Source organism: Ramularia collo-cygni (assembly GCF_900074925.1).
Source record: "Ramularia collo-cygni strain URUG2 genome assembly, contig: RCC_scaffold13, whole genome shotgun sequence".
Taxonomy (NCBI): domain Eukaryota; kingdom Fungi; phylum Ascomycota; class Dothideomycetes; order Mycosphaerellales; family Mycosphaerellaceae; genus Ramularia; species Ramularia collo-cygni.
Genome location: NW_019716267.1, coordinates 287,306 through 819,742, shown reverse-complemented (window position 1 = coordinate 819,742; position 532,437 = coordinate 287,306). Strand labels below are relative to the sequence as shown.

General features: G+C 52.3%; 198 protein-coding genes and 1 non-coding gene; 103 read left to right on the top strand and 96 right to left on the bottom strand.

Moving 5' to 3' along the window:
• Window positions 1-3,291, top strand: part of RCC_08239 (uncharacterized protein) — a gene marked incomplete at both ends in the record, with an annotated part of 4,536 nt that extends 1,245 nt beyond the window's left edge. Inside the window, 2 exons of the mRNA XM_023773491.1 lie at window positions 1-1,719; window positions 1,771-3,291. The exon at window positions 1-1,719 is cut by the window's left edge and continues 1,245 nt beyond it. Coding sequence (XP_023629259.1) covers window positions 1-1,719; window positions 1,771-3,291 — 3,240 coding nt within the window.
• Window positions 3,292-3,612: 321 nt separating this feature from the next.
• Window positions 3,613-4,644, bottom strand: RCC_08238 (related to mitochondrial large ribosomal subunit; the record flags this gene model as incomplete). The annotated part of the gene is made up of 1 exon (XM_023773490.1): window positions 3,613-4,644. The coding sequence occupies one exon, from the start codon at window positions 4,642-4,644 to the stop codon at window positions 3,613-3,615; it is 1,032 nt and encodes a 343-aa protein (XP_023629258.1).
• Window positions 4,645-5,228: 584 nt separating this feature from the next.
• On the top strand, window positions 5,229-9,209 carry RCC_08237 (uncharacterized protein; the record flags this gene model as incomplete). XM_023773489.1 has 2 exons in its annotated part: window positions 5,229-5,571; window positions 5,629-9,209. The coding sequence occupies 2 exons, from the start codon at window positions 5,229-5,231 to the stop codon at window positions 9,207-9,209; spliced, it is 3,924 nt and encodes a 1,307-aa protein (XP_023629257.1).
• Window positions 9,210-9,510: 301 nt separating this feature from the next.
• Window positions 9,511-10,333, top strand: RCC_08236 (uncharacterized protein; the record flags this gene model as incomplete). XM_023773488.1 has 2 exons in its annotated part: window positions 9,511-9,621; window positions 9,680-10,333. The coding sequence occupies 2 exons, from the start codon at window positions 9,511-9,513 to the stop codon at window positions 10,331-10,333; spliced, it is 765 nt and encodes a 254-aa protein (XP_023629256.1).
• A 215-nt stretch (window positions 10,334-10,548) lies between these two features.
• RCC_08235 (uncharacterized protein) lies at window positions 10,549-11,678 on the top strand (the record flags this gene model as incomplete). XM_023773487.1 has 2 exons in its annotated part: window positions 10,549-10,702; window positions 10,780-11,678. The coding sequence occupies 2 exons, from the start codon at window positions 10,549-10,551 to the stop codon at window positions 11,676-11,678; spliced, it is 1,053 nt and encodes a 350-aa protein (XP_023629255.1).
• A 414-nt stretch (window positions 11,679-12,092) lies between these two features.
• RCC_08234 (related to PMU1-high copy suppressor of ts tps2 mutant phenotype) lies at window positions 12,093-13,179 on the bottom strand (the record flags this gene model as incomplete). XM_023773486.1 has 3 exons in its annotated part: window positions 12,093-12,881; window positions 12,935-13,100; window positions 13,157-13,179. The coding sequence occupies 3 exons, from the start codon at window positions 13,177-13,179 to the stop codon at window positions 12,093-12,095; spliced, it is 978 nt and encodes a 325-aa protein (XP_023629254.1).
• A 355-nt stretch (window positions 13,180-13,534) lies between these two features.
• On the bottom strand, window positions 13,535-14,361 carry RCC_08233 (uncharacterized protein; the record flags this gene model as incomplete). XM_023773485.1 has 2 exons in its annotated part: window positions 13,535-13,839; window positions 13,893-14,361. 2 exons carry the CDS (start codon window positions 14,359-14,361, stop codon window positions 13,535-13,537), a joined length of 774 nt encoding a protein of 257 aa, XP_023629253.1.
• A 516-nt stretch (window positions 14,362-14,877) lies between these two features.
• Window positions 14,878-18,735, top strand: RCC_08232 (uncharacterized protein; the record flags this gene model as incomplete). Its single annotated transcript, XM_023773484.1, has 1 exon — window positions 14,878-18,735. The coding sequence occupies one exon, from the start codon at window positions 14,878-14,880 to the stop codon at window positions 18,733-18,735; it is 3,858 nt and encodes a 1,285-aa protein (XP_023629252.1).
• A 652-nt stretch (window positions 18,736-19,387) lies between these two features.
• RCC_08231 (related to OTU domain-containing protein 6B) lies at window positions 19,388-20,281 on the bottom strand (the record flags this gene model as incomplete). The annotated part of the gene is made up of 1 exon (XM_023773483.1): window positions 19,388-20,281. One exon carries the CDS (start codon window positions 20,279-20,281, stop codon window positions 19,388-19,390), a length of 894 nt encoding a protein of 297 aa, XP_023629251.1.
• Window positions 20,282-20,951: 670 nt separating this feature from the next.
• On the bottom strand, window positions 20,952-23,680 carry RCC_08230 (uncharacterized protein; the record flags this gene model as incomplete). XM_023773482.1 has 2 exons in its annotated part: window positions 20,952-23,219; window positions 23,276-23,680. 2 exons carry the CDS (start codon window positions 23,678-23,680, stop codon window positions 20,952-20,954), a joined length of 2,673 nt encoding a protein of 890 aa, XP_023629250.1.
• Window positions 23,681-26,174: 2,494 nt separating this feature from the next.
• Window positions 26,175-27,026, bottom strand: RCC_08229 (probable spindle assembly checkpoint protein; the record flags this gene model as incomplete). XM_023773481.1 has 4 exons in its annotated part: window positions 26,175-26,525; window positions 26,586-26,760; window positions 26,810-26,886; window positions 26,952-27,026. 4 exons carry the CDS (start codon window positions 27,024-27,026, stop codon window positions 26,175-26,177), a joined length of 678 nt encoding a protein of 225 aa, XP_023629249.1.
• Window positions 27,027-27,266: 240 nt separating this feature from the next.
• Window positions 27,267-29,451, top strand: RCC_08228 (probable GTP-binding protein lepA; the record flags this gene model as incomplete). XM_023773480.1 has 3 exons in its annotated part: window positions 27,267-27,741; window positions 27,791-29,058; window positions 29,230-29,451. The coding sequence occupies 3 exons, from the start codon at window positions 27,267-27,269 to the stop codon at window positions 29,449-29,451; spliced, it is 1,965 nt and encodes a 654-aa protein (XP_023629248.1).
• A 626-nt stretch (window positions 29,452-30,077) lies between these two features.
• RCC_08227 (probable dihydroorotase) lies at window positions 30,078-31,267 on the top strand (the record flags this gene model as incomplete). XM_023773479.1 has 3 exons in its annotated part: window positions 30,078-30,181; window positions 30,231-30,273; window positions 30,326-31,267. The coding sequence occupies 3 exons, from the start codon at window positions 30,078-30,080 to the stop codon at window positions 31,265-31,267; spliced, it is 1,089 nt and encodes a 362-aa protein (XP_023629247.1).
• A 385-nt stretch (window positions 31,268-31,652) lies between these two features.
• Window positions 31,653-33,464, top strand: RCC_08226 (related to triacylglycerol lipase V precursor; the record flags this gene model as incomplete). XM_023773478.1 has 4 exons in its annotated part: window positions 31,653-32,008; window positions 32,083-32,093; window positions 32,155-32,532; window positions 32,584-33,464. 4 exons carry the CDS (start codon window positions 31,653-31,655, stop codon window positions 33,462-33,464), a joined length of 1,626 nt encoding a protein of 541 aa, XP_023629246.1.
• A 602-nt stretch (window positions 33,465-34,066) lies between these two features.
• On the top strand, window positions 34,067-35,656 carry RCC_08225 (uncharacterized protein; the record flags this gene model as incomplete). The annotated part of the gene is made up of 1 exon (XM_023773477.1): window positions 34,067-35,656. The coding sequence occupies one exon, from the start codon at window positions 34,067-34,069 to the stop codon at window positions 35,654-35,656; it is 1,590 nt and encodes a 529-aa protein (XP_023629245.1).
• A 2,224-nt stretch (window positions 35,657-37,880) lies between these two features.
• RCC_08224 (related to transcription factor atf1+) lies at window positions 37,881-39,709 on the top strand (the record flags this gene model as incomplete). XM_023773476.1 has 4 exons in its annotated part: window positions 37,881-37,926; window positions 38,116-39,286; window positions 39,337-39,651; window positions 39,706-39,709. The coding sequence occupies 4 exons, from the start codon at window positions 37,881-37,883 to the stop codon at window positions 39,707-39,709; spliced, it is 1,536 nt and encodes a 511-aa protein (XP_023629244.1).
• A 548-nt stretch (window positions 39,710-40,257) lies between these two features.
• On the top strand, window positions 40,258-43,050 carry RCC_08223 (related to spindle pole body component alp6; the record flags this gene model as incomplete). Its single annotated transcript, XM_023773475.1, has 1 exon — window positions 40,258-43,050. One exon carries the CDS (start codon window positions 40,258-40,260, stop codon window positions 43,048-43,050), a length of 2,793 nt encoding a protein of 930 aa, XP_023629243.1.
• A 1,290-nt stretch (window positions 43,051-44,340) lies between these two features.
• Window positions 44,341-46,653, top strand: RCC_08222 (related to DUF907 domain protein; the record flags this gene model as incomplete). XM_023773474.1 has 3 exons in its annotated part: window positions 44,341-44,716; window positions 44,773-46,070; window positions 46,123-46,653. 3 exons carry the CDS (start codon window positions 44,341-44,343, stop codon window positions 46,651-46,653), a joined length of 2,205 nt encoding a protein of 734 aa, XP_023629242.1.
• Window positions 46,654-47,291: 638 nt separating this feature from the next.
• On the bottom strand, window positions 47,292-49,159 carry RCC_08221 (uncharacterized protein; the record flags this gene model as incomplete). XM_023773473.1 has 3 exons in its annotated part: window positions 47,292-48,474; window positions 48,613-48,704; window positions 48,872-49,159. The coding sequence occupies 3 exons, from the start codon at window positions 49,157-49,159 to the stop codon at window positions 47,292-47,294; spliced, it is 1,563 nt and encodes a 520-aa protein (XP_023629241.1).
• Window positions 49,160-49,450: 291 nt separating this feature from the next.
• RCC_08220 (proteasome subunit alpha type-6) lies at window positions 49,451-50,383 on the top strand (the record flags this gene model as incomplete). XM_023773472.1 has 4 exons in its annotated part: window positions 49,451-49,457; window positions 49,520-49,582; window positions 49,637-49,944; window positions 49,997-50,383. 4 exons carry the CDS (start codon window positions 49,451-49,453, stop codon window positions 50,381-50,383), a joined length of 765 nt encoding a protein of 254 aa, XP_023629240.1.
• Window positions 50,384-51,266: 883 nt separating this feature from the next.
• Window positions 51,267-53,408, bottom strand: RCC_08219 (related to NOT3-general negative regulator of transcription, subunit 3; the record flags this gene model as incomplete). XM_023773471.1 has 5 exons in its annotated part: window positions 51,267-51,275; window positions 51,336-51,387; window positions 51,441-53,041; window positions 53,099-53,317; window positions 53,373-53,408. The coding sequence occupies 5 exons, from the start codon at window positions 53,406-53,408 to the stop codon at window positions 51,267-51,269; spliced, it is 1,917 nt and encodes a 638-aa protein (XP_023629239.1).
• A 682-nt stretch (window positions 53,409-54,090) lies between these two features.
• Window positions 54,091-54,949, top strand: RCC_08218 (the record flags this gene model as incomplete). 2 transcript variants are annotated; one of them, XM_023773469.1, is made up of 4 exons in its annotated part: window positions 54,091-54,097; window positions 54,150-54,371; window positions 54,421-54,614; window positions 54,821-54,949. In XM_023773469.1, the coding sequence occupies 4 exons, from the start codon at window positions 54,091-54,093 to the stop codon at window positions 54,947-54,949; spliced, it is 552 nt and encodes a 183-aa protein (XP_023629237.1). The 2 variants fall into 2 exon arrangements, with proteins under 2 accessions (XP_023629237.1, XP_023629238.1); XM_023773470.1 differs by having other exon boundaries at window positions 54,421-54,767.
• A 612-nt stretch (window positions 54,950-55,561) lies between these two features.
• RCC_08216 (probable NADP-dependent alcohol dehydrogenase) lies at window positions 55,562-56,668 on the bottom strand (the record flags this gene model as incomplete). XM_023773468.1 has 2 exons in its annotated part: window positions 55,562-56,113; window positions 56,225-56,668. 2 exons carry the CDS (start codon window positions 56,666-56,668, stop codon window positions 55,562-55,564), a joined length of 996 nt encoding a protein of 331 aa, XP_023629236.1.
• A 666-nt stretch (window positions 56,669-57,334) lies between these two features.
• Window positions 57,335-60,145, bottom strand: RCC_08215 (uncharacterized protein; the record flags this gene model as incomplete). The annotated part of the gene is made up of 1 exon (XM_023773467.1): window positions 57,335-60,145. The coding sequence occupies one exon, from the start codon at window positions 60,143-60,145 to the stop codon at window positions 57,335-57,337; it is 2,811 nt and encodes a 936-aa protein (XP_023629235.1).
• Window positions 60,146-61,150: 1,005 nt separating this feature from the next.
• Window positions 61,151-62,746, bottom strand: RCC_08214 (uncharacterized protein; the record flags this gene model as incomplete). The annotated part of the gene is made up of 1 exon (XM_023773466.1): window positions 61,151-62,746. One exon carries the CDS (start codon window positions 62,744-62,746, stop codon window positions 61,151-61,153), a length of 1,596 nt encoding a protein of 531 aa, XP_023629234.1.
• A 2,117-nt stretch (window positions 62,747-64,863) lies between these two features.
• RCC_08213 (uncharacterized protein) lies at window positions 64,864-66,362 on the top strand (the record flags this gene model as incomplete). XM_023773465.1 has 3 exons in its annotated part: window positions 64,864-65,419; window positions 65,470-65,548; window positions 65,612-66,362. The coding sequence occupies 3 exons, from the start codon at window positions 64,864-64,866 to the stop codon at window positions 66,360-66,362; spliced, it is 1,386 nt and encodes a 461-aa protein (XP_023629233.1).
• Window positions 66,363-66,976: 614 nt separating this feature from the next.
• RCC_08212 (related to hydrolase related to dienelactone hydrolase) lies at window positions 66,977-68,034 on the top strand (the record flags this gene model as incomplete). XM_023773464.1 has 6 exons in its annotated part: window positions 66,977-67,020; window positions 67,074-67,174; window positions 67,228-67,264; window positions 67,321-67,492; window positions 67,545-67,874; window positions 67,927-68,034. 6 exons carry the CDS (start codon window positions 66,977-66,979, stop codon window positions 68,032-68,034), a joined length of 792 nt encoding a protein of 263 aa, XP_023629232.1.
• Window positions 68,035-69,058: 1,024 nt separating this feature from the next.
• RCC_08211 (uncharacterized protein) lies at window positions 69,059-71,972 on the bottom strand (the record flags this gene model as incomplete). XM_023773463.1 has 3 exons in its annotated part: window positions 69,059-70,996; window positions 71,052-71,415; window positions 71,473-71,972. The coding sequence occupies 3 exons, from the start codon at window positions 71,970-71,972 to the stop codon at window positions 69,059-69,061; spliced, it is 2,802 nt and encodes a 933-aa protein (XP_023629231.1).
• A 3,398-nt stretch (window positions 71,973-75,370) lies between these two features.
• On the top strand, window positions 75,371-77,475 carry RCC_08210 (probable serine/threonine-protein kinase sid2; the record flags this gene model as incomplete). XM_023773462.1 has 2 exons in its annotated part: window positions 75,371-77,328; window positions 77,382-77,475. 2 exons carry the CDS (start codon window positions 75,371-75,373, stop codon window positions 77,473-77,475), a joined length of 2,052 nt encoding a protein of 683 aa, XP_023629230.1.
• A 1,557-nt stretch (window positions 77,476-79,032) lies between these two features.
• On the top strand, window positions 79,033-79,545 carry RCC_08209 (uncharacterized protein; the record flags this gene model as incomplete). XM_023773461.1 has 3 exons in its annotated part: window positions 79,033-79,225; window positions 79,280-79,336; window positions 79,394-79,545. 3 exons carry the CDS (start codon window positions 79,033-79,035, stop codon window positions 79,543-79,545), a joined length of 402 nt encoding a protein of 133 aa, XP_023629229.1.
• A 380-nt stretch (window positions 79,546-79,925) lies between these two features.
• On the top strand, window positions 79,926-80,414 carry RCC_08208 (probable Peptidyl-prolyl cis-trans isomerase-like 1; the record flags this gene model as incomplete). Its single annotated transcript, XM_023773460.1, has 1 exon — window positions 79,926-80,414. One exon carries the CDS (start codon window positions 79,926-79,928, stop codon window positions 80,412-80,414), a length of 489 nt encoding a protein of 162 aa, XP_023629228.1.
• Window positions 80,415-80,543: 129 nt separating this feature from the next.
• On the bottom strand, window positions 80,544-82,373 carry RCC_08207 (related to formaldehyde dehydrogenase; the record flags this gene model as incomplete). XM_023773459.1 has 11 exons in its annotated part: window positions 80,544-80,714; window positions 80,807-81,240; window positions 81,292-81,317; window positions 81,369-81,395; window positions 81,449-81,622; window positions 81,669-81,790; window positions 81,876-81,894; window positions 81,958-81,991; window positions 82,112-82,202; window positions 82,256-82,270; window positions 82,329-82,373. The coding sequence occupies 11 exons, from the start codon at window positions 82,371-82,373 to the stop codon at window positions 80,544-80,546; spliced, it is 1,158 nt and encodes a 385-aa protein (XP_023629227.1).
• A 1,069-nt stretch (window positions 82,374-83,442) lies between these two features.
• Window positions 83,443-84,006, top strand: RCC_08206 (uncharacterized protein; the record flags this gene model as incomplete). The annotated part of the gene is made up of 1 exon (XM_023773458.1): window positions 83,443-84,006. One exon carries the CDS (start codon window positions 83,443-83,445, stop codon window positions 84,004-84,006), a length of 564 nt encoding a protein of 187 aa, XP_023629226.1.
• A 1,868-nt stretch (window positions 84,007-85,874) lies between these two features.
• Window positions 85,875-87,617, top strand: RCC_08205 (related to SIS2 protein (cycle-specific gene control); the record flags this gene model as incomplete). The annotated part of the gene is made up of 1 exon (XM_023773457.1): window positions 85,875-87,617. The coding sequence occupies one exon, from the start codon at window positions 85,875-85,877 to the stop codon at window positions 87,615-87,617; it is 1,743 nt and encodes a 580-aa protein (XP_023629225.1).
• Window positions 87,618-89,070: 1,453 nt separating this feature from the next.
• Window positions 89,071-93,760, top strand: RCC_08204 (related to phytochrome; the record flags this gene model as incomplete). XM_023773456.1 has 2 exons in its annotated part: window positions 89,071-93,075; window positions 93,134-93,760. The coding sequence occupies 2 exons, from the start codon at window positions 89,071-89,073 to the stop codon at window positions 93,758-93,760; spliced, it is 4,632 nt and encodes a 1,543-aa protein (XP_023629224.1).
• Window positions 93,761-94,204: 444 nt separating this feature from the next.
• On the bottom strand, window positions 94,205-95,580 carry RCC_08203 (uncharacterized protein; the record flags this gene model as incomplete). XM_023773455.1 has 4 exons in its annotated part: window positions 94,205-94,790; window positions 94,845-94,972; window positions 95,023-95,305; window positions 95,408-95,580. 4 exons carry the CDS (start codon window positions 95,578-95,580, stop codon window positions 94,205-94,207), a joined length of 1,170 nt encoding a protein of 389 aa, XP_023629223.1.
• A 1,229-nt stretch (window positions 95,581-96,809) lies between these two features.
• On the top strand, window positions 96,810-98,555 carry RCC_08202 (uncharacterized protein; the record flags this gene model as incomplete). XM_023773454.1 has 4 exons in its annotated part: window positions 96,810-97,228; window positions 97,281-97,457; window positions 97,515-98,460; window positions 98,517-98,555. The coding sequence occupies 4 exons, from the start codon at window positions 96,810-96,812 to the stop codon at window positions 98,553-98,555; spliced, it is 1,581 nt and encodes a 526-aa protein (XP_023629222.1).
• Window positions 98,556-99,746: 1,191 nt separating this feature from the next.
• On the top strand, window positions 99,747-102,410 carry RCC_08201 (uncharacterized protein; the record flags this gene model as incomplete). XM_023773453.1 has 5 exons in its annotated part: window positions 99,747-100,012; window positions 100,081-100,479; window positions 100,546-101,215; window positions 101,274-101,408; window positions 101,466-102,410. The coding sequence occupies 5 exons, from the start codon at window positions 99,747-99,749 to the stop codon at window positions 102,408-102,410; spliced, it is 2,415 nt and encodes an 804-aa protein (XP_023629221.1).
• Window positions 102,411-102,701: 291 nt separating this feature from the next.
• Window positions 102,702-103,245, bottom strand: RCC_08200 (related to multiprotein bridging factor MBF1; the record flags this gene model as incomplete). XM_023773452.1 has 2 exons in its annotated part: window positions 102,702-103,022; window positions 103,090-103,245. The coding sequence occupies 2 exons, from the start codon at window positions 103,243-103,245 to the stop codon at window positions 102,702-102,704; spliced, it is 477 nt and encodes a 158-aa protein (XP_023629220.1).
• A 579-nt stretch (window positions 103,246-103,824) lies between these two features.
• Window positions 103,825-104,688, bottom strand: RCC_08199 (uncharacterized protein; the record flags this gene model as incomplete). Its single annotated transcript, XM_023773451.1, has 1 exon — window positions 103,825-104,688. One exon carries the CDS (start codon window positions 104,686-104,688, stop codon window positions 103,825-103,827), a length of 864 nt encoding a protein of 287 aa, XP_023629219.1.
• A 547-nt stretch (window positions 104,689-105,235) lies between these two features.
• Window positions 105,236-107,320, top strand: RCC_08198 (related to calponin; the record flags this gene model as incomplete). Its single annotated transcript, XM_023773450.1, has 1 exon — window positions 105,236-107,320. One exon carries the CDS (start codon window positions 105,236-105,238, stop codon window positions 107,318-107,320), a length of 2,085 nt encoding a protein of 694 aa, XP_023629218.1.
• A 409-nt stretch (window positions 107,321-107,729) lies between these two features.
• On the bottom strand, window positions 107,730-113,285 carry RCC_08197 (uncharacterized protein; the record flags this gene model as incomplete). The annotated part of the gene is made up of 1 exon (XM_023773449.1): window positions 107,730-113,285. One exon carries the CDS (start codon window positions 113,283-113,285, stop codon window positions 107,730-107,732), a length of 5,556 nt encoding a protein of 1,851 aa, XP_023629217.1.
• Window positions 113,286-113,948: 663 nt separating this feature from the next.
• Window positions 113,949-115,016, top strand: RCC_08196 (uncharacterized protein; the record flags this gene model as incomplete). The annotated part of the gene is made up of 1 exon (XM_023773448.1): window positions 113,949-115,016. The coding sequence occupies one exon, from the start codon at window positions 113,949-113,951 to the stop codon at window positions 115,014-115,016; it is 1,068 nt and encodes a 355-aa protein (XP_023629216.1).
• A 2,417-nt stretch (window positions 115,017-117,433) lies between these two features.
• RCC_08195 (related to ferric reductase FRE2 precursor) lies at window positions 117,434-119,305 on the top strand (the record flags this gene model as incomplete). Its single annotated transcript, XM_023773447.1, has 1 exon — window positions 117,434-119,305. The coding sequence occupies one exon, from the start codon at window positions 117,434-117,436 to the stop codon at window positions 119,303-119,305; it is 1,872 nt and encodes a 623-aa protein (XP_023629215.1).
• A 44-nt stretch (window positions 119,306-119,349) lies between these two features.
• Window positions 119,350-119,946, bottom strand: RCC_08194 (uncharacterized protein; the record flags this gene model as incomplete). The annotated part of the gene is made up of 1 exon (XM_023773446.1): window positions 119,350-119,946. The coding sequence occupies one exon, from the start codon at window positions 119,944-119,946 to the stop codon at window positions 119,350-119,352; it is 597 nt and encodes a 198-aa protein (XP_023629214.1).
• A 512-nt stretch (window positions 119,947-120,458) lies between these two features.
• RCC_08193 (uncharacterized protein) lies at window positions 120,459-121,586 on the bottom strand (the record flags this gene model as incomplete). Its single annotated transcript, XM_023773445.1, has 1 exon — window positions 120,459-121,586. The coding sequence occupies one exon, from the start codon at window positions 121,584-121,586 to the stop codon at window positions 120,459-120,461; it is 1,128 nt and encodes a 375-aa protein (XP_023629213.1).
• Window positions 121,587-122,049: 463 nt separating this feature from the next.
• Window positions 122,050-123,059, bottom strand: RCC_08192 (uncharacterized protein; the record flags this gene model as incomplete). XM_023773444.1 has 2 exons in its annotated part: window positions 122,050-122,725; window positions 122,818-123,059. The coding sequence occupies 2 exons, from the start codon at window positions 123,057-123,059 to the stop codon at window positions 122,050-122,052; spliced, it is 918 nt and encodes a 305-aa protein (XP_023629212.1).
• A 1,375-nt stretch (window positions 123,060-124,434) lies between these two features.
• Window positions 124,435-125,130, bottom strand: RCC_08191 (uncharacterized protein; the record flags this gene model as incomplete). Its single annotated transcript, XM_023773443.1, has 1 exon — window positions 124,435-125,130. The coding sequence occupies one exon, from the start codon at window positions 125,128-125,130 to the stop codon at window positions 124,435-124,437; it is 696 nt and encodes a 231-aa protein (XP_023629211.1).
• Window positions 125,131-126,099: 969 nt separating this feature from the next.
• Window positions 126,100-126,864, top strand: RCC_08190 (uncharacterized protein; the record flags this gene model as incomplete). XM_023773442.1 has 2 exons in its annotated part: window positions 126,100-126,173; window positions 126,228-126,864. The coding sequence occupies 2 exons, from the start codon at window positions 126,100-126,102 to the stop codon at window positions 126,862-126,864; spliced, it is 711 nt and encodes a 236-aa protein (XP_023629210.1).
• An 829-nt stretch (window positions 126,865-127,693) lies between these two features.
• On the top strand, window positions 127,694-128,432 carry RCC_08189 (uncharacterized protein; the record flags this gene model as incomplete). XM_023773441.1 has 2 exons in its annotated part: window positions 127,694-127,767; window positions 127,826-128,432. The coding sequence occupies 2 exons, from the start codon at window positions 127,694-127,696 to the stop codon at window positions 128,430-128,432; spliced, it is 681 nt and encodes a 226-aa protein (XP_023629209.1).
• Window positions 128,433-129,001: 569 nt separating this feature from the next.
• RCC_08188 (uncharacterized protein) lies at window positions 129,002-130,547 on the top strand (the record flags this gene model as incomplete). XM_023773440.1 has 2 exons in its annotated part: window positions 129,002-129,039; window positions 129,095-130,547. 2 exons carry the CDS (start codon window positions 129,002-129,004, stop codon window positions 130,545-130,547), a joined length of 1,491 nt encoding a protein of 496 aa, XP_023629208.1.
• A 376-nt stretch (window positions 130,548-130,923) lies between these two features.
• On the top strand, window positions 130,924-133,464 carry RCC_08187 (uncharacterized protein; the record flags this gene model as incomplete). The annotated part of the gene is made up of 1 exon (XM_023773439.1): window positions 130,924-133,464. The coding sequence occupies one exon, from the start codon at window positions 130,924-130,926 to the stop codon at window positions 133,462-133,464; it is 2,541 nt and encodes an 846-aa protein (XP_023629207.1).
• Window positions 133,465-138,430: 4,966 nt separating this feature from the next.
• On the top strand, window positions 138,431-140,911 carry RCC_08186 (uncharacterized protein; the record flags this gene model as incomplete). Its single annotated transcript, XM_023773438.1, has 1 exon — window positions 138,431-140,911. One exon carries the CDS (start codon window positions 138,431-138,433, stop codon window positions 140,909-140,911), a length of 2,481 nt encoding a protein of 826 aa, XP_023629206.1.
• Window positions 140,912-142,248: 1,337 nt separating this feature from the next.
• Window positions 142,249-143,975, bottom strand: RCC_08185 (probable serine/threonine protein phosphatase-z-like; the record flags this gene model as incomplete). XM_023773437.1 has 3 exons in its annotated part: window positions 142,249-142,278; window positions 142,338-142,490; window positions 142,542-143,975. The coding sequence occupies 3 exons, from the start codon at window positions 143,973-143,975 to the stop codon at window positions 142,249-142,251; spliced, it is 1,617 nt and encodes a 538-aa protein (XP_023629205.1).
• Window positions 143,976-144,898: 923 nt separating this feature from the next.
• RCC_08184 (related to Protoheme IX farnesyltransferase, mitochondrial) lies at window positions 144,899-146,407 on the bottom strand (the record flags this gene model as incomplete). The annotated part of the gene is made up of 1 exon (XM_023773436.1): window positions 144,899-146,407. The coding sequence occupies one exon, from the start codon at window positions 146,405-146,407 to the stop codon at window positions 144,899-144,901; it is 1,509 nt and encodes a 502-aa protein (XP_023629204.1).
• Window positions 146,408-146,713: 306 nt separating this feature from the next.
• Window positions 146,714-147,784, bottom strand: RCC_08183 (uncharacterized protein; the record flags this gene model as incomplete). XM_023773435.1 has 2 exons in its annotated part: window positions 146,714-147,302; window positions 147,360-147,784. The coding sequence occupies 2 exons, from the start codon at window positions 147,782-147,784 to the stop codon at window positions 146,714-146,716; spliced, it is 1,014 nt and encodes a 337-aa protein (XP_023629203.1).
• A 236-nt stretch (window positions 147,785-148,020) lies between these two features.
• Window positions 148,021-149,398, top strand: RCC_08182 (related to pyruvate dehydrogenase complex protein X precursor, dihydrolipoamide acetyltransferase comp; the record flags this gene model as incomplete). XM_023773434.1 has 2 exons in its annotated part: window positions 148,021-148,099; window positions 148,167-149,398. The coding sequence occupies 2 exons, from the start codon at window positions 148,021-148,023 to the stop codon at window positions 149,396-149,398; spliced, it is 1,311 nt and encodes a 436-aa protein (XP_023629202.1).
• Window positions 149,399-149,600: 202 nt separating this feature from the next.
• RCC_08181 (related to oxidoreductase, 2OG-Fe(II) oxygenase family family) lies at window positions 149,601-150,496 on the bottom strand (the record flags this gene model as incomplete). XM_023773433.1 has 2 exons in its annotated part: window positions 149,601-150,168; window positions 150,219-150,496. 2 exons carry the CDS (start codon window positions 150,494-150,496, stop codon window positions 149,601-149,603), a joined length of 846 nt encoding a protein of 281 aa, XP_023629201.1.
• A 1,200-nt stretch (window positions 150,497-151,696) lies between these two features.
• Window positions 151,697-152,078, bottom strand: RCC_08180 (uncharacterized protein; the record flags this gene model as incomplete). XM_023773432.1 has 2 exons in its annotated part: window positions 151,697-152,004; window positions 152,063-152,078. 2 exons carry the CDS (start codon window positions 152,076-152,078, stop codon window positions 151,697-151,699), a joined length of 324 nt encoding a protein of 107 aa, XP_023629200.1.
• Window positions 152,079-152,469: 391 nt separating this feature from the next.
• On the bottom strand, window positions 152,470-154,013 carry RCC_08179 (probable acetyl-CoA acetyltransferase; the record flags this gene model as incomplete). XM_023773431.1 has 4 exons in its annotated part: window positions 152,470-153,060; window positions 153,117-153,408; window positions 153,466-153,782; window positions 153,834-154,013. 4 exons carry the CDS (start codon window positions 154,011-154,013, stop codon window positions 152,470-152,472), a joined length of 1,380 nt encoding a protein of 459 aa, XP_023629199.1.
• Window positions 154,014-154,660: 647 nt separating this feature from the next.
• Window positions 154,661-156,193, bottom strand: RCC_08178 (related to multidrug resistant protein; the record flags this gene model as incomplete). XM_023773430.1 has 2 exons in its annotated part: window positions 154,661-154,781; window positions 154,842-156,193. 2 exons carry the CDS (start codon window positions 156,191-156,193, stop codon window positions 154,661-154,663), a joined length of 1,473 nt encoding a protein of 490 aa, XP_023629198.1.
• A 718-nt stretch (window positions 156,194-156,911) lies between these two features.
• On the top strand, window positions 156,912-157,835 carry RCC_08177 (related to Probable xyloglucan-specific endo-beta-1,4-glucanase A; the record flags this gene model as incomplete). XM_023773429.1 has 4 exons in its annotated part: window positions 156,912-157,007; window positions 157,071-157,195; window positions 157,247-157,496; window positions 157,554-157,835. The coding sequence occupies 4 exons, from the start codon at window positions 156,912-156,914 to the stop codon at window positions 157,833-157,835; spliced, it is 753 nt and encodes a 250-aa protein (XP_023629197.1).
• Window positions 157,836-159,329: 1,494 nt separating this feature from the next.
• Window positions 159,330-159,894, top strand: RCC_08176 (related to RNA-binding protein Y14; the record flags this gene model as incomplete). XM_023773428.1 has 2 exons in its annotated part: window positions 159,330-159,596; window positions 159,661-159,894. The coding sequence occupies 2 exons, from the start codon at window positions 159,330-159,332 to the stop codon at window positions 159,892-159,894; spliced, it is 501 nt and encodes a 166-aa protein (XP_023629196.1).
• A 916-nt stretch (window positions 159,895-160,810) lies between these two features.
• On the bottom strand, window positions 160,811-161,930 carry RCC_08175 (uncharacterized protein; the record flags this gene model as incomplete). XM_023773427.1 has 2 exons in its annotated part: window positions 160,811-161,674; window positions 161,724-161,930. The coding sequence occupies 2 exons, from the start codon at window positions 161,928-161,930 to the stop codon at window positions 160,811-160,813; spliced, it is 1,071 nt and encodes a 356-aa protein (XP_023629195.1).
• Window positions 161,931-162,436: 506 nt separating this feature from the next.
• On the bottom strand, window positions 162,437-163,304 carry RCC_08174 (related to proline iminopeptidase; the record flags this gene model as incomplete). XM_023773426.1 has 2 exons in its annotated part: window positions 162,437-162,566; window positions 162,628-163,304. 2 exons carry the CDS (start codon window positions 163,302-163,304, stop codon window positions 162,437-162,439), a joined length of 807 nt encoding a protein of 268 aa, XP_023629194.1.
• Window positions 163,305-163,837: 533 nt separating this feature from the next.
• RCC_08173 (uncharacterized protein) lies at window positions 163,838-164,553 on the bottom strand (the record flags this gene model as incomplete). XM_023773425.1 has 3 exons in its annotated part: window positions 163,838-164,160; window positions 164,265-164,356; window positions 164,408-164,553. 3 exons carry the CDS (start codon window positions 164,551-164,553, stop codon window positions 163,838-163,840), a joined length of 561 nt encoding a protein of 186 aa, XP_023629193.1.
• A 1,635-nt stretch (window positions 164,554-166,188) lies between these two features.
• Window positions 166,189-166,926, top strand: RCC_08172 (uncharacterized protein; the record flags this gene model as incomplete). Its single annotated transcript, XM_023773424.1, has 1 exon — window positions 166,189-166,926. The coding sequence occupies one exon, from the start codon at window positions 166,189-166,191 to the stop codon at window positions 166,924-166,926; it is 738 nt and encodes a 245-aa protein (XP_023629192.1).
• Window positions 166,927-168,665: 1,739 nt separating this feature from the next.
• RCC_08171 (uncharacterized protein) lies at window positions 168,666-169,373 on the bottom strand (the record flags this gene model as incomplete). XM_023773423.1 has 5 exons in its annotated part: window positions 168,666-168,743; window positions 168,866-169,069; window positions 169,132-169,154; window positions 169,213-169,303; window positions 169,356-169,373. The coding sequence occupies 5 exons, from the start codon at window positions 169,371-169,373 to the stop codon at window positions 168,666-168,668; spliced, it is 414 nt and encodes a 137-aa protein (XP_023629191.1).
• Window positions 169,374-170,041: 668 nt separating this feature from the next.
• RCC_08170 (uncharacterized protein) lies at window positions 170,042-172,069 on the top strand (the record flags this gene model as incomplete). XM_023773422.1 has 2 exons in its annotated part: window positions 170,042-171,878; window positions 171,936-172,069. 2 exons carry the CDS (start codon window positions 170,042-170,044, stop codon window positions 172,067-172,069), a joined length of 1,971 nt encoding a protein of 656 aa, XP_023629190.1.
• Window positions 172,070-173,683: 1,614 nt separating this feature from the next.
• Window positions 173,684-174,940, top strand: RCC_08169 (uncharacterized protein; the record flags this gene model as incomplete). Its single annotated transcript, XM_023773421.1, has 1 exon — window positions 173,684-174,940. The coding sequence occupies one exon, from the start codon at window positions 173,684-173,686 to the stop codon at window positions 174,938-174,940; it is 1,257 nt and encodes a 418-aa protein (XP_023629189.1).
• A 581-nt stretch (window positions 174,941-175,521) lies between these two features.
• On the bottom strand, window positions 175,522-176,172 carry RCC_08168 (uncharacterized protein; the record flags this gene model as incomplete). The annotated part of the gene is made up of 1 exon (XM_023773420.1): window positions 175,522-176,172. The coding sequence occupies one exon, from the start codon at window positions 176,170-176,172 to the stop codon at window positions 175,522-175,524; it is 651 nt and encodes a 216-aa protein (XP_023629188.1).
• A 2,779-nt stretch (window positions 176,173-178,951) lies between these two features.
• Window positions 178,952-179,875, bottom strand: RCC_08167 (uncharacterized protein; the record flags this gene model as incomplete). The annotated part of the gene is made up of 1 exon (XM_023773419.1): window positions 178,952-179,875. The coding sequence occupies one exon, from the start codon at window positions 179,873-179,875 to the stop codon at window positions 178,952-178,954; it is 924 nt and encodes a 307-aa protein (XP_023629187.1).
• Window positions 179,876-180,953: 1,078 nt separating this feature from the next.
• Window positions 180,954-182,779, top strand: RCC_08166 (uncharacterized protein; the record flags this gene model as incomplete). XM_023773418.1 has 5 exons in its annotated part: window positions 180,954-181,310; window positions 181,364-181,491; window positions 181,554-181,659; window positions 181,712-181,911; window positions 181,984-182,779. The coding sequence occupies 5 exons, from the start codon at window positions 180,954-180,956 to the stop codon at window positions 182,777-182,779; spliced, it is 1,587 nt and encodes a 528-aa protein (XP_023629186.1).
• Window positions 182,780-183,056: 277 nt separating this feature from the next.
• On the bottom strand, window positions 183,057-183,740 carry RCC_08165 (uncharacterized protein; the record flags this gene model as incomplete). The annotated part of the gene is made up of 1 exon (XM_023773417.1): window positions 183,057-183,740. One exon carries the CDS (start codon window positions 183,738-183,740, stop codon window positions 183,057-183,059), a length of 684 nt encoding a protein of 227 aa, XP_023629185.1.
• A 564-nt stretch (window positions 183,741-184,304) lies between these two features.
• On the top strand, window positions 184,305-184,964 carry RCC_08164 (related to UDP-N-acetylglucosamine transferase subunit alg13; the record flags this gene model as incomplete). XM_023773416.1 has 2 exons in its annotated part: window positions 184,305-184,626; window positions 184,687-184,964. The coding sequence occupies 2 exons, from the start codon at window positions 184,305-184,307 to the stop codon at window positions 184,962-184,964; spliced, it is 600 nt and encodes a 199-aa protein (XP_023629184.1).
• Window positions 184,965-186,909: 1,945 nt separating this feature from the next.
• On the top strand, window positions 186,910-187,272 carry RCC_08163 (uncharacterized protein; the record flags this gene model as incomplete). The annotated part of the gene is made up of 1 exon (XM_023773415.1): window positions 186,910-187,272. The coding sequence occupies one exon, from the start codon at window positions 186,910-186,912 to the stop codon at window positions 187,270-187,272; it is 363 nt and encodes a 120-aa protein (XP_023629183.1).
• Window positions 187,273-191,203: 3,931 nt separating this feature from the next.
• Window positions 191,204-195,671, bottom strand: RCC_08162 (related to C2 domain protein; the record flags this gene model as incomplete). XM_023773414.1 has 2 exons in its annotated part: window positions 191,204-191,890; window positions 191,949-195,671. 2 exons carry the CDS (start codon window positions 195,669-195,671, stop codon window positions 191,204-191,206), a joined length of 4,410 nt encoding a protein of 1,469 aa, XP_023629182.1.
• A 1,069-nt stretch (window positions 195,672-196,740) lies between these two features.
• RCC_08161 (uncharacterized protein) lies at window positions 196,741-197,644 on the top strand (the record flags this gene model as incomplete). XM_023773413.1 has 3 exons in its annotated part: window positions 196,741-196,873; window positions 196,955-197,313; window positions 197,474-197,644. 3 exons carry the CDS (start codon window positions 196,741-196,743, stop codon window positions 197,642-197,644), a joined length of 663 nt encoding a protein of 220 aa, XP_023629181.1.
• An 8,066-nt stretch (window positions 197,645-205,710) lies between these two features.
• RCC_08160 (uncharacterized protein) lies at window positions 205,711-206,958 on the bottom strand (the record flags this gene model as incomplete). The annotated part of the gene is made up of 1 exon (XM_023773412.1): window positions 205,711-206,958. The coding sequence occupies one exon, from the start codon at window positions 206,956-206,958 to the stop codon at window positions 205,711-205,713; it is 1,248 nt and encodes a 415-aa protein (XP_023629180.1).
• Window positions 206,959-208,013: 1,055 nt separating this feature from the next.
• On the top strand, window positions 208,014-208,628 carry RCC_08159 (uncharacterized protein; the record flags this gene model as incomplete). The annotated part of the gene is made up of 1 exon (XM_023773411.1): window positions 208,014-208,628. One exon carries the CDS (start codon window positions 208,014-208,016, stop codon window positions 208,626-208,628), a length of 615 nt encoding a protein of 204 aa, XP_023629179.1.
• Window positions 208,629-209,169: 541 nt separating this feature from the next.
• RCC_08158 (uncharacterized protein) lies at window positions 209,170-210,051 on the top strand (the record flags this gene model as incomplete). The annotated part of the gene is made up of 1 exon (XM_023773410.1): window positions 209,170-210,051. One exon carries the CDS (start codon window positions 209,170-209,172, stop codon window positions 210,049-210,051), a length of 882 nt encoding a protein of 293 aa, XP_023629178.1.
• A 1,155-nt stretch (window positions 210,052-211,206) lies between these two features.
• On the top strand, window positions 211,207-212,592 carry RCC_08157 (uncharacterized protein; the record flags this gene model as incomplete). The annotated part of the gene is made up of 1 exon (XM_023773409.1): window positions 211,207-212,592. One exon carries the CDS (start codon window positions 211,207-211,209, stop codon window positions 212,590-212,592), a length of 1,386 nt encoding a protein of 461 aa, XP_023629177.1.
• A 532-nt stretch (window positions 212,593-213,124) lies between these two features.
• On the top strand, window positions 213,125-214,447 carry RCC_08156 (related to regulator of gluconeogenesis Rmd5; the record flags this gene model as incomplete). The annotated part of the gene is made up of 1 exon (XM_023773408.1): window positions 213,125-214,447. One exon carries the CDS (start codon window positions 213,125-213,127, stop codon window positions 214,445-214,447), a length of 1,323 nt encoding a protein of 440 aa, XP_023629176.1.
• An 826-nt stretch (window positions 214,448-215,273) lies between these two features.
• Window positions 215,274-215,404, bottom strand: tRNA. One transcript has 2 exons: window positions 215,369-215,404; window positions 215,274-215,308 (listed from the first exon to the last, which is right to left on the bottom strand). It is a non-coding gene; the product is annotated as a tRNA-Thr (tRNA).
• Window positions 215,405-216,098: 694 nt separating this feature from the next.
• On the top strand, window positions 216,099-217,047 carry RCC_08155 (uncharacterized protein; the record flags this gene model as incomplete). XM_023773407.1 has 2 exons in its annotated part: window positions 216,099-216,905; window positions 216,958-217,047. The coding sequence occupies 2 exons, from the start codon at window positions 216,099-216,101 to the stop codon at window positions 217,045-217,047; spliced, it is 897 nt and encodes a 298-aa protein (XP_023629175.1).
• Window positions 217,048-217,725: 678 nt separating this feature from the next.
• Window positions 217,726-218,240, top strand: RCC_08154 (uncharacterized protein; the record flags this gene model as incomplete). XM_023773406.1 has 3 exons in its annotated part: window positions 217,726-217,847; window positions 217,927-218,001; window positions 218,072-218,240. The coding sequence occupies 3 exons, from the start codon at window positions 217,726-217,728 to the stop codon at window positions 218,238-218,240; spliced, it is 366 nt and encodes a 121-aa protein (XP_023629174.1).
• Window positions 218,241-219,020: 780 nt separating this feature from the next.
• On the bottom strand, window positions 219,021-219,839 carry RCC_08153 (uncharacterized protein; the record flags this gene model as incomplete). Its single annotated transcript, XM_023773405.1, has 1 exon — window positions 219,021-219,839. One exon carries the CDS (start codon window positions 219,837-219,839, stop codon window positions 219,021-219,023), a length of 819 nt encoding a protein of 272 aa, XP_023629173.1.
• An 831-nt stretch (window positions 219,840-220,670) lies between these two features.
• On the bottom strand, window positions 220,671-222,025 carry RCC_08152 (probable NADH-cytochrome b5 reductase 2; the record flags this gene model as incomplete). XM_023773404.1 has 5 exons in its annotated part: window positions 220,671-221,055; window positions 221,223-221,406; window positions 221,460-221,651; window positions 221,704-221,920; window positions 221,981-222,025. 5 exons carry the CDS (start codon window positions 222,023-222,025, stop codon window positions 220,671-220,673), a joined length of 1,023 nt encoding a protein of 340 aa, XP_023629172.1.
• An 844-nt stretch (window positions 222,026-222,869) lies between these two features.
• RCC_08151 (uncharacterized protein) lies at window positions 222,870-223,631 on the top strand (the record flags this gene model as incomplete). Its single annotated transcript, XM_023773403.1, has 1 exon — window positions 222,870-223,631. The coding sequence occupies one exon, from the start codon at window positions 222,870-222,872 to the stop codon at window positions 223,629-223,631; it is 762 nt and encodes a 253-aa protein (XP_023629171.1).
• A 446-nt stretch (window positions 223,632-224,077) lies between these two features.
• RCC_08150 (uncharacterized protein) lies at window positions 224,078-226,172 on the top strand (the record flags this gene model as incomplete). XM_023773402.1 has 4 exons in its annotated part: window positions 224,078-225,008; window positions 225,059-225,095; window positions 225,158-225,270; window positions 225,328-226,172. The coding sequence occupies 4 exons, from the start codon at window positions 224,078-224,080 to the stop codon at window positions 226,170-226,172; spliced, it is 1,926 nt and encodes a 641-aa protein (XP_023629170.1).
• Window positions 226,173-226,387: 215 nt separating this feature from the next.
• Window positions 226,388-230,194, bottom strand: RCC_08149 (uncharacterized protein; the record flags this gene model as incomplete). The annotated part of the gene is made up of 1 exon (XM_023773401.1): window positions 226,388-230,194. One exon carries the CDS (start codon window positions 230,192-230,194, stop codon window positions 226,388-226,390), a length of 3,807 nt encoding a protein of 1,268 aa, XP_023629169.1.
• A 589-nt stretch (window positions 230,195-230,783) lies between these two features.
• Window positions 230,784-233,382, top strand: RCC_08148 (uncharacterized protein; the record flags this gene model as incomplete). XM_023773400.1 has 2 exons in its annotated part: window positions 230,784-230,813; window positions 230,899-233,382. The coding sequence occupies 2 exons, from the start codon at window positions 230,784-230,786 to the stop codon at window positions 233,380-233,382; spliced, it is 2,514 nt and encodes an 837-aa protein (XP_023629168.1).
• Window positions 233,383-233,611: 229 nt separating this feature from the next.
• On the bottom strand, window positions 233,612-235,360 carry RCC_08147 (uncharacterized protein; the record flags this gene model as incomplete). The annotated part of the gene is made up of 1 exon (XM_023773399.1): window positions 233,612-235,360. One exon carries the CDS (start codon window positions 235,358-235,360, stop codon window positions 233,612-233,614), a length of 1,749 nt encoding a protein of 582 aa, XP_023629167.1.
• Window positions 235,361-236,174: 814 nt separating this feature from the next.
• Window positions 236,175-236,800, bottom strand: RCC_08146 (uncharacterized protein; the record flags this gene model as incomplete). XM_023773398.1 has 2 exons in its annotated part: window positions 236,175-236,425; window positions 236,479-236,800. The coding sequence occupies 2 exons, from the start codon at window positions 236,798-236,800 to the stop codon at window positions 236,175-236,177; spliced, it is 573 nt and encodes a 190-aa protein (XP_023629166.1).
• Window positions 236,801-237,440: 640 nt separating this feature from the next.
• Window positions 237,441-239,065, top strand: RCC_08145 (related to Na(+)/H(+) antiporter 2; the record flags this gene model as incomplete). XM_023773397.1 has 3 exons in its annotated part: window positions 237,441-237,518; window positions 237,575-237,757; window positions 237,809-239,065. 3 exons carry the CDS (start codon window positions 237,441-237,443, stop codon window positions 239,063-239,065), a joined length of 1,518 nt encoding a protein of 505 aa, XP_023629165.1.
• A 409-nt stretch (window positions 239,066-239,474) lies between these two features.
• On the bottom strand, window positions 239,475-241,369 carry RCC_08144 (uncharacterized protein; the record flags this gene model as incomplete). XM_023773396.1 has 2 exons in its annotated part: window positions 239,475-240,839; window positions 240,896-241,369. The coding sequence occupies 2 exons, from the start codon at window positions 241,367-241,369 to the stop codon at window positions 239,475-239,477; spliced, it is 1,839 nt and encodes a 612-aa protein (XP_023629164.1).
• A 480-nt stretch (window positions 241,370-241,849) lies between these two features.
• Window positions 241,850-243,478, bottom strand: RCC_08143 (uncharacterized protein; the record flags this gene model as incomplete). The annotated part of the gene is made up of 1 exon (XM_023773395.1): window positions 241,850-243,478. One exon carries the CDS (start codon window positions 243,476-243,478, stop codon window positions 241,850-241,852), a length of 1,629 nt encoding a protein of 542 aa, XP_023629163.1.
• A 615-nt stretch (window positions 243,479-244,093) lies between these two features.
• On the top strand, window positions 244,094-245,713 carry RCC_08142 (uncharacterized protein; the record flags this gene model as incomplete). XM_023773394.1 has 4 exons in its annotated part: window positions 244,094-244,458; window positions 244,633-244,714; window positions 244,846-245,253; window positions 245,333-245,713. 4 exons carry the CDS (start codon window positions 244,094-244,096, stop codon window positions 245,711-245,713), a joined length of 1,236 nt encoding a protein of 411 aa, XP_023629162.1.
• A 2,492-nt stretch (window positions 245,714-248,205) lies between these two features.
• Window positions 248,206-248,925, top strand: RCC_08141 (uncharacterized protein; the record flags this gene model as incomplete). The annotated part of the gene is made up of 1 exon (XM_023773393.1): window positions 248,206-248,925. The coding sequence occupies one exon, from the start codon at window positions 248,206-248,208 to the stop codon at window positions 248,923-248,925; it is 720 nt and encodes a 239-aa protein (XP_023629161.1).
• A 1,475-nt stretch (window positions 248,926-250,400) lies between these two features.
• Window positions 250,401-253,942, bottom strand: RCC_08140 (related to nuclear transport receptor KAP120 (importin beta superfamily); the record flags this gene model as incomplete). XM_023773392.1 has 4 exons in its annotated part: window positions 250,401-252,749; window positions 252,820-253,191; window positions 253,273-253,417; window positions 253,677-253,942. The coding sequence occupies 4 exons, from the start codon at window positions 253,940-253,942 to the stop codon at window positions 250,401-250,403; spliced, it is 3,132 nt and encodes a 1,043-aa protein (XP_023629160.1).
• A 714-nt stretch (window positions 253,943-254,656) lies between these two features.
• Window positions 254,657-255,569, top strand: RCC_08139 (uncharacterized protein; the record flags this gene model as incomplete). XM_023773391.1 has 2 exons in its annotated part: window positions 254,657-254,867; window positions 254,929-255,569. The coding sequence occupies 2 exons, from the start codon at window positions 254,657-254,659 to the stop codon at window positions 255,567-255,569; spliced, it is 852 nt and encodes a 283-aa protein (XP_023629159.1).
• Window positions 255,570-256,180: 611 nt separating this feature from the next.
• Window positions 256,181-257,509, top strand: RCC_08138 (probable alcohol dehydrogenase, class V; the record flags this gene model as incomplete). XM_023773390.1 has 5 exons in its annotated part: window positions 256,181-256,252; window positions 256,317-256,447; window positions 256,505-256,530; window positions 256,590-256,927; window positions 256,985-257,509. 5 exons carry the CDS (start codon window positions 256,181-256,183, stop codon window positions 257,507-257,509), a joined length of 1,092 nt encoding a protein of 363 aa, XP_023629158.1.
• A 1,206-nt stretch (window positions 257,510-258,715) lies between these two features.
• RCC_08137 (uncharacterized protein) lies at window positions 258,716-260,083 on the bottom strand (the record flags this gene model as incomplete). The annotated part of the gene is made up of 1 exon (XM_023773389.1): window positions 258,716-260,083. The coding sequence occupies one exon, from the start codon at window positions 260,081-260,083 to the stop codon at window positions 258,716-258,718; it is 1,368 nt and encodes a 455-aa protein (XP_023629157.1).
• A 1,047-nt stretch (window positions 260,084-261,130) lies between these two features.
• RCC_08136 (uncharacterized protein) lies at window positions 261,131-262,206 on the top strand (the record flags this gene model as incomplete). XM_023773388.1 has 3 exons in its annotated part: window positions 261,131-261,313; window positions 261,373-261,817; window positions 261,887-262,206. 3 exons carry the CDS (start codon window positions 261,131-261,133, stop codon window positions 262,204-262,206), a joined length of 948 nt encoding a protein of 315 aa, XP_023629156.1.
• Window positions 262,207-263,046: 840 nt separating this feature from the next.
• RCC_08135 (uncharacterized protein) lies at window positions 263,047-263,783 on the top strand (the record flags this gene model as incomplete). XM_023773387.1 has 2 exons in its annotated part: window positions 263,047-263,133; window positions 263,184-263,783. The coding sequence occupies 2 exons, from the start codon at window positions 263,047-263,049 to the stop codon at window positions 263,781-263,783; spliced, it is 687 nt and encodes a 228-aa protein (XP_023629155.1).
• A 325-nt stretch (window positions 263,784-264,108) lies between these two features.
• Window positions 264,109-265,701, bottom strand: RCC_08134 (probable phenylalanyl-tRNA synthetase beta chain cytoplasmic; the record flags this gene model as incomplete). Its single annotated transcript, XM_023773386.1, has 1 exon — window positions 264,109-265,701. One exon carries the CDS (start codon window positions 265,699-265,701, stop codon window positions 264,109-264,111), a length of 1,593 nt encoding a protein of 530 aa, XP_023629154.1.
• A 1,949-nt stretch (window positions 265,702-267,650) lies between these two features.
• On the bottom strand, window positions 267,651-268,379 carry RCC_08133 (uncharacterized protein; the record flags this gene model as incomplete). The annotated part of the gene is made up of 1 exon (XM_023773385.1): window positions 267,651-268,379. The coding sequence occupies one exon, from the start codon at window positions 268,377-268,379 to the stop codon at window positions 267,651-267,653; it is 729 nt and encodes a 242-aa protein (XP_023629153.1).
• Window positions 268,380-268,857: 478 nt separating this feature from the next.
• Window positions 268,858-270,334, bottom strand: RCC_08132 (probable acyl-CoA dehydrogenase, mitochondrial precursor; the record flags this gene model as incomplete). XM_023773384.1 has 3 exons in its annotated part: window positions 268,858-268,922; window positions 268,987-270,158; window positions 270,222-270,334. The coding sequence occupies 3 exons, from the start codon at window positions 270,332-270,334 to the stop codon at window positions 268,858-268,860; spliced, it is 1,350 nt and encodes a 449-aa protein (XP_023629152.1).
• Window positions 270,335-271,351: 1,017 nt separating this feature from the next.
• Window positions 271,352-272,848, bottom strand: RCC_08131 (related to hexose transporter protein; the record flags this gene model as incomplete). XM_023773383.1 has 3 exons in its annotated part: window positions 271,352-271,475; window positions 271,538-271,656; window positions 271,715-272,848. The coding sequence occupies 3 exons, from the start codon at window positions 272,846-272,848 to the stop codon at window positions 271,352-271,354; spliced, it is 1,377 nt and encodes a 458-aa protein (XP_023629151.1).
• A 948-nt stretch (window positions 272,849-273,796) lies between these two features.
• On the top strand, window positions 273,797-274,888 carry RCC_08130 (uncharacterized protein; the record flags this gene model as incomplete). XM_023773382.1 has 3 exons in its annotated part: window positions 273,797-274,086; window positions 274,145-274,611; window positions 274,683-274,888. The coding sequence occupies 3 exons, from the start codon at window positions 273,797-273,799 to the stop codon at window positions 274,886-274,888; spliced, it is 963 nt and encodes a 320-aa protein (XP_023629150.1).
• Window positions 274,889-275,699: 811 nt separating this feature from the next.
• RCC_08129 (uncharacterized protein) lies at window positions 275,700-276,535 on the bottom strand (the record flags this gene model as incomplete). XM_023773381.1 has 3 exons in its annotated part: window positions 275,700-276,093; window positions 276,143-276,219; window positions 276,365-276,535. The coding sequence occupies 3 exons, from the start codon at window positions 276,533-276,535 to the stop codon at window positions 275,700-275,702; spliced, it is 642 nt and encodes a 213-aa protein (XP_023629149.1).
• Window positions 276,536-276,940: 405 nt separating this feature from the next.
• Window positions 276,941-281,998, top strand: RCC_08128 (uncharacterized protein; the record flags this gene model as incomplete). The annotated part of the gene is made up of 1 exon (XM_023773380.1): window positions 276,941-281,998. The coding sequence occupies one exon, from the start codon at window positions 276,941-276,943 to the stop codon at window positions 281,996-281,998; it is 5,058 nt and encodes a 1,685-aa protein (XP_023629148.1).
• Window positions 281,999-282,816: 818 nt separating this feature from the next.
• Window positions 282,817-283,566, top strand: RCC_08127 (uncharacterized protein; the record flags this gene model as incomplete). Its single annotated transcript, XM_023773379.1, has 1 exon — window positions 282,817-283,566. The coding sequence occupies one exon, from the start codon at window positions 282,817-282,819 to the stop codon at window positions 283,564-283,566; it is 750 nt and encodes a 249-aa protein (XP_023629147.1).
• A 366-nt stretch (window positions 283,567-283,932) lies between these two features.
• On the bottom strand, window positions 283,933-285,168 carry RCC_08126 (uncharacterized protein; the record flags this gene model as incomplete). Its single annotated transcript, XM_023773378.1, has 1 exon — window positions 283,933-285,168. One exon carries the CDS (start codon window positions 285,166-285,168, stop codon window positions 283,933-283,935), a length of 1,236 nt encoding a protein of 411 aa, XP_023629146.1.
• A 1,172-nt stretch (window positions 285,169-286,340) lies between these two features.
• On the top strand, window positions 286,341-288,506 carry RCC_08125 (uncharacterized protein; the record flags this gene model as incomplete). Its single annotated transcript, XM_023773377.1, has 1 exon — window positions 286,341-288,506. The coding sequence occupies one exon, from the start codon at window positions 286,341-286,343 to the stop codon at window positions 288,504-288,506; it is 2,166 nt and encodes a 721-aa protein (XP_023629145.1).
• A 452-nt stretch (window positions 288,507-288,958) lies between these two features.
• On the bottom strand, window positions 288,959-290,158 carry RCC_08124 (probable CPC2 protein; the record flags this gene model as incomplete). XM_023773376.1 has 3 exons in its annotated part: window positions 288,959-289,384; window positions 289,578-290,022; window positions 290,079-290,158. 3 exons carry the CDS (start codon window positions 290,156-290,158, stop codon window positions 288,959-288,961), a joined length of 951 nt encoding a protein of 316 aa, XP_023629144.1.
• Window positions 290,159-290,828: 670 nt separating this feature from the next.
• On the bottom strand, window positions 290,829-291,486 carry RCC_08123 (uncharacterized protein; the record flags this gene model as incomplete). XM_023773375.1 has 2 exons in its annotated part: window positions 290,829-291,124; window positions 291,180-291,486. The coding sequence occupies 2 exons, from the start codon at window positions 291,484-291,486 to the stop codon at window positions 290,829-290,831; spliced, it is 603 nt and encodes a 200-aa protein (XP_023629143.1).
• A 367-nt stretch (window positions 291,487-291,853) lies between these two features.
• RCC_08122 (uncharacterized protein) lies at window positions 291,854-292,291 on the top strand (the record flags this gene model as incomplete). XM_023773374.1 has 2 exons in its annotated part: window positions 291,854-291,946; window positions 292,001-292,291. 2 exons carry the CDS (start codon window positions 291,854-291,856, stop codon window positions 292,289-292,291), a joined length of 384 nt encoding a protein of 127 aa, XP_023629142.1.
• Window positions 292,292-293,402: 1,111 nt separating this feature from the next.
• Window positions 293,403-295,038, top strand: RCC_08121 (related to oxalate decarboxylase; the record flags this gene model as incomplete). XM_023773373.1 has 3 exons in its annotated part: window positions 293,403-294,019; window positions 294,080-294,928; window positions 294,978-295,038. The coding sequence occupies 3 exons, from the start codon at window positions 293,403-293,405 to the stop codon at window positions 295,036-295,038; spliced, it is 1,527 nt and encodes a 508-aa protein (XP_023629141.1).
• Window positions 295,039-295,197: 159 nt separating this feature from the next.
• RCC_08120 (related to putative haloacid dehalogenase-like hydrolase) lies at window positions 295,198-296,039 on the bottom strand (the record flags this gene model as incomplete). XM_023773372.1 has 3 exons in its annotated part: window positions 295,198-295,564; window positions 295,623-295,863; window positions 295,928-296,039. 3 exons carry the CDS (start codon window positions 296,037-296,039, stop codon window positions 295,198-295,200), a joined length of 720 nt encoding a protein of 239 aa, XP_023629140.1.
• Window positions 296,040-296,510: 471 nt separating this feature from the next.
• On the top strand, window positions 296,511-297,624 carry RCC_08119 (related to Isoflavone reductase homolog P3; the record flags this gene model as incomplete). XM_023773371.1 has 3 exons in its annotated part: window positions 296,511-296,597; window positions 296,653-296,986; window positions 297,041-297,624. 3 exons carry the CDS (start codon window positions 296,511-296,513, stop codon window positions 297,622-297,624), a joined length of 1,005 nt encoding a protein of 334 aa, XP_023629139.1.
• A 387-nt stretch (window positions 297,625-298,011) lies between these two features.
• On the bottom strand, window positions 298,012-298,734 carry RCC_08118 (probable protein ORM1; the record flags this gene model as incomplete). XM_023773370.1 has 3 exons in its annotated part: window positions 298,012-298,068; window positions 298,126-298,484; window positions 298,590-298,734. The coding sequence occupies 3 exons, from the start codon at window positions 298,732-298,734 to the stop codon at window positions 298,012-298,014; spliced, it is 561 nt and encodes a 186-aa protein (XP_023629138.1).
• Window positions 298,735-299,265: 531 nt separating this feature from the next.
• RCC_08117 (uncharacterized protein) lies at window positions 299,266-300,376 on the top strand (the record flags this gene model as incomplete). XM_023773369.1 has 2 exons in its annotated part: window positions 299,266-300,287; window positions 300,343-300,376. 2 exons carry the CDS (start codon window positions 299,266-299,268, stop codon window positions 300,374-300,376), a joined length of 1,056 nt encoding a protein of 351 aa, XP_023629137.1.
• Window positions 300,377-300,674: 298 nt separating this feature from the next.
• On the bottom strand, window positions 300,675-301,382 carry RCC_08116 (uncharacterized protein; the record flags this gene model as incomplete). XM_023773368.1 has 2 exons in its annotated part: window positions 300,675-301,114; window positions 301,169-301,382. The coding sequence occupies 2 exons, from the start codon at window positions 301,380-301,382 to the stop codon at window positions 300,675-300,677; spliced, it is 654 nt and encodes a 217-aa protein (XP_023629136.1).
• A 199-nt stretch (window positions 301,383-301,581) lies between these two features.
• RCC_08115 (probable ATPase get3) lies at window positions 301,582-302,640 on the top strand (the record flags this gene model as incomplete). XM_023773367.1 has 2 exons in its annotated part: window positions 301,582-302,546; window positions 302,598-302,640. 2 exons carry the CDS (start codon window positions 301,582-301,584, stop codon window positions 302,638-302,640), a joined length of 1,008 nt encoding a protein of 335 aa, XP_023629135.1.
• Window positions 302,641-303,001: 361 nt separating this feature from the next.
• Window positions 303,002-308,162, bottom strand: RCC_08114 (related to coenzyme a synthetase; the record flags this gene model as incomplete). XM_023773366.1 has 2 exons in its annotated part: window positions 303,002-303,506; window positions 303,562-308,162. The coding sequence occupies 2 exons, from the start codon at window positions 308,160-308,162 to the stop codon at window positions 303,002-303,004; spliced, it is 5,106 nt and encodes a 1,701-aa protein (XP_023629134.1).
• Window positions 308,163-310,786: 2,624 nt separating this feature from the next.
• On the bottom strand, window positions 310,787-312,074 carry RCC_08113 (related to KES1 protein; the record flags this gene model as incomplete). XM_023773365.1 has 3 exons in its annotated part: window positions 310,787-311,831; window positions 311,889-311,974; window positions 312,027-312,074. The coding sequence occupies 3 exons, from the start codon at window positions 312,072-312,074 to the stop codon at window positions 310,787-310,789; spliced, it is 1,179 nt and encodes a 392-aa protein (XP_023629133.1).
• Window positions 312,075-312,809: 735 nt separating this feature from the next.
• RCC_08112 (probable carbon-nitrogen hydrolase) lies at window positions 312,810-313,703 on the top strand (the record flags this gene model as incomplete). The annotated part of the gene is made up of 1 exon (XM_023773364.1): window positions 312,810-313,703. One exon carries the CDS (start codon window positions 312,810-312,812, stop codon window positions 313,701-313,703), a length of 894 nt encoding a protein of 297 aa, XP_023629132.1.
• A 405-nt stretch (window positions 313,704-314,108) lies between these two features.
• On the top strand, window positions 314,109-318,119 carry RCC_08111 (uncharacterized protein; the record flags this gene model as incomplete). XM_023773363.1 has 3 exons in its annotated part: window positions 314,109-316,373; window positions 316,426-317,232; window positions 317,280-318,119. The coding sequence occupies 3 exons, from the start codon at window positions 314,109-314,111 to the stop codon at window positions 318,117-318,119; spliced, it is 3,912 nt and encodes a 1,303-aa protein (XP_023629131.1).
• A 396-nt stretch (window positions 318,120-318,515) lies between these two features.
• Window positions 318,516-320,123, bottom strand: RCC_08110 (uncharacterized protein; the record flags this gene model as incomplete). Its single annotated transcript, XM_023773362.1, has 1 exon — window positions 318,516-320,123. The coding sequence occupies one exon, from the start codon at window positions 320,121-320,123 to the stop codon at window positions 318,516-318,518; it is 1,608 nt and encodes a 535-aa protein (XP_023629130.1).
• Window positions 320,124-320,414: 291 nt separating this feature from the next.
• RCC_08109 (related to nucleoside-diphosphate-sugar epimerases) lies at window positions 320,415-321,204 on the top strand (the record flags this gene model as incomplete). XM_023773361.1 has 2 exons in its annotated part: window positions 320,415-321,132; window positions 321,191-321,204. The coding sequence occupies 2 exons, from the start codon at window positions 320,415-320,417 to the stop codon at window positions 321,202-321,204; spliced, it is 732 nt and encodes a 243-aa protein (XP_023629129.1).
• A 376-nt stretch (window positions 321,205-321,580) lies between these two features.
• Window positions 321,581-324,738, bottom strand: RCC_08108 (uncharacterized protein; the record flags this gene model as incomplete). XM_023773360.1 has 3 exons in its annotated part: window positions 321,581-324,083; window positions 324,142-324,233; window positions 324,289-324,738. 3 exons carry the CDS (start codon window positions 324,736-324,738, stop codon window positions 321,581-321,583), a joined length of 3,045 nt encoding a protein of 1,014 aa, XP_023629128.1.
• Window positions 324,739-326,318: 1,580 nt separating this feature from the next.
• Window positions 326,319-327,845, top strand: RCC_08107 (related to oxidase; the record flags this gene model as incomplete). XM_023773359.1 has 6 exons in its annotated part: window positions 326,319-326,519; window positions 326,576-326,618; window positions 326,674-326,774; window positions 326,837-327,325; window positions 327,380-327,425; window positions 327,478-327,845. 6 exons carry the CDS (start codon window positions 326,319-326,321, stop codon window positions 327,843-327,845), a joined length of 1,248 nt encoding a protein of 415 aa, XP_023629127.1.
• A 1,239-nt stretch (window positions 327,846-329,084) lies between these two features.
• RCC_08106 (related to cell wall protein UTR2) lies at window positions 329,085-330,497 on the top strand (the record flags this gene model as incomplete). XM_023773358.1 has 2 exons in its annotated part: window positions 329,085-329,652; window positions 329,704-330,497. The coding sequence occupies 2 exons, from the start codon at window positions 329,085-329,087 to the stop codon at window positions 330,495-330,497; spliced, it is 1,362 nt and encodes a 453-aa protein (XP_023629126.1).
• A 466-nt stretch (window positions 330,498-330,963) lies between these two features.
• On the top strand, window positions 330,964-331,292 carry RCC_08105 (40S ribosomal protein S21; the record flags this gene model as incomplete). XM_023773357.1 has 2 exons in its annotated part: window positions 330,964-330,995; window positions 331,064-331,292. The coding sequence occupies 2 exons, from the start codon at window positions 330,964-330,966 to the stop codon at window positions 331,290-331,292; spliced, it is 261 nt and encodes an 86-aa protein (XP_023629125.1).
• Window positions 331,293-334,811: 3,519 nt separating this feature from the next.
• On the top strand, window positions 334,812-337,913 carry RCC_08104 (related to heavy metal exporter HMT1, ABC superfamily; the record flags this gene model as incomplete). XM_023773356.1 has 2 exons in its annotated part: window positions 334,812-335,228; window positions 335,280-337,913. 2 exons carry the CDS (start codon window positions 334,812-334,814, stop codon window positions 337,911-337,913), a joined length of 3,051 nt encoding a protein of 1,016 aa, XP_023629124.1.
• Window positions 337,914-339,211: 1,298 nt separating this feature from the next.
• RCC_08103 (related to methyltransferase) lies at window positions 339,212-340,571 on the top strand (the record flags this gene model as incomplete). XM_023773355.1 has 8 exons in its annotated part: window positions 339,212-339,256; window positions 339,314-339,375; window positions 339,436-339,503; window positions 339,552-339,609; window positions 339,657-339,736; window positions 339,790-339,814; window positions 339,862-340,408; window positions 340,458-340,571. The coding sequence occupies 8 exons, from the start codon at window positions 339,212-339,214 to the stop codon at window positions 340,569-340,571; spliced, it is 999 nt and encodes a 332-aa protein (XP_023629123.1).
• Window positions 340,572-341,445: 874 nt separating this feature from the next.
• Window positions 341,446-342,027, bottom strand: RCC_08102 (uncharacterized protein; the record flags this gene model as incomplete). The annotated part of the gene is made up of 1 exon (XM_023773354.1): window positions 341,446-342,027. The coding sequence occupies one exon, from the start codon at window positions 342,025-342,027 to the stop codon at window positions 341,446-341,448; it is 582 nt and encodes a 193-aa protein (XP_023629122.1).
• A 408-nt stretch (window positions 342,028-342,435) lies between these two features.
• Window positions 342,436-344,276, bottom strand: RCC_08101 (related to alkaline phosphatase Pho8; the record flags this gene model as incomplete). XM_023773353.1 has 2 exons in its annotated part: window positions 342,436-343,275; window positions 343,329-344,276. 2 exons carry the CDS (start codon window positions 344,274-344,276, stop codon window positions 342,436-342,438), a joined length of 1,788 nt encoding a protein of 595 aa, XP_023629121.1.
• Window positions 344,277-344,794: 518 nt separating this feature from the next.
• RCC_08099 (uncharacterized protein) lies at window positions 344,795-346,114 on the bottom strand (the record flags this gene model as incomplete). Of its 2 annotated transcripts, none has more annotated exons than XM_023773352.1 (3): window positions 344,795-345,301; window positions 345,357-346,033; window positions 346,099-346,114. In XM_023773352.1, 3 exons carry the CDS (start codon window positions 346,112-346,114, stop codon window positions 344,795-344,797), a joined length of 1,200 nt encoding a protein of 399 aa, XP_023629120.1. The 2 variants fall into 2 exon arrangements, with proteins under 2 accessions (XP_023629120.1, XP_023629119.1); XM_023773351.1 differs by having other exon boundaries at window positions 345,384-346,033.
• A 1,587-nt stretch (window positions 346,115-347,701) lies between these two features.
• Window positions 347,702-348,351, bottom strand: RCC_08098 (uncharacterized protein; the record flags this gene model as incomplete). XM_023773350.1 has 2 exons in its annotated part: window positions 347,702-348,130; window positions 348,181-348,351. 2 exons carry the CDS (start codon window positions 348,349-348,351, stop codon window positions 347,702-347,704), a joined length of 600 nt encoding a protein of 199 aa, XP_023629118.1.
• Window positions 348,352-349,225: 874 nt separating this feature from the next.
• RCC_08097 (uncharacterized protein) lies at window positions 349,226-353,008 on the top strand (the record flags this gene model as incomplete). The annotated part of the gene is made up of 1 exon (XM_023773349.1): window positions 349,226-353,008. One exon carries the CDS (start codon window positions 349,226-349,228, stop codon window positions 353,006-353,008), a length of 3,783 nt encoding a protein of 1,260 aa, XP_023629117.1.
• Window positions 353,009-353,436: 428 nt separating this feature from the next.
• RCC_08096 (uncharacterized protein) lies at window positions 353,437-355,104 on the bottom strand (the record flags this gene model as incomplete). XM_023773348.1 has 2 exons in its annotated part: window positions 353,437-354,144; window positions 354,193-355,104. The coding sequence occupies 2 exons, from the start codon at window positions 355,102-355,104 to the stop codon at window positions 353,437-353,439; spliced, it is 1,620 nt and encodes a 539-aa protein (XP_023629116.1).
• Window positions 355,105-356,643: 1,539 nt separating this feature from the next.
• On the bottom strand, window positions 356,644-358,286 carry RCC_08095 (related to cactin; the record flags this gene model as incomplete). XM_023773347.1 has 3 exons in its annotated part: window positions 356,644-356,661; window positions 356,718-356,750; window positions 356,886-358,286. The coding sequence occupies 3 exons, from the start codon at window positions 358,284-358,286 to the stop codon at window positions 356,644-356,646; spliced, it is 1,452 nt and encodes a 483-aa protein (XP_023629115.1).
• A 295-nt stretch (window positions 358,287-358,581) lies between these two features.
• RCC_08094 (uncharacterized protein) lies at window positions 358,582-360,378 on the top strand (the record flags this gene model as incomplete). XM_023773346.1 has 2 exons in its annotated part: window positions 358,582-359,085; window positions 359,137-360,378. The coding sequence occupies 2 exons, from the start codon at window positions 358,582-358,584 to the stop codon at window positions 360,376-360,378; spliced, it is 1,746 nt and encodes a 581-aa protein (XP_023629114.1).
• A 118-nt stretch (window positions 360,379-360,496) lies between these two features.
• Window positions 360,497-362,143, bottom strand: RCC_08093 (probable acyl-CoA dehydrogenase family protein; the record flags this gene model as incomplete). XM_023773345.1 has 3 exons in its annotated part: window positions 360,497-360,980; window positions 361,039-362,057; window positions 362,108-362,143. 3 exons carry the CDS (start codon window positions 362,141-362,143, stop codon window positions 360,497-360,499), a joined length of 1,539 nt encoding a protein of 512 aa, XP_023629113.1.
• Window positions 362,144-362,821: 678 nt separating this feature from the next.
• RCC_08092 (uncharacterized protein) lies at window positions 362,822-366,169 on the bottom strand (the record flags this gene model as incomplete). XM_023773344.1 has 5 exons in its annotated part: window positions 362,822-363,932; window positions 363,982-364,960; window positions 365,039-365,411; window positions 365,464-365,633; window positions 365,689-366,169. 5 exons carry the CDS (start codon window positions 366,167-366,169, stop codon window positions 362,822-362,824), a joined length of 3,114 nt encoding a protein of 1,037 aa, XP_023629112.1.
• Window positions 366,170-366,720: 551 nt separating this feature from the next.
• On the top strand, window positions 366,721-367,097 carry RCC_08091 (uncharacterized protein; the record flags this gene model as incomplete). XM_023773343.1 has 3 exons in its annotated part: window positions 366,721-366,767; window positions 366,822-366,900; window positions 366,957-367,097. 3 exons carry the CDS (start codon window positions 366,721-366,723, stop codon window positions 367,095-367,097), a joined length of 267 nt encoding a protein of 88 aa, XP_023629111.1.
• A 526-nt stretch (window positions 367,098-367,623) lies between these two features.
• RCC_08090 (uncharacterized protein) lies at window positions 367,624-369,021 on the bottom strand (the record flags this gene model as incomplete). XM_023773342.1 has 3 exons in its annotated part: window positions 367,624-368,118; window positions 368,184-368,533; window positions 368,580-369,021. 3 exons carry the CDS (start codon window positions 369,019-369,021, stop codon window positions 367,624-367,626), a joined length of 1,287 nt encoding a protein of 428 aa, XP_023629110.1.
• Window positions 369,022-370,673: 1,652 nt separating this feature from the next.
• RCC_08089 (related to tyrosinase) lies at window positions 370,674-371,871 on the top strand (the record flags this gene model as incomplete). XM_023773341.1 has 5 exons in its annotated part: window positions 370,674-370,807; window positions 370,865-370,904; window positions 370,954-371,249; window positions 371,307-371,400; window positions 371,449-371,871. The coding sequence occupies 5 exons, from the start codon at window positions 370,674-370,676 to the stop codon at window positions 371,869-371,871; spliced, it is 987 nt and encodes a 328-aa protein (XP_023629109.1).
• A 377-nt stretch (window positions 371,872-372,248) lies between these two features.
• Window positions 372,249-376,685, bottom strand: RCC_08088 (uncharacterized protein; the record flags this gene model as incomplete). XM_023773340.1 has 2 exons in its annotated part: window positions 372,249-376,357; window positions 376,418-376,685. 2 exons carry the CDS (start codon window positions 376,683-376,685, stop codon window positions 372,249-372,251), a joined length of 4,377 nt encoding a protein of 1,458 aa, XP_023629108.1.
• Window positions 376,686-377,843: 1,158 nt separating this feature from the next.
• RCC_08087 (related to sterol glucosyltransferase) lies at window positions 377,844-381,611 on the bottom strand (the record flags this gene model as incomplete). Its single annotated transcript, XM_023773339.1, has 1 exon — window positions 377,844-381,611. One exon carries the CDS (start codon window positions 381,609-381,611, stop codon window positions 377,844-377,846), a length of 3,768 nt encoding a protein of 1,255 aa, XP_023629107.1.
• A 1,303-nt stretch (window positions 381,612-382,914) lies between these two features.
• RCC_08086 (related to non-classical export protein Nce102) lies at window positions 382,915-383,594 on the bottom strand (the record flags this gene model as incomplete). XM_023773338.1 has 3 exons in its annotated part: window positions 382,915-383,115; window positions 383,242-383,502; window positions 383,559-383,594. The coding sequence occupies 3 exons, from the start codon at window positions 383,592-383,594 to the stop codon at window positions 382,915-382,917; spliced, it is 498 nt and encodes a 165-aa protein (XP_023629106.1).
• Window positions 383,595-385,980: 2,386 nt separating this feature from the next.
• RCC_08085 (related to carbon catabolite derepressing protein kinase Snf1, putative) lies at window positions 385,981-388,641 on the bottom strand (the record flags this gene model as incomplete). The annotated part of the gene is made up of 1 exon (XM_023773337.1): window positions 385,981-388,641. One exon carries the CDS (start codon window positions 388,639-388,641, stop codon window positions 385,981-385,983), a length of 2,661 nt encoding a protein of 886 aa, XP_023629105.1.
• Window positions 388,642-389,516: 875 nt separating this feature from the next.
• Window positions 389,517-390,521, top strand: RCC_08084 (uncharacterized protein; the record flags this gene model as incomplete). The annotated part of the gene is made up of 1 exon (XM_023773336.1): window positions 389,517-390,521. One exon carries the CDS (start codon window positions 389,517-389,519, stop codon window positions 390,519-390,521), a length of 1,005 nt encoding a protein of 334 aa, XP_023629104.1.
• Window positions 390,522-391,114: 593 nt separating this feature from the next.
• RCC_08083 (related to DUF636 domain protein) lies at window positions 391,115-391,577 on the top strand (the record flags this gene model as incomplete). XM_023773335.1 has 2 exons in its annotated part: window positions 391,115-391,190; window positions 391,246-391,577. The coding sequence occupies 2 exons, from the start codon at window positions 391,115-391,117 to the stop codon at window positions 391,575-391,577; spliced, it is 408 nt and encodes a 135-aa protein (XP_023629103.1).
• A 1,310-nt stretch (window positions 391,578-392,887) lies between these two features.
• RCC_08082 (uncharacterized protein) lies at window positions 392,888-393,343 on the top strand (the record flags this gene model as incomplete). The annotated part of the gene is made up of 1 exon (XM_023773334.1): window positions 392,888-393,343. The coding sequence occupies one exon, from the start codon at window positions 392,888-392,890 to the stop codon at window positions 393,341-393,343; it is 456 nt and encodes a 151-aa protein (XP_023629102.1).
• Window positions 393,344-393,652: 309 nt separating this feature from the next.
• On the top strand, window positions 393,653-394,666 carry RCC_08081 (related to Radical S-adenosyl methionine domain-containing protein 2; the record flags this gene model as incomplete). Its single annotated transcript, XM_023773333.1, has 1 exon — window positions 393,653-394,666. The coding sequence occupies one exon, from the start codon at window positions 393,653-393,655 to the stop codon at window positions 394,664-394,666; it is 1,014 nt and encodes a 337-aa protein (XP_023629101.1).
• Window positions 394,667-395,003: 337 nt separating this feature from the next.
• On the bottom strand, window positions 395,004-396,744 carry RCC_08080 (uncharacterized protein; the record flags this gene model as incomplete). XM_023773332.1 has 4 exons in its annotated part: window positions 395,004-395,369; window positions 395,474-395,612; window positions 395,665-395,954; window positions 396,031-396,744. The coding sequence occupies 4 exons, from the start codon at window positions 396,742-396,744 to the stop codon at window positions 395,004-395,006; spliced, it is 1,509 nt and encodes a 502-aa protein (XP_023629100.1).
• Window positions 396,745-398,290: 1,546 nt separating this feature from the next.
• RCC_08079 (related to leucine rich repeat proteins, some proteins contain F-box) lies at window positions 398,291-401,221 on the top strand (the record flags this gene model as incomplete). The annotated part of the gene is made up of 1 exon (XM_023773331.1): window positions 398,291-401,221. One exon carries the CDS (start codon window positions 398,291-398,293, stop codon window positions 401,219-401,221), a length of 2,931 nt encoding a protein of 976 aa, XP_023629099.1.
• Window positions 401,222-403,761: 2,540 nt separating this feature from the next.
• Window positions 403,762-404,559, bottom strand: RCC_08078 (related to GTP-binding protein EsdC; the record flags this gene model as incomplete). Its single annotated transcript, XM_023773330.1, has 1 exon — window positions 403,762-404,559. The coding sequence occupies one exon, from the start codon at window positions 404,557-404,559 to the stop codon at window positions 403,762-403,764; it is 798 nt and encodes a 265-aa protein (XP_023629098.1).
• Window positions 404,560-405,925: 1,366 nt separating this feature from the next.
• RCC_08077 (uncharacterized protein) lies at window positions 405,926-407,608 on the bottom strand (the record flags this gene model as incomplete). Its single annotated transcript, XM_023773329.1, has 1 exon — window positions 405,926-407,608. One exon carries the CDS (start codon window positions 407,606-407,608, stop codon window positions 405,926-405,928), a length of 1,683 nt encoding a protein of 560 aa, XP_023629097.1.
• An 831-nt stretch (window positions 407,609-408,439) lies between these two features.
• RCC_08076 (uncharacterized protein) lies at window positions 408,440-409,681 on the top strand (the record flags this gene model as incomplete). The annotated part of the gene is made up of 1 exon (XM_023773328.1): window positions 408,440-409,681. The coding sequence occupies one exon, from the start codon at window positions 408,440-408,442 to the stop codon at window positions 409,679-409,681; it is 1,242 nt and encodes a 413-aa protein (XP_023629096.1).
• A 2,005-nt stretch (window positions 409,682-411,686) lies between these two features.
• RCC_08075 (probable L-alanine-DL-glutamate epimerase and related enzymes of enolase superfamily) lies at window positions 411,687-413,023 on the bottom strand (the record flags this gene model as incomplete). XM_023773327.1 has 2 exons in its annotated part: window positions 411,687-412,654; window positions 412,702-413,023. The coding sequence occupies 2 exons, from the start codon at window positions 413,021-413,023 to the stop codon at window positions 411,687-411,689; spliced, it is 1,290 nt and encodes a 429-aa protein (XP_023629095.1).
• A 378-nt stretch (window positions 413,024-413,401) lies between these two features.
• RCC_08074 (related to Zn(II)2Cys6 transcriptional activator) lies at window positions 413,402-415,981 on the top strand (the record flags this gene model as incomplete). XM_023773326.1 has 4 exons in its annotated part: window positions 413,402-413,581; window positions 413,658-413,784; window positions 413,840-414,198; window positions 414,248-415,981. 4 exons carry the CDS (start codon window positions 413,402-413,404, stop codon window positions 415,979-415,981), a joined length of 2,400 nt encoding a protein of 799 aa, XP_023629094.1.
• Window positions 415,982-417,314: 1,333 nt separating this feature from the next.
• On the top strand, window positions 417,315-418,954 carry RCC_08073 (uncharacterized protein; the record flags this gene model as incomplete). XM_023773325.1 has 5 exons in its annotated part: window positions 417,315-417,638; window positions 417,895-418,151; window positions 418,209-418,322; window positions 418,378-418,676; window positions 418,731-418,954. The coding sequence occupies 5 exons, from the start codon at window positions 417,315-417,317 to the stop codon at window positions 418,952-418,954; spliced, it is 1,218 nt and encodes a 405-aa protein (XP_023629093.1).
• Window positions 418,955-420,007: 1,053 nt separating this feature from the next.
• Window positions 420,008-422,695, top strand: RCC_08072 (related to HRD3-involved in degradation of Hmg2p; the record flags this gene model as incomplete). XM_023773324.1 has 2 exons in its annotated part: window positions 420,008-420,038; window positions 420,108-422,695. 2 exons carry the CDS (start codon window positions 420,008-420,010, stop codon window positions 422,693-422,695), a joined length of 2,619 nt encoding a protein of 872 aa, XP_023629092.1.
• Window positions 422,696-423,105: 410 nt separating this feature from the next.
• RCC_08071 (uncharacterized protein) lies at window positions 423,106-425,332 on the top strand (the record flags this gene model as incomplete). XM_023773323.1 has 2 exons in its annotated part: window positions 423,106-423,855; window positions 423,932-425,332. 2 exons carry the CDS (start codon window positions 423,106-423,108, stop codon window positions 425,330-425,332), a joined length of 2,151 nt encoding a protein of 716 aa, XP_023629091.1.
• Window positions 425,333-426,634: 1,302 nt separating this feature from the next.
• RCC_08070 (uncharacterized protein) lies at window positions 426,635-427,586 on the top strand (the record flags this gene model as incomplete). XM_023773322.1 has 2 exons in its annotated part: window positions 426,635-426,908; window positions 426,970-427,586. The coding sequence occupies 2 exons, from the start codon at window positions 426,635-426,637 to the stop codon at window positions 427,584-427,586; spliced, it is 891 nt and encodes a 296-aa protein (XP_023629090.1).
• Window positions 427,587-428,481: 895 nt separating this feature from the next.
• On the bottom strand, window positions 428,482-429,714 carry RCC_08069 (uncharacterized protein; the record flags this gene model as incomplete). The annotated part of the gene is made up of 1 exon (XM_023773321.1): window positions 428,482-429,714. The coding sequence occupies one exon, from the start codon at window positions 429,712-429,714 to the stop codon at window positions 428,482-428,484; it is 1,233 nt and encodes a 410-aa protein (XP_023629089.1).
• A 451-nt stretch (window positions 429,715-430,165) lies between these two features.
• On the top strand, window positions 430,166-431,099 carry RCC_08068 (uncharacterized protein; the record flags this gene model as incomplete). XM_023773320.1 has 3 exons in its annotated part: window positions 430,166-430,421; window positions 430,500-430,928; window positions 430,990-431,099. The coding sequence occupies 3 exons, from the start codon at window positions 430,166-430,168 to the stop codon at window positions 431,097-431,099; spliced, it is 795 nt and encodes a 264-aa protein (XP_023629088.1).
• A 1,090-nt stretch (window positions 431,100-432,189) lies between these two features.
• RCC_08067 (uncharacterized protein) lies at window positions 432,190-432,664 on the top strand (the record flags this gene model as incomplete). XM_023773319.1 has 2 exons in its annotated part: window positions 432,190-432,499; window positions 432,555-432,664. 2 exons carry the CDS (start codon window positions 432,190-432,192, stop codon window positions 432,662-432,664), a joined length of 420 nt encoding a protein of 139 aa, XP_023629087.1.
• Window positions 432,665-433,843: 1,179 nt separating this feature from the next.
• RCC_08066 (uncharacterized protein) lies at window positions 433,844-434,341 on the bottom strand (the record flags this gene model as incomplete). XM_023773318.1 has 2 exons in its annotated part: window positions 433,844-433,870; window positions 433,937-434,341. 2 exons carry the CDS (start codon window positions 434,339-434,341, stop codon window positions 433,844-433,846), a joined length of 432 nt encoding a protein of 143 aa, XP_023629086.1.
• Window positions 434,342-435,165: 824 nt separating this feature from the next.
• RCC_08065 (related to oxidoreductase CipA-like) lies at window positions 435,166-436,194 on the bottom strand (the record flags this gene model as incomplete). XM_023773317.1 has 2 exons in its annotated part: window positions 435,166-436,098; window positions 436,153-436,194. 2 exons carry the CDS (start codon window positions 436,192-436,194, stop codon window positions 435,166-435,168), a joined length of 975 nt encoding a protein of 324 aa, XP_023629085.1.
• Window positions 436,195-436,833: 639 nt separating this feature from the next.
• On the top strand, window positions 436,834-437,922 carry RCC_08064 (related to phosphoglycerate dehydrogenase and related dehydrogenases; the record flags this gene model as incomplete). The annotated part of the gene is made up of 1 exon (XM_023773316.1): window positions 436,834-437,922. One exon carries the CDS (start codon window positions 436,834-436,836, stop codon window positions 437,920-437,922), a length of 1,089 nt encoding a protein of 362 aa, XP_023629084.1.
• A 1,713-nt stretch (window positions 437,923-439,635) lies between these two features.
• RCC_08063 (uncharacterized protein) lies at window positions 439,636-442,025 on the bottom strand (the record flags this gene model as incomplete). XM_023773315.1 has 2 exons in its annotated part: window positions 439,636-441,762; window positions 441,837-442,025. The coding sequence occupies 2 exons, from the start codon at window positions 442,023-442,025 to the stop codon at window positions 439,636-439,638; spliced, it is 2,316 nt and encodes a 771-aa protein (XP_023629083.1).
• Window positions 442,026-444,329: 2,304 nt separating this feature from the next.
• RCC_08062 (related to uracil permease) lies at window positions 444,330-446,404 on the top strand (the record flags this gene model as incomplete). XM_023773314.1 has 4 exons in its annotated part: window positions 444,330-444,452; window positions 444,515-444,876; window positions 444,935-445,377; window positions 445,449-446,404. 4 exons carry the CDS (start codon window positions 444,330-444,332, stop codon window positions 446,402-446,404), a joined length of 1,884 nt encoding a protein of 627 aa, XP_023629082.1.
• A 2,842-nt stretch (window positions 446,405-449,246) lies between these two features.
• On the bottom strand, window positions 449,247-450,062 carry RCC_08061 (uncharacterized protein; the record flags this gene model as incomplete). Its single annotated transcript, XM_023773313.1, has 1 exon — window positions 449,247-450,062. One exon carries the CDS (start codon window positions 450,060-450,062, stop codon window positions 449,247-449,249), a length of 816 nt encoding a protein of 271 aa, XP_023629081.1.
• A 3,279-nt stretch (window positions 450,063-453,341) lies between these two features.
• On the top strand, window positions 453,342-454,757 carry RCC_08060 (probable glutamine synthetase; the record flags this gene model as incomplete). XM_023773312.1 has 5 exons in its annotated part: window positions 453,342-453,344; window positions 453,422-453,547; window positions 453,610-454,114; window positions 454,174-454,595; window positions 454,662-454,757. 5 exons carry the CDS (start codon window positions 453,342-453,344, stop codon window positions 454,755-454,757), a joined length of 1,152 nt encoding a protein of 383 aa, XP_023629080.1.
• Window positions 454,758-455,344: 587 nt separating this feature from the next.
• RCC_08059 (uncharacterized protein) lies at window positions 455,345-457,564 on the top strand (the record flags this gene model as incomplete). Its single annotated transcript, XM_023773311.1, has 1 exon — window positions 455,345-457,564. One exon carries the CDS (start codon window positions 455,345-455,347, stop codon window positions 457,562-457,564), a length of 2,220 nt encoding a protein of 739 aa, XP_023629079.1.
• Window positions 457,565-459,161: 1,597 nt separating this feature from the next.
• RCC_08058 (uncharacterized protein) lies at window positions 459,162-459,446 on the bottom strand (the record flags this gene model as incomplete). XM_023773310.1 has 2 exons in its annotated part: window positions 459,162-459,187; window positions 459,254-459,446. 2 exons carry the CDS (start codon window positions 459,444-459,446, stop codon window positions 459,162-459,164), a joined length of 219 nt encoding a protein of 72 aa, XP_023629078.1.
• A 200-nt stretch (window positions 459,447-459,646) lies between these two features.
• Window positions 459,647-462,051, bottom strand: RCC_08057 (probable glutamate carboxypeptidase; the record flags this gene model as incomplete). XM_023773309.1 has 2 exons in its annotated part: window positions 459,647-461,887; window positions 461,950-462,051. The coding sequence occupies 2 exons, from the start codon at window positions 462,049-462,051 to the stop codon at window positions 459,647-459,649; spliced, it is 2,343 nt and encodes a 780-aa protein (XP_023629077.1).
• A 7,276-nt stretch (window positions 462,052-469,327) lies between these two features.
• Window positions 469,328-469,731, bottom strand: RCC_08056 (uncharacterized protein; the record flags this gene model as incomplete). XM_023773308.1 has 3 exons in its annotated part: window positions 469,328-469,339; window positions 469,401-469,532; window positions 469,612-469,731. The coding sequence occupies 3 exons, from the start codon at window positions 469,729-469,731 to the stop codon at window positions 469,328-469,330; spliced, it is 264 nt and encodes an 87-aa protein (XP_023629076.1).
• A 243-nt stretch (window positions 469,732-469,974) lies between these two features.
• Window positions 469,975-470,865, bottom strand: RCC_08055 (uncharacterized protein; the record flags this gene model as incomplete). Its single annotated transcript, XM_023773307.1, has 1 exon — window positions 469,975-470,865. One exon carries the CDS (start codon window positions 470,863-470,865, stop codon window positions 469,975-469,977), a length of 891 nt encoding a protein of 296 aa, XP_023629075.1.
• Window positions 470,866-471,476: 611 nt separating this feature from the next.
• RCC_08054 (uncharacterized protein) lies at window positions 471,477-474,179 on the bottom strand (the record flags this gene model as incomplete). XM_023773306.1 has 2 exons in its annotated part: window positions 471,477-472,761; window positions 472,810-474,179. The coding sequence occupies 2 exons, from the start codon at window positions 474,177-474,179 to the stop codon at window positions 471,477-471,479; spliced, it is 2,655 nt and encodes an 884-aa protein (XP_023629074.1).
• A 770-nt stretch (window positions 474,180-474,949) lies between these two features.
• Window positions 474,950-475,390, top strand: RCC_08053 (uncharacterized protein; the record flags this gene model as incomplete). Its single annotated transcript, XM_023773305.1, has 1 exon — window positions 474,950-475,390. The coding sequence occupies one exon, from the start codon at window positions 474,950-474,952 to the stop codon at window positions 475,388-475,390; it is 441 nt and encodes a 146-aa protein (XP_023629073.1).
• Window positions 475,391-478,755: 3,365 nt separating this feature from the next.
• RCC_08052 (uncharacterized protein) lies at window positions 478,756-479,109 on the top strand (the record flags this gene model as incomplete). XM_023773304.1 has 2 exons in its annotated part: window positions 478,756-478,996; window positions 479,060-479,109. The coding sequence occupies 2 exons, from the start codon at window positions 478,756-478,758 to the stop codon at window positions 479,107-479,109; spliced, it is 291 nt and encodes a 96-aa protein (XP_023629072.1).
• A 2,412-nt stretch (window positions 479,110-481,521) lies between these two features.
• Window positions 481,522-482,490, top strand: RCC_08051 (related to suppressor of cs mutant of sua7; the record flags this gene model as incomplete). The annotated part of the gene is made up of 1 exon (XM_023773303.1): window positions 481,522-482,490. The coding sequence occupies one exon, from the start codon at window positions 481,522-481,524 to the stop codon at window positions 482,488-482,490; it is 969 nt and encodes a 322-aa protein (XP_023629071.1).
• A 2,667-nt stretch (window positions 482,491-485,157) lies between these two features.
• On the bottom strand, window positions 485,158-487,123 carry RCC_08050 (probable deoxyribodipyrimidine photo-lyase PHR; the record flags this gene model as incomplete). XM_023773302.1 has 2 exons in its annotated part: window positions 485,158-486,681; window positions 486,788-487,123. 2 exons carry the CDS (start codon window positions 487,121-487,123, stop codon window positions 485,158-485,160), a joined length of 1,860 nt encoding a protein of 619 aa, XP_023629070.1.
• A 1,553-nt stretch (window positions 487,124-488,676) lies between these two features.
• Window positions 488,677-491,028, bottom strand: RCC_08049 (uncharacterized protein; the record flags this gene model as incomplete). The annotated part of the gene is made up of 1 exon (XM_023773301.1): window positions 488,677-491,028. The coding sequence occupies one exon, from the start codon at window positions 491,026-491,028 to the stop codon at window positions 488,677-488,679; it is 2,352 nt and encodes a 783-aa protein (XP_023629069.1).
• Window positions 491,029-492,420: 1,392 nt separating this feature from the next.
• RCC_08048 (related to oxysterol binding protein (Osh7)) lies at window positions 492,421-494,106 on the bottom strand (the record flags this gene model as incomplete). XM_023773300.1 has 3 exons in its annotated part: window positions 492,421-493,069; window positions 493,214-493,411; window positions 493,511-494,106. The coding sequence occupies 3 exons, from the start codon at window positions 494,104-494,106 to the stop codon at window positions 492,421-492,423; spliced, it is 1,443 nt and encodes a 480-aa protein (XP_023629068.1).
• Window positions 494,107-496,585: 2,479 nt separating this feature from the next.
• RCC_08047 (uncharacterized protein) lies at window positions 496,586-497,682 on the bottom strand (the record flags this gene model as incomplete). XM_023773299.1 has 2 exons in its annotated part: window positions 496,586-497,479; window positions 497,539-497,682. The coding sequence occupies 2 exons, from the start codon at window positions 497,680-497,682 to the stop codon at window positions 496,586-496,588; spliced, it is 1,038 nt and encodes a 345-aa protein (XP_023629067.1).
• Window positions 497,683-499,011: 1,329 nt separating this feature from the next.
• Window positions 499,012-499,635, top strand: RCC_08046 (uncharacterized protein; the record flags this gene model as incomplete). XM_023773298.1 has 3 exons in its annotated part: window positions 499,012-499,145; window positions 499,227-499,503; window positions 499,555-499,635. 3 exons carry the CDS (start codon window positions 499,012-499,014, stop codon window positions 499,633-499,635), a joined length of 492 nt encoding a protein of 163 aa, XP_023629066.1.
• An 11,133-nt stretch (window positions 499,636-510,768) lies between these two features.
• Window positions 510,769-511,787, top strand: RCC_08045 (uncharacterized protein; the record flags this gene model as incomplete). XM_023773297.1 has 2 exons in its annotated part: window positions 510,769-510,979; window positions 511,030-511,787. 2 exons carry the CDS (start codon window positions 510,769-510,771, stop codon window positions 511,785-511,787), a joined length of 969 nt encoding a protein of 322 aa, XP_023629065.1.
• A 672-nt stretch (window positions 511,788-512,459) lies between these two features.
• RCC_08044 (uncharacterized protein) lies at window positions 512,460-513,207 on the bottom strand (the record flags this gene model as incomplete). XM_023773296.1 has 2 exons in its annotated part: window positions 512,460-512,912; window positions 513,046-513,207. 2 exons carry the CDS (start codon window positions 513,205-513,207, stop codon window positions 512,460-512,462), a joined length of 615 nt encoding a protein of 204 aa, XP_023629064.1.
• Window positions 513,208-525,271: 12,064 nt separating this feature from the next.
• RCC_08043 (uncharacterized protein) lies at window positions 525,272-526,002 on the bottom strand (the record flags this gene model as incomplete). XM_023773295.1 has 3 exons in its annotated part: window positions 525,272-525,702; window positions 525,752-525,910; window positions 525,969-526,002. The coding sequence occupies 3 exons, from the start codon at window positions 526,000-526,002 to the stop codon at window positions 525,272-525,274; spliced, it is 624 nt and encodes a 207-aa protein (XP_023629063.1).
• A 1,148-nt stretch (window positions 526,003-527,150) lies between these two features.
• RCC_08042 (uncharacterized protein) lies at window positions 527,151-527,420 on the top strand (the record flags this gene model as incomplete). The annotated part of the gene is made up of 1 exon (XM_023773294.1): window positions 527,151-527,420. One exon carries the CDS (start codon window positions 527,151-527,153, stop codon window positions 527,418-527,420), a length of 270 nt encoding a protein of 89 aa, XP_023629062.1.
• Window positions 527,421-531,184: 3,764 nt separating this feature from the next.
• Window positions 531,185-531,406, bottom strand: RCC_08041 (uncharacterized protein; the record flags this gene model as incomplete). Its single annotated transcript, XM_023773293.1, has 1 exon — window positions 531,185-531,406. The coding sequence occupies one exon, from the start codon at window positions 531,404-531,406 to the stop codon at window positions 531,185-531,187; it is 222 nt and encodes a 73-aa protein (XP_023629061.1).
• A 244-nt stretch (window positions 531,407-531,650) lies between these two features.
• Window positions 531,651-532,180, top strand: RCC_08040 (uncharacterized protein; the record flags this gene model as incomplete). XM_023773292.1 has 3 exons in its annotated part: window positions 531,651-531,728; window positions 531,785-531,862; window positions 531,917-532,180. The coding sequence occupies 3 exons, from the start codon at window positions 531,651-531,653 to the stop codon at window positions 532,178-532,180; spliced, it is 420 nt and encodes a 139-aa protein (XP_023629060.1).
• Window positions 532,181-532,437: the final 257 nt, after the last annotated feature.

Sequence of the window (532,437 nt, the reverse complement as noted above, 5' to 3'; positions counted from 1 at the left end):
GCAAGAGATCCCGACGCTGAGCCGGTCTTGCCAGCACGAACGCAGTCGCAACGAAGACACAGCTTCTCCGGACCGATAGCTCTCACCAGAACTGCGAGTGTTGCTGTCGACAATGGCATTTCTCCGACCACCGCATCAAACCAGGACCGTGTCTCAGAAGGAGTCGTATCGGAGGTAGGCGCATCGGAAGTTGGGCCCGCAAGTGAGGACAAATCGGTAGTTGCTGCAAAAGATGTAGACGGAWCGGCATTAGAAGCACCAGCTCTGGACCAGCAGGTAGTGGAGCCCCTCGGCGAGCGTGTTGTGCCGCGACAGCGCTGTCGCTCTGAACCATCGAYGTATCGCGTTGTGGTAGAGGAGCAGGCCGTGGAGAAACTTGTCGAGAATGAGGCGGACGCACATACCGATGGCTACAGGCCCGAGCAGAAGGCTAATGCCGCGGAGATGGCAGGTCTCAAGCGCAAGGCGTCGCCTGGAAAAGCTGTTGTGGACAAACTTCCGAAGAGTGCGGCATTGGAGGCGGTGACTACGAAAGAGGACGACTTCTTTTCGCCGGAGAGCGAAATGTCTAGTAATGGGAATGCGTCGCCAGCGGGCGCGTCTGCCACTGCCCACGAAGAAAACCTGAAGGAACTTGTAGGGGGCCCGGTCGTAGTAGCTTCCGCAGCGACGGCTGCCACAGCGGCATTAGCCTCGGAGCCTCAAGGAGCTGATGGTGAGACGCTCTCTCGCGCAGAGGTCGGCCTCAACGTAGTGGAGAAGGGAGGCCCTTCTCAGGATATTGATGGCCAGAATGCGCTGCCTCTTGAAGAGCGCCCCTCTCCCGCGAGCTTTCGGGAGGAACCTCAGATTATGGAGTCGAAGCAGGTCTCGATGAGTCCTCTTTCGGCGCCACAAAAGTTGGTCAGGACGCATAACTCGACACTCAGTAAAGACAGCTTTTCTCTCGATGATGGCAGCGGAGACCCGATGCCGATGCGGCCGCTGGCAACACCGCGTCGCATTTCCTTGGACTTGGGCCAGAATGAGCCGGATAACAATGATGTTGACATCGGAGTTGCGAGGACTTCCGATACAGCCGTGTCGACACCGCGCGCCGAGCATCCACCAGAGCTCCAAGCAAGGGATAGTCTATCGAGCATGGCCGGTTCTCGACGTTCTGTTGGACGTCTCATCCTCGGAAATTCCTCTCCGGACGCTCCTTCACCTGTCTGGAGAGAGAGCCCTTCGATCGAGCGGCAAGCAAGTGGAACCACTCCAGAGGACTTCCTACACAAGCGCGCTTTATCTGTGCAGCAGACTGAGAAGACCAAGGCGCGTTCTCCCAACGAGAAGACCCGCGTGTCTATGCTCGCATCGAACCGAGCAAGCGTACCCAGCGCTTTGGTCATCGACAAGGGCGAAAAGGTTCAGCCTGAGAAGGTACCATCCCCGTGGCGCCAGTCCTTCTCGGCAGTAGTAGAGAAGAATACTGGCTGGGCGTCACCCAAGAAGAAAGCGTCTTTCACCGCAGCCGATGAGCCAGAAGTGCCCGTTCAAGAGCACCCCGTCGTCCAGAAGATCGCCACAATGAAGAGAATGGACACCAAGGTCCAAGAAGACGAAAATGCACCGTTGACAAGTGCGAACATCAAAGGGCCCGCAGACTTCGAAATGTTTGTGCAAGGCGGTGATACAGTAAAGTATACCCTTACTCCTGAGAACGTAAGGGATGATCCGGTAAGTATCCTGGGTATAGGTGCTTTCCGCATAATCGCTGACAGCCAGCAGACATTCTCAAAGCCTGCGCGGGTACTAGAGCGAACGGTATCGCCTGCGAGGAAGGAATCACCACCATTGGATGACACTCGCATGGGGCGCAGCCAGGCCGCCAAGCAAACGACATCGAGTCGAATCGTTATCGAGCCCGATGCCGATGTCGACGATGCAATGACATCTCGGTCGAGCAGGGAGACCAAACGTCGGTCGGTCAGCCGGCCTGTGGCTCGTAACGTTAGTGTCCACAGACGAAGCGGTCTCATGGCACGTGAGCCTCAGGTTGTAACGGAGTCAACCAGAGACTTTGCAGACTTCATTCGCTCCACTGGACCTGCGAAGGACCCAGAAATTCTGCCGATCGTCACGAATCGCTCGAGCGCGTCCATACATTCTGCCCGCTCTCAATCTCGCCCAGCGTCTGCTGGTGGTACCTCTGTTCGAAGCATGAACAGATCAATCAAGCAGAGCGAAAGCGTACCTCCAGTTCCAGCGGTACCGTCTGGAAAATCGCGAAACAACATGCAGCCGCGAAATGCCACGTCGGCAGCTGATGGCTCCTCTGAATTGATCGACTTCATTCGCAGCGGGCCAAATCTGGCAGACCCCCAAGAACACCGTATTTCGAGGACCGTCGCACCTTTCAGATCGACCATGGACTCTGATCAACTCGTCAATTGGGGCGAGAGGCTAGCCACCGCAGAGCTCAAGTCAAGCGCTGATGCGAGCCCCAGCGCGCGCAGCGCTTCTCGTTCCTCGTTCAAATCATCCTTCCGAACTYCTGCCAATTCAAAGTCTGCTCTGCTAAATGGCTCCAGCAATCTCAACGAGCCCTACCACCCAGCACATGGTAGTCAGCCACCGACACTCACTTTACCAAGAGGCGTACTACCAGATGCCAACGAGCCAGTCCGCAAGCGAGTGCGTAGCAAAGATCCCTACGCTATAGACATGTTTGACGACGATGATGATGACGACGACGACGACGACGACGTTCTGCTCACCGCACTACCAAAGGGTCAAACGCAGCAGGAAAGCTTGATGGAATTTCTTCGAAATTCTGGACCAACTAATCCCAACGAGTCGGCAATTCCAGGGACCTCAGCGTCCGCAGGCTCACGTGGCCAAGCACCGGCCTTTCCCCCCAGGCGTAGCAGTCAAGGTCTGAAGACATTCGGGGCAGACGCAGTAAGCATGGGTCGCAGGGGATCTGGGCCCAACAGAGACTCATCACAGTCACGCATGCAGAGCGCTCCTCGCAATGGCACGACGTCCATCGCGGTGGGCCCACTGACCAAACCACGCTCACAACTCGAGGCACGCGGGGACTCTCAAAGCGCGAATGGCACCCTTGATCTGTCGGACTACCTTCGAAGTAGTGGACCTGATGCCAATGCAGCGTCCGCTCGACAGAGCAGCAAAATCCCGCCCGCCAAGCCCGAGAAGAAGAAATCGGGACGCTTGAGCTTTTTTGCGTTCTTTTCGAGGAGTGGAAAGAGTGAACGTCCGCCAAATAAGCAATATTTGGACATGTGACGGGCCTACGTTTTTGAAATTTGCGTTGATTTACCCCCTAATTTGTTCATGACATGATGATTGGCAAAGAGCTAGGAAAGAGAGCGTCCAGGTGAATTCATCGGGCGTCAATATCCGTCGCCTTCTGGCAAAGAACTGAAGATATTTGAATCTTTCCTTTGTACGAACGGTCCGACAGAGCTGTTACTTGGTTGGAAAGAGGGTTGAAGAATTGGAGATGGATATAGATCGTTGGATGATTGTACAAGTAGTCATAGAGCTATCCCTCGGGGACTTGTGTATATTTTACAGCGCTGCGGGACTTTTCGAACAGATCTGCGGCTACCAACTATACCACTGCCTTTGAATCTGAATCGGTCGGTCAGGCAGATGTTTCCAAACGTTCTGCGTGATTGCCTTCTTGCGCTTTGCCTCTCGCTCTTCAAACTCGCGCACGCGAGTGGCTTCCTCCTTGAGCACGACGCTAAGACTCGTCCATGGGGTACGCATCATGTAGATGCGGCCACGCGCTCTATAATCAGGCAGTTTGCCGTATGGACCACGGCCCACCCAGGCTTCGTCGATGTAAATTCTGGTGCGATCGGTAACCTTGTGACGCTTTCCATCCTTGAGCTGAATGTCCACAGGTCGCTCCTTGTTTGCAGCCTTGATTGGCTCCAGTGCTCCATGCTCTGTCCCCGTGACCGAGGCCGACGCATCGTTCAAAGTCTCTGCATCCTCCGCCGCAACACTTCCCAGACCCATTCCTCGCATGACCACCGCCTCGTCTCTGGCGGCTTCAAGCTGCGCCAGAATCTCCTCGGCAACCTTCTTCTTGCTGAATCTCATCTGTATAATGGCCTCATCCAGCGGCTTTCCCGCAATCTGGCGTGCAAGCATGCCGAGTTTCTTGATCGACGTCTTCATGTTGTGGCTCTTGACCAGATGCTCGCGCTCCGTCCTCTTTATGAACTCCTCCTTGGTCAATCTGCCCCCTTTACGCACCATCTGCATGACTTTTCTCCGCTCAAATCGTTGTCGAGCGGCAGGTTTGGGGTCCAGAACGCGAGCCATGACATATGAATCGCGTGAGATGCCGCCGGTTTTGGTGTCTTCACCTTCTGCATCTTCTTCGGTCTCCCGCTCCTGCTGCTGCTGAATGCGTCGCTCATCCTCGAAGATGGAACTGGACGCAATGTCTCCCGCTTGAGGCAATTGAGGTTTGACGGTTTCTTCTGCGCTGACGGCGTCGGCATTCTTGCGCTTCCACTCATCAAGAACAGGGTTGGCGGATGATGGCTTTGCTGCATCATCRGACGCTGCTCGACGCTGCTGGAATTGGGGACGGAATCGCAGAGGAATGCTGATTGGCATCGAGGCTCGACATGACAGGCTGGCCACCAGGCGCCTCGAGGGCGCAGCGATACTCATCACGCGGACAGTGAGTGAATGAGTTGGACCTGCTGCGATATCCTCACACTGCTGTCTATACTTACTAGCCTCCGGCTCGGCCCGCTCTCGCCTTCGCTCCCGAGTCACAACTGCAACTGAGAGTCGAGCAATCTTCGCACATGAGGCCAGCAGCTGTAGAGGACATGAGCTACTTTATCCCTTTTAGCCTGTCATCACATTTATATCTGGGAAGAATTCTAGACCGTCGTTGATTGGATTGCGTTGCTGTAGCTCTATCAGTCCGCACGCTGGTCATCCGTCGGTCCAGACTCCGGACGGCAAAGCCGCCACAAGGTGTCTGCGCTCTTCATCATCGGGACGACAGAGCGCAAAGATTTGCATTTTGCATTCTTGGTTGGATACGCTGCCACACTAAGTATCAGCAACGTCTCTGTACATGCGCGCAAGCTGCCGACTCTGTGCTTGGGATCCCGAGAAGTTTTGAATGCGGCCCACCCGGAGCTGCCTGCGCGTAGCGTGAGATTTCCAATTGCTACCTAGGGAAGATGAATATCAATGCCCTGCTATCTCCAGACGCGGACGACCCTTCCACTGGAGGAAATACCGAATCGTCGGGAGCTTCGCCGCAGGAGTCGCGTGTGTCACGGCCGGGCAGCAAACGCACCCACTCTGCTTTGAGTCAGGAAATCACTCGCTCGCCCGACAGACCAGGTGAATCGCCGCTGGAAAACCAATCCGCGCAGCAACAACACCACCACTACCATCACGCGCAATCAACGCCAACCAGCTACCCAATCTCCGGATCCCAGCTGCCTTCACATGGAAATCCACAGCGACCGGTAGTTCCCCATCGTCCAATATCAAATTCATCAGTGGATGCGACGGCTGGTGAGCTCCCACAATCCCCATCAATGCCTTGCTCTCTCGCTGATGACTTATTCCCAGACCTCACACGCCCACAGCGCCAACAGAGCGTTCGAACACATTCCGGGAATAGCGTTCTCTCCGCCCGTCACTCCGAAGTGGAATCCCACTCTGGGTCACCGCATCGATCTCCACTTCACTCGCGCAACAGCGGCGGTGCTCCCCCAATTTTGCGTGGCATCTCGCGCCAGTCTCTAGCCGACCTGACCATGGCTGAGGCGCCTTCGCAGACGCCGCCACCGCGCGACTTCACCTCGGATGCCTTGTCGGACTCCGACTCCAGGACGATCAATGAGCTTCTGAATTTCCTGCGCGAGCATTCCTACGCGTATTCTCAACACGTTCAGCTCATAGGCCTTCTCCACAAGGGCTTCCTCTTGCATGTTGACCCGGCGGCAGAGGGCCTGACTGCCCAGCCATCCGCTCCGCAAAGCTATGCGCTGCTCCACGAGCTGCGTCAGGCCCGTGAGGCAATGGACACGCGATTCGCCGTTGGTGAAATCATCTGGGCTGAATGGCTGTCCGACGAGATGCTCTTGGCAAGCACGAGCGATGAACGCATTGCCGTAACGGAGCTTTGCCAAAGGGCCGTTCAGGATGAGCCTGCTTCCACTAAACTCTGGATTGCATTTGTGGACTGGGTGTCGTCCAATTATGCATCGTGCCACAACCTCGAAAACGCCATCAATGACAACTGGACTGAAGAAGATAAGGAAATTTGCAGAGATCTTTTCACCAAGGACATGATTGTTAGCATCCTTGAACAAGCTGTTGCGGCAACTCAGTGGCGAATAGATGAGAGTCACCTCTTGTGGAACCGTTACGCTCAAATAGTGCAGGAGAGTCTGCCAAGCAGTCCATCTTCTGCTGATGCACAGAAGCTGCATAGCATGTTTCTGCAGCGGCTGCAGGTTCCTCATATCGCGTGGGGCGAGACCAAACAAATTTACTGGCCAATTGTGTCAAGGTTCGAAGGAGATGCATACGAAACCGTCTTTGAGCAGGTGGATCAAGCAGCCGCACCTGCTAAACTTGCCATGGGGATTCGCGAGCAAAGCGAGTCGAAGCTCATGCGTGCAATTCAATCTAGAGACAACGATGCCGTCCATCGCGAAATGGTCAAGTACCTCAAGTCAGAAAAATTCAGGCATAACAGGAAACCGGGGGTCTTCGATTTTGACCTGCGATGCGGACTGTATGAACGCGCACTGCTGATCGAGCCCACTAATACCGAGTGGTGGCTCGACTACGTTGACTTTGTAATAACCGCACCCACATCTGTTTCGCAGTCTGTTCTTCCGCTCATTGAGCGAGCGACGCGTCACTGTCCTTGGTCTGGCGACCTTTGGGCCAGACGCATCTTACGCGCCGACGTTGAGCGGCGGCCGAGAGACGAAATCGAGTCCACGAAGCACCGCGCCACAAATGCGGGTCTGCTCGATGTTGGTGGTATGGACGAGTTGGTCAAGATGCTGCAGGAGTGGTGCAGCTACCTCCGTCGCCATGCTTTCCGCACTAGCGGCGCCGAGGATGATCTCGACACTGCTGAAATGGGAATCGGTATGGCGCTCGAAGATGTTCAACAAGCCGGCGTCAAGATTTACGGCCCAGACTTCCTCGGCGATCCTCTGTTCAGACTGGAGCAGATTCAGATCAAGTTTTACACAGAGGCTCGACGGTTCAAAGACGCTCGGAACATTTACCAACAACTCGCTACCCGTCATGGCCACTCATACGATCTCTGGCACAAGTACTACGTGTGGGAACTGTGGCTCTGGGGCTGGGACCGCGTTCAGGAAGCCAAGCGTGTGGAGACGGACGAGAACGGCCCTGACCTCGCAAGCGCTGTCTTGCAGCAAGCGCTACGGCAACGCAATTTGGATCTACCCGAGCAGATACTACAGCTCTATCTCGATCACTTCCGACAGCACGAGTCGGGCACGAGGCTTCAGGTTGCTATTGCCGAAGGAAGGGAATTTGCCAATCGACTCGCGGCTGATCGAGCAAAGGAGACGGCCAGGGTAGCTGCTGAGAAATCTCAGCAATATCCGAACGATATAGACGAAACTGAAGATACGCAGATCGCCACAGGAGAGAAGAGGAAACGGGATGAGACGAGTGCCGTCCGTGGCGAGGCCAGCAAGAAAATCAAGACGGACCCCAAAAAGCCAGGTTCAGAACAGCCTTCCGCTCATGCTCTCGACAACAGCAAGCGTGACCGCGAACACAGCACAATCTCCGTGACCAATTTGCCAGCTGATGTTACGGAGGTCGACATTAAAAAGTTCTTCCGCGACTGCGGCAATTTTGTGACCATTAAGATCCTCCCACCGAAAGACAGCGGACAGCCAGCATCCGCTACAATCGAGTTCGAAACCGCCGAAGACGTCCTCGCCGCTCAGACTCGTGATGGCAAGGAAATCAATGGTCATGTCATCAGCATCCACAGCGGAGCGGTGAATACTCTCTACGTGTGCAATTATCCTGCAGAGTATGAGGAGAACGCCATTCGAGGTCTGTTTGATAAGTATGGTGAGATTGTCAGCGTCCGGTTCCCGTCACTGAAACTCAACCTTCGTCGGCGTTTCTGTTATGTAGAGTTTTTGACTGCCGAAATGGCCAAAAACGCAGAAACTGCCATGGATGGGATGAAAATTGACGGTCTGCACACCCTGGTTGCGAAGATCTCAGATCCTAATCGCAAGCAAGCGCGTACGGGTGCTCAACAAGAAGGTCGAGAACTGTTCGTAAAGAACTTTGACAAATTCAAAGACTCGCCTGAGGAGATAAGAAAGCTCCTCGAGCAATACGGGGAGATTGAAAAGTTCAATCTCATCCGAACGATGAACAATCAGCTCCTTGGTAACGGATTCGTCGCGTATAAGACAGCGGAGGCGGCCGCGGAGGCAGTGAAGGGGCTGAATGATCTGCCACGAAACGGACGCATTCTCCACGTCTCCTATTCTACGCCCAAAGGTCGGACTGCTGCGCCGATCGATAGGGCTAGGGTGGAGGACGTCATTATCAAGCACGAGAATGGCTCTCATCGCGGATCCAACGTTTCTATGGGATCCAACACAGCCCCGGCGGGCTCCAGCGAGTCAACCAGTGGGCGAGCGGAGGACATCAAAGCTAGAAAGGTCGCCATCTTCTCGCTCCCAGACACTGTCAACGACGCCCGGATTCAAGCCGCCATGGAAAAGTTCGGACCCATCACCAAGATCCAGATCCGGCGCGACAAGGAGGGCGCCATTGTCGAATTCAACAACTTGAAGACGGCCTTTCACGTTCGTCAAGGCGTGGATGTCAGCGAGTTGGGTCCCAAAGTCACCACGGGTGACGTCGGTGATCTTCTGAAGAAGGAGAAGAAAAAGCCTGCGTTCATACCACCTGCAGCGGCCCGTGCGTCGCAGAACCGAGGCGGTCGGCGAGGTGGACTTGGATTCAAGCGGGGCGGAGGAGGCGGTCTGGGCAGTGTCCGCAATGTGAATCCACCGGTGGAAGGCTCCAGCGTCCAAGGCGAGAAGAAGAGCAATTCGGACTTTAGGACGATGCTGCTTGAGTCGAAGAAGACGGAGAGCAAGACGGAGGCTGAAGAGTAGGTAAGGTATGTAAGTAGCTCGTAGTGTACAAAATAGCATCCCACAACATTATCACGGATCTGAGGCGGCCTCTTCCAACAAATGGCTTTTCAGACTTGAGCTGCAGTTGAATGTAAGGTATCTGCGCAGAATTGATAGATGGAAAGCTCATACGTGAACGATAATACGGGTATTCCGAAGGCGCAGATCGCCAACGACGTCACCATCAGATCTTCGATTGGGATTACATGTACATATTGTGGACTTTCACCACGTCCATGTAGCTTCATCCTCCCATTGACAACACATGCTGCTGGTGAAAATGGCGGCGACACTCCCAGCACGATCGTGCTTCCAGAGCCTTCGTCTCATCGCTCGCACGTCACCAGCAACCCTCCGACGTCTCTCGACGCTGCCAAACAACGAGCACATTGTACGCTTCCATCCTCTATGCTAATGCTGCCATTGGAGTTTTCTGATACCACCGACAGTATGTACACGAACACAAACAGTCCAACGCACCGACGAAGCAGTACATCCTCTCGTATCTGTCCAAAGTCCCTCCCAACCCATCTCTTGCAATCGGCACCACGAATCAAATACCTCCCACCACGGAATCACTGAAAGAAAACTCGGAATTCGCGGAGATTGTGCATCATGTCATCCAAGAGCACGCGGTACATGACCCGGACGTCCAGGCGCAAGCACAGATGTATGCATCTCAAGCCGGCTCCTCGCTAGGCAGCGGCGGTGTCTTCTTTCCCCAACATCAGCAGCAGCAGAACAAGCGGAGAGATCGCAGCAGCAGACAGATGGGCGGTGGAGGTGGAGGATCGGGAGCTGTTGGCAGTGGTGGAGCGAGCTCGCAGGGCGGTATGGGCGGAGGCGGTCGAGGTGGATTCGTGCACGTGGCCGATCAGCGCAATCCGCCCGACTATGGCCGAGTCGCGTATCCCGAGGACATCTTCGGCAGTGTTGAGATTGATGGCGCCGGCAACTTTGTGGACGGCACGGGCAGGTACCAGCGCTCGGGGTCCTATCGTATGGTGACCAACCAAGGCATACTCGGTCTGAGCCCGTACTTGAGAACAAAGCTGGTGCAGAGACTCGAAGAACTCGATGCGCAGGCACGAATGAACGGATAGATTTGGGATTGTTCGACTATTGCATGCACATCCGCGGTCAGATAATTGAAAGCATGCTTGCCGGCGGACATGCGGTTCCCACACACCGAGTACCATGGCCAGAAGATGGGATAGTTTGCAAATTTTCAGTTTACATCCGATTGTGCCGGAAGATTTACGACCATTTGGCATTTGCACATCATCCACACTGTCGAATCTCATCCAAAGCATCCAAAATGCCGCTATACCAGAGGACCCGGCGGCCAGGGKACCCTCCTCCAGCCAGAGCTCATGCTTTGACTTCAACTGCAGCATCTGACTATGAAGGCCGTTCTGTTGCCAACGAATATTCGACTGAGCCTCGTGACTTCGTGCTGCAGAGCTTGCTGGGTAAGTGTTAGATCCATCCGCAGTCCTTCAAACTGTTACCTCAGCAATGAGACTGGAAGATCTGACCCTTTCTTCAGTAACAGAGGAATTGCTTCCCGCGATTGCTGAGCCTGAGAACGTCACGAATGGACTCCTCACCTTTCCGGAGGACCTCCACGACTTGAACGACAGGGAAGGCATCTTTCGCGTCCCAGATCCGCAAATGGACGAGAGAGCTCGTAGACGTAGACGAAGAGCAGTCAATCGACGAGCAAGGCAAGCCTTAGCATTTGCGGAGGACCGAGCTTCTGACATCCGAGGGGCACATCTTGAGCGAGCTAATGCCAGCTACGAAGGAAGTCTTGAAATTTTGATGGAGATGGATGGAGCGAATGGAAGTGCAGATATCACATCAGGGGACTGGAACGGCCTTTTGGCCACTCCCGAGCATCAATCAGAGAGGGAATGGGGCGTAGGAGAGAGCACGCAACGACTATACGACCGCAGGCCAGGATTAGTATTTGGAGTACACAACGAGCGGGACGATGACCGAGTGGACTCGGAGCCCTTTTTCTTCAATCAAGCCGCGGCAGAAGCATCCACGAGACGAGCAAACCGGATGCGACCGGGTCTCCGTCGCATTACGGAGGCCGAATGGCGATCGTTCAGTCCTCCTAGCCCGGCCCGTGATGCGGCGCCTCTAGAGGAGAGAGCTCATGCTGAAACGACCATGGCGCCCGCGGAGAATGCACAGGCTGAAACGACCACGGCGCCCGCGGAGAATGCTCAGGCTGAAAGTAACATGATGCCTGCAGATGCCTTCTATGCTGATTCCATGTGGCCGGATCGCGRGATACGAAATCGGCGCCAGAGGTGGCAGCGTCAGATGGAGGCGGATATAGCGTTCCAGCAGCAATCTCGATTGCCCAGCGCTTCTGAWCACGAGGTAAATGGTACTGGCTCGAATTCCGAGCCATCGTCTAATCCACCAGAGTAATGCTACTAATCATCTGTGCCCACGGTCGTTCCAGTTCCTGAACGAACGGCTCTGCTAGCAAGGAGCATCTCGGTAGTTGAAAAATGATAACTTTGTGGAGAGCACATTCGAGAATATCACGGGCGAAACTCGAGATGTTGTCTAACGCACATATGTAGAACTATCGCTCTGAGAATTCGCAGGATGACACCCCCTTTCTCGTATTTCCGTGAAAGTAACAGACGGTTGTGTTGGTCAGGAGGACTCTAGAAGCTTCAAGAATGATGACCACGTTGAAAGGCGACACCCTGAAAATAGGCGGAGTGCAGTACACGTGTACTGTATTCGGAAGTTGCCTGCGACTATTGGGTACCAAAGGACAATTACTGAGAGGACAGTGTGTCAAAATATTTAGGAGCTATGCAGTGTCTATTCTCAATCAATTCGTGTTGCTTTGACCAAGACAGGAATCATTCCTCCAGTAGGTAATTTGAACTCGCGATGGCCAAGCACCCTGAGATGACTCGCAATTGCCCCCGAGTGGCTGGTCAATGATAGGTAGAGGTTCCCGTCATTGGAGAAGAGATCTCCCAGGAACTTTCTCGTCCGCACGTCGTGTTCCTCGTGTGTCTCACGGTGGTCTGCTTGCCACAGCTCGTCATTCTCGGCAAATCCTGGCTCGATGCGCCATTCTGGATACGCGGCATGAATGTACGTTTTGGTACTGCGTCTGTCGCAGGTATGCTCGCCTAGCACCTCCCGCACCAACTCCTTGATGACAGGTGAGAAAGGRCGATTTTCTGGCAAATTCAATCCGCTGTAGGTCAAACTCGCAGTTTGTAAGCAGCGATACATTGGACTGACGTAGTAGCTCTGTGGGGCGGGCATGGCTCGTTTGGAGAGCTGGGATTCGATGAATGCGTGTGCCGTGAGTGCTTGTTGCTTTCCGATATCTGTTAGGTGGGCGTCTGCCCATGATACCGTGCCGTTTCCTTCTAGTTTGGACCAGTAGTCATCCCAGGCTTTGGTTCCGTAGAACGCTTCGGCTACGTTGTGATCGCCTTCGCCATGGCGGCCCATGTAGAGGAGTTTGTAGCTTGTGCCATCTGGACTACTGGTGTCGAGGTGTTGAATGTAGCGATCCAGACGTTGCCAAGCTGGTTCTTGGGCGGTGTCTGGGGTATCTGTTGGATATGTGCGTTGAATGAGACCAAAGTCTTCCGTCTGATCGTTGTTAGCAAGGTGCGTATGGGTTTTCCATATCAAGAGAGAGGTACGTAGTCAAAATTCGCCCAGTCTGTTGCTGGATCGTCTTGAAGGAAGATTCCCGGAACAGTCTCGTATGTGAATTCGTGCTGCTTCGTGCTGCCCATGTTGAGATGCTGTATGATGTTGTGCTTTGGAAGGAGATAGATTGCGAGACTTGTCAATAAAAATGCTATGCTGAGAGCAGGAACGTTAGTACTGGTACATGAATGTAGACTCGATGACCTGCTTACATTGTGGTTGAGAGTCTGGGCATCGTAGGTTTCTATACTTCAATACATTTCGCAGGCGATGATAGAAGTCGTCTGCAGAGGGAGGGGAATTTGGCGCTTTGAGATCGACATCCAAAGCGAAACAAGTGGTGGGACCACACCCCTTTTCAACGGGTCTAACCATGTGTTGATTGCCTCTTGTTCGTATGGCATCTTGACGCATCAAAGTGAGATACGATGCCTAGATGGCTGCAGCCCGGCAAATCTGTCGGTCAGCGCAGTCGACAGCAACATGCAAAAGACATTGCTGTCCATGTCCTAATTYACTCATGGTCTATATGGTATGACTGTTTAAGACGACCTAACACTTCAAGCAGTAAATTCGATTTTGCTGTTTGATCAACGTTTGACGCAAAGATCGCTGCGAATGACCCATTTCTCGCCTGCTAGAACCTCTCTGCCTTCATGGAGTAAGCAATCTTGACCATGTCTATGCAAAAGCGCCATGCCGACTTCGAGCTCTGCAACGATTGGAGCGGGTGTGGCTTCACGCTTGCTTGGCGGGTCCGGGTAGAAGACCGTCTCACCGCCTATACAGCCAGTGGCAGGCGAGGTGAGGTACAGGAGCAACGTCCATGTCGTCTTTGCCTTGACAGACTCTGGTGAGCTGGCCGATTGAAACATTATGTTGTTGGACTCATCATCTATGCAATGCTGTCAGTGATAGACTTTGTCCTCGAACGATTGATATGCTGACAATGCTGGTCGAAGAATTGAGCCGTCTTATACCGGTATATACGGATGTTGCTGTTCAGTCCCAGAACCTCGCCTCCCCACAGCTGCTGCTTTTCTTCCTCGCCGAGTGTCACTCCATCGATTGTGGTGTTTGTAACAATATCTCGAAGTGCTGTGCTATTCCAAAGCTGCTCGGCAAAGCGAGGATCGTCAACCTGGTAGCGGTCGTTGACCCGGACTGCATTGCCCTTTTTCGGCTTACCAGGAGTCGTCACCAAGGGGAGGTTTGAGAGGAACCCGACATATGACTTGCATAAAGTCGAGGTCCAAAGCTGAGGAACGACAAGAATCTGATCTTTGAGAAGTGTGTCGATATGAAGATCGGAGCTTGAAAGAAGAGGATGCAATGGCGGCCATTTCGGAGGCTGCGTGACAGATACTGGGGGGTTCGTCCCGAACTTTTTGCTAGATGATTTGACTTTGGGTGCCATGTTGAGGGGTACAGAGCATCCGCAGCAGTCCGCTCGTAAATCTCATTACCGTATACGTTACCTTATCCTGTGTCTTCCACTCGATGCACGTGGTCTTAGTCAGGCGCCCAAAGATATCAATTCGTAGGTAATAATGGTCAAGTCGTGATGGATGTTGACAGGTAACCAAAAGTAGYGAACCACGGTCAAGACCCTCGAAACGAGTGGAAAGTCCTTCAGCGGGGCTGCTCGGGCTTTTGGAAAGATCCATGCCGATCGGGGAAAGGCGCCCGCGTTAGCTTCCTGCAAAAGACAGGCATCTCCGACATCACCGACATCTTCCAACCTGCACCGCCAGCGCTGCCACCTGCCAATTGCTCTCGTTTTGGACTGAGGTGCCCATGCGCCAAATCCCCTTCCGAATTGGAAACTGCATCAGGGCCCAAACTTTGCCGTCGTCCGCCGTCGTCCGATCCCGCGCTGAGAGCAAACGAGGTCAACAATGAAGGAAGAAGCCGACGTGCACCAGGGCAAACGATGGAAAGCGAGAACGCGCCGGCACTCGCCGCGCTTGACAACGATCACCACAACTACACCTTCGAGCAGGAGCTAGGCGGCCTAACAGCCATGCCCACCATGTCTGGATTGGAAGACAATCCAATGTTGACGCAGACACCCCGTCGTCCGTCACCCGACAGCAACATGCACGCCGCTCCCTGGCYCGAAACGCCCCAGCTTGTTACCGATCACGGGGTACCGAGCAATCTACGCGACAGTCATGGGCAGCAAGAGAAAGAGCTTCCGCAGGTTCCGGCGCAACCGAACCCCGCCATAGAGGGCTCCACCGCCATTCTGGATCGCAAGCCGAGTGATGCTTTGGTTCTTAGCGATGACGGCAACGACATTCATAACGGCACCATGTCTGCCATCCTGCAAGATAGCCAAACCCAGCTCTCGCTCGGTCCAGAGGCTCCGAGCACGCCCTCTCATATGGAACCGACGACTGCCGCTGCCTCTCCAGAGCACATAACAGAAGAAGCCTTTGCCATGCTCAAATTCAATGACAGCCATTGCTATGTGCGCTCTACCAATCTTGTCATCGGCCGCGACATGAACTTTCTAGCCAAATACCAGCAGCAGAAGAAGGACGAAAAGAAGAAGCGTGCCAGAGCCTTGCAAGCACGGCGTGCCCTTGACATATACGCGCGTGAGCCAAGTCAGCCATCGCTCATGGGCGATGATGATCCTTCCGGTGAGTCTCTGGAAGGCCGACCCGAGCCAACCGGACCTCTTAGCGTTTTCAGCGTTTTCAGCGAGCAAGGTGGCCCTGTTGCATACAACAACCCCTACTCAGATGATGAGAATGAGGAGCACAGCAGGGTCAGACGTCGCGATCGCAGGAACAAGTCGTCATCGAATACTTCAGTTGCGCCCAAGAGCTTAATGGCGTTTGCTGAAGGAGAGAATCTGCAAGCTGAGAACCGCTATGCCGCCGATGGCACTCTCACAGACCCTCGCCAATGGGCACAGCTGCCGGTTCATCCCCCAATTCCTGCAGATATCAAGAAAATCTCAAGGGAACATCTCCTCTTTCATTACGATTCTGRTAGAGGGAAGTGGCTACTGGATGTGATTGGCAACGGTGCTATATTCAATGGTGTATCCTACATGAAGGACACTACAGATCTGGAGCTCAACCACAATGACGAGATCTTCATCGCGACGTTGGGAATGCGGTTCATGCTTCCCGAAAGCGTCGTCAATGAGTCCGAGCAGGAGGAGGAGGAGGAAGAGGAGGAGGAACAGACGTCCGCAACAAAATACGCTGGACACGGCTCGAGCACAAGTCCGGCTCGAAGACTGTCGGAACTCTTCAGTGCGGATGACAGCAGTGACGATGACGACGAACCACTTGCACAAGTACGGGCAAGTGCAAAGCCACCAGTTCCTAAGCTCAAGCTCAAGTTCAAGAAGCCTCTGCCCAAAGACGATCTCGCTTCGGAGCCAGAAATTGTTGGAGGGAATGGCAAGGGTAAGGGCAAAGGCAAGGCAGCAAAAAGCAAGGACAAATCTGAGAAGGCCGAAAAGTCTGAGAAGTCTGAGAAAAAGCCTGAAAAGAAGTCTGAAAAGAAGCCTTCCAAGAATGAATCAAAGGCAGCTCTCAGGGAGGAGCCGCCTCCGCAACCAACAGAGGGTTCGAATACGACTGACATTACTAGAAAGCCCAGCGATGCAGTACGGGAGGCCGGACCAAGCATCGCTACAGGCGCGAGTACCGAGCAGTCACCTCCCGTGGTTCCACATGTCATTGACCCAACCTCAGTTCTTGCCAATCTCGCGCCAGATCAGTTACCTGAAAAGCGAAAGGGTCCTGGTCGGCCTCCAAAGAATGGTCTTTTGTCCAAGAGAGATGAGTCTGGAGTCAAGAGAAAGACCAAGGAATTTGAAAGACGTGGTGTTCCCGTCCCAGCTTTGGAGACATTGATTGCGATGGTACGTCAGGAGCAAAAGGCCAAAGATGCCGCAAACAAGGCCCAGGCTCGTGGGGAGCCCGTTCCAGACATGCCAATGCCGAGCATCGAATCCTCGGACATGGCGCAGGATGGCGAGCGAGGACGCCAGCAGACTCCAAGAGAGTCTCACGCCATTGAGAGCGGCAGTCCGGGTGCTGACAGAAAGCTGTCGCCGAGACTGCCGCGACCAATCCCGAGAGAAGCATCGCCCATCAAACCAGTGACAGAATTCACTGAGGAGGAACTGAAGAAACCGAACATGACTTACATCTACATCATCGATGAGGTCCTTCAGAACGTCGAAGGTGGCAAGGCGGATCTGCAGGCTATCTACGACAAGATTATGAAGCGATGGCCGTTCTACAAGTACAAGGTCGGCTCGTTGGGCTGGCAGAGCAGTGTCAGGCACAATCTACTGTCGTGCGATCGCTTCAGGGACGCTGGTAAAAGCGGCAAGGGAAAGCTCTGGGCCATCAACCACGACCATCCGCTCGACAACAAAAAGCGGAAGCCGTCGCCTCCTCCTCGACCAATGCAAATGCCGATGCAGAATGGCCAGATGCCGATGCAGAACATGGGTCAGAATCAATTCGGACAGCCGCATTATAACGGCCAGTACCAGCAGCCTGGTAACGGCCAGCAGCCATATGCTGGCAAGCCGGGTTCAGGCCCTTACTACAGTCCATATACACAGWCCGGGAACTATCCTCCAAACGGCGCACATGGCATGAGCCAGRGCTCAAATGGTGCATATCCGGCGAACGCTTMTCAGAATCCACAGCCCCACGTACAGCAGCCTCCTGCACCTCCCAATCCTTTCCAGCCTGTCATTGATGCAATCCTGAGCTTCAGAACAGCATGGCTTGCGTCACTCTCTGAGGACTCCGAACTTAAGCCTGACGAACTCAAGGCTCACGAAGATGCATTTGCTCGTGGGACAAATTACTTTTCGACGTTGTACCACGGTTCCGGTGATGCGACAGTGACAGACGCCGAAATCAGTAGCGTTGAGCCATTCATGACGCTGAAGAGCATTTTCGAAGAACACAAATACCTCTTCGAGCAGAAGCCTGCAGAAGCAAATGGGCCTACAGGAGGAGCTCCCGGTGCAAGCTCTGGCAGCCAGCCTGTGAAACAAGAGCTCCCGGCGGAGAGTAATGGTCCAGTCTCTGGAATGCCTCCGGCGGCCAACCAGGCTCCAATGTCACATGGCGGGCCCGCTGGCACTTCGAACCATCCTTCGCCAATGCCGTTGCAAGATGCGACGCAAACCCGTCCACTTGCTGCAAATGGAAATTCCACGCAGGAGCATGACACGCAGATGACCAGCGCGGCCGATTTGACCGCTGCTGCCAATTCAATCACTGTCAGCAGTACCCAACTGACCCCCGGCACAGAAATTCCAACGCCCTCCAACGTCGCCTCCAATGGCGCGCCCGCAAGCCTGCCGWTGCCTTCAGTTGCAATGGCCAACGCTGGGCCTTCTGGCGTGTCGATGGCACCGCCTGCATCCGTCGTTGAACCATCTGTGGTCGACAGCGACCCTGCACATGCTTCTTCCACGGCAGAAGCGTCCGGCGGGCAGTCAAGTGCACTGCCACTGGTTGCGCAGGCGTCGATGAGATCTACTGATGAGAGTCAGCCAGGGGCAGGTGTTTCAGTTGTATCGCCAGCGGCTCCAATGACGGCTCAGCAAGCAGCACCAAARCCGACTGATACCCCTATAGCGGTTGAAGCGCGACTGCCTGCAACTCCCGCTACTGGGCAGACTTYAGCAACAATCGGTGAACCTTCTATGTCTTCGGGTGGTACAAAGCGCTCRGCGGACGATAGCGAGGCTGGCGTGGAAGACGGCGATTCCAAGCGACTGAAGCTATCTTGAGATAAAGAAAGCTGATATCTTGCTCGCATATGATAGTATGTATTTTGTTTGATTGACGATAGCGTTTAGCATGGCGTCCTGGGCAGTATATTGGGTGATGACGGAACCAATGGCGCATATGGCAACAAGAGGCTGGGTTATTTGCGTGTCGAACCGACGCACGCGTGGTCGGTCGCTTCATCGTTACATAGATACGCTTTACGAATCGACGAGCTTGTGATTGAAACGGGTCTCGAGGTACTGACTTCCTTCCTCTTCGTCGCGACGTAAGCAGGTACATGTACTTTGAAGGATTGGGGAGTATATCTACAGTGCCATCTCCACATACAACATTTTCACGAGCGACATAGACAATGCCAACGAATGCACGGAGATACAGGTCACCACACGCCGGATGAGAATCCCAGAGTTTAGGGAGATCAATCTCACAGTATACACCGAGTGTGAGCCTGGTACAAACCCATGCCACCGTCGCCTGGCAATACCGGACTACCCAAACCCTAACCCTAAACGTCTCAAAAAGGTATTGACATGGGACTGCAGAAAGTAGTTACGCATCGTCTTGACACCAGACAGCCTGCCTCACGAACTGATCTATATGGATGTCTCTACACCAACACCATTAAGCTCCTGAATGTTGCCATGCTGCATCTCAAGCAGCCTTTCTCAGGCTGTTGTAGTGCTCACCCAACCCAAAGCCGTGCTTGTAGTAGCCCAACCACATGGCCTTGCCAGTACCGCCGCCTTCAATCTTCTCCACGCGCCCAAAGTCCTGGAGCACATTGATGTCTATTTGGTAAGTTTTCGCCAAGGCCATGAGCTCCAACTGACCTCCCCATTCGCCTGTATCCCGCACTTTGTGCAGATAATCCGAAAGCGGTTCCTCCAAGAACGGTACAAAGTCATCCTGGTGCTGACCTATATACTCGGCAGCCTTGGATCGTACGGCTTTGTAGGCCAGTGCAGGTTTGTCGTCTGGCGAAGTGCCAATGGCAATGTCCAGCTGCTCGAGCTGGTCGGCCACGGCAGAATACAGGCAATGGCCATCGGCGCGGATTTCCTTCTCCGATAGACCATGCTGCTTCATCGCTTCTTGCATGCGGGCTCGCTCTTGCTCCTTGAGATCCGGGAGATTTTGCGCCTCTTCGGCTGCTTGTCGCGCCAGCTCTTCTTGTTCTGCTGCGCGACGAGCTAGACGGGCTTTTTGCCTGCCGGGTTTCTTCACACCAGGCGCGGAATTTTCCTCTACAGGGGGAGTAGTAGCATTGGGCAGTTGACTCTGAGTGGCTGCAGGTTGCTCGTCCTCGCCGTCAATTTTCAACGTCAAGTCCTCCAGCTGCTCGATTGGAAGCGCCTCACCGTCGACCTCCTCGCCATTCAATGCGGCGAGTTCCGAGCCCTGTCGAAGTTTGAGCTCAGCCTCGAGCCGGTCACACTCATCGTTGACGCCCTTTCGCGTCTTCTTGCTCGCGGCCTTTTTCTTCTGCGTGATGCGGCTCTGTAAATCGCGCAACTGCTTTCTGTGCAGCGCTTGGAGCTCCTCCATGCTGGTCACACGTGGTTGTTTTCAAGGACACCAAGCACTCCTCACCAACGCGCCAGCCAGGTCCAGATCCTTCTCCGCTATGCACTCAGGCTCGCTATCACCCACGTGGAAGGTATAACGTGTGCTCTACCGACGATCGCCAGCCGTTGAGAGCACACGCTTTACGAAGAAGGGTGGGGTCGAATATTCCTCAGCACAGTGCAGCTCTATCAAAGTTCCTTCGAACATGCAGCTTCACTCTAGCGCCAAATGTAACGAAGATCAAGGGTACCTTGCGCGGGCGCGGGAACTAAATCGGAACTAAAGAAACGCTAGGGACTCATCGGGACATGAGTCGTTTTTGAGATTGCTACGGCTCGGCTATCTTCCGGAGCGTTGACTATCGAAAGCCTGGATGCCCTTCTCAACGTCTCTCATCACACCGAACATTACGAAGATCAGATGTGCAAACGTCCGGCGTCATTGCGATGTCACGAGTGTACACGTCAGAGGCCGTGAGGCGAGACAGTGACATGTTGATCAGTTTGTTGAAGAACGAATGAGTTTTCTATGCAACAGTTCGTTCGCGGTCGTTATGAATAAACTGTGACTTCTATATGTCGCTGGACAAGCGCGCTCCGAAGCGAGTGTAAATGCTAAAATTATGAGACCGTTTCTTCCTGCGTCACATCTAAAACTTGAACATCATCAGCCCAGGGTTGAGCAGGATGGGAAGCATGATGTGGCCGGCGAGGACCATGCTGAGAGGGAAAATGGCGACGAAATTATCAATGCGCCAGAAGACCGGTGCGATGGTTGCGAGCAGAGCCATCATCACAGCGCAGCCAAAAACAAAAACGAATGTGCCCTTGAACTGTCTGAGCACTCGTGGAATTTCCTTGAAGAAGGTGGTGTTTTCTGCCTCTTTGCTCGTGGCACCCCATGTCATGTCTACGCTGAACAGATGCGAGAGCAGAGCTTGCGAGACATGTAAGGATACACCTCCGAGGAAGATGCAGAGAAGTGGAACCCAGCTGAAGTTCTCGATGAGACCTCCAATGAGCTGTTTCTCTCCAGTGCGGTAGCGGAGGATTGCGAGGGTAAAGTTACCGGCGCCCGAGAATACGACGATGATGGAAATGTAGATGGCGAAACTGTCCAGGTAGTACTTGTCGAGCGCTCCCGTGAACCATCCGGTGAGGAAGTAGTTGGCGAGAGTCAGAATCCAGGCAGATCCCAGGGCAAAGTATGTACCAATGTACGCCATGATGGTGAACTTGGAAGCAAGAGGCATACCAGATCCAAGGAAACGGAGGAAAAGCATCGTGAAGGGTCCACGGGTGGGCCAGTAGCGGATTGGCTGGAAGATGAGCTCGCTACAGCCGTACGCATATTTTTCCCAACGAGCCAGTTCGTCGTAGACAGTGAGGGAAACACCTTCCTGGAAACCATCACCGGTGTATGAGGCGAGACGGACAATGTAACCCGCAGTCTGAAGACGGAGAGCCATGTCGAAATCCTCAGAAACGGTTGCCTCAGACCAAAACTTCTCCCTGTCGTCGTCCTTGCAGTCGTATCCGATAGCCTGGAGGGCGGACCAGCGGAGAATGGCGTTGTGACCGACGAATGGRGCAACGTCTCCATTGGCCACGGCGAATGAGATGGCAGTGTAGATCWSGKKGGTSRMSRWAKYRWTWMMWMRMWMAAAGTACGAGTCCGTGACGTTCATGACACCACTGGAGAATTGGATGATGGCGACTTGTGGGGACTGCTCCATTTCCGAGACGGCATCCAGGAAACAATCGGCCGGGACACGGGTATCAGAGTCAATCAAGAGGACATAGTCGCCCATGCGAATGTTGCCATCGGCCCAGGTACGGCCCTGATCTTCCTCGACGACTTCAGTCAGAGCGTCACGGTAGGCACCGGCTTCATCCTCCTGAGTCCAACCCTCGTGACGTTCCGTAAGGAGCAGCTTGTCCTCCACACGGTTACTGATCCAGAGGGCGTAGTTCATGTTGGAAGCCTTCTTGAACTTTCCTCTGCGCAGGAAAACCTCTTCGCCCTCAGCTGGCTTCGGGGTGTGCTTGGGACGAGCGACCCAGCCGATGTTGTGTTCGTCGTAGTAATCCTGGCGGGCACGAGCGTCCTCTTCGGAGAGGACTTGCATACCGTCGTCGTTTACAAAGATGTTTGCGGTTCCACCTTGCATTTCGTAGGTCGAGATGGCAGCCTTTAGAGATCGCACGGTAGGCTCAATGACAGCAGTAAGACCCTCCTTGTAGACTGGCATTTGGATCGTGACGTGAGGAAGAGCTTCTGCGTCCTGGCGAAGGCGCTTTGGTCGTTTGCCGRAGTAGAATTTGGTGTTCCTGTTGATTTGCGAGATTGGACCGATGACCTGAGCAATGTTGTTGACAATGGATTGGAAGAAGAACAATCCGAGCCACATCTGGAAAGGAGCCACAGCGACGAACGCGACGCGAGAATAGTCACCGTCGACAAAGGTCGAGATGGCGATCTTCCGGAAACCAAGGCCAATACACACAACGGTCAAGGCGAGAGTGAACGAGCAGAGGATCGCCTGCCATAACATCAAGCTGCGTGGCTTCTCGATGTCGCCCATCTCAGCCATGTCACCATCGTCGGAACCCACTTCCGCGACATTGACACCGCCCTCCTTTTTCTCGTCGCCCATCATATCATCATCCCAGATCATCTCCATCAGAGACGATTCAATCTTCCGTGCGCGGTCCAGAAGATGGCGTGGTTCGTCATCCCAAACCACCAGGAGGCCTCTATCCGCGATGAACGCAGCGAATTGATGCTTTTGGCAGCGAGGCAGGTACGAAACATCTGGCAGAACTTGCAGGCGGAGCCCGTTCTTCAGAGGAACGTACGGTCTCTGGTTGTTGTGGAGAAAGAGCTTGATGACACGGGTGTTGACGGTCATTGCAACCTGAATTCATTCATGTCAGTCGGAGGAGGCATTGTCATTGCAGCATTGCAACATACCCGAACATTCAGCGTCTCAACCGCCTTGAAGAAGCCATATGGCTCTTCCGTGATATCGGCCGGACAGCATGTGTATGCTCCGCGAGACTTCTTGAGGACAACACCTTCATCCACACCACCTGCGGTCCAAAGGCGTTCCATTTGCTGTTGGTAGAGCCAGTTCACCATGACATCGCACTTGATCTCGTTGAGCTCCTCGTGCTGCGAATTGCGGAACTCGCCCCCGGCTGGATATAGAGAGGCAGGTCGGGACCAACTTCCAGATGTGACTGTTCCTGGAGTGCTAATCCCAGCTGCTGGCGTGACAGCTTCTTGCGGCTTCTCAGACATCTCGAGTTTGCCATTGTCCTCGGTCTTGTCGTCCTTCTTGGCCTTGCTAGGCTTGACGTACGAGAGGAGACCCATCTTGTGTAACACACGGAGGGTTTACGTGTGAGGCCAATGAGGGGAATGAGGGGAGATGTTGCGAAGAGTGTTGGGTCTCTTGCACGCAAATCTTTGATGGAAAGCGAAAGGATGAAGACACTAAGGCCTACGGTCGGTGAAGAAAGTGCAACGATCGACGAAGCAAAGAAGAATAGCAGGTGCAGAAGGTTCTCTAATACATACCTTGCCTCTCGCTGGACAACCTAGCGGTGGGCGTTCGCGGCGTCGCCCTACGCCAGACCGTGTCGGACTAACAATTTGCTCCATCTCCCGAAGTGTCTAGCATGAAGGTAATCCGAAGGTGACCTGTGAGCAAAAAGCCACATGCCGTAGCGGCTTCGAAAATGGGTACGCATTTCCCAAAGCGTCCGAGACGAAATGCCTAGAGTCTAGACACTGCATGGTCTAAGCTTCTTCGGGAACGATTATGTGAGTGCCGCAAAGTTTCCTGTTCCTATTTTCGATGGCGCAAAGTGTGCGGTGGGATTTTCAAACCTTGTTTGCACAGGAGGCTCTGCTGCGAACGGTGCCATTGCTCGGGTTTACACTCAACAGATTCCGCGTTTCCCATCTCCGCGATGCTATTCCGCTGCACACTGCACACAGTTCTCCCCATAGCACTTCAGCCCCGTCCACCGGGCGCCAAAGACGACCTAGGCTTGGGCAATTGTGGCTTTGTGTTCACCTCCAAGAGATCCCTCGCAAAGGGGCACATTCTCATCAGCCGATGTTGACGTCGTGGCGGTTATGCCGAGACGAGGGTAGATCATTGGATCTCGACACGGCCCGGTCTTGAGTCTTGTCCATATCCAGCAATTTGGAAGAATCCGCCCTTACAGCCGAAGGTGATCCAGGCTAGCACAGTTTGGGCAAGTGAAGTAACAGCTCTTGTGGTGAGCCATCGCAGCTTGCGCATGTACGTCGACTTGTTGATCACTCTGCAAGTACTCTCAAGTTCTGAACTTTCTGCAACATGCTGCACATACATGTCTCTCAACTCGGAACTTTGCGTCCCCAAGGTAGGGTACATGTGGTAGTGTAAAGCCAAAGCTCACATCGCCTCGGTGTCGCTGCAGAGGTACCTATTCTATTCGCTGTGTCGAGCGTCGCATCTTGTCGTATTCAGCGAGAGCTAGAAGTCTTTGCATAATCTTTTCCGTTGAGATCAAGAGATGGCGGCACGGCCGAATCCGCGAACACTCGCCTCGCCCTATGCATCCGGAGTTCTACAAAGTCGAAGTCTATTGACTCGGATCTCGGTCCTGTTTGCCAAGAAGGCGACCCAACTTCATTCACATCGCCACGATGAGGAATGCGGGCCGATGGAAGGAAAGCATTTGGTACGCTATTTGGTTCAACGCGAACACATCCAGCGCCGAATTGCTTTGCCGCCCAAGGCGAAGGGTAATGTCTCAAACCGTTGGTCCTCGTGCATTGCAACTATTCTCAGAGCGGGTACTCGCAGCTCATATTGCGGTCATACTCAAACTGCGTGGAGGCGTTTCCGTCAGCATAGCCCGAGACAGGCCTTTGACATGATGTACTCACGACGGTGGAAATGGGTGGCTGATGTTCTTCAAAGTCTCATCATCATCATTGGAGGTGATGTGCACTCCAGACAAGGATGTCAAGTTTGTCATCCCTGAGATACACCGACGCCAAGGGGACGGCGGTCCGATCACCGGTAGAAGCCACGCGAGTAATCATGTCTTAGAATATCACGACTGGGGTAACGTTATACTCATCGTTTGGTTCGCAACACAGCCCGCATCCGCAGAGCGGCATCCCTCTCACAGAGTCTCGATGCAACGGAGATTCACCACAACATCGAATTGGGCCAATGGCCTCGAGCCGGATGCTGATGTTAACAGAAGCAGACAGCTTCTTGTTTTTGCTACCATACCAAGCATGATGGATTCACACGAAGTACTTTGTCACTGCCACCACTACGACAAATCGGCTCCTCCTCTCATCTTATCATCAACAAGGTTGCGAAGTCTGCCGCGTGATAGTGCATTTTCTCAGGTAGGAATTGTCCAAGCCTGGTATTTGCACATTCGAGTGGATGGGATACCTACTCTGGAGTACTCTGTAACAAGCCTCGGTCAAGTTGGTTGATCGCCTCTCGAATGTCTGGGACGAGATGTTTGGTACTCGCGCGCCGACTGTGATCTTCCAGAGCTTCTAAGCTCTCGACCGGCACCAAAAAACAACACAGGCCACGTCCAGTCTCTAATTCGCAGAGCTAGCTCCGGCTAAGCAGGCATTCTTACACAGGATTCCAGTAGAACGTCTTTTGCGACATCTCCGGTCTATCGCTCTTTGGAGTGCTATCCTTCTCGCGAGAACTCGCAGACACATGATCAGTCCACCGGCTGGAACGATCGAAGCGCCGTAGCAACACGTCAACCAAATAAAACCACCATTATCCCAATCCGAAACGCCACAGTTCATCATCATAGGTCGTCATGCATCATTCGGCCAGGCGGTAGGAAACCACGGTATCTATGCGATGGGAGTTTGTCGAAAAACTTCGCAGCATGACCTTTTCGGCGTTTTTGACTTCTTTCGCGTCGCTATCGCCCCACTCCAGAGGTACCTCGCTGTCGGCATCTGCGTAGACGAGAACGTTGAATGTGCAGTTGCCATCCAGCATGGGCAGGAAGGACACAGATGCTGTGATTTGCCTGAACAAGGCTTGGATCTCAGCCTGGATCTCGCCCTCGGTCTTCTCGGCTTGAGCACCAGTCTCGGGCGTAGAGTTCTCCTTGTCTGCTGAACCACTGCCACGCTTCTTCTTCCCATCCTCATTGAAGATGTTGACCTGGTGTCGTGTTAGCTAGCTCTCTAGATCTACACACGTGCAGAGTAGGGCTGGACTCACATCGAACTGCCATCGCTCCACGTGTTCGCCAGTCTCTTTGCTCGTGACAACAATGACAAGCTTCGAGATCTTTGACTTTTGCATCCATTTGTTGAGTTGACCCATGATTTTCTTGATGTATGCTTTGACTTGGTCGTCCAGCGAGACCATCATGTTCAATCCATACTTCTTGACTCTGCGAAATGCATTAGCTTGGGCAACTGAAATATCTATGAAGAACTTACGCCGAGAAGTCCTCGGCAGGGTAGACGCCTCGYTGAAACAAGATGGTGTTGATGGAGTACTCAAAGAACTCTGTCACCTGCGCGTAGATAGATGTGTAAGTACGGCTCAGGCGTTGGACAAGTTGTGCATTCAGCGCCGTACCAGCTTCGAGCTACCTCGCAGCGACAGCTTGTGTGTCTTTGCCTTTTCCGTGGACGATGTCGCTGCTGAAGGCATTATGGCGGATGCGTGTGAAATGTGCCGTCGATGTCGTCGTCGTCTCCGTCAATGTCAAGAAGTGCTCTGTTTGGCTCGTTTCGCGGGGCAACCCCTTTGTCATCCAAAATTTGGCCAAATTGACGACGCCCATTGATGGACCCTCGGACGAGCAGCGTATTATGAGACCACTGCGATTGATGTGACAGGAGGAGGAATTGTCAAGAGCTACGGGATCCATCTGTCATACGGGTCGGCTTAATGCAACGATGCTTCCTGGCGACTAGGAGAGGCTATGGCGCCGCCCCATCGACATGGCGCTGGAGCAGCGCGGCCGCACGAGTCCTCTTGACTGGCGCTCATCGAGAGCTGAGCACATCTGCCCGTCTGCTCGCGAAGAAAGCCTCGCCGACAACAACAGCACTGGAGGAGAGGATATCCCGGATCCCGATTGAGCGATTCCGCAATTTCTGCATTGTAGCCCACGTCGATCATGGCAAGAGCACGCTCAGCGACAGACTGCTGGAATTGACGGGCACCATCGAGGCCGGTGGGAATAAGCAAATTCTGGACAAGCTCGATGTGGAACGAGAGCGTGGCATCACGGTCAAGGCGCAGACATGCTCCATGATCTACAACCACAATGGGGAGGATTATCTGCTGCATCTGGTGGATACGCCTGGACATGTAGACTTTCGTGCAGAAGTCAGCAGAAGTTATGCCAGTTGTGGAGGAGGTGAGGAACATGGGGGACAATTCTCCAACACAAGCTGATGTTTTTTTAGCACTTCTTCTGGTTGACGCCTCGCAGGGTGTGCAGGCTCAGACGGTTTCCAACTTCTACTTGGCGTTCGCTCAAAACCTGGCTTTGGTACCTGTCCTGAACAAGGTGGATCTGCCATCTGCCGACACGAAGCGGACTTTGGAGCAGTTACGAGACACCTTTGAGATCGATTCCTCTAATGCTGTAATGGTCTCCGCGAAGACTGGTCTGAATGTGGCCAAACTTCTCCCAACGATCATCGATGGCATCCCGGCCCCGGTAGGTGATGAGACCGGACCTTTGAAATTGCTGCTTGTGGACAGCTGGTACGACAACTACAAAGGGGTCATATTGCTCGTGCGCATTTTCGAAGGCAAGGTCAGAGCCGGCGATCGCATCGTGTCCTTTGCCACAGGTCTGGAGTACATCGTCGGCGAAGTGGGGATCATGTATCCTTTGGAGACACCTTTCAAACAAGTCTTGCGGGCTGGCCAGGTGGGCTACATCTACTTCAATCCTGGCATGAAACGGAGCAAAGAGGCCAAGGTTGGTGATACATACACCACCGTTGGCAACGAAAGCAAGGTTGAACCGCTCCCTGGCTTTGTTGAGCCGCAGAGCATGGTCTTTGTCGCCGCATTTCCGACCGACCAAGGCGATTATGCGCATCTCGAAGACAGCATCAACCAGGTCTTGCTGAATGACCGCTCGGTGACCATCACCAAGGAAAGTAGTGAGGCTCTTGGCGCTGGGTGGCGGCTGGGATTTTTAGGAACTCTCCATTGCTCCGTTTTCGAGGATCGCTTGCGCCAGGAGCATGGCGCGAGCATCATCATTACACCGCCCAGTGTGCCTTTCAAGGTTGTCAAGAAAGATGGCACCGAAGAGGTGATCCGGAACCCAAACCATTTCCCAGAAGGGCGTGATATTCACCAGCATGTCGTATCCTTGGAAGAGYCTGTCATCACTGCGACCCTCACCTTGCCTGAAGAGTATCTGGGAAAGGTCATCGAGTTGTGCGAGGCCAATCGTGGCATACAAGAGAGCATCTCGTTCTTCACTTCAACACAAGTCATCCTCAAGTACCTTCTTCCGCTCGAGCGCTTGGTTGACGACTTCTTTGGCAAGCTTAAGAGTGCTACGAAAGGCTATGCTTCCCTGGATTATGAAGACGCTGGCTATCGGCCATCCAACGTCATCAAGCTGCAACTTCATGTGAATAAGGTGCCGGTCGATGCAGTTGCAAGAGTGGTTCACTATTCAGAAGCAGAAAGGCTTGGGAAAACCTGGGTAAAGCGCTTTCGAGAACGCAAGTCATCTCCAGCAAGAACGCGTCCTCCTTTCCGTCAGAGACAAAAGGCCTGCAAGGCGGCTTCTTGGAACTTTCGGTCTTGAGGCAGTTTTTAAACCCTTTGCGATAGTGCCCCGCTAACTTGTGACTCTTTAGATGTATCCCGACAGATGTTCGAGGTCGTTATTCAAGCTGTTGCGGGCAACAAAATCGTAGCACGAGAGACGATCAAGCCTTTTCGGAAGGATGTTTTGCAAAAGCTGCATGCGGCTGACAAGGGCAGGAAAATGAAACTGCTCGAACGGCAGAAGGAGGGCCGAAAGAAGCTCAGGGCTGTCGGCAATGTCGCCATAGAAAATATAGCGTTCCAGGCGTTCCTGGCTAAGGAATAGCAGCCCTCGCAAGTATGTATGGAGAACTCAACCAGGACACTCMACTTTGTCTTGCTCWCCATTTGCTCTGCACCAGAAAGACTCTCCGATTTTACAACGATACCTCGTGGCTTTGAAAGCCTCTGTAGCCTTGGTAGTCACGGGAAGGGGGTAAATGCCTTTGTCCTCCTAAAGACAGTACTTATATAAATTGCCGGTGAAGGAATCTTTGATGATCCCTCAGCATGGAAAGGAAGGACATTGCCACGATCGAGGGACTCGAGAGTAAGACGACAGCGAATGATATAGAGAGCCTGTAYACAGTGCCGCAAATGCCTACCCAACGGGCGATGCGTGGTCGAATTGAGCAACGGCTACATGGAGAAAGAAAAGTGATGAGGAACAACATACCATAGTCGTACCTTGAGATTCAACTCGCGGTGCACATTGTTGTTCAGGGGTGAGATTTTGGAACGAAGGTRAGGTACCTTGAGTAGCTGGAGATGAAGTGTGGCTGTGCTGGATTCCCAGCCACTCAACGTCCCGCCTCACTGCAAAACTAGAGGTAAGGTAGGTACTAAGGTAGTCCACTTCTTTACAACAACACCGACTTCGTGATCGCCTGCTACGGCCTCACTGCAAGCAACATGGCTGCTTCCAAGACACTCGAGAAGCTCGATGGCCTGGAGCTGCCGGCAGCGGCCGACATGCATGTTCATCTGCGGGAAGGAGACATGACCGAGCTCGTGGTGTAAGGTAGAATAAAAATGAGATATGTATGCGCCTCTAACAGTCACTAGGCCCACTATACGCCAGGGAGGTGTCAACACAGTCTTCGTAATGGTAGGTCAAGTCATGCATTCTTCCATCATCTGCGATCTCCTAACATTTGCAGCCCAACTTGGTGCCTCCGATCACCACTGTGAACCATGCTCTAAACTACCAGAAGTATCTTCAAAAGCTGGAGCCCAACGTTCAGTTCCTCATGTCCCTCTATCTGCACCCAAACATCAAGCCCGAAACCGTCATTGAGGCCAAGGAGAGAGGCATCACCGGCATCAAGTCCTACCCACATGGCGTCACTACACACTCAGATCATGGAGTCCTATCGTACGAGGCATTCTACCCGGTGTTTGAGGAGATGGAACGGCAGGACATGGTCCTCAACCTTCACGGCGAGCTTCCACCTTCGGCCGGAGCCGATATCACAGTCCTCAACGCCGAAGAGGCATTTCTGCCCACCCTGATCGACCTGCACCGCCGCTTTCCCAAGCTGAGGATCATCCTCGAGCACTGCACTTCTGCAGCTGCGATTGAGGCTGTCAAGTCAWGCGGTGACACTGTTGCTGCGACCATCACCGCCCACCACATGTTCCTGACCGTCGATGACTGGGCCGGAGATCCGCATTGCTTTTGCAAGCCTGTTGCGAAGAATCCTTCCGATCGTCGAGCACTTCTGAAGACAGCAATCAGTGGGAACCCAAAGTTCTTCCTCGGTACGGACTCGGCGCCCCATCCCGCGATATCAAAACGCGGCGATAAGGTGGCAGCTGGTGTGTTCACGCAACCTCATGCGGTGGGTCTCGTCGTGAATGCACTCGAATTAGGAGTGGAGCTGGGCGTGCTGGAGGCTGAAGACGTCACCAAAGCGAAGCTAGAGGGCTTCCTGAGCACCTTCGGCCGATCATTCTATCGRGTCTCTGACGAGAAGGGCGAGAGGATCACGCTTTCAAGGGCCACGCAGTCCATCACAGACATTCTTCGCAACGAGAGTGGAACGGTGGAAGTTGTACCATTTCGGAGAGGTAAAATGACATGGGAAACGAAGTGGTTGTAAAATCAGGGAGGCACACGCCAGAGTATCGTGCTTTCAGCGAAGTGCACAGCATTAGGGCCTTTGAGTCGATGGGTGCTATCCCTCAACCTCGATTTGCGACAGGGACAGGACGCATCGAATGGTTCTCATAATAGTTCAGGCCTGACAGTCTGGCTGTCATCATGGATGACATGGCCTGATACATCACACATGTTATAGCGAAATAGAGTTCGGCAAGTCGCTTCGGCCAGCCGACAACTCCACTTCACTTGACAAACATTGGCCGAAGGGCCGATCAAGCTGGCCGCTCTTCACAATCAACCGTTCAAAACATCATTGAGTCTTCGCTCCATCTCGCATCATATTAGCTACATCCAATCGTCGGTACGATACGAAAAGCGTCAGCATGGCTGCGCAGCAATACAAGGAAGAATCGCACGTGTTCAACGCCGGACCATTAGGCTGGCTCGAAGGATTGTCTCTATCTGATGCCTCCAATGGAGCGCCAGTTTGCAAGTACTTTGGGGGCATTCCTTATGGCTCCATTCCCGAAAGGTTTCGACGCGCACAAAGGCTGCCTCAACAATCTAGTCTGGGAACAAAGCACAATCCTGGCCAGCACACCACCTCTGCGAGCGTTTGCCCACAGCCGGGATGGCGCGGTCCACCTGACCAGACACGTTGGAATGAGAATTGCTCGCAGCTCAACATCTACATGCCATTTGGTACTGCTCCCAAGGATGGATGGCCTGTGTTCTTCTAGTGAGTTCTTGCGTACCACTCTCAACGCTTGACACATATGTGAGGCCAGGAGCTGACYATGCATCTCGGGACAGTATCCATGGCGGTAAGCAGATGAAGTTCATAAGATCAACTCCCCGAGCTAGGCTGATTCGATTGTGTGYCAGGATTCTTACAGTGGGGCTCACCCAACTTTCCTCCCTCTTCCATGGCTCCGTTGATGCAGAGCGCATTCAAAGCTATCCTTGTAGTCCCAGCCTATCGACTCAACGCACTCGGTTTCATCTCCAGCCACGAGTTCCAAGCTGAAGCAAACGCGAACAATGACACAGTCGGCAACTTGGGCTTCTGGGATCAACGACTGGCTCTGGAGTGGACCTCAGACAACATTCAAGCCTTCAACGGAAATCCCAAGAACATCACAGTCGGGGGCTACTCGGCTGGGTCACATAGCACATTCCAGCAGCTAGCACATGAGCTCTACTTTGTCTCCGACCAGCAGGCTATCATCAAGCGAGCAATCATGTGGTCAAACTCACCCGGAGGTAAGGACATACCGAAGTGACGAACCTCAGAGCTAACACCCCCTTCAACAGTGCAGCCAAAGACAATTGACGAACATCAAAAGCAATTCAATGAGCTACTGACCGTTTTAGACATACCACTCTCTCTACCAGCGAATCAAAAGCTGCAACGATTGCGAGCAGTGCCACAGCATCGCCTAGTATCGGCACAAAACGAGATGAAGATTAGCGAGTTTCGAGCTCTTTCGGATGGCCACTTCATTTCCAAGACGATCATCGCAGACATTAATAGCGGCGACTTCGCCAGACGAATGAAGGCTCGCGGCATCACATTGATGAACGGGGAGTGCGAGCAGGAGCACTCTTTGTATGAAGCATGGAGGACGCCGACGGAATCCTATGAAGCGGTTTATACGAGACTGTGCGGCGATTACCCTGAGGCTGTTGTTCGAAAGCTGATGGACTACTATTGTGGCAAGTCTCGTGCTTTACCCGGCGGCGCAAGGAACTGGGCGGATGCTTTCGGGAAGCTGTATGCAAATATGCAAGTACACTGCCTGGAGAGAGGCTTTCATGCTGCGCTCGAGAAGGGTGGCTTGACTTTCGGTAAAGACGTCCTCCGCTATCGCTTCAACTGGAGAGTGAGTGGCCTGGATGCCGTGTACCCACCATCTTGGGGAGTCACCCATGCCACCGATATGGCCATTTGGTTGTTTGGGCTTGATTGTGACGGAGGCCTGACAGACGATGAGAGGCGAATATTAAGGCCTTGGAATGAGGCATTTGCGGCATTTGTTCGCGGAGACGAAGTCAATTGGGGCACAAATCACGTCAAGCAGATGCGAAGATTGAGAGCAGATGGTGTGACCGACATTTGGGTCGACGACCGCTGGGAGGAGGGCCTCGAAGTTTGGAGCGAGGTCAATAATGCCCGGATTGCATCAAAGCTATGAGAACCGCAGTCCAAAAGCAGACAGCTGCGCCGAGATCAGACCTTCATTTGAAGAAATCATCAGAAATACCATGTCCATACTCTGCCGGACCTCCTCATAGCATCTCTCGATGTACTAGATTTATCGTGTTCCTCCAGATCAACCATGGAGTCAACGACAGGTCCCAGGGGGATGGAACGCCAAGAGTCTTTTGTGCCTCACGTATGCACATGCAGGTATCCGTGAGCAAACAAGTGGCTATCTGGGTCTTCGGACCGCAACATCAGTCCGTCAACTATTCTTTGTTCATGTTTCAGCTGTTCGTACTTCTATGAAGGTATAGTCGCTATACGAAGCGGAGAGAACGACAGCAAGACAAAGAGTAACGCATGCTCTTTCCATCGCAATTGGAGCGATGAAGATCGATTGTCTGCTGGACAAGCAACTCCCGCAAACTTACCCTTCCACAAGGATAACGCGAAGGTGGATATAACGAGGCTCACCGCCATACTTTCGCCCCACACATCATTCTGCGCTTCACTGTCCAACCAAGTCCGACATTCCTGTCACTATCAGACGACGAAGACTCAAGACTCAAGAAGGATTCAACTGCAAGTAAAGCTATGGCAACCTCAGCTCACGTCCATCAGTTGCCGAGCTTCCTCCCTGCTAGTGGAGTCCAATACAACCCTCTACCAACCATTCAAGGCCAGTCCCGTGTCGCATACTTCATTACCCGTACCAACGGCACTCCAGTTCCTTTGATTCCAGCAGATGAGCTGCCTTACACTGTAAAGTTGCAACACGTTCCCCGTGTCTTGACACCAGATCAGACGTACGGCCTGAACTACATTGGCAACTCACCGTATACTGGAACCACTTTCAAGCTGGAGAAGTCCTCTACTTTCAATGATACGAACAGATTCGACTGTCAAACGTCCGAAGAGCGCTCTCATGGTCGCAGTTCGTGCAACATGGCTCCTCGGCAATTCCAGGCACCAGACAGCCACGTTCGACCATCTCACGGCCACAACAACGCCGAGTCGGTTCWACTGCCGCAATCAGGTCGGCCCATTTCAGCCCACGAGTCCTCGAAATCATGGCGCCGCCCTGATCCAGTGACGCCTTCTCTCACATATCAAGAGGACAGCTCCGACGCTGCCCAAAATGCCATCAATGCTATACTCCGCTCCCAAGCAGGAGCCGAGACTGCCGAGCGTATCGGCTATCGATCCCAGGACAGCACTCCACCACCATCGGGAAAGATGCCAGATCAAGAAAAGAAGGAGTGGTGCACCTACTGGATCCTGCATGGCGACTGTGCCTATGTTCAGCAAGGCTGCCGCTACCGACACGAGATGCCAGACAAGGCCAAGCTGGCCGAGATTGGTATCAACCATGTCCCGAGATGGTGGTTGGAGCAGAACTCCGCCATCAAGTTGAGCGGTGATCGAAACACAGTGGGCCCTGTGGTGAAGCCAGAGGTCTGGCTCAAAGCTCGCAAGGGCTCAGATGCAGACAGCGAGAGCTCATCCACCGAATCTGCGAGCACTGACTCTGGAAAGCGTGCACCTCCACCGAAAGTTGTCCTGCAGCCAGTGATTGAGCCGAAGCCATCTCCATTCCTTGCTCATGCCCGGTCATCGACACCAACCGAGCTCCTTATCAACTTCGCTCCTTTGGTACCAACTCCCTCGAAATCTACTTCAACATCTACCTCAACGTCTTCATCTACATCGTCATCAAAGACAGCCATCTCGTCTTCCCCAAGCAGTCAAGAGAGAACCATCAAACACTCCACTTCGCTAGTGACGTCTCAAGCACCTGTCAAGCTCGACCGCACGGCAAAGACCACGACCTCCGGCGCCTCGGAGCGCCCCTCAACCAAGTCAACAGCGAAGACAGCCAAAGTCTTCGTCCCAGCCGGCGAGTCTCCAGAGACGCACATTGCAGATGCTAAAAAGCGTGCCGCCGTTCGCAACAAAGCCGCTCGCACCCCATCCCCAACCACGAAGCCAAGCAAGACAGGACATAATTTGGAGAAGCTGATTGGAGAGATGCGCAAGGCTAAAGTTGGCGGTCTCGCTTCGTCCATTCACGCCCCTGTGCAGCAGTATCAAGAGCCTGTCAAGCGTAAAGTTCGGAATGGTTGTCGTGAGCGGCGTCCAGTCTCATCTACCCCGTCGGCCGTGGTGCAAGTGGCGAAGAAGTAAGATATGATGGGAAAGCGGGGGTTGTTGCTGTGAGAACGTGATTGCCGGGCGAGTGGCCGAGTGAGTGTTCATGATTGCAATTCAAAGTGGAAATCGGGAAGTGTTGCATGTATCGATATAGGATATCAGAGGAATATGAAGGATTCAGATGGGTCTGGCTATACATTGATGTATGACTACATGGCAAGGACCGACGACCGCTACTCAACTGTAACCATAAGGTAGTTGTAATGAGATTGCCCCACGAGATGTTATCTCCACTACATGTACATACTAGCAGATGAACAATGGTCACCATGATGTCGCTCCACAGCGGGTGGACAATGTCCCTCCAGTATTTCTCACGCTGRCAGGGCAATCAAGTGGTAGGCTTGCTTTGCACGAGACACTTCTGTACACCCCAGCAAGCGTGTAAGTTCTTCAACACTCACCAGCCAGGATGGGATGTGGGTGAAGCAGTATACGGCCTCTGAAAGCAACGGGGGTAACATTGGAGCCCGAGGCCCTCAGACATGGAAAGGCACAAGTTTTGGACCAGAGTGAGATGTGAATGCCCGCTGCGTTGCCGTCAATCGTACGTCATCTGTTGCGAAATAATACCGGACCCCACCATTCTAGGTAGTATCGATGGACGGGAAGTACATGTAGCATGTGTGCTGTAGGTAATAGTCTTTGGCCCACACAGATGAATCCTGATGCCAAAACAAGATTGACTTTTTGGTGTCCAATGAGCCAAAATCTTGTAGTCGTTCGTACAGTTCCTAAACATTGGTAGGAGGCATGGAGTGGACTGGAAAGAACCGACGACTCTTGTAAGTTGTTCTCGACCGGATTGGCCGAGAACCTTGGGAAGCTTCAATCCTCTAGACATCGTATTTTACACTCTGCAGCATCGAGGCAATGTAAACAAACAAAAAGCAGTCCCTGTTTAGTGCTCGCCAATCCAATATCCCCTCAGGAGCCAAAGGTACAGTCTAGTATGGCAAATGAGAATTGATGCGTACTTATGCGTAAGCGTATTTACGGCGCATGGTATGCTGGAGATCTCAAAGCATTTCCACCCTGCGTAGCGTACCAAAACAACAATCTTCGCGGCTCAGAAACACACTCGRGCCCGTCAATCTGCCGAATCAGACTCGAGTGAATTACATTGTTGGGTGCAATAAGGATTCCGCTGTAAAGCCAAGAGCAGCTGGAATGTGCTCGTGGTACCGATGCGATTGCGCGGAAGCGATCGAGATTCAAGTTGATTGAAATCACGTGCCCAGATTTCAACACGAAGTTAAGGCGTCCGATTGTTTCGGTATCGAGCAACGTAGTCCCAAGGTCTGATGCGCGGAAACAATCTTCTTGGGAGCTATTGCTAGATGCTGTAGACGCATTCACGCGAACACTTAGATGGTGCCGCTAATAATCCGCGGTCTTTGGGATGTCCAAGGAGGCAAGAAAAACAACAGTCAAACCTAGGCCGATTTGCGGACCGTGTGCGACTAGCTCTGCAGAGCTTAATAATGCAGTTTTCCGTCCTGTTTCGTCAGAACAACAACGTCATCCTCTTCCCTCTGACGTCTGCTTTGTCCACACGAAACTCCATTGAACCGATTGTTGTGCGGTGCTGCAGGTCGCGTTGTACCAACAAAAGCACGGTCAAAAGCACTCTTGGCCTCAAGACGTGACGAGAAAGGAGAAACGGGCGCACCCCAGGCAGAAGCGCTTCTTGTTCACGGTCGCCATCGTGAGCCCTGTCGTCGCGCGCACAGCGTCAGAGCGTCTCCAGTCCCACGAAGCCCGCCCGATTGAGGCGGAAACCAGGTATGTTAATACGAGCGCAAATCGTTCCGTCGCAACTGGATCATGCGTGCTCCAACGTCGGTGACAGTTGTGGTGATGATTGATGATGGCTGGGTTCATCGACCGCAATCGATTTGCCACCAAGACGCTCCTCGACAGTTTTCGCAGTCGACGGTTCTCACGGTCGAAGCCAGCCACTCAACTCATCATCGCCCGCTCATCGTTCCGCGCAATGCACGACCATCAGAGCGAAAGCTGACCGAATTTGTTTGCAGGTGTTGTGTGTCGGAGGTTGTTTGGTATTGTAGGCAGAAGGAAGAGCGGAGTGGATCTTTGAAGTTGCGCGCGCGCGCCTCTGACCGAAAACTCCATCGTCATAATCACCACTCAAAGTGACGTCAAGAAACAACTTCAACTCGACATCATCGAGAGAATGTCCGGATCAACATCGCCGACACGGACAACTGCGTCGGACAAAGGTATGTCATTAACAACATCGCTTCATCCTGCGGCCTCCTCTGTCCTGTCGCAATGGAACAATGCTGCCGCAGTACACCATCATGCGCCACGCACCACGCATCACGCACCGCGCAGACAATGGAGAGGCTCGCGCTGCGCGGTCGCATTGCACCAATTTGAGTCGCATATCAACTGACATACATTTCCAGACAAGAAGGACTCCGCTGTTGGAGAAATCAAGACCGAAGTACCTATCATCAACCAACCGGAAGACTCAAACTTGGAAAAAGCGACGCTACCACCCAATGCGCCGCTCGCTCCGCCGCCCAAACCCAACCAGAACGGCKACAGCTATTTCGGCGAGGCCAACGGTAGTCACCTTGCAAAGGAGCCCAATCCCTTCGAAAACGCATTTGGAAACCCTGCCGAGACTCCCGGAAAGCCGCAGCTGCCCGGTGTAACGAGCCTGACGTCTCCAGCGTCGCTCCTTCCAGGCAATACGCCAGGCTGGCCGGGCTCTCTCCGCTCAGGGCCACTCAGTCCTGCTATGCTTACCGGCCCGACTGGCTCCAACGACTACTTCAACAGTGACCACCACTTTGCAGGAAGCTTTCCGACACCGAACGAGTCGTCACTTCGTACTGGCCTGACTCCTGGCGGCGGCGGGTCCATGTTCCCGCAACCGTCGCCGAACTCACAGGCTGTTTATAACCAGCTACAGAACGGCGGTGCCACCCCAAATACACTCGACTTCCACCGCACTGCCATGACCGCTCGCGCACAATCCCAGATCAACAATTATAACAACAGCGTTGGCCAGGGCAACGCGACCAGCCAGCCTCCGCAGAACCCCAACATCCAGCCGGACCTCGATAGCAAGCCCTACAACCCGAACGGGTCCAACCCACAACAGGACAACCACGATCCTTTCGGGTCCCACCAGACAAACGACGCTGCGAATGGGTTGTTCATGCTCGCTCAAGCCGGAGGTCAGCAGCGAGGTCACTCGTACCCAATGCCTCAACAATCCCAACAACAGCAGAGCTACCAGCAACAAGGGGCTCCGGAACACCGCGGCAAGGGTAGCATCGGGAGCATATCTGGTAGCACGGAGAATGGCGAGCAGTACTCGGACGATGGCGAGACGAAGCCGCAGACGAGAAATGGCCGCGGAAAGAAAGGAGCGGCTGGCAAAGCGGCCAACGGCAAGAGGAAGACCGAGGATGCATCTTCCAAGGGCCCAGCAAACAAAAAGCAAAGGGCAAGCATGGGACCATCCATGTCCGAGGAGCCCGAAGACGACGATGATGGCATGGAAGGCATGGATGACAGAAAGATGACCGACGAGGAGAAGCGCAAAAACTTCCTCGAGCGGAATCGGTACGTTTCCCTGTGGATGTAAACATCGAGACATGCTAACTTCTGAACAGAGTCGCGGCGTTGAAGTGCAGGCAGAGGAAAAAGCAATGGCTGGCCAATCTCCAGCAAAAAGTCGAGATCTTCAGCACGGAGAACGATGCGTTGGCCGCAACGGTAACTCAACTCCGCGAAGAGATCGTGGGGCTCAAGACGTTACTCCTTGCACACAAGGATTGTCCGGTATCGCAAGCGCAGGGTATTTCCGGATTGGCAATGCAACAAATTGCCGGTGAAACCCAGTTCGCGAATCCGTATGGCATGATGGGTCAGGGTGGCGCAGGCATGGGACAGCAGGGACAAATGCCCCAGGGTCATATGCAGAGGAGGTAAGCGTTTCTCAGAAGACGCTTGCCTTTGTACACGTGCTCACCTCGCCACAGCTAGGAGCCCTCTGACGACTCCTCGGGTGCGTTTCGAGCTTTGCTCGAGTGGTACGAAGCTCAGATGCGTGATCGCTCTCGGTGAATATATGATGGGCTATCGTGGATAGCCTCGCGCGGGCCGTGAAGTACCAGATGCTGTGCACTCAATGCTCATGCATAGGGCCCCTCTTTGCTAGTGAACATATGTTCGTCAACGACAACTGGTGCATAAAGGAGTCTTGTTTTATGGGTGCAGGAACGGGGTTCAGATGGCGGTACCGTATTTTTTGAACGGCATCGCATCGCGGCGGCTGGAAGCACCGAATGAACGAGCACATCCATTAAGATCAGCTTCAATGAAAATATTCTAATGTCGAAAAGCAAGACTCCTTTTCAGTTTCAATGAATTCGCGATTGCCCTGCTTCTCACTTTCACATGCTGCAAAGAGTAAGGGCCTCTGTGGCTTCAACCCCACTTCGCGTCACCTGGATAACGACCGCGTCGTCCACCTTGTACACCTCCTTCATCATCACCGATAATGCAGATGTGGCCGTCATCGAGCCCGGGTCATGGCAACATCACGAGCTGAGCGCGTGGAGAATGCGCTGCAGTCCCTCCTCGGGCGATTGGTCCCCCCACAACAGCCAGGCGAGGACGAAGAAAGCGCGGATCAGCGCTGGGAAGACGCCAACAACTTTGCAACGGACCAGATCGAGCGCGGCGATGCGCAGGCCGCACTCACTGAGAATGTCAACCACGCGGCCGATCTGATCAAAAGGCGTCTGATTCACGACTCCGCAAGCCCAGAAAAGGCAGCGGCATTCGGGAATCTATACTCGCGTCTGCTGTCGCAGCCAGTCCTGTCGAGGAAATGGGCAATTCTCTACTTTTTGTTGAAGGTTGCAGAAGGTACTGAGCCTGATGGCGGTAGTGGAGTAAGCGCAGAGGAAGGAGGAGAGGAGGAAGAGGAAGATGAGGCTCAAACTGAGGCAGACGCGAGAGAGAGTATCCCGCAGGTGCGGCGACAAGAAGCGAAACAAGATCTGCGCGAAAGTCGCTATGAAATACCAAGTGAGGTTTTCGACGATGCCTTCGCGAGGAATGGCTTGCCGCGAGTCTCCAAAGCGAAAGGTCCAGACAGTCCTGCGCAGCCGCCGCTCAGGGATCGGGAGAGGCCAATGCCTGCGCGACCAAGGACGCGGCAAGGTGAGGAACCAGCGCCCACGCCGCCACAGAAGAAGCTTGCCACAGGACTAGAGCCCACAGAGTCTGCGCTTCTGCGAGACTTGCCCTTTACGCTCCAAGGACTCTCGTCAACGAGTTTACCATTCGCAGACAAGAAGTCGTTGAAGCTGCCTTCCACTCTACCTGTTCCTCTGATATCGCTCCTCCACACTCTGGCGGAGCCCTCGCTCTTGTACGGGTCGCTTTCGGAGTTTGTGGACGGGTCAGACGGCGGTCTGGTAGGACAGAGTCTTCGTTCTGCGATTGGCGTGGAGTTGCGATCCTACCTGGGGCTTGTAGCCACCCTGGAGGGTCAGATCCGCCGTGCTCTCGCGCAGCTCGACGAGAATCTACCACACGGTGGACTGGGAAAGACGGGCGTCACCCTCAAACGATGCGTAGTATGGACTAGAGAAGCCACGCTAGGCCTCCGACTGATGAGCGTGATTGTGGAGTCTGCAAAGGGCAAGAAGGGTGGTGAGCTGATCAGCCTAATCCACGGGTTCTCGTCATCACACGGCGACCCTTTCGTGCACACTTTTGCGGAGCGTTTGCTCACACAAATAACGCGTCCATTCTACAACATGCTGCGCGCTTGGATATATGACGGCGAACTAGAAGATCCTTACCAGGAGTTCTTCGTGTCGGAGAATCCGGACCATGAGGATAGTGGGGCGACCAGTGTGTGGGAACACAAATACCGGCTCAAGGATAGCATGATACCCTCGATAATGACCCCCGACTTTGCCAACCGAGTATTTCTCATCGGCAAAAGCCTGAACTTCATCCGCTACGGATGTGCTGATAGTGGGTGGGTCGAGTCGTATAGCAAAACAGAGTCCAAAGAGTTGAAGTATGGTGACACCGCGATGCTGTCGACAAGCATTGACGAGGCTTATAAAACGGTCATGGCGCGCCTTATCAGCCTGATGGACAATAAATTTGCCCTCCTGTCCCATCTGCAGGCGCTCAAGAAGTACCTTCTGCTTGGTCAGGGCGACTTCATCGCTCTCCTTATGGAGTCACTAGCGTCGAATCTGGACCGACCGGCCAACAGCCAGTACCGGCACACCCTCACAGCGCAGCTCGAACATGCGATTCGCAACTCCAATGCACAGTATGACAGTCCCGACGTTCTCCGACGCTTGGACGCCCGGATGCTAGAGCTCAGCCATGGCGAAATTGGCTGGGACGTCTTTACACTGGAATACCGCATCGACTCGCCCCTTGATGTCATTGTCACACCGTGGGCAAGTAAACAATACCTCAAAGTCTTCAACTTTCTGTGGCGAGTAAAGCGGGTTGAGTTCGCCCTCTCCACAACCTGGCGAAGAGTGCAGACCGGTGCTCGAGGCGTGTTGGGCGCTGTAAGTGACAAACTTGGGGCAGATTGGAAACTTGCTCGGRGCCGACTCGCTGAGATGGTGCATTTCGTCGACCAATTGCAGTACTACATTCTGTTCGAGGTGATTGAGGCGGGCTGGGAAGGTCTGCAAAAGTCCATCCGCAAACCGGACGCCACGCTCGATACGCTGATCAGCGCACACACATCATATCTTCGATCGATAACTCGCAAGGGTCTTCTAGGAGGTAGTGGAACGGCGGTAGACTTCACAGCGCAATTGCATGAGCTGTTGAAACTCATGCTTGGCTATCGTGATGCGGTGGACAGTCTTTACAGCTACAGCGTCGCAGAATTCACGAAACGTCAAGACATGGCCGCCAAAATTGAGATGCGCACTCGAGCTGGAAGATGGGGAATGACTGAAGCTGACCAGGAGGCTGCAGCAATGGAGTCACCAATGTTTCCGCCCAGCTCCGTAGCCAAAGGCCGAAGTGCAAGGGAGCGCGAGGTTGATAGTCCGCTGCCGCAGTTGCTTCCTCTGCAGGATGGCGTGGAAGGGGAGCGAAATATGTTGGATCAGCTGCGACAGAGACTGAAGTCTTTGGGGATTGATTTCCGCGCGAGGGTCAATATTCTCCTCGGAGACCTGGCGTACCAACCCGATGTTGACATGAGGTTCTTGGCTGTGGTGATGAACTTCAACGAGGTCTATACACCCGTCAAGCGGAGGAGGCAGAAGCCCGGGGAGAAGGACAAATCTGCGTTGAACGTTGGGAGAGCAACGAATGCATAGGGCAGGATATGAGAGGAAGCTGCACCGGGCGTGCACACGGCGTTTCAGGCGAGGGTTGATGATACCATGCAGCGGCAGTCTTCGCGTGACAGTGCATGAGCATAAAGGGATTCCACGATAGCTCTTCAAAAGTTGATCGTAAGGCGTTGTTCGACGTCAAGTTATAGCACAGAAATCTAGTAGAACATCGTGTTCTTCGCACTGGCCAAGGCACTGCTCCGTAAATAATGTAGGGAGTGACGAAGCAACTCCTTGTCGCCTGGTCAAACGTCGGACGCCAAAATTTCAACGGCGTTTCATTCGTATTTGTGCTAGGTTCGTATACCTTAGTCCCAGGCCTGCACGATATCTCGGGTCATCGCTTGGCAGCTTCGTGTACGCGAAGCTTGTTTCCCAGCATTGTGCCATGTGGAGCGTGACGCCAGCCGGAATGGAGAAAAACTTCGAGGCCACGCGTTGAGCCAAGACCACGCGATCTTGATTTGGGTGAGAGCAAGCCTCATCCGGGTCATCAGGTTTTGGCCGTGCAATTTAATAGTGGACACAGCACGACGGCAGGCATGCGATGTCGAATGATACAGTCTTCAAAGGACCAAGCTCGCCTTTTAATCGTCCGACCGACTTCGACAACCTCGATTTATACCAGATTGCGGAGTGAGTTTGATTTGGATTTACAGGCCCAGGAAAATCGTTAAGCGAGCGGGAACACGGGACAGGGTGTCCAATCAGCGATCAGCCGCGCATTCCACCTGCTGCGCCTCCTTAAACAATCCCGGGCTCGGCGGCAAAACACACGCCTGCGTCCGCTGACACCAGCAGATCCACAGGAGGCGAAGGAGCCACTGACTGCAGGCACTCCAAACCTATTCCTATGCTCATACCAGAGAGACCTGCTTGCTCTCCGCATCACCCACCATTGTCATTCGTTTTGCGCGGCGGCTGAAACAAACCTGGAGCCGTCGTCATCTTAGAACACATTCATCGCCACACCCCGAACGCCGAGTACGAGCTGGGACTAACGTGCCAGCCCTGGAGAGAGAGAGCCAACCACCTCCTTGTTGCACCTTCTACTAGTCTCGACACCTGCCTTCCATAGTTACGTCTCTCGTTCTCCACCACAGCAACCACGCTTCACTGCACGTTCCGCAGCCGCGGTGACCACAATCACTCGTTAACGCACCCGCACCGCCCYCGCGCTGAACACGCCTCCTCTCGCTCGAACCGGCGGCACGCCGTGACAATCCCCGATCGCCACGACCAGACGTCCGAAATCTCCTCTCCATCGCCACCATGAAGCTTTCAATAGCATCCATAATCCCGACGCTGCTGCTGGGGCTGTCGCCGTTGACATGCGCCGAGAAGATTCTCACGTCGACATCGCTCAACCCATGCATGACCAACAGCAGCTTTTCCGCTTCCCTCTTCGATGTCGCATTTACACCGCAGAACCGCAGCATTGTCTTCGACGTCGTCGGAGTTAGCAGCATTACCGGCAACGTCACAATAGAATTGTTCGTCAGCGCGTATGGACTGCAGGTCTATAAGACAACCATCAATCCCTGCGACTCGAGCGACTTTAAGGGACTCTGCCCGATGAATGAAGGCCCAATCACGCTCAACAGCAACTTCGACGACATTCCGGCCAAAACGCTCGCGCAGGTTCCGGGTGAGTGGAGAAGTACGCCAGGAAGCGTGTGACACTGAAGCTGACTGTGCGGCCAGGCATCGCGTATACGGTCCCAGATCTCGACGCTAAAGTGCAGGTATACTTCAACTCTTTGGCTACCGGCAAGGCAGTTGCTTGTGTCGAAGCCGAGTTGTCCAATGGCAAGACTGTCTCGCAAAAAGGCGTAGCATGGGTGATCGCCGTCATTGGCGGCCTTGCCCTGGTCGCATCTGCCATCACATCTGGTCTCGGTCATAGCAACACTGCAGCGCACGTGGCCGCCAATGCCATGGCACTGTTTGGTTACTTCCAAGCGCAGGCCTTCATCGGCATGACGTCCGTATCCTTGCCTCCGATCGTCGCGTCTTGGACTCAGAACTTTGCATGGAGCATGGGAATCATCCGAGTGACCTTCCTCCAGGACCTCGCTACTTGGTACCAGCGCGCAACCGGTGGAACCCCGACTACCGTTCTCTCCRGTCTCAGCGAAGCTTCTGTTCGCGTTGAAAAGCGAGGTCTGGACGCTGCCTACGGGCTTGCGAAGCGTGCGATTTCTGGTGGCATGGCTCTTGTGGCGCGCTCCAACGCCGGATCGCAGTCCACGGATACTTCCACGTCTATCACCGTCAGAGGCATTGAGCGTGTCGGATTCCGCGCTCGCATTGAGATTTCCAACATCTTTATGACTGGCTACGTCTTCTTCATCATTTTCGTCATTTTCGTTGTGCTCGGAGTCCTCATCTTCAAGCTGATCTGCGAAGGACTTGTCAAGGCTGGTCGAATGAAGGGTGAGAAGTTCCAGGACTTCCGCAATGGCTGGACCACTGTGCTCAAGGGAATCCTCTTTCGAATCGTTCTCATTGGATACCCTCAAATGGTGGTGCTCTGTTTCTGGGAGTTCACCAGGATCGATTCTCCGGCGGAGGTTGCACTGGCAGTCTTCACCATCTTCACAATGTTGGCTGTTCTCGGCTGGGCATCGAGCAAGGTCATCCGACTGGCACGCCGTAGTATCGCGATGCACAAGAACCCGGCTTACATCCTCTACTCGGACCCCGTCTCGCTCAACAAATGGGGATTCCTTTACGTTCAATTCAAGGCCACGGCGTACTACTTTATTKTCCCTTGGTTGGTCTACATCCTGGTCAAGGGCCTCTTCATCGCCACTGCCCAAGGAAGCGGGGTAGCGCAGGCTGTTGCACTCGTTGTTATCGAGGCTGTATTCCTGATCACTGTTTGCGTGSTGCGACCATACATGGACAAGAAGACGAATGGGTTCAACATTGCCATTTGCGTGATCAACTTCCTCAGCGCCGTTTTCTTGCTGGTCTTCTCCGGCATCTTTGGGCAACCTGTAAGTCATGGCAACACTGAAATGACGATGTGCAATTGCTAATTCCAAACAGGGCATCGTGACTGGCGTGATGGGCGTGGTCTTCTTCGTCTACAACGCCATATTCTCTCTTGTACTCCTGATAATCGTCCTGATCGCCTCTGTGATCGCCATCTTCGCGAAGAACCCAGACACCAGATATCAGCCAATGCGTGATGACCGCGGAAGCTTCATCAAGTCGCAGTCCCAGCTGACTACCGAGCTGGATGCGCTAGGTGCCACTGCGCGCGGCGAGTCCAAGCACGGTTTCCACACCACAAAGGCTGGAGTAAGGATTGACGACGACGATGATTCATGGTCCGGTGAAAGTAGCGATCGATCCAAGGAACGCGAAGCCACTGGCTACACCGGGTATGGGGACCCACCACGGAGTCCAATCCACACAACCACACCCGGACTCCCGTCTGACAATGGGAGTGCGAGGCATCTGCCTCCCTTTGACAGAAGTGCCACCGCCAGTCCATACGCTGACGGTGGCCAGCGTTCCTTTCGAGCCCAAACCGCTAGCCCAAGTCCCTGGCAAAGAGGAGCCGGATATGAGTAAACGCCCGCCGCTGTTAACGGTAGCCTCGGGCGATACGGTAAACACGACGATTCTGGCACCGGGTACTCTGAAGTTCGAAGGACTATACCCACCCTTTGAGCAGCGAAGGGAGTCGGCTGATGAAGTCGGGAAGGTGCTCGACATGTACTACAGGCCGAACTCCTCCCTGGTGCCTAACGCGTGGCGAGGCAACGCCACTGGCGGGCCTTCGTATAGCCCGTTGAATAATCCGTAGTGGAATTGATGACCTGTTTTTTATCTGTAAATACGCAAATGCAAGAGCCAATACGCTTGAATTGAGAAGCGATGATATTAGCAGGCTTTTACAACGATCGCTGCCTGTCCATTATGACATTGGCGTTCTACTTCACGGGAAAAATCGAACGTCGACATGGGGATCACGGCTTGAGGGGCTGTGGTCAAAAATTAGGGCCAAGGTCTTGGGGGAAAGGGTTTGGAGATAGCCCACTTCCATAGAAATGAGAGCGTGAATACTTCATGAGTTGATTGCATATGTCTCACTGTCATCGTATCACGAGGACCAGTTGGTGAAGGGTTTGATTTCGCTCGTTTGGAAGGTGTAGATACAGCTCATCATCCTCCACATAGATTCTGTGTGATGGGCTTGCGGACAACGTTCAAGCCCCGCTTGCGCCATCGCTGTCACTATCGCTGTCTTCGCTGCTGCTGCTGCTGCTTTGGTCCGTGTCATCCTCGCCGCTAGTCGTCTGTAGCTGTTTCTTGGTGTTGGGAAACGCTTTATCGAGCAGTTGCTGGCCAAAGATGGGTGGTCGTCGTGCGGACATCTTGGCGTCTCCTCCATCGCTATCGCTGCTCGAATCATCACTGCWGGAATCATCACTGCTCGATGAATCATCCGAAGATGCAGAACCAGCTGTCCTGGTCTTCCTCTTCCGGCGCTTTGTTTTGTCAATGCGGTCTGCACGTTCGGGCGTCGGAGTTGCTGTCGCGGTCGAAGATGATGACACCACTTGAATTTGCTCAGGGTGAAGGTCCATCATTAAGGCATTCTCCAAAATCGACTGCGCACGTCTTCCTGCCTGTATATCCTCCCGAATCGATTGCAGCTGCTCATCGGACCACTCATCGCGACCTGCCCCACGAGATTCATAATTCGCGATGTAGCGCAAGAGGCTAGCGTAGTAGGCAGCCTTCCGCGCTGCCGGAGAGCCGAGCGACATGGTCTCGCTCGAGCCTTCGGTCTCCTTCTCGTAGATACCTTTCAGCACTTCTTCGGCCTGTGATGCGAGTCTGTCACGCGCAACGCCCTGGAGACCAGATACGTATGAAATGATTGCAGGATCGTACTCTACCGGCAAGCGCTGGAAGCTGAAGAGATTCTTCAGTAGATCGTTTTGCTTCTTTTTATTAAACTTCCAGTTGGCCTTGTCAGAGTGGTGTTGTTTGAGGTAAGTCACGTACGCAGGGCTCTCTCCAGTAGTCTCCGTCTGGGTACTGTTCCCAACAGCTGGTGATATTGTGGGCTTGCTGTCGACGGCTGTTGATTTCGACTTCTTGGGCTTCTTTGATTTATTTTGTTTTGACTCCTTGACAGGCGCCTCAGGCTTCTCCACTGGTGACTTGGACGGAGATACCTGTTGCTCAATTGACGGATCGATTGCGGTTGGATCCTCACCAGAAGCCCAGGCTTTAAAATATTGTTGACCAGTCTCTCCGTCCTTTTGCTTGGTGTCCGGGGTAAAGGACACCGATTTTCTAAGCGTTGATGGTCGATGTTTCTTAGCGGCGGGTTCCTCAGGCTCCTCGATACTAATTGGCGCTACAGTAATTGGCGTGGCGCTGTGACCGTGGTTAGAGGTTTGATCAAGGATCAACTGCGCTGAATGCGAACGGAAGAAAATGCACCCATCTGCTTTACGCAATGGGGCAATCCTGTACGCTCACTTTCGAGCAAGCGCAACKATATTTTCAACTTACTCCTCCTCGTCAAAAACGATTCTTTTACCCGTAGGCTCTGCAGAAATACCAGCAAATCCGTATCGCTTGGGAACGTACGGTTCTGGCGCTACCTGTGAACATGAATCAGAACTTGTCTCCCAGAACGCACTTGGATACGCAGGTCTAAACGGTCAGGCAGATTCTGACGAAGCATTTGAGCGATCAGTGAGCACATGATCCGCGCGTGCTTCGCTTCAGCTTTGATAGTGCCCGTCGGCTGCGCTTTGAATTGACGTACTATCGGTCTTGTCGATACGGGTCGTTCGTATGATTGAGGCTTGATACGCTTCACCGGAGCTTCCGGCACAATGTTATCCTCGCGAGCTCTCTTCTGTGAATTGGTCCTGGCTGCAGCGTTGGAAGGCGGCTGTGATGTTGTGGCAGAGGTAGTTGTTGAAGCTGAGGTTGCACTGGCTGCTGGGACTTTGGCAGTTGTAGCTTTTGCTGCTGGCGTTTCTGAGGCGAATTTGAGCTTGAGCCCGAGCCGCTTCCAAGCGGGAACACGTGCTGGGGCGGTGTCGGCCATATCAAGCAACGTGTGGTTCTGCGACTGTAGTTGTCAAACACATGTGAAAAATTGAAGGTGAAGTCAATATAATTCTTAGCGCTAGCCTGGCGCTGGAGCTTGGACGATTCGCGTCGTACCTGCCTGACGGCGACCCATCGACCATCGACTTCGCTGCATCTTCATACCCAACACCAACACCACTCGCCTCCGATCTCCTTTCGCATCAGCTGCATTGCACACCGAGCTACTGATCCCTGTTACCTACAAAATCGGCACCTTCACCCAATCCAACCACCGAAACACGCAGCCATGTCGGGCAAGTCTCCGATACCAACGATCTATAGTAGACGCTCAGCTACTAACGTTTCTTGCTTCCAGGCAGCGCGGGATTTGATCGTCACATCACCATCTTCTCGGACCAAGGCCGTCTCTACCAAGTCGGTGCGTAATGGACAGCGCGAAATGAGCAAGATACGGACGCTGATGGGAGGACAGAATATGCATTCAAGGCCATCACAGCAGCGAACATCACATCCGTCGGCGTACGAGGCAAGAACTGCGCAGTCGTAATCTCACAGAAGAAGGTTCCCGACAAGCTCATCGATCCAGCATCTGTCTCATATGTCTACAAGCTGTCGCCGTCGGTGGGCTGCGTCATGACGGGATCAATAGCAGATGCGCGCGCATCTGTCACTCGTGCACGGGGAGAAGCGGCTGAGTTCCGTTACAAGTTTGGCTATGAGATGCCCTGCGACGTGTTGGCGAAGCGTTTGGCGAACATTTCCCAGGTCTACACGCAGCGGGTGAGTGTTGAGTGAGGAATGGTGGCATTGATAAAGGCTGACATTGCGACAGGCTTACATGCGGCCGCTGGGAGTTGCGACCACCCTCATCTCGGTGGACTCAGAATTTGGTCCTCAGCTTTACAAGTGCGATCCCGCCGGCTACTACGTTGGTTACAAGGCTACTGCGTCTGGACCAAAAGCACAGGAAGCACTAAACTTTCTGGAGAAGAAGTTGAAGAACAAGGACAATGCCGAGGGTGATTGGGAGGAGGTGGTGGAGCTCGGAATCGCAACGCTGAGCACTGTGCTCAGTGTGGACTTCAAGAAGGGCGAGCTGGAGATTGGTATCGTGGGTGGGCCTCGAACAGATGGCAAGGAGGGCACTGATACGACTTTCCGGTCGCTGACGGAGGAGGAGATCGACGAGCGCCTGTCATCCATTGCGGAGAAGGATTGATCGATATCGCAGGAGGGGTACCATCTGCTCCGAGGACGAAGCTGTGAGACGCAGTGGTAGTGCGGTTCATGTCAATCGTACCAGGGATTGGTTGTGTTGTGTTTCCGCCTGATTGGCCGGCGATGCCTTGCATAGTATCCGCTGCCACAGATTTCAGTGCGGTGCTTAGCTCCCTCCCTACGTCTGGCTGATATGGCCCTCAATCGTCCAGCAGACCGAAAAATACTGTATCATACCACCTTTTCAGCCCTCGCGTCCACGATCGTTTCCCCGTTCAGTAAGGTAGTCTCATGTGCCGCGCGCGATGAGGGAAACATAGAGGAGTTGAGGTTTGGCCATGCATGCCCCAGTCTGACCCGACCTCAATGTGGCAACAGAGACTTGACCCATCATGTCTGGGAGTATCAGACCGAGACGGCCTTGCATAATGACTCAAAGGCGGGACCTATTCGATGCACTGTCTGCGCTTCCTTTAATCAGGCTCGACGTCAGCAAAAGATATGAATGCCCTTGCAAGTTGCAATTCGAACGAAAAGCACCAATGTGCTCCAAGGACGATACGATCCTTCGAGAGAAGTGGCATTGCGATGCACCAGACATATCGCTGCAAGACGTGTTGCCATGCAGGCTGATCTGTGATATTGCCTCAGACCAAGAGCGATGCCCCTGTATCATACATATTACGTTCAAAGGCAGGTCCAGTGATCAGACCTTGTGCTTGTCACAGTTAGCGACCCCGTAGCGTTTGAAAGGTACATCATGTGTGAGAAAATGGGTAGGGAGGTTCATCCAGAGAACCGCCGAATGAACTGAATTCTTTCAACTGCCAAGAAGGCGCGTTTGGTAGTTACTGTTACACGACCACATGCAATCGCCTGGAAACTCAGAGATCCTACTGGTGATGTCAGCGATGGGTTTCACTTCTCCAAGGTGAGAAAGAGCATGAACTTACATCTTCGAGGAACTTATACGCGAATTTGAAATCTGCCTTTCGGCGGTTCATCCTGTAGACTCTGTTAGCATGCAAGACAATTCGCAGGCTGTTCTGCAGACTCACCATGTGGACTCGTAGTCAAAGAACCGGTATGTCCCTTGCTCGAACTCCTCCGTGATGTTCTTCGGCTCCTCGTGTCGTTGAAACCACGTTTGATACTGCTTGTGAAATCGCCAGCTCTGACTCTTGAGTGCCTTTGCCGCGAGATATTGTTGGTACGTGCCTTGTCGATAGTAGAAGGCGTAGAACAGGCTGTCCGTATCGATGCGAGAGYACATCCTCGGATCGTCAAATATTCCCAGCGGCTCTTGTGGGTAGTGCGCTGGCGTGTACAGATATGGGTTCTGCGGCTTGTAGTGATTGGGCTTTTCTGCATCCAGCGGAGTCGGACATGTCATCCGCGAAGCGTTCAGCATATTCAGATCGAAAGGCTGGTCGGACCTCGCACGCTGTCTTGTCTCCTCGAAGGAGTCGAGCAGGTCACTTAGTGATGATGGCAGGTGGTAGATGCTCTCCTCCTCGTCCTCTTCTTGCGCCGTCTCGGTATGTGACAGAGCGATTCCGGCAATGCCAGAGTCTGGGCTGGGAGGTTGCCTTGGTTTTGATGCGGAGTCCCCTGATTGTGATGGTTGCAGCTTCGACACTTGTGGTGATGGCCCAACGGGCGATGATTTGGAAGCTTGAGGAGTGCCGATGTCCGCTGCTTTCGGTTCATCCTTCGGAGACGGTATTCGCTGCTTTGGCTGCTGCTCAGTAAGACTCGCTGGTTGCGGATCTGCCAWCTGCACAGGTGATGCTGTGATCGGTTGTGCAGGCGCTGGAGCAGGTGATGCGGTATTGCTCGATTTTGCGCCACTGGGTGGAGGTGGTAGAGGCGCAATGCCAACATTTGTCGCCGCCGCCGCCGCCGCAGAGGCGTATTTGAGATGTTGACCGGTGGGCAATGATGGCAAAGGTGCAGGCCTCATGACATCCGCGACTTTCCCATTAACGTTGGTGGGTAGACTAGGATGCAATGTCGAGAGGGCGGGTAGTGGTGATTTCAGCTGCACGCTCGGTCGCCTCACTGCGTTTGTCTCCGATATGGAAGCTGACTTGGTCTTTGCACCTGCTGCACTACTCGTTCGCACGGTCTCGTGTTCGGGTGGATCGTCCTGTATGCTGTGGGTATCCTGGCTGGAGCTTTTGTCGTTTTCGCCGAGCGGACCAAATTGATCCTCATCGTCCTCGAGGCTGAGATCGTCGTAAATGGTGTCATCCTCCATGAAGTCAACCTCTTGGTTCTGCTCAACGTAGTATTTGATACCGTYGTCAATCTCCTTGACCTGCTCGACTTCGACACTACCGTTCTCCAACGATCGCAAGAGTACTTCCAGTTTCCCAGTATGCCACTTATGTCGCTCCACTGTCCGCTCGAGTTCTGCCATCCGGTCTGCCTTGCCGTTATCCTTCTTCCCCTTCTTCAGCGTGGCCTGAAGAGCTTCGGCTTCGGCTTCTTGACTCTCAATCTGCCGGCCCAGCTCATCGACCATGTCCGACAGGAACTGTGCAACCTCAATCTTCTCCTTCTCCTTGGGATCCAGTTTCGCCGCGGCTGATAGCCCTTCCTTGGAGAATGCTTTGGTCTTCATTTMCTTCTCGACGGCCTTGAACTTTTCCATTTGCTGCGACCACGTCAGTACAAGCCCCGTCCATTATTCTCCAACCAGTAGACTACGCACTGTCTCGATGAGCTTCCTCTGATCCTGCAGCGGCTTCTTGTCCTTGATGTCATTTTGGCTGGCCCATCCTTTTATCTTGTCTCGTGACCTTTGCAGCTTCTTGATTTCCTTCTTCAGTGAGTCCTCGAGCTTCTCTTTTTGTGACGGATTACTTGACAGCGTGAGCTTCTCGTAAATGCCCTCGAAGAGAGCGACCCCCTCTGCAACTCGCTTGAACTCCTACAACGGGGATTAGCACCAATGCGCGGGAACAGCGCCAGTTTCCGTCGCGGACCTTGTCAATCTCTTGCTGCAGTTTCCTTGCGGCCATGTTGGCGATTGTGTGTGGGCGTTTGTCTCCGTCGGACTAGGTTCACTCAGCCAGACGAGCCGAGTGTTCGATGGGGGGATTCCGCGTATCGGTCGCGGTTGGGACGAAATGTCTGGGCGGCGCAGGGGGCCTTTGTCGTGATTATTGCAGGTGAGTCGGTGACGATGGGCGCAGCGGTCGTTGTCGTGATGAACGGGAGAGGAAGAGGGTCGCGAAGACGTGTAGCTCGTTAGAGGTTGGGTAAGTTGCCGGCTAGCCCCAGCTTTCACCAATCAAATCTTAATCAAGTTGAATCAAGCAACTGCCCGGCCTTTGCACTTGCACATGCAAAGGCGCCACGACTGCCTAACAATTCAATTCAATGCTCGACGGATTACAGCAAAATCAGGCCTGCTTTCAGGCCATACAACTGTCACAACATATCGCTGGATTGAGAACTGCTGTTCTGGCGCTCTGAGGCTAACCAGAGTCACGGCGAGGGCGACGTGCTCCCATCAAGCCGCGGCCTTATACCCTTGGATGTGGCGGCCTCGTCGAACCATCCCGCCAATAGCATTCGACGCCCTGTTCTTCCGTCTTGACTGCATGCATCGCATCGTCGGTGCCGAACTTCCAGCCTGTACTCAAGCACACAAATTGTCACAGCAAACCATTTGCCACCAGACAAAGGCTGTCCGTCAATATGAAGAGTACGCATCATATSAGAAGTGCGTTCCAGGCCAAGGCTGACCATTTGCCCAGCCGTAATCCAACGAGTCAAATCCGCGTCAGTGACGGTGGATGGCCAGTTGATCTCGAGCATCGGAAAAGGTCTCCTCGTCTTCGCAGCCATTGGAAAAGATGACACTAAGAAGGAAGCCGAGTCCATGGCTTCGAAAATTCTCAAAGCAAAGTTCTGGGATGATGCAGAGGGCGGTCGATGGAAGCACAATGTTCAAGATATTTCTGGGGAAGTCTTGTGTGGTATGTCCGATAGCCTCTACATCGCAGGCAGATGCCTGACCATGCACAGTCTCCCAATTCACACTCTATGCTTCGATGAAGAAAGGCAACAAGCCTGACTTCCACCACGCCGCGCCACCGCAAAAAGGCAGGGAGCTCTACGACATTTTTATTGGCCAAGTAAGAAAGCTCTACCAAGAAGAGAAAGTCAAAGACGGCGTCTTTCAAGCCATGATGGATGTCGGCATAGTCAATGATGGCCCGGTATCGCCCTCCCCTTCTCCTCCCTCAACACCTCTCGATTCATCCGCTCCTGCATCCCCTGTTCTCTCACCTGATTCGCCTCGCAATCCACCAACATCACATATACCCACAACACCATGTATAGGTGTGGATTTCACCTGCCTGGACGAAGTGGTATACAGACGGCTATTGTCGAGTCGCAGGAACATAAGCTCACGGTTCTGTAGGTCACTATCGAGATCGAGACCAACCCCCCAGAAATGAAGGATCCTTCTGGGTTTCCGCCAGAAGATGGCGAAACGCACAAAGGAAAGATTCAGTCGACCTTCGAATACCCTGCCTCATTGCTAGAATGAGTGGCGCCGTCCAAAACCTCATATTCATGGCGTTGCTCATCTCACCAGACAAGACTCGCTGCATGGTCGTCGGATTATCCACACTCTGGCACCGCTTGTTGTRGAGCGCGCAGCACGCTTACATCGGCTTCCTTCAGATGTGGCTGTGCTTGCAGTGGTATGAGATCCGATGTTGTATCAGCGTCGACTGCCTGCGACACGTCTGCTTCGACTTCGGGATGGCTCGTCACCCACTTAGGATCGACTGAGTAATACCTCATCTGAAGCCTTGTCAGACTATCTGAGACTTCGAGCAAGCTGTCGTCTCCATCATAGCCAATCCTGGGGGCAACGCTGTAGACTATCCATGCGTCTCGCTCATGCCAGAGCATCCAACCTTCCGTCTACACCTCTGGCCTCGGAATCTGCTGGTGAAGCATGGCCCATGTCGTTAACAGCGACCGAAGAACCAGTCAAGACGGAAAGAAAGTATCAATTCGAGATGGAAGGAGTCCCACGCAGAATGCTCGTGTATCGCCATGAAACTGATCATGATTTCTTATTGACAGGGTTCGCCAGATCTAAATTACGCTAACGCTACAATATTACCCTTAAAGGCGTCACATAAAGCTCTTATTCGGCAATGAAGACACCACGATACCGCATATTGCCTGCAGCAAGCTTGTCCATCGCCTCATTAATCGCTGTCTCGTTCATGGGAAACTTCTCAATAATCGGCTCAATCTTATGCAGAGCCGCGAACTCAAGCATCCGGTTTTGAATATACCTCGAGGCAACAATGGATCCTTGCACAGTCAGACCTCCGGCCAAAAGTGGGATGTACGGCATCGAGAAGTTGCCTTCATCGACCGACAAAGGATGGATGGTCGCACCCGGGGCCAGTGCGGGGACGATCTTCTGCCACTCGGGCTGCGCGGAAGTGGTCACAAGGAGACGATTGATCGGCTTCGAAGTCTCAATCTTCTCTACATCCTTGGTGGCGATGAACTCGTGAGCTCCGAGTCTCATTGCTTCGTCCTTCTTGCGGTCTGAGCTGGAGAGAACAATGACATGGGCTCCCATCTTAGCGGCGAACTGAATGGCGAGGTGGCCTAGTCCTCCGACTCCCATGATGGCGACCGTCTCCGTCGGCTGGAAGTTGTATGCATTGAGGGTGTTGAAGACCTGGAAAGTTAGCACCTGTTTGAGACAATATGGATTGATTGGGGCCAACACCCAGCCCGAGATCATCATTCAGGCCAGGCTGCTATTGGCATCCCTCGATTGACAACTTACAGTCGCACCACCACACATTAGTGGCGCACAGACCTCATCGCTCATGCTGTCGGGAATCTTAAAAAGATACGATTCGCGCCACACTGCATGGCTAGCAAAAGAGCCCTGATCGAGATCCGCATACCCATACAGTTTGCGCTGAGGGCAGTATGTTTCTCTCCCAGCGAGACACTCCTGGCAGTGTCCGCAAGAGTCGTGCAAGTACCCGAATCCTACACGGTCCCCGGCTTTGAGATGTGTCACCGCTGGACCGACTTGCTCGATAACGCCTACTCCCTCATGACCAAGGCCTTGATCAACGTGCCTGTAGTGGCTATCTGTCCCACAGAGGCCGGAGGCAGTGATTCGAAGTAAGACTTGGTCGCCTTTGAGGTCTGGTTTGGTGGTTTCGGTCTTGATGACTTTTCCGTCTTTGCTGCCCTTGTAGACTGTGAAGGAAGGCATGTTGGGAATCTCTGTGTTATCTCAATTAGAAGGACTCAAAGTATAGTAAGAGAAGAATCTGTGAGAAATGTATTCGAAGAGAAATGCAGACGAATGTTCTGTTATAAGGAAGAGAGACTCGGGGTCACGTTCTGGAACACTACCTAACGAACTACCCTTGCATGCAAGGATTCGTGATTACAGATGCAGGATAGTGTCACCATTATTCTCTGAATTATTTCTGCTCGAAAGCAATAGAAGCATAAGATGACGCCAGGCATGGGCAGGGGAGTGACGGAAGTGATTCATACGTACGAAAGAGAAGGAAGGTGCCGCGAAATGATTACGAATTTCTCACGGCGGCATTTCTACAAAGACGGGTTTGTCTCGGCGGCTTCGGATGATGACGTCGAAAGGGAGAGACATTCTCTACCACTGTCTACCTTACATGTACGTGAGGTAGGGTGTACGACCTGGATCACCAGATGCTTACGCACGTTGAGAACGGGGATTCGAAAGACTGTGCAAGTAGCAAGATGTCCTTTCTTCATATGCCTCGTGCTTACGACTCTCAATAATGTTACACTGAATCAGCTTCAAGTCGTGTCACTCAGAGTCGCAAGCTATTGACCATACTCGCATCAACTCCCAGCAACCCATGCTCGTCACGACTTTTCATTATCCCGTCTACTCCCATTCCAATTTCCAAATCGAAGAGATTCGCTCCAATTCTCTATTCAACCTCCTCTCGTCTTCCTCGCTAACCGCGCCTTCCATAGAAAGCCTCTTTGCCTTTCGCATAACCTCCTTGTACTTATCCTGCAACCACAGCTCCGCCTCGCGCCTCTCCTTGGACTTCCTCGCCAGATATGAGAAGTCATTTTCCGCCACAGCGCGTTGAAACACCTTTCGCATACGTCTCGAATATAACTGACAGCTGCTCCCGATCCCTTCTCCATAGACTGGCTGGACAGTACGGTTGAATATCCTAGCTAGCGGCATGTTATTCTTCACGTGCGGCTCCACCTGCTCTTCGAAGCAGTCCTCGCAGATTGTGAATGTGGGAATGTCAGGAGCGAAATGCCACAGGCCTCCGATCAGCATGTTATCTCTGGTGCACTCCCGCAGGCGAGTTTTCTGCTCGATGAGATCGATCAGTGGCTCCGAGTCGGCTCCTTTACGAGTAGCTAGGGCGTTTTCGTGCGTGTTGACCAGGGCATCCAGATAGGCCGRGAAGCGATTGCTGTCTGTTCGAATCGCACAGATGTGCTTCTCCAAAGACGCTTTGTGCGGCAAACGAACGAAAAGACCGGAAAGGGTTGGTAGCAACCGTTCGATTTTTCGCACATCGCCATAACAAAGGTGAAAGTCTCGGACGAATAGGCCCTCGCAGTCACGAAGACCGTACCATGATTGCGCGGTCTGCACACTACCAGGGCAAGGGGCAGTGGTGCTCTCTATTTCGGCGACGTCCTCGAGTAAGCTTAGATCAGTTCGTTGTTGCTGCAAGGTCAGTAGCCATGCCAATCGAATCCATGGGCTACCAAAAGCACATCGGACTTTGGTATCGAGATTGCGAGGCAGGGAACGGCGGAACGATGGACGGAAGAAGGTCCTCTCAAAAAGAGTTTCGATGCAAGGCGGGCAAAAGTCGACATTGCTTGCTCCAATGATCGTGAACCAGTCGTCAAAGCCGGCCACAAGCTCGGTTCGCGGACAAGGCGGAAGTCCCTTCTTCACCAAAGCGGCGAGGTCCTTTTTGGTTTGCGATGAGCTGGCGAAAAGTTCTCGTTTCGCGTCGCTCTGTCTAGGCCTAGCATTGGACGGCCTAGTGTCTCCTGTTGGAGAGCCCGCGGAGTAGCCACGTACAAGAGCGGGCGGATTAGGCATGGACCCAACATAAGATCCTTTGCTAGACCCCGTGGAGGCGCCACCGGTAGAGCTTGTACCGGACTCATATGCAACAGGTGGGGTATTGGAATTTTGTTTGCTAGGGTAGTATGCATGATCCATCTCATGCGGCATCAACACCGTTGAACCCATCAAGCTGGTATCTTCCGGGTATGGCAGACTGGAGGCGGACTGTTGAGCAGTGGGTTCGAAAGTGCGCCTGCGAGGCAGATCAGGCTGCGTTTCTTGAGGCATAGAAGTGGCAAGACGTGAAGAAGGCTTTGGACGCCTAGCAGCATTGGCGGCCAGGAGAGCAGACCAGTCAAGATCAGTCTTYGGCAGTCGAGGGGTCTCTTTGGTCGTTCGTGGTGGAGACCCAGATCGCGACCGACCCGCCGAAGGAGGCTTGCTGCCTTCGAAGGAGTACTCAGAGCTCATCCTGGAGGAGCGTGTAGTATTACGTCGACCAGTTGAGCTAGCTGGGGAAACTCCGCGAGAAGATGAATGACTGTTCTCCCAAGCGGCGTTGTATGCATCGGGAAAGTGAAGGTTTGCAGATGATGATAATGGAGCTGCATCTTGAGCGTCATGCAAGGACGTAGAGGCCATGAGGGGCGTTGGCCGGCGAGACTTGTCCATGTTCATCCTTCCCATGGTCGGCAGAGTGTTTTGGGTGTCCGTGTATCTTCTGGCGTCCAGGTTGGCTCGTCGAATTTGTGGAGAAGAAAGGTCGAATGAAGTAGAGCTCGGGCTGGATGTCAACGGAGCATCGATGACTCTCTTTCGATTACCATACGGTCCGCTGCTATCATCCGCCTCATCAAGCGCCTTTTCTTCAACCGCATTGAAATAGTCATTGCCTCGCCGTGAGTTTGCACTCAAGCGTCCCGAGTCTCGACGAGGTGAGGGCGGCTGGACACCTGCAGTGCCCACCCGAGTGCTTTTAGCAGGGGGAGGATTCGTGGACGCTGGAGACAAAAAGCGATCGCCTGAGGATGTGTCATTTGATTTACTGAAGGCATATGGTGAGGAGGTCCGTTTGGCCACCTCTGGAGCATTGTTGGCGTGGTTGATATTGAGCTTCGACGGCTTGCGCCTGGCCCTCCGAGCTTTCTCGTCTTCACTTGTCGGCGGGGTAGAAGGTCTTGCAGATCGGTCAGACTCTGCCAGCACAAAGCGTCTTTCGTACATGTTGACCAGCTCGGTGTCTTCGATGAGTGGTTCCTGATCGACGGTGCCACGAGCAGGCGCCTCATCTCGCACAACTTCTTGGAGGAGATCCTGCACATTGGCTTCCTTCCGCAGTGACACTTCCGCATCTTCGGCACACGGTGGCGGCGGATACGAGCGTCGTCGCCGTGGCTGTCGGAGTGGGGATCTCGCTCTTGCTCTGCCCGAGTCTGAAGATGAGTTGTGATGATATCGCGGGTCATAGCGACTCTCGCCTGTGCGATCGTCAGGCAGCCGGTTCCTGCTGCTCATGCTGTCGTAGGTGCCATCGTGTCTTACGCCGGAGTAGCGATCGTAGGTGGCATTATGCTGTCGTGCGGATCGTGAGGGTCGTTCTCGGAGGTCATAATAATCGTAGGAATCGTGATAGGACGCCATCTAGGCCGGTCCAGACATCAGCAGCCAGGCGATGTCGGTGTTACGAGGGAGTGGAAAGGTGGTGGTGGAGTAGAGGGTCAAGTGTCAGGAGATGCGGTGGACTCCACGGGTTCCAGAATCCACCGGTTTCATATGCAGGTTACACGACCGAGAGGTGCAAGCCCTACTAGACCGATATGCATGGCATCGAGGGGAGACGGCCCGGCTCTGTCTTGGGTCCCTGGCTGATGCTGTCTGACGACAACGGCGTTGGATGGAGAGGAGAAGATTGCAAGAGTTGTGGGAGCACGAGCTCGTGGTGGGGCACACTCTTGTAAAGGCAAACATCGCACAGGTACCTTACTGGCGGCTGTTCCCAGCCAACATCTACTACACATTCAATGGGTACAGGGATATGTACATGCAGCAAGACGGCACACGTCAGGAATGGCAGGCGGACGGCGATCCGTTGACATCGCATGTGCCTTCACCGCCAATTCGACTTCGACTATGGGAGGGAATCTCTTGACACTTTCACATGCCGGTCACTGTGAATGACGCTCCTCGCTACCTATTACAATGTGCAAGGGTGAGTTCGAGCCAATGAACGGACTGCATGACACCCCAGTTGCAGTGCTCCTCAATTGTAGCAGCTGCTTGACAACTTGACAACTCGATGCTTGATGGTGACACATCGAAACTACTAGCATGTCTCGATCTCGTACTCCCTGTCAAAGCAGCATCTTCAGCTGTTGTGTGTTGACTTGAACATCAGACCTGTTCCACCGCCGCGGCAAACAGATTCCGTTTATGCTGTGCTATGTTGAACCGCAGTAGCTCATGGTGTGATGCAAGTAAGGGTTGCGGCTGGCGCTGTCTTTATATGTTCTCAATCTAACCCCGGGTGCGAGCAGAATGTCGGTGGACTTCCAGACGTGAATTTTGCAAACAGCAGATCGATATACAAGATCGTGCTGACGGAGATGAGTGGAATCGATCTGAAGTTTAGGCAGTGGTAAAGGTAGCTCAATCCTTCGCCGTCTCGCCATTGTGCTTTGAAGTCCCGGCGCTGGAGCATGTCAGAAGTTCTGCGATTCGAAGTGCTGCGCCCGCTAGATCTAATGTAGAGATAGCAGGAGGCATCGCATGCGTGGACTCCTCCTCAGTTTCACTAGGCTCGTCGATCCTCTGCTTTCGCCCAAAATCAAGTGACAGATGGGTAGTGTTTCCGTATATTGCGCCACCCTCGACTTCTCTGTACTTGAGACGAATGTGGCCCGGCAGAGCCTCCAGGGTAGAATTAACATTCACATCCATTGCTTGGGCTTGCTCTCCACTTTTTTGTGGCGTGAAATGTATTTCCTGGATCTGCTCAAATCTCTCAAAGAGGTATGTGGTTGCATGATCCTGGCTCGCGCTCGAAACATCAGGCTCTTTGGACCCTCCGAGCCATGAGGGTAGCTTGATTGACAGCTCAGCGGGCGCTGTTAAAGAGCCCTTATCGATACGTGCCGACTGCTGCAAGTGCTTTATGAATCTCAAGATGCTCGGGTCAACTTTGACCGCGTCAATATTGGCCAGCAATTTGCTTTGTCTAGTAAATTGCAGATCAGTCGCGTAGCCTGGCAGCGGAACAGATAAACGCTGCTCGTCGATGACGGCTTGCATGCCAGTCAATATGAGCTTACGCGACCCCGCGTTGACTTTTGATGCTAGAAAGCGGAAACGCATTTCTAGACGTGGTAACACTGTAGCAGAGTCTGGCTTCTGCGGAAAGGGCTTCAGATGAACCTTCAAGTAAGGTAACATCTCTCCCGAGAGGTTGTACTTCCCAGAAGAGATCTTGCCAGAAGAGGGTGATGAGCCCGAATTCTTCGAGGCTTGGAAGTGAGAGAGAAGATGTTCGGGGCAAGGAGCCGCATGTTGAATGATGGTCTGAGGGCGAGACGAAGCCTTCGCGTTGCTCGCAGGCATCTGATCTTGGTCTTTTGGGTGCAAAAGCGTGCAAAACTTCGCTTTCCAGGCACTCGCGACACCTTGTCCGCGCCAGTAAGAATCACTGGGTTCGGCGATAGTGCTAGGGAGGCGTAGCGGGACTACTCGATCCAACTGCTGCGACAAGGAGGTTGCAAGATTGTCGATATTAGCAGATGCAGAAGCAGTAGCATCATCCGACTGATCTGTCTTGAGGACCCTAGGCCTGACAGTACGCAACAACTCGAGGCCGTGGTACCGCCGATGCACGCCAACAGTTGGACTACCCACGGGTAGATCGACAGTGGAGCTGATAAGATCGTCCGCTATCGAAGCGAATTCGTTGAAGGATCCGTGAGGTTGATCCAGAAGTGCGAGGAGCAGTCGGTGAGCATTCTGCGTACCAATTCGATTTAAACCGTAGATAGCGAGCACCCCATCATCTTCAGACACAATGACAGACTCTGTCAGCTGAGCGACGTAGTCAATGTCCTCGCTTCTGAAGATGGTTTCATGCGTTGCGCCTGGTCTACCCAGAGAGGCCACAAGCGGCTTGAGGTCCCGTTCAAGCCGGTGGACTTTCAGCAGAGCAAGTTGAAGCTGTCGAGCAATTTCTTCGGCAGTCTGGCAGCGTCCTGTAATCCTCATCACGTTGTCAGGGCGGTAAGCTTGAATTTCGCTGGTTTTTATGAGCGTTTGTGGCGTAACGAGACCCTCAAGGTAGCGTGTGCCATTACTGGTAGATTGGAACAAGAGAGACAGCTGCCACGGCTTCAATTTGATCTCGAGTTCGCCATCTCTGATTTCTTCAGACTCCACTGTTATTTGCCAAGCAAGACGTAAGATCCGCTCAGAAATCCTCAGCTTTGTGCTTGGGCCCTTTTTCTTGATTTCCTTCGAGTGGCGTTGGGTCAGCGGCGTTCGACCAGGACGCCATGTTGCCGATGGGAATTCGAAGACTTTCTTCAACGGAGCTCGAATTGACCGGTCAAGGTAGCGATTTAGTTGATGAGCGGTGTATCCTTTTGCAAGATCCTGCAAGAGCATTTTAAATTGGCCTGGGCTCAACACAGTGCTCTTTTTGGTGGCCTCGAGCCCCATGCGTTTTATGGAAGCGTTGACTTCTCCTTGCGTGGGTACCGTGTGCTGTTCGATCACAACACTCTCAATTTGCTTTGCACTGGGCGAACGATCTGCATCGTCTTGGGGTATCTTCCGCACTACAACCGGACGGCTGGAAGGCCGGGAATTGCCTCTGGCTTTGCCCTTATCCTTGGGAATGTCATCGAGGACGATGATKGGCTTCTGCCTTCCATCATTCTTTTCATCCAACAATGCGACACTCCTCCATTTCGTTCCGCCCTTGTATCGATCACGAGTCGTCAAGTGGTCTGTTTCTTGTAATCGCGGTCGATATGTTGAGAAGGCYTTGCATCGTTGGGCAATGTGTTTTGGCGCATTTCGAATTGTTCCAGTCCGCCGCACTGCCGCATGAAGCTGACAACGCAAGCATGTCGATGGCAGCGTCAGGGCGCGCGGCATGGAAGCGATGTACAGGAAGGGGATGCCATGTCGTCCAGCTTCACGCGACAAAAATATCCCGAAGCCCCCAAAGTAGTTAGCGCTCGAAGCTCTTCGCGCGGCCGCTACGGAGACCGGCACGCGCCCTTGTACTTCAAAGCACATGTGAATGAAGCTCGGACGAAGAGAATGGGACATATATGTCACCGCATGCGCCGGACTTGATGACGAACCCTCTGAGCACTATGTGTAGGTGTACTACTAGGTTCTACCTTGGCAGCAACTCGCCGTTCCCTGTGAACAGATTCCATACCACTATGGGTTACCTACATCTGAGTACAGACGTCGATGCTCGATTCCACCATCTGGCCGTCGACGACCGCTCACCACCCCAGCAGCAGACTTATGACTGCGCCAAGCAAGCTGCTGTCTCTTCGAGTCATCAGTGCTCAATTCGAGAATGTCTCGACCTTGGTACGTGGGTGGAAAAGAGAGGACGAGATCGGAGCGACTGTGGTACTGGAGGGTAAGCGGGATTCGGGCTTGATGTGCAACGTACCCCAACCGACCTTCGAAAGCCAAGGCCCGGCCCGGCTCGCAAGCCGTTCGACTGCTGCCTTCCATTTGCTTCAAGCCCGCTCCTGCTCCAAGGCTCCTTCTCTGCCAGTTCAACTTCGATACCATCGCCGGCACAAAGGCAGGAGCGCAAGCAATTACCTCCATCCTTTTACAACTTCAAATTACCAATCCTCAACATCGGGCACTTGGCCAATTTGAAACTTGTAAGACCAACGAACAAACCAATCCTCGACTTCCTTCCAACCATTCATGATCCGTGACGAATGTGATGCCCTTGTTACGCAGTGAAAGGGCAACAGACCTGCTGTTTGAAAAGCAGGCGTACTTCTGACGCCTTTGCAATGGCAGCAGACACCTCGAGAGGGGCTATGGGGTCACACCTTGTAGGCATTGTCCGGCATGTCCGGGATCCGATATAAATTACACATGCCATGTGCTCAGGCAAGGTCTTTGATCTACCCAATCCAACTCAATTCGTCTTCGATCATGAACCATCATGGACCATCAATTGGATTCGCTAACATCCAAGCTTGTCACAGGGAACGACATTTCATCTTCTACATCATTCTCGGACCTGTCTTCCATCTGCTTGACGAGATCTGGACGCATTATAAGGCTACAACGCCTCACTCGTCGATCTCTACACACGATCGATTGGGGCGAAAATGTCTCTTCTCACACTTCCCACGGAAATGATGCTTGAAGTAGCCGCTTATCTGGACTGGACGAAGGAAGATGTCTGCCCAACCAAACCAGATCTTGTCAGCCTCGCTACGACATGCTCACAACTACGGGAGGCAATCATTCCCCTGCTCTTCAAAGACGTGACATTGCGGCTGAGATGGGCAGGTCCGTTTTTGATCATGCCGTCTCTGTATAAGCTTCGCTTACATTGTCCACACCTTGCGGAGCACATTCGCACGGTCTGCATAAGAAGGAGCCCCGACGATGATGCCATGTCTGCTGATGAGTCAAAGGACTCAAGTTTCTTTCGCGCCCCTAGACAACGGCCAAACTGGCTCGATCTAGCTTCGGTATCATCTCCTGGCGATGAATCCATGTACGACGAGTTCCGCAAGCGGGCGACCAGAGCCGCATGGAAGCTCGCTCACCCTGAATCGACCAAGCAGCAAGACTTTGGATCATCTGCAGAGGAAATAATCAGCCAGGCTATTTCTTGTAACTCACTTGATAGGGCAGGTCTCGATGCCCTTACAATCGGTCAGCTTTCTCGGAGCCGTGTTGATGCAATGTTGACTGACTATGGACAGCAATGCTTTGTGTGCCTAAAAGGGCCAAGAACATTATATGCGTGTCTTTACGCCAGCACTCGAAAATCCCGGGAAACAAGTACAAAGCCTCTTCAAAATCTGTTTTTACAAAAGCCAACACTAACGTCTACTCATCCGACAGCTTCGCTGCGCGCGTCGCCACGGCGGCATTTGAGCTGCTAAAGGGAAATGTCGAGGACATCACCTGGGTCTCCAACGTTCCGCTCAGTGACCAACGAAGCATTGCCCGGGCTGGGTCTGCCCTGCCACCAGTCGAAGGTAGAGTCCTTGACTCCGAATTGATTGGTACCCTGGCTCCACGGCGGCTGGTACTTGCAATGAGTGAAGGGGCCTCAAAACTCTATGGTGCGCCGTTGCTGTCAACTCTGCGACTGGACGTCTGGCACACTGTTGCGAGCACATTACGGGTACTCGAACTGAAACACATCCACGCAAATRCAACAGAGTTGCTCCAGCTTATCGCAGGATTCGACTCGCTTGAAAGCCTGAGCCTGTCCAATGTCACCTTGCGATCCACTCGAGTTGCCTACAGAGGTGATGCGGTGGACGAAATGGCGTGGCTTTTATTGTGCCTCGATGTACGCCATGTGATGCAGCATCCCAAGGTTGAGTTGGAATGTCTCGCCGGACCAAACGCAAATCAAGACAAGTTGTCGGCCTGTGTGGTGGCATGGATTCGTGACATGGCGATACCTTCCGGGGCTATCATCGGCTTCGAGAGACGAGAACGTCTGGTGGAAGATTTCCGAAGCTTCCTTCCGCTTTGGGCGGCAGAACAGGACGAAGATCGAGKGATAAAAGCATTGGAAGAATGGAACACCTCGTTGGGACGAAGTCTCTGCGATGCAGCAATGAGTAGACGATGGAGATGAGCACAGGAATCTCACAAAATTGAAGTTACTTGGACTAGAGATGTCAGTCGTCAGTGAAAATGGATCATCCGGCAGCTCTCCAGCATCTGACAGACTGCCGTACTAGCCTGGGGGGCTCTCTTTACCTTGTGAGACATTGACTTTGAGGACAGCGTGGAACGAAATTGGCCTTTACGGWGTGATGGATACTATAGTAAGATCGAGTCTTTAATGTGGGTGAAGATGTATTTGGTTTTTCAATACCAGCAACAATCCTCAATACTGGGCTGTCTCGGCCTTTGGTGCCCCATTCACAGTATGTCTTTCACTTGCCTCGCTAAAAGAAAAGTGCCGATGTTTCCCTATAACTGGTGCGTAGGTAGAGACGACCTGACCGATGACCCACAGCGCTTAAACGCTTAGCCTGAGCCCCTCTCGACCCCTCCATGATGATGTCGAGGTGATTTCGGGAAAGCTTCAGATTACGCAACGAAGCAACCATGATTTCTTTGCCTTCCCAATCTCTCCTACGTCTTTTCTCTTACACTCCGCTCCGCTGCAAAGCACCTTCTACAACAGCACTTCGAGTTCCGCACAAATTCCTCATACAGTCAWTCCCGGCCAGGAGAACAATCATGTCTCAATCCCATGCTTGCTGCACGGTCCCTCCGGTCGTCAGKTACTTTCGACATACTCCCTATCTCTTATACATATTTCTAATGGCAAGCAAAGCGATGGCTACAAGGAGAAGGGCGAATACATCACTGTCGACGGCATGAAGACATACGCTACTGGCCCGAAAGATGCGAAAACTGCAATTCTGGTCGTCTATGGTACCGAGCTCATATTGTGCCCACACTACCACTCCTTCTCTGACATTTTTTAGACATCTTCGGCTTCTTCCCCCAAACTCTCCAAGRCGAGTATCATGCACAGCGATAGTTTCGTCGACATCCTGTCCGCTCAAAGACGTTCCAAGGGTCGCGCTCATGATTCTTCCCAAAACAGGTGCCGATATCCTCGCATATGGCGACAACGACCACAAGCGCCGCGTTTTTATGCCAGATTTCTTCGAAGGAAGCCCAGCGGACATCTCCTGGTACCCACCAGACACTGATGAGAAGGGCAAGAAGCTTGGAGAATTTTTCAGCGTTCGTCGAAAAAGGGGCAAACAGAAGGAGGTCGCGCTGACCACCTATTCAGACCACGGCGGCACCCCCAAAGACCATTGGGCGTATTCCAAAGGTTCTCGATGAGATTCAGTCTCAGGAGTCCTCTATCAGCAAGTGGGGCGTCGTTGGCTATTGCTGGGGAGGAAAGGTAGTCAACCTTTCGACCCAGGCTGGAACACGTTTCTCGGCAGCGGCATCGTGCCATCCAGCAATGGTTGACAAGGATGACGCTCCTGGAGTCTCCATCCCCTTCGCTATGCTTCCTAGCGGGGATGAACCAAAGGACGATGTGGAGGCTTGGAATGCCGCTATCAACCCCAAGGTAAAGGACCAGAGCCTCGTTCAATGGTGGCCAAACCAGGTAAGCTGCACTGCACAAAGGTATCATTCGCAAATTGACCGCTTTTCTTCAGGTCCACGGCTTCATGGCCGCTAGGGGTAACCTCGAGGACCCCGCTGTCGAGGCTGACTACAAGAAGGCGTACAACTTGTTACTCAACTTCTTCCACGAGAACCTGTGAGTGGTGAGTAGAGCGCTCTATTCCTTCCCAGCACCGCGATTTTGAAGCAATCTCGGGTCAAGGACATGTAGAACCCAGACGCTGACCAACACAGGCAGGAAAGAGCTTCGAGGTTGTAGTTAGAATCCAGCTTGTCGAAACAGAGAATCAAAAGCTTTAGATACATTGCTTCTCACAGYCCAAAAAGAACATCCACCAGCCACGTCTTGACACAACCTCTCCTTTGTGTAACAAACCCGCTCAACGGGATAGCGTCGGTAAAAGTGGCATATCACAAAGCAAGCCTTGCCGCAGGTACCGCATTACTCTCAAAGCAGCTGGACGTGTCTGCAAATATGAGCTCAAGCTTCTCCGAGATGCAAGTATCCGGGGTTTCGTCAAGCACTCTTCTCCTCAAGGCACGAGGTGCCAGCGAGCGAGACTGTCCAAGCCCCGGATATGTGTGAGTGTGGAGAACGGCCCGGATGTCGATGCCTCGATCCTGGTGGGCCGTGTGAAGAATAAAGTGGGTTCGTGGCGCTCATAGATCGTCTCCAACCCGAAAGTGTAAACTGCATCCGCCCTTGAGCCGCCCTGCCAGTCGCCGCCTTGAAGCGGCTCAGCGAAGTCTTGTGAGTACCAGCGYAACCTTGAAGGATGCACTGCCTCCGAGTGTCAGCATTGCTCCGGATACACGTCAAGACTCGGGATGGCAACAGGAATCGTGTGCAAGATGATCGGGGGTGTTCGAGATATGAGTTTCGTAACAGCGTCTCTTTCTATCCAAGATCATAAGAGCTATTAATAGTGGAGCAATTCCACTCTTGAATTGAAAAACATCGCCAGTGCGTGTATCTACAAGAACATCCGTCTCTATCCCAGCCCAGTCAGTCGTAAAGGGTATCAAAGCAGAAATATCAAAAGCGCACTTGATGGCATGCATTGCAATGTCCAACAAAGTGCAAGTGATGCTGTGTAAGCAACAGTGTGGATGTCCYGCGTGCATCGAGGTCGGGAGTGTCAGAGCACGATACAAAACTCACACTCACAGACTCATAGTCAACCACTCCCACTCTTGCGGCCCGGTCATCATGTTGGTTGGAATACCAGTTGGGGTTCCATTGTGCCCAGATGGCATTTGGTGAGCAGAACCGCCACCTTGCGGAACCATTTGAGCATGCATCGGCGGCATGCTTGTCTTTGTAGACGCCGCGTTCGTCGGAGACGTCGTGGTTTGGCTTGCGTCTAGCTGAATTCGGTGCCCGGCCTTGTTGGGCGACTCGTCCACATCCATCATATCGCCTTCTGCACGCGACAGGGTGTTGCTGGCCTTGCTCTGTCTCCGAGCACGTCGAGGAGCTACCAGTCGGGTCGGAGCTGATGGCGGAGGCTGAGTGCTTGGCTTCGGTGGGCCTGGCGCGATGGGAACAACTGTCTTGGTTGGCTTGTCTGATGGGCCAGAGGTCGTAGGAGTATTGCCCGACGAATGTGATGATTTTGGCGAGTCGGAATCGAGTGCAAAGCTTTTGCCCGCGTTGGGCGTGTTGGCATTCGTCTGCGCCACCGAGTTTTTGCGGCTGGCAACCTTTTTCGAGCGAGAAGTCCCCACTGGCATCGCATTGCCGCTGCCGCGGTTGCGCTTCTTGATCACGTCGGTCTTCAAGCTGAGAGGGCGCACAACTCCATGCAACTTGAGGAAAAGACCACAAGCATTGCACAGCGGATGTCCTTCTGGGTTGCGGCGCCRCAGAGGTGTGGTCTGAGTGAAACAGTTGGTGCATGTCGTGGGCGCACCGCCATTCTCGCCGCCGGGTCGGGGACTGCCTGGCCGGGACGGAGCCGCTGAACCGAATCCAGACTCCGGTGGGGAGGACGGAGATGGATGGTTTGTGTTGCGAATTGAAAACATCCCCGTCGCCATGCCCACAGTGTTTGGCGTAGATGTAGTACGAGGGATCTTGCGGGTTCTCGGGTCACCGCCTCGATTCCTAATATCACTCACAGAGGCGGCCGAGCCATGGCCTCTGGACAAGGTTCCTTGGCCCCAGTTCTGCTGGGAAGGATTCATTTCCGTGTTGCTCATGGAATAGCCTTTGCTGCGACTATGGCCGCCTAGTTGCCCATCGCCAGAGAAGCGCTGGGGCATTCCAAGGTCCCACTGGTAGTTTCCGCTCATGTCAATTGACGGATCGTCCATGGGCGAGTACCCTTGTGGCATCATCATGTTCGCATCATTGAACGACATCTGCTCGTCTTCCTCGTTATCAGAGTCGCCTCCGAAAGTGAACATGTTCTCGGGTCGCGACATTGCCGTGTTACCAGATACGTGGAAGTCGTTCGACATAACGTTGGAGGGATCGAGGTGACCGGGCATCTGGAATGTCGGTTGATGAAAGGCATGCGAAGGAGCACTTGCGGAAAGAGCACTGAACATGGACTCGCTGTTCGGATTGAAGACGAACTGCTGCTGAGATGTTCTGAGTGGTATTTGGTGCTGATGCTGCTGCTGTTGCTGCTGCGGTTGAGAGTGGAGCTGCTGGAAATTAGGCACCGATCCGTGATGCATGTGAGAGTTGCCGAAGAACATCTGCTCGCCTTCTGGGATGGGCTGAGGAGTAGATACCGTGGAAGGATATGCAGACCCGGGTGGCGATTGAAAGCCAGATGGTCCAGGAGGTGGCATGGACGATTGCGCATTGTACACCGACTGGAAGTTGCCGGTGTTCAACATGGGCGAACCAACTGGCGAGAAGCCAAAGTGGCCTTGCATTGGGCCCGCCGAGTGGATTATGGGATCATTCTCCAAGTTAAAGGTATCCAGGTTGAAGGGTAGGGTGGTGTGGTGCGGGTGAGGATGAGCAGTGGTTGGTCCGTCTAGCGAGTAGTCGAGCAATCCGGCGTCGCCCGCTGGGTCTTGAGCGGCCATGGTGGTGCTGTTGACCGGCGGGACCTGAGGTGATGCCTCTGCACGTCTCTTTGGTGGCTGCACAAGTTTCAGTTACATGATGTGCACAAAGCACGAATTGCACAAAACTCACCCTGCGCTCATCAATGCTAGTCTTGCGTACTCTTCGCTGGACGTAAGAGAATTCTTGATGCCCACGGGTCTGCTCGAGTGGGGGCACGGAGGGCGCAGAGGCACGCGCCAATGATAGGTCATCTGCCTGCAGGCGCTGCTGCTGTTTGATTGGTATGGCGGAGATCGTGCCGGTCGTCGCAATGTCGCCGTCAGCCGAGGAGGAATCGGGCGAGACGCCGGCAGGCGTGCCAATTGAGGAAGGAACGATGAAGTCGTCCAAGTTCATGGTGTCATCCTGCGTCTTGGACGCTTGCTCCGAAGAGCGCAGCTGTGCGATGCCACTCGGTGCATTCTGGCCCTTGGGCCGGCTTTGGGCGTGCAGTCTGTAATCGCATCGTTTAGTCTCGCGTACGCATGTCTCTCATTCTGACCGTCCTTACCCTTGCTGACGCTCAAGGTTCTGCTGACGCTTGAGGTTCATGGCCATCATTCGCCATGACAGATTCTCCAGACGCTCCGAGTTGGGCAGCTGCCCTTTCGTCTTGGCGTATAGTCGCCAGATCTGTGCCCCCAACGGGTCCTTTCTTTGCATCTCCTCCGGGCTGTCCTCGGCCTCCAACGGTGCAGCGTCGTCCTTCCAGTGGTCGAAGAATGACTCGCGCAACAAGCCCTTGCGGGCGTCGCGCTCGGTGGGTGACAAGTCCAGCCTGGTGGGGAGAGTGTCCAGGGTGGAGGTCGAGGTCAGCGAGGCGATGGMGCTCGACGAGCCTGATGTGGTGTCGTATCGGGTGTCTGGGAAGCGTACATGGCGCGGCGACGACGGTAGAGCCATGGACTCGTCGCTGGGCACGCKGCCTCCACTTCCACGCTCTTTGCCCTCCTCCTCTTCGTCTCCATGCCGCATGCGAGCCTGCCGCAGCGCAGCCCGGGCTTGAGACATGCAGACTGTAGAATTGATGCTCTCCTCGCGGGCGACGGCCTTCAGTCCAGGTCGGCGTCAAGGATGGTCGTGACGTTGGGTTGCACGTGCGAGGGAMATGAAGGTTGGTGTAATACCGTAGCAATGTGGTGGCAGCGTCCACACTTTCTTTTGCCTGGAGCAGCATGGGCACCCGCCGGCTGTTTAAGGTGGAGCTAACAGAACACTACGCAGTGGGTCCTCTTCGTCCACCCTTGGCGCACGCTCCCAGGCCAGCCAGCGCGAGTGCATGTGGATGTGGACATGGTGCCCTCGAAAGCCGCTAATCCACGGCTGCTGCACCTAGGCCTACCCTACTTGCCTACTTTGCGACTCGCCGCTACCTTACTTTCTGCTGGAATGAACCCTTGAGCCGATGCCGATGTTCAGGCTTCACTCCTCTCATCAAGCTTCGACATCATGTACGAGCGTGCATAAATTCTTCYCGCACGACAGGGCCCTCGCTCGGCTGCGGGCATCCCACGTTTAGCTGTGCGCCAGCCGACAATCGACAGGGTGGTCGGGCATGTGGGGAACGGCAAGCACTCGAGGTTGCATCATCTTTGTTGAAAGCTCTCCGGTCTGCTACCGCGGCATTGGTGAACCTTGCGGCCATGCAGCCCGCTGCTTCTCGCTTCAACCAAGATCGCCGACCATCTTTTACCGCTAAGAAGCTGGCGAGATTATCCGCGCCGCTGTTGGCTGCCACAGTCTGCCAGTTACGAAAAAACACCGGAGCGCAAGTCTACAGGGTCTCCAAGCGTCCTTGAACCCAGGCCTCTGCTTTCCCTGGTGCTCGAGCCTCCGGGTTTATGCCGCGCCACCGCCGCCACCTCTCGATCCTCTCCATATTTCACACCATCAGCTGCCAAAGGAATGGGTCCTTGGGGTGCTGACCGTGGAGCTCGCTTTGTTGCAGCCGGCATGCATGCAATAACAGCCCCTCCGAGGGTGGCATCAGACTCGCCATGTTGATGATAGTTGTCGAGGAAACATGTAATCAGAGTGCCGCTCCCTCACAGCTATCATTCCCAACACCATCTCACCCAAAATTTGGACGCATGTCGCCGTCAGCAGCGGAGCGCGCTGCGATCGAACCAGGACCACTCCAGGGGTGCGAGGGACTGGTAAACATCGGGGCGTTCACACGATGTTAAAAGATGCTTGYTGCTCAAATTGCTCAAATTGCTGACTTCCTACCCAATAATGATGGCATCGTCTGAATAAACAACAGAAGCTGCTTACCGTTCTTTCCACTCCCGTCTCACCACGCAAAGGCAGTTGGGGTTACGATAGTGCCGACCACCATCCGCTTGTCCGCTCAGCTCACCAAACCGCGCGTCCTGCATCTCTCGAGTCTCGATCCAGTGCTACGGCTGATAAACCCTGATCGACATTGCGAGCACATCCCTTCTATGCGACRCAATCTCTCACTTCCGGACTTTGCAGGCTTCTGCATTTGATATTAGTATCCGCCCATACCCACATCGTGGACTCAACAGCAGACTAGCCATGTCTGCTTCGGTTCCTATGAGAGGCTAAATTGTCGCATTCAACATCGCGAACATAGGGCGCAGTGGGTTGCCATTTGATGATGCGATGAGATTACAGCAGCAATCAGCATTATCACATGCTTGATTGCCTAACTGGTGAGATTTCGCGGGGCTGGTTTGAACCCTAAAACCGGATGCTGCATGACTCGAGATTCCCATCGCCATGTGTGTGCCGGCACGTCTGACAGGCACAAAAGCGTGGGGTGCACTTTGGGTGAGAGGCTCCTGCTCATCGGCAGGATAAATCGAGCCGTTCGCGAGTCCGTCTTAGTATGCTCGCAGGCATCATGGCCGTTGTCGCGGACGACCCGCCGTTTACGCAGGGGGCTCCGAGCTGAGCGCTAGTTCTTGTGACCCCTGTGGTTGGTTCCATTCGATAATTCTAGTGCCAGCTTGGGGATTGGGTCTTTGCGGCGAGGCGAGCGTGGCAAGTTTGAGACAGGTGGACTGTAAACGAGGCTTGAATATGCACGTGGATGGGGATGTGCCCGTGAGAATAATGTAAATGTAACAGTAAAGCACCTCAAGTCGAGTCGAGTGTGACTTGCTTCAACAATTGTAGCGCGGCAGTCTYTACCTATATATATATGTCCCATACCAAAGGTTTATCTCATATCAGGCGACGATGGCGAGTGATAGCGATACCAAGCACGCAATACCAGCGAATCAACCCTGCTTATGGCATGCGTCTGCGTCCTTTGCCGCGATAGGCAGGAAGACACAAGCTTCCAGTTTATCCGGAACCTGGGACGAGATATGAGATAGCATCTCAATGCTCCAACCGATCGGGATGGTTCGTCGTCAGATAATACATGGTTCTCCGCGTGGTATTTACTATGGCGCACGAAGCAGTCTTGCCGTGTGCGTCTCTGAGAAACACCATGTGAGGCCAGCCGGACAGGTGATGCCGTGGTCGTCGGCGGCTCGTCGCCTTGCAACTGTCAGGAATCGCCGAATCAACATCGCCGTATGATCAGTGCGCTCTTCCTTCGATCACCCCTCTCGAGTCCCAGGCCAGCATCACATGCTACATTCACGTGCTGTCTCGTGTACTGTCGGATCCGTCATGTCTGTCGTCGCTGTTTACGAAGTCACCCCGACGCGGGGAGCTTGTGCCCAAGAATGACGACACACTCATGGGTGAGGCTGTTGGCTTGAGCTGCGCGAAGACCGTCTAGACTGGGATCTGCTTGTACGTCAACGGTCACATTCAGGGTTGATAATTGACCGGCATTAGCCAGGTATAGCACGATCGGAATGCTCGACAGCTAGACTGAAGCCCTGGGCAAACCGCGGGCAATAATCGAGCATCAAGAGAAACCAGTCTCATCTGAGGAGAGTCAAACAAAGACCGGTCAGACCGGGTTACTGTTCTTGTCATTTCGACTCGAGTGATGTGCAACCCCTGCTCCAGCTGGCGTTTCAGTCAGTAATCATTCAATCTAATTCGCGAATATGCGAATACGCGGTGGTGATCAGGGCAGACGGTGTGCATGTTAGTATGTAGGATGGTTCGATCCGTATGCATGGCTTCTCCTACGCCGGAGTGGAAATAACTGATGGTGATCGACTCGATATCCTTTGCATGTTGCCGCCTTGCTGCATTTCGATGTATCTGGATGATGTACAAGGGAAGGTAGAAGAGACTTGTTGGGTCGTCGATTTGACGATTGACCCGTTTCCCCGCCGACGCCCGCTAGAATTCTGAAACGCCCAAAACGGCAAGAACAAACATCATGGCGACTTGCGCTAGAACTTGATCTACAGAACAGCTCATCTCACCCTCCAGCATCACCACAAGCCCCGGAGAACTTCCGCTTCTCCACGATGTCATCCCACACACCGCAGGGCCAGACCGCGGGCGGACAGCCTCTTGACTTTGCGCTTCCGGTGCCGCCGCCGCTGCTTCACACTCGCTCCACCAACGACATGCACAGCGCGAACGGCACGCCGTCTTACGACCGCGATGCCTTCATCTCGCCTACGCAGACGCCTCAGGGCAGTCCGAGCAAGAACAAACTGCCGCCAGGCGCATTCGACCTGCCCCACGCCTTTGCCAATGCATTGAAGCTGCTGCCGACGGGTCAGGCTAACCACGGCCACGGCCACGGTCACGGCGCGCTGCAGAGCAAGACACAATCGCCGGCCGGCACGCCGAGCAGGTACGACTACGATCACGATCCCTTTGGCGATGCAAAAGCGGGGGCTCCGGGCAGTCCGAATCGCATGACGGGCCAGGAGAACACCCCGCCCACACACCGCCCACAGCTGCAGCAGACACAGAGCTTCGTCAACCAGGCGGCAGCGAGCCGGCAGGCGCCTTACAGCTCCCGCGAAGACCTCTCTCCTACCCGTCCGACCAAGAGCGTTGCGGGAGGGCTGACTGCCGAAGACGCGGAGAAGTTGCAGAAGCCCAGTGTCAAGAGACTGGCCAATGTGACGCAGCTCTACTTTCTCGATTACTACTACGACTTGCTCTCATATGTTCACAACCGTCAGAATCGCCTGCAGGCGTTCAAAGCACACAACCCCGTACCCACACCGTCGATGCCCGCGGGCGAAGTCGACAACTACAACCAGCTGTGGTCGCAATATCTCGGTCACGAACGAGCAAACTTGCGCCAGCGTCGCACTCGTCTACGACATGGCGACTTTCAGATTCTCACCCAGATTGGACAAGGAGGATACGGTCAGGTGTATTTGGCGTCGAAGAAGGACACCCGTGAGATCTGCGCTCTGAAGATCATGAGCAAGAAGCTACTCTTCAAGCTGGATGAGGTCCGTCATGTATTGACAGAGCGCGACATCCTCACCAATGCCAAGAGCGAGTGGCTGGTCAGCTTGCTGTACGCCTTCCAGGACGATGTTAGCATCTACCTCGCCATGGAGTATGTCCCGGGTGGAGACTTTCGCACGCTGTTGAACAACACCGGCGTGCTGCATAACCGACACGCCCGTTTCTACATTTCGGRGATGTTCCTCTGCGTCGATGCTCTGCACACTCTTGGCTACATTCACCGCGATCTGAAGCCGGAGAACTTCCTCATCGATAACACTGGACATGTAAAGCTCACCGACTTTGGTCTTGCCGCAGGGTTCCTTGCGCCTGCGAAGATCGAGAGCATGCGCATCAAGTTGGAAGAAGTTGGCAATCTCCCAACATCTGCGGTTCCCTTTGGTCGGCCGATTGAAGAGCGTTCCCTGAAGGAGCGTCGGGATGGTTATCRATCCCTAAGAGAGCGTGATGTCAACTACGCGAAGTCAATTGTCGGTTCCCCCGACTACATGGCACCCGAAGTGCTCAAGGGCGATGAGTACGACTTTACTGTGGACTACTGGTYGCTTGGATGCATGCTATTCGAAGCGCTTGCAGGTTACCCGCCCTTTGCGGGTGCCTCTGTGGATGAGACCTGGCAGAATCTCAAGCGATGGCAACAGGTATTGCGCAAGCCAGAGTATGAAGATCCAAACTACTTCTTGTCGAAGCGCACTTGGGACCTCATCACGCGCCTCATCGCTGTGAGGGGCAACCGACTCCACGGCATCAAGCAGGTCCAGGCGCACGACTACTTCAGGGAGGTGGCGTGGGATAGGATCAGAACAGAGCGGGCACCCTTTGTTCCCGAGCTTGATTCAGAGACGGATGCAGGTTACTTTGACGACTTTGGCAATGAAAAGGACATGGCAAAATACAAGGAGGTGTTGGAGAAGCAGGAAGCTTTGGAGCGGATGGCGGATCGTGGAGGCGACATGGGTCGCTCGCTGTTTGTTGGCTTCACCTTCAGGTATGTTGTTGGTGGGGGACAGATTGAGGGACAATACTAATTCTTTATCGCAGGCATCGTAAGCCCGCCACGGATGACGATGGCCGGCCGGCCAGCCCGCGCAAGCCACTTACGGACGTCAACGAGAACTTTGGGACAATGTTCTGAGTTCGTCACGATCCTGGAGGATAGAGCCAGTTTGGAATTCGATTCGTGTGCACGGGCTGCAGTTTTAGGGAGCATTTGCATTGAAGCCGTGGAAGCATTATAGACGGCGTTGGAGTCCGCTCGATTCGGGAGCATCATGAAACAGAAAGCAAGAAGCAGGAAGCGGGCGCGCTTTATTACGACTGACGCGGCCATTGGCATGTACAACTAGCTTTGAGGGCGGTTCGAATCGCATGAATCATCTTGATTGACGAAATCTGAACTGAAGACGAAGATGTGAACCAAGAACCCCCGTTCATGCCATCGATGCGATTTTGCGGGCTTGACTTTCACACTCTAGCAAGTGTATCCACCTATGGGCGCCAACATGTCAGTAATCCGAGCGTAGAAATCTCGGACGCACATTCCAACGACTCACCATCGCAGTGCTGATTCTGGGAGAAGCACTGAGGAGCGCATGGATGGACGCAAAACGTTGGGTTGCCTTCGGAGGAGATGAAGAGGCAGACCTCATCGCCAGGGCAGTCCTACAATGCAGTCAGTCGATTGCACGAAACCTTGGCGAGCAACGTGTTATTATACATTGTAACTGTTGCAGGCAATAGCGCTCGAGGCAAAAAGCCCGAGGAGGGTAGCGATGAAGAACTTCATGTTGGTAGGTGTAATGGTCGAATGAGGGAGATGTTGCGAAATGCTCGGTTGGAAGATTTCGCGGTCAAGACTGATACTTATTGCAGAACATCGTTAGCTAAGCTGGACGTTCAGAGAGAGTCATGCAGCAAGTTTAACGTGTCTTTGTCGATCGAGTTGACAGGCGGTGGGTGCATTGRGCGACTGCTCGCGTTGGAGCGCACGGATTTCCCAAATAGGCAATATCACGGCTCTTCCAGACTCAGCTCCATTGTTAGTCTGGCATGTCCTGCATGCACTGATCCATCACCAAGTGATGGGACGCCTAGCGCCGCCTCTCGAATTCAGGCGTCCGAACGTTCCCGTTCACAAACTTCTCAGGCGTCCAGATGTCTCTGTCGATCTTCCAACCCTATGGGGTAAGCCCCTGGTTGGAACGTGGTCGATTTTCCCCAGTCCATTTGGTGATCCGAAATGGAAGGATCTCCAAAGGTGACTTCCCATCTTTCTGTGAATATGGCAACCTTCATGGGGACGACGAGTGATTCATCCCAGCGAAGATCTGAAACATGGCTAAGCTGAGAACTAGATGTGTGCTTGAACGCAGCGGGTCTGGAGATCTACTCTCAAAACTCGTCAGTATCTTCATCAGGGGTGGAAGAGGGCCGGAGGGACGCCTGGTTGATCTTCAATGCTGTGGGTCAGTCAGCGGATTCCCAGATGCAAGCCCCAACAACTACCGCGGGGCTGAGAATGAAAGTTTGTCAATTCTTTCAGGCGTCCGTTTCGTCTGGATGGTATAGGACGCCTAGGGATTCGAACGAACACATATAACACGCTTTCAGCTTTCGATACTTGGCTCGTCACTCAACAACCCAAGCAACATACTTCCAAGCAGCTCTCACTTGCCTACTTCGATCAATCAACATGCAGTTCCTCGCCATTGCTACCCTCTTCGGCCTCGCTGTCGCAACCCCTATGGTTGAGAAGCGTGGCCCAACCCACAATGGCATCGCAACATACTACACTCAGAACGGCAACGCTGGTTCGTGTGGAGAATACCACAACGACGGCGACTACATCGTGGCCATCAGTCAGCAAAAGCCCTTCACCTACAACGGTAAGCATTGCGAGCCCCTTTATGGTGAAAAAACATTTAGCTAACATCTTTCAGCCCACTGCGGTCAGACCGTGACGATCAAGAACACTGGAGGTGGCGGCGGCGACAACCGTAAGTATCAGCATTATATGACATTCAAAAGCGTCAGCTGACTTTTCTTCTCTGCAGACGGCGTTGGCAGGACCATCAACGCCAGGGTTGTCGATACTTGCCCTGAGTGCGATCCCAACCACCTCGACCTTTCAACTGGTGCTTTCAAGGCTCTGGCTGGTGAGCTACAACCTTTGGGACAGTTCAACATCGAATGGCACCTCAACTAAATGCCTTGGGTGCTTTGTCATCGGGGGTCTGATTGAGTAGTCAATTGGTCGCTTGTTGGGAGACTTGAGAATTTTATGCGATGCGAAGTTGAAACTCAATGAAGATAGGCAGATCGTGGAAATACAATCGCTATTCGAATTCAGTCGCAACTGCAGTGTCGCACCGTTCGTGGTAGAAATTTCATCAAATGTCTTCGATACTCTTCACATCTTCTCCCTCATGCGTGGAGAAAAGTTCTTCCATTCAGGGTCCAGATCGGCGCGGCAGGTCCCGCTCGGCCGCAGATTCGCGAATTCCTTCACCTTGACTTGTACCTTGATGTCTTTACATTGATGGACAACTTTCCCTTGACTTCACTCCCACACCCGTAAAACTCGACATGGCTCAAAACGTGCTCCTTGAGACGTCTATGGGCGCGATCGTGGTAGAGCTCTACTGGGATCATGCCCCGAAGTCATGCGACAATTTCAAAACACTTGCGTCGCGTGGATACTACAATGGCACCGTCTTCCACCGCATCATCAAGGACTTTATGATTCAAGGCGGCGATCCGACTGGGACAGGACGAGGAGGTGGCTCAATCTGGGGCGAGAAATTCGAAGACGAGATCCGCAGCGACCTCAAGCATACGGGAGCGGGAGTCCTGTCAATGGCCAATTCAGGCCCGAACACGAATGGATCACAGTTTTTCATCACTCTTGCACCGACACCATGGCTGGATGGCAAGCATACGATATTTGGACGGGTGAAGAGTGGAATGCGGATTGTCCAGCGAATGGGCTTGGTGAAGACGGACACGGGAGACAGGCCAGAGGAGGAATTGAAGATTGTGAGCGCACGGGTGCTGCAGGGCGAGGGAGAGCTGTAGGATGCCAGGATATTGGTACGTTGCGCGAAAGTGAGACGATATGTGAGAGTGCAAAACGGCACATGCAAATGGTACACTCCCTATGCTACGGCCAATCACGGCGCTGAAAAGGCCTGATAGTCCCTGCGATCAAGAAAGAGGCCCATTAGGATGCAGGAGAACCTTGCTGAACCCTTCGATCCTCTTGTCGAACTTTTCGTACGCCATTGGGGCATCATCGAGCCCAAGCTCGTGTGTTACCACAAAGCTGGGCTTTGCACGGCCGGAAATGATCAGGTCTCGAAGGTAGCGGTTGTAGGCCTGCGAGGAGGAGTCAGCAGAGAATTTTAGGGGAAAGTTTCCAGAATTTCGAAGAAATCGAAAAGGATTGGAAACCTCGACACACTACTTGCTTTCACGTTACATTGGCCTGTGCCCAACTTCAGGCCCTTCTCGAAGAGCTTGCCGAACGATATGAGGATCTGGCCTTTGCCGCTCTGAGCATCTGGAGCCCCGGGATCAGAGGGGACGTATAGACCTGGAATTCCCAGACCCCCTGTTGGACGCGTGACCATGATGAGCTGGTCCAAGACGATGTTGGGCTGTTCCTTTGATCCTTCCTTATCGACGGCTTGGTATCCCACGGCGTCGACGGCGCGGTCGACCATGCCGCCGTTCTTCTTGATGATCTGCTCCACCGGATCGCTCTCGCGGAAGTTTATCGGCGTGCAGCCAATCTTCACTGCCTGGTCCAGCCTCTCTTTTACCTGATCCACCACGAAAACGTTTGAGGCCCCGCGTAGTACGGCAGAGTACGCTGCCATCAACCCGACTGGGCCTGCACCGACTTTTATTCTGTCAGCATCTGGGCATTTTTCGAATCGATCACATGACCTACAAACTGCCACTGATTCACCTGGCTGACTATTGTCACAATTTTAGCTTCACTCTCATACAGGTCTTCGTTGTGCTTACAATCCACTCAGCTCTAGCCCGTGCCATCTGCGACGAATTAATTAGCAAATGACGACACAGCATCACTTGACGAAGCTTGCCCAGTGGGAAAGATGTCGGCGAGGAGCGCAAAATCAGCCTCGTGCTCAATACCTGGCGGCAATTTAAGCGCATTAAAGTCTGCGAAAGGAATGCGCAAGAATTGTGCCTGGCCTCCTTGGTATGGTCCCATGGCCACGTAGCCGTACGCTCCGCCGGCGAAGCCTGGATTGACGCTGAAACATGATCAGCGCTGCAGTTTTGGAGGATAAAGAATCTTACCCAGTGCAGAACGCTGTCTTGCCCTCTTCACAGTTCTGGCAACGTCCGTCGGCTACGTTGAATGGTAGGACGATTCGGTCACCCTTCTTCAGCAGGGTGACTCCGGACCCAATCTCGGTAATCTATCATTGATTATCAATACAATGCGCAGTTACCATGGGGGCCTCGAACGATATATCGTGTCGTTGCTTCGATCTTGACACGTACAATGCCCATGTTTTCGTGTCTAGCGGAATGGAGGTCAGCTCCCAAAATTCGCCATAGCTCTGGACAAGACGATTCTTCTTACCCGAATACAAGCCCACTCTCAGCCGCCGTTCGACCTGTATTTGAAGAGCATTAGCTATGTCTTGGATGGTCATAAGCAAGCAGGAAAGCTMGTGCAGCCTGATTGACAGGTTCAATCCAAATCGCCCCGTCGGCCGCGCTTCTGGATGTCTTACCCTCGTACATGTGCAAATCGGATCCGCAGATGCACGAGGTGGTCACTTTTATGATGCAATCGTCCGGATGTTCGATTTGAGGGACGGGAATCTGTTCTGGTTAACACATTGCGGCCTTTGGGTATTCATTCTTTCGACACTTACCTCTTTGACGGACACCTGGAGGAGGATCTGTTCAGCCATCATCATCCCTACATCTGGGAACATCGAGACCAACATCATATGCTCCGTTATAGTGCAAGGCGCGCATCATCTCCGGCATGTTRGGCAAGTTCTGCTTGATTCATTCGATCTTTGCTTTCTGGGTTCTACTGGGGGTGTCTTTGGAGAATAATGGCTTTCCTGGTAACAATCGGGTATTTTGGCAAAGAAGAACGAGATGATGGAAGAGCAGACACGCAGTCGACCTCTTACGCGGTCATATGCGGGGTTTAGCTCGCGTGGAGAGCCGACGCCCATTCGCGTTGCGGGGGACAAAGCTACTACTATCACTACTACATGACTTGCCAAGCGGCACGGAATCTCACCAAGTCTCGACCATTGTGGACCTCCAAAGCCGCTGTCATTGCTCCGGAGCAAGCTCCATACTCATCGGTTGTTGGATCGGTACTGCGGAAGCTTGGTGCCATTCATTTTGTGCGGACATAAGCCAAGACCAGACATTACTCGGCTCTTTCTCACGACTAAGGACCGACCGACCAAACTTGCACAACGTGCCAATGCAGTACATGCGACTGCAACAGATTTTTGGTGCCAAGTTCGTAAGCTGGCGCAGCATGCAGCTGTCAACCCTCTTTCGAGTGGGAAGGCCGGAGACGTGGTCTGGCCCGGGTACACTCTCAACGGGGCCATCGTGTTCCATACTCATAGCATCTCCACTGGTATCACGGCGTCTTGTGTCGAATGGTCAGATCGAGCAGGATCATACTGCCAGAAAGTTGTTCTCTACTGGCTTACGAAAGTCATGCATTGGTCTTTTCAGTACAACTGAAAGCATTAGAAGCACGACGACATGGCCCAGTGTCACTCGATTCAATTCGCTTGTCTCGCCCCGGACATTCTTCACGTCTCCAAGCTCTACAAAGGGCCAAGCCGGAGTCACATGCTCTTCGCAAGAAACGAACGTGTTAGAAACACCCGGGACCATAGTCACGATAACCTTGTCAAACCCTGCCAAACTGAACATAGTGGATAGCTTGATACTCGAGAAATTGATTGAAACTTGCCGAGAGCTTTCAAAGGATGAATCGCTTCGTGCCGTGATCCTGACTGGAGGCAAGACTGCAGAAGGCAAGGCTGCTTCATTCATAGGTGGAGCTGATATCAAGGAGATGAACGCGCTGTCGTCGTCCCAGGAGGCCAAGGCTTTCATCAACAGAATACATGCTGCTTGTCAAGCTCTACGAGAACTTCCGGTGCCGGTGATTGCACGAATACATGGATTTTCGTTGGGAGCTGGGTTGGAGATTATGGCTGCATGCGATCTACGAATTGCCACGGAGGACAGCACGTTCGGCATGCCGGAGGTCAAGGTGGGGATTCCGTCGGTTGTAGAAGCGGCCCTACTGCCCGGACTCATTGGAATGGGACGCTCGAGAAGGCTGCTCTATCTTGCGGAGAACATTCCTGCGCGGGAAGCTTTCGAGTGGGGATTGGTAGAGAAGGTTGTGGATGATGAAACTACACTGGACGCTGCTGTCAAGGAGTGGGCGGAGACAATCGCTGGGACGGGACCGAAGGCCATTCGCATTCAGAAGACGCTCATGCAGTCGTGGGAGAATATGACTGTTGATGAGGGCATCCACGCTGGAGTAGAAGCTTTTGCTGAGTCATATCGTGATGGTGGCAGAGAGCCCAAGGAAATGATGGCCAAGTTCATCAATCGAAGGAGATAGGTTAGGATACCAAGAGTACTAGAAGGATTCAGGACAGCTATGCGGCTTACAACTCCCATCAGCATGTGCTCTCCTTTCAATACCTAAGGTATTGTCTGAGGCTCAGAGCCCGGGGATAATGAAATCGAAAATTGTGGCCCGGCTACCACTGTCTGCGAAACCATCCTGTCTGCAACATTGAGAGGGATGTCGTTTGAAGACATCTCACCCTCAACGGGAAATGTCCTTTTTGCAGCAATGGCCTGCTGTGTGCGAGCGTGGTCATCATTTCTCTCGTGGAGACCGGCAATCTTCGCTCTGCCATCGATCCAACAAGTAGCAGCACCAAGACGTCATGTTTAATTCGGAGAACAAGATTGGAGTATCTGTTATGTTCGACATAGGCGATGTTGCGAAGTTCCATGGTATGGCGGCCAGCTAAGGACTTTTCTGAAGTGATGGAAAGCAAAGACCGGATTTCCGCTGCTTTCATCCTTCTCTCGTGGAGTTGCTGCGTCGAAGCCGATGGAGCCCTTCTCATCGCCGAAATGTATCGCTGACGATGGTGAGAGATATTGCTAGAGGAAAAGACTAAACGTCAGCGGCATGTGTGGAGGTCAAGACCGTGGTCGTTGTTTCGCGAGAAATGATCGGACAGCGACGTTCAGAGTTTGTTAACCTGTGAGCACCATATGTCTCAATCTCATCAAGAACGTCAACTTTCTACCACGCACTTCTTGCATGATCGTACTAGGGGCTCTATACCAAAAAGGAATGCTAGACCTCTCCACGCCGGAAACCATTGTTGTCGCGCTTCTGGGCCTTCCTTTCCTTCGCATCCGCTCCGTCATATGTAGAAGCCATTAAGATACTTGCCTGTAGTGACATGGCGTTTGGTGCGAACCTATGTACCACCCTCATATACCTTACTGTTGATTTCCGAGTCAACATCCTCATTCCCTATCCATTCGAGAAGATACGAGTGGCGATGACAGGCTCTTCATGTACATGATGTGAATGTACTCATCTGAAGGCGCCTTTCCGCAGCATCAACAAGACACGCTCGCAACGGTATAATACTTCCAGATTCGTGCCCTTCATCCCGTCTCTCCGAAAGACTTTGGCCAACCAGAACCGCAGCGTATCTTCGCATCGGAGGTAGCGTGGCAAAGCAGGACTTGCAGCCAGTCCAGTCGMAATCAGAAGCAGTCCGCTGGTAGCGCAATGACCGCCGATGCACCCAAGCGGTCGGAGCTCCGGACCTTCGGCTTCGGTATGCAGAGTGTCTCGTGGTCATCAGCGCACGCGAGGGAGTAGCATGACCTGCTGACGGCTTGCTCATAGCCTAGGAGGCAACTCGCGTCGTACGATCATCGTGTATGTTACGAGGAGTGTAGTGATGGAAGCAAAACGTTCTTATGTTGCAAGAATACCGATATAGGTTGACAGTCAGCGGCAGCCGACGTTGGCAATTGAGTTTGATGGAAGATACTTTAGGGTAGCAGGGAGGAGATTCCGCATCGAGCTAAATGGATAGCGCCATGGTCATGTCAGACTGACGATGTTGTACGATTCGCCTTGTTCAACATGCTGTGCAGCGCAGAGACATGTATCAAAGAGCATCCTCGCGAGAAACCAGGCAGGAGATGTTGCTCCTTCCAAAACAACACCGGCCGTGATCTACATCGTGACTTTCGAGCCTTGCTGATATTCGTGCAGGCGACGGGACGGGAGCATTGCATTCTCCTATCAATCTTTCGCGTGGCACAAACGTACCAATCCGATTGGCGGTGAACTAAGCCTTGGGCAGCCGTTTCCTCTTGTGTCTCCAATCTTCGCCTTCGACACAACTCGCGCTCGCAGCGTCGACCTCATCTCTATTCCTCACAATGGCCTCTCCTACAAGGCCGCCGGACGACATTCGCCTCGACATGGACAGCCATGGCCACAGTCGCTCGCTCAACATCGTCTTTGCATCGACAGGCTGCGCAGACAGTCGGATCGTCAACGACTTGCTCCCACGCATCACCGATCTCCCCGACGTCTCCGTACGCGCAGTGCTGGACACGACATTCCGTGGCCAAGACTTCATCCGCGCAGCATCGTGCTGCCTAACTCTACCCAATGCAACACGCCACTCCGCCGTGCGTGACGTGACCGAGATCGAGCAGGAAGCGGCCGAGTTGTGCGACTGGGCCAACTTGCTAGTGCTAGCACCTATAGACGCCAACAACCTTGCCAAGATGCTGCACGGCCACACGGACAATCTTCTCTTGGAGATACTGCGTGGATGGAATGTATCGAAGAAGATCCTACTCCTTCCCGGCATGTCCACATCGATGTGGGAGAACCCAATGACCAAGAAGCAGCTCACCAAGATTCGCAGAAAGTGGAATTGGGTGCAGGTGTTGCAGCCGATGCTTTGGAAGTTTGTGGACGACGAGAAGAAGATGGCATCGTGGGAGGCGACAGAGGAGCTGCTTACCGCCATTCGCAATCAGGTTGATCTATTGAACATTGGACACGGCTTGGATGTTTCTCCGAGGTCGAAGACGGCGTTTTCCAAGTCGTCAAGCAGGGCGACCAGTCTTMTCCCACCTGAGCTGTGGACTATGATATTTGACTTCACCGGCGACTGGGAACTAGCCCAGACGTTGCATATCTATACCAATCTTACTCCTCCACCAGACTGGATCTCTCACACCAGCGCACAAGGACCGAGTAGCTATATGGAAGCTTTAGAGTTGACCATATTGAGGGGAAACCTCGCAGATTTGAAGCATTTTATTGCAACGCACAGCGTGCCGCGCTGGCTGTCCAAACTGTGCGTCAAGCTGATAATGAGGTTTGCAATGACGCCGCTACTGGCACACTTGGAGGCAAACCACAAGGATTTGTTTTGGGCGACATTTGGCCACACGTTCCTACCCGATAAAGCCTCTTCCGTGTTTGGCCGGACGGAAATATTGGAGTTCTGGCGGACCAGTCCATCATTCCTGACAAAGGAGTACAACTTTGAAGCACTGGATGGAGCTTCACGAGCGGGTTTTGTAAACGTTCTTGAATGGTGGCAACACTCCGGWCTGCCATTAAAGTTCACCGAAGCCGCCCTGGAGCAAGCCAGCAGTCAAGGTCACATTTCTGTCCTTGAATGGTGGAAGTCACAATCTACAACAGTCGACGACGCCAAGGCGAACGTGGACTCTTCCAAAGTTCAACTGAAGCCCGGCAAGAGTATCTGCTATGCAACGCAGAATGGACACACAGATGTTGTACGCTGGTGGCTACAATCCGGCATCGCCTTTCCCCACGAAGATGCCGTGGCCAAGCTTGCCAGCACACACGGACACGTGTCGATTCTTCAAGTCTGGCATGGGCTCAAAGGTTCCAAGATGATCTTTGACAACCAAGTTCTAGTCGGTGCGACGAAAAGTGGCAACGTCAAGGTGTTGGAGTGGTGGAAGAAGTCTGGGTTGAAAGTCGAGTATAAGACGTGTGATGTTGAGGAAGCTTTGGAGGATGGTGACGAGGGAGAGCGTGGGACAGAAGTCCGCAGGTGGTGGGCGAAGAATGGCTTGAATTTGGGGGTTGGTACGAGCGAGTGGATGAAGACGAAGGTTTTGAATGCATGAACTCTTGATAGCGTTTCAGCGGGTTGGAAATGAGACCGGCATAGGCACTTTCGCATGGCGTGGCGTGGGCATGACTCGGGATAGCGCGGACACGACAGGGACGGAGTTCATTCCAAGAGATGGATAGAGGGACATTATTTGTTGCGCGGAATAGAATGAATGTAGAACGATGCAATAATGGAACCTATTGATGATTATGAAGATTCATCATGTCCTTGCGCCACACACTATGCGGATGCGCCATGTGCAGCCACATGGCGACCTCTCGTTGCGCAGTGTTTTTCCAGTGCGACGTAAAAGCCGGGCTGTTCATGTGACACCGTTGGATGTCCACGGATTGGAGACGTAATGACGGTTTCCTTGAAATCGTGTCCTGAATCGCTGGCAGGAGCTTGCCGTGAGTCCACGACCTCTGTCAGAGCTTTGGTTGCGGGGAATGGTGGACGAAGAGTTGATCAATGAGAGATCTTCTTCACGAGAGTAGARGCCTGCTGATGATCCTCGGGCGCGCTTCGGGAGCCCAGCAGCATGGAGAGCGAGCTGGGGGACTTTACCGCTCAGCCACAGCCACAAGAAGAGCGTGGCTTGAGGATGCAGGCCAGCGAGATCGACACAGGCGTTTGGGGTGCACGAACCCGGCGCGCGTGCGAGGATGCTTGTGGTGAGAGCGCACAATGGATGGCAAGATGAATGTGTGTTAGGTAGGATTCTTTGAGATGATCAAAGCGGCTGCATTCAACTCCTCCGCATACTGCCCTGTCCTGTCCTGCATCTCTGCTCTGGGGGATCCACCAGAGCCATTCGCCGGCCGGTCCCACACCCAAGAAAACACTGGCACTCTCCGCCCCGGCCTTTTTACCTCACCTAGCTCACAATTTGTGGCACTAGGAGATCTGTGATGTACACGAGTGTCGTTGTCATTAGCTGTTCGACCGCACCCCTCTATACTGCATATCGCTGGATCTCTGGTTGACGAGCGCTGCGTTTTCCAAGTTCACACCTTGCCCCCGCAGGCACATTCCTCCCCGCCCTGACGGGATTCGCAAGGAGGAGATTGATATCGGCAAGCGGACTCAGCTCCTACTGTATTCCAATTCGAGTCAAGATCGAGATCGAGATCACGATCCAGCTCGAATTTCTTCCGCGGCACCACCTCCCACCCCACCCCGTACGCGCTCTGCAGACCGCATCGCGTACTGAAGGAGGTGGAAATACGACACATGCATCGGGAGTCCACCCGCAGGAGAGCAGCAGCAGCAGCAAGCACGCGGCTTTTAGGCCACACTTGCGGGACCATCACGAGAGCGGAACGAGGACTGGAAGCGACGACGGACACAATCTCCCTACCTCAACACGAGCCAACAGCACATATCTGCCATTAATGGGCACGTAGTACAGGAAGGAAAAGCCTTTGCAGGGCCGCTCGAGGCAATCCAGGTATTTGCCACCTACCATGTCACAAGATGGCAACGAAGGCTCGCAACAGCCCAAACTGGAACAGGATCAGCTGCCAGTACACTTTCACCCGGTGCAGGCCGACCAGCGGTCACCCAAGGGTACTGCTACCTTTGATCAGGCCCAACTAAGCCCCGCCGCCGCCGATCGAGTATACCCCATCCGTTCCGTCGTCTCGGTTGACCACAATCCCACCCCGGGTACCGGCAAGTCAGAGCGAGCCGAAAGCTATTTCCAGAGCATGTCCTATGGACGGCGGACTTCAATCACTGCGTCTCACAGTGAGGCGGCAGCCATGCAGAGGCAGGGCAGTGCCGAGCGCAAAGCTTCGTCCTTCTCATCCAAGGCGTCGTCTCAAGGGAATGCCCTGGCACAACGACAGACTTCCACTTCGACTGGGCCCGGCTCGCAGCCACAGACTCCAGGTGTCACGTCACACCAGCAATTATTCTCCGACATGATGCAAGAGACAGGCAGCGTGGGAAGTGGCAGAAGTAGTCGCCCAGACACACCAGATGWACGCCTGCGACGCGGCGCCGGATCTTCAATCAAAAGCGGTAGCACTGGCATGGATGACAACAATCCATTGGTAACTGCTCGGTTCAAACATGTTGTACAAGAGGGTGGACATGCCATTATAACAGGACGAGATGGCGACACGTTACAGCGCTGTGAGGATGAGCCTATTCACATTCCGGGCGCTGTGCAGGGGTTTGGACTTTTGATAGCGTTGGAAGAGCAACAAGAGGGGAAATTACTCGTTCGTGTAGTGAGCGAGAACTGCAAGCGAATGATGGGATACTCCGCCAAGCAACTCTTTGCATTGGAGAGCTTTACCGATATACTCTCCGAAGAACAAGCCGACAACCTGCTGGACCACGTCGACTTCATCCGAGACGAAGAAGCGGATGTTGTGGTTAATGGGCCGGAGGTCTTCACAATGTCCATACGCACGCCGCAGCGGAAGAGCCAAAAGTTCTGGTGTGCCATGCACATCAACGACCGGAATCCAAATCTTGTCATCTGTGAGTTCGAGCTCGAAGACGATCCGGTCAATCCTCTGGTGCCTTCAGATAGCCAGACCCCGCAACCCCCCGAGGATACTCTTGACAGTCAACCGACGGAGGAGGAGCTTTTCGAAAGCACACAAAACACCAGCAGACCCCTGCGAGTCTTGCGTAGTGCACGCAAGCGGAAGGGTGAAGCTGCGGCCATGGAAGTGTTCAACATCATGTCACAAGTTCAAGAGCAACTGGCCGCAGCCCCGAACCTTGAACAATTTCTCAAGATTCTAGTTGGCGTTGTCAAAGAGCTCACAGGCTTCCACCGGGTGATGGTATACCAATTTGACCAGAATTGGAACGGCAGGGTCGTCACAGAGCTGATTGATCCGCGAGCCACCAAGGATCTCTACAAAGGACTCAACTTTCCCGCGTCGGATATCCCCAAGCAAGCTCGAGATCTGTACAAGATTAACAAAGTTCGAATGCTTTACGACAGAGACCAGGAGACTGCACGGCTCGTATGTCGGACCGTGGAAGACTTGGAAACTCCTCTAGACTTGACATACTCCTACCTCCGAGCGATGTCGCCTATTCATATCAAGTATCTAGGAAACATGGCTGTTCGCTCCTCCATGTCCATTTCCATCAACGCGTTTGAGGAACTGTGGGGTTTGATCGCGTGCCACTCGTATGGGCAAAAGGGAATGCGGGTGTCCTTTCCAATAAGAAAGATGTGTCGGCTGGTAGGAGACTCCGCTTCACGAAACATCGAGCGCTTGTCGTATGCTTCGCGACTCCAAGCGCGAAAGTTGATCAACACTGTTCCAACCCAGGCGAACCCTTCAGGCTACATCATTGCTTCTTCCGAGGACCTGCTGAAGCTTTTCGACGCCGACTTTGGACTGCTGTCAATACGAGACGAGACCAAAATCATGGGTGAAATGGAGCAATCACAAGAAGCACTGGCAATGCTAGAGTACTTGCGAATGCGATGCATAACGAATGTGATGACTTCGCAGGACATCTCTGCCGACTTCCCCGACCTCCGCTATCAACCCGGCTTCAGCGAGATTGCCGGCCTATTGCTTGTTCCCCTCTCTGCTGGCGGACAAGATTTTATAGTGTTCTTCCGCAAAGGTCAGCTGCGAGAAGTGAAGTGGGCAGGGAATCCGTATGAAAAGTTTGTAAAGCAGGGCACAGAGGGTTATCTCGAGCCTCGGAAAAGCTTCAAGACGTGGAGCGAAACGGTCGTGGGCAAATGCCGGGAGTGGTCGGAGGAGGAGATTGAAACTGCGGCTGTCCTGTGCTTGGTCTACGGCAAATTCATCGACGTATGGAGGCAGAAGGAGGCCGCGCTGCAGAACAGCCAGCTCACACGACTGCTACTGGCAAACTCTGCACATGAAGTGAGGACGCCTTTGAACGCCATAATCAATTATCTTGAGATTGCATTGGAAGGATCGCTGGACCAAGAGACCCGCGATAATCTTTGCAAGTCACATTCAGCCTCGAAATCGCTGATATACGTCATCAACGATCTGCTGGATCTCACCAAGACGGAGGAAGGGGGCGATCTGGTCAAAGATGAGGTCTTTGATCTCAGCGCCACTCTATACGAAGCAACAGACATGTTCAAAGGCGATGCAAGACGGAAAAACATCTCATACCAAGTCTCTGATCTTTCAGGTCTTCCATGCCAAGTCATCGGAGATCAACGGAGAGTACGACAAGCGATCAGCAATGTCACCGCGAATGCGATTCAGAACACCACTGAGGGCGGTGTGACTGTAGAGATGTACTTGGCGTCTCAGGAGTCCAACCGAGTTGATGTTGAAATTAGCATAGCCGACACTGGCAGCGGAATCAGCACAAAACACCTCGACCAATTGTTCCGCGAACTTGAGCAAGTCCAAACAGAGCAGGAAAACCAAGCTGCGGAAATAAGCGATGCTGTTTCCGACGTGCCAGAGTCCGCGAAAAAGCCTGACGGGCGAGTACTTGGTCTCGGGCTGGCTGTCGTTGCTCGAATCGTACGCAACATGAACGGCCAACTCAGGTTGAAGTCCGAAGAAGGCAAAGGTACTCGCTTCGTGATCCAATTCCCATTCGACATTCCGGAACAGCAGACGATAGAGGCTGGAAGTCCTGCAGGGTCCACGACCCCCTTGGTTGAAGCCCAAACTACCAAGTCCTCCACCCCACCGGCGATTGAAGGCATGGTGACGCTAATCGAGCGTGGAAGTGCTGGGACACGACGCAATTCGAGCGGGTCGAGAACATCGGTGGGCATCAGGCGAAAGAATAGTGATGGAAGCGTTGGCACCAGACAAAGTATTGCTGACAGCATAAAATCAAGCCGAAGCGTCATGAGCAAGTCCTCGAATAGAAGTGGGCAGAGCGAGGCTGACCGACTGATTGAGGCCATCTCGGAGCCTCACAAAGTTGAGGGCTGGCAGGAAACTGGCGTGAAGCGGTCCAATAGCCGTGGTGGTGCTCTCTCAGCTCGTCCTGTACTTAGCAAGCGGCACAGCACTAGTGGCAGTCCACACTCACCTTCAGCCAAAGGCCGTACTAGGAGCAGCGAGATCGCAACTGTGGAGGAACGAGTTCGACCAGGTACATCAATACCTGGCCAAAGCAGTGTGGTTGGGCAAGGGAGACCGGTCCGATCGATTCGAGTTTTGGACGACGACGGTGCTCCCATGTTTCCGAATGTTAACCGTCCACTGTCCGGGCCTCCTTCTTTTGATCTAAGTCACAAAGCCGGGCTTCAAGCCCGTGCTGAGTTGGAAGAGGTCGAGCCGTCCTCCGCGCCTGTGCTAGACGCGGAACACATGCGTGTGCTTGTAGCGGAGGACGATCCTGTCAATAGCCGTATCATCAAGAAGCGGCTTGAAAAGCTGGGCCACGAAGTATACTTGACCGTCAATGGAGAAGAGTGCGCGGATGTGTACGGCGACAAGGCGGGATTTTTTGATATCGTTCTGATGGACATGCAGGTAAATTGAGATTGATGCCCTCGTGTTATATTCTATGATGCTAACTATCTACTCTTAGATGCCCATCGTGGACGGTCTCACCTCTGCGAAAATGATCCGATCGTTCGAAAAGTCGCATCCACATCAGCTCCTCTCCTCCCGCGCTGCGCTCAATGGCCGGACACCAATCATTGCGGTGTCGGCCTCACTTCTAGAGCGAGAGCGCGGCAAATACATTGATGCTGGATTTGACGGCTGGATATTGAAACCGATTGCTTTCAACCGTCTTTCGGTCATTATGGAAGGCATTGTAGATAAGCAAGCTCGCAAGGAGAATCTCTACAGCGCAGGTACATGGGAGCGGGGCGGATGGTTTGATGAAGGTCAGAAAGATATCTGGGCGGCCAACACGCGACCGAACGAACAGCCGCCACAGAGTGCACCCTCCGAGGGTGTCAAGATCGCTGCAGCGTCGGATGGACCCGCGGTGAAGGAAGAAGACGATAGCGTACAAAGTCAGGAACAGAAACGTCTTCTGAAGTTGCAGGAAGAGGGCAAGAATGTCCTGGAAAGCCAACAACCGACTACGAACAAGGACTCCACTCACCCTGAAAGCACGGAAAACGACAAAACTGCGGATGACGAATCCTCACGGGAGGATAGTTTCCGTGATGACACGAAGGCGGATCAAAAACCCGGGAGCTGACAGCACCAGATCGACAAGCCAGAGAAATATTGTGGGAAACAACACTCCATCACGCTGGAGTGACGAACAGAACGGCGGGTTGCCGGCACGCGTCGAGCATAGATGATATACCGCGTGGTCTGTCTGACAGAGACAATCAAGATCCCGGCTACAGCGTGTGCACTTCTTAGCGTGGATGGAAATGTGAAACTAAATGAACGAATAATCGAGCGCGCGGATACTGGAATGATCTTATAACTAAATCATTGTGCWGGCACTATCTGTGTAATCGCTGTAACTACAACTCATGAAACTCCGAATGACATGCTCCGACCAAAGCTTGAAATTCACTCAGTCTTGCATGCAGATGAAYGATTGCGAGACATGCTGCTTCTGTAGGGTCGACCGGTCATCTCTCAAACTGTCAAGGATGTATATACGTAGCCTCAAACTTCCAAGCATAGCTCATTGCTCGAAAGAGCTGGAGGATGTAATGCTGTCGGTGGATCTTCCCGCTCTATCCTTATCCTTGGTTGATAAAACCACGCGATCGCACCACGAACACCACCCACGATTCGCACCAGTCTGTTCTCGACCCAAAAATTGACTAGATCTTTCGTCTTCATACTGCTTCACAACCGCACCGACGGGCACGAATTTCTTCGCTTTGGTCTTGATGGTGTCTCCCAGTCCGAGCATTTCTTGCGTGGTGTAGCTTCCTCCATTCCAGTGACGGCCTTGCAGCTCGGCTTTGGCTGCGTCGGCTTGGAGGTGAGCAAGTTCGATGGCATCGCATTCTACGTCTTTGAGGACAAGAGTCGCGGCCAAGCAGTCTCTGGTTCGACCGCATTGCACTCCTTCGTTTCCTTCCCCTAGACCTGCTCCCATTCCGCCGCAGTGAGAATAGCGGTTGCGCCAGGTCCAGCCGCGGAGATAGGTTGTGTCTTCTGCTCGCATTGATTGGCTGCAGGATCCACAGATCCATATGGCGTCCTCGCAGTTGCAAGGACTCCGGGCGAAGGTGCGTGTCTTTGTAGAAGAGTCGTCGGTGCTGGAGTAGCTAGCTTAGCGCCATTCTCATACCGTCAACATGTGAGTAACCTACCTATCTTGCTCGGATTGTTCACGTTTGACGACTGTCAGAAGTTCCAATGGAGCCTTCATGCAGGTCCGGCAAAGTCTGCGATAACGCAACTTGAGGAGGCTTGCAGGCGGTGCTTTGGCAACACAGTTCTGTTGTATCTCGTGAGTAGACTCCACCAGCAACCACATGCTTAGCATACTCTGCAAACGATACGACCACACTTTCTGCAGTCTCCAACCATATCACTGGCACAAGCACCGACCTTGCCGCTGGTGAGTCGGCCGATCGTATAACCGTTTATGTTGTATGRGTCTGGACCATCGCGGCTTGATATGCCGGCTGTACTGTCATTCTCGCAGCGAAGCGTGTGCTTGATCAGGATCTTCCTGTGTTGTAATAGGTTCTCTCGGATTTGACGACATGTTCTTGCAAGCTCAGAGAGCGTTAAAAGGTCCAAATAGCTTGCCAGCTGCGAAACAATACTGGCTCATGTCAGCTGTGCAACGCCACCTTTGAGGGGCTTGTTCAGTGTAAAGGTCTACGACTCATCGGTCATACTATGGACTGACAAGACCCGAACTTACGGATAACAAGATAGAGCTGCGGTGAAAGGGGTCAGGTTCGGGTTTGGGCGTGGCTCATGAGMATCATCATCATCATCATCATCAACGATAGCCAATACATCAAGGGTTGGATAGTTGGGAGGACCAGCCTCTGGACCTCCTTMCTCGTCTGGCAGAGTAACCAGTCGGACCATTGGCGTTGAGCGTAAGCTGCACCTTAGAGCTCATCGGACAACGGAAGAAGGAACAATGAATGTGCGTGATTTTGCGGATGAAGATGAGGTGTTGGATGTTTGAGGTTGAGCGTGACTTGACTCGCTGGGTAAAGCTGTGGGACGACGGCGGGCACTAAGGTACCTTGGCTTTCACGTTTCGATAGGTAGGTACGTAGGTACAGCTCTATAACACACTCGTACGATTCTGTGAGCCAACATCCGTATGTATAGCCTGGATGCGAATCTATCAAGGCTGAGGAATACCCACACTTGCATAGCTGAGGGCAAAAGACGGACCATGCCCGGTGGCCCTTCGTGTACAGTTCTTCGATACACCGCGGCCGATGTCGCTGCTGGAGGCCTGTCCGTCGGCTAATTCTCAAGAGATCTCCCTCTCGACGCCTATAACACAACCTCATCTCACACTCCCTGTGACACGTCCATACCATAGATTGGCACTCTTTGTCGGTCTAGCGCGTCAGCATGAAGTTCGACCGTGCTTGAGCACTGGTATACGCTCAGCGGGAGCCGACCTTGGCATCATGCCACTCGGGCCAGCGACGACAGTAGTGCATCCTTCTCACCAAGATCATTGGCCTTTCTGCGTGCCGCGCATGAAAGTCTATACATCTCTTTCATTGCGCACCTTCCCTGGGCGCGTTAGCGGTTTCTGACTTTGCGCATGGCTGAAACGTGGACGGCAGAGGTGACACGGCAGGTAAGAAAGTTGAGAAAGGGAGCCAGGTCTTTCCGATCTGGACTTGGTCGTGGGCAAGTCAAACAAGATGCACCTTTCCAAATTCTCCGTCAGAATGCATAATTTGCCTTCCATCGTGCAAACTTACTCGCTGGATCCGTAGGAACATCATGCTGCAGCCTGCGCCGCATCACAGATCAATGCGGCATTTCTGCAAAGCAATCTTGCCTGCTGGGCACGGGATCTGACAACACTCAATTCAACGACCCTTGACGCCATGGTTCAGCTTCAATGGTTGGGCCGTACAGCCTTTGCAGTGTCTTGCTTCCTGGCATTGATCTTGCTGTTTGTTTGGAAGCAGCCGCATCTTCAAGCTGTGCCTGTGGCCGTGCCTACCGTACTCCGGGAGTCGTACGAGACGCCCGCTGCAKCAGAATTGCCCATAGTCGCCTGTAAAGGTCCTCGCGGTGCACGTCTAGACGACCAGAACTCCCAAGACCTTCCACAGTCAATGCCCTCGCTTCCAAACATCTCCTTTCCCAATCCAACTACCGGATCTTATGAAGAACTTGGACTGGAGAAGACCTGGACATCATTTGAGCAGCGATACGGACCTTTTGGGTACGGCGAACAAGAAGACTCGTATAAATTCTCGCGTGTTGACTGGCAGTCGATTGACTGGGGAAAGCTCCAGAYAGATTGTTTGCAAGAAAACCAGCACCAATTCCGCGCTTCCAACGGGAATGGTGGTCTTCATGCTGCCCAGAGGTTTCGACTTAGTGGGCATGGTCCCGAGCCCACCACTGTCACTTCCAGGACTGGACGTAAAGCCATCGTCTTGAGAGCTTGGAGTACATATGAGTACAAAGATGAGGATTTATGGAACATTCGATCCATCATCACAGAAGCCAGCTTGGCGACTGGAAGCAAGTAAGCGTTACGATGTTAGGTGCTGAGAGATTGCGAATGCTAATCCATCTAGATACTCTGTCATCCTGCTCGTTGATGTCAAGTGTGAAGATTGCGGATCCATTCACACCAACGAGACTGAGTATCAACGGGTATTGGAACAGTCAGTTCCGAAGGAATTTCGCAACCTCGCAGTGCTATTCCACGAGAGTCTACTGGAAAGCTGGTACGAGAAGGTGGGAGAGCACAAGTTCGTTTACAAGTGATTGCTATCCCTCCTATTCGAAGTGCTAATCATCCTCTTCAGACCATTCTGGCAAATCATGCAGCCTTTGCAATTACTCGCCCACTTCTTTCCCGAGTTCGACCACTTCTGGCAGTTTGAAATGGACGCTCGCTTTACCGGCCACGCGGGCGATATGCTGGAGGCTTTCAACAATTTTGCGAAGAACCAGCCATACAAGCAAGCGCTTGAAAGAGGATCTTGGGAGTACATCCCAGGCGTTCATCAAAGCTACGAGCACTTTTCCAAGAAAGTTGACGAGGCCATGAAAGGAGGTACCTCGGTCTGGGGCCCGGTCAATGTCAAAAACATTCCGCCAATAGAGCCGCAGCCGCCTGTCAAAGACTCTCATGATGACAATTTTGAATGGAGAGTTGGACACGAGGCTGATCTTGTGCTCTTGGGTCAAGTGAGCGATGTTAGGAAATTTCAAACACAAGACGATTGGGTGTTTCGGGACTGGCATCTCGGTGATTTTGGCCAGGACTTTGCGAAGCTTCCTCGTTACATGTCGGTGCCTGCTCAAGCGAGAGCCTCGTGGGAGCTACTTGAGGGCATACATCGTGCTCAGCATGATCATGGCCTGGCTGTAGCAAGCGAGGCGACTTTGCCTTCATTTGCTGTTTGGATGGGTCTGAAGATTGTGGCATTACCTATACCCAAGTACCAGTTTCCACCTCGCGATTTATTGGAGCTGAATTATGTTAAGAATGGCAACGGATTCGGGAACGGCATAGCGAATGGACCGGCCATTTCTCGAGGGAGCTCCCTGGCTTTCTTCGTTCGGCCGATGACGTGGGACTGGTGGAGCTCGCTATGCGATCCTACCTTTWTCCGCTGGATGGGCATGCAGCCCAAGAAAGACGATGGAGACCCGCATAGGGATCCCGTATACGTGCTGGTCCCGGATGAGCTGCCCAACTTCATGGCCGAGGTGAATGGCACAGTTTACATGCCTGGCGTAATTATGGTAAGTTTCCTACTGGTCGGATGGTATGTTGATTGCTTTACTGATTGACTCGATAGCATCCAAGGAAGAGTAACAATTATAGATCGGCCGAATGAAATTTGCCTTTTAGATGCGGCGGGAGCGCAGCGCGTCATATCAAATCCGGGCAGCTGGAAAGCTATTAATTACCAGTATCAGCTACCAGATCCAATCATGGGACGAGGAGTAGAGGCATGAAAGGCTGAAAGGGGCAGGGGAAAGTGGAATGAAGATTGCCGCGATGACTACCACGATCAAAGACGTCGTCTTTTCTGCAATAACGACGCAGCACTCAAAGCGATCTAATCATATCGTGGKAGTCTCATCCGACTCTCGACAGAACGGAGTGATTTTGTAATTACGGCCAGCTGATTGAGAACGTGGTCATCGTATCGTCGAATTGTGACCCGGCAATCTTGCCTTTTCCTGTTTGGGGGAATTCCAAGTAGTGATGTAGATTGGTAAGATGTACAGAAGTCTCTGGACAGGGGCGACATCGGTGATGAGAGTATCAAACTTTCTGGAACGCGAGAAGATGCATACGCGCCTTGACTGCACCAGAGTCGGGGCCAACAGGCGTCCGATCAAGTTGATCAACAGCATATTAGACTTCAGTGACCCGACGATCGCTGTACTCCATGTGGCATGCATGTGGCATTGATCGACAATGCGGCGAACTGCGATTCCAGGTCCCTGGGTCCGGTCTCATTAATGGGAGCAGGACATGGGTCCAGATCGAAGTCCTCCCAGAATTTGCTGTTCATCGTCTTCTCGGCATCTCAGGCCCACCACAAGGGGACGAGCATCGACCATCAATGGCCATGTAGACAGGAATAAACTTTGAGCCGCCACGTGTTGGGATCCTCCCGTCGAGCTACCGCCTTCCCCAGCGAAGGGCAGCACGCGTCTCGCATGGCCGGGCCTTTGCACAGGACGAAGGATCGCCGCGRGCGGTGCTGTCAAAAGGACAGGTCCGTCGCCATGTGCGGGTTTGCTCTCTGCTCACCAGGTGTCAGAGCTAGACGTCAGCCACCTTCTATTCCTCACCACCGCTTGGCCTCTTGGGATCATATACGCTATTGATAGCACCGTCCGCTTTCTATGTAACTGTATTCATGTATGCGCCGCGAGATCATCAATCGGGAGCCCTGACCTCAAGGCACAATCGCTGCTGCACCAGGAGCACAACGATCCTGCGTTGGAGGCAGCGTCTTACAAGATCCCACTGAGCCAACTGAGACTCACCTCTCTTCGTAGCATTCATCACCATGGACTCCCGCCTGCGTAATACGAGTTCTGGGAAGCCTCCAGCGCGAGAGATGGATGAAGCTGCCCAATCAACACCACAGCGACAGCTTCCCTTGCTCTTACCCCAGCCTCCAGAACCAGTCGCACTACGGCCACCTGAAGAAACATCAGGTCGACAAACGTCTTCCTTGTCTAATATAGCACAAGATCAGGCCCGTGAATCGAAGGGAAACCATAATCTTCGTGCGTTGACCTCCCCGGGAGGCTCTGGTTCCAGCTCGGTCAAGTACGTGAGATATAAACTGCACGTTGCTTTCGAAGAATTCCACACACTGACGATCATCTCCCCGCCAGATTTACACGCACGGGTAGAATAAGCAAAGCGGCCAAAGGGCAGAGGATCCATGCCTGTCATATCGATGGCTGCGAGAAAGTCTTCTCTCGGGCCGAGCATTTGAGAAGGCACCAAAACTCTCACCGGCCTGGAGAGTTTGCCTGTGATATACCGGGCTGTACGCGGACGTTCACTCGAGAGGACTTGTTGATGCGTCACCGGGCGAGGCATGTTGGCTTGAGCGAGGACCCTAATAGACGAACTTCTGCAGGGAGTCAGACTTCGGCGCCTGACGCAGGCTCATTGCAGCCCCTATCCTCGATTCCAAGAGCTGTTACATCTGGTGCCAGCACTGATGTGAGTGCTCCGCTACCTGCAGAATCAGGAAGCGATGTTCAGCAGTCACAATCGTCCTCCAGGTACGAGTTTCTACACAACTTATCATTCAAGACCTCAGTATATTTTGTGGGCTAACTGTGGTCTAGTCAAGTGCCAAAGAGACGACCGATCCCACCTAATGAGCTCTCGAATGTTCGAATTCCCATGGAGGTCCATGGCCCATTTCTAGGCTTTCAATACGATCCCTGGAACGATTCACCTCCCTGCGCACCTTCTATATTTGAGTTCGACTCCCCTGAGGAGCGATTCGGACCGCACTACTTCCAGCACCAGCCTATGGTCGTCGGAGATGTTGCAAATGCTCCCATGCTCGCGTACGATTACCAGTTCTGTCCTCCCAGCTCTCCCACGTCTGACAGCTCTTCAACGATGAACTGGCAATGGCCCCTACTCTCGCGTCCAGTTTACGAAATGCCTTTTACTCTCGACGATCTCTCCTGTGATTCTCTCCCATACAGCGCTCCTGCAATGACAGCCTTGACGCGAGAAGCCCTAGAGCAGCAACTTGGTCTGCCGGAGGTTGTCATCGGAGAGGATGATTTGGTCCACGGCCAACGCTACATCGATTCATACTTCACATGGGTTCACGATCAACTTCCGATCCTGCATAGACCAAGCTTGTCTCTCGCTTCTCGCCAAGAGTCGCCACTCCTACGAGTGGCGATTCTGGCTCTTGGAGCACAGGCGCTTGGTAGCCCGTCGGATATCTCTAATTCACACAGATTGCATGAGAAGTGTGCGAAGATATTGGAGAATGTAGGCAGACCACATCTCGTCGGGGATATGTGTCTGAAATGCTGATATTCTATTACAGCGAACGGTTCAAGGAAGACATACGCACAACATCAGCGACATGCAGGCGATTGTGCTTGTGGAGATGTACTCCATATTTAAGTCAAAAGATCCTCCGCCTAGTCTATCAACGCCTTTTGAAGAAGTCTACTGTGTTGTAAGTACATCCAGCGCGACCTCTGTCAACTGGGAACTATGCTAAGATCCCATCTAGMTTTCCAACGATCCTGAAGCACTGCTATCCATACCGCTGAACCGGCCAGAATCATCATTTTCAGGGGATATCGAGATCTTCTGCAAGCAGCGTCTACTACTCGCCTGCTACACGCTGACCCGCCAGCACGCATTGCTATTCGGCACTCTCTCATCTCCAAACCTTTCCGCCAGCGCACTRGATATACCTTTTCCAACACCACAGACTCAATGGGACTCCCCCTACCCCATGCTACAACCTTCATGTAGCATCAATACCCTCTCCGAAGCCCTTACGACCATCTCCTCAGCGAAAGACCACCACGACGCCTTCCGATCTATCCTACTCGTAACTGCCCTCTCAGACCCCAACACAGCTCTCGAATCTCAAATCATACCTCTGTTAAAAGTCATTGAGCCCTCCCCACGCGTGACTCTTGCTTTACACATCATGATGATGTGTAAGCATACGCCAGTACGGGATCTCCTGGCTTTCATCTCCCTAGAGAAAGAAAGGTCCAATGATGCTCTCGCGCAGATTGAACTTCAAGACTGGGTAAGAGGGAAAGTTGAGAAGGATTTTTGCGTTCAAGCGGCTCTGGTGCATGCGTTTGCGGTTTTGAAGATTCATCGGAGAGAAAAGAGGACGGGGTTGTTGTTTCAGGAGTGGGGGGTGTTTTTGGCAGGGGTTGTTATTTGGGCGAGATGGTGGGTTGGTGGGAAGGGTTGGGATGGTGGTGTTGGTGTTGGTGAAGAAAAATCGGCGGATCTTGAGAGGGATGTTGATGAGATTATACAAGCTGGGACTTCTGCTTTTGTTGGGCGGAGAGATGCTCGGAATGTGCTTTCGTGGGTGAGGAGAGAACTTGAGATGCTGAGTTCCTCGCGCAATACAGGGCTTGTTGGGAGGGCTTTGGAGATTCTCCGGAAGATGGTTTTGCTAACGGACGAGGMGGCTTTGTTTTGAAGATGCGCCTTTGATTCTTGCTGTTGTTTAGCCTGATACCCTGATGATTGATGAGTTGAGGCCAAGTCATGTGCCTTACCTGGTCCATGTTTTTGACATTTGACACAAAGTGAGAGGGGAAATTCCTCACATGTGACATTCGCCGCTCAGAGTGATCCATAATGAAGTCTACCTGATTTCCACCATCGAGACTTCTAGTCATCCCCGCCACAGGTAAAAGTTCCAACCCTTGAAGGTTCCCATTTCGCTAATTCATTCCATGCAAATTTCCTCCCCTCATCCATCGCTAGCTCACTTCTTCTTGGGTCCCAGCATGGGCTCCCCGATATTGGTGCCCGTAAGCCTCACATTCGCAGCCTTCTGCAACTTCAGCACAACATCCATGCTGGGGAAATCTGCGCCTGTCCGCTCCAGAGCCGCGACAGCCGCAACGTCGACGTTCGCCTTGGCCGCTAGATCCTTTTGTGTCATGGTGGCTCCCTTTTGGTTCTTGAGCTTGGTGCGCGCCGTCTGGAGGGCTTTGGAGACTTCGTCGGGGACTTTCTTGGTGGCTACGGGGCCATCGGCACGGTCGACTTTTGTGAGACGTTGGCCTTCGGGGTTGCTGCTGACCTGAGATGAGGGAGCATGTTTAGTGGGGGTTTCAATGATGAAGATATGTTGGATACGGCCTTCTTACATTGGCGGTGGAGAACTTCTTCTCCGTGGCGACGATGGCACCGCTACGCTGGGCGGCATTGAGAGCGCTCTTTCCTTTGATGGTCGTCTCGCGCTGAGCGGTACCGGCGCCGCGGACCTTGCTGCCGATCTTGGTAGTGGATTCCCAGTCGTCCATGTTGTTGGTCGTGTGATGTGTGTGGTTGTGGAAGGTGGGGTGTCGTAAAGATGTTTTGTCGAGTCGAGATGGATCGAAGCAGCAGGTGACTTGCTTGCTGGTGATGGAGGGCAGATGTGTGACTGAAGGACGTTTGGGATGTGGAGTTGCAGTCACGTTTGTCATGGAAGTGTCAGATGTTACTCATACAAATAAAGGTAGCGATGTGATTCTATGACGTTCTTTCCGACCGACTAGGGAGCACGTGTCAAAACCTATGTGGGAATATCGAATAGCAAGGTACACATGGCTTTGCCTGCCAGCTTGAATAACTACATAAGATAAATATGTGCACAGAAGAATCTCCGCTGCGTGTTCTGCGATCAAATGGGTATCTGTAACGTCGGAATCGTCAACTCCCATCTATGCCCCGTCCCAAATCTTCATCGCTTGCTGCTTCATGTCCGTAAAAGACGCCACTTATTGCAATATCCAACGCTATGCCCAGTTGAAACCTGCTCTACGATACTCCGTCTCCATCAAGAGGCTTAAAAATCGCTTGAAATGCCTCGATACAAACTCTTCTCAAAAGCGTTTATATCAAGCATTTCTTGATCGCTTGCCACCTCTGCCTGTACCGCTTCCATCCTTGCGATCGCTACCATCGTTCAATCCGTGAATATCAAAGTACTCCTGATATGGCATCTTCCGCTTGCCGCCAGCTCCCTGACCCAAGCTGAAGGCTGTGCCCGTGCTGCGATTCTCGGTGCGTCGACTGTGCGTGGCGTGTGATTTGGTCATGCGGTTTGATCGTGGGATAATTCGAATGGTCTCGCTCGCGGTCGGTGTGGTTGAAGAGAGAGATGGCTGTACTATCTCCATCTCGGTATCATGGCTGCCGTCTCTGTCATGGTTGGTGGGGTATGCGTGTGGAGACTGGAAGGTGAAATCGCTCTTCTGCGGTGCTGTTGGGTAGGGCAACTGCTGTGGCGGTTCGGAGACCACCCTTCGGGGGACAATAGCATCGACGTCGGAGATGTCGCTGCTGGAGTTTGCGGCTAGCTGGGGCTTCCTCTGTATTTCCGGGCTACTGCTCCTCCCATCGTCGTCCTTGTCGTCGTCTTTTGCCGGCTCACTCTCGTCTTCGTCGTCAGTCATGGTGTTGGTAGTGAGCGGTTCTTGTTGTCGGGTGGCGGCTCCGTCGCCTATAAGTCGTTCTGTCGCCCACTGCCGCACTTTCCAGCCCTCCCCATCCATGAGGCCCAAGTTGCTTCGGTCCAGAAAGCCCAGCAGATCGTCGAGAGCATCTTGGTAGCCGGCTGTCCGAGCATGTCTTTGAGAGTTGGCGGCGTTTCTGTAAAGTGTGGTGACCGCCTGCGCGGCCGCTTTAAAGTCGGGCAGTAGTTCCGCCGGTGCTGGCTCGCGGGCCGGCAGCGACGTTGAAAGGTGTCGCATCGAATCCATGTTGCTAAGATGTGTGTGATGTTGGGAGCGAAGAGAAAGGGTGAGCGGGGACGTCAAGCCCGATGATGAACAGCAAGGTCAAGTCAAGCTTTGAGACGAGACTGCTGCTTGTCCTGGACAAAGGCTCTATCGCACCCCGAGACCAATAGACACAAGGAAGATGTATATGCTCGTCGAGCCGGCGATGCGGTAAGTAAGGAGGATGTGTGGTGGGCTGAAGGAGACAAGACGAGTCACATGTGATCTTTCCAGGTTGTTGGCCTTCTGGAGGATTCGCCGAAGCCGACCCTGAACAAAGAAACACTCCACGTGCCTAAGTGGGGTAACGTTAGAACTAACTTCCGCTAAGGTACGTAGGTATGTTCCGTCATCTCCATAACAATTCACCAACGGCAGCAAAACATCCAATCCCTGCCAACGACGACTGCTGCGCCTCTTGCCACACACCTCACTGGCGTCCGTGGGAATTACAATGAGCATTAACACATCTTGATCTCTCTGGCCTCTCTCCCACAATCTACCACCGCGAATACCATTCCTTCCCATCATGGCTTCCGTTTCATCCCTGGACGCGGACATGCGCAACCTGCGCATGTCGCGGTACACTCCCCAGGCCGCCAATGAGGTGCGAACTTGGATTGAAAGCTCTCTGGAGACACCTCTCCCGTCTGGCGATCTGCTTGAGGCTCTAAAGGACGGTGTGGTATTGTGCAAGCTGGCCAATCTCGCGACTCAGTCTCACAGTGGAGCAATCAAGTTCAAGAGCAGTCGGATGCCCTTTATACAGATGGAAAATATCAGTCATTTCTTGAGAGCCTGTGAGATRGCTCCTCTGAATATGCCAGCTCATGACAGATTCTTGACCGTCGACCTGTTCGAACAAAAGGATCCGGCGCAAGTGTTGCAATGCCTGAGTGCATTCAGTAGACAGGCAAACCGAATCAATCCCACTAGCTTCCCTACAGTAATTGGCCCGAAGAAAAGTGGCTCGGCCCTATCACCCGCTACGACTGGTTCAGGCGCGGGATACATGAATGGGGGCTCGTTCAGGCGAGTGCCCAGTCCGACCAAGAATTCCTCCGCATTGCCATCTAATTCTACCCGTCCGATGAGCCCAGCCTTGACTGGCGGCTCGAATGCTTCACAATACACAGATGGCGGTTCTGCAAAGTCATCGTCCGGTCCAGTTAGTAGTTGGAGCAAGAGAAGTGACGAAAACAACTCTTCCCCAGCGTGGAACATTCACCAGTATGGATATATGGGTGGTGCATCTCAGGGCAATCAAGGGATAAGCTTTGGCGCACGACGGCAGATCACCAGTCAGGGTCCGGCTGTGCCTAGTCTGGCCGAGAAGGAAAAAGTACGCAAGGAGAAAGAGGCTGAGGCGGAGAGACTCCGACAGGAATGGCAGGAAGAACAGAATCACAATCGCCGGGTGGCTGAAGAAGATGAAGAGCGTGCGAAGCTTGCCGAGGAGCGCAAATGGGAGGATGAGACCAAACGGCAGCGTGAGGAGGAGAAGAGACACATTGAGGACCAGAAACGGGAGTGGGCAGAGCAGGAACGGAGATGGGATCAAGAAGAGGAGGCGCGAAAACGAGAGGACGCTGCGTTACAAGCGACAATGTCAAAGAAACAGCCACCCGGGAAGCCTAGAGTGCCCAGTTCGAGTGTGTTGAGAGGACAGACTCTTGCAGATTATCAGAAAGAGCAGGCTAGACTTGCACAAAGTGCAGAAGACGAGAATGAGACACCAGAGAAGCGCCGAGTGCGAGAGCTCGAACAGCAGCTGGAAGAGGCGCGAGAGCGCGAACGTCAGTACCAAGCCGAACGCGAAGACCGTCTACGCAAGAACAATGATGTAGGACGGCCACAACCGACTGCAGTAGAAACGACAGAAACACAAAGACCTCCCAGTCCGCATGAGAGTGATGTCAGCTGGGTGGGAGATGAGCGGGAGTACTCTCGCCATCAGTGGCAATCAAGACGAGAAGCTGCACCCTCGAATACCCCTCAGGCGCAAGTCGGCTCGACAAGACCTCTGCCATCAGAGCCTATATCGAAACCACAGAGGCCTCTGCCAACCCCGGCAGCCGCATCAGTGAATCCACCTTCATTGCCCTCAAGAACGCAGCATGCTCCCTCTCCATTCAGCAGACCATTGCCTACACCATCCAGCCAAGCTGAACCCACACCCGAGCCTTATCAGTCAGAACAGAGAACACCCAACAGAACCGATCAATTCCTTGCCAATAAAACAGCACCGACGACCCCGCGGCCACAGATTTCAGCTTCTCGCGAGGCCGGCGACACGTCTCTAGAGCAATCCCAGCTCCAAGACGCCCGCATCGCTTCTCAACAAAAGACCAAAGCCGGTGCTTTCGCCAGCAAGTCGCTGTTAGAGCGAGAGATGGAACGTGAACGCGAAAGACAAAGGGAGTGGGAATCCAATCAGCAAAACGTTGCGAATGCTCCCAGAGATGTGGCGCAAGGCAGTGGAGAAGGACAAAGCTGGGACGTCAATCAATATGGCTGGACAGGAGGCGATGGACAGAACAAAGGATCTKGTGTTGGAAGTGGCATTAACTTTGGAGGGAGAAGGCAGATTATTGGACCGAGAGCACCCAAGTGAGTGTGAGATGAAGTGAGCATTGGAAGGCTGGGTAGATACCAGGAAACGTTTTCTTTTGAGGAGGGAAGCTGTGATGTGTCTTATGCTTTATGATTGCTGTTTGTGATTATTCTTGAATTGAATGCAATGGCTGAAGTGGCGAGATTCGAAGGCTCGTTCAACTCTCATTTAACTCTCTCCTCACGTTGCTTCGATTTGTTGGCCATGATTGTCCGTTTAGAAGCGTAGCCATCGATTCACCGCACAGAGACTCGTGATTCCCGCCACACCAATTGGAAAGTCAAAAATCAATCAGGATGACAAGTACTCCTTACGCCCCAAATCGCTCCATAGCAGTGACCTCTGCTGTCTCGCGAAGTCAAACCAGCCGACCCAAACATCAATATCCAATTTACTGACTCAACCCCCCCTAGAGGTCCCTCACAACCAATTTCGCACCCGAAGCAGCCGCGGGACAAATACTACCCGCCGAACAAGTTGCGATCGAAACGGTTGTGAAAGCCGTAACAGTTCTCGTAGTGGAGGCTCTGCAAACAGAAACCGTMACTGTGAGTCCACCTCCAGGGATAGGAGTGACGGCAATCTTCTCGAGAGCTGTTGTGCCGATTGCGGGAATACTACCCGTGATGGAGTTGAAGTATACGCAGCTTGTGGGTGTTATGTTGATTCCTAAACAGGCTGGGTCGGTATTGCAGAGTGCCATGCAGGATTCGGAAGTGGAGGTTGTTTGGCGGCGTGGGTTATTGTTGGCTGCGGTGTAGGTTATTCCGGTGAGGGCTGTGTTGCAGTCGACTGCGTAGGTGACGCCTTGAGTGTTGGTGTAGTTCTGTCCGTTTGACGCAGGACAGAGGGCTGCGGGCGGTGATGGTGTTGGGACAGTAGTGGGTGCTGTTGAAGAGTATGGTGGGCTCGTTATAGATTGTGAAGGCCCTTGGGTGGAGATTGGCGGTGTATTGGGATCACTGCTGGAAGGTGGAACACTTGATGTCACTTGAGAGCCGGAGAGCGATGTGCTAGAGGCGGTACTCGTGCTGGGGATCTGCGAGCCTGGGAGTGATCTGCTAGAAGCAGTGCTCGTGCTGGGAATCTGTGAGCTGAAGAGTGAGGTACTGTAGCTTGGTGAAGACGATGAAGACGAAGCGTCTCTCGGTTGAGTGGAACTACTTCCAGAYGTGGAAATGGCCCTGGATGAGCTTCCTGGGATGGAGACTGAAGGAATAGGAGTCGAAGCTCCAGAAGGTGACATTCTTGGAGTTGATGATACGATAGTCGACGGTGATGCTGTAGGAGTTGATGATGCAACTGGTGAAGGTGACGAAACTCCTGGCAAAGACGAGCTAGTTGAAGACGGAGGTATTCCTGATGTTGAAACTGTCGCCATCGATAAAGAAACACTTGCGCTGGAAGAGGAAGCTCCTCCTGGTGAAGAAGCGCTCAACGTAGCTGGTGTAGATTGAGTAATGGACGAGTTTCCAGCGGAAGAGATTGTGGTGCCAGAAGTAGAGAAACTGGACATGGAAGGCAAAGATACTGTCGTGGTCGACAGGCTCGCGTATGATTCAGGGGGTCCAGGTATGCTAGTCGAGCTAGTAGCTTGCGAGCTCGCCAGTGAGTAGGAAGGTACGATGCCATTGTCCGGGACCCCAATGGCACTCACAGCTCCCGGGGCAAGCGATGTACTGTTTACAGAGTCGAACAGAGTACAGTCCGAGTCCACATAATTGAGCGCAACACATCCAAAAGTATCGGTACATGCTTGCTGACAATCTCCAAAGTCCTCTGTGTAGAAGCGCTTAGCAAGACCTGTGGTATTGGCTCTGTCGTCGGGAATTTCGCTGCCAGTGTAGACTATTCCACACGTAACAGCATAAGTCGTCTCATTACTGCTGGAGCATATGATTTGTGTGCTGGCAGATGTGCAAATATCGGCTGTTTCCGTTGCGCATGGTGCTATTGTGGACGAAACGGATTGTGTGGTGATTGAAGGGGTCGTGGAGCTTCCGGGGAAGTCTGTTGGCGCAGCCGTTGTGGCAGCTAATGAGGACGAAAGCTCCAGCGATGAGACTACGGTAGATGCCATAGTCAACTGACTAACAATAGAAGAGCTCGACGCCACGTTTGTACTTGGACTCGAGGAAGGAACTGGTTCACCAGAGCTCGTCCTACCAGTCGTAGACGATAGTGGAGGCACGATCAATGAGGACACGATACTCGAAGCAGACGACGTGATGGAAGTCGGCAGTGGGACGCCTGGAGGGGTGCTTGATGCAGTAAATGTTGTAGGGGATATTATCCGGGTCGTTGTGCTAGCCAGAGCCGTGGAAGTCGCCTGCGCGGAAGAGCTGGACACCGTCGAGAAAGTTGAGCTTGTAGAAGCCGCAGTTGTGCATACACGGGTAGTGGCCGAAGGTGCAGGCGCATCAGGTCCGGCAGCATCCAGATAGTAATCGACGTTGATCGCACCAATGGCATTCACGTTCGGGTCCTGGAAGAACATGTTCCCCCCATTCTTGAGGTAGCAAATTCTAGTATTGCTCGTCCAGGTGAAACCCGTGCATGCGCCATTTTGGCCGCTCGAACATGCAGCGAAGCAATCGTTGAAGTCAATATCTTCGATCCTCGCGTCGCCTCCCGGGAAGGTGTCGTTTCCGCAACTCAAGAGGTACTGCACACCACACGTATCCACCACAGTTTGACCGTCGCTAACAGGGCAGCTGGCGCTTGACGCAGGATTCGTGGATATTGGAACTGGTGGAGAAGTTGTGGATGCTTCGGCCAAGGTGGTCGCTGTACTGAATAACGTGGACGCAGTAGTCGTAGCGTATGTTGAGTACTCGACCGCAASTGGAGGGTTCGGAACAGGCACGGCGGCAACGACATCTGCAGATTGAACCGTACCAGTTACCTCGCTGAACAGCGTACAATTGTAAGTAGCAACGTTGAAGTTGAAGGCTACGCAAGGGGTCTCGGTCGTATTCGATAGCTCGCAAGCAGCCTGACAAGTCGTGATGTCAGGATATAAGATGCGCTTAGCGATTGGTAGTCTGCGCTCGAATATCTCGAAACTTGCCCCCAGGTCTCGTTTATCTGGTCCAGAAGATGGCGTTGCGGAAGGAGGGACGAATGGCTGGGTGTCATAGGGCGGCGGCGACTTGATGTCACTATCTTGGACAACCGTTCCAACATAAGCAACTCCACATGTAACATTGTAAGCTTGTCCGCTACCTGAGGAGCAAGTTGTCGTAGTATCGACTGGCGCACAGAGCGTGACCGCGTCTGTTGGGCATGCTGGTGGAGGCGGATACACTGTTTCTTGTGGCACGTCAGACGTGGTGGTGACCTCGTTTGTGCTTGAAGCGGTAGTTGGCAGGACTGTAGGCGATATTGGTCCTGAAGAGACGATGAAAGACGATGGTGTTTGAATGCTGCTCGAGGCGGTGGATGATTGTGCAGCGAGTGTGCTGGAAGAGATTCGGACGCTGCTTGAGGCAGTGGAGGATGACACCGGGAGAGATGCAACGGGCTCGGATGTGGGTTGAGCACTACTCGACCCAATTGATGTTGGGAAGGGGGAAGAAGAAGCTACGGGAGAGGACGAAATCTGAACACTGCTGGAAGGTGTGGAGGTCGGCGCGGYGGAAGTAAGAATCGTTGAAGATGTCGTTCGGGCGCTGCTTGACGGCGAGGAACTCTGCTGTGCCGATAGGGAGGACGATGCCAAGGTGCTCGATGCGGTGGCTATAGTTGACGAGACAGCCGATGTGCTAGTCGCGCTCGTTGGAGTTGTGCTAGTCGCGCTCGTTGAAGTGGTACTGGACGCACCCATTGAAGTGGTGCTAGTCGCGCTCGTTGGAGTTGTGCTAGTCGCGCTCGTTAAAGTGGTGCTAATCGCGCTCGTTGAAGTGGTGCTAGTCACACGCAATGTGGAAGACCCGACTGCACTGGATGTGCTTGAGGCTACAGGTCCGCTGGAACTCGAATCTCCACTGCTTGAGCTGCTGAGCAGGATGTTGGAGGAGCTGCTCGAAGGACCGCCTGTTGAGCTTGAGGTAATTGGCGATGATGACGATGGAGACACCAATGTCGAAGATGTAGATATTGCCCCAGAAGAGCTCGGTGAAGAAAATGTCGACGATGAAGATGTCGACGATGAAAATGTCGATGATGAAAATGTCGACGATGAGAGTACCGGCGATGATGAGGGTGTGGAAGAGGCTACAGAGGAAGGGACCGTTGAAGACGATGTCGATGAGAAGGCTGACGAGGATGGTGTTGAAGATGCCGCAGATGAGCTTAGCGACGACGAAGATGTCGAAGACGTAAAGGTCGATGGCGAAGACTGCAGCGCAGAAGAAGTCGTCGTCGTCGTCGTCGTCGTCGTCATCGTCGTTGTAGACGAGATTATCTCAGATGATGTTGTGGTGGTGGGAARGGGGTCAAATGTGCTGCTAGCAGAGCAAGGTGTACAACTCAAGCCTGGCTGGCTCTCGGCAAACGTCAAAGTCGTTCTTGTGCTGATGCTTGAGTCCAGACTGCTGGACACAGAGAACGTCGTTGTTGAGCCAGAAGTACTACTTGTTGAAGCGGCCGGGTTTCTAGTTTCAGTCAGGGATGTCGAACTTGATGGCCCGCTCGAACTGACCGCCGCCACAACTCGATTAGAGCTCGTCTGGTCGTAGAAGAAGTTCATGAAGAGAGGCGAACTGTCCAACTGCGCTCCACCTGCGATGCTTGCCCAATTATGGGACCATCCCGCAAGCGTATACTGTGTGATAATCCCGAGATTGTTGCTGTTGCCGAACACGTATTTGGTGATGCCAGGAGCGGGCGTTGTAGTTACATTGACTGTGGAATATCCCTGTCGCGTAGCCCAAGCTTGCGTCCAGCGAGGAATGGTCGGCAGTACGCGGCCATTACGATTGGCCTCTCCGTAGTAATTGATTGTGGCATCACCTGTTCCGTGGACCTCTATAAACGGGATATTGTTACGACTCGGGGAGCAGACTCCGACAGGRGTATCGACAGGGGATACAGTCAAAGGATCACCGGGACCGGCCACTCCCGTATAGAATGCTCCAGAGTTCGCAGCAAAGACCGAAAATAAGGAACTTGTGACGGGATTGCAAGCCAGAACGTTTGTAAACCCACCGCCGTTGCTGAAGCCAGACGCCCACATCCGGCCAGTGTCGACGCAAAAGCTTGCGGTTATGTTGGCGACGAGAGCCCTAACAAGACCGATGTCGTCGACATTATTGTTATTGGGGTTTGACTGGAATCCCAGATTGACTCCTTGAACATACACGGCGATTCCGTACGSATTGATGGTAGCATCGTTGAATCTAGTCTGGCTTTCAATTTCCAGGGCAGTGGCTGACGCTCCCGGAAACGCAAAGATCAAAGGAGAAGCCCTGAGCGGATCGTAAAATCTGGGTATGTGAATCCTGTAAATACGCGTTCTGCCATCCGCAGTGACGGTACTGTATTGCACACTTGCTCCATCGGCCACGAGTCCCGACGGCAGGGCCTGTCCACAGYCAGACGATGCGTTGACATTTCCAGCAGCGAAGGGAACGGCATAATTTGGGTTTGGTGGAATGGCACGGACGAGAGCCTGGCCTGTCCCTGCATTGGTGAGACCTGTGAAGGAGGTCTTGATGTAGCACAGATTTCCCGTGAAGACTGCAGCTCGACATCCCGCATAGGCATCACACTGCGCTATACAGGCCGACAAGCTTGCAGCTGCCGCGTTGGTTGCTGCGCCTGCTGGATCCACGTCGGAATTGCAGGTGAGGGTATAATTGCTACCGCAGGGGCTGACGAAGGATTGGCCATTGGAGCCCGGGCAGACGGGGGCATTTGGGGTGACGGCGCCAGTGGTCGWGCAAGCAGATTGTGCATTGACGGTGGAAGTCCAGGTGAGAGCGAGCATGGCCGCAGCGCGTAGGACAGCAGACGGCGGCGCCATGATGCGGTCGGGAGACTTTACGTCCCGGATAACGGGGCTGTGGATGAGAAAGACGGCACAAGACAGAGAAGAAAGGTCAGAAATCTTACCCGGCTGGGCGAAGTGCCTACAATGGCATTGGCATCGCGACTGTCAACAGGATCTGCATTCCTAGGAGCTTAACGCATTCCACGACCCTCGCGTACGGTATGGTATGTGGACCATTTCGGGCATGTGCGAACTGGGGTGACCTCTAATATAGGCCAGCACACGTCGGCGCATGCTCCGCATAGCTGGTGTAGCCATCGTTCGGATCCGACGGCATCGTTTTCTGTTGTTCATGTCATTTGCAACACGCGTCTTTCTGCGGATGGGGCAATGTCGCCCTGTCACTTCCAAAAGTAGCGACGGGCGCCGAGAGACAGAAGAATAGACGTGGAAGGCGCCGGATCCACTCGCAATCTCTGGTCGCGCCCGATCATTGATGCTTCTGCACAGCTCGGGTGATGTTGTGGTGATGTTCGAATGTGATGGCGTCGAAGCACGAGGTAAAGTAAAGTACCTAGGTTCTTCCTTGGGCACAATATTCTAGCGCGGCTGCAAGCGAAATGAAAAGGCTGAATCAAATCCCATCAATATCCAAACCATCCTTTCTCTAAAGTCCTTGCATGCCGGCCTGTGAGCATGACTCCTCCACTTTCCTCACTCTTCGAGGTTCAGGAGATTCCCAATGCCGGACGCGGTGTCATGGCCAGATGTGCCATCCCAGCTGATGTTCTGATTCTTCAAAGTGGTCCGCCGGCCTTTCATGTGATTTTCCGGCAGTACAGAACAGAAACTTGCGGCTTCTGCTTTCTATGGGACCGTGGACGGACGCTACCAATCAAGGACGGCGAAAGTGCAAAAGCCTTTTGCTCGTCAACATGTCAGTCGCGGTGGGTGGAAGAGCAAGGGGAGCTCGGCGTGAAATCATGGCGACTCTTGGCCTCCTTCGTCCGTGCCAAAGGCAAAGGCACAAATACTGATGACCTAATGGCCGACGAACCCAAACCAGATCAAAACGCCATCAAAACTGCATGGCATGATGCTGAGATGGATGCAAGAATACTGCAAGAAAGCAGATCTCCCGTGGATTCCGGCCAAGTAACGAAAGCGAGCCGGAAACGCGCAGCCGCCATCCAGCAGAAAATCGGAAAGAATGTGGACGCCAACATGCTTTCATACTTCCTGAACGGAGCGCTCCTGTTTCACAAGAAATCCGCCATGGTGGAAGACGTCATGTGCCTTGCCAAGGACGATACGCCATATCGAAATGAAAATGACCTTCGCAAGGGATGTCACAGTTTTCTTCAACTCGTGTCTATACTCCCAATCGAACTGCTCTCCGTCCTAACCCCGCAACTTTGMCAGATCATGGTCCAAGCAGACAATCACAATGCTTTCGGCATTCGTGGTGGCGGCGAAGATAGCGAGGAATACAKGGGATATGGCGTGTATCCTTGTGCGAGCTACTTCAATCACTCCTGCAAGCCTAATCTGAAGAAGCGAAGGGAGGGAAGGTCGTGGGAGTTTCGTGCTGCTGTTGACATTGCCGCTGGGGATGAATGTTGCATCTCGTACCTTGGCGGTGATGAAGAAGGTCTGAGCTTTGCGGAACGGCAGGGCAGGTTGGAGGAGGTGTGGGGATTTGCGTGTCGTTGTGTGCGTTGTATACAAGAAGGTGGTGAACAGACTCGTGACATCCAATGTTAGCACTCGTCTGTAGGCTGATCATGTAATGGAAAGCCAACAAACACCATGGCGAGTTCCAAGATCCACGCACACTAGCAATTCCAAGCTTCTACAGACCAGGAGCATAGCACCACCCAGTCGTTGTCCTCGGTTGTCATATGATACGCTCCACGTGCGGAGTCCGCTCCAATGGGAACACAGCTCATACTAGCTCTCAAATTCGTTTGGAATTCCCTGAGAAGAACATCGTCGGCAGTGTTGGAAGGGGAGACACTCTTATTCTTGCAATAGTTCAAGTAGTCAAAACGTCGGTTGATGGTCAAAGGAGTTGTCGTTGCGATCGGTTTTCAAAATTCAACCTCTCACAGAGATGCGCTCATATCTCAGCAGCAGTGTTTTCCTTTAAGATACACTGAGATATACGCATGTTGGATGCAACCACGGCTCAAATGCAGCAATACCTTGAAACCTTTGGCTCTCGACGTCGCATTGATATTTTAAAGAACTCTTGAACATTTAATGCGTCGTCAATAGCGATGGAATATACATGCCGAATAAAATTGATGACGCCGAAATAAGATCCTCACCCAGAAGCAGGAGCTAAGATAAACTTGGCAAATTTCAAGTGAATGAATGTAAAGGGGCAAATTTCATGGATGTTGATCGATGCCTTGCCTTGGAACCTTCTATATACGGAATGAATACAGGAAGACATGATGCTCGTAGATAAGATGTAATACTACATGCGGAGATAGGGTACGAAGCTATAGGATTTGGCAAAAAGAAAAGAATTGTAGAGAAGGTATGATTTGAACTGTCAGAATCCTTATAGAGAGCCATGCAGTGTTAGGAACGTCCCCAACTGTGTGAGAGATGCCACTTCCGCTCGAACTCAGTGTAGTTTCCAGAACGAGAGAGGAGTATATGCGAGGCAAGGAACTGATTGCGGCGTCTCAAGCAAAGGTCTGGCGTCTTAATGTGTTGGGATCCGGTGTGGGGGGACATGTTTGTTCTGCATATCACAGCCCTGCTATATTCGAGAAATTGTCGTAGAAATGCTAGCACAATGTTTGCAAATACAGGATCAGTTGGCCACGTTTCTCGCAGCTACTACCGTTATKAAGAACAAGCAGGGTCTAGATTGAAGGACCTCGAAGAACCCGTTTGAGACAATAGTATACAGTACAAGTTGTACCTGCATAGGTCTTGTCATACAGCCAGAATGATACCTCCATGTTTGTGCTAAGTTCGTTGTCGTAAACTACAGGTATATTCCAAAAAAAATGCTATAGCACTGTCCGCGAAATCGTGAGGATCAAAACAATAGAAAAGTTGCAAGTGAGATGGCAACTACAAGCAAGTTAGGAATACATTCGCAACAGTGAGTCGACTTTGAGTAGCTGGCGTTACTGTCATGTGAATAGAGTGACGTTTGCAACATGGCTGTAGCGATGGACGCAAAAAGAGGAAAAATGACAGCTGCTGGCAGGATCTTGATAGCTAATACAATCTCGTAGTAAGTTGCAGGTAGCTGATGATTGGAAGGACAAGTACAGTCGAAATGGTGCGAGATAGTACCTAGGTAGTTTAAAATGACAAAAACAAAAAAAGATGTGCTGCGCAGAAGGATTCGAACCTCCTACTACAACACCGGGACAAGGGTGATCTTGACATACATTTCAGTATACTCCCGCGGAGAGCTGTTTCATGTTAGGGGCGGTTGGGTAAGAAGTTCGTTGCACGTTACTCACGCTCGAACTCTCAACCTTGAGATGACTACCTGAGAACAGGTTTAAAAGTCTCACGCGCTAGCCAACTTTAGAGAATAGTTAGTACTATTCGTGGTATCAAGTAGGATCTGAGGAAGACTGACTTGTGCCACGCGGGATTGAGCTGCATGATTTCTTGGCCAGCGCCTTGAGATAGTATATCAAACTGTGATATTTCCACCGAGCTTTTGCCGGCCGGGGCCGCGGTGCACGAGTAGGTAGGTATCTTGTTCACCTTCATCGCTACGCATGTCCGTCTGACATTTCCATGAACAGTTCGATGTGATTACTCGCAGGTTGAAGTCGTGATCTGTTGAACGATTTTCGTATCACAGAAGCAACCATGCCGATGAACGCGACATCCTCACGTCGGCATCTTTCACCTCCAAAGCCGTCGACCGCCAAGCCCAGCCCGGGCCATGTCTAGCAATGAGCAAGTTTCCACAAAACCACGCCTCAGCACGCGATGACCACGCCCATCACGGCCAATGTAGCTTTTCGCCAGAGCATCAGGTAGGGAAATGCTYGCCTTGAAATTTCACAGTCCACGTTCACTCACGCACGCATTCAACACCTTCCATTTCCTTGCAATCTCCATGTCCTGACCTCACCTCTCCTCTTCGCCACTTCCCCGAGGCACCCAACGCAACAGCGATACATCTCCCCACCATGAACACAAACAACAACATCGCCCTCGTCGACAAACGGCACATTCAAGACCACTCCCAAGCCAACACCTACTACTGGGGCTACGCATCCCGCACACTCCCCTGCACCAAAGATGTCGGAACCTGCGAATATCTCGACGCCGTCTACGGCATGCACGTCACCTCCATGCTCTACACTTTCATCCTCTGGGGTGTCATTCTGGGAGTCCTCCTCATCTGGTTCCTCTGTCGAATCTGGCGAACAGAACCCCCTTCCCATGGACCCAGCAGCCTCCTCTCCCAACTCCTACAAAAAGCCTCCCCATGGAGACGCCATTTCCTCCCAGACGCCCCCTTCCGCTCCCTCTTCGGCCGAGTCTCCCGCCTCCAACTCGCAATCCTCTCCGCCATCACAATCTACCTCTTGATTTTCTCCCTCGTCGGCATAACCTACCGCACCTGGCTCACCCCAATATCCGGCTCGCCCCTCCTCCACAACACCCGCACAGGCCTCGGAGGCTGGTCCGACCGCATAGGAGCCCTAGCATACGCCTTGACCCCCTTCTCCCTCCTCCTCTGCCAGCGAGAAAGTCTCCTCTCCCTCCTCACAGGAATCCCCTAYCAACATTTCAACTTCATCCACCGCTGGCTAGGCCGCATCATCTTCGTCCAAAGTTTCCTCCACACTCTCGCCTGGACGCTCGTCGAGGGGAAATTCTATCAACCGCAACCGGACATTTACAAGAATTTCATGGCGCAGCAATATGTGGTTTTCGGAGTCGTGGCCATGTTCCTCATCACGTTCCTCACGGTTTTCAGCACGCAGTGGGCAATTCGCAAGACTGGATATGAATTCTTCAAAGCCGCGCATTGGGTTTCCGCGGTGCTATATATCGGAGCGTGTTGGGGCCACTGGGATAAACTATGGTGTTGGATGGTCCCTTCTCTCGCTCTCATCGTCTTCGATCAAATGGTGCGATATGGAAGAACAGCATACCTTCACCTCCATGGAAAGCGACATTCCRGCGGCTTCCACTCCGCTCAAGCAGAGATGAAAATCCTATCCGATGAAGATGGTGGCAAGGTCGTGAGATTGGACTTTGATTTCGAACACAAGAGAGCTTGGGAAGCCGGACAGCATTTCTATCTTACATTTCCGGGATTGAGTCTTTGGCAGAATCATCCTTTTACAGTGGCGAGTGCGCCGGAGGTGAATCAGAGGATGCAKCATCATACGTATTTGTTGAGAGTGAGGGATGGACAGACGAAGAAATTGGCGGAATTGGGGAATGGGAGTACTGTGAACACAATCCTTACCGGACCCTATGGACATGGATTCCCGACGTATGAATGTCAGCATGTTCTCGCCATCGCGGGCGGGACGGGCGTCACGTTTACTCTACCGATTATCTTCGAGGCGATACAGCAGTTTGTGAACAAGAGGGCTGTGATGGATTTCGTGTGGGTTGTGAGGAAATGCGAGGATCTTCTTTGGTTGGGCGAGGAGCTTGCACAGTTGAAACGATTGCTGGATCAGGCATCTGGATTGCGGATAAGTATCTACGTCAGTCGGGAGAGCATGTCGGAAAAAGAAAAGGGAAAGTCAAGAGATGAAGAAGTGGAGAGTAGTATTTCATCACCAACTTCCACCACCGATCTGCTRGAGGACCTCCTCACCATCCGACATCCTCGCTTCAGCATAAACTTTCTGAGAGACCACCATCCCTCCGTCGCGGAGCTTCTGGCAAACTTTCAGGAGAGGGTGGGAAATGTTGGTGGTTTGGCAGAGATTGTGGGAAGTGGACCGGAAGCCATGGGTAGTGATCTCCGAGCTGCGGTTGCAGCAGCAAAGGACGGTCACGAGTGGAACTTTTACTGGGACTCAAGAGAGTAGTATCGTAGGAAATTCACTTCTATGGTCGTCGACATCCAGACATCTCATCCCGTGTCATCCACTCTTTGGTCTTCGCACTCGGGATACTCGGCAACTCCCTCGCTCCACGTCCCCACCACTTCCCTCAATCTCTGAGAAGGACGGCCATCCTCATCGCTGACATCCGTCCCGGCCTCCTTAAGAAAGGCCTCTCTCGTGACTTCCATCTCCGTGTCCTCGAGATTCTCCTCCCGCAACTCCAAATCCCGCTTCCGCAACGCCCAAAAGACGACGTATCCACCTCCCTCCGACGCCTTGAACCACTCAATTTGCTCCCTAAAAGCAGCATTAAAKCTCTTTTCGTTGCTCACCGCTTTCGCAGCATATGTCTTCATGGCATACTTTGGGTGGCGCGTGCCAGAATACGCCAGCACATGTTTGTCTTTGTCAAAGCCGCATTCCTCTCCAAGCTTCTCGACAAGAATCTTCCAGGACAAGCGAAAGGCACCCTTTGCGTTCCGATATCGACGGAGTGCGCCGGGTTGGWCGAAGTCGGCTGCGTCGAACGTAGTGGAGTTCTTGGTCTCGAGGTAGTGGAACCTAATTTTGTGGTTCTCGATCTTGAGTTTGGTGGACTGTCTGCGGACTGCTTGATGAGCCATCTGTGGAGTTGGAGAGGCTGCAAGCTTGATGTAGGATTTTGTCGAGTGGCACGCGCGAGGAGTGAAAATCCCTATTATTCGACGCGCGTGGAGGTGTGATCTGGATATCGCTCGACTGGTGCAGGTAGGTTATTGTGATGTACATGGATGATCGGTGTTAATGTTAGTGTCGGTGGTGTATGTGGTTGTTATTTATTGTAGCGGAAGCCTGCGCGGAAGTGTACGCGGCCCGGGTGTGAAGGGCTCGTGCTGGTGTTGAGTGAATGAGAATGCCGAATAAGTGAAGCTGATGACTGGGAGAGTGCGGAAAAGAAAATGTGAACCGTGGTTCCGCTTCGGGAAGGCATCTGACACTGACTTGCAAATTCCTCTCATGTTCCGCGTTCGTCGCTTCCTCCCGTCATCTGTGGTGGATAGAAGGAACAACCATGAAAAAGCAACACGGCCGGCAGGTGTTCCATTGTTGCCAATGTTAGTATTGCAGTAATGTACAGGGTGAATGGGCGAGATCATCACCAAAACCTTGCCAGCGGCATCCCTCCAATTTTCCTCTCTGCACACTCCCTCGCCTCCATAATTCCCTTGTCGGTGCTGACAGCCATAATCTCGCCAATCTGCGTCAACGGCTTCACTTCACCTGCTTGGCGGCCTCTCACAACACGTCCGAGATCCCGGCTATTCAGCATGATGCGCTTCGTTGGCTTACTGATCATCTTGGCCTTGGTCAATACCGGTCTGCTCTCGTAGTACTTCAATCCCAGCCATAGACGGCGCGATGCGCGGTTTTCTTGGGTAACAACGCCCTCTGCTTCGAGCATCTTCGGATCTGCAAAGGCCTTTACTGGCAGCGTGACGGATTGGTTGGGGATTTCAAGTCCCATGGCGGAAATGGTGATGCCCTTTTGCCGAATGTCGAGTTCGGTGCGGAGAGCATGGCGGCCTGCGATGATGGCGATGGTGTCAAAGTCGAAGCGTGTTTGGCGCAGGTCCTCCAATCGAAGGTGGCCAAACTGTGTGTAGATACTCCGCTCTTCGACGGAAAGCTGTCCAAGCACTTGCTCCTCGACCACCTGCCTCCTCAGCTCGGGACTGCTCTCATCACTCTCAATCAATTCCCTCAGTTCCTCCTCCTGCCCCTCTTGTCGCTGCAGATACTCCTTCCTCCTCTCGAATTCAAATGTCCGCTCCYCGGCCAACACATCCATCTGCGCCCGCACATCCGCGATGAAGCGCACAATCTGTTGCGGCCAGCCTTGCGCCTCTAGATCCTCCAAACTGCGTCGACTGTGTTGCTCCGCAAATTCCACCGCATCGGGCATGAATCCCAGATTCTGCAATTGCGCCCTGTTCAATCCCTCTCTGACCACCAGCGCCAAGGCCGCTTCAGGACTGTGTTGATCTCTGCCTGCAGTGCCATGCGGGTGGTTGGTAACGTGGTGGTCATCGCGAAGGCCTGGCGCGAAGCATGATGAAGGAGGCGATGCTCCCCCGAGTTTGACGTGGGAGAGGAAGCCCTGTCGTTGGAGGAGAATGGCCAGGGATAGATGCCATCTCGTGTAGGGGATTGAGGTCAGACCGAGGCGTGCAAGTGATGCATTCTGGAGATGCGAGCAGACATTGGCCAGGTTGACGAGGGACATGATGCTTGAGGGAGGAGGTTGCTTCAGTCCGACTGGTCGTGTCTGGAGTAGGTGTATCCTTGATTTAGAGATTCCACTCCGATTTCCATGTGATGGTCCTGCAATGCGATGCGCTCCTCGACGATCCTCCCCTCAATCAATGTCGGTGATGATGATATGGATGCTGTGGACTACAAATTGTCGGGGGCGAGGCGGTCGGCAGACCTGCCGCACTCGATCATGGAAGCTGGCCGACATCTTGCTCACTTTACCTCCTTCACATCACGACAACGGCATCATCAATAGCTTGGTACCATTCTCCTCTTCAATGAGCCACTGACATCAACGAGTTACTTCAATACTCTCCATCCAGAAGCAGCGGACGAATGAAAGCTTCAAAAAAAAACCCCCCCGTACCATACCATACCACACCATACCATACATTCCTTCCACCAGGTCCTCTTGGAGACGGGATGCTTCCACTTCAAACTGGATCGTTGAGAAATGCCTCAAACACCGTCTCCTTATGACCATTCTGCAATTTCATCAAACGCGCCTGAAATGATCGCCACCGCTCCTGCGTCTCAAGAAACTCGCGCAACTGCAACCTCTCTTCATACTCTTCAATCATCTGTCCGTGCTTTTTGCGCGCTTGAGCTTCAATCTCGCGACACCGCCGCTCCAGTCTCGCCGCATGGGTCACTGAGAGCTGGTGGCACCGGTTGGTCTGAGATGTTTTGCATTTTTCTTTCCTTTCCTCTGCTAAATCACGGAACATTTCGTTCCTGCGACTGTCCAGGTCCTTCCAGTGTTGTTCCTCCCGCTCGGTAACCTCGGCACACGGGTCCTTCATTTTCTGGTTGTCGAGCGAAAATGACCCTTCTTCGCGGAACGATTTGCGAATGGGATGCTGGCCTCTGCTCCCGAATCCATCTTCCCATCCAAGATTCTGTGTCGCCGCTAGCGGGAGGAATTGCGATTTGTCTGGCTGAAGATTGAAACTCGCTGCTAAGGATGCAGACCGACGGCTGGCAGCTCGGTCTCGGGGTGCTGCTAGGTCTCGGGGTGCAGCACATGCCGCTGCCGCAATGAGTCCTCTCAAAATCTCAAGCTTGACTCGCAGCATGGTGACTGCAAGAATGGATTGGGATTCGTCATATCTAGGAAAAACTGTCAGCAAACGACACGGAATTCCTCTCTGACTGGCAAATGTGGCTCTAGACATGCTCCCTGCCCTTCGAGCATGACCTACACTTGATTCCGAACCGAGGCATAATAGCGATGGCCCGGCCAGACTTTGCCCTCAGGATCGAGCTGGAWCCTGGTATTGCGCTCGTAGGCCTCGAAGGACTCTCGAACCACTTCGAGGTCGGATGGGATGGATGTTGGTGACAGACTGTTTCTGAGAAGCTTCTTCGCTATAATCACAAAGGCAGTCTGGTCGTCCGGATTGAATGTATTAATCGCACGATCAATGTCCTCGATTGTAGCCATGTTGCTGAAGATGTGTTGTTGAGGGATGTTGTAATGAGCAGCAGGGTGGAAGTAACAGTTCGATGGAAGAAGGAGACATCAGCGGATATAGGCAGTTGCGACTTCGTCTTCGAATGGGAGATAAGTGTACCTACTTTACCTGACACTAACAATGGCCCTTCCATTGTAATCAAACATTTTGAGAGAGGCAACCTTGAACGGGACGGGAGACTCGGGATGCTTCGAAATTCAGGGCATACATCTCACGGGCTCCCCGTTGAATTTGGGATCGGAAATTTCCACCTTTGCTCCAGCTTCTCACATGTAGACAATTCATACCTAATCAGACCTTGACAGAAGCTTTGCGCATATCCTGTTCCAATCGACATAATCATAGGGATGTCGCTCCGTTGAGCCAGAGCAACACTTCACACCGCACTTGGAGAGTCTCGGCGTGGTGAACTCCACGATGGGGTTCTTCGCCTTGGTCAATCAGCCTCTTTTCAGGGATTTGCAACGTTCAGGATGGAGAGGCTGAAGTGTGAGGAAGTAGATCCAAAGGATTCCAACGATGAACAACTCGCTTAACGACCAAAGCTTGCCCGTTTCTCTCGCTCTAGATGAAAATTAAATGCCTTTAGTGGGAGGTGGAGTATAGGTGTTGCTCCTGATTTTTGGGCTTCTCGCGGCTACGTTGGTAGAGTGGCGAGCATTCTTTCTACGGGTCCAGGTGTGATTTCTCTGCACTAGGGATACCGATTGGTTGAAAATAGACAGACTCTGAGAATTTTGTGTAAATTATAGAGCGTGATGAGTGACATATTGGTTGCGGCTGTCCCAATACATGCAAAGCAGATTATCCCATACTGTCGAAGTGAAGCTCCACCTGCACACTTTCCATCGATGCCCCTTATACTTGTCTCGACTCCACTTCGCGATCCTGTATCAACCTTTCAAGGCTACCTCATCTCCGCGCTTGGCAAAAACCTGAAGTTCCTGCCTAGTTTCCGCTCTGATCACGCTGAAGAAATCTCAAAATGGCTGCGATCTCACCAGTCTGCTGCTCCATACGAGCGAGGGTGCCTTGTGGTCCAATAATACCTTCCGAATATCGAGTGGCCGGGCGCACAGATTTGTCGGTATTCTCTTGGATGTTGGTACCATCCCGGCGCATAGCACGACTTTCACCCTGAGATGTAGTACAAATAGCGTCCTTGACCCCATGCTCCATCAGAAGACTGACACGGCTCATATGGCCACGTACGGAAGACATATGGGCCTCTGCCTCCATCAATTCGGCCTCTGCAGCGACCGCCGAAGACGAGCAGCTTGCGGTCGCTGCAATCTTGTCGATATCTCCTTGTTCCTCGACTGGCGTAGCTACTACTTCGCCATCCTACCGCTTCCATTTCAGGCCCGCCAGTCTCTTTTGAAACTCTCGTTCCAGGCTCTGCGTCTGCGCAGTCAGTCCTTGATGATACTCCGCTTCGAGTATCCTCTTTTGCTTGTTCAATCTCTCCCTGTACGCGTTCTGCAACCTCCACTTTTGTTCGCCACGCTCTATCTCGAACTTTGCGACCAGCTTCGCAATCTGTTCTGGCCCCTTCTTAGTCATCAGTCTTTCAAGCTTTCGAGGAAACTTTGCGTCGTCCAGGTCCTCCAGGCTGAAGTTTCTTGGTGCCTTAGCGACCTTTGCGCTAGAGATCGTAGGTGCCGCTGTGTCACTAATGGTGAGCCTCCGATCGGAATGACTCTTGTCATCGGCGATGTGTGTGGCTTTCCACCATTGCGCTTGCCGTTTCGCACTTTGCAACTCAATCATGATCTTCCGCAAGGCAACTTGGAGGACTGATCTTTCATCAGTGAACACTCCGGCGTGCGCAGCAAAAAAGCAACCGTGCAATTCGTCATCCTCGGTATCTGAGTCCTCCCCGTAATATCCTAGGGTTTCCGAAATGGTATCACGGAGCTTCGTCTCGATAGTCTCAAAGTCATCAGAGATATAGCATGATAGTTGCCGACAAGCCCACTCGAGCTGACTGGAACCTTCGTTGTACGCGAACGAATTCTCGAATTCACTGGCGGCGGCCATCGTCATGTAGATGCTGTCGGATCAGGGTAGGTGTGTTGTGGGGTTTTATGTGTTGTAGGGTGTTATGTGTTGTAGGGTATTGTGTGTTGTAGAAGCGTAATGGTGTAGAGTGGTTGATGAAAACGGAGAGTTACAAGCAAAGGGGAGAAGGAAGAGAATAGAAGTCGCAATCACAGCGTGAAAAGGGAAGGGGCAAGTTCGGTATTTCGAGGGCAGCTCAGGGACAAACCTCAATCTAGGTAAGTTAGGTTGCCGGTCTTTCCAGTGATGATGTGCGGGAAGTATCTACCTTACTGTACTTTACCAGTAGGAGGGTAAGGTATGCGAAAGGAGGTCATGGATCATTAGTGAAATCGCCTTTGAGATGGCCATCACTTTGATCGGTTTCAAAACTCTCAGTTTCTTCCTCCTCATCGAAGCTGTCAACATGAGGTTTGTTCAGAGAGATTACCTTGGGCACCCTAAGTCATCGACTCTGAAGCGCAAATTCTGGAATAGATCCAATCTCTGAAGAAGGAGCATCCAGTACCTCCACGCCATGCATGTTCCTTGCCAGAACGTACCTACCTATAATTTGGGAGGAAGTACAAGTAGACCATCGATCAATCCTCCCGTCTGCTGTCAGATCGACAATTGCACTCCGAAAGGATTCACACACAAACCTGCGTTGCGTTGTCCAGCTGAAGTGAGCATCAGATGACCCACCGAAGGATTCCCCCCATCCAAGGATGAAGATCCTACTCATTTTTCCCCAAAGCCAACACCCGGCCTCATTGGCTACATACGTCGCTAACGGCCAATGCGGCCAATACGAGACATCYGCCAAGAATTTTAGATGGCACGGATATGTACAATGATGAAAGCGACCGTGTGGCATTTCGATGCGGGTGTGCTTACAAGAATGCTCGATTCGCTGCCTGAAGATTCGGATCAACACAACGCAACGCTTGCTCCAAGACCAGATTGACCATGATTCGCACTCTGCTTGTCCTCATCGGAGTCGTTCACTGTATATGCAGCGACATAGTCACAGTCGATCAACTGTAAATATGCTCTTCCACCTAAACCTCGCAGTTAGCTAATGGCAACTCCTCCAGTCCCTCCAGCTATAACCTGACCGTGTCCTTCTTCCCGGAAGGCAACATCGACAATGAGAATACCACCACCTGTCCTAGCACTGAGCCCGTAACTTTTTCCACCGGAAGTTTACCCATAGAACGTCGAAGCGTCTGCTTCAACCTCCCCGATCTTTTTGCCTCGAACAACACCCTCAATAGCAGTGGTATTTACAACTACATTGGACGCGACGGCTATAGTATCCCTACGAACGTGTCCTATACCCTCACCAACGCTCAAGCATGGGATCCCACAGCAAACTACTCTCGGATCCGATATACCCAGACCAACGGCAGCGAGGATCAACGCGGAGAACTCGCGGCGGGGATGTTCCAGACCTACCCGGGGCTTGGTTGTGTGGAGGAGGGTATTCCAGGACTGGACGTCAATGAGACCTTGAATCCATGGATTCGATGGAGTTGTCAGAGTTCCCCAGGAGGGGACTGTCATACTGTCCCGTATCGTATTAAGAGTTTTCTGTGGTTGTCGAGTGCGAACCGCGCAGGTGACGAAGAGTGTGTGGACGCTGGAGTATATGGAAACGCGGGGAGTCGGATGGTTGTTCGAAATGGGTGGCCGATTTGGGTTGCGATGGTTGGTCTTTTGGCGCTGATGTAGGCGTGAGAAATCAATCACGTGGAGAGGCCAGATGTACCATCCTCATCATCATCAGAGTAATGGAGTAATGGAATCATGCCGTCCTTCAGAGTGGGGATCGGCCCTCGGCCAACCTTTCCCCACAACGGTCCATGTCTATGAATCTGCCACCGCTGCCGATAATATCGCGGGACCCATGATGTTTCCAAGAAGTAGAGAGCTTCCGCAGCTTGGCTGTCAAATCTTGACACTTCTTGGCCAATCATAGGGATGACTCTTCCTCGTAGCTGAGTGTCCCCATAGCCTCGACAATCAATCAATCAATCGATGATCGTGCAATGCTGTGCCTCGATTATCGGGACGAACAAACCATAGATTGCAGAGCTCCGCTGTGGATCAGTGTCCACTACTGATGATACCTGTGCTTCACGGGGCATTAGGAAATGTTTGTGYCCAAGGAGGTGGAATCGAGGTGTTTAGTACAGTAAGTGGCATGTGTAAGTCCGATGTTGAGGATCTGAGCTTGCACGTCAAAGACTTTCAGCCGTGATCATCAAGCTTGCTCCATGCGGATGCTGCTGCCATTGCCAAGACTTGAGTGTTGCAAGTGGGTCACCTCCCCAATTCGTGATCATCGCGGGTCTTTTTGGTAGCCGCGATGTGTGATGGATTGTTGACCGGGGTATTTGCCAAGAGCACAAGAGCTTGGGTATGTGCAATGATGAAAGAGACCGCTGTGCCACAATGTGCAATGGTCTGAGCTGCCGTAAAGCCTCTCATTGTGTTCAAAGCCATCCTCCATCTTTAGTCCTTCGTAGATTATCTTGTTCTCATCCAGACGGAATTCAATATGGCACGCGCTGTTCTACTGGTTGTCGGCCTCCTCGGCGCGGTCTGCATTGCCCAGGACATACTCCTTCAACTGTAGGCAATCAGCACTAAACCTGAGATTCGCGGACTACTAACACCCGATGCTTGACAGTCCTTCGATTCAAAACCTCACAGTCTCCTTCTTCAAGGAGGGATCCATCGCTAATGAGGACTCCAATGCCTGCCCTGATACCGAGTCTGTCACGTTCTCCACCGGAAGCGTACCTTATAGTAGCGAAAACATCTGCTATAACCTCCACGAACTCTTCGCGCCAAACAACACCGAGAACAATTACCCCGCCAATTCCTTGTCGTACACGCTGTCCAACATCCAAGCATGGGACCCAACGGCGAATTACTCYCGGATCAGATATGCGCAATCCAATGCAACGACCGAAGACCAAAGTGGAGAAGACGCAGCGCTGTACTTCCAGACTTACAACGACCTAGGCTGTAAGCTCAATCGTGCTCCCGGCTCAAAGTTCCCGAATCCCATTCTTCCGTGGATTGGATGGAGTTGTCAGAGTTCTTCTGATGGAGGGGATTGCTATACTGTACCTTATGCGATCAAGAGTTTTCGTATGGGAGATGCTTCGTGGACGAACTCTCTGGGACAATGCATGAATGCCGCGATTGCGGGTACAGGCAACCGAGGGAGGGAGATCAGTGCGTGGGGCCTTGTCGTTGTTGTGGGCTTTCTCGCCGTGAAACTGGCCTGAGGGATTTCTTGGTGGGCCCAATATTTTGTAGGCCCTCCTATCCTTATAGCTCGGTGTTCAGACACGCAAGTCTCTTGCTCTCTACTCAGCCACATTGCGATTGATGCCCGGTGTATCATAGTGGAATGGAGAAGGCGTTTGAGGGAAGAGGGATGAAGTCCTCCTCGGCCAACCTTCCCCCACTCACTCACCCACCCACCCCACCTCCTCGTCTCATTGGACTTGTAAGCGCCAGCCCTCCGCATCATCGCGATCAAGCTTCCTGCTGTTTGGTCCTACAAAATCTCACGCAATGGCCGTGTCAGACCCTCTTCGATGCTCTTCCTCTCCCATTTCCTCTTCTCCGTCATCTTGGAATTCACCGTCAAATCTCTCGCATTGTTGCTCACCATCGAAGCCGCCTATACCTTGACGGAAGGATACTTGGAAGCTTTCAAGGAAGGTACGCGAGCTTATTTGACTGTTGTCGAAGGACAGCGTAGGTTGGAGAGGAGAAGGAGACGGGAACTAAGACGGCAGAGAAGGGAGCTGAGGCGATTAGAAAGGGAGAGGGGATAGGATCGGTCACGATGCCGGCTGGCGTGGGGGAGACGTTGTTGGTCACCCTGTGAGTTGTTCGTCTGGCAAAGAGGATGCGGTATCGGTGACTGATGGATGAGTAGATTTGCGGATTGCCATTACTACTTCAGTGATCCTTCCTCGAAACCTCCTCACCATCGATTCGATCGCGGATCCTATGTCTACTTGTTCTACAACTCCACTGCCCGACAAGCAAAACTTGAAGTTGCCAACAATGCTGGCACAGCGGAACAGGATGCYTTTCATGGATATCTGAATGTTGCCAATGTGGCTTATAGCTACTTACAACCTACATTGTGTACGCTGTTCATCAACACGGGAGCTGTCCAAGATCAATCGACCTGGCACCTCCCTACCTTGGATCCACGAAATGAGCAGAAATACTCATACAAACTGCATGCAGTGGATATCTACTTTTGGACAGAGAAAGACGCCGGGACCTTCCTCTCCAATTTGAAGAACATCCTAGGAGGGGATAAATTCGACATCAAACACGCCCCTGCATCAGCCTCTTCAGGGTTCGCTTCCCCTTCACATTCCGAACATCGGGATTCGATGAGTCCAGTCGTACAACTCTTGGAAAAGACAGCGGTAGGAACACATTTCCCCCCTCGAGCTCCCAGCGCTGTATCTGCGCAGTCATTCCCTGGACCTCCCACGCCTGCGACGAGTGGAGGTGGTGCTTCTCCCAATCCTGTCCCCGCGCCTATGGCGTACAATCCTGCTGCTCCCGCGGCGCCAGAACCGGTGGTGTTCAGGGAGAAGACGCCGCCGCCTATTGATGAGAATGGGACGGGATTGGGGATGGTGGCCAAGTATGATAGTGCGCCGCCGCAGAACCATTCATACGGAGGTCTGTCTGGGATGGGGTATGGAAACACGTCTCAGCCGATTCATTTCAGCGGACCACCCCCGCAACAATATCAACATCAACCACGACAAGCTTCGCAAACGAGTTTCCCTGGACCACCACCTCAGACTTCTGGGTCTATGGAGAACGTCCCGAGGACGTTTTCGGGAAGTGTTCCTCCACCTCCTCCGCAGGGCCAACACAGAGCACCGTCGTTTGGTCCCATGGCGCAGAGTACTCTACCGCAGTCCCCTCCTCCGGGGCAAACGTCTTTCCAGAGACAATCTGTGACTCCTACACAGCAGCATGCAATCTATACTCCTGGTCAACCGCAATCTCAATACGCTACGGTAGCGAGTCCTCCGGCTTACTCTACACCGTTGCAATCTCCTGGATTCCCTGGACCTCCTCCTCCTCATCAACAACAACAGCAACAACAGCAGAACGTTCCGATTGGCGGGTATGGACATTACTCGTATTCAGCAGCTCAGACGCCTCAGGCAGGGGAATTTGGGAATATGGGTGCCTATCAGGGCGACTTGCACAGTCAGGTTTATAGACCTACCGAGGCGGAGGTGGGCTCGCATGTCAAGCCGGCGAGCACGACGGCAAAACCTGAGGGCAAGGTGGGCAAGGTGGAGGGGAATGTGAATAAGTATTTGAAGAAGTTGGATAAATTATGGTAGATTCTAGGGTGATGATGGCATGGCGGTATAGATGAGGGTGTGTGACGATCTTGGGTACTTTGAGCAATTGAAGCGTTTTGTCAACAGTCTACAATGAGACTACATGTACTTCCATGTCGTTCTTCTGTCGGTCGATCATCGTCGACGTCTTCAATGCTGACTAAGTGGTTGCCAATGGTGATGAGCACGGACATGTTTACCCGTTTTCTGCGGCAAGCTTCGCGTGCTCCGGGACGATCTGACGGCACATCCTCCCAACATCCCGGAGCAGACGCAGAGAACAGACGGCCCAAGTTCCAACGTCTGACTTGCATACATCACCTTGCCCTCGTCATCTTCACCTCGCTCCCTCTGACACTGAGACTGTCTTTCCAACATGGCACGTCGGTCCAGCGCCCGTCTGCGCGACAGGTCCACCACTCCCAAACGCGTCTCCCTCTCCCACGATGCGCCTACCACGACCACTCGCACCCCCAAAACCCTCCCGGCCAAGCTCTCGTCCCTCATGGAGAGCGATGAGATGATGCCGGGCGCATTCCCGCAATCCGTCTCGCCGTCGCTGATGATGGAGGTGGATGAAGCCACTCGCACCCCGACTCACCGCACTCCCATCCGACCCACCGCCAAAGAGRTGCATCCTCAACTCCACCATCAATCCACCGCCAAACCGCTCGATGAAGCGCGTCATCTGGGCTTCTCCAACATGCAGCACATCAACGTCCCTCAGACGGAACCCGCTCCTCGACAGAATGCTTCGAGCAGATTGGCCGCCATGCAGGGAACTCCCACCCACCGCAATCTCGAGCAAGACGTCACATCTCCCAGCTATGAATTCACCTTTCGGAGGGAACATTCCCTCGAATTGTCCCCCGACGCCAAGAGGTTGATGTATGAGAAGCGCGAGGAGGCGGCCAAGATTAAAGCGCAGATGATTGCCGATGGAGAGGGAATTCAATCCATTGATGACATTTTGGGGCGGAAAAAGGCGACGCCGGGCGGCAGATATGGTGATGTGCACGACAAGGAGTTTGCGAAGATGGGCTCCATTGTCAATCATCCTTCGGCTTTTCGTGCGGATCCCAATCGTGTAAAGCCGACATTGACTGCTGCTTCTGCTACGAAATCCCTCAAGCGGAGTCAGAGCAAGGCCGAATTGCAGTCTCGCGCCGAATTGGATGCCACGCCTTCTTCACGCCCCGCATCAAGGGATGTGTTCAAGCCGGCGCCGTCGTTCAAGTCAAGTGCTCTGCCGCGGACGACTTCCACACATGATTTGACGGCGTCGGCATCTCCAGCCAAGCGAGTCAAGCGCGCCGTCAATGAGGATGTCTCGGCGACTCGTCCGGCTTCCAAGGATGGTCCGTCCACCCCTCAGACACACACCAAGCAGCAGCCATCCTACCCGGATCTGTCGCATCTCACCACTCCCACACAATCCTCACTCTCTCGTGCGGCCAGCATCAAGTCTACAAAGACGAGCAAGATCCCAGGTCCGCAGTTCACACCCGCCAAAGCTGCTCCTCCTCCACCGCCACCTGCATCCACCCTCAAGCAGCCCATTCGTCCATCAGAGCACAACACCCCACTTCTCCACCGCTCACCATCCAAGCCTTCATTCTTCTCAAAGCCAAATGTCGTCAAGTCGGAGGTGGAGAAGACAAACGGTGAGAAGCCGAAATCAATGATGGACCCTCACCTTGCCCGCACACCCGCCAAGGCAGGTTTCTTGAAGAAGACTGTCGGGTTTGTAGACCCGGCTGGTAATGGTACTCCCCACGAGAAGCCTGCTCCTCTTCTCTCGAGATCTCCAGTCAAAGCCTCGAWCCCGAAGACGAGTGAGACTGACTCACCTCAACAACAAAAGACTGCTCCAGTCCCATTCCTCTCCAGATCTCCCTCCAAGATCCCCATGACAGGCGCAAACAACCCTTTCAGCACGACAACAGCATCATCAGACACTCCTGGCAAGAGTACCGCCACCAAACTCCTCGGTCGTTTCAATCTCCTCCGTCAATCTCCCATGAAGTCCATCTTGCGCTCTCCACAGCGTTTGTATTCGGATGATCCTTCAAAGATCGCTGCGGGAACACACATGGCTACTCCTCCCAAGAAGACGCCTTCCAAGACTGAAGTGGCGAGTGTGAGGAAACGTGTCGATTTCAGCAGCTCCACCAAGAACTCGGACAGCAGTAGAGAGGAGACTCCACTGACCCCGAATGTCCAGCCTTCCACCAGCATCTTCGATCGGAATGGCGGAAAGTCCGAGGCGCGAACCGTCAGCATGCTTCCCACGGTCGACTATCCTTCTTTGGAGAGGGCGGACCGTATGTTGAGTCCTAGTCCTCAGAAGAGGAGGGAGACTGCTGGACCGGGAGACTTCACTTTCCGCGCCGATGAGCATGGGGTGGTGTTTCAGAGTCCTAATGCCGCCAATGTCTCGGGAAAGAAGAGAGCAAACACCATCCGGTTCATCGAGAGCGAGTCGTTGAGCATGGTTCCTACGGGGATTTTGACGGGGAGCAAGAAGCGGAAGCATGRTTTTGAGGATCGCAACGCTGTTGTTGAGGGGGAGGTGATTGGTGGTGGGAGTGATAAGGAGAATGCGGAGATGGATGAAGGCGAGGAAGTGGAGGAGAGACCGAAGAAGAGGGTCAAGGCTAGTGTGCCTAGTCCTGTCAAGATGAACGGTGCTGCTGTCAAGAAGGGAGATGTGGTGGAGAAGAAGAGGAGTACTTTGGGAGTCAAACCCAAGGGAAGCAAGAATCTACCATCTGCGAAGACTGCCACGAAGGGAGCTGCTGGGGTTGCCAAGAAGGGAGCTGCTGCGTCTGGAGGAGGTGCTGCTGCTGCTGGAACGACGAAGACGATAAGTCGGGAGCGATTGAATGCTTTGAGTCAACCGAAGAAGAGAGGTTGATTGGGTGAGGTCGAGATGTATGAACAAAGGGATGAGTTGTGGGGGGGATGTTACGTGAATGGAGTACGACTTTTCGTATGAGCGGTTTTGATGGGGGTACCTTGAGCGAGGCGTTGGGTGTGTTGTTTGTTCTCTCGTACTTGTTGTCATGGCATGGACTGGCGGCGATGAAACAGAAGCAGCGGAAGCCAAAGGCGTTTGGAAGGAGTCTAAAAATTTCGAAATGATTGCGAGTCTTGTTTGATTGTGAGAGAGAGGATAGGTAGACAGGACTGGATGGATCAGGGAAAGAGCGTATATATCATACTACCTGATTGTACAATGCATGTTTCTCAATGATTTCTTCGGGTGATGTGATGATTGTCGTGGCGATGGAGATGGAGATTATTTAGGTTTATGTGTATGAGCGTGTGATCAGGCTCATAGGCTAGGTTAGATAATGGTGGTGGTGTGGGAAATATGCTTGGGGAGGGATGGAATTCCTCTCTCCCCCCCAGAGGTCATCGTTCTTCTCTCCCGATGGTATTTCGTGGGCCAGTCAATTCGTGAACGAGTATATAGGTCACCTCGCTGCTTACCGAACGGATGTTGACCAGTATAGTCCCTACATATTATCTTCCTGTGCTAACCGATACGTGCGCAGTGCTTCTGCTTGATTCAAAGCGTCAAGATAACTCCGCAACTCATTAATGCAAGCGTAATCCAACAGAGCCTTTGTATTCGTCTTCGAAATTCCCCAAAATCGAGAATCTGATGAAATGATATGCGTGTTCATCATGGTCGTCGTCGTCTGTGTCTGTGTTATGACAAGATTTGGTCCACTACCCCAACCCTAACCCGAAGGAAATTATTCAAAAATTGCTGTTGGATTGCGTTTTGCTTTGCTTTGCTTTTCTTTACTGCTTGATTCTTATTATAACCCTCTTCAAAGTACGGGTAAGGAAGCTCTAATATTGCTTGAAGAGCTTTAGTGAGATAATGTTGTGTATCGTATTGAGATTGGAAATCTCGTGCGTTATTTAGATACGTATCATGGATGGCGAATGATTATTAATGTACTATGTGAAACGAATGAACAATCTCAATCAACGATGAACTGCTTCATGGCACGCTCGCGCCGCATCGTAAGTGGCATAGCCCTGAAACAACAAACGCCCACCTACCGGCAACTTCTAGGCTTCTTCCTCGCTCGGCCACCGATCGTGTTCGCAAAAAAGATTGAGATGAACATGTAGAGGTCTGCGTATTTTCGGACCGAGACTACTCATCCTTCATTTTCCATCACATGCAGTCTACGTCATGATGGAATTTGGAAATGTCATCCTTCTTCATCATTTGATGAATCCGTTTTTGGGGGGATGTATCAAGTCCGAGCGTTGGATTCGCGCCTGGGACGCCTGATTGACTAATTGAGAAGGAATTAGTCTATTCTTGTGTTTCTCTGCGGACATGGTGTTTTTGTTGGACTATTAAGTGGTGGGAGAAGGATGACGAAAAGCATTGATGTTGAATGAGGAGGATGGACCTCGGGGTGATCATTTTTCGAAGGATGATGATGTTGGGAAAGGGAGGTAGGATCTKCTTTATGAACACGAGGGTGTGTTTTGCAGGATGGCAGGAATAGATTGTGAGAGAAGAGAAGGATGATGCATGTTGGATGAAAGTCACCGGAGGATGCGTGTGCTCCAGAAAATCGCTAGAGATTAGGGTGTTGAATATCATTCACTCACTTATCGTCGGAATGATCCGCAACCAAGGACGACGTCACTGGCCTCACGCTTTGGTCTTCCTCAGCAAATTCACAATCGTCTAGCCGACCTTGCATGCCCTCTGTCATGACAGGAAGGAGAGATCGCCGCTGGTGAAACAGCGAGTTCATCTTCACCTCATCCATAGTTGCGACCGGCAGTTCCTACGGCATGACGATGAAGGTGAAATGTCCGTATCACAAGTCCTTACCAGGCGAATCAGAGCCATAAATGAGCGCGCTCGTATCGATCCAATATAGGAATGGATACTGGCGCTGCTTGCGCGAAGGAAGTGGTCATGCGCAATTGCGTAAAGCTCACTCACTACTTTCGAGCGGACGTTTATTAGCATCGAATCACAGCCTGCAGTTGTTGGGAGCGGCTTATAGATCGYGTGCGTCTTCGACATGGATGCGCATGGGCTGCAGAGCATGAATGATCAGCAGGAACATGCAACACATGCAAAATATGCAATGGTGGATCAACCCATCGGTGATTGCTCCGGGGAACCCATCAAATTCCATCGAGTCTGCTTGGGAATGCAACATTTGCGGCAGACTGGACCTGCAGCTTGCCGCGTGRGCGTGAATACGAAGTACTGAGCTTGTGTGTGCGGTTGTGCAGCATGCGGTGCAAGTCTTCTGGAGCTATCTCGGCGGTTGTGACAACTCAACACCGCTAGAAGGTATGATAACGCTTTAGGAGGTCGCGTTGGTTAAATCTCGGAAGTTGGTCCCTGAAAAGAATTTCGGCACGATGATGAGCAATAGTACGCTGATCAGCTTGATCGTCCAAGGGACTTGCTCGAGTGCCTCGATGCGGCAGCCTGTTGGAATCCGAAGTGTTGATGATGTCCGGGGTAGATGCCAGACCAGATGGCGTTGATTGGAAGGGCTCATGCGCGTCGCAGATGGCGTAAGCTTGGCACGCTTAAGCTCGCGTCAGAATCATAAAGGGCGAAGTGATTGGAGCCGGCGGTGAAGGCGAGTAGGATGGCTGAACCCTATCGCACGATTTGTGTGGACTACTGGYAGATATTCTCCTGTGGGTGTGGATATCCGGCACGCGAGGTGGGATGCATGCGTTGATTGTGTGGGTGTGAGACCCGGCCACGTGAAAGTTATGCCGTTTGCCGTGACCTCCATTCAGGATCGAGAGGTTCGAGAGGGGAAGCGTGTTGGAGGCTAGAAGAGCCTCGTCTTACCTGGCGTGAACGAAGGTGAAGTCTGTTGCAAGTGGCTTACAGCCCAGAGCAATCCAAATGGCCACAGTGGATCTCTGTTTATCAAATCTTGGTACTGCGGGTGTGGTGAGACGGCCAAGAGAAGCCAAGTTTATGGAGCTGCGAGCACATCGCATCGCGCCATCCTCGCAAGCGCAGAAGAAAGAAAGGGATTTGCCGGAGGGGTGTTTGGCGCGGAAAGGGACGACGAGGGCCCGTGAAGCCTCCGACGTGGGTATCGCACATGTACCTGTCAAGTCCAATGGTGCATGACTGATGATAGCTCGAGCGAGCGAGCGAAAGGATGATGGTACGCAGCCATTTCGTGGGATGTCACCCAACCACACGGCGACTTGCCACGATCATCGGGAATTGTTCGCCAGCGCCGCGGTTTGAGAAGTTCGATCGTGGGAGCACTGTACGCAGGCGCTTGAGAGGGAAATGTCCGGCTGATGAGCTGTGGCATGTCGGTGAGGATGACCGCGCGGTCAACCACGGCCAAAAGTGCAGGCTTGGTGCAGGAAATCTCACGACTGCAGCTCGCAAGCGGCGGGCATGTGACGATTTCTGGAGGGTGGGCCTAAGTTAGGTGGAGCCGAAGAGCGACAGGCAGGTTTCGCAACGAGGAGCTGGCCTGCAGACTGCAGTCGTCGCTCGCCGTGGGCAGCATCCGCGTAGGCGCGAGACTAAGGTAGCCCCGAGCTGAAAATGCCTCACGGGCATGAGAAGCGGCGGCAGATGGAATGGAGCTGCTTTGTCCCCACGAACGAACGTGGCCACCTGCACTGATGCAGACTAGAACTAGAACTACAGCTTGCATGCATTGTTTCATGCAGCAGGATTGGCAGACTGAGTTCGTGCCGTCGACGCGGACAACTGTCAAAGCTGCATGCATTCCTGTGGTTGTCGCGCCGCATCCGAAGGACTCCCTCCAGTTACATGTGTACACATGGGATTCGAATAGACGTCCAAGTTGACCAATCGACGTCATTGAGTCAATATTAATAAAGTGTGGGCGGGCTGGGCGAACGGGAGTCGAAGCGTTCCAGCTTGTTTGTGGCCACTGCTTGTGCTTGTGCTTGGGAGGAAATTAGCGGTCCATCTCACCACAAAGGCGCGCCGAGTGCTGCTGTGCCTGTTGCAGCACATTATTATTCTGGAGTTGTAGGACAAGTGGGACTGCACTGCAGTGCGTCCACGGTCCACCCAAGAAAAAAGCGCAAGAGCCGGCTCCGTGTGCGTGTGCATGTGTGTGTGTGTGTTGTGGATTAATGTATCATCAACGCTAGCCCGCCCGCCCGCCCGCATCGTTTCGTATTCCCGAGAAATCCTTCATCAACTCGGGCAAGTCCCGCCCGGCGGACCTCGAGACGCCTAATCGCTCATCTCCCTCGCCCACAACACGCTTCCCGCGCGCAATTTCTCCTTCATCATCCCGTCTGCCGCTGACAGACACCCGGGGAACGTGCTGTTGTGTAGGCAGCCTCTCTCCCCGGCGGCGGCAATAATACTGTTTTGTTTGTTCATCATCCATCCTTCGCTCCACCACCTTCGACGAGGCGAACCCAACCCACCTACACAGCCCACCTTACTCATCGCATTCGGTCATCACCGCCAAGTGCAAAGAAGGGTCGTTGAATAGAAACTTCCATTCCCTGCGACCATCCACAGCCCCAATTCAAGCATGTACGCAGCCGGATTCGCAGCAAGCATCTAGCATCCGCGTCCGCTGACCAACGTTTCAAGTCGCCGCCTCCAGCATCCGTGTTGACATCTGCACCCGCGACCGACATCATCTTCAATTAGACATTATGTGTTTTTCGAGATTGTTATAGCACAAGCGGCCCACCTCGGGTCAGCCTGCTCGCGCTCTTCACCGCAGCATCGACAGCTGAGCGCTGAGTTACCACCTCACAATCGAGTCACCACCCTCCGATAGAGAGGAACCCTCCCACCCATTCGACGACGACGACAACAACGAACTCGACCCGTCGACATGGACTTTCGCAAGGTGACACCCCGGGCGCCACCAGCCGCCACTGCCGATATGGACTACACAGAAGAACTTCTCGCAGAAGTCGACGAGCCGCCCGACGAACGAAAAGAGCACACTTCATGGATGCCTCCCAAGTTCCAGCCGGCATTCGGCAAGGCCAACCCTGCCATCTCCAACCGCAGAGAATCCCTCTTGACACGCCAGCTGCACTCCGAAACCGATCACACCGATGAGGAGGAGAACAAGCGCACACACAGCCCACCCCCGAGGACGCTGAGTACACAGTCGACATGGAGCAATCCGAGCATTGCGTCCACGGCAGAACTGACCAGCGATGACGGCCATAGCGTCGCCAGTCCTGCTGTCAGCCCTCCGCTTTCACCCACCGCAATCACATCCGCCATTCCTCGCTTCATCTCTGAGAAGCCATTGACCAAAGAGCCCACGATTGTGGGACTTGCAAAGGATCAAGGTGCTGCTCCCGAGGAGAAGAATGTGGAAGAAGGGTTGGGACGCAAACGTTGCATTAGCTTCGCATGCGGTAATAAGAATACTCCCCCTCCGGTTCCTGCACCGGCACCACCCAAGGAAGCGGAGACTCCAGCTGCCTCTCCACCCAAGCGCAAGTGCATGCTCAAATTTGCTTGTCCGACCAGACCGGGATCCGAGAAGAAAGTGGAGAGACCGGCGAACGTTTCAAGGCGTACGATGAGCCCATCACCGCCGGAGCGAAAGTCTTCTGCCCGAGCTGAAGTCACAAAAGTTCACCGTGGTTCCGACAGCACCGTCACCCACGTCTCGCCGAAGAACGCCAGAAAGTCTCCTATTCTCCCCAGCGTGGACTCTGCACCTACGACTCCACGCCCAACACTCACCCGGAAGATGTCCAATGACTCGGATCGTAGCACCGAAGCTACGCGCTTTCACGAGTTCGCTTCAAGCGATGACGAGCCAGAGGAGTGGGTCCTGGAGTCTACCTGCCATCGGAGTCGTCTGACCATCAACGACACGCTTCAGAAGGAAATTGTTCTGCGTAAAGCATGTGAAGAGGTGGAGGAGGAAGCCGTGGAGGAAGAGGAAGATGAGGATGAATTGGAAGACGAGGCTGAGCTCGACGACGAAGAAGATGATGATGACCTTGACGAGGAATCGGATGAAGGATTCCACACGGATGATGAGGAAGGTTTCGCTGAATCCGAGTCGGAGGGCGAGGGCAGCGATGAGGAATGGTGGAGACCGGGAGGACTCTCAACCGCCGCCACATCTATCGAGCAGCACATGGATAGAATGACCATCACGCGGCCAGAAAGGGARGGATCTCCTTCTTCTATTGAATCTACCAGCCCTGGGAATGTAGAGCCGCCGAGGATGATACGGCCTAGACCGGAGCGCAAGTCCCGCCAACACAACATGCCCATTCATCCCCGGAAAGAGGCCATGGACCTTCCGGATTCGACGGACTTTGTGTGTGGGACACTGGACGAAGACCGCCCTCTGGAGCAAGCATATCTCAATCACATTAAACAGCGTGAAGCTGCCAAGCACAAGGCTAGACCACAGGACATTGATCCTACATTTCCAACTTCAGATCCTGACATGGATGAAGAGGATGATGAGGATCTTGAGGATCCAGATGACAGTGATCATGAGACCCTCATGCATGGCAACATCGACGAGCTCGATGGAGATTGCACTGCCCGGCGAAGGAGCATTGTTCACCGTTCTCCGCCGCCGCCCGCTCGCCGCCGCTCTCCGGCTCCAGGTCTGAAGAGACAAGGCACTGCTCGATCTCCACCACCACCTGCTCGCCATCGGTCGCCTGTTCCGGCTTTGAAGAGACAAGGTACTGCTCGCTCTCCACCACCTCCGACTCGTCACCGATCACCTCCACCTCCTGCTCGTCACCGGTCTCCGGCCCCGGCTTTGAAGAGGCAGTCGACTATTCCAAGGCACTCGCCAGCCCCCAAAGCTACGAGGAGGAACCTGACTGGTCGCTCGCCACCTTTGCTCTTTGGCGCCGTGCAGCGTGAGAGGTCTCCACTGACCCCGGGCATGCGATTCACTTCCCCACCAAACACACGCCGATCATCGCCTTACACGTCCGACGCGAATGTCAGCATGCCACATGTACTTGCCAGTCGTCCTCAGCTCACTCACACGGCATCGCTCCCTCGTGGCGGTGGTTTCACTTTGAGAATGCCACACGCATTACGTCCCGATGAGGAAGAGGACTCGGATGCAGTCGCTGCCGCTGCCTCGGGAGATCTTCCCAAACGTGGCGCCATCGACATCTTCAAAGGCCTCGAGAAGAAGCGGCAGCGTAGGAAAGAGAAGCTCTACCAGAAAGCTTGCGCCAAAGCCGCCGCAAAAGGCGAAAAGGCATACAAAGTCAAGCCTGGCAGAGGAGCCGAACGAATGAGAGAAGTCGGCCTGGAAATGCAACGCTACCACGGAAAGGGAGAGCACATTCTCTCCCTTTGAGGGGAGGAAATTTTATCCCTCTTCATCCATCCCATCTCTGCGAGCTCGAATACAGCGCCGCCGTGAACCACGGCACTATTCACAGACTTTGTTTCCAAAGGAATGGGTCTGTCTGGTCGCTGCGCTCGTGGGAGATATCCCTTCGTTAACAATTGTGAATGAAGTTTCTCTTTTTCTTTTATCTGAGTATCATGGGAGTTCTATACCACATTGCAAGCGTTCTCGCATCTAGGAAGGGGAAGGATGACCTGGGAGGAATTGCTGCTGGGTCCGTTCGCTTTGAGCGTTTTACCGGGGATGGTGTACATACCATGGTTTATGGCTTCGAGAGGAGAAGTCTGTGAATATGACGAGGTTCTTTATCGTGGTTTCCCTCCTGCTGTGACTTGTATGCGTGTTCGCAGTTTTTGGTCAGACTGTGCGATCTTCCTCGCATATTCACGTGTATGAACATCACCGATCGCCAAGATCAAGGCCAATGGCGGTCTACAATTGGTGTTGGTTCAATGTATGGTAGCCCGAGTAGACGAACAAAGTTTTGACATGTGAAGATCCAAAGCTCGTGATGCGAGGTCATTATTTCATCTGCACACCCTCAAACAGGCGTGAATTGCCTTGACCATGCTCACATTACATCGATGGTGAGTCGTGAAGATTCCGCAGCAAAGTGAAGATTAAGCAACATGACAGCCACCCCTATCGAAGTCTGAGCAGACCCTCGTGACTGGCCCATTAGAAGCCACCAACACCAGTAGACCGATATGTATACCCATTCGTTCATCCATTCGAACGCAGATGACAATGTCAAAAAAAAGACCGAAAACGCCGCTGTGGCTCTTCGATTCCGTGCCACCTCATGACCGATACTCGCGGCTGGAAATGAGGTCTGCTGGGAGTCAGCCGTGCAAGTACGGGAGAACATGGTCCTCAAGCTTGCCTTCCCCCGATAACGCCATGCTGTTCCCGAACTTCCTCCAGACAAGCAAGGCTCTTCTCCATCCTCGACTGAAATGTGGCTCGATGGCGCTGCGACAAGAACAATATCCCGCCCATTGCCATGTTCATACTGACCGCCAATCCATGCGTGGTGTAACGGTAGCACTACTCCCTCGAGCCGATGGCGACAATACGTCATTACTGCTGCTGCCGTGTTCCAATTTCGCATTGCCCCGATCCTTTCAAAAAGTAACCTCTCCCTGTCACACACTCTGGGGCATTGCAAGACGCGCGGATGTGAGTGTACTAACCGTTGGGCCACACCTGCTGATTCGACTGGCTGTTGCAGCAAGAAGACGACGTCGCATATTGATTTACCGCGCCATGTCCACGAACTGAAGCTAGTAGCTCTGTGGGAATTGGTTCGCTGGCTGGAAGTTTGTCAGTACGCCACGCCTCTCAGAAGTCATAGCTCATCAACACCACATACCGGGCTGTTCAACATGCTTTGCCGTTTGTTTCGTCCTTTCTTGATGTGACTCTTGAGCGCGCTGGAGTCTAGCGGCTTTAGCAATTCGAATGAGCACAGCAGTTCGCCCGAGACGCTCATGACAGCTCCCCAGTTATCAAATTCGCCGCAGTACTACACGACATGTCAGCAGTTCCAATTGACCCACAATCACGTTCGACTTACATTTGGTGCCGAGAAGACGGTAACCAGAATCCTGTCGTTGAAAAATTCATATCCATCTTCAACGACCATGTGCGCTCGGCACACCAAATCGAAATCATGCTTCTGCAAAAACTCCATAATGACCTTCTTTCCAAAGCAATAGCTCACGCCTCTTTCGTTGGCTTCCCAATCCGAGTCCATGTCCGACGGATCCGACCACAGTAAATCGTTCAGGAGCCCATAGTCCGGAACGTCTGTAGGACGGGCGATGTTTCGAATGTCGTCCATGTGAGTCAGCGATGGGGATAGACCGCCGTGCACGCAGAAGATCTTGCCAGCCACAATGGCCGCAATCGGCAAAGTGTTGAAGGTGTCGACAAAAGTCTTCCACACCTTGACATTGCACCTCCTCTTGCACTCGTCGTAGAAGCCGTATACTCGTGTGACGTTGGCGCATTCGTGGTTGCCTCGCAACAGAAAGAAGTTCTCCGGGTATCGCAGCTTGAAGCACAGCAACAGAAGAATGGTCTCCAAGCTCTGCTTGCCACGATCGACATAGTCGCCAAGGAAGAGGTAGTTGCTGTCAGGAGGCCAACCACACATCTCGAACATGCGGATCAGATCCGCATACTGGCCGTGCACGTCGCCAACAACCTTGACCGGCGGCGAAAGCTCGAGCAATGCCGGCTGAGACAAGAACAGTTCCCGGGCAGCGTTACAGATTGCTGTGATCTCGGCGTTCTTAAGGCATACTGTCTTGGTGATCTTTCCAGAGTAAGCTGCATCTACAAGCCGCCTGATGAACTCGTCCAAATCGGCAGTCTTCAGCGCGCCAATGTCCATCGATCCAAGGGATGATGGAAGTTCTGCGATGCTGAGTGCACCTGCGCTGGCGGATCCAGCGGTTGGGCTACCCGATGAAGCCTTCCTCACCAGAATAGATCCCGTTGGTTCCTTGTTCTGTGCCATGTGGTATGTGTTGCCCTGTGGAGGGGCGTCGGAAATGGCGTCGACCTCTCCGCTGCGCTGTGCCTCCGCCATGTCGCTGTGCCCAGCGCCAACAGAGCTTGACATGGTCGGTGAAGGTGGCGGCTGCTGCTCGCCCTCCTCAGCAAGACTTGCACGGTGTGACTCTGAGATTGAAGCCGGTCCTCGCGAATGCTTCTGCGACGACTTTCCGCTGGCAGCCGACTTGACAGAGACCGAGTCACTCTTGTCCACACTCGTTGTGGATGGGTCCCCAGCTAGGTGTGTGCTCGACGCTCGTGGACTGTCTGATGAGCTCTTTCCCGGGATTTTGGGCATGGTCCGCAACGCGGTTCTGAAAGAGCGCGATGATTCTTTGGTGTCCGACTTGCTGAAGGACGGGTAGGAGTCCAGGCTGGGACCTGTAGGAGTTGAAGAGCCATTGCTACTGACCCTGCCGTCCTTGTCCTTTGATTGCTGGTTGCCCATGTTGGCGACGTGGCTGCACCGATGGCGGATGTGCGGGGGATTTGCAGATAAGGATGCGGTTAGTTATTGTGATCGCGGCTGCGCGCAATGGTCGGAAATATGGTCGGGTTTTAGGGAGGTCGGAACAGCCTCGCCAGGTAGGCTAGGCAGTGCGCTTGGGCAGTCGGCGTAGCTAATGCTGCGGCATGAAGCTGATGGCTCCTCCGCCGATGATGACGTTGCGGCGGGGACGGGGCGGGCGTGTCGCGTCGTTGTCGTCGGGCCAGAGTGTGCGGGGTGGATTGCACGCGGGGCTCGGTGCAGTGGTGATGATGGGGACAGCGAATGTAGCGGGAGCGAGGGTGGTTGCACTGAGATGGTGTGTCTTCGAGAAACCATGGGTCATATGCGGCTCATAAGGCAGGCGTGCACGGCTTCCGTTCTAGACTACTTGTAGATCGGCATAGAACAACTCCACGCGACAGAGCCGTCAACATTATTGACGGCTGGGCATGTACAAACATTTACTTTAAGAGCAGTACAGCGGGCGGCCACGAACGCAACGCGATCACGAGACAGTCTGACTCAACTCACGCGGATCTCAGTAGGTCGTGAGTTGCAAGGGAGAACCTTGCATCTCATGCGTCAACCAGACCTTCAAAAGCACCAAGATTGAAGAGCCCAAGCTGACCACGTAACTTATGTGGAGCTGCCTTGGCTCGACCAGCAAATCAGTGTACGCGACCATGCAACAGCTGAACGCCACCTTCCGCAAAACAATCGATCAAGGACCCTACTCCGCAGTACTGTACTGACCATGACCAAGCAGCTTGTCACATCCACCACGGACGCTGCATCAGAGATCGTCACCTGACGAGAATGGCCCATGTCCAACCAGGTGGTTGCGTCAATTCACATGTCAAGAGTTCATAATTGTACATATGCTACATCCTCTCCTCTTCCCACTCTTCATCTTCTAGATCGGGTTCGCCGAAGATACTGGCCCATAGTCTCGCCCCTAAACCCTTCTTCTGCACCATGGCTAATACCAGAACAATGGGTAGCTGCCAGACACTCGCCCAGAAGAGGGCCCGCGAGGATCCCTTCTCACCGTTGAACCTCCACATTCTGATGGCCTCCCTMAACATCCACGCGTTCGCCACACTGCTCGTAGCTATGAATGCTGGATCTGTAACGTGGTACCAGCTCAATGCGGCACAGATCGGGAACATGGCAAAGCTGTACCTCAATGACACGCGGCATGCCATTGGCATGTTTGTCGATGTCAGCATCTTGTATCCTGCTCCAGCATACTCCTGCCTAACACCATACGACAAGGCGAAGAAATGAGGGAATTGCCATGAAAACAGCATCGCTGCAAGCAGCCATCCTCCAATGGCTTGTTCCGTAAAGAGCAGTTCCTTGGACTCGGCCCAGATTGACGTCAAGCTGGTYTGTRTGGCATTCATCGTGCTGTATTGACTGGCTGCAGCACACCAGCCCATGAGAGGTGGTATTCCGCCCACGATTGCTCCCACCCAGGTGTTCACCGGATGCATCCTCTTTGAGAATGTGTAGGCGACAGCGTACAGTGCAATATTGCTAGCTCCCAAGATCGCTGTCGTGGGGTTGACTCCATACCACAACACTCCGGTGCCGACTATCCCAGTTGCAATGGCAAATAGCAGCGCAGCCCGCTTGCTGATCAGACCACGCACCAACGGCCTATTACGCGTCCGAATCATCTTCGCATCGTGCTGTGGCTCAAAGAGCATATTCAAGGTGTTTGCAGACGCAATGCATGCAAAGGTCCCGCTGGTGAGGAAAGCAAGGGTGAGCGTGCTGAGAGAGGGCGCGTCGGTTACGGAAGTGCTGAGTAGTGCTGGGACGGGATAGATCGAGTAGGATGCGGTGGTCGTGAGGACAATCAAAAAGGCCAGACGCGGTTTCGTCAGGSCTAGGTAAGTAGAAAAGATCCGTCGTAATGACTTGGCCGGCGCGGCCTCTGCGTCTCGGGAAAGTATGGAAGATGCATCTGGAGGTAGTTGTGGCTCGCCAGCTGTGTCGAGTAATGCAGCTGCGGCTTTTAGTCGCTTTCGTCGTCGATGTGGCGGCTCCTGATTTGTGGGATCAGTGTTCCCCTGTGGTGTTGTTGGATCCTGTGGAACGGTATGTGCTTGTCGTGTTCCTTCAGCTACTCCTCCGCCTGAGGAAGAGACTTGCGACAGTATTTTCGAGCCCCCCTCTTTTCGTGATTGGAAGGCATTCGCCCAGAAGAATCTCTTGTCCACCTCTTCATCTCTCGACACTGCGACCTGGCTCGTTCGGACAGCCCGCGTGAATGGCCGTTTGTGTGGTGTGCTCAGGCGAGCCAGCCTCTTTGCGCAACTGAAGCATATTGATCCACCATCCAGAGGCGCCCGCAATGCCGTAGGTTGCAGGCGAAGAAGCATTGGGACTTGTCAAACGCGAAGACCGCGACATTTCTTCGTGATGAAGCACTTTTGAGATGTCGATCCGATTAGGGCTTCGGCGACTTCATGGTTGAATCATACACCCGGCTGTTTCCGGGGTCGAATGCGACACGGGCAAGTATTCATAACATAATGCTTGAGCAGCTACATTTTGTCTATTTTAATCCTCTCATGATGATCGAACTGACCTTCACGGTTCCGCCATCTAGCACTGTTTTTATTCCGCATACTAAGCCCTGAAGCGGCAATGTACATCTTATGAAAGCATGTAGTCTGTATTCAACCTCACCCTCTGAGCAAATCCATCAACCAGAGTACCGGCGATTTCTGCAACAGTATGTCCTCCGCAAGCACCCTATCCAGGGCCTGTCCACCCTCTAGCATCCTGCACCCTTGCAGGTCAAGTTTGAAGCTGCCGTTGCCCTTGACCTTTACGCGCGCTATCTGATCCCGGAGAAACATGCGTCGCACTTCTCGGATGGTGGCAGGCCAAATCCCTTTGACAGCCGCAGTGACACCACTGCTCCGTGTTGGCTCAGCAGCACCCTTGAAATAATCCGCGGTCCAGGATTCAGAGGAAGCCATGGGTATGGAGTGAAATTTCAGATCCTGTAGGGCGATCGGTACTCGCCTGTCCAGGGCGACATTCGTAATGTTTGTTTCAAGGATGTCAGGCTTCAGGAAAGGRAGCTTCCGCTTGACTTCGATGCGTAATGAGCGCGGTCCACGGGTGTATTTGGACGTAGCATTGGCAATATTGGCTTCAGCAGTCACAATGGCAATCGACTTGATCAATCCGAAGGGTCCAAGGAGGAACATTGTCCCAAAGGAGGCTGCAGCGAGTGCAGAGATTGCGCCGATTGCCTTCTTCCACCTAGGATGAAACGTCAGCGTTATCTTGGGTAGAGCTCTTATGCCTGTTGGTCCTCACCATGGCGGTTTAGAGCCATCCGGGCTGTCCTTCAATATCAACTCCGAGTATGAATATGCACCTATAATGAAAAGACCACCCGCAAGATACGATACGACATAGAAAACCCCATGACTAGGGKCCGTGTAAAGTAGAACGACATTTTGCTTAGCATCTCGCATCTGTTTCTCGCCTGGAATCACAATCGGTGGTGGTTTGCCAAACTTTGCTGGCTCCGGCGGGCTGGGTTTTTTATTGGCGGCGGGGACTTCGACCGCAGCCTGGGAGAGTCCATATGGTTTTGGCGGTGGTGGCAAATGTCTGCCCTTTTGTGCATATGTTCTTTGGGCCGTGACACGAAATCTCAATGCAGATCGGGATGGCTCGAGGATGTGTTGTCGCAAGCCAGGAGGCAGCCGTAGCAATAGCCGCGTGGCATTCGACATTCTGACGATGGAGATCCGTCTTGGTGAGGAGATGATGGACTCGAAACGAATGTAATTGAAGTTAACATTAGTGTTTCAACTTCCACGTGAAGAAGACGCGTGCTGCATCATCGGGGCGTTCCAGCTCCCGTCGGAGGCAGTTCGGCCAATTTGTTCTCAACGACAGCCCACCTTTTCCTGAGCTGCTGTCACTTTCCATCCTCACGACCACTCGCAGTTGAAAGGCAGTGGAAGCAATGGCTGGAGTCGCAAACACAGCACGCCTGTCTGCTCGGTTCGCTAGCAGATATGCTCCCCGATACGTCTCGCGGAGAGGTAAGCTCAGCGCAGTGCACACTGCTTCAGCGGGAGTATTGCCTTGCAGAATTGACCGGAATCACAGGTTTCCAAGCCTCTGCGCAGGACCGGGCTGCTCAGAACTACACAATGCCTGCCCTCTCCCCTACCATGACCGAAGGAAGCATCGCGAGCTGGAAACTCAAAGAGGGCGATTCATTCTCCGCCGGAGATGTCATTTTGGAAATCGAAACAGACAAGGCGACCATGGATGTCGAGGCTCAGGATGATGGAATTCTCATGAAAATTGTCAAGGGAGACGGGTCAAAGGGTGTGCAGGTTGGAGAGCGGATAGGCGTCACAGCAGAGCCCGGCGACGATATTAGCAGCTTGGAGATGCCTGCAGATGAGCAGAAATCCACAAAGTCGGAGAAGCCCGCGCCGAAGAAAGAGGAAAGCAAGGCTGAGAGCGCTCCTGAGCCAGCTCAGCAGTCCGATACGAAGCCACAGAAATCTTCTACAACCTCTGGAACATCGAAACAGAGCGGCAAGCCGAACAAGCAAAAGTATCCCCTATATCCATCAGTGGAGCATCTCCTACACCACAACGGCCTTTCCGCAGCAGATGCGAACAGTATTCCGTCTACAGGACCAGGCGGTAGGCTGCTCAAGGGCGATGTCCTGGCCTATCTCGGAAAAATTAATAAAGATGCACCTGCACAGGCGTCCGCTCGTCTTGATAAGCTTTCACATCTCGACCTGTCGAATATCCAACTCGCGAAGAAAGCAGAGGCCAAACCTGAAAATAAGCAAGCCGAGAAGGCTGCTGAACCCGAGCTGCCTCAGGAGACCGAGATTGCCATGCCAATCAGCCTTACATCTGTGATTGCGACTCAAAAGCGTGTACAGGAAACTCTGGGAATCTTCCTCCCTCTCTCCACATTTATTGCTCGCGCTTCTGAGCTAGCGAATGACCAGCTGCCTCTAAACAAGTCCCGCCAGCCCACCTCGGACGAGCTGTTCAATGCCGTACTAGGACTTGACAAGGTCGCCCACAGCAGCAAGGGCAGCTTCTTCCCAAACATTACCGGACTGTCAGTGGCGCCTATGGCCGTCTCGCATCGTCCTTCAAAGAAGCAGGACATCATCGATATACTAGCCAGCAAGCCAGCCAAGGCCCGAGCGCCGAAACCTGATGCCGCCAATGTCTCTGGCATTTCCACCAGCGACAACATCTTCTCCGTTGTTGCAAAGACCGGCGAGGAGGAGCGTGCTGCCGCGTATCTGGAGCGGATGAAGCTGGCTCTTGAGGAGCAGCCTGGACGGCTTGTATTGTGATTGAAGCGGCAAAGCGTGGAGTTTGGGTCATCGATAGATCATGTTGGTGCTATAGCTTGAGAGCGTGTATCTTTATATCCTGTGATCAATAAGGCTAGCACAACCGCCTCTTTCATACGCCATTGTGGATTCAAGAGATGGTGTTAAGAGGTACGCTCAGGTTTGTGGGAAGAAGTACCAACTAACGGATCGGCAGAGCCAACTATTCCCCATCACCTGGAGTCATACGATGCCCTGCTTGATACCAACTCCAAATGTTGAGACCAATCTTCTGTCCAGATGTGACAGGCATGCCAGCATGTATGGTCTCTTTGTAACCCCTTCCATCCGCATCAAAGTTCATCCAGAATACCGCAGCTCCCTTCTTAGGCTTAAAGGTCACTCCCATATTAGAAACATCGTCCTCTGATCCGCACTCAATGACATTGCACCATTTCTTCTCCGCAGGTCTGGGCAATCGTGGGAAATGAGTTCCGCCGCCCTCGCAAGTATCTTGCAAGTAGACCATGAAGCTACTCGCTCGTCTTGAGTCTTTGTTGGCGCTACCCCAATCGTAGTGTAGAGAGTAGTGGCCCGACACGTTATATCTTTGCGTCCAGAGCTTTTCGATGAAAGTATCTTTTGGCCAACCTTGGAACTCCAATGCTCGGGATTCAATGCATTGAACGATATTGTCTCGTTCGATGCCCGCCTTTTCAGACTTGCGAACGGTATTGTCTATACCTTCGATGCCCTTGTTTGAGACTGTGGAGATGTTCCATTTGTTTTCGCTGCGAGGTTGATTAGTGGCGACACAAAATGCAGGGGATGAAAGATGAACCTCAATTTAATCAGATGATCTGCCTCGTTTTCGCTGAGGAAGCTTTCAATATGCATCACCAGTGGAGTCGCGGAGAAGATCTTGACTGCGTAGTCGTGTCGAGGACATTGTAGATCTTTGGAAGGATAGACAAGCTTGCCGACTTTTGCCTTTGAAGGTGCCACTCGGGATGACTCGTCTTCGACCTCTTTTGTTGGGGAGCCAAGGAAGATGTAGAGAAGGATTGAGATGGCGGCTATTTCGAAGAWTGTTCGATATCGAAAGGGCTGAGTGGCCATTCTTGGGAGAAATTTCTTGATGTATTCGCGAAGATGACGAGAGGTGGGAGGGACATCGATGTCATGTGGTCTACCGGTTTCGTATCAAGAATCAGTGATGGAGAGGTTGATGCATTGGGACGGAGATTCCCATGACAAGACGTTCGTGTTGTGGTGTGGTAAGCCGGTTGATTCGTCATCGTGCAAGGCTTGCGCATGAAACAGGGAAGAACGAGATGCAATTGATCAATACCTTAGTCTCTATAGAAATGTTCCTCGAGTCTTGCAATGCAACTTTATGCCAGCTTCACGCAAAGAAATGAAGAAGAAATTCTCCTCTATTTACATAATCATCACTTCTTCCACTTCTTGGGATCCCCAAGGATGACTCCCTGAGAATTCCACTTGGATGAAGACTCCATCGAAATAGTCTTTGAATTGTCCTTTCCCCCATAATTGTTGCCAGACTTGAGGTCTCTCCATCTATCGCCCCACGTTCGCTTCGGTCCGGCATCTGGTGGTGGTCCCAATACAGCCGCGATACTTGCTGCTGATGCCGGCTCTGTGTAGCGTTGCGGCGTGCGTTTACCAGCAATCTTCCCGTATGAAGGCGGTTGACTGCTGGGTTCCGAATCGAAGTATGTTGGTGGTTCCCGATCCGGCGAAGGACTTCTTTTCACAGCTTGCTGCTTAGATTTTGGAGATTCCATGGCCCGGTTTTTTGATTTATTGTTGCTCTTCAATGCTGACGTCTTGAATATGAGCAATCATCCAGCAACCATGGCTTTTATCTCTGCAGGCAAGAGTCGTGTTTGTGCCGAAGGATTCTGTTGATGTCACCCGCCAAGGATATATGCTCCACCACCGAGCCGAGACGATGCCCAGCCATTAATCTATGTAGGGAGCTCCTGTGGCCCCTCGGAGGTGGTATGCAAGGCCAAATTTTCTCTGAAGCGCAGGTTTCCGGCAGTAGCTGCAGGTCTCCGCGTTATGTGGTGATGGGCATCCGCCACATTGACAGGCCCAAACGCCTGCCAGCAGTGATTGAATGTAGTGTTCAACAAACGGCAATTCCTTCCACTGGCAGAAAACACCGCTTGATCGATTCACCTCGAACAAATGGACCAACCTATCGCAACGGGTCTGTCCCCAACTGCGAAATAGCTTCAGATCATACACCCAAAATCTGCGGTCTGCGGAGCCGCACCGACGATAAACCTTTCATCCAGCCTGAGCACTATACTCAGATGCATGCTTCTGGCACTCACCATAGCAACCCAACCATCCCATATATGGCTGATATTCCGTCCAGCCCATGCGAGATGCTTGATCAGCCAGGAGACAGCCTTCCGAAATTGCGGTGATCCAGGTCTTCTCACTGTGAACGACGGCTGCGTTGCAAGTTTGGAATCGGCACTTCAGAGCACCATGCTCGTTGATGTTGAGCTTGTTGAGAAAAGTCAGGTAGGCGATTAGAGAGCTGGTGGATCGACAGAGGTTGTGCTGAGCGATAGCCATGTGCAGGAGGTCTGAGGATACTTAGTTAGCTGGGGTATTGCTGGGATGATAATGATTGAAGAGTGATACCAAGCACGGAAGCCATCGCTAACACTGATGATTTCTTTACTCCGGAGTTGTTGAATCTTCGGTCTTCTATGAGGATTGGAGTTGGTTCAAGTTGAYTGTCTGTGGAATGCTTAGTGTTCTCACAAGTTCGCGTCTTGAGTGTCGAAGCAATGCTAAGTATCTTTTTTGACGATTGCTTTTTCGTTTGATTTGCGGTCAGCAGTGGCGCACAGGCAAACGAAACAGAAAGAAAAGTAGACCCACATGCCGCGCCACCCAGGCCTACCCTGATGGCCAACAGATCTTCACAGGGTTATGACAAGCTAGCCCGACCCAGCGCTACGGATGTAACAACGCAACAGAAAACAATGTGCGCGGCTCGAGTCCATGTCGATGCATTCGAGCTACTGATCATCCTAGATTATAGCTTACAGTCTCGACTGAATCTTCTCCGGCGTATCACCCAAAGCGTATTGCACTGCAAACTTCTTGCTGCGAACCTTCTGGATTTCATCCATGGAAGGCGTCTTGGCCTCGATGGCCGGGTTGTAGCTCCAATTGGTTCCCTTGATGGCTTCCTCATTCGTGAGTTTTTTGTTGGCCTTGCCATCGGCACGCTTGTACACGTTGATGACGACACAACCACCAAGTCCGAGGTTGTGCTGAAGGGCTACTTTGGCATCGACGTGTCGAGGGCCTGTCCAGCCACGAAGTTGCCAGCAGAGTTCTGCACATTGTGCAAGTCCGGTGGCGCCCAGGGGATGTCCTTTTGATTGGAGGCCTCCTGATGGATTGATGATAGGGCCCTTGCCACCGTATGTGATGTCGCCGTTCCTAACCATCTCATGAGCCTTGCCTTTCTCACAGAATCCGAGACCCTCTAGCAGAATGAGCTCGTTTGCGGAGAAGCAGTCATGCAACTCGCAGACGGCAATGTCCTTGGGGGTGACTCCAGCCTCTTTGTAGGCCATCTGGGAAGCGTTCTTGGACATGCCAAACCCGCAGAGATCCATAGCGGACTAGGTCGACATCTGTCAGCATGACTACATGTATTAGCGTCGCTAAGCAAACTCACCATGCTAAACAGTGAAGGGTCGTCAGTCTGGAGCTGCTGGCCAGCCATAAGAATGGCTTGGCTCTTCAAGTGTGCGCGGGCATTGAGAAATCGTTCAGACACAATGACTGCGGCTCCGGCTCCGTCACTTGTAGGGCTGCATTGAAGCTTGGTCACTGGTGCATGGATCATGGTAGAATCCATAATCTCCTTGAGGGTGTATTCCTGCTGGAACTGTGCGTATGGGTTTCTGGTGGAATGCTCGTGGCTGATTCTTCCAATCTCAGCAAAGTCTTCAGCTTTGGCGCCATACCTGATGTACAATGTTAGAATGATACGAGGAGCCGTCAAACGGGGTTGATGTACGAACTTCTCCATGTATTCACGTCCTGCGTTGGCAAAGTACTGAGCGTTTCGGGGACTCTCGTGCTTGCCAAATTCATTCTCCATCATTTCAGTGGCCAGTTGCATTGGACTGGGTCGGTCAGAGTAACCGCTCTTGATTGAGCCAGGCTGCATCTGTTCAAAGCCAATGACCATAACACAATCCGCAGCACCCGATCGAACCAGAGTTCTAGCCATGTGAAGTCCTGTCGATCCAGTAGCGCAGGCATTGTTGGTATTGTAGATTGGAATTCCAGTCATTCCAAACTGGTAAAACACACGTTGAGCACTAGTTGTGTCGCCCTGAACCGCAGGTCAGCATCTTAAAAATACTGGAGTTGAATCGATACTCACGTAGCAGAAGCATCCAACTCCAAGTTGTACATCATCGTAGTTGATTTGGGCATCGAGCATAGCTTTCGCGCCAGCCTCAAAGCCCATCTCTACGTAAGATCGTTGCTGTCGCGGCTTGATGAACTTTGTCATACCCRCGCCGAGCACGTAGGCGTTCGACTGTGGCTTCTGAATCTCCATGACTGCTTTAGTTCTTTCTATTTTGGATTGGACAGTAAGGAATAGTGATCAATTGATGGAATGGCCGGGAGAGATGATGTCGTAAAGGTCTATGGTTTCGGAAATAGGCATAAATGTATATGATGCCCTCGGTTGTCAGCCCCGCGATCTCCAAGTTTGTTGCCCGAGGCTGCTATGATGTGCAAATGCATCGGCACAGGTAAGACGAATGTCATTGCGGCAAAAGCTGCTTTTGGCACACATTGGCTACTGCTCACCGTCAACTGTTGATGGTGGTGAGTGAAGATGTAAAGATGGAGCACGGAGCACTTCGACTTGGTGAGGGCACTAAGGTATTGTAATCACTATTTCCGGCGCACGTGATATCGCGCAACGGACGCGTCCCGACCTCCCTAGCTCTTCTGTTTGAGCTTGCATACGTGCCGTACGCCTGTCGATGTTTGTTATTCGTCGGAGCTCTGCAGGTGAATCTCCAGGCTTCCCTTTCTACTGATGGCACATTCCCGAGAACGTCAGCATCGAAATGAGCAGTTCTGGAGCAATGCAGCTGGTCGTGACTCTGTCCCGAGGGCGATGATCCTCGATGGAGCTATCCACCGGTCCTGTAATCATAAACGTATCTGCCTCATGAGATCACGATAGTATAATCATCCTTTGAACGGGAACTTCTCTCGTAAACGGCGACCGGTCCAGTAGAACAGCAATGGAGCCGGCATTAAGACCAAGCTGATGATACCGAAGACGCTCATGCCGAGTCCGTATCCTATCCTGCAGTCATAGTCAGCATTGAAAACATACAGCGTGTGGTTTGCCTCTCGAGCCACTTACTTGTCAAACATACCACCCACAAAGAGTGGAACGACACCTCCGATGATGCTGCGAAGGAAAGCACCAGCTGCGAGTGCTGATGCTGCATTCGCGGTGAAAGCATCAATGTAGTACGTCTGGACTGTGTTGAAGATGCTGACTTGTGAGGCACCGAAGAATAGAGTGGCAGCGAGTGGAACAGGCCAGTCGAGCTTCTTCTCAACAGCCCAGCCAAACCAAAACAAGGAGATTGGCAGGAGCACTGCTCCTATATTGGCCATGGGTAGCCGATATTCGGGCTGGCCATCATCTCCATTGCGATTCGCGAGCCAATCATAGAGTCGGTCGATGAACAGCACGATGAAGAATGAAGTGAAGATGAATCCAGTCGCGGGCCCAAGATAGGCAAGCCCAACTTCCCATTTGCTAAAGTTGTAAGGCGGCGCAGACCAGATCGTGCTGTATTGTGAGTACAAAGTGTACATCGAGCTGAAGATCAAAGCCTGGTAGAAGGACATTGTAAGGACAATAGGCTGGGTCGTTAGAATGCGAACGGCGCGAGTGCTGTTGCCTGCGATCTTTTTGAAAATTGGCTGATCGTTCACTCCTTCAACGTGCCATTTTGTTTCCGGGTGCTGTTTCTCCAGACTGGCCTTGCGTTGTTGTAGTATTGTAGGCCCTCTAGTCTCGTGTAGAAAGAAAAAGCATCCAATCGTCACACATCCAGCCAAGGCAGTAGAGAACCAGAAGATTACACGCCAGTGCAGATTCCCACCAACAATCAGACCTCCAATCAGAGGACCTATCGGTGGAGCGATGAGAGGAGCAATCAAGTAGACGCCTAGTACTTGCGCACGTTCTCTCGTGTCGAACATGTCGCTGATTGTTCCACCACCGTTCGCAACGCCAAAGCTTCCAAATACACCCGACAGTGTCCGAAAAGCAATGAAGCTGGCCACATTGGGCGACAAAGCTGTCGCAATTTGAAGCAAGGTGTACATGGCGAGATTGATCAGGTAAATCGGCCTTCTGCCAAAAGTCTCGGACATGGGCGCATGAAACAGCGGTGCGATGCCTAGCATAACAACAAACCCAGTCTGGGCGTACAGGACAGTTTCTTTGGGACATGCAAAGGAGTTCGTGATGTCTTCCATCGCCGGAGCGAAAATGGCACCTCCCATTGGGCATGCGAACGCCACCATGAAGACTTGAAAGGTCTGTAGGTATTTCCAGGTTAGAGACCATTGATGAGGATCGTCCTTGTCCTGTTTGCCGAATTCCACGGTTCGTTCTTCGCCATGATGATTCTCCTGATGGCTGGGATGTCWGTTCGACTGCAGGAGCGGTCTACGCTCGTCGTGAGTATGTGCCATGGTGTGTTCTCCCTTTTCCAACACAGAGTGTGTTGTTGCAGAGAAGGTGGCGGCCGACGTTTGAAATCTCAGTTGTGATGATGATGTTGTGATGCTCAGGTAACTTGGAATTTTCCCGATGTGGAAAGGTTGGTAAATTTATTTGATTAAGCCAGGCCAAGATATTGATTAAGCTTCGATCCAGAGCTTGATATTTCGCCGCCTTGCCATGCGAAGTAATTGCTTCGAAAGACCAACTACCTAGGTAATGCTGCATGTGCGCTGAGATATGGCTCTATATGAGAATCCTGGGTACTTGTCCCATCTTGTCTGATCGATGTAAAAAATGCCAGAATGAATCAAGTACGTCTGTATGTTCATGAGAAGCTCCCCTTGAGATTCGTCTCGAGGACCCATGGGCGTGGTCAATCTATTTCATGCCTGGTGTGTTTCAGGTAAAGTCACTCCAAATATTCACTCCACACAGGTTCTCCATGCATGCGAGTGGAATCCACCAGCAAGCGGACCGGTGTCCTTCGCATGTTGCTCTCAACTGGATTGGCCGAGAACCATGCTTAGCCGTACCCCCCTAGGCCACGAACTCCACCCCTATTCGCCGAGATGCTTGAGGATACGATAAGACTGGATCTTGGTCTGAAGTACATAGGAGGAAGCTTTGATAAACATTGCTTCGGCGCTCGACACGCCTCTTGCACCTCCTCTTTCCACTCATTTCAGCATGAAGTTCACGACCTCCCTCCTAGCAATCACTGGCCTCGTCGCTGCAGCACCAAGCAAGACGCTCAGCGAGCGAGCAAACTCTTGCGGCCAATGGGTAGACAGAAACCTTCGTCCAACAATATATGTCGGATTTCGCTGACTTCGTTCTGCTTATCAGGATAGCGTTGTAACGGGCACATACACCGTCTACAACAACCTCTGGGGCCAGGACTCAGCGACATCCGGAAGCGGTTGCTTCAGCGTAGAGAGTTTGAGCGGCAAAAGCGTCGCATGGTCCGCCTCGTAAGTTTTGAATCTGATTCGCAGATGACGCGGCACTAATGGCATGACCAGATGGTCGTGGGCAGGCGCCGCGAACGTCGTGAAGGCGTATCCGAATGTCGTCGTAACCGCCGCTGCTAAGCGTCTGTCTGAGATTGCTTCGATCGAATCAAGCTGGGCTTGGAAGTACGGCGGCGCGGATGTGGTCGCTAATGTGGCGTACGACTTGTTCACCTCTTCGACAGCGGCTGGGGAGGAAGAGTTCGAGATCATGATCTGGCTTGCTGCAATCGGAGGAGCAGGCCCGATTTCTTCCGCCTATGTTGGTTTTGTTGACAATCGTTTGGAAACTCGAAGATGCTGACATCGTGACTACCAGGGAGCGGATGGAAAGCCAACTGCTATTGCCACTGTAACTCTTGTCGGACATGAGTTCAGCTTGTTCAAAGGTCCGAACGGACAGATGACTGTCTTTTCCTTCGTTCCGAAGAGCGAGATCGCCAATTTCAGCGGCGATTTGAAAGCGTTCGTTGATTATCTTGTCACCAAGCAGGGCTTGGACCAGAGTCAATATCTGATCAGCACGGGCGCTGGCACGGAACCCTTCACCGGGACGAATGCAGTGTTCAACGTGTCTGGGTACAGTGTGAATATTGCCTGAAAGAATGCAATTCGACTGCTGGAATTGGTACATCGAGGGATAAAGGAGGGAAGCGGAGGTTGAATTTCGTTCCCTTTCGCAGGAAGGCACCATCGGTTTCGTTGCTATAAAGACTAGGCAGTGTGCTATGACAGAGATTGCGAGGAACACAGTAGACTTCAGGAGGCAAATCACGAGGGATTTCGTTCGAAGCATTTACTTTAACTGGATGATAAGCTGCGACAAAGTGTTAGCCATTGTGCGACGAGAGTTTTAAGTTGAAGACAGTGTGTAATGTGAGGGTAATCATAGAGGTTGCTGTGCCTCACCATGGATGCGCCGGTCAAGGCGCTCTGAAAGCCATGCATGTTTTCTGAGCGTATAATCATGTTATGGGGTTGTGGGACCAGGGTCAGCTTACCTTTGACTGATTCCAAATAGCATGGGTCAGCAAAACTGTTCGAAACGACAGGGCCATGTACTCGATCTAGGTGAGACGCCTGCGACGCTGCATGAGATGCACGATCAGAAAATCGTGAAAGAGACGCGAATGTGTCATTAAATCGCTGAGAAGAATCGGGAAGTCGCTTGGACGGCGAGGGTACCTATGTGAGCAATGCATTAGCCGTAGTTCCATGCGAGAAAGGAAGTCGAGGCAAAGTGAGGGTGTGAATTGCGTGATCAGTAGGAACAATTGGTATATTGAATTGAAAGCATCAGTTGGTTTGAGTTCAGGGTAACGATTGGTGTCATCAGAGCAGTGAGAGGGGGAGTATCGCCAGGAGTATACGTACCAATTGCCTGGTCGGTCCGGCTGAATTAGCCATGCTGAACAGCAAGAAATGTCGGCACGCAAGGAGTCACACTTCCCTGGAGATCCCAGTGGGAAGGCAGTATGAACTATGAAGGTCCGTTGGTAGAATTAGTCTGGCAACACCGATGTGGCCGCGCACGCACACCTTGCGGTGATTGCTTGCGGTTGACTCGGCCAGCTCACAGCGATCTCCATCCAGCAAGACGCGTTCAGAAGGGCCGCTCCGCTCCTCGTGAAAGGAACAGACCTCGTGGAATCTCCCGAGGGAGGCGAGTAGCTGGTGTTGTCGGGTTGCGAATGAGAGGTCGTGAGAGGGGCGTTGGTTAGAACTCCTTCATCACAATATCGTATGTTGTTAGAGGCCAAATGTGTGCCTCATGTCGTCGTCCCGCCCGGCCATTACAGCATCATCTCAATCTGCCGGTCATATGAAAAGCAGAGGAGAGTTAGCAGAGCATGTGAAGGGTCTCGCGTTGGAGTTGTGGGTAATGGAGAGAAGAGATGAAAGTAGGTGAAGTCGAGGCGAAGATTTGCTCGAGAGGCCGGAGCTTGGCAACGGGCCGATCATCGACGACCGGCTAAACTCGCAGCTGACAACACGACCGCGCTTCCATGTGTTTGAACATCATGAACGCCTGATCATTGATCAATCCACCCCACGAATTACTCCTCCTCCAACACATTCCGACATATCGCCCAACATGGCCGACGCCGAAATGGAAGATGCGCCTGCCTCTCCCTCGCAACAGGCCGAGGTCGAGGATGGGAAGAACAAGAGTACATCGGGCTACAGCGACACCAAGACGGCACAAAACGCAGTTGCGGTGCGCAGTATCGAGGGGTGGATCATCATCGTCACCAACGTGCACGAAGAGGCGTCCGAAGAAGACATTCAGGATCTCTTCGGGGAATACGGCGAGATCAAGAACCTCCATTTGAATTTGGATCGGCGGACGGGTTACGTCAAGGTGGGTTGGATTGGAGATCAATCAATGGCTTGTGGGCTTGCAGGACTAATGTGGTGTGATGCAGGGATATGTGCTGATCGAGTATCCAACCTTGTCCGAAGCCAAGGCTGCCATCGAGGGCGCGAACGGGGAGAAGTTGTTGGAACAAACGATTGGGGTGGACTTTGCCTTTGTGCGGCCTCCGCCCTCCAAGGGACAAGCGGGCCCTAAGAGCGGACGTAAAGGCGGTCGTCAGCGGAGTCGTAGCCCGGGCGAGAGGCGTGGACGCGACGACGAGGATGACAAGGAGCGAGACTAAGCCGTCTGGCATGGTATGGCATGATGGTGCTCGGGATTCTCTTGCGATGGAATGAGTCGTCCKTCGTTTCGGATCTCATATGCTAGGAAGCATCCTCCTGGAAGCCAGCTTGACCTTTTCTGGAGAAAACGAATCAAACCGCCGACACGTGTCGGCAGGTATTACTGCAACTGCTCAAGTGAGTACCCATGCCAGCGCCAGCGCGCCAAACCATGAATTGATGCTGATACTTCTTTAGCCTGTCATCACTCCCACCTACTCCCTTCACACTGACGAGCACAGCCCGACTCCTTCATCGCAGCGCGCGTGATCTTCACGACGCTCTTCGCGCGATTCTTCTGATCCGCCCGCCTCCCTGACCTGAGCACCTAGCTTCTTCTAGCCACTATTACGCGACACGACACGCCTACAAATGCGATTGCAGTCGAGCAGGGGACATGTGGTCAACCAGTCGCTGCTTCGGCTTTTCATTCCAGTACTCATTATGCTGGATAGCTGAAAACGCCTCTCGCCGTACAAGCAACGCACTGAACGGCCATGTAAAGCCCGCCGTCAACAGTCATGTCTGGATGCTTTTACCACTCGCGCACATCTGGAACGCTTACGCCGAGAAGCGCGTTCGATGGTCCGAACTCGCCGATGTCGCGGACCTAACGTTGGTACACTGTGTCCGCTTTTACATGATTGTGATTGGGATGCAGTGATGCACGCATCTCTCACTATCAATAGCACCTATCAGAATTCGCACCCCTTACAAGCGGAGATGTATGAAGGGACGCATCCGCTACATGTAGTGCGAGCTATTAGCCTGCGGCCACTCGAATCGTAATACTTGGCTGATCATCACTACTGCTTCCATTTTCTCGTCCGAACTCGCACTCAACACCCGCACTGCAACAATTACGACTAACCAACGTCATGGCTCGGTCAATTCGTCATACAGCTCATCTGCTGCCTTGAGCGTTTCGTTTTCTGCCTCACTGTCTGCCTCATCACGCTCATTCACGGTCCCATCTTCCGCCTGTGGGATTTCCAACGGGCCTTGGAAGTCCTCGAACTCTACAGACTCATTGGAACTCTGTGACGCTTCCCATATGTCGAGATACCTTCGTGCGACTGGATCAGCACGCCGGACACTGATGGTACCGCGAAATGTTACGCCCCTGAAATGACACTCTGGGTGCGCTTCCACAAGACTTGCAGCTTTGTATATGTCCCCGATAGTCATACCAGACGGATTGCTAATCTCGTGCACGCTGTCTTGTTCTTCGCTCCTCCAGATAATGGGGTACTCCGAGCTTCCAATCGCACCGCAGCAGCCCGGGAAAACGGTGATGCTCGTGATGATTGGTTCGCACAGCAGAATCTTCTGGCACCTTGCACCCACTCTCGGCAATTGGCCTGGATCGACGTAGACGAACAAGTCCATATCGGCCCTGTCCGTTCCTCCGGTGTAGAAAGGAGCGGTGTCCTCTTCATCCTCGTAAAAGACAGCCGGGGGCCTGATCCGATATGACAGTCCGAGAAGAGTTTCTATGTTGCATCTCCACCCGCCGCTAGGCAGGAAAGTCGAGAATACGTCGCGGTTGCTTCGATTCAGCATCATTTTCCGCTGCAGCTTCGAAGACGCTTCGATTGTCTCGAAGAACTTCTTGCTAGTGGGCTGAGCATTGAAAAGAGTCCTAGGACTTAGATTCAGAAGCACCATTTCCAACAATTCCGTCGCAGCAAATGTCTTTTGTGCGAGAGCGGCTGATCTGGAGGTTTGGCGAACATTGTACTATTGGCGGATTAGTACACGAGGCAAGCCTACTTCGTTCAGAACTTACGAAGATGGGGTCTGCAGCGGTGAACAATCTAGCGAGCTCTCCCACACTGTACTCGGCGTCGTCCAGGATGCATCGAAGGGTATCAGCGTCGATGGTTTCGCCAGCGTCTGCTAGTTCTGAAATCTCCGACAAAGCATACTGAATCTCTTGCAAGTTGCTCACAGCAGTGTGAGTTTTACGTACGCTGAGGCTCAGGCCAACAGGCATCTTTCCCTCGCTGAAAGACATCTCGGTCATCGCAAGTGATCTTGATCGAAGAGAAAGAGAGCTGCAAAGAAGGTATCTACGATGGAATTCCAAGGAGAAGCTGATCGCGGAAATGAAACTGTGTTGAGACCGATGTGGATGTGATTCGATGTTAAATAAGAGCTACGACGACTTAAATGGGAGTGAGGTGTTTGCAAGGTCTCAGAAGTCGCAAACACGCCCCCTGTGCCACGAGATTCTAGACAAGCAGCGAGAGGAGTGCGGAATTGAAGGAACTGCAGCACAAAGAGAGAAGCTAACAAGCTTCCAGTATCGATACTCCTAAGGGCATCATCTTTGTCTTCTGCCCTTCAACGAGTTTGCTCGATATCTACACCTGGCAGCAAAAATTGTGCAAACAACCGCATAGTCTTATCTCGCATCTCAGGCGAGTCCAAATGAGACATGTGGCTGGCACCAGCGAGAGTGACCCATTTCACCTTCGTGATCTGTTCGAAGAAAGGAGCTCACGATCGATACTGTGCGGTATCATATTCCCCATTGAACACAAGAGTCGGAGCACTGATGTTCGACAGTGAGCTTCTTCCATCCCATTCTCCGACCGACCCGTCAAGGACAAAAGGTGATGCACCGAACCTATTAACAAGACTCAAGATCAGTGCTGTACAATAGAAGCGTTCTAGGAGCCAATACATACATCGTAGCGCGGACTGTGTCATCGTCCTCATTATTCGCCATATCAGCGGCTAGTTCAGGTGGTGGGAATGGGCGAGCACGACACAGAAACGTGCTCATGAACGTTCCGATCGCTTCTCCATAGGCCTCACCGGAGAAGTCTTGTCTTTCCACAGCCTGCTCGATAGATCTCTGAGTTTCCATAGGAAGTTGCTTCAGCAATTCCCATAGGCTCTGTTTAAGCAACGGAAACGCAGCATTTGCTCCAGCAAGAATGAGCCTCCTCAATCCCATCGGTTGTCTCGCAGCAAATTCAACTGCCAAACTGYCGCCCCAACTGTGCCCTAGAATGTAATAGCCATGGCCAGTTTCATCGAGACCGAGACACTGTATCAAATTATCCAGCTCGTCAACAAATAGTTTAGGTTGCCAGAAAGACCTATCGTCCCTTCGCTCGCGAAGATGAGTTGATCTCGCACATCCAATCTGATCGTATAGAATCACGGGGATCTCGTATTTCGTCCATAGGTCACTAAAGGGCTCGACGTACTCGTGGCCTGATCCAGGACCGCCATGTAAGACAATCACTGGCGTTGTCTGGAGATGATAGCCATAGATTTTGTAGTATGTCTCGCACAGTTCGGTTCGAGATTTGATTTTGAAAGATACTTTTCCGTCCTGGAAACTTGATTTTGCCATGGGGTGATTTTCAGGAGTGTTCAGTGAAGGATGTACATACAGGTCGAGATGAGGTGCAGCGAGCCCCGCTTGCTGTGCCTGAATCCTGAAGGATGAAGGATGGGGGGTCTTGGATTGATTCTTGTGCTCTCCGGAATTCGGTCTGGTTCCTTAAAGTGAGAGCGAAGCAGGTAGTTAAGAACGTATCCATGGGATGGACGTTCGGGGTAGTTCACTGTCTTTTTGTCCCGGCAAGCTCTTGATTAGCAGCTAAGTTGAGATCAGGCCACCCAAAAATTGGTGTAGAGGTACGTGACAAAAGTCGAGCAAGAAGGATAGACATGACGGGAGGCACAAGTAGCAATGACTTTGGAGTAATGGTCAGGCTTTCGAAACCAAGTTTATGCTACCAAACGCCTTAAAAGCTTCCATCCAGGCTCAAAGTTCCTCCCATTGCAGCAGGGCACTTTGCCGACAACTACGATCCCTCGATGACGGCTGGGAACAACCCAGCCCGAGCATGCTCAAGAACATACCAGAAAGACAACACCAGTCTACGGCTCCGCCTGAATTCCACACTTCAAAAACGCGGTGAATTCAGTCTCTGATGGGACAGCAAGTTGGCCATCGTAGACACAGCCGCGATGCTCCCTGGTATCCACACATTGATAAGTGTGCTGGCTGAGGCCATCCTTGGACTTGACAGTTGCGACGGTGTTCCTGTTGTTCGTCTGTCCTGCTGCCTGGTCGTAGTCGCAGCCGGAGAAGGAAATCTCCACGTTGGCGTAACAGTTGTCGTCGAAGTTTCCAAACTTGTCTGACAGGGGAATGCGCAGAAATTYGAGAGTCTCGTCTGGTTGGCGATCAACACAGATGTCTAAAGGTACGAAAGTCAGCGAATGTCTTAAACATTCAAAGGCCGAGAGAAGATGACGAGACACGCTGTGTGCCTCCCACACTTCTATCTTGCTGTTTGCTTACTGGATCCGGTGGTGATTTTGTTGTAGTTTGAGCACCAGTTGCGGCCGTAGATCCATGCACCCTTCTCGGTGGTGTTGTCCGAGTCAGGGACTCTGTTACAAATGTTAGTGTCTTTACGGGATGATGGAAGATATTGTACGTACTCGACTGCTGCAACGAGAATGTTCGGCCCAATGGTACCGTTGAATGGGCATGATACAGGCACGGGATCTGCGGTGGCAGCCTGWGGAAGAGCGGATGCAGTGAGGCTCAGAAGCCCGAAAGTGGCAAGTGCTGCGAGTTTGTACATGACTATGGTATGTGAATGATGTGTGGTGTGAAAATGATGTGTTGCTGTGTTGAGATCCAGAAGGTTCAGGACAGGAAGTTACGGAGTACTTATACCAGTTGTATGCTTACTTGTGTCACAGACCTTGTTGGCCATCTAATGGGCCAAGTGTCAAGACTCTCCGCCTCCACATATAGCATACTTTTACTAGAGATGTCCAGGGTAAGACCACGTCCACGTGGAGTGCGGTACTGTACGATGTACCTGCCGTGAGGGATCTTCCGAGAGCCGGTAGCTCTACGGTCCGGCATGATGTGTTATTTCCCTTCCTTTTTCGYAGGGTAGCCCGGTAAGACGATCAATCGGTGCGTGTCTTGGGGGTGTTTGGCGGGTAGCGTTTCATGCAGCTCCCTAAACATGTATTTACCAAGCTAAACTCGGTGGTTTGGGGCCTACCGAAGGCTTGAAAGTTGAAGGTCTCCAGGGCAGGAGTAGAGGGTAGAGGGTATGGGATAGTCGTTTATACAAAGCTCCTTAACACACCGGTAATCTGTTCATACTGGAGGACCACATTGTTCGCCACGCTAAAGATTAACCAGGTAGCATTGCATATTTGGTCAACTTGGTAGGAATCATGTGAGGAAAGAGTAATTACTCCTGACGAGACCTGGATCTCATGGTGTTGTATGGAGCCAAGATCCATCATATTTTCGGAGGAAGTGCGGGTTGACAGGGATCCACGCGCTTCTGAAGAGAGGGGATGGCGGTCATTGGGCAATAAGGCTGATATTGGGAGGGAGTGTGTCGATTTGGGAGATTCCGCGCAGCAACCCCACAGGTTTTTCTTCGAGACACGACCCTAGTCTCCTCCCTGTACCGAGTGTTCCGTGGACACGAAGACGTCCATCGACGATTCGGCAGGATCAGAGATGGTTACCTTAGATTTGCCCAGGCTACTTTATTTTACTCGTATGAAAGCATTCGATTCTGGATGATGTCAGTGTGGTCTGATCGGGAAGAGATGAATTTCCGAGAATGACCGGTGGTGTTGGGTGAAGTGCGGTGGAGGAGATGGACGACGGAGAGTCTCGGAGGGAGATATACGAGTAAGCCGCTAGACTCAATCCGGAGGTCTGAGGCTGAGATGCCTACGACGTCTTCCGCGAAATTCCACCCAAGACATCATCGACGCAAGATCCCAACTGCAATCGCGATCGCCTGCGCTTCCTCGTGAAGACATCTGTGCGCCAACACATGCTTGGGTTTCACTTCGAAATGAACTCTCTCTCAAGTCTGCATCAAGCGCAAAGACGCCAAGAGTGCCACTCTCTGTCGCCTGTCAACGCATCGACGTGCGGGCGAACAATGGAGACGTCTCGGCAGAGCAAAACTTGTAGCCATCTGAGTCGGGCAGAGACTTGACTGCTAGCTGACGACGCTGCCACTATGTTCGATGACTCAATGGAAGCATCCAGACTATTAATTTGCGCCAAGAAACGCCTAGTGGGATGTAGGACACGAAGGGCGTAAGGCGTTGACAAGTACATACGTTGAAGGGTGATGTTATCGATCCCAGAGATACGGCCAACCAACTTGTTCAACACAACACAGAAGCACCAAATCATCGTGGAGGCAAATCAACCAGCAAACTCCACAATGGCAGAATTTGAGCTCCAAGAATATCTCAATCGCGCGACCGTGGCGCAAGAAGTCTTCGCTCTTCGTCCAGACTATCGCGCCCTTCTAGTAGCAGCCTCCGGAGTACCTTCAGGACCCAGTGATGAATTGAGCGAATCCATGCTCTCAAAAGCAGAAGAATTAGCACGATCAAATCTAGCCACGCAAGCAGTCACCGAGATCCYTCACGTTGCGGCTTGGAGAGAAGCACACAAAGCCTTTGGATCGAAGCCGAACAAGTGTCGTCCCAGCGTTGAAGCGCTCACTCGACGCATCACACCGCCGGGAAAGGAACCAGCTGCGGGTCTACCGAGAGTCAATCGCTTGACCGACATCTACAATTCCATTTCGGTCAAGTACCAAATTCCGCTTGGTGGAGAGGATCTGAGTAAATATGTTGGTGCGCCGCGTTTAATCCGAGCAAAGGGAGATGAGAGGTTTGAGTTCAAGGATAGAGGCGTCATGGTCAAGGAGCCGCCGGAAGCTGGCGAGGTTGTTTGGTGCGACGATGTTGGTGTTACTTGCCGCAAGTGGAATTGGAGGCAGGACCCGAGAACAGCGTTGAGCGAGGAAACGACCAAAGTGCTGTTTGTTATGGATGCTTTGGATGGCTGCAGCGATGAGAAGCTCGAAACTGCGGGGAACGAGTTAATCGAGGCGATAAAGTCTTTGTCGGATCAGGTCGTCGTGGCGAAGAGGTGTCTCAGAGCTTCATAGAAGAACGCTGTATCCAGAGAAAACGGCAAAGACAATGCATTGTGAAGCAAAACATCCACCGAGAGGTTTCTGCAACAAAGAATGCTGCCAACTTAACATTCAGACATGTTCCGCCTAGTACATTGTTTCACCAACAATGAACAAAGCCCTTTGTGCAAAACCACCATTCCCATTCGTATATCTTCTCCTCGCAGCCTGCAATGCCAGACTCCCTCCTCATTCGCTCTCATTGGCAATTGCGCGTTGCCAAAGAACGTCTCATCAACTCTTTCTCTTCGCCCTTGATCAACACATCTCGTCACCGAAAGTCGCTGGTCGACAACCCCCCTCGACAAGATGTGCTACAAGGAAACCCCTTACTTCACAAAATGCGGCTGCTACGGCAGACCGCAATTCGTAGGTGAGCCCTGTATACGCGCTGCGGTCAATGTATCCCTTCGGTCTACAGGCTGTTGGGATGTCGTTGACTTGGGCGTAAAGTCCACTAACAGCGTGTGCGGGAAATGCGAAGAGGAGAGTCTCTCCGAGGAATCTCGACGACAGTCTCCTCCCAGCTGGTCTGGGGGTGAGAGCAGTAGCCCGCCATGCACTACCTCTCTTGATAGTGAGAGTAGTAGTGGTGCTGGCGGTATGTCGGGATCACCGGAGAAAAGGAAGAGGAGCGCCAGAGCTCAAGCCTGTGTTAGTCTATCCGGCATGGCGAGTTTCAAATCTCGTCGTGCGGATGGGGAAATCGATCGTAGTAAGACTGCGTATCGGGCTTTCTATGACACCGAGGCGAGGTTTTGGGGCTTGAACAGTCTGGAGCATACGGAATCCCGTCGAAACATGGTAAGATCGCAGGTTTCTCCGCCTCTCAGGAGTAGCCATGAAACCTCGCCTGACGACCGGTAGGCAATCTCCATCTCCATCATGATGCAGGTTTTTCAATCTTTTCTCAAATGTCATGATATCTTCTTCCAGCATTGTTTCTTACCTGCTTATTTCCCACTTATTTTCCAAATCCATTGTCTCCTGTACCAACCTATTCAGAAAGTCCTGAACAGCCAAACGGTGCCCCTCGCCGAGTAACACGAAAGTCGTACTCGGCCACATGCCATCCGATGACTGAAAGTTTCCGCCTCGGCAAGCCAATGACATATTGTGAGGCGAAAGATTCGAAGAAGAAGACCCATTGCAGAAGGTCCGCCAGCACCACGCTCACCTACATCATCCCTCTGAACCGGAGCATTCCAGGCTCACAGAGTCTTCTCAAACATCCTGGCGCTTGTGGGTTGTTGGCGAATCAACCTGCAAATCAGTAGCAAAAGTATGCCTCTTACCATCAAGGATGCGGTAGTGTTTCCAATGAACGACAAATCCGCCCGTTCGTCACTCCAACCAGACAGACGAAAGACCTTTGAGCTTGCGGTACATTAACAATGTTTGCTTGGTGCGCGTGAAGTTGTGGTGTTTCTCGCAAGTGGCAGTGTCGCGCCAAAAGATCACAATGTACTGGTCGTTCCGCGCCGTCGTCAAATACCAGCACCTTGGTCCAACGCAGAGAGGCGATCGAGGATGTAATACAGCTACGGCGAGTGTTTCCTTGTCGGCTTAAGAGTCGAGGTAAGAGATGAGAGAAACGGCGAGACTGTAGAATGTGAATCTGGTCAACGTGAACTGTACTGTACATATTCTCTGATTTGCAATTACTGGTATCAAGCTATTTCCGTCTCAACATTCGTTTCTTCGTGAATCGTTTACTTGCCGCCGAACCAGCCAGAGAGACCGCTCTTGGCCTTGGAGGCCTCCGCCTCGACAGTGTTGTCGAACTTGTCCTGTTATCAAGGTAATTAGCATGAATCTTGTTGCGGATTGTGAAGGACGAGCAACAATCGTGGTTGCTGATGCATGTCTCGTCTCATGGATGCTTTCCGTCTTCTCGTCCTCAGTCACTCACAATGTTCTTGTTGATCTCCTTGCCAGCGGCATCGAGCTGCTTGGAAGCATCCTGGCTCAGCTGACCAATCTTGTTGTCCATCTTGTTTGCCTCGGCCTTTGCATCGCGGCCGAGTTGGTTGAACTTGGATTGAGCCTGAGCGGCCGCAGACTCGGCGTCCTTCTTCATCTCCTTTGCGGAGCCTGGGATGTGATCGCGGACCTCCTGTAGGTTGATACGTTAGCATGTAACTTCATGGAGGGGGGTAGCGATGAGAATGAACTTACATGGCTGACTCGAGCGGCGTCGGCTAGAGAATCGTCGTGGTTAGCTTGAACAACATCGAGTAGAAGTCTCACTTCACATACCCTCGACCTTCTTCTGGGCAACCTTTGGGTCACCACCGGCCTGGTAGAAGTAGTATGCAGCTCCAGCGAGGAGAGCTCCACCGCCTACGGTCTAAAGCTGTATGTCAGTGACGTTGTTGGGAAGAGAGCTCTGCTCTACGTACCACGACTCTGTTGGACATGTTTGCTGTTTCTGAGGTACGACTGGGAGCGTAGGGTGTGTAGTTGGTGAGGGGTGATTTGCAGTGTTTGTTGTGGTGATGAAGAAGAACAGAGCAAGAGAGCAAGGCGAGGTTGGCAGAGCTCTTTGGCGGCGCCAATGACACTTGATTTCATTGCACATGTTCGTCGTCATTGCCCTGTGCGCTCTGCGCTAGTCCTTCCCCGGATTGAGACTGCCTGCCGCCGCCACGATCTGCGCTGGGAACAGGGAAGTCAAGGACGGAACGAACTCATCTGTGCTTCTTCTGAAGGGAAAGAAAGGAGCCGAGCATGCATTCACGTCCCAAGACATACTGCACTTGAAGTACAGAACAACCGCACGCTCGCTAACAACACACCCGGGCCATGTGGTGATTCCAACAACCATGTCGGTGGGAAACGATTCCGGCACCAGCTCCACCTCGACATCCCCAGCATCAACCCCGTCGTCACAACAGGCGCAGCAACAAACAGCATCTCGGACGGCGGACTCTCCAAGCCGCAAGTCGCGCATCGCCTCCATCCCGGAAGTGCTGTTCGGCCACAGCCATAGCGACGATTCGGCTCCTATTACGTTGCAAGAGAGGTGATAGCCAGTCCATGTCTTGATACATTCCCCACCGTTACCCTTTTACATATTTTATTCGTAATGTCTGAAACATCATCCTTGGCCCGCATTCCCAGTCCGTCCCGCATCAAGGCCGAACATCACATCGTCCTCGACGACCACACCGCGTCAAAGAAGCCGTCTTTCACGCACGAAACAGATGCTGAACGGGGTGATGGTGATAGCGATACTCCACCCACGCCCGGACAGGTTGGCCTGTATAAGCGACTGACCAACAATTCGTCCTCGGTGCGGCAATCGGTACGCCAGGAATACAACAAGCAAAAGTATGCTCGCTATGGCCAGGGGCGGTACCATTTCGACGATGCTCACGCCTCCGATTCCGACGCGGCAGAGGCAGGCGCAAGTTCGCCCATCGTCGGACAGGAGGCTTCGGCCGTTCATAAAGGATACCTGGAACGGGCGCAGAGCAAGGCGAAAGGGATGGTGAGCCGGAAAAGGACTCTCGGCAAGGGCGATCAACAGGACACGGTCATCGACATACTTTACGAAAATCAGCGTGGTATGTTCTTCTTCGGCATCCCCAAATACTCCAACAAATCCTTGCTGCCAGCCGACCCCAAGCCGTGGCAGAATGCGCAGTTTAGGACGAGCGCAGTCGACATTCGCAACGCGCAGGTACCGGACCCGGGCTGGGAGTGGGCGTGGAAGGGCTGGTACGTCGACATGAGCCGCGACGTGGACGAGGAGGGCTGGGAATACAGCTTTGCATTCGTGGGCAAGGGAGCGACTACATTTGCGTGGCATGGCACTCACCCATGGTTCCACAGCTTCGTRCGGAGACGGCGCTGGCTGCGCATGCGAAAAAGAAAAGACACAACCCATCGCACCAAGGAGAAGAGTCATGAGCTCACTGCCGACTACTTCACCATTCATCCCAAGACTGTGCGACCGACCTCGATTTTCAGTGGCCAGAATGGTTCAATAATGGCGCTGGCAAAATTGAGGGAGCCTGTGTTGGATGTTGAACAAATGGAAATTACAACCATCGGGGAGCTCTTCCTGGCGCTGAAGCGATCAAGTGTGGATAGAGAGAAGATCGTGGCTGTTAGGAAGTTCACCAACGAGGGAGGAGACGAGCTCTACTACCTTGGCGAGCGAATGGAGGAGATCATGGGAATGTTCATCTTTCAGTCCTCTCGACGGCAGCTACTCGGAGATCTTATCTCACGCCACGACAAGGTCCACAAGGAGCAGAATGAACTCGCCGCACACCAGCACGAAGAGGACGAAGAGAAGCAGAAGGCACACGAAACAGCAGCACGTCATGCTAGCAACCTCCTCAAGGCAGTGCACGCTGCGGACGAGCAAGTCAAGAGATTGGAATACTGGTCTGATCAAAAAGGCATAACTGACACTTCAGCCGCGGCGAACGGTGAAAATGGTCACAGTCAGCCAAGCTTTATGAACAAACAGCCTGCTCGTGCTGGAGCGCCTGCATTACACAAGGCGCAGTCATCTTACACCAACGGTCAACAGAGTGCAAGCGATACGGCGTACGAGGCGGCTCCTGATGCCCCGACAAGAGAAAGCAGTGTCTTCTATGATTCCGAGTCGAAGAATTCCAAGGGACGAGAAAGCAGTACAGGCGACGACGACAAGCCTCCATTGGAAAGGTTCACTACTGCACCTGAATCAAAACCTACCTTGGAAAGGTTCACTACAGCACCCGAAGGTGTGCCTGACGATGACCAGAAAAGTGAGATACAGGTCAGGTCTCCGACACTGGATGGTGTCGCCGAGGCGGCGGAGGAAGGACAGCGAGAACACCGAAATCTCAGTCCTACGAAACGGTCCAAGGTAGCGGGCCGCAGTGTACAAATTGTAGAACCAGCGCCCTTCTCGCCGGAGATAGGTGGTGAGGAGTTTGCAACACCCCCAGAGAGTCCGTAAGCGACTGACGAGGCTCGTACAGAGAGCGAAGATGATTTGTCGGATGGTGACGGCGATGTGATTAATCGCAATGACACCAAGACTCCTGATAGTATCAGGCAGTTCATGATACAGATGCGCGCGCCGAAGAACTGGATTGATCAGGCGTTTGGATAAACAGCCATGTCCTACATATGGGATGGGACGTTGCTGCATATTTCCTTTTGTGTACAGCGTACATACGTTGGAGATGGTGGGGATGGCGTTATTGATGACATTGTATCTGGCAGAGGGATCCCTTTACTCGTTTATATGGGCATTTCTGGTATGTTCGATTTGCTGTGAGTGGTGGTGTATTCCTACGAACAAATTTGATTACTACGTTGAAGATAGGAGGCATCCCCTTTCGAGCCCTTTGTGGCGGTAGCGATCGAAGAATATCTATATTCCACCGAACAACGGGATCTGGCTCTGGTGATATGGTCGCGGACTTAGCCGCGATTGTCTTGATTCCGTAGAGAGAACTTCTTGGATTCCAGCGCCCGAATTAAGGTTTGACGCTAGCCGACTTCATCAAATCTCATTCACTTCACGCCGAAGTCGGCATCTACGAAGCAAACACATTGCAGGTTTGTGAGTCAAAGATATGCATGAGGACGGTCGTTTAAGTGGCTTGCCGTTCCGTGCGGATCCCCCGTTTCCTGGCAAGGAATGAAAGGCTCGAGGCTCACTCGCTTGACAGCGATGCTCGTACTGATTTTGCTTCTCGCGAGGAACGTGTAGGTGCTACTGAGGCATCTATCAGGTTCAATGACTGAGTCGCCTGACCTTTAGTCGGCTGACAACGTTYGATGAGCTGCGCAGACCAGACCATTGCCAACTGTTCGAGGAATGAAGAATGGAAATCTTTGCTTTGCGCGACAATGAAGGTATGTTAGACTTCCATCAGAAATTATGCCCAGCATGCCGAGGAGGTTATCCTCGTAGCGCGACTGCGAGTAGAACCAGATCCATGAGTTCTCTCMACCAAAAGCGGTCTGTCCGTTGAGCAGAATCAAACCAAGCCGGAGATTATTGAAAGACTCGCATCAAAACTGTCTCAAAAGTAGAACCATTTCAAAAAAGGACAGATCAACAGGCCATCAAGCTCACCGGGCTGTGCATCATCGCCGCGCTCCCCAGCAAAGCCGAGAGTAGCCCATTGTGCAAAACATCTCGAGCTTGGACTACTCTTCTCGGAAAAATAAACGGAGCCTTTCAGCCCCCTCCAATACTCAATTGGTTGCAATGGATCCACTGTTGGCTTTTCTACGCATTGTCCGCCGATCACTTCACGGCAGACGCCGGGACATGCTACAGATCCTCCGGAGCTGCCTCCGTCTCAACGATTAAAGGCTTCCACCACCGCTCAACAGACGTACTCACGGGATTCAAAACGCTCGTGAACATCCGACGTCTCTCATGATCTTACTCTAGTCATGCCTGGGAAGACCGCCATGCCAGCTGTGCCCTCGCTGTACATTCGGGTAAACAGTCGTGTGAATGAACCAGATGACGACCAGACGGCGCATTGGGATAAAAAAAATCACAATACGCATGGTCTGCCAGCCACCTGCTATTGTTGCCCGCCTGACAATAGAAAAGATTTCTGCTCGCAGAGAACACAAAACTTCGTCTGCTGTTTCTTTCTCTTCTTCTTTCACCCCCATACCATCACATTCCCACAGCTTTGATAGCACCCTTTCCCCTTCCCTTCCCTTCCCTTCCTTTCACACAACCACACACATCACAATGTCCGCCTCCTCTTCTGCTGCGTCCTCTCCGCCGTCTTCGCCGGCACCAAGCGGCCCCGGTGGCCCCTCGGCCGCCAACGACGCACCCAAGCGGTGCACCATCAAAATCAACCCCAAGGCGGCGTTGGCCGCCACACTCTGGAAGTGTGGCGATCTCACCTGCAAAAACACAGACATGACCAACCAGCCGCGTGAGAGGACCGGCCGAAAGTTCATCTCCGACTTCTTCGGCCGCAACAAGAGCGAGACGTCGGCCATTCCAGACGACGTCTGGGCTTGGGTCTGCCGCAAAGACTACCAGCGCAGCAAATACGCCAGCGACAAGTCCCCAGACGCCTACAGTTCCTTCTGGCTGTCGGCTGTCATGACCCAGCTCATCCGTCTGCAAATGTGGCGTCCCGAGGCCATCTTCGAAGTCAAGCTGCTCAACCGTGCCGAAGAGCGACTCAACACCTACAACTCCGCTCTCGTCCAGAATGGTAACGACACGGCAGCAGCCAAGCGACTTGTCTTCGTCGGTCCAGCCAGTGGCAAGAAGGGCCCTATTCCAGCCAGCAACGCCGACTCCATCGACCCAATCCAGGCCCAGCACATCAAAGACACCTTCTCCGGCTTCCGCACCATTGACTACATCATCAACTTCATCTACCCATGGATCGATCAATCACTCCAGTCCGGCGCTCTCACCCGCATGCCACCCATCGAGTTTCTCGTCCAGGAGCCCGGCGAAGACGAGACCGTCAACGACCCTTCCGAAAACTTCCAAATGTGGCGCGATTTCCTCGAGCCCAGATGGACTGAGCAGGACCAACAGGCCGCAATCGCTCTGATGGCCCTCAGCAAACAGGAACTCCGCCCCATGAATCTCACCTGGGAGGCTCWCCACGCTGCAGTTGCTGAAGACGCCGCCAAGCGCGCCGCCGCCCTCGCAGCTACAACCACTCCACCACCTCACACCGCCGAGAGCGAAGGCCAATCCTCCAAGTCCAAGGACAAGCCTCGCATGACTGACGAGGAGAAGATGGCTGCTGCCCTTGCCGCCACTACCCCTCCACCATCATCTCCCACCACCACCACCCAGAGTCACAGCCCGTCTTCCAAGTCCAAGGGCAAGCGTCGCATGGTTGATGAGGACGAGCAAGCTACTGTCCCTGAGCTGGTCTACAATGGTCGCAACGTCGCCAGCAAGAAGCGCAAGATCGCGCCCGCTGCTCCTCTGATTGAGAAGAGACGCACTCACAGCAGTGTGAACTGAAGGAAAAGATGATGGAAGGATACAGACACCTTGATGACTTGACAGCGTTGATGATGGATAGAAGCAGATCGCACTTCAGCGGCAATGACGGCAACGGCAATGATGATGATGATGATGATGATGATGATGATGGGATGCAAAGGACATGACATGGCAGCGATGATAGCGTTTGTAGCGAGCGCGCTTTTTTACTTTGCAGAGATTAGAATTCTCTGGTGTACGATCATGCAGCAGTTTGATACAATATTGACGGCCTTTACATTRCTTCTCTTCTCTTCTCGTTCTTTTCAATGTGATACTATCTCTCGCTTCCAGCAGCTGCTGTTCAAACTCAAGGCCGTCTTCCAAGATCCTCAATGGCTTCTCATCTTGTGCCCGCCTTGTCATGCACCTGCGGGATCTGTCACGAGGAAGTTCGCTGAGATGGAAACAAGGTCATGCAACAAACTTACCCGCTCAGTGGAGAGAAAGAGCAGAAGGGGTATGTCACGTTGTGAAGCACGTGGTAGTTTATCAAATGCTTTCCTTTCATCATCTAAGTTACATCTCGCCTGGTATCTATTTCGTTTCATCATCATTCATTAAAGCTTCTCCAAGATCAAGAACTTGGCCTTGTCACCCCGACCCTTGACGTAGTCCAACGAATCGAAGCTGACGACCTTGACGGCACCGCTCTTCTCCAGCCTTTCGGTCTCCGCCTTGAAGCCACCAGGCACCCAWATGTCCTCCAGGATCGTGGAGATGACGGTACCACCCCTCTTGGTAATGCGAACAAGCTCGCTCAATCCTGGGGTAGGTCCAACGTGGCCGGATGTGAAGGTTCCGACGCATGTAATGACATCGTAAATGTCGTCGTTTAGTGACAGCTTCTGGCTCATGTCCGCTTTGAAGACACTGCGGTATGCGCCAGTCTTCTCGGCGAGTTTAMGCATGGGGACGGAAAGGTCCATACCGTCGATGGTCTTGGCTCCGCCAGCTTTCAGGGCCTCAGCCACGAGACCGGTGCCGCAGCCGGCGTCAAGGATGGTGCCAGAGGCGGCTCCGGGGATCTTCAGGGCCTCCTTTGCGGCCAGTAGGGGAGCGACGTATTCCTTGTCATTGACTTCGGCGTTGTAGGTGGCAGCCCATTGGTCGTAGAGTTTCATGCAACCGGCAGAGTCGGTGCTGTTGCGCGCTTGTTGGAGCAGAGTCTCCAGAGTCTGGGTCTGCGTCTGTGTGGCCGTTTGCGACATCTTGATTTGGGTACTGCAAAGTGAAATATGGTAGGGGTATGGACTTTATGTCTTGATGCAGGTAGTAGAATTGAAAACTAGGGTGAGGGCAGAAGTTGAATGGACTTTTTTGCCTGTTGAAGAATGGTGCTGCAGGAACCATTTGAACGGGCCGTCCTCTCGCTTTTAAGGCCTGCCTTTGGTCTCTAGGCTTGGCTCTACATCATGTCTGACTTACCCCAACCCTCCACGGGAAATCTCGAGCTCTGGTTCAACTTGCACTGGACCTCCGCCAAAGGTTTGATACAGTTGGCCTCAACGCAGGGAATCGAGAGATCCACCAACGCCGGAGCTGACAATGCTTCGTTAGCGCCTCGAGCGTGGGCAGCCCGGCCTCTCAGATGGCAGCGTTGTGACGTGCTTTGGTCCTGACTGGGGGACGCAAGATTGGATGTCAAATCAGAGGAGCGGGTTAGCGGAGACGGGCTTGAGCGAAAGGAGACCTTGAGCAGCCAATGCCCCAGTCGGACCTACGGTGGACAAAGTTAGTTGCAGGACGGCTCGGTGAAATCAAAACAAAAGAACGCGTGGGGGAGGGAAGGTCCGAGCGACAAGGTGAGGTGGATTTTGAGGTGTGTGGTGCGGGGCAGGCGCGCTACGAACAGGGATTTTTGGAGTGGAAGGAATCCACTGGAGGCATCCAACCACTCGAGATTCTTCAACGAGGATGCCCGTTGATTGTTGTCAAGATGGACTCCTCTACATCCAAAGCCAATGCCGGAAAAGTCTCGCGGACTGATCCCTCGCTCGAGAAGAAAAAAATCCGGACCCCTCATCTCGGCTGCATGGCCGTCTTCGCATCTGATGCATGCAATGCAGGTAAACGAAAAGTATAAGGGGGGMACAGCTGTCTTCAGACTTCACGTCATCGCACCAAGACATATGCCGCCGACCCGAGCAAGCATTGAAAAGCCTGGCGCTCGCTGCCTTTGGGCCCACACCCGTGAGAAGGGCGATGTTCTGGACAATGTCAACACGAATCTTGACGTTGGGCAAMCCCTTTCTCTCTGTAGAGGACTCCTGTCGAAGAAAAGGGAGCTTTCCAAGCGCCTCCCGACAATGTATCCCGCTGAGGCTGTGTTCGATCAACCTCCTTCTAGTCTGGGAACAGGGTCAAGCGATGGGCGCTCGCAATCTCCAAAATCGATTCATGGGATTGATCCACTCCTCGGTCCCGCACGAGCTCCATGGTCTGACAGCTTACAAGCTGCATATCATGCATATCATCGAGACACTTTATCCGRGCAAATCCAACCTGCCACCTGGCGGTTGCTGTGCATAGCTGTGTGGTAAAAGCCTCGAAGATATGGGAATTCCAACGGCCTGGCCTGGCTTTCACCATTGGCTCCTCTGCCTTTGTCCTGACTATATGGAAGACACAATGGCTTCGGTATGTTACGCGGCAATTCGTTGGTCGATCAGTTCCCCCTTCCGTCTGTCCCATGTCACTTTTAACACTACTTTCAAAATAATCCTGCTCGGCTGAAAACAARACTGGGACTGCGTTTGGTTTAGCGGCCGTGGTCAGCTCTATACTGTCTTTAGCGATACCGGGGAAGTGATGTGGTCTTCCACGCCCAATGGAACCCTTGACATGGATTCGTGGATGGGAGGTAGCAAACTCTTGCACGAATGTATTTGCTAACTTGTTGGTGCTACAAGACCCACTGATGGTGGGATGCCCGCGTGCTCGTGATCAAAATGACAGCGGACCCTGTCTCTGGATGTTGCCTCGATTTGTGATCTTTGACATGGCAGCAGAAACTTTGTCGTCAACAAGGTGGGAACCCGGCAAATTGACGTGCATGTGAACGAGAAGACGCCATGCTTCCACGCAGCTCACATGGAACTGCAACCCAATGGCACTCTTGGCGACGTACATCAGAAGTCATGGTCCGCATGAAGGGAGAAAAGTAATTTCAGCAGGCCACCACGGGAAATGCGTAACGGATCCGACCCGAATACGCTCGCCTCAAGGAACTGAGGCCGACTCTCGACATATGCCGCCCGAATACCTCCTGCCTAGCCATTGCCCCGGGAATTCTCTCGCCTTCGCAGGAAATACTAGCGCGGCCATGCTGTAACTTCCCACGCGCAGCAACCACCAGCTCCCTGCATTAGAGCTTCATCAACACGTTCGATACTTCGCCCGCAGCTCCGGTGTGGCGTACGTGGAATGAACCATATGCAATGCAAAGCTGGGAGGTGGCACTCTCGAGTCAAGACTGGTCCGAAAGACTGGTCCGAGGAAAAGAGAGGGGAGTTTGTGCAAATGTCACGTCTTGGTGAGACACTCTCTTTGTAGTAGAGAGCTGCGCAGCGAGACGTCTTTTTTTCCCAAAGCAGGACCAAGTCTTGATCTTACCACTTGGAGCGTTCGGTTAACAGCTTTGAGCGATCATTCAGCCTCGGTGTGCATACATCCTCGCATCGTGTGGTACGTTGTTAGTGTGCGGGTGTGAAATATGGTAAGCAGATGTGTCGTGCTCAGATGCACGCTAATGAGACATGCATGTCCAAAGGAATGACAGTGAAAGATCAGGGATGAGACATCGTAATCTGGCCGCGAGTAGTCAGCGTGCTTGGAGAGACTTCCCCCTCAACTCCTCTGTCCACACAATGCGTACTCGCAGGTGGAGATTGCTCCGAGTTGCGAGGGAGATCCGCACGCGGTGTTTGTACATTCGCTCCCTAGCAGCTTCTGCGTAGTATACAATGCTCATCTCTTCCCGATCATGAATCATCGGTTCGATCCTCTCTTCTGACCCATTTCCTTCTTTCCCTGCTTGCCCTTTGGCAACGACTGCCTAGCCTCCGCCATGACAGGCTCTTCGAGCTGGCTCAGTTTGATCTGCCTGGCCTTCTCGATGGCGGCCGCACCACTGACAACGCGGTCCTGTTCCACCCGTTTGCCCTCCTCCAATAATAGCGCTCGTCGCTTGGCCTCCAATGCCTCCTTCCGCGCCGGAGTCAATCTCCATTCGTCTGGGAACACCGGTCGTTTCTTGACCTTGTGATGCCGAAGGTCCAGCGGGATATCCTCGAATGAATCTCCTTCTGTATCTTTAGCCTCTGCGATCAACTTATCAATCGTCTGACCTAGATATCGCTTATTCTGTGCCTGCGTCTCGAGCGATTCACAATTCATCCGTACGACATCCTTCTCCGGGTTATAGCGTGGCCCAGCCAACTTCTTCAATTTCAATGCCGCTGCTTCAGAGAGGTTGAGATGTGCGACTGTGAATTCCACCACCACCTTGCGACTTGCAGGGTGGGGCTCGCCAAAGTAAGTTGTATAGCGCCATCGCAGCGGCAGCTCTATATGTTTCGGTGGTTCAAATGGGCGAGATAGTTGAGCGAGCAAGGGCATCTCCCATGCCGCCAGTCGGACCATCTCGCGCAATTCGCGGTGCTGCTCCAATTCGGCGTGTGCGGTTGATGAAATTTCGGATTCGTCGAGGAGTGTCTCCTTTAGCGCGGCCATTTCTGCGTCCGAGTCCGTGTTTGCGTCGAAGTTGCGGTTGTATGATGATGCTTCTGCTGTTCTCCGTGCGGAAATGGAGTAGAATTGTCGCGCCGTCCATTGTCGCTGTGAAGAGACTGCGTGGTGTTGAGATATATTACGCGCTGCCTGCTGGCATACGCGTTTGAAGGGAGCCGCCATGGGGATCGGGGAGTGGATGGGATGGGATGGATAATGTTGCTGGAAGTGTTGCGCCTCTCCCAAAGTGCAATTCATCTAGTCGTGCACGGTCCTCCCGCGGACATGGACGTACCTTACCGATACTTCACTTCTCTCTCGCCGCCAGCACGAACAACAATGTCTGCCACAGCTTCTGGATATCACGGTCCAGACGCAGTGGAAAATATCATCGGCTTCACAATGATATCCTCTGCACGCGGTATTATTCTGTCAATACCAGCTACGAAGGTTTCTTTGACTTTGCCTTTTTTCCCTTTGCTCTTACTTCCATGCCTCGTCACTCCATACCTCGTCACCGCATCGCTGGAACGACAGTAAGGATGCTCATCATCAAGGTGTACGGCATACTCCGTGATATTCGCTATGATCCGTTTTTGAGTTGGCCGTTTCAACTTTGTTTGCGCTATGGACGACTAGACTGGTGATATGCCCGGTGGTATGGACTTTGAGCCAATCAGGCTTTGCTGTAGGATGAACATTTTACATTTGACGCACCGAATCATACTTGAACAAAAACTGACGTTGCTGCTCCTGGGAGGAATTGTGCTCCTTCTTCTTTCTACACTCCGTTGACAGTCGTCGAGCCCATCGCGCGCGAAGGTCGGCCTTGGAAAAACTACAGAGTGTGCCATAAAAACGGACGACGATGATACGACCGTGGATACTTCTGGTGGCATCGCTCACAGCAAGTGGATACGCACGCGTAGTACACAACACCACTGGTCATACGACAGTTCCAACCCCAACGACTTACACGATTATCACCGGACATGGGAGCTCATTTGCAAGCAGCTGTCGATCAGCTCTTTGGAAATGGGAAGACGCGTCGTTGGGTTGGGGGACAATTGGTAGCAACTCAGCTTACCAGACCACTACATATCTCCAACCAGCCCTTGCTCCAGTGAWCTCGGCGACTCGCCTGGTTACACTCTGTGATGGACATCCGCGGGCAGTTGGAGATGCACGCCAACTACCGGACTCCATAACCAGTACGGACATCGAAACGTACACCAACCCGCCTACAGACTATCCAGTCCCGATGCCATGCACAATCGGTTCATCTGATTGCGTCAACCTGTACGAGACGTATAGCGCTTTGCTCTCCACTGCGTTGCCTGGAATGACGAAGGGATTGACCTTTTCAGCGCCACCTTGTGCGACTGGTGCCAACCGAACTTTCTCATTCTCTTCGGCAAGGTGTGATCAAGGCTATGTAGGAATACGGGCATCGTCGGTCCAGCTTCTCTATTGGCCAGTCCGGACTGTTGAGAATTTTGACTACTTCTGCAACCACCACTCCATCACGGCTCCAGTGTCACCACAAACTTTACCTGGAACTCCTACTGGCTCTGGACCAAACACTTTCGTGACTGGCAGTTTGACCATCACATCTCCGGTATAAAATTCTACTCTGGCACTTAGCAGATTCGGCTTCTGACAGTCTCCCAGACTATAGCGCTGTCGTTTAGTGCACTAAGTCGTTATGACGATTGTGGTACAACTATCGATCATACTATCATCACCCTCCTCCCTGAACAACTGACAAGCGTTCGAGGAGCTCGTGCTCTATTTGATTGGTAAGAATGGCAAGGTCTTGCAAGATGCTCTGTTGTGTACATTGCTGAACTTGTCTGACCAGGCAACCCTTCAACTACGGAGACTTGAACTGGATGTGTCTCACGCCAGACAAGAGTACATACACTCTTCAGAATGTGATGGGGCCCGACTGCTATCAAAATGTGCCAGTAAGCGGAGAAAATCTTTCTTGGTAAACTACGATATGCTGATATTTAGAAGGCGCAAGCTTATTGGTCAGACGCGGTTCGCTTTGATCGGGCTACGAATGGCCAATATGAGAACTCAAAGGAGCAAAGGGCTTGGACCATGATGAACGACTACCAACCGCATATCATCCCTCCAATGTCTTTGTGGTCCGAGACTATGCAGAGTATATGGGGCCGGTCGGCGAGGTGGGATATCGATGGGACCTGGGATCCGTGAGTCGTCATTCCACAAAGGCCGGAAGACATGTGTTTAGGGTGATGGCTAACAATCCCGCTTGATAATAGACCCATCGCTCTTCAGCAGGAGGCTTCGGTTGCGAAGCCGACTCTTCCATCGACCGCCTCCGCCACTCCGACGACTTTTACGTACCTCACTCATCCAGCAACAGTATCTCCAACCCCTGCGAAGCTTGGCGATACTTTGCCTTCGCCTACTGAAGCTCCGCAACCACATCGAGAATCGACAAGCGCAGTTCCCAGTGAAGTAGTACCTTCATCAGCGACGAATGTACATGGAACCGGGTATGCTGCATCATCACCGCCGGAGGAGACCGTCGTTCCGGAAGAAGAGCCTCGAAATTCATCGGGAGTGCATCAAGGCGCAGCAGAAGAGCCCGAAAAATCACCGCAAGAAACGGTGGTTCCAGAAGCTGTGCCTTCAGGTCATTCCGTCAAGACCGACAGCCCAGGGGCGATATCTATAACCCCATTAAATGTTGGAACGGGAGACTTCATCGGCACGGTCATTCTTAACAGCGTCACTTATAGCTGGAAGACTGGGAGCAGCAATCGAGTGATTTTGCAGAACGAATACACCTCTACCTGGGTAACTATCAATGATACGACTTCTACAATCGACTCGCAAGTGCTCAGCACCGCACTCGTTGGGATGGAGAACCCTCATCCTACTGTCAGCGCCGGCGATACTTCAGCCCCACCTGCTGATTCGATAGCGAGCGGGACACAGACGACCTCTTCATTGGACAACCCCCACCGCAAGACGTCCCGAGCAGTTCAGCTCACGTCGGGAACATCTACTTTCTTCATTGCTGGGCTCTTGTTTGTGGTCAGCCTATTCTAAGAGTTCCGGTGCTTTCGATGATGATGGACTTACTCCCTGACCAGGCCAAGAAATGAAGGAATTTCACAGATACGGTGCAATGGTGCCGTACTGCTTCACGTGCCCTACCCTAGACACCCCACCAATCGACCAAACCGCAATCCAACGCATATGCGAAATGTTCGTCACCACATCCCTCCTCGGACCCAGGATTTTTTCTGAGAGGGCGACGCAAGCTTCTCGATTTGCCAGAGTCCGCAAGCTTCGCGATTTCTGGACCGACGAAACGAACGCTCGGTCAGTTCGCTTCGGGACCGTGGAAGTTTACTTTCACGAGGACGAGGAGCTCGAGAGCTTCGAGGGAGAGGGAATCAAGCCAACGGTACAAGATGGTGGGATAATCCTTTGGATTGAYAGTCCACAATGCCGTGCCACCGTAATAGTGTTGCATGAAGATTTGGCGGTGGTGGCGGTTGATTCGGAGCTGCCAGGGTAGTGTGTACTGATCGCTTATGAAGCGGTCGGGGGAGTCGATGGTGTCTGAGTTCAGAGCGAAGGTTTCTTCTACGATCATGTCGTAGAGTTCTTGGGGTAGGTTGTAGAGTCTCCTGCGCAACTCTTCGAGTTCTGGGTCCGAGACTGTTGGTTTGGAGGCTTGCGGGGTTGTGCGGGAATGAGAAGCCATTTGGACGACTGCGGTGGATGTTGATGGTTCTTCGGGGGTACAATTCGCCAAGGTTTGGCCTCGCCCGGCTTTGGTATCCTCTGGTCTTGGTCTCTGTGCTACATCCGAGTCCTGGGGCATTATACAGTCGGAAGAGGCAATCCTGACAATGCCTGCGGATGAGTCCGGTGGAATCGATACCCCGACCGTCGAGTTGGGTGTGGCTGGGCTATGTTCATCTTCCGCGTCATCCGGCTCCGACAGAGTCCCCATGACCGGATCGTCTGGATCTCTACACGAGCAGGAAGCGATCCTCATGGTTCCTGGATAACGTGCGAGGTCTGATAGAATGTGGTTTACGTTCTCGCTATCATCTGGGACTATCCTGCTGCATGCACAAACCATGATCGGTCGGTCGCGCAATCACGACTCGCCTGTAGTATCTAGATAGGAGGAAGAGGGTATATCGCAGGGAGAAGATCGACCTTCTAGTCAGCTTAGTGACGTTGTACTTTCGACTAGAGCGCTGGTCAATGGAATGGTCGACAGTGGTGATGATGGAGTGTCTGCTGTGGTCAGAGTTTCGTTGTTACTAAATTGCGGGAAGTTCACTACAGACCACACTTGGCCTTCCCACCCAAAGTATTCGAATATTCCAGCCTGAGGATGTCTGCGGAAGGCAGCAAAAGTTATGCACTAGTAATCATATAAGTCTGATATATCTATTGGCCAAGCCAGCTCCTTCCCAAACAAGCTTAAATCCCCGGCCCGCTTGCCTCCCGCCATTTGGGGAACCTTTCATGTGCTCACCTCCAGAATCTTGATCCTCACCACTTCCACAACAATAATGTAGCAGCTATATATCATCGCATCGCATACATCATGCCATCGAATCCGCCGCAGTCTGGAAAGACATGCTTTGTCACCATTGGCGCCACAGCATCCTTCACCGGCTTGATCAAAGCGACTCTTACTCCAGACTTCCTCGCCGCATTGGAATCACACGGATATACGGAATTACTGGTACAATATGGTCAAGGCGGCAAGGAATTATTCGATGGCTGCTGTGCGGGAGTATTATCGACTGTGAGACTTCATATTCATGGTTTCGACCTCGATCAGGCGGGTCTGGGACCATATATGCTACGCGCCAAAGGTGGACAGCGGAATGGACGAGAGGAGGGTGTTGTGATTAGCCATGCCGGTAGGACTCACCAACTAACCTGGCTGGTGGATTGTTGATATATAATTGCTGATGTCGTAGGTTCTGGTACGATCCTCGACGCTCTGCGAATTTCCGTTCCGATTATTGTGGTGCCGAATTCTGAACTGCTGGATAATCATCAGGTCGAACTTGCTGAGGCGCTGGCTGAGCAGGAATATGTTGTTCATGGGAGGTTGGAAGAGTTGAGTCGGGCGTTGCAGGAGGCGAGTGTGTTGGCACAGAGATATAAGGCGTGGCCGCCTGTCAATAGTGGTGTGCATCGGGAGGTCATGTCGTTGAAGAGCGTGCTGGATGATGAGATGGGATATTTGGATTAGAAGGACGGCCTCCTTGGTACTGAAAGAGACAGGTGTATGGTATGTAAGGTGGAAGGACTACAATTGAGCAGGCGTCATATCCTTGGCTGCTATTCAGAGCATGTGCATGTCCTGTCCTGGTCTGCTCATGTGTATGCGCTGCCGTGGTGGTCAGCGAAAACTTCAGTTCATTCTCTTCGCTACGAACGGATCTAGTCAGTTCTGCGTAGRGGAGTGAACAGACCTTTTCGCCAACCGAAGGGCGGACGCGAAGAACACATGCGTTGACATTCGTCTCACGGACAAGCCCTTTCATCGTACGATACCACGCCAGCAACATCGCTCGAGTTGCAACCTCATGAAGAGCCTTCTCCCCACCACTACGGCGTCTATCTACATTCGAGGTTATTTATAACGACCGAAAGGCTCAATTTCATTCAGTGGAGTTATCGACATGCAATATCCACAACCTGTTTGACACAACCTACCCCATCTCTTTCCCTCGCTCAACCATGGACGACTCACCACTCTCCCATCTTCCAGCCGAGTTGACGAATCACATCTCACATATGCGAGCTTTCGCTTACCTTCGAATACCAGCTCAAGCTTTGGGATTTCCCGCCGCAGAATAGTCTCACACGTGTCTGCCGACATACCCGCGCCGAAACTCGTCAGTTCTTCTGGGCTTCGAACAGCTTTACCCGCGAATGCTCCTTTCGTTCGGATTCCCATTAGGAGGACATATTTCAACTGAGAAGCGGAACGAGAAGCGGAAGGAGTACGCGGAGCACGTCTGCAAGATCATCAAGTTCGAAATCGGAGTTCAAGCTATTCGCCGAGTACAGTGCGTGAAGTTCTCTGGCCTGGGTGTTGATGGCGATTTACACTCCCAAGCGAGGTATCGTAAAGTATCCATGGAGATCTGTGTAGAAGAGGACGATTCAATACTCTTACGCCTACCAATCTCTTCGCACCGCTCGAACTCTTTCTTAGATTGATGCTCACTGCGTACGATGAGCTTGGCCGCAAAAGAATTCCCCTCTGAATAAACAAGTGCTTCAATGTGGAGCTTGTCATCAACCCTGAGCATTGGCGCGGCAATACCAGGAATAGGCAAATCTATGGTGGTCAGAAACCCTTTGACTTCTGCGCTTTGCTTTGGAAAAATAGCTTGGATGTGGGAAAGGAAGCCCTCGGTGTGAAGTCTCTGCGATGTCGATTGTGAAAGGTCCCCTTCGACTGGTGGCGAAACAATACAGTGAATGAAGATTCAACCGAGGGTCGTTAAAACAGCCGAAGCGTAGAAGGTGGGCGCAAATCACATGCGAAATCGGTACCTGGCGTTGTGTGTATGGGTCCTCATGCATAACCGATGGCGCTTTACGTCCATACGGCAAAGGCTGAAGAGGACGCCAAGCGAGCTAGTTGGTTCTCACATGCAAATCAACCCATCTAGACCGCAAACACATCTCCCAATTGTCTTCAAGTCACTTTGAACCGCAAAGCAACTGCAGGGATATAAGTATGCTTCGTCGAGCCCTGCCTGACTTTCGTCATTTCATCAACCACCGTCTCTACACCATGCTCTCCAAAGACGACACCGTTGTTGCGACTGACCTCATAGACGCAACCTCACCGCAAATCGACGACTTCAATGAGAATGAAGACAAGCAAAACTTCTGGAGTCGAACTCATTACACCGGCAGTCTACTCTTCTACATCGGCGCCTTCATCCTCCCAGCCCTCTACTCACACTAGCAAAACTCTGGGTAGCCAACATCGACTCATCTGCCGTCGTCACCACCGACGTCTTCACTTACATTGGGGTAATCTCCGAGGTACTGAAACGAAGGTCTACCGCGAGCATCCTGGAACATCATCGGCGACAAGAGCCAATCGATCCCTCGCATCCCGTCATGGACTCTCATACACCTTGATCATAATTCAAAGCCTTCTGGGATTCATCATGTCTCTTGCAATTGTCGGTGCTGCTCAACAATTCGCCAAAGCATTTGTCCCCGAGGAGGTCCGCGAAATATCATTGACTTATGTGCGCATCTCCGCTTTCTCGGCGCTTTCTTCTGCGCTTGAGACGGCTGTTGCGGCTGCGACTAGAGCTCTGGATCAGCCTGATGTGCCTTTGATCATCAGTTTTGTGAAGTTTACCGTCAATATCGTCCTTGATATGATCTTAATCTCCAAATTCCATGTCTCGGGTATCACTCCGACTGTCAACACTCAAGCCGCAACTCAATTTGGCATGTGGACTGGCGGCATCACTTTCTGGACTTCTATACTTTGTCTGGACTACGAGAAGACGGTTGAGTAAGATCAACGATCATTCCAGCACAGGAGAACCCGCACGACCTTCCCTTCGCGCATTCATCATTCTCGCAAGACCTGGATTCTTCACCTTTCTGGAATCTGCAGTCCGGAATGCACTCTACCTCTGGCTCGTCAGCGGCGTGGTATCTCTTGGATCAGACTACGCAACAGCCTGGGGTGTCTTCAACACGATTCGCTGGGGTCTCATCATGGTTCCCTTCCAAGCACTCGAAGCTACCTCTCTAGCATTCATCGGGCATACCTGGGGTTCCTGGCGAGGTATACCAGAACTGGGAATCACACCCGTCATCCCCAAGCGACGTGGAGGGATCTGAGATTCATAACCCTACCAGCTCTCCGTTCTTGTGCGATTGCTCTAGCAGTTGAAATTCCCATCTGTCTCTTTCTCTCCTTCTACGGCGCTAGGAGATTCGCCATGTATCTTTCCGAAGATATGAAGGTTGCGGTGATTACGGAGAAGATGTGGAAGACTATTGATTGGTGCTATATCTTCTACGCCGTCTCTACTCAATTAGCGACTATTCTTCTTGCAACTCGACCGCGTTGGTATCTCTATCAGTCGTTGGTGAGTAACCTCTTCTGGGTCCTTCCATGGGCGGTGGTGGTTATGCAGATTGATATCACGGCTGAGGATGCTTGGAAATATCACTCGATTGTGTTTGGTGGGAGTTTGGTTTTTAGCTTTGTGGATGTTGTTGTTGTGGATGGGATTTGGGTGTGGACTCTCTTGCGAGGCAGGATGACGGTATCGAATGTGAAAGTCTCTACGATTCATCGGGACTAGAGTGGTGGTAGATGGAAGGGGTTTGGACTGAGTGAAGATGGGATCACGTTTACCAAGGATGCACCTCTGATCCATCAATTGATCTTCTGCTACTTTCCGGTCATTCCGTGATGTTGTGTGCCACTACTGGAATGTCCGGTATATACATACGGGACCCCAGAAAGGGGGAAACTTTGTCCTTCTCCAGATCCATTGACTTCTCAGAAGAAATTCTCGGGCTCTTTTATTCCCATATCTCACCCTATTCGTCATGGGTACTAAAAATCAGCTTTGTCAACCAGTGGCAACGCTTAAACCTCCTCCAAGTCTGACCCAAACCGCACGCTGAGCATGGGGGAGTGTGCTACGATGCCAAGTTCGATTAGACGACTCCGTTGATCCGTAGATGACTTCAATCAATCGCTGGGCTTACGCGCCATTGAGGTACTGCAGCTTCAAAGAGCGCCGAAGATCTATGAGCGAAATAGACCGCGAAAGTTCAACTCCCGATATCGTCCTTGAGCTATCAAGCATCTCATGAACCGGCCCGAGAAAGAATGATTAATGAAGATGCGACTCTCCGACCTTCAGGGGAACAGCACCCTACGCTACACTAGCGTCTTGGACTATAGATCCTCCAACCTCAAGAAAGCGTAACCAAATATCCACTCGCCGTCAAACTCGCATTACTATTCGTATCCCAATTCTTCCCCATCCCCCTCGCATTCTTCAAAAAGCAATTCCCAGCCCAAGCAGGAATAGAATACGTCCTATCAGAAGAAAAGCACCAACATCATCAGCATATATATATCCCTCATCCCATTCCCTCTCCACAAAAATGGTAAGGTAGGGAGGTAACTCACAAATTCGCATAATAACTAACAGCCACACATTTATCCCCCAACGCATTCCCAATATTCAACTGGAGATTTCTCTGTTGACATTGATCCATACACTGTTCGAAAGAATAAACCGTGATTCCCGCAAAATTCCTTACGATAATCGAGGAATTATCATAGGATGTTTGATTTGTCTTGTAAGAGACATAGCAATCCTGGGCGAAAGATGCACCGAAGGGGGAAGCATAGGTGTCGTCGCGAGAGCAGGAGAAGGCGGCGATACCTGTGGCGCCGGAAGTCACAGTTGTGGAGCTGCGAAGAATATTATTAGACGCCAGAAGAAAATTTTCCTTGTAAGTGACCTGAAAAGAAGGATTGGGTGCGTTGGATACTTCGAATTGCTGCTATTCGCAGTCGACTTCTTAGAAGAAGTAGCAACATTCTCCCCAATCGCATATCCAATCCCAATCCCAGCCCCCAACGCAGCCAAAACCCCGAAAATCAAACCTAGAGTCCAACCCACCCATCTCTTCCTCTTCTTCTCCTTGATAACCTCCTCGTTGCTCTCTCCGACCGTCGTCGGTACAAGAGGCACAGAAGGCAACACCGACGAATTCTGATATTGATTGTATTGTGGCGGATAAGCTTGTGGTCCTCCTACAGGCGAGAAGCCCGAGTGAATTCGATCTAATTTCTCCCTTTGCTGTTCTTCGGGGGTAAATTCGAATCGATCATGGGTTTTGTATGTAGCGGCGACAATCGGTCCGTCATCGTGACTTCGAGGGGAAAGTTCAGGGGCTTCACTTTCTAGGGGTTTCGCTGAGTCCATGGTCTGCTCTGTTCATCCGTTTCTGTTACTTTTTCAACAAATGGTTTGCAGTGTAAAAAAAAAAAAGGGGGAGAGAATGTAAGACTTCCTCAGATGGCATCCATCTAAGCATCATCACCATGACTGACTGTCGTGTACATTTTGCTCACCAGCGGCTGCTTACTGTTCCACCAACAACGACGCCTCCAGAAGGGTGGTCAGCAAGAATGTACCATCTTATGCATCATTTTGGTGCCACAGATTCGCGTGGTCCGTATGCCGTGCTACGCTAGCCATGCCTTTGTAGTTTTTCGCATAAGCAACGTTTCAGAGGGCGAAAGGTCTCACGAGCCAGCCTTCTTCCTACGCAGTCATTTCCAGCTGCGATATCATTGACATGAAGGGGTGAGAATCTTGATTTTCATACTTCGAAGTGTTATTCTTCATAAGCTTTTGTGCTGTTTGCTTGGAGCTGGTGGTATCGATGTACATGGAATAAATCTCACAGAACCTCCACTCCAACTCCAGAAACCATCTTGACGCTCTGTCATCCTCAATCGTCTTTCGTTCAAGCCATTCTCAGTAAAGTAATACCCCCTTAAACCAACCACTCAACCACTCGTAATCCATCACTCTAAAAGAGGACATGACCTTCTTCCCTTCCAATGCTCTTGTAATAACTACAAGCCCCCGTCCCCTCAAAAAAGGGAAAAGCCATACCACTACTAGTTAAAGGAAAGGGAATTCAAAGACCGCAAACAGCACCATAGACCTCAAGTGCGAGGGAACTCAACTCCTCCTCCTATTTATTACTTCTTAATACTAAGCTAGCATTGATTTCCTAGTTTTTCTTATAGAACCAAACCAATCCAACAACCCCACAATCCCACAATCTCACAATCCCACAATCTCACAATCCCACAATCTCACAATCCGAAAAGAGAAGAGAAGAGAAGAAAAGAAAAAAAAAACCCCCTTCCCCTTGCTCCGTCCTCATTCAATTATCCTCCTCGCCGACTCCTCCTTCTAGAATAGCCAAAACATATAAATCAGGGCATAAGAAAATTATCTCTTCCTCCCTTCCTCTCCTCTAGCACTCTTTCCCTGCTCCCCTGCTCCCCTTCTCCTGCCCTCTTAGCCTATAACTGAAAGCTGAAATTAAAGCTACACTCTGCTCTAACTCTACCCTAACTCTGCTTTAACTCTACTTAACTCCAGCTCCAACTCTACTCCAACTCCACTCCAACTGCACTGCACCACGCTCAACAAACACAGAAGCACCGAATCTCATGCAACTCGCTAAATAGAAAGGGGGGGGGTATATATCCTGAATGTTCTCAAATCCATCCATCAATCCATCCATCCATCAATTAATCCAAACACACGGATTCCCAACAGTCCAAAACCCCATAGAATACGTCAGCAAAAAGAAGGAAAACACCTTCTCAAGAATAATCATCCACACCCAGCCCCTTCAAAGTCCCTTCCAACCCCTATTATTCTCTCACTCCCGAATAGTACCCCACTCCCTCCCCAACTTCCCATTCACCCCGGCCCCACCACCACCGCCATTACCACCGCCACCACTACTCCCCGACCCAACAGCCCTCCGAACCAAACTCCCCCCACCCAAACTTCCCCCTCCCCTCCCATGCCCTCCACCTCCACCCCCAACACCAGAATTCTTCCCCGCCGCCAAACTCTGCCTCACAATCGCCTCAGCAGCAGCAGCAGCAGCCAACCTCTCCTTCTGCCGACTACGATCCCTCAAATATCTCTCCGCCTCAGGCCTCATACGTAAGATCCGCAACAACATATCATCATTAGGATCCGCTTGGGCTTCCTTCCGTTTCGCCTCTTTGGCCTTGCGCATCGTTCCCAAATTTCTGCTCTGGAGGATGGATTTACTGCGGCGAGTTCCTCCCCCTACTCCCAATCCAAGAGAGGTAAAGGCCGCGCTGTTTCCGGCTGGTGCGGACAAGCGGTTCAGACGGGCGGATTGTTCGGTTTGTCGGGATGCGGTGGCGCTGGCCATGGCTTCTGATGTGCGGATGAGGTTGTCTGTGGATTCAAAGTAGAAGAAGTTTAAATTTTGGAGGTCGTGGTATTTCGGGCTCTTCAACACGTCCAAGGGTACGCCGTCCGCGACGCCGCGATCGGGGTCGAAGGCGAGGAAGAAGTCGAAGAGGACCTAATCATCATCATCATCAGTAATCACACATCATTCTCTTTGTGCATGTACATCTCACCTGCAACCAGCGATAAACAACATCCACCTCCACCGGCCCCAGCGCCTTTTGCGCGCTCAACTTATCGCTCAGTGGAGGGACCAACAACCCCTCAATCGTGACGAGCACCTCCTTCCACAATCTCGTCATGACCATAATCATGCCGCTATCCGTAAGCGTCTGCTTCATAATCGCAAAGTTATCGTCAAAGTATTGTAGCAGCGGTTTGAGTGCTTGGCCAGCTTGTTCCGCAACATTCCCACCAGCACCTCCACCTTGCTGCTGTTGGGCGCCGGAAGTGGTGGCATTGCCAGCCGCGACAGAGAGGGGTCTTCCGGAAACTTTGCTGAAGTATCCTCGCATACTGGAGATTGTGACGCCTGCGACGCCCGCTGCAGTGGAGACGGCGGTATTCCCACTGGTTAATTGTCGCAAAGTCCTCCGACTGAGACATTGAGAAATGTATGCACTCAGCTTGTCGGTAATCTTCCTGGTCATGTCCCGTTCACTCCTCTTCAGCGTTCTGAAAGCCTTGCCAAAGTAGAATTGAATGTCGTCACGTTCGCCTTCCATCGACACTCGAACCAGGACTCGTCCTTGTGTGTCCAGATCTAACCAATACTCTCTCGGTAGGTAGTCGTTGAAGTGATTGGGGTCAAGTTTCAGACTGGTCCTCCCCAGACAGTCATGATCTCCCAATACATCCCAATCCCAGACGGTAGCAATGAYGTTGAGTGGGCCGGTGGTGAGGATATCAACCGTCTCGTCCCATCTTGGATTGAGAGATTGATAGACAGTTCTCGTCTTGGCAAGTCGCTTCTGATACTCATCTCCCAGCACGACATACGGATCACTCAGCCCGTTCATATCACCAGCTTTGAGGTCTTCCGCTTCGATGATTTTGATGGTGAACATGAACTTGGTCCCTCCCGCGTGTCGTCTTCGGACATTAGCCGGCGGAGGAGGTTCGTATTTATTAATCGCCGCCACACAAGCGTCGACATTCATCTCCGCCTCCAACTTGTCAAGTTGAAGGGTTGCAAATTCAATGTCATTAATCTTGACAAAAGACTCGGGCCAGAATTGGAAGGGTTCAATTTTGGGACCCGCACCTCCCGTCGCCCAGACATCCCTAGCAACTGCCATCCATTTCTCTTTTTGAGTCTGTTGCGCTGCTCGAGCTTCCTGTTCCGGGGTTTGACGGTCCATCTCGCGAGCGAATTTGGCCTCGAGCAATTCACAATACTTTGCCACACCTTTTCCAATCGACTTGGAAATGGCCGTCATGAATTTGGCGTACTGCAAATCATCATCCCATGATAAAGTGATGATCTGATCAATACTCTGGTTGAAAATGTGAAAGACATCCAACACACTCTGAGAGTGTCTCTCATTATCTGCAGGAGGTTCACCGGCTTCCTTGGCGGCATCGCTCTGTCGGACTTGAAACTCGTCATGAGCCACGGCGCCCTCGACCCAGTCCAGAAGCTTGCTGTCCGTCATGGCGATCCAGCGCCATACAAAGTCTTGCAAGAGACCTTCAATGTGAAAGCCAAACTCCCTCCCGGGAAGTGCTTGGGCGTAGACGGCGCGAATCTGCACCAGCTCTTTGTACAATTCGAACCCATCCTGCACGGGCACCTCTTCATTCCGAGACTTGCACAGCTCCATGATTCGGCCCACCAGTTCTTTGGCATCCTTTGCGAAGGAAGGGAGAATCTCCTCCATCAGGATAGTCAGCGGCTGTACGCCCATGATTTGGGGATTCTTGCGATATCGCTTTTGGATCTTTTGACACAGACTTGTGACTGCCTGCCCGAGTTGAATGACATTGTAAAACTCCCACTTTGCAGAGTCGTCGGGAACATTCTTCGCGAGCAGGTCATGATACTTTTCCCTCGCCTTGTGCTTCAGCTGATCGGACATCATGGATGAAAAGGCATCGAGCTCTTCATGATTCTTGCTAAAGGAGGGGTCATCATAGACAATCTTATCAAGAGAGTACATTGCATCTCCAATACTGGGCGGCTTGCTTTCGTAGCAATGCTGAAAGACCTCGAAAAGCTCTCGAAGGAAGGCGTCGTGGAGGTTGGAAAGAATGGTCTGCATCGTTGCAGCATCGTGGACTGTCCATTTACTACTTCTGTCGTATAAACTGGTGTGTATGAGGAGGGTGGAAGTCTTCCCTCCCATCTTTTTGGTTTCTGCTGGCGGTTCTCGCATCATGTCGAATGCTGTGTCCACCGTTGAGAGAGGAATTTCAGAGTTTTGAAACTTCTCCCGGATGATGTCAAGAAGGAGGACCATCCTGGAGGAGTGCGGTACACGCCATCGGAGGGCCAATTCGTTGAGAAGATCTGCCGACTGCGGAGAGAGAAGTTTCAACGTTGGAGCTTCTTCAGGTCCAGCCTCTGCTTGGAGATCTTCATCTTCCAAGTCGTGGGTGAGTGCGGCTTTGAGAGCAGCGCGGAAGTAGGCTCTCGTATCGGGAGGTATAAAGGTAAAGTCTGCAGCACTTCCCTCAACCGATGCCGTGCCAGAGTCTCTCGTGGGGGAAGTAGCATCATCCAGATTCAAGCCGCTCATATCGACGAATTGATCGACGAGATTGATCGAGGTGGGATCCACCGGGGAGGAGGGACCATCACTACCGATGGATGCGGGAGGTTTGTATGCAGCCAGACTGGCACCCGAAGAGTCCTTGGCAAGGGTGGGGTCGGATTGCAACAAGGCGAGCATCATCTGGCTGAGATCACTGTATTCGCCCTTTCGCCACGCCTCGAAACAGTCATCCAGATCGAAGTCTTCCTTTGATAGGGTGACCCTTGTGTTGAGCATGAGATGACTCTGGTACTGCTTCAAGTCCTTCAGGGCCTCCTGCTCCGTCCAGACATGCTTGTTGGCGTTGATGTCATTCTGCGCCTGTACGGTAGGCTTTGCAAAGATTCTACACACTCGTATCACCAACGGCATGTCTTTAACATCATACGTGCGTGGTACCTCGACCTCCACGCTGGTACCTCCCTGGCCGGCGCCTCGTTGGGAAGATTCGGCCAGGTCTTGGTCGTGTTGGAGGAGTTTGGTCTCGAGCGTCCTCAGCCGACTGGTCAATTCGGGACGATCCCGGGTCCAGTCGTTGTGTGTGAGGGTACCGCTGATCAATCGGACAAACAAAGCGACATGTCTATCTACCATCAACTTCCAGCCGTCATCGTCTGCGGCCTTTCCCTTTTGCAGCTCACTGGTAGCTTTGGAGAAGAAGATCAACAGGAGATCCTCCACCTTGCGATCCTTTTCCATGCTCTTGCGAAAGGTGGGATTCTTGAATTCGTTGAGAAAGGTGGCAAAGGTTCTCTTGACCAGCGGGTCCTTGTATTCCGCCATCTTCTCCTGTCCCACCAACACTCCCGTGATTCGTTTATCCAACGCCGCCATGAATCCGTGAGGGAACCTTGTGCTCTTACTATCGCGGATGAGGGAAAAGTCCTTGACCATGTCGTTGATGGACGTGCTACTCCGCTGAATGGGCTTGGATGTGTTGGCGACATGTTGCGTCCGCTTCTGCCGGGGTTGCAGCAGATAGTGCAGGTAAGCAGCCCTCAAGGCATACGAATACGCATCGCTTTCGGAGACGTTGCATCGTTTGGCGTACGAGACATTTCTGCCCACCGACTTCCGCGCCGAGTATGACTTGTTGCGCCGGCTGTTGACCGACGATGAGGCCGACGCGGATGATCGTTCCATGTTTGTTCTGCTATGCTCGGGAGTGAGGGTGAAGGTGAGGGTGGATTGGGCCCGGAAATGGCAAGAAATCGGCCATGCAATCAATGCGTGGCAGGCAGGAAGGCAGGCAGTCGATTGCGGTGAATGACTGCAGGTCACCCCGAGCTTGCAGTTGCAGTTGCAGTCGAAGTCTCACGGAGGTTCTCCCGGAAATTCTCGTCCAATTGTTGCGGGATGATCGCGTCGGGTCAAAAGTCGTTCAGTCGTGTCGGGCGCAAATGTGTGTATATGTGTGTGTTGTGAGGAGTGTTTACTGTGAAAGTTGGTCCGTCGTTCACCCTTCCCTCTTTCGATAACTACCTTAAAGTAGATGGTCCGTGGTCATCGGCCGGGACGCGCCTCCGTCCGCTCGTGTCATTAGGTTCTCCAGCCATGCACGTTGGCGTCATTGGGCCTGATATTGCCTGCGCCACACGCCACACCTCAGGACATGATGTCCAATCCCAGCAGAACTTTCACTCTCATCCACATCCATCTTACATCTGACTGTACAACATCACAAGGATGAGGGCCGCTGATGAAGAAAGATGAAGATGTCTTCATGTCTGCCATGAATTCTTGGTCGGGCACGTCTGCAGATCCATCTAAATACATCAATGATCAATCTACGCCACGCGAGCGCGGGGAAATTGTGGGATCGCACTTCAGGCAGGGCAGGGCGGGCAGGGCAGGGCGAAGAATTGTGCCAAGCTTGCCCAGACCAGACGATCACGAGCCAGCCCGGCGCCGGGCGATTTGTCTGACGGGACCGGCAGTCACGAGCGTGTTCTCCGTCTGGTCAAGTGAATGACTGCCGACGTATCTCACTCGCCAATGCCGAATCCTACACCGCAGCATCCCCACGAGCACTCCCATCATTATCGACATCACCCGCCTTGACGCAGACGCACGAGAAGACACGCACCCAMGCCACGAATCCACTGCTGTGCTGCATCATCCTTCGCTACACCTGCACACGTAGTGAATAGACGGAAACATCGTCCACTTCAATCATCACCACCGCCGCATCCCCTCGAAGCATCCCCACAACATGCCCGGCGTTGCATTGCAAGATATCCACACTCTGCTGGCTCAAGACACCGAACGAGTGCATCGAGAGAGCAGCAACGCGACGGAATCCCTCTTGCGAGTCCTCGACGATCTCCCCCCGCCCTCCAACAACCGTGAGCACCCACATTCAATCACCCCCAACACATCATCACACATCATCACACGACGACAGAAGACTAATAAATCCTTCCTAGCTCCACCGCCTCAACCGCACCACGCCCCACATCAACATCCACATCAACATCCCCACCCACACCTCAACCATCCGGCTTACAACCACCACCCCTCTCACACCAACATGTCCTCTCCCGCCTCGCCCGGCGCCGCCGCCCAGGCCAAGTCGCGCCTCACCAACGAGCAGAAGAAGAAGAACCACATCGAGTCGGAGAAGAAGCGACGCGACGCCATCCGCGCCGGCTTCGACAAACTGGCCGACATTGTCCCCAAAATGACCGGTCAGGGTCGCAGCGAGGCCGTCGTCCTCCAACACACCGTCGCATACATGAAGTACCTCATCGCCAAGCGCGAGGTCCTCGATAAATTGGCCGCCGAAGTAAGTATGCCGCCTGACATGAAAGCACACATGTCGGTCTGCCCGCATGCGACTGGCATGTGATGCGTGCCAAGCATGATCATCCATCCATCCATCCATCCACCCGCAATCCACCTCGACCATGCCATTGATATTCAATCCGATTGACCACCCCCAGCAGAAGAATTGGTCGCAGGAGGAGCGTCTCGGAGTCTACCGTGCCGCCGAGCAGGAAATCCGTCGCAAGGATGATGCCCTGGAGATCGCCGCCCAGCAAGCCCAGCAGGCCGCCCAACATGCCGCTCGCGCCAATCAGTTGAAGCAGTCGGGGTCGGGGTCGGGATCGCGCTGACTGACATGTCATCATCCTCGAGCTTCRAGGTACTTTACATGAACATTGTCATCCTCGAAGCATTCAACTAACCATCCTCCAGATCTCCATTTCTCTCACCCATCACACCATCATCATCCCGCCTTTCCCGACAAGAACGCTGTGCATTCTTCCGCGAAATGGAATGGATCAGGTGATGATTTGACAGTTCTCTGATACAGGTAGAACATTTCCCCGCAGAGCATGCATACCACGGCGACTTTTCTTTTCATCGAAACTTGTATGAAGGGAGGGCGGCAAGGAGGGAGGGAAATATGGGTTGTTTCTGATTGTTTTTCTGTTGTTATTTGGCGTTTTGTTGGAACTTTCAAAAGGCGTTTGATGGAGTCGCGTATACCCCGATGGAGAGTCGTTTTTTATAAAGAATCAAGGAGCATGTTCACTTCCACTTTTCACTTTTCATGTTGTTGTTGTTGTCGCTGTTATTCCCGCCCGGCTTTTTCTGTGGGGGGGAAGATGATAGATAGGAACAATCCCTTTGTCTCTCTTTCCCTAATCCAAGAACCCCATCTCCTTGTGTCGAAAAATAAATACTTACTGACCTTCCCAATCCGGCACTTGAAGGTCAAGAATTTTCACAAAGAACCCAACCCAGCATACCCGATTGTCCGTCCGTCTAACTATCTCCTACCTATATCCTACCTAACTAATTCGCCCTTTTACACACGCGCACAACATTCCCAACCACCATATCATATCATCCATAAGAGTGGAGTCCGAGAATGAAACCTCCCTTTTTTCCAAAACCCTACAGATCCTCACATTATTATCAACCTCCTCCTCCTCCTCATTCAATCAATCATCAACCTCATCAGAAATATCTTGGTCCAAAATACCTCCATGCAGGATACACGAAATCCCTCCAAGACCAAATCTCCAATATTCGAACTTGGCAATTGGATTTATTTTCTAGGGCGCTTGCTCGGGGGTTTGAGGGGGCTTATCTTGAAGAAGAAGAAGAAGAGGGAGAAGGAGGAGAAGAGGGTATGTCAAATTCTCTTGCTTGATGAGTATATTATAGTCTGGTATAGTAGGAAGAAGATGTATACTAATCATCATGATGGTGCTTGTTTAGGGGAGGAAGAGGAAGAAGAAGAAGATCAAGAGAATTGGTTGGATTTTTCAAGAAGAAGTTTAAAAATCGCGGAAGTTCTTGAGGATTTTTTTGGGGAGGAGGGGGAGGGGGTTCATTTTGAGGAAGTTAGGCAACGGAAGGTGAGGAGGAAAGAGAGGGAGAGGGAGAGGAAGAGGGAGAGGGAGAGAGAGGAAAGGGAGAAGGAGAGGATTGCAAGGGAACAACGGGATCGTGATCGTGATCGTGATCGTAAGAGGAATGTTGAACAGCAGCAGAGAGGAAGTGAGGATGAGGATGAGGATAACAAGGAAGAAGCAAGAGAAAAACGGAGAAGCGAGGCCGTAGAAAGCATCATTCAGCGAGCGAAGAGATATAGAACCGAACGTGCCCAAAGGGAGAAATTGCGGACGCAGAGGGAGGAAAGAGAGAAATCTTGGGCTAAGAGGCAGGAAAGGGAGAGGTTGAGGGCTTATCTTCAGAGAGGAAGGAGAGAGGAAGAGGCTAGGGAGAGGGAGAGTATTAGGAGAGCTAGTGGGGGTTTAGGGGATGAAGAGAGGGAGAGAAAGGCGAGGGAGCAGGGGAGGAGAGCTGTTTGGGAGGGGAGGAGGATGGAGGAGGAGGTTCGGTGAGTTTTTTTTTTCCTTTCTCTCTCTCTCTCTTTCTGTTGGGGTTGCTGGTTTTGTTCTTGATGAAGAAGATGGAAAGGAAAGACTAACAACTAGAAACTCCAGACAAACGACTCGAGGTGAAGGGAATAATGGTTTAAATCCCAGTAAGTCTTCCATCCCCTTGACACCCCCTCCTCGATTCTGCATCGAAAAACTAATGTGATGGATCCACAATATAGCTTTTGAAGAAATCCCAGATGAAGAACCCTTCCCCCCAAATCGAGGCACTCAGAATGGTGCTTTACTAGAAGAAATCCCCACTGTCCCGAAACCCTACGCTCCGAATCCGAATTTGAAATCAGCTATGAAACCTTCAAGAGTTGCTGTTATCCCTATGGATCACGACGGTCAAATTTCTACAATTAATGACGATGAAGGAGGTAGAGAGAAGATCAAGAAGGGCGTGCAATTTCATAGTAGTACGTCCCACCTCCCTCCCCCTCCCTTCCTCTCAACCTTTACTAACTACATACAAAAAGTCCGCCAAGAAATCCAATTCCACTCCACACAACCTCCAATAACCCCTTTCCCGCGAACCACAGCTCCCGTTGAGAATTCTGGACAACTTGATGGGAGGGAATGGAGGAGGAGGAGGAGTAGTAGTAAGTACAATACATTTATATTTTTTTCTTCAAAAAGTGGAAACATTTATGAATGGAAGGGAATTTGGAATGGCTGACGGGTGAAGTGTGATTTAGCTGGGGAGGATATCGTGAGTGGGGAACCGCCTCCTCTTCCTCCTCTTGATGGGAATATGGGGGGTGTGGATGGGGGTGCTGGGGGATTTGGAGATGATATGGATATCTCACAGGATCCTCCTTCTTCTCCTCCTTCTTCTCCCCCTCCTTCTCCTCCTTCTCCGACAATGACAACAACAACGACAACAACAACAACAACGACGAAAGCAACGACGAAAGCGCCAAAGTCATTTTCTGAAAGTCCCCAAGGACAAACTCTYTTAAAGAAATCTCAAGAAGGTTTAATGCGGGCTAAATTAGAGGCGCATTTTCAGACTCAGGAAGAGGGGGAGGTTACGAGGGAGAGGGTTTTGAGGGAGCTTGATGAGGAGTGGATTTTAGCTGAGGAGGTTTGGCAGTTGGAGCAGGTGGTTGGGGAGGGAGAGGATGGTGATGATGATGATGATGATGATGATGATGATGATGGTGGTGGTGTTGGTGATGGTGGTGGTGATGAGGGTGTTGATGGTGATGATGGGAGGATGGATCCCTCTGGAGGTCCATTGGACTCTTTTGTGCCTCCATCGGATTCAATAGGTCCTTTCGATTCTTCCACAGCGATCACGGCCGGAAACCGAGCAGTCGGAGATGCCGTTRCAGCCATTTTCAACGACGCAGAAAACTTCCTAGGACGGTCGAAGAGATGAACTTTAGCTCCTAAAATACCACGTTGAAAGCGTTCTTATCTTTACCGACAACTATGTAGCTCTCAAACTCACTTATGACACTGAGAGTCACAGCGGAGCAACAAAGTCGACATTAAGTACTACTCTGTTCGTCAAGCCGTCACGGATAGGAAGGTTACTACTCAGAGAAAGGATAGCAAGGATGATAGAGGAAGGAGTAGTGGACTAAACCGGTGTTGTAGTGGATCTTACTTCAACAAGGGCGCTGTACATTACATCAACAATACGCGATTAACAATATCTACATCCACCCGCATTTCCATCTATAATGTTGCTGACATCTTCACTAAGCTGCTATCCAGGGACCACTTCGTCTGCTGCGTCGCTGGTCTTGGCATAAGCGGATCAAGCTGCGATCAATACGACCAAGTACTTAACAGTAGTTACAAAAACCTGTCTGTAGTAGGTGAATTGCGATCGACAGTCTCAGACAGGACTATAGGATTAGCGAGAGTCGTCGTTTGGCGAATCACTGGTACAAGAGGTACTTTCCTAATGGTTCCCAATACACAACAGTTTTTGTATTCACTCAGTCTCTAGGGTAAAACTTCAAATTACTACAAACTCCCACATCAATAGCTCTCGATACGCCAATCCTTATATCCCTAGATCAGGAAACAACATTCCAGTCTCCCCAAACAAGCCACCCCAACAACATCCATCAAGCAACGCAAATATACAGAAACCAGCAATCAAACCTGCCCACATCGCTGCATAACCCCCGCCCCAAAAACCCTCCCCCCCAAACTCATCATACCCATAAACGACCCCATCAACTCTAACAGAAAATAACCCCGCCAACCCCTCCCCCTCCTCCCCCCCCTCTCTAAACAACGTCTCAATATTCTCCCTCAACAAATCCAACCGATAGAAATAATACCCAAATCCTCCTTCCATCCGACCAATAAGTCCGTCCCTCAAAATCATCCCTCCCAAAAGGCAAATGGCGATGAACAATGACTTTCTCCAATAAATCTCGATACTCGCGCGGCAGGGAAAGTAACCAGCCGAATAGATGGACGGATTCGTGGATTTCGAAGGTGACGCCTACTTTGCCGTAGTATTGGTTTGCGTAGTGTGTGCGTGTGGAGCGGTTGACTTGGAGGAGGTTGAGGTGGTGGTGTTGGTTGGTGCGGTTTATGTGGCGGGTGCCTGTGGGGGCTGTGAAGACGGCGTCTTGGATTTTATCGCGGATTTCGGRTTTCAGTTCGAGGATTCGTGCTTGGAGTTGGGCGAATTGTGGGTCTTGTTTATCGGCGGCGTGGCTGGTGGAGTGGTTGGTTCTTTTTGGGAGTTTGGGGGTGAGGTGCGGACGTTTTGTCTGCCGTACGTGGATTTGGGAATGATGGGGACTGAAAGGTTCTCTTCGGAGCCTGGGAGTGCGGTTTGAACATTTTACCTGTTGTGCGAGGACGACCCGGGAATGATGGGGACTGAAAGGTTCTTCTGGGAGCCTGGGGGGTGAGGCGCGGACATTCTGCCTGTTGTGCGAGAACGATCCGGGAATTGAAGGGGACTGAAAGGTTCTCTTGGGAGTCTGAGGTTGAGGTGCGGACATTTTGCCTGTTGTGCCAGGTGGATGTAGGAGTAATGGCCACTGAAAGGATCTCTTGGGAGCCTGGGAGTGAGGTTTGGACATTTTGTCTGTTGTGCGAGGTGGATGTGGGAATGATGCGGACTGAGGGATCTGGCGGGAAGTGGTACGTGACTGGGGTGGATAGAGTCCAGTTTTCCTTCGGCTGTCGCGGGAATCCATCGCGCTGGGGTGCTGGTACTTCGATGTGGATTGTGGAAGTTTGGAGATTTCCAAAAGAGACGGGAATAATCAAGTAGAGGCTCACAGTCTTGACTTTATCAGGTAGATGTATCTGTCCTCAAGTATAAGCTTCCAGATTTCGTGATGGTAACATGGCTCGTGAGAACTTTCATTCATGTGGAATTCACTCAACTCTAAACTAACCCGTTTTGGACACGACTCTCTGCACTAAATCATCACAACCCTCTTCATCGAACTCCATCCCAACCTCATTGATCTCCAAAAATGACTGAACAACGCCCATCAATCAGCACCGAAGCACTTCTCCACGGCATGCAAAAACTACCACAAGARCTCTACGACATAATCTACAACCAAGTCTTCACCGCACCTCTCACTTCCCTCCGCTTCATCAACGACTACAACTGGGCCCAGACCAGTCCGAGGCCTAGATCTCCGCACCGCAAATCCATCAGTCTCCTACAAGTCTCCTCTCATTCCCGAGCACTCTACGCCAAAACCCTATTCCATCCAGACGCAGTTTTCAAAATCCACACCCCGCGGGATTCCAACAGATCTCTCCCTACAATACTGGCTGCGATCACTCTCAAAGACACACACATTGCGCTTCTGAAGCGAATCATCGTGGCGGTTCCTCTAGGATGTCATGGGTTTCGGCCTACCGATGCCTCTTCCGGACTGGGTGCATTTTAACCTTTGCATAGTATCGGGTAGGGTAGCGGGGGATGATATCTTGATTCCTCATGCTGTGCAGGTGAAAGAAATCAATCGGGTAAGAAAGTACTGTTTTAAAGACTTCTGGTTATAGAGAACTGACTTTTCCATGTAGCTTGATACGAATCTGATAGCTGCGGCGAGATTGGTGAGGCGGCCTTTGAATCTGACATGGTGGCAAGGGAAATATACAAAGTGTGCGTGTGAGCTACGATGCCCTCAGATCCTGAAAAATGATCTGATTTGCGGGCTGGAGAAGACGGATGAGATGTAAGATGAGGTGTGTGTGGGTTGAGATATTCCCGCATTGAGCGAGCAGGTATCTCATGATTCCGCAAGCAATGTCTGGATAGATGTAGTCATGCAATACCACCACCTTCCATGAATTCACATCTTCTAGAATCATCTTCCCCACCGCCCACTGGTGTCTTTCATCTTTTGAGTTCCAATCTACCAGCTCACTCACAATGCAATGGTGTCATATCCGGCCCAGCCATTTTCTCGCACCCACACTACGACGTGTCAGCTCGGCCCAGATTTCTCTCACACTCGCCCTCCGCACTCAATTTCCCCCGACATCTTCATCCACCAAACAATTTCTCCTGAAAATCAATCATGCCCAACCCCTCTACACAACCATGACGGACCTCCACGTCCCCTTCAGCAGCCAAACCCTCCGCCAAAGCCTCGAATCACTACCCCAAGAACTTACTCTACAACATGATCTACGAACAAGTCTTCACCGCGCCCCCAGGAATCCGAAAATTCCACAGACACAACTCAAACAATCTCAACAAAACTCCCCTCAAACCTTCTCAACCCCCTCCACGTCTCCCGCGCGACCCGCTCATTCTACGCCAAAACCCTCTACGGCGGCACAGCAGAAACCATAATAGAAATCGACGTAAACTTCCCCATTTACCGAGATCTTATCGAGGTGCAAAGTCTGATGAGACAATGGATGCAGAAAACCATCCCAGACGCCCACCGGAAATTCATCACGAAATTGGTGGTGGTGGTGGTGGTGCTTGATAATAATCACAGACCGGAATTCATGGAGAATAATGGGGTTCAGCAATGAAATGGTGCAGCGGCTCGCGGCTTATGAATTGGGAAAGGATTCTTGTATGGTGCAAGCGGAAATTTTTGCTCGGGATGAATATGAGGTTGTTGGGGAAGATTGGTGGAGAGATTCCAAGGCGGCAGGGATGACATTTCGAGATGGTTGTTATATCTTTGAGTGATGGGAAAGGTGTTTTTGAGGGGATCTTGTAGGATATGTGCGTATACTGATGGAATAATGGAAAAAGGGGACTTAGCGGTCTGGACATTCACGTGGAGATTTCTCATCGTGGACTAGCTCGCTTTTATTAAATGTCTCCTGTCTTCACTCCTCGCCTTCCTACCGCAAGAACTCCGCCACAAGATCTAGCTACAAATACCGTTTTTCCCCAACACCACTCCAAGTACACCTCACATCTACAGCAAAATTTCATCAACCACCAGAAAGCAAACATATACCCACCAACACATACAAACCCCTCCGTCTCCATCCCCTCCCCCTCCCCACGCCTCTCACGCGGCTCGCTACACGCCAAGACATTCCATACAAAGCCACGGACGGGGCCTACACGCCTCCTAACTCTACACTCTAATTCATACAGCCAGCCAGAACCCTAAGCATCCTCATCATCATAAATTAACTCGTATATACATCTACCTTCGACGAAAGAATGAATCCCTAGTAACAATCTACAAAAGTCCGGCAAGATTTCGATCCATCGAGCAAGATCTTTCAAAGTAAGAAACTAGACGAGACTATACTTACTCCTCGATAATCYCACGCCGTTCCTCCTCCTCCTCCTAAAGAATCGTCGATCCTAGGGTAACGGAAATAGAAAGTATCAGGGAAGATGCAGAAGGTTGGCGGAAGAGCCTGTCGTGGCGTGATTTGTAGTAATGAATGGGAAATTTGCAAGCCTACTTCTCGGATGTTACCTATTATTGCGGGATGTAGAAGTTCAACTTCAACAGAGACTACCTCCACCACCACCGCTCCTCGTCTCCCCCTCGTAAAGTCAATAGTCTGACGAAAAAGATGAAGCATTTCAATAAGAGAAGATGACATTGATTCAACACGTGATGAGATACAATTGAATACTCTCATTCCAATCGTACAAGACCGACCGACCGACACGCAAAGGTATAGTGGGAATGAAGTTGAACCCCTCCATTCCATCGTACAAGCCCGATTGACAGACACGCTATAGTGGGAATTGAACAGTGAAAACTCCAAACAAGAAACATCGTCCAGACCAAGCAACGTCCCCACAACTCAACACAACAACATGCAAGATAAGGTGGTGCACATCAAGCCGCCTCACTCTTGCGCTTCTTCTCCTTCTTCTTTTCCTTCTTCTCCTTTTTGAGCTCGGCTGAATCATCGGCCACCAGCTGAGAAGCGGCAGCAGCAGCAGCAGCAGCAGTGGCGGCCGCAGCAGCTTCCTGGTCGGCCTTGGTGGGACGGCCACGCTTCTTCTTCTTCTTCTTCTCGCCATCATCGTCATCGCCAGCCTTACGTTTGGTGGCGGTTGAGGAGGGGGTGGGGATGACGGGGTTGAGACTGCTGAACATTTGCTGGGAAGGAAGGGGATCGGCGGCGGCGGTGACGGATTTTTTAACGGATTTGGGCGCCTTTTCCTTCTTCGCAGGAGGAGGGGTGGGAGCTTTGGCAACGACTTCCTCCTCATCCGAATCGTCGTCCGAGGAGGAATCTTCCGAGCTGGAAGTGTCGTCGGAGTCATCCTCCTTGGCGACGACCTGCTCCGGGGCGGCGGTAGGCGTGCTCACCATGTCTTCCTCATCATCCTCGGCGCCGAGCTTGACATTGACACCACCCGCGGCAAGGTTTTCCTTGTAAGCCTTGGTGTCCTTTTCATACTGCTCCAGCTCGTGTTGGTATGCCAGCTTGTAGGGGTTGCGCTGCGCGTCCGTCAGCGCCTTCCATCTCTCCGTCGCGATCTTGGAGATATCGCCCGCCTTTCCACCCTCCCCACCCGCAGTCTCGGCATTCTCCGCCGAAATCACGGGTCGCTGTTCCTTGAGGAAGCGGAAGTAGGCGGTCAAGGGACGTTTAGGCGCGTTAATGTCGCGTTGCTTGTACGCGCGCTTCTTCTTGCCGGTGGTAGGGGCGCCTTCCATGGACGCGACGGGAGCCTGGGCGGTGGTGGGGGCATATTGCGCGTAGAAGGGCGGGGTGAAGATTTGGTTGAATGGATTGAGTAGCCCGCTCACGTCGAGCGTGTGGTCGGCGGAGATGACGACGTCGGTGTGTTCGGCGTAGGCCTTGACGGCGCGATCAATCGACGAGCTGAGCGACATGAAGGCATTGTTGAGGGCATTACGCGTGTGGATAAAATGTTGGCGATCGACAACAACGGTGATGCGATCGGAAGGAGGAGGGTATTGGTGGTTGGGATGCGGGAGGAGATTTGGCGGTGCTTGCGCTTGTTGTTGTTGTTGGTGTTGTTGATGTTGTTGCTGCTGTTGGGGAGTCGCGTTGGCCATCGTATCGTCCTCGTACGCGAGTGATGGGTCGAGGTTGAGATGGTCGCTCATCATTGGAATCGGGGAATGGAATATTGAAGGAAGGGCGGGTGAAAATTTCAAGGACGGGCGTTGAAGGAAGCAAGAAGAGAATGAAAAAGAAGGCTGGGAGAGGTTTTGCTGGGATGCCGGTCGATAATTTGATATTTGGCCAATCAAAAGACCGCATTGTGATCCCTCCCATCAATTATCCGTCCATCCATCAATTCGTCCATCAATCTATACATCCATCCATCAATCCATCCATCAATCCATTTATTCACCCTCCATCAACACACCCATGAAATGAATGCCCCCAGGGTTTGATATTAAACGGGAACACGCGCAAAGGCAGGGAGCGATAACAATCATCTTCCTTGCCCTAAGTTGACTGACACGTACCTTCCGTCGCACCTAGGGATAACGCGGCCAAGCATCTCATGCATTTCCACACGATATCCTTCGCCCTATGGGCATTTCACTCATTTCTCGGTATGACACCTCACAATGTCTTCATTTTCCCCTCTATCATCAAGCAAACTCCACCGCACGAGAAAAACCACATATCCCCTATCCCACCAATCTCCGCCTCCCAAGTTCTTCTCCCATTCCAGCATGGTATATCCTCCCTCCCTGTCCCTCGCCACACCTCTCCATCATCTCCCCGAATTATTCTACGATGAAATCTACGACTACACCTTTACATCCACCTCTCCTACAACGCACCATCTCGGAGATGTAGCACAAGTCCTGCGCGGCTTCAAACTTGATGGCATGTGAATTTTCACGTGGCCTTGGCACTCTCGCAAAGTATAACGACCTTGATCGTTGCGAGTAAGAACGGCAATCTTCACTTCCATGGTTCATGTTCATAAAGTGCTGAATAACACAACAAGTACATGACGCATCAGACAAACTTCTCCAATCCAATACGTGTCATTTCCAAGCAAAATCTCACGAATCCATGGTTCAGCACCAAGCTCCAAAAGATCCCACACAATTCTCCCTCTCACATCGCACAAATCAAACCTCTCCATCTTCTCAAACCACCCATCCCCAATCCAACAACACACTTCCTCCCCCCAAACATGTCCTCCCCCTCCAACCATCCAGAAACCCCTCCCTCCCTCCACCATGCCCTACAATCCCTCCCCCAAGAGCTGCGCGACATAATCTACACCCAAACTTTCACCGCCCCATCCGACACGCAAAAACTCACCCCAACCAACAAACCCACCAACCTCCACCTCCTCCACATCTCCTCCGCCTCTCGCGCTCTCTACGCCGAATCCTACTACCGCACCACCTGGAGACTGCATCAAAAATTCAATCTCATCGCCTGGCTCAACCTCCTTCCCGTAGAACATCGCAGACTTTTGAGGGAGATTATCGTGGAGTCGGACGCTTTCGATGAGGAAACCGCGGCAAAAGAGCGCGAGGAGAGGGAGATGAAGAGGAATGGAAAGCAAAGTGAGGCTGCTGCTGCTGCTAAGAGGAGAATGTTGTGGGTGGCTGAGAAGCGTTGGGAGCATGAGAAGGATCGGCTCGGTTGGGAGCATGTGATGACGGACCTGGATGTCAAATGGCCAATTTTGAGGGATGTGGAGATGGTGGATGGCGAGAATTCGAGAGGGTTGAGGGTGTTGATGGAGAAGGTTGTTTTGGGGAGGGTTACGATGGATGTAGAGGACGGAAAGGACTAATTTAAGAGGAGGATTTTATGGTGGAGGATCTTCGTCGAATTACAAGTACGATGGTGAACAATGAGTAGGATTTTGGGGGAGTTATGGAGAGCGGATCAGTTACATTGAGGATAGCGAAAGGAGTAGATGATTACGTTTCGTTGGGTTGTTGATATGAGCAGGAATTGGTTGGAGCAAAATCCTGTTTCCATCGGACCTTCCCATCAGCTGATAGAGAGACGCTTTCTCTTACAGTGGTCCCATCTCATCTAGTATCATTGACACTTTGGAGAGAAGGCCCGTGGGATATGGTAGAAAGGCGAGTCTGCTTTCTCGCCAAGGCATCTCTGGGCACAGAAGGACTACCGCCTCAAGACTCAGAGTGGTTGGATGGTTCCGATAGAAGGCCAGAGGCACCGAGAAGTAGCGCTAAGATACAAAAGTTAGCTTCTGTTTTRTTCTAGACAAATCAAGAACCTCTTCAACCAGTATAACTTGCAGTCGGACCGATCATGCCCTTTCTTGTCAACTCCTTTCCTCTACCATGTCGTCCAGTCCAGACATGCCGCTAGTACAGCCCCAAGAGTGGATGCAGTTCCAGAGATCCAATCCAGCACATCGACTCGCAGTTGAAGAAGCCAAAGAAGCAATAGCCCTACATCGCGAGATGATGGACCCCCCTTTTCGCTTCCTGGACTTACCAACTGAGCTGAAAGATATGATATACAGCTACCATGCGGCCGCCATTCAGCAAAGCTTCGAATCCACTAAGCAGACCGTGCAAACGTCACGATTTTTCCTTCCAAGAACCGAAAAACGGCGCGATCTAGGCCGTCTCCGCATCCCGCCACTGGCCCAAGTGTGCAAAGAGCTCCGTGAAGATTTCCTCCACATTGTGTTCAAGGWAGGCGCATTCGATGTCGATGTCATTGGCGATGAGAAAAGATACATGTATGAAAACCCCGCAGAACATGGAAACACAATTTGGATAGTCTTGCCCGACGGGCGCTGTACCCCCGAAAGACCACACAAACCGCTCAAACTTCCGCGGCGCATTGCCAATCTCTTGCAACACGATACGATCTTCCAGAACGTCAGGTTCGTCATGAATCGGGAGTACACACCATCTGCATATAGGGCCGAATCCCGTGGGCGCAGGCTCAGGCGCCCAGTTCTGTTACCGCCGCAGCAGGTCGTGCCGTGGGAARTGACATTCCAGTGGACCGAAAAGCGTCTTTTGGTGGAGAACGGTCCTGAGGCGGTTGCTTGGCACTACCTCTATCCCCAGCGTGGTATCATTGAAGACGTTATCAGACAGGTGGCTCGTGAGACGTGTGCTCAAGAGGAATTCAATGGATTTGCTGTGGCGGATTTGCGTCGGATTGCAGATGAGATGGTGACTCAGATCAATGGGTGCACTAAACGGTTCGTTCCAGAGAAGTAATGGGTTGGGGCTCCATGGTGCTGCGGTTCAATCCAGATGTAGGGGTGATCGGAATTATGGCCATTATCGGATCCAGACGAGACTCCTCATGGTAGACTCCTCATGGTGCCAAGGTGCTGTGCAAATAGACAGCGTTTGTACGCCTTTAAAACCAGTGCTTTCATCGAGAGCGAGCCATCTCGATGTCGACGACGTCGATCTTTCGGTACTCTTCGCTAGAAGCACTGTAGCAGCGTCTCTCGGCGTGTCGAGTCGCTACCCGTCACCCAAGAATGTCTCATAACGACAGTCTTGTCGCATCTTTCATCTTCAATCAGTATGTTCGTCATCTCTCTTCAACGATTTTTTCCTCTTTCATCCACGTAAACCTTTGCGCGTTGTTTCGCAACTCAAATCACGACATACCAGCTCAAGCTGGCGCCCAAGAAAGAAGCGATCGTGCACTCGCTGTGCCCCGGACCGCCCACAAGCTCTAACACGTTCAMGACCGAGAGGGTCAGACCTAGGTTGACTGTGGTTGACTGTGGTTTATCCACTAAAGAAGCCAGACATGAAATCTCAGTCCACTTCTTGCCCGAGGCTGCCGCTCCCAAAGTATTGACTTGCTGCATAGAGATCTCAAAATCAAGCCAAAGCTGTTACAGAACAGTTAGCCACGGAACCTCATCAGCAAGCGAGATCAAACAGCGTGACAGCTGAGCAGTAATCGCTTCCAGTGGGGTACACTATGTAGTCGAATAGGAGACGATCCGTAGCATTACATGGATGGTATGCGTGTAAGCTTCTTGTTCTTGATGTACGTCTTCCATTTTCGATCTTTAGTGTGCCTGCTCGTCGTCGAAGGGGATTACAAGATGTGTGCAGTGTCCACGTGGAGAACGAGTGAGGAACTTCGTGGTCTGGAGATGAAGAAAGGCCGTATTTGATGTATTGGTCGAGATGTCTCAACCTCTGGGCTTCATATAGACCTTGCTTCCGTATCAGTATTAGCCCATGCGCTAATACCGGGAGGCGCCGCTGAGCCTGAGCGAAGGGAAGTTGCAGCCTAATAACTGGAGCCTGGAGACCTGCTGTCATAAATAATATATATACAGCGGGAGATGATTTCCAACATGACCCATCCGACGGACACTATTTATCTACCCTCCATCAAAAATGGCCTCACCACTATCCAATCTGCCAGAGGAGCTTCTCCAACACATTGTGTCCGAATTTGAGGCCCACGAATTCGATGGTTACGGCAACACAAGAGTTGGCAAATACCACATATACCAACGTACGCTCCGATCCCTACTTCGCGTGAACAAGCAATTCCATCGCCTGGCACAGCCGCTCCTTTACAAATCCATAGCTAGCATCCGGCACGACCGGCCCTGGGCCTTGCGACTTCTACGGACTCTCCTGGAACAGCCCAAGCTTGCAGACCTGGTGCAAAATGTGCGTATGGAAGGAGACGTGTTTGAAAGTTATGGGAAGCAGACTACCTCCGAGGAGCCCGGGGGATGGGACCCGGAACTAGTTTCAGCAGCAACTAAGCGAGTGGAAGAGGTTAGCAACCACGGCTCTCTCGCCGATCGTATCCTAGCATCGTTGAAGAATGGCAGCAACAGTGTATGTTGCGATCGAGGAGCTTGCATGACTCTGCTACTCATACTTGTTAGGAATGTCACATTCCTGCACCTGCAAACCCCATTCAGCTGGGAAGCCTCGTTTACGGCAGAGCTAGTTGAAAACCTGGCTAGATTGTCATACTCTCCCGATTCAGCAGACGCAAAGCCAGCTATGTTGAATTCCTTCCTACCGCGCCTCAAAACCTTGGAGGTCGAGCATTGGGATACGGAGGGTTCGGTTGATCTTGGACGCCTGTCAAACATGGTTCGAATCCCTTCGCTGGAGGTCTTACGTGGCCATATGCTCTCAGTGGAACAACATATGGGCGATCTCGGGAGCTGGCCGTGTAAGATGAAAACCATTGACCTCACCTACTCAATGGTGGATGCGCCTGGTCTTGAGATATTGCTGCGCCAATTCTCCAGTTTGCAGCACTTGGGCATCGAATGGGGAGATGCATGCGTTGGGGATTGTGAGATTAGCTGGCCTGAAATTGGTGATGCTCTTCGCAAGTATGCAAAGTCCTTGAAATTCTTGAGACTTGATTGTAGCCAGGCTTTTGGCTTCGAAGATTCGGAGCCGCCATTTCTGCCACTTGGAGATCTGAGGCCTTTAGCGAGACTTGAGAAGCTTGCCGTGCATTGGACATGTTTGCCCGGCGAAGAGGATGAAGATTTGCACTTTTCACCGTCGAATCTTGCAAGCATCCTACCAGAGTCGCTTGTGGAGTTGAAGCTTTTAGATTGGAGTCTGAAAAATGCAGAAGAAGGGTATGAGGGGTTGGGGACGAGATTGAGTAGGCTTGTGGAAGATAAGAGATTCGGAGCCCTGAAAGTCATCGGTTTGGGGCGGATTGATCCAGTAAGAGAAGATTTTGACTATGCTGCGTGGTACAAGGATCGGCTGGGTCCATCTGGTTCAAGCGGGTGACGGGGCGGCTCTGCTGATGACTGCACATGAAGCGGTTTCGCTGCAAAGTATTCGTTTGAAGGGTGGAGGCTCTTGAATGTGCGACTAGATTTCCATAGCCATTTTACCCTGCGATTCTGAAGGCAGTCCGCTGCTTGTCCCGAGATGTGTGACTTGAGCTCCAGTTTCAAGTAAGCTTTCACGGTCACATAAGTTCGTGTACTGCCATCGTGCCGGTCATCCAGCATGACTGTGTCATTCGTTTTCCCTTCACTTCCAGAGAGGACGGGCTTGTACGTAGAGCGAGGTGTTGAATACATAAGATTCGACTCCATCGAGCGACGCGTTTGCCGGATTGGCCCAAAAACATCCTGAGGGCAGTATTCAAGCGCGTGAAGAAGGACCACCTCACCCAAGGCGAGCGGCGGCGTGATCCTAGTGTCGATCTGCCGATCTGTAGATCTCACAATGGCTCTCCACATCCGATGGACCTCACATGCACATGCACAACTCCCCCATGTAATAACAGCGACATCTCTGATCGCTTGCCAGAATGGACGCGCTTCTCGCGGCGCACGCACAACAGGTCAACAAACATAATCTCTCGCCCGCCCTCAACTCCGTTTCCTCGCTCATCAGTCTCCTCCAAACCACCCGCGATTCCATCGCCGCCAACCCAGATCATGCAGCACTACAACTTGCCAAAACAAAAGCGCCTCTGAAGGAATCACTTGCCAAGATCGAAGAGGACCTCAAGGATGTTAATCGTGGGCTGAATGCATATCAGAAAGCGCTCAAGGACAAATTCAAGAATGCGTCGTTACCAGTTGCGGGAGCAGGCGTGTTGGAGGAGCAGGGCGAGTTGATTGATCGGGCGATCGCAATGCATTTGCTGAGGGAGGGTAAATTTGAGGTGGCCAGGATATTTTTGGAAGAAGTGAATGAACGACCACGCAGAGAGAGGGAGAGCGAGGGAGCCGACGATGTATCAATCACGGCAACCGCAGGCTGGCCGTACGGCAGAGATGGCAGCGAGGAAGCGGACATGCAATCCTCAGTTCACTCCGAGGAAAGCCTTCTCTCGACCGTTCAATCTAGCGGCCTCCAGGCCAAGTTCTCGGAAATGTATCACATTCTGGACGCTCTCCGCAACTTCCACAACCTCTCCCCAGCAGTCGCATGGGCACGCTCCCACTCCGCCGAACTGGAAGCCCGTGGTTCAAATCTCGAATTCGAACTCGCTAGACTGAAGTTTGTCGAGCTTTACACCGCAACCTCTGCAGACGTCATGTCGGACTCGGACTCCTCCTCTTCAGACTGCTTCTCCGGTCCCCTTCGCGCATTGGAGTACGCCCGAGAGACATTCCCCTCCTTCTCCCAACGCTACGCCCGCGAAACATCCTCACTATTAGGCTCACTCGCATTCTCGCCAGACCTCCATTCGTCACCTTACTCACCCTCCTTCACCCAAACCTCCTACACAGAAGCCTGCTCCTCCTTCACCCAGGAATTCTGCTCGCTACTCGGCCTCTCCTCCGTCTCCCCACTCTACACAGCGGTGACGGCAGGCGGAATCGCCCTCCCAATTCTTGAGAAGGTGGAACGCGTGATGGCGCAAGCTCGAGGACAATGGACTTCCGTCAACGAATTACCCGTGGAAACACCACTACCGAGAGGCATGCAATTCCATCAGATTTTCGTGTGTCCGGTCAGTAAGGAACAGGGACGGGATGGGAACCCGCCGATGATGTTGCCTTGCGGACATGTCATTGCAAAGGAGAGTTTGGAGGCGCATGCTAAGGGCAAGAGTCGAGTGAAATGTCCGTATTKTCCGATCRAGTGTCATCCAAAGGAGGCGAAGAGGTTGTACATTTGATTGTCATCATTTGGGGAGTGCATTGGGGTGGTGTCTTACGGTCTTTTGCTCTGGTAGGCAGAGTCATGAATTATGAACAGTGGACTGGTATTTGAGAGTTGAGATGGAGGCTATTGAAGACACCATCATTATGATTCGAGCTTGTATTGTTTCTTCCAAACTTGTGCTTCCGCACATCTTCACCCAAGAATGCGAGCTTCTAGAGATCCATGATTCGAGATTCCACTCGCACTTTCCGTTATAGACACTACAAAACTAACCTGCTGATGAAGTGAGTAGAAAGCTTTGCGCAAAGTCGTCGAAGGAGCCCAATGAAAATGTGCTACTCCAGCGTTGTTATGCCTTGAATAGCAGCATCACAAGAAGGCAGCGCTGCATCAAATCCAACGGCGAAGCGAGCACGACGATTCCGTGCGTCGAGATAACAAAAGTTGGTTACGAAGATACCAAAACCCCATGAAGTTGTTGTCAGGTTTTATTTATGTCTTACAAGTCTGACGGATGCGGATAGCCATGATTGATTGAGCCAGGCTTTTCGGCAATCACGTGTTGGTTACAGATTAGTGGTACTGCGGCTTGGCTCCACTTGTTTGAAGTCGTGCTCCGGGAGGGCTGTTGGCGTTCTTGGAGTAGTGTCGACGAGGACAGAAGCAAATCAGCGTGGAATGTTCTCTGGGAGATACAGATCAGACGTATTCCTCTCTGTTAGGAAGAAATAACGGCGCATGTGTCGAAGATGATATAATAATAAAAGGGGTATCCCGAAGGACTCGAACGCAGGCCTTCATATTAACAACATCTCAAAGGAGCCCAAGAAAAAACTGATTGGAGCCCCTAGGAATTGAACCCAGCACCGCAGACGAATGTTGATCAACATGAACATTTAATTAATGAAAGTAAATTAATGAAAGTGGTTGTTCTCACCCGCCTGGTATGTTACCACTACACCAGAGCCCCGAGGATTTCATTTGATGACAGTACAAGATTTCGCTGTCTTTATTTACCTTGGAAATCTTGCGGATGCTGGCGGGAGAACAGTCACGGGAGCCGTGGTAAGGACAGCTGTGGGAAAGGTGATTACCAAAGGTTTGGCTCGCGAAGTTTGGATCCTTGCCGGGACATCCGCATGGAGGTGACTTCTGGATATCTCGTGTAATCTCTGACGGGTTTTTGAATGTCCAGAATGTCTTCGAGATCCGTTGCATGAGCAATGTCGGGGTCGGATTCCAGGTATCTCACCACAGATGTTCGATGACTCCGCCTGGGCCGAGGCGGCTGGCAATTATCAGACGAACTACCCGTACGAGTATTTCTCGCATCATTTGCCGGCCTTGTCTCTGTCCGTAGGCTGAGATGCTGTCCCAATGAAGGAAGGGACTTCTGGTGCCATTGGAGGGCCAGATTTTGGATGCGATGTCTGTCCGGTTCAGCTGGTTCACCTAGAGACAGAGAGTAGCAATTGGGGGATCCAACCCCTTGAGACTGTAAATCTCACCAGCGACCTCTACTGGTTGATGTGATGAAAAGAATGAGTCGTCAGCTGAAGTGAATCGGCCATGTCGTCTCCGCCAAGACCGAGGCCAATCGCGTCTACGCGTCTTCCGCCATCGTCATCATCTCCACCTGCAATACCATACGACAACACGACGAAATGTCATCGTCGCCGCTGGGAGTCAAGCGCCGTCGCGTGGAAGATGCCACGCGCAGACTCACCAAGCCATTCGTCTCGCCCATGCGCACCAACAAACCCACGGCAGCGCCATTACCGCCCGCAACAACTTCTCAACCATTCGTCTACACACCCAGTTCGCTGGCACACACTGTGCAAGTCGCCTATCCGCCACCAAAGCCCACCATTTCTTCTCCAAGACCGCTCTCAAGAAAGTACACCACCACTACACCTGTTCGAAGACCCGCAACAAGTCTCACTTCCTCGAGAAAGAAGCTTGCCAGTCCGGAAGAAGTAGCAGCACAGAAGGCGATCGCAATCATCGAAGCACAGATCCGAAGAACCAAAAACGACCTTGATACTCTCAAACAAGCACAACATATCACATCCACATCCACCGACGCGGATCTAGAACAGCTGGCCGACAAATGGCGTCTCGCCTCGCAAGCCATTGCGGAAGATTTGTTCGGTGCCGTAAAGGAACGTGTATGTAGGATGGGAGGTGTGGCTGCTTGGCGGGAGATGGAGAAGAAAAAACACGATCGTATGCATGGAATTGGTGAATTTGCTAGGGAGGAGGAGGTCATACAACCGGATGATGCGGACTGTGAGTTTGATGACGAAGGGGAGGAGTTGCCAGAGGATGAGCAGGAATATCGCAAGAAGATGAAGCGGCAGGCCGAGCGTGAAATGGCTGAAGCTGCGGAGGGGATTGAGGATATACAGACTGAGCCGGGAGACGCCACAGGGAAGGAAAAGCTCTGGGAGGAGCCAGGGAATGATGACGATGTGAGATTACTGCGGCGTTGTTCAGATATGCTCATGCTGACTTTGACTTTAGTCTTTCGCGATGGACATGATGCTACGATCGCTCAACATCGAGCTCGACGTTATCGGGTACGACAGGGTGGAACAGCGATGGATCTTGTGACAACCTACACCATCCAACGCGAGAGACAAGATATGGATTCTTGAATGTGCGACACAAGCGGAAGACACCTTTTACATTCTACAACGATAATATGATGAGACGACATGATACCCAATAGCTGCGGAAATGGATATGATTGCAATAAATTTATGGGCATGCGCACTAATGCATGTGATCTGCCGTCTGTGCACGTAGGATTTGTCCTCCCACGCGAAGCTAATGAGATGAACACGTTAGGTCATTCCTAGGCAATCCTGGAACTCAGAGCATGAGTGAGGTGGTCGATGTGAGAAGATCTTTGAACACACAATCTGGAATTGTAGCCATGGTACAATATTTACCCATTTCAAGCGGTATCGATGCACCCCGAGTCCCAATGAGGCAGATCGGTCCGTGTAACACAAGGCTGCAAATCAGGGCATAATCAACCGCTTTCATTCACTYTCACCTAGGTAAGTTGACTTCACTTCAAATCGCAGGCTTCACTCACCAGCGTACCTGCCGTTCATCGCAAACAACCCCTGCACCTACGTCACCAGCATTTCAATTCTGCATACTTTATCCACCATCTCCACCTCAACATCAAACCACACCAAAAACTCAAACTCATCCAACTCAACTCAACCAAAACACCAACAACTTTCCACCACACCGACACATCCAACCAATCCTTCAACAATGGTCTACGTAATCGTCGTCCACCTCTACGCCAACGACAATGCCGAAGACATCAAGAAACTCATCGCCAAGCTCCAAGAAGCAAGCCAAGTCTACAGCAAAGACAAGGAGTGTTTGTCTTGGTAGGATTTTTCCTCCCTTCTCTTCACCTCACTTCATTTTGCAATTCAGGAAGCTAACGATTGATTGATTGAATGATAGGTTCGTGAGCCAAGATACCAAAGACCCACGCGCCTTCACCATTGTGGAGCGTTATGCTGAGGAGTCCAGCCAGAAGTAAGTTTTTCCCTTCCTTTCTAATCACTGTTCTCTTCGTCGGGAGTTGATGATTGATTGTCTGTAATAGGTACCATCTCGAGAACCCCTACTGGCAGACCTTCGACCCTTACGTCAAGCCTCTCCTCGCCAAGGAGATGGATCTCCGCCGTGTGGTTGAGCTTGACACGAGCACTGAGGTGCGCGTGGAGAAGGACGAGAAGTTGTGGGAAGAGGTCAAGAAGCATCAGACTTACTAAATTAAGTCAAGATGCTTGAATGACTGGCCTATGCGGACGATCTTTATTTCATGACATGAGCATGATGTTATGCTGGTCTGGAGAACGACTTATCTTTCTAGCATAGCACAACTATGGTCATGCTCTTCGCTCTCACGACGACGTCTGCCTGGAGCAGACCGTCGCGGGCGAGACATGACGATGAATATGCATATCGGGTCACCACAGCATTTGTAAAGCCCCGATATCTTAAGCTTCGCAAGAGCCTCTGATCTGTAGACGTTGGATCTCTCATCCTTCGTGGAGACGCGATAGTAGAGCTAGCCTCATTCTGAACTCCAAGTGATGCAATGAAAAGACTGGCGACTTGCCGGAAAACTTTCCGAGGACAGTCAGAACTGTGGCCCTGTCCAGTCTCGGCCTTTTGGACGGTATGTCGTTCAGGTCTGGGGGGAATATCTTCAGCCAGATCTCTTCCTCGCTGCTGCATGTGGTCTCCAGAATGAGCTTCAAGAGGGCAACATCCCCATCTCTGACTTGTAGTTGATACAAGATTTGACTATTGGATGATATGGCTCTTGTTAGGCTGTTTCGGTGATTCTTTCTCATTCGTTGCTCCGTCGTTCAGGACGCCGTTGGTCCCGCGTACGTTCAAGCTTTCGGCAGACATGTCTCTGCGGAGGTCTTGAAGTATGCCGTGCTTGGAAGCGTCATGTGTTTACGAATGCAGACTCAAGATGCGTCGTGATGGGGCATGACACAGTCCGTGTGTCTCTGATTGCCGATAGTCCCGCATAATCTTCAACCTCTCCCCTCGGTGATGATTCCAATATCTGGTTGGGCCAGACTGTCTCCAAGCTCCACCATAGTGCGATCATACACCCTCGCAATCTGCATATCGAAGCTTTCGTCCTCTTCTGTCCTCTGCTCATGATCATCTCCCTCAAGCACCAGCAGACCTTCCATATCAGTATCAATATCCGTCGCCGTCTCCTCATACGGCTCATCTTCAAAATCTCCCTTCTTGAAAGCCTCCATAACATCCAACCTCGTCCTTTCAACCAAGCTCCGTATCCTCACCTTCTCCGTCCCACTAACACCTCTCCCCACGAAACCAGGCAGTCGCTCTCCACTCTCAACATCTCTCCCTTGCAAAAGACTCGCAAACGCAAAGTCCAGCTTCCCAAGTAATCTAAACAGAGTCCTCGGACTCGGCGGCATACCTTGCACAACCCCTTGCACCAAAAGCGCAATGTTGATCAAATAAGGCACCTGCAAACTCGGGGTTCCACTGACCCACACGACACCCATCAACTCCTCGAAATCTTTACACGCCTCTTTCATTGACGCGTAGCCACGCACATCGCCCCAAGTATCTGCCTTCTCGCGATCGGCATTTGCAAGAGGGTTGGAGGAGGATGGCGTTGTGCGTTTCGCGTATCGGCGTTGAATGTGTAGGAGCTGCTGGTCGACATAGCGGATGAAGGTGCCTTCTTTGCTGCCGCCTGGTCGGAGAGGCGAGTCGCGGGGTTGTGGGAGGACGGCATTTGTATTGGACGATGCTATTGAAGACGCGGGTGGTGAGAGGATAAATCCTCCGCCAGGGAGGCGCTGTGCCATTGTTGAAGCTGATGTGTCAAGTCAAAGCATGGTTAGCTGTCCGAGGCTGCGGTGTTGAAGGTCGAAGCTTTGCGGTCCGCATCGTGGCATGTGAAAGTCGCTTATCAAAGCTGACGTCAATCCAGTACTTGGCACATTGGTGCTGCATAACAATAAGCATTGATGTTCACGAGCATTGGGACCAACTTGTGACGAAGACTGCGGATCTCTCATTCATGACAGTGCGTGCTGTCTCTACACATTCTCTTCCAAGGCTTGAAGCAAGCAAAGCGATGCATCTCAACTCACAACTCGATCAAAATTGCTCGTGCTCCTGATCTCACCACCATATTTGTAGAAGACAAAAGGCACAAGCGCCAGAGAGGTGCTAATACAGGCCAGGATGGCCTTGGTATGGTTCACTCCCAGGTTTTGTAAAAGGTTAGACTGATCACGGGAACGTGTCCCGCAGCGATACATCGAGTGACTGCGACTAGTGTATCGGTTTGGCTCGCAAACTCCTCATAAGCATCGATAATGCACTGATGACAGCTGATGAAGATCTGGAATAAGGATAACGGTCGTCGCCAGCGGTGGTACGGAGGTGCTCAGCCTTGCATTTCAGGAGGTCGCAGCAGATTGAGAGCAAAATTCAATCAGCAGAGCAGTCCATAACACGTCGTGAATGCTCAAAAAGAGAATGGATTCTGCGGTCGAAGCCTGATGAGCACGATTAGTGTCGTGCTCTCTATTCTGGTGTATGCCAATGACAACAATGTACACCATATTCGTTCTTCTAACTGGGTGATTGTACAGATTTTCGCTGAGGTATTGTCAGAACACGCGCGACACTTAGAACTTAAAGACCTGGTCTTTGGTATATCCAAGCTCCTTGAGGATTCCAGCAAGCTCGCCCTGATCTGCAGGGCTCTTCTTGGGTCCTGCAATCGCCTTGACCAATCCTGGAGGACCGCAAACAAAGAGCTTGACGTTCTCTTCGCTCGATGCTGGAGCAACCTTGCTGATGAGTTCCTTGTTGATGAATCCCTTGCCACCCTGCCATTTCTCAGGCGGGTTGTCGAGGACATAAAAGGCGCGGAATCGGTCCGGGAAGTTCTTTTCTAGTTCCTCGAATTCGTTCTTCAGTAGGATATCCTCCTCAGAGATGTTACCGAAGACGAGTGTGACCTTTGTCTTATCGGCAGGGTTCTTGAAGATTTGGCGAGCGAGTTGGTACCTATAAGTAAAGGACAGAAGGGTCAGCGGTATGTCAGACATTCGGGGCGGACAGAATATGATATCATGGCTCCGATAATCCAGCAGTTTACAAATGCGTAGAGATATCCTCGTTGGCCTTGTCTTTCGATACCTGCGTGGGATGCCTTTTTCCTTGACCGTACTTACATGGGTGTGATTCCGGTGCCACCCGCAAGGAGTGCGATGTGGTCGTGCTTGTTAGCCTCCCAATTGTACTTGGGGATAGGCCCCTTCATTTCAAGCGTTTGACCAGGCTCCATGGCGTGAACATGCTCAGACATCTTGCCGCCCTTGTACTTCTTCACGATCAGATCCATGTAGCCTCTCTCCTCTGTGCAATGCGTCAGTGACTACAAATCTTCCAGCTCCCGTCTCTTCACTGACCTTCATCGCTGGTTGGTGTATACGGCCGAATGGTTGGCTTCTCATCCCCCTCTCCTTTGTACTTTGTCACAAGTGCGCTAGCGACTGTGAGTCCGCTCACAGCGTCCGGGTTATCGAACTTGAAGCGGAACTTGCTGGTATTGTAGTTGATCTTCTCCACCTTATCCAAGACCAGACCAATGAAGCCTTGATCTACGACACATCAGAACCAATCGTGCCTTGTATCTCATCTCTGCTGCCTTACCGCCGCCAATGAAGACTTTGTCTGGAGGTCCTCCCATCTTCGCAGGGACATTTTCATACTCTGGCGCAGTGCGTTCAATCGCTACAGCAACTGGATCTTTTTTTCCGCCCGCAAATGTATAGTAGCCACCACCGAGGAGACCGGCACCGCCGAGGGCGTATAGAATGGTGTTGCTGCCGCCACTCTTTGGGGCTTCCGAAGCGTATCGTCTAACATGCTGCGAGCGTGGAATGTCAGTTGAAAGCCGCTTGTCCAACCGATTTTGAGGAATTCTTACACTGGACAGCTGCTGCGCTGGTCTGAACAGCTTGGTGGAAAACATTTTGGGCTGATGTGAGGACAGAGACAGCTTTGCAAGCGTTCCCAATGTCTGAAGCTCTTCGTCGGGCCGGTGATGACGTTGGTCTCCGATCTCACCTCCCAAGCAGCCGAACAGTTGAGGCCGACGATATTGTTTTCTTTTGCTATCTACAACCCAAAAGTAACCCTTCCCTCCATCTACACCAACTCTCAATCCAGAGCGTCTTCTCTGTCCATCCCCGCTTCTCTGAAAATCGCGCTGCCCATTTGATGCCGATGCGGCACGGTCGTGTACCGTCACTAAATGCTTCGGATCATTTATTCACAAAGGATGTCATATCTTCGGCCCAGGAATCGTCCATTCGAATCAGCACTCGACAATGTGGTATCTCGGCCATCGAGAGCTTACTAGACACTGCTGCTTCGCTTGCTTCAAGCGCAGTTTTATTGAAGGTTGAAGCCTCTCCTTGTAGTGGAACGACAACTACGCTCGCGGACAGGTAGCTATGAGTGCAAGAAGAAGAAGCCTTGCGGAGATGCGAATGTCTTATCGCACGCTTGGAGTCTTGAAGCAGAGGGTGTACTCATATTTTGACAGACAAAGTACCTGCATCGCCACCAGTTTCATACCAAAGTAAGTTGCACATGCATCCTTGCCTTTTTCCCTCTCCATTCACTGCTGGGTCAGTGAAGCTGGCAACTTTCATGCAAGACATGCAACGCAGCCATGAAGCCACTTCGACTGTAGAAGAAATGGCACGATCCTTCATTCCGCTTCGCTTCGTTTGTTTGTCGCCTCTGGTCATTCTGAAAAATTGGGTCATGAACTCAATCACATTCAATACAACCGGTCGTACATCTTCAAGATGGAGAAAATCAAGCACAACCAATTCATCTTCCTCGATCAGTCACAGGGAGGCATTTTCAAGATTCCATTCTGGGGTACAGACGGCACCAAGACTTACTCCATCGGAACGGCCAACTGCTGGAATTGCGTCTGCGTGTATGTTCCGCTCGATGAAGAGTTTTGCTTCGCTGCTCATATCGACGCCTGGTCATGCGGCCCTGTCGATGACAACAGCGACATAGTCCCACCAAAGGGCAGCGAGGAGRGCCTGAAGAACCGCGTGAAGGAAATGCTGAGGGAGGAGGTACGTCCGTTCATGCCAAATAAGGAGCTTGACGTGAAATGGAACAAACGGTCAATCATACTCAATATGCGCCCAACTGTCGCTTATTATGGAGTCAAAACCTGCGGCACTGGATTCTACATTGCAGAAGCTATCATCGAGTTCTTTGGTCTTCTCGGCAACGATGAGGACCAGCATGCCACGGGATTTGTGGTAAACCATGTTAGCCAGCATACGGAATACTTCAGGTGGGGCAAAAATGGAGTAGCTCCTACAGCCGATGACTTCGACAGATGGGATGAGTACAAGCGAACCAGAGGAGAAATATCGAATGAGAGCACCATGGAGTCTAAAAACAGAGAGCAACCTTGTCATTCCAGGAAGTTGTTCAGCGCGAGAGGCAAGGACTGGCGCTTCGGATGCCACAAGGGCAGGTGGTTCTCGAAAGCGGAAATGCTTGCCTACGGATATTGGAAGAGAAGTATGTGGAACTCATAGTTCCAGCATGTTCGTACTTCTCTGCCAGTAGAGGCGCTTGCTGAGAGTGGTTCCTGTCACGATGATGCTTCGGTTGTAGAATCGAATTGGATGATATTTCGCTTGTCCTGGTGTACGACAGGCATCAAACGCCTTATAGCTTGACGTCCCCTAGTAGTTTAGCCTGGCATCTGGCATGTGACTCCAACAGACTTGGGTTGGACCTTTGGCGATGAGAGGGAGTCGGCGCCTTTGTTAAGGCCCCACTCTCCGGCGCTAGCTCCGAGCGAAACTACCTCACCCACCATGGCTCCTTCCTTCTCCTTCCATCGCAATAACACCGAAACAGACGCGCGCGACAGACTTGTAGCAACTAATTGAACAACTTGTTTCGAGAACTTCACCCACATATCTCGTGTGCTTGAAGCACGATTCTGCATCATAGCAGGATATGGTGGCGCTTTGCAATGTCGACATTTGACGGCCACCTACCCGAATTCCCACGCATTCGAATTGACCGTTTCCGCCTCAATGATGGCTCCACAGTCCCGTCACTGGCCAACTTCCTTTCACACATCCACACTGACCATTTAATCGGTCTTGACTCGCCTTCATATGGCGGACCCTTCATCTATTGCTCATCCGCCACCAGGGAAATGCTTCTGAGACTTGAGAAGTATCCAACCAGAATGAACTTTGCAAACGGTTTGACTGAGACCAGGACCCAAACGTACAAGCATTTGAAGAAGCTGCTGAAGCCGGTACCTCTCGAAGTTCCGACATGGATCGAGCTTTCAGACGGCTACAGAATCCGGGTCACACTATTTGACGCAAATCACTGCGCAGGCGCCGTCTCCTTCTTGATTGAGGGTGATGGAAAAGATGCCAAAGCCATCTTGTATACCGGCGACGTCCGATCAGAACAGTGGTGGGTGCACTCTCTCTCACGATATCCATTTCTCAATCAGTATCTGCGCCACGACAACAAAGATCCACATAAGCAGCTAGACACGATATACCTCGACACCACATTCGCAAACAAGACAGATCCCTATCAGAGCTTTCCATCAAAAGCGCAAGGGATTGCAGAACTCATCAGCAAGGTATCGCAATACCCAAAGGACACTGTTTTCTATCTCAACTGTTGGACGTTTGGGTACGAAGACGTATGGTCAGCTATCGCCACGTACCTCGACACTCGCATTCATGCAGATCAATACAAGTATGGCGTGTACGGAGCGCTCGGCAACAGCAAGGAGCCAAGAGCATCGGAATTCTTCAAGCTCATCACGAGCTCGGTCGGCAATCACGCYCAGCAAGGCTGTCTCGTTACCGACAGCGAGCCTCACCAAGTGCACTCATGCGAACAAGGAACCTCGTGTTATGTGTGGAATGAGGGTTAGTCACGGAGCAAACGAGCGCGACTGAGCAGTACTGACCATTTTCAGAATTCGTTCGCATCACTCCCATCATCAGCAGATATGGGTACGTCAGAGAAGCTGGAGCTTGTTTCGTACGTTGAAATTGCTGACAGTTTGCTTCTCCAGTGGTAAAGCCATGCGAGAGCCTGGAGCAGGCGGCGGCGAAGATGACTTGAACCGACAGATTGAGATTGAGTTTCAAGATCAAAGTGAAATCATCGAGCTTGTCGAATTGATAGGTAATTGATCCCAGAGATTGTCCATATACGTGGAAGCTGTGCTGACCGCAGGCTCAGCATCCAAATACCAGGACTTTCCAGAACTTCGGGCAGGCGTTATCAAGCTGCTCAAAGATGAGATGTCTTCTCGTGGCACAGTGTCTCTGGAGCTGGCCGATATCCATCCCGACACCGCCGATGATGCGATGTCTCAAGAGCCTCCGGAGATGGAAGATCTCAAGCCTGAGGACATCGTCAGCGCATTGGCAAAACGAGTGGCAAGGACGAAATTGGAGGCCGATGCTCCTGAGGAAGCACCGAAGCAGTCCGGAAATCTGCCAAAGCACATCCTGTTCCCGTACTCCCGGCATTCATCTTATGGCGAATTATGCTCTCTCATCGAAGCATTCAAGCCGAAGGACATCTTTCCCTGCACTACGGTTCCTGAAAAGCACTGGACGGCGAACCATTCAATGGCCTACCTCTTCGGCCACCTCTACACCGAACCTCCCAACTTCAGACACGACCAGCTGATGCTACGCAATCTTAACGAAAGACCTGCGCCTGTAGGCTCGCCTCGCGTCCAGAAGCAAATGGGAACCCCAGAAATTACCAACAGCTCCAGCACATTCCAGCCATCAAGTTCCACGCCTTCGAAGATGGCAAGCAAGCGAAAGACTTCGGTTGAGAGTCAGGATGTTCGGGAGCGCACCGCACCGAAACGAAGGGTCGTAGAGGATTCGCCACCTGGTGCAGACACGGTACCAAACTCGGAACCAGACGAAATAATGGACGCCGTCGAATTGAAGCATGCGTTCCGGCTTGAAGCATCTGATGCTGCGCTCGGCAATAATGGCAAGCATTGGTCGACAGTCGGACTGGTGAGCGTTAGCGGCCATCAGGAGAAAGAAGAGGAGCTATAATAAGGGACCCCTGATAGTCATTCGGAGAAGATGCGTCGGGAGGCACTTGTTGCTTTCGGTTCTTCATCATAGATCAGACAGTGAAATGGACGATTAAAGGTGGCGAAGCGTAGCATAAAGGTCATAACGATCTCGTCATTTGCTGCTATGCAATCCTGTCTACCAAACAACGACCGTGGACTCCTAAACGCTTCCGACTTCAGTCCAATCAAACCTCATTCCTCAAACTGCCCTGCCATCGCTTTAGAAAATCCGCTGCTAGCGTTCCTCCTCAGCGCAGCTATATGTGCAGTGTTCGCCGCCCTCCTCTTTGCACCGGCTTCAACAATGGCTTTGCGCTCTTCCGCGCGTGCCTGATACGCAAGCGAAGACTTCTTCGTGCCACCAATCTTTACTCCACTGTTCTCTCTCGACAGACCATTTGAAGTCGTAACGCCGCGCTCGTTGGCACTCGTGTTCGTTGTGGCGCGACGAAGCAGGGATGGGACCTTGAACCCGCCACCGACTGGGGCGGCCCAAGCCGTGCGGCCTTGGGCGCTGTCTGATGTGCTCGCTGCCCTCTTCAGTGACAGGCGATCAACGACTCCTGAGCCAGGTGCAGTGCGTCGAGCAGAAGCCGGAAGTCGAGGCGGAGGCATGGCTCCTTGGTCTGGAGCATAGCCTCCGTCATTCTGGCGTTGACGCTCGGCTTCGACCTCATCGACCTCGTCTTCGTCGTCTGTCTTTTCTTCGTCTGTCCTTTCGTCGCCGTGCTCAGACTCTGAATGTTCKAGCACAGTGGGACCAGCAAGAGCGGCATGGGTGTCCTCCAGCAGGAAGCTGACCGACTCTTGTAGTTCGAGCAGCGAAGTAGGTGCCCTGAAAGCGGAGGTCTTTGTGCGGCGAGCTTTCGCAGGTGGTCTGTCGGCCGGGTCCTCTTCACGGTGTCGCTTGTTCCCACTAACCTCGCGAAGAGGCGCCACGGGTTGCTGAGAAGGCTGGCTATCCGTCTGCGTTTCGGACGTGTCTTCGTCTTCGCCGCCCGAGAGATCCATGATATCGTCATCCCGCTCATCGTCGTCAGCAATCGCTTTGAGAAAGGCGTCCTTGCCTTTGCTATGCTTTCCCTGGGCAAGGCCAGCAATGTTGTCGTCTTGTAGCAAAAGTTTCCGCTTCCTCGCCTCCTCCCGCTGCCTCATCTGTCTCCTCCGCAAAGCAACGTCATCCTCGTCATCATCCAGATCGAACATGTTTGCCTGCTTCCTCCGCAGTCCGCCTGTCATGAGGTCTTTATACAACTTGCTTGCAGCAGCCTCATCGGCGACACGTTGCTTCTCCGCGAAATGAGCTGCGATCTGGCGTTCGTCAACGTCAATCAGGCTGGAGTCGATCATTTCGCGATCCTGCTCGGTCTCTGGGGCCACAAAGTCGTCTCCTCCAAGGCCGGCATACTCGTCTTCTGATTCCTCTGCCTGTTCGTCCATCATTTGCTTAGCTTCGCGTTGAGCTTCGGCCTTCTCGGCGGTGGTCAGTGCCTCTTTCCGCCGCTTCGCCATTTCGCGAAAGACGTCCTTTCGCGCTGCCTCAGCAGGCTGAGCATCTGCCCCATCTTCCTCGTCACTCGAGTCAACCACAGCCCGTTGCCCGCGCACCAGACGGTTGCGCTTAGGCGCAGGGACTGGGGATTCGCTGATCCGTAGACGGACCGTCGACTGCGTGTCATGCTCAGCAATTGACTCGAGGTTGTTCTCCCGCTCAATTTCTTGTCTGGCTTGCCACTCCGTAGGCAGGCCATCGTCTTGAGTGGGCTCCCATCCAGGGGTTTCGACCGCGACAGTGGATGCTCCACGGTTCATTCCAGACACCGGTGTCTCTGGGGCCTGTGTCTCCCAGGCAAGGTCAACTTGCTGGCTTTCAGGCAACTGACTTCCTGGCACAAAGTTCACTTGGCTTCCTGGTTGCGTCTGTGTTTCCATATCGACGGGTATGGAGGGCCTCAAGGCGGAGCTATGTGGAGCCAGATATGCCAGGATGTCTAGCGAGTCCTGCTGCGTATTCTGTGTTGGTGTCTGCATGGTGGCATTGAAAGCTTGCGTGGGGCTCATCAATGCTTTCGTAGTTTTGGCAGCGCCGAAATTGAAGGCAGCAAATGGGTCGTCATCTTCATCATCAGATTGGGGTGGAGCATCTGTGACATTATGTGGACCTTCGACATCGCTTTCCTCGTCATCCACAACAATGTGGGACTTCCGAGGCTTTCGACTGACGACCGGTGTTTGATGCTCCCAGTCTCCTGTTCCTGCCGACTCGATGTGCGGCGAAAGAGGCGGCACATCCGCCTCTGGTGAAACCTCTTCCTGCTCAGCTAGCTCATCAGCGTCTTCTTCGCGGTCCTGCTCGATGTCATCTTCGTCTTCTTCCTCCTCATCCTCGCTTTCATCAGCGGCCTCGTCCACCATCTCATTAGCTTCCTTCTGGACTCCGTCGCGCTCATCATCGTCGTCATTCTCGGATCCGTCGTAGTAGTCTTCATCCTCGCTCTCGTCATCGCTGACCACAATCTTTCCCTCGTTGTCTGCAGCTTTCTCGGCCTTGCGGAGGTTCACCGCATCCTGCCTGGCTTTCTCGAGGAGGTTTTCAAACTCCTCCGCCTCCCGCTCACGCTCCTCGGTCGTCTGCACTTCAATGCCTTTTGCTTTGAGTTCTGCGATGCGCTCCAGCTGGCGGGCTCGAGCTTGCTCCTTCGCTCGCAAACGCAGTTGAGCCTCTAGAACTTGTGGGTTCACCGACGGTCGCGAGTTATTCTTGTTGCGACGTCCAGAATGAGCAGCGTCTGTTCCGGCGTGGGCAAGATGTTTCAGAATGTGAATGGCAGCTGAATCAGTGTGCTGGCGTTTCTGAACGCCCTTGGCTCTGTCAAAGATGCTGAGGTGACTAGGCAACTCTTTGACGATCTCCAGTTCATCATCACTGCTGTCGTCTTGCCTCAACGGCACGGGTTTCTTTCCGAATCTGGCAAGTCGGAGACCTTTTTTCTTTTCAGAGGCTGCTTTAGCTGGCGTATCCGCCAGTTCGGCGGCACGTGAGGAGTGGATCATGTCGTGCACGCTAAGGAGCTCTTCTCCCTCGTCTTCGTCAACAATGTTATTGAGACTGTCTTCTCGCACTGGCACAAGTTTGCTAAGTGCTCCTTGCTCCACCAAAGCTCTTTGCCGATCCAGAGGCGTTGGCGGACTCGATGGAGGTGTGCTAACCGGCTCCCTCGTAACCGCATCTACCATGTCACTATTAGGTGCGGACGATGCAGTCGTGTCTCCGTCTATAGGCTGTTTCGGGGCGAGTACTTGTCCTCCTGGGCGGTAGTTGAACTTGGCGAATAGATCGTTGGTCGTGAACTTCTTCTTGGTCTTCATCTGATGCGCGAGAGCCTGCTGTCGCACCATTCTCTGTGTTTCTCGCTCCATTTCCAGCATTGCCTTCTTGCTCGCTTTCCTGGTAGGCTTAGCAGCGTCTGACATGATCCGCTCCAGCTCCGAGTTCACTGGTTCTCGTGAATTCTCCACAATCTCGTCTGGGAGGTCCGAAGACGCATGAGCGAATGCAGACCGCTGCTGTGCCTCCTCTGCTTCCTTGGCCAGTCGCTCTGCGCGCTTCTCGGCAACCRGGGCCGCCAACTTCTGTTTGCTCCCAGTTGGATTTGCAGGTAGATCTTCGTCACTACCGTTGTCGTCCTGACCTGGCTTCGCCGGGCTCACGAATAAGCTGGAGCGAGCATCTGTCTCCGGTGGCGATGGTGACTTGTGGTTGTTCTTCCTGGGAGTTGCAGAGTAGAGATCCTCGTCATCGCTGAGCATTGACGATTGCTGAGTCTGAGGTTTTGGACTGCCACCCAGCATGCGCCGGGCAGCACGCCCCATAGGCCGCCGAATGTCAATGTCAGAATCTTCGTCGGATTCTGACGCCCTGTCCGGACTACRGTCGGCCAACGAACTTCCTCCTTGGATAAGGTTCTTTTCCAGGTGAGATGAAGAAACCGCGTCCATGGTTTCTGACAATCCTCGGAGTGGTTGTGAGCTGGCATCTTCGGATCTCTGTGTAGCTGTCTCCAGTAGAGACGCGTTCATTGGCGACGCGACGTCTGCAAGCAGATGGGCGGCCATATCTGCGTCGTCTAGTCCCAGTTCGTCGCGCAGCTGATATGTATGGATGCGTGGGTCTCCGAGTAAAGTGTTTCCAGTATCTTGCAGGTCAAGAAAGTTGCGTCTAGCGGGACAAGAAGTAATGGATGTTGGACGCAATGGATGTGGGAGACGAGACGAGAAAGACGTTTGAGTTTCCAACGCGTCGACACGCGTAAGAGGAAGGTTGGGCGAGGTGGAAGCGAAAGATGGTCCAAGCTCCGCATTCGCGATTTTGCGGCCGGGTTCCTGAGCAAAGATACACATCATGCTATGCTGTCCGGCCATCAGCTCCGTCTCTGTTTTATTTTATGCAATGTCACGGCGGGCTAAAGGGGCCGCTGCGACGTATCATCCGCTCACTCGGCAATGACCGAGTAGGCAACGCATATCGCTCCCATTCGCGGCGGCACCTCATCGAACGGGCAACATCTTCATCTTCACCTCCGAAGCGATGCAATCCACCACGGGACGACTCACAGCGGTACGCTCTCAAGAGCGTACAAAGACCGCGATCCGGTATCGTCACAGTAGTAGGAGGCCATTCATGTCGAGAATATGCGACTCAGAGCACCTCGCTGGCTTCACATTCAGAGCCAGAGCAAAAAGAAGAAATATTACACGATGACGATCGACCCGACTCTCATGACCCGCCCGACGCGATTGCACGCACGCCAATCGCCAATTCTTGCGGCGACGAAGAAGACGACTTGTCAGCCGCTGGGAAACGCTCCGCACGGCCTCCCGAATCAACGAACCCTTCCACCGATCCTGCCTTCATCCGCCGGTACCTGTCTGCTGCGCCGATTAAGGAAAAACAGCATCTCTCAACGCGACACGCCGCAAATGTCAGAAAAGTCCTCTCTAGCAAAAGGGGAAGTGAATCTCGAGCACATCAAATACAGCAAGAGCGTCATAACTATGCGGGCTCTAACGATTGGCGCATCATCCTTCGCACGTTGGACGAAAAGACAATGACCGGCCCCATGCTGTACAAGAAGAGGCTAGAGACAGTAATGTTACCCAAGGGCGTACTTGCCAAGTTTCACAGCAATGCAGGCGTCTCCTTCAAGGAGATAATGGAGCATACTGGTTGTCATGTACAAGTAGCACGTGAAGTGACACATTGCTCTAGAGTACCCGATGCCTTTGCTGGCTTTGATCTCCTTGGCTCATCTTCGCAAATTACTCGGGCCCTGAAGATTTTGCCGCGATATCTGGACGTGATGCCGGAAGAAGARATTGTCGGAGCTCATGTCAGCAACAAACTGGAGGACCATGCTCTAGGACGCAGGATATCATCTGAAGAGGAAATGAAATTGGCGAGTCTTGCGGTACCGAACACAGTCCAGGAAGAGGAGCAAGGCTCGTTTGACGTGAACGACTTGGAGCATCTGGAGAACGAGCTCAATGAGCAGGAAGGGTCCTCGACGCCTGTGACAAGTCCCGTGCGCTCGACTTGGACCGAAGATCGCACACGCAAACTCAACTTGTCTGACGTGCTTGAAGAGCGCCCAAAATCACTCGCAACCTCTTTGGAAGTTTCCGCCTACGTGGCAGAGCTATGCCAGAGTAAGCCGCAAGAGCTCCGACGAGTCTCATCCAATCCGGCCCAGCGTGATCATGTCCGTATGGTCATGGAGAAACTCATCTCTCTATTTTCTACTCCCGGAGTCGCTTCCATGGCTACTTCCACCACAGTCGACCTCGCCRTAAATTTCTTGACCAAGTACAACGACTTTGCAGCTTTTCGCGCAATGTACAGAGCACTAGAAGACGGAAATTACGTCTTCACGGTCTCGAATTGGAATCGTTGCCTCGCTGCTGCAGCCAAGGCTGGCGACCTGCATAATTACCGCTATTCCCTGGGGATTATGCTGCGGCAGAATCTAAGGCCAGATCCCGTCACATGGGCCACCTTCCACGATTTGATATGCCGTCGGTTTGCGCCAGAGGCTAGCAGTGTCGCGGAAATCATGCGGCAGAAAGGCTTGCTTTGGGATCACCATGCGGCTAAGCTGGTGGCGCAGAATGCTGTCGGCAACGATCTGGCGTCATACATAGCTCGAGGCGGCCGTATTGCGACCTTCTTCAAGCTCTACGACAACCGCTTCAATGCGGTCTATGGCCTGGAGTCCTTCAATTGGCTTTCTGTCGGCGCTGTAAATCGCATGATCGCCGTTCTGGCCTCMGCCGGGCAGCTTAAAGATGCCTTTGAGGTGTTGGCCGAATTCGGCAGGAGGAACAGCGGCTGGGCCCTGGACACAGTTGGACTAAACACCTTGTTGACGTCTTCCCTGCGCGATGAGGATCCCGCATCAGCTGTTTCCATAGTGCAGCATTTCCGCATCGGCCGGCCTGGTGCCCTCGTTCCGAACCGCTTCACATACAGAATTCTCTTCACGATAGCATGGCGGCGGCGATATCACAACATGCTGAGGGTGATCTGGCGGTACGCTTGTGCAGCCGGGCAGGTTGACCCAAACATCCGCTACCGTATGAAAAGGCACTTGAACTTCTTCATGCCGACCGATGATACGCCAAACTCCAGCGTGGCTATATGGCATGCGGTTGCTCCAAAGTTCGCTGTTGGAATGAGCGGTGGCTTTCGTACCGCTGATAAAGGTGATGCTGTTGCAGATCAACCGGCTGTCAGTCCGCTGGAGTCACAAATACTGCAGAGCATATCTATGGGACGTCTGTCTAGAGACTCGCCTCAATTTCACGGGCGGCGGGACTTCTTACACGGCATCCTGGCTGATGATCTTGCTGAAGTGGGCATGTCAGAGCCCGAAGTTCCATTCGCGGAGCTCTTAGAAGCCGCATGGAAGAAAGATGGAGAGTGGAAAAAGCGTGAGTTGGGTCGAGTTAAGACTTTTGGCCACGGCACGTTCCAAGAGATGTTGGACGATGGCATCAAAGTGCCCATGAGAAAGGGAAATGGGACAGTGGAGAATCGAGCATGGGAGGTCCCCGCCTTTCTGCGCCAGAACCTTGATGTTGAAGAGACGGGAGATGGGAAAGGAGATGTAAAGTACGAGCCAAATGTCTGACATGTTAGCGATGCATAGCGACGGCATAGGGATGGCGTTTATAGTGCGCAAATTTCTCGGCACTTGTAGATATGTATGTTGTAAATTCGTGTACAAAGACACCGACTTGATTAAAAGTATTATGTTTATCTCTTCTTTCTCTGTCTCTTGTAACACTGCAGGCCAGCAAGACTTTGGTAGGAACTGTACAATAGCACACACACACACCCTCTCCCTCTCTCTCTCAATGCTAATACGCCAAATCACCCACCAGACCGGCTTTCGTTAATTGCTCCATGGATCCTCCAGCAGCCATGACAGCAGCATAAGCAGCCTGACTCAACCTCCGCCGCTTATCGAGAGCTTCCTTTTCTCTCCGAGCTTTAGTCTTGGAACTGCCTGAAGGCGCAACTCCGCTGAGAATCTTGTTGTGGTCATGTGGAGTATAATTGACAAAACCACCTTTATCCGCTGCTGCGAAATTTGGTTGTCGAGGGGTATTGCTAGAATTCGTCGACTTTGTCCGGCGGTGATGCCGTGATGTGGATCGCGAGGCAGATGTTCTTCTTGGCCGGCATTCTGACTGGGGAGGCGGTGGAGATCCYGTGCCTATTCGGCGGTATTGAGTATCGGGCAACCCGTTGGGAAGTGAGGGCACGTAGTATGGGCTTGGCAGCTCGCTCAAATTCTGATACGTGGCGCTCGGTGGGACGGTCGTGTTTGTCTGGTAGTTTGATACGAGATGGTTTGGGTTGCAGCTGATGCCTAGACCAAGTTCGAGCGAGCTGGATCCTGAAATGGTGTTTTGGTCAAGGGTGCCGAATGGGTCGGTATTCCTGAAGGGATCCGCGGAGTACAGGGCTGATGATGGCTCTGTGTATGAGGAAGGATCGCCCCATGGATCGTTGTCAGTGGACGTTGGGAATCCAAAATCAAATGCTTGAACATTGTTCGCTGCTGCCAGTGAGTCTGTCCGCTCAGGATATAGTGGAGCAGTATCGTTCAGGGGCAAAGTTTGGGTCACATATGGATTCGTAGTAGGTAGTGGTTCGAAATATGAAGGACTGACGTTGCTTCCCGGACTTAGCAGTGGCGATGTGAGCGGAGTATGTATGCGAGCCTGCTGAAAACTGCGTGCTAGTGGTGAAACCTGCGGGTCGCAGCCCGGCACTGCGGAGTAGGTAATAGGTGATCCGAAAGCAGCGAAAGAATCGTGGATTGACTTGGCTGAAGGCGGTGGCGACGCTGGGAACGTATGTGATGGCATTCGGAGCTCGTACTTCTTTGGGCTCGATTCGATACGATCCGCCCATACGTTTTTGAAACCTGCACGGTACCGCGACGGGGTCATCATCTTGGAGGGCGACGCACTTGATTTGCGGACTGTGACCGATGGATTGACAGCGGCACCCGCTGCAGGAGGCTGCTTCGTCACTCCTGTTGGCCGCCCCCGCGAGACGGRCCTCGATGTGACACTCCGCTGGGTCGATGCCTTGTTTCCGTTTGCGGCGATACGTGACTTTTGACGCTGAGCTGAAGATGATTGGTCGGTAGGCGAGGCTGGTATCGCTGGAGGTGAGGGATAACCTCCCAGACTTAGAAAGTCGGGATGTGACTTGGTCGTTCTCAGCTTGCGGGACTTGTCGTGCTCAGACGCAGCCGCATGTTGCTCCAGTGCACGCAGCTTTTTGTGCCAAAAGTCGAGCGGCACCTTTGCCTTTGGCTGCTGGGCTTCGGGCGCCGTACGCTGTGCGATTTCCCAGGAAGGAATAGGCGATGTCTCTATTGTCTGGTTGCTGCTTTGTTCACTTGAGCCTGAGAAGTCAAAGAGATTGACAGAGTCATCGGAACTGCTTCTTCCACGCTGTTCCGAGCCAAAGCCAAAGATGTCGTCGTCGTTGAGGTATTGATCGAGGACATTGTTGCAGATGCTGGACCATTCAGGCTCTTTGTTGGACGGTCGGACATGGTGTGCGTTTTGGCGGCCAATCGTTGCCATTGCTGCGAGATTTCGGGCTCGAAACAAAATGATGTGTTGAACTTGAGGGAGTACTATGACAATAGAGTATTGTCGCAGTAGCGATGTTTAGACTCTTGTTAAGAGGACTGACACAAATTGCCGCAAATGGCCATGCGAGAAGACCCCGGACAAGTACGAAGGGGACAGAGCTATTGTGAAGACATCTCCCAGCCTTCGCCATTCCGCGCCGTAGTCCGAGCGACAGTTCAGATTGGCCAGCGACCGTTGCTACACCTTCCCGTGATCACTGTGGTGACGTGAGAAGCAAGAATGGCTTTGTGCAAGCCCGCATTCCGGGAAGATAGAAATTGAATGAGGAATGTTCAAACAGCAGATATCATCAACTCCTGCGGAACTTCACCGTCCAGCCCAGTAACACCGTATCATTCTTTTGAGCTGAAGTGCTATGATGTCTATCAGGATAAGTATGGCTTCAATGTGTACAAGTTCTCGAAGCTTGGTCCTTCTACTTTGAAGTAATCCATGGGCGAAGAGCTGGCAAATGTCCGGAATGAGTTAGATCTGCTTTGACAGAAACGGCATCCTCAGGCCTGCGGAATGACACTGTACGTCATGGAGACCGCCAGTGCAGATGCAACGATCGTTGCCACAGGAGCATTCATTTTACCAGTAGTCATTGCGTGATAAGGCAAGTCCTCCTGGTGATTATCCAAGTAAATGCAGGCTGAGTCATGAACGGCTGCCCTGGCGTGTACCTGCGCACAAGTACACCGCAGCACATGGATTGCCAGCATTGGGTATACATAGATGTATCGTTCTTGAACTCGTCAAGTCATGGGGTAACTCCCGATTGTGCTGCTGAAGTGGCTTCGCGATTTGGTGGCGGTGCCATCATCCCAGCTCTTTCGATAATCTTCTTCACAGCCACGCCGTGGCTTTTCTTTATATTCGACTTGATGAAGCCAGTCATGAACATGTTGCAGCGCAGATCCAGCTCCTCCTTGATGTAAAGACCATCCCTAGGCGCATTGACACCGAGCTCCGGAGGCTCTCTGGGCTCCCCGGGAGCGTTACCACATACACCTGAACGTTTGTCAACATTTGTACACTGGGTACCTACATCTGAGGAGACGTACTCCACTTGCTCTTGATATCTACACCTGCAGGTGCGAACACATGGGTCTGCAGTCCTACGGGCAAGTCGTAGAAGCCAGCCTTGTACGAAACCTCCGAAGAGTATAGACCTCCTGGCAGATAATTGATCTTGTCTGTTATGGTGTACCAGGTCATATGCTCGGCCTCATCAGGCGTGGCGCTCGGAGGGCTATCGCAAATCTCGTGGCGAAGAACGAGAGGGTTCAACTCGATCATCGCTGAGTGGTCGTGAAGCATCGACACCGCCGTCTCCCGCGAGATCTCGCGCGGAAGAGGCGTGATGTTGCACATTCGGGTCGGCATGGTGGGTTGTAGYGTCTGGTCGCGAGCTGATTGTGATTGAGACGAGGGGGAGATAAGGTGACAGTATAGGACTATGAAGAAGAGAGAGATGAAGGRCGAGAGAAGTCGAGGCGGCGCGATCGGCAAAGGCTGAGCCTCAAGCTAGAAAGGTCGTCAGGAAGGCCTTCCTAGATTGCCTTACCTGTGGTGTGCTGCATCTCGCTCGCATTTGATGTGTTGAAGGTATTTTCAGCTTATTGGAAGTTGATGTTGTGTTGATAATCGCAGCTTGACGTCCACGGAGAGTCGGAGATGTGCTGAGGCCGTTGGAGAGACGCGTGAACATCGGGCCCGTTGAATGAACCAAGACGGGAATAATAATATTTGGAAGTGCTCCACAAAAGTCACACCGGAGTTACCTCCTTCCTATCGACCACAAAAGTGCCTCACATGCACGGCCACATCTGGAGGCTCGAGACTTGGACAACGTCACCAATGATCATTCTCTTCTGAACTTCTCGTTTGCTCCACAACGAACATCAACAATCTTCACAGCGAACGTGTTCGACCATTCGTCTTGTCCAGACCGCCGATCCCAAAAAACTGCACGCGACCATCACACCTCAACACCTCAAGCTTGTCGCAAGCACATGAAGCCACCATGGTCTGGAGTCAGATAGAGGCAACGCCTCCGCATTTGACATATTTGATCCTTTCCACTTTCCTCATCAGCTATGTGGTATGGAAACACTGCTATGCTCCATGTTCAACGCAGAGCTAAATCACTCATTATAGCTGTTCAGCCAGTTCTTGAAGAACAGACTCCATCTCAGTGAGCCTCCTATCGCTTTACTGGTTGGCATCATTCTCGGTCCGCAAGTCCTAGGATGGCTGGTACCCAATYTTTGCGTTCACGGATGTGAGAACAAAGACACGTTCAAAGGACCTGCAGCGAATCTTGGACGAGGCTGGGGATGGGTACGTTCAAGATGAATGCCAAACTTATATCACGACTAACATACGGTATAGGGCGATCTCCAAGTACAAGAGGCGACCCGCGTCATCGTGGGTATCCAGGTCTTCACAGTCGGTGTCGAACTCCCGAAATACTACGCAAGTAGACACTGGAAATCAGTCGCCATGCTGTTGGGACCAGTCATGACATTCGGATGGGTCGTTTGTGCCCTCTTCTGCTACCTCCTCTTCAAAACGGACATTCCCACTGCCTTGGTTGTATCCGCTTGCTTGACGCCCACGGATCCTGTGTTGGCGGCGTCGATTCTCTCCAACAGTCAATTCAGCAGCCGAGTGCCAAAACGGATCAAAGACATGCTTTCAGCAGAATCCGGCTGCAATGACGGCGTCTCTTTTCCATTTCTGTACATCGGAATTTATTTCTTGACGCAAGAGTCCTACCTCGAAGCCTTCAAGGAGTGGGCAATCATTACCATATTGTGGCAATGTCTCTTTGGAACGTTGGTCGGCATGACGATAGGAATCGCATTCAACCGGATACTACGCATCTGTGAGAAGAAAGGGTACACCGACGAACCAGGTTTCACAGTCTTCTATCTACTTCTCGCATTGTTAGCTGTGGGCTGTGGCAGCACCTTGGGAAGCGATGATTTCCTCGTTGCTTTCGGAGCTGGATATGGATTTTCTCGAGACGGCTGGTTTCACGCGAAGACCAAGGCCCAAAATCTGGGTAACATCATCGATCTCCTCTTAAACTCGGCCATGTTTGTGTACGTGGGGACATTCTTGCCATTCCACAGCTGGACGCCCGGCTACCTTACGCCATTCGTGACTCCCGGGCGACTTTTCGGCTTCCTGGCCTTGGTCCTGCTCTTCAGACGTCTGCCCGTCATGATGGCACTCTATCGCTGGATCCCAGATATCAAAACGTTCCGGGAAGGCTTGTTCTGCGGCCATTTCGGCCCCATGGGCTTGGGTGCCCTCTTCCTCGCCATTGAGGCCAGAGCTATGTTGGAGAACGGAACGAGCACGCCGGACGATCACCCACCAGCGTTCGGCAGACCATACACTCCGCGAGAAGTCGCAATTGAGACGGTATGGCCTGTGGTATGCTTCGTTGTATTCGGTTCGACGATCGTTCACGGCCTGAGTGTCCTGGCATTGAGTGTCGTTGCGCATTTCCGACGAGACAAGCAGAATCGCGCGAGTATTCTCGCTGCAGAGACGGATCCATTAGAGGGTATGGAACATGAGCAGGGTGATGGAGATTCTGCGTGCGATGATGATGAGAATGACGAGCTGTTACCTTGAGTGTGGGGGGCTGAGTTGCCCCATGAACAGCAGCCTGAATGGCTTTTACAACGCGTGGAATTTTCTGCATGCATCTGAACAAACACTACCCAAGGTACCTTAGACTGAACTGCAAGACTAAAGCAGGGGCAAAGAAGATAGATTCATGAGAGAACATTACCTATAAGTAGCGAGGAGCGGCTAGACGAAATCGATGCATCTCAACATGAAGCACCTATTGAGCGTGGAAACCGTATTCTCATTGCAAGCCTCTCCCAAAGATGATGATCCAGACGTTCATCGTTGCAACCACGGGCCTGAAGTCGACGCTCTGTACAACATTCAGATACCGCCCGGAAGCTCAAGAAACTCCACGCTCCCACTAACAGCAAGGGGTAAAGGTGGATGAGTTATCATCACCCTGTAGCACTCAAACCAATTTTCCACGTCCGCCCCTCTTTCCTGGCCCAGAAGCGTCACCAAGCTCACTAGCACCACCCGCGCTGGTAGTACGACTCATAGGTTCTCCACCGAGACGGCCGAGCGACGCGGCCATGCTGCCCGGGAGCCCCAGCCCAGGGTTGCCTCTCAACCGCGACTCCACCACCGTAACGACAGGGAGCAGCGGAGCGAACCCCGTCCGTGCCTCTCGATCGACCCCGCGGCCAATCATTGCGCCGGGTCCATTCTCAAGCTGCGGCAGTCGATATGGTGCTTGAACGGATGATATGCCTAGGGCTTGATCCAATAGCTGATCTCGGGTTTCACGTGCCTCTTCTGCTCTCAGCGAGCCCCCTTCCATATCATCGTCTCCTGGATCATCGGCACCTKCACGACGCATCATCTCAAAGTCGTTCTCCATATCTAGACTGCTGACAGGAGGCGGAGCGGGAGCCCCTGATTTCTCACTTCTAGTGACGGCGTGGTATGGCGGTGCGACTGGTGTAAAGGGATTCTCGCGAATGACCGGGGCGGTCGATGATGCTGCCGCTGCGGCATTTGCAAGATCCGACAGCGCAGCTAGAGGATTAGCACGTGCACCACCTCGTGTGAGGACTTGATGTGAGGCTGTTCTCTCCATCTCAGGTGCTGCTTGGGACGGCGGAGGTGAATTTCCGCTCAATCCTGGTGCGTCTGCCATGTCTTGATCCGCTACCACTTCCGCCGATTCGACAACCTCGCCGTCCACGGATGGCACGGCCGTGCCATTGGTAATTGAACCCTGCTCTTGAACGTGTTGTGGCTGGTGGAAGTACTTGTAAGTCGCAACCTTGGCCGTATCCGTTGCCATTGCCAGCTCTTTCTCCGTAAACAGGGTGTCCAGGCTATACACAGGTGCCTCGAACTGTGCATATTCTCGCTCTTTTCTAGCATTTTTGTGCGGACTTCTGCCTCCAGCCAACGCCGGCATAGGCGATTCGTTGCTGGCTTGCTCGTCATCTGCCTGGTTGAGCTTCCTCTTCTTCTTGCCATTCTCTGTCGTCTCTGCTGTGGGACTTCCGCCGCGGTGATGTCTCAAGACTCGTGTTGCTCGCTTGTTAATCGCAGTGCCATTGTGGCTTGGCGACCCGGGGTTATTGCCGATACTAAAGTGGTTGGGATGGAGGAGCWTGGCGTTACTGTCGGCAATGTCAAGCTGTTCTTTGTCCTTCAGTAGGAGCTGTCGTTTCTTGTTGAGGGTTTGGATGAGTCGAGTGCGAATCGTCTGGGAAAGAGCTTTGTGCTCCTCTTCGGCCTGGTGAAGTCGTTGCTGGCAGAGTCGTTCAAGCTCAGCAGAGGAGGATTGAAAGCCATTCTGAGCAACCCGTTAGTTCATCCTCATCAACCACACCTTGATATTGTCAAGCTCACATGTAGTGCCGTAAGGTCGGCATCCCGCTCTTCCACGGAGTTGTTGACCTCGCGGACGAATTCAGTATATCGCTTGCCCGCCAAACTCCAGTAATCCCCTCTGGCAGCTTCATCGTTGGGTAGACTGACTCCACCATTGCCGTTGACGTCGCCCTTCATGATTGTCTCTGTCAACGCGCGTATACCATCGTGGCTATCCTCAAGCACGCTCTCTGCGCTGTAAGGATCGGCACGCAACACCATTGTCATGTCGACTTGCACACCCTGCAATTGGGCGCGGTAGTGTTGATTCTGGTTTGCCGAAAACGAGCTGACCATGCCCTGGAGTTTCTCCATGATGCGGTTTCGGCGTACATCACGTTTCGTGAGGGTCGGCGGATGTGCGTGGGAGTGAGGGTGGTGTGCGTGTTGCGGCGGAGAGTTGGATTGATCTGCCATGAATGGCGGCGGTGATCCATGCCGTGGCATGGCCATGGTGTCTTGTTGACGTTCAACCTCAAGGTGGTTGTTGGGGTGTTGGTTGGTTCCCGAAGCCTGCTGGCGATGGAGGTAAATGTGCTGCGGCTTGCGCGGATCGATGTACTTCAATGCAAAATGCAGTCCTATTTGTGAAAATAGCCAAGTATACAACGGTCACGTTAATCGATGCGGACACGCTCGGTGAGTTGGTCCATTGACGTGTGTGGAGTGGATGGCAGTTGAAGAAGCGGAGGTATAGTGGAAAATGAAGCGGAGCTCTATAGATTGATCCGCGTGATGCAGGGTCGCGAGAAAGGTACGAACATCGCCGAGGCCGCACATGCTTACCATGCAGCATTTATATTCCAGTTGTACACAGCTATTGTTGATTGATTTCCAGCCTATCTCGACTAACCGGACTTGCTCCTCACCATCTGGGTATATCGCATCCAACACAAAAATCGTCAGAATCATCAAACCATCTACGTCATTTCTTCATCCATCCCACGGCAAATCTCTCCCTTCCACTTTCGTGCATGTGAGATATCCCAATCCACCGGGTCCAAAGTCCCTCAAGTCCAGCTCAAGAAAGTTTCTCATCAAGGGCTGCACAATGTGCCGCGCCAGGTTCTTTACCTCGTCCATTCTCCGCTCGAAACGCTTCAGGCTATCTCTCGTGTAGAGGTCCGCGGCGCCCTGAGCATTCGGAGCCTTCAAAAATCGTTTCAGTTCGTCTCTGTTTAGGTACGCCGTTGGGTCTGTAGACCCTATCAAACGATACACTCGTCCAACGTTGATGGGTGTCGGTGGAGCGGGCAGCGAAGGTGGCTGGGTCCCTCGCTGCGAGGCAACATTATGGCTGCTCCTGCTAGGTCCACGTACAATCTGCTGAGATGTGCTGCTGGATCGAGCACCATCTTTGAGAATCCCGGAAGTCGCTGGAGTTGTGTTCTCGGCGAACCACTGACGGAACAGTGACAACGCCAGCCAGCTGAGGAAATCGTTGCTAGGCGTAACGCGTTCCCCTCTGCTGGTCGTAAGATTCAGCCGCCACAATTTCGATTCTACTCGCTCTTGCATCTCGTTCAGTTCGTCGACCTTGTCCTCGAGTATCTCCATAACGTCCATTTCTACATTGCCTCTGAGTTGTGGCGCAGCGAGCGGCCACTGGCCTACCACGTGAATCATGGCCTCCGTAAAGATAGTCTTCGACTTTGCCAGATACCCCAACTTGAGATAGGAGGGAGGGTATTTTGCAATCTGCTTGAACAATCTAGCTCCAAAGCGCAGCATGTGATGATCTACTCTGCTGCCGGCAATCTCCAGCGCATCGTACATGTCGGCCAATTGAAGCATGGCTTTCGATTCGGAATAGGCGTTGGCTATGTTGATCGTGTCCAGATTGGGCGGATATTGGTAAATGGATCTGAACAAATTATCGTAGTCCTTGAGAACGTGATCTCCGGGCTCGACTGAACCATTCGTGGGCTGCGGTCTCTCATTGATGTTCAAAGAGGAGAAATTGCTAACGCTCCGAAAGAAACTMTCACTCGAAGTTGGAGGTTTGTTCCGTACAGGCGGTGGCAGGTTACCATTACCGCCGAATATCGATGCAGGATCTCGACTCTCACGTTGTACCAGCATGGGCGTTTCGTCATCTTCCACGGCATCCCAATCCAACTCGTAGTGCCATCTCTGCCGGTCATATTGCGGCCTTCTTTCCTGGCTGCTTGTCCGCGAACTACTCCCAGCAGTCACACTTTCGGTCTCGTTGATTCGTGAGAGTCCTCCGCCCAAGCCTGTACTACCACCCTCTATCGTGTTCCCACCCCATTCTGCTCTTGTTCCAGCAGCAAAGAATCCAGAGTTCTGACTCAGTATAAGCCGGTGGAGAAGATAACGATTCTCTTTCCTGCCGTTGGCAGTTCTCAAGACTATCTCAACATCTCCAGTGTGCGCAAAGATCGGGAACTCGTTCTGCGGTAGATGTGCACTTGCACCACCATAGTGTGTCCTAGCATGGCGGTGTCGTCTCGTGCCTGAACGTCCAGATGTYACGGATGAGGCGCGAGGCGGTGCCGGCGGGGCAGAAGGAGCATACTGAGTTGAATGATGTGACACCATTCTATTCGTGAATATCGAACATGCAAGGTCCCAAGAACTTGTGCCACGGGTTCTCTCGTCTCGTGCGGTCGTCCTATGGTTTGGTATGGATCCACTTTGGCAGCTCTCGACTCGTTCGTGGGTCTTAGTTCCGGTCTTTCGTGTCACACGGGGATCATCGGCTCAAGTGGGCTCAGCGTGTAACAGTGTTTGTTCGACGGCCGACATCGCGACATCCATGCCGTGCTTGCTGCCATATCTCAAACCTCACGTAGTGGGTGGCACCGGTCCCGWGGCGTGGCCGTGTCGCTTGCTCCGTCGCCACGAGCAGGGATTTGCTTGGGAAAGCTGAGACAAGGGCTTTGATTGGTTGCATGTGGTGGTCGCGCTTGACTCCGTACAGACCATTAACTTTGACGTCCACTACGCGACATCAACCTTTGACCGCGTCTTTGCAAATCGGCGTTGCGCTCCAAACCAGCCAGAAATTGAAAGGGCTGTGGCGTCTTTTGCAGTGTTTAAAAGCCACTGGGACCTGGAGATCTGGATGCAGCTGTGCGATAAGAAGCTACTACACGCGGGAACGTCGTGGCCCCGATTCAATATCCCTCCGCTGTATCGTCTCTAAGCAGCTCGATGGAGAGCCAATGCAGTGTCGGGGGTATCACCTTCGGAACCGGCTACAGCGTATTCAGAAGTATACTTCCTGCAATCGAGCAAGCTACGGAGAGCGTGACGCTAGTAACCTGCTTCTGGGCTGCATCACCAACACGAGATGCRCTCAATGAGAGCCTCCTTATTCTCAGCGACAAGGCCCTTCAAAGGGGCAAGAAGGCGAGAGTGCGGATTTGCTTCTCCTCCTCATCATTCTTCCAGAAGCTGTTCCATACCTCCTCTCCGGATGGGAAGACGTACCCGCCATCAGTATGGCATTCCAAGCTAGGCTTGCCTGAGCACGGACTTGAAGGGCTGGATCTTGAAGTAAAGAGCATCTTCTTTTTGTGAGTCACAATGAACGTCTCTGTGATGCGCATCTGTTGCGTTGATCGAGAACCATATTCTGTGGGTCTCCAGGCCTCGTATTGTGCTTCGATGCGTCGAAACGCTCTCCCTCCGTGCAAGTTAGCGTACGATAGTTGGAGAAGTCGCTAATGCCTTGCTTCTTCATCATTCAGACCTTTCAGCGTATGGCATCCTAAATTTGTGATCATCGACGACAATGAGGTCTTTTTGCCAAGCTGCAACGTATCCTGGGAGGTAGGTCAATTCTATTTCGCAGTGCGAATCTGCGCGATCTCCCTCCACACACACGAAGACCCTAGTCAAGGCCGGGTGTCGACAAATTCTTCTTCGTGGATTCTTCTTCTTGAATATACTGACATGCCCAGGACTGGTTCGAAGGGTGTGTAAGATTGAACGGGGCTGTTGTTGAGCACTTCATCACCTTCTGGAAACTACATTGGGCCGGCAGTTCGGAAAGACATCCAAATCCTCCCCTGAATTCCACATCGCCAGGGTCATCTTACAATGATACTAGCTTCGAGAACGTTGCCGGCAAGTTCTTGCCCTCGCTGCACCATCGTGACCCGAGCTTTCGATGGCCATGGCAGGCTTGCGCACCGCCGCCGCAGACTCCCCTGAATGTGGAATTGCTGAGGTTATTTGCGACAGCGGACAAGGAGATTCGCATTCAAAGTCCTAATCTAACGTGTGCGGCAGTATTGGATGCGCTTGAGGATGCGTTAAAGAGGGGGGTCGGCGTGAAAGTCGTTACTAGCGAGAGACTCATGATATTGGTATGTTGCTGATCAGCATTCTCCGTTGATTATCTCTCAAAGCTGCAATTCTTGTACTGACCTCGTCTTTGTGTTTTAGGAGCAGCTCGTCACAGCCGGGACTACGACATCCATGTGCATCAAACGACTGATTAGCAAGCATCAACAGATGCTGCAGATCCCGTGGGATGTAGAAGCTGGAGGCCCACGACCTGGTCGACTTGCTATTTCCTACTATGAACCTAGAGCCGAGGCCATGCGTGAGACACCCGAACCTGTGCAGTCTCATCTCAAGCTCACAATGATCGATGAGACTACTCTTGTTCTGGGCTCGGGGAATATGGACAGGGCCTCGTGGTTCACCAGTCAGGAGCTTGGAGTTGCATTCTACTCGACCGAGCTAGCTCTTGAGGTCTCTCGCCTTCTATCGGTTGAGCTAAAGGGGCGAACGAAACTCGTGTACGACAGCAGCGAGATCTGAYGTGCAGCGCATATTTGTGTCGGAATTTTTCTTCCAACCAACGGCCCACTTCCCCTACAAACCTTTCGAGGATTGATTCGCTGCCGACGCATGAACGCCGGGATGCTCGAGAGGACTCTGTGGATCTGAAAACCCTCATATGCAAAAAGACGCCGTAACGAGTCGGTGGCACTCCTGGATTGGTGGGGCTACCATATCGAACACCGTGGCCTTCCTAACCGGTGCCCACTCAAAAGCTGTGTAGTCAGAGGAGACGACACTGGATACACAAAAGTCCTTCACACCCAGCAGCTCTCTGTGGTCCGATCCACGATCCGGTGTCGCTTCTATGTGGAAGATGTTGCCACCACCGGACACCGCCTGAGCAGCACAACGTAACCACAATCTCTGCACGCGCCGTATGTATCCACGCACGTACCTCGGAAAGCCACCAACGCATGCAAAATATCGCTGTCGTTAGCTCTGAGCATCAAGACGAACCTCTGACGAATCGCTACCTACAGGCAATCTGTGAACATCTGACCTGAGCCCCACGATGCTCCTTCGGACGGACCCCTGTTGGTGTTGGCTACGGCTACCACTCGAACGAATTGCATGCTGCCACGCGATGCGGTCTTTAAGGCATCGAAGACAAAGACAATCCATGGTTGTACCGGCCAATGGATGTCCCTCGATATGGCCGCGGCTCGGGACCTCTACGATGTAAGAAGACGGCGCAGCAAAGTTAATGCTGCACTTGTACAGCGTCATTCAATACTGCGCATTTGTCGCCAGATCTAGAGGCCGTGCAGTACCATCATTTTGGACGATCGGCGGTTCAATTCCCCATTCATGCTTTGCTGTGCCGTCAGGCAACATCCAGACCGAATCCTTAACCGCCAGCTATGATCTCCGAGTGGATACCACTTGGCTGTCTCTGTAGGCGCTTAAGTCGGATATACTGCCGCTTGCCACTATGATGACCATGCCGTATTCCCCAGTCTTGGAACGCCAGCCCACAGCAAAAAGTTTAACCCAAGCTTCCAGGAAGAGAGCTTCCGGCCCACCTTGGGGGACTTTGTGGAGTGTCTAGCTTTGAGCGGTACGCCTTCTCATTGCCGTACTTGCGGTTTGGCAGCGGTAAGGAAGAGTTCATATCGATGGATCGAGATTTTGAAGGGACACCATTCATGCTTCAGCGGTTGCTTCGCGGTCTTGTGACATTGCCTTGGTTTCAAGGGGGATAGCTCAATCAATGCAGATCGAATTATACGCTGCGTGAGGCCAGTACAGTAGCAACAACCTTCCTCGGTACGTAAGAATGCGACTACATCAGTCCGGCAGAGCAGGCGACCTTCCGTCGGATCGTGAGGGATGGCGTAAGAATGAGCGTTCAGATTATCTACCCACGATTCGTGTACCAAGAACATTCCTGAACAGCCACTGCCCCAGCCAGTGATGGACCAACAACCATCTCCGAGCCAAACCAGATACCTACTGGCCTCGCGGCCGCTGAGCCGCGTGGGGACCACATGGGCAGCCAGGATTAACTTACGCGATATGCGGCACATTCGCCCATCTCACCAATCTCATCTCATGCCCACTCGCTTGAATGCCGTATAAATAGCCACCATATTGCATCTGAAGTGGACATTTAGCTGCTGATTTTATTGAATGCTAATTWCAGCGGCAAGAGATGCGGGCGCCTCGAGCCTCGAGCCTCAACGCCCACATCGCTAACAAGTTCCAATGCTATCCACAATGCCAAATACATTCGCATTCGACGAATTGGATGGTGATTTTCTTCTCGTATGTAGAGGCTGCGGTACGTCTCGTCGACGAGCAAGTCCACAATGATTCCTAACAAACTACCACTTTGTCCGCCTCCGCAATCAACGTCGTCTAAAACCCCGAGCCTTCTGAATGGCCTGATGATATCGTTAAGCAATGCCGCAGCGGCAAGACTGGCATGCGAAGGGCCTCGCAATGCTGACCTGTGACCCACCCGCTCTCCACTTGCGCAATCCTCCAGAGCGATCCGAGAGCGTACCAAGGCTCGTTATTCTCCTTCGGGATATCTTCTCAGCCTACCATTTCATCCACCCTCGCTAAATGCTCACGTTGCCGCCCTGCTGGGATCCACTCTGTCCTAACTGAGAGCAGCAAGACTCTTGCCAGATCTTGGAACGCATGAACGATGCGTCAACATGGTTAGCCTGTTGTCTGCAACTCGGCTGTGGCGGCGCACCTTGCAGCTATTGTGAGGGTTGGAGGCGTTCTCACATAGATGACTTTAGTAAAGTCTATTGTTGCCAAAAGTGTTGGAATAGCACAGAGCCGCCAGAGGTCGTCAGGCAGATGACTTGTGGATATCTTCATGCGTGGTATATATTGCTTGCTGCCGTCTGTCAAACCATACATTGACATTACAGCAACATCAATTCCACTTACTCTCTCTCCAAGGACCAACAGCACACTCCACATCCTTCATCCCGTCAAGTGTGCCCGCAAAAATGGCTCCCATTCTCCGGTCGATTATCAACTTCGCCCTCTCGACCGTCTGCTCGAACGCGTTGTGCGTTCCACATCCTGCTACCAGCTCACCAAGTCTACCGCTGTCCGAAGTCAACAACAGTCTGCCCGCTCCATCAAGCGAGGTCAAGATCGTGAGCCTTGGAGTGGGCTTCCAAAACTACACATGCTCCAGCTCTGGCACATACGTCCAAAGCGTAGCCTCCGCAGGTGCCATTGCTAGCCTGTACGACATCACCAGCYCCGTCAGCAAGATGCCTGGAGATATCATAACACGATCCACCCTCCGTTCATTCGAGACCTGTTTGAAGATGACAAGTTGCACACCGACAACGGCGAACGGCTTCTGCGACTCCTGCCACGACATCTCCGCGGCAGCATTCCGTCGAAATGAAGCGGGCGAGCATTTCTTTGATCAAATGTCGGGTGCGCAGATGCCCAACTTCAACATCAAAGATGCTGGCATGTTCCTTTCCGCGAAGAAATCGTCGAGCTGCAAGGCGCCGGCCGATGCTTATACGGGCCAGAATGGTCTCGGGACCGTCGACTGGCTCTACCTTGTCGACAACGGATACGGAAGATCGCAAGGACTCAGCAGTGTGTACCGCGTTGAGACGGCTGGCGGTGTTGCACCGAAAACTTGCGACAAGCCTGGCAGTGYCCTTCAAATTCCATACGCGGCGGAGTATTKGTTCTATTAGTGGTGGTGGAGATGAAATCTTTCTAATGGCAGATGTTTGARGTTTGGAGTGGATACCTTATAGAGTTACATTTCTGTTGACAGTGATTGCCTTGATGCACAGTCGCATGATGATACAGGCACAGGCGCGGCGTTCAGGTGGTGGTGGTTGTTTGGGTGTACATAGCCAATGAGACACGCGATGATGACCAGCGCACTCTTCAATTTCTTGTTCTTCGGATTGTGAAGCAGTCCACTCGAGCGAGATAGATGGAGTGAGAGGGTTCGGCTCTTCCGGTGTGGTGATGATGCCTTCCGCAGCCGCTGGCATCGATGTTCGGCGGGCAGTATGCACCGACTCGGGGGAGAGTTCCTGTCTGCTGAGGCCAGGGAACAGCAAAAGCAACAGCGCTTCGCCGTGATATCCGCGCCGAGGCCATCGTCCGTGGTCGTTGATCATTGATGGAAGCCTTCTTCAACTCGAGCCATCAAGGCCCGAGAACTGATGAAAGAGTTTGTCGTCAAGCGACAGGTGACCATCAAAAATTGCGCCAAAGGCGGCCCCGAAGGACAACCATAGACACCCGCCGCCCCGCTGTGCAATGGAGGGAAGGTGACTAGAGAGAACCGATTCGTGTGCTGACTCTCTCTCGACAAGGTCTGTGATAATTATTAGCTGAAAGTTCAAAACTTGACAATGGATTGGGGGAACACTTAAAAGTATAGAGAAGCAAAAGTTGGGGCGAAGAAAGGCGGCTTCTTATGTTCCTCGCGCGTGACACAGCCCGCGCGTTCAGTATGAGAAATGCACGCCAGATGAGGTCATGGTGCCAAGACAGGACATGTCACTTCCAGTCGTTTCGAACAAGCACATGAAAGGGTAAGAGCGGAGTGTGAAAGACCAGGCAGCATCGATAGAGACGAGGTTCTTGAGCTAGAATCAGTACATATCGACAATGAACGAAAGTAGGTGGTCGGCTCATCGCTTACATGGGTTCGCAGAACTTCGAGGGTTAGGGTTTGGGTAGAGTAATAGACGGCCACGATGACCTTTCATTCTTTCTTACACTCTAAGACGACGATGGTCATGTAGCTGTCCTGTTTCCGAGCAAATACATGCAGTCTGTTGTACAGTAGGCGCGGTGCGGCTCGATGTGGCCTGTCCAGGACGTGGGGACTCACTTCGTGAAGTGCGTTGCTCGGATTCTATCGTCGAGAGGAACGGTTACCATATAGAAACTGTTCAACAGAAGACTCATTACGTACTACTTCCGACCGAAATAGCCAGTGAATCCTGCAAATTTGCGGTCCATCGAGCCGTAATTTTTCAATTGAGTACCCTATGCCACGGGCCTATCGATTGAGGATGTTTCACTTCGAACAGCTACATGCAAAGTCGGAGAGTGGACGTGCGCCTCACTGCATCGCGGAGCATCTACAATATCGTCTGCAGCTGATGTGTACACACAATTTACCAGAGAGTCCGCAAAGTACCCTCTACATGATCCCCAGCTTAGAGAAACCCTCAACGACTTCCTTATCCACATTCCCCAACCACTGCTCTTGAAACTGCTCCCAGCCCCCGGAAGCCTCAATAACCTGCTGCAGATGATGCTTGATAAAGTCCGTCACGTCGATCGTGTGAACCTCATCCGTCAAAGTCAAGACCCGGCGTCTTGTATCCTCGGGCGCTTCGGACGTCTCACCTGCCACCTCAGCATATACGAGCGAGTCGCCTTTGGTATCTGCCTCGTCCYCTCTCAACTCGCTCACCACATCTGTCCACATGGACATGAGTGATTGTAGGCTGAGGAGGATAAAGGGCTGATTCGTCTCCAGCAACTTCGTTAACGCTATGCACATAAGCTTGCGTCGAGAAGGGCTGCCAATGGTCTCAAAATGGGAGAACCACTCCTCGAGAAGCCACTCCATCGTCACCTCCAGCTGCTCTCCGTTTGAAGACTCCCTCACAGCACGGAAGAAGCCGTCCAGGGAGCCGGTAATTGCTCGCGCGAGAATGGCAAAGTAGTCAGTCTCGACGATCCCATCCACTGGAGGGTCCTTTGCAAGTGGGCCGGTGGTACAGTGAGCGATATAACTCCCTCGAAGACCACGGAGGAGCTTTGGGAAGAATCCGACATCGCCTGCTGAATCCCTCGTTCTTGCAAGGTCGATGATGAGGGAGGCTGTCGCATTGTTGAATTCCCCAAGAGGTAGATTGACCGCCACTTCTGGTTGTGTAGAAATCCGTAGCATCGTTTCCACCAGATTACAAACTGTGCCATTCGAGGTTGGTCCAAGAGTTGCGAGCAGATCTGAAAGTGCCACCAATAAAGGTCCTCTCACAGCAGCTGATAGCATGTATTGCGGAGAGAGTATGAGGTATGATTCGGTGATATCCAACGACTTGTGCAGGCTCTCTGAAGCGAATTCAAAAATCTGATTCAAGAAAGGCACGAGGTCAAGCAGCCCAGAAGATGCAGCTTCCGAAGGCGTCTGTTGCAGAATCGCACCCCACAGCTCAAGAGCATCCTCAAGCAGATACAGCTGTGTCTTGGAATCCGCCTCAACAGCACCCTGGATGATTGGATATACCATCGAGTGCATCGGGAGCGATTTCTCCTTCATGGCATTCACCAGCCTTGTAAGGATTGTGAGAAGTGCCGTCTTCATCATGTGCTCCTCCCCAGACTGCTCCCACAGAGGTGGCAGAAGGTTGACAATACGCTCGGCGAAAGGTGTAATGTGCGAGTCCAATCTCTCAACCATAATACTAATAGTGTTGAGCATTGTCAGTTTAGTCTCTGTTGACTCAACAGACTGAATGAGCTGCATCAGATGAGTGAGTATCGTTTCAGCGTACGGCAGAAACTGCTCGGCTTCAAAGTCCCAGTCGTTGGCGACATGGGCCAGCTGTCTGCCAGCTGAAATTCGGACAACCTCATCGTTGAGGGCGTCGTCCGGGTTGAGAAGATGTTGGAAGATCTGGTAAACAATTGGCCGAGCAGCCTGTGAAATCTTCACAGTGCACCATTGGCCCAGCAGAATGGTCACTCTTCGCCGTAGGATGTAGTATCCAGGCTTTTCCTTTTGCACATCACCCACGAGAACATCCCGTATGAAGGCGTCGAAGTCAACGTGTTCGTGAATGACCGGTGCAGCCAACCCAATCGCCGTGTACACCGAATCCTTGAACATAATGTCTTCATATTCGACTTTTGCCACGGAGTAGAAGACACTAAGCAGTGGCTCGACAACAATCTCCTTGTAGTTGATGGCCAGGTCGAGGAAGAGCTTCTCCGAGCAGGAGCGAACGGAGAACTCCCAGTCTTCGCCCTCTCCTTCTTCGCGCTTCTCCCACTCCTCAGGTTCTTCAAGCCATTCGTGCAAATCGCTGGCCTTGAAAACGAAGAATTGCGTCACGAGAACATTCATAGCCTCGCGGATGAACGCCTCTGTTAGTATATTCTCTCGCACGCTCTTGGTGGCCTGCGTCTTCTCCTCTTTGTCTTCCGGAGTTCTGGTCTTGAAGTTCAGCGCTGGATTGTGGACCATTTTGACGCACGCACGGATGATGAGCAGTCCTTTGAGAGCGATCGTCTCTGAAAGCTGCTTCTTATCGGCAAGGAAGCCGCCACGAGATTGCTGGTCAAACGAGACAGCTTCCTTAGAGCCGAAGTCTTTCCCAACCTCTTTGATCAAACTCCAGTAAGATAGCGAAAGCTCAAGCGAGTTTGGCAGCAATACGAAAGCTGCGGGGTGGGTCTTGGACATTTCGTTGTGAAGTTTGGCGAGCTGCACAATGTGACCTCCCACTTGGCTGAACAGCATCTCGTGGTTTTGCATCTGGGCAGATTCATCAGCACTTCACCGACAAGAGCATCCAACTTTGTAGTCCCCGTTCGATCTGACTTACTTCTGGGTTGATGCTGTTTAGTAGTGGGATGAACGCAGCGAGGTGATCGATCGTGAGGCCCCAGAACGATGCTGCCGTGGCATCTCGGTTCGGGTGATCATACCCGGCAATAAGCAGTCGCCCTGCCAGTTCAACAGCGATGATACTCAACTCCATCTGTTCCAGTTCTCCGTTGCGCCACCTTTCCACTGCGCGCGCGTATAGACCACCAACGACCGAAATGATCTCAGGAGCTGCGGCTTGTAGCTGACGGCGACTGAGTTGTAGCCTGGCAGTCGAGAGTTCCTTGACGATGTTCAAAAGTGCAAGAAGTGCTCTTTTGACATGCAGCGGGTCTGAGGTTTGCAGGACACCAAGGAAATCTGAAATCGCCTGTACAACGTTAGCATATGAAGTTCACTCAAGGCAGCAGCATCGTCGAAGATCGAGATCAGGTGTACAGGGAAAGCATACTCCCGGCCAGTCATTTGGAAACTCGTATCTAGCGATTTTGGCAATGAAGAGGGCATTTTGTCGAGCCAGATTGTCTTTCACCTCCCMCAAGAGACTGCCCACCAATCGAGATCGAATAACTTGCTTGTCTTCTTTCGACACCGCACTGTACAATGAGAATGTTCGTTAGTGAAGGATGTCCTACATTTATAGCATGCATGGTTTGCAGGATCCAATCGCCGCAATTGCATCCAATSCCGTGCAAGAGTCGTTGATCACTGAAGATTTCTTGTGTCACATGAAGAAGCTCAACAATGCTATCGATCATCTTGTGGTACGTCGCCAGGGGTGGTTCCAAGCACAAATTGTATGCAAGTTGCAAGTTCTAGTGCAACACTTCACAGCTGACTTGATGGTAGACTTACTTGGTCGCCGTCTTTCGCCAATACTTGTCGACTCCATTTTTGAGCGCGATGATGGCTAAGAATCGCACTTCTTCAGGCAGTCTCGTATCGATGTATGCGCTTTGAAGGTGCACATAGTAGCTTGGCGATTTTTCCCACTGGCTCAGCTGTTTGGTTCCGGTTTGAATCTGTTGTGGATCTGAAGACGAGGCCGATTGCAGCGTTCGTACAATGTTGGTCTCGGTGAGCGGATTGGCCTCGCCGCCCACTTCGATTGAGAACTCCATGGCTAGACCGCCGCGAGTTGATGTTTGTCCAGCCAAGCGGCAAGCGCAGCGAAAGAAGTGATGTTCAGGTGGGGGTCTGAAGTCGCGGCGAACCAGATTTTTTGACAACCCATCTGGCGGGTATATACCTGTGCTTATACGATCTCTTCCATTTTCTCCTTCAACACTCCGGCTTCAGAAATTTAGACGATCTATCGTATGATGTTAGGTCTGTTGAACATGCCGGTCAGATCAAATACCTCCTCCAAGAAATTGATACGAGCTTAACCGCACTGATTTATCGATCTCCGTAAGGACGGCAACAAGCCTCACTCAAGAGTCAGACAGCTGCTCTTGCTCTGCTCTGCGCATGTGACCGCGTGCTCTTACCTTATATACCTCGAATAGATACTTTACCTCCATCTCACTTTACTCCGCTTTTGACCACTGCCACTGCCACCCAAGCGATCCACCCCGCCCGACTTGACCGGCTCCGCTCTACCTACAAATCTCCCATGTCCTCCGCCCGCCACCCGACCCCGATCCGCCCCAGACCAAACAACCACAGCTCCCTCACCGACGCCGCGGCCATCGTCCACACGATGTCTGCATAGGCGCTGCGTGGGCCACACGAGCAGAATGACTTGAACAATCCGGACATCATTGCTGCTGCAATCGTGCGTCCAAACAACACAATTCAAGCCAGTGCCCCCGCTCCAAACAGCACACGCTGCAATGGCGAAACAGCGTCGACCAGCGGGGAAAACAACAGGCAAGACCGAATCCAATGCTACGAGCGTTGTCTCGTCCACAGTGTCTTCGCGCTTCCCGTCAAGAGCAAGCTCGCCAACACCGAGGCAACCATTCCGTTTCATGGACCTCCCGGCCGAGCTCAGACTCCGCGTATATGAGCTGGTTTTGCTCATGCCGGAACCGCTCGACTTGCGTGAGCTTGTTCCCACATGGTCACACCAGGGGAGTGGCATCGCTAACGTCATGCATCACAGACTCGGACAACTGGCGTGTAGTCTACCCACGCTTCGCCCTCTTCCTCGTCAGTCACCGAATGCACGAAGAGGCATATCGAGTCTTCTACGCTCAGCCCATTCGCCTCTTTCCGGCTCCCGCCGGTCGATTCTTCAACACCAAGAAGCCACTGCTAGCACGTCTGCCCGTTCGATACCGCGAGGCCATCAACACAGTCGAGCTACGACTCGGACCTGGATGGAGCCGACCACCCCGCTGTCAAAATGTCCAGCCTACGCTGGGCTTGATGGACTGCAAGAACCTGAGGAATCTGAAGATACTTGTAGAGTGTGACCCGAGTGATAGCTTCTTCAATGGGTTTCGTGGGTCCGGTGCGACGGAAGAGACGTACAAATGGTTCTGTGTCGATCTACTGGCAGGCATAATGGAACAAGTGCCTGCCCTAGAGACAGTCGAGATCGATGCGTGGGTTAAGAGAGACGTACCCATCGTCACAGCTCTCCAATCCTTGGTTGAGAACGCCAACAAACGACTGTTGTGGGGACCGTCCTTGAAACAGCGAGAGATCGAAGATGAGCTGCGTCTCCTCAGTCTGGGACATGCAATGTCGACCTTGAGTCTGGCAAAGCAAGCTCCGAGATTGGTCGAGGCCCAAGCATAGTCCTGCTCAAGCCGCTTACCATGATTTACATGGATGCAGCATCCTACCACGCCGGAGTGAATATCCGCTGATATCACTCGCAAAGACATCTTGCGACCGTGCTCATTTGCCCTTGGGCGAAGAGGTTCTTCGTGCCAATCAAACGTCGACGTAGAGCAGAGTCAATATTGAAGGGAGTGCACTCGGCTGAGATTATATGTTGTATATGATTCCAATCCGCTTACTTCACCATCTTCTGCCATATCCTTCAGTGACAGATGTGAGGACAATGGTATATTCTGTGCCCCCTCGTTCATTTTTCACCTGGTCTGAGACTTTCGCCTAAGCGGAAACATATCCAATGCGTCTCGAACTACCCCCAGGAGATGTGGATACCCATGGGACTAACAAAGCATTCCAGTGCGATGCTATCATGCGAGCCATGTCATCGTCGACGGCGTTAGGACTTAGAGAATGGTAAAACCTAGACACTTACACGACTAGAACACCATGCGGAGCTCCGATCATGACGCAAGTGTTTTGGCATTGTTTATTAGGAGGGACAGAATTCCGCCCCACCATGGGCTTTTCCCACCTCAACAATAACTTATACAACCACAAGAGCGATCAAAATGGCCGCCAAAGAAGACTACAAGTTCGCAGGATGGATGGGCATTGACAAGGAGTCTGCCAAGGGCAACATGGTATGAAACATGTCCGGTATTGGCTCTTGCTTGTTCCTCTCTTGCTGATATCACTGCTGCAAAGGTCTGGCAAGAGTTCCCCGATGACCGCAAGCCTTTTGAGGAGACCGATGTCGATATCCAAATTACTCACTCTGGTATCTGTGGTTCCGACTTGCACACTCTTCGCTCCGGATGGGGACCAACCCCCTACCCGTAAGCACTTGAAGACGCTCTCGATTGTATATGAAGCTGACGTGTCTTCGTTCGCAGAGTTTGTGTAGGCCACGAAATCGTTGGTAAGAACTTTGAGTGCAAGATTTTACCTCCAAAGATGGGAACTGATTTGGCTCTATAGGCAAGGCCGTCCGTGTCGGCTCCAAGGTCGAGAAGGGTATCAAGGTCGGCGATCGCGTTGGAGTTGGCGCCCAGAATCTCAGTTGCTTGAAGCCAGACTGTGAGGAGTGTTCTTCCGGCCTGGAGAACCACTGCACGCAGACTACCAACACCTTCGCCGGCAAGTACCCGGACGGCTCTACTTCGTACGGAGGATACGCCGACTACCACCGTGCACCAAGTCACTTCGTGTTCAAGATCCCAGAGGGAATCGACAGYGCTGATGCCGCTCCCATGCTTTGTGGAGGCATTACGGTCTATAGTCCATTGAAGAACAACGACTGCGGTCCAGGCAAGAAGGTTTGCATGCATTACTTGGTCAAACTTCCGAAACCTTGTAGACTGACACTTCTCCAGGTCGGTATTATCGGAGTCGGAGGTTTGGGACATTTCGGTGTTCTCTACGCGAAAGCCCTTGGAGCCGACAAAGTTGTTGGTATCTCACGCCGCAACGACAAGAGGGAGGATGTCCTGAAGATGGGAGCTGATGAGTACATCGCGACCGAGGAGGACAAGGACTGGGCCAAGAAGCACTCCCGTTCGCTCGACTTGATCATCTGCACGGTGTCTAGCCCATCGATGCCTCTCATGCAATACCTCCAGCTGCTCCGCGTGAAGGGAACCTTCATCCAGGTCGGTGCTCCAGAGGACAAACTTCCCGACATGAACGCTTTCGCTTTCATCGCCAAGGGTGTCAAGTTCGGGGGTAGCATGATTGGCCCACCAGCCCAGATCGAGGAGATGTTGAAGTTCACCGCCGAGAAGAACGTCAAGCCTTGGATCAACAAGTACTCCATGAAGGAGGCCAACAAGGCGATTGTGGACTTTGAGGCTGGCAAGGCCCGCTACAGAATCAGTCTGGTAAACGAGCACTTCTTGTAGAGATTCACGAGAAAGGGTTGAATGTAGTTGCGCACACACMCATATGGCCTAGCTATAGATGATATTACGAATGAAATAAAACGAAAGAGAACCATGAAGGATAACTTCGATGTCGAGTGAAATGAGCGACGTGAAGTCAAGATGTTCCATCAAGGTGCATTTCTATTTCACCTGTGATCATCGTCCAGGAAGTAAAACGGATGATCGCCGCGCTGCCTGCGTGAACAAGAGACGTTTTCCTCTCTACAGATACCATCCTTGATGCGATATTAAGTTGAGGCATGCTTTTACACAGGTGAGTGAATATGTGGTGTTTTTCGAATGATTCTATCAATTGCGACTCTATTATCTATACGCTCTTAGAACTACTTTCCTTATGCAGCGTATTAATACGCCATTAGACAAAGCACWGGCCGCTCGAACTGAAGGGGTGGTACTGTTGCTGTTGTAGGGGGTAGCAGAGCTAAGTGCTAGCGTACGCAGGCCAACTGAATATCGAATGAACGCTTCTTAATGCGTTCTGAAGATTCACTTTAGACGGCTATCACATGCGACCGTAAGAGAGACATGGACCCGCCCGCGCACGTCCTCATTGACATTGTGATTATCGTACAGGTGCGTCAGCCTCGGACAGCCTCGTATTCGGCCATAGTGGTTGCTGCTACAGAAGACCATAGGGTGGCTGCCTAGATTGTCCCTACTTGGCTCTGTTCACAAAGCTACTAATCCGCCAACGTAGTCATCGATTTCACCGTGGGCAGCCTGTCGGGCTTCCATTCCATCCTCGACCATCGGAGAGAAATGCTACAGGGTACCAGGAGACTCTACATTAGCAGCCAGGGATATCCACGTGGTGGGCTTCCTAGCCCCTGAGAAGATGAATCTTACTACGTTTATGTACTCCTGCACTGCCCCGGCCGCCGGAGGGATCCGCAGTCCTTGTATCTGACAGGATGTTCCTGAATACCACGGAGCACCCTGTAAGACGGCAGATTGGCAAAGACTCTCAGCAAAAGTCACCTGATTCGCAGTCGATGAGGCAGTTGATTCTCACATCGTCTTTAACTCGATCCGCTTGATAGGAATCGCCTCCATCGAGATCGAGATCGTAGGCTATGCACCACCAAGGTCATTGGCCAAGTTATCGATTGCACGTGGTACCGTCTTTGAGAGTAGATCTCCGTGCTGCAAGGTTGCTTCATTATATCATGTTGGAGACTCACAACCAGGAACATAGCGCTTCGCGCTCGATGCCCACAAGAAGTGSGTCGTCATGAATCCGACCATGCAATCCGCGTAGATTCGCATGTTGCCGGTTCCTTGCCAGCCATCAGGCAATGCTCGCCCAATCTTTCGCCTCTCCTCCGCTGCCTGCAGCACGATTGTGTTGTGCAATTCTATTGCCGCTACCAATGCCTGTCCTATACTTAGTGACTCTCGCTCTGCTCGAAGCAAGATGTAGTTCATCTGGTCTCCATTCGTATGATCGTTCGCCAGACCCACGAGATCGTTCTGAATCCCAACGGCCGAGGTGACATAAGTCTCTAGAGCGTACGAGGCCTGTTCAGCCAATTGTGTTTCCTGTGCAGTGAAAAAACAGTCTCGAAGAATCTCCATGAAAGGCGACAAGCCCATCGTCGCTGCCCGTGACTGTGAGTATTCGTCCACGGTGAGGTTATCGATGTTTTCTCTGCATGAAATTTCACAATGGTATCCCCTGAAAATGTCGAGGATTTTTCGAGCCACCCTCTGCAGTGCCTCCGCTCCAAGCAAACGCTGGGCCTGCTGGACGAACAAATACGTGACACCGGCCGCGAGACCACCAGATGGGGAGCGACTGGACGACCATAACAAGTATTGGACCTTGGCACGTTGTAATGGACCAAGGACAGGAGTGAGCTTTCGCGGGCTCGCTTTGGTTTGGCAGGACACTTCCAGGAGGTGCATACATTGTTTCATGGCCATCCTCGCCTCTTTTGCGGGCATCTTCTCGGTCACATCGTCAAAGAAGCAGAAGAGATGAAACCATGCGCACATTGCAAGTAAATGATTCGCATCATACACCTGCGGAAACGCTTTGCGAAGAGTCTTGACTTCCTTCGTTGCGGTCTCTATTGTCCAGCTGTAGCTTTTGGCAGCAGGTAAATCTTTCGGCATCGGGAAGGCGAGAAAATGCTCCTTTGAGAGTGGAGCGATATCGAGTGCAGGAGCGTTCCCAACGGTGACGGGTGCGGTAGTGTCTGGTAGGTGTAGAGCAAATGCATCGACATTGATGGAGGCCGGAATGGAATGTTTGGGGAGCCAGTGTGCAGTCAAACCACTCTCATTCCTTTTGGCATCGGCTTTGTCTGACTCCAAGGCTCCAGGCTGGTGTACGTCGTATTCCGAGACCGAAGGTTGAGCTGAGTCAAACCTCTCCGCCGAGAGACTGTCATTTGTAGATGCAGCGGAGCTCTCGATCACAAATGGACAGCTGATCATCTTAGAGACTGCCACACTGCCTGGTTTCGAGAACTCAGTCCTGGTCGAGGGGTGTTGGCTGAATCGTATCATGTCTTTGCTTAAGAACTGCATTCGGACTTGCAGCGGTTGGGATAGAGGATTATTTTGATTTCTTTTTTTTTTGTAGAGCACGCTTCCCGTCCAGTCCTATATGTGCGAGAATAATGTAGCAGCACCGGGGTGAAAGTCCAAAATTAGTGACAGCGGGATCGTAGAGACCATTGCATCTCCAATTTCAAGAACCATGGCCGTAGAGGCCGGGCGAAAACGTGGTATTCGAGCTAGCAATGGCAGCCGAATCCGCGCGGAGTGGCGATTGATGAGCCATTCTTCCAGTGGCTAGGGACTTCCCTACGATGACAGCCTGGTATCAGTGATCACTGCATAGCATATGGCCTGCGCGATAGATGACTGTAGAAGCTTATCCCCGCACAGGAACAGCCATCCAGGGGGTTTCTCACCCCTCGAAGTACGGAAATTACATAGATTGTGTGTCTAGTTGGCTTACGAATAGGCCGTCGTCCTTGTATCTGGCGAAAAGAGTCCGGAATCTGACAAAATCCATCTCATAGCCACACAAACCCGGCTTCTTAGTCTCCCCGGAGCATTTTGGTACGCATCCTAGAGGTTGTAGACCTTGCGACGGAGATTTCCATAGGCGGAGTTGATTGAACGATAGGCTTCCTTGGCTAAACCAGGTGCTTGCGTGTTGGATGGTGTGACGTTCATGGTGATCAGAGATCCGTGATAGCGCCAAGAGCGCGTGGCCGGAATTAGCGTCAAGGATAAACTCTCAAGTGAAGGGAATCCATCATCCCAGAAAGGAACCGGCCGGGCAGCGCTCTGATCGGCTAATCGTAATTTCCTTCCTGGTCAGACTGGACATAAGTTTTGAGCTGCTAGGTCCACCGTATCCAAATAGAATTTATAACCTCGTCGATGGGTAAATCACGGCCCGGAAGGTTTACAGGCCAGCGACGCAAAATCCGAACAAGAGGATTTGGTCAAGCCGGTCGCCAACGACTGGCCCACTAGCTTGACATATATATCCTGTCCATCCTGCAAAAGACACAGACTCACGAGCGCAAGCCGGAACGGATACTTGCCCACGTCGCTAAGATGGCCCAACCAGTACCACCCTCGAATACCAGCGCCCTACCGCCACCGCGCGAGTTGCTGCCAGCGACAACAAACCCACACCTCCTCGCGATGGGAAGTTTATCGCTCTACAACTCCATTCTGCTCCTCACGTCTGCCGCACTCTTACAACACTTTATCGTCTTCGGGCTTGGCGCACTCCTGGTAAGTTCGAGGTCTCTTGGTCCTTCATGATCCACAGCTTGAACTCATCAACTCTCCAGCGAGGATTTTCACGAAACCGCTTGTTGGACTTGYATTACATTACCTTTTTGTTCGCCCTCAGTCTCGCGGTCGGACCAGCAGTCTTTCTGTTGGATCTGAAACTTGATCAAATCAAGGTGCTGTTCTTCATACAGCATTTTGCCATCGAAGCAATGATCTGCACGCGTGTCCTATTACCGACGCAATTGGTGAAAACTCGAAGCGGCCCGATCCTCTTCGCATTGTGGACGGCACTGTTCTGCATCACGGCTGTGGTCGTGTTGGATCAATTCCATCACAAGTCTGCGATGATAGTGGTGTTCTTATCACCCATCAGCGACGCGTCAACGGCAGTGTCGGGGCTTGWCCTGGTCTTGAGATGGATGCGATCAACGAACAAATCTGCTTTTGGGCGGGAGAGAATCAGGGTGGAGGGACTCGCGGGCATTGGATTCATGGTGCATGGTAAGCTCCCCTCGCCAATTGCTTCCTGTATCGGTGGGAAGTGCTATCGACTAACACAGCGCTGTGCAGGTATAGTGACTGTGTGTATAGCACCCATCTTCACCTGCGTCATTTATGCCAAGCTGCATCCGGATTGGTACGCTTACGCGTGGGCGATGGTGTGGTCGTCAGCGTACTTTACAATAGGTTTCTGCATTCCCGCCGTGGGATTTTGGTTCTCGAACTTGAACTGGTGCTGCGGACGGCGGCGGAGAGTTTTACCTGGAGAAGCAGGATGGCAGGACGCTTGGGCGGTAGAGGATGGAGGAAGATCTGCCAGACGAAGCGCAAGTCATTCGCCGGCGATGGCCTGCGATGAGGCCCTGGAGTTCAAGGAGCCCTTCCACTGAGTCGGGAATGTTCCAATTGATCAGCAGATCCCGTATTCTCCATGCTTTCTGCTCCAAGTCCAAGGAGAATCTGCATATGGGTAGTGCCGAAACGCGCTCCGCGATGTTCGCTGCATTTGTTGGCGTGCAATGTCTCATCCCATCGGCGTCACACTTCGTTCCAAGACGGTAGCGAGATCTCGTCGCCACTCTCTCGAGTCTCGACGTTTTGCACACGTTATCTGGCTCCACAATCCGGCAAGAATCTGGTCCGTTCGAGAGGATCGACCTCCGCGGTGCGAAGACGCTGGWTGAAGATCCGTGGATGTCGATGCATGGAAGTCGGATGGCACGCGCCGCGCTCATCCTTCATGCACGCTTTTTCCGAGTAGCCGAATCGGGCCAAGAACGTTCAGAGTCAAAGCTAAACTCGTGAACATCTATCATGGTGAATTCGCCGAGCTACAAGAGAGGGATTGATTTGAATCTGCAAAAGGCGACGTGGGACACGTCTTGACACGTTCCCACCATGTTCAGTCTCTTACTGTTCCCCGAACAACCCCATACCTCAATGGAATGCTGTAGTAAAGCACAGATTCTAGCTAATGCATCAGTGCATGCAAACGTCCCAATCTGTTGAATGCACATACCATCAGAGAGGGGCTAGTACCACATTAGTTTGGAACATTGGCCCCATGTGACGGCAGACTACAGATGATAGACCACATATATTGCCCTCAGCCTGTTCGTCCTTGAGCCTTCCATTGCACACAATCCTCGACAGACATCTTCAAGGAGCATTCGTCAAGCCAAGTCGACCAAACCAATCCTGTCAGTAGCTGAGATCATAGCAAGATCAAGATGCTATTCTCCAAAGCGACCAAAATTCTGTGGCTGTCGTCGCTAGCCGTTGCAGCACCACTGGGGAACACGAGTACGACCCAAGACGTTAGTTACCTGCCAAACTCCGAGGAGCATCTCTAACACATTCACGATAGCCCGACCTTCTCAGCACAGCTAGTTGCCCAGATTACTGCGCAGGTACCAACTCCACCGGCGGCGACTCCCCCTACGTCTGCGGAGACGCCCGCCTAGGACCCGTCAGTGCGCCGACTGGCCTGCCTCTGTCTGGGATAGCCGGAACCGACAGCACCTACCATCGCTTCGGCGGCCTATGTCCAGGCGAGTTCCTAGCAAGCTGGACATCTCCCACGGGCGAATTTGCATACCCACCTTTCGAAGGCTACCAACTCGCAAGTTCCGGCGAGCCAACAATCTCAAATCTCAYACTGCCAGTCGGCACATTCCTCGATAGATTCGGAAGCGAGTATGGATCGTACATGAGTCCTGCAGGGACGCCGTATGCCCAGAGATCGTTGCCTCCGACGAATCTGGACTCCGAGGCTGGTTCCAAGTATCCGTATAACTATCGAGTATATATGGTCAGTCGGAACTTGCATGTGCAGGGTGGTTTGATCGCAGGGTGGTTTGAGCAGCAGGGGTTCGGTGTGCAGTTCTTGATGCCGATGAATGTCATGCAATTAGTTGACAGCGGCTACTTGACCAGAATCAATTTGACTGCGGATCCGAGATGGTAGTCGATTAGCCGAATGTACAGATCTATATCTCACAAAGTTGAATTGGTGTTCCTTCCACTGCAGCGATGATTGGATGCAAATGCAGCAACCATGGCAATGGTTCTTGTTGTGAGATTTACCGCTGTGCGATGGATTCTTGCAGATTGCATTGGATTCATCGTCTTCTATTCGTCAAGGGCTTGCGGGCACATGTGTGCAACTCTATGCCACAGCAAGACAATCGGCAGAAGCATCGTCTCYGGAGCTTCATTGCCATCATGCAATCAGTCATGTTCCCGTAGCAGCTTCATAATACGCCTCCGTGCCTTTTAAACCAACGCGATCATCAATCCTCCCTGTCCAGACGCACAGCTGCGTTGTTCTCAATCATGTTCAGGTCCACCTTGTGACCCAGCAATGCCCGAATATTGTCGATACCATACTTGATCATGGTCGGTCTCTCCAAACTCAGACCAAAACCATAGACACGGAGATCGGCTGGCAAGCCCATGGGAAGCAGCATTTCCGGTCGGAACATACCCGAATTGCCAATCTCCACCCACTTGTTCAGTCCGCCGTGGAAACCGAAGACTTCCATACTGGGCTCGGTGTAGGGGTTGTATGCAGGCTTGAAACGGAGGTTGGTGATGTTGAGCTGCTCGAAGAACTTGGCAAGGAAAGACTGGAGACCACCAAGGGTCAGACCGTAGTCTGCAATGACACCCTCAATCTGGTGAAACTCTGCAAGATGGGTGGCATCGACGGTCTCGTTCCGAAAGACGCGATCAATGGAGAAGTAGCGTACTGGCCGTGGGTCGGCGGCTAGTCGGTGCAAGCAGTATGTCGAGACGGCAGTCGTGTGTGTTCGTAGGACAAGTTTGCGAGTTTCTGAGTCGGTGTATGGGTAGCGGTAGCCCACAGAATCGAATTTGCCATCCTGGTGAACAGCCTTGACATCTTGATAGTATTGGGCGTAGTCGAGTTTGGAGTACTCAGTCTTCTCAACGGCAGAAAGCTGGCTCTTGGCTTCCATCTGCTCGAGTGCAGCATCTGCCAGCCGATCAGGTCCAGGTGGACCTGCTTCTGCTGGATCCGATACGTAGAAGGTGTCTTGCATGTCACGAGCGGGATGCTGCTGTGGAACGAAGAGAGCGTCGAAGTTCCAGAAACCGGTGTCGACGAACCTGCCGGTAGGCATCTCGATGAAGTTCCAATCGAAGAAGATCCGTCGGAACTCCTCTCGTACTTTGTTCAACGGGTGTAGTGCGCCAGACTTTTGATCCGCTCCCAATGCGTTGAAATTGTAGGGCTTGAAGTTTGCGGTCTTCCAGCTGCCATCCTCGACCATCTCTGCAGTGAGATCCGTAACCTCGACTGGGATCTCTTTACCCCACTTGGGACCTTTGCGGATCTCATATGTGATGATCTTCTCCGTGGTGACCAATTTTCTCTTCTGGAAGTCCTTTTGCTGTCTCGGGTCGGGCACGGTGTGGTATTCCGCGACATACTTGAGCGTCTCCCGTGTAGCATCCACAACGGTGTCCTTGAGCGGGATCAAGGCATCGCCGTCCTTCTTCACCCATTGCAGTTTGAAGGCATTACCTTGACCGAGCTTCGCGTTGGGTGTTGATAGCGCCGGGTCCTTCAAGCTCAGGCGACCTGCCTTCTGCACCGCTTCCCACACCTTGTACTCATGGCTACCTTCATCGCAGATCTGTTGACCCTCTTTGCTCAAGTTTACTCGTTCGCTATCGTTCTTCTTGTACTCGACCATGGCACGGCTTGCCAGACGATCGAGTGCCGCCTTGACCTCGGCCTGCGGTATCTGAGGGTATGCTTCATCTGATTGAAGCGGGTCCGTCGTCTCGAGCTGTTCGAGGATTGTGAGAGTGAGATCGCGGCTGTCCGGTACCGGCACTGGGCCTCGTGTTCCCGGCATGTTATGTGTAGGTTGTGAGGAATTGCGACGGAGGCGGGTGTGCGAAGCTGTATTCCTACCTAGTGATTATTGTGTTCATACACTAGGTATGAGTCGACAGTCGGGACATCTCAAAAAGTTGGATGACATAAGATGCGCTAAGTTCCAATGGCTGCCTCTGCACAACTTCCTCCTCCCAGCACTAGGTAGGTACCTACCTTATTGTCGACGGCCGTTGGACATCAACTTCATCGCTTTTGTAGCAGTTTTGCGATTGCCACGAATACTGGCCTAGGAGTAGCTCTACACGATGTCTGGAAAGAGATACAGTGCATCATTTATCCGGTATCCGACGGCTTCTCCAAGAACAGTGCAAATGATAGATTTCCAAGTAATGATATCTTTTTCATCTAAAAGTGGAAGACCTGCTCCTCATTTTAGCTAGCAGCGGAGTTGTCCGAGCTGATACCATCGCGATACGTGATTACACGCAAGGTGAGATGTCGAATACCGCCCTGCCCGCGCTCTCTCTAGACTGGGACGTTCTTGTGAGTGGGGAGGAGAGAAACAATTTCAGAACTCTAGCTAGCGCCGGACACACCCGAACCAATGAAAGTAGTTGCACGCGAAGAGAGATGGCGGTTTCCGCTCTCTCCGCCCTTTTGTAGGGAATCTGTCTCTCCGCACCACTGGACGGATTTGAGCAGCAGGCAGGTTGTACCATATCTCCATACCTCAGCTAGCGCCGGGGCTGACCGAGCCAATCAGAAGACATCTTCTCAAGAATCGTCAACGATCTTCGTATCTACTCTCACATCTATCTTCGCGAAAGAACGAAGGTGATGCGATGCGCTCCATCAGCAGTTGCCAACTTCCATGGATCAGGCTTACAGGCAAGGCCGTATGGTCTTCATATCTCAGAGGGAGTTGACAAAACAGCGACCACAACAACAATAAGGTGAATCTCATCGCATCCTTCAACTGAACGAGCCAACGTCCCACCTGACAGCTTTCCTACTCTCCTACACAATTGGAGCACCACGGAAACGATGCAACTCTTCAAAACAGTGGCCGTCTTACTCTCGGCCTCTGTCTTTACTGCCGCCGAGAAATGCTGCATGGACTCACGCGTGGGTTCTTTGATGTCTCTGGCCAACGCATATGTCTAACTCGCTGTCAAGTGCAGAGGCAATTGTGTCCCAGCCATCCATCAAGGAAGTCTCTTCTCCTGCCCTCTTCAGAATCCACCAAAGCTTCACATTTGTGCCGATTGAAGGGATGCTGTTGGCCGACTAGCCAAATCAGGTTCTCGGAGGGTCGAAGGATGCGCCATTCCTTGTCAACCTGTTGGTCTTTTACCAGCTTGTCCAACAGCCCTAACCGGCAAGGACGTTACAGGATCGCAGGAATGGTGGAGCTGCTCCTGATTCAGCAATGGCAGCAGGGAGTTGAAATATAAGAGACGTCCAAACTGCCTGTTTGCCATGCACTTTCACCATCTTCGATCGGTTCAACCACATAACCAACACATATACCAACAACATGCGCTTCTTCGCCATCATTGCTGTCGCCCTTTCGGCATTTGGCCTCGCTGCCGCCGAGAAATGCTGCGCGGATGAAACTGTACAATACTTTCATCCTCCTCGCGGCTGATCTCTGCTAACAGCTTTACCAGTGCTCTGGCGATTGTGTGCCAGCCACTCCGGAAGGAAGCATCTTCTCCTGTCCGCTACGGATGCCAACTGTCTGCGCTGACTGAAAGGATTGCCAAAGGCAGAGACAGTGCGTGGCGACCGGTCCAGGGAGGAATTGTCTTCGCACGGGGCATTAGACATAGATGGAGGTCTATTAGATCGCATCTCGTAGGAAGCCGACGACTGTTTCCATGGATCCGTCTCATGAGACTCCATTCTCCATCACATTCCCTTAGCCGGACCATGATGTCGGATCCCTGGTGTATCGATGCCATTTCATCCGTTCTGCCGAGGCGAAACCGCTTCCTGTCCATACTCGTCAATCAATATCTCAACATGATTGCGCGGCACCCTCGCGGCAACGCCCTCAAAGACAGTCTCCTGCAACCGATTGGTCCCACGCGACTTCTCAGTGGTGCCGTGGTCCCGATACGTCTTGACATCAATATACAGCCCAGTATGAGTGTCGATCCATCTAGCATCCACTTCATCACCACGACTCTCCTGGTAAAAAGGACTAACTTCAAGTAGATAATTCCTCTTCTTCTTGAAGTGCTGCGGTCTGTGACTGTAAACCGTCATATTACAGAACTCCGCGAGGAATTCCATTGATTTCGGAGAAACCATTACATCAACGTGAGACTGTTCTTGGCCCAGCTCTCCAGCCCGATACCAGTTTAGAAGAGTATCGTGCATCAACCAAGTGGGAATCCCGAGATCGTTCATGGAGATCAAGTAGCTTTGCGCTAGAGCAATGAGGTTGAGGTGGTGAGATGCATCGTCGAGGAGGTGGTCTGTGAAGCGGACGTCGTATTGTGCTCTAAGGGGTGATTGAGGGAAGTAAGTCTGAGAAGTCTCTTGTCCTTTGGGTTGAATATCTGGTCGGTCTAAGCGTGATAGCAATCGTACGCTATCAAAGTCGGCTTCTCGTTTGTCTAGTCCAGGCAATGCGGCGGTTTGATGACGCAGCGTAACAAAAATGAGACAGATGTGAGAGATCTTCATGTTGTGCTGGCTGGGTGATAATGCTGCTGTTGTCAACGCGAGTGAGCTTAGCTGTTATATATAAGTGCATGATCCTGGTCATTCAAAATCTCCGGAAACGTGCCATTGGCAGATGCGCAATACCGTCATCGAGGTACGCATGCGAGACCACGCGGCGAGGAGCTGTAGTAATGTGTGAGTTGTAAACGAATAGGTCACCGGGCAAGGATGCTGACGCGTCGGCTATCGATGCGGTTGAACTATCTCCGCATGTGTGAGAGGCTCTACTGTATGGCTGTTCGCCTTTTTTTTTGGTAAGACAGTGCTGTTCATCACGTAGCTCGGCGGGCCAAGTATGACTGGATAGGGTACTACAGTGTTATGATCAGCATGGTATCGACGCCGCAAACTTAGTGTCATGCAATGATTGACAAGAAACTCGAAATCACTTTGAAGCTCCAACGTTTTATGCTACATAACCAACTGTGGTCTGGCTCCATCATGTGGTGTATTCCTTCTGCAACAGCTTGGCAATGGTCGTCAGTTGAATGTTGCTGGTGCCCTCTGTAGGAAGTTAGCCTCAAATTGTCGAATAGTAGATCATCATGAAATGTCGCTGCCAACTCACCATAAATCTGTCCAATCTTGCTGTCACGCCAGTACTTCTCCGCAAGACCTTCTCTCACGAAGCCCATTCCTCCCATCCATTCAATAGCCTGCCCAGAAACACGGCCAGCAACTTGAGATGCGTACAGCTTGGCCATGGCAGCGTCCATGACAAAGTCCTGACCCGCCTCCTTCTTGCGAGCAGCATTGTAGACTAATGCGCGTGCAGCAGTGATCTCAGTCCAGGCCTGCGCCATTTGGTGCTGCATGCCCTGGAATTCACCCACGAGCTTGCCAAACTGCTTTCGGTCGTTCCACACATATTTCGCAGCGTTCTCCCACGCACCAATTGCAAGTCCAGTCATCTGTGCTGCAATTCCGATACGTCCCTCGTYGAGAAGACCGATGGCGTACTTGTAGCCCTCGCCCTCCTTTCCGAGCAGGTCAGACTTGGAGACCTTGCAATCATCGAAGTTGAGCACGCAGGTGGAAGAGGCCTTGATTCCGAGCTTCTTCTCCTTCTTGGCGATTTGAAGACCAGGGTTCTCTTTGTCTACGATGAAGGCGGTTATGCCCTTGTAGCCCTTGTCGGGGTTAAGGTTTGCGAAGACGATGAAGAAACCAGCCTCCATGGAGTTGGTGATCCACATCTTGTTTCCATTGATCACATAGCCGTCATCCGTCTTCTCGGCCTTGGTCTTGAGTGCGAATGCATCAGATCCCGACGCAGGTTCGGAGAGACAAAAGGAGCCAACAATGTTGGTGGAAAGCTGTGGCAGCCACTTTTTCTTCAACTCCTCGCTGCCCCACTTGATGATTGCGGTGTTGACAAGCGTGTTGTGTACATCGCACAGGACGCTGACACTGGGATCAACTCGTGCAAGCTCCTCGATCCCGACAATGGCACTGGTGAAGTTCATACCAGCGCCACCGTACTTTTCAGGAATTTCCACTCCCATCAGTCCCTGCTCAAACAGCTGCTCCACCACCGCGGGATCCATCTTCTCGGCTTCATCCATGTCTCGTACTTTTGGTAGAATGACATCGTTGGCAAATTTGGAGACGGACTCGGCCATGGCAGCCTCGACTTCGGACAGGTGGAAGATGGGCGTAGGGTGAAGGGAGTCGAAATCGATCGCGGCGACCTCGTCTCGCTCATCCCGCCGTTGTGGTGTGGAAGAGAGGCATCGTGTGCTGTAGATGGGCTGGTCAGTCCTGTATTTCTTCCAGCCAATATTTTGCCATCCTGCTTCTTACGCTGAAGGTGTTGATCGGGCGAATGCTGCTCGGCTTAGCGGTGTTCGGGTGCGGGTCGTAGAAGTGGCGGCGGCGCGTGCCAGGGGTCGAAGAGTTCGTGCGAGGGAAGCCATGTTGCTACAAATTGCAAGACGAGAATTGGAGGATGGAGGACCCAGATATCAATTATGGTTTACGGCCGGGAATAGGTAGTGTATTTTGGCCACTGCAGGTCGACGACATGATCMACCTAGTGATCTGAATCCCGAGACTAACCGAATTGTGGAGATCGTGGGGACGACAAAGAAGGCCGGACATATCTCGGCGAAGATATTGACATGCCTCGAGCATGTGAACGGAAGGGTTCGAGTCCGTGACTCCTTCACTCCACGTTTCCTTACTCCGAACGTACCGTAGGTATATACCTGCTCCACGCGCCTGCCGTGGAGCGACGGGGTGCACTGAATCGAGATGACCAATATTGACAGTGGCTGGAAAAAGCTTTGCCGATCACGTCGTGGAAATCGCTTGCGAAAATGAAGAATCGCGAGGAGGGTGGAATCTCCGAAGGACAGCGAAGTCGAAGGCTGAGGTACTGTCTTCACTGCTACAGTCAGGAATATCGCCGTCACGAGAAAAGTGACATGAATTCAAGACTCACGCACACCTTAAAGCAACGCCACTCGGGAGGGGGACGGGGGCAAAATGCACTCTCTATGGGACGACGGGAGTCACTTTTGTCGGGAGCTTGCTTCTAGTGAGCGGAATCATCAACCTGTCGAGCAGAGACCCAACAATCTCCATTGTCCAATCTCTGTCGGCCACCTGTCTTTCTCCGCTGGAATGGATAGCCTAAAGACTTGCCATGATTTCAGCTTCGTCTTGTCCGGTAGGCTATGCTGCGTAGTTATTGATAAATCCAAGACGACCGACAGCTACTGTGTGCTCAGTCAGTTTGGACTGGGGTGGAATGAAGGCAGTATAGACCATTGGACGTAGCAGCGAGGCGAGCCCGACAGTACCTGACGTGCTTTGTAGGTACATGTATTTCTGTTCGCAAGCTGATGACCAAGGGAACCACACTACCTAGGTAGGTGGGATCTCTATTTGCAGCAGCCGTTCGGACAGCTGTGCAGCGTCAACTAGTAGACTTACTCATCCTTGCTATCTTTGACTGTCGTAATCGCCACCACCGGCTGCTTCTCATCCACCTCGACGCCTTCGATAACATCGCTGGTATCATCCCTATCGAACAACGTCGCAATCTGCTCCAAACTAGATACCGACAAGTACAAAAGTTAGCCATGGCTCACAGAAGACGAGTAGGTCAAACTTACGTCAAACCGCGCGTCTCAGGGAAARTGAAGTAGATGGTCGCAAGTCCCAAACACAGCATTCCGAGATAGAATATCCAATAGTACCAACCAATGCGATCGATGGCAATCGGGTTCACGTACTGGGGATAGTCAATATACTTGATGCAAACAATACTACGAGAATACCGCGCCACTAACCTGATTGACAATGAGCAGAGCTTGTCCGACCAAGACGAAAATACTGACGCCCTTGGTGCGCATAGCATATGGTAGGAGCTCAGTCGGATATGCGTAAGCCAGTGGATTGCATGCAATGTTGAATCCGGCGTTGTAGAGGAAAAGGAAGACGATGACGAAGTATGCAGCGGTTCTGTTGTCCGCATCTTTCGCCACGATTGCGTTGCTGACAATCGTGCCAATGTTCGCAAGGATCATCGAGATGAAGGAAGTCATCCACAACGCTCGTCTGCCAATCTTGTCGGCTAAGATCGCGCCAGCGATGCTGACCATGAGGTTCCAGATTTGCATACCGCCATTGATGCCGGTCTGCTGATTCGTGCCAGTGATGCCAACTTGTGTCAGTATAGGAGAAAAGTAATAACTGATGATCCCCTGGCCACACCACAAGCAAAGTAGACTAACAACGACAACCGTCCCGACCCTTCTCAGATTGGCTCTGGTATGCCATAGTACTCGCCACCCAAGCTCAATGTCTTTCGACTCGGCGGTCAAGGCAGCTTTAATCTCTTCCACTTCCCACGCGACCAGCTCGTCGTCGACCGCGCCGTTAGCGTGGTGCTTCAGCAAAAGCGATACAGCTTCCTCTTCGTGGCCTCTTGAAAGCAGGTAGCGTGGCGATTCGGGAATCCAGCGCAACACGAGTGCTATAAAGACAGGAGCGAGAAGTTGGATCAGTGATGGGATCCGCCACGACCACGAATTCTGCATATGGCCGCTCCCAAAACTAGCCCAGGCTGCGATAATTGATCCAGCGTACCAGAGCGTGTTGAAGAATCCCAGAACTGTACCGCGTTGACGGGGATGAGCCAACTCAGCGATGAGACTTGGACCGGCGACGCAAGTGAAGCTGATACCCACACCGATCAGACCTCGACCAACCGCAAACTGTGTGTAGCCTTTCGAGCAAGTCTGAATAACACTGCCGACAGCTGTGCACGCCGATCCCACCAGAATACCCATCTTGCGTCCATACTTGTCCGAGCATATCGAGCCAGGGATGGCACCTAGAAATCCTCCGATGAAGATGACGGTCGTGATGAGGCCGGTCTCCGAGGCGTCAGGATTCCCCATTGCAGCCTTCCATGGTTGCATMGCTTGCAAGGAACCCACCACTGCCTCATCATAGCCACAAGTGATTTGGACCGTTATGATGGCCAGTATCAATGCGTTCAGTCTGCGAAGTGCCGGATCCTTCCACCATTGCGGATGTGTATTGTTTCCAAGAGTGCTCGCTGTGTTAGTTATGGTCATTGCGTCCTGCGAGCGGTACAGCGAGGCAACCTCTGCTTCAGGCGGATTATAACAATGTCATCGCGCAGTAGCATAGAGCTCAGTGGCACAGATAGGCATGGCACCGAGGACAGGCATCGTAGCGAGGCGAACATGTTGCTCCGCCTAAGAGTGTCGGAAAAACAGCGGTTGACGCTCCGCACCATGGTCCATTGAGCTGTACTCCACGTTCCAAGGGTGAAGGATGCGGCTCGGAATCCAGTGAACTGCCAATGTGCTTGGGAATCAAATGTCCTGGCAACTTTTACCCGGTAAGAGATATCCTTGCTACCATCTCTACACGTGAGCTAGGCCTATCAGTGCTTATCAGCCAGTGCAGGACTCGGGGGACCATGTTCGGCTCCTGAATTGCATATTGATTGTTCACTGCTCTGCGACAGCATACAGTGTCTCCTTGCAGCGGGAGCTTTTCTTGATGGCCAAAGACCTTTTTGCCGATGCAGTTTTGCGAGATTCCAATTGCTGCCAACGCGCAAGCGCTAGAATGCTCGAGAGGACTTTAGGAGTCTGAACAACCTCCGATGCAAAGATCTGGACGAGCGGCCAGTTTAAATGTGGGGCAGATAGTCGAACACGGCCAAGGCGATACTTCGATGCATTGATTGCAGCTCTCAAACAAGCTCCAGCCCAACGCATTCGCCTAATGCTGCAAACGCTGCAACGAGCCACAATTGAAGTCTCATAAGTCGCACTGAAAGCAGTGAGCATAAGACTGATCATACTGCTTTTAAGCTGTGTGCCCATATCAGCATGCCGCATCGAGACTCACCTCCACCGTTTCCGGATACTGCTCAGCAGTACGGCGACTTTCGCRATGACTTGTTTCGTGATGGTATCGCCGTCGTGAAAGGCGCCATGCCGGAGGAGCGATGTGCCCATTATATTGAAGAAATGACCAGATGGCTTGAGCGCTTTCCCCTAGGTTTCGACCGCAACGACCCGACAACTTGGACAGAGGAGCATCTGCCAGCACACATGAAGGGAGGCATGTACCATGGATATGGCGTGCCCCATGAGAAATTCGTATGGGATGCTAGGCTGTGAGTACCGTCTTCAAGAAAGTCCGATGTGGGATATGTGGGTCACTGACGCGTGCAGTGAGCCAGGTGTCATCGGTGCATTTGAGAAGCTCTGGAACACCAAAGAGCTCCTGGTGTCGTTTGATGGCATAAACCACACACTCCCACTGCCAGAGGGCAAGCGGACGGCTTCTACGCCATGGCCACATGTTGACCAGAATCCGCACCATCAAGGGTTCCACTGCGCTCAAGGCATCATCAACTTCGCTCCAAACGGACCAGATGATGGTGGACTTGTAGTACTTAAGCGCTCCCAAGATTTGAACGATCTCTTCTTTAAGACCCACAGCAAAGAAAAAAAGGCGAAATGGGGCGCGGTCCCAGGAGATTGGCATGGATTCGAACCAGAAGAGGTGGAGTGGTTCAAACAGCGCGGTGCTGAAGAGATCAAAGTGTGTGTCGAGCCTGGAGATCTGATTCTTTGGGACAGCCGGACTGTTCATTGGAACGTGCTCCCGCAGTCGAATCAGACCAGGAGCATAGTTTGTAAGTTGAGGCTGCATCGTCTTGAGGGTTCCTGCTGACCATCATTGAAGATGCCTGCTACACTCCTGCAGCATGGGCGACACCAGAGGACCTGCAAAAGAAAAGTGACATATTCCACCAAAGGCATCGTACAACGCATATGCCCCACCGCAACTTCTGGCGAAATGAGAAAATCCTGCGATTTGGAAAGGAGGATCCATACCATCGTGATCTACCCTTCGAGGAGCCCGTCGAAACGGAGCAGCTACTCAAGCTCGCTGGCGCAATGGCGTACTAGAGCTCAGAAAAATTGACGGGTTGATGTGTCTAAACTGAAGAGTCAGAAGGAAAAGGTTGTTTGGATGACGCAAGCGACTTACCAAGCATGGGCGTGCTTCAAGCGATATATCAAGTCTACCTTACCGAATGAAATTGTTCTCTTTGCTCTCCTTGCTCTGATGAGAAAAAGTGCCATTGGCATGCCAGTTATGCTGAGGTTTGTTGATGGAGATCGAGAGAGTCGGACCAGGGGGTGGAAGCACACATTGCTCCTTTTTGAGGGATCGACCAATTGGTCCAGCTCATAAGTACTACGAGCGAGAGTGTCTTCAGGCCCCAGTGAGACATGTGTAGGCTGCGCGCCAATTGCTTCTATAGCGACTGTTGGAAAGCACCACACCGCCGTCATACTCATCCCCATCCAGATTGGTCGACGAAGGAGGACGGCTATGCGTTAGTCGCAGCGAAAGTACCGAGTTCTCGCCAGATTTCCCTGTAAATTCGCCAAGCAAGTGGTCCTAAATATCCGGTCAATATGCGCAAAATCACTGATTCTGCAAGCTCGCCCAATAGCATCAGACATGGCTGGCGCAAACAGCCAAACAGCGGGGAACCCAACACGCGTGCCCAGTGCCTTTCGAGGGGGTTACCGTTACGGCTGAATATATGTGGTCGGACGCTGGTGCTCCTCAAGTCGCAATTTGATGACGCTGGGTTAGCGGTGGCATAAGTCAAATATCAGGCTGAGTTGACGATCGCGGATGTTGTTGAACGCAACGTTGGCTTGGACAGTACAAAGGGGAACATATATACACGCCTTCCGCTGGAGACTATGATCGGTCCAATGGCGCCCAGTCGTCCTCGGACTTGCGTGCGCGGACAGCCTTGGGGCCGCCAAGTTCCGCCTCGAGACCATCCTCAAAGTGTCGTGTAACCGAAGGCTGCAGCAGGTCAGTGAGTGTCGGACGTCTCACTTCCAGGATAAATACCTTATCTGGGTAGAATTTGCCGACAACGTACGCCAGCCCAAAGACGGAGGCGACGAATGATCCCTGCATGGGCATTAGCTGTTGTCCAGTACCGACATACTGATGCAACCTCACAAGTAGAACCGCGCCCCAGCCAGGTTTGAAGTGCGTGTACTCTTCTGGAGTGAAGATTCCAAGGATATCATTGTCCTCATGAATGGGCTCGCCGTAGTTTCTTCGCTCCTGCGGGTCCCACCTGGCGTTTGTTAGTGATAGGCCCATTGTGGAAGGCCAACATAGCTCACCAGTCGGCGTATGGGTCGCGGAACTGTCTCTTCAGCGGCAGAGCGGATGTGAGTGATGGGTCCGGGTAGTTGCCGTTCTATTAGACGTGTGGTCAGCATGTATTGTCCTCATATGCCCGAATGTCTCCTGCGCTTCCTCCTTCTGCGCCTGTATTATCTCCCACTGCCGATCAAGCCTCGTCCCTAGTATTGCCAGCGCCCTCAATGCTCGAAATTGCATACCATGTTGATGTCTTCGCCGGGCTGTGTGATCAGCTCCTCCGAGGCCTCCTCCGTGGGTTGTTGCTGTTGCGTGCTCGATGCGAACCTGGCGGGCTGGAATTGGGCGATACGAGCGCGGGCAAGCTGAGCGCGTGGAGCGACCAGTCTTGCCATTGGTCGGAGAGAGGCCATGATGGCGGTGTTGCGGATGGTAGAAGATAGACGGTGTTGGCGGACGTGAGCTCGATTGAGGTGTGGTGATCAAGCAGTGGAGGTGTCCACAAAATTCCACGAGTCCCACACAGATATCACCCTTGCTGGCGCGCTTTCTCCACCATAGCGGCGTGGACAAACACATGCAGCAGTAGGAGCATTAGGCTAGTCTACAAACTTCCTTGGACTCGACACGTCCACTCGCTCATCGCATCCAAATCAGCCCTCGACTTCGTGTGATTGTAAAGACGTGTCGCTCTCCACCACTTCCCCCGGGTCGCGTTCTGTTCTGCATGATGAGGCATGGTTGATATGGCCAGTGATGCAGCGAAGGCGAGATCTGAAACACCACCTACCAACCATGGCGAACCTACCACCGACGCAATGCTCGTCAAGTGCGAGCACGAGACAGCAGGCGCAAACGACGCAGCAAACGCTGCTGAGTCCCCGAAACGCGAGGAAACCAACGAAAGCGCGCAGGAGGATGCTCAGACCGCGGTGTCCACCTCAGCCACGCCGGAGGCGGGAGAGAGGCGCAAGAAGAGTAAACGTAAACGAGGACCATCACCCCCTTGGCGGTCCTTTATCGCGGAGACGTCGACATTGAATGTAGACGGGCGGAGAGTTTCCGCGCGCCACAACTCCAGCCTGAGCACACCCGGCGTCAGCAGCGACAGTGAGGGTCGCGGGCGCAAATCATTGCCCCGCGCAAGTCCTCCCTGGAAGGCATTTGCAGCGGAGAGCGCCAGCGTTATCAACGTTGATGGGCGAAGGAAAAGTGGGCGCGTCAACCGGGAGCTTGCCGAAAGCAAGAGTAAGAGTGGAACGCCGAACCGCACAAAGTGTGCGAGCGGAAACACGAACATGAACTCTGCTGGGAAGAATCGCAAGGCGACATCGGATTCGAATCACAACGATGATGGCGTCGATGCCTCCGCTGACCGGCCGTCAATGTCCACCTCGACCAACTCCAAGATCGCCGAGCTTCAGGCCAAAATCGCAGCTCTACAGCCAACGCGATCGTTTCCAGCACCGGAACTCAGCGAGGTCAAAGGACCGCAGTCCAAGGCCGCGGCACCCAAGAGATCGCATAAGCGAAAAGAAAGCTATCATGCCAAAGTGGAAGACCAGCCCTGCTCTCCTCCACGCAGTCGCAAAGCGCCCCGACAGAGCGATGTTGAAATATCCCCCGACCGATCAAAGCCAACTCCCAAGATCCGACTTCGATTCCAGGGCAATCGCAAACCCATTCCACCGCATCATCCGAACGCCGTCTCGAAGCCCGCCTACCCCCCACAGCTCGCTCTTCACCAGGTAATCGAGGATTGGGAATTGCAAGAGCTGCAACAGCCGTTCTTAGAAAATGATCGCGGCCCTCCAGATGCGGAGTACTTTGTCCAGCGAGCTATTAAGCAAGCCGCAGAGGAAGGTGCGATGCGTCAGAGGATTCTCAAAGAGGCAGAGCCCGGCGGAGCGTTGAGCAAGGAGAATCTAAGTCTGTATCAAGCGGATCGACAGCCAGAGCCATCACAATCAATCGCGCATCACGACCAGCTCGTGGCTCATGCGCTTTACTTACGCCAATTACAAGTCAAGGAGAAGGCCCAACATCGCCTGTTGGCCAAAAGGGTTGCCTTTGAAGCTTTGGATAAGTGGAAAGTCCGGAACGGACCTACTGAAGAAGACATTGTTGCAGAGCAAGACAGAACTTTCAGGCTCGTGGCGAAGCAGGTCATTGCGGATGTGAGCGCGAAGTGGGCATTGGTAGAAGCGCATGTGCAGGAAGCGAGAAAGAAGGCATACGAGGCCGAGCAAGGCAGGATACAGGCACAAAAGCTGCAAGAAAAGCTGGAGTACAGTGAAAACCTTTTGCTCAAGYAACGTGGGGACGCAGACAGCGATGTTGATATGGACAGGGAGGATGATGATAACAGCTCCTCTGAAGATGCTGCGTCGGGCTCCGATTCTGCCAGCGAATCGGATGAAGACAATATCAGTGAGTCCGAGGACGAGGCCGATGGCAATGCTACGGAAGACGAAGGAGACATGGACGCTGAGACACTGGCTGCGTACAAAGCGCATCAAGCTGAATTGGCCAAGCAGAGGCCTGCTGAGCCGCCTGAAAAATGCATTGAAGGTAAGGACGAGGATGGCGAAGATGATGCGGAGCCGAATCAAGACGTCTCAAAGAGGGATGATACGGCGCATAATGTCGCAAATCTCCAAGAGGATAATCGTTCCGCTCCGAATCGTGCTCAAATGGACGATATCAGTCAAATGGGAGGTGCAGATGCCGCCGAACGCCATAAATCACGCTCGGCATCACCGACCGTGGAGGAGACTACAGCCGAGGATCACTTGTCCTCAGATGATTCGACCAATATGGACTCCGACGACTATGACTCTGATGAAGATATGACTACCGGTGACGAAGCCGWCGGCAATGATGATGATGATGACGAAGAAGAGTCAGAGGCCGGAGGAGAGCCATCAATTCTTGGGTTTTACCGCACGGCAGATCTCAAATCTCTACGTGAGAAAGATGGAGGCTTGCCTACCCCTGTGACCAGCGTGGAGAATGGCGGCGAAGACGAACATCCAAGATCTGGCTCCGAGGCCGTGTTCGATGGACACGCCAATGCTGGCGCTGAACATGATCTTGGGCTCACACAGAAGCATTCGAACCATCAGGTTTCGACGCCTGCTGCCGATGGAGACGAGCAGCATCAGGAGAAGCCCGCCGAGGAAAATGATGCAGAAAAGGTAGACGAGGCCAATCCAAGTATTGCAGCCCAAGCAGATGCGGATCATCTCGAAGATCTTGGCGCCAAATCGCGCGTTGCGATTCCCTCACTTATGCGCGGGACTCTTCGCTCATATCAGCATGCAGGTCTGGACTGGCTTGCCTCGCTGTACCGCAACCGAACAAATGGTATACTGGCCGACGAGATGGGCCTTGGCAAAACGATTCAGACCATCTCACTTCTGGCACACCTTGCAGAGGTACATGAAGTGTGGGAGCCGCACCTTGTCATCGTGCCAACGTCCGTTATCTTGAATTGGGTGACGGAATTCCACAAGTTTCTCCCAGCCTTCCGTGTTTTAGCGTACTATGGCACCCTAGAAGAGCGTAATGCGAAGCGCCGTGGTTGGGTTGGAGATCCTCACCACGAGAATAGGGAGAAGCGCGGCTACAATGTGATCATCACGAGCTACAACATTGCAATGCAGGATATCAACTCGCTCCGCCAAGTGCAGTGGCACTACCTCATTCTCGACGAAGCTCACAACATTAGAAACTTCAACAGTCAACGGTGGCAGACTCTCATCCGGTTGAGGACACGAGCTCGGCTCTTGCTGACTGGCACGCCCTTACAGAATGACCTCGCCGAGGTCTGGGCGCTGCTGACCTTTCTCACGGCTGGCGACGATGAACGCTCGCACGGCAAGCTAGAGGAATTTCTCGGCCACTGGAAGGATCCAGTCAAGGAAATCTTCGACCAGGGCGTGCAGAAAATTTCCGAGAGTGCACAAAGAGTCGTCGACCAGTTGCATATCTCTCTACGGCCTTTCTTGCTGCGTCGCAAAAAGAATGAGGTCGAAAAGGATCTTCCCAAGAAGACAGAGCATGTCGTTGTTTGTAAGCTCAGCAAGCGACAGCGTCAGCTCTATCAAGATTACATGGGCCTTGCGGAGACGAAAGCCTCCCTTGCCAAGGGCAATGGCGTCCAAGCTGGTGCGGTGCTGCTAAGTCTGAGGAGGGTGTGCAATCATCCTGATCTCTTTGACCCTCGGCCGATTCAAACAAGCTTCGCCATGGAAACAAGCCCAATCGAAGTTTACAGTATCAAAGAGCAGCTAGTTAGACAGCTGCTCGGTGCTCCCCGAGAAACACCGACGAAATTCTTGATCGTCGCTCGTGAGGGCAGAATGCGAATGACTGTGCAGCGAGCGCGCCGACTAGATGCCACTAAACTCTTGCAACGCCAGATTGGTGAGGTTGAGGCATTGGCTGCGGACACAGACTTTGATCCTTCGACCGTGATCGGCTCCAGAGCATTGCAACGACTTCAACTACGCCAACGCAAACTCAGCCAGCTTCGCGCATGCATCCAGGCTACCGAGTCTTCTTTCGGGCAAACGCCTGTCTATGGCTCAGACCTCCGCCAGCTCATCACCATTAACAAACTCAAACCGTACACCTGTCTCTCGCGCTGGCAATCTAGCGCCAGAGGTCTGCGCGGATGGCCTTCAATGGGAAAGCGACCTGTTTTACTCGAGCATCCGATTGACTGGAGCCTGATCAAGAGCACGCAGCTACAAGCCGACATTTTCACCTACGATGGCCTGGCTGAGAAGATGAAAGAGACGCTCATTCGGTTCACCTTCGTCCCTCCTGCCGTCACAGTACCGATTCTGGACTATGCCATTCCGCCACGCATACAGGACAGCCTCCGTATGACATCCGCATACCCGATCGAACATGACTTTGGCCACGAAGCTCGCGTGCGTGCCTCTATCGCGTTCCCTGATTCCAGACTCCTCATCTACGACTCCGGCAAGCTTCAGCGCCTCACTTATCTATTGCGTGAGCTCCAATCCAAGGGATCACGGAGCTTGATATTCACACAGATGGTAGGCACGCTCAACATTCTGGAGCAATTCCTCAGCTTGATGAATCTTCCATACCTGCGACTGGATGGCAACACGAGCGTAGAGCGCAGAGCGCTCATGGCTGCTGAGTTCAATCGACCAGACTCGAAATACCAGTGCATGATTCTTTCTTCTCGTGCGGGAGGAGTGGGACTCAACTTGACAGGGGCCTCTTCGGTCATTTTCTACGACCTCGACTGGAACCCACAGATGGACCGGCAGTGTATGGACCGCGCACATCGTATCGGGCAAGTCAGAGACGTYGGCGTTTACAAAATGGTCAGCGAAAAGACCGTTGAGGAGAACATTCTCCGGCGTGCCAACCAAAAGAGTCTTCTCGACCAGACAGTCATTCAAGACGGGCACTTCACAACCGAGTACCAACTTCCAGCTCGTCGTGAAGAGGAAGAAGCAGCGGAAAAGRGCGATGACGTCGGCCTCGCTATTGATCGATTCCTTGGCGGCGAGGAGAAATCTACGACCCAAGCGCTGGAGTCGGTAGAGGACAAGGAGGACGTCGCAGCAGCGCAGCAGGCAAGAAAGGAAGATCACCAGGACGACGTGGATTTCGATCGGTCGAAAGATCACTCCAAGGCCAATACCCCCGGACCTGCTCATGCGGAAGCGGAAGATGAGGTGGACGCCGCGCTGCAGGGTCATGTGGATTCTTACATGATTAGACTCATGGAAGAGATTCTACTAAAGGGCTGGGTGTACGTTCCCCCTCCAGTGAGGAGACTGGACAAGCATGGGAGGGATCCTTCGCATCGACCGAAGAGAAAGAGGTAAAGCGACTTCTACATCTTCAATAGGCGGCGAAGAAGGATTTGCATTAGCCGTAAGGCATAGCGATGTTTGTTCAAGCGTAGATGTGTATCAACAACATTTGTACAAAGGCAACTAAGCCCCGCTTGCATGTATTGAGTGACAATCTGATGGTCGTGCCATACCGCCCAGACTTGCGGTGAGCGCATCGTGACAGATTTCAATGCTTGACAGTCTTAGAGCATGATCAAGCCGCAAGGATACCGCTGATTAGCGTTCGCCCCCAAGCCATGACTGAGCGGAGCAGAGTCCGATTACTCCATCATTGACCATCCGTTGTATGTCGTGAAACATTGCGTTCCCAGGGAATCTTGCCGACGAATCCGATTGCTGTGGAGGCAGACTGCGCCTCTGTTGCACAAGGCACAGTAGACTTTAACATTCCGACGTCATTTGCAGAAGGATTCTCGTACGGCGAGCAATCACGAGCTCCCACGAGGGATCTAAATCTCTTGGTATGCCGATCAGAGACATGGCGCAGCGTCGTAGACGAGACAGGGCTTTTTTAATTGGCCGAATTCTGTGGAAGAGAGCACGGTGGTAATTGACTTTCAGAACTGATTGCTGCTTCGCCTTCTCGGTTGAGGCGGAGAGGCGATCCTTCCTTGGTATATAGAGAACAAAGGTCCCTCAGGCTTGCACTTCCTCGCCTCCCACATCCTCGCCTCCAATATCAACCCACGTCACGTTCGAGCCCACCATTGCGAATACTACACCAGTAATACGGACACCTTGAACGTCGACGTAATAAAAAACATACATCGGAACATCACACAGCAAAAATGAGGATTCCTCAGGCAGTATTGTTCCTGCTCGCGTTCGTCACAACTATCCATGCGCTCGCATTGCCCGCCTACCTCGAGTCATTTACCGAGTCTTCGAAAGAACTCTTCAAGCGCAAGGGCGGTGGAGGTGGAGGCGGTAGAGGAGGTGGAGGTGGTGGTCGCAGCTCTGGCGGATCTTCAAGCGGTTCTCGCGGAGGGTCGTCCGGAGGAGGATCATCAGGCGGTAGCAGTCGCACTTCCAACATCGGTGGCTCTACGAAAAGCGGCAGTGGAGTGCGGCCATCATACGGCGGGAGATATTATGGTGGCGGTGCCGCCGTGCCATACCAGGCTGGAAATCGATCTCCTCGTGGCGTCGCCCCGGCTCTGATCGGCGGTGGTGCTGTTCTGCTTTTGTTCCCTGCTCTCGCGTACGGCGCCTACTCTTACGGCTACCCTGGATACTACAACTACTACAACCGGACGAGCCAGACGAATGAGTCGCACCCTATGGACTGCTACTGCGGTCGTTACCAGGCCTGTGGATGCGAGCAGAACAATGAGACCGAGTACTTGAACTCCGTGGCGAACAACGCCAGCGTTGCAAAGCTGGTGAACGGCACGTTGATCGTCGACGGCACACTGGAGAACGGCACTACTGCTGCCGGAGGCGAGGGAGCTGCCAGCAGTCTGCAGCAAGGCTTGTACGGGATGTCAGGCATTTGGGTCGTGCTGGCGGGTGTCACTTACACCATGTGGTTCATGTGATTCACGCATGAGCAATTCTGCGGCTGCTTCTTCACGACTTTACGACACCAGACTAGGGAGATTGATACCCAACGTGTACAGATCACTGGAAGATGACCTCGAGAGATCACCATCATTATGTACAAATCGCTTCCATAATGTTATTTTCAACTGCCATTGAGATCAACGCTCACCACCTCACTGTGAACTTGAAACTTTGTACAAGCCAAAACATTTGGCATTGCGTTCTATCTCTGCATGCCATGCCGCGATTTATCCAGCGACATATATTAACACCTTCTAATACATTAAAGAACACCGTCGCTAATGTAGGGTATCGTGTGAAAGTTCATATCGTCCATCTAAGATTCCACGTTTCCGTCTGAATCAGAAGTTGTTGTAGGCACACTCGCACTGTGAGTCTGCGGGCTGTGCTGAGAGTCCAGCGGTAAGCGGGTCGCCATTCATGCCATCAGCAAAGGTATAGCACGCMGGGATGATGTCGTCTCCAATCTGGCCCCCATGGCTAGTCTGTGTGATCTCAATAGCGTACGGCCATTGAGTATCCTCACTGTCTGGGACGGTAATSCTGCTGTCTGGATATGTCCGCGACTCCGATAGATATAGAGTGCCTGTAAAAGTAGTTTCGTTGAAGTAACATCTTGACTGGGTGTCGGTTCCGCTAATATCGATCTCAGGAATGACAGATTTTGCCATTGTAAAACTAAAGGAAAGCCTCTCCGCGCTGGAGTTTGAGGCTGGGTTGAAGTAGGTGAGGGGTTCGTCGGAAAACACTATGCTCAATGGGTTGCTCGTTGCACTGATGGTAAGGTTGGCTGGGACGCCTGCGTCCGAAGTTGTGGCCGTTCCGTTTGCTGCGAAAATAGAAGATGTATTGGAGATGATCCAGAGGAAATCGGACATGCTGGCGTTGAAGCTGCTCGAGTCCTGAGGATTGTATGTTGTGTTGGGAGCACATGTCCATGTGTTAGGGTTTGACGTGCAGCCAGTGTTTATAGTCTTGAGTGCAGTTATCATGCTGTACTGTCCTAGGGGGAAGGAATTCGTTTCCGTGATGTTATCTGTTGTTGGCGCTGTCGTAGCTTCGTCCTCGCTACCAGCATTTCTATTCCGCCGTCGAACTGTGAGYCCCACACCAAGTCCCACCGCCAGCCCAATGATAACAAGAGCTACAAGACCAGCAATGAGACATGTTCGACCCCAGCCTCCCCAACTTCGCCGTCTGGGTTGGAATCCACCCGTCCGTCCAAAAGCCGCCAGCTTCTCGCCCTCTGCTGAACTATTTCTGGTGCCTTTGTCTCCAAATAAAGGATTCGGGACCCAGTCATATCCAGGTCGCAGCGTAGTCTCGCTCGGCCGCGCGTTCAGTGGCCAGGTAGATGAGGTTGCTGATTGCGGCGGTGGTCCACTGCTTGACGCACTCTCTCGCAGCGAGCTCTTAGGTGGAATCGGAGGCTTCAAAGGCGTTGGCACTTCGGGTTTATCGAGATCGGAAGGGGTCATTCTGTCCTGCAACCGCGGGGATGGAATGGCAGAGATGCGTTTGGTCGAACGTAGTGGAACTGTCTCCATCTTGTTTGATCCATCTGGACGTGCCTTCATCCTGGCCGACGAGTCGCGGACGGGAAATTTGATTATTCCCTTAGCATATAGCTGACGCGACTGTGCTATAGCTGCGAGTAGAGTTATATAACATGCTGCTAATGAAACACTTGTTGATAGGGATGTTGACAACGGCGTGCCCCTCGGGACTCTGTCGCCATAGGAAATAAGTTAATGGTGAAATAAGGAATGAGGGAAAGGCCCAATCATGGAACATGAAATGAGATGCACGAACTGATGAACGTGCGAGGCCCGTGCTCCGCAGCGGATTTGGACTCGCTATCACAATCGCTATGAGTTATTCATCATGCACGACATTCCGTACAGAATCTCGTTCTGCCGGGGTTTTCTCTGCGCTGATGCGACTTGTGAAGATGTCTCGCAATCGTCCTGATTGGCTGCTGGCCGAAGCAATACTCCTGTGTCAAATTCTGAGCTCAGAGCTGCACGAGTCGTGAGCCATTGGCCGCGATTTCATGCTGGATAATTCTCTCCAACGTATGGAATGGCWCTGGACCCATCGTCGACCGGTATGTCTGGGCAACGTCCGACATGTCCCAGAGATCGTACGCGTTCCGCATTGTTCGTGCGAAAAGTCAGATGCGACATGGCATTGGTTCTGGAAGAGCGTAGCTTGGTCATTATTGTGTGCTGCAGAGATGCATCAATATGTCTTGTGATTGGTAGTGGGGTGGGGAACGTAAAGCGGGAGCATGAAAACCGCTGTATTGTCCACGGGTGTTGTTGTCAAAGGAGAATTATTCAGGTCGAGTCCGCTGAGTCTGTTTCTGTTTCTGTTTCTGATTTTGGTTAGCGCGAAGCATTGGCCATAACGGCTGTGCCCGACTGCGGCTTTACTTTGTAGCTGCCATCCAAAGATTCCACGACTCGACAAGGAAAGGAGTCTCTGTCACTGCGCGTCGACACCGTTCGGCACAAKTGACTGATCCGGCGAAGAAGCAGTTTGCATGATCTCACATGCCAACTGGCACAATTCAAAGTGAAGCGTTAACAGCTCAGCTGTTTTGCGGCTTCCCTAGACTTCGACAAGCACATTAACACGACATCAACGAAGCTCTGCTAAGCTGTGAAGCAATCGCCAAGGCCTGTACCAAGTATCTTGCGGCTGCTTATCTCTGCGCTTCCTTCTCTCCCTCGGCCTCCTCAAGAACATGTCTCGAGCGAAGGTCACAGTGCCTATCGGGCCAGCCTCTGACGGCACTGGAGCCGTTCCTCAAGCGGCATCGCACTATCGCGATGACCAGTACTATCTGGACACGATCGCTGAGAGGTGGGYCAAGGAGCAGGGCCGTCATCAACCTGGCGTCACATACACTCTCTCAAATCTTCCCGCCGGCTATGCCGGGTACGCCAAGAACCGAGACAATCAAAAGCATATTGACCGATTTCTGTATGGTCACCCAAATGGTGTTTTCCGCTCGATACCCGAGCTCTATCCGCACTTTAAGACTCYGCAAGACAATAATAGCTCAGATGGGTGTCCTTGCAAGCTCTGCACAAAACCCGCGTCGAGGCCTAGTCGTAGTCCCGCTGGCACTCCTCGCGCGGCTGGTCGAGTTGCAAAGCCGAAGAAGCAGCGTCAAAACACAGGCATCCTCAAGTCGACCCTGGACTCGGCGAGTGACTCTCGTCAAAAGCAGGTTGATGATGAAGGTTGCGAGGATGTGTATCGCAAGCTGCTCGATCGACTAAAGGAAGTCGACCCAGCTAAAATCACGCAGAAATTCATCGACCAAGCCTCACCAGACTGGCGGGCCGGCCACGATATCGTTGAAGCTTTACTCAAAACCGTGAAACAGGCGCCCCGGTACGAGCCCCGTCTTGGTGAGTTGGTACTATTCGACCGAAGCGCTTCGGTGTCTGAAGGAATGGCATGGCATCCAAACTCACAACGGCTTCGAAAATTCGATATCACTTCTCGTACCTGGCTGGGAATTCCTCAATGGGAAGCGGGTGTAGTGACACAGATTCCGGTTGAGTCAGTGTCAGCAGCAGATCTGAACCAGGTGTCGGGAGCAAAGACGCAGGGAGTCACATTTTTTGGGTACAGAGTGGAATCATTGACGCCACTGAGCACGAAGGAGAAACCCATCGCTTCACAACACAAGTATGCACCTTTACATGCCATACGCCCATTCTCGTTTTGGAAAGACTGCCTCGAGGACCCATCGAAGGCTCATCCGACCATCACGCATGCTATGAAGGTCGCGAACTCGTTTTGCATCATCGGGAAACAGACATTCGAAGGGCAGTGGCCAGAGGCGACACTATTCGTGCAGGGCGTTTATATTGGACCAGAATTGATTCTGGATAGCGACGTGGTCCGTCTGCTCCCCGATGCAGGGCATAGCCAGATCACGGACGTCCTAGCCATCTCCTCCATCCGACTCCGCTTCGTCAATCTGGAGGAGGCGAGTGACGATGACTATGATGACGATCATCCATATCACGTCTGCCTTCACGTCAGTGGGAAAGCCTTCAGCTTGGACCCGAAGAGAAGTTTCCAAGGTGGACCGCCAATTTTGCCTGGGACCCACGGCCTTCCAAAAAACCTCGAAAAGTACGGCAAGTGGTATTCAATTCTTGACCTTTCAAAGCCGAAGGCAAGGTTAGAGGTGCCGTTCTCCAAAATCGTTGGCAAGTGCTTCGAAGATACGGCCATGGAGGCATGGTGGTCCTCTTGGGCTGTCGATGCAGAAACAGGCAACAGCAAGGCGAAACCTGTCGATCTATCTCAGGGTCTCGGTACCATGCAAGAGGCCCGTATAATCAGCACCCAGAGTGATCCTCGCATTGACAAGGCCAATGGAAAGTCGTGGTTCTGGGCCGAGTCTCGCATCGAACAACTGGATCTCCATGAGGTCAATGATCGCTTCGTAGGCGTGAGGGATGATGAGCGCGACAGAGAACAGATGCGCACGTGGCGACTGGCCCTGCGCATTCTGGACGGAAAGAAGACGAGTTTTGATGCCATGTATGAGATGCGTAAGGAGCGCCAGGAACAGGAACAAAAGGCCGTTGAGAATAATGCTGCTTTCGGGATGATGGGCGGCGCTGTTCAGCGATATAGTGGCAGTGGCGAGGATGTGGACATGGAGGGATTGCAGCTAGGAGACGGGGGTGAGCACGAACACCATGACAGTGACGTCGCCGAGATGCAAGGTGGAGACCCTCGCGCAAACACTTTCCAGAGCGGCGAGGAAGCAGTCGAGACGGGGTACGACTCAGATGTGCAAGAGCTGCCGCTGCCTCTGAAAGCTACCGGGCAAGATGTCATTGATGTGTCGTCCGACGAGGATGAGCTGATGGCGTTTTGAGGCTGGAGCAAATGCGCTTAACAGTCCAGCATCTTCGCCAAGCAAGAAAGCAAAGCGCGAAGAGTTCTTGTGCATGAGGCAGGCAGGCCATCAAGCCGGTGGTCTTTGAGAAGCTTGCTAGAAGTGTCGCAAGGATCGTCTTCGCAGCAGACAAGGCAATACGTATTAGATCATCATAGCATTTTGCTATCTTTACCTCGTACCGAGTCTTCTGGCAGAGTGAAAACTTGAAAGAAAACACGAGGCGGTTGAGAACATGTGAAGTTGAAACTGATCATTCTTTTCGGCGCTACATGGGCACGTGCACCGCATCGACCTTTCATCGGCTTCGACTGGCTAATACTCCCACGGCAGCTCGGGGAGCAAAACCAGCGATCCTCGTATCGAGACATCATCGTGCCGTTTTCCAACCTTCATCATCCTTTCGTAACCACACTTAAACGAGTGAACATTTAAGCGCGGGACATGACACCCCAGGCACGGATCTTGTTGTCGGTGTAACCGGCGAACAGGGTCTGACCGTCGGCAGACCAGGCGAGGGAGACACACTCTGGCTCGCGGGCCTTGCCACCGCCCTCCATGAAGTCTGGGCGAAGCTCATCAACCTTGCTCTTCTTCTCGAGGTCGAAGATGACAATCTCCTTGGCGGTGGCAGCGCACAGCCAGTAGCGGTTGGGCGAGAAGACAAGGGCGTGGATCTCGTCACCAGCGGAGAGCGAGTAGAGGTGCTTGGACTCGTTCAGGTCCCAGAGCATGGTGGTACCGTCCTTGCCACCGGAGGCGCAGAGGGAGCCATCAGGAGATATGGTGACGGTGTTGATGTATCCGGTGTGGCCGACGTGGTCGGTCTGCAGGCGGCAGGTGGAGAGCTCCCAAACCTAGTATGAAGTCAGCAATGCTCTGTCCGTGCTTGTCTGACAAAGAGGTGAAGGTGTAGGCAAGGATCAGTGCGCCGGTGAAGGCAAAGTTATGTTTCATAGCCCTAGATGGGGGCTCTAAAGTAGCAAATACTTGATTGTAGCATCATGTGAGGGAGACGTGAAGAGGCTGAGAGGAGAGGGAGATGCCTACCTTGACGAACTTGTCCCAGCCGGCGGAGACGATGACGGGGTTCTGTGGGTTGGGCGAGAAGCGCACGCACGAGACCCACTCGGTGTGGCCCTTGTCGGTGATGGTGTACTTGCAGTCACCGAGGGTGTTCCACAGCTTGATGGTGCGGTCGCGCGAGCCGGAGACAATCTGGCGGTTGTCGGCGGAGAAGGAGACGGACAGGACGTCGTTGGTGTGGCCGACGAAGCGGCGGGTGGTCTGACCGGTGGACAGCTCCCACAGGCGCAGAGTCTTGTCCCAAGACGAGGACAGAGCGTAGGCGCCGTCGGACGAGATCACACAGTCGGAAACAATGTGCGAGTGTCCGTGCAGAGAGCGCTTAGGGTATCCGTAGGACTCGTCACCGCGGGTCAAGTCCCAGATGATGAGGGTCTTGTCGCGCGAGGCGGAGAGGAGCATGTTGGGGCTGGAGAGTGGTTTTAGTACGCATTGGAGATGCTAGGACACCGTGAGGGTGCGTACTTCTCGAGGGAGGTCGCGAGGGACGTGACCCAGCCAGAGTGGCCCTCAAGGGTGCCGCGGAGTACGAGTTGTTCAGCCATGTTTGCGATGAGAAGATTCGGATGGTGATGGGGAGTAAAGAAGTGAGGTCGTCGAATGCAGATATTCTCAAGTGCGACGGGAACTTTTCGGCAGGGCGGCACTGCCTAGCGCAAACCTTAATTGTGCTGATCTTCCCGTCGATGTTCTGGCAAGGCAAACAAGCAGGGCACCAAAGTCGCAAGAACATGAATATAGTTATGATTGAGGACGATGATCGCTGTAGGCAACATTCAGATTCGCTAATTATGCTCAAGCTTCAGCAGGAGCGCATGCAATTTTTGATTGGCAAGAAGCGGATCTCGATATTTGTATCTCAAGATACAATGTTATCTAGACACACGTGCTCCAACAGCTCCTCTAAGTCCTCGCCAAGGCCTCACAACTCCCCTTGTCTCTCAGTCTCGTCTTTTGYCKGTCTTCTGCGCATAAATCGCGGCCATATCGCATCTCCCCGTTTCTGCCCCGGGTACTGTAGCAGGATAGCATTGGTTCTCCAACGCATAGACGCGGAGTCTAAACTGAAACTTGTGCTCCGTCGATTGTGCTTGGGGCGTCCATCAACACACTAGTCCTGGATACATGTTCCTGCTGGGGACTGACAGCAACGGAGCACATGCATTTGTGTGCGGACCCTCAGCGGTAGTGGTATTGGCTTGCTGCAGGTGGACACTAATGACCTGGCGGACCGCCGTAACCACCACTAGGACGAGGAGGGAACTGATGTTGACCTGGACCCGGGCTTGGGCCAGGGGGAAATCCCGGAGGCATACCAGGAGGCGGAAAAGGCATTCCTCCAGGTGGTGAGCCCGCATGTCCAGGAGCTCCGTTCGGTGGAAAAGCTGGCATACCAGGAGGGGCAAAACCTGGGGGAAAGCCTGCAGGAGGCGCAGGGAAACCGGGAGGTAGCGGTGGCATTCCTCGCCCACCCATCATTGGTGGAAAGCCCGGAGGCATTGGGGGCATCCCTGGTCAATAGTCAGTATCCATTGTTCGCTGTTGAATCCTACACCATCAACGCACCCGGGGGCATCGCACCCGCCATACCCGGCATGGGAGGGAAACCCGGTGGCATGCCATTTGGTGGAGGAAATGGAGCGCTGCCAGGAGCACCAAAATTTAGGCCTGGAGCACTTGGCATAGCTTGTCCTTCTGCTGCATAGCTATTTGTGATCCCATCTATTACTGCTTGCGCCTTTTCGTGTCCGATCGCCTGGTAGTATTCCACAACGTTGCGCAAGTGGTTGCGACCGCTGTTGTGAGCTTTACGGACGCTCATCGAATCGTGGGTGAGGTAGACATCGCAGTAGTCGCAGAAGAACTTCGGCATGGTGTAGCCCTCGTCTCGGAAACTGGTGATTCTCAAACGATGTCGTGGATGGTTGTCGGCTTGAGTAGGGCTGTGATGCGATAGGATGAAAGTGAGAGTTGACCTGTGGAGTCGAGAGAGTGAAGAGTAGGGCTAGGGCACGTGAATTCGCGATTTAGGGCGATCTTTCCCGCTGCGCGTGGACAAACTTGAACTTGAACTCTGACCAACTTTGTGGTCACAAAACAAACAAGACACGGATCGCGACGGATCGAAACATCTCCGTCTGCTGTCGAGATGCCAGATTCAGAGACTGCTTCAACAGCGCGTTGAAGAAAGACTCCCAACGATGGCGAACTACCCACCACAGAACAGCGTTTGGTCCGCCATGGACTACAAACCCCCACGAGGCCGATGCAACCATAAGAACTCCATCATATCTTCATGTCCCTGCCTCAGATTCATGTTGCATCCAGTGAAGGTACTATATATGCAGGAAGCCATACATTCCTCCAGCTGACGGTAACGACACTAGGCGGCCACCAGCTTTGACTGCGACGGTTGTGGTCATCACGCATCGTTTCATTCTCTGGAGAATCTCTCGGAAGATGCTGTTCTCAAGAAATGGTCCGAGCAAGAGGCAGCGAATCCTCCAACCTCGTCTGGTGCTACCAAAAAGCGACGCCGGATTGCAGACAAGCCTACAGAGAGCGTTGAATTGCTCGAGCTGACGGAAGACGATCCGGATGTTGCGGCGTCTTTTACGACTCGACCGCGAGCTACCAGGAAGCGGGCAACTGCAACCACCTCCTCCCAGGCGAACTGACAGGAGAGAGAATGAAGACTGCTGCCAAGAAATGAAGGCAACATTCGAACGTGTTGCGAAGCCTGAACACGATAGAATCAATAACATCTTCTACACTGCTGGCCGTCGAACTCTTCTAGAGGCACTGCGGTGGTCTATGGTTTCTTCGAGACTGTCTCTCCAACCGCGCATCATCGATTGTAAGGGAAGAGGCACATTTGATTAGCCATTGCGAATGCAGATCACGCTCACAATTGGCAGAAGAGTAATGGACTACTACTGCCACAAGGAGTCCGACGGATTGGTCTGCGGACAAGTCTGGGCCCTTCATGGAACTGCATATGAGCGAACCTAAGTCCTTTGAACTTGCCGCAAGAACCGCCCCACCCGTRGAGGACGCGTGTCCGCGGAGTGGTGAGTGCCACTGGTCATGCCACCGGGAGTGGCACCAGATGTGGTTCATATGGATCGGCTCGGTTACTCGGTAGAAGCTTCAGTCTTTAACAGCCTGATGCTGGTTGCAAACAATTGCTGCCAATGTGCGGTGGAATTGAAGCTTATCGCCTGCCCGCTGGGGATGAAGACGCCTTTTCTCCCGACAATAGCAAAGACATGGCCAGGAGAATTTCTTTCGATGGGACGCTTGACTCTCCGCAAGACTGCTTACTCTTATCATCTTACCTACCCACTCGCGAGCGTTRTCATCGATCCACTGCCAGGAGAGGCGGCGCACTACAAATCCCCCATCTCTCGTGTTTCTTCCCTGCTGCTATGTGCTAGCGTTAAATCCTTCACGCTCAAGCGCCAACTTGCCAAGGTTTAGGAGAAAGCGACAAATGTTCCGCTTGATCGCCCGGTACGCTAGGCCCGGCCCCTCGCGCCTCATGAGTGAATCTCTTCTGTGGTCAAAGATGACCTTTCCATAACTTGTCAACCCACGAAACGTTGTTTGATCGCAAGCAATCCCAGAGCAAAGCTGGAGCTGTTTTTCATCGGGTGCGGCGGATGCCACTCGGCATTGTCGTCTTGCCTATGCCACATGGCCGAGCTTCAGGATATATATATGGGATGCCTCGTATGTCGAACTCTACACGGTTTGTTCAAATCTCATTCCCAAGCCTCGTATCTCAGTATGCGCACCTGTTTGATTGTTGCCGCACTTCTGGCGGAGGCTTTGGCAGCCCCGCGGAGACCACGCCCAGAGGGTGGTATCGTGCATCGGCGACAAGAGGGCAGCGACCAAGAGCCCCCAGAGTTCGCCATACTCGACACACCTACCAGATTGCCTTTCGGCCCTACTAATGCACGCGGCTCCTTGCGTGGTCCGACTGGTTTAGCAGGCTACAATCCAAGCAATACAGTGGACAAAGAGCTTCCCGCCTACATCCCCGCAGATCAAGTTCACCTTGTGACGAACCAGGAAGCCGATACTGATCTTGGTCTATATCTTGATCTCACTGAGGTTGACGTTCCCCAGCCTATTCGTGGTGGTGACAAGAAAGCGCCAACTGACCCTGGTCCACGGAACATCGAGCTCGAGAAGCAGAACAGCGATCTGTACGCACCTCCCGGAACCGACAGTGGCGACGTCCCCAATGCCAAGTGGCCCTTGGGCCTGTCACACAATCGACACGGGAAGAATAGCGCTGGCTGGGCACGACAGCAAAACGTAGATCAGCTGCCTATTGCAACTCAGATGGCAGGTGTGGACATGTATCTAGCGCCGCATGCCTACCGTGAGCTCCATTGGTATGTTTGATGAAAGCTTTTGACCTGCAGACATGAACTGACATGCGGGATCTCCTCTAGGCATCAAACCAACGAGTGGTCGCTGATTTTAAATGGCTCCGTCCGCGTGACTGCTGTTAACGAGGCCGGCGAGACTTTCGTGGACGATCTTCAGCAAGGCGACGTCTGGTTCTTCCCAGCAGGCGTGCCTCATTCCATCCAAGTATTCGATGAAGGCGTCGAATTTCTGCTCGTTTTTGACAGCGGTGAATTCAGCGAAGATGGAACCTTCTTAGTCTCCGAGCTGTTCGAACGAAACCCCAAGTCGGTACTCGCAAAGGATCTCAGAGTGGATACCTCCGCGCTAGACAAGATTCCAGAAGGTCAACTCTATATCTTCAACGGCACGCCSGCACCCAAGAACATTTCCGAATCGAACGTGACAGGTCCAGCAGGTAGCATTCCCCTGGATCGCACCTACTCGTACCACTTCTCGCAACAGGAACCATATGAAGTTGATGGTGGGACCATCAAGATCTTAGACAGTAATACATTTCCCATCGCGAAAGATTTTGCTGCAGCTCTGTTCACCGTTAAGCCAGGCGCCATGAGAGAGCTTCATTGGCACACGACCTCTGACGAATGGGATTACTTCATAGCAGGTCAGGGGCGACTCACTGTCTTCTCGGCACCCCAAAGTTCAAGGACTTTTGACTTTCAAGCTGGAGATACTGGTTACGTGCCCGCAGTCGCAGCTCACTACCTCGAAAACACTGGAACTACTGATCTAGTATACCTGGAGGTTCTACAAGCGCCCACGTACAACGATATTTCAGTCGCACAGTGGCTTGGATTAACGCCCAAGCAGATTGTTAAGGATCATCTTGGTTTCTCTGACGATACTCTTAATCGTCTACCAAAGATCAAGCCGTGAGTCTCCCTACCTCATTTTGTTGCTACATTGCTAACTGCCGAGCAGATTCATCGTACCTGGCAATAAAAACTTGTCAACTACCAACTTTACAGAGGAGGCAGAGTAAGAGATGGGGGAGGGCATTGTCTCTAGCGGTACGGTTTGTTTTATCTAGAGATCTAGTAGTGTAGTAGTAATTCTCAGGTTTCCAGACTTTTCATGTCGACACGTGCCATCTCTCATTGCTATCCTGTTTGTGCATCTTCACACTCGTGAGTGCTCTCTCCTATCTAGCTTGAAGACCATTCTCAAGAAGCTYCACAAGCTCGTCAAGTCTGCTGATCACGACGTCGGTCCTCGCATCGGTTTCCAGATCCTCCTTTCCTTCGCTTCTCAACAACACAGTAACGCAGCCAGCATCCCGCCCAGCCGCCATATCATCGACGGAATCACCAACCATCAGCACAGGAATTGGACGTTCCTTGGCGGGCGTGTCAGGAACAGAGGCACTTTCCACGACATTCCAGGCGTGAGCTATGTGCAATATGCCATGAGGAGATGGCTTTGCAGGCTTGAACTCTCTCGTGATGATAGGAGCAAACGCATTGAGGTGTTTTGGAATGTGATTCTCCAGGAAATGATTCACGGGCGAGCTGTATAGCGAATCGTGTCAGCAGTGGGCATTTCGAACCGGACCAAGTTCCTGCTCACTCAAAATTTCTCGTGCAGATTGCCTTGAGAATGTTGTTGCRATCGAGATACTCCATAAGGGTAATGAGTCCAGGTTGTGGTTTCTGTTTCACCATGGCGTTGCTTTYAATGTCTTGGATTTTGGTGAAAGCTTCCTTCTGCTCTTGTTCTGGGAGTGAATGCATATGCTCAAGGATGTCAATCCCACTGTCAATTTTGAGAGCGTCTCTCATCTCCTTGAACATGTAATTCTGTGGTTCGCCTTCATTCGTGGTTAGTATTATTGGCTATACCATGTTTACTCCGGAGAGCTCGGCGCATCGTACATAGCGTGCCATCCATATCAAACACAACACCCTTGAGCTGCTCGCCGGATCCAGCTCCATTCAAACGGGAACTTCCAAGCGGCGCGAAGCTCCGAGCTGCCTTTGAGCTCATCGTGGCGGTGAAATAGACTGTCGGAATAGCAGGCTTCAAACTTTGTTTCAAGCCAAAGGAAATCCCAGTCAGGCGACTACGACCTAGGCGAGGACAGCCGATCGGCATGGGATGGCAAAGAAAGCTGAAGTTTGCGAATGTTGTGAACGTTGTGAAGATGGTGTTCAGGTTTCAAAGTTATGCAGAGACGAAATTCCCGAGCCTGATTCACTCAGGGTTTGCTTCCTCCAGTTTTGGCACACAAACGACGCCAGCGATCCTCGTAAGAAGTCATACCGCTGAAGTCGGCTAGCATCGTTCAAAGTACGTGATGTGATTTGATCATCATGCTGGGATCATGCTTGCTGGTGTCTTACCTATCTCGCGCAATGCGAGCCGAAATGCCCGAGGCGTCAACATTTGAACATACTATATAAACCCATCGCCTAGATACTGTAGTGCCGCAACTACTTCCACTACAAAGGAAGTGAAATGGCACCCCTTCGTGTTGGTATAATTGGTGCGACGGGCGAAACGGGCAGCTCAATTACCAATGGTCTCTTGGAAAATGGCTCCTTTGTACGCCTGCATATTCCCGTCCTCGTTGCTTCTATACATCTCTAACACCAAGCAGGAAATCATTGCATTGACCCGCCCAGAGTCTTTGGAGAAGCCGGCCAACAAAGCATATAAGGAGCGCGGTGTCATTCTCCGCCCATTCAAACTCGATGGTACGCACCGAGAGCTCCTCGCTGGGCTCTCCGACATCGAAGTCCTCATCGCAGCTTTCACGGCGATGCCCGGCCAGCTATTGCAGCAAATTCCCCTCGCAAAGGCCGCCAAGGCAGCTGGTGTCAAACGCTTCCTCCCTTGTGCGTGGAGAACCGTCTTGCCGCCGACAGAAATTCACATGTTGCGTGAAACCGACGAGCAAATCCTCAAGGTGGTCAAAGAAATCGAGCTGCCTTGTGAGTAACAACAGGATCGACAGCTTCGGGAAATGTGCTGAAAGTAGAGTGTAGACACATACGTCGATGTAGGCTCCTGGTATCAGCTCAGCGTCMCAGAACTACCAAGCGGCAAGACTTCTTACCTAGGACTGGGCATGGGAAATCAAATCCCCGGTGATGGCAACGTTCCCACGGCGCTCACAGACCTGGCAGATGTCGGCCGATATGTCGCCAGGATCATCGTAGATGACCGCACGTTGAACCAGTTTGTCTTCGTCTACAACGAGATCTGGACCACGAACCAGATCTACGATTATCTCGAGCAGGCATCGGGGGAGAAGATCGATAATCGGATCTATCTCACCGAGGAGCAACTTCGTGCTCAGATTGCCAGCGTTCCGGCCGACCCTCAAGCTTCCCTTCAAAGCCTGGCTGGCAAGATCATCGCGCAGTATGGACTCAGCTGGGGAATCCGCGGTGACAATACACCCGAGTATGCCAAATCACAAGGGTACTTGGTGAGCAAAGAGTTGTATCCGGATTTCACGGATTTCAGGTCTTTCAAGGAGTACGTCGACACCGCCTTGGAAGGCAAGGCGGCGGGTGTCTATGCCGAGCTCAAGGCGTTCCTCGCTGCTGGGGCTGCGAAACCGTGAAAATCTGCGGTGGTGTGAAGACGACAACAGCAAATGTTAGACAGCGAGCATAGCCGGCTTGAGGATCAAATGCCGTTGTATTCCATCTTCAACATTTCCTCTGTTCCGAGATTGACAAGTCCTTCAAACACGAGGGAAGACGTGAACTTACCATTCCAAACACTCTGTTGCCAACCATGTCGTTTCTGGTGTGATATGGTTTGCACTACCACTACCACTACAGTTCCATTCCAGTTCCATTCCAAAGCAGTGGTATCATCTCAAGGAGTACAGACGCAAGCGCCTCATAGTATTACATTTTGTGGGTGTCCGCTGTGTTGTGACTATCTCCCATTTATTCCTTTGCCCATAACGCCGTCACAGAGTCAGCCGACCAGCTCTGCACTGCTATCGTTCTTGCACTTCCGGTGCCGTGTTGAGAAACGATAACCTCATGCGGTGTAGCTGGAGCACAGTCAGCAAGACGAAGCAGAAATCATAATGGTGAGTGAGCGAACGTACCRCCGGTAATTTCGGTACCACGACGGCTAGTGTTGCTATGAAGTTGATCATGAAGTAGGCCAGGTCGTAATGAGTGTAGTGCGTGCTGATCAAGAACAAACATATCGGTACGGCGAGTAAGAACTTCTTCGCGGGGGTGTACTGTTCTTCGTTGTCGATTTGCTCCCACATGTTGAGATTGTCGTACGCTCCGGCGTTGAACTCGAAAGGAATGCCGCGTACCCAATGAAACATGAGGTAGGACCCAAACATGTATGTGATGTTGACCAGCGTCCACGACGTCTCCTGTGAGATGGAGGGAACGATGTCATAGACGATCTTGAGCAGCAGGATGAGAATAGGATGGATCATCCATGCGCCTGATGTGCCATGTTAGTATTATCCTCTCCCGCGCTTCCTGCTTGCCCTTCTTCCTACGGCACTCGTCGGTGGGCCATCCCTCCCGTTGCCATGCTTGCACTCACCTTTGGCGTTGACCCACTGCGAGTTCAAGTTGGGCAGGATAGCTTGGTCACTCTGCTGTTCGAGACTCTCCGGCGGCTCCTGATACATCAGACTGCTGCTACGCCGCCGCCGCCTGTTCTCCTTGAACTTTTCGTTTGTGCTCATTCTGTCGGCTGATTGCACCTCTAGGTGCGGCGCGGGATTCACCTTGTCGGCAAAGGTGATGCCGCCACGCTGCAGGATGGTGTGGGAAGACAGCTTGGCGGTGTTGTCGTCGGAGCGCGTTCGATTGGGTTGTGGATGCGGGTGAGAGGGTAAGAATAGGATGGCCAGCGTGGCGAGGTGCACAACCTTTTGTGCTGTTCCGGGCGGGACCAGTATCCAGTAAATCGGAGTCAGAGCGGTGCAGAGAGATACCCGCGTGGTGTAATTTGGGCCGGGCGTATGTGTATGTACCTTATGCAAGATGACCGAAAGGCTTCGTTGTCAGGATTGAGATGTTGAAGGCCGCGACTGCTTACCTTCGAAGATTCAGGGTCTAGAATTGGCCAGCGGGAACTAGTGCCTAGAGTGGAGTAGCCCTGCCTACATTATTTACCTTACGATTATTATCGCAGTCGGACTTTTAACAGAACAACAATACCACCACTCCCTTCACTAATAGGGGAACAACATCGCAAGACTTCAACATTCAACATGTCAGACTCAGAGCACGACTCGCGAGCTCTCGCGGTGGGAAGAAAGCGAAACAGAGGTAAGTCCGATCTCCATTCGAGTACGGCRGACAGAGCATCCGGCGGCCAAGGCGGTGGTAGCAAAGGCGACGGCAGCACGAAGACGACGTCCCGACGCTCTAGCTTGGAGTCGGGTGAGATCGACTCGTCTGGCGAGAGTCGCGCTCCAAGCCCGGAGGTTTACGATAAGTACGGCCCCGACTTCATTAAAATCGACTTTCAAATTCCCAAGCGCCGCCGTCTCACGGCGAGCACAATCGGCTCTGTATTCGACGACCACAGCAGACCGATCGAAGCTGTGTCTGTGGCGGAGAGCAGCGAGGCGGGCGACACGCCCCAAGAGCCTCACGCAATGGCAAGCAGCACCACCATGGAGGGCACTCGTCTTTGCGAGCTTTCACACAAGGAGCTGGTTGAGCAAGAGCTCTACTTTGACCTGGATGCGGACAAGTATCCAGATGACCTTGTATACTGTCTCTGCTGCGGTGGGCGGGGCCACATGCAGTMCACGTGCAGCGAATCCACCTGTGAGCACTGCGGAGCAAAGGAAGAACACGCCTCTTATGCGTGCCCAAGTTTCCGGAAGTGCAGACTTTGCAGACAGCGAGGCCACGATGCGAGTGAATGCACCAATCCGGCCAGCCGCGTGAGCGATGATCCATGCGACATATGCCACCAAGTGGGTCACGTCGAGGAGGAATGCACACATCTGTGGTTTACCAGTCTCCATGCCGATCCCACGAACAAGGTCATGAAAATCCTCGACAAGGACATGACTCGAGCATGCTATAGCTGCGGGTCCAACTACCACTGGGGCGACGACTGCTTGCACAGCGACCATGACATGCCTCGCAGCTTGATTAAGACGTGGAGCAAGGAGTTTGCCACTCAATTTTTGATTGAGCATGAAAGCCACGTCGAGAATGTCGACGAGCCCAGCAGCGACAAAGAAAAGCAGCAGCAGCTTCAACCTGCGCGCATGTGGTGAGTGTCCAAGCGTGAGTAACGTCGTGAGTGAAGCTGACACAAGTTTGTTCAGGCAATTCTCAATGTTCGAAGATGGAAGAGATTGATTGACGACGGTTCTACACCAAGGACGAAAGCTGCGGTACAGATGCTGTCTTGCATCAACATTCGACGGAGCTGTGGAGCATGCATTCAATCATGCATAGCAGGGTGTCAGCTGCATCGGCATAGAACTTCATTGCAACCTAAGCAGAGTAAGGCAGACGATCAGAGCAAGGCTTAGGCGATGTAGGCGATGAAAGAGCTGTAGACCTTTGGCATGCACGAAAAAATTGTACATAGTTTACATTGATGTACACGTCCCGCTCTGACCGCATTAAGTCGTCGGGAAAAAATTCACAAAGCTCACCCTCCTCTCTGAGAGGCTCCAGGTGTCCATGTTCCTGGCTGCCAGCCCTCACTCGGCCCTCCTTTGGGCGCACTCTTCTCCCACGGGGCTTCCTCCCGTGCTCTTCTCTCCCTTCCATCTCCCTTGAATCTGACTTCATTCGTGGGCTTGCCTTCGGCAGCCGCCGCCACCGCTTCTTGGTCATCAACCGCGCTGCGGACACCTTGCTTCTCCAACGGCTCCGTCTGTGGAGCATTTGCGCCAGGATCCAGCACGCCAATCGCAGGCTGGGGCTGTTGTCGCTTCGGCGCGTCGAGGAAGCTGGGTATACTGTTCCACCTCTCATCGGCCTCGGCTGCGAGCTGCTTCATCCTTTCCTGTCGGGCAATCTCATACTGCTGCTCTGCAATGCTGGGAGGCTCTTCGCGGGTGTGGCGAAGCCACTGGTGCCATTGTGCTGTTCCATCATCAACACTTTATCCCGATACCATCTTGAATTGTTAACACCCACGCGAGATCTTCACATCGGCGTAATGCGTTTGTCTGCCTCCTGTGTGCTTTACAATTCTCCGCCACCGATTCTGTCGAATTGCATCCTTGAACTCCCAGAATGTGTTTCCAGAAAGATCAGCGCCAACCAAGAATTGTCGTCGCCAAAAGAAGCGTATGCTCTTCCATTTGTTCCAGAGTCGACTGGTCAGTCGAGGGGGCGCAGGAGGAGGCATGTCACAGACGTGATGTTGCTGCTGGGGTCATCATCACATGCGAGATGTGCCCATAAGACAGGCGATGACGTAGAAAAACCTTGATTTGTCCCCCCACTCCAACACTTCCAGGCGGAGCGGCGGACAAACGTACTGTACCTCATCAACCACTTTTGCTCGACTTTCACCTAGCAAACCCTCACTCATCAAGGTCATCGAAATGGCGGACGAAGAACTGGACCCCAGCTTGCAGGCCATCGTCGACCAAAAGTCGCTGAAATGGATATTCGTGGGCGGCAAGGGCGGTGTGGGCAAGACGACAACATCATGCTCGTTGGCGGTGCAAATGGCCCGCGCCCGCAAGAGCGTCCTACTAATCTCAACGGATCCTGCGCATAATCTCTCGGATGCCTTTGGCGTCAAATTTGGCAAAGATGCGCGGCCGGTGCCCGGTGTCGAGGGCCTAGCAGCGATGGAGATTGATCCGAACGGCAGCATCAACGACCTGATCAAGGCAGGAGGTGATGATGCTGAGGAGGCTATGGCGGGTTTGGGAGGCGTGGGTAGCATGTTCCAGGACATGGCTTTCTCCATCCCCGGAGTGGACGAGGCGATGAGTTTCGCCGAGGTGCTCAAGCAAGTCAAGGGCATGGAATACGAGCTCATCATCTTCGACACAGCACCAACTGGACACACCCTGCGGTTCTTGCAGTTCCCTACCGTGCTGGAGAAGGCACTGGGCAAGCTCAGCCAGCTCAGCCAACAATTCGGACCCATGATTAACAATTTGATCGGAGCTCGTGGCGGACTTCCAAATGGCCAGTCCTTTGACGACGTACTGAAGCGGATGAACGATCTGCAGGACACCATCAGCGACGTGAACAAGCAGTTCAAGAACCCGGACCTCACGACATTCGTGCCCGTGCTGATTCCAGAATTCTTGTCACTGTATGAGACTGAGCGCATGATTCAAGAGCTTGGAACGTATGAGATTGATACGCACGCCATGGTTGTCAACCAGTTACTGTTCCCAAAGAAGGACAATCCATGCGAGCAGTGCAATTCGAGACGGAAGATGCAGAAGAAGTATCTCGAGCAGATCGATGATCTATATGGAGAGGACTTCCATGTGGTCAAGATGCCCCTGTTGGTGGATGAGGTCAGGGGCGTGGAAAGCATTTCCAAGTGAGTTGCCTGATATTCAGTTCGTTGTTCACCAGACTTACATAATTCCAGATTCAGTGAGATGCTTGTCAAGCCTTACGTCCCACCGGTCTAAAGGGCGGGTTGGACAACCCCCTTGGGATATAGCATTACAGGGCTAGGTTTCATGTTGTGAGCGTTTGCGAGCTGATTATACGTAGGTGAGGTTTTACAACCGTACCAAATCCAAGCGGAAGTTGACGGAGCCATTTGACACAGTAACGATCATGAACTGAACGACGGAAGCCGAAATACCATTCATGTTGAAATTTCCTGACTCCCACCTCTATGTACCACACCCCTCTATAAGTATTCCATATGCTGATATCGGTAATCGACGACTGCGCCGGCCGGTAAGTAGATCTTCCTAAATTTGGCTGCGAGAAAAGAACGGGTATCTCTTGAACTCCAAACCGAAAAACGACAAAACTGTGCGATCATCTCTTCGCAGCCCATGACCTCTTAACTTCCAAAGTCGGCATTCTGCTGGAAGTGAATTCCTCAGCAGGCCATCCCTGGCTTGTGGTGCCCTTATCAACGACATCTCCTGCCATCACGAGGGTGTGCTCCAGCAAACACGTGTCCTCCTCCATTGTCGCGCTGGAAAGCAGTCTTGACCCACTTCGCAGTACGCTGCGCGATCCTACGAACAGAGGGTTGAGATCAAACTTGCCTCTGGTGTTGATGTGCGCGACCAGCGACGCATCATCAACAGCCACACGGTCACCCAAGGTCAAGAGATCCGGCTCCGTGAACATGAGCGAGGGTGCACCGCCTGCGAACAGCGCGCAATCTTTTCCGATGTTGGCACCGAGAGCGCGGAAGTACAGGACCAGCCAGTGGGTTCCTRTCAGCATGCCGAGGATACCGTTTCCGCCATAGCAATGGCGGCGAAAGGTCTCGAACTTGAGGAAAAGTTGCCAGCGTTGGCAGTAAGGCGATCTAATAGAAGGTCAGTCTGCTGCAAGGTGAGAATGGAGAACGGATCAATGCTTACTTGTCCCAATCATAATTGCCAGCTTGGCGACGGCCCATTAGGATCCACTTCATGGCAACAGTCGCCACCAGGACGGCAATAGTCTGAAGTGCCATGATGCCAACGATGAGTGCGGTGAAGAAGATGTACAGCGATAGTGGCCGGTACCACACGTCTGATAAAAAGGCTTGGGTAAGCGCATGGTGGTCGCGGTAGAGTCGAGCGACGATTTGGACAGCTGATACGCTGCCAACATTCCAGAACAGCCCGCTGAGAACGGCGATAAGGGTCGAGTAGAAGAATATCTCAAACTGTCCCCATACGCGGTAAGAGACCTTGCCTTCGTAGAATGCGCGACCGAAAGGCGAGGACGATTCCGGCTCACTTGACGGTCCCAACGGCACTTGGGATACTACGACGCCTTCTTTGCCGCCGTTCAAGCTGGACGCTTCCGAGTCGAGATGCTTGGCAAAGCTTGTAGTGGTGGAGTTCATGGAGGACATGTTGGAGAACGGGTTCTTAATGTCCCCGGTTACCTTCTCGCCATACGTGTCAGGCACATCGGCAGAGAGGCACACAGCCTCGTTCTTCTTGCTTCCCACCCAGGTGGTACCAGCAGCATAGCCGGTGCTTCGTTTGGTCAACGCTCCGCTGCCCATGACTGTCTTCTCACCAAGCTCCACTCCGGGAAGGAGGACCACCCGATCGGCGACCATTGCTCCGGACTTTACGCGGACGTAATCACTGCCAGTACCGTCTGATGTTACCATGTGCGAGCGAGAGCCGAAGACAACATCGTCGCCGATGTCCAGAAGGTCAAAGTCTTGTATCGAAGGGCCAGTTCCAGGCCAGTACACTCGCTGGCCAACTTTGGCACCCATGGCACGAGCCAGGACCGAAGTGGTGGCGTAGTGAGTGCCAAACAGCTCGGTGACCTTGTGAAATTGATGCGCCGGCATCGTGTCACGAAGCCACTGCATCTTGAATCTCATCATCTGAGAGCGACCCTCGGCTGAACTTGGCTTGATCTTGCCTGTGAACAGGTCAAAAATCTTCTTGACGAGCAGCACGGCCAGGAAGAAAAAAATTGGGCCAAGGGAAAGGTTGGCGGCAAGCGCAACATAATGGAACACGACCCGGTTCTCAGATGCAAACCAGATGATGACCTCACGAAGCATGTCTGGTACATCCGCTGGCTCGTGGATCACGAGAGCAACAAGACATCCGAGCCATGGGATGGCGCCTATGAATCTCGAGATCATCGTCAAAGGCAGGCCAAGTACGAAGTTGAGAAGCCAGTGAGAGGCTGGAATCTTGCTCGCTGCTAGATCCCGGTTGGCTTCCTCAGAATCGGCTGCCTCCCAACTGGAGGAATTTGGACCAATGCACGTGTTTGCCGGGACGGTGGTGCCGGGAGCAACGATAGAAGCCAAACCAATCGAGGCGTTGGCCCCGATGACAATGCGCCCAAGATACATTGATGTGTTGCGCTCTGCTCCGAAAGGACGGACGATGGAACGCTCGATTACTGCGCCGTCTTCGATGGTCAACAGGTCCCACTCGCCGGTCGTCACGCCTTTCGCTATGGTAACATTCGCACCGATCTTGACTCCAAGCAGTCTGAGGTAGAGAACTCGAGTCCAGTTGAAGAGGTTGAACGTGCCCATCCCAGCGGTAGCACAAACTTTCTGGACAAACCACCACTTGGTATGGTAATTTCCCCACATGGGGTATAAGCCTTCCTTGTATCGACCGATGATGAGCCATTTGACAGCAATGGCGACCAGTGGAGATACAGTTCGTGTGGCGATACCACCGATGGCAATGGAGAGAACCAGGTCGAACAGTCGCCCGGGTACGCTCAAGTTGGTGGGCCAATTCTGAGTCTGCGTGAGCATGTACATGAAGACTGTCCAAGCCAGGGCACGCTTCATGGGGTACACCAGCACGATGGGGACAAGCTGAAGGATCATCAGGAACGGGTTCGTGGAGCTGTAGGTCTCTTCGCAGCCGGGCAAGAATTTTCCCAACACTGGTTCTGCCGAGMGTGCCTTTTCTTCCGGCTTGAGGGCTCCGAGCTTCTCGTCAATGAGACTTGCCAGCTGTGAGACCTTGGGGTTTGTGAACAGAACGCTGATTGGGAGGCGGAGCGGATACTCTTTTCTTAGAGCATTGAGAAGGCGCCCGGCTCCCATGGAGTCCCCACCAACCTCGAAGAAGTCGGATGAGCTGCTGATATCGCCCGCATTGAGGGAGAGAACCTTGGCGAAGACCTTGGCAACAACTGTCTCTGTCGGGGATAGGTCGCCACAGAGGGTGGAAGACTCAGAACGATCATTCGACTTGTCCGCGATCCGACTCGCGTCCACTTGTCCCAAATCATTCCGCGGGAAAGGCTCCTCGAGACGAGTGATTTTCATCGGGATGTTGTAGCCAGGAAGATGGGGAGTGAGCCCTTCGATCAAGTCGTCAGCCGTGAACTCATCAAACGACGATTGATCTTCCTTTGGGGCAAGAAAGAGCTCTGGGTAGAAGTCCGTCTCTTTGATGTGAAAGTCGAGAGCTGTCGGAACGACGAACTCGCAAGCAGTTCGCAAGGAATCGTGTGACACAAGTAGCTCTCTGCATTCGATTGATGTGCTGAGTGGCGTGTTCGGTGGTGGACAATTTGCTTCAAAGTATCTGCCAGCAGGTGAGGTTTGGTCCGAGATCTCTGGAAGATCTAGTCGGTCGGCCAGCTTGATGCGAAGCACTTTGTTGTTGTTCGTGGGGACGCCGCCCTCCATGTACACCAATAGGACTGGACTCTTCACTTGACTAAGGGACGACTTGACAGCTTCTTGGATCCCTCGAAGACACGGACGTTGGGCACCCTCTGGCATGGCAATCGCGAGACCAACTACTTCTTGCAAAACGTCGTGAGTAACGGAGAATGCCAGTGCCTTGCTGATTCTGCCGTAGATGAGGCTTCCTGGTCTGGAAGCTGCAGCGATGACGGCTTCTTCGACTTCGAAAGGACTGATCAATTCTCCGCCACGGTYGATGACCTCCTTACTTCTACCGGTGATGTAGAGGTAGCCGTCTTGGTCGAGATATCCCATGTCTCCGGTATCGAACCAGCCGTCTGAAGTGAAGCAGGACTTATCCACCACATTATTGTCCTTGAGGTATCCACCGAACACTGGAGATCCGCGCACGGCAATCCGTCCGACCTCATTGACACGTTCTCGCTCATCTCGGCCGTTCAGTATCGCAATTTCAGGCCCGACGCTGACCCCTGATGTGCCCGTCTTTTGCAGTCGATAGTCAAGCGGTGGTGTGGAGATGGGCATGCATTCGGTCATGCCGTATGAAGGCAACACTGTGCAATTGACTGTTCTTGTTGAGAATGTGTCTCTAAGCTGTATGGCTAAGCTTGGAAGTAAGCCACCAGCTGCATTGCAGATGAGTCTGATGTTGCTCTTGGCCACGCTTTCAGGTCGATCTGATCCTGCTTCGAGGATGACTTGGTGCATGCTTGGTGAGGCATAGTACCAGGTAGGTGCGTAATCTTCCACGCAGTCCCAGAAGAGATTTGCGTCGAATGCGCTGCAGCATATAACGGAGCCACCTGAAAATACTGGAGCGAAGAGGTTGCGGATGAGCCCGCCCACGTGGTTCAACGGCATTTGATTCAAGCATCGCATTTCTGGAGACAAGCCCCATGATTCAACGACCATTGAGACACCGCAGACCATGGAGTGAATGCTTAACGGTACCAACTTCTTCGTGCCCGAAGTTCCAGATGTGAAAAGTAAGATGCCGGTTTCTTCGGCAGTATTGGGTGTGGGCGTAGCTGATCCGGAGGGACGCTCGAGTTCTCTACCATCCACAGTACGGACTGTGAGTGTTAGGTCTTGTGCGAGGTCAACCAGCAATACTTGGATCCCTGCTTGTGATAGCCAGGAATCCCGCAAGCCTAACCTTTGGACGTCTGCTGCCGCAGCCAGAACCAAGTTTGTCTTGGACTGCAGGACATCAGCTTGGAATTGCTGAGCACCAACTCCGCTCCCGTGAGCGATCGGTGCCGCAGTGTAGTATGTGGCTGTGGCCAGTACAGTCATGGCCAGCAATGGGCCGTTCGGTAGTGATATTGCCACGACTGGTTTGGGTTGGCCCGGCGAGGACAAGCCGAGGGGAAGCTGGAAACTGCGTATCGTTGACGCAAGATCATTGTGGCGTATTGATTTCCCAGACTCGGGATCAATGATGGCTGCTGCCGTGGACGCTGGGTTGTAAAGGTCGATCAAGGAAGAATATGAGGTCTTGCACTGCTGATCAACACGCTGCAAGAGGTTGAGCACTTCCGGACCAGCGCGTCCAGCTTTCGCATCCTCTGGAAGCAACTTCCACAGCTTTGTGTGCATGRGTTGCAACTCCAATACTGGCCAATCTGGAATTGCATCGATAAGAGCTGACAATGTGGCTAAGGGGGCACATGAGGGTATCGTTGGCCGGGGTATTGATCGTAAGATGTCGGTACGGTTGATATGTGGTTGACCGATGGAGGAATCTATGATCGAACGGTATTCCTGGGCTTCCGCTGCCTTGACGATTGCAGGATCAGCGAGAAAGTTCGCCATCGCCGCGGMTGTTGCTTGCAGGTCTAATCAAGTAACGAAGCGGAATGGRGAAGCGTTCAGGGCGAAGCAGCAGGTCAAAAGAGTGTCGATGGCGGGAAAAGAGTGTCGGTAGCGGGCTACATGGGTAACGAACGACAGTTGAGCCTCAACAACGTGTGCTCGGGTCACAGTCCGGGAAATGTCGCACTCGATCGACTGGACAGAGCAGGGCTCCTGGAGTGAGGCAGAAGATCGGCGGTGATGGATAGGCAAACGATGAGTTCGGCCAGGGGATGATCTGTTCTAATAGTGGATCTGGGAGACTATATCACAGCCTAGGAACGTGACGAGATAACATACTGCAGTCTGCAGATGAGCTCATGATGTCCCCTTACCACTGACGAGGTGCCAGTGCGCGACCCGACATGGTGTATCAGATGGCACCCACTTTGGCCATAAACTGGGTTGCCGGAGGCACAACAACAAATCAGACGGAGCTCCAGGGTTGATGCTTTTGGAAATGGTCTCGAGTAGACGAAAATTCAAGATCCACTTCGGGCAGCGGTAGGTCTCTACCGTCAGACGCTTCTTCAAGGATGTGTCTAGTAGGGACAGTCTAAGAGTCGGCGCACCCGTCGGGTAGCCGCAACCTGGGCAGATGGCGGATTGCGGATGGGGACTCACCCGAGAGGGTAATAAGGAGAGCAACACGCGGCTCATACCCACACCATGCGCCGGTCTTTGAACAAGTACTGGATCTGGCATGGTCCATTGTGTTTGCACGATGTTGATGTGGAGAATGTTTCACCTTGAGGAATACAGCGGTATAGCCCGCCCGTCAGAATGGAGGCGTACACAGTGCACAACAATATGTGCAAAACATGGCCAAGCGCTACATCACATCAAACGTAGGTGAGCAGAAACTGGCAATAAGTCCGTCCGAGCCCGAACACGATACGGTAGCGTGGTAAAGTGATTGCGTTTTGCTAGACCAAGTGCAGTCTACGCAGAAGAAGGCTACTAGGTTGAAGCCGCCAGCAGAGTTTGCATGTGCTTAAGTTGACGGCACGTTCCTGTTTGGGAGATGTGACGCAGGCACCACACTGGGTATTTGCAGTTGAAACAAATGTGATGTCGGATCGATTGTGAAATGCAGGAACCCGCAGGGCGGTACCTTTTCCAGCTGGAAGACCACTCGACGTGGACGATGTGGATTGGATGAACCCCGACATGTGCGAGGAAACGTGCAGCCTCGTCGAGCCTGCCCCGGACCCAACCCAGCTTTTACCAACCTACTCGGATCCACATACTTGCATCGGGACTCAGGAGTAGAGTGGATGCTGTGTGGAGTTGCCCATTTCGCAGTCGAGTTGAGCTTAGATCATGTGGCGGCATGTTGTTTGCAGTGCGCCATCTTGAGTTTCAGCAGCTGTCGTTTACGAAGACAAGCGTTGGACAGACCATTGCTTGTTATTTCAAAGTCCAATCATTAGCGTGGGACGACTGCCACTGCACCAACCCCTGCAGCCCGGCACTTCTTCGTTTGTCCAAAATCAACGACACATCCCAGCTCGCCAAGACTTGGCAGTAAGGGCTAGAACCAGTTGCTGACTGAATTTATCGCAAACTAGGACTCGAACAACAAATCAGCTCGCGAAGAGCGAAATGGCGGCACCAGGTTTGGTGTTGTGCGCGATGTTCTGACACTCTAGGCTGTATCAGGGAGCAAATATGGCACTGATGCTGCGACCGCCGCAGGATCAAAAGACTATGCCAAGAAGTCGCCATTGTGCGGATTATCCTTGTCGCAGCTCAGTGGCGCTCGCCACGCTATGGAGGCCGTAGTGGCTCATCTCGGCCCGCCAGCGTATGCTCTGGCAACAGATAACAGATGTCAATGTATTCTGTAGTCCCGCTTGTGCTGGTTCCGTGCAAGGCCGCTTGTGTGCCACTTTAGCATGTGTCAATACGCTGAATTGGTAAGGGTCTCGAAAGTGTAAGTTTGGGATAAGCTCACGTCAGGCAAGTCGGGTTGGATGAAGAATACGAGAGACCTGGCAGAATCCAACAGCCGATGTCGCGACTACTACTAGTGGAGCGGGCACAGGCGAGGCTGATCACCGTGACAGGGACGTGTTCCTGGTGAAGGATCAATAGAAGAAGTCGTTCGGTCGGTCCGATAGTGCGAGACCGTGAGTGATGTCCGAGTAGCCCCAGGGAGAACGCCCAAGATGCTTCAGGCACCGATCCACACATCCATGGTCAAGAACCCACGTGAAAGCTCAACAAACATGGCGTAATCGCCCATCGGAGATACATCCCCCCAATCCAGCTAGGACTGTCAAGGTCTGTAGATACTAGAACCAGCAAACAGAACCCTGGTCTGCTTCAAGCCACGGGAAATAGGGGAGCTGATTCATGAATGCCGCGTTTTAGTCGCGGCTCAGTTGCAACTTGCAGCTCCGATGTGATAAAGGCGCTGTACTGGGAAGCAGCAGTGGCTGTCCCCAAATCCCGACATGGCCAGTGGGCCAACGGTAGCCTTACCATTGAGTTGTGATCAAGGAAGCGAGTGATTCGTTCGTTACAACCGGGAGTCTGATAAGCAAGCGCCGCCGCAATCCAAGATAATCTAAATGGAGGGTTCAGCCCAGCGGCGTCAATTCACCCCTCCAAGGTCTTTCTAGCGTTGCTAGAGAATCTGGCTGGAAACGCCACACGCCACATGTCTTCGCCGCGTCCAAGTGTTGGCCTATCTTTTCCAGCAAGGCTTCGGCTGCCGCATGCCCGCTCTCCTTCGTAAAGAACAGGCTTTGCCATGTCTCTTCACTAGTCTCAGGCTTCTTGCGKAGCTCACGCTGTGCTTTTTCAAGGGCACTCTTGCTATCAGCCACGCCTTGCATATTTCCAGTCTGGACGGCTTCGATGACGCCCCGCCACGCCTTCCTGCTCTCCCAAGGATCCTGCTGGTCCATCGGCAGTGTTCGAAACTCAGCCGGCTGGGCGGCAGCCACGTTGTATGTTTCCAACGTCTTGCCGCCACTGTCTTTGAACTCGAATGCTTCGGACCAGGAACCCTCGGCCGTGTAAATTGGATGCTTATGCGTGTGGTCGTCTGGACCGTACACCGCGGCTTTGAGGTGATTCTTCTTACCACCAATACCGAGAAGGCTCTTCCCACTAAAGTCCACCTGAGCCATATATCCGCTTGTAGACACAATCGAATATGTCCCGTCTAGTTCTGGATAGGGCGAGCCGGTGAGAATACCTTTGACTTTTATGTTTGGCAAGGGAATGACGACGTCTTCGTTGAATTCGTCGATATGCAGGATGGCATGGCCAATCTGCTGGATGTTGACGGACCCGGAGAAGGTTATTTCTTGGCGCGTGTAGCCCTCGGCACGAATTCCATGCGTTTCATTCCAGAGGTAGCATGCCGTGACGGGTGGATGGTGGCTAACTTGCTCAGACACGAGTCGAGTCTCATCGCCCTCGGGGCCACAATCGCCGATGAAGACTTCACCCAGGAAGGCATTTAGCGGTTTCTTGATGCCCTCGCCGGGATCGCGACCCGCGTATTGTTGACTCTTGAGAGAGGACAGAAACCATTTGAGTACGGCCAGGATCCGCTTAGCTGGGTCTTGCTCGTGCGCCGGAGCGCAGAACAGCTCGGGGTGCTCGATCCAGTATCTTGAGAATTCGTCAGAGACTGCTGCAATGTATCGACCACGACTACTCCTGATTCACCTTGGAAACTCCGTGGTTGATTTATCGGCGAGTACGAATGGAGGGGCGGTGATGTTGCTCAAATCGCCCTTTATCGTTGCGATCGACTGGACGACATCAGTAATGGTGGCATGCTATTGTTTCGCTTGGCAAACGCACTGCCAGGAAGTCTTTTAGACCGCTTCGCTGCTTTCCGTTGTCCGCCATTGTGATATCCTGTTGTTACTGTAGATGAGGACCTGGTGAAGTTGAGCACTGGAAATACAGTGATGTCATAGAGCCTGGGCTGGGCAGACGCGTGGTCTCACGGTAGACCTACTTTACCTTGGGCACAGTTCGAGCATGGGCGCAAGCRGGGCCTGTGTTTGATCATCTCCATTCTGCAATGATGGGATGGTCTCTGTGTGAGGTAAATCATTGAGAGAAGGGGAGTTTCGAAGGCAATTTGCAATCAAGTGGTGGAACCTGTTGGTGGGGTGAGAACTGTTCTACCACCACAGTAAGGTAGTAGGTAAGGTATGTAATCCAGCCAAATGCACTTCAAGACGCAAAGATGCGAGGCTTGCGTGTCAATCAGTGGCGTTGGTTGAGAGATGCCATGAGATCTAACTGTAGCCTCTCATCATCTACGTCAGCTCCGACTCGAATTGGCGAGAACATCGCTACCAGGACTTGTCCGCGGAGTGACAATCTATCTTGTCTGAAGCACCGTCTGCGCCTTTCTCTGTAACAATGGTCAAAGCGAATGTGGTAAGATGATTGCGATGGTGAGGCATCGTTATTGATGTCGATGTTCTTGTTGCGTCGGCCTATCAGTCCGAGCTGGCCAGAAAGTCTTGGCTTCTCCGCCGCGAAGTGAAGTGACGCGTGGGTACCTTACCTTAGCCCAGCTTTTGACTCTTGTGCCCTTTCACTCACCTATCTATAACCATATCCTATACAATGGCCAAACTGCTGAAGAAGCCGCTGAAGCTCGCTCTCGTGCAGCTTGCCACGGGGGCCGACAAGAAGGCCAACCTCGCTCGAGCACGATCCAAAGTCCTCGAGGCCACATCGAACGGCGCCAACATCGTAGTTCTGCCGGAATGCTTCAACTCACCATACGGCACAAAGTATTTCCCCAAATACGCAGAGACTTTGCTGCCATCGCCGCCAACGAAAGAGCAATCGCCATCATATCACGCATTATCCGAGCTTGCAAAGGAGGCCAAGGCATATGTGGTGGGAGGCAGCATACCAGAGTACTGGGAAGAGACCAAGAAGTACTACAACACATCCATGACCTTTGACCCGAGCGGCAAGCTGCTCGCTACACATCGCAAGGTGCATTTGTTCGACATCGACATTCCCGGCAAAATCACCTTCCGCGAGAGTGAAGTGCTGTCACCCGGCAATAAAGTCACCATCATTGACCTCCCGGAATATGGCAAGATCGCAGTGGCCATCTGCTATGACATCCGATTCCCTGAACTTGCCACAATTCCTGCAAGAAAGAATTGTTTCCTACTGCTGTATCCTGGTGCTTTCAACCTTACCACCGGCGCCATGCATTGGGAACTGCAGGCCCGAGCGCGAGCAATGGACAATCAGATATATGTTGGACTTTGTAGTCCCGCGCGCGATATGGATGCTGATTACAACGCCTGGGGACATTCTTTGGTCGTCAACCCAAATGCTTCGGTCCAGTCGCAACTTGATGAGCATGAAGGTATCGCGTACGCCGATCTCGATGGTGACACCATTGCAGAGTCCAGAAAGGGCATACCCATCGAAACTCAGCGCCGCTTTGACGTCTACCCAGATGTGAGTGCAGGAAAAGTTAGGTACGAAGAATGAAACAAGCAGGTCGAGCTTCATCTCCCATCYAAGCCCTGGCTTGATGAGAGAAAGTACTGTTGCAGTAGATGCGATCAGATGTGAGGTGTGAGATACTCAGAACTTCTCGGGAAGTCGCAGCTGTGGTCGACGATATATCGGCAGGAGAAGACTACCTAGCTCGTCATCCCATCTCATCTTATTCCGTCTCATCACTCCCTCGTCTCCCATACCCGCTTCCCTCATTCCTTTTTGGAGAACATTCTCCTGAGCAGAGCTGATCGCTGGCCGTCTTCTCTGCTCGACCTCTGATCTTCACCTGCCGTCGCGAAAACATACTATCGACGTATCTACACCTCATACGAACCTGCCACTCTCGCCATTCTTCCCTCAAAGGTCGATGAAGACCTGGTCGAGCTAGGATATATGGCCTCTTCGGCAGTCCCTGCGCGACAACCTTTCAAAGGCGACAACCGTATCTTGGGCGACCAGATTAGCGTGGACTCCGCAAGAAAGACTTCAGTCGCTCAACGTGACCTGGCGAAGAAGCCGACAACTGGAACAACAAATTTGCAGCCGCCGACACCTGTGGTCCGCAAGAGGCTGCCGTGGCTTGAGAAGAGACCCGTGGACAGGAAACTTGCGACCTCGGAGCGACCGCAGGTGAGCGGTAGCGAACAATCGCATGACTCCTCTTCAAGAGCAGATAGGCGCGATGGAGAGGCGTCAATTCGTTCTACAGGAAACGACAATACGCTGCGAGCTGTTGGATCTAAGCCTGTTCTCCAATCCAATAACGCCCAATCCGAGTCCCTAGCATTCTCACGACGCTCTCAAGATCCGCCAGGGTCGAAGCATTCGCCCTTCTTTACAAGACGACCGAAGCCTAAGACACTCCAAAGGGAAGTATCTGTTTCATCGAAATACAGTGCCACGCACTCTGGGAGCAGAAACCACAATGCTGGATTAGCTCCCGCGCCGCTTCGGGCCCCGCCTGAAAAGCCTCTCGAGCCGTCCGCGGCACGTGAGAAGAGACGCAAACCCAAGGAGGCGCCTGCAAGTGTAAAACTCAGCCAGCTCAACGTCCCTCCTGCACACTCCCGGTATGCTGCGATCGAGCGAGAAGCTGAAGTGCCTAAGGTGGACTCAAGTACGAATCAAAGGCTCGACAATGGGTTCTCAAACAGTCGCCAAGATAGATGGGCCAAGTCTTGCGAGCACCGCATCGCGACAGATGGGCTCCACTGCACTCGTCGGCAGCAACAGCGCGCACCAATATCGTCGTATGACGATTCGCTATATAGGCCGCACGCTACGCGGCCGCCGCCAACCAAACAGTCTACCCTTCACAAGCTCCCATTGCACTTGGTCGCATCTTCAGATTCGTCTTCGCTGAGCGAAACGCACAGAGCAACAACTTCGGATCCGTTCACCACTAAGCAAAGCAATGCGAGGAGCGGTCCCGAACAGCGGAGTCCTATCTTGACAACTGCCGGCAGGCCGCAACTCRTTCAAGGCTCATTACAGCTTGAGCATGCAGTCGCTGGATTGGAGAGCTTGATGGGAGAAGCCCTTGACATTGCGTGGAATGCAGCAAACTCGGGTCGGCCAGATGAGGTTGCCCATGTGTTGAATGAAGCCACCCTAGCTCTACGTGAAGCGAAGTCTGTGAAGAACATTATGGACCAGCCTCTGAAACTATCTCCCGCCGTTTCTGTGCATTCCTTGAATGCACATCACGAAGACTGCTACTCGGACGCATCTTCACTCTCAAGCAGGGAGCCCACCATTGTCACCAAATCCAGTATGCAACCATTGCTAGTCGGCCATAGATCGAAGCCAGCGCTTTCTTCTCATGCTAGAACTGCCGGCATGGACAATCCTCTCCGATCTCGCCGCTTCACATCGTCGCCAGACAACTCCATCTCCCAGACTCCTCCCCAGCTTTATTCGGCACCCTCCGCCGAATCGGTTGTTCGTGACTTTGCTTATGGAAGGACACCCAGAAAACTTTCCACCCGGTCGGAACTGCGGGCAACCTACGGCGCCGCTGCAAGCTTCTACGGAGATCATGGTGAATCTGTTGTCACGCAGCCCGGTGTTCGGAAGAGCGTCGCGCTTCCCAACAAGGAGCTCCCTGACACACCACATCCAGCGCACGCCAACATGTATCGTGCCGAGGACGACTCCATCGACCCAAAACATAAGCCACATAACCGGGGTCTACGCAGAGTCAACGCAGCACGGGCCGACGCTCTACGTTCGACGCGGAGTGCACCCCCTGCGGCCGTGAAGCCAGCCGCGTACCAAGAAGATGCTTCCCRCGGCAGCAATTCGGTTCGCAATCTTGATACGCCCGCATTCTTACAACCCGCGTACTTTCGTGAGAATGATGGCCATAGCCGTCAACATCAAACCAATGTCCCAGAGCCACCATACCCTGAACCCGAGAAGACCAATCTCAAAGCCTCCATTTCCAGTGGGCCTCCACCTTTATTGGTCTCGCGGAACCTCAGCCTGAAGCACCCGCGGAGAGGCCATATCAGCATTCAAGAAGACCAAGGATTCAGCCTTGGACGATACCACAAGCGCCAACCCATCGCTCGCGAATGGAATTCGAGACGCAAACGGCTTACTGCAATCATTGCGTGCTTGAATACCATGTTTATTGGTCTCATCGCAGGTATCTATGTGAGTAAAGCAGTCACACGAAGCCAGAACCTCATCTGACTCTTTGTCGTAGGCCGGCGAAGTACCACGAATACAGTATCAGCTTGGTGATCAGTCTCACTGGGTTATATTCGGTAAMATGCTGTTCTTCGCTGGCTTGGGGTTGTCAACTCTGATCTTCTGGCCACTGCCATTGCTTCACGGCCGAAAGCCCTACGTCTTGTTGGCGTTCGGTATCGTCCTTCCGCTACAGATTCCGCAGGCTGTCACCGTCGCAGATTCCCATGGTCCTGGTCGTTTGTACACGATAGGGTTACTACTGCCTCGTGCTTTGACGGGGTTGGCACTAGGTTTTGCCAATATAAACTTCTTGCCAACACTTTGGGACCTTTACGGAGCCTCATTGATGTCTGAGCGACCACATCAAGAAATTGTCACATATGACGATGTTCGCCGACAAGGCGGCGGTATCGGTGTCTGGCTTGGCATCTGGACGTTTTGCTTCAGCAGCTCGTTATCAGTCGGGTTCTGCGTCGGTGCCTGCATCATATCGAGGTTGGAGCCCAGCTGGGGATTCTACATTATCATCATGCTTCTCGCTATCTTCCTCCTCATCAATGTCATCACACCGGAAACCCGAAGAGCTCCTTATCGACGATCAGTCTCGCACTTCTTTGACGAGGAGAATCCCGAGAAGATCAAGAGGAGAGTTGCTCGAGGCGAGGTCAAGCTTCACATATATAATGAGGGGCCGAAATGGTGGTACGAGGAAGTTTGGGCTGGTCTTGTTCTCGTAAAGCGGATGATATTCCAATCCGGTTTCTTCGTGATGATGTCGTACCTGGGCTGGATACAAGCTCAGCTGACGTTGGTCATTCTGGTGAGCTCGTTATCCTTGTCTTGCAGAGTTTATAGCTAACAGCATAGCTCTTGGGTGCCCTGCTCTCTCGTGAGTATGCATGGCAATCACAGTGGGTGGGTCTGGCAGCTCTCGCGGTCCCTACAGGAGCTATATTGGCAATGCCTTTGACGAAAGCATCGTGGTTCAGTCGAGAACGGACGAGTCCACCTCGGACTGACAGCATGACCTTCCAACCACACTTTAGCTGGAGCACGCATCTAATCAGACGACTGATATTCGCCCTGGTACTCCCATTTGCAGGATTGGCGTACTGCCTGGTTGCAACTGGGCCTCCGATGCATTGGATCGCTGCCATTATCTTTGCAGGACTGGTCGGCTTTCTCACTGATCTAGGAATCGCCGAGTGCGTCGGCATCATCATGGAGACTTTCGACACTTGTGATCTTCAGCCTGGTGTGAACACTAAGCATCGACTGCAATCCTTGTCTGATAATGCCAAACGCCAGCGGACAAACTATTCGGCGTTTCCACGCGTATGCGCTGGGTTTTTTGCGGCACAGTCCCTTGGATTCTTTCTAGCAGCAGCAGCTACTGTCGCCGCTGGTAAGGTAACCAACACTTACGGAACTCAAACTTCCATCTGGATCGTGGCAGCCATCCTCCTGGCCGTGACCCTACTACTGATGGCAGTCATGTGGCGATGGAAGAAGGTGCAGGTCATTCCCGATTACAGTGGTAGCAGGAAAGACAGTAAATCTCCAGATCCAAACTCCAACGATCCGGAATGGAGGCCGGTCGTCATTGGAAATCCCTCGGGCAAGGTGAGACGGATGAACATTCTGGAGACGGGGAACTGGACACGCTGGACGGAGATTCGCAAGCTGAACAAGCTGATAAAAGCATGATTGTGGATCTAGGGCAAGGCTTTGACGAGGCTACGACCATTCATGCTCACTCCTGGAGTAAGTTCGATGGTTTGCGCGCAGATAGCCCTGAAATCGAAACCTCATGCTCACTTGATTGTTTTTTGCCCGGAACATTGTATTGGTACCACGTGAGGTTTGTTCTCTGGCAAACTCCAAAGACGCTGCATTAAATTGAAATGAGGCAGAGAACGAGTGGACAAACGTCTGGATACGATAGTCCGTGGATGGTCAGGGGTGTTCGTCAAAGGCCGCGCAAAGCAATGTACATTGGGTATCTCGCATCGCAACAAGTACAAAACTCCCGGTCAAAATGCTGTGGAATGTTTTTTTCCTCCTGGTTCCTTTACGCCTTCCATGCCACTACGCACTTTCCTATCAGCTCAGCTCATTTCGCAGCTGTTCCTCAATGTCTTCCTCGGACCCTTGCACCGATGGCGGATCCGCGGCTGCTTTGATCGGCGACTTCACGCCAAAGGGGGCAGTTGCAAAATCGCCTTGCTTCCGCGCAGCAGGCTGTGCCCACGAAGGACGATCTTGAATGCCCTGGTTCCCATTTATCACGCTCCGCTGATTGCCGTTGGGCTGAGGGATGCTCGGGCGAGGATACTGCAGCAATTGAGCCGGCTGTGGTGCGACTGGGTATGGTGGTGGCGGTGGAGCAGTAGTCAGATGCACACCGTGGGCGGCTTTTGTTCCCGCAGAGGCAGTTGCAGATGCGGGGCTGGGMAAGGTTATCCGAAAGCCGCGTACTGCGTTCTGTGGAGCAATCGAGGAGACTTGCTGGTATGCAGGCGAATACGCCTGTGGAGCTTGCGAGGCTAGTTGATACGATCCTGGAGGCTGTGGCGCTCTTTGCGGCACTGTCGAGGGGGATGGAGGATCGCAGGCCATTTTTCTTTTCCTAGGCCGTCCAGGAGGCGGTATGTTGAGTTGGATACCCTCTGCGATTGGTTTCGACTCGCTCAAGCTATCTGGTGATTTCTCCATGAATGGCGCAATCATATCAACGGCATGTGGATATACCTTGCACACCTCTGCCAGGGCCTTACGTAGCTGTTCAGCAGATGTAGTCTGGATTGAGTCAAGACAGTCCTTGCGCTGCCGATGCTCGTCCGTCTCTTCGACAATCTCGGGACGCAACTCAACATCCTTGTGTTGTTGTCTCCAGAATCTAGCGACGTTCGCAACGTCTGCCTTGTTGAGATGTTGCAGCTGACTGGTGACGGATCCGTACTTCTCCTTGGCCCATCGTAGGACAGCTGCATACGAATACTGACCCTCCTCCACTTTGACTTTGCAGAAATACATGACAGCATCGCTGCGCTTATAGACATCAAGCAAGTCGAGAGAATGTGTGTGCTGGACATTACCTTCGGCCGTGTGGTTGGTTCGTTCAATGTACAGCCACTCAGCAACGCAATTGCAGTTGCCGAGTCCTGGCCCACCACAGTCTTCTTGTGATTTGACATGTTTGGTATAGGACAAAAGGTTCAGACGGATCTTGCACTCGTCGACGTCGCCCAGCAGTTCGTCTTTGCTCTGGCGCTGCCTCAGTCCTTGACCGGTCTTGTCCTTGCCTTTCATCGTCACTCTCCGCCGTATTCGACATTCCCACGCCTCTGAAACAGTACCGTTGTCATTCTCATGTGGCCTGCTCGATCGCATGTAGACGTTGCTGATGTGTGGCCAGTAATCGGCAATCTGCTGCGAGTCGAGGAGCAGCGGCTGCYCCATGGAGAACATCTTCTTTCGTACATCGTCGACACCAGGAGGGAAGGGGCGATACGGCAGACTCTTGTTCGCATACTGCAGACATGATCCGACAATGGGTGGTAGGTTGAGCAGCTTGCGATTCGTGTTGTCCTCGCCTTCTACAGGACGCGGCTTGGGTCGCAGTTTCCCGTTTGGACGCTCCGGCGCGGCAGGAAAGACCCCCTGCGCGGCATTGAGGATGAGCGCGCTATCTCGCGTCGCATCGTCCATTAGAGCCGCTCACACGGTGTTGACCATGTGTATCGATCGAAGGAGCGGCGAGTTGAGAAGCGTAACTTTATATAGAATCAACTCCCCAAGCCACATTGATTGGAGCTCAATCAATTGCTCGCCTTGAAATCCTACAACTCCACCTCACCTCTTAAGATCTCTCACAACGTAAATGCAGAACAATCAGGAAAGATTCAAGCCCAGGTTACTTTCAGCCGCTCACTTCATGATGCTGTAAGGGCTCCATACATACCAAATGCATAGACCCATCCCTCTCTCACCGCCCCCACGATGTCACACATAATCATAACGGGAGCCACAGGATTAGCAGGCAGTGCAGTCCTAAGCCATGCCATAGCATCTTCGGCCATCAGCAAGATATCTGTCCTCTCTCGCCGCCCAGTTAAACTCGCCGAGTCCTCTCCTAAAGCTCACGTCATAATCCAAGATGATTTCGAACAATACACCCCCGAACTTCTCGCCCAGCTGAAAGGCGCTACAGGGTGCGTCTGGGCACAGGGGATCAGTGCTAATGGGATGAACGAGGAAGACTACATCAAGATCACTGTCGATTATCCTCTTGCGGCAGCGAAGGCATTCGCGAGTCTCTCCGACCAAATGAATTTTGTATACGTCTCTGGAGAAGGCGCGAATATGCAGGAGAAGACAACAGCATTCATGTTTGGGAGGATCAAAGGCCGGGCGGAAAGAATGCTATTGGAGGCACAGTCCACACATCCTACGTTGCGGGTTTTCAGCGCGAGGCCGGCGGTGATCAATCCACAAGGCAAATATCTTGCCGAGCGGCCTCCAAGCATTCGCGATAGAGCATTGACGGGCTTCGGCAGTGTATTCCAGTACATCTGGAAGAATGGCGAAATTCCAACCGAGTCTCTGGCCAAAGCTTTGGTGAACCTCGCGGYTGGAGACGGCAAACCGATAGCTGCTGGTTCTGGCATCGAAGCAGATGGTAGAGTGCTGAGAAACATCGCGATCAGGAGACTTGCTGGTTTGTAGCTCCCAAGTCTGTGCTCGTCACATTGACCTAACTCACCACACTGACCTAGGCGTCCAAAAATGATGCCCCACGCCAGCGATGTGCACATTAAATGAAGCATCTGCGAAAAACACATGCGATATACCGCTACCTGGCGGAACTGTCTGCCTGGTAAAAGTACAAAGCAAAACCCGCATGCCCTCAAACGATGAGGCAGCCGTGGCGAAAAGAAACCAGAAAAGCAATCCGTTCGCATCATCATCGTCGTCGTCATACCCATCAATCACCACAAACGCCGAAAAAAAGCCCTCCCTCGCACCATAAACACCGATTCGTGTGTCCCTCTTATACAACAACCCAATCGAAAAGGAAATCCAAGTGATGCCTCCTGTCCAATTGCTGATTTGTCTCCTGGCCAGAAGTCATCATACCTGGACCGCAATGACTTTCGGGAGGACGCTTACTGACTGCCAAAAGCACACTCGTTGCAGTAGCCAGCAAGTGGCGCCTGTCCAGGTACAGGGAGTAGCTCGACAGCATGGGTAATCTCCATCTCACTACACGGGACCTTCTTATACTCCTTCAATTTTGCCCACTGTGCCTTTGATCTCGGAGCGAGAGGCGGCTGCGGCAATCCATCATAGCCTTCTTCCCCAATCATGCGAGGTCCAATTTCGTTGCGATTGCTACTGCAGGATCTGCTGTTGCCGCCCCGAAAGTTGAAGCTCACCGGAGTGTTAGGATTCCGCTCTGCATCAGGGCCATAGCCAACAAACTTGATCTCGCGGCCCGCGCCACCGGTCCAGCCGAAAGTGTTTCGGTTGTTGCAATCGGCGCCAATAGTCCATGAGTTGGGCGAGCACATGGGATTCCGGCGTGGCGAGCTGTCGTATGCCCTCGGCGTATGATTTGGAGATGGAGAGCCGTTGTCAAAGAAATCTGGTTCTTCTCCACCGTTCATTCCCTGTACAGTCCAATGCAAGCCATCCATTGCCGAAATTTGATACGGCTTGAGTTTCTGGCCGGCGATGATACCGGTGCCATAAACGTCTGCATAAGACATTGTTGGTCCCGTCTGTGCTGCAATGTGCTGCATCATGACGTTCTGCCAATGCTTCTGACTCGCGACCCTGCCATATGGCACCATACCGCCGGTCCTCTGGTAGTGGCGAGCTGCCTGGATCAGCCTCTTGTCGTCTGGCGAACAGGCGGCCCACGCCTCCGCATCGCGAAACATCAGTGCACTTTCCCAATCATGTACCATGCTGGCAGGGGTGGTAAACGAAGAGGGCGTAACGACAGGCCTCGACATTGGCGACTTGGTCATTGGCGTGAACTCGGTTGCCGTCGCACGTAGCGACGGTGCTGTGGCTTGAAATGTATCGCGACCCAAGGGGCTGGGTGCGGGCGCTGCACTCAWCGCTGCGGCATTCTTAGCAGCCAAGAGCCGACGGTGCGGAGGCTCAAAAGCAGGCTTGCTCTCCGCGAAGGCTTTGGGCGACTCCATTAACTGCCGTGGCCCCGTTGGAAGATGGCTATGAGATGATTTCGTCGTTGTAGAAGCAAGAGTTGGGCTTGCTGCTTTACCTTCGGGAACACTGCCAGACAAAAGGCCAAGCTTATTGAGCCGTGCTCTGATTGGATTCAGCAGATCTCCCGTCGATTCGCGACGCTTTTTGGTAGTGTTCTTGATCATTGGCAAGGCGGACGATCTGGCATGCTCGGCAAGCACATCTGCAACCGACACGCCCACCGTCATTCTTCGGCGCAGGTCCGCTGGTATGACACCAGCTGGACTTCTTCGTCCTGGCGACACATATCTCGATGGCTTTCTTGCACCGGTCCAGGCGAATGGAGATTTGGAGCTCATCTCTGTGATGATTTTCTCAGATCCGGAGTCGGACATGTTTGACTCAGCAGACGTCAAACTTTTGGCGGGAGTCATCGTGGTGTCGATCTGTGGTATGGGCTGAGTATGCGATAGGCGTGGTGAGATTTGTTTGGTGTTCTCTTGGCCAATCGTTGCAATGGTGCGAAGTGTTGTCGCTTTCGTTGGACTCATGTATGAAGAACTGGTCTTCTTACGAAGAGGCGGCTCCTGTTTGGCATGTGCTGGAGCGATCTCCTGCCCCGGGTCGAACTGCTCGATGGGCTCTTCGGGCACCACTGCTGCATGGAGTGAATCTACGGTGGGCTTCGTAGCACTCTGGTGGTCGGTGGGATTGGTCCACCCTCCTGGAAGAGCTGCACGCCTAGGATGGCGCGGTACGGTAGTGCGAGCCGACATCGTGGGCGAACCGTCAGGGGTGGTTTTGCCCAAGGACAGTGCAGAGTCTCTGCGCACTGTCTCACGACGGATCACAGCGGCAACTGTAGGCTGTGCGAAGTGGGGAGAGCCTTTCGACGGCTCCGCGCTTGGGCTGGTAGGTGAGCACGGTGTGCTCTGCTGGTCGCCCACTCCGTGGTTCAAGGCGCTCCCGGGTACAGCTCGGATGATTGCGGCATCATTGATAGCGGTGTGTGGCGGGTTGTGGCCTTCTTTGATGCGGTGGATCACCTTTCCAGAGGTTTTGCTCCCATGTTCATGGACGCGACTCGGACTCACAGGAGATGCGCTGGGCTGCTCGTTTTCCTGCACGTGCAGCAAAGGACCAGCGGGCGATTTCTGAACTGGTGCGGGAATCTTGCTCCGAACACTGTCACTGTCTCGGGGCGACACTGAAGGGGAGGGTTTCTTCTTGGTTCGAGTGTATGGAGACTTGGACAGCTTCTTCTGCATCTCGAATTTGAGGTCGGCTTGCTTCAACAAGTTCACCTCATTGTGCAACATCTCGATCTCGGAAGATAGCGATTCGTACATGCTGACTGTCTCGCTTGCGGAATGATGCTGGGTATGTGAGCCATCATTGGTCTTGAGTGGCTCCTCCCATATGTCGGTATTGGCATTTCCGGAGCCGTCGGTACTGAGGTTGCAATGGCTGTCAGAATGTTCTCGCGAGACGCCATCGAATTGGGACTCACCTTGTCAAAAGTTCCCAACTTCCATCGCTGCGTTGCATGCTCCCAGACTGCTCATGGCGGGGATGACCGACCGGCGTATGGCGTTCCTCCTCCTAGGGCAATTGTCAGCAGGTGCACCCACATTCTGATCAGCTTGTGCATGCATACTGTGCGGCGTGCCTCGTGGCTTGCGGTCGTATTCGCTTGGGCAGCGGTATTCCTGTGCTTGCCGGTGAGCATTCCGCCAAGGTTCGACGTGGAGAAGGCCGCCAGCGAGGACATGGTGTGGTCCGGTTGCCGTGTAGGCGAGAGCTTAGACAGGTGGTGCAATTCGGACGAATGCTGGAAGATGGATGTGATGTCTGGTCGCGGCTCTGGAAGCGATGTCAAGGATGTCAAACTGGTTGGTACTGATGAGTTCGAGGATGGGGATGGGGATGAAGTCCCAGGCGACCTCTGATCCATGGTCCCTGCTTGCGGAGGAGTAGAAGGTGCGTCGTCCGTGGTGCCTGCACGTGGTGGGCGAGACGGCGCATCGGCGGCAGCGGCGCAGAAGCTGTACAGGAGAGTCTCCTGGTGTTGGCATCCGCCGTAGTAATAGTACCGGTATTGACACATGGCTATGACATGTGCTGCGTGGTCAACTGCCAGGCTCAGGTGGCGGATTGAAGTCCTACGCGCGCCAACCTCGAATCCGACGCGTGCGAGGAGATGAAGTTGAATTGGAAGGACGTGTCGCCTTGGCAACTTGGAGATGGGAAGAACGAGACAGAAAACGCTGATTGTGGCCGAGAGGAACTGGATCGCAATGAGAAAAGTCCAGCAAACACTTACCGTCTCAAACTTCGTCACGGCACCCAAGACGGCGAGACCTCAGCAGGATTCATCAAGTGTCAAAACCAAAACATCATTCTTGAGAGTCAAGAATATCACAAGCAGGATGCACCTATCTTTCCGAACGCGCGGGCTCCTATGGCAAGGTCTGGATATATGAATGCTTTAGGGGTACCAGATCATGGGCGAAAATGCTTCTCGTGTCGGTCCAGCTTGGATGCCCTCTCTCGGTGCAGTATTGGTCTTTCACGGCCTCGGAATCCTCTTAGGTGCCCTGGTTCCTGGCAGCCTATACGAAATACGCCCACGATTGTTCTCTTTGGCGGCCGAACCCTCCCAACACAGCACTTGGTAGAGTCCTGCGAATTTCGGAAAATGCACAGGGTTAATGTTCCCACCTCCGCACCTAGCACAGCCCATCATTTCTGGATGGCGCAGTATGCATATGTTGAACTGCTGGTTCAACCTTATTCCGTCATTCAGACTGGTTAGCCATCTCAATCGTTTGCGACTCTTTTCCAATCGGGTGTACAAGAAAGATCATGAGATGAAGATGGTAGATCATCTCTGCGTTGCGAGCCACGATGGAGCCAACAAGCTGGCATCTCTTTCACTTCTGCTGCATTTAGGGCTACACTATACGAGCCGCGGTCTCAGCTCCAGCAACAAAATCCAAAAGGCACGTGCAAACGATACAATAATGAAGTGGGTTGGTTTGATACGGTCGCCTCGGCATGTCAGCTTCGTCATGTTGAATGTCGGTATTTGCATTCTGTCGAGCTAAACTTCGCTTCGGGCAAATCTGCAGCCACGATGCGGAGAAGCCCACGGAAGATGCATGGTCGGTCAAGTTCCAGTCAAAAAAGAGTTAACGAGCCACTCTGACTTCCAGATCAGACGCCTCCTTTGTACAACCGTGACGAGGCGAGGCGTCGAATTCTGGCGATCATACCCACTTGCGGACTACGATCGCAAATCTTAGCTTCGAAGTCTGTTTCTCATTCATCCAACTACTGCTCCCACGCCATCTCCAAGGGGATCTCTAGATCGCACTACACGTGTGAACGCAGCGGCAGACAAGCTGACACACCGAGGCACGTCCAAAGTTACTCGAAAACAGGCTCGGTGATCAACCACCTTCTCAGTTCGGTACTGGCACGTTTTGTTCCCTGCGCCAAGTGCCTCGGCCAGGCTCCCGTCCAAGATGGAATCTACCGCATCTAGAAGACTATCACTGCACCTTCAAGGGAACAGCCCTACGCCTCGGCCAATCCTGTTAGATCGATTTGTCTTATATCAACAAAGACCTGTCCTTTCCCGGGATCTGTTTTCATCCCTACGCCTACACTCCAACTCTCGTCAAGATGAAGTTTAACGCCATCAATGTTGCCATGCTGGCCAGCTGTACAGCGGCATTCCCTACCAGGGATGCCATGGAAGCCCTCGCCCAGCTAAACGCCCGCGCAATCGATCCAGTTGCGCCACAGGGCAGAGGCGCCAACCCAGCGGCGCCTCCGCCTTTCATTGCTTCTCAGCAGCGCGTCGATGTCTCTGGCGACCACAGAGTAGGCCTGACAGACCCAAATTAACGTCAACTCGACCCTAACTAATCATTCAACAGTTCATTGCTCCCGCCTCCGGCGATGATAGAGGCCCCTGTCCCGGTACAGCTCCCCACATCTACGTTGTCTGGAACCTCGCTAATTCCGCTCCCTATAGGACTCAATGCCATGGCAAATCATGGCTACCTTCCCCGAAACGGACGCGCAAGCATCCAGCAGCTTATCGATGGTACCGAGAAGGTCTTCGGTATGGCAAAGGTATGTCCAGCTCGAGATGAATCGATAACACCTGGCCACTTGCTAATTTCCCATCGGTACAGGATCTTGGTGGATTCCTCTCGTACTATGGTGCCAACGTTGATGGAGACGGCAAGGGTTGGTCGATCGGAGGTGCCCCCAAAACTGGAATTTCGGGCTCCCACAACAACTACGAAACAGACTCGTCGCCATGCAAGTCTGACTTGAGCCAGTACGGCTCCAACCAGAAGCTTGTCCTGTCTCAATTCAAGACCCTGTACAATGCCCAACCAGACGCCAGCACGGCAAACTACAACCTCGAGGTTCTGCGCGAATTCCGCGGCAAGCGTTACGCAGAGTCGATTGCGAAGAACCCCGACTTCGCGTACCTGCCCTTCGGCGGTATCCTCGTCTCGCAGGCTGCCTACACCTTCATCTACCGCTTCATGGGCAACAAGTCAATTGAATACCCCTCGGGCGTGCTCAACAAGGATGTCTTGAAGTCTTTCATGTCCATCACAGGCGACGATGACAACATGAAGTGGACATTTGGTAACGAACGGATTCCTGAGGTTTGTACTCCCACGGTGCTAAACGAGACGTTCATATTGCTAACTCGTTTCTAGAACTGGTACAAGCGGAACCAGGCCGACGAGTACTCTGTCCCATACTGTAAGTCGCGCGTATCCGCCCGCCGCTGGATTCCCTAGCTAATCCCCAACAGTCTTCTCCGACATTCTCTACTTCGCCGAGACTCAGCCCGAGATCCTGAACATTGGCTGCAACCAGGGCCAGGTCAACACTTTCCTCCCGCTGAACACAAACCTCCTTACCAACGGAGCTTACAGCGATGAATCAGCCGCTAAGGACCCGTCCTGCTTCGCTATGCAGTACGGTGTTAGGGCCATGCTGGACTCTGCCTCCCCGAGCCTTTTGGCGCCTCTGACGAATGCTCTTTCGAGCACATTGGCTGCCTTGACCTGCCCTTCCATCTCCAGCTTCAACCTGACGGCTTTGGCTTTGGGATGCCCTGGATTCTCACTCTATGGTGGTCCCAGCGCACCGGTTGCCCCAGGTGCCATCCAGAGTTGAGCGTTGCATTTTGAATGATCTAGAGAGAGAGTTTTGGTATATGATAGCATGGCTCTTTTCATGGGCCTTTGAGTGCGAAGCTTGCATCACGAAGATATAGCGAAACGCGCAACATGACACAGCTACAACTAAAAATCAACAATTTGTTGACGCCCAGCTTGCTTCCCTATTCTTTATCAGTGTGATTTCCGATTTGGTTAATCAATGAAAGATGGTATGGCCAACAACTCGCGCTGCTCGCGACTCTCGGTCGGCATTCTGCCTAAACGCAGATGGTACCATCCTTTTCGTTCATGTTAATCTGCGGTGAGAATCTATTTGTCGGTCATGTTCGTGGGAGCATAGGCAACGAAGTATGAGATTTATGCATGAAAATGCTCAGCACTAAACGCAGTTTGTGGTAGGCAACATCGATTGCCCAAGTTTCCAGACAACTCCTTGCAAATGCGAGTGATGAAACGCGCGAAGGCCCAGATGAAGTCGAAACACAATTCGACATAGCGGCAATCGATGTCAGCATAGGTAGTCATGCGCCTGCAGCTCGCTAAATTCGGCGCATTCAAGGATCCTTGGAGAATGTAGACAGACAACACCGCCACCGGACTGCTCTGCATTCGGCACCTTCGCTTCCTTCGAGTTCGTGTGAGAGAGTTCCTTGAAGACGGACAAGTGACTTGGCTCCCAACCGTTTTTTGCAGATCTCGAGCTCAGTACCTAATTTAGGGATAACATGCGCCACTAGTGGGGATCTAGACGAGTGTCACGGACGCCGGCAGAGCTGCGCACGAATGACAGGAAACACAAGGCTGCGCGGACTCGTAATTCCATCCCGGGCAATACCAGAAGAGGGCATAGTCAAGGATTTTTTGCTCGGCTGAGCCGCGTGTTAGCGAGCCTAAAAGCTGCTTCCCCTGTCATGCCCGTGGGAGTCTGGCAACCTTCTTCGTCGTCGCCTTTCCTCTCTTTGATCAAACCTGAACTATCTCCATCGCGTGCTTGTATACCTTATCTGTGCGGACATTCGTTTACTCCAAACCACTTCGCTTTGTGGCGTGGACTATAAATAACCCTTTTGCTCGATACAAAGAAAGGACGTGGCAACGGGCGACGGCAGCACCATCATCCGATCGCCAGCATTCCATCCCGCCATCTTCTGTTAACACGCTGTGTGCCAGTTGCTCTGCACTGTAGCTGCGACGCCGGAGTCGACCAATTGCTACCCTGCGAACTACCTTCACCATGAAGAATACACACACCTTTAGCGCTGCGGCCGCGCTCATCGCGACCTTCTCCCTGGCCACCGCACAAAATGCACCCAAGTGCGGAGCCGGCAACCAATGTCCAGAAGACGCGCCCTGCTGCTCCCAGTATGGCCAGTGCGGTGCAGGAGCATACTGTCTTGGTGGATGCGATCCCGTCAACTCCTTCAACCTCCAATCGTGCGTGGCAGCTCCGACGTGTAAAAGCTCCGACTACAAGATGGACTCTATGGACGACATAATGAAAAACACCGAATATCTGGGAGACGCGAGTAAGGCGAACTGGGTCAGCTCGGGGACTGTTGTGCCATATAATGGAGACTCTGTCCTGCTCACCATGGCACCGAGCACAGTCGGAACATTACTTTCCAGCACACACTACGTCTGGTACGGCAAGATCAGCGCTACGATGACCACATCGCAAGGCAAAGGTGTCGTGAGCGCTTTCATCCTGATGAGCGATGTCAAGGACGAAATCGATTTCGAGTTTGTTGGTGAAGATGTCACGGATGCCCAAAGCAACTACTACTGGCAAGGCGTAACCAACTGTAAGTGCCGATATCCGTTACGCGTTTGATACTTAGACTGACAACTCAAAGACAACAACATGGAGAAGTTGAAGACCACCGACAGTCGCCAAAATGTTCACACATACACCATTGACTGGCAACCAGATCAGCTTACATGGGCTATTGATGGCGAAGTCATGCGCACGCTGAAGAAGTCCGATACATGGAACGAGACGAGCAACGCCTTCAACTACCCTCAGACACCTTCCCGCATTCAGCTTTCTTTGTGGCCTGCTGGACTTCCAAGCAACGGCGAGGGCACCATCGAGTGGTCTGGAGGTCTCGTTGACTGGGACAGCCCATACATGCAGAACGGATACTACTTCGCAATGGTCAATGACGTGAGCGTAGAGTGCTACGATCCACCGAGCGGCTTTTCAAACGACTTTGGCGACAAGGCCTACTACTATCTGAACGATGCTGCCACCAACAACACCGTCGCGATTGGTAACAATGACACCACTTTGGCATCATTCCTCGCAACTGGCAACAAGCCTGACTTTGACCCGAACGCAAAGGCTAGTGGCACAAGCAGCAAGGCCAGCTCCGCTCCTACCAATATGCCCGAGACCGTTCCTGGTATCTCTGGAGGTGGCAATGCGGCCAGCAGCGGCCAAGCTCCAGTCGATACTGGTAGTGATGACTCTTCATCGTCCTCTTCCAATTCTAAYGCTGCCTCCGGCGGCTCGTCTTCAAATGGCGGCAGTGGTGTAGTTTTCTCTCAGGGAGGCGGTAGTGATGGCACTAGTGAGGCTGCACCAAGAATTATCGCAGGCAGCGCGGTAGCACTTCTTGGTTTTTTCGCTGTTGCATTGATGATGTGAGCGGTATGATATGACATATTTGGGGGTTAATGCCTTTATGGCTTCACAGTCCTTTGGTTATGCGAGCAATCGCTTGGAGGTGGGCAGAGGAACCATGTACAGCACTCGGTCCTGCTTTGTGGATGGACAACGTTGCTCATGGGTATTGCGACTCTTCAATGTGCAGCTTTAGCGACTTAATATTCAAATGCAATGGTACAGTTCAGCTTTGACTGAGATGTGCTGCTGTAACCTCTGACTTTTGTGATCCGCAGCGAATCAAATCTCTCATTCGTTCCACAATCTATCTTCATGCTGCACTGAGGAGTCTCCTGATCAAGATGATCGCCAAGACTTGCTGCACGGCTCAACTTCGGGAACACGAGGGGATTTCGAACGATGATCGCGGCGGACCTTCAAACTTCCAATCGACGACGACTTCCCACTCATACTCAGTTCCACCTCTCAATCACACACTACCGTCACCATGGAGAACGAACGCGGCGAGCTTGTTGACCTGTAAGCGCTCACATACGTCCCAGCGACAGAATCGACAAGGCGCACGGGTTACTAACATGACATTTCAGCTACGTCCCCCGCAAGTGCTCTGCGACGAACCGCATCATCAAGGCCAAGGACCACGCATCCGTCCAGATCTCGGTTGGCAAGGTTGACGAGAACGGCCGCTACACCGGCGAGAACCAGGTCTACGCCCTCTCCGGCTTCGTGCGCGCCATGGGCGAGAGTGACGACAGCATCAACAGACTGGCACAGCGCGACGGCTTCCTCAAGGGCGTGTGGAGTGGCAGCAGATAAGCGGATGGCTATGGGAATACGAGTGAAGAACGAAGGAGTGGAAATGGTGAGTGGGATATGGGCGCGGACATTTMGGATGTGGAGGGCACTGGCTAATTGCAGTCTGCAGGTTGTCACGCACGGCTTACGGCTCAACATGGCGCATGGAAATGGTCTCGGCTGATTTTTTTTCGACGACATGGCAGCGAGTTGATTATGATATGTCTCTCGCAGCTGAAGCCGCAGTTGCTACTGCAGCGAAAGGCTGATTGAATGCACCAACCACACCACACCCTTTCGAAGTCACCTCTCGATCCAGCTCTCTCTGTCTCTCTTTCCCACGTRCATCCCCCGCCTGTCCTGTGATTGCTTCGCACTGTTATCGCTCTTCACGCACGGCTGATCAATGGCCTTCGCTTTCCCTGCTTGCTACGGTGAGTTGGATCCATGAGAGCAGAAGGAAAGGCACGGGGTCGGGTAAAGGGGCAGTGGGGTCTTCGGAAACCGTGCCTCTCGTCTTGCCTCGTACAGCCCATAAGAATGCCGAAAGGCATCTGCCTTGAAAAAGCCGCGGCCGTTGAGAGTATTGGCTGTGGTACAGATACGGGCTGGACATACTGACTGTGAACCACTCGCCTTCGGATGCACACGTGATTGCTCTCATGACGAGGAACGACCGTAACGTCTGTTCACCCCGAGGCGTCAGATCTTCTTGTGCCACGCGCTCAGGACCCTTCGTCGCACTACTGCAGTATGGTTTGGTGGGTGTAGCAAGACTTGTGCAGAGCATGGCTAGAAGGTAGGTCGAAGATAAGTGGACACTCGTCGTCGTTGCTCGTTTACGACTTTTCCCTCGTATCTTGGTTTGTTTTCATGTTCTTGGGCTTCGCGCTCTCATTCTTGTCCTGCGCTAGGTTGCGCGTTCGGGTCGGCGAAGGACTAGGTGCTGGACTTCTCCTGAACTCGCGGCGCAAGCTGTTCTTGACCTTTTGTTCGTGGTCCAAATGCTGCATTTCAATGGATTGGACCACAACCTCCTTACAGCACATTTTGGTTTTCTTCGCTGTCTGCATGGTTACGGACGGCATGCTCGTCAAAATCGAGTGGTAACGCGACACGGCGGCTTACCATGCAGCGCTCTTGTATGTGGAAGAAACCATTGTGCGGACGAGACTTTGGACCTCACCATAAGACATGGTCTTTGTTGCTCGTTTGCGTCATTTTATATCTGAGACGATGTTTTCCTTTGTGCTCTTGCGTTCTGGGATGGCGAAATCTTGTGCTCTGGAATGTAGCTGAACTCATGATGATGCAGCGCCAAATACTGCGTTCGCTACAATGGCCCCAATGCCTGATGAAACTAAAGGTTGCCGCCCTATCTGGGGCAGTCAAAGATTGTATGCTTTCTGCAACAGTGAGGCCATCCTTAAGAAGATGTTGCTCAATGCTGCCCCGTTTTTATGCCTATAGCTACCGTTTCGCGAGCTTTGTCGTCGATTCACTGCAGGGAGAGCCGGCGATCCTCAATTTCAACAGGCCTTGCCCGTAGCTCGGTTGCTAGAAATTTGAGCACAACTGAGTGAATGCGGGTTTTGGAGGATCGCTTCTCTGTCTTGCTACTTGCAGTTCAGGTTCTACCTTCTGTTCTGCAGCCTTGCTAGGTAACACATAGGGGGAAGAAACGTTGAAGCAAGTTCTGTTTCGATGAATCGAGGCACGGGCTCAGAACTGCCCGAAGAAAACAGAGATCATACTCACCGCTCTACGTTATCGTGCTAATCTCGCCTTGCATCTCACTGCAGATATTGCCCTCGCCGGGCCTTCGCCGGGGGGGGCCCTTTCCAGAGTTTGGGATTTACTCTGCAGAACACAACCGCGTAAAGTGCAGATGATCGGCGAATTGACTCGCGTGAGCAATACAGAGAGATGAATGCGGATTTTGTGATGGGAACCGAGCGATTAAGCATCGGCATTTGCCTGAGGCTCCGGGGAGGTGAAGCGGTTACTTCTGCAGAGTGCATCCGTACGCCGTACGAGGACTACCGATAATGCCTGTTCCCGGGTCTTCCAGGTTTCGCGCTGCTTGTGCAGATATCAGACAGTTCTAGATCGCAATGGAATAAGCAGGTGCGACATGCGCGTCCATCACATGCGTCTGCATACCGTCAATCATCTCTCTTCCAGTGGTTGAGGCAGAGGTGTCACATTGGTAGGCTCTAGCGGTTTTCGGCCTGCCATTGGTGGATCTGCAATATCGACACAAATTGCAACAGTGCCCTTCATAATTTGGCAGATTTTGTCAATTGACTCGTCGAGATGGGGATGTTTACTCATGTGTTTGACATGGTGACTCGTGAGGTTTGGACTTGAACTTGTGCAGATGCTCAGGCTCAGAATGCCCTCCACAGCAGCGGGAGGAAACGGGATTCTCTAGAGTTTGAATTGTCTGAGATGCACATTTGCTGACGTGCACCATCGGGGTGGACTTGTGCRGCGTCTCCTTGCATCGGCAGTCATTCCTGGTGGCCAGAATTCCGCTTTCGCCGTGGTTTTGCGAGAAACGATTCGCTGCTAACACACCGGAGTCAGGATGCTCGAGAGGACTCTGTAAATCTAAACAACCTCCGACGCAAAGAGATGCTAGCGAACGAGGCACCGGCCGGGCAAGGACGTGAGACAGGTCGTGTGGACGCAGGTCTCGTGGTTGCATCAGCAGCACACATAGTGAGTGGAGTGGGGAATCCGGAAAAATGGCGGTATGAGACCTTTTGTCTTGCAGTAGTTTGGGAGTGTGGCAGCAGCTTATTGCTGGTTCCGCTGGTATCGGCATGTTCGCGCATAACCGCCATATGCCCGTAGATGTCAGGGCATGTTCGGCGTGGCGGAAGGGCGTTTAAAACCGTGGAATGCACGGTGGAATGGCTATATTGAGAGTGGGGGAGACGCGTCGACCGGCCTCGTGGCCTTGGCCAATGGTGTGGCAAGCGCAACCCGTTTTACGCACGCGTACCTACCTCTTGTGGCAATCCTGGCAATCTTGCATCCACCCACAGCACTGGTGTGGCAAGCGCGATCGTTGCGAGCTGCATGCGGCGAACGGGGACTGTCTGCAACCAACAGTCACTTGATCCAAGCCGGAGGTGGACCAAAATGTGGCCCATGATCCCTGTGGTCGAAGCGGATCGTCTGCCGCACTAGCTCCAACCCAATCGCTGGGCGTGCATGCCCGAAGAACTGTCTAGTTCTACTCCTAGCCGCACAAACATCTTCGCCCACGGACTGATCACTACACCCGCTATGCTGCTGCGCCAGGGCAATGGCAGCAAAGATCTTTTGCCGAGTCTAAGCTCCCGGTAAAGGTCACTCATCTTCTTCCCGCAACATTCTGCACGCGGACACGATCGCTACCCGGTTCTTGGAGCACGAAGAAGGTGGCGGTTGCAGTCCACATATCTGCTCACATCTTCACCCCACCGTCGATCGATCCTCACGGCCTCACGGTCTGCACATCTTCGTCCTCTCCGCCGTCCTATCGCTACCATGGCCGCCGACAATACGCTGCCCGTCGACCACGCCCTGCCCCTGCCATGGGTCTCCAATCCCGTGGCACAGCGAGTGCTGAGGTACTCTCAGGTCGCCTACCCTATTGTCATGCTCCTCCTATACCTGATCACCTTCACCATCCGCAGCGTGCTTACTGCGAGCAAAGATGAAGACGCCGCGCACGAACCGGAGCAGCTCGGGCCCGGCGGAAAGCCATTGCCGTTGAGGAAGAACAACCAGCCCAAGAAACAGTCCAGCATCCCACACGACTTGGACTTCAGCCGGCCGCGAAAGCTGCTGTTTGAATGGCTATCGGTGGGAGTCATCCTCAGCTTTGGTGCCAATATCGTGGTGACCATCGTGCATGCCCTGCTTGCCCGTAAGGAGAGATGGTGGTGTGGAGAGGCACCTACGGTGAGTCTGGATCCGCCTCGGGTCAGGATATATCACGTACTAATTTTGTAGATCTATTTGATTGGATCGTTCATGGTATACACCCTCCTAGTGATCCACATGATTGATTCCTGTCCATCGCCCACCGCGGCCCACTTTGTGACATGGCTGGCGGCGTTGCTCATGGAGCTTATCCTTCTCGGATCCTCCTTTGCCCTCTACACCTCGGAACACCGTGAACCCAAGGCCGGTCATCCGCATGGAGGAGTACTACGAAGGGAGATGACTGAATGGGAAATCACCGAAGTAACGATCGACATCGTTCGTGTCTTCCTCCTACTGGCTTTGATCGGCTTCTATGCGTTGTTCGTGTACCTACAAGGTGTAGGCAAGAAGAAGAACGATGATGACGCCGAAGAGCGCACTGCCCTACTATCGGCAAATGGAACCGCTCAGAACGGAGGTGCCAACGGGAACGGGAATGGTGTTTGTGCTGGATATGGGACTCAGAACGGAAAGCCTGCTGATCCCCAAGGCCGCCACGAAGAAATTCCCGCTGGCTGGGAGAAGCCCACGCAGACACCGTCTCGGAGCTGGTGGGAGTACATTCGTGCTTACGCCATCTTTCTCCCCTACATTTGGCCGGCCAAGAACCGCATGCTCCAGCTCAACTTCGTGGCATGCTTTATCATTGTTATCGTCCAGCGTGCCATCCAATTATTGGTGCCCATTCAAGTCGGTATCATTACGGATATCCTTGCCGGCAAACATGGACACGAAGTCTACATGCCATGGGCTGCCATCGGAGTCTACATCTTATATCGCATATTCCAAGGATCAAACGGCCTCCTTGGTGCTGCAAGGCAGGTCTTGTGGATACCGATCGAGCAGTATTCGTATCGGGAATTATCTGTAGCTGCCTTTGAGCATGTGCATATGCTCAGTTTGGAGTTTCATCTCGGCAAAAAGACGGGTGAGGTTCTTTCTGCCCTCGGCAAGGGAGCCTCCTTGAACACCTTCCTGGAGTCGGTTACGTTTAATGTGCTTCCGATGTTGGTGGATCTTGGCGTTGCACAGGTCTACTTTCTCATCAGATTCGATGCCTACTACGCTCTCGTGATCGCCGTGGTCACTTTCTGGTACATCTACATTACAATCCGGATGGCCTCTTGGCGTGCAGACATTCGTCGGCAAGCTACAAATGCTAGCAGAGAGGAGGATGCCGTCAAGAACGACTCGATGATGTCGTACGAAACCGTGAAATACTTCAATGCTGAAGATTACGAGTTCAACCGCTATCGTGAGGCGGTCAACAAGTATCAAAAGGCTGAGTATCTGGTCACATTTTCGTTGGCGCTCATGAACACCGTTCAGAACCTGGTTTTCATGCTAGGACTGATAGTGGTCTGCTTCATTGCAGCTTATCAAGTCACGACCAACTTTCTGAGCGTCGGTGACTTTGTTGTGCTTCTCACATACATGACCCAACTGCAAGGTCCACTAAACTTCTTCGGAACCTTCTACAGGATGATCCAGAACAACATGATCAATTCCGAACGCATGCTAGAGCTATTCAAGGAGCAGCYGACAGTCACTGATAGCCCTGATGCCAAAACCTTGCCAAGCTGCGAAGGCGAGATCCGCTACAACGACGTCAAATTCTCTTACGATAATCGAAAGCCGGCACTTCAAGGCCTCTCTTTCACTTGCGCACCGGGAACTACAACTGCGTTGGTGGGTGAATCCGGAGGGGGCAAGTCCACGGTATTCAGGCTTCTTTTCCGGTTTTACAATGCAGAATCAGGCACGATTCAGCTTGATGGGCACGACGCGGAGAGCGTGACCATTGACAGCCTGAGGCAGCACATAGGAGTGGTCCCGCAAGATACGGTTCTTTTCAATGAGACACTCATGTACAATCTCAAGTACGCCCGGCAGGACGCGACTGATGAGGAAGTGTACGCGGCATGCAGGGCTGCGAGCATCCACGAGAAGATTCTCGGCTTCCCCGATGGATATGAGACCAAGGTCGGCGAGCGTGGCCTCCGGCTCTCCGGAGGAGAAAAGCAGCGGGTTGCCATTGCCCGCACAATCATCAAAGACCCTAGGATCATTCTGCTGGATGAGGCGACCGCAGCCCTAGACACGGAAACTGAAGAGCACATCCAAGAAGCCCTAAAGACTCTTGCACAAGGCCGCACGATGCTCGTCATTGCACATCGCCTGAGCACCATTACAATGTGCGACCAGATTCTGGTGTTGCACGAAGGCAAAGTGGCGGAGAAAGGCACGCATATGGAGCTATTGGCCAAGAAAGGCAGATATGCGGGCATGTGGAAGAAGCAAGTCCGAGCGCAGCGTGCTGCTGAGGAAGCCAAGGTTCTGAAGGATAAGGCCGATAGACTGAGGCGAGAAAGTATGGACAGCAGCGCCGCTCGAGGTCGCAACGCCCGGGACGAAGAAACACCTCCCAGCAGCGACGAGGACGAGCACCGAAGTGCTTACCGGCGAGAGCAAAGCGAGCTTCAACGTTCTCTCTCACTGCCGGCCAATTCCGCGATTCCGCAAGCGCAGATATCTTCGGCATTGAGCGGAAGAGACCCCGGGACAGACACCTCAGCACAGAGGGAGGCTCTTCGCAGTGGGACTGTGCGTTCGCCATCGCCTGTGGTAGAAGAGCCTCGCAAGCCAACCGGCCATCCCTAGGCGTGGAGGAACGATGGCGGCAGCTTTAGGATCGCCAGGGGGCATGGTTAAAATGAAGTCGAGCATACAGATTCGTGGCTAGCATGGTGAGCAGGTCAACGGACGACGGAGAACACATCATTCATGGCGTTATTCGGGGCTTCGTGATGCGTTATGAGGTGACGATGGCGGCGGTCTTCTACAGACATGTACGACGGAAGACAACGCACAAAAGGCTTGTATGCTTTGGGCGGCGGTTTCGGGTTTCGGATTGCTAAAGGTGGGCGACTGTACCAAGCGGTCAGTACTGTTTGAATGAGTGTGGCGAAGAGCAGATAGTAGCAGTCCTCGATTAACAGCAAAGGCAGCTGATCGGACTCCATCCACCATTGTTCGACATTGATCTGAATCCTCTTCATTCGAATAAATGTCTCGACCGTGCCGATGATGCAAGGCTCCACTTGACGGCCTACAACCGAGCAGGTGCGGTGGTGGGTGGCTGCCATCTGGCTCGTTGCAAGCTCATAGGTTTCGGTCAACTCGCGCCATCGGTGTTGTCGCCGATAGAACTACTTAGTCGACAGAGACGTAAAGTAGCGATCGGCCGTTCAACATGCCTGAAAAAGCATAGGAGCTGTCAAGCCCGTCCGGCCGGGTTCAAGCCTATGCCAGAGCTTGACGAAGCGGTCCCGATGCCAGGGTATTGGTTGTGGTTGCACGGCACTAACGCTGTAGATCGCGGGATCCCACATGCCGTCCTCTCGTCTCCAGGCCTCCCGCCCGGGCAGAGAAAGCAGTTCTACTACTATCTCCTACGCGACAACGCGACACTGCTGACAACTTTTGAAATTCGCGAGCCAACAATGGCTGTCTTTCTGACCCATTGGAATGCCCCACTTGAAGCATTGCCCCTCTCTTTGGAATATTGTGGGTCTGCATGTTGTTAGGTGTAACCTTCTTGCTTTCCATCCCGACCATATCGACTAGGGCGTGCAATCAATTCGACGGCGACCCTTGTTTCTGACTACCCCAGCAACGCTCCACTACATTTCTGACTTGCTCGCTGGCACTCTTAGCACCTCTTTCATGCTGTGGCCTGTCCTACCACATGCTCTTCTTCTCYACCCCGTTCTATCYCTGACGCTGGCTCACTCGAAGTCTGTCCACTTCTAGTTTCTCCCACCTCCCTCCCGGAACCGAGCGCGGTTCCGTAAGATCTGTGCAAGTGAGTGGTGGATGGCTGCAGCAGAATTGTTACACAACTGCACGTTCATACCCTCAAAATCCGGTATCCGTTGAGGCGGTAAGCAGCTTTCACGATGAGTGAGAGAGGCTCCGCCAGAGGGTCGGCTCAGATTCCCGTTGTAGGCATCTACCCATCATCGACCATGCTTGACTGGATCGAAGTACTGACCAGAAAGGACGATGCTTATTCTACATATGAGAACGGGGACGTCTACCATGATGGAGAAAGCTTTTCATCGTCAGTCCTTTTTCTCAGAATATACGACATTCCAATGTCTAACTCTAACGGCTGCACTAGTGGACGGACATTGGCCACAACCACAACGATGTATCGTTACGAGAATGGAAGAACGTATCATGCCTATCGTAAGTCTAGACACGATCATAGGAGAAGTCATCCTGACATCGTTGCAGGAGACGGTGAATACTGGCAACCGAACGACGAGAAGCAGAACAACCATGAAGCTATCGTGTAGGTCCCACCAGACCACGCATTCAAGGTCCATGCTAACAGCTTAGGCAYCATTTATGCATCATGACGCTGCAAGATAAGCTATACTCGGCGCCGATCGAAGATCCCAAGACCATCCTCGATGTTGGTTCGTTTAATGGGCATATCTATCCAATGCTCATTTACTGACAATATATTTAGGTACTGGCACTGGCATTTGGGCAACGTATGTTGCCAAACCAGGAACATTCGCGGCAGCTAACAACTCCTCAGAGACATTGCAGACAAGTTTCCTGATGCCGAAATCATCGGTACAGACCTTTCCCCAGTTCAAAAGGGGATGCAACCCGACAACTGCCGTTTCGAAATCGACGACTGCTGCAGCGAATGGCTGTATGATGAGAACTACTTTGACTTTATTCATATCCGTGGCCTCTTTGGCAGTATCGCGGACTGGCCAACTCTCTACCAACAATGCTATAAGCACTTGAAACCGGGTGCTTACATTGAGCAAGTGGAATGGAGCATACATAATCGTTCAGCGGATGGAACGCTCGGTCCCAATGCCACTCTTGCACGCTGGAGCCAGAATGCCCTGGCCATCGCTGAAAAATCCGGGAAGACATTCGAGATAGCAGAGAATATGGCAGGACTCATCACCGAGGCCGGATTCGTGAATGTTGTTGAGAAGAGATTCAAWTGGCCTATAGGTCCCTGGAGTAGCGATCCACGACTCAAAGAGATCGGGCGTTGGAACCTGTTGAATTGGGAAGAAGGGATGGAGGGATGGACCATGGCACCTTACACGCGGGTCTTAGGGGTACGTGTATCATCGCCCACGATGCGATCTGTACTGACTTGCTCGATAGTGGACGCGGATAGAGGTACAAGAGTGGCTGAGTGAAATTCGCAATGCTCTGCGAAATCGTAAAGCCCACCTCTATCATGAAGTCCGTGTCGTCTACGCCCGCAAACCCGAATAATTCGACTGGCGCGGTTTATGACGTACGATCGTTTGCGATTGGGTTCATGGAGATCCACTTCAGCCATACAATAAGGCTCCTACCAGTGCTCTTGTGCTGACGACTTTCCGTCTCTCTGGTTTCTCCATCAGGCCACGGCTCGCATTTTGGAAACGGTTTTGGAGGCGCTGGACAGCGATGCATTTTGAAAGCGTCAGTCAGATACGACTAATGAAATGCCAAGTTGATGAATAATTCAATCTATCAAAGTCTGTCACCGTCCATGCATTGTGCTCGCGAGGTTTGGTTGAATATCTCCATGCGTCCATCAGCCAGCTGTGCAACAGGTCCTCCGTCTTCCAAGGTGAAGTCTAATTGTCTCCCGTATCCACGCATTCGGGAATATGACAGCTGTCTGTCGGCGAGTCAGATCCAGATCTACCACTCTGTCGGGTCCAGGTATGATTGCGGGCAATTTGCAGCTGTGCAGGCCCCAGGGTACAGTTTTCAAAGATTGCCTTCTCGGGTCTTCCAGCTACCATTTCCTTGGGTCCGATGGAAGGATCGCGTTCGTGGTAGATCCTTCGAAGTGATCGGACTATTGACTATGCTCTTGATCCCTTGCGAATGGTAAGAGAAAAGGCAATATTCCTTTGTCTGCTCTGTTCACTAACAGGATCGCCAAAGAACAGGGAGCCTTACTACCYCATCTCGTTCCCTGAGAAAACGCTCGTTCGTTATCCACAACAAGGTCGTTTTCTATAACAAGATCATCGAGATGGAAGTCGAGCGGAACAGGCGTTTCAAAGCCTGTTCGCGTACATCCACATCCTGGCCGATTCTTCCTCGTCGGCAACTCTCTTTCCTTGCCCAGCTCCTCCCAGGATTCAACAAATCAAGTCAAACTGCCAAGTCCCGCTGCCCAAATAAGCACCGCAGTAACATTCAAAGCAACAAGTCCCGAAAGACTCGACGAAAGCAGCAACGGGATGATTTTCCGAACCGTCCAAATTTCTTCTCCATTCTCCTGCGCAGTCTCCATTGCCACCGTTTTGACAACAAGTGCAATTCCACAAAATACCAAAGCAGCCGCACCACCGATCGTTTCCATGAATTCTAGAAGCTCTGGAGTTGGATGAACGCTGGTCCCGGACCACTCCACCATATTACAGAGCAATCCGCCCCAAGGTCTTCCCATAAAGTGGCCGAGGTACCATATTGTTGTGATCAGAGCTGTGAGACCAATTACGAAGCTTGCGATTTGGAGCCCGCAATTGAGTGAAGAGATGAGAAATGCGGTGCTCTTTTGGGGCGACATTTTCGTTTGGGAGAGGGCTGCGGGAGAAGAGGAAAGAGGAAAGAGGAAAGAGAGGAAAACGGGAAAGGAGGGTGGATGGTGGGACTTGGGGAGAGTAAAGTCTTGATCGTCGTGGGTCCCACCCGCAAAAGGCGGTGGATCTGCATGAGGCACAGCCATGGTAGTGCCGATACAACCGTGCAGAGACGAGCAAGCTTCCTCTGCTRAAAATCCTCACGCTTTTCAGACCTACATGGGAAATTTCTGTATAGTGATGGTTCGGCGAATCCATATATCTGCCACAAGATGTCCAGCGTAGCAGTTCAAATTTCAGCTGAAAGCGCGCATGCCGATCATTCATGGATCCTTCAACGTCGATCGTCGTGCTTTTACCTAGCACAATTGTGAAGCGTTCATGAGGTTTTCCCGTGCACTGAAGATACTGTCAGCAAAACTCATACAACACCTGAAGGCATTGGGAATTAATTCAGTATCAACGCCTCACGCAATGCGCTCTCCGATGCATAATCAAATCCAGACCCGGAACACCCAGTATAAACCCTTCACAAAGCACTGCAAGTAGGAACACTAGATCCCACAAACAGCACAGCGCTTTGTCTTGTGATCGCCATGGTAAGCGTCCAGATGATCCTGGCCGTCGAGACGCTCTCCGTCCTGCGGCACCGAGCCCATCCACGTCTCATCATTCTCGTGTCCATGTCGCTGGAGTAATCTGGTGACCTTCTCAACCTCGTCACCAAGGTCAAGGTAGTTGCGGAGGAACTCCCCAACCTCAGTGTTCTCGTGATTTCCACGGAGAGCTTTCGCAGCGTGGGAATCAGAAGTGTAAATGTTGACATCCGCGCCAGAGTGGCCATGCGTGCTCCAACCTGTCTGCGCGCGACGAGAGACCATGTCGGCAAAGATGTAGGAAGCCCGTTCTGGACGTTGAATGAGGTCAGAAATCTCCTCGGTGCTTGGATCGTTAATCCCTAGGGCCCTGGCTGTCAATTCTTTGATGTAAGTCTTCTTGGCTTCAGACTCCGCGTCTGCTGATAGATCTTCGGGTAGAGATGAGATGTGCATTTGATATTCGCGGGATACATGGCTGGCAGAATGGGAGACGTTTGCAAGGACACCAGGGTACCAGAGGTATTGTGGGTAATCTTCGTGCAACTGCCTTGCGGCTGCCAGTCCACCGGTCTCATGGTCGGAGGTGCTGACCATGAGGGTGGGAGTTTCTTCGTGCTTGATAAAGTCCAACACGGCGGCAATAGTACGGTCGTATGCCAATACTTCATGTACTTGAGCTCCTGGGTCGTTTGCGTGTCCAGCATGGTCGATGCGTGAACCTTCGATCATTACGAAGAAGCCCTGGTCTGAGTCCTTTGTCGCAGCGCTTAGTGCTGTTAGGGCGGTCTTGGCCATCTATGGGTATGGTCAGCACAGCGTCAGGCTTTGTGCCATTAGTGAAGACAAACCTCTTCCAGAGATGGGTAGACCTCATTCTGATGCCGTCGATCCACCTCATACGGAATGTCTGTTGGTGAGAACAGTGCCAGTAGAGGAAGCTCCACCGACGGGCCCAAGTGATCAAACTCGTTCCTGGTTGAGATGTAGTTCCATCCCTTCTCGCCGGCAGTCTTGATGACATCCACATCGTCTGCACGACATCCTCCTTCGGTGGTGTTTGGCAAGAAATGACACCTGCCTCCACCCATCATCAGATCTACCATCCTTCCAAGCGGATGCGTTTCCCCGATCATTTGCAAAGCGATATCRTCCTCCATCTCTCGTCTACGTACATGGCTGGCAAACACAGCGGGCGTGGCATCTGTGATTCTGGTGGTGACGACCAAGCCTGTGGTATAACCTTTCCTCTTCGCAGCCTCCATGACACTTCCACACGGATCGAACGAAGGCAACACAGAGATGGCTCCATTGTAGCTCTTGATGCCGCAGCTGAAAGCTGTCGCTCCAGCCGCAGAGTCCGTGACGAGACTGCTGGAACTGCGCGTCCTGCTCTGTCCGATCAGGTGTTTATCCAAGACGAGCGTGTTATTCCAGGGAAGCTGATCCGTGTATTGCCTCCAACTTCTGGCCAACTCCAGACTGGTAGGGCCCATGCCGTCCGAAACCATGAAGATCAGATTCCTCTTCCCTCCTCCGTGCTTGCTCTTGTCTCCCCCATCAGAAACCTGGGTGTTATGCTGAAAGACAACGGCGAGGATAACGACAGCAGCTGTAGCAACCAGCGCCCACGCGAAGAGTACTATCTCTCTCCATTTGCCCTTGTTATGTGCGTTGATGGGTTCTCTTTTGCCGGGGCGCTGGCCAGTGAGCAGCGCGTCTTCCTCCTCGATGCCTTGCTCTCCCGAGTTCACGGAGTCGGGGCGCTGAAATACAGGCGCGTTCCGTCCGGATGACATTGTGCGGCGATAGCGCTGGGTCAATAGGGCTTGTAGTAATCAGGAGTATAGGTGGAGGTATGGTGTGATGAAAGGCGTAGGGGACGAGGGCGACGTTGGATGTCTTTCATTAAGGAAGTGTGTGAGGTCACCGACGGGGATGGGAACGGGGATGGGGAACGACGGAGATGGGGAACGGAGATGGGGAACGGGGATGGGGGGGATGGCGCTGTCACATGCCGGGCACACAACCATCGCGATCCTTCTCACACGCAAAACGACTATGCATAGGTATCCTTTCCACAGCAAGTAAACCGATTCTCAAGCTTGCTAGAAAGGTAGAAACTGCTGAGACCCTCATTGCTACTAGTCACTGATTGGGTTGTAAAAAAAGTACATGCTTCCTCGCTGCAAACTCGAGCTAACCTGCTCTAACTTTCCCGTTCCAATATCATTACTTCAATGTCATGTCGTGTCGTTATGCTTTCCTCGGACTGCCGGATAGAATCCCATGCCTCGCCATTCCCCGGGAAAGCAGCTTATCTCCGTCCATCGTACGATTTCTCGTATCTTGGGAGGTCCTCACGCTCGACGATCGTCCGCTCCTTGCCTTCCTTGTACTCTGTCCACTTGTTCTCGCCAGCATTCGCAGCAAGACCACCAACKATTGCGCCAATGACAATGTCTCGATTCTTGTGCTTCTGGCCAAACTCTCGTCCCGCCAGACCGCCGATAACGGCTCCAGCAAGACCAGCGCCGAGACCACGCGGGCGAGTGCTGAATGTTTCCTCAAGCTTGCCACGGATACCAGAGTTGGAGCGCGAACGACYCGGGGTAGGGGAGCGGGTGTACGATCTGGAACGGGATCGGGACGAGCGGTAGCTATCACGACCTCTAGATTTGTCGCGACGGCTGATCTCGGTGGCCGGGAGAGTTCCCTCGGACCGTCTGGCGTACGGTGCCATGGTGCCGGCACCATATGGTCCAGCGCTGTAGTCTGAGCGAATGCTCTCGTTCCGCTCTGGTCCCCACGGACGATTGGCAGCCTGGATACATGTTAGCAATTGTTTCTCTCTTGAATCCTAATGATGCTTCACGAACAGTCAGTGCAAGCGGTCCCGCACTTACCGGACCACGATACACCTCCCGCACCTCTTTCACTGTGTCGTATTCGTCACGACCGCGGTCACGATCATCGTACCCGCGACCGCCTCCGCGGTATCTGTCGCCGCTGCGCTCGTCATAGTCGCTGTCTTCGTCGTCGTAGTACCGGCCTCGTGCGGGCTGCGAGCGAGGGCGATCGTTCTCCCCACCGCCTCGGTATCCCGACTCTCGGTACTCGTCTCTGTAGCCTGACGCCATCGCACTATCTCTTCTCGACTTCGACTTTGATTTGTAGACGAGTAGCAAGTCCTCCTTCGGTGGTAGGCCTTTCTCGAGTAGCAAGTTCTTCTTCGGTGGTAGGATCTGCTCCTGAATTCGCAAGGCTCGCTCGGTGAGAAGGTTCCCTCGGCCTAGATCTGGCTCGGGAGTGGCCTGAGTGATGCGGTATGTCCGAGCACCTTCTTGTGACGACGACCGAACACCTCCACGCTCGTGTGTGGCGTACGACTCTGAATTCCGGCGCGATCTGTTCTCGTGGAATGGACCGTCGTACTTGTCACTGATCTTCTCCTTGTCGTCTTTGGGCAGAGATCTGGGCTTTCCCACCGCCTTGTCGTAGATGTGGTCGAAGTGTTTTCCTGTGGCGTGTGCGAGGAATTCCAAGCCGTTTTCAACTATGATGCGACGAGATAAATCAGTGAAACAACCGGGATGTTTTGGGAAGTGAGGGAGACGGTACCGTAAGCCTCAGCCATACTTTGCGATGTGGCGGGGCCGGGCGATGAYGTTCCAGGCTAACTAGTAGGAGTAATTTGAGCTTGTGACGACGGAGCGGTTCTGGTTGGGCCAACTTCGTATGCACGTCGAGAAACCACTTGGCCGCAGTCACCGGTAGCGAGCGCTCGACTGGGTATCCTGAGCTTCTGATGAGCCTCTTTGRGGCCGCTGGTGTGCAGTCGCCGCAGGGTGTTTCAGTCGCAGGGTTAACCTTGTGCGCGCCGCGGTGTGTGGTGTGTGGTTGTTCGAAATTGTACACCTCACGTCTTGACTCGCGGACACTTCACAAAAGCCTTGTCGCTGTGAGGGTGTGGTGCGAGGGAAGCTTGTCGGCTGGATGTTGACGGTGATGATGGATGAAGGGTGATGTTTGCAGGCGGCTGTGAGGTGATTGTTGTAGCCGCCCGCTCAGTCGCGAAAATGCGGTCACTGGCTTCAGTGAATCACCTCACTTACGGCTCGCCTACTTTTGGAAGCACTCTCCGAATGATATGCCTGCTCGTGCCAGCAAAGCATGCCGCCTGTGGGGGTGCAGTGATGATGTAACGGGGGATTTGCGTCTTTCATGTGAGTGGCCACGTAGGAACCCTGCCCTGCAGGAGAGTGGACTGGGATCTAGGCAGCTCTCTCAATGAGCGGTGATCACCTTCCTTCGCTCTGGAGACTACGCTTGGACGGGCAGGATGACTTCCTTCGAGCCGCCATCAGCGCGTTGCTGTCGGGTTGGGCTTCAAATCGACACGCCGAGCTCACAGTCACTCAGTTTGCAGTGGAGGGGCCGCCGAACCATGGCGAAGTGACTACTGGTATCAGTCGGATTCGGCATCGTGCCAGCGTTATGATGTATCGACCACAGTCGGCCTTCGATTGCTATCCATGTCGCTATGCAGGTACCAACGTTGCCGCTACGATCTTGATAGGCGAACAATGATGATCACCTCTACTCTTAGAATAACTCTGCTCGTTCGCCGGTTCCCATCAACATGGTTCTAATAAGTCTAGCGACTGCCACTGTGCCACATCCTTTGTTGGTTGTGGGATGATTGTTAGGGTTAGGGTTGGGGTAGCGATAGTCACCTTCTCGCGGTCGTCACGCCGGGCATGCAATGAGACAAAGTGTGTACACATGCCTTGAAAGAGTTCTGTGGCTTTTGTGCATTGATTTCCCAATGTATGGGGCTTTTGGGGGTCCGTGAAGCAACGATTCGTCGAGGAATGAGAGCTGGTTTGTATTACCAAACCTTGAGCAAAGACAGCGCAATCTTCTCTTTATGCAAGTTTGACGTGTACACACGGGTGGATGCCTCATCATCACAGCTATCGTTCGCCAGACGTCGAGATGATCGACTATACTTCACAAATGGCTATATCCAAACCGCCAACCCACGATGCTCCCTACTCGACACGGGACAATTTCGCGAAGAACAATGCTTTTGGTGTATTCCCTACCCTATATGAAACCCGACCCATTACTCAATCAGCCCACCGATCTGAACAAGGCAGACACTAGAAATCCGCTCTACAGCACACTATCATGTTCAATCTATTCTCCGGTCTAAAAACCATTACACCGCCGACTTTCCACCAGATCCAGCTGCCTTCCGCGCTTTGAACCACAAAGTGGGCAGCAGAAAGGCAGAGCAGCTGAATAAGATTGACAATACAATGCAGAGACCCCAAATCGACTTCGTTTCGTAGCAATTGACTCGGGTGCTGCCAGCCCAGTTCTGCAAATTCAGCGTGCTTCCCGAGTGATTGATGTTGGACGCAAGCGCCTGTGTAAAAGCAACAGCGGACTTTGCATTCGTTGCTGCGTCCTTGTTGTCGATAATCATGCAGTTGAGAAAGGACAGTGGTCTGCCGATTACAACGGAGACAACGACGAAGGCGAGGAGAAGTAGTCCGTCCACTCCGGCCATGATGAGTAGGCCCAGGTTCGCCTGGGCGTAGAATAGAGGTATGCYGATGAGGCAGTAGAGGGCAGCCAGACAGGTCTTTGGGCAGTTAGTGTAAAAAATCTTGACTCCCGGGACAATCAACGTACAACGGAAAGTGTTCCAACGATCTCTTGTGGCGGCTCCACGTTCGATGATACTATCTGAGAGACAAAATTCGCCGTTAAGCCAATTATCGTCACCATAGACACCAGGGATAGGCCTCGAACTAGAACGAAGGTCTTGGCCAGGGGAGCGGCGCCATATTCAGGGATCGGCATTTTCGATTTGGGCTTGTCAAGTTGATGGTGCAAAGTGTTGAGCACTCAAGTATGCGAGAAAAGAGCAGTGGACGCGAAGAGGATCCCTGCCAGCGGTGATCGTATCTAGTTTGCCGAGTATGCAGATTAAAAGAGGATAAAATTTGCAAGGAGAAAGAAAAGGATAAGTAGACACAGGAGACTCGTAATGATTTGGAGAACTAGAGTCCCGAGCTTCTGTACTTACTTATACATTCGCGAAGTACTCGGAAAGTCTTTGGGCAGAGACACTATTTCTGTCTTCGTGGTTGATATTTTGTCAAAGCAGAGAGGGAGTTTCATAATGCTCCAACAACGCGTATCCAGGGCCTATGATGGCCGGCGGCTAGCTCCCCGGAGTCAGCGGCTAGAGAGAGAGAGACAGCCGCACGGACAGCCACACTTTGCCATATACGCTGCGTTCCAACCTAGAAGCCATTCGAAGTCGATTTGCGAGGTCCGYGAACGGACTGGTGTCTCGAGAGCCGCTGCCCCCGTTCGGCAAGAGTGGCTAGACATCTGAAGCAGGGCGTCTGCGGCGGTTCGACGCCGTTCCCCACGGACGACATCGGGGATAACAGTGTGGATTTGGCAAGATCCACATGTCCGTGTCAAATCTGTCGTGAGGTCTAGGATTACATGGAGACATGCTCGTGACGTGTAGGATGTATTGGAGGAGGGAAGACGTCGCGGTGAAGTCGCGACCCGCACGGAGCACCTTGCCAAGAAAGTCAAACAGCACGCGACGACACTTCAACGAACATCAGGCTGGCATCAACGTACCGTGGCGTAACATGGATGGAGCTGGATCGACGTGTACGATGAAGTGGAGCTGGCATCTCGGCAGATCGCCACCATGAGTCCACAAGACCCGAAGCACAACAAGCGTGCATCCACGGGGCAAGCATCATCTCCTGCTTTGATCCCACGAGCTCCGCCACTTCCCGTACAGAAGCCGCTACAAAGGGCTCGAAACGCAGCATCGAGATTTCTTGGCTATCCATCTAGACCGTCTAGTCCTACAGATGAGCGCGATGAAGGACGTTTTGCTCATGGCGGCATTGGAGCGAGGTCCGCTACACTTGGAGCAACACAAAATGCCACCGCCAGCCATCGAACCGGACTGGAATGTCGAACCATAAGTATCAATGAGCGTGGGACTCATGCTGTGATTGCTGGGAAGGAGCTCTTCAAAACGGTCAGAATCGAAGACTCAAACTGGGTTGAAGACTTCAACCTGAGGACGGCAATTCGAAGCACCCCCACTACAGCGGCTGGAGCGCCTCGCCATATATTCTCCATTGACATTGCTGACGTTGCTTGGGCAAAAGGAGACAGCGGCGACTACATCGCAGCCGCAACTTCCAGTGGGAAGATCATTCTGTACGATCTCGGCCATGCAGGATTGCAAGCCGCACAGCTGCATGAGCATTTCCGTCAGGTACATAATGTAACATTCAATCCTCATAGAGGAAATCTGCTACTCTCCGGAAGTCAAGATGGAACGGTGCGGCTTTGGGACGTACGAGATGTTCGAAGTCAGGCCAACGCGATAGGAAGTAAACGGACATTTTCCGGCCAGAGCGGTGGCGTTAGAGATGTCAAATGGTCTCCTACAGAAGGCTGCGACTTTGCGTTTGGTACTGACAACGGCGAGATCCAGCGTTGGGATATTCGAAACCTGAAGACCGCCAAAATCCGGATTCCGGCCCATAGTCTGACCTGCAACACGATTGACTGGCACCCGGACGGCAAGCACATACTCAGTGCGGGTGCTGACAAGATAGTCCGAGTCTTTGATGTGTCCGCGAGCCGTCCTAGGAAGGCGTCCTGGGAGATTAGGACTCCGCACCCAGTGATGTTGGCCCGCTGGCGCCCATCATGTCGATCTTCAATGCCGCAAGACAACGGCGCGCAGCAATGCACGCAAATTGCGACTGCGTATGACCGTGAGCATCCGGTGATGCATATATGGGACTTCCGCCGGCCGCTACTCCCCTTCCGAGAGATGCAACCGTATCCATCAGCACCGACAGATATGCTCTGGCATTCACAAGATTTGCTGTGGACCGTCGGCCGAGAAGGAACTTTGCTACAGACTGATACGCAGCACATACCGAAAGTCATCGACAGATGCAATCTGCAAGCATTTGGGATCTCACCTCTGGGCGAGCTATCATTTGTTGCTCAGGCTCGACAGCGGCGCCGTATGCCGAAATCTCACCGGATTCCCTCTCTGACGCCGACTACAGATCACAGTGCCAGCGCCATTCCAGATGCCGATTATGGGCTGAGCAGAAGCTGGGTGGATGACAGTCTGGACCGTTCTTTTCTCGACGTACTGCCAATGAAACGCCACAATCGTGCGAGCAGCAACAGCAGGGCTCACGCCGCCAGTGTTACGTCTGCACTGACCCAGAATAATTCAGTGATCAGACTTGACAACATCCTAGGGAACCGCAAATCGTTTAGACCGGAACAGAAGGCATGTCGAGGACTGTTGCCGGGTCACAATAACCACAACTACATTGCTCATATGGCAGAGCGGCTCAAGCTTTCAATCATGGCAACATCCAGTGATGACGAATACCGGGAACACATCCGTGAGGCTTTCAAAGCCAATGCTGACCTTGCGCTCTCGGTCGGCTTCTGGCCACTATCGCAGTCATTCAAAATCGCAGGTCTCATGTTGGACAACCATCTGCGAGACCGAGCGGTGCTGAAGCGGAAAAAGGCAAGAGAGAAGGTCCGATCACATGGAAGTTCTCACCTGAGATACTTGTCGGCGGACATGGAAAAACTGGCCATTTCACTAGCAGCACATCATCTGCGTTCCCCGATACAATCGGCAAGAAGCCTCCGTCCCGTCTCAACCATTGCTCAGCAGCTGGCAATGCCCGAAAGTACTTCCAACGTTCCGACACCGCTCGTCCGACCATCCGTTACTGGCAAAGCCGCGAATTCGCACCACGACGTGCAGCTGCTGGAATTTGACAAAGATGATAAACTTGCTTTGCCACCGTCTCTTGCATCCGCGTATGGCTCAGTATCTTCCAAGCCTGGCGAGCAAAATTATCAAAAAGATCGCAAGCTCACGATCAGTAATCTGACAGATTTGGTCAATAATCAATCAACCACTGACGCTGCCGAGCGTCAGGCAATGGTGAATCGCTGGAATGTACCACCCATCAAGCCCCTTAAACTGGACGATGCCGACATTCAAGGTGTTCGCATACCGCCTGCCAAGCTCGAAAAGCATGACAGCGCAGAGAGTTTCCAGTTCTTAGAGGACTCAGGTGGCTCCCGCGGACCCTCATTTCCCGCCTCCCTCGCGAGTTCCCGCTCAGGGAACGATCGGATGGTGGCTGAGCGCCCAAGCCGCAGACAGCTACTCCCAGCATTGTCATATCCTGTATCTGTCAATGATGGCCAGTCAATGTTCTTCGAAGGCTCTGGTACACTCGGCAATAGTGGCATAACCACAATGGAAAACTCGGGCCATATAAGCAAGTTGGACTCTAAAGAATATCCTGATGACGACGACGACGACTGGGAAGATGAGCCCATCACCGCAGATTGTGATATGCCAGATGTGGAGGAAACGGAATTTAAGCACCATCGCGCTGTTGCCTTGGACATTGTGTCTTCTCCCAGACATGTCGATCAGCCGCCAGGGATTTTGCGTGACGCTGCTGAAGACCACAATGTGTTAAATCGAGTTCCGCACCAGGAATCAGTCCACACTGGTCAACATCGCGCTGCAGAAAGCAATCCCTTCCGCCAGGTACCTACCGGAAGTGGTGCAGACGATGGAATTGACATCGATATTGAGGAGGGAAAAGCTGTGTGGACGCTGATCGAGATGCTGCAGCAACTCGTCAAACACTACACCATCAATCTTCCGTTCCCTCAAGCTGCCACGTCTTTAATCCTCCTTCTCGGTCCCATCTTACCGCGCACGCACCCCCTACCCATTGGAGAGATCAACCAAACAATCTCAGGATACGTTGATTACTTTCTGCAAGTCCTCGGATGGGACGCAGAAGACATCCCGTCTTTGATCAAGCAATGCTACGACCAGCCAATCAAAGCAGGACTCCAGCCACTGCATGCTGAAAGCGTTCTCTCAACATACCACGAGCAGCTTCTGAGCCACAAATTGTTCAACGAAGCCGCCGAGCTTCGTCGGCTAGCATATCCTGCGTATCCTGCCGTATACGAGGACTTTGTCAAAGAGAACACCGTCCATCTCAAATGCGGTCATTGCGGCAAGCCAATGATGGCTAACCTTGAGAGCCTCCATTGCGAATCCTGCCGGAAGACACAGGAAGCTTGTCCGTTCTGCTTGGAGCCGAACAGTCCTTATGGCAAACATTCGAATCTTCGGTCAGCATGTTTGGTGTGCGGTCATGGTGGGCATGCTGAGTGTATGGAGGAGTGGTTCGTGAAGGTGCGTGGTGGAGGTTGTTGCACTGTTGGGTGCATTTGTGATTGCGTGACAGGTCCGTTACGAGATAAGAAGATCGCTATGCTGGTTGCAGCAGAAGAGAGCCGTGAGAAGGGATTTGTCAAGAAAGATGAGCTCAAAGTGAGGGAAAGCCGTGCAGTGTCGGGAGCTCGGATTGAACTCAATAAGTAAGAGGAATGAAACAGATCCAGTCAAAAAACGATTCATTACCCGAGACAGGGAGTAGTAAGCTCATTGCACATGAAATCGTCAACTGCAATGTATTTTCAAGTACGTGCGTTTACTGCGAGAGCTCGAACCTCCAATGAGCAAACCAAGTCATCTACGTCCATGCTAAGCTCTCATCAAGCCAGTAAGCAGATACAGTAGTAGCAAGCACCCCGCTCCATACCAGCAAAGGCATGTGCACAGCGAAGGCCCCCTGCGTCCGTCTACGAAACCCCAAGTCCAAGCGCACGCATGTTTCCATTTTCGTATTTTCTCGTTATCCATCAACCATCATCGCGACACTTTCGGCGCCGCCTCATCAGTAATTGAAGAGACGGGCTTCAGGCAGCGACGCATGGCTTCATCATCGTATCATTTTCATCCCCCCGTCTCTATTGAAACGTCGTGTTCTCGCGGCTATTGTTGTGGCTGTTGGCGGACATCATCAGAGGAGGGACAGCGTCATCAGTCATGTAGCTTGATTCCGTCATGTAGCTCGCTTGGGAAGGAGTCGGAGTGCAGGGGAAGTGGTGGTTGTATTGCTGTTGCATCATTTCGAATTCTAGGCCGTTGTGAATGCCACCTTGTGCGTAATCCATAGGCTCAACAGGCAGGTAGTCCAAATTCTGAAGAGTTGGCTTCTGCTCGCTGTACATTGGCATGGGGACCTGTGGTGCTGGAGTCTGACAGTTAGACAGGGGCAGAGAGTAGGCGGATGGATCATCCCCGTCGAGCTCTAGGAAGTATGGAGATGAAGCTAGTGGGCTACTTGGAGGCATTCCCGGCGAGGGGCTGCTGGAGTATGGACTGAAGCGCGAGATGTGGCTACGCTCTGAGCGGCGGAAGCGGTTAAGGGCAGTCGAGCCGCCGTTGCGGTGTTGCTGGCGCAAGCGAGTGGCATCCCTTGTAGCTCGTCCGCCTCGGGCACCTGAAGCTTGACGGTTAAGAGCTGGCGTAGTGGAACGACGGTCTGACTTGCGTTTTGGGTCCTTGCGATAGCGTGTCGTCGAGATGACACCCATTCTGAGCGCCTCATCGGTCAGGCGCCAGAGGCTGCCCTTTTTCGGCGAGGTGGGGCTGGGTGGAACGCGCTGAAAAGCCTGGTCAAGTTAGCAAAGAGCACACGGGCCGGGTTATAGTAAACTTACGGCGTTCATGGACAGGTTGTGACGGACGCTGTTCTGCCAGCCGCGGTTCTGGTGGTCTTTGGCCTTTTGGCTGTGCTGTCGAACCCACTCGTAGAGGTCGCGAAGCGACATAGTGTGGCCGGGCGCCTCCTTAAGACATCTGTGCAAGAGCTGCGCATAGCACGGATCGGCAGAATCTTCTGGCTCGGCCTCATCTTCATCAGCGAATATGTCATCCTGAGGAGGAAGACTCTGCTCTTGACGGTCCCAGATCAAGTCCTGTCTGTAGTCTTCATCGTAGTCCAAGGAAGACTCTTGGCTCAGGAAGGGCTGATCGTAGATCAAAGGTTCTGGATGGTAATTCGGGTGAGACGTGGGTGCCATCTGAAGCTGAATGCCGAGACCGTCGCGACCCTGCATGAGGTGGCTGTTCTGATCGAACTGCTGCTGTGGTTGTGATTGCTGTTGTTGATGGTGTTGCTGGGGTTGATGATGATGGTGCTGCTGCTGCTGCTGCTGCTGAGCAGGCATCCAAGACGTGGAGGCTGTGTCGAATCCAGCGTATTCCATGCTTGGCCAGTTCATGTATTGGTGTGTTGCGGTGTTTGAAGTGGAATCGAGAACTGAAGCTGCGGAGCTGGTTGCGGTGGAGACAAGAGGGTCCGTGTGCATCATGTTTTGCATGTTCTCCATGCCTCCGAAATGAGTTGGCGGGCTATCATTAAGATCAAGATTCCCAAGGTCGATGCCAGTGCTAGAAGAGGCATCTTGGTCGTGATTGTTCAGCTCGGCCAGAAATTTGGCCCATTCATGGTCATTGGAGTTGGAGTGCTGACGCTGTTCGTTGGCACATTCAATGTTGCTCAGGTCATTTGATGAGGAGGTCATGGAGTCCTGGCATACAAGCGGCCAGCTGGGAGCATACACGGCCATGGCAAAGCAGAAGATCCGAACCGCGTTGTTCAAAGAGTGGCGTGAAGCTGCGAATGGACGATGAAAGAGAACTCCGGGCCGGTGCAGAGAGGAAGGCGGCGGTTATCAGTGGGGATATGCGGGTAAACAGGCAGGGCGGTGTGGCACTGAGCAAAGGATATGTGACGCTTGAACAGTAACGCTGCACGTGCTGCAAATTTAAGGAATGACCAGATCGGGTTGGAAGTAGGGCGGCAAAGACAAGAAGATGGTGAGATTGGTCAAGCCTACGATGGTCAACTTATTTGAGAAGAGCCCTGGTCTGCATGCTCAAAGAGGCATTGTTGCGGATACACCCTTTGCGTTGGTGATGCTCCCGCCAACGCATGCCGGCTCGCATGGCGTTATTTTCGGCCGCCTCGCACGTTGCTGCCGGCCAGCTCCCATTGTGAGCCGGGCGTCATAGTCCTACGAGCGTATACGCCATCGAACGCACGCAAACAGTAGCAGACACGATGTGTTCCTGACAGCGGGGCAATCGTGTCTTTGTCRGACTACGCAGGTCTCGCCAGCATCCCTACCCATGCCTCATACCGAGAAAAAGCCTGACAGCACGGCAGGACAACCGCAGCACGCACAACCTACCGATGATAGGTCATTAGCCAATGTTGCACGACGAGAGGCCTGGGGAGGACGGAGACAGTACGCGGTTGGACCAAAATGAACGGACACCTCCCGCAAATCACACTACCTGGATCGGGAGTGTGCGGTAACCTAGGCTATTGCTTCGTCGTGCAGGGCCCAGTCAACCTGCCTAGGCAAGCAGGGCTTTCTAGAATGAGGTTCGCGCGGAAGACGGGCATTGCCCACCGGGAATGCTTTGCTGCCGTCTTTTGTCATTTGCTTGCCAGATCTCTTGGCAGGAACAGCGCTTTTGTTTGACGTTTGCTTGTACGCAAATGTGGATGTCTGAGGAGATCAATGGCCGCGAGTGGACACCGGGGTCACGCTCATCTTAGGACGGGCTGCTGGACGGCTCCTCTCTGTGCTCGGTCCACGGTAGAAATACAGCGCGGTGAGCGAGGAGACTGCTTCCTCGCGCCGCACCACGCTGGCTCCCGGCGGACAAATGTGGCTACCCGTTCGCGTAACCCTTGCGACAGATCTGTCGCACGCAGTAAGTGTTTCAGATTGGCTGCCATTGTTGAATCATGGTTGAATCTCAACTCAAGTGCGGTCAAGGGAAGCACAAAGCCGCACCACGGCATGTTTTGACAGCTGCAGTGCATTGCACTGCGCGTCACTTTGTGAAAGCGACCAACGTGAGATTTCAGGCACGGGGCAAAGCCTTGGCGTACTGGTACAAGCTGTGTTGATGTTCCTTCAATTTGATAGGTCGTTCTGCCTACAATAAAGGCTGCGCAACGAATGTTCCAGTGTGATTGGATGTCTGGCATGGGCCGCACGACACCCCGTCTGACTCTGATCGGACTCAGGGTGACCATTCGAAGATCGGTTCGAAAATCCCATCCATCGACAGAGGCGGTAGATGCGTCGAGTTCACTTCCGGTAGTAGATCTGGAGTCGCTGTTAGGAAGATCACTTTTGCACAGAGATTCAGCTGGCTGGCTTACCTTTTTGAATTGAAAGTGGAGCTGGAGAATTCCCTGTTGTGAGACGTTAATGTCAAGATCTGCGACKGTGGCACCTGCCAGTGTTGTGCTCTGGTAACATGAACGCTCTTGCCTTGCTTTGAGCGCGCAAGACTGGTGCGCAACACTGGAAGTGGACTTTGCACGTACCTTGTCGAAGCTGCTCTTGAATCCACGTTCTCGCTTCGCACTGTAATCCCATTCCTTGTCAACGACACGAAATGCGAGATCCTCGTACGGTGCGCCTGCGATGAAACGTATGAGGCAGGTGTCATCTTCTCCGGCAGGCGCGAGGGTCTGTCCACGCTTTCTGCCGTTTTCACGCTCGATGCGATATGTTGGCGCTTTCTGTTTATCGACCAAGTCAGGGTAAAAGACGTTGAATTTGTAGCCCTGAACGACTTTCGGCGGCGGATTGTCGTGGTCGTAGTGCGTCTGATTGTATTTGTTCCATTCGTAGCCAAGCAGTACTCTCGCAAAATACTTTGGCTTGCGGGGACGGTACTGGTGCTCCCACAGCGACTTGTTCTTTGTGATGACGTCTTCTTCCTGTGTGAACAGCTCCTCGTTCTCGCCCAGGCCGCGGGCAACCTCACGATCAAAGTGAGCGCTGGAAGAACCAGCATCCCGTTCAGTGCGGGGACGCTTCGCTGTAGGCTCGCCTCCAGAGGAGTCACCAGTTCGCTTACGACTAGGCACGTATCCCAGCTTCAACACCTTGCGCCTGTCCTCCAGCAGCCTTGATGCAAACTCCTTCTCGCTCATGGACTCCAGTGATTTGTCTTCTTGCCGCAGCCGGAGCAATGGCTCCGGATCGAGCGGATGTCGATCTTCAGGATGCCCAATACTCTTTTGCTCAGCCAGGTCAACCCCTGACTGTGATTTGATCCGCGCCTGGAGCCGAGACTTGAGTGATTCTGCTTCTTCCGCCTGCTGTTTGCGCAGGCCACCAAGACGAGCACTCAGTATCGATTGGGATACCTTCCGCAGCCTCGCTTTGGCCTTGTAGGAGAGCAGACTTTTGAGCAGATGCTCCCAATAGTCGGTATCGATAGGCTCGTTGGATGACAACTTGGCTTTGATTTGCTTCTCCAACTTCTCTAACTCTTCCAGGCTCTTGGGACCCAGAAGTTTGTCCAGATCTGATGCTACCGAGCCAACACCGCGCGCCGCTGGCTGTGCGCCATGCGAAGTTTGGCGACGATCCTTGCAAATGGTCTTCATCATGTTCCAGTACTCTTGATTGCTTCTGCTGGTTTCCAGGGCCAGGTATGTCTCGATCCCCTTCTCCAGGTCCCTCGATTGCGCATCGTCTAAACCCTCGAACACGCCCTCCGGGTCGATCAGTTCCAGCTCCGTCGCAGAGACATCGTCATCGAGGGCGTTATGTTCAGGATCAATGACTACCAACGTGACTGCAAGCCAGTCCACCGGCTGAGCTCTCCCACCCTTGACGCGGATTGCGGCTTTTTTTTTCGCTTGTTGTAGTACAAATCGATCCTCGGAGGCTACCCATGCATCTTCCTGCGCGTCCGCGGATCGTTTGCTCATTTTAGCAAATTGCTCTCGAAGCAGTCGAGTGAGTTTCGACGTCCAGGCGACCCTCCAGTCCAGCAGGGTTGTGATTTGGTTTGGAAAGATGAGGTATGTTGACGGTGCAGTGAATCGAGGCGCAATAGCACGGCACGGATGTCGAGAAGGCACTTGCAGGTTCCGAGCCTGCCGAAGCCCTAAATGTGTGTAGTCAGCAAAAGTGGAGACGATGCTGGTGCCTTGCATGTGAATGTAGTCTCAGAAGTGATGTTTTCCAGGAACATCAACATCAACATCGGTCAACGTTGTAAACATGGCGCACGGTGGTTCGTGGACATCGACAACCTTTGGCAGCGATACACTTCAGCTCCTTATCAAGTCAAGGTTTGACCGTACGGGATACGACATTCAGCTCACAGATCTCAGCCGAATATGGGGAGAGACGCTTTCGAAACAAGATGTTGTCACACGCGCCTTGGAAAGTGGCTGTAGCTTCAACCCCGGGGAAGATGATGGCAACTACGACACTTTCGTCAAGTGCATCAAGAGTTCTTTGAATGGAGATGTAAAGACTACATCGACTRTACGCGCCGGCGATCCTGGAACGCTGTTTCTCGACCTATCCACACCTTTATCGGGAGGTCTTTCGGATCTGCGGTGGACCGTACGACTTCAACAGCTATGCGAGACTGCTGTCGCTACCGAAATTGTTGGGCCACTTCTTTCTCAGGCCAACCGCTTGCAACATCAAATTCAACAGTTGGTTGATGTGATCTCGTCAAAAGACCATGTTATCCAAAAGATTACAGACCACTTGGTAGGTATTCAACATATTTAGCATAGAGCACATCCTGATTTATGCCCATAGGAAAACACATCAAGTGATCTAACAGCAGTCTTCCCGGGAGTGTCTAACATCAAAACATCGAGAAGAAAGCACCAGTCGCAGCGGTCACACTTGGCAGGCCATGTCAAGGGTCTCGCTGACTTTGATGAAGTCGCCTGGAGAGCCTCTAACAAGCAATCACATGAAGAGAATGGAGTGGTTCCTGACGTGGTGAATGCCGTGCTGGGAGACCTTCCTTCACCGATGCAAGACGAGAAGTCCGCAGAAGACTGGGTGCAAAATCTAAACAGCAGGAGCAGAGGGTCTCAACGACAGTCCCAAGTGTCCGTCAGGCCCCATTCCGTGGGCGTACAAGCTTCCAAGTCAGACATCCAGGATGAGGACTTTCAGCGACAGGATACGCCGCCGCAGCAATCGAGGCACGGTAGGGAGAAGCAAGACACATTTGCTCGCGAAATCGCATTTCAGACTTCTCAACCTGCCCATGTTGGTGAAGATTCAGAAACTGAAGACGAAGACGAGGACTGTCTTGATATTCCTCCAACCACCTCGCAGCGGCAGGCACTAAGCACTACTGAGTCACCTGGTCATACCATTGACCTTAATGATCAGAGTACCACCGGGCTTGCGGGGACATCTAGAAGCCCAGCTCAATCTGGAGATACCGGAACGAAGAGGCAGCAATCTCCACCGGACGACCTCGACGAGGAGACCGAAGTCTCTACATCGCCATCACCGGTTGCAAAGCCTCAACTCAGAAAGGAGACACATGATTCCGATTCAGAACTAAAGCCAGAGGACAAATCACGAAGAGGGGGTCTAGGCAAATTCGGAGGCATAAAGGCCAAGAACGAAGCTCGAGCTATGGACCGCGAAGAACAGACAGAGCAATTATCTGCTAGACCGAAAGGTTCTCTCGGCAAGTTTGGTGGAAAGAAAGCTCCGCCCTCAGTGTCTTCACCAGAGGCGAAGACTTCGACTGCTCCGGCGAAACCAAAATCCTCATTGGGCAAATTTGGTGGCGAATCGAAAGGCGCACGAATACCTTCAAAGCAAGAGCCGCACCAAGATATGCCAGAAGCCTCAGCGAATGCTCGCGATGTCAAGAAAAGCACCAAAACCGAGCCTGAGGTGGAGCAGCCCCCAGAGCGTGAGTTAACAGAGGAAGAGAAGCAGCAACGAGCAGACGAGAAGCGCGAGAAGCTCAAACGAGAACTCGCAGCAAAAGCAAAAGGACCCGCAAAGAAGAAGAGGAAGTTTTGAAGTGCTTGAAAAATGTTGCGATGAATCGCTCCCATGCATTCAAACAATACACATGAAGGGAAGATGCTATGTATGCTCCCTCTCCAATTTCATTTCCATATCCATTTCCATTTCCAGATCAAAGCTTAGCACCAACAGGCATAAACTTCATCGCCTGCCTCACGCCGAGATCGCCCAAAATCTCCTCAGTTCCACCAAGGACAGCGTCAAACTTGTTCGTTCTGTTGAACATCTCAATCACACGACCCATTCCAGTCTGCGTCAGACCTCTGCCGCCGAAGATTCCAATGGACTCATCCGCAATCTCGTGGCCAGCGCGTGTGCTGAAGACCTTCAGCAAACCAATGGGACCGCTCAAGTGCTTGCTCTGCTCGTCGTAGGGCATGTTGCACATTTGATATGTGATTGATTCGGTCCATGCCTGGAGGGCTTCGGTGTATTGGATCATCTTGGAGAGCTTCTGGCGAATGACGGGTTGTTGGACCAAGGGCTTGCCGAACACCATTCGCTGGTGTGCCCATTTCAAGCACTCCTCTGTTACGGTTCGGATCCATCGGGATGTCATAGCAGCCATCATGAAACGTTCGTGATTGAAGTTAGCCCTGCGTGGGTTTGTTAGCGTAGGCAGAGGATAGAAGAGCCGGTATTTTGGAAGCTTACATGATGACGGCGAAGCCCTTGTCTGCTGGTCCGAGAATGTTTCGCTTGGGGACCTTGACGTTGTTGAACTCGATGTAGGTCGTTGCAGCGGCGGCACTGTAACTGGTCTTGACTGGCTTGACCTCGACACCCTCACCCTTCTCGATGATGAGCACGGTAAAGCCCTTCTTCGTTCGGCAGCCGGTAACGAAGTAGTCGCAGAACATTCCGTTGGTGATCCACTTCTTCGTTCCATTAACGATATAGTGCTCGCCGTCCTCGCTGAGCTCAGCTGTAGTCCTAAGACCAGCAACATCAGAACCGGCAAAGGCCTCTGTCACGGCAAGACAAGTCTTCTTCTGGCCAGAGAGCACCTCGCGAGAGATTCGCTCGCGGAGTTCGTCGTCCTTGCTCCACTGATGGATCGCAGTCAAGGAGATGGTCATGCCAGCCATGTTGCCATCCTGGAAACCTCTCTGCGAAGCTCTTGCGAGCTCCTGGCAGACGATCAAGTCGTGGAAGTAATCGTAGTCCTTGCCCTCGACTGCTCCGTTGAAGATATTCCTGCCGTGCATGTGTTTTCCTGGACCCAACCTGCAAGCAAGCAAGTTCACCTCAGCCATCTTATTGATCAACTCTTGCGAAATATGTTGGCCACTCATCTCCCTTTCCTTGGCCTCGGGGATAACGTGTGTGTCGATGAACTCTCGGCATGCTTGTCGTAGCTTGTGGTGGCTTTCCTTGTAGTATGGGCTCTTGAACGCTGGGTTCAACCAAAGAGGTTCGGCGTATGGAACGGTGCTGAGATCGCCTGGCTTGTAATCGGCTACTTCAGGTGTCTCGCCATCGAGAGTGCCGATGAGCAAGCTCTTGTAATTCTGGAGGACTTCGTGGCGATGGAGGTTGTAGAAGGCCTCTGTCGCGTCTTCGCCTGCAACTTGTCGTAGAACAACCTCGCCACCAGGGTGTRCGTCGACAAAATCCGTTACATCGTACACCTTGTGGTCGACAATGATCCAGAGATCATCCTCGGAGGTGTGCTATTGTCGTTGTTAGGGACGAATACGCAGGCAGACTCAGTCAACTATACCTTTGCAACTTCTTGTCTTGATAATGAGCCCTTCATAGTAGTGAATGTGTGTATGTGTGAAGKAGGAATTGTTCAACACTAAGGAGGCAAATGCTTACATGCCTGGACACTTGATGGTATGTACATGTGGATGGATCTGCAGCCGAGGTATCACGAGACTTTTCGAAGCCACGGCAATCGTTAATCTGTAGCTCTTCATTGGTCAAGTTTCCCGGAGCTTGGACAAAATATCGCCTGGCCTTCTATAACCGTGCCAAATGAGGCAAGACCGTGGCAAGTCCCTGAATCTCGGCCTGTGGTCGTCCCAGATATTCCATTTGCCGCGAGATTTTGGGAGCGTGGCGATGAGATCTCGTTACCGGTTAATATCCGAAGCAGATGCCAGAAGAGCGGTCCAGCGGAGTCTAGTTTGAGGTTGGATCTCGGCCGAGCAACAATATATCGGATGGCATGAGTTGAGACTGACAGGCTCATATGTATAATAAAGCAGCAGCTGTATCTCCCCGGTCCGGAATGTCAAAATCCTCCTGCAATAACGACAGCATGGTTATGGAGACATCACTGATTTTAGACATTCGATTCTTCGTATTTGACTCTCCGCAAGGCTGCTGCTTTTTGTGCTTGTAGCTACCCGTTCGCGAGCCTTGTGTCGATTCACCACCACAAGGAGAGGCGGCAATCCTCAATTTCACCATCCCTTGTCCCAAATCACCGTCATGGAATCCTCTTACTTTCCGGAGGCCCAAGATAGCTATCTCTAACACCTCCAAGATTGATCCAAGCAGTGTTAAGCACAACACCAGGCTCCAACGCCCACACCCTCAGCGTATGTTCCCCAGGTCCACTATACGTGAAATTTGAGGTGCTCTTCCAAGAATTATCCGCCACAGCTTTCAACCACCCTACAGGGTTCGCACCGTCGGGCTGATCAATCACATATTGCACAGTGTGAATGTCTTCCTCGTCGAATTGTACCGCGTACTTGAGAGGTCTCTCGGGGATAGTATTCAAGGATGGCGTTGTGACTATTGTAACGTTTATGAGATTCGCTGGGGAAGCCATTCCGGTTGGAATTCCAGCGTCGATGAGATGTGGAGCTGCGGGAATTCCTTCGCTGAGGTCGGTGAAAGTGTAGATTTTGTACTCGAGACCTGGCGCTTCGGGTGCAGATTGGGACTCCGCTGTGACTGGGAAGAGGGTGATACCGGAGAGAGTGCGACTGAGTCCGTTGATAATCTCGTAAGCGACCTCGCTCGAAGTCGAAGTGATGGAGCTGTAATGTGCGAGCTCCATAGAGACGTGGCCGTCCGATTCAACGAAGCCATTGCTGAAGTTGGAGGGTACCTTCACATTGTGGAAGGGCAGCATGAGTTGTGGCATGCTGTATTGAGTCCCATATTGAGTTTCTTCACGAAGTTGAGTCGAGTTGTCTCTTGTGGTGCTGATGTTCACCAGAACCATACCACTTCCCTCCGGACAACTGTCCCAATCGAAGGTAGCATAAATGCGCGTATCCCTCGAGCCGTCGGACAGAAGATGTCCGGATGTCTCTGTGAAGTGCACAAAGGTTGCATTGGCTGCGATACTGTAATTCACTGCCTCAGTGCCGGTGCTGTAAATCTCCAGCCACTGTGACTCTGGACCGTACGGAACAAAGGGCGTCATGGTAAGCCTATTGGAGGAAAGAGCATGGTACTTGTCGTCTCCAGGAACAGTAGCATTGCTCCCCTCAATGCTGACGCCAAAGTGTCCAGCTAGGCTTGCTTCAGTAGGCATGTTGTGTTGCAATCCAGGGAGCCGCTGACGCATTGGCTGTTGCCAGTATCTAGAAGGCAGAGTTAGCACCTGTCTCAAGTGGGAGGCATTAGACATACTCGTAGCCCAAATGCGTCTGATCCATCATATGCTCCCATTTTCCGTCAAGCAGAGTGTTGTATCGCTCGGTAAGCTCACGGTCGTGCCCGAACTGGTCGTGGACGTGCTGAGCCATCAGATCTGCGCTATTCCGACCTTGCCTGGCATAGAGATTATTCTTTGCAGCACTGATCATAATGTCGTTGAAAACGTGGCCAGCAGCGACGGCGTGGAGAACAGTTTCGAAGAATGCAGGCTGAGTTTCAGTCGGTAATTTGGCCATAATAGCTTCGGCGGCAGTTTGCATGGTATTCCACTCCTGAAGGATCCTGTCGGCCTCGTTGTAATTGATGAGGCTGTATGTGTTCGGATCGACAAGCTCAAATTTGCGTCTGCCGGCTGCCTGTGAATAATTTGCCATCAATAGTGCTATCTCGTGAGCCACATCGGATCCAAACTCTCTCGAAGCCCACGAATCCAGGTATGAGGGCACGCTATTGTGGTCCCAGAGTGTGATGTCGTATGCTAGATCGAAGAAATGGCTGATAGGCAGCTCCAGAGGCTTCACGTCTCCAACGTTGACAATCCAGATCCGGCGCGCGTCCCGCTCATACGCAAGATGTAACTGCTCCCAAGTTTTCTCCATTGAAATTGAATTCAGCCATTTATAATTCCGCGGGTCTCCTACGTAGTCGAAATGATAGTAGACGCCGGCGCCTCCGCTCCTACTAGTCTCATTCTGCAATGGCAGACGCCGGATATTGCCCCAGTTGTCGTCGGTCCAGAGCAGCGTGATATACTCAGAGACATCCATGCCCGCTTCGTAGTAGCCTTGTACCTCCTTGTACAGACACCACAATTGAGGGACAGTAGCAGGGTCCTGCACCGATTCATTGCCCCAAAGAGCTGTAAGGATCTCCGTCTGTGCCTCCACAACGCTTTCAAGAACTGCGGTCTCGATACCAGGAGCCAGGGCAGTATCACCAGAACCTCGCATTCCTGTGAGAAAGATGGCGTGAGCATAGATCATGCGGAAATGTGTACATCGCTGGCGTGGACTCGCTCAGAACCACTTACCCATCGTCAGAACACCCTCATACGGTTTCGATCTTGCGGCGCCCTCTGCCAGAAAAGGGTAGATGGATTCATTGTTGGTGCTCCACTGCCATGGTCCGTCTCCGAACTCGTTCCACTCCTTGGTTGATAGCATCATCGGCTCAGTGTGGGATGTGCCCATGACCACAGCATATTGATCGGCTAGGGCCTGTGACCTAGGGTCATCGATGTTGAACATACTATTCCACATCGCCGGCCAGAGATAATTGGCACGAAGTCTGAGCAATAGCTCAAAGATGAGACTATAGTACTCTGCACCAAAGCCAGGTCCCCAAGGAGATGGAGGGAACTTCGAATCGATCCATCCGACGAGAGCTGGAGCCTCGTCGTTGATCTGACTGGCCGTCAGCCGCGCCTCACGCTTCATCATCATTGGGCGTACTCACGAAGAACCCACGATATTTGACAGAAGGAGGACCCTGTACGACGGTGACATTACTGGCATAGATCTGGCTGTGCTTCTGAGGCGGAGAATCTGCCATGTAATACCAAGGGGAGACTCCGATCTGTTCCGAGATGGTGTAAAGTCCATAGATCGTACCTCGACGGTCAGATCCTGTATGTTACTGCTTAGTAGTGCTTAAACTCGATAAACCGATTAAGCGACGAACCTGCAATGACAAGAGCTTCAGGTACGCCCGGCACAGGGTCGTATACAACTGAAGATACATACGATTCCCAGCCGCCTTGAATCTCTGTCACATTAAGTTTGCCTTGAGCGATGAGACCGTCGACAAGAGATGAGTGTCCGATTGTGCCTGTAATGATGGCACCGCCAGCATTCTCGGCTTCGCTCGTAATGCCAAAACTGGATCTGCCGGTTATGTTAAAGATCATGCTCGCATTCATCCCTGACATGCCGTCTCCATGAAGTACCACAGAGCCATTGGCATCCGTAACACGGCCAAAATCCATGGCAAGATCATCACACACTCGGAGCACGGCCGGCCAGTCATTCTGATCGGCGTGGATCGTAACGAAAGAGCTTTGGCTAGCTAGGAAATGACCAGAATCATCGAATGTAACAATAGGCTTCTGGCCGATGGCGAGAACTCCATGCAAGAAGATAGAGGTAGATAAAAGGAGACGCATTTTGCCTTTCTCGATAGCCTACCGCATGGCGAGAGCCGCCTGAGGTTTATATGGACGGAAGAGATTGTATAGAAGACTTGATCCACTCATTGCCAAGATCTGCTTCATCAAGTTGGAGGTCATTGAGATCAGTACTCCGGCTAAAAGCAGCCTGAAAGGCCTACGTTTCGTGGGGTGCAGCGGCAATATGGAAGGTGATCAGCAGTCTTGCATCCGGCTGTTAGCAAGCAGCATGAGCGCGTGATGTYCGGGTAAAATGCTCCGCAGCGCACAAGAAAATTCCGATCGTTAGCGGCTTCGAGAGCGGAGACATCGCTAAGAGTCTGTGTGATTTCGAGTATACAACTGCATGTTGGCGTAGGAGCAGTCCGGCATGTTTGGCGTGGAAGGAGGAAGAGAGAGAAGGGAGGTGAGCCGGCAGCCGGGAGGGAGATGTGGAGACGGGAGCGCTAGTCTGGACCCTGAAAGCTTGGCACGACTTTGAAGATTCTAAGAATGTGCCGCGATCTTGATCTCATCTACAATTCCGGGCATATCTAAGTCTACTCACCATGGCGCAAGGTCCAGCCAAGAAGCCAAAGGCACCAGCCGTAAAAACGTAAGACCATCATCTCTCCAGCAATCAGCAGCTCGATTTCTGACGACCCGACAGCACGCAGCGCAAGCAGACCGGAAACCGTGTAATCAAACCGAAAAAGGCCGTCCTGATCAAGCAGAATACGATGAAGAAGGTGCGTTGTCCACGGTATTTCGGAGGTGGTGGAGGAAGTCGCTAATAATGGTACAGGCGCATTCCAGTGGTCTGGCAGCCCTGACCGAGAAGTCTCTGGCCAATAAAGCGGGACATTTGGAGCTTTTGAAGGGCGGCAAGAGGGAGAAGCGGGTCGCGATGAAGGAGGCGGCAGAGAAACTAGCGAAGAAGAAGTGAGGCTGTTGTATGTGGTGTTGTGAGAGAGGACTACATCCAAGATCTTCCGGGATCACTGCCTCGACACGAAGGACCCATGGATCACGATATATGACATACTGCATGCGAAGGACACGGAATCGACCCGGCAACAAGGAAAATTGTGCGCTCAGAGCGCTGCTCTAGGGTATGGATATGAGCTGCATCGTCCGAGACGATAGCGGCGGGACAAAATCTCGCACAGAGGCCGAGGGATGACCTCAGAGATTCGCAGAATCATGCAGTGCGAATGTACGATTTCGGAAGCAGACGTAGCTCGGAGCAGGCGTTCTTACGAGTCGTCATCTATCTTGATGTCCTCCGATCGTTTCAAAAGGCCGCGCCCTGGACCTTCATTGCCGGGAGAGGACAGATGATGTGCTGGAACTCTGAGCGTGTCATGGTTCGGATCGTTATATCCGTACACTTCCCATCAGCTAGTGCAAGATTTTTTGTACATTCAAGTTCAAGCRCCTTTCAAGTCAAAAGTTCATATATTCACTCGCCCTCACCCCCCCTTACGGCGTTGCGAAGTTGAGAAAATCTCCACCTCTTTATGGATCTCCAAAGGACGATGCAGCCTCTCGCTGCTCTCATTCATCGTCACATCGATAGTCTCCCACTCGTCGTCTTCCTTMGGGATCTGGTGATCGTTCGTACCGCTTCTAACCCGAACACTATAAGCCCGTTCCGCATCTTGCAGGGGCGCGTTATGATCTCGACTGACTCTGGTATTTGACCGCACAGCTGGTCGTTCGTCAATCACCGAGTCATTTTTGGATCCTTCGGTCCAATTCTCTAATTTGACGTCATGCTGATTGGAGTCGTCGTCGTGACGCCGGAAGCCTGATCTGTCTGCTGTGCGGTTGTGAGAGTTGTGAGGGGAATAATGTGCTACGAGGGATTTGGTGGTCGATAATAAGCTTGCGAACATCGGCTTGAGAGAAGGGAGAGAGCCAGCTATGATGCCGACACTTAGTTCAATTGCCGCCCAGACATTGAACTTTCGGGCAGACATGATGTTAGCCGTATCCACGCATAGATCCTAGGGATTGATGGTGAACTTACAGAGTTGTGCCAGAACGGATCTTTCTGCTTGAAGAATGTGTATTGCTTCACTGCTTTGAGTGTCCCAGCAGCGCACGCAAAGTAGCCAAAGCTGAGGATCACAGCGAGCGTCACCTTGGTCCGTACGTTGATCTGTAGCTTGACGATGATAGGTATCGGAAGCATGGCGAACATAAAGTCCGTAACACAGTTGATGGCGCTGTTAAACAGGCCAATCGCGGCAAATGTATCATTACTCCAGCATGTTGTGCCTGGCTCTGCGCGCAATGAAAAGTCCCAGGCTGCCTGGACGGGAACGCATTGCCAGATCAATGTGCCAAGGCAGGCAAGTAAAAAGCAGAAGAGGAATACTATAGGCTGTCAGCCGTGGTCGGTGTGGAGGAATATCTCGCATACCGATCGAGGCCCAAAGGAAATGTTTCCATTTCTTGCCTGGAGGAACCAATCGCATGAGAAACAGCGCAATGGACACCTTGACCAAGACCAGGCCGATGATGACAAACAGCGAATGGCAATATTGCCATCTCGCGTGCATTTCGTAATCATGCGGCGTGATGCACGCCGAACGCTTTCCATTGGCATATGGTCTTTCGCCGATCCAGCAGATGAATGTTGCTAGTTGACTCATCCATGCAGCCAGCATTGCATAGTCATCAGAGCCAAAGCTTTTGGTCATAAATACTCGCACTATTGTGCGCAAGAACATAACAACAGTCGCAGCAATGTGCATTGCGATGACCACTCCCATAATCTCATGAAGATTTGACTTGGCGCAGTAGGCTGGATCGGGCGGGGGTAATCCGAGTGTTGCATTCTGTCTCTCGAATAGCACTGGCATTGTGAAAAGTTATGCGATGCTGTCTGGTCTCAAGCGGCGCTCCGAAAAGCGAAAGAGAGCAGAATTGACTGCTCATAAGGAGAGGCGTTGCGGGGTGAAAGGTGTGTCAATAGAGTCAAGGAATGGAAGTTCAGAGGAAAAACTCTCATCGCATATCTGGAGCAGAGGATGTATGCCCAAAGATTATTGAAGTCTCGGCGTTGGAAGTCGGAGTCTTCCCAGGTCCGAGTCTTCCCTTCTTCCAGGTGGGTGTTGGGGCTCAGACGCAGAATGTCGAGGGGACCATGCCGGGTAGGTGCAGCAAGGATCGGCATATATGGACTTATCATCTCACGCGCGGCCATCTCGACATAACTAACAGTCGAATCAGGAACAAGCTTGAACAGTTTTATCCATGCAACGCAATAGCACCAATTTTGCAACGCGGTTGCTTTCGGACGTCTCTTCTTCAATAATAGCAGCATGGGAAGAGCAATGCCAGCACTTTGCCAACATCAGCGCATGGCCCTTGACTCGTGGATACATGTAAAGCTTATATGCGTAAAGTCAGTTCCGCCGGCGGTCCCACAAGGCTCGGAAGGTGGATGTTTGCGGAGTCCGCAGGCAGGCCCCAGTCTCCAAGCCGGGGGTTCTTGGAGAACAGGTTTTTGCATGCGTGGAGATCCCGGCGTCTGATGGGTGGTGATAATTTTACTCCAGAAAATAAAGCAGTAATAGGTAGTACCTGTATCCTTGAGGTTTGGACACAGGGTCAAACTTGAATCCATGAAGATCTCGTGGTAGACACGAGCTTGTCCTTTGTGGGAGGGAYGATCGCGTAGGAATGAATGCCAATGTGGTTGGAATATCGCCTATGGAAGCGAGCTGGTACATGTGGAGGAATAATACACAGCGGTGAAGCGGTAGTACCTTACCTTGGATGTTACCTTTATCAGCGTCGCTCACAAGACTTCCAATGTTGCCGTACTCTGATGAGATGTATAAGTCGGTGATGTCGTGTCAGCAGGCCAAGTCTCCTCTGCGGGCTGAGAGATGCAATTTGCGCACGTTCATCGCCATCCTCGCCTCGCTTACATACGCCTGCTTGCCCGTCTGCCGTGCAAAAGTCTGGAGGCGGAGAATCAAGATGAAGGCGACTTCCGATTTGTTGGCAGCTTTCCACGGCAGGGCAGGCTCGGTAAGAATAGAAGTGCACAACCTCGAGGGTGCCACGCATCGCAATGATTGAATGAAATCGTCAGTGTTGGAATTGCTCGGCAGATGTCAAGACCGAGATCCCTGCAGCAGCTTCCAGACAATCATGCCCGTCTGCTGAAATGCCGTGTGGACCACAATCTCGGAGTTCTAAGGCAAAGTCCCATTTTCCGTGCAGTGCAGCTTTGGAGGTTGGTCAGGAAGTCCTCTCTTCACATGTCACTCTACCTACCTTACTTGGCCTGTACCACAACATCGAACGAGCCGTACCTTGTTCTACCATGTGGTCACCAAACCTTTTGCGCTTGCTCTCACTGAGTAGTCTAGCCTTGACACACTCCATTGCCGCTTTCACACCGGCGTCAACCGCAGGAACAGACGCTCTCGCTGCCAATGCYCAATGCAATTTGGACTCCGCAATCAGTCCCTCGCAGAAATGTGGCAAAGATGGACCCGCCATGCGCAAGGAATGGACCGCGCTGTGCTCGGAAGAAAAGAAGCAGTACATCGACGCGGTCTTATGTATGACACGTCTGCCGTCTATCAGTGGCGATCTTGCCCCGGGAGCCATAACCCGTTATGATGATTTCGTGTGAGCAGTTTCAGAAGAAATGTGCGAGACCAGACTTTGACGATCCTTATCATGCAGGGCCACACACATAAATCAGACGTTGCATATACACGGTACTGTATGTGCGGTCCGTGCTATCCACTCAAGTCAATGCTGATGTCCAAAAGGGAAACTTTCTACACTGGCATCGATACTTCACCTGGACGTGGGAGAAAGCTCTAAGAGAAGAGTGCGGTTATCCGGGTTACCAGCCGTACATCAACTGGGGCCGGTACGCTCTAGACCTACGCAATGCTCCCATCTTCGACGGCAGTGACCTGTCCATTGGTGGTGATGGAGCTTTTGTCAACCGTTCGGCAATCAACGTCCCAAGTGATGCGACCCCGTTCATCCGCATTCCTGCAGGCAAAGGAGGAGGCTGCATAACGACCGGGCCTTTCAGGAACATGTCTGTGAATCTAGGGTGAGCTGTGCGAGCACTTGTAGGATTGTACTACATATACTTATTGAGAATCCTTAGGCCGGCAGCTCCAGTGCTCAAGAACATCACAGCGAATCCTCAGATGAATGGGTTGGGGTATAACCCTCGGTGTCTGAAGAGAGACATAAGCCAGGTATGCCATTCGCAGCCTGCTTCCTACATATCCGCTCACATTTCTTAGTATGCAGCAAAGAATTGGGTCCAAGATCAGAATGTGACGGATCTTATAACGCAAAGCCCAAACATCAGCGCCTTTCAGACAACAATGCAGGGCAATTTCCCTGCTGGATTCCTAGGAGTTCACACAGGCGGGCACTTCTTCGTCGGCGGCGACCCAGGCGGTGACCTATTCGCCTCGCCCGGTGACCCTTACTTTTGGTTACAGCACTCCCAGGTTGACAGGATCTGGTGGATCTGGCAAAACCAAGACCCCGCGAATAGGTATCACGTAATAGGTGATACTATCACAGTGAACAATTCCCCGCCAAGCCGAAACGCTACTCTGGAGGACATCATCGATCTCGGTGTGAATGCACCTGAGAGCATCAAACTAGCAGATCTGGTGGACACGCAAGCTGGACCGTTTTGCTACAGCTACCAATAGCCGGCTTATTTGATACCGATGAACCTTCGTGGCATTCTGCATCGCAACGAGTAGTATGTCCCAACAGAGGTGCGAAAGCGAGGATTACCTGATTCAGTYGAACAGCCTGGATCTCTCCGGCGTTCTGTGACCTCGCAAACTAAGAGGCCCGTAACAGCAAGACACATAAGAACCAGACTCAGTCAATGATGACCATCACCAAAGATCTAACGGAAAGCATAATGCTAGTCGTAATGCCGATAAACACAGCAAGCTTTGCTCTACGTCGTAATCTCTATCATCAATCATAATCTCATGCAATGAAATCGATGCTAACCCATGCTCGCTAATCCCGCAGTACCTTGAATCGCCTCTCACATCCAGATAATAACACAGACCTAGAATTTCGCAAAAAGCGAGCCAAAGAATCCCTTGGGCTTCTCTGGTTTGGACGAGCGTCTTCGCTCCCCATCTCTCCGTTCTCCATCTCTTCGCTCCCCGGAATCCCGCTTCCGTGGCTCCGCTCGATCACTCTCGGTCCGACGTCGATGTTTCCTCCTCCTGGACGAACCATCATGGGAGGTACTCTTGGGATCGTCCTTGTGAAGAACCTCCTCAACAGTGTCTTCTTGCGGCGGCGACCCTCGCCTCACGCGCGCACCATCCCCATCTCTTGAAGTTCTTGCGCGGGCAGACAGACCGCTATCAGTCCTGACAAATGGCCCATTCTTCGTCTCACTCTTCTCGCGAACCAATCCGAAGAACCCGCCTGATGTCTTACTCTCCCTCCTTTCTCGCGGTGCTCGCAAATCACTATCTCTTCTCTCCCTCGGTCTGACATCACTAACTCTCCTCTTCCTCCGCCTCTCAGCCTCACGTCTAGCAACATCCTCAGCTTCTTCCCTCGCCAATCTTTCCAATTCCGCAGCAGCAGCCTTTCTTGCAGCTCTCCTGACTTCATGCCTAATCCTCCTCATTTCCTCCTCTTCGAACCTCCTTCGTTCTTCCTCAAGTCTGCGAGAAGACTCCGCGAGACGACGAGCGTCTTTTCTTCGTTGACGCTCGGCTAATTCTTCTGGTGTGCGTTCGCGACGATCTTTGCTGGATTTCTTGTCTCTGGACTTTTCGGAKTCTTTGGTGTGTTTCTTTGAAGGTCTGGATTGGTAGCGTTCGCTTTTGGACTTGCTGCCGCTGCCTTTGCTCAATTTTGGTGATGAAGGCTCTTGTGGTGGTGGTGGGGTTGAGGTAGGAATAGTTGTTGGTGCAGTGGGCTCCACGGGCTCTTCAACGGCTGCGACGGTTTCTTCTGCTGGTGGAGCAGGCGCAGGTTCTTCTTGTGGAGTGGGTTCCGTTACTTCAGGAGGAGCTTCGGTTTCCTCCACTTCAGCTTTCGGCTCTGGAGGTGGTTCGTTGACCTCTTGTGGAATCGGTTCCGTTGATTCAGGAGCAGCTTCGGTTGTTTCCACTCCCGCTTCCGGCTCAGGAGGTTGTTCGCTGCCTTCTTGCACCAGTGGCTCCTCAGCTAGAGGCTCTTCTTTTACCTCTTGAACCAGTGGCTCCGCAGTGACAGACTCTTCTTTTACCTCTGCCACAGGGGACTCTTCAGTGGCAGGCTGTTCTTTGACTTCTGCCACCGCCGGCTCCTCAACGACAGGTTCTTCACTGATAATGTCAGTGTTGACTGGATCTTCAAGCTTCACTTCCTCAACCGTCTCCTGTTTGGGCTCCACGGCAACCTCAACAGACTCTGTTCCAGCAAGAGAAGCTTCGACGACAGGTTCCTCTTCAGCAGGGACTTCTTCAGGTGAAACCGCTTCTTTCACATCAGCGTCTACTATGACTTCCGCAGCGGGTTCCAATTCCGTTGGAACGACCTCTGGTGTGGCGTTTCCATTCGCAGATGGCAGCTCTTTGCTCTCATCTTCCACTAGAGCCACGTCTTCGGGAGGAGACTCTTCTGTGGGTATGACAACAGCGACTTCTGCTTCAATTTCATCTCCCTTCTCAATGATATCGGTGTCGGGATCAGACTGCTCAGTAGGCGTTGTATCAGCGATGGTCGTATCTTCTGCGGCAACTGGTACCTCAGCTGTATCGTCGGCGGCATTCAGAGGGTCCGGAACCGTATCACCATCTACCACTGATGTTGGTTCACCCTCCAATTCCAGCTCAGCTGCTTTTTCGTCAGGTGAGTCWCCTGTGTCCGATGTWGTAGACTCGTCTGCAATAGCCACCTCGTCGGCCACCTCGGCTTCATCATCCTTGGTATCATCCGCAACCGCTGCCGGCTCAACAGCATCTTCGACAACAGCGACCTCCACATCCTCATGTGGTGTAGAGTAGGCACTTTCTCCATCCTCACTTTCCGTATCATCTCCGACTTCCGTGGCATTGGTAATCTGCTCGATACTTGGTGTTCGCTCCAGAGCGACTTCTCCAGCATTAGCTCCTTCGTCAACTTCGTCAGGCTGAGGACTTCCAGGTTCTGATGGGCTCGAAACTGATTCTTCGCTCTCGGCGTGATCGATCTCTGGCAGTGCATCTTCACCAGGCTCACTTGATTCAGTTTGCACATCAACGATCGGACTTTCGGGCTGCTCGTCCACGTCAGCAGCAGGTTCTGGAGCTGATGATGGAGATTCCCCAACATCTTCTTTCGATGCTGTCACTTCCTCGATGGCATCTGAACTTTCACTTGCTATCTCACTGACCACGCTTCCAGGATGGCTGTCTCCAGTCTCTGGCTCAGGATCATCACCAGCTCCATCTTCCCGGGTCGTCTCGTCGTCAAGCTCGATGGCGCTATCGGGCAATTTAGGGCTGCCTTCATCGTCAAGGCTTTCAACTGTGTTTGCTTTTCCTTCGTCGCAAATTGCGCTCTCAGTCACAATTTCAATTTCACCTGGCGGTGAGGTTTCAAAAACCACCTCATTGGCCGAATCTTTGGGGGCGGCATCCGCTTCAACCTCAAGCGGGGCAGACGCTTCGACGGCCTCGGGTTGAGGACTTTCTGTATCGCCAGCTTCGACGATTCCAGAAGCTGCATCGACAGGTGGCGGAGGCTCACTTCCAGCAAGATCATCCGGTGAGGTCGGCATATCTTCAGCGGGGGCGCTGGGCTGCGACTCCGGTTCAGCAGCAGCAGTGTCTACTTCGACGATTACGGGAGAAGCTTCCGCCTCAGGTTGAGCATCCTGGACATCACCAACATCTTTAGMTTCCTCTGCGGCAGCTGGTGGATCATCTTGTACTTTGCTGCCCTCATCAACGACCGGTTCTTGGCTCGCCGCAGTGTCAGGCTCAGACTTGTTGACTACCAGAGTCTCATCAGGCGGACTACCTCCAAAGTCAATTCCCAGACCGGAAATCACTGGTGGCTCTTCAACGACTTTGATCTTGCTTTTGGAACTCTTCTTTTTGCTCTTGTCTTTGCCTTTTTTCTTGCTTGACTTGTCGCCTTTCGTAGAACTTGCTTTGGTCGGTTCAGTGACTGGTTCAGGTGGTGCTGTAAATTCAGCCTCAACCTCCGGAGCAGAGCTTGGGGAAGGTTCCTCGGYTTTGACATCCTCAGATTTGCCATCCTCAGCTTTGACTTGTTCTTCCTCAGATGCGACCTCTACAGCCGCAGCATTCTTTCCCTCGTCTTCGTGTGCCACCGGGGCAACTTCATCTGCTGCTGCTACTGCTGCTGGAGCAGGCTCATCAAAAGGCCCCTCAATAATCGCAACAATATCGTCCGGGGACTCCTGATTATCGGTTGAAGGGTGATGATGCCTACGACTCTTCTTACTCTTCAAGCTCTTCCCAGTCTTCTTTTTGCGTTGCGTGACTTTAGGCTCAGGGGTATCTGGCGCAAAACGGGCTTTCTTTTCACCACCTTCGTCGATCGAAGCAGTATCTTCTGGACTGCCTGGCGGCTCGGGAGCTGGTGGTGGGATTTCTGGGGATGAGTCTTCCGTGGGGGATACATGCTCTGCCTCTTCTGCAACGGACTCTTTTTCGAAATGCTCCTCTTCAGCACCTGTGCTTTCTGGCGATGATGTCTCGTTTGCTGAAGGCATTTGATCGGTAGTTTCGTTGGCAACTTCTTTCGGTTCGATATCCATGACTTTCGCCGGATCACCTTCTTGCGCTGATTCCGGAGAGAGTGGCTCAGTGGACTCTGTTGGAGGACCGCTTTCAGCAGCTGGAATGGGAGCCTCAATGACGGCTTCAACTGGCTGTGAGGTCTCCACTGTTTCTTCCGTTCCAGGGGMAAGGTCTTGTGGCTCGGATGATGCGTCTGCAGAAGATTCTACCGATGTACCATCATCACCAGGGCTTACTTCTGCGTTCTGCTCACTGTCGTCTGTTGAGTTATTCGTGGCTGGTGCAGATTCAAGCTTGCCTTCCTCGGAGTCAACGGGATCGGATGGCGTGGAAACAACAGGCTGGGCTACATCTTCTTGACTTGGACTTCCAGGTACTTCTTGTGATTCCGATGGTTCCTGAGGAGAGTCTATCGGAGCTTTGAGCCTATATCAGCACTTCTTCGCCGCAAAAAGAGGAATTTCAAAATCTAACTTACCTTCAACAGCGTCCTCTGAAATGCTATCCTCCTCTTCCTCTTCCTCCTCCTCCTCTTCTTCATCATCGGTTGGCTCAGGGGGACGCGGTCTGTATTTAACTCTGTAAGGAATAAAAGGTTTCGAGACCGATTCTGGGGAAACAGCAGGCGGCGAAACTCTGGGCCCACCTCGCGCAGGATGAACGCTCTGTCGAGGATCTCGCCATGTTGCAATGGAAATCTCTCGGTACCCGTACTTTGCTTTCACGGCATCATATGCAGAAGACATCTTGCCATGGAAGAATCTCCAATCACTTTATGAGAGGTACTTTTCGCACAACAGGGAGGACCTGGATTGGAATCGAAAGAGCTATTGTGTTTGTTTTCCCTGAAAGCTAAAAAGGTTTGAACCCAACTTCTCTCTTCCTCGAGACAGAGAGTAGTGGGGTGAGATGAACCGTAGCTTTTGAGAGCAAGATGGCTTGTGCAACGGCAAAGCATCGGGGGAAATTGGGCGAGAAGGACAGGACAGGGGTGAACAGATGCATGCACAAGAGAACCGATTCGTGAAATTCAGTGTGACGTCGCAACAAAAAAAAACTGGCTCCCATCATCCGCTGGCGGGTATCCTTTTTCTTTGTGATCACAAGCGATGATGATACACGTAGGAGATTTATTCATCAAAAGGTCTTTGATGAACCACTGAGCTTGCGGCGCTTCGTGCGACTACTGGGACCACGTAGGACTGCAGGTAGGTAGGGCGTGCCTGTCGCCCGGGTCCTTGCTTGTCAGTCAGTCAGTCAGTCAGCGGCATCGGACGCCCTGTCGATGCAATGCAGATGGAGACGAGACGAGAAGAGACTGATCAGAGAGAGAGAGGTGGAGCCCCATTCGCTATATGTAGATTGGGTGCTCATGCATTAATGGGAGGGAGCTTTCTGGATCGAGCTTTTCCGATTCGACCTGCAACTTCCATACGGCCCTACAAAAAGCCGATGCCTTGCATTTCTTGCAGGCTGTGACTGGCCGATCGACGGCACGTGTAACTGTCGCTCTCGGTAGCTCGAACCACCAAAAGTCGTTGTACAGGGCGGGCATCCAATGGTATAAAAGCATGTAGCGGAATAGTGCGTGGGGGTTGATGTGAAGTCAAAGTGCGGAGCCCTTCTGACGTGGCAGTTCGTTTGTGTACCGGCGCGGAACGATGGGAGGAGCCACGCCACGAACCGCATCATCCGATAGTGCATACTGTACATGTGCCGCTCGTCTTTGTAGCTCTTTTTGTAGATCTGATTCGATGGAGAGTTTGCCTTGGGATACAGGAATGGTGAGTGGTGATGAGCATGGTCAATATTCCTTCTTCGTCATTCTGTACATACGAAAACGCTATCAGTGCCCATAACTCCTCGCTAATTCGCAGTATGTATGCTCACGCCAACAGACAGCATCACGCAGTAGCCGTATTCCTGCCCAACGTTGGCTTGCTCAGCTTGCCCATGCCCATGCCAGCGTCAGCATGTGCAAATGGCAACTTAGCGAGACCAGCGGATGGAGAGATGCCCTTGTTATCGTCAGGCTCTGGCGTGGCCACGACAGTCTTCTCCGACTCCGACGACCGTTTCTCTCCCGATGCCGTCTCCGCGCCGCGGGTCTCGTCGTCCGTCTTCTGCCCGTGAACTTTGCCGGTTGCTGCGCTCGCTTCGTCCTTTTTGTGCCCGTTCGGGAGAACGTCCAGTTCATTCTCCCGTTTCCCTGGCTCCTCCATGGCGCCAACTCTGGGCTCCTCTGCAACTTTCATCTCCTGTTTGCGCTTTGCAAAATGCTTCTCCAAGTCCTTGCCATCTCTACGAACATGCAAAGCGCGCTTCGCAGTGTGAGTATTCTCAAGTGCGCCTGCTTCATGCCACCGTCGTCTCTCCTTCGAATACTTGTATCGTCCGATGAGATTAGCACCGACAGGCCCATAGTCCTTTGCAGCTTCTTTCCAAATATCCTCATAGATGTTCCATCCTTCTCTGACCTTCTCTTCCGCGTCCTTTACTTTCTCACTGCCACCTTCCTCGTTGCGCAAGGCCTCGAGGTCGATGGCTCCTTGCGTGAGCTGAGCTTTCCGGAGGTAAGCCTTGCTACCTGGACCGTCATGCGCCGCCCTCTTCTCAAGGTATACGGTTGCGCCTTTGCCAATATAAGCAGGCGGGGCGATGACGGCGCTGATGTTCTTCAATACAAATCCGCCAAGTCCTTTCCCGATACCAGTTCCAAATCCAGCGGCTTTGGCCGGTATGTTGTCTCCATCTTTCCACCCACCAATCGGCTGTGTGACCAAACCGGTCCAGGCATCCCAGATACCATATGTGAACTCCTTGCGGGCAGCAACACATCCCGTCTTGAACCCCACTATCCGAACAGGTTTTCGTACGGTAGAATCGCCCCAAAGTCGGGGAGCGTTGTGAAAGCCTTGGGCGACGGCCACATGCAAATCGTTTGGCATTGTAAGCAATGCGTGGCCGGATCGTTTGAAGCCTTGTCGAACGTCGCCAACGACCTCCGCTGCCAGAGGAACTTCAGGATCTGCTGATATTGCCGACGCCATCGTAAGCTCAGTTTCTCCTCGTTTCGTGGTTGGTCGATGCAGAGAATTTGATTCTTCGGCGACCGGGGCGGACTTTTTCTCAGCAGCTTCATCAACCTTGCGCTGCCTTTTCTCTTCTCGCCTCGCCTCCCTCCGCTTCTCTCTGTTCGCCTTCTTGCGCTCGTGCTTGGCCCGTTTCCTCATGTGCTCTGCTACTCTGACCGGTACCATTCCAACACCCGCACCCATATTTGTCAGGGAGTCCATGGTGGCACCCGCAATGCCACTGATAGGCTCGCCCGGTCCATCGAAATCATTCCACTCTACATGTCGAATGAGTCTTATGTTGCTTGGCTTGATCTTGCCTTGCTTGATGAGGATCTCAGCAGCCAATGCCGAAAGTCGCATTGAACTGCCCTTGACCTCCCACACAGCAACCCTGTCTTCAATGATCGAACAGCGCATATTGTGCCAGCCTGCTAGGGGCAAACTTCTGTGAAAGGATTTGACAGCATTCTCAGCTCCCGACCCCTCTTGGGCCATGCCGTCGGCCAGCTTCTGCACATTCTCTTGAGCCTCTTCAGTCAGGAGTTCTTTGATCCCCTTGGCCATCTTCTCGACTGTCATCTGCTTCCAGGGCACACACTCGAGAGCTCCAGCCCTGGCCTCAGCAACCCTAGCTCCCCAGAAAGGCTGATCTCCGAAAAAGGGAACAATCATGGTGGGCTTGGCACACTTCAATCCAATCGCAGTGGTCCCGGCGCCACCGTGATGCATCACGGCCTTGACTCTGGGGAACAACCAGTCGTGTGGAGTATTTTCCAGCATGAATATATGATCTGGTGTGTCCTCGTTGCTCTGCCCGAATCCGCCCCAGCCTTTGTTCACCAGAGCGCGGACGCCTGCCATTTTGGWGGCCTTGAAGATCATATCAGTCAGTCCATCCGGGTCGTCTACCACAATGCTTCCGAAGCCGACATAGATCGGAGGGTCTCCCGCTTCCAGGAAGTCGACCAGGTCCTGGGGCGGCTTGAACTCTTTCGCTAGGTCCATGAAGATAAAGCCTGTGACGTCGATCTCCGGGCCCCAATCGGCTGGTTTGGGTACCAGTGAAGGTGACCAGGCGTATGAGTAGGGTACTTTCATGCGGTACAATGCTCCAGGTGCCCACAATGAACTGACTGGCTCCAGACCCAGCGTATTCTCGCGGAAATTGTTCACGATATCACCAAGGCCCTGCCAGGTCATCATCTCTACCAGAGGGTAGGAGATGAAGTTGACATAGCTCGTATCCACGTTACTTTTCCCAGACTTGATGTTCGCCAAAGGGTGCGGAAATGCTCCAGTTGGGCTGTAGGGGAATGTGAACATGACGTGCAGGGGAATGCYAAGTCTCTCAGCAATGTGAACATGAGCCATGGAGGGCGGGTTTGCAATGATGGCATCTGCGATGAATGGATTGGTGTGTCCCATCATCTCACGGTTCTCCTTGTTGTCCTCGTCATCTGTCGCATTGACACAGCTTCGCCACATTCCCTGGAACATTTCCTTCATGGAAGCTCGCCGGCGTTGAATCTCACCCTCTCGAATGGTCTGAAGGTTCGGAATGAGGCCGGGGTTCTTCACCATGAAAGCCATGAGCTCGGAGGGATCTCCACCAACTGAGAAGAACTCCAAGTCCGTCTCCTTCTCCACGAACTCTCGAAACGTCGGATGTGTAGCAATCCGCACTCTGTGTCCATAGTCACTCCGTAGAATCCGGCCAATCTCAAGAAAGGGTTGAATATCGCCTCGACTGCCAATGATCATGATGACAATGTTGAGTTTCGGCCTGGTGGCAGTTGTATGCAGGGAGGAAGCGATCGATTCCGCATCCGCGTCGACATCGGCAACAGCATGGTCAGAGACATGTTGTCGCTGCTTCCTACCTGGCCTTTCAGCTGGGACGTCCAGATGATGCTTGACGGTATGTCCAAGAGCCTTTGCCAGGTATCCCGTTCCCTCAGTCTCGTCGACCGAAATGTTCAAACGTCCATCACGCTTCGAGACCTTTCCTTTGGTCTTGAAGTGCTCGTTTCCCACGTTGAAGCGCGAGAAGGATCGTCCTTTCTTCGCCTTTTGCCTCTCTTGGTGATCACTCTGTTCATGTAATCCACCCTGCTTTCCCTTATTATCCTCTTCTTTACTTATCGCAGTGGCTTCATCCTCTGAAGAACTGAGATCCGACAAGTCGTCGAATTGGTATTGCCCATGGGCCCTTTGTTTCTTCTTCCCTCTCAACATCGTTGTCGTTCGAGCAAAGGGTTTGGGTCTGGTAGCTCCTTRGACAGGCGCAGTACTCAAACGCTTAAGTCGGGGAGAAGCAKGGCCCAGGTTGAGCTTGTTTAGTAGAGTAGCATCGGTGGGGGTCTGTTTGATCGATCTCTTGTCGCCGAGATGACTCGCTTGACGCGGGAAGTATGAGCCAAATTTGTGTTCAGGCTCCGCGGGCTCGTTGGTGTTGCTTTCGTCGATGTGTGCGCCGAAGTTGACTCCAGGCAATGGCTCTGCTGGGAGAATGATTTCTTCCCCTAAATCATCGGTCATTAGTGTTGGAACATTTGAACGGCCTTGGGGCTCTTTGGAGTCCCCAGGCGTGGCCATGACTGTGAGACACGCGACCTGGCAAATGCCCAAAACAGTGGGCAAGGACGTGGTCAACGATGCGGTAGTAGCTCCGCAAGTTCAAACTTTCTGTAACGAACGATTCTGACGCAAACGGACGGAATGGAATGGAAGACACATGGGGCCGGAGTCGCCGGACTTGCCGTCAGAACGCCGTCACGGCATGGGTTTCCAAGGTTTGGAACACTGCCCAGTGCCCAGGCGTCAAGCACGGCAGTGTTCGGATGTTTCTCTTTGGGTGTGACGTATGCTCCAACAAAGGATCGTCTGAGCGTCTCGTGACGCTAGCATATGGAGTGCGGCCGGCGGCCGTAGCCATAACTAGCCGCTGCACGAAAAGATGGACGAAAAAGATAAAGTACAGCCGAGAAAAAGTTGCTCGGATTGGTAAAGCAGTGAAGCTAGAGGAGAATATGGAAAAGTGAGGTGATCTCATCACGCACAGACGGCTCAGCTCACAGCGCCACAGGCAAGTGCCTAGTGGCACCTCTCGAGAACTCGTGGAGTCGAAGATCAAAGGGGCTGTAGAGCAGCACCCTTCATCCTGGAGCATCGACCATCGTAACTCCAAGTGCTGTTCCCGGATTCGCGGCCGCCATGCTTCGGCGTTCATCTTGACGTCGTCAAATAACATGGCTTCTTTGTCAAGCGTTTACTTGATCAGGTACGCGCCAGCCCAGCCTCGGATCGCGCCTTGCTCCGAAGGATCCGACGATCTCAATATGCTCGATGATGTAAACGGAGTTTGTGGGAAATTGAGCCATGATCCATCCGCTTGCGCCGAACACGCGCTCGTCGGGCAGAACGGAGAACAACAATGCTTGTTGTAGGATAAGCTGTGRTCGTGGTGGAGAGGCGTTGTTAACGCCCATTCCGGAAACACATGTGAACTACTGGAATCTCACGTTGCGGGTTCCACGAAATGGATACGTCCATCTCACGCCGTTCAATGACATGGACGCGCTTGCGCCAACAAGCAATTGATGCTGAGGAAAGGATACACTCAAGGAGAGGAGAGCAATGCTGCGAATATGTTCATTGAAAGAGTACACATTAAGTATTCATAATCCTCTTCGTTTGTTTGTTCTCTCCTATCCACTCTCGAAACCACACAGCAAGATTACGTGACTGGCTACCTCCTGCGAACCACAGTCGCGAGGACCGCCGACAGTATGAAATTCGTTATTTTTTATTACACACAACATCGCAGGGCGAACCCGGGGTATAATTTCCTCACTCAGACCTTCTCAAGTGTTAGGCAGAACGTGCATTGGCCAGTCTTCTAAACCTGAGCCATTGCAGGTCCACGTCGGATGCCACCGGAGGCACCACCGCCAGACTTAAAGCCCATGGCGCTCATGGCGAGAGTTCCGACGAATGTGACCCATCCGAACCAAAGGAAAGCGGTTGCTGCCTGAGCCTCACGGCAAGCGGATGACTCCTGGCTGGCACCGCGCATGACCTTGTTGCTGGTGACGTAGTCCTATTCGATGTTAGAGTATGTACTATAGTGATTGGATGTACCCGACCCCTTGAAAGTAGGAAGGAGCGTATGTCGCTCTTTCTAAGACTGTATCAAGGGGGCCAGTAGGTATGCGTTGAGACTTACGCGGTTGCTGCAGCTGTGGACACCGAGCTCAGCGGCGAGTGCGACGGCAGCACAGAACCAGAAGAGAACGATTGCGCCATCGAGAGCAGTTGGCAGAGCGGCGTGGAAGTTCAATCCATCGGTGACGGCAGCGGGTAGAAGGTAGAGGAGTGCGAGCAGGGCGATAACAGCGCAGAACATAACGTAGTTGACGACGGCTGGAGAGGCGCCCATGGCGATCATGTTTCCGACAAGAGACATGATAATGATTGTGATGAGGAGCTAGTCATGCTGTCAGAATGGCGTTCCAAAGACGCGAATTGTCGCAAATCGCGTACCTGCAGAGCGCGCAGCGCGACGTTTGCGACCTTCATAGCGGCGGTGGTGTTGTTGTTGCTGAGGAGAAAGATGAGAGTGTCTGGCGACTGGTGATGCTTGTAGGGAGGATGGAGAATCTGCAGGGAATGGTGTGGCGTAGTTAGAAGAGTAGGTAAAGGTGGAGGTGGACAGAGGCCAGGAATGGGAAAACAGGAGCTGTTAAAGTGAAAGCTTTCACCAACGGCGACCGCTGACGTATCCTGCTGGTTCTGGCGGCAAGCCGTTTCCGTCCACCAAAACTTAATATGGTTCGTTCCCACGGAAAAGTCAAGGCCATCATCATGACCTGAGAATTGGAATACTCTTTTGAGCGATGATGCGACCTTCTAGATCGATTCAAACTTCTTTCCTACCTTATGACACCTCGGTCATCGCTGTTGTTGTAAAATTGTTGCCTCCGTCGTTTCCTTCTCAACCCCGAACAAAGCGCTTGGTTCTTGACATCCTTGCCAGCGATCGCCGCAAGGTCGATTCACGATTCACGTGGCGCGCGCGCAACCACATTCCACACCGACCCCAACAAAGCGGTCGATCGCATTGGGGACGCGGGGAATCATCGCATGGAACGATCGAAACCGCTGTTCGACATGCACATCGTAAAAATCTCTACAGCAGACCATACCGCCCACTTGAAGAGGATACCGCATCAGACGGGCGTTCAAAGAGGACGCGAGGCCTGAGGAAATCGAGACTCGTTTGGCGTTCTGCGCCTCACGCTAGAGATCGAACGTCGTGCACACAGCGCTCCGTGCAAGTAGCGACCGTGCAACGTTGGGGAAAAACTTCTCGAACATCCGGAGTGGGTGGGGACGGAAGTGGCTTCTTCAGTGACTCTCCACAGCAATGTGATGCATTGGTCGCATCCTCTCCAGAACCCTTGCGAGTCCTTCGCAATGCTTTCGAGATCTTATGTTGACCTGATTTGGTACGACGTAGTAACGACTCCCCGCACGAAGGACGCAGGCACGGGTCGTAAAAGGCGCAATCTCCACGCCAAAGGTAAGTAAGCAAAGTTGCCTTGGAGATCGGCATTTAGCAGGGCCTTTAGTTTTTCGTACAACTTCAATTGGAGGAGTACTTTGTTGTGGTAAATTGTTCTTACTATCATCAACTCCATGGAAATCCAATGCAGGAGAGATMGATTACTCAACGTGGCTCTTACGTGGCGGGAACAAGGATGGATTTACTCCGATGCGCGATGCAGTCCGTACCTTGGTTTGGTCATTCGTACCCCCAGAAACGCCTGCAATGCCATGCCAGACGTTCTCCCACCGGCGAACGTCGCTTTACCCATGTTTTACCATTCAGCATCAATCAAGAGCCAAGGCAGACGGACCAAACACTGAAGTATCGCAACTAAGCGCCTGGTTGATCCTGGTTGATCATCGCTTTCGCGACCCAGTCTTCTTAAGTGAATAAAAGCTTGAAAACAGTAGACTTCCTCTCCCCTATAAGGAACGCAACTGCTCTTCTCTAAAAGGAATGCAGCCAAGGGCCGGTGAAATTGAAGGTTGCCGCCCTGCCTTAGCTGTAGCAGGCAAAAATCTTGGATTTCCTACAACAACGGCAGCACGGTTGTCTAGGAAGAAGACATTCTTAGGTCAGTCAGACTTTTGATCCCCCGGGTTTGACTCCCCGTAAGGCTGCTGCTTTTTGTGCTTGTAGCCACCGGTTCGTAAGCGTTGTCGTCGATTGACCACAAGGAGAGGGAGAGGCGGCAATCTTCAATTTCACTGGCCCTTGAGCTCAGCGATGTGAGAAATCGCACGAAGTTTGAGTGCATTCTACCAACGCAAGCCATGACTTCGTCCATCTACTAGAAATCACATTCAAGCACGGCAACGCGAGCACAAGCAACTGGGGTATCGTTTTTCATTTCATTCGTGGGTTTTCTCCTTCGTTTTCATGAGCTCATCACTCATATGGTTAAGCGTCGCGGTGAGTTGAAAGCGCCGGGCGTCCACCTCCTTGCCTGCACTGTATATCATACTCTCTTAATCCGTCGGCACACCCCATGGTGGACATACTTCATAGCATAGCAGCCATCATCCCCGCCGGAAGCACTCTCAGCGTGTCGTCCGTTCGTAATTTGTAGCGATCGAATTCCACCTGCACTTCCCGTGCGTCATTTCCCATAGCAAGTATCCATGTGTTGCTTAGTCTGATTCGTTCAGTGCATCAGTGAATCATGCCCAGATAGTCTTCTTCCTCGTCTTGTGGGGACGGCTGCTGGCCCTGTGGTGGACGCACAGCGCACGTCTTCTTGCCTTCTGGTGATTGCTTGCCCTCTGGTGACTGCTCGCCCGCTGGACGAGGCACATCAACCTGCTGCTCGTGCGACGGCAGGTCTCCATCTTTCACGCCCCGAAATCTACGGTATAGCTAATCTCCAGATGAAGCGAGCTGAATGATGAGTTTGCTGGCCACGTCCAGGAAGGGAAAGGGACTAGTAATATCTTTGACGTCCTGAGGTGCGCCAACGCCAATCAGCTCATCGTTGTCTTCGTCAACCTCATAGTCGTCACCCGCATCGTAGCCAGGAGGAGCATGATCGACACGCACAACGTCGCTCTCATTGCTGCCGTTCACTTCACGTTCGAATCGCTTCACCAGTCGCTCGTAGCCGGCGCACTTGAAGTCCACCAGATAAAAGTCCTTCTCAATAGCATACAGCTGAATGGTAACGTAGACGAAGCAGTGCTCCATCCGCTGCATGTCGTTGGTGGTGCTGCCGCTTTGAGCCGAGTCTACAGAACCGGGAGCCATGGAAGCGGGGCCAGTAGCAGCGACGTTTTCCGTACTGCCAGCGACGCTTGACGAATGCGAGGCGATACCGTTTCCTGGAGTCATGGTCATGGCCGCGCTCTGGCGTCGGTCGTGCAAGTTCACCTGAGAGCTGTGGGCTGAGGTGGGATGCGGGATGCCCTTTGGAAACATGCCGTCCTTCTTGAAGCGTGCCTTGATGACCCAGGGATCGTCGGGGAGATCGTAGCCCCAGTTGTTCCAGCGACCGTGGCGCTTGCGTCCACGAAGCTGGGCTGCACTGTCCTTAACGGAGCGGCGCTTCGCACGACGTGCCTCCTGCTCCTCATGCGTGGCATACTCGGGATCCGTTCCGGATCCTGGATCAGAGTCACTGTACTCTGGACTGTTGCTGCGAGTTCTGTCGTCGTTTCTCTCCGGGCTCGATCCGCCGCTGCCCGGAGCGTTCATGTCCTTGATCTTTGGCTCCTCCCAGTCTGCACCCATGTTCTGCAGTGCCTTGTAAATGGCAAGCATCGCCTCTGATGGCGAGTTGCGGCTTCTGATGCCGAATTGCCACTTGGTGGTCCGAGACTTCTTGGACTTTTCCTTGCCGTGGTGACCCGCTGGAAGGCTAGTCATTGGCTCGGGCTTCTCATGGGCAGCGCGACTGATGTTGGTAGCGCTCTTTGTGTGCGGCTTGAGGTGCCGAGCCGTGGCGTCTTGCTCCTCTTTGGTACGTGGACGGGATGGATCGTCCTCCGCCGTGGCGGGAGAATGAGACTTGTCAATTTGGCCTTTCATGAAGGCACTGTGGTAGTCGGGAAGCGATGACGGCAATATAGCGACAGTAGAGATTGGCGAGCGAGTGTCGATTGGGGACTGGATGGAAGCATTTGAATTGTGCCTACCGGTGGCCTCCCGTGGTGCGCTAGGAGCCATGCGACGCGGCTGGGTAGCTGATGCTCGAGCACGCGTGGACTCTGTCAAGTGAGAAGGAAACGGATAGACTGCTGGGGGAGAGTTGGGAAACTCCGGCTGAGCATCGATGACAGAAGGATTGTTCTTCATGAGGTGGTTTTCGCGCACAATGAGATAGGCGTCCTTGATGGCACTGGGCTCGTCCTTGGAAAGAGCCTCTTGAACATCCAATGGGGCATAGCCCATTGTCTTGCCAAGCTTGCCGACGACACTTACATGAAGCTGCTCTCGCTCAGCGACTGGCTTGCTCGCAGCAAGGCTGTGGGGATCGATGGCCTTGTTAGGGTCGACACCGGTGTCCAGGAAGTCCTCGACGGGAGGCTCAAGGTAGTCAGCCAGATCGGTCTTGAACCAGTTGTTGTTTCTGATCTCTTGGATCGTGATTCTGTTGACCGGGTTGACCTGCAGCATACGTCTGATGAGATGCACTGCACCTTCGGTGAGGTACGACGGGACCGAGTAGTTGCCCTGTGCAATCTTCTTGAACAAGGCGGGAATGTACTCATCGTCAAACGGTAGACGGCCGACAAGCAGCACGTAGAGAATGACGCCGCAGCTCCACACGTCGACTTCCGGACCTGCATACAGCTTACCACTGATGACCTCTGGAGCGGCGTAGTTGGGACTGCCGCAGCTCGTCTTGAGGAAGTTGCCGTCGGTCATGATGTTCGACAAGCCAAAGTCCGCAATCTTCACGTTCAKGTTCTCATCGAGCAGCAGATTCTCCGGCTTCAGATCGCGATGCACAATTTTGTGGCGGTGGCAGTATTCGACCGCACAGACAATCTGCTGGAAGAACTTGCGGGCCTTGGCCTCGGGCATCTTGCCGTGCTTGACAATGTAGTCAAACAGCTCGCCTCCCGCGTACTCGAGCACCATTATGATGTCCTGCTGCGTGGTGATAACAGTGTACAGTTTGATAATGTGCGGATGGCGCAGGAGCTGCAGGTACTGGATCTCGCGCTCGATGCGGCCGGCCATGTCGCGCGTGACGAGCTTGCGGCGGGAGATGATCTTCAATGCGACCTGCTGTCCACTAATGACATGCGTCGCCAGCTTCACCTTGCCGAAGGAGCCCTCGCCGAGTGTCTTGATTACGTTGTATTGTCCGAGGCGGACGGTGGCCTTGCCGGTGCCATTGGCGGCCGGCGTGCGGACCACGGGAACCGAAGGGCCAAGTTGAGACATGCTGGGGACAGCGGGTGCTTGTGCTTGTCCTTGAGCGTGCGAGGCGGGTGGTGGTGGATCGCGAGGGTCTCGGGAGCCGCGGCGTGTGCCCATGGAGAGCGAGAGATCTTCGTCGTCGAGGGCTGACGTCATGCTTTCGGCGGACGAATAAGGAGAAAATGCCGAGACCAATCCCGGGGGTGACCAGTCTAGAGTTGGACGCGCGACAGATGGAGCAGGAACAACACGGACGATGGGGATGGGGATAGGGAGAGGTGGGAGGGGCCCTGACGGCGGAGGGTGGTCGCGAATCCACTCATCAATTGGGATGAGCAAGTCATCTGACGGTATTCGCGAACTTATGGCGATACGTCGGAGGGCCTGTTGCCCGTTTGATGAGTTGGGTTGGGTATGTCTTGTGTTTGTGGTGGTGGTTGGGGAAAAGAGAGTGGGGTGGAGGGGAAAAGGAAGAGAGAGGTGAGGTTTGTCAAGTGTTGGAGAACGTGCCGCTTGCCCAATCTAGGCACCACCCGCATTAGCTTTTGCTTGGGACGTGTGGGGATGCATGTCATACGCAGGGGAGCAGGGGAGCAGAGTCCTTTTCGTCTCTAGCAGCATCGACGTATGTCCTTCTCTTCCTTCTCTATACAGGGGAAGGCATGGGACGATAGAAGTACAGACCATTCGTTGCAGAGATGATCGATTGATTGATCGACCATTGCCCAGAGCAGGCCGAGGACGCGTAGGTCTCGCCTAAGCACAGTGCAGACGGTCTCGTGGCCGCGGAGTTAACTCCAGGATGTGCTGCCTTCAAGCATCGACGAAGCATTGTCCCCGGACCATGCCTTTCGATTGACACAGTGGCTAAGAGAGTCAAAGACCGTTGCCAGTGTACCTGTAACGATTGTCGAACGCACGCCGAAGAATGTACGTCTCGATTCTGGTACATCCATCCCAGTACCTCCATCCTGATCTCTCCATCCAAGCACCTACTTTATACTATCTCCATTTTCTCAGTCTTCAACAGCATGGCATCGTTACCGGCAAGCCCGCTCAAGACAGCAGCTGACTTCGCCAAAAGGTACCAACACTATGTCCTGGGGCAGATCAGCACAGGATCCTACGCGCACGCACACTTCTCGCTTCCCAAATCAATCGCGGACCAGACCCTCGCAGTCTTTGACTCCCACAAGATCGAGCACAACGAAGCCTGCCGCCGTCTACGAGCTTCCCTACAAGCAATCAAGATCTGCAAAGGTAAGACAAACGGCTCAGCTGACAACATGGACCTCGAGATTACTGTGCTGAGCCACACTGCGAAAAAGGGACATCCAAACCTTGTAGGAATACGTGATGCCGATGCTGCCAGCACAGGAAAGAGTTGGTATACCCTCGAGCTTCTCACAGGCGATACATTCGAAAAATACTGCGACTTACTCTACAACCTCCGCCTCAGCCTCGACCGCTCGCCTGAATCCTTCTCTCCAGTCTCCTTCGGTTGGCATCTAGTGCTTCAAGTAACTCAAGGTCTACTGGCTCTTCATTTCGGCGACAAGAACGGGAAAGAATGTAGGAGTTGGCCGATGTACACACACGGCGATACACATCCCAAGAACCTCCTCTTCAGGGGCGGGACTGGCCAGTATAAAGATTACCCAGATGCGGTTCTCATCGACTTTGGTCGGACACAGAAGCTAGGTTCCCATACAGACCGCGCCGCGTTCTTCAGAGCCCAGCACGCGGATGTGAAGCTCGCGATTCATTTCATCGTCAAGACCCAGTGGGCTCGTGACCTCGATCTCAGAACAATATGCTCGGAGATTTGGGAGCTAGATATCCAGGAAGGAGTGGATAATAATCGCATCTTGAAGTCGTGGATGAAGGACCTGAGATTGAGAGCTTTCCGGGAACGAGAAAGGTTGTACATTGCTTTGCACCCCGACGTGATCGAACACTTTCAGCAGGAGATGATCAGCGAAAATGAGCTTTGGGAGCAGACCATCTCCTATCGAAGCCTTTGCGCAGAATGGTGAGTCGCAGACTCCCGCTTGAACCGCAACTAAGATGAGGTAAGTCATCGATTGTAAGTTCTTCTCTCAAATACAGGTCCTTTGACTTCAGCATTATTCATCTCTTTCTGGAGTTTCTGGCTCTCTACGTTCCTCATTGTAGACAAGCACGAGAGCTCATTGATCCAGCTCAAAGGCGCCAGTGAAAAGCACAAAACGCCGAAACACCGGCATAGCTCGAAGCTCTCCACCGCTGACCCGCTTCTTGAGTAATAGTCTCCTTCTTTCCGTTCAAAGGGCCGGACTTGTAATCGCGATTGGCTTGGGTCTGCGCTATCAGAGACGCATTGCTGCAATTGGATCGGACAGCCGTCATTCGTATCCAGATAGCCGTGAGCTCTTGTGCGACCCCGCATGCTCTGCGAGCTTCTGAGCCGCAATGACATAAGGTACTTTTCCAAAGTAAGGGCGTACTGCAAGCGATTGTATAAGTAGGCTTGCCGGGCTGTGGCGAGCTCTTGTATTTCACTGTCCATCAAGGTGCTTTTCTTTTGACCTCCCAATCAGCCAATCGGATTTCAAAGAACCATATCAAAAAGTCTAGGCAGCTCGACATCATGGAAGGAGGTTGTTTCTGTGACGCAGTGCGTGTGAAGAGCACTGGAGAGATTCAAGCAAAGGCGCTCTGCCACTGTAAGTGCATCCCTTACTGTCGGCGAAGTGAACATTCTTCTAACTTACAGCAAAGGCGGAGACTGCCGTAAGATCACTGGCTCGACCTACTCCACAAATTTCATTGTCCCAGGCGATGGCTTCTCCGTGACCAAGGGTAAACCAAAGACCATTACCAAGAAGGCCGATAGCGGCAAGTCCATCACCTCTTACTTCTGCGGCGATTGTGGCTCTACCCTTTGGCGTGACGGTGAGACATTCGGCGACGCGAAGATTGTCAAGGCTGGTATTTTGGACGACGCGAAGGTATTGGGAGAGGCAAAGCCAGTGTTGGAGCTCTATGCTGCTGATAGAATTCCATGGGTTTCAGCCATCGAAGGAGCCGAGCAGAAGACCTCCATGACCTGATTTGACTCCTGTTTGAATTCTGGTAGTATAAAGTGCTCAATGAACAGCATCATTGGCCAATTGCACTCTTCTTGCTTCACGTGTACCAACTAATCGTTTGGCCCGACTTTCCATCGTGACATCGTGTCGTTCGACGAGCGCATCCTGGAAAGGCACGACAGCGCGCAGTGCTTTGGCGCTCCTAGTTCCGATACAATATGCACTGGCGCTGGTTCGAGCATGGTGTAGTTCTGTTAGAGCTGCGGCCTCGATGTTGAAACACGGCCGTTGAGCAGAGACACAGGTGCTTTGGAACTTCACAACGGCAATCGACATGTGACATCCCGCAGGAACGATGAAGATCTCAACTGTCACAATAAGCCCTCAGTCTTCGTCAGTACTCTCCTCAGCTTCCTTGACGGTGTCTTTGAGGGCCTGCAGACTATCAGCAACTTGAATAGATTGTGGTCGTCTAGAGCAAGATTTACCTCTTTGAGCAGCCTCTTCAGTTCATCTTCTTTGGCACTCTTAATGAGCACATGCTCGTCGTCGATGTCTTCGATGATGATGTCGTGGCCCTGCTCATTGTTGATCTTCTGAATGATGGCTTTGATGGATGGATCGCATTCGACCAAGACGCCTGCAGCCCCAAAGGAGTCAGCCATGATACGTGGTGGATAGAGAAGCTGGTATGTGTACCTGCGATTGCGCGTGGCATTGTTCGGATGAGATTGGTCGTTGATGTTTGGAGGATGTGTGTGAAAGAGGAATGAACAAAGTTTCGGTTCGTCGGATTTCAGCTTCGGCGCGCTCTCTCTCTCCCTCTCTCGCATCGACGCGCTGCTTCACACTTGCCTTCTGCATTACAATTACGCCCACACCCACGTTGAAAAGAGACAYCGTTGCGTGGTCATTGGTGAGTACAATTCACTCCTGGTTTCATTTTCCGCGTTGCCTTTTACTGTCAGTATTGTACTCGGTTGCGTATGTTCGTACTCTCAACATCTTTCCATACAACCTTTCAAGCACCATCCTAAACCACGTACTTGGGGAACGAACCATGCAGTACTCTCAAGAGCAACCCGGAACGCCCATGCTGCTGCTATCAAGAGCTGCCCCGAGGTTCTTGTACAGCACAATAGCAAAGTCTTGAATCCATGGCAAGATACTCAAAGGTACCCCTGTACACAGCGAAGCGTGTCCCCGGAAACCGCGGGTGAGCATTTGCAAGGATCACCAATACCGGGATGCGGGAGAGCCTACTGGCGCAAGATAATCTTCAACCTCGCGCACTACATGCTCAGAAGGCAGCGGCCTTCACCACAGCCAATATGGCTGCCGCCGCAGCGACCGCAGACTCCACATCGACGTTGAATCCGACAGCAACTGACGACGCTTCGGGAGGAATTCCAGACATATCCCGCGGTACTCCTATGAAGACATACCTATTTGCATTCCTTGGAGTCGCCATTGTTCTCCTCCTCTTCATAGTCGCAGTTCTCATTCGCAGGACAAAACTGGCGCGACAGCGTTCAAGGCGGAACGAGAACGAGGTCGATCTCTGGGACTATCACAACTCACGCAGCGAAGGCGTGTCACCCGATCAAAGAGAAGAAGGACTCGACGCGAATGGCGAGGCCCCTCCACCTTACGCCCCGCCGCAAACGACAAACGAAGGGACCAACAATACAGCCTCACGCAATCAGCTCACCATACCATCGCAAACATTATCCAGGTTGGAGGCAGGTCTAAAGCCACCAGAGTACGCCGAAAGATCAGGCGGATAGTAGATCTTCACGAATGCGTTGAAGCTCCCTGCGATGGACAAGGGAGGCGGTACCATGAGTCAGTCACTGTCACCGGGACTGTTCGATGACTACAGATGCGTATATGCATATGTGGATCCATGGCAGAAGATGTAAGTAACGCAATCACTGAAATGACTGGCAGCAGCCTGATGTGTGCCAGCAGCCTGATTTGTGTTACTCTGATAAACAACAATCAAACGGGCTCAAAATTGTTTGTACAACAAGCTTCTCACTGCATATATTCCACCCATTCACCAAGCGTAATGAGCACTCGTTATCATCCACACCATGGCGCTCATCACCATCATCTTGACAGTCATTCTCATCGCTACCTACTCCCTCCTAACCCTCGTCCGCAAATGGCAAAAAGCCCCCTCCACCAAACCACTCTCCGTCAACTACCACTTCACCCGCAAATGCAACAAAACCTGCGTCTTCTGCTTCCACACCGAAAAAATCTCCCACATCGCCACAGACACAGACATGAAGCGCGGACTAAAACTCCTCCAAGAAGCCGGAATGAAAAAGATTAATTTCGCAGGCGGAGAACCATTTCTCTACCCAGCCAAACTCGGCATGTTATGCCAATTCTGCAAACAAGACCTCGCATTGGAATCCGTATCGATTATTTCCAACGGGACCAAAATCACGAAAAAATGGTTGGAGAAATATGGTCGGTATGTAGATGTTTTGGGGGTGAGCTGTGATAGTTTCAACGAAACTACTAATATCAAAATCGGACGAGGAACGGGGGAGAATGTCAAGACGTTATTCTTGATTAGAGGTTGGTGTCGAGAAATGGGGATTAAATTCAAACTCAACACTGTAGTTCTACGATGGAATTGGGAAGAGGATATGGCGTCGACGATCACCTTGTTGGATCCCTTCCGATGGAAAGTCTTTCAAGTTTTGCCCGTTGGAGGGGAAAATGATGCTTCTACAATGGAGACGTTGCTCGATCAGCGGAAACGGAATGTGAGAGATGTGTTGGTTAGTAAGGAGCAATTTGGGGATTTTTGTAGAAGACATGAGCATTTGGATTGTTTTGTGCCGGAGACGAATGAGCTTATGGCTAAGAGTTATTTGATTTTGGATGAGTATTTGAGGTTTTTGGATAAAGGGGATGGAGTTGAGAGGGCTTCGGCGTCGATTTTGGAGGTTGGGGTTTGTGAGGCGCTGGCTCAGGTTGAGTGGGATCAGGAGGCGTATGTGAAGCGTGGTGCGGTTTATGAATGGAGTCGGGATTTGGTGGAGGGGGAAGAAGGATGTGGTAATGGCTCTGCAAAGGAGCTTGATTGGTAGAGTACAAGGCTCTCGCAGTCACATCAACAGTTGAGAAGCAGAAGAAGGTCATTCAGAGCATTGTATTCGTGGCATGTAGCAGAGTCGGTATCTCATTCGCACAGCAGTCCAATTGCGATGCATACTAGGACTCTCCTTTTATCCTCCCGATAGCGCTTTCATCCACTCATTTCAGCTTATCGATTCGCATTGCGCGATCCCACACGACTTCCTTCGTGGCGATGTTTCTGTATCTGCGCGAGGTAAATTAGTAAACGCTCTCCCCATAAAGACCTTCAATATAACTTGCAACTGCCGCAGCAGTGCATGGTTCAAAGCCCTCRAAACAGGAGATAACTTACTGACGGATCCGGTGGAGAGGAATGAACTCTTCCTCCTCCGTAGTCTGTATCCAGTCCTCGATCCGCAGCCAAAGCAGCTCATCGACAAAGCGATCCTCATAGCCCACCTCAAAGTTCCGCGTACCAGCGTACTTGGGATCCCAACGTAGCTGGTCTAGAACCTGCTTTCCAGTGCGGAAGTTCGCTGAAGGATCTGCGGTCTCTCCTGTGGTTTGATGATGGACATCTGCGGGACCATCTAGAGCTTCTCCAGGAACTCTGGGAAGAGATGATAGAGACAATCCACGTACGGGAGCCACGGGGACTTGCAGATATTCGTTCGCGCGGAGGAAGAAGTCGTCCGTCGCGTAACTTGATTGGATCTAACCACAAAATCAGTGCTCTCCTCCAGCCAGACTTCGATCAAGTGCGTGGCAACCCTAGCAGTGCCAGAGCGGGATATGATATGTTTGGAGGGTCAACTTACGTAGCACTGGTTCTCATCGTTATTCCTACCAAGGCGATAGTTGTGCCCCAGGAGGTCTCGCGCAACATCGTACACCTTTTCAGTGCCGAAGATTCTGTCAATCGTCTCTCCATCTTCATCCACAGCGCCGTCCATGATGCTGTGAGATCTGTCAGCGCACGCAGTGTGGAAACGCCGGCGTCAGCACGTACAGATTGCTTTCGAATTGGACGCCCATGATGTACATCACTGTTCCGTCTTCTTCTGCTTCATCCAATAGGTAGAACGGCCACACAGTGCCGAACATTCGGCCCTCTTTCCCGAGATCGTCCGAGAGGGTGGCCACCACATCGAAGAATGCGTCCGAAAAGAGGCGTGTCGAACCGGGCGCCCAATAGTTCACCTTGATCACCAYGCAATTTTGCTGCTTGCGCAAGAACGCCTCGAGTCCACCGCAGGGTGAAGCGACCCTCCACGGGTCCTCTGACATGATTGGACTTCGCTAGAACAAATGTTAGACAAGTACTCTCTATGCAGACACGCAGTTTGCGAGGCTCGAACGAAACGGGGRGGCTTACCTGTGAGAACTTTGACCAAAGATTAGATATCATGTCCGCTTCTGAGATCTCGCCACCGAACCACTGGGCAGCTTCGAGAACTTGCTCGGGATCTAGAGTCTGCAAGCGTCTAGAGAGCATCCCGTGGTCATACGCACACTGCAACCATCGATGGGCATGCTGGCGCCACGACTCGACGTCCGAATCGCTTTTCCTATCATGATCTGCGGCAATACGCTGTAGTTTTCGTGCGCCATTGAGAAGAGGGTAGTCACTGTGGGCTGTTGATCCTTGGGGCTGAGTACTGGGCTCTGGTTCTCTGATGCGGCCGTGGATATCGATTGTTTCGCCGACCGCTCGAACCTGGCAATACTCCAGAAGAATGACATGACCATGTGCTTCGACTAGCAGAATCGACATTTTCGCACCCTTTTCCGTCACAGGGCTGGTGGGGTGAGTCCGGGTCTTCACCACGGTCGCCTTGTAGGCACTACCTTCGAAGGCCTCTTCAACCTCGCCCCAGAGAGTCTTTGGTGTTATGTTGGCTACGAGCAGGAGCTGAATTGGTGCATGGGGCATGTGGATTCCCACGACTTCAAGAGACGTTGGAAGGAGGTAGCGTGTGAGACGAGTTGGAGCTGGCAGAGGATGCTCGCAGCTGGGGTGCACGTAATGGCATTTCAGCCGCTGCTCAAAGTCCTCGAGGAGATTGTCCATGTCCGTATTCTCCGCCATTGTTGCGTGTAGGCGGGGTGTAGTATTGCGTGATAGTGTTGATGTCGATGTCGGTGTTGATTCCACGTCGGAATTGTGGTCAATGTGAAGTTTTGAATGCTTGCGATGTTCTTGGATGGACACGGTTGAAATGAACGTACCTCAAGCTGGAAACTGACTGGCAACAATTGACCACGACGCAAACAAACACAGTGATACGAATGGAACGTCTCGTCCATTGACAGCACATTCACTTACGATATAGCATATACATCGACTGGCGAGGTRAAGGATTGATCGGCACATCAATAGTTGCAATCTTTGCGGCGCGCGCAGCAGGAAGAGTCATAACGCGCGGCTATCCCCAATATCGACACCGCTGAGTCCTAGGAGCGGGTACTTGCCCACGGACAAGAGGGAACTTGGAAGGGGGCTGTGCTGTGGGAGTTGAGACTGCCGTCGAAAAGTACGTACCGTCCAGCAGGAAAGTACCTTGAAGATGAGTCAACACAACAGAAGAAGGAGAGGAAGTGAGAACGAGAGAGCTRGCCGAGATTTGATTCGAGGMCGCATCGACCACCATAATCCACAATTCATGCCGTGCACGCCCACTCTCTCTCACGCGCATGACAACGAATGAATGTAGCGCGAGATATTTTCCGAGATGATGCCATGGCGTCCAATGACCGAAAGATGGTACACTCTCATCTGCAATCCTTCAGCTCGGATCACAGGAGGCACCAATGACTGGAAAGCGGAAGGATTGCACTGATCTCTCCCATGAACATCARGTCTCGGAAACAATTGCGTAAGGTACACATCATGTCATGTCACCAGGAGAAAAAAGGCCGAATACCGACCATYACCAAGGTCCCGGCGCCATTGGATCCATGGTGGCCATCCCTGCTTCCAGAAGGGCGGGAGAAGAGTGGGAGGACACAGATAGGGTTAGACGCCATGACGGAAGGAGTCAAAGGCCTTGAAGCTCGCTCCTCACTGTGGGGCGGTGTTGATCCGTGTGTGTGTGTGTGCTATCATCCCGCGACGCTGCCAATATTCGCTGGTCTCATCCGTCCGAGACGGCAAATTCGATCGCGAAAAAGAGTCCCTGGAGCCAGCCAGACAGACAGGGAGCGCCACGCCTGACCATTTGTTGTCTCCAACACCGGACGTTTCCATCTCATCGTGCCTGTGTGACCGAGCACGACCTGTTAAAGACCACGGCGGGTCTCATACCCATGTCCATACCACCCAGCTCGTAGCGCGCTTGATCACCAATTCTCGCTCTCACGCGTGATTTTCCGCCTCTCACCACGCCTTCGGGGCTCACGCGACACGTCGACCGCACACGACAACCCTGTACGATCCCAATGGGAACGAGCACATACCTATCGCCAGGATTCGCGGTGTCGGCTAGTCGCAGCAGCAGCGCGTTGCCGTTGGAGGTGCGTGGATCGCCCTCACCGCCAGAGRGAGAACAATCGCAAGCATTCGAGCGGTAGTCCATGGTCAAGGTCCGCCCCCAGACGCATTGCGATTTCTACCAAGCTTGGAAATCTCGAGCACTATGCGCCGCCATCCACTGCGAGCCACGCAGACCCTGCGCAACGGCAACCCATCCGACGCCCTTAGCTTGATACAAAGCTATGACTCCGACTTGAACCCTTCACGTCCAGCCAAATCCTCCTCCCTAGGCGTCTCCATCGATACCGGACTTCCTCTCGAGCTGCTCAACCGCCTTCGCGCATTTCCTCTCTTCCAGAGCGCGCCCGAGTCATTTCTGCTCTCCATTGGGAAGAGCCTACGGCCCAGCATATACCAACCCGCGCAAGAAATCATCAGAGAGGGCGAGGATGCAAAGGCCATGTACTGGGTCGTTCGCGGCTCTGTCCGTGCAACGAGCAGAGATGGGGAGAGCACGTATGCGGAATTGAAGCCCGGTTCATTCTTCGGTGAAATTGGCATATTGATGGATATACCCAGAACAGCGAGCATCGTGGCCAACATTCGAAGTCTGGTCGTTCGTCTGAACAAGGAGGATCTGCAAAGAGAACTGCCTTCATACCCCGAAGTTGAGAGAGCCATCAGGGACGAAGCGCTGGAAAGATTGGCTATCTTGGAACGCAAGAAGCAGGAAAGGAGTGTCAATAACCATGTCAGCGAGGCAGGGAGCATGCGACCGCCAGCAGCACCGCGTAAACGATCACGTGATTGGTCGGCGGGCGACGTTGAGATGGGTGAGGCCGGTTCGCTTGCAGACGGGGAGGTGATGAGCAATAAGAAGCGCAAATCGCCATCTCCAGGAATCGCGGAAGTCGCGGCATCGAGTGCACTCGGAGCCTCTTCTCTCACCATCAGACAAGTGCTCAAAGAATTGCCATTGTTTGCAGGTCTCCCTTCGGACATTTTACATTTCCTAGGTGTCAACGCACAGCCTGTGACTTACCCTCCATTTACGGAGATTGTCAAGCAAGGGAGAAGCGGACGGGACGTTTACTTCATCATCAAAGGTGATGTGGAAGTCTTGACCGAGGCACCAGACCAGAGTCCAAAGCGCGCTGGCAGCACGAACGGACACGTGCAGGGCCCAGAGCAACTTGTGCAAGCTCGATTGACTGCGGGTCAATATTTTGGCGAAGTCACAAGCCTGAGTCTCGCGCCCAGGAGGACGGCAACGGTACGGAGTGTGACTTCGGTAGAATGTCTGCTAATCAGCGGAGATGTGCTGGACGATCTGTGGAGAAGATGCAGTCCTGGCCTGAGGCAGCAGGTTGAAAGTGAAGCCAAGAGACGCATGAAGGCGGCAAGGAAAGATGATGATGTTGTCATGGCCGACTCAGGTTCTGCGGGTGATGTTCCTACGAGGGTTGACCACGACGATGAAGGTGTCGATGGCGAAGTGGACTGGCGAAAAGACCTACCAATCGTCAAGTTCGACGACCCACTTCCTTTGCAAGATATGTCGACACAAATGGAACCCATCGACCCGGACCCGTTCTTCAACGAAGACTTKGAACACATGCGTGCCAAATCTCGGAGGTCCTCTCTCGCACCACCAGTACCCGGCACCGACGGTCAATTGGGAGGCCTTTCAGAGAATCGCACACCTAGTCCGCCCGCAGTACGCATACATCCTTCTTCGCCACTCAAGCCGCTGCCATATGGGAAATCGCCGGCTTCTTCGGGGACATCGCCCAACTCGCCACGCCGACCCAGTCCACCCCCTACACGGCGGCCAAGCATGGACAGGAGACAGTCCAAACATACACAGGGCCGACTTCCCGACCCTCTACTGAAATCCGTCTTCAAACATCTTGACCTGCTACAATTGATGAAATGTCGTCAGATAAGCGTTCACTGGCAGCACATCATCTCTACCTCACCCGACTTGGTGCAGGAACTGAATCTGTCCATGTACAACAAGTACGTCACAGATGCTACACTCAGAGATGTTATTGTACCTTTTATCGGCAGCAGACCCAAAGAGATTGACATGTCGAATTGCTTTCATGTCACAGACGAAGGCTTCCGCAGGCTGACCGAGGCGTGTGGGGAAACGGCCAGAGTCTGGAAGATGAAGTCTGTGTGGGATGTTACGGGATCAGCGGTGCTTGGGCTTGTGGAAAAGGCCAAGGAGCTGGAGGAGATTGACCTCAGTAACTGCAGGAAAGTGAGCGACACTCTTCTTGCTAGAGTGGTCGGATGGGTTGTTCCAGAAATGAAGCCAGGACAGCTGGCTTTCCAAGCCCCACCTCAGCAACCCATGAACGGCAAGCGAATACATTCAAAACGGCATCCAGGAGCTCTGTCACTTGCTGGACAATACAACCAGCCTGCTCCACCACCCGGGACTGTCATTGGGGCTCCCAAGCTCAAGCGACTGACGCTCTCATACTGCAAGCATGTCCAGGATAGGAGCATGGCGCATATCGCAGTCCACGCTGCGGATCGCATCGAATCACTAGATTTGACAAGATGCACAAGCATCTCCGATGCTGGCTTCCATTCCTGGGGTATGTACGAGTTCAAGAACTTGCAGAAGCTTATCCTCGCGGACTGCACATACTTGAGCGATCAGGCGATTGTGGGCGTCGTAGGTGGCTGCCGAGGTCTCAGAGAATTAGACCTCTCATTCTGCTGCGCACTCTCCGACACAGCTACTGAAGTCCTGGCTCTTGGACTGCCCGCTTTACGGAAACTCGACATGGCGTTCTGTGGCTCGGCAGTCAGTGATAACAGCCTGCGCTGCATCGGTCTACATTTATTRGAGTTGCGTTATCTAAGCGTCCGAGGTTGCGTGAGAGTCACGGGCCATGGTGTGGATAGCGTCGTCGAAGGCTGCCGATATCTCCAAGCACTTGATGTCAGTCAGTGCAAGAATCTTCGACCTTGGCTGGATCGCGGGGGAATCCAACGCGCCAATGCCCCTTCTACAGGGAGGCGCATCAAATTCGATGTCGTTGCGGATGGATCGTGGCGTGCTGCGGATGGGAGATGATTGGGAGGGCGGGTTTGAGAAGGAGAGGAATTTTGTGAAAGCATGTGAATGAAATGATTCCGTTGGTGTTGTTGTTAACCTTGAGCGAGGCGTTTCTTGGTCATGTGGGTGGGTGGATTGTAAGATGGATATTGCTTTCGTCTGGTCATCGAGGATTCTTCCTTTGTTTGAGAGCAGCGTTTTATACCACCATAGGCGATTGCGGGATAAAATTTTTGACTGCTTTCTTCTTCTTCTTCTTCTTCTTCTTGGGTGTTGTTTTTATTGTTGTTGTTGTTGCTGTTGTTGCGTGAGTGGATTTTCGGCTTTGTGTTTTCTTGGGTATGAGTTTTGATGTGGGATGCTTTTTGGTGGTGATGTCGATGGATGTGATATCGATGGATGTGATATCGATGGATGTGATATCGATGGATGTGGAGGAGTTGTGAGATGAAGATGAAGATGAAGATGTGAGATGAAGATGGAGACGAAGATGGGATGGAATGTAGAGAGTCAAAGAGGAGTGAAGCAGCAAATCTCCTCGAACACCTCAAACCAAACTGAAATTGATCACTCATAACAGGAGAAAGAAGTTCAATCAAGATTATTTCTCTATCGACGTCTTGGAGAAACTCCTATCTCTCTCTCTCCCAATGTTCGGATTCGATCCTACTATACCTTCTATCGAAGCGAACGAAGAGGTCCCAAGAACTTCCTATCTACTCTTCATCTTGTATAGACTTTATTTACTAGGAAGCTCAAGCTAGAAGTTATTGTTGTAGTAGAAGTAAGTAATTGATGATGAATGAGCCTTCTCCCGCTAATACTAATACTTTGATGTATGATGATAGAAATTGCCTATCTCGGAATGAATGGATATGTCCTGTATGTATGAACTTCCTATCTACTCTTCATCTTGTACAGACTTCATTTACTAGGAAGTCCAAGTTAGATAATAATAGTATTTAGTAGAAGCAAGTAAGCGAAGATGAATGAGCTCTTCTCCTATTGGATTTTGATGTATGATGATATATACATTGCCGTCTTAGACGGAATCATGTTCGTATGTATGATTTCGCTTGCTTGTGGTTTTCTTTCTATAGCGACTTTTGAAGAGATTAGATTAGGAAGTTGCGATAAGTACTTGAGATGTGTGCTTGCTTGTGGTCTGTAGTCGTGGTAACGTTTTCTTCATTATGATGGGGTTTTTGAGAGGGGCGGTGTTTACTTGAAATAGATTGAGTCGGGTGAGTTGGAGAGGGTACCTATCATTGAGGAATTGTGTAGAGAGATTTCTGGATTGGTATTCWCTATTTGGCTATGACCATACTCTCATCAGTGGCAGAGCATGTCACATGGATGTATCTGTTTGACTCAATCGTAGCTTTATGGCATGTGATTTATTGTGGTTAGGACTTCGCTTTTTTTTTGTTGTTGTTGATGGGATGGGTTGTGAGTATTTACGGGTGAGACTAAGGCTTGGAGATGGGGTGAGATTAAAAGGATGGTGATGATGAGGGCTTTGCTGTGTGGTGGACTTGACGCTTATACCTTCGTTGCTGTTGTCTCTCTACTTCTTCGTCATACCTGGATCGGAGTAGTAACTTAGCTCAACGGTGGACTATAGACGACTTAAGACTGTGTTACTCTTAGAATCCTCACAGAGAGCAGGCAACTTGGATACGAATTTGGATGAAGCCGGCACGAAGACTTACAGTACAAGCCAAGAGTACTAGAATATTTTCATCACTCCAAAGGAAAAAGTGAGGCACAAGAATCAGGAAGCATGCAGTCAAATTTCTTATATCTATCTCAAGAAGAGGCTTCAAATTCCACTCTCCTCAATCCCTGCATTCGAATCTTCCCCATCATCATCATCATCCTCCTCCACCAAACAAAAGGGGCTCCCTCCACTGCAAGCCAGTATTACAGGTCTCGCTGCCCCGGGACATATACATCCATCCCCTTCTCCAACAATATCGTCCCAATGTAGGTAAGGTAGCATAACAACAACGACGCTCCTCTTCCTCTTCCTCCTCTTCCTCTTCCTCTTCTTCGTCCTCCTCTTCTACCTCACCGCCAGGCAAATGCACTTCAAAAAATCCATGCAAAAGTGCGGTGTTGAACTTGTCGAAAATAATTAGCGCAGCGTGAAAAACTCTCCAGCCCCCCAAAAGTGAGGAGGAAGAGGAGAGCACAGCGCGCGCAAGAGTTTGGAAGTGCGAGCAGCAAGTCCGTCGCTAACAGACCGGCTGATAGCGAACGAGCCAACTTTCGACGACCTTCCGGGGAGGGGGAGGGGGACAAAAATCCAATGTATTGAAACAATCGTTGTTCGTTCGCTGGGCGAAAAAGAAGTGTAATTCTTGGAAAATGGCAAATCCAGTGTTTTGGACGAAAGATCACTGCCTCAGTAAAGGGGTTGTGCTTCWGGGTTGCTTGCTTGCATGCTGGCAAGACTTGGGGAACCAGTTATATCCTCTCATACCATCACACTTCAATCTAGAATAGAATAGAATAGATTGAAGGGATAGATAGAGATGGGATTTGGGGCTGGACATCTAGTTGCCACCACGAACGACGATTCCATTACGACGGGTCGTGCCACGCTTGTAATCATCCTCAGACTCGCTCGAGCAATCCGACTCATCCGAGTATCCGCATCGGGAACCTCCACAGTCGAGCTTGACGCGGCCGCCGGCGCGAGTGATGCCGTAGCGTTCGCAGGTGCAGCAGGAAGAAGTGCTGGAGACGGAGCTTGGGGTGCTGGAGGCTGAGCTGCGGGAGCTGAGGGATGGGACATCGGAGCCGGCGTCGGAATCCGAGTCGGAATCTTCCTCCTCGGAGTCGGAGTCGACGTTGGTGCGGGAGAATTTGGCCGTGAGCTGTTCGAGAGTTGGGGCTGCGAAGGCTTCGGTGCGGACCATGCGGGTCTCTTGAGGCTTGTAGGGCTTTGGGGAGACGATTTGGGACTTGTCCAATGGGCGACCTTTGGGGACACCACCGTTAGTGCTCACGCGGCGGGAGTGGCGAGAGGACTTGGAGGTGGTGGTCTCGGCTGGCTTGCCGGCGGGGATGTCGAGGGTGTTGAGCTTGCGGCCTGTGGTGGGCTCGGTGACGGATTCACGGGCTGGGTCGTGCGAGACGTGGTAGCCGTCGATGATGTAGTAGTACCAGTAGCGTTGGCCTTGCTTGAGGGTCTGTCCCTGGAAGCGGAAAGTGCCCTTCCAGCCACCAGACTTGGAGGAGTCCTTGGAGAGCGGGAGCTGGCCGTTGTAGTTGTCCCAAGATCCGAGAAGGTGGACGGTCTTGCAGTTGGCAGAAGTGCGGAGGGTGAAGTTGAGCTGGATAGCGGCCATTTTGATATTAAGATTTTCTTCTTTTTATTTCGCGGGGGGGTATATGTTTCTTGAATTGTCGGTTTTGTCGTGAATATCGTGCTGAGCAAGCAAGAGTTGTAGTTTAGCTGTAAAGAGTCGACCGGCGACTTGAAAATGGTAAAATATGTGGTGATGGTGGTGAGATCAATTATTAGAGGGTGAGAGATTCGCGAAGAGCACCAGGCCCTGGGGTAACGGACAGAGAACAAAAAAAGGGGAGGATAAAAACTGAACAACAACTCTCGAGATTGACACACTTGCTGAAGGAAGAAAAGAGAAAAGGGTCTTGCCTGAGGGAGCGACGGCGACTATATGCCTTGGGATCAGGGCGAGCTTTCGCAAGCGTGTGGGCGTGTGGGTACGACCGACCTCCACCAACACAGCAGACATGCAATGCAATGCAAGCTACCGACCGCCCACTATTGGAAGGGTGCAGGCCGAGCGCGAAGAGAAGTTGATCGGGTGGAGAGGCAGAAAGGTTCAAGGGAGGGACGTCGAAGGACAGCGGTTCGTTGTGGTCGCTGATTGGCTCGACTGTGATGCACCACCATCACATTCACCTGCACGATTGGCTAATGCAAGCCCCGAACAGGGAAGGTACGGGCCTATCCTTCCATCACCATGCTTGTACCAGCTGTTGGAGGAGAGCCAGACCTCCATCTCTCGCCGTCAAAGCTTGGGAAGATGCTCTGTCCCGGTGGTTGAGATGAGAGCTTCTCGCCGGCCGGAGATGCTACAGTGCGATCCTTTACGAAAAAGACGGTCTGTCAGTATTTGAGGGCTGTACGAAGGGCGGTTATGCAGGCTGTATATTGCACAGCTGTAGGTAGCTATGGACCAACAACAGTATTCGTAATGGTTGCGCGGGGAAGTGGATTTCACGCGGGAGGAAAGAAAGATGGCTGGCGAGGTACAAGGATCGGGCTTGTGATGTCGCGCACATGGCGGGCGAGTCAGAGCGTGCCATGCCAGAATTTCACAAATGTAGCACAGCGACGTAGTGAATACCGAAGCGATGAAGATAAGGAGGTGGAGATGATCACGATTTGTCCATTGTAGGTGAGAGATGGTCCGTGAGATGGTCGACGGTCGACAGTCACTGCACACCGCAAATCGACTGTTGTTGCACCGTCTGCCTTTTTTCAGATGTGTGCATGCATCTCACCAATCCAGCTACGAATGGAAGCAGTGGAGACAGTWGACAAGCTCACAGTCGGAAAGGTGCAGATACAGGCATGCATTCAACGCACAATGCAGTGCAAGGCTTGAGAGATCTTTGATGTGTAACCGAGCCACTCATCCACATCATTACGCATTTCCAAGACCACCACCTTATATCACCGGACTAGAATCCCTCCTCCTCAGCCTCAGCGTTAGCAGCCATGATCGCTTCCAGCTCATCTGGACTCAGCGTGCTCTTCCTCTTCCTAGGTCTTCCTCTGATTCTCGTCTTCTTCGCCATTGGAGATGTTGAAATCATCTTTCCGAGCGTGACGTCTCCGGGCATCTTACCCAAAGTGTCGTCGTCCCGCTCGTCGTCCATGGCTCCGTCTAATCCGTGAAGAGGCGCAGGAGAAGTTCGCTTGGTTCGTGCGCGCTCTTTCGCTGCTTGCTCGGCCTCTTCTTGAGCAACGCTAAGCTTTTCCGCGATTGTCATTTGCGGGACTTCGAGCTCCTCACTCTCGTCTTCAAGCTCTGGAAGGGCAGGTTCTGGCTCCGTTGCCTGTTTTGGAGGAGCCTGTGGCGCAGACTTGCTTGAACGGGGCCGCAAGTCGAAGAACTCGGGCGGTTCCAGTATATCGCGTTTCCGCTTCGGACTACTCATCGGCCGACTTGGTACCTGCTCGGGAGAGGCTGCTACCAAGCTTGCCTCGTCGACGCCGGGAAGCGCGATGGAGCTCGTATCACTCTCCAGCATGCTCTCCTCCGCATCCACTTGCTCGGCGGCTCTTCTTCTCCGTGTACCAGGAGATACTAGACCCATTCCCCTGCGCAGATCATCAATGTTGAYGGTGTCGCCCGTGTCCATGCGTCGTAGCCAGCCTTCCATCATGGCCAGCACATCATTCCAACGCTTCTCCATGTGCTCCCATCCTTCTCGCAGTCTTGTAATCTCATCCTCTCTTACTTCCACCTCCTCGATAGGCACGAAATTTGGATTCGTCAAGATGGTCTTCATGTGTGTTAGAATCGACTCCATGTCCGTGGAAAGAGCTTCGTATGATGTAGGTAGAGCATGCAATAGACTGCTTCCTGTCCTCTGTTTGCCGTTGCTCTCGGCATCACYGCCCATGCTGCCCAGCGCACTATCGGGATGCCTCTTCGCATTCGCCGGCAGTCCCAAGACCGTCTTCATCGTGCTCAACGAATCCCACAACAGACTGATCAAGCCATCGTTCTCATCACTGAGACTCTGGCTGAGCTGCGTCAGGAACTCGGTCGTCTCCTGCTTCAGACTGTACTCCGGATCATCCAATCCATGCGCCGCACTCTCCCCCGACGCCTTTCTGACCGACATACTCGGCGCCGTCATTCCCACCCGATTCCCTCTTTGCTGACCCTGTAGATGCGTCTTCAAGCGTGCAAGTTCCAAATCACGTTTCCGCACATCGTTTGTGCACTGCGTCTTGACCTGCGCCAACGTCGTCTTCAACTTGGCCGTCTGATCTTGTAATGTCTTCATCGCCCGTTCGACTTTCTTCAGTTCTGCCAACGCCGTACGTTCCGAAGCCTGTGCTTGCGCGGCAGACCGAACAGACTCATCGTTCTTGACGTTGAGTCGTTCAAGGTCTTGCGATTTGCGCGAATCCTCGGCTTTGAGAGTCCGGATGGTGCTGKCGACTTGTTCTCGTTGGTCTTTGGCACGATCTTCGCGAAGGATCAGGTCGTGCACCAGATTGATGATCTGCGCGCGACTCTCCTTGGACGGCTTGACAAAGTCGATGGGGTCGCCATTACGGAGGAGTCCGCGGGAGAGGAGGAGGTTGTTGAGGTATGTCGACGCCGTTCTCAGGCTTTCGTGGTCCATGGCGGAGGGTAGATGGTCTCTGGCCCGTGATGCGATCAACATCAACAACACGGAGTACAATACACGGAAAAGTGAGACAATGTCGAGTCGAGTGAGATGATCTACATTGGTTTGTTGACGGTTGCCAGAAAGATTGTTTACTTGTTTCACGCTAAAATCGATTGATAATCATCACTTCTCCATCTTTCTTATTGAAAGTTACCGCACTTCCACTCTCTCCAAACTCGACGAGATTGTTGAATGACTTTCTCCGCATTATTGATGAACCGACCGACACATGACCCAGTCTGCATGGGCATCGCCGCAACTTCACTTGTGTATGGTATGACAAGGCAAGCTTTCTTGCCAACCTTTCGTCCGTTTCTACCTGCTCATACAGCGTGAGAATCTTGGAAACGGCAGACTCGTAGCATTTCCCGCATTGTCCACACCGCTCCAAGATGGATCTTACGATATGACATGTCGGCGTTGGTGGAGAAACGTGTCATACAAGGATCACACAAACTATGTCTGTCCGCCGCACGCTGCTGCGATCACGACGTCCGACCATTTCCAAAGATATGTGCTCACGATCAAGAGTGATGCCCATGTCCGCACATGGCCTTGATCCGGGGCTGTACCATCGTTGACAATGATCTGTACATTCTCACTCCAGGTGCCCACGACTGCCGACTTGCTGGCCTGCGCTCGCGGTCAGGGTGGCCTGTCTTCTCACGAAAGACCCAGGTTCCATACCAAGCTCTAGGACTAGGGTTCCCGCACTTCATATACGCTGCAGCGATACGTATCCAATGCATCAAAAAGGTAAGATAGAGCTTGTGTGCCATCATCATGGATTGCTGCCAACTCTCCCCGTCAACACCACCACCTGCCATGCCTCGCTGGATACGATTTAAGAAAGAGAAGGAACCAGAGTTCCTTCCAGAGCAGCGCCCGGTAGCTCGCGCAGAATTAAAAGACGGCGCATTGAATATGCTAGAAGGTGACTTGGACGCTGCCTTTACCTCTCCCCAATGGCCCGTCTCGCCGATAATCAACAATCAGAATGGAAATTCTGCCCTGCCGGACTCCGTCGACTCCACGCCTAGCACAACTCGATCTTTTGCARAAATACAAGGCAATCACAAAAAGTCCGTGCAGCTCGTCTCTCCCGAGGATTCACATAGCGGAGACTCTTCGATACAGGCCCGACCTTCCGATCTTTCATTCCTGCAATTTCGTCCCACAGAGAACACAAATTACGCTCGCGTTTTCGCCCGGGCGGTTCTGGAAGGATATCGATCCAACCTGATATCCGGCGTCAGCCAGAGAGATAGAGTTCTAGCCGAACGAGTAGTCCAAGGCGAGGGCAAGGATCTGATATTTCGACCAGCGTACATTGCTACAAACACGGTCTGGAACGGCCAGGATCCGCGACTTCGCAGAGCCACGCTCACGCATATCTTGGGAATTGCCAGCGCGGACTGCAACATCGATGATTGTCCCTATCGCGGTAGCTCCTGTGTAGGATGTGAAGATCCTCAATTTGGAGTCTTTGAAGGCTGCCGACATTCGCATGAAAGTCCCAAGAAATTGGGTTGCGCAAATTGTTGCGTAGGAGCCATATCCTCGGATTGCTCTGTCAGGAGTGAGAGGAAGGATTCCAAGGACATTCATCGGGAATCCACTCTCCGGCCGAGAGAATCTCGCGTTATTGATCAAGAGCAGGTCATACGACAGAGGGAATCTAGGGCATTTGTTCCTTCTTTGGTGGATAACCGACCGAGAATGAGGAGCTCGCATGCTCTATTCCAGGACTTGGCACCAGTATCGGAAAGTCAGAAACGTGCGGCGTCGAAAGTCGGGCCTGTCCTCAATCAATTCTTCGTCGGCGATCGGGATGGGAAGCCCAATGATTTTGATATTTGGATGGCGATGAGGAAGAGGGCGATTGATTATGATCCGGAAATGTTGGAGATGGAGTGTAGGCTGGCGAAACTTTGGAGTAATGTTCTTGAGGATGAGCGTGGGAAGCAGAAGGCTGTGGCGTTTCGCAATGAGGGAGCGGCGGAAGTTGAAGGAGATCGTCCGTAGGCGACATTCYTCGGAGATGGACGTGGATGTCGTGCTGGTAGGTGGATTACGATCGCATGCAGTTGAGGATCTGCTGCGCTTTGTACAGAGATCCAGAATTGAAGTCAGTCGCCGCATCTGCTTCAATCCTTTTCACGCTCCCGTCTTACATCGCCGGAAGCTCCCTGGCGACTTCGAGGTTGAACCAGACCAGGTGCATTCTGCTTTCTGACTCGAGAAGAATAGCGTTCGTCCATTGTTGTTAGAGCCTGCTTGGTGATGCTGTGTCGGACGGCAGATTCATGCCGCCTCATCATCGCGATCAACAATCGCCGAAGCACCGCTTGAGTAGCCAGAGTCTGACCGTACAGAAGAGTCAATCGTCCTTGGGGTCGCGCTGCCATTGCGGTGTTGATCGCAGACATATCCTACAAGGACTGTTTTCTCTTGGATTGTATGTCCGCGCTGTGATCTGGCAACGCAGGGGTCGATGGCATGTTTGTAGTAGAGACATTTGCAAACCGCGTATTTTTCGAGCACTTGGATGCACATGTCTGTTGGATCCCGTCGAAGATGATATTCTTCAGAGAGGTGATGTTGTTGTTGTTATGAAAGATGTGGCATGAAACGRCGGTGTCTTCGGAGTAGCGATGGCATGATGTGTATGTGTCTCCCGGCATCGATGCAAAAAGACGGAAAAGAAGTACCGAGAAAGGTACAATGCGAAAGGATTGCTGATCAAAGCGTGGCCTTGCATGAAATGGTACTCACCATCGAAGGCTCGGCGATGCCATAGGCTCGAAAAGTAATGTCATCCGCTCCCCTCCCTCGCGGGACTCCCGGGGGAGACCGACCCATCCTTAGGTAGTAGCATAAGGTACCTGATAATCGTGGACACCACCCTCATCATCAACCAACACACACATCTGCCCTTAACTTACCATGATGAGTGAGATGCGGCGGAAAAACGTGGGAGGACTACTCCACACTCGTCAGCGCACGTGTTTGATCGACTGCATCCAAGATCGGGGCTTTTGAAAGAAACCTACTCTTTGGAACCATCGCCGCCAGAGGGATCCGGGGTTCCGAATTCCGCGTTGAATGAGGATGTGGTTTCGGATAACTCTGATGACAGGCTGATGATGAAAGTCGCTCGGCGGCAGTGAAGCCACAAAAGCAGCCACGATCTAGAGATGTAGTGGATGATGCATGCATAGATGCAGATCTGAAACGATGCTCCCTTTTTTCTATTCTCCCCCATTCTCGCATACCACACCGTTTTTTCTCGTTACCAGATGCTTCGTTTTGGTGGGCTCATCGCTCGGATGATATCCTGTGGAGGCGGCGGGCATTTCTGCAGTCGAAGACGAGACTTCGCTGTGTGAGATTGTAAGATGGAGAGTGGAATCTTAGCTCATGTGCCTAGAGGCCAAGGCAGAGCTGATCAAAAAATCTCCGATTTGATGCTGGTTGGAAGAAGGTGACATGCATCGAGGCAAGCAGTGGCTTAATTTTGGCTTTCAACACGCGAGATTGAGATTGAGGGCGGATCCTTCGGACTTCCTTTCCTTTCCATTTCTCCCCCTTCCACGTCAATCAATGCAAAATTGGTACAACGAGCACAGATCGTGTATTTGCAAGCAGTCATCGGTTGGGTCTGATCCTTGACACTGACTCAATCAGGCACAGCAGGACTGCTGATGATACCTTACATGTACTTTCACGCGCTGATGACTCTCACACAACATTCTGCGCCATCACTACACCACCAGCATGGCAACCAGACAGCGAATCATAATTGACTATTGGCAAACTCGAGAGGTTTATGACGACAGCGATCTTCTCCTTCAATTCAACACAAGACGCGAGGTTTTGGCGGAGGCGAAATGTTGTATTGCATGATACTTTGCTACACCCACTTACTGCAGCAGGTCATCGTGTAAGCTGATTTTATCCTCATCAAATGAGAAGTCACCCAACGCCGGAACTCCTTGCTATGCTCGCATGAAATGTCACCATCCAAGCTTCAGGTCGTGCCTTTAACAGCTGTCTCCTCTTCCTCGGCTTGAGGTGGCGGCAGAGACCTCGACGGAGCCGGATTGAGGATACCAGCAGCGTCGATGAGAGGCGCAGAAGGGTTGAGCTCGAGACCAAATCCTGGCTTGTCAAGCACGGAGACATCGAGGTAGCCCTTTGTTGGGATTGGTTCGTTGAGGAACAGATTGCCAAAGACRGGCAGCACACTCTTCCCATCCGCCGAGTTCGCCAGGTATTCTTGGAACGGGCTGTTGGCTTGTGACACGACAAAGTGATACGAATAAGGTCCACTGGCGTGAGGCACGACAGGAAGATCGTACGCCGCCGCCATCGCCGAGACTTTGAGCAGCTCTGTCATGCCACCAACCCACATCACATCTGGCTGGAGGATGTCGACATTCCGGCCCTCGATGAGCTTGCGGAAGCCATATCTCGAATACTCATGCTCTCCCGTTGTGAATTTGAGCGTTGGGTGTGCACGCTTGATGAGTGCCTGGCCATCAAAGTCGTCCGGAGACAAGCACTCCTCCCACCAGTCGACATTGAACTCCTTGCACTTCTCCGCAAGCTCGATTGTGTATTGGACGTTCAAACTCATGTAGCAATCCACGCGGAGCGGGAAGTCGGGACCAACTTCTTCACGCATCTTACGGATGTACTCCACGTTCTTCCTCATTCCTTCTGGGCCCTCACCAGGACTATATGGCAGTGCAACTTTGGCACCGCTGAATCCCGCAGCTTTGGCAGCTCCTGGCGCTGGGCCAGTGCAGTAGAATTYCAGTCTTTCTCTTGTTGCTCCACCAATCATCTTGTACACTGGCTCATTGCGGATCTTGCCTAGAAGATCCCAGATTGCAAGATCGATCACTGAGATGACGGCAATTGGGAGACCTTTACGACCGTAGAACATCGACGCGCGGTACATTTGTTCGAAGAGGTTGTTTGTATCCCTTGGATCTGAAGCAAGTCAGCGTGGTTCGTCTCAAGTTCATGCTATGTCCTACCAGCTCCGATCAAGAATCTTCGAAAGTGTTCTGCTGTRAGCCAACAAGCTGGAGGTCCACCAAACCCGGTGGCGAAGCCTTTCGTGCCATCAGTGGCCTCAATCTCCACGCAGAACGACCCTAACACGTTGATTCCCCAACTCGTTCTTGATGCACGGTATGCTTCATATCCAGACATGGGCGTGGAGATTTTGGAATCGATCAACCAGTGGCCACCTTTGACATTGTGATAGTCACCGCCAGATCCCACGCCCTGGATGATGAAGGTCTTGATCTCTTTAATCTTGGGGAATGTTTTAACAGAGCCATTCTGTTCCGCCATACTGGCGACTCGCAATTCAAGTGTTGAAAGGTGGGGTTTGGCGATTGACTTTAGAGATACAGCGTCGAGTGGTGTGAGAGTGAGAAGAAATGATCAGATCAAACAAAGGAGATATGGCCTTACAATCTATACCTCCACAACAGTGGAAGTGAGTTCGCTGGCGCAGAGCAACGCAACGACAATGTACCGACACCCGGAGTGATTGTGAAGAGTGGACTCGGTCTCGCCTGATGGCATCGATGAGTCCCGCATGTTTTGCTGGGTGAGGGGTAAATTTCCAGGTACAAAACGTTCCGAGCGCCTTTCCCCTCTCGCTCTTCTTTCCACCGAGCTACAAGCCACCGTTTATGTTTGCCTTGCAAATGCTCGGCATAAGCCATGAGCTCTATCGTTTCACCGAGAGTCAATGGCGACACTTCGCCAACCAATACCGCGGATCGACGGGATCCCGATGGCTGGTCTGAAGAGGAGGAAGAGGAAGATGTCGGTGATGGGGATGGGTCCCGAAAGCGAAAACGACCTATGAGTGTCAGCTGCGAGATGTGCAAGACTAGAAAGGTGTGTCTTTGCATGTGAAGCCGGACTTGATGGTACCGAAGTGGATGCATTCTAACTTTCACATGCGATAATTTAGGTGAAATGTGACAGAGGCCATCCTCATTGTGGCTGGTGTGTTCGCAATGGCCAAGTCTGTGAATACAAGGAGAGGAAGAAACCTGGGTTGCGAGCGGGATATGGCAGAGAACTTGAATCGAGACTTGGTAGGTGCAGAGTCAACTATCAAAGAATGACAGGACAGATATTGATGCGTTCCAGACAAACTCGAGGGAGTTTTAGCAAACCAACAGCATCTCCTTCAACAGCTCGCAGACCATTTGCCCTCCGCTCGGAGCAATGTTTCGCCCAGCAGTCAATCGCATAGTGCTCCTCAAGCACAAAATGCAATGTACATGCAGGCGCCGTATACCCCTATGCAATACAATCGATTGCAGCCCCATGGGAATGAGRTGACTCCGGCATCACACCGTCATAATGATTCCCAGCACTCGATCCAGTTACCTCCCATCAATTCAACCGACGCATATGCTCCATCGAATCCACCGTTGGAATCGCCAAGTCTGAATCTCCCTGGAGTCTCCCACGACGGAGCTATGCGAGCGATCTCGCAAGATCCGGTATGACTGCACAATGAATATCGTTTCGTTGGTATCTGACATGGTGCAGGACTTCCCACCATATGACTTATTGTATGCACTTACGGATCTATTCTTCAAACACATCAATACATGGTGTCCAATACTGCATCGTCGTAGTACTTTGGACGCACTATTCGGCTCCTCCAACTTGGAAGAAGCGGATCGAATTTTGCTTCATGCCATCGTAGCAACGACTCTACGCTTCTCTACAGATCCAAGACTGAGTGACCCAGCTCGAGAACGATATCATGCTACGTCGAAACAAAAAGTGCTTTTGTACGGTCTGGAAAACAGCTCGGTGAAGGCACTTCAAGCATTGGTGATCCTTGCCCTAGATATCATTGGTAATTCAAATGGCCCTCCCGGGTGGAATCTACTGGCTCTTATTACCAGGAGTGTGGTTCAGCTGGGCCTTGCTGTCGAAACCACATCGGCATCAATTGCACCTCTTTACCCGTCCATCTACACCCTCCGTGCAATGGTCCTTCCAGAGTCGACTTCATTCATCGAGGATGAGAGTCGACGACGTCTCTTCTGGATGGTCTACTTACTAGATCGCTACGCCACAATCGCTACAGCTTTCGAATTTGCTCTAGATGACAAGGAGATTGATCGAAAGTTGCCCTGCCGAGACGACCTCTTCGCTCGCAATCAACCCATTGACACTAGATGGTTCCAAACGGAAGAAGGTGAACAACACAATTTAACTGAGATGAATCATCCTGAAAATCTAGGGTCTTTCAGCTATTACATCGAGATCCTAGGTATCCTCTCGCAGATCCACCGCTTCCTCAAAAAACCAGTCGATATCTCCGCTCTCTCCGATGTCGAGCAATGGCAACAACAATACCGTCAACTCGACAGCAAACTCAACAACTGGAAATTCAGCCTCCCAAGCGAATACGGCAACATGTCTCGCCTGTTCAACCCCAATGGCGGCAACAAAGTCGTCAACTGTATCTGGATAATGCTACACATGACCTACCACACCACGGTGATTCGCCTACACTCTTCCGCCGCATACCCAACAACCAGATCCCCAATCTTCACACCCTCCTTCTCCGCCTCCCAACGCTGCCATACCGCCGTTGAAGACATTTGTGCACTGTGCACATATGTTCGAAATAACAACATGCTGACGCGTCTCGGACCACCTTTCGCCTTCTCCCTCTGGGTCGCGGCTCGACTTCTCCTCGTCCACGGCTCCACAATCGATCACCATGTCCATACTTCTTTGATCCCTCTCGTGGAGACATTAAGGATGATGGGAACATATTGGGGCGTTGCGGAACGATACGCAACACTTTTACAACGAGTCATGGATGAATTTCAAGAAAGCGAACGGGCGCCTGTGGGCGCGAACGGAGTGCGAGAAACGCCTAGTACGGTGCGAATTTTGGCGGATATGAGACGGTGTGCTTACGATTTGGATTTTCTGATCTCGAGGCAACCGAGACAGATTTTGGGGGTTAATAGACAGGGTGCTGGTGCTGCTGCTGCTCCTGGGACGAAAGGGACTACTACTACTACGCCCGCGAGGACTCCGGCTGTGCATGAGTTGGAGTATTTGGATGTTTTTGATTTTTTTAATATGCCTAGGCTTCCTGCTGTTGGGGGAGACGGTGGGGTGGTGGGTCATGGAGAGGTGGGAATTGAAGGGTCTGGTGGGGTTGTTGGTGCGGAGTATCAGACTTTTGTGGATTGGAAGGGGGTTGCGGAGGGGGGCGGAGGTATGGGGAATGATTGGTTGGTGCAAGGTTGAGGAAGGGGAGGATTGGAGGGTGTGGTGTTTGGTTCATAGGTAGGCGGGAGCGCCGTGATTTTGTAACGCAGAGATCAAGAGTGCCCCCCTTCTCCAGCGTAAAGTACATGTAGTCAAAGGCCCTGTCATGACGATATATTCCAGGTAAATAACTTGTCCGCGAAATTCCACATTTTCAACGCCATTTTCCCGGTGGTTCCGCTCTGTTCCCTTCAGGCAAGCAAGGTCAGTGCTTTAGGGAGTKAATATTCTGTACTTTAGCTAGCGTTCCGCTTATTGGAGCCAATCACGAATATAACCATAAAGTACCATGTACTTTCCTCGCTCCGCAACTCGAGCTTTACTTTCACGTCCTTCAACATCCTCAATTAATTCATCCTCTCTTCATAACATCTGGATTTCGCCTATCAGCAGTACCCCAGGTGCGTTCTGTTAGACGGTGGCGTGATGCGGTCGCGGAGCGCCTGTCCTGATCGGAGCTCTGCTGTCACTTGCGCAAGTCTGTCCTCGTTGCTCGCACAACATGAGACATCATCACTTCAAGACACGCTCATCATTCTAAGCATCGAATATGCGATGAATGACAGCATGTGCATATCAAGTTCCTTCTGTACTCGCCTCTCGTTCACTCACCATCAAGATGATCTGGTGTCGCCGACGGTGAAGAATGGAGGCACATTGGTCGCCTTCACCCGATCGATGGCTGCTATACATTTGCTTCACTTCCGACGGGCCATCATATCGTTTCGCAGACAAGAACACTTGTCCTGGTCGCTCTCTGATCTTGGAATATAAACAGAGCTTTGCGACTAAACACACTCTTCCACCCTATGTTTGGCGATTTTCGCTTACCACGCCCAAGGCGCTATACCGACGCCATATAACTAGTTAGCCCAGGTGAGATGATCTTCCTACTGCTGTCACTGCCTTGTCCGGAATTACACCGGGTAATCAAGCCAACCCCCTAAAGAAGCCACGGGACGAGGTGGGAGCCTCCGGTCAGTGCAGCCTACAGCCAATGCATAGTCACAGAGTGCAGAGTTGCTCCAGCCTCCTTGGCATGGGCTCCACATGGTCCTTTATGCTGGAGAACGCTGTTAATAGCGTATAAAAAGCCCTGTCTAGGGGCACGCTACTCCGGAGGCGATATGCCCGTGAGCCTATACCGGGAGGCGGCGTCGAGGAGACAAACGAGCTAGTTGACTGTGATTGAAGTTGCCAAGATATACACGCATAGATAAGTATGCATCTCGTTCTGCACCATGATGCTTGTCTTCGACGAGGGAAATTGAATTCCAAATCTGTCCAGAACATCCTTTTCATCCCAGTACAGATGATGAAGACCATCATCTCGACTCTGCTCTTCGCAGAGGCAGCCATTGCTTTCCCATGGGTGTCTGAAATCCACGGCGTGGACTCATCCATGCTGCAAAGACGCCAACAAGACCCCGAAGGAGCTGCAAGTGTGGCACAATGTCCGTTCAACGCCAATCATGAACCTGCCGTGGCATACAACCCCAAGTTTCCATACAATAACGCTCGAGATGGCAAGAAGGGTGACGGAAGAGGAGGGTTTCGTGTTCCGGCTGTTGGAGATGATGCGCATCGCTATATTGCTCCCACGTCTCGGGATATTCGTGGACCTTGTCCTGGATTGGTAAGTCTTCCCCAAGACTGTCAATGTGAGGTTTCTGCGGCGAGGTGAGCCTTTCAGGAAGGTCTCTCAGGAGTCTGGTGAACAAGTCTACTACTCCGCTATCTTGAAGCACAGAGGCTCTGTTGGCAGAGCAGTCTCAAGATCAGTGCAAAGGGGCTTCAACACCTTCGATCTGTTGGAGGGATACCCTCACATTGACAGATTCGAGATTCCACAACAGAATACCATAACATGAGAAACGTCTAACTTGTGGCAGAATGTTGCAGCGAACCACGGCTTCCTCGCCCGAGATGGTGTTTCCACCTACGCCGAGCTTGTCGACGCGTGCCAGAACGTATACAATGTCGGCTACGATTTGGCCAATGTCCTGGCATTGATAGCCCTGCAAGCCGACGGCGACCTCATTACTCAAAAGATCTCCATTGGATGTGATGCGACTACTCGAACGTCCATCAGCCCGATTTTGACGGGTAGTCAGCCGGGTCTGAATGGCCATAATAAGTTTGAGCAAGAGTATGTTGAGATGGTTCCTCTCTCGACATTACATCCCAATGCTGATATTGTCCAAAGTGCCTCACTTACTAGAAATGACTTCTTCACGCATAACGGCGACAACTTCCGATTCAACAGCACGTTGTTCGAGATGATGACCGAAACGACTGGCGGCAACTTCGATCTCGAAGGGTGAGTAGACAGTAAAATCGACGTCTAGCATTCATCTAGCTAATGTTCAATCTAGCCTGGCTCTATACCGCAAGCAACGCTACGACCAATCCAAACGAGACAACCCCAACTTCTACTTCGGCCCTCTGAGTATCCTCCTCTATGGCGCCGCCTCATTCCTCTACGAGCTCTTCCCATCCGGTACGCGAGGCTACCGACCCGATTTGGAGACCATGACTGCGTTTTTCGTGGAGGAGAAATTCCCTGACAATTGGACGAACCGCGTGGTTCCTTACACTACAGCACTCGCCTCGCAGGAGATTTTGAAGATGTATCTGCTTCATCCCGTGGTGTTTGGAGGCAATACCGGAACCGGTAAGTTGACTTGAAATTTGTATCGATCATGGCTGACGCTCAATGATTGTGCAGGGTCATTCAATGCCATTCCTAGCTTTGGTGCTATCCAGGATGGGAACATCTCTTCTGCCATTACTGTGCAGCAGACTACGTGTTTGATTTACCAGCTTGCTTTTGGATCGGTCCCGTCGAGTTTGAATGGCGTTGTTACTCCTACCGTGGAGGCTTTGGCTTTTGCTGCAACTAAGCTTGGTGTTGATTTTGATAATTTGGGGTGTCCGATTGCTTTGACTTAGACGGGAAAGGCCTTTCTTGTCGTCGTGGTGGGTGAAGAGAGAGCGCGTGGAGAGTTGCGTGATGTGCTGCGCTGAGGATTGACAGCCAAGGACGTGGCGAACTTGCGCTGATGGTTCTTGATAGTGTAATCCCTGTCCAATCCRTGCTGTAGAAGGGTTCGGATGAGGTCGGAATGAGAGTCATTCAATGAGACAAGACGCCTCCCGTCAGTCATCTTCATACCGCTCAACAAGCCCTCCATTTGGCTCCCTACGGTTTCGACGAATGTACAGCTGCTTCCAACAGTGCTACCTGTAATCTGGCCAACAGGAGTTCGAGGATGGCCCCGGGTCTACGCGGAGGGCCGTCGATGACGACCTGGGCGTAGGATTTTCCCATCTTGCGGGATGAGCGAGGGGGTGCATGGGCGTAAATTTTTTCCATCTTGGGAATTTGAGTGAGGAAGTGCGGGTGATGTATCATTCATGGGTGGGGGAACGTCGACTTTATAGTCACAATCTTTGACGAGAAAGAACGAAAGTAAAAAGACGGAACCAGGCGGATGAGCTTGGCAAGGCTTGTTACCAATAACGACCCATCATCTGTATATGGATGGGTTGTCTCGAGTACCTGGTCTGAAGATACTTTGATCCCAAGTTTGCTGCTTGGATCAGAAAAGTCGTGGACGCCGCTCTGCTGACATCCGTACCAGATCCACTGTGATGAATCTTTGTAGTGCCATGCCAGCATCCAGATCGAAGGATATAGGATGGGGCATGATGATGAAGTGAGACGATTCCAGGTTGGAAGGTGGAAGTGATGGTGGGGTTCTCGTAATATGCATCCATGGAAGTGGACCTGAGGTTCCTTCTCGGCTTCACGGGCCGAGCTCCGCTTCCCTCCGACATCCCGATCTTTCACGTGGCATCATCATCGCCGCTGCTTCAAGGCCAAGCTGGCCTGTTTGTTGGATCAACATCGACAGACATTTGCGATTTCTCCATCCAACATCTTTCGCATTGGATGATGCTGAATTGTTCGCCTGATTGCGACGCACCATTCATATCGCAATCATGAAGCGACCAATCCTCCCTTTCCTGCTGTGTAAGTAGTTGCAATCCCCCGTCATTCTGAGTACACGGAGATGAAATGCTAATCCCCTTCCCTTGCCAGTACTCTGCTTCCTCCTCGCCGTCACCTTTGCTCAAGAAGCGGAGATTCTGGATGATCAGGCGGATGTCCGGGTGGTGTCGGCGGACGGCAGGAAAGTGCGACATGAGCGGGTCATGGTCAATGGCGTCGAGGAGGATGTGCTGGTCGATGAGGAGGAGGAGAATGGTGACCACGGAGGAGGAATGAAGGGACAAGAGGCTGTTTCCTTTCAGGATATACATGGCAAGGGAAGAAGAGGACAGGAAATGCTGCGAGCCATCCCGCCGCCCGTTGTCTCGAAACTGGCCCGGTTAGTGCGCAAACCGCAGGGAATTGTGGGATCACTGGTCTACTACGCCAAGGAGGCGTTTGTCCTGCTGTTTATGAGCTCTCCGGTGCACGATACCCCCTCCTCCTCCTCGATGGCATCCACAGATCTGGCCAAATCCTCCCCCATGCTGGCCCAAGCGGTGCAAGTGCTGGAGGAAGGATGTCAGGAAGGAGACGCTGATGCCATGTTCCTGCTGGCCGAACTCAACTTCCACGGCAATCATTCCCATCCGATCAACTATGACGAAGCCTTTCGACGATACCAACAGCTGGCGCATCTTACGGGCAACAGCACGGCGCAATACATGCTCGGCTTCATCTACGCCACGGGAATCGCTCCTTCCATTCCAGCCGATCAGGCCAAGAGCATKCTCTACCACACTTTTGCCGCCGAACAGGGCAACACGCGCTCCCAGATGACGCTCGCCTATCGGAAGATCTCGGGCATCGCCTCTCCGCGTAACTGCGATGAGGGTGTGGGATGGTACAAATCCGTCGCCGACAAGGCTATTGCTTACTACCGCTCCGGACCACCGGGAGGCCACTCGCTCCAGCGGGAGGCTTATCGCATCGCGGATGAACATGGAGGCGTCTTTGGCGAAGGTGCCAGTGTTGCTTCCGCTGGACCCAACGCGAGGGTGGGCGGACCCACCAGCGATGCGTATGCAGATGTTGAGGATGTGTTGGAATACCTCCATCTGCAGTCCAACAAAGGCGACCTCAAATCTACCTTTGGTCTCGCACGTCTCCACTACGACGGCTCCAGAGGATTGAAGAAGGATTACAAACTCGCCAAAACATACTTCCTCGAAGTCGCACGGGAGTACTGGCCGAATTCATCCAACAAAGTCCGCAAAGATGTCTCCGCAGRAACGGAGAAGTTCGCTTCCAAAGCCGCCGGCTACCTGGGCAGAATGTTCCTCCGAGGCGAAGGCATGGCACAATCCTTCCCCATAGCACAGAAATGGTTCACTCGGGGGATCGCCAGTGGGGATGCTCTCTCGCAGTACAGTCTGGGATTGATGCATCTCAACGGCTTCGGGGTGAAGAAGGATGTATTGAAAGCTGCAGACTACTTCGCAGCCGCCGCCGATCAAGATCTCGCCGTCGCACAAACCCAGCTGGGAATCCTTTTTCTCGATCAGGGCGATACACTCACCGCGAGCAAGTACTTTGAACTTGCAATTAGAAATTCACACATCGAAGCTCTCTATTACCTGGCCGAGATGTTCGAAAAGGGCATTGGAAGGGAGAGGAACTGTGGTGTCGCCGCTGCTTATTACAAGATCGTCGCGGAAAAGGCCGAGGTGGTGTGGTCTTCCCTTGCGGAGGCGACCAACGCGTATGAGGATGGAGATGTACAAAAGGCCGTCGTGGGGTATCTCATGGCTGCTGAACAAGGGAGTGAGAACGCGCAAGCCAATGTCGCATGGTTACTCGACCAAACCATCCCCAAGTGGAGCTTCATGCATCTGTTGGGGAGGAAGCAGGGATCGAAGAGGCTCCTCGGTGACTCCAAACTGGAACTCATCCATTGGACTCGCTCGGCCAAGCAAAGCAACATGGACAGTCTGGTCAAGATGGGGGATTACTACCTTTCTTCAGGCGGTAAGACGGGGGAGGAACAGGCTGCTATGTGCTATCAAGCCGCGGCCGAGGGTCTATTGAGTGCTCAAGCCATGTGGAATTTGGGCTGGATGTTTGAGAATGGAGTGGGAATGGAGAGGGATTTTCATCTCGCCAAGAGGTATTATGATCAGGCGTTGGAGACGAATCCCAAAGAGGCCTATCTTACTGTCAAGATTAGTTTGTGGTGGTTGAGGTGGAGGAGTTGGTGGAATGGCGTGGGACCCGAGTTGGATTCCGACGAGGGGACGAAGAAGGGACGGAGGGGTTTTTGGGAGTGGGTGGGTGATTTCCTGGATGCGGATGCCGAGAGGTGGTATGAGGAAGGCGGGGATGATTGGGAGGGTGCTGGCGGAGAGGGGGGCATGCCAGGAGGGGATTATGATTATGTCGAGGGCGACTTCGAGGGGGAGGTGTTGGAGATGGTGGTTTTGGGGAGTTTGTTGTGTGCGCTTGGGGGTTTGATCTGGTATCGGGAAATGGTTCGTAGGAGGGCTGCGGAGGAGGCTGCCCAGAGGGGGAATGGGAATGAGGGGGTTGGAGAGCAGCCGCAGCAGCAGCAGGGGAATGGTGAGGGAGGGGATGGTGGATTGTTTCCGCAGCCGGGAGATCCGGCTTGGAATGATTGGGTTGCTGGGGGCATTGGGCATTGAAATAGAGGTTCGTATTGATTCCCTCGTTTATATTCGAATGACGGAGTACACGATGTCTGCAGCGATCTGGATCTTGGTGGTAGGACTTTCAAAGCGAGTGGAGAGAGAGAGTCGTATAACTACGGCTGCATTGATGTAATGAAATATTGATGGTGCACTTGCTGATATCTTATGGAAGAGCCAGGATTCGTAGAATGTCCCTTACCTTACCTTACGCTCGGGAACTTACGCTGCTGTTGTTTGGCAAGCAAACTCCCGGTTATTGGCCGCTAGTTCATATGTTGAATGTCTCGACCTCCAACGCCAAACAACCATCAGCCGTTCATCAAACATCAAACATTACATTGAAACCTTGACCTCAAATTCTTCACATCGATTCTTTCACTTTCACACACTCACTTCCATTGACCATGACGACTCAAATCAGCGACATGTACGAACCAGAGGGCGAAATGAACATTCCCGAGCTACAACAGAACCTTCGCCAAAAGTACCGTAACGTTGGACCAAAAGTGGAGCGGATCTGGCGAAACTTCACCCCGAAGCAACGCGAGGAGGCCATGCGTGAGACGGTGGGCGATGGCAAAGTTCTCAAAAACTCCCGCGATCCGGGTCTGTCCGGACTGAAAGACTTCCTCCCAGATTGGAATCTCGAAGATATTACATCAACCCCGGAGTTTTTCCTGGACCGCTTGAAGTTCCGTGTGGAAGCCGACTTGCATCGGCAACACTTTGAAGGCGTCAATGGAGGACCAGGCGATCGTGAGATCATCCAGGCTGGCGCTCGGAAGATCAATGACGGCCTCGAGGATCAGTATGCTGCATTCTTCATCGATCTTGGCAAGCATTACGGCAGGTGGGCGAAAGCGAATGGAGCTGAAGGACTGCGTGCTTTCGAAAGTATGGCGGCTCGGACGGGCCTCGTTGTCCCGGCTAACGAGGCACGTCTCCTTATCAGCAGGCAGGAAACGACATTCATCTTCTATAATACTCTCATTGAAGACATTCTGGAGATGGATTCCGATAGTAGAACTACAGACAGATCTTCAGTCAGGAAGCCGACCAAGCAGACAGTCAACGCAATGGCCAATTTGTCTATTGCGCCGAAGCCACTGAAGGTCTCCATAGCAGAAGTCATCGCCGAGGCAWCAGAGCAGAAGGTAAGCCAACGAAAGGCAGATACTGCGCAGGGAGATGTTCTCAGACATTGCTAACCGATTCACCCTTCGCTTTCAGGTGGTAGCAGAGGATTATCTAGAGCTCCTCCGCAGCGAACCAGTCGTTCTAAACCATGCTGTCAACATGACAAACAGTAGCCGACCGGAGCTCGTCCCTGACGATCGAGGCCGTATCCTGCCAATGTTCACCGACAAGTACATTAGCATCGCATTCTTCGAGGTCATGTGTAATGCAGTCAAGTCCATCGTCACATGGGAATACATCGTCCGTCTGCTTGGTATGCTGGAAGGAGAAGGTATGAACGACAAGATCAGACGGCCATTACTCGCCCAGGAGCTTTCAAATGCATGCCATATGGAGTACCGCCGCGCCCAATCTATGTTCAGACGTCAAATGTCCTGCCCCTTTGGCGTGGCTTCCAAGAGCTTCAGGCGTGTAACGACGGGTAACACATGTAAGCTTGCCATTAAAGGCCAGCCCTCGGATCATACCGTATCCAATCCTCAACTGCACTACATCCTCCGTCTTTGTCACCCGGACACAAACCACAAGGATGCGGCACAATGGATTCAAAAGCTCGATCAGCATAACACAAGGCACTCGGATGATCTACAGAGGCTTACTGCGGATCAAATCCTAGCGCTCGGAGATCTGGCAATCATCGTGAGCTTCATGCATACCTTGTCTACTTCCATGACAATGGTAGCTGGGTCGAAGAAGCTTGGTCTGTTGTTTACGGGAAGGACGGCGGATCTGGATACCGAGTTGACTCAGTACAAGGCAGAAGCTGATTTTGGTGACCACTTGGTGCCTTCGGACAACCTCTTGGAACCAGGTACAGCTGGCAATGCCCTACAAGCGCTTGATGAGTTTATACTTGAGCGTGCTGGAGCAAGTCTGGGGTCCTTGTACGAGGATGTGCTGCGCGAATGTATAGGCGACGTGGAGAAGAAGTGTGCCGACGTGAAGCTCCGTCTTGAGAAAGACAAACAGCACCAACAGCAGCAATACGTCCCATTAAAAGCAGAGGAGCCGAAACCAGCCAGTTTCCGCGCAGAGCAACGACGAGAGAAAGCGAAGACACGACCAGTGGATGAGAAAAGCGCCTACGACATCACAGCCATTACGCCCTCACAAATCGCCGCAGAGCCCGCTCCGCAGCTCAAAGTCAAAGCATCCACAGCCGCAGTCTTCGCCACCCTCTTCACCAAAGACCAGGCCCGTGGCTCGGTCTCCTGGGCAGATTTCGCTGGAGCAATGGCGGATTTGGGATTTAGCGTCACGCCCAAGTATGGCTCCGTTTTCACGTTTCACCCTCCGGAGTCGATGGATGCTTCTCGTTCTCTTACGCTGCATCGTCCGCATGCTTCGGAGATTGAGGGGTTTAAGTTGTTGATTTTTGCTAAGAGGTTGCATAGGAGGTATTGCTGGAGTGCTGAGACGTTTCTCGTTGAGTAGGTCTAGGGATAGTACAAGGACTTGCTCTCGTTCACCGGGCTCCCCGCCTTTCTATCAGTTATTCACCCTCAACTACTGCCGACAGCGATCGTTCAACTTGAAAATCTTTGACTAGATCAAGACGCTCTTCCGACTGATAGAACCTGCAACAGATGGCTGTAGAACGAGTTAAGCGAGGAACCATCCGTTGAGACAGAATCCTGCGCAAACAAAATTATCGTTGACCAACAGACACCCATCTTGCGGCTGMCATCATCAGCGATTCCCCCAGCTCTGACGTCTCAAAAAACACACGGCACGAAAAAGGATCGTCACGGCCTCACGTCATTGAGCCGTCCAGTATGGGGTAGGGTTTACACTAAATCTCCCGAGGAGAAAATACCTGCAGCTACATGTATACATGTGTCTAGCGATGGCCAGTGTTGATGTACTGGGTTGGTGTATTGGGTATGTTGCCTGGCCTTTTTGGTTCGGAACGCAGAGTTCCTGTCTTGGTGGAAGGGTTTTATATTGAGAGAGGTCCAAGACACAGTACAACAGGATGGTTCTTCGATGTCGAAGGTAATTCTTGCGGTGCGGTGGTTTGTGAGAATGTTTTGTGATATCTTATCAACGCCAGAAGTAGGTGGTTTGTCAACAAGAGCAAGCAAGGTAAGAGCGTCGAACAATTCGACAACGAATGAATGCGGACCGGTTTTCCCTCTCGAAAACGAGACTCATCAGCGCAAGGTTACGGCAAGTCTAGACTTCGTCATATGAAACTCAGTTGAGAAATGCAAAGTTACCCTCCGCATTAGCTTTGAGTTTAGACGGTACGCTCAGTCTGTACCGGATCGACACCAACCCATTTGATGGACGGTCGACGGATGTTGTCCTCATGTAAATTTTTCTCATTCACATCTCTTTTCCCCTTCTCGAAATCTGGGTACTTGATAAAATTGTTAACTCCTTACAGATTCTATGGACTAGCCGACGCTCCGAGGCCTCCCTCCAATGGCGCAACTCGCAACTTTCTGACATACGTGACGAAGAGCGAGATCGTCATGGTAGGTTTTGACTACGTCCGAACATCTCTAGCATTGGGCAATCGGAAGCCTCGGCAACGTCTTGATATTCAAGATCTACAAGACCGTCAAAGTTGGAAGTCTATACTATCGAAGGCTCCCTCTCGGTACTTGAGATACATATACCGAAGGCAGCTTCCCCTTTCAATTGGATAATATTCAAGAGCCTTCGCAATCACTCTACTGCAATCACTCTCTCCAACAACCAGTACATACACCTCAAGGAGAGTTTGCCAAGATGAAAGTCCTTCACTTACTCACAACGACCATCCTCGCTGCCTGTGTAGATGCGCGCAGGCGAGTGACCTTCACATCCTCCGCCGCCAATGGCACTGAACTTGTGGGATATCACTACGCACCCGCTCATCAGAACGGACCCGCACCAGCTGTGATCATCGCCCATGGTCTCGGAGGTCTCCAGTCCTCTCGTCTGCAACCCTACGCCGAGAGATTCGCCAAAGCAGGCTACCACGCCATGACCTTTGATTACCGCTACTGGGGCGAGAGCGCAGGTTCCCCTCGCAACATCATCGACGTAAAGAGCCAACAAGAAGACTACGCCACCGCATTCAGCGCCGTCAAGAAATTTCCCCGGCGTCGACAAGAACCGTCTCATAGTCTGGGGAACTTCTCTCTCCGGAGGCCACGCCCTTGAACTCGGAGCCAAAGACTATCCCGAACTCGTCGCCGTCATCGTTCAGGCCCCTCACGTCAACGGCCCAGCCACAATCTCCGCACTCCCACCCGCGGACATTCCCTCAAAAATCGCCGCCGACGTTCAAGATTCCTCAGGCGCAGGTCTCGGGCAATCACCCTACTACATTCCCCTCGCCAACGAGACAGGTCAACTCGGCCTCCTCACCCAAGCGGGTGCCGTGGAAGGGTACCGCTTCATCCAAGCCGACCCTCCAGCTCCAGGCAACGTCGCCGCTGCTCGTTTCGTCACACAACTCCCCTTCTTCAGCCCGGATTCCACGGCCGCCAATAGCAAACTTCCAACTTACTTTGCTGTTGGATCGGTCGATAATGTCACTCCTCCAGATKCTGCTATTGCTTTGGCTAAGAAGATGAATTCTGAGCTGCATATTATTGATGGTGCGGGACACTTTGATGTTTACCCGGGCAAATTTGCTTATGAGCAGAATATTGCCAACCAGATTAGTTTCTTGCAGAAGAATGTACCTCTTTAGGGAGTGTGTGATAGTTTTTAAAGGGGGTGGATGTGAGAGGCGTGAGAGTGTCGATGTGTATGAGGCCGGAAGTAGTGGATGAAATCAATATGATACCCCTGTGAAATTGCATGGCATTGCTTTTCTCGCATCTCTCTCTGCGCAACCTATTCAGAACTCTCTTCAACATCGTCTTGCCCAGCAGATTCTCACCCCCACTGCTCTTCCAGCACATCATAGCCTGCTCCGCCCCAAATCGATTCTCCCAAATTCGATCAAATGGTCTCGCCTCTACCAGTTCCCACTCCTCAGTCGCCAGCAACTGCATCTTWTCATCCATCTCATCATCCATCTTTATACTCGCAACACCCGTGCTTGGAGTCAAACTTCAAGATGTGCCTCCCATTCCCCGAGTCTGGCCCGTACCATCGTCCTTGATCGAAGTCCCCAGCTTTGCTTCCTTGGAAAAGCGATCTTCAAAAAATCCTCGCTGCGGTATCTTGATCACCGCAGTCTAATGCTTTTATGGCACATCATCATGCGTTACTTCACGCATTTGTAAGCTACTCCAGTTGCGGGATTGGTGAATGTGGAGAGCGATATCACTGATATAGCCAGCTAGCTAGCCGTTGTCTCCGTGGTCCTTTCGGAAAAGATAAGGGGGTCTTCTTTGCAGGACATGAAAGTGAACCAATGTGTCCCAAATTTTCCGCGAGCAATTGATCAATTGAATTTTTCAGGTTCAGGATCTCTGCACTCGTCAATCTTCCAGAGGAACATCCAACTTCTCCATGCAGGTAAAGTGTCGAGTGATTTCTGGGGAGATAGCAAGCCAGATCCATGCGTTGCGAACTAAAGCTGGGTATCTCTGAGATTCTAACTTCGCTGATAGGGATTTGCTTCAGTAATTGGACTTTCAATCTCTCGAATGACGGCCACGAAGTCTCATGCAATACCTTCGCGGAGCTTCATCATCTCTAGCATCGTTGCGTTCCGATATATCGCCAACAACTCCATCAGAACCGACAGAATCTCGCGGTCTCTTCAAAACTGTTCTCCCCCTAGCCTGATCATGATTTTGATTCGCAGTATCCTCCTTATATTCCAATTCCGGCGACGAATTTGGCGATCCAACCAAAAGAGCATCTTCAGCAACCCAAATATCTCGACAATAAGTACAAAGTTTCCTTCTCCCCCTCCCATCCTTCCGACTCTTCTGACAGGGTTTCGTGGAATCGCAAGGTGGTCGATTACTGTACATTCTACTCCTCTCAAAGTCCACCAACATGACTCGTCCAGAAATCTGATCGTAGAGAATATTTCGACGTTCAGGATCGCCGTGGACGACTTGAGATTTGTGGATATCTCTCATAGCGGACATCAATTGTGGTTTTAATTTTAGAGCAAGTTCTTGGGGTTCGGTTTGTCTTCTACGGTTTAGAGAGTTCCCGGACCAGGAAAGGAGTAGTAGATGGTGGAATTCTTTGCCTTGAGTTGATATGACTGGTTGGGAAAGGCGTAGAGAACCACAGTAGACTGGTATAACCTGGCCCTGAAGACTTTGAAGCTGCTTGTATACCGCGACTTCATTTTGTAGCCATTSGTGATCATTTTGGTGGAAGCTTTTTGCAACGAGACTGTGTCCAGTCTTCATGATCCGTACGGCGTACAATTCGCTGGTTCGACCGCTTTTTCCAAGAGCGAGTAAATTATCTTCAATAGGCTTGCTTGCTTGTAGTTGTTCAGAGAGGAAGTGGGCGAGTGGATCAGATGGAAGTTGAATGAGCGGGTCGCTTTCAGATTGCTGGTGGTCATGCACGGCCTTGTTAGGGCAAAGATCATGCCCAAGACGATCTCCTTGAAGGAAAATTTGCGAGGCACTCGTGTGTACAGAATGTAAGATCCATGTCCGCGTGCTGTGGATGAGCCTTGGTGGAGTGTACTGGGGCCCACAGACCGGAGTCGGACATGAGTGCTGGAGGTTTGAGCGGTTGTGTTTACAGTTTTTTGTGATGAAGCACAAGTACAGAGTTTTGATCTGCAGATTCGACACGTATTTAGGATGAAGGTATACGAATGTCTCAGTCAAAGATGGTGGGCGAAGTTGGATGGCGCAGCAAGACCCTGAATTCATGCCTGAGGCAGACATTGTCGGAAGATGGAAAGGGGTTGCGAACACACTGCGACATTTACTGCCAAAATCCTATCTCAGGAGGGAGTGAGTGACTATGAGCAAAGCTCATTTTCGCATTGCGCCGTTCTTTGTATCTCAAGATGAATAATGATGACTCATACGAAGGTGTTCATTTGGCTTTATGAGACATCTTCTTAGGACTTAGACCACTTGGGTTTAGGGTGACCAACGAGGCTGCGGGCGAGGTTCGAGGTGTTACTACGCCCATCAAATCACGCATGTAGGCTGGTGGGACGCGCAAGGCTCTTTCCTTTATCCTGCTACTAGTGCTCTTACAGTGCGGAGCAAACTCCAAACCTGTCGTCGGTCTAGTATATATTCAGGCTCTTCCATGTGCGGTGACTATGGTTTCCAAATTCTGACCATACATTGACTTATCACATCAGACATACCTTCAACCAACACGATGTACTTCAAAGCGGCCACCTCGATGCTCATGATGAGTCTGGCTTTGACACCCACTATGATCAATTGCGAACCAGTGCGTGCACTAGTTTACCGCGGTCCTACCGCCTGCGATGGATGTCCCGAGTCACTCCGTGATCTTCTTGTAGCCACAATCCCCAATATCAAAGTGGAATTCGCAGGTCCGAAGGAAAAGGTCAAGATCAACGCCAAAAGTCTCAAGGGTGTTAATATCTTGGCTCAGCCTGGCGGTCCAGGTACGTATGGGTACTTCTCTGGCAGTGCAGCATCTCAGAGCTGTGCTATAATACCATTACTAACGGAAGCGTCACTAGATCTCGACGCAGCGTGGCGAGAAGCGAGACCTTACGCATCTGACGTTCGTACCTGGGTTGCTAATGGTGGTCGATACTTGGGAGTCTGCTTAGGAGCATTCCTCGCAGGACATGATTCTGGCTTTGGTTTAATTCCTAAAGGAGACAGAATTCAGCAAGAAATTACTCGACCAAATCCACCAATCGACGATGGGTCCGACATCGTTACTCAAATCGACTGGACTTTTCAAACTGGTCGGAAAAAGGGAAAGACTGAGCGACACTGGGCGTACTTTCAAGATGGTACCACGTTCATCAGATCTTCCAATTCCCCGGCTAAAGTGCTTGGGAAGTATGTCTCTAATGGAGATGTTGCCTCGGTGCTTAATTCCTATGGTAAAGGCTGGGTTGCGAATATTGGAGTGCATCCTGAGGCAGATCAAAGTTGGTGTGAGTTTGTGTGCATGGTCGATACCGATGGATCTCTTGAGTGAGCTGACCTAGATCACAGACGATGATGCTGGGATCACAAACCCAGAAGGTGTCCAGACTGAAATCGGCCACGATATTGTCAATGCTTTGATGGCGGCTGGCTCGGTGCGTAAAGCTACAGCATACTGAAATGGTCATGCTTGATGGGTAGTTACCGGCGTCACTTAGTAACGGAGCTGAATGTCTTTGTTGACGAAAGCAAAAAGAGAGCGTGTAGAGCTAAGAGACATATGGCAACTTGAACCCAGCACCTTCGTATATTGCTTCACAAACGCTCCATCATCGCTTTGCCATTACGAATCGCTCAGCTAGTATTTTGCCATCTGAGCCACCCCTGTTTGAGCCCCTTTTTGCACCCACCTTTCAATATGAGATGCTTGAGCAATATTTGTGTCTTCGACAGCGCTCTTCACCACTTGATAGGAGAATCTACCGGTGGAGATGGATCCAATGGCTCTAAAACTGGCCTCTTCGCCGCATGTCTTTGAAGGCTTTGACCCTACAGCTGGTCCTCGAATCGAAATCCCGGATGGATCTTGACGAGGTTTACGGTAATTTGGTCCGTGTTAAGATAGCCCAGGTGAGGCTCTAGTAAAGGTGTGCACATTCTTCAGACATTCAGCGACCTTAGGCACGATATCTACGGTCTCGACAGATGCTAGAAGGCGGCCATCGACAAACTTCATAACGAGGAATGCATAACCCCTGACGACGAAGTCATCGTAAACCTTCGGTATCCGTATGATAGATAGCTGGATCTAGCAGTTTCCGAGGCCATCTGTTGATTGAGATGCTTCTTCCACATGAACACGTCCAAGTTTGATGACGGCAAAGTTGCTGAATCGTCATGACTTCTGGATGAGTGCCAATGTCGGCTGATGTCGCGCATCGTGCACGCAGGCGATTTGCATAAACTCGTGGAAGAGCGACATATCGAGCATGAGGTACCCTGGAGATTCCGTAGTAAGGATGGAGGATCACATTATCATCAGTGGGTACATTCGGGTTGTAAGAAATTGTAAGTACCTATGTTCATGATTACGGGCGAGATCTCAGGCCGAGATGACCTATGGTAGTCTTAGGAGCACAGACGCCAGGTGCGTTACGGCTGAAAGAAGAATAACGCAGCAGTCTGCGCACCTGAGACTATGTGTAAGAGAGCCAAATTGAACTTGCGAGAGAGTCAACGCCTTGTAGACTTTCGACATAAATGCATACAATGGACCTCGAGAAATCCAGCCTTGCCCAGCATCTTTCTTCATCCAAGTATATAGTTGCATTAATCGGGGCGGGTATGTCTGCACCCTCTGGTATCCCAACATACCGTGACGCGTCTTCCTCATCCGGTCTTGATACTGCCTGGTACGCCACACGAGCTGCATCCCAAGAACATCCCGAAGCAGTATGGCAGTACTACAATGCCCTTCGCCGAACGGTGTATCATGCCTCGCCGAATCCCGCTCATTATGCGCTTGCACGCCTTGCTCGGTTGGATGACAATTTTCTGGCCATTACACAGAATGTCGACGGTGGGTTTGAGCATCTCATGTAGCTGAGATCTCGCTACTAACATCTCTTGTGCAGGTGATTCGCAGAGAGCGGGCCATTCTCGTCAATTAGCAGAGCTGCATGGCTCGCTGTCCACAACGAAAATGCTCCAACGATACATGCGACCTCACCATATCACTAGATGACTCTCGCACTCCAGAACCTGAAATACCCCGAATATGTCCAGCCTGTGGTAACGGGTTATTAAGGCCAGGTATCGTACGATATGGAGACCCTTTACCGCCTCGTCAACTGGATATGGTGGAGCAATGGTTTGATTCTGTTCCTCAGGTCGATTTGATGCTTGTGATTGGGACTTCTGCAAGGGTTTTCCCGGCTGCTGAACCCTACCACCAAGTACCAATTCATGCCTACTTTCCTCGGATACTCGAAACTTCTGGCAGAAGCTTTTCCTGTTCCATTCCGGATGGGCCATTGATTATGCAGGATCATCTGCGCTTCCCACGTACCACATTAGACGCTGCAAATTTCATTGTCCCCCCAAACGCTCCGGGCCTCTCGATGCTTCTGGAAAGTGGACGTGTCATCGGACTCCAGTAACCCGCTCCTGCTTCAGATGTTGGGCTGGTTAGCTAGCTAAAAATATGCATCTCGCAGTCGACACAAGCGGATCCGTCCAGGATACGCCGTAAGAGCGATACAGATGTGCTGCGAAGTTGCAAACCACCTTCAAAGGGACTTTGTGCTGAGAACATGATCAACCTACGCTCTGTAGGGCCCTTGAACACACATGCCCAATGGCCAACTTCAACAGTGTGCAGATCTGTCAAGGACGACGGGACTGTCAGTGGCGTGTTAGAATAGGAGATGAAGAGATGGTGATTATGTTGGCATCCCGATCTTTGGCGCAGGCTCAATTATCGTCCAATATGCAAGTGTGAAACAAGAGCAAATAGCCCTGCTTCATCAACGACTCGGCAGTCTATTAGCCAGCCCATCCTCAAGGATCTCATCTACGCTTTCTCATCTCCCTGCTTCCTACCAACACCCACGCCCTGTTTCTTTTTCCTGCCCGTTCCCAACCTCCTCAATCTCAGCAGCCGCTTCAACATCTGACACAAACTGCTCAGATCCAAAAATCAGAACTCTCCAAAAGTCCCTCTTCCATAACCCTCTCCCGACTCCCCGGCTTCAAAATACCTGCTTGATGACAATACGCCGAGGGTCCAACATAAGTCGTAATATTCGGAGATTGTCGACACGGGAAAACTTTCTCGCGACCATCATCCGCAAATCCACAGCGTCCACAAGGAGTTTTCGCCGAATCAACTTGCCATTTCGCTCTGTAGAAGGCTCGGAGCTGTTTATAGAATGCCACGAGATGAAGCAATCTATGGTCCATCAGCTTTCCCCTCTCTCTCTCTAATGGAATCAAGGACAAGGAGGGAGGAACTCACGAACAAACACCACCTGTAGTAACAGCTACCATAATAAGCACCCGATGGCCCACCCCATTGGAGATCCACCACGCTTCCCCAGAATCCCAGCTGTAAAATCGCCGCCCACACAATGTCTCCGAGGAGAATCCACTTCTTTTGGCAGTGGGTCTGGGGGGAAGGGGCTTTGGCATAGGCGAGGAGATCGCACATGGTGAAGAAGATGCTGCCGAAGAGGAAGTAGATTGTGATTCGGACAAAGGGGTAGTGGTCGAAGCAGAAGAGGAAGAGGAGATTTCCAAATGCTGCTGTAATTATATGGAGGCGGCGGAGGGAGTAGATTGGGTGGCCGTTTTGCAGGGTTGACGAGGGGGAGGGAGAGGGAGGTTCGATGCGGGAGGCGCGGTCTACCCGGAGATGAGGCATTGCTGTTGAAGTGTGATTGTGGTGCGATGCGTGAAGGGATGATGATATGGTGCTGCCCGCTGTTCAAGGATTTCCGGTTCGGTGAGTGTCTGTCCTGGCTGTGAATGCAGAGAGCGGTGCTGACTTGTGGAAGGGGATTTAGTCTTTCTTGCCATGGAGATCAGGAAGGGTATGAACGATTCGAAAAGTGTGTGAGACAGCTTCCAACGAGAAAGGACAAGAAAAGAGGTTATGGAAACGCAATCTGGCTGTGCCTCATGCAAATATTTACTGGTATCTCGAGCAATTTTAGATCATGCTGCATGAGGAGAGGTACTGGTGTAACAAAGCGGCTTTTCCTTTGGTCCTGATCATCCGAAAGTGTAGAGACAGGCGCTGTCTTGCTCCCTTCCTCTCCATCTGCCAAGGGTCAGACCGACAGGAAAGCTCTAGTTTGTCAAAGTCCGRGATTTGGAGCCAATGAGTTGCCGCTTGGAAAGGCACAGCCATTCTCGTTTCGAATGCTAAGCGCCGGCGGTAGGTCCTGGATGTCGGCGTTAAAGTGGTTGTGCTAGAGGGCTACAACGCATGTTCAACACTGAGCAGAGCAACGTGTTAGCATTGATGCAGAGCATGATCGAAAAATAATATTGGATTGCCTGGTGTGTCGTTATTGAGAAGAAGAAGAAGAAGAAGAAGAAGGAGAAGGAGAAGATGGAGTGAGTCGAAGTAACCGGTTCAACTTCGGCGCACGGACAACAAGTGGGGCCACAACTTCCTCCACTCATCACCATAAACATCCACAAGGTATGCTTTTCATTCCTCCATCATCATCAACATTCAAACTAGCTCCACGGATTGGTCTTTGCACGCTCAATCGCAACCCTCGTCGCGTCATCAATATCCTCCCTTGGCAACCCAAGCAAGTCGTTGGAAGTGCCCTTGCTACTCTCCACATCACCACATCCATCCGGGAAGAAGATCCTCGAGTACATCATGTGTACAAATCCCACCCGGTTTCCCTTCTGCAACTCTCTAGCACCAGTAGCAAAACGTTCCGCACTTGGCTGATTCGTAATCTTCCATTCCTCCTGCTTCGAGCCCGTCACACGCAGAACAGACTCCAACATGTCCTTCTGACTGACAGTAAAGGAACTGATATACACCATCTTGTTCCTGAAATTCTCCAAACACTTCTTGGAATCTCCTCCTCCTTCAGGTTTGATGGGCAAGCTCAACAAAGACGCCACCGCACGACCGACTTGAGGCCAAGTGGTCGTGGAGATCTTCGCCTCTCCGTCATCGAAGAGCGTCACGCTCTTGTTGTTCAAATCGAAGCCATAAGAGTCCGCGATCGCCAAACTCCATTCATACCAGAATCCCGTGGAGACGCTAATGTATGAGGTCTTACCCAATTCTTCAACAAGTTTGCGATTATCTGCTCGCACCTGGAAAAGACCAACATCCTTGCGAATTTCCTCGTTGGCTGTATCCGGACCCCACTCATTTGGCAGGACGAACTGAACTCCAGCTTCGCCCGCAGCTCTGATCAAAGCCTGTTCTTGTTCCTTGGGTGCTGCGGTGGACATGGTGATGATCAACGCATCCTGACCGCGAAGAGCGTTGATGAGCGACTCCTGGTTTGCGTAGTCGATCTTTGCGGTAAGAACTCCTTTTGGTACAGTGCTTGTACTGTCCTCTCGAGTCAAGGCAGTGATGGTGTGCATGCCGGTCTTGAGCAATGCATCCACCATGAAGCCTCCGCTACGGCCGCCCGCCTATTGATGTCGATCAGCCGTATTCCTGTCTCAAGAAGTTGCATTACTACTCACTCCAATAAAGGCAATCTTGGTAACGTAGTTGGATCCCGACATTGTTGCTGAGTGTGAGTAGTTGCTGAGTGTGAGTAGTTGCTGAGTTTGAGTAGTTGCTAAGTTTGAGTAGTTGCTAAGTTTGAGTAGTTGGTAATTCTTTCAAAAGCTTTCAAGGTTGTGTATGATGAGCAAGAACTGAAGATGGAGACATACCCACTGTCTTATACCTTCCACGAACGGGCTTACAGTAAGCTGCTTATCGCCGTTCGGCCGACATCATGTCGACTCCTCCGTCGCCAAAAGATCATATGTGCGACTCAAGGACTGTACATTGCCAGAAAAGGAAAGGTCGCTGCTGCGGGAGAGACGGGAAGGATGCGATCTAACCTCAGTTCGCATACAGCCAGCCTTTCGGGCCTTCGGGCCTTCGGATTTCGGAACACGCCCCCACATGGTGAGTTGAATGTCAGCTTCGGGATGCGAGAGTGTAGCATCACTAGAGATCTTCCCTTCCCGAACCTGATTTTCAAATTTCATGCTTGAAAGGTAAGTAAGGTAGTCTTGAAAATGATCCCATCTGACGACTTCCTCCTCCTAGCTTTGTAGTCCCGACTAACCGCCATCACAGACCACCAACTACAACTCCTCAAGAATATCCACCAGCAACAAACAAACCTCCCCACCAAATCTTCCTCCAAAATGACTTCAGAAAACAAGAAGGAAATCTCCCTAGCAATCCTAGACGACTACGCAAACGCAGCACCCAAACACTTCCAACACCTCCTCTCCAACCTCCAAATCTCCTCCTTCCCCCAAACCCTTAACCCTTCCTCCTCTCCCCAAAATCTCGAAACTCTAGTCCAGCGACTCGAAGAGTTTGAAATAATCTCCACAATGAGAGAACGCACTCCATTTCCCAAAGAATTATTACAGAGATTACCGAAGTTACAAGTCTTGCTTACGACGGGATTGAGGAATTCTGCATTGGATTTGGATTTTGCAAGGGAGAAGGGGGTTTTAGTTTTAGGGAGTCGAGGGGAGAGGAGATCTCCAAATCAAGATGATGAAGAGGAGGAGGAAGAAGAAGCAGGGGAAGAAGAACTACCGCCTCCAAAAGGCTGGTCAGCAGTAAATCAACACACCTGGGCTTTACTTTTAAGTCTCTGTTCCCGAATCCCCCACGACGACCGATCACTGAAAACCTCCCCGAAATCTTGGCAATCTGGTCTAGGGATTTCTCTAGCGGGGAAGACTTTAGGAGTAGTGGGATTGGGGAAATTAGGCAGTGCCCTGGCCCGAACGGCGATTTTGGGGTTTGGAATGCGAGTTTTGGCTTGGAGTGAAAATCTCACGCAGGCTAGAGCTGATGATGTTATTGCTAGGGAAGGATTACCGGGGGGAGCGATTAGAGTTGTGGGAAAAGAGGAATTGTTCCGTAAAGCGGATGTTGTGAGTTTACATCTTGTACTTGGTGAGAGGACGCGAGGGATTGTTGGGGAGAGGGAGTTGGGGTTTATGAAGAAGAGGGGGATTTTGGTTAATTCTTCTAGGGGAGGGCTTGTGCATGAGGGGAGTTTGGTGGAGGTTTTGAAGAGTGGGGGGATTTGGGGGGCTGCTTTGGATGTTTTTGATCAGGAGCCGCTGGGGGAGGGGAGTGTTTGGAGGGAATGTGAGGGGTGGAAGGGGATGGTTGTTTTGAGTCCGCATATGGGGTATGTTAATTCGGGGACTATTAATCGGTATGTCTTGTTGTGTTTCCTTGTTGATGCAGTGGAAGAGGTTTACTGATTTGTTGTTGTTGTAGGTGGTATCAGGAACAAGCCGAGAATGTCGAGCGGTGGTTGAAAGGGGAGGAAGTATTGAATAGGTTGAACTAGTCCCTTCTTCTTCTATTACTACTTCTTCATCCTAGACATGAACGAAGGAGGCGGCGGCCCTTGAATAAACTCCTCAATATCAATATCCGGATCCCCCTTTCTCATAGCAGCCCGAAAAGCCGGCCTCTCCACAACCTTCCTCATATACCCCAGTAAATTCTTATACTCACTCAAATCAATCGGACAAAATTCTCGCATGCCAGTCAAAGAGAAAATAACCATGATATCCGCAGCTACACACCAAAACGATCAGTCTCAAAGGAACTCCCAATTTTCTGAACGGGGAATGAGGTATACTCACCAGTAATCTCCTCCCCAGCCAACCAAGGCACATCCCCCAACCTCCCATCCATGAATTCCAGCACCTGATGTACTTTCTGTAAATATCTCATGCGAATTTCATTCTTTTCATCCACGCCCGCCAARTCCAAAGCTAGAATTCTTCCTATGCCGGGTTGTAATGTTCCATTCGTGATGTGGAACCTAGGTAATCAAAATCAAAATCAAAATCAGCTCTCTACTTCCTTCATTCATTGATCCTCCCAACYATCATCATATCACAGAGAACGCGAGAAAGAGGTGGAGGAAGAGGAGAGTAAGAAGGAGACTCACCAATACAAAAACTCCGCATAATTGCCTTCCCCCGGCCTAACAATAAATTTCCCCTCCCCATGAATCTCCGAAATATAATTCACTATCGCTTCCGTTTCTGCAAGTTTGACATTGACATCGTCGGCATCGTGATCTTCAATAATAGGGCTAGCACCAAGCGGATGCAAAGCCTTCAATTCCGGAGGCGAAAGAAATGGATCTCGAAGATATTTCTTAAGGGTGTATGTTAAATGTAATTCTTCGCAGAGCCAGAGGACGCGGGTGGATTGGGAGTGGGAGAGATGATGGATTGTTAGGCCCATTCTTCGGGAGCACGGGGAATGGCAGAGGTTTGGGGTGGGAGGTTTGTAGGAGATATGGAGGGAGTGAGGAGGTGATGGGGATGTTTCGGGAGTGAGTGGTTTGCAGCTTTTTATGGTGATGTTGGAGGGAGGACAGCTTAAGAGGTTGTGAACTTTCGGAAAGTTTGGGAAGCTCTGTCTGCATTGAAGGTCATAACCGTATAACCGAGAGACATTTGGTCCAACTAGTAGTTACCTTATTCGGGGCTTTGACAGTAGTCTCGCAGAARAGATGAGAATGCAAGGTGGTGGATAAGGCGTATTGTTGATGTAATGTACAGCGTTCTGAAATGAAGTAAGAACAGCTGTTATGCACAGTCACAGTCCACCACTCCTTCTCTCTCGCTGAGCCTCTCGTGACCTCACGAGGGGAATAGTGCTTGACCCAACCCCCGGGTAGTCGTGATTCAATTACGAACGACAGCATCCAAACTTTCAATCCACCAGGTCCGTCCGATCACAATCCAACAGAACACACACACACACCATCCTCCCTTTCCCACTACCAACAATCTCCCCACCCCAGGACACAAACCACAAGATCCAAGACATACATACATCATCAATCATTCCAAATACCCCCCTGCCCCTCATATCAATATCAATCAATGTCAATATCAATCAATATCAATATCAATATCAATCAATATCAATATCAATATCAATATCAATCAATCCTCATCCCCCTCCCTCAAACTAGCCGCCTTAATTTCCCTCTTCATCTGCTCCAACCTCCGATGCAACGCCCACAACCTTTCCCTCTCAGCCCGCGGAACCTCCTCCCCGCGCTCCTCCATCGCGGCCTGCTCATCATAAACCCTCGCATACTGCGGATAATACGAATCGCGGAATTGTCGCGCCATATTGACGCCCTGGCGATACGTGATGTTTTCGATGAGTGAGGCGGCGGAGTCGCTGCGAGCGCGTCCGCCTTCTTCCACGCTACTGCGCGCTCCGACCGAACTGGCGTGGGATTTCTCCGAGGAGTTGGAGGCTGTTTTGCGATGTTTGACGTTGTTCTCGCGAGAGGTTTGTTGGGGCGTGGAATCGACGGCTTTGCGTTTGGTGGTCACTTCTGGTTTGTGAGAGGTGCCGTTGGTCATGGGGGCTTTGGRGAGGTTTGTGCCGTTGGTGGTGGTGGTGGGTTTGCGGATTCCATTCCCGTTGGGCTTCTTCTCGTGTATTCTGTCCGAGGAAGTCGATCCGTTGCTTGTGGTGGTATCCTGGCGCTTCCTGACGCCATTCGTGATTCCCAACCCTTTGGGAGTCTCTGCACCAGGTTTCACTCGTTGTTGGGGGCCTGTGGTTGAGACATCGGAGGTGGTGCGAGGACGAGCTGCTCCTAGTGGTGATGGCACGTTTGGCCGGCTGTTTCGATTTTGTGGACTGAGCTGGCTTCGGCCTTGAGATGTAGATGTAGATGTAGATGGCGTGTTTTTGCCAATGCTGGCAGGTTTCGTGACTCTGACGGTGGATGTGAGGAGAGATGGGCTGGGTTTGGCGGGCAGGGCATGCGTTTTCGGTGCAGCGATCTTGGATAGGGTCCCGGTGGTGGTGGTGGTTTTGGCTTTTGTTGTTTTTGCTGCAGCATTATTCGTATTGGATGTCGTTGTTGATGATGATGATGTTGTTGTGGTAGCAGGCTTCGCCTTCGCCGTGCCTGCCAAAGGCTTTCGCTCGTTTGGAGACGCTTTCGGCAACCTCCCAATATCCTTGCTCGCACCTGATGATGATATGCTGTCTTCATCAGAACTGTGGACGAGTTCGGCGGATTTGACCTTGGGATTATTCGTCTTGGTCGTCTGCTTCTTCCGGATGGGATTTCCCCCTTCCTTGTCACTGGTGTTGGCCTCTCGGTCTTTCCGTTTCCTCTCTTTGGCCTCTTCAGCGGCACGCGCTTTCTTCGGGTCCTTTGCGAAGAGGGTCTTGGATAACGCTCCAGTAATCTTGGGCGTATTCGATGCACTGGCTCCTCCCTTTTCCGCAGATGTATCACCACCCAACATCGGACTCGCTCCATAGTTGGGCGTCAAGCCTCGTGCTGCTCCCCCGGCGCCCAGGTGTAGCTTGGACAAGACCACACCCTTGCCTCTCTCCTCCTGTGGCAGCAACATCTGCCAAATCTTCTCGTCCTTTCCCAGCCGCATCCGATCATACGCTCTGATGGCCGTGTCAATGGCAGCCTGTCTGTCCTCTTGCGATTTGTATCCAAACTTGTACACATCCAACTCTTTACACGCGCGATCCGTCAACTGCCATTTCCCATCCACCTGCTTCCCCACCTTGACCAGAATCTCATCCAAGTCCTCCTTTGGGATGCGAGTCTTTTGGATTATGTCCTCCTGCTTCAGCGGCCGCATTGCCAAGAGATGGATGAGGGGTGTACGCATGGCTTGGATCTTGACGGCCGAGTCGGTGGTGGGGAATGAAGTGGGACCGGCACCGAGATGAGATGCACCCGCCGCATTCAACGGACTGGCCGCGTGGGATCCCAGCAAGCCACGACGCTGTGCCTGCTTCGCAGCCTTGAAGCGGTTCTCGGGAGCAGCAATGATGGAGCTCGAGATGTTGACGGCCTTGGCCTGCTTTTCCTGCTGATACGAGGCCAAGGTGTTTTGTAAAGCGGCCAGCGCTACATCAGCTCCCTCGCTCTGTTTCCTGTCCACCGTCTTGACCTGGCCCCGATGGCTCATGACTCCGGCAAAGTCCAGCGTACCCTCGGAGGCCGTGAACAACTCATGACGAAAGGCTTCTGAGGAGAGGGTGAGGTCGATGGTTCGCTTTCCCAGTCGGATTTTCTGCCATATCAATCAGTACATCCCATCCCTTGTGTCTCCACTACGGTCGAATCAAATCAAGTCGAGTGTCTTACCGGTGTATTCCCCGTGAGGAAGTGCATACTCGACACCTTCCGCGCATCTCGCAGAAAGTCATCGTCCAGCGTCAACAAGATAGCAGAGGTGCAATTCGCTTTCGACTCGTCAAACTTGGGGGGGATTCCATGCACCCGCAGGCCGTCCGGCGGGATGGTGGTGGTGGTGGTGGTGGTTGGCAGCGACATTGCGGTGCCGACAACAGATTGTCCAGAGGGGTGTAGAGGGGATGGACTGTCAAAGAATCCATGTGCCTGGAACGGTCACCGCCACTAATTCCGAGCACAATGAGCATCTGCTCATGGTTCAACCATGACGTTCAGCTGATGTACTCACAAAGGGCCTAGGCTAGCGGGTACGACATGCTCGGGTGGTGAGACACAATCACGGGAGGGGTGGAACGATGGGAGCACGAGACGGGGGAGGGAGGTGTCTTGTGGGGGGAAGAATAGTGACTGTCAAGTCAAGATGGTATAGTGGGTAAGTGAGTGAGAGTAGGTGGTAAGGTTAGTCAGTGGGAGAGAGATCGGTGGACTGCCAGTTCGAGGTACCGTCCACGTCGACGGGCGCTAGTGCGTGCAGCGCAGCGATGCAGCAGCCCCAAGCTTGCAAGCTTCCCAGTGCAGCAAAGCCGTGGATGWGGAGTGGAACCCAAGGACGGGACGGACGGACGGGTGACAAGAGAATAACCCACGATCCCACATGCGCGCGTGCAAAGGAAGGAAAGGAAAGGTGCGTGCGCCGTGCACCAAATTAAGCTCGGACCCCGACACGATGATGTGGGTGGTTGCAGAGAAGGAGTCTGGAGAGTCCCGTCTTTTGCTGGCCGAACGTGCCCACGTCTCAGGTGAGAAGCTYGTTATTTGGTCCAGTGTTGGGTACAGTACGGAGTAGTATTGTTCGTTTCAACGTCCGTTCATCTCAACAATTGTTGGTAGACTCACCGTACTTGTCAGATGAAAGGGAGTGAATAACAGTCCTAGGCCTAGTGAGAGAGCAGCTGCAAGCCGAACGGATAGCAACCGACAGCTGCACGCACCCACGAATGACCGTACAATGTAGTGTATAGCCCTAGAGAGGCAAGCAAAACAGGTGATTTTCCTTTGTCATCGGCATCTGTATTTTGCAGCTGCAGCTGCAGCTCGAGCATGTCCTTCTCCGTCTCATCTCACCAYTATTATTATTATTGTGCATCATCTGTTCCAACACGACAAAGCGACTGATTATTGATTGACAACGAGCCGATGCGAGCCCCCATTTCGGCTTTGCCATCCCTGCCGACGAATGATGGGTTAACTAAGGTACCTACGCATCAATTCGGCTTGGCTTGGTTTGGTTTGGGCGGAGCTCTCCAGCTCGGTTAGCTCCGTTCTCGACCCATGGATACGAGGAAATCCGCCCTTGCATGTGCCAATCCACGGCATTGCATGTTTTGGTGTGTGTGAGAGAGTGATGAGAGAGAATCATCACATTCGTTCCATGTACTATGTCGAATTGTTATGTGGTAGCTGGGTGGGTGAGGAATAGGCATGATGATATCAACAAGATCAAGAACCTGCCCTGTTTGTTTGTGATCATCACCGCGGGACCTGCGCCCAAGGTAAGTTAGTAATGCCACGAGGGCCGCCAGCATTCCATTTCTCAGCCTTCACCCCAAATTGGTGAAAGTGTCGACTCGGCAAACCTGCAGACCAGGCATCTCCGAGATCGCAAAGGATGGATTGGCACTAACTACGGAGACACCATCGAGCGGCACGACGGAAGGGAAGGGAAGGGAAGGATGATGTGTGTGTTGGCCAAGAACCGTTTCTCAAMCAACGTGCAATGAATCAATTTATGTAGGAGGTATGCACACATGTGTTTGGCGTCGACAATTGTACCGTTCTCCTTTTTGAACATGTCATGGTATCGATGATGATGACGCCGAGGAGAGGAAACAAAAGTGTCATCATCAGATGATGGATTTCCCGGGAAAATGAAATACAGATGCGATCGATAGTTACAACTTGGAACCAACGGAAGATCAACGGGCGCGGGCGAACGCGGCGAACGTTTGTGGATCCATTCTTCTCATCTTCTTGACGCTGGCATTTTTAGCTGGGAGATTTATGAGTCGGCGACGAYGACTTTGTTCCTTTTTCTTTGTTCTCACGCATGAAATCACACATCCCTTCTGGGTCGGAATAATTGTTCTACAAAGCAAGGAAGGGAAAGTGTAAGCCTCGGCGGTGCATTTTGAACCAGAAAGCTGTTTTCCAATGCAAGCAGACGCCACCACGGACGGGAGAGGCAGTGCTGGCTGGACATCCGGCTTCAACTTCCCGAGATGACTGACGACGCTGCTGGACTCCGTCACACTCGCCTKACATGTCCCACCGCCAACAACACCAATCTTGCYTGCAACACCAATCTTGCTTGACTCGGATGATGAAGGAATTGCCCACATTCTCCTTATCGTCGTTATCACCGACAACACTCCTATTGGGAGGAATATGTGGGCACTGCGAAGCCCTCCCAAGGCTCCTATCTACAGGGATATCATATCAGACCTCTCACCACCTTTCTCGCCGTCTCTGCCTATCTATCTGCTGCGATCTTGGTGGAATTCCAGTGCGGTAGGCGATCTTCACATGTAACCATTCTGAGACGTATAGACATGCGCTCACGGTAAGTAAAGTGCATTTACATTCTTCAACAATATTCTGGCGCAATGCCTTCAATCCTCTCCACCGCCCAAGATGCGATACGGGTGAAAAAAGTCCAACACAGCGATAGCAATGGCCAAGCTCAAACCTACGGGAAATGGAGTAATAAAGACTTGGAACCTACTCCGCCAGCAGAACGCAACTGGTCGCCATTATACTACTTTGCCTTCCAATTCAGCATTGCCTTTTCCCCCACCACCTACAACATCGGCTCCACCCTCTTTTCCATTGGTTTGAACTACTGGACCATCATCATCGCATCCTTTGTCGGAACTTTTCTCTGCTGTTTGGTTCTGTATTTCAATGCTCGAGGCCCGGTATTCTATCATGTTGGGTGAGTATAACTGGAAAAACAGTTGTTATTCATAAAATACACATCTGACAAGACCTAGCTTCCCAGTCTACGCCCGCGCCTCGGCAGGAATCTACGGCTCCCTCTTCTTCATCTTCATCCGAGCCGTCGTCGCAATCTTCTACATGGGAACCCAAACCTTTTACGCTTCTCGTCTGCTGAACGTCGCTCTCCGCTGCGTCTTTGGGGATTCGTGGACCAACATCCCCAATCATCTCCCCGAAGCAGCAGGAATCACGACGAGTGGCATGTTGGCTTTCTTCTTGACTTGGTTGGTGCAATTCCCTTTTGCATGGCTACATCCCAGTAAAGCCGGTCCTTTATTCGTCGTCAAATCCATCCTATCGCCGACCGCTTACATTGCCACGATGATCTGGGCGCTGGTCAAATTCAATGGCGTGGAATTGGATTTGGGAGAGGAGGCTGTCGAGGGAAGTGCTCTAGGTTGGGCATTCATGCGAGCAATCAATACCGTCGTAAGCGGTAGGTGACTAGTCCACTCTCCATCCCATCCCATCCCATCCACCTCTAACACTTTTTTTCTTTCTTTTCAGGCGTCGTCCCACCCATGGTAAACATCGCCGACCTCGCCCGATACGGCCACTCCCCCACCGACATCCTCCCCCTAACCCTCGGACTCCTCCTCTCCAAACCCCTCGTCATTCTCCTCGGCCTCTTCACAACCGCCGCCTGTCTCAAACACTACGGTCTCGCACCCTGGAATCTCTGGGATTTCTACTCCCTCGTCCTCTCCGAATTCTGGTCACCAGGAACCCGTACCGCCGTCTTCCTCTGCTGCATCATCCAAGCTTTCGCCACCATCGTCACAAATGTCAGCAGTAATGCTATCCCTGTAGGATGTGATTTATCGGGCTTATTCCCCGGTTACTTCACCATTGTGAGAGGGATGGTCGTGTGTCATTTATGGGTCTGGCCTGTGGTACCCTGGTTACTCGTCAACAGCGCCCAGAATTTCTTGACATTTCTAGGAAGTTATCTCATTTTCATCACGCCTTGCGTGGCGTGCATGATTGTGGATTACTGGGGTGCTCGCAAAGGGAATCTCCACGTCCCCTCTCTCTATCGCGCGGAAAAGGGTGCGCCATATTTCTACACTGGAGGTTTCAATTTGAGAGTCTTTGCGGCTTGGGCCGTGGGTGTTGGATTGGTGATTTCGGGAATCGCGGGCGCTGTCAAACCTGGGAGTATCAGTCAGACGGCGGTGAATGTGTATTATTTGGGGTTTGTGCTTTCGTTTGCCGGGTCCGGGATTACTTATTGGGTATTGTGTTGGATTTGGCCTGTGAGAGTTTTCCCCCGGGGTAGGCATGAGAATGAGGGGCGGGAGTGGGAAGTGTTGGTGCCCACGGAGGGATTTTTTGTGGATGATGAGCCGTTGCCGGGGTATATTCGAGAGAAGATGTTATTTGGGGAGGAGCCTGTTGGGGTTGTTATTGTGGAAGAAGAGACGACGACGACGCAGACGAAGAAAGGTGAGAAGAAGCAGTAAGTAGCAAGAAGGGGAATAGATATCGCAATCAAGGACTTAGGTAGACGGTACAATCAATACTGAACAATTTCCCCCACCCTACAATCCCTTTCATATCAACTTTGGCAATCCTCAACATATCCCACACAACCGTAGCAACCGTATCCAAAACAATCAATCCAGGATACTCCTCTTCCCAAAATGCCACCCTCTGCGCAGCCCTCAAATTCGTACAAAAAGTCGACACAACTTTCCTCCCAGACTCCCCCTCCTCCCCCATCATCTTCCCCACAACCTCCCTCATCTGCCCATCAAGTACCTCCTCCCCAATCTCCGCAAACTCGACATTCACCCTCCGATTCAAATGCGACTCCGCCCAAACCTCAAACCCCCCCTCGTCCGCAAACATCCCCAAAATCTTCTCTTGCACATCATCCAAATAAGGCGTCACCAATACCCAACCTCCCTTCCTCCAAAAAATTTTAAAAATCTCCACCAACCCAATCACAGAAGTCGTAGCCACAATCCCCCCCGTCCGTTCAAAAATCTCCTCACACAACTTAATATCAGAAGCATACCCCCAACCATCCAGCACTAGTACCACTCCACCCAATAACATCCACGCCCGCGTGCGCGAGAAGTTCTGCCGCTTGTAGGATTTTTTCCGAGGTGAATTGTGAGAGGGCTGTGGGGGTTAGGGAGATTTCTGTTACGGGGAAACGGGAGAAGTGGATTGTTAGATTTGGATTGAGGAGGGGGGTGAGGAGGAGGGAGGTTGTTAGGGGTTCGAGGGTTGTGTTTGAGGAGGGGACTAGGATTCCTAGACGGATTTTTTTGAGGGGGAGGGGGGTGGGTGGCATTGTCGGTTTTTTTTGGGGGTGGTGGTTTTTGGGGGTGGTTTTGGGTTTTGAGGGGTGGCTTGAGGGGATGGTTTTAAGGGGGAAGCAAAATGGGGCGTGGGGTTCCTTACTTATCTACTTGCCTACATATTGCTGTTTACTCAAGAAGGAGCTTGGAATGGGTAATTGATGGTCTTCGGGCAAGGGAGGTAGGTGGATCGTTAAGCGGGCTGGATAGGTCGCTTCTACTTCTTCGCCTATCGCGGCGGGAAGAGGAATCTCTGTCTTGGATCTTAGACTAGAACTGCTATCTTACTATCCTCGCCTTAGGAAAGGAAAGCCGGTATCGGGACTATTTAGCTAGWATAGCCCTCTCTTATTCTTCTTGTCWCTTTCTGTTTCTATTCTCTCTTAATACCTATCTATTATTCTAAAACATCGCTTTCTTACACATAAATTTCTATGACGCTCCATCGTCCGAGAAGGTCATCTTAATAACCCCCCTAAGAATAGGAGATCTTCTACTATCTATGTATTATTCATAGGAAAAAATACAGCTCTTATTTACCTTCTTTCTCGAGTATAACTTTCCTATTAATTTATTTTCTCTAGACCCGTAGAGACGGGTTCTAATTTATACCGAAGTGAACGATTGGATTTTGAGCAATAGGTCTTAATCCTCAAGGGTATTCTCAACCATATCTAAGCTAAGATACAAATTCTAACAACGCGTGGATGACACATTAATGCACCATGAAGTGGGTGAGTAAGGCGAGCCTCCTAAGGCAGGAGCTCTAGCACTGCCTCGTATGTGCTGCTATAAGTCTTTATACGTCCTCGGGTTGCCAATCCCGCCTTTTCTGTTCTAAGGAGAAATCCGCCTAAGCAGATGTAGTAGGAAGAAGTGAGAGTTGAGAAAGTCTACCTTCTCGTATGCAAAGTCATCCAAAATCAACATTTGCGTAAATGATAGTTGAAAATACAGCCAGCCCCTATCCAAGAACGTGAGGATCAGAAAAATCAAACGTCAAGATCCGAAGCGAACATTATAGGTCTTCTCTGCTTATCTCTCTCTCTCTCTCTCTCTCTCATTTCGCTACGTTTTAGCAAGCTTAGAAAGTAAGAGTAATGTCTTGCCGATCACTCATATGTGTCTAAGATGAGTTAGGGTGACACATCCACGTGCGTGCGCTGCTCTTCGCCGTCTCTCTAGTAGCCATCATCTGGACTTAGCCACTACTACTGCCCTCTAAGCATCAACATCGCTCGCATGCCACGAAATGATGTAAAGATCAAAATTTGACCTTTCGAGCAGGTTCTGTGGGATCTTGGTGCAATCGCGTGCGGGAAAATCCCTCATTGGGGGGGATATCATGACGAACTGATCTTGATTCGATTGGTAATTTTCCTGTGCATACAATTGGTCTTTTTATATACCGCTGTCTCTATGGTTGAGCAATTCCGGCGTTAGCCGCGGAATTATCTGGACTGACGATCGAGAGTTGTCTTTCACCTCGAAGTCGTCTCTTACGAGTTATATCAACTCCCGCCTGCTGTCCGGGAGTGGGGTTGTTGATCTTGCGGACACACGGATGGTACTCTGCCACTTGGACGCTGCGCCGCGTAACATTCTGCTTTTTGGCAGTCAGATATGGTTACTAGACTGGGAATCACTGTGCGCGCCGAGATCCTTCGACAGCCCGGATGTCCTTGAAAAGGACAGTTCAGATTGTGAAATGGCAAAGCTGATATCGGCCGGAATCTCGTCAATAGCCGAGCAGATCCTCTCAAAGTGTTTTGGCATCCAGTAGTCGTAGACGTTCTTCGTGAACTTGTAAGCCGTCCACTTCTCCTTGCCTTCCAATTCGGTAAAGTCGAATTTTCGAATCGAGTGACGGTAGTACTTCGTCTCGGCACCATCTATCTCTGCATAATGTCCATAGATTCTTGCCGAACAATGGTCATGCGACGTGAACCTCTCTCGCTCTCGATCGGATCCATCATACTCAAGATCCGAATTTTTCCTATTCCAGACTTTGCTGCTCCTTCATTGTATACAGCCAGCTCCTAAGCTTCTCAAGAGCAATCTCATCGTTCTCCTTGGCTGAGATGGAGTAATCCTCATCAAACCATCCCGGTGTACCTCCCGTAATCAGCGAGGCACCAAATGGACGACAAGAGCCAAAATCAATGAGATATAGCGTCTCGTTGCTGTCGTTGATCATTATGTTCATGGGGTTGAGATCGTTATGCGCTAGGCCCAGGATATGGAGATGGTGGAGCGCAGATTCGATTTGTTTCATGAGGTTGTCAATGTTTAGATGGCGAGATATTTCTTCCCTGTCGAGTCGTTGTTTGAGTGTCATGTCGTAGCGATCGAAGACTAGTCTGACAATTCTTCCACGCTTCGCAAGGCACCCGTGATACCGTGCGATATTCGGATGGGGCGTTCGTAATAGCAGCTCTAATGTCTCCGCTTCCTGTAGCATAAGCTTAGGTAGTAGACCAGTACCGATGAAATCTTCATGTACTTTCGGTGCTTTCAGAAAGAGCTTGGGATCATCTACAAGTCCCGAGAATATGGTGATCCCGGACATTGGTAATTCTGGATAGACATCGTCGTCTGGTAGAGGTTTAAGACATGCCTTTAGCTCTTCTATAGTTAGAGTCGATGGCTTCGATGATGATTTCCCGAAATATGCAGCGTATTCTGTAGTGAAGAAGCCGAAGGAGGAGTACATGTAGATTGGATTGCCATCTTCATCGTCTTCCATGGTGTAGGCTGTATAGAGGGGCGAGAGATCTCGGAAGGAGGAGATTGATAGTTCGTGGTCCGTCATCGTTGATGAGCAGTGTGGGATGGTTGTTGTACAGAATTTCGCACAGCGATAGAAGGTGTAGTGTCGTCAGGCAAGATGAGGATTTGTAGAGCGAGTTTCCCGATTGCTGATTTATCCCGTCTTGTGGCCCAAATGGCAGGACGTCATGTCGATGCTGATAGGGTTTGGACAGCACCTCTACACGTCGAAGAGCGAAGTTTGAAGTGCGTGTGATTTTCCGCGATAAGCGAGCATGGTAACTTGCATTATGGTGGAACGGTCGGGAGGCGTCAAGGTTGAGAGCCGGGCACGATGAAGTTGGGATTCGAATGTCGACACATGCATCTGCGCAATCTCACGTGATCGATGTTGGAGATAGATTGAATCCGTGACGACAAAACGCCGGGGGGGGGGGGGGGGGAGAAAAAAGAAGTTGGATACCGGAACGATAGAAATGGTAATGGCAATGTGTTCCCAAAGACCATTTCCCTTTTTCTCGACCCTGTATCGCCCCGTTCTGTTCTCAGGAGGTATATACTGTGAAGGATACATGTATCCATACACGTAAAGAAAAGGAGATGGACCTGGAGGCTGGTCTATCCTGCATCTCCTGAGTTTCTTTTCTTCCTTCTTTTGTTACTACAGCTGATCATGCAAGACGATTAAGCTTGCGTCTCGAGCAACGTTCAGTCCACCAGTCAGTCAATCAGTCGAACAGACCTCGCGAGCTTCTCATCGCTCAATAGCACGCTGGCATATATCGGCAGCGGCGCATTTGTTTGCACGTACCAACGTCAGACCACCAAGCCATACAATGGCTTGTTTGTCCATGCCTCCTAAATCAGCAGTAGCGAGCTTCCGCAGGTTGTTGGCTTATAACTTATACCTTGCTCTTCTACCAAAGCCTCAGCTCGGCGGGCGGACTCCAATGGAGGGTTGAGAGTGCCAAAGATGTCGGCAGAAAAGATGTTGTAGACGTGTCTTGTTCTCCTCACCGTCAAATTCCAGCCTAGAAATAGTCTCGACCATCATTCAATGCGATGATATGTGTTTTTTGACCTCCAGAGATTTGTTCGCCGCAGTCCATGATTGATATGTCCACATAGATGTGGAAGTCTTGACTTTGTGATCCACGAGCCCAGCCAATACCTGTGGTCGCCGTGCCGAGGAGAGGTATCGTTATTCGGACCTAGAATTTTGATTTCTCGCCTCGAGAGTGTATGGTGTTGTTTGGGGGGGAATAGAATTCCACAATACCTGAATTCATACCACATTTCCTGTGTTTTCTCATCCCAGCTTCGACTTGAGCTACTCTCACTCACCAAACGTCATCGGGTTTAGATAGACATCATTCATGGGATATACGCCCGACACATGTCGCTGGCGCACTAGAGATTCCGAATCGGTGATGTCCGATCTCCTTCTCCCACCGTCCAATGCCGTCCGCAAGGCACATTGGTGACCTCACTGACAAGGCTGAGCACGCGGCCAGTATTTATGAGGGAGGCGAAAAAAGGGCATGCATGGCATGCAGTTGCGTAAGAAGTTGGCTAACAAGAGGTCCTTGGCTCGTCTTAGGGTTGTCCGACAGGTCCCGTGTCACTGTCCCGAGACGTTTCGTCATCATTGATCGTTCCAGGCGGACGGCTCTTCTCATGTCCAGAAATTCTCGTGTATCATATGATGAATGTTTCGTTCAGCATCGTTCGTCGTTCCGTCTCCGAGGTGCTGCGTTGTTGCAAATTGGCAAGGAGCCCATGTCTCTTGGCAAGGTTTTCATCAGACGATGCGAACACGAGTTTGTCGGCCGTTTCATCATCAGAAGGCCAGAGGTGCAGAGAGAGCAGCACAAATGTAACGAAACAGTGAAGAAGTTCCCAAACAAAAGATGTGTCAGGACATGCCCTGCGCAATCTCATCCTCCCACACGTCGGTCAGTCATGCGAATTAATCATTCGATCCCAATTGGGTTAAAAATAAACAGCTTCCATCAGCTTATCGTTATCAGACCCCAGGCCGAGCGACGACAAATCCGCGAGGCAAATTCCGGAGGTGGTGATTGGTGCGATAAGACACGCGGCCGCTAAGCCGGCTAGTCCAGCCGATGATGATGGACCCTGGCACCCTGCCCAGCAGATTTCCCAACATCTCGGCATGTCCACGAGCGCGCATGGTGAGGTGAGGACCATGGTTCAGGAAAGCGTTGATGGGGAAAGCGTGAGAGTTGGGGAAAGTGGTTGGTCATGAGAATGCTATTTGCGAGGATGTTGGAGAGGGATTTGTTGATAAGGTAGGGATGGCTGGTCAACCGCATGTGCCTTTGTTACTTGATCGGAAATCTGTTCCTTGCAGGTACTGTGCTGTACCTTGGGTCTGTGTGGGATCGGCAGCGGGGGATGACGTGAGGGGACGTGTTGGTACAGTGTTATTGAACAGCCGCGGTGATGGACGGGCGTTATTCTACGAGAGAAGACTATTTCTGCTGCTAGGAGAATACCTTGAATTCCTAGTATCTCCATGGGTGCGGGGCAGTTGGCTGGGTAGATGGCGTCGAGTCAAATTGTACAGTATTGGCCAGGCCGAGGGAAGGACACGAGGAACAATGGAAGCTGAAGAAGCTGGAGATGGATGGACTTCCGATATTCGGCGAGCGCAAACAATGAACTGCCGTCTTCGATAATGGTGAAAGGAAGTAGGCGATGCTATGCTGCATGGTGATGTAGAGCTGGAAGTGGAAAGAAGCAATGAAAGAATATCACATTCTCCTCTTCTCCTCCTCCCACGTCTTCGAGATCAACTTCCATGTACCCGCGGTGTTGAGATCGAGTAATAGTAACAATACTGTAACAATAACCCATCATCAACCAAACAATCCAAGCCCCTCGCCAATCCCAACTCAGCATCCGCCTCCGCCTTCGCCGCGCCGCGCAAGAGGACCCAACGAACCAACCCAGTCACGGACGGGCCCGGCGAACCCGTTCTGCGTGCTGTGCGTGCTGTGTTTCCATGCGTTGCGTTGTGTGCACGGCTTTCTTTTCCACACCCGCTTGTCGCACGTACGCTTCGGTTAAATAATCTAAAGGCAGCCGCGGGCCCGCTCCACTCTCCTCCACTCACTTTCCTCTGACTCGGCCTCAATTGCTCTCTTACAGCCTCCTCTTATCCGTGTGGAAAGATAGGACTGTACAATCCCCACACACACACTTCACTGCACCTCCACACCACACCACATCTTCGAATTCAGAACCCTCCACTCTCCCCTCCACCTCACTCACAACAACAGCACTGAGATTCGTCAACATGGTGAGTTTTCTTGTGCAGCTGCATGATATGATGATCCACGCGGATTGGCAAGACTCACAAGACTCACAACCTCCCAGGCCGAACCCACCATCATCAGCAACACGGCGGCGCTGGAAAAGTTCCTCAAGCTGCCACAAAAGGGCCAGGTCATTGCCGAGTATGTCTGGATTGATGCCTCCAGCGGCGTGCGCTCCAAGTGCAAGGTGTGTTTCCCCCTCACTTCAAGACAATCATGTCCCTCGAGATGTGTGCTCACCTCAGATAGACCCTCCCACAAAAGCCCACAAAAGTCTCCGACCTCCCCGAGTGGAACTTTGACGGCTCCTCCACCGCACAAGCTCCCGGCGACAACTCCGACGTCTACCTCCGCCCCGTCGCCTTCTACCCGGACCCTTTCCGCCTCGGCGACAACATCCTCGTCATGTGTGAGACGTGGATGTCCGACGGCAAGCCCAATGCCTACAACTACCGCCACGACGCCGCCGTGGTGATGGAGAAGCACGCCAAGGAGGAGTTCTGGTTCGGTCTGGAGCAGGAATACACCATGCTCGACTTCACCGGCTGGCCATATGGCTGGCCCCGCAACGGTTTCCCGGCTCCCCAGGGTCCATACTACTGCGGTGTCGGCACCGGCAAGGTCTTTTGCAGAGACATAGTAGAATCGCACTACAAGGCCTGTCTGTATGCCGGCATCAACATTTCTGGAACCAATGCCGAGGTCATGCCCGCTCAGTGGGAGTACCAAGTTGGTCCCTGCTCGGGTATTGAGCGTATGTTGCATCCCTCCCTCTCCTCTCACATTCTCAACATACTGACCTCAAGATAATAGTGGGCGACCAGCTCTGGATGTCTCGCTTCCTCCTCCACCGCGTGGCTGAGGAATTCGGCGTCAAGATCACCTTCCACCCCAAGCCCATCCCCGGCGACTGGAACGGCGCCGGTCTGCACACCAACGTCTCCACCAAGGCCATGCGTGAGGATGGCGGTATGAAGGTCATGGAAAAGGCCATGGAGGCCCTGGCCGGTCKTCACAAGGAACACATGATTGTCTACGGCGAGGGTAATGAGGCCCGCATGACGGGTGCGCATGAGACGGCCAGCTACGACAAGTTCACGTGGGGAATCGCGAACCGTGGAAGCAGTGTGCGCATCAACCGCCAGTGTGCCGAGGATGGCAAGGGATACTTTGAGGATCGGAGACCGGCGAGTAACGGCGACCCATACCAGATTACTGGCATGATTGTCGAGACGGTAAGTTTGTCGAGGATGCGGTGAGCCATGAGATGAGAAGGCGTATACTAATGACTCTTTTCCCAGCTCTGCGGTAAGGTCGAGGGAGCCGACGTCTTCGGAAAGACTCAAGAAGCTGCGCCCCAGCAGGTCGAGATGGTGGTCGGCGTCAGCAAGCCTTAGTTGGTCATGCCGAATGCCACATTGTCGGGTGGTGGGAGGGATTGCATGACAATCTCGTTCTACTACTACAAGGAGAAGAATGTCTATACGACGAAATGTGCGATGCGATACCTGCATAGGGCGCGACTATGAAGGGCGGTTCCTCAGGGATGGTCCGTTTACAGAGGGGCATCGTTGCCGTTGTCCAAGCTCTGGCGGGCATGGTTCAACGGTGATGATGTGTGCTTCTGTTGTGCTGCTTTTAGTGAATAACTAGAGCGTTTCCCGCGTGTTGTCCTTTGCAATGCCATGCCATGAATCTGAGCGATGTTTTGCTTAATCTTGTCATTCTCACATTGCCTGCATTGTGCACTGACATGCATTGACATTGACATGTGAAAGCGAGATGGAATCACTGTGGCTGAATCTCCAGTCACGTGCCATCGCGTCGACGCTCAATGCGCAAGCTCCAGAAAATGTGAGCTCGACGCGCGCTCCAAGGCGGGCAATTCATCTCCATCTCCACCTCCACCTCCACCTCCACCTCTACATTAATAACAACAACAACAACCACCACCTCACTGCCACCTTCATCAACCAATCAATCCATGGCAACCCCCCAATCCGCCCCTCCACCCCCTCTCCACCCCTCCTCGGCCGGCAAAAAGAACAACCACCAAAATGCTCCAGCCAACGCCACAGTTCATACCCCAGCGGGACCCGCCAGCGCACCCCGCTCCGTCCCATCTCCCGCCGCCATCCGTGGCAAAACCCCCGCCGGAAACAGCGCCACTGCAGCGTCAGCAGCAAATATGAAACTGGGAGGCACACCCATGGGATTTTCTCTCAGTTCCTTGGGGATGAGTCCTGCAGCTTTTACACCGGGAATGGCAATGGGAGGTTTACCCGTGGCCGGCGGCGGCTTCACTCCGGGTGGTAGTTCTTCCTCCACGATGATGATGACGATGATGATGCCCAGCATGAGTGATTTGGGGATTTCGTCGACGGGAAAGAGAGGTGGGGGCGTGGATGGGGATTATGAGCGACGGAGGAGGATGAAGGGGGTTTTGAGGAAGATTGGGAGGGGAGGGAAGAGAGGAGGTGGGGTTTGTGAGGAGGGGATTTGTAGGGTTAGTAGGAGGGTTGGGTTGGCTAATGATGTTGATGCTGAGGGGGAGGAAGCGAGGAGGGAGGCCGAGGGGGAGAGACCGATTAGTATCGCGGGGAGGGATGTGTTGATTGATGTGGAGATGCGGGGCAATGCGGCGAGGGGAGTCGTGGTTGCGGGTATGGGAGGGGTGGGAGAGGAGGAGATGGGGAGGGCGGGGAAGGTGTTGGAGAGGTTGTTGGTAAGGGATGGTGGAGGAGATCTGGAGGGGTTTGGGAGGGAGTTGGGGAGGATTGCGGGGCTGGATCGATTGGGTGAGAGTGGGGTGAGTGCTTTTGAGGCGTTGAGTGGGGTGGGGGCATGTCTAGAGAGATTGTATGCAAAGGAGTGTGAGAGGGAGGGGCCGCGAGATGTGTTGCGGAAGAGGAGTGGGAGGCCTTGGATGCATGCGAGGGGGAGAATTGGTCTGGGGTTGGACTATTGGACTACGGCTCCTCCCAAAGATGACAATGCCATGCATCTCGACTCTCATCCCCAACAAGAAGAAGAAGAAGAGGATTCCGCAGACTTCCTCACCCTCCACCTCACGGCCGAAAGTTGTCCCGCGGGAATGTATCCTCCCATCCGCATCTCCTCCGACTGGCTCCCTTCAGACCTCTCCTCCATTTCCAAGAATGATGCCCCAAACCTCCAACACGATGAAATCCCCTGGCAAGATCCCCCACCCACATACACCAAACCTTCCCCCGATCAACCCGACACTTCCACCACAACAACTAACACCAAACTCCCCGATCTCCGCTTCTTGGCCAAACTCGACCCACCTCTAATCGTCCCCTATCAAACCGCCTCGCAAATCCTCGGCGAGTTGGGAGGAGGAGGGGATGGTGTGCACGGGATGATGTTTCGCGAATGGCATTTGATGATTGCCGGAGAAGCCCAAACCAATAACAATGCTTCAGGAGGTAGTGGTGCAGGAGATAACAACCAAGACGCCATCTTCCGAGCCAATGGCCTTTCGGGAAGTTCAATCGTGTTGGGTAGGGATGGAAGGGAATTCAAGCATATCTATGACGTGCAGGTCAGTAAGGCCGAGTGGGGATATCGGATTGAGGAACTACCGTTTGCGCATCCGAGGCAGGTGGTGGGAATTTTACCGGTTTTGAGGCAGTGGGGAGTTTTCGGGAGGCTTGTTGGGGGGGTTTTGGGCAAGTCTTCGATTTCTGATGTCGAGAAGAAGAAGGATGGAGATGCAGAGAAGAAGGATGGAGATGGTGTCGGTGATACTCTGCATGATCTCCTTCTTTCACCATCACTACGGGAGGATGACATTGATCCTTTGGCTATTTCAAGGAAAGAAGGAGAAATGGAGGAAGTGAGATTTCAAGTGGAAATCAGCACGACGCCTGTGCCTACTTTGAGTTTGAGTTTCCCACTTACTTCTTCTTCCTCGGAGAAGAAGAGGGAGGAGACTGAGGAGAAGGTCAAGATGGGCAAAGTTCTGGTGCGGATTGGAAGGAATGGGGAGGTGGAATGTTTGGCTGTGCAGGGGCTTGGGGATGGGGATGGGGATGGGGTGGAGATGGAGGAGGTTAAAGGGAGAATTTCGAGGGCGTTGGAGAGGTGTTGTTGTTATGGGGGTGAGGTGGGTGTTTGGGGGGAATGGTTGAGGATGGGGGGAATGGAAGGGGACGGGAGGGGAGGGGATGGAGGGGATTGAGGGGATTGAGGGAGGGAGTGGAAAGGGGAAGAATTGCGAGGCCGTTGGAGAGGTGTTGTTGGTATGGGGGTGAGGTCATGCTCTTCTCCTAGCGAGAGGAAATCCATTGGACCTCGCCTGCAAGGTATACCCCGCCTAAATGTTTCTTCTCATCTTCTCCAGATACAGACATATAAAGATATGAAAAAGTACGACATAGGGTCTCACTTCTCACGGTTCTTTCTCACCGTTTGTTTATTGAATCCTAGGTGATGGAATGATGCAGTATGTCTTACATTCTGGAACACTTGTACAAAAGTCAACGGCTATTGAACCTTTGAATAGGGATGGTTATATATTGTATTATGTCTTGTGTTGTGTCCGGATTGAGGTGATGTGGATTTGGTTGGAGTGAGAACTGGAGTGTATATTTCTGGATATGTATGTCTTGTTGTTACTAGCAAGGGCGAGATCATCGATTACGATGATGTATGGTGATATTGAGCGAGAGAGAGAGAGAGATTTTAAATATATCATACCGCCGCGAAGGCTCAAGTAATAGACAGACACACATTACCTACTCGAGCATCGTTTCTTCAAGAACCACACTTCAGCAAACGAACAAGAAATCCAAGAAAATCACCTCTACAACTTCAACAAACCTCTCACAACCCAACTCAACCCAACAAAACAACAAAAAATGCAACCATCCACCTTCCTCCTCCTCCTAACGACCACGGCCCTCACCGCCACCGCCGCCCCAACAGAAACTCGCAAAGCCCAATGTCAAAAAGAATACACCACATGCCAAGACGACCCCCTAAGAATCTCCCTCTTCTCCTCCTGTTCCTCCCGTCTAGACGACTGTCTCGAAAACAGAGAATCCCCTCGACCGTTTAGCATCCGCCTCTCCGAAGCACCTCCTATTGATGTAGTTGTTCAATGATGAATACTACCTACTTTTTGATCTTAAAAGCGGCTCGCGAAGGGAGATTGGGAAGGTGTGTGTAATAGGAGGGAGTGTATGTTTTTGACGGTGGGGATTTCTGAGGGGTTGTGCTGAGGAGGTTTGGGGTTGAAATTTGGGGAGTTTTGGGAAGGGGAGGGGGGGAAGTGTTTCTGATTAGAGGTTTTTTTTTCTTCCTGGAGGATCTCGTTCCTCGTTGTGGATGGATGGGGGTTTCTTTTTTTTTCTTTTTTTTTCTTTTTTTTTTTTTGCGATATATATCCCGATCCATTTCGATTTCCAACACAAGGACGCTTCTCTTCTCCATAATCCTCTCCATCCATACCCCCAATTCTATACCACCGCCTTGCAAGTCACCAGCATTCTATCAAGTAACCAGCATAGAGAGATATCAAAGAGAGCAGCAAATATCAAAAACAGGGCGAAAAGTGAAAGTGAAAGCAATCCACACAACAGAAGGACATCATCAGGGAAAAGTCATCTTCTCATCATATTTACAAATCGCAAATTACACGCCCCTCTCTCCGCCTCTCTCTCTCCCTCTCTCTCCCCCTCTCTCTCCAAAACCAGCCCGCCAAACCAACCACTAAACCCCCATAAATCAGCATAATCCCCATCACTTCACACGAGAAAGGCAAACTTACAATCATCTCACAACAACATAGCAGCATCAACAGCTAAAAAATCCCCTAATCAGCGCAGCTCAAAATCAAATACAAATCAATGTGTGTGAGACAACATACCGCCAGCAGTCACAACAAGCATCCCCTCAACCTCATTCAATCTCACTCGCACCAAAGTCCACAACGCCAAAGTCACGGCGTTGTTTGCTGGCTGGAGCTGCTGGAGCTGCCAGAGAGTGTAGCGCAATTCGTCGCGCAAGTCGATCAGGGATTCTTCGTGGGCGAGGAGGGCGGGGAGGTCGGCGGATGGCATTGCGTGTTGGTGGTGTTGTTGTTGTTGGTGTTGTTGGTGGTGGTGGTGGTGGTGGTGGTGGTGGTGGTGGTGTTGGTGTTGGTGTTGGTGTTGTTGGCGGTGAGGTGTGTGATTGTTTCAGAGAAGAACATTGAGAACGACATTTTTTTTCAGATACAGTGCGACATGTTGAAGTGAATGGCGACGGACTGCTACCTACATTACATGCCTCTGTACACCTCACGCCCCGCTAGCAACTTTGTAGCGGCCTTGATATTATCCTCAATAATACCCGTCCACTTCTTCACAAGACTCTCGTCTTTACCATCAAATGCCTCCACCAGACCAGGGTATGTAGCACCAGCATAACCCGTCCACAACCCAGGTGCGAAGACGACATGCTTGAACCAGCTTCTACTATCCAAACCAGGCGCATACAAGAACTGCCTTTCAAGAAGCTTGTATTTTGTGTTCAACGAGCGAATCTCCTTGTATGCCTTTGCAAGAGTCTCAGCAGACAAATCAGGCGAGGAGTAAATGAGATCTCCCAGACTCTGTGCTTTGGCGTCAAACTTGACAGAGGCATATTGGAAAGATGCAATGGCTTTGCTGAGCTTCTTCATGTGTTTCGCGGTGGCGTCCACGGAGAGGCTGGACTCCTCGGCAAGAAGCATGACCTTGTCAAGATAGGTCTTCAATCCATCAGCGTAGTCGGTCGCGTTGAATTGCACGACTGGCTCCTCAACAAGCTTCGCGACCAGCAGAGAGATGACCTTTGCGATGGTGATGTGATATTCAAAGCCAGGATCACCAAACTCATCCATCCAATGGAAGGAGTCGTAGTTGCTGTGATAGTGATAGACGGGATCGTTGGGTCCTGCGCCAAAGCCAACATCAATCGAGGGGATGCCAGCGAAATCCTGAAACGCGGTGAAGTCACTTCCAGAGCCCATGGTGCTGATGTGGCCATTCCAGGTATCACGCACAGTCTGTCCCTTGACAGTCTGATTTGGGGATTGCACCTCGCTTGTTGCCTCGTATATTGCCTTGTTGRGCAGTGGGGCAGCAGCTGTTTGGAAGTGTGGCCCACGAGCTCCAACATCAACGTTGATATACGCAATGGTGGAATCCGAGAGCCAGGGGAGGTACTCCTCCACCCACTCTGTGCTACCAATCAGACCATACTCTTCTCCATCCCAGCTGGCAAACACAATGGTACGGTGTGGCTTCCAACCAGCGGCGAGCGCTTTGCCAAAGGAGCGAATAACCTCGTTCAGTGCCGCGGAACCTGAGTTGGGGTCTCCAGCACCTCCAGCAATCCACGCGTCGCGGTGATTTCCAATGACAACCACCTCGTCAGAGACCGTACCGTTGATGACACCAATGACATTCCACAGAGGAGTCGTGACATATTCTTGCTTGTTCATCAAGTTGAGAGTGAGACTAGGAGGGGTTGGTCCGATGTTGTACTCCACACCCTTGTATCCCAGACCACCTCCTTGCCAGTTCTTGCCGAAGGCAGCCGCATTCGGTCCATGACCGTTCAATGCCTTGAGAAGTGGCAAAGCCTCCTGGTAAGAGATTGGCAGGGATGGAATATCGGGAATCTTGCCTTCAACGGGCTCGCGAGGTGCGCCAGGCTTGGATGGATATCCAGGAGTGGTTGGATCACCAGGAGCGATGGAGAGGTATTGGCAGCTTCCTCTCTGTACACTGCTGGGGTTCCTTGCCGGACCATCAGGGTAGGGTTTGAGACCCTTCTCCTCGGTCATCTCCCCATCATCACCGGGATCGTCGTACATGACAACTCCAATGGCTCCCAACTCTGACGCTCGCTTGACTTTCAAGCCGCGGAAGATTCCTCCATACTTGACCAGCACGATCTTACCCGTGAGGTCGATTCCAACACTGACGAGGTCTTCATAGTCCTGGTATGTACCGTAGTTGGCATAGACAAACGAGCCCGTCACATCACCACTCGCGCTGTAACCATGAAAAGTTGGGATGCGGTCCGTGGAGTTGGTGGTAGGATCATCTTCCAATACATCCTCCTCCAGAGATGCCTCGAATTCCACCTGCCCATCCCTAAACATGGCCAGTCTGTGATCGAGCGGGTAGTTGATGTAAACGTCGTAAGCGACCACTTCGGCATGGTGCACTCCAAATTCCACCCACTTATCCGCAGTCCATTCCGCTTGCGACAAGTTCTTCCCTGCGAGATGCGGACCTGCCGTGTAATRTTGACTCCATTCTCTTGCCTTGCTCCCATCCGGTGTGTCCAAGAGTRTCTTCTTCAGCTCCTGGTAGCTGAGTCCCTCCGACTCGGGCCATGTTGCGTGTGGGACATGCGTATAGCTTGGGGGATGTGGTTCGCTCTCGGCGGTAACTGCAATTACAGCAAAGACTACGGCGAGTACAAAGGCGGGAACGATGAGGAGGGCGACGGTACAATATTGACGGACCTGTGGCTTGCATCAGTCCATCCATTCATTCATATGACATTCTCAATGCGATATATATTTACCGTCGAATGGGGATACCGTTCCCGCTGCTCCTCCACCGGCACACTCTGAAAGAGCGGCGTCCTCTCGCTGACCATGTTGTATGCGTCGCGTTTCTCCTCCATCTTCAGCTTCGTTAAAAGGGAATCAGAAGTGGTGGAAGCCTCGCAGGGCTGGGACGGGGAAAGAGGTTCGTGAAAGCCGGCCCACGTCGGCCAGCTTCTGCTTGGCCGAGCTGCAGCTATCGTAGCATATCTACATGTCTATGTCATAGAGTTACCAGGATTCGCTGACGTCGGAAGCTGGGATGTGACCTGCCGGATTGAGATGTCCCGAATCCCCCGATAGCGGTGAAGGCTGGGGTGGGTAGGTTTTGGGCGACCGGGGTTTCCCACCAGAGCTTCCGACTTCATGCTTTTTGGTCCGTCTTGTGCATTGCTTCTTTATGCTTGGTAACATCTTCATGTCGCGTCTCTTGTGTTTGAAATGACGCGTCAATGTCGACTTCTCTCACCGTCTCGAGAGATTTCGCTGGTACTAGTCGAACAGGTGCAGAAAAATCAGAATTGCAGTCAAATCAAACGATTGGAATTGATGGAGATGGATACTGAGAGGGAGCCTGCCGTTCAACATTTGGAGGAAGACCTACTAGGATGATACTGGTTCTCAAGCCTCTTGCAGAGACCGTGGTGTCGTACCGGCGATTTGAAGGCATCTGAGCACGTCGTTGATCTCTCCTTCGACAAGTTGCATCCTGGGTTGGAAGGACTCCATATGTGTTGACGGAAGCCCAAATAGCGAGCGAGTCCATCAATGCCTATCGGCGTTGGACAGGCCTCGAAACAAGTCATTGACAGATCTGGCAGATCCAGCCATGCTTGTCCCGTTTCTGATCTGTCGGAGGATCACCCGCCCAGGACGGCATCGTCGCTATCAATAGGAAGACTCCAGGAGCTTCWCATGGAAGTTGACCAGATCCAGAGTGTCACGTTGCGAGCTCTGGAAGGCCAGCATCCCGGTGAGGTGGGCTCCGAAAACGTTCAAATGTGCACTTAATAGGGCCGCCATCGAGGACTCACGAAGCCACTTGAACGTTGAACATGGCAGAGCGGCAGCATCTCACGCAATACCTAATGGCTGAAAGAACTTCAATCGAACACTGGTAATATAGAAGATGCTACAAATGAGGGAAACGAAGTGAGTGCCCGCAGATGCAATGCTGTTCAACATCCCCAAGCCCCCAAGCCAGCCCGCTCGCTACACACAAAGACCCCGTCATCACAACCCCCACCCTCCCTGATCACCCCCCCCGTCGTCTACAGCTGACTACTCCCCGCGTAACCCTTATACTCCTCGCGCGAGCTGTATCACACTAGCCCAGACCACACGCTAGTCCGACCAACGAATACTTAAGGCCAATTCCTCCGTCCCTTCTTCCCTTCGACATGCTCACGAGCATTCCCAGCCTTACGAGGCTAGGGAAAGTTTGTGTGTGGCTGTCTGTGTTGTTGTTTGCACAGACGGCAATTTTTGGAACCTTCAAGTCGGCGAGGCCCAGCTGGTCTGGACTACCTCCTCGTCGGCGACTTTTATTTTTTTCATCGTTGTCTTTTGCTTTATGCAAGGCTTTGAAGAAGAAGAAGAAGATTGAGTGCCAGTTGTCGGTGTCGATGTTGTTGTTGTTGTTGATGAAGAGTCTATGTTGTTGATGAAGAGTCTCGCGGCGGTGACCATCGCTTGATGATGGCCTTGTTCTGTAGTGTTGAGAAGATGTGATTGTTGTCGCCTCGTCGGTGTCATGCTGCCGCTGCCGCCACTGTCGGTGTCATGCTGCCGCTGCTGCCACTACTGCAGCGGCCAGCAATACCTTCTTCCAGCGATAGAGACACAGAGATGCTGCGAGGTACAAGGCCGAAATGGTCAATGGAGGAGGCGCTCATCATACAATCTTCATTGCCCGTGACAAGCGGTAGTTCTCATCATCAACGAGACCGGAGATCTATCATCATCATGAGGCTTGAATGAAACACATCGTAGCTGAATTGATTGAGCCAACTGCGTCTCACGCAGCGCCAGCCTTTCGGTCTCTCGCTCAATTCCATGTCTCATGCATGAGCGTCCATTGCACCATCGCGTCGAAACCACCAGCTCATCACTGCTCACGAGCACTCACGAAAAAAACGGAACACTGCTTCTACTCTATCCTTTCAAGCTCATGCTCCAAGCGCCAGGCACGCTCCCACGAAGAACTAGCTGCACGTGCGATACGACGGGAGGCGGTAAGCAAGAGCAACGACAACAGGGATCAATTGATGATGTGATCACAAACGAGGGAGATGATCAAGTGAGATCTGCCTGGAAAAGACGTTCAAGACACACACGATAATAGGTATGCTCCTTCCAAAACCACACCATCAGCCGCCTGCTGCAAGCGACATTGAGCTGACCAGCCGTTCCAAGACCTCCGACCATCGATCCAGTCATCCTCTCGACCCTCCAGCAAGCGAATACGGCATCACGTATCCCAGATTACAGCTCCAAACTTCCACATGGCCTTCCACCAAATCAGCGAACACATCGACCGGAATCCGGAGCTTCAAGAGAGACGCTGGTAGGAATTTGGTTTGACAAAGCTACACCAGAGCCTTGGGCGATGAAGACCGCAATACGTCCGCTCATTGGAGCTCTTCAACATCGGAAGAATCCATTGTGCTAGAGATGAGTTGGCCGAGGTGAAGCAGGGATTAAAAATAATAAGGTCTTAGACATCTCAAAGTAGGAGTGATGCAGAAGAAGAGGAAAAAAGACATCTGATGGCATTTGGCACGTCCCCGCCTTCCCGGGCTGACTTTACACAAATTATGAAAGACTTATTGCTGTCGGAAGTGAAGGGCTTAACTGCTGCTTTTCTACAGCGGAAATAGAAACGWGTGCGTCATGTCGGAGACAATCGACAAAGGTGCACTCAGCATCAGCAGCTTCGTAAAATTAAATGCCAAAGGCACAGCTAGTATTCGCCTATGCCTTTCACCAGTTGAGGGTTTGAAGACTAGCAAGGATGGAAATGGGTACTCGTTAATACAGTACCGGACAAGCCGAATGAACAAGCAAGCTTCGTACGACGGGGGGTACGTGCGGATGAAGAGACTGCTGGGTTCGGACAACTTGCCATCGGGGGAGTGAGAAGGATACCGATTCCAGCACTGACAGTATTCCTTGGCGACGCATGTGAATTTTTCAAATTTGCTTCATATTTTGACCATGACATCCTGGAGACTGCGCCTTGCTTCTCCCGACTTTGCTCTCGTTGCGAAATTGATCGAATGAGCGACCAAGGACGCTGTATTGAAGGAATAGCATACGTGGCTATTACCAAGACTTCCCAACTCCATGAATCAAACTCCAAAATACGCCTTTGTTCCAAGCATGAGTCCCACCCCCGAAGTATCTCTCAGCAGTAATCTACCCCCTCAACAACGACCTTCGAGAGATCGCCAGAATCATAGACGCGAATTTCAAGAGCATCCCTCCCCTTCTCGCCTACTCAGCATGAACCGTCCCCACTGGCCTTAATAACAAGTATTATCCTCCTCATTCGACCTCGCGTGATCGTCAACCTCAATACATCGATGAAACGGATGAGGATTCGAGAAGAGCCACCCTTTTTGACGGCAGAATTTATACCCTTCACAGCATGGAAGAGCCGCTTGGTCGCAAAACTTCTCTTTGTGGTAGCACTACGTATCATTATAAGTCAGAAAAAAATCTTCGGGATGAGGACACAGGAAGTGGAATTTTCTCTCTTTGAGAAGGAGGGAAGGAGGGATTGATCAATCACGTACAATCCATCTGCTTTCGAGAGTTTCGCCTTCGGTGTTGTTGGTGGTGGCGTTGAGCAGCGTCGGCTCCGTGACTGGGGAGTTGAGGGTTGGATTTGGGGGGATTATGCGAGCGGATGTGAGGGATGCGGTTGTGGCTATGAGGGCTAGGAGGAGGAACTTCCTGTTGAAGAGGTCAATCAGGTGCGTGCTTCTTCTTTCAAAAATGAGAGACGTGGATATAAGCTCTTACATCTTGATTGATTGTGGGGGTTTGTGGTGAGGTTTTGATGGAGTATCGTCTTGGTGGTATTTTCAACTTTAGATTTTTGAAAATAGGTGTTGTGTGATGGATGACTGAGTGTTAAATATGAGAAAAAGTTCCCGGAGATTGGCGGCAAAAGTCTTTGGTTCTTACTCAACTCTAGTATTAACCTTTTATGGCATACCACGTATCTTTCCATACTTACCGAGGACCGCGAGAGACTATGAGAAATCTGTCAGGGCGAGCTCAATGGAGTTCAATTTCTATGATGAGCTTTTCAGCTGAAATCCTTCTATCGCAATGCATCCCTACCCCCTTTTTATTCTCGGCACCAGCCGTCCCACACATCTGCGAATAGAGCAGCATTCCAACATCTACCTCACTTGAGAGTCAATAGCATACTCAAACCAACGCTCGTGAGCCATATCCAAGATCGATGTCAGCCGACGATATCGTGCTAGCACTATTTCGAGACTACGGGAACGATATAACGTCAGCTCCGGATCGTGCAACGAGATCTCTAGTACTTCTGCGGTCCAGAAAGAAATCATTTTCGATTCATGTCCCGCTGACCACGATCATGTATGCATCCTTCGATTCTCACCAAGTACATAAGATTGCATCGCACGTTAAAGCATCCGAGATGTTATATATGGATAGCAACCTCATACGTTTTACTTGTTCACCTCAGAGTATTCATCCGTCGACATCGAGATTAAGCTTTAGCTTTGTGACTCAACGGTCTGACCCATGGATATGTTCGGTATTTGACGGATCCTGTGTGGTTTTTGCCGACTCGCTGAAGCGAAGGAGTCGGATTTGATATTCTTCGTTGCTGAAAAATCCGCAGCAACAGAGCCAGGGTCGTCCCGGGAAGCAGCAGCAGCAGCAGCATGTATACTTGAAAGCCTCAGCAGACATTGGAGTAGCTGCAACTTATGCCAGCAAGAAAAGTACCCAGCTCTCTACTACATAGCAACAAGAAAAGAAGCGAGTGGAAAGGGATGCGACTGGCGACCCTCGGCGACACACCTCCCTTGGAGAAGTGCACATAAACCTTGATCCAGGGGTTACCGGCACTGTTCATCCACCTAATAGGAATAGTCTTGGCTCGGAATCGATCAACCCCAGTACAGATCGATCCACTAATGAAGGCAGGAAGCGAGCAATTGAAGAGGATGGACAGCGACTACTTRAAGAATTTGGATGCCGAAAAAGCAAGTCTGTAAAGACCCGGAGTACCTGTGCATATACAACGCAAGACGTGTAATGCGAAACTCATGTCCCTGTCCCTACTATGTCTTTTCTAGACAGCTCCTCTACTAGCAGCAACAACAGGATTGACACTGCTACGTTAAGCAACAACGTCACAAAATGAAGTGTAGTCGAACAAGCGAGCATGCCTATTACGCATATTTCGAGGGGCTAGGACTAAGTTGTTAATGACAATACGTCAAACTTCAGTTCTAACGAGAGCAGCCCCGACATAGCTCCATTCACAATGCCATCGATATCAGATTTTAAGCACAATTGGCATAGCTTATTCCAGAGGACACAAGAGAATCTTCGTTATCTTAGAAGTCAGCTTCCGCCTATCTCGTAGCAGCATACAGAGATTGCAATCGGGTGGATAGAGAACTTTTTAGCCAATGGTGTCGCATCTGTTAGAAACGCCAAGGTGGATGTATAAAAGCTGTCCCATAATTGGAAAGAAAGATAGAGAATCGTACTTTTTGGTAAACGAACGAATCGGGATATCGCAATGCTGAAATGGCTTTTTTTTTGGTTTGGCTAGCCGCCTGGTATCGATTAATGGCTTTGAGATCTCTGCTTTATGGTCTTTAGATGCTATGCTTTTGATCCGTGAGGTGGATGTATAAAAGTTGTCCTATACTTGGAAGGAAAGATGGAGAATCGTCCTTGTCGGAAGTTGGCATGGAATATATCTCAAGGAGAAACTACTCGCCATCCGGTGTGATATACCGCCCTTTCGGCCTCTCCTATCTGTTCAATCCAAGCCATGCTGCCAATGTGAGAGGTAGGCGTTCAAAAGATGCTCGGTATCTAGAAGGAAAAGTAGAGGAATCGTCTTTGTTAGAGAATGGAACGGGACATATCTCAAGGAGAAACTAACCCCCTATTAATCACTCGCCACCTAGTGTGRTATACTGCCCTTTGTGCCTCTCCTATCTGTTCATCCAAGCTATGCTGCTGTCTTAAGAGATATAGGTATGAGAGCTGCTCTATATCTAGAAGGAAAAATGGAGGATAGTCCTTATGTTAATTTTTGAGCAGGATATCTCAGGGGCGAACTATTTTCTCTCTACTGCCTACCGCCTACGATTTAATACCACTCTACATACCTCTTATATTCAGTTATCTAATGCTATGCTGCTACTTAGGGAGGTAGACGTGTAAACGTCGTGCTTAATTTCGGAGAGACATTTAGAGAACTATGCTCTTTAACAAATCCTCAGGTAAGATATATCTTAAGAGCGCTGCTGTCGCCTTCGCTGTTTCGTACATCCGGAACTTGGCCGATTCCAATTCTAAGGCCCCTTCTCCGGCTGTTATTACCTACCCGAGCATAGTAGTAAAGGCCACGCCGAATACCCTAAAAAAGGATAAGCAAGAAATCTAGCGCGACTAGATAGTCGTGAACACTTAGCATTATCTGTTTACTCACCTCCGCTCTAAGAAACAAGTCCCGAACTACAAGGCTGTCTTTGCTATTGTTTGGTACTCTGCTACTAATAGGAAAAGTAGACGTATATAACCTGAAGTCTATCTCGAAGGAGGTTCGGAGAAATGTCCATGAGAAGAGTCGGAGCTAGATGTTCAAAGAATTTCTTACTGCTGCCTCTTCTCGCAGTCCCCAGCGATGTTCAGTGCTGGGCATACCGAATCAAGGTACACAAAGAGTAGATTGACGCTGTACACAAGCGGTTCAACTGACGCACCAACCAAGAAGACTCTTACTCCTTGAGAGCATGTTGTTGTGTTGAAGATACATGCTTTCAAAATGTACGGCGCTTGAGCAACTCTTCCGGGCAAGCGACTATCCAAAAGATTGCTATGTCGAGATTGTGCAGAATTTGGAAAACGGGCAGAGGCCACCTCCAGTCTCAAGACCAACCACTATCCATCCCTTCATCACAACGATGAATAACAGTCTCCCCTCAACATCTTCCCCCTTAGGAACCAATCTCCCACCTTACCGCCTCTCAAATCTTCTTCCACCATAACCACACTCACAAAACATCTTCCCATACTCTCACTCAACCACCAATTCCACCCAGGAGAAAATTCCCAGCCAGCCTAGCAAGTACACTATCATCCACCCCATCAGCTCCCCAACCCCAAAAAAAGAAAGAATCCAGAACCAACTAACCTCTTCATTCAAAATCCCCATCCCCCCACAAGACCTATCGAAACATTTCGAGTAAGCAGGCTCATCGCCTCCACATTTGTTAATGCAGCATGCTACGCAAGGTGGACAAGTGTTGCTGTTGACGTTGCAGGTCTGATTAATGGATGTTAGAAATGAATGAGAAATTTAATTGGGAGTTGGAAAGAGGGGAGGGAAGGGGAGGGAGGTTTACATTGCAGCCATTTATGTTTCTGCAATCTCGCTCTGAGATTGTGGTGGTGGTGGTGTTGAGGGCTGTGGCTGTTGTTGTGGCTAGTAGAAATGTTAAGAGGAGGGGGAGGGAGAATTTCATTTTCGATGAGATTGGATTTGGGAGGGGGAGTTTTGTTTGGTGGAGGATGATGAGGTGGGTTGATGATGATGATGAATTTGGGATGGAAGGCTGTGGAGTTTATAGTAGGAATGTGGTATCCGTCTTCGGGAACGCGGCAGAGGATGTTGAAGGATGTGCTGAAGTAAAGGGAGGAGAGTTTCCCGGATGGCTCATCCTTCGATCAAATCCCTCACTACCACCAACATCACCATCCCTCCCAACTCAAACAAACCCCCGATTCACCTCAGCAACCCTCTCCACCTCCCCCAAAAACACCTCCCAAAACCCCTCACTAGGAAACCTCGTATACTGCAATCCATCCCCCCCAGAATCCGTCAAAAACAAACTCTCAAACCCATCCCTCCCTTTATTCAAAATCGTATCAACATCCCTCCTAACCACCTCCTTACTCCCCTCATGCGCATACATAATAACACTACTCTTCCCCGAAAACCTCCCCCCACCATTCAAAATTCCAATATCCTCATAACTCTCATAGACAGTTTGATTATTTTCCAAAATCACAATCACGTCCGCCACGTCAAAGTAAGAGAGATCTGTGGCTCCGCCGGCGTTGAAGAGGACTTTGCCTCCGGAGGCGCTGTCTACGAAACCTGTGGTGGGGGATTTGGCATAAGAGGTTAGGGAGGTCATGTATGTGAGATTGGCCCCCTGGTCGRGATTGGGGGATTCGTCTATGAAGAGGGATGTCATGTGGATATCTGGGTTTGAGGGAGTTTGTGAGGGTTTGGCGCAATTCAATGTGGACCAGCTTTTATAGATGGAGATTTCATTGTAGAGTTCCTCGATTGGACGGGAAGCGGGACAGATGTAGGAATTGTAAGGGCCGCAGTTGAAACGGTTTGCTGTGTGGATGTAGGCCATGGTGAGGATGTTGTTGTTGGGGGTTGTGTTGAGTTCGTGGATGGCGTTGATGTATTCTGTATTGGGACATCCGTCTTCTTGAGGATCTGGGCCGGAATTGGGGTTGATGACTGCTGTGAAGGTGATGTTTGGATGGGCGATTGCGGCGTCTGTGAGTGGTTTCCATTTGTTTTGGTTTTGGAGAGGGTAGATGTAGAGAGGGACGATGATGTTGGCTAGGACGACCATATTGGCGGTCGATGTTGGGGTTGATGTTGGGGGTTGATGTTAAAGGTCAAGAGTGGCAAAGGAAATCGAATATGTAGAGGAGGAAGAGTTGGTATAAAGTACCTTGCCCACGTCTGCGTTCCCACACACTACTCTAGAGAAAAAGTCAGCAGAAGGATTCAAAGTACTGTAGGATGCAGCTAGCTGTACGAGAGAATCCACTTGCTAGTGCCACGCGATCCTTCGCCCAGACCAGGTCTTTTGCACATGCAACGCGGTTCGCTCGCACTACTGCAGGGCAGTTCATTTCGAAGGACATGTGCACGCCACATCACGATGATGGCGCTTCCTTGTTACCTCTTCAGCGAGAAAGTCCGAAAGTTGGCGGTACAGTTAGTTGCATCGGAAGAATCCTTTAGGACTTCATTCCGTGTGCTTCGGGACCGAGGGGCGAATGAAATCAAGCGCAAGGAATGCACTTCATCCATGCAATGTTATGCTGCTAAAAGAGAGTATACCTGTCAATAAATCCATGCAGTCGTAGGAGTAAGTGCTCTCGCAGCAAATGACTCTCCMCACCCAGCCAGATCATAGCAATACTAAAAAGCAACACAAGTAGCAAGTAAGACTGGTCAAAACTCTCCTCCGCTGTTGAAACCACCTGCATGCCCTCCGCCATTACCAAATGGTACGATCCCATCTCCGAAGAACAGCCCATCAATCCCGCCTCCATTTAAGCCCTCCATTCCCCCGAGATTCAGATCCATTGCTTGTTGGAACCCACTGCCCCAGTCGATGCCATAAGGAGCCTCGCCGGGAGTCCATGTAGACGTATCCACAGGAGTTGGGGTGTAAGCACCGCCCATAATCTGCTGTTGAGAGAATTGGCCAGGATGGCTGTCCATGGGATACGAATATCCATTTGCAGACCAGTTGCCCATTGACGCTGGAGGTGGCGCTCCCTCTTGAGAAGGCCTCTGTTGTGCAGCGAGAGGCCGCTGATTTCCTGCCGCTGCTTGAGAGAGCAGATCCAGAGGTGTCGGCGGCATTGGGTAGGTCGCAGGGCCGCCAGAACCTTCTACCTTCTGCTGTGGATCAGATGCAGAGTCTCCCCCTCCAGCAGAAACCTCAACATTGACCTTGTGCCGCACAAACCACTCCCTCAACACACTCGTAATCCGTAGAATCTTCCCAAATTGATGGAATTCTTCACCCTTCTCCGAGTGGACTCTGGCAAACGTGGCGAGCAAGCCATCTAGATAGTACTCGACTCTCAACTCCTTCGCAGTCATCATCTTCGCCAATTCACTCCCCGGAGTCGAAACGCTCACGTGCATTTTGATCAGGATGACGATGCTATAGGTACATCTCACAAAGTAGATGAGCATTGGCAGGCTTTTGATGGTGTCGATGTCAAAGGCGAGCATCGTGTCGAGGATTCCATGCGCCGCGGTCCTGCAGGCTATCAGAGCGGAGACCTGATGTTGCGTCAAAGTTTCCGAGCTGCTGGGCACGGTCTTCAAACTCTCCTCTGTGAATGGCAGGCGGAAGTCTTCCACATTATGATTGAAATGCAGCGCAATCTCATGCAAGTACAAACTCGCAACATGCTCGAAGAAGATCATGGATGGATGGTCTTTGTACTCGTTCGGAATGTTGTCCTTCCACGCTTTGAGGTCATTCTCCAACACATTGAGAGTGTAGGTGACTTTGGGATCGGTGATGCTCACGGTGGCGGTGTTGTCGTCCATGAGGAATTGCACACCAATCTCTTCGCAGATGTGTTGGATTTTGATGTGCTGACAAAACATCTTATCCGAAGGGGATGCTTCCGGGCTGGTTTCGAGGATGTCGACACACTCTTTCATGTAGTTGCTCCAGTGGACCAAGTTTGGGCGGCGAAGGACCATTGATGCGCTGGAAGATGTTAGATATGGCATGCACGATATGACAAGACGTACTCACCTAGCACACATGTAGTAACAACCCAACCATGCCCTTCTCGCCTCCAACGTGTCCGAGTTTTGTGGCGAAATCACATGGGCACCAGGAGGACATTCAGCCGTGGATCCGCCCAGTCCTCGCTTGGCTTTCCCACCGTTGAATCTCTTTCCCAACCCAATGTCAATGGCCATGACGGCAGCCATGTGGATAATCTGGTAGAAGTTTGTCTGTTCGGCTTTTTCTGGTGGTTTGTACCACAGGGCTGTGACTTGCATGGCCTGGATCAGCTCGAGCGATTTGGCACCATTACACACGACACAATCTGCGATGATGCGGATGGACTCTCGCGTGAGCTCGCTGGAGATGTCGGTGGGGAGGATTCCAGAGGATGCAGCGGCAAGGATGCAGAGGTATAAGATGGGAGCTTCCTGTCGGATGTGCTCGGCGGTGGTGCCAGGAGGGAAGACAACAGCAGGCATGTGAGGCGAGAGCTTGACGACGTAGCGATCAAACAATTCAACACCCATTTCGGGACTGACAAGCGCATGGATGCGGTTGAGAAGCTCTTCCTGCGAGCGCGGCGGCATCATGTACGAGTTGGGAAATGCCTGCATAATGGCGGCATTGCTGTTGTCGTCGATTGCCGAACCGAGGGAGGGAAATCGAGCGTGATGTTGAGAAGGCGATCCATCCTCAATTCGTCTGCGTTTCTGCGGGGGCTGCATCGATGGACCGGCTGGGGGTGCACTGGGTTGTTGCATGGGAGCATACTGCTGTGGGGATTGCATCATCTGCTGCTGTTGCTGCTGCTGGAGAACAGCGGTCAAGGCATCCAGCTTTCTCTCCAAATCGGCCACACGATTGTCTGCCTTCTTCTGCCTCTTCCTGCTGGGAGCGGTGATGATGCAAGGACGATTGGCCTTTTGACAGCGTCGACAAGGGATGTCTGGATGGAGCGGATCCTGATCACAACGAACCTTCAACCCKCGACACGCTTCACACGCTCGAGGTCTCTTAGCTTCGTCACTGCCCCCGCCCTCATTCCCGCCGTCGTCGGCGCTGTGCTCTCCGCCATCTCCGGGAGTTTGTTGTTGTTGTTGTGGCTGCTGGAAGGTGCCCACTGAAGGACTTGCTTGTTGGGAAGGAGATCCGCTACTGCCTTGTCCATGAGGRGGGGGTGGGTAGGTGGGATAGTAGGCTTGGGGGCTCGGTTGAGCATAAGGTGCTATGTGGGCGTTCGGGTGTTGTTGTGAGGTCGGGGGCGGGTGTTCGTATTGGAGCTGTGGGTGAAGCTGCTGCTGATGTTGGTGTTGATGCTGGGGCGCGAGAGGCGTCGACGGGGAAGCAACCCCCAGCCGCGGATCCAGCGCATGCTGGTGCTGAGACGCCATTATCTCCAACAGATTGGATGGCTATGGTCGGGGTTGTCGGTCGTCCGTTCGGTGCACGGCGAAGATCGAGGCCGACGGGGGAAAGGTGGGAAAGCAAAAGCCTTTGCCAAGAGATGGAAATGACCAGGATGACAGCTTACATCCTTCTCAATCGAGACTTTTCATCATGTGCCATTTTCCAATCAGCATCAGCTTCAGCCGCAACGCCGCCTCATCGTTGTTTCTGGATCCTGAGGTTGAAGCGCGCGATCCTTTGATGATGCTAGCGATMGTTGAACCAGCAGGCCACCACATTCCAACGACCATGCATGACAAGAAGGCACAAGTTCGATTTCGTTCATGTCATATATACCCTCCAATGAGTGCCCCTCCACCACCCTGCAAAGGCGTTGTTGTAATAATCTTCACAAGGAAAGCGGCGTTTTCGAAAACTGTGGGCCTGCGCACGCGAGGTGGAAGGTTTGAACGATTCATGTCCGCTGCTGATCAGTTCTCGAGTGGGAATGGCTAGAACTAGACAGTGATCCTTCATGGATGGAAGCAACATCACTTTTCCTATCGTCCTCGGTCTGCTTCTGTAACATAACACGAACAAGAAATCACCTCTGAAAAGGCAAGAATCCAATCATCTAGTCATACCTGAAACCGCTCGTCGTCGTCAATCACTCAAGAAGCTGGACGAACATTCCAGGTTCTATAAGACCCCTCACAGCTTCCTCTCGCCTCTACCACCCCATCGGACCTTGAACACACACTGCCTACCAACAAACATGGATCGAAGCAATCCAACCCTCCTAGAATTCCTCCAAGAAGAAGAATCTCCATCCACCCTCCTCCCAACTCTAACAGCCCGTGCAATATCCCTCCTCTCCTCCCGTTCCTTCACCTCCCCATTCTTCCCCCACAACTTCATCCCACAAGTCCCCGTCAACATCGACGGCCAAAAATCCACGGGCCTTCAATCTCTCCTGGACTCCTACCGATTAACTGTACGGGACAATCCAAATCTGAAAGTTCATGTCTTGGATAGCGCAGTGGGCGTCAAGGGAGATGTCGCATGGGTGACTTGTAATGTCAAGTCCGAGGGTTTTGCGGATGGTGTGAGTAGGGCGGGGACGGTCATGGCCAAGTGGATCACTACGGATGATGGGTGGAGGTGTGGGAAGTGGGAGGTTATTCTGGGGATGGCGTTGGGGTTTTGGAGGGTTTGAGTTGTGGGTGGAGGGTTGTTGCTCTCAGATGAATACGAAATATCGCTGCGAGTAGTGGAGGCGTGTCGCGCACAGTACTTGGAGAAGCGCGTGGCAACTTCTTCGAAATGCTTCAACTCTCCTCGTGTTGCGGTACGGCAGGTACCACTTCAATCGACGATACGAATTCCATCACCCTCGAATCATCAGAGACATCAGAGTTGAGTCCATCAGGCAGTGCAGCGACTACCTTGACTCCGGACCTCCACAAGAAATCTATGACGAACACACCTTTTGCCTACCTAGGTACCATTGTTTCCAGAGACTCGGACTTGCAATACACAAACTCAGCATTCCTGCAGACCCCAGTACCCACAATCACTGATACCGAGACCGATCACTTAGCAACTCAACAGCAATCAAATCTACAATCATCATGCAGCAGCCGTCAACATCTCAAACTCAAAGCCGCGGAGCCCTTGCGCATTGCTCCTTGCCTTGAACGAGGAAGTTGCTCATACCGCCGGAAAGAACTCAGCCTTTGGTCAAAAAGTCCGCAGGTTGTTGATTCTCGAAAACCCTGCAGAGACCTTGGAGCAATACCTTTGAGCGTAATACATCCTTTCGCTCATGACAAGACAACAGTTGAGTCACGATATCTCTACTTGTCGAAAAGCAGTTCGAAAGGCATGATATGAGATCCTACTGGCCTCGATTCATTTTCTGGCAGTACTGGCGCTCAGTATGCTTCCGTCCACCCTCGCACCAAAATTTTACTGCCGAATACTTTGCATCGAGCTACGTCTATCTGATCCTCATGATAGGAGTTAGGTGTGCGGTAGCAGCTACATACAACTCCAACATATGATTGTCTTTCGAGGGCTGGTTCAATTGGGCGCCGCTGCGATTTTATGCCTGATCATCAACTCTAGCGTATTACGGTCGTATCCTACTGAGGGCTACGATCCTGATCATGGAGAGAGCTGATAGAGACGAGAGAAGCACTCGATCGTAGGGACCGCGGTGACTTTGCTGGAGATACGTGTCTTTGGAATACTGCCAGAATATCAAGCATCTCCAAGAACACAAACTCCAGCGAATGTCGTGAGTGGCAACTGAAGGATTCAAAGGCTGGTATCACTTCGCGAGCAACTCCCAAATTCCGAAGCAGTTGCAGCACTTTTGTCCAAGGGAACGTGTTCGAACAGTGATTGATACTAGGGATCTCGTGGGCTGTTCGTAAGAGGCGTGTATTGTATGGCGTTGAGAATAAGTACGATCTTTTGCGGACCTGGGAAAAGGCAAGAAATGGAATCGTGGAGAAGACAAGGATGGAGATGTCCAAGATTTCGACGGATGAATAGGCTCGATCTGGCAATGAAGTATATCGGAAGCGCGAGCTGTTAATACCCATAGTGGGAACAGTATACCAGCCGAAGCGGTGATTCCTTCGACGATGTGGATGCCGGGTTCATTCTCTTCCTTCTTGAGAGAATAGCATCTGTAGGGATCAAAGCATACTGGTCTTACATCTTTGTGTTGGAAACTCCGCCGCCTGGATGCATAGCCTCCTACACCTCAATCCTACCCGTCGAGCTTTGAGGCGGTGATACCCAAGAGTAGCAAGCAATCAGCGGAGAGCCTTCAGTACCTTTCACAACCGCCTCAATCATCAAATCCACAAATCCCCAAGCTTCGTCCATCCTGGTCCTAGAATTCATAGAGGCAGACCTCTCATCCTCCCTCCACTGCTCGACTGCTAGATATATCCCGTGCCGCAAGACGAACAAGCCATCAAGAGTCGAGACTGTAGTAATTAAAAGCGAGCCATCAGGAGTGAAGAAAGTCTCAATCACCCAGTAGGCAGCAAAATGGCTATCCTTTGCAACCATGTTGCTCGCTTTTTGAAGGTGCTGCTCGATGATTCACATTCAACACCGCCGAGTTGCGGATGTTGATGCTGGCTCTGCGATACATGCGGCATCTCGGGGTACTGGTCCTGCAATCGATGCAGTATCTTGTGGGTGTGACTTTTGGCGGGCTATCCGTGCTACTTCGAGTAATGATGGTGGGATCATCATTGATAGATGGAATATGAGGGACTGTGAAAAGGCGTGCATCGCTCATTCAACTCTGATACATGTCCTGGTCCTGATCCTAGCATTCCAGCGATGGATAGATTCTGTGTATGGTCTCCCGCAATCCAGCTCTTACAATCCATCTCTCCTCCCAATCCAAGAGCGTCGTTGATCGAGGCGTTGGGGTATTGCGGATTAGATCTTGCGACCGGCTCCATCATTCTGCGACTGAGCCAGCGCACCATCACAGCCTTATTAACGGCCTCTCCATCGGAAATTCGGAGACGTTTGTCGAGAACATCTCGGTGCATGGTGCTGAATTAACCCTCTGCAAACTGGTGGTCTGCCGCATGCAGCCCTTCATCCTCATTTGACTTTCCGTTCTTGCCGGGCTTGGGGTCGAGGCCAAGGTGCTGAGGCTCATTGTTTGTCTTTGGACATTTTATCAGGCGAATCGAGGCAGTCGTATCACTGATGAGGCTTCTTTTTGTCGTTTCGAAGGCCACCTCAAGAGACGGGAGCTTTGAATGGAAAGGCCCTTTCCGCGGACCCTAGCATCTGCTTCCTTCGTACTTTCTCTTCTGATCAAAGAGTCAGTCTAGCCGTACGACCGTATCCCCAAATTCTCTGCTCTGCAAAGCAAAACCGAGGGCGTGAATCATAAACAGCATTACATCAGGCGTCACGCATTGAAACACGATCACGCACATGGGAATAGACCAAGCAAGAAGAAAGTTTCATTGCGCTCCCAAAGGCCCCGTCAATCGTTCTCCTTCCTCCTCTCCAGTTCAAAAGCAAACCTCGACGCGTATCCGTCACACCGCCGTCCTCTCATAGTAGCGAGTTATCGCGAGCCGGATATCGTGAGCCAGAGACTGAGAACTACTTGTCCCGTGAACTTGCACTTGCGTGGGCGTGTACAGAGTCTGTGTGAAGATGTAGCGGAGGTCTGCAAGCTCTTCTCGCACGAGTGGTAGGCCGTCGCGGGCGCTGGGGGCTACATCGTGGCGGTAGTGTTGGTGCTGTCGACGATTCCTGGTGCCACGCAGCGCTCCTGGTACTGTGAATGGCATTGCAGCAGAGACAGTAATGCAATCTAGGCTCCAGAGTCTGTCTGCCTACGTAACTATTGTGCACTTTTCTCAATCACCCTCACTTTACTTACTCCCTCTCTTTCTTCCTTCTTCCTTCTTCTCTCAGCGACACTCACACACACGCACACACACACACACCACCACCACCACCACCACCACCAACACCAACACCAACACCAACAACACCAACAACACCACCACCACCACCAACACCATGCCCCGCCTCCGCGCCCTGGTCGCCGTGACGGTGGCCATCAACCGCCTGCGCATCGAGGTCGAGGACCTCCTCGACAGAATCGCCGAGTGCCACGAGGAACTCCGCCTGGCGGCCGCCACCAGGGCCAGGAGAAACCCTCCGGCCCGCTGGGAGGAGGTCGTGGCCGCGAATTTCGCGGTGGGACATTGGGGAGAGGAGTTGGAGCGGTATCGCCGGATGTTGGCGGAGGTGGAAGAGGGTATGTTGCGTTCCTTTCCCATCTATCTTACTTTGCGTGTATGGGGGCTAATTTTATGTGTAGAGTTGGCGACGGCGTACGATTTGCGCCTGGAGTTTACGATGTTGTTGTGATTTTTTTTTTCTTTTTTTGGCGAGAAGGGGGGTGCTTTGGGGTTTGGGTGGCGGGACTGAGCGAGGAGATTACTTCCTCGATAGATGAAGAATGAATTTGTTGTTGAGAGCATGTTGTTCCTGTCTGAGGCGTATTCCACTTGTTCCTCACTGTGTTTTGAATGTTTACCTGGTGCTACATGGTGATGGCGACTAATGGGGCTTTAAAGCATGCGTCTCTCACGGCTATCACTGACTCCAAGCTCTTGATGAAGAAGCGGTACGAATAAAAGATGAATACGTGATTGAGTGAGAGATGGAGAGAAAGAAGGAGAGTCGAGCGGTCTCAGCTCTTTTTCTCGGCGTTCTGAATACTTACCTGTGGAACTTAAGTGAATCCCGCCTTTATAAAGCCCAAGAGACGACATCTCACACCATCTCTCCCACCTCTGAGCTCCTCAATAACAATCCCTCTATACAAGAGCCGTGTGCCTGAATGAGAGATATCTAGAGAGAAAGAAGAACAGTCGAGCGTTCTCAAGCTGTTTTTCCCGGTGTTGTGAATGCTTACCTGTATTTCTTGAGTAATTCCACCTTTGTAAAGCCCAGGAGACGACATCCCACATCACCACTCCTACCTCTGAGCTCACATATAACAAGTTGTACAGATAAGATCTACACGCGGAAATGAGAGATATCTAGAGAGAAGGCAGGAGAGTCGAGCGGTCTCAGCTCTTTTTCCCTGGCGTTGTGAAGCTTCCCTGTAGTTCTTGAGGGATTCCGCCTTTGTAAAGCCCGGGAGACGATATCCCACATTACGATATCTACCTCCGAACTCGTACATAACAGGCTGTATAGATAAGAACTACACGCTTGAACGAGAGATATTAAGAGAGACAGTAGCGAGAGGCGGGCGCTTTCACCTCATTTTTTCCCGGCGTCGTGAATACTCACCCGCCATTTTTTTAATTTCGACCGCTTCGGGCAGTTACTCCATACAAAATCGTATATCCCACACTACTATCCCTACCTCTAAGCTCATAGAGAACAAGCCATATAAACAAGAGATACACACTTGAATGAGAGACGTTTGGAGAGAAAGTAGCAAGAGGCGGGCGCTTTTAGCTCCCTTCTTCCCGGCGTTGTGAATACTCACACGTTTTTTTTTCCACTGCTCCGGGCAGTGCTTAGAGAGTAGTATATCCCACAACACTATCCCTACCTCTAAGCTCTTAAACAACAAGTCATATAAACAGAAACTCCACACTTGAATGAGAGATTTACAGAGGGATAGAGACAGWATCAGGGCGTTTTCAGCCCCTTTCCCCGGCGTCACAAATACTCACTCTACACCTCTCAAGTGATTCCGCTTCATGAAGTCGCGAAGACTCTATATCTCACATAACTACTACTACCTCCAAGGTCTTGATTGCTGAGCAGTACGTACAAGATTTCCGTGCTTGATTGAGAGAGCAATCCGGATCGGCCTTTGTGTAGGAGTTGACATCTTGTTGAACGCAGGAGGCCTTTTGACTAACGATGGATCGATGTAGTAGCAAGAGGTTGTTCTCAATGTTCAAACTTCAAGGCAGCAGGCTCTGGTACGCTGAGGTCTGACTCTGATGTTTCTTGAGTCGTGAGTGACATAGATGTCGTCTTTCAGCGCTGGAGTCATGGATTTCTTGTACGTGAGGAAGGAAATAGTACCGTAACAGAGCGGCGTCTTCTGATTGTGCGCATGTGATGGCCAAAGTGAGCCCAATCAAGACTGCCAAGTACGTAGAGCATGAGACATCCGCCGCATGCAGGCCTGTGGATTTCGCATGTTGTGAACCTGCCATGAGCGTTGTGCCATCGCCTTCTGCATGTCTTCTAGTTGGGAGCACGTGAAAGAGAAAGAAGGGATGCATTAACCCATCATCACCTCTGAATTCCACCTGATGTATGTTGACTCAATATCATGGGCCTCTCTGGAGAATGAATGATGCCTTCTTGTTGGACTGGGGAGATTTCTCGATCAACAGGAAGACGGTGAAGCCGCGAGACGGTCATCCTGGGCTCTCATGTGCTATTTTTCTGCGGATCAGAAGAGTGAGGTGGACTATCGCTCGCACCACATTTGTTCCTTGGAGGGTTTCTTGAGAATGATGGACATGTCTAAATATTGATGAGAAATTGAAGGAAAGCAAGAATGCTGGGCCGTTGACTAGGGTATACCGTAGAAGGATCGATATCGGCATTGGAAGGCGAAGCGATCGGCTGATCGGTCCGGCGCGTGAGAAAGCTGGGCAGCTGTCGCGACTTCAGATCATCGCTAGCAAGGTGAGTATTGAAGAAGTATAAGATCCAGCATCTCGAGAGGTCACTTCACATCCATCTCTCGCGTCCCACAGATTTTCGAATCGTCCCGCTAGATCCCGCAGAATCTTCGACATGTCGGACCCTCGTCGTCGTCCTCCTCCTCCTCCACCACCCCCGGAGCCCTCCCCGGACCCGGACACGACGATGAACACCAACTTCGGCACTCCCGAGGGGGCCGGGGATGCACGAGAGGAGAGCGTCACCAACGGGCACAATCCTTCGAGCCTCACGCCCGAAGAACAGGGCTCGGAAGGCTTCAAATTGAAATTCTGCACCGTGTGCGCGTCGAATAACAATCGCAGCATGGAAGCCCACAAGCGACTCACGACGACCCCCTCGGCAGGCCCCTCGGGCTATCCCACCATCTCCTTTGGCACTGGCTCTCTCGTCCGTCTGCCCGGTCCTTCCATCTCTCAACCCAACGTCTACCACTTCAACTCCACCTCCTACGCCGACATGTACAACGAGCTCGCCGGCAAGGACAGAAGATTGTACAGCGCCAACGGCATCCTGCCCATGTTGGAGCGGAATAAGAATGTCAAGTGGGGTCCCGAGCGATGGCAGGATTGGAAGGTCGGTGTTCCCYGTGTTGGACCACGGAACAACCCCCCTCAGCCTGCGGGCGGGGCGACACAAAAGGAATACCAAGACGACATGGGAGCGATGGGAGTGGAAGCTGGCACGGTGGATGTAGTCATCACGTGCGAGGAGCGCTGCTGGGATGCCGTCGTCGATGATTTGTTGACTCGTGGCTCTCCGCTGAATCGCCCGGTGCACGTCTTCAATGTGGATATTAAGGATAACCACGAGGAGGCATTGGTCGGTGGCCGCGCCATATTGGAGCTGGCCGATGCCTTGAACGCCGCTGCCAAGGAGGAGCGCGAGGCGAGCATGAAGGAGTACAATGGTGCGAGTGATCACTTCGATGCGGGCGCCGCTGGGGCGAGGGCCGGCTTTGATGAGAGGGTTCCTGAGATTCTGGCAGAGTGGCAGGAGAGATGGCCGCAGTTGCCTGCTTTGTGGACTCTGGCGTGGTTTTGAAGGCAGGAGGCGTACATGTAGGTCAAGAAGACCTCATGCGTGCATGCTTGTATTGTGAAAGTGATACCCATGACGGCCTCCGGGATGGATGGTCAGTCAAGTTTAGCGAGGAGTTGAGGCGAAATTACATCCCCTTTCAATGCTGTCAACATGAGCATGGAAATCAATCAGTTTGGAAAATGACCCTTTTCCCCTTTGCACTTCTCCATGCCCTACCACATTATGCACATCCACCCACCTCCATTCTCATTCCTCTCCATACTGACACTTTGAGAGGAAGGAGTGGTGGAGTGCCTGCATGTATTTGAGTGGTGCTTCTTTCATTGTCGACTCTGTACATGACCTACATACACATCCATTCTCATTCCTCTCCATCGCCATWCCAAGCATCCGGCAAAGAGCGACCTTGGTAGAGGTCTTTCCATGGTATGAGCCAGATTCTGTGGAAGCTTGGTGAGGGGAGCATTTCTCACATGGCAGCAATCCTCAATACTCACACCCTCCAAGAACATTTCGAAAGGATGTAGTCGTTTAGTATGACCCAGCAACCAACCAACCTCTTGATCTGCTAGCTAGCTAACCTCTCATCAGATGCAAATTGGACTAATCCTATCTACTTGCCGTCGACGCCGTTGGAGAGTGAGTTGAAGAAGTGGACAGATTTTGCTGTACTTCTGTGATATACGCCATATTTGAAATGGTAGTCGATGTGGGATTCATTGGAAAGTGTGGCTCGATAACTTGGTGTTCCTTTAGCAAACGATTGGAAGACCTTGCCGTACTCTCTTCTCCCGTCCAAGTTCATCATACATATCCATGTATACCTCATCGATGCCGCCATGGCCTCCAACCAGGATCAACACTCCACATACCCAGCCCAGAAACATAATTCGACAACATCTCCACAATATCCCCTTGCTCAGGTTGATCGCCCCACCATCCCTCATCATATTCATAGGCAGCATCAGGAATAGTATGTTCGAATGCCATTCTGTGGTTATCATGYCATGCTAGACTAATGTCGTAGTTGATGGTCATTCTCCTCCCCTGCCCACCTCCATAGTGCTTCCTGATCGCATCGAAAAATGGACGCCAGTGCTGGAATCCATGGCCTCCTCTAATGCCGACGTCGGAAAGAATGAGTGAACTCAGTAGAGGACATTTCGAGAGCCAGATGTCGAAGGAATGAGCGTCGATGGTGACATCTACCAACTTCAATGTTGACAGCCGCGACATTGTCGGGAAGCTTTCTAGCTGATGGCCAAAGATGAAGGCTGTGTAATCGATGCTGAGATTCTGAAGTGTAGCCGCCGTGCGTTTTATGAGATCAATGATGTTGGGTGTGGCCTGTAGCATGAACCGTCTGTCGTCTTCGGCAGATGGCTGCGGCTGAGGGGCTCTGTGGGTACGGAAGCCGATTAAAATACTCAGTGTCTCAAGCTCGCTAAGATCCACTGTCAGCCAGCCGGGAATCTCTTTCCAAGCCAGCTCTCGGTTGGTGACCAGTACGAAGGAGAACTCTTTCAGTCGCAACTTTGCAGCCACCACACAGTCCAAACCAAGAGACAAGATCGTTTCATTAAACGGGCCGAGATCTCGATTCCAGAAAGGTGGCTGGTCTTCGTCGTTGAAATGGATCTGGGGTGTATCAAGCTCATGGTCACAGCCCCGTCCGGTACCAAGTTGGAGCTGGCAAAGATTCGGCAATTTCTTCATGATTTCAAGCAGAGCAGCTTTCATCTGTCCAACAGCCAGAGCGGTGTTGATCTGAGCAGTTGTGACGTTCAGTTCGTTCCAATGTTCCTCCTTCGTGGGCCTTTCATCTGCCCATGCCTGATTGTGCTCAAGACAGATTCTTCGAACAGATGGTCCCAAGCGAGCCAGACTAATGTTAAGCTCCCTCAATTCCTGGAGCTCGACATGAAACTTGACGGCAGCGACTAGGTGGGAGTTGATGAATCTGAGATTGCTGAAGCATCTGTGAGTGCGGCGTAAAGTCCTGAGTTGATTTTGTTTTACTCCAGGGAATGAGTCAAATGTGATCCCAAGGAGCGCTAGCTCCCGTGTTGGCTCCAGAACTTTCTCCACGATGATTGTCAAAAGCTCGTCAGGAAGTGTAAGTAAGGGYGCCTGCTGCTCGCTGCTTGCGCTCGTCCCGTTCACGCTCTCATTCTTTGAGGCGGCCGATGAAGCACGCTGCTGTCGACTTTTCCATCGTGTTCGGGAGTCAGACAAAAGAGACCTATTGTCACCTTCGACGACTTGGCCATTGATGTGGAAATGCATGATGGGTGTGGTGGCATTGGGTTGTGGTGCAGCATATTCTCCGGGCTCACCTCCGAAGTCCCGTAAATTAATGTGACCTAAATTTAGTACGCATTCACACACGGCAAGAACACTATGTAATAAGAAGGTAGGCATGGTCTTTTGGTTCGCTCACGTTCGAATACTATTCGTATCGTCATTCGTATTGTCCGATATGGCTAATTCTGCGACGAGGCCACTGCACCGAAGCACGGGAGGTGATCTGCTACTGCCTTTGAGCCAACCATCCTTCGTCCAACCCGCCCAGATTCGTAGAGACGGTTTAAGATACCTTTGCGAGCCAGCTCACGCAGAGGCATACTCAGGCATTCCGGCATGGTAGCATCCTCCACTCCTTCGAGTTCAATTATGCACACCACCCCCAACATTAGCCGTAGCCCTCCCCAATCCACCCTTATACCTCTCCAAAGCCCTCGTCCTCGCCTCCTTATGATCAACAATCGGCTTGGGATATCCCGCCTTCGCAGCCTGTGCTCCGGCTTTCCTCCCATAAGGATCATGAATCGCCTTACCCTGCACATCTTTCAACTCCGGCACCCACTTCCTGATGAATGCTCCATCGGCATCGAATTTCTCACTCTGTAGTAGTGGGTTGAAGATGCGAAAGTAAGGTTGAGGGTCCACGCCCGTGCTGGCAGAGAATCCCCATCCGCCGTTATTGCTCGCAAAGTCGCCGTCGATGAGACTTTCCATGAAGAACTTCTCTCCCATGCGCCAATCCAGTAGCAAGTCTTTGGCGAGAAAGCAACCAACGACCATCCGGAGACGATTATGCATCCAGCCAATCTGCTTCATCTGTCGCATGGCCGCATCAACGATGGGAAAGCCGGTTCGTCCTTCACACCAAGCCTCGAATTGAGAGGCATTGTACTCCCATTCGATATCCGAGTATTCGTATTTAAAAGGCTTGTGCATGCAAACGTACGGCCAGTGCACAAGAACGTGCTTGTAAAAGTCTCGCCATGCAATTTCCGAGATCCAGGTCATGATGCCTTGATTGCCAGCATCGAGACTTTTGCTGGAGTTGGCGTCTCGGGCTGCGCGGATTGCGGTTCGTGCTGCGAGTGTTCCGGTGGAGTAGTGGACTGATAGCAAGGATGTTGAGTTTAGTGCGGGAAGATTGCGGGTGTCTTTGTAGGCTTTCACTTTCTCCTCGATGAAGCGCGAGAGGCGCTGTTTGGCAGCATGCTCGCCTGCAGGCCAGAGATGGAGGAACTTCTCTCTTTCCTCWTTGCTCAGAGATTTGTTGGGAGGTGCGGAAGCGATTGGTGTTTCGAAGAGGGATGCAAAAGTCTTCCTGGCACTGGACGGATTCGATTCGGGGAGAGGGGATTCGTCCAGGAGATGGGGATGTTCGTGGACATGTCTGACCCAGGCTTTATACCAAGGAGAGTAGACAGAGTACTGTTTCCCTGCACCGCTTTTGAGATCTCCAGGCGCAACGACCACATCATCGTGCAGGACATCCACAGCTACACTCTTTTCCACCCCCTTGACGACTAGATCAGCCTCTCGCCGTAGCTCATCAACCTCATACTCCATGTTGCAGAATAAATGTTTTGCACCCCACTCCTGACACTTTTGCAGCAAGAAACTCACTCCCTCCTTCCTCTTCTCCACTGTGGTCGTATACAATGGAATGTCCCTCTCTGCCAGATCTTTCTGCATGATTTCCAAAGTCCTCGACTCAAAGTCCACCCTCACAGCACTCGTCAAATGCGCCTGATAATCCTGCGGGCTGACAATAAACACCGTGATAAGAGGTACTCCCAACTCTTTCGCTTTCTTGMTCGCAGCGCTGAGAGCTCTGTTGTCTGAGATTCGCAGATCGCGTTTGAACCAGTGGACCACGCATTGTCCTCCTGACTGGAGAAGGGGTAAAAGGTCAGCAGCGTCTCGTACATCAAAGGCGTACCTGCATGGAGGTTCTTTAATCCAACTCATCGTTCAATCCCTCTTGTCCTGTACTCACCATACTCTCTCGAGCACCTTTGGTTTTCAAAAGAGCCGCATTGAGAACTTCAACCGGCCGAGGAATCTCATTATTATTGTATTGCGCACATCTCTCATTGCTCATCTCCGCCGGATAGAATTCTCGCTGCACAATTCCATGTTGTTCTTCAGGACGGGAATGATCGAATCCATTTGCGGCAGGTTTTGGTGAGGTCGTTGCGCGTTTCTTGCTGGGAGAGGGTCGAACTGGAGACGTCGCTTTTCGTTTGATGGAAGGCATTGTTGCGATGCTCCGACGAAGGACGATGGGGCTGGAGAGGGTGTACAGTGGACTTTGTCGTATGAAGAACCGCATAGGGTTTGGAAGTGTTCGGGGATTCAATCAATGCAAGGAAGACTGGAGGGCGGGAAACGCGAGGCGCGATCGCCGACGCCAGATATCAACGTCATCATCAATTTTCCGAGGATCTCTATTCTTGCCAGGGTTAGGGTTTGGGTAGTGATGGTACCTTGTTGTCGACGTTACTACGTCGATAATGTCATATCGAGCATGACACTCAGCGAGCCACACAAGGCTTCCCTCTCTTCATGCTTGGAGGGATAGCCTGGTCATCGTGAAGAATCTAGATCTTCGGGAAGCGAAGAGTCGGAGATTATAAACACGCTGCTCCATATGATTCCAGGTTACATTAAACACATTAGAACCTCCCTGACTTGCCAGAACAACACACTGACATCGACACGAACCGTAACGGCATCTCCCAATCCMTTTTATCGGCCACCTCAGTCGAGGCATTGTTCAAGAAATCAAAATACATCTCACAAGACCATCATACGAGCATGGTTCCATTGCTACCTTACAACAAGTCAATTGCCGTCAAATGGCAACTTCCGTCCAACCTGCTCATCACCAACTCCCACATCCCAGGCTTTCAACCTTTCCACAAAGTCAACACTACACTTTATGTTGGTAACGAAATTCTCCATCCCATCGATCACAGTATACCTTGCTCTTCACAAAATTCCACACAAAAGACAGCAAAAGGTAATCGAAACCCACGCGCCTGTCAAACCACACGTAGGTAAGGTATTTGAAATATCCGATTTTCCAGCAAGCAAGCACTATCCCATTCCGATAAAGCGCTGTTGTGCCCAACAAGAAATGCTTCTAGACCAAACAACCCGCACACCGCTAGAATATAATAGAAAACCCCCCACCAAATCTAATCCATGGAAGCATAGGGCTGCCCTACCCCTTGATGATCCATCCCACTTTTGTTTGTTTGGCTCATCATACCTTATTAAGCTCGGTACTGCAGCGGTCGGCACCGAACAAATATATGAAAGTAATAAGGTGTGCAGCGGCGAACGCATGTGGGAACCACTGTTCCTACAGTAGTTCCTCGAGGCAAGCATGTGGGCGGCAGGAAAAAAAGGGTACGTACATGTACCTGACGAGGGGGTCGAAGAAAGTGTATGTACACCTCATCACACTTTTTTGTCGTTGATCAGCATACGCACCGCCAGAGATCATCGGTCGGAACCGTTGTTTATTAAGATGGTCTTATAAAGTTGTAGACTCTGAAGCAACCACGCACGCAGACCCAAGTCGACTCATGTTGGTTTTTATCCAGACTTCTCCTGGAGGTCAAGTGGAGAAATAKTCCCAAGACCTTGGGCGACGTCATTTCAGCCTCCTGCAAGTCAGTAACGTTGGCAAGTCAGTGATGTGGAAGAGTATTGAAAAATTGTGTATTTGACGGGATATCAGCGAGAGGCTAGTAATACACATTGTACAAAGATCCATTCTTGACAGAGGACCCAGCCTCCGGACATTCTCCTCAACAGCAACATCAAAAGGTGTACCGCGCAGTGAATGATGTCCATGGCCGTGTCGTATGCTCATCATCATCCCGCGGCGACAGCCGGAGATCTGAAGGACTTGAACGTCGCGACGCCCGGGCTATCATGTCTAGTCAAGCTGTTATCCGCGCAGTATAGCGTCCCAGTCATTGGTGGTGTCGTGCATCTCTCGGCATTTTCCAGCACCTCGATGACTCTTTGACACCAAATTGTCCGGACTGGGTGATCTTCGAGTGCGGAGCTCATGCCCAAAGCTTCCATAGACAGGGCTTCCATTTTCCTTCTCGCAAGCTCCAAAGCGGTTCCTTCTGGTCCTTGATRATGCACGTCGGCGCGTTCGGCCAGGAGGACGTTGACGACTTTGAGAGCTCCCGAAGAATCGCTCTGAGCTGCAGCTGTGCAGAGAGCTGTCCCGTAAATGGTTCCGACATTCTCCTCGATCCTCGCTCCTTTGTGAAGTAGATATTTGACAACGTCTGCTTTGCCCATCCAGGCGGCTGTGATCAGCGGGTGTCCGCAAAGTCCTCCTGGTTGATTGGGATCTGCGCCATGAGCGACCAGCATCCTGATCTTGTTGAGCCCGTTTTCGAAAGATGACTTGGTGATGTGACATTTGGCGCATGTGCCGGCAACCTCCTCGGAAACGCGGTGCTCTGCGTTTCGAGAGAAAAGGTAGCCATGTCCCCAGAGTGCCTCGGATGTTAGGGTGGGATCTGCAGTTTGGACGGCTCTCCGCTGTGCACCTTCTCGGAGCAGCTTTTCTGCTCGTGATAGATATCCGCGGGAAATCGCCGTTTGGAGCTGTTTGTTCATGACTGAAGGGGGCTGTTCCGGTATGGATGGCGGCAAGCGTTGCTTGCGAATGATGCTTTTCAAAGATGTCCCTGCTTTCTTCAAAGACATGTGTCGGAATCGTTGTTGAAGTCCTCCGATATCAGTCTTCCCATCTTCGTCGACGTCGCAAGGTGCCGATGCGTAAGTGTTGACACTGACGCGGAACGAATTGCGAGAGCCGCGCATGATTTCCCCGACTGACCAGCGCTGGAATGTACCATCTCTACGAGACGCGATCATACTGTTTACCTCTGAAACGTATGCCGAAAGTTGAGCTTGTTCCCAATGTCGCAGCTTGTTGCAGAGTCGAAAGTTGTCCGAGTCTGGCAGACTGTCGATCCAAGGTAGTTGAGAAGGAGGATGGTGGCCGGTGCAGGGCACAGCATGATGAAAACCGAAGCCGCAATGACCTTTAATTGCGGCTTGCGTGTGCTGTTTGAGATCTTCTTCATGGACAAATCCAATGTCGCATTCTTGACAGCGATATTCGCCTTGAAAGTCTTCCAGATGCCGTCGGAGGTGGACAAGAAGTTCGTCCGGATCATCTTCGAATGTTTCACTGCACATTGTACATAGCATCGGCTGCACAGTATCATCATTGGCCTTGAGAGTGACATTGGCAGAGAATGCGGTGTCTTTCAGTGGTGATGGCTTGGTCATGTATGGATGGACGTCCGGTAMACTATCAGAGGCTGGCGTGTTGATACTGTGGTCGGTGCTGTACTGAGAATGTCGCATCGAGGAAGCGTCGCTTCTCTGGGCCAGGCTGCCGACAGAGGCACTGGGTCGCAAGCGTGGTTGGTCGTAACCAGTTGGTGCGGGGCCATCATCCATGATATCCATTTCGTCGATCTGATCCATACGGATGATGGGTATGTGATTGTTGAGGTCAGACATGGTTCGCACATGCCTGACGACTTTGGGCTGACTGAGAAAACCATCCGGACTGTTGAAGTATCGCATAAAGGGCTTTTCATCGGGGAGGGAGGAACTGGATGAGCATCGTTCTTCGGGCGTTTGAGAGAGGGCAGTCGCCGCCGTCATGGGCGACACCGAGGACCCAGCAGCACCGTCTGTTGAAAAGGCATGGTCACTCCCACCATATTCAGACCCGCTGAAGCCCGGCTCTCCCGAATGATTGCTGCCAGGTGTTGTGCGATCCGCCGCATGGTTGGGATGCTGCTCGTTGTAGTGGCGTTTGAGGTCGTGACCGCGGCCGAACAGCTTACCACAGACTGTACAGCTGTGCTTCTTGTTGGGCGGCAGGCCCAGCTTCTTTCGATGCTGGTCGGTATGACGGTGCCGCGCCAGAGCGCGCTTCTCGGTATAGCATGTCCCGCAGTCGTCGCACTGAAAGGACATTCGGGAACGCTTCGCAGCACGCGGCTTGCTGTCGGGATCCTCTTCATCATCGCACTCGTCAATTCGCAAGCTGCCCTTTAGCGGGTYGGACTCATGTTGCATGGTGATGTCTCCTTCGGGAACCATGGTGAGCGGGTGCGTCATGGAAGCTGCCGGCAGCATGCTGTGAGGRGAAAAGGGCACCGCCAGCGGTTGCGCCATAGTGTCGATATTAGAAGAGAATAATGAAACAAAAATAAAGCGGCAAATGGACCAGGGCAGGCGTCGACCAGGACCCCGGCGGCTGCGTGTGTTTATAGACAGAGGTAGTCGGATTATCCTGGAGGCTACTAGCTGTAGGTGGCGTATCGAGCACGGTTCTCTTCAATGCGATAGCGTCAGTGCGATCATGGGGCCACACGGGCGAAATTGGGACTCCTTACTCGTGGTAAGGTCAAAATTGAGTTGAAGAAGAGGAAACGAACTTGCGATCGAGAGGACAAAGACTGAACCCTGCAGATTCCAACCATGATCGACATTGGTGCACGATTTCATAAGCCTTTTGGCGGGAGACATTTCCGGAGTCCGCCGCCGAATAATCGCCAGCGAGGTCCCACCCTTGACGAAGCCAGACGAAGCCAGACGAAGCCCTTTGGACGAGTCAGCTCCTGCAGACTGTCTGCACGTCTTCGTCAGGCTCATTGGTGACATCTGAAACGTGCTGCACTCACGCGAGACATTTGCCACTACCGCGTCTGTTTCATGCCTTACATGTGCATAGCCGCCGTTCTGGACACCTGGGCTGCAGCATGTCTGTACACGATGACAGGGCACCATAAAAGCTGAACTCTGCGCCCTAGTCTGCTGCGATTGCTGACACCGGGACGATCTTCCCCGAATTATTCAATAGWGTGTCTTGGCTGTGCCTTGAAGAAGAGTCTCCCCCGCTCTTCTCCGTACCTTACCTCCTCGAGTCCAGACCATTGCGCCAGGCGTTGTTATTTATCACCGGACATCCTTCAAAGGAAAGCTGCCCGTCGTCATGTTGGATGGTACTAGCATTTTTCAATCCTCCCGAACAGCAATGAATCACTTACGAGGCGGTTCTCCTAATTGTAATAGGTACCTTGCATTCGACCGATCGGCGCGGATGACAGGCCGAAGYCGAAGTTTGTAGCCGATTTTGTGCCGCATCAGCCGGATCTGATCTAGGCATTCTGCATTCACTCGAGTAGTCGATAGCCGCAACGAACGTGGAAATGACATCAATAGTATATAGTCCATTTACGTCCTCTTCAGCTTGATGAGGTGTAGCTTCTCCAGACATMAATATTCTTCAGACTGTATGGCGTGAAGAACAGGCTTCATGCGTCACAACAGAGCAATCCAGCTTGACAATTAAGCAGAAGCATTGACTGTATACATGCAGCATGAATGATGACGAGGTGTAGCTTCTTCGCATCCAATACCGTTATCATATGTGTGCTGCAGGATGTGCGATTCAGGCTTTTGATCAGAGCGATTCAGCACAAGAGCGAACACTTTGGCAAAGGTTCATGGTTGCACAGTTGAGTGAGCATGGTTCATTTTACTACTGAATTTGACCTTTTGTCCTCATGATTCTGCATCCACGAAGACGTCTTCATCTCCATCAGTGTCCATCCGTTTGACAGCACCACGCGGAAGGGAACTGTCTGCCTGGGAGGTGCTTGGTTGGAGAGGTTGTTGTAATGCGGCGGCGACTGGAGCTGGAGTTTGCGCAGACGCTCCGTCGTTTTGACCAAAATCGATCAGATCGGCAGGTGGTTGAGGTGCTGATGCGCTGCTTTGTTGCGGAGACGATACCGATTGCTGTCCTGGAAGAATGGGCGCAATCGCCAAAATTTGCTCAATTTGCTTCTCCACAGGCGCATTCGTGTCTACTGCGTCGAATGGTATGATGTAATCCAGGTTCTCCTCATCGCCAGTTGGTGTTGCCGTGAACAGCTTTGGTTTCCATTCTGATGTACGCTCTGCAGCCTCCTTTCGCTGTGCATCTTCGATTCGTGATTTCTCGTCCGTAGCAACCTTCTGATCCGCCCTCTTGATAGCGTCCGTAGTGGTATGCCACAGCTTCTGGCTTTCTCTCGGTCCTTGCTCTTCGAGAGGCCTGCTTTTCGGAATGCTCGGTTTGGCCTTTGAGGCATCGAAAATCATTTCCTTCTTGCCTGTTGCGAGGTCCTTGATGTGCATCTGACCGTTCCAGAAACCGCTTATTTCGTACCTAAGAAGAAGGAGCGTCAGCATGCGTCGTAGACATGGAAAGAACGGTTGCGAGAGTGCATGTCATGTCTTTGAGAAGAACATGGTTTGTATCATGAGAGGCCGCTCGGTGCTATTCCCCACATCTACCAAGGGCGGAACTCACAGATTCTTTCCAGACTTGGTCTCCTTGATGAAGCCAGCAATGGCATTGTATGATCCTCCAACCCAACCCTTGACTTTGAACTCAATGTCTGCCTCCAACCCCGACTCAGGACAGCGAACGACTGCGTGGTCGCCCAATTCGTATTTCATCTTGCCAAAGAGGATGCCGCGTGCGTACATGTTGGGTTGCGTGATGAAGCTGGTCGAGATAGTTAGCGGGAGCTCGTCTCGCAGCAAGAGCTGGGAATCGATGACTCAAATGCCTCGCGCTCGCACAAGAAAAGGAAGGGTTGCTTACTATCTCTCGCCGCGGTCCAAGAATCTCATGACTGCAATTCCCTCCATAAAAGAACCAACGCTGTTCCCCAAGAACTTGCTGCGAGGTTTGAGGGTTCCATCAATTCGAATGCGGTGTTCGGGTGCCATGAAGAAGTAGGAGGACTTTGGTGGGTGGTGTGAGGTCTGCTCCGAGATGTAGTAGCCTTTTGTGCCATCAGGGTAGTCCCAGTAGCCAGTGAATGTCTCGCCGAGCACGGGGTTGAGAGGTTTCTTCACGCCTGGAGGCTTGATGTGCCATCCGGAGAGGTAGAATTTGGTGACTGCCACGAATCTTGCGACTGGGTCTTCAATGGTGGGCATGTGTAGGAGAGTTTCGGGATGTGCCATGAAATTGGTGATTCGCTCCAGCATAGAGCGCGGTTCGAGGATGAAAGTGGGGAGTGTGACGCGGCTGAGGTCGGCGCCTGGTCGTAGTTGTGAGATGATGTGGGTGAGGACGTTGCCTTGCTCGCTTGACACGACTGTCTCATCGTCGCCATCGTCGGGGCGTTGTTCGTCGACAGAAGAGCGGGTGGAAGAGTGAGAAAGGGCGTTTCTTGCGTGCCCGAGAACCATTTTGTTCTCCGCTTGGTCGATCGATTTGGTGTGGTGGAGGGGCAGCCCGTGCTTTGCAGAAAGCTGATGTCTGGCGAGRGCAGCCGCTAGACGCAACGGATTGTCAGTGAGCACTCACGGCGGGTAAGTACGAGTGAGGTGATGAACGAGAGGGAACAAGGAACAGCTGAGTTACACAGCAAAACCAGGTAGGCAGGAAGCAGCTCCCAATAGCACGTGGGGTGATGAGGAAACAGCGCAGCAGCGCGTCATTGCAGCCAAGGATTCCCAGCGGGGCGGCGCGGACCGTGTTCAGTTCAAGTTCATCATCGGTCGTTCCTCCGGACCATCCGGCAGACGACATGTCGACAATGTTCTCCAGAGTTTGAGCATTGGAGTCAGTCTGGACAGACCATTGTACGCATTAAACCATGAGCCTTGGCAGAGATGTCCTTCAAAGGTATCCAGGCCGGCAGAGCACGGGCGTGCTATTGAATGTGTCTCGACGAAAGAGTTATGCTTGAGAACTCGGGAGCAGCTGCAAACCGAAGCCGAGTAGCACTATTCCAATGGATTGCCGTGTAGCAAGATGTATCCACAGTCTTGAAGAGTCATGCCGACCATGTTCTGGGACAGCGGCGTTGTGGATGATATGCGGACAGACTTCCAAACTTGGTCGACAACCTTGCTGGTCAGATCAGGCCCGGTGACTGCCATGGAATTGGAAACTTGTCCGATGAGAAAAGAACTTGATGTGCGGAGTCTTCGTGTCAACCACTTCCAAGATTTGATTTGAGGAACAGCCCCGGAGCAAGCTGGAAGGGATGGACCGTACGCTGACGGTGCAAAGTACATGTTGTCAAAGCCCCCAACTGCAGATGCGGCTCTCCCTGCTATATGGTCCTGGACGAAGCATGGGCCATCTGGAATTCCGACATCTTCGCTGCTTCTGGGCCGGCGGATGGTGACAATGGTCTCGTACGTGCTGCTTCTACCCCGCGATGCTGCGATGCTGCGATGCTGCTGCGTGGATGGGCGGGAAGATGTGCAGGAAAAGGAACTCTCAAGGAACAACATACCGAGCGACTCTGTGTTAGCTTACGCATTAGCATGTCACTCCCGTTGCGTATCGGAACGAGGCAGGGATATGCAAACTCACCAAGAACTTGCCGCCACCGCAGCCTCCCAGCGCATCCGACCAGTCTGCCAGGGATAGCCTTTGCTCCACAAGTATACGGGGCGGCACATGATCGCCGCCCGACTCATCACGCTACCAAACCTGCCATCCCGCCGGGGGCACACCGGAACAGTCTCCCCGAGATCTCTCTCGAGTCGACAGCCGTGGCACAACCGGTCGGTATGCGGGTCGACAGCGTGACTGACCACCTCTTTGGATGGGCAGTACCAGCTCCATTCATGCCGGTCTGAGCAGCTCTCGAGGAGCTCGTACATTGCGTCGCGTAAGCACCCCCCGTAGCAGGCGCTGGTGGCGTGATATTTGCACATCTGTGGAAACAGTCAGTATCTGCTTGTTGACGACGATCGATGGCGGGGAGATACGTACAGCGACTGAGAGATGCCTATTGACGAGGAGGGTATGTTAGCAGGGATAGAGCAGAGGCGGATCGATGGAAAGTACTCACGGTGGTAGTTGTCAGGAAGAAGAGGGTCAAGGGCGGCGTCACTAAAAGACAGCGTGCGGCGGGATTGACCGCCAAGGCGACGATGACCTCACCTCACGACATCTTTCATTGACAGCAGATCTTCACGCAGATAGCTGTTGGATATCTCGACAACCAGTTTGCTCATTATGACAGACTACACGCGAGCCTGAGATCATTGCAGGGCAGATCTCGCCGCACATACACTTCAWGCGTGAACCATAAGCAGTGAACTATGGTTGATACTCAGCAAGGCGGAGGGAACGTCTAGACCTGGGAGAGTTGCGGATCAATCAACCCTCTCAGCCATTTGCTGCAAGTCTGATCCAAAGATCGAACTCAACGATCGATCCTCGCTGATTGAACGGTTTCGACAATGAACAGACACAAGAAGCCGCAAGATTCTCGGATGTCTTGTACTTCAATTTGGAAGTAGCAAATTGCAACCGCAAAAGAGAGACAGAGCGGAGGGGATAGAGAAAGATGGCTGCATTCCGCATGAGAATGCCGGACAACCTTGCCAACCGTTGAGGTGTTGAAGCAAGGACGGGGAGAGACTGTATAACAGGCGAAACATTGGGTAGATGGCATGGCTAGCCACTGTTGAATCTAGGATCAAACACATTCGATCGCTGGCCACAAAGCGGTGCAGCTGCTGAAGTCTCACTTGAATCATCGTGTTGCAGTCGCTATGAAAATGCTACACTCCGTCCAWGCTCAAACCTCCATGCTATGCAATGTCGACCAGCGCTATGCAATACCATGCCAAAGACCACCAGAAACTCCCACTCAGTTCACCGAGCGGCCTTTACTCTCTCAAATATGTCCTCCGCTTACATTCATTCGTTCATCACACTAGTCCCAACCCATGTCATCGGATGTCGTGAGCCTTTGACGTATCGTGTTGAGTCTGTGATTCCCACATTCGCACTCTTCTCATATGTAACGCCGCTCACAGCAACCCAAAGAGCATGAGAGCTCCCGACGAGAACCTCTTGATGGCAATAGCTCAAGAGAAACTCTTGCAAAGCCTCCCAGATATCCAATCCCAGGTCAATCTGTAGCCGTCTCAGGATCTGCATATGTCGAATATCTCGTTGTCCAGTGGTAGCACATATCATGAAGAGAGACCAGAAGGCCAGCTCTTCGTATACCGTTCCAACAAGGAACTCGGGTCGGAGATTCTGAGCTTCAGCATACAGAGATGTGAGCAAATCGACATCGTTGAGAAGAAGCGAAGAAAGCATGAGACCTGCGAGTCTTAGATGGGAATGGGCTTGCCACTTCATGTGATCCTCGAGCATCGTTTGGAATATGCTGAAACTGGCACCCGTTGATGTGAAAAGATCCCAGTCACTAAGTGCCTGACGGGTATCTACCAATCGGGCTTGAACGGCTGGGTTGGGAGATGCTGTATGTGACAGTCGTCCRATTAAATGAAGTAGAGTCGGCATGATGAGCCGTTTCATCTCGAGATCTTTGAGACCGGAAGGGAGAGTGCTGGGGAGAGTAGCAGTGGTATGAGAAGGCATTCCACCAGGCCTGTCGAATGACGGTCTTTTGTTCGCGTAGAGTGCTGCATCGTGACCGGCACTGACAATGAGATTCACCACAACGGGTGATAGGACCTGGGAGCCCGGAGACCGCAGACCAGACAGTCCTCCACGAAGGCAATTGACGATGCCGACAAGACCGGCCATGTGGGTATCATGAGCTGGCGCATCGCCGTATTCCTGCGAATGTTAGATTAAGAACTGGCACTGGAATGCACAAGACTCCTTTAACAACTCACAAGTTCCCACTGTCCCAACAATGCAATTGCGGCAATCACAGAATCTTGGACTCTGCCTTCTTCACCCGCCCATTCAATGGCACTGTTGATACTCTCAAGGGTGGTGCGCTTCAACTGAATGAGCAGCGGGGTAGATACGGTCATCCGTCCCGATACTGTTGCATGACTCGCTGCCACGAGTAGGATTGCATGAAACAGTGCGGTATCTCTCAGAGCGTCGGGCCAAAGCTGTGATCGGATTGGTTCACGATCGCTTGCAGCTGCCATAGTTGCGTCGGGCACGAAATGAGTGAGAAAGTATTCAATCAAATCAGGCATCTGCGGATGCCATCTTGTCGTAGGATATGATCGGGACAAGTCCATTTGTGAGGTTATCATAGAAGAAGATCCCGATGCATGTCTTGATGTTGGTCCAGATTTGAGGGAAGCGGAAGATTGTGCCGATGTCGAAGCTGAGGATGGGCTACTTGCTGAGTCGCTTGCAGGCACAGATGAAGTTGAAAGAGCTGTTGATTCGAGGTTCATACTCTGCTTCACTGCCAATTTGTTTGCGATTGTTCGTTTCCTGGCGTCGGCGGAGGACTTGGCGGCTTGTGATCGAATCGCCCGTCTTGTATCTTTGTCGATACCAGATTGAGAGCCAGCATGGAAAGAAACAAAGGCGTTGGGTGCCGGACTTTGTGTCCGAGCGAGAGGATCGCCTCGCTCATCTTTTGGGGATACCAACGGACTTCTGGAGACAGACCGGGAGGCGCGGCCTCTCCGAGATTTTTGGTCCGACATCTTGTCGAGTGTTGGATCTTGTCCACAGGCTGTTCGTTCGCTGGCTCGCCACTTGAATGCTCGACAACAGTACGGAGGGACCGCAGTTATAGTGATCGGCACTGTAGCAGTCATAGCCCTACCTTAGTAACTCCCACTTTGACTTTCCTCTCACTGCAGGGCCATCATTGCGCACATCTAACTTCGGGTAGCAGATTCAATGCCTGAGTTACGCTCACGAGGACCTGCAGCCCAGCTATGGTAAGAGGAATTCGTACGCTCCGAACGCCAGGGCTGCTACAAGGCCGCCATCCTCGTCAGGAGGAGTGCGAGAGTGCTAGGCTAGTACTGGCGGCGAAGGTGGTCGAGCTGAGACAAAGCTCGATGGCATAACGATGCCATGCTTTTTCAGCTAGCTTTGGTACATTTGGTGCGCCACGGATGCTTGTCATTGGCCTGCGCAGCAACGAAACCTTGCCAGTGTCCAACGGGACGACTCATTGTGCGGCCGGCAGATGGACCCGCACATACCACGACTTTGTCGATGCGAAGGGATGCGAGGGCGCTGAGCCAGCCAATGCCAGCCTTGTAGACTCGCAAGGCTGCATCGCTAGGCAAGTTCACACGAGACGGAGACCGCGGTGGCTTCCACGCCTCGAAGCCACGATATCCGCCGCGGCACTGCCATAAGTACGGCAAGAAGTGGCAGCAATGGAGCTGGATGGCCCCGCTGACCGCAAGGCACGGCGATGCGATTGGCTCTGGCGGCACTTGTCGAGCACCAACGTGGCTTTGAGTACGGTGAGCCCTGGTGGCATAAAGCTTGTTCGCAAGCAAATGATGTTGTCAGTGAGTTCGTTGGCGAGGGAGTGGTCCAATCGGATCTCTTGCCAAGCGAGAAAAGTCACGTGACAGTCTGCATTCAGTAAGTCCGGCCACGTTTTCCACGCTTGCAAGCGCCCGTGGAAGCGGGTGGCTTTCTTTCTCTGCTCTCAGTTGTCGCACAGCTTGAAGCGATCGAAACGCATCCACGCACGACAGCTGGACTTCTTCAATAGCCGGAGTGGTGCCCGGCATGTCCGTATCGCTAAGAGGCTTCCGAGACACCACGAGGTCTGCGAGGCCAACAAGGTCATGTTTAGGCGAGCGTATGCCCTAGCATCGACGCTCAGCAGGATCAATATGCCTGCCCGCACGGCAGAGGTAGCTTAATCAAGCATCACACTAATGCGGATACCATGCTCAGCTGACCAGCGCAAGTGCTTCCCAGATTGGCACTCGACTCCAAGTTATTCCCGATTGAGGAGCGCAGAGGAGATTGTTGCTGATGCATAAGGCCATCAGAGATCGCAAGTATCCCCTGCATCATGCTTAGGCTTGAAAGTGACTGGCAGATGGACGATTGCATAGATGGGCTGTACATGATGGATGTACTCAGGGACGCAGAATTTGGCCTCGAACGAGCCTCCAGATGAGCAAATTTCCGTGCAGACACAGGCTCCAGTGTTGAAACCGTGATTTGATCATATTGTAGTCATGGGCGCAGCTGCATTCGAGTTGCTCTTCGTTTCCTGCCAACGAGTAGGAGGTACAACGGGCTGAGTGCGGCAGGTTGAAATGTGATTGAGTTTGGGCAAACCCCGCACAGACTCGATATCACATGCGTCATCTTGATCTGTGATCGCAGCTTTATACCGCTCTCAATCGTGCTTCGAGGACGCCTTGTGTTTCCTGCTTCCACGACGGCCTGGTATCCTTCCTGCGTAAGGCGTACACAGGAGTGTCATGGCCGCATGGAGCACGATTCACGATGCTCAATCCGAAGAGGGAAATCGGTCTTTGTCTTGTAGAGAATTGGCCACCTTGGGAAGAAGCAAAGCTGAATCGAGCATCGCTGAGCCGTCCCGTCCCCGAAGCATACGCCAGGATGTTCCTCTGAACCAGAGCAATTCCGAACCCGAGCAGCCGAAGGTATGTCTCCAGTGTATCCTCAAGCCAGCGTCACAGGAATCTTAGTCCTGTAAGATGCCAGGAAATTGTAATGTCGTGGTCCAGTAGCCTTCACTGGTGAGCCTGCGGCGGCAGGGAAAGATTGCTGGGAAAAGTCGTCAGCAACTGACAGCGAGCCTCACCGGCCGTCTGAGTTGGTAATTGGTAGCTTTGAGAGCGAACTAGTCTGTTAACATGACTCCACAGGGAAGCTCGCATGGAAAGTGTCAACTTCAAAGCAGCTGGTTATCGAAAGCGGACGGCATCCGGATTTGAGAGAATGGTGATTAAAATGTTGTAGAACGTTTCGGCACTTGCAGCATAGCGCAAAGGTACCGGATCCTCACCGAAATAGGAGTTCAGCCTCCAGCAAGAAACGTGGTGCCACTTGGTGCGGCAGCATTGAAAGTGGTATCGACTTCGACAAATGGGCAGCAGTGAAATGACGTGAAACTCCGAGCTGACCTCCACGCAATACTCAAGGACCTGCTGGTCTCCAGGATAACACCGTTCGGGGGGTTTTGTAGGCAAACGCCGCAATCCTCCGTCTTCGATCGTTTAGCGATCCAGCTAAAGTCTGCCAGAGGGAGCTCCAAACTGCATATCTTCTGGAAGCACCGGGCTTCAGATCTTCGGAGATGCAGATCGGGTGGTTGAGAGCTCGAGGGTCGGAAAGGAGCACGATATCGTTGCAAACTCTAGCTGGTGTGTGTTGATTGATTTCGACATCCCCCGCTCGGAAGCTTTCTCAATCGAGAATGACAGGAATCCTCTGGATAGCAATGATATCCACGACCCGTGCGTGGCAGATCAACATGGTCGAGATCATGTGTAAGGATCCTGCCGAAGGGACTAGGTCTGCTCCAGTCCATATCCATGAGTGCCGGCAAGGCTCAACAATGCGTCTTGATCGACGTGTGATGAGTGTATTCGAACGACAGTTTCCTCCTGAAGGCAAGATCTTATTTGAATGGAACTCCCGCTGCGGCACATTGGAGTCCGTGGCACRGGTATCCGGCGACTTATCCAAGCACGCACGGTAAAGACGGCCGCATCTAGAAGCTGAGTGCTTGGAACCCAAGGTAGCGCAGGAGGACCTCATCGACTCGAACGTTATGGCATGAGCTGCCCTCTCTTTGACACCATCTGCCGGACTGTTCCTTGAGTAGGTAGGTCTCTTTCTCCGTGACTATCTCGGTCGTCGTGGAAAAGACTGCGACTTGCTCTAGGAATGTCTGATTGTGTGAGTCCGGCGAGACTTCGTCGATGTGGAAAAATGATGTCCAAGATGGCCGCCAGGAGTCTCTCGGTAGATGTTGCTGGCTAAGGTAGGTTCGTCCACTTCCCCGCGAGAGCGATCGATGCAGATGCCGTATCACTGCTTCCTTTCTCTTTCCCTCTGAGATTTAAATGGCTTGCGAGATGGTGCGGTYGAGAATTGCAGGAGTCTTACGTTGTAGACGCTATTGTGGCTCCAACTGACTGAAGGCTTTGGCCTGAAGGACGATCGAGGTCGAGCTGCGGCCGTATCCTGGGTGGGCGTTGTGGATTAGCAGAGAATTTCTGCTGCTGGGAAATGGAAGAGAGGCTGTTCGAAAGCGGGAGAAATGTTGCTGATGGGGACGACAAAGTCAGAGAATGTCTTGAAATTGTCGGAGTTACATGTACTCTTCAAAGTATGCAGGTCAACGAGCCACATGCCCTCCTGTGCTAAAGGAATCAACTGATCTGAGACTAGCCAGCACTGAGCAGACCGCTCCGGCATCGACGGCATTCCACTGCATGACATCTATCGGAGCACTTGCAAATCATCCACCTGTCGTGGGCAGATGCTTCCAGAATCAGGCCGAATCTGCCGCTGCCGCTGCCGTCTGAAGCTGTCCTCAGACGAATGCAGCCTGATGGATCTTTCCGCTCCTCTTCCCTCCGCCCACTCTTACACCAACAGATGACCAGCATGATCACCACTATGTGTCGCCCAAAGTCGAAGACATGTCTCTTCATCCGATGTACTCACTGGACGCCAGCTCGCTGTCCGTCAGCTGTGTGCCCAACACTCCGCAAAGGCCCTGCTTACCCGCCGGCTTCCTGTTCCAATACCGCACACTCCCGTCCCTCCCTCCCTTGGAGATCAAGGACGGGATAGTCATAACGTATCGGTGTGGACATTGGAAAGAAGATCTGGCGTCACCTTGTTGGTGGGCTCGCCATGCTGCTTCGACTTCACGTCTGTGGTGCGATTGCTAATATGTGCAAGTGTATAGCCAGCGACAACCTCGCATAATGGCTCCGAAGCATCTTGCACACCACAATGGTCTTGGAAGTCCAAGAGTAAGAGTCAGGATCTCCGCTACCTCCCGCTGTAGGACAAGCAAGCTGCGTGGACTTGGGGTCACTTCGATGCATTTGGGAAAGATCACGGAACCTGGACTGAGCTGGTTCCTTTGTGCAAACGAGCCATCTTTCCAACCTCTAGCCTGCGGAGAACACAATCATCGGCGTCGTTGGCATTATTCGAGCGTCTCAGTCACCGACATCCCTTGCAATCATCACAGCTCTCGCGCGAGATCCTACTTCTTCTGCAAAGTGCCTATGAAACGACGAGTATCATACTACAGAGCTCCAAGTGCGCCGCCCAAAACTGGACATGAATATTTCCCTGCGGTGCTTCGCCAACAGCAAATACCTCTACCACCTACGGTCAAAGACACGAGCGGAGAAGCAGCGTATTCCCTAACCACTAACACCTCGACAATTGCCATGGAGCTTTCAACTACGGAGGTTGCTCCACCACTCTCATTCACTCTATGTGCCTCATCTCGAACATTTCCCAGCTCGGTTCATTGTTGGTGGATGAGAAATCGTTGTCTCCTCCGTTAAGAGAGAGCGCAAATGTTGGGCAAAGATTCTCTGGGGAGAAGACCGGCATCGTGGGAAAGAGCGAGGAGAACAGAACGCCGGAAGTTGATTTGTGCAGACTCTGGAGCAGGAGGAAAGCAAGAGACGCTCACCGATCGTTCCCCAGCTAAAGCGGAGCTGGAGGTACATGCCGGCAAGGAGGACACCGAGCCAACGAAATGAACGACCTTGAGCGCCGCCTCATCATCAGTGTGCTTCGCATACAGAAGAGATCGAAGGTATCTTCGACGCCTTGCCACCGGCGACCTACGGTAGGACATGGCAAGTCTGCCCCGGCTGCCACGTTCTGGCTAAGCAGGAAGGGGGCTCCTCCAATCGAGTGGTTTGCACTATACGTCTTCACTCACATGATGGGGATGTTGCGAGATCAGCAGCACTTCCCATCGACTCCCGAAGCGGTTCCGGGGCGAGCTATTCCACGATCAAAGCATTTACATGCCTACAATAAAAATCAACCAGAGAACGGACTCGTGCTGCCCTTCTCCACACCGACCGGTAGCCAGTAAGCGGACTCTGGGATCCTCCAGCAAGATTGATCCGAGCACAGCACGTGAATTGCGTTTGGGAGTTAGATCGCGAAGGGACGATCTTCGTACAACAAGCGATTGAAAWGAGTGAGGCGCCGCCGTACGCAGAAATGTGCGACTACTCTGTCCGGAGGATATATAAGAAGCTTCCCTGGATGAGGGCGAGGGCCGCCGCCGTCCAGATTGTCAAGCCGTCCTCGTAGCCACGCGCGAGAAGCACTCCAATCTCAAGCAGCGTACAGAGGACAGTGGTCCTCGTGAGCGTGGTATCAGCGACTTCAGCGCTGAGAAATYCTCACTCKACAAGGACCACATCAAGAAATGGGTCGGGCCCATGGAGGAGCTCGTTAAGCTGCCTCCTGCCGGATGCCATCATGTTGTTCGATGCCTTGACCCTGTCGCTCGAGAATCACTTAGATCTCTGACTTCCGTTTCTATTTCATGAACAACGTCTGGCGTGGCAAGCCACTCAACAGCGACGACGATAAGTGTCTAGCACGCTTTGTTTACAGCCTCGTCTAGAACATCGCGATCCGCCTCGGCCCACGAGCTGTTCCCGAGACAACCGTGGGTACTGGTTACAAGTACCTGGAACAATGCCAGCGTTGGAGCCGCGCCAACTGGCGTAGTAACCTCACCGTCATGGAGGATGAGAAGGAGCGGTGCTCGCAGGGCACGATCTACTTTGGATCCTTCCTGACTTCGCCTTCTCTGTGGGAGAGCCTGATGTAGAGACATTCCTGACCTGCGAGCTCTTCGAGCGGTGCTGGCGTTGAGGCTGTGCCTAGTCTACACTGCTCGTACAATCACCTCACACGGCTTTTCCCTTTCTATCAACTAGAGGCTGTTCACCTTGGAGACCTACTGCGGTTATGAGTACGACCTGGCGTGAAAATCATTGCTTCCATCTAGCAACTCGAGTAGTTGATGCGGTAGCCAGAGACGGGACTTTTTATGGGGTTTACTTTCATTCACTTACTGGCGTGGCAATTTCACCGTCACGGAAAACGAGAGATGATACTCCTCCCGGCAGATGTTCTGGGGTAACCAGTTGATCTGCTTTGGCTCAGTTCTTGCTCTGACTGTTCCATGGGAAGAGATAGTGTGGATTGCACTCTACGGTGCTATCGGCGGTAGCTAACTCCACTTGCGGGAAAGCATATCAGCGCTCCTCATGTCTGGGCTGTCGCGGTCGTTACGCGTTAAGGTGTCGGAATGTCTGTGGATGATGGAATGAACAAAACAATTTTCTCATCCACACAGTCCTTCCGTTGACTTTCAGTAATGTCATTGTGAATTGGCGGTCTCGATGTTGTCAGGCCGGCGTAAGTCTGTCACGTTCTTGGGCTGTATTCTCACAAACCCCATCGACCTTTGGGCTGGTGAGAGTAGAAACCGTGAGCGATTGCTTCCGTGCCTTGAGAACGCAATTTTTCAAGGTTCAAAACGTCAATTTGGTCCTGTCTGTGACCTGTGGCGGAGCGTTTAAGATAGACATTGCGGTTGAAACAGACGGAATCGAATCATTAGTGAACTCCGTCCTTGAGGCGAAGTGTGTCGTTCAGAATGCAGACTGTGCTGGTTCCGAAGAGGGCGGATCATCAGCAAACAAGCCAGTCCGCAAGACTTGCAAGATAATCTAGCAAGTTCCAGCCCCCGGCGGCATCTTTGCTTCACGGCTCACCTGAAATCGAGTTTGCACCGCAGCAAGACACGTTACACACCACTGGGCCAGATGTCTTCTGCCTTGCCCACAGTGAACACCACGAGCTTCCGCGCCGGAAAGGACCGATATTTCGACCTACGGCGTATCGAGAGAAGAAGAACCAAGAAAGAACACGAGCAGCGGCTCTTCACCCCCGGAAACAACCAGGATCAAGAGACGGATGATTGACAAGATCAAAACCCCTCGCGAGACTCCTTCCATCAGATGGACTCCATTGCTGCTTTCTTACCAGCGCGACAGGCGATGACGCGCCCATGAAAGACCAATCGTCCTGCGTCTGGAGGGCATGGTACTTCTAGTGACGGCTAGACATGACTGCCTGGACATCTGTCGTTGCGAGAGCGAGCAGGAATAGCTACGCTAAGTCTCTCAGCGCAGGCCGCTCTATGCATACCTGCAAGACACGTTCTGTGACAAACTGCATGGCTTCAACTACCTCTGCTCCCCAGGCCTGTGCCAGCGTCTCTCAACCTGGACAGCAAAGTACTGACCGGAGGATGCATATGAACGCATATCAAATGCACCACGCATCGTGCTTCTGTATGACGTGCCTCCGCCGCGTCTAGCCTGCAGCGGGCATCGTGGAGGATGCACACTCCGTCAAGTACCTTCGGTGGCACGCTTCCTGGATGGTGCCTCCTTGGACGATGCGCCTCCTTGGACGATGCGCCTCCTTGGACGATACGCCTCCTTAGACGATGCGCGTCCTGTCAATCGCCTTCGGCGATATGCTTTCTGGACGATACACCGCCTGCCAAAGGCCTCTAGACGTTGAGTCTCCGCTCAAACACGACCCGCGGCGTGCTTACTGGAAGATGTACCCTTGGGCAAGATGCCTCTCCCACTGATCACGGTCACTGGCATGCTCTCTAGATGATGCGATCTTCGGATGTTACAGCTACTCCAAGGTCTCGTGTTCAACATGCCGCCTGGCTAATACGGTCCCAGGCAGCATGCTCCCTGGACAATGGAGCATCCGGACGGGGAACTTCGCCTCAAGTATATTCTACGGTGTGTGTGCTTGACGATGGAACTCTCATCGAGCATCTTTCACTACAGGCTTCTTAAGAGACGCGTATCGGAAGCTGAAACGCGAAGACTATGGTCCGCGGACTCGCTGGACGATGGGTCTTCAATGGATGACTCCATGACGCGCCATGGAAGATGTGAGACCAAACAAGATATCTAGGTATGGGGACGACTTGGTGCTGCGGACACATCTGTAGCCAAATTGGATGATAATTCTGCTTCTCTCGCTACATACGTCTGTCCTTCATATCTTGTGTACAACTCGTGCGGGATGGCCAGGTGGCTTGCATAGCTCATCTCCAGACTGTGCCTCCACCAGAGCTTGGGCGCATCGCTGGAGATGCAGCAAACTTCTCTCCTCGTCTGTCCTCTACAAAAGTCCCCAGAATTCAAGAGGGCGAAACCAGCTTCGTTGACAAACGCTGCCAGGTGATGAGGACAGAAGAGTATCGAGAGGCAGACATGGAAAGACGTGCGAGTCGTTCATGTCCGAAGTACAGGGCTCATCTATTGTCCGTTTTTTATGACGCGTACCGTCTCTCAGTCTGTAACTCTGCCCTCCTCCCAGACTGTGCTTCGTGAACTTGCCAATAACGTGGCTGCCTCCTCCACCCCAAGCACCAGTCCAGCGATGTTGCCTCCATGCATATAGTTCGAGAAGGTGTCCGCCAACAGTAACAGTGTTCTCGTGTCCGCGTCTTCTCATGCGCCGGCCTGTTTTTCCTGGGGTCTTCAGGGTTGGCGGTGCTGTATCTTGGAAACGAACGAATTGCTTGCGGAGCTTCGATGGATGGAATACTCGCCTCCGTTCCTAGCTTTGTGGTCCTGCCGGTCTGTGCAAGTGCTGGAGTCGTGACCGACAGTGTGTCCCTTGCACAGCCTTTGCTGCGCCTTCCCCTKAGTACTATTGCGCTGTCTGTTGCTTCAGGAGGGAGGTGAGCGGCGTTCTCAGGCGCTACAGCCAGTGGTTGGGGACGCGAGCGGACTTGAGGATGGTGTAGGAGCTCTGCACGTAGCTACGATATCAGCAGTTGTTTCTCGATCGATGAGTGCGCTGCGGGAATCATCTGCCACTGCGGCTATACACGTAGCACTGCTCATAAAATCACGGCGGAGTATTAAGACGTCGATTGAGTGGTGCGGTGGAGGGTTGTCAGCGGCGGAGGAGGTGTGAGTGTGGGAGCTCTGCGAGTAGCCACGATATCAGCAGTTGTTTCTCGATCGATGAATGCGCTGCGGGAAGTATCTGCCACTGCTGCTGCACATACAGCACTGCTCATACAATCACGGCGGAGCATCGCTACATCGATTCAGTGTCACGTTGGAGAGTTGCCGGTAGCGGAGGAGGTGGGGTGTGGGTCCTACGCGTGGTACGTAAAGTGACGCCACCGCTGCAAGCCCAAAACAGAAAGTCCAAAACAGCGAGCAAGAAGGTGTTCAACTCACGGCAATATTGAATACAGCAATGACAACAACAGTTGGTTGCATGAGCAATAAGTACAATACAGATGTGGACCAGGGGAGTAATATGGTTTTATGAACGATAAAAAAAAATGTGTTTTGGATTTATGAGGGCAAAAGAGCAAAAAGCAATGCTCTAAAGAGCTCGTACATCCCGAGATGAGTGACGTGTACTGKGAGATGTTAGCCACTATCCGCTGCGCCAACTCACCAGTAATCCCTGACTACTTTGTTGGCTGGATCACTCCCGGAGGGTCGTTCCGGAAGTGATGGAGAGAGCAGATACTTTGGATTCTATATACTCTTGCTAATTCCCCGGGGACTTGAAGAGTTTACCCGGGAGATCATGTCTGACTTGGTGGGTGGGCTTGTCGACCATTTCCCAGCCATGTCCTTCGCCGCTTTCGGCCATATCGACGAGGCTCTCTGGAAGGGCGGCCGCCACCACCACTCTCCCATCTTAATGAACTCCATAGTCACTGTTCACGAGCACTTCTTCACTGACAATGACTGTTCGTAATACCGCAACGTGATGCATTTGATGACCATATCAACGCATCCGCGGTCGGAGGCTCTCTTGAGTTTTCTAATGCCTTCTCCGTCAAGCACCCCATTGTCTAACATTGCCGCGATGAGTATCTTCCAAGCACCGCTGTCATCGCCGAGTGCACCTTGGGATCCTCTGCAATCTGCTAATCACACCRACTCGTGCCAGAAGGAAGCTGCGGGTGAGCGTTTACTTGGGTCAGCTTGAGATGCGGCATCCTTCTCCACAAACCACGGGGCCAAAGAAGACGAGCAGAACGAGGATTGCCGCTCTAAACGCAGCCTTTCATCTACGAGACTTCACCTAAACAAGAATACGGAGGAGTACCGACGGAAGCGATTTCTCTKCACTCGTCGCACTCTGTCCAAGGATCTACTCATGGTTGTATGACTTCCGCCCTGAAGGTTACAGGAGAAAAAGTTCTACGAGTGTCGGAGCTGGATATCGGGAAGGCTACAAAAGAGATGGGCTACATGCTTAGACGAGAGAAAGGCAACAACTGCCTGGACAACTGGCTACTGCTTGGTTTGCGGCTCGATGCTGCTTGTCATTTGATGTCCTATCGATTGAGACGATGCAGATTCGCGGACATATCGCGTACAGCTCCCCTGTACTATGCCGGAGACGAGATAATACTACATGGTCCATCTGTCGGAGCATACACGTCCAGCAAGATACTCTACTCGTCCCAAAGACGTTCTGTTACCCTCAGGCAGGTGGGTAGATGGAGAGACAGGCCGCATTACTCTGGCCGCGAAAGAACAAAGCGGTGGAGACGCGTCTTGGTGGAAACGGCGGAAGAGCTACGCGTAGCTACATATTCTGTGTCACCCGGAGGCATAGGAAAGAACTGTAAGGTAGGCGAAAGGTACAGCTCTTACGCTCACTATGTAAAGTGGCAAGTGTAGTAAGGATGTGAGAGCTTCTTCGGGGCTGAGTTTGATCCCCCCTCTATCCTTCAATCTTCCAACGGCCTCAAGTTGTCATTTTTGCGTCGCGAMGCGTCGGTATCCATAATCTCCACCGGAGCATAGTGTCGATCTGTAGCATTGCGATTTGTCGGTGGGAAAACGCGTCAAAAGGACGACCGTGGTGAGCCGTGGATGAAGAATAGCGTCGGAAGGGCGACGACGTGGTTTGCTTGTGGAACAAATGAGACCTTGTATGCCTTGAGTTCGTCGCGGTTGAAGCTGCTCATGGTCAGCGAATAGATGTTGTACCTTGGAGGTATCTCCTCGCTGTAACAAAATACTCTTTTCCACGAGCCGGGTCGCGTCAAGCCCGCTCCAGCCCCGTCTCGTCAGGAGCAGCCGTTCTCATCCAAGAGTTCGACGTGTCTTGCCAGAGAGAGTAGAATGCCGTTGAGCAATCCTACTTCGAGAACGGAGCAGGGCGTGAAGAAGATCTAGCAAGGCATGATCGTGTGAGCTGTTTAGGGGGCTGACCTACCTCCTTCTCAAACCTTGGATTGCTGCCCGGTCAATTTTTGATCGGTTTGACATCATTATACTCCCGCAGCAGGTAGGGAAGGCACAGCATGCACGGAAGGAATGAACACAAGAGCGTCTGGGAAGGAGGCAGGGGCTGTCGCGAAGTTGCCAAGATTTCGTGTAACCTACAAATCTCCACCTCCACCATCCACCGTCCATCCTTCCATTCCCGCATCTAAAACCAACACTTCAACCTTCCACGTCACGCACAACGAAACCATGAGTATGCCGACACATCCTACACAGACGCATATTCCTTCGGGCCCTCCGCTTGCCATCGCTCCGCCGTGGGGCCCCTGCTTTTGGATGGCTCTGCCAGTTGAGGTGGAAGAAGTAATTATGCGCCAAATTCCCCTCATAACCGACCAGCTTCGTCTTGCTCGAACCTCGATGAGGCTATTTCAGATTCTTCTCCGTCAACGCCGCCACGAACTCTTCCGCACTTCCTTCATCAGTCGCGACTTCCTTCTTGGACCACACTTCAGGGGCCAAATCTCTGGAGTTCCGTTCAACGACGAACCGGTGACCCCCAGTGCAGATGTGGCTACCATGACACGTKCAAGACGCCTGAATCGAGATGTTGTGGGCCAAGCGGCAAGTCTGGCGCTCCATGATGAGAACCCGGGCTTCACTCCTGCTTGGTACGAGAGTCAGACATACGTTGCGCTCTTTGAAAAATTTGGGGCCGATCCTGAAGAGGTTCTTGTGTCGAACGACCTTTCCAGTCACCATCAGTCTATGCACAGCTTGCTACGCAAATTGCGTTAATCCGACGAGGAGATGCGCTTCACCGCGGTCGGAGGCAAGGCAGAGGCGTTGCTAAGTAACCTCGAAGTGTTCTTCTTGGCTGAACAGCCTCCCCGATCGCAGCGTCTTCGATGCCGGTCGCCTTCGTGTTTGGAGGTCACGGGGTTGTCGACACTTGAGAAAAGCGATGGTATGCGCTTCTGCGAAGAGTGCTTCAAGCTGCACTGCGAGCAGCACCTCATCAGTACGACCCTATCCATCCCGCATTTTAAAGCTTGAGCTAATCTTCCAAAGATATCGGGGTGTTGAAAGGGCTTCACATCCACGCTCACGACATGATAACCCGCCTGAAGTTTGTGCCGCTTACTGAGTGCTGGGACCGCAGCTACTACCTCTACAAGAGCGACGTTCGCAAGCTTCTACACCTTCTCTTCGGCATCGATTTCCCCTACACCTTTACAGAAACCTTCAAGCTGCTCGAGAGACGATCGGCGTTACAGGTCACCGAAGATCACAAGCGGTGGGATACTTGCATTGATATTTGCACGGGAGTGCACGACCAATTCAGCAAACCTCAAGAGTCGAACATTAGACATCCCAGGCAGGCGAAGAAGCTCAACCACCTGAACTCGTACATGTTGCGGCACTTCTGCGGCGTCGATGCGATTGCTCGAGGAATGGGAAGCCAGGAATGGTGGGTGGAGACATACGAGGCGGCTTTCACAGCCTACGACGGCCTTCCCGCTGCGGTGACTGGATCCCTGAAGAGGCTGAATTGGATGGACGGCAAGATCGAAGCAATGTGCCATCAGTATCTGGAAAAGGAGTTTGGCCTGGTGGCAGCCCCTCGGGTGAAGTACATACATGGGATTGTGTGGAAGGGCRTAGGTCGTAAGGAGAGTCACTTTGTGACCCTTGCGAGTATTGAGAATGAGGTGGCGAGGATGGGTACGACTTTCGAGAAGTTGAGGAGGAAAGCGAAGAAGGCGAACAAGGCGCAGCGTAAAGCGAAGGAGCGAGATCTGAACGCGAAGAAAGCAAACAAGGCGTAGCGTAAGGCGAGGACGCAGTTGGCTTGAAGGTATCGGGACATTACACGGTAAAGGCGTACGCTTTAAGGAGTTCTTCAGCTGGGATCTTTCATTTTGGGGTTTCCATTCTGTACAGTAGTTCGATCAGATTCAATACAGTGTTGTTCTAGCAAGGCACACACGCAGCAGAGAGCTTCTTCTGGTGCGGTAATAAGCATGAGAGGCGATCAAATAAATGTATGGCGTGCAGGATCTCTCAACCGCCAGTAACTCGAGCTGATGAAAGGAATGCTGAAACTTGCGGGTGTCATGGTTTTGAGTGTTTCCGTGCAGGTAGAAACCCCCAGATCATCCATGCAGGAAGCAAATACATGCCACCTTCCCATCGCCTTGGTTTCTTCCAGAGCCGGTCAATGCTTGATGGACCGAGAACAGGCTCGCGAGACACTGGCATTAAGATTCTGGACGCGTAGGATGGAAAGTGAGTTGAGATGTGAATGCAAGAACATGACCAAGTTTTGAAACCTTGATGATTGTATAGTAAACCATGAGTAGTTGGCCCGCCAGTCGGTGCTGAACCGCTTGATCTCCCGTCCAGCACTGTCCCCTTGGTCGAGAGAATGTCCTCACCWTGTCGAAGTTCAAGGAGCAGTGAGGTGCTCCACCAGAACCGCATGCGGTGATCTTCAAGATTTAGTATCCCCYCACGAATCCGTATCGGTACGATGGGTACGATGGAGCATTTCGCTGAAACACCGGCTGATGAGCCTCGAACTCCTCCTGCTTCAGAAGCAGATCAATCGGATCGCCTGGTCGAACCATCCAAACCTTCTTCGCCAACTCCTCCCCACCGTAAATACGCGCAATATCCTTAATAGCAGACTCATCCAGGTTATAGCTGTGGACCTCCCACTGGTGTTGATAAAAAGCGGGCAGGCTGAACCAAGAGCGCAGCCAAGGGTGCAGAACACGCGAGGGACGAAAGCAGTCTACGTGCTCGAGGAGAGGGATGTGGTCGGATGGGAGTGAGGCTAACCAGGCTCCAAGGTGCTTCATGTTGGTGATGAGGATGGTGGAGCCAAGACCGTAGTAGCAGGCGGCGTATTGAGCACGCGTCTTGCGGTCGAAGGCCATGAAGGAGAGGTCCTGTGAGGAGGTTAGCAGTGCGCCGTTTCTCGTCTTGAAGCAGTTGCTGGGTTGTGGAGTTCTAGAGACCTCCTCGGAAGCCGGCCGCTCGCTCGACGACGAAGAGATATGATGGAGGAGGTTGTTGACGTACCTTGGAAATCACGTTGCGATGTCGAGCTATGTCCAGAACATCGCGCTCTCCGGGAGGGGTCTTGAACACCTCGTCCTTGATCATGTCGAAAAGCTCAGGGGCAAGTTCGCCGATGCGCTCGTCGAGCATGTCGAGCCAGTTGAGCGGACGTGGCAAACTCATTTCGCGATTGATGTTGATGTTGAAGTTGAAGTTTCGGAAGTGGTCTGGAGCTGAAGCGAAAGAACTTGAAAAGATCGGCGAGTCGCCCGAAAAAGCGATTTTGACTTTGCTAGTGCAGAATTGGCTCGCTTGTTCMACCAATTCGCCAAGTCAATAAATTGTTGCGGTCGCAGACTGCGGTAGCTGGAGTGACTTCTGAACAATCTGTCAAGGACGATGCTATGTAATTCCTAAGACAGATGAGTCGTACACTCAAAAGCGCTTATGTTCGATGTAGAGCAAAAGGGGCTTCAACGTGTAGTTCAAACGACCCGCAGAAGAGTTGTGATCGCCAACAGGACTACATCGCCTTCAGGGTATGATGATAAAGTTCGCGCACCCGCCTTTGGGTGTCTGTTTTCTGTAGATATGCGAGTTCCCGGCTGGTGTGGCATCCATCTTCCACCAGCCAGACGCGGATCCGGGCCTGGCCAAAACTCGCCTTTCGCTAGAACATCAAGGACAGTAACTGTGAGCCTGGGCAGCGATCAAACCACGCACCTAACAGAGCAAAGACTTGCAGATTCAGCCTGTGTACACAAGCTTCATCGCGCTTAGCCTGGAAAAAACCTTAGACAGGAGGTGGCGAAGGCTTCGAGCGATAGTAGTGAAAGTCTGAGACCATTATACGCGGAGACGTTTGATGAAGAAATCTGAAAATTGCAACAGTCTTGCCGCCGACAGTGTAGGCAAACCAATGAACGTCGAACTTCAGACCGAAAACTGCGTACCTTCGCCCACTTCCAAACCTGTTGCTGCCGGAGCTATTGATACCCCCCGACACCTCCGGCTTCTCTACGTCTGCTTCAATGTCAATTCGGTCCGGTGTGGATGCCCGTGGCTGTTGCAATCCCCTGCTGGTGCCGTGTCGGAGAATGCCACCCGCTTGCCCGCGCTCTTTTGATGTTCTAAAGGATGCAAAGCGCTCGTTGGTAATGGACGCTCATCCACCGGTCCCTTTAATCTTGCTCCGTACTCAAAGTGTCAAGGTCCAGGCTGAGGGTATCTCTTTGGGCAGACATGATGTCTTGCGGTGGCGGTGCGTTGAAATCGTCGTTGGCTGAGAAGTCAGCAAACAGACTATGAAAGCCTCCGGCCAAATATCTGAAGATGCTCACTGCTGCTAGACGATGCAGGGGCGGCCCGGATTCCCCGAGCTGTGGGTCACTGCCACTGGATGAGCGCGAGAGGCGGTCTGTATCGTGACCTCTACGCTTGAGCGTTGTCCGTAGGTGCGTTGCAGAAACAGACTCGCCATTTTAGCTGACCCGTTCTCCCTGGTCGCGTCATGTAAAGTTAAGCGCGTGGCAGGCAATGCTTAAAAGATGTCCCGATGGAGAAGTTCACGTCGCTGAGCGTCGTTGTCACAATCCTTGGAGTCGATATCGCAACTGAGGCTTGATATCTCCGGTTTCTCCAGGATAGCAGAAGAATGTGACTGATTTCGAAGACGAGGCTGAGGAGGAGCGCAACGCCAATTCTGCCAGCGTCAAAGACTCCTGCCAAAGTGGCTGCGGAGGTCGTGGTTCCTCCTACCAGCACCGAAGTTCCTCTTCGCAATCGTCTCCTTCGGGACCTTATAATTGATTCGCCTGGTATCGTCGCTCGTAAGAGTCCGCAAGAGAACCGCAACGCCCTCTTTTTAGCTGAGAGTCATAGGCGCGCCGTTAAGGAGGTTGATGAGGGCTCGCAGTTGTTTAACGACCACGTCGCCAATAGGATGGTCCTCTTCGAGAATCGGTTCGCCCAACATGGCTGTGACGAATTCTCCATTCCCAACGAAACCAAACTGTAGGCGCGGCGCGTTGCCTTGAAGTCGGTCGATGCCCGTAAGCTCCTCTTGGAGGAACTTTCCAAAGATACTGCCTATGTCGACGTGTCTAAGGAGTGCACTGTGCACGCGCTTTCCTCCGCTATCATCTTGCGGAAAGATCGATCCGCGAGAGGGGAGGTAAGTGAATGAATCATCTGCCGGGACCGAAACGTTGTCGTTCGGCGCGAGGTTGTGGCCAAGTTAAGTTGCCGTGTGGCCTCCCGTGAGCGTAGATGGCCATCTTCCGCTGCATTCAAGAGACGCTGGGTCGGCGAGACCAGCAAGCTCTCCTGGCGCGTTGCAATGTCGTCGACGTCTTTTCATGTCTGTAGAGTAATGCTATCTTTCTGGACCGTGGATCGTCTTCAGGTACATGCCAAAGGAGTGGACAGGCAGCATTAAGTAGACTTAGAAGAACCCTGTGTCATTGGAGTCCGGTAGTTAGCATTATCTGGCGACCAGTTTAAAAACTGCTGGGGTAGACTCCTTGGAATTGGGTGATGTTACAGAACCTTGCTTTGATTACCCAAGAGTTCCGACTCTGATGAATGAAGGCGAGGCTTTGGCGGACTTCAAGGTACTAGTTCGGTCTATTCGATAAACAGAGAACGGCCGTGCAGGAAGAATTGCTTGTCTTGTAAGTATCGGTGCTGCTTGAAAGCTTCCAAGCTCGTGGAAACCGATGGGCCTGATCTCGCCTGAATCCACGTTGGAAACCTGGGCATTGGTCTGTGCTGAAGTGAGCGGATGCCCTTCGTCGAATTCGTCAACAAACTCGTCAKCTACACCACCGCATGCACATCAACATCCCCGTCGACATTCAGATCAGCCGGTATCCACCTCGTCACATCCGCAGAACTACTACGCAACGATGCACCGCCCAACCGCAGCCCACCCTCCTCTGACATTCCTCCCTCGGCGCGTCTCTGCATCGCACGCACAAACGCAGCGAAGCTGAGCAGCAGAAAGAAAAGGCAAGTACCTCTCACAATTCTCCAACCATCATTACTACACAGTGAGATGATGAAGATGTCGCTTGATATGCAAAGCCCATCCTTACAGCAATGGCAATGTGCGCATTGAGTCCAGCACAGCCTGATCACCCCCATTCAACACCTCACTACTCTCTGTCAAGAGCTGCCGTGCCTCAGCTGACTTCTGCGGACACAGGGTTGTGTTCCAGCGAGAGCCGTCCATCGGTGAAACTACACGACGGCCCACACGCAACAGCGGCGACGCGTAGCAGAAGGTCCGCAAGGCAAGTTCTTCTCATACCCCTCCATCGGACATCACGAGATCGAGAGATGATGACTCAAGGATGCGTCGCTCGCAAAGCCCATTTCACAGAAAAGGCAATGTGCGAAACAAATCTATACCCTAGTCTGATCACACCTACCTCCACACCTTACTGCTTCGTGTCAGGAATCGCGGCAGTATGGCTGACGATCACGAACACAGGCTATCCGAATGACTTGAGCTGTCATATTCTCGCACGCACTCAACGCGTACGCCTTTCCGGCTCGACAACAGAGGCCCGCGAATGACCGCCACGATTCCCACCTTTCACCGCCGAACAAAAGCACACCATCAGGAGGTAAGCCACTGACTGATCCCAGAAAGATTCCCTTCGTCGCGATATGATGATACCAGTACGCAAACGCGAATTCTGTCCACGCAAGCCGCGTGATGGTCGTGTGCAAAAACAWCAACTTTTCTGACTACCATTGCCTACATCTCTACCTACCTCATACCGTGAGTCACAACGCAACAGCTGACTTGTCAAAGCAAATACTGCGGAAAGGGCTACCACGCTCCCCCCCTACGCTGTACGTATGTCCACCGGCGCTGTTATTCTAGACCCACCGCCCGCACCGCAGCAATTCGACAAATGCAATCAATCCCTTCATCGCGACATGATGATCTGGCGGTCATCGATCGCAAAGTCTGTCTGATTGATGTCTTCGTTGCAACTTCGATATCCAAGCATATCCCCCCCTCCCTAGCCCGGTGGCTAGCCTTCCGCATCCTCGCCTGCTGGGAGTCCATTACTGCAACGCACTGGCTGACTCATGAATTCAAAAGCATCAAAACCTCACGCACCACGACAGACTGGAAGTCTCTTTTCCCTTTCACGAACTCACGCAGCCTACACCCATAAGGATCCCTTTTTCAACGAAAAAAGTCATCAAGAGGCAAGTCATTTCCCCACTCCTACATCAACCTCCACTCTCGACAGGATGATCAAGTTCGTGGACGCAAAGCCCGCCAGTATGATGCCTCCGGGCTGCCAGTATGAAGGCGATGTGCGACACAGATACATGTCTGATCGCCAGAATCTCCGAGCCACTATCATGCAAGCTTAGCGAACCCTCCTGCAGATGCTGACACCCACGAAGCAGTATGCTGGCAGTCAGTGCCGCCGCACACATCGATGAAGAGACCGACATGCAGAGCACATCCGTCCATCCATCCTCACACTAGTAGCTTTTCAAAAGGATGAACAAGGCGATCAACGTCAGGTAAGTTTAGTACCTGGAAGCGCCCCTGCCCTTGCCCATCTTGGAATGATGATACAAACCGAGTTGTTCCGAAGCCCGCGAAATGGCGCCTACCTGGCTCCGACCGAAAGCATTGTCGAAACAGTTACAATCTGACCTCTCTATTCACCTCGCATCTACCATCACGATTTTCTGGCTTTGCGCACCTGGTTCTGACATCTCACAGCTAGACAACCAGCATCTACTGATTGGATGCTCTCCCATGGTCTGCGAGCAAATACTCTACCACGAAGTTAAGTCGACCCTCACCGTCCACAAACATCGTTTTTAAGCGTCTATGATGATACTCATCCCCAGTGGGCGACCACTGGCGGGGTCAATCTGATCGATTCACTTCCTCGAGTTCACCTGTCCATAATACTCGCCACGCTCAGTTTGACTGACTTCATCTACAGAATGCATTCTCTTTGAGACACCCTGTTCGCAAGACCGAACCTGATCGTCAAAACCTCGGCGGTTTGCACAGGTAAGACTTTCCCACTGTTCCCTGCACTTCCATCTCCGGCCAATGATGAGCCGCTCGCATCAAGGAGCAGCATAGAACAGATATTGCAGCAAGCCCTAACAGGTAGCCCTCGGCACTTGAGCGAGGTCTGCGATGATAAATATCTACCAAAGAGCTAATTTCTGAATCTGAGCCGCACATCATGTTTCTTCCCACACTCATAGTGAACATGAGGGAYCTTGCTAACATTTCGAACTCAAAAGGAGACCCACATGCTTGAGAGTACGAGAGCGCTGCCCAGTCGCAAGAAACACGAAGACACAAGATGGTGAGTTTCCTGCCTTCCCCGCACATCCTTCTTTTGAAAAGATGAGTCAATCAATCAAGCAGCCCATTTTCTTCTCGGAATCTTACATGTTGAGAGCCAAGATTCTGATCTCCTCCTTCTCGACCGAACTCATCCCGCATCCGCTCTCGTTAACTCCGCTAACCCATTTCTGTGCTCTTAGACGTGTCTTCTTGTCAAGGCCGAAGTCGATATTGCTGTCACCTGGTAAGCCATCTCCTTCTGGAGAATCCTACGCCCCAAAAGAAATGATGATACACATATTTTGCCAATCCGAACACTCGTGTGGAGACCCAAATACCCTTTGTCTGATCTTACTTCGCTACCCTTGCTCTCGGTCTCGCAAGTTCTTGTCCATTTACTGATTGCCCACCAGGAAAGTTTGACCGCCTGCCTCCTTCCAAGACCATTGCTCATGCTGTTCCCAGGAGCAATGCCTTCCCAGAACCAACGCAAACAAGGCAAGTCTGCTAGCCGCCGAGCGCACGTTTCCCCACACGCGCAATGATGATAAAACTCACCGTGATAATGAGCTTCAGCCCTGTTATGAACACAGACTCTTTTGAGCACAGACTCTGATGAAATCCGACGACAATACTCTTTTGCAAATTTCGTGTCTTTGATTGGAGCTAACGCATCTTGTAGCATCAACCATCGTTCGCATACGAAAGTACGAAGATGAACGCCATCTACGAGCAATGTAAGAATCCCTGTCCCCGCCCTCTCAGCACTTCCCGGAATGATGAAAATTTTGCCCAACAACCTCACGAGCTCTGTTAGTGCCAGCAGCTACCGCGAGGCTCAACAGGGTCTACCTGATCAGGCTCTTGCTTCTCTGTTCCTCAATGCAAACATCTTTGAAGCTGTTACTGACGCCCCTGACAGGAAATTTTATGGAGGTGAAGTCGAATTTGGCTTTCTGCGATTTCCTTGGCATCCCCCCCCTCTAAGCGTCTGTTCTTCACCACGGAAGCGGCCAGGTTGGAAGCGCCCGGATACTGGAGACCTGAGACCTCGCAAAGGTTAGTACCCTGTCTGCACATACCACCACTTTTTCGTTTTGATGAAAAACCTTCAATCACTGCATCCTTGTGATGAATACCCAGTCTTTCTGATCCGACATTCTTCCCACCGCCACCTTGATAGAGCCTGAAGCATCAGTGCATAAGCTGACATTTGGATTCCAAGGAGACAAGACCTCAGTGCCAGCAAGTGGTTGTTCGCCTAGATTTCCTGGATGAGCTCACCGAGGCGCAAAGCTCGTCAACTCTGGTATGTCAAGGACACGCCCCTCTGCCCGCCTGTAATACATGATGACCACACAATTATATCCGCTCGAAGCTTGCAGAGCTTCTGCTCTTTCGGCTGATGCTAGTACCCCCATGAATCTGAACTCTCGCGCCACACCCAACTGCACGACCTTGACCCTCTACTCGAAACTGCACGACCTTGACCCTCTACTCGATTGCGAAGCTAACGCGTATTCTTCCAGGGGCGATCCCGGCTTTAGACGATCAACTTCAGAGTGAACATCAACGTTCACACACGTTCGAGCCGATTCGGAATGATTTGGTAGATGTGCAGACACTGGAGTGGAACTTGGGCGTGACTGTAGGCGTGCACTTAGTCCCGATCTGTAGACTTATTTAGAACTGCCAAATATGAGGTGTTTACATCGGAGCGAGACGCCCTCAGCCATTTTCATGCAGTCTTTACGCCGCTCTCAACAATCCCAGACTCAATGCAACCCTTGCCGACAGCAGATCGGTCCTTCATTCAATGGAAAGAGAAGTTGAAGATGATGCCTCCACGACAATCTCCCGAGGGACGACTCTGGATGTGTTGTCAGAACTCAATCTTTGAACGCAGCTTTCATCGACCGACAATCAGGTCCAGGACATCTGCTTATGCTGCTGCTTCTCCCCCACCTCAATTCCCTTCCGCGCTGTCCTTTCCTCGCCGTATCGAAGCCTTCCATGGTCTCTTGGCAGCAGCCACCATTGCAGAGCCCAGTTGCCCAAACATGTTGAGCAGTCCAAATATAGGAGTCCACAACCACGAATCACGCGACTGTTTTTCAGGCGCAGACATCAAGTCCAAGCGACTCCGGCGCAGAAGCTTGGAGAGTTCCATCACCTTCTCATCTACCACAAGATCATACTTGCAAGATCTCAGCAAAAGCTGGGTCTATTGAGGGCTTGATTACATGCGGTGGTTTACCGCTTGAAACCAGAGCTGAGCTGGTGCCGCACTCAAGACCCCAGCTGCCCAGCACGTTTCGACATTGCTGGGTTGTGGCTTGCTGCCTGTGTCTCCATGGCGGGGCACATCTCCACAACTGAGCACAGCGAGCTGCCTGGCCAAACCAGCTTAGTTACTGGCTCTACCTGGTATTCCAGCGACTGGAAGTGTGCTCGGCACTCCATGGTCGATCCACGAAGAGAAAATCACCTTGCAAGTGAATGATGCTTCAAGTGAGAAATTGTCTTATCAGCCAACCGCAATGATGCCTTGCAAGAAGAATCCGTTACATTTTACGTTTTCGAAACGAGAGCCGCTACCTGCTGCTCCATCTCAAAGTTCGCAAAGCCGCCGTGTCCGTTCCTCGCCCCGTTGAAGCTCACGTCAACTGCTACAGGAAATCCGCCTCGTCTGTCCGTCCGTCCTTCACATACTTTCTCATCATTCCATGTAGTACTACTATGCCTCGTTCCTTGCGTGGTTACAGTTGACACCAACAACCGGAGTACCCGCCCCGGTACCATGAGCCGCAAAATCCTTGATGCTCTCGCAGTTGGAGTGAGAGAAGASAGACTTTACCGTGTCATTCACAAACCCCTGCAAAGCGTCCATGACAAGCTCAGGTGCAATGTCGCAGGGAAAGTCCTCGTCCACAGTGGAGAAGAGGAAGCAAGTAGCTGCTGCAGAGTGGAAGCAACTAGGTGACTACGCAGAGGCACGAAGTGGCGGAGACTTTGGTTCAGTCCAAGAACAGTGAACTCGGAGCTTGATGTGTCGAGATTTGTGATGTCTGTGCCCGTGGCTTTGAGGGACATGGTGTCGCTCGACAGACCCATCCACGCGTGAAGGTCTCGTTCGGGTAGAAAGGTGCAACGTTGGCGAGATCAGCGCTGAACCGATCGATGCCATCTGGTACGGAAGACAGAGACACGCTCTGCGGTAGTGAAACCCAGCCAGCGAGTACCTGCGGTCAACTCCGGGTTGGTAGCGTTAGCTTGAGGAAAGTGCCAGCACATTCACTTCGGAGTGCATTTCATTCGGTACATCTGACTACGATGCACGCAAGTACACGCCCTTCAGCAAAGTAGCATTGCCAAACCGTCCTTCATGTTCCTTGGTGGTATCAGAAGGCGGCTCCTGAGGTCCAGCTGAAGGTTGGCTCGATTACCATGGACGTGACCTTCGTGAGAGATGGAGTTGACAAGCTCAAAAAAGCCGTGCTTACTGAGTCCAAAAGATGGAACGAGAGTGTTTGGTTCATGAGCATCAGCGCCGCGGATGCTGCAGGTGTCCGATGGCAAGTCACCACGGGCAAGCAGAACGAGAGCAGACAAGACATCACGTGCATCGCGGCCGAAGCCGTGAGTGATCCGGCGGTGGCCGCTTGGGCAAAAGTGATGATGTGGATGAAGTTGATGTACCCAGAGATGGCCATGGTGTTCATGGGCACCTCCCGCGGTTGTTCGTAGCACCAGGCTTCTGGAACTTGTGATCCACCTCGTCGCCCGGAAATTTTTCGAGCCAGTCTGTTGCGGCCTGAAGCCTGTCAGGTTCTTTCCGGAGTCAGCTCTGCGTGGAGTGCTTCCTTTGGTACGTCAAGCGAGAGCCCTCAAGATTGCAGACAGAGGTTGTAGGACTAACCCGAGCAAACTACCGCGAAGTGAAAAGTCACCATGGCTCAGCTATCGCCTGTAGTACTTCACTTGCCACAGACGCTCGACCCCCTTCACAGGCTTGCACTCATGCAACTGTGCTTCAACAGCAGTCTCGCTCTCGGGGCGGGCTCCGAAAAACTTAGCTGACTTTTCCTGGGAGAGTGAGCAGCTCTCGGCGAGTTGACCGTAAGAATGAGGGGATGCTGCTGCCAGTGTAATGAAGACAAACAGGAGCACAGAAGGGTCTGCGACGTTCTCCCGGAAGACGTGGAAGGTCATCAGAGTTTGCTGCACCGGTGATGATGGAGTCGGGGAACCTGAAGGAGCCGAACCTTGATCTTAGCTTTACACAACATGCCCTCCTCGCTGTTCGTACTTCGGTACGGGAGTCTTGGAGAAGTTTTTCTGCATATCTTGTGACAAGAGCTGCGCAGAGAAGGCGTCTTGTCTGTAGATCGGATGAATCCCTGAGTTTTGGAGGAACTTCTGTACCTCTTTGACAACTCTGTGCATTCTGCATGCGAACGATGCATGTCACTTCATGCCGGAGATTGTGTAGTGGAAGATTTGTTGTGGCTCAATCTGTCCAGGCTGAAAGTCTCCATCACACCACTGCAGTTTGAGCATGCAGGCAAAACCGCATCTCCGGATCGAGTAGAGCAGATTGTGACTGAAGCAGGGAGAATCTGATGTGATTGACGACGTTTGCGGAACTGTCGGTAGATCAGCAAGTAACATGGCGATACTCGTTTTCAAAAGCAAGGTTGCAAAACGATCTCGGACTGATAGCTGTGCTTGAGATCTTCTGAAATGCTGCGGATCTTCCAGAATTAAGGAGTAAGGGCAGGTTAGCAGAGCAGAACTTGCCAAAGTGTTCAGCTTGGTAAGTGAAGACTGTCCGCGCAAGAACCTGCAAGTCGGAACCAAGAAACGTTTCTTGCACGTTTGCACAGAAGGCCGCCTTTGTCTGCAACAGTATGGCCTGAAGCTAGAAGCGGTAATGCGCTGGAGAGATGCATGAGATAGTTGGGTAGAGGGTACGATGCTTCCGGCGTTCCGGATCAGCCGTGGCGTTGGCGGTCAACTATTTCCCAAAACGGAAATTCTTGGGACCTCACTTTGCATGGGTCGGAAGTCAAACGCCAAAGAATATGATAAGCACAACAAGATGTCTGAGCCTGGCATATCAATTGGAATCTCTAGGTGCAGGGCGTAGACATCTCTTGCGATTGCCGGTTCCTCCGCTTCAGCGTGCAGCTCCAGCTCGGCGACCGMATTGATTCCATCCTTCCATAGGAGTCTCGAGAGCGAGACCAAAGTCTGCAAGCATGAATCAGCGTGTGTATCTTGTAGGTACACCGGGACTCCAGGTTCAAGCAGAGGCAAACTGCGAGATGGAAGTGCTGCAGAAGCTTACCCCGATGAAGCCGCACCCAGCAAGGCCGTCGATATGGAGAAGTCTGACTGATATTGGCCTCATGGAATGATATCCTTCCTCGTTGACTCTGCACAAACTTGCACCATTTCCATCCACTGGCTGCCCGTCCCCGTGGTAGCCGATTCCTCACCGGGTACAAGATTGCCCCCTGGTCACGGCCGACCCAAGAGCTGCCGGCATCTCCCACTGTACAACCACATTCCTTTCTCATGACCTGATGTCCCGATGGCCAACTTTGCCAATCTGTCTATCGAACCTTCTCCTCGTTCTGTGACTGCAAACGAGACCTGCCATTGAGTCGATGTTCGATCGCACCCCGAAGCTGGAGTTGTTGTATCGGCGTTTGGCGCCGGTACCAATGGCAGTTTGCGTCTCCGGAAGGCTGCAGTGGTGTACTTGCAAGATCGTTGCTGCATCGCGGCGAGCGCTTGATAGAATGAAATCGAGGATGCTGGCCACATCTGACGGCCTCGGACTGAACGCTGCCATTCCTTCTCAAAGCGGCGTGAGGAACATGGAGGTTCGTCGATGTCCTGTTGCGGAATGCAGCGAGAAGCCTCCGAAGATGCTAGCAATATCAGCCTTGTCTGGTTCCAAACCTCGTGCTCTTTCTTCCATCCGTTTGAGGTGCTTGTAGATCCAAAGATGCTTCGCGTCGCTATGGGGCGAGAAGACTTCAAAAGTGCTGCTCACATCTACTGCGCTGAGAATGGGCGGACGCGGTCTTTCTTGGAGCTGTGCCAGACCATGTCGTGCTTCGACGCGTCCGGAGTGCTGTGGGGCAGGGTGATACTTCACGGCTGATCTGATTGTGGTGGTGTAGTCGTTTCTGCACAGAAAACCCCGGCATCGGAGCTGGTGAGTCTTTCGGAAGAGACGTGACCTCAACATTGTCGATAGGACTGCATGCTTCACTCACAGCTGGGGTATCAAGCTCAAAAGTCCTTGCAAAGCATTTACGGCGTCTGCTCATTGGCAGCGCATTTTAGTTTGTGCCGCCACGCGACATAGTCTGAGCTCATGWACTTGAGACAGATTTCACAAATGTACAAGTGCTTGTTGCGGCTGTACTCCTCAGGGTATCCATGGATGGCGCAGCATGGCTTCCGGTAACAGTTACAGGGTTGTTGGTAGGGTCCTCGTGATCTTCCTGCTGGATGGATGAAGGTTGGCCGGTGATGTCTTCATCTTCCTGCTGGATGGGTGAAGGTTGGCCAGTGAGCTCTTCGCGGTTCTGCAAAATTTTTAATTGCAAGGCACAAAAGATCTTCATGCAGGGCCAAATCTGGGGAAAAGGAATCCTTGCAGGGATGTAGCACATCCGGTTCGGAGCACGGGACAGAATGCCTTCAGCGAAAAGGACAACATGCGGAAGCGAAGGGCGTGGACAGACATCACAAACTGATCTGAATGGGACAATGACTGTAAAAAGATTGCATTTTGATTACAATCCAATAAGGGTCTTACGTCCCGAGCCACCAGACCGTGGAGATCGGCCTCAGTGACTCGACTGCCCTCTGGCTCCACCTTTAGTCCCAATAGCGACAGGTCTTACGTCCTCGTTGACTTTGCTGTTGGAAGCTCGCCAACGGCCGCCTGTTGCCGCCACCGCGGCCTCCCCCACCTCCTCCGCCGTAGCCGCCACCGCCACCGCCGGGTCTTACGTTCGGAGCGCCTTTGCTTTTGAAAGCTCGCCGCAACACCGCCCAGTCCATGTGTGGCGATTGCCAGCCAACGCCGCCGCCGCAACCTCCTCCGCCGTAACCACCTCCACCGCCGGGTCTTACGTTCGAAGCGACTTTGCTTTTGGAAGCTCGCCGCAACACCGCCCAGTCCATGTGTGGTGATTGCCAGCCAACGCAATAACCGCCACCTCCACCAGGTCTTACGTTCGAGGTGACTTTGCTTTTGCAAGCTCGCCACAACACGGCCCAGTTCTTGTGTGGTGATTGCCAGCCGACTGTGATTCGAGTCAGCGAATGCGAAGCAGAAAGAAGAGGAAGACTGACGCGCCGCCGCAGTACAAATTTGAGCCGGAGCACAAGTTTGAGACTGCTGTAAAATGGGTCTTACGTTCGAAGTGACTTTGCTCTGGATGAGCTCGCCACCCCACTGCCCAGGTCTTGAGCAGCGACAGTCGATGCCAAAAGCGAGCCGCGAAGGTGGCCCTGGACGATGTGAGTCAGAAGGTGCGTGATAAAGTTGGAAGATGATGGAGTGACTTGCCGTCGACAAAGACTTGGGGTTGGCGAGAGTGCATGTTTGACGGTTTGTGCTTGCTCATGATGGATGTTGATGGATTGTGCTTGTTCATTGTCGATGTTTGTGAGTTGTGATGGATCATGTTGGTGGTGATGAAGAAGAAATCACGCGGTGCGAGGTGAAAGTTGAGGGCTTTTATGCCTTTCGACGCCGTGACACAGCTCGCGCAAACGGACTAAATTATTACAATGAGAGACAGCAGGCAGCAGTATCAGTCATCGGAATCCTTGATTTGATTGTGGTGAAGGTCTTGGCAACGCTCGGCCACAGCCTCTTCCTTAGCGTTTGGTGCAAAACGGCTTATTCCACGCCATTGAGGCTGATCGAAGTGGTCTCGAATAATCGACTACACGAGAACAGTTGCGTGCGTGACATTGTATTGAGTTCATAGAGGATAAGCTGAGGACATCGCGATAAGGCAATTCAGGACTCGCAACGGACATTTGTATATTGAGCAGCGATCTCGACCTGCTTCCAACTACCCTACGTACTGCATGCCGCATTGTCGACCGCGAGTGCCTCATGTGTGTTCTCAACTTTGCAGGGCAGCTCATCATCCCAGCCGTACGTTGGAGGCCGCTCCATGCTGCTCGATGTTCCACCGGATCCGTCCAAGCTCGCAGTACTTTGATCAAGTGTACGTTCAGGAAGTGTCGCTTTCCAGCCTTCTAAAGTGCCCCAACTAGCTTCTGCGCTTCTCGCTGCGCCAGTGTTCCACCCTTTCCCTCGTTAACCTAGCCAACCATGCCCATCGGACAGGGAATGTAATCCCCGTACTTCAAGCTCCACCTTACCTCTCCCGGATGCCAAAGGTCGAGAGATCCCGGGCCGTCAGGAACGCCAGCATATTCAATTCGGTGAATGCCCAGGAGCTCCWGAAGCGCCGGAGAAGTCCCAAGTCTAGCCAAGTCGCTCACGCCTTTCGTCGTTCGTCAGCGATGTCAAAACACTTACAGTAGGAGATCCCTTACCAAACTTCTGCCAAYGCAACCAGGGGTACACGCACGTCTTGCAAAGACTAACATGGGGATGCTCCTTGTCCTTGTACGCGGCATTTCCCACTCGAAGGCATCCAGAGCAGGTGTTGCGCACATCGATGGACCGCATTATAAAGAACGCGAAGAGGAACCACCACACGCGATATTGATGATCTGCCTTCTTATCGATGAACGCCTGGAGCGCGATGCGTCTCGCGCGGAATCTCCCCTCCCCTTCAGACGTACGGGCTTCAACAGCAGACAGCCGCTCAGAGAGTCCAGGAAGATACTCTACAAGTTTGAGAAGCAGAGTTGGATGGCGCTGGATGTTGCTCCTTTTGGCGAGAAGGATGCCGATGAAGCCGTGGAAGTTTCCGCGCGGTCGGCCGTTGCCCGGGAAGAAGGGATGTGCGCAGGCGTGGAGAAATTCGAAGCGTAACTGGAGAGTCGGGATTTGCTTCGAGATGGTGACTAGAAGGTCCTTGTCGTTTGTTTGAAAGACCCCCTTGCGAAGATAGGCTAGGCGTTCGGCCTTCTGTTGCGCGGTGYGTGTGTCTAGGTGGCCACTCGGTGGAAGTCCAATCGTGGTAGACATGATTGTTGAGCTGTGGTTGTTTTGGGCCTCTTGTCGAGGTGATTCCGGTGTTGTGTAGTTTGGGAATTGAACTACAAAAGATGAAACCGTAGCAGACCCCTAGACCGCCGCAGCCTGCCGGCAAGCGAGCAGCACTGAATAGATACACACGACGCTTCTCCAAGCCCGCTTAGCACTCTCATAACTCGCAGGCTGGTTCAGTGTAGGTCATCGTGCCGCACCGAATGCCGCCAGAGAGGCCATTCAAGCAGGATCTAGGTTGTAGCGATAAATCAGCGCTCGGAATAACACCAATCGCTTTTTCAAACAGACCCGACGGCCAGCTCAGCACTTGCCAACATCAGGACAGTAGCAAGTCACACAATCTACATCGGCCTTGCTACCATCTCCAGAACAATCAATCACTTCCTCCGCCAACCCAAAAGCATCTCCCGGGACCGATCTTGGAGGATTCTAGAGGAGCTTTGCACCAACGACAGACAGCGCGAGATGGCTCAATAGCTCTCACAGCGCAAAGACAGATTGCTTTTGCGAACCTTCGCGCGCATACGAGAAACAAGGGTCGAACGCTCTAGAACCACCATACTACATCTACTCACGACCTGCCTGGCGTCCGAGCACTCGACGTCCGTGAGTTATCCACGATATGTACAAGCAGAAGAAGTCAGCGGACGCCTTCCGACATCAATTGAGGCCAGAGATCTTGAGGATGCAAAAGAGAAGGAGCGATCTGGCAATTCAGGGGTTCGAGTCAGGAAGCAAGACTTTCGTTGGCCAGATGATGGCAATGTCCTTGAGTATTCCCTGGACCGGTATCTCACGATGGACGCGCCAATGCCAGTCGATTTCTCGCACTGCCCAGCAAGCGAGACGGACAGCTTCGGGGAGAGGGTTTGCCGGAAGAGCCGGATGGGCAACAGCGTTGGGAACCGCTCTGGATCTTACGCATATATCTGATTTGGCCACGACGCGGAGCTCTTCGCCGCTCGGGTGCAGTCAGGCACAGCGTTGACAGCATGCAACGATCGAAGTCGACGCCTTAAAGAAGCATACCAGCGAAGCAGCTCTGATTCTCGTTCAATCTCCTTTCCGCACCATGAGTCTCGGTCTTTCCATCGTGTGATCCCAACCTCTTGCCCGCAATGCGTACCGTCGTATTGGAGCTGGGCCAGMATCAGCTCGACCCCTACAGCCAGCATAGCCTCATCGCCGCAAAGCTCTCTGGTTATTCACTCCAGCTCCTTGCGAGTAGGGAGTTCTTTCGGCAAACCCTCTTGTGTCTGCGTACAACGAGCCCAGTACGCGTCCGCGAGCTTCAACGCAGGTATTGACGCGGCTCTGAAGAAAGAAGGATACCTGAAACCGCGTCAAAACCACGAGGAACCCGTAAGGCCTTCAAAAACTCATCAGCACGCACTCAACGCGCTCTCCCTTGCTGTAGGGAGCGCACACTTTGTCGTATGGCCGATGATATCGGTACACGAGTGTCGCGGTGCCCTTGCTGTACTAAGAACAAGTTCTTACGCATATCGGGCGCGGCCTAAATACATGGAGGTTTCTTGATCGAGGTCGCCCTTTGTGGAGTACTTAGGAATTGCGCCGATGCTGCAAAGGCTACCTATGGTGGTGTTGCGAACGAACGCGTTGCGGAGCGTGGTGGCGAGAGAGACGAAGAACAGGAGACTCCTGCGGTGGAGAAGGTGAAATGGCAAGTTCAAGACGGTATGCTGGGTGCTGGGTGCTTTAATCTTCGATAGCCTTTGGCAATCTATTGGTTTTGGATGTTCCGCGTAACACTGGAAAGAGAAGAACAGGTCACGAATCACGGTGAAAGGTGCATCTAGGGGATACGCTCTGCTGGAACCTGAAAGAACAGACTGGTGCAGATCTCGATATCCTCCCTATACGCGCTGTTGAAACGCACATCGCGTTTTTTGAACCCTGGGCTTGCGATCCAATCCAAGGACGAGGGTAGAGACCAACATCAGAAGCTTTTGGGCATGCCGAAGGCCACATCAGAAGTCTGCGAGACTGTCAAGGAGAAGAAGGAGAAGTTGCGCAACCGACTTCGAGGAAGATTAGAGCCATGAGTATTGCGTTACTCATCAGAGTTACTCGTCAGGAGCAGAGCACCCATTGCCAGATCGCAGTTGCAGCAATGGACAAAAGGGATTTCTCAAGTGCTACAATTCACGCCTGGGACAGGAAGCAGTCCATAAGTCATATGGTTTCTAGCGTACTGCATGATCGGAGGCTTTCGTAGACCTCATCTAGGAGGTCGAGAAGAAGACAGTGCTACGGAACAGAGACGTTTGCCCAGGGTTCCAGTCGCGTGTAAGGATATCTTGGCGGAACATCAAAGTCCCATCCGGCTTGCACAGCAAGCAACATGCAAGCTCGTTGCTTCTCTTACACATGCTGCGAGTTTGACGGCCGAACAAGAATGGAATGGATACAATCTTGAGAGAAAGCTTGGAGAAAGTCGCGCGGGACTGGAGATGCTTTCCAGGGGCAGATTTTCTTGGCAGAGAAATCCATATCTCGAACACGCATGATACCCTGCTAGATGACACCCAACGCAGAACGAAAAACGAGGCAGAACGGCCTCCAAGCTGACACCCTACTGGATGACATCCGAAAGAGAAAACAACACCCACCGTGCGGACGCCATGCCATCAGGTTCCGTAGAAACGAGAGACGAAGAACGCAGCAGCACCCAGATCAAAGCGACCAAGGGTGTCCGCAGCGGTCTGGAGGGTTCTAGTAGCGGGCTGTTGGCGTCCGGACACCACGGGACAGCACGCRGCACAGTCTCTTCCTCCTCGGCCACAGAAGGGAGTCGAAAGTGGGAGCAGGTGCTGTAACTGGAGGAGGCGCCGCGAGCATCAAGGACGGCCTCTTACTCGGGCGAAGTGACCTGCTCTGGGTCTTAGCCCTCGTCGGATGCCAGGTGGTGATGGCGCAGCGACGTGAGACGGGTCTCGTTGGCACAGAGGTCGTGGATCCAGAGCTGTCGATATGAGAATTATTCATCGGGACAAGAGATCCCCATACATCCTTACAATGTCCTAAGGCACCGCTCTCTACAGTATCGATAAATCTAGGACTGCTAGAATCCTAACAACTAGCAGACTATCCTGTAAACTTGTCGGGGGAGCAGTTCAGGGAGCTGCTGTTGATGATAAATCCTCATATTGACAGCTCTGCGTGGATCTGTTGCACAGGTAATCGTTGAAAATGGGTGGTTACATGATGCGAACAGAACCAAGTCGCTACGACGTTGTACATAGCCTGTACTGCTCTCTCCCATCTAAGTGTACCTATGGGTAGTCGAGCGTTGAGCTCCATTGTTCGGTACTTGCTTACACCGTAAGAGCGCGTGGTTTTGATCCTCGACCTGCAAAAAGGAAAAATGCTGTGAATAAGTTCAAATGGCATCCGAGAGCACACTGTTGGGTCTTGAAGCTCCTGCCGCGTCTTTACTGTAGGTCTCAATCTCTCTACTGCGGAATCACGTTTCAACAGTCCAAGATGGAGCAATTGTGCTCGGTGTTCCATGAAAGAGGCAGAAAGGCAGCATCCCAAACTCATCATTCGACTATTTCTATCTACAATGAATCAATGCTCTCAAGGCGAGCAAGCTCCTCCTTGCGCTCTGCGTGCTCCACAGGCACCGACCGCGGCTCTTGCGCCCCAAACCTCTCCATAGTCCTCATCATCCCCTCCAGAAACACAATTCTCGCCCTCAGAGCCTCTTTCCGCTCTTCCCGCATCTTCCGTCGCCGCTCATCTTCGCCAGGCGGTGGCTCCACCCAGAGCGGAAGTCCCATTGCTGTTGTTGTTGTTGATGGTGCTGAGTTAGAATGTGTTGTCGAGGTCGTTGCAGTGCACCAAGGAGTCGAACTGCATGAAGTGATCCCAGTGACGGCGGCTGCAGAGGGGCACGCCAGGCTGCCGCTATTGGTCCAAATGCAGYTGTTGATCGCACTAGCGCTGCACACGCGGCTTGCCAGTATAAATAGCTGGCGAATTTCTGCTCCTCTGACTCTTCTTCTTCTTTTCATCAACAACATCATGGACTACCACTCTACTGCTGATTTTGCAGCCCTCATCCGCGAGATATATGAGAACGGCCCTGACAGTGCTTTAGTGGTGCGTCGTTCACCTTCACCATCTTTCATCATCGTTCATCACTGACAACATCTCAGCGGGGTCGCTCTTGGCCGTCAACTTCTGCTCGTTCTGCAGTAGCAATGGCTCTTCAAGGTGGAAGCCGCCAGAAAGCAGTACGTTCTCTGCACCATCYTCCTCTCCACGACTCATCACTGACATCCTCACAGCGTCATGGCGTCTGCCGTCGGTCGGTCAACTTCAGCCACCCCGCCATTCCTCAAAGACAGCTCCAACCGCGCCATCGATGCTACGGTCGCTGCGCCGCCACATCTTCACCATCAATCACGATTTGTTTCCGCCATCACGCCATCGACACTACCATCGGCCTGCCACATCATCATCACAACAAGCCACGCCACCCCGTCCCGAGCACGACGTTAAAAGGCTCTCGCCACCATCACCAACCCTCAACACGTTCGACACGTCTTTGACGCGCAAGCTGGAAGTCTGACTGAAGAGAGCATCGGTGGGAAGATACCTCGGTAGGCGTACGCATCTCCCTTCCTTCCATTCCAAATTCGAGCGAATTCTAACCATATCGACTAGAATTCTGCCTCTGAGGCATCTTTTCGCCAACGCTCTCCTCGGTGGGATTTTTCGCTCGCGTGTCGAAGGCGTGGCGGACGTGTTGAAGGTTGATGGCGGTGGCGGCGGTGGGGAGGATAGGGAGTTGGGGACGTTGAGAAGG